The sequence below is a fragment of the Hirundo rustica genome, chromosome 1, assembly GCF_015227805.2.
Source record: "Hirundo rustica isolate bHirRus1 chromosome 1, bHirRus1.pri.v3, whole genome shotgun sequence".
NCBI classification, from domain to species: Eukaryota; Metazoa; Chordata; class Aves; order Passeriformes; family Hirundinidae; genus Hirundo; species Hirundo rustica.
The window spans coordinates 135,323,407-135,810,993 of NC_053450.1; the positions used below are offsets into that span (position 1 = coordinate 135,323,407).

The 487,587-nt window shown below is 39.8% G+C and overlaps 5 protein-coding genes and 1 long non-coding RNA gene across 14 annotated transcripts; 2 read left to right on the forward strand and 4 right to left on the reverse strand.

The window, feature by feature from the left end:
* Positions 1 to 20,055: 20,055 nt before the first annotated feature.
* LOC120758010 (uncharacterized) lies at positions 20,056 to 43,083 on the forward strand. The gene is made up of 3 exons (XR_005702732.2): positions 20,056 to 20,269; positions 36,061 to 36,207; positions 41,577 to 43,083. It is a non-coding gene; the product is annotated as an uncharacterized LOC120758010 (long non-coding RNA).
* Positions 43,084 to 142,752: 99,669 nt separating this feature from the next.
* Positions 142,753 to 163,609, forward strand: PTER (phosphotriesterase related). 5 transcript variants are annotated; one of them, XM_040070273.2, is made up of 5 exons: positions 142,753 to 142,800; positions 153,408 to 153,882; positions 155,612 to 155,877; positions 159,241 to 159,381; positions 162,629 to 163,609. In XM_040070273.2, the coding sequence occupies exons 2-5, from the start codon at positions 153,451 to 153,453 to the stop codon at positions 162,837 to 162,839; spliced, it is 1,050 nt and encodes a 349-aa protein (XP_039926207.1). In that variant the 5' UTR covers positions 142,753 to 142,800; positions 153,408 to 153,450; the 3' UTR covers positions 162,840 to 163,609. The 5 variants fall into 5 exon arrangements, with proteins under 5 accessions (XP_039926207.1, XP_039926225.1, XP_039926214.1 ...); XM_040070291.1 differs by lacking the exon at positions 142,753 to 142,800 and adding an exon at positions 147,262 to 147,473; XM_040070280.1 differs by lacking the exon at positions 142,753 to 142,800 and adding an exon at positions 147,262 to 147,448.
* A 2,049-nt stretch (positions 163,610 to 165,658) lies between these two features.
* Positions 165,659 to 171,898, reverse strand: C1QL3 (complement C1q like 3). Its single transcript, XM_040070305.2, has 2 exons — positions 170,797 to 171,898; positions 165,659 to 166,344 (listed from the first exon to the last, which is right to left on the reverse strand). Exons 1-2 carry the CDS (start codon positions 171,382 to 171,384, stop codon positions 166,165 to 166,167), a joined length of 768 nt encoding a protein of 255 aa, XP_039926239.1. The 5' UTR covers positions 171,385 to 171,898; the 3' UTR covers positions 165,659 to 166,164.
* A 23,461-nt stretch (positions 171,899 to 195,359) lies between these two features.
* Positions 195,360 to 298,395, reverse strand: RSU1 (Ras suppressor protein 1). 2 transcript variants are annotated; one of them, XM_040086278.2, is made up of 9 exons: positions 298,317 to 298,395; positions 297,937 to 298,048; positions 290,187 to 290,237; positions 275,972 to 276,092; positions 272,463 to 272,581; positions 270,902 to 270,984; positions 270,517 to 270,631; positions 257,464 to 257,596; positions 195,360 to 195,830 (listed from the first exon to the last, which is right to left on the reverse strand). In XM_040086278.2, exons 2-9 carry the CDS (start codon positions 298,043 to 298,045, stop codon positions 195,728 to 195,730), a joined length of 834 nt encoding a protein of 277 aa, XP_039942212.1. In that variant the 5' UTR covers positions 298,046 to 298,048; positions 298,317 to 298,395; the 3' UTR covers positions 195,360 to 195,727. The 2 variants fall into 2 exon arrangements, with proteins under 2 accessions (XP_039942212.1, XP_058276750.1); XM_058420767.1 differs by lacking the exon at positions 290,187 to 290,237.
* Positions 298,396 to 304,732: 6,337 nt separating this feature from the next.
* On the reverse strand, positions 304,733 to 445,617 carry CUBN (cubilin). Its single transcript, XM_040062708.1, has 67 exons — positions 445,499 to 445,617; positions 445,216 to 445,345; positions 444,807 to 444,899; positions 443,773 to 443,811; positions 442,886 to 442,987; positions 441,900 to 442,003; positions 438,195 to 438,321; positions 436,585 to 436,753; positions 435,631 to 435,762; positions 434,423 to 434,518; positions 433,754 to 433,875; positions 431,109 to 431,295; positions 429,280 to 429,398; positions 427,580 to 427,811; positions 426,021 to 426,202; positions 425,058 to 425,220; positions 424,684 to 424,874; positions 420,557 to 420,713; positions 419,594 to 419,772; positions 418,939 to 419,101; positions 418,474 to 418,690; positions 417,348 to 417,478; positions 409,208 to 409,394; positions 405,515 to 405,675; positions 404,805 to 404,986; positions 403,929 to 404,085; positions 401,241 to 401,428; positions 388,078 to 388,237; positions 379,949 to 380,130; positions 373,423 to 373,597; positions 371,638 to 371,819; positions 366,306 to 366,462; positions 364,475 to 364,591; positions 362,106 to 362,219; positions 360,377 to 360,505; positions 359,963 to 360,095; positions 356,829 to 357,034; positions 355,738 to 355,919; positions 354,357 to 354,546; positions 353,531 to 353,728; positions 353,052 to 353,198; positions 351,996 to 352,186; positions 351,530 to 351,713; positions 350,023 to 350,197; positions 348,798 to 348,976; positions 346,875 to 347,084; positions 346,371 to 346,511; positions 344,718 to 344,899; positions 342,992 to 343,163; positions 341,886 to 342,092; positions 338,625 to 338,774; positions 337,644 to 337,765; positions 335,589 to 335,814; positions 333,477 to 333,664; positions 331,083 to 331,239; positions 329,679 to 329,828; positions 324,736 to 324,936; positions 322,399 to 322,528; positions 321,286 to 321,503; positions 310,939 to 311,144; positions 309,908 to 310,070; positions 309,255 to 309,463; positions 308,460 to 308,607; positions 308,161 to 308,342; positions 306,870 to 307,035; positions 305,449 to 305,684; positions 304,733 to 305,055 (listed from the first exon to the last, which is right to left on the reverse strand). Exons 1-67 carry the CDS (start codon positions 445,615 to 445,617, stop codon positions 304,948 to 304,950), a joined length of 10,902 nt encoding a protein of 3,633 aa, XP_039918642.1. The 3' UTR covers positions 304,733 to 304,947.
* An 8,430-nt stretch (positions 445,618 to 454,047) lies between these two features.
* TRDMT1 (tRNA aspartic acid methyltransferase 1) lies at positions 454,048 to 482,479 on the reverse strand. 4 transcript variants are annotated; one of them, XM_040076224.2, is made up of 11 exons: positions 482,376 to 482,479; positions 474,256 to 474,365; positions 472,555 to 472,631; positions 471,009 to 471,080; positions 467,538 to 467,603; positions 466,532 to 466,601; positions 465,160 to 465,243; positions 464,289 to 464,659; positions 460,429 to 460,486; positions 459,226 to 459,355; positions 454,048 to 454,786 (listed from the first exon to the last, which is right to left on the reverse strand). In XM_040076224.2, exons 1-11 carry the CDS (start codon positions 482,437 to 482,439, stop codon positions 454,686 to 454,688), a joined length of 1,203 nt encoding a protein of 400 aa, XP_039932158.1. In that variant the 5' UTR covers positions 482,440 to 482,479; the 3' UTR covers positions 454,048 to 454,685. The 4 variants fall into 4 exon arrangements, with proteins under 4 accessions (XP_039932158.1, XP_039932149.1, XP_039932175.1 ...); XM_040076215.2 differs by lacking the exon at positions 482,376 to 482,479 and adding an exon at positions 482,179 to 482,242; XM_040076241.2 differs by lacking the exon at positions 482,376 to 482,479 and adding an exon at positions 475,201 to 475,288.
* Between the last annotated feature and the right edge of the window lie 5,108 nt (positions 482,480 to 487,587).

The following is a 487,587-nucleotide window of genomic DNA, read 5'->3' on the forward strand; positions in this document are numbered from 1 at the left end:
CACTGACCTTGGTGTTTGCAGAGTTGTTCTTACACGTTTAATGTTTTCACTCTTTTCTTCTGGCTGCTGTCGTTTCGCAGCAGTGTTTTCCTGCTTTTGATTCTGCTATCCCAGAGGTGCTACTGCTGTCCCTATAACCCCCCCTACCCCTACTACCAAAACCTCATCACACAAACCCAATACAAATAGTTATATCGATGTATTCCATAAATGTTTTAAAAGGTATGATTTGTTCCAGAGATCATGCTTTTTCTTTCTTTTTTTTCTCAACCTGTCTCATGTGATTTAGGGTTGATAAGGCATTCCTCATCCCAGCCTGTAAAGAATCTGTGAAGCAGGGCCATAGGGCATCTGAACAAATGCCATGGAGTCCTGGCACATCTTCTGCAGTGCCTGAAGTTTGCAGACTTGTTCCCTCTGCTGCAAACAGGCAGAAATCAAGCACCACAAATGTTGGAGGAAGCAGAAGTCTTTTCCAATGACACTGAAGGGTCTCTGACATGCAAAAAAATACTGCTGTGGAAAGCCAAAAGGTAAAGATAGTCATAAGTGTGCATTTATGTTGATTTTTTTTTTAAATTTGAATTCCTAAAAAAGCAAAGCATATGTAATTATTCTTATGGCCTCTCTCTATGTCTTTCCTTCCAGCTATCCCTCAAAACTTTTGAATCCTAGAACTAATTTCAAATAATATGGACAGGGTGAATCTAAGATTTTAAAAGTAATGAATTTTGAGAAATTTTGTGAAAATTGGTATTTGGATAGCTAATATCTATGTCATTGAGGAAAAGACAAAACAACTTATATGAGTCAGTACACGTGGAGCGAGTGCATATGCTAAAACCGTTGGTCAGTCACCATGTGTGTGATACCAGCCAGCTATTTCACCTTTTGCCCAGACAGAAATCTGGGATAACAGCAGCTGTGGCAGCAACCTCTGTGAAGGATGTAGTCTGTAACCTGTTTGGAGAAAAGGGTTCATTACTCAGTTGTTAGTGAAAAAAATATTTATTTTGTATAATTCTTGCTATATTCCATGAAAAAATATTTATGTTCACAGTTGAAAATATTTCTAGAAACCGACTAATAAATTTATTCCTTGCTTTTTAATTAACTTTAACTAATATATTGTATAGATACATATATTTTTGTTTTAGAAAAGCTTTTTAAAAATACGATGCTTACAATGGGATTGTGTCTGTTTCAGCTAAGCACTTTTAATAAATAGAAAGCTTACTTTTGTTGTGTACAAGTCATTTGGTATCTTCCTTAAGTAAGTCACATTTGCTTTTTTTAAAGAGACAGTTTTGATCTGGAAAAATTAGAGCTTTTTTTCTTCTAATCACTGCAAACAATGAAACTTCCTTCAAACCTGACTCTGATTCTCCCTGTTTTGTGTAAGGATTATTAGAACAGACACTTTTAAAATCAATGTGTACATCATTTAGTTCAGTCACTTGCAGTGATATAAACCACATTATGCTATATTCTAGATCTTTGGTAGATGTACAGTACAGATTTAGGGTGAGTTTGCAGAATGTATTTGTCTAGAATAAAGTTAAAATATGGAAAGTTAGTGCAAATTGGTGATAAATTTTCTTACTATTAAAAAAATGGAAGAAAAAATCAAGATGTTCTGATGTTGTTATTCAAGCGATTAAATAATTTACACTGCAGAGTTCCATTTCCAAACTTAAGCCCTCAAAAAAACCCATTGTTTTGCAACACTGGGAGAGTACGTACAGCTCCTGGCTTTGTTCTATTTTGATGAAATGTGTCATTGATAAAAGAGAGTTCAAGCTTCCCTAAACCAATTAAAATGTTCTTGCCTCAGGTGGTAAATAAAAGCACATGATAGAACTAAAGCAGACTGGGAGAGTGGTAATCAGTACAGTAGTTCGGTATTGAACAATATTGAACACTGTAACAATAACACATAATAAATCATTTTGAAAGGTACATTGGATATATTTTTTTCAAGGACAAATGAAGTATACTCACAAGGATCAAAAGGACACCTTAGTTATTTTTATACTTTATTTTAGAAATTATTGGCAGTTTCTTTTAAAAGTAGCTTTAGCTTACGTGACTGCAAAATGTTTATGAGAATATTTTTGGGTATTGGTCAGTTAGATGTAAATATGTTTTATTGAAAGCTTTTCTCTTGATAATATCATGTGGCTGTAATGTTTCAGTTTTAAGAGCACTATCCTGATTTTTATACATTAAATATCTTCCTCTCATATATGTGAAATGTGTTCCACTCAGTTATATGATTCAAACTAATGTGTTGTTGCTGTATCATCTTTACCTTTATAGAACTGATTCACTAAAAGAAATTATTATCTACTAGGAGAAATTTTTTTTGTCCATTCATAAGAATGTCACTGTGGAAGTAAAAGAGTGCTATACAGTGTTTTTATTCAGAAAGAAGCTAGAATGGGATAAAACCCCTCTCTCCTTTTGGAAAATTTCCCTTTGGTCTAAAGGAATTTGACTGTTTTTTACTATCAAAAATTTACTGTAAAATGCCAGGCTATCCAGATCAAAATACACCTGGGATGCCGAGTGTAAATTCTACAGGATGCCAGATTAACAAATTGACATGGAGTTACTTTGCTGTGTCAGGATACCTGGAGATCCTGAGCAAAGTGTCTTTGGTTTGGGTTAAGCTCTCAGTATGCAGCTTCCTCATCAAAAGGCAACACAGATGCTGGAAATGGAAGTACAAGTGAGTTTGATTAGCTTTCACCACTGCATATCAAAGCTAAGGCCAAATTTTCTCTCCTTCTCAAGGGACGGTCAAGGTGAAGGACAGTAAATAACCTGGAAGAGGGGAGTCTGAAGATGTTCTTGGTATAGCACTCGTGTGGGAAAGCTGCTGCTAGTACGCATTAGTTGACCTCTCAAGATACATATTTGCCTTCACAGACAGAAAAGAGCAGCAACAAATATATAATACCTATCGTCTGTGACTTTAAAATGTGCAAGATAGTACCTTTTTTTTTTTTCCCCCCCTTTTTTTTTTTTTTTTTTCCCAATGTCACTGCTTGGAAACCTAAAAAGGGACAAAAGTTTTGGTATTCTGTGCATTTTGTTAATAACTGAAGGAGGCAAGCCTTGTCCCAGAGAGTTTACCAGAAAATTGCTATGTCTTGCAAAATATGGCAAAAGACGGTAAATGTGATAGATCCAAAAAACAGTGACGTGAGAAAAATTTTGCTTAAAGATAAAAGAATTGCATTTATTAAATTGCCTGTATTTTAGCATAACCCATGGTGCCTTCTGTATTTTTTTTCCTTTTTACATTTCTGCTTTATCTATACACAATATAGAAGGTGATCAGGTGGTGAAAGAGAATGCCCAAATGACAGAAATTATTTCATCATTGTTATTCTCCAGTGCTCTGGTCTTATTCTAAAGGAACTCCATGTCATCAAAGCCATTATGGCCTTTCCGTGTCTATTTCGAACCCTTAAGATCACTAAGGGATTTCTTGTATTGGTTCCCTATTTGTTCAGGCTTTAAACAGCTTTGTTCTAGATCATCCTGGAAAACTGTTCTTTATATCTGTCAGGTATTTATGGCCATTCTTTGTAACTTCATGTGAGGTTTGATTTCTTAGACCACAACTCGTGCCACCAAGCACACGCACAGTATATTCCTGTGGGTCCTCTCCAACGAAGTATACGGAAAAGATGGTGCTGTGTTCAGAGCAGTTACACAAATATGAAGTCCTGAAAAGACATAAAGCTTACACGAGATTTATTTCACTGTGACATATTTAATGTGTGTTTCTTTCAGTAACCCTCAGCTTCTTTGTCTCCACTGTTCACTTCAAGCCATTTGCTCTGTCATGTGCCTTCCTCACTGGTATGCCAATGGGTCCAGTAGTGGGTTCCCACTGGTAAGCCAGGTCAGGAAACTAATAAAGGCTGCAGTTTTTTGTTTTTTGTTTTTTTTTTTTAAGTTATTTTTAGGATATCATCTGTCTCTATAGCAGCAGCAGGTAATTTGCTATTTCAAATGCAGTTCAGGTCTTCCATGAACCATTTTGCACAATGGTTTCTTTCAGCTCATTCCAGCTCTATGTTGTTTACTAAAATCTGGAAAGATAAACAACACAAATCTTTAAGATCCACAACTAAAGTGACAAATACAGGCACATATTAAAAATATTTAATCATTGTGATTTCTTTCTGTGCTTTGCAATATAGCTATTCTTCTTTAAGGGTGATGATCTTAATTGTGCTGTGTTTTCCATTTTTCTTTGTTCCTAGTAATGCTCTCGGAAGACTGAAGAAATATTGCTGCTCTTACCATAATATATACACTTGAGAAAACACTAAAAAGGCATGTTTTTAAGCACAAGAGGCAATAACTGAGCATTGATGCAACTACTTTGGTCATCCCACATGCTCACTGATTTTACATCAAAAGGTAGGAAACAGAAAGTCAATTGCAAAGTGGTATTAAAAACACACCCTGGTGAGTGCACTCTGAGCAGATATTAAACACCTAGCTGGAGCTCACTCTCTCCAGATCTCATTGTTTCTCAGAAAGCCATCCTATGTAGGTAGCTAAGGTTTAGATTCCTCTTCTTTGATCATGCTCTGCAATTGCTTCATTATTTTGTTGTATATAGAATCATAGATGTCACCCTGGTTTTTCTCATTTTTTTAAAGCCTTTTGATTGTTCATAAAATGAAGTCAGTCTTTTTAGCTTCTGTACAATATTAGGAGCAGTTTTTGCCTTTTCTCATACATGTAACATAAACAAATCCTTTGGTTTTCATTCCTTGTCCTTTGTTTGCATATTTCTAACCTGAAAACAATTGTAACTGACAGTTGGTTTGGCCATTCGGCTGGGAGGTGATAACTCCAGAAGCCAATCCACAGCCAGACCCACAAATGTATAAAAAGTAAGAAATAAACAGGAAGAGGGGCTCTCGGCCTTGGCTCAGCCTTGGGCTCTCTCAGAGGAACATCTCTGCCCTGCAAATCTCTCGTCTCCATGTGGTTGCAAATCTCTCATCTCACGTGCCACAATCACACATAGAATAGTTTGAGTTGGAAATGATTGTTAAGAGACATCTAGTCCACCTCCCCTTCAATGTGGACATCTCCAATTAAATTATTTTGCTCAGATCTCTGTCCAACCTGACCTTGGATGTTTCCAGGGATATGGCATCTACCACCTCTCTGGTCATCGTGTTCCAGCGTTTCTCTGCCTTTGTTATGAAACGTTTATTCTTTGTATGTAGTCTGCATCTACCACTTTCTAGTTTAAAACTATTAACTCATGTCCAAATTGCAAGGGCCTTAAAAAAATGTTTTTCTCCATCTTTTTAATAAGACCTTCTTTAGATACTGGAAGACTGTTCTAAGGTCTCCTTTGAGTCTTCTCCGGGATGAATAATCTCAATTTTCTTAGTCTGTCTTCAGAGCTGACCTACTCCAGCCCTCTGATCATTTCTGTGGCCCTACCCTGGATGTGCTTCTGCAGATCCATGTCCTTCCTGTGCTGGGCATCCCAGAGCTGGATGTAGCACTCTGAGTGGGGTCTCACCAGATTGCAATAGGGAGGCTGAGTCACCTTCCTTAACCTTCTGGCTGTGGTGCTGGTGCCGCAACCCAAGATACAAATGGCTTTCTGGACTGCAAGGGTACATTACCAGGTTATGTCCAGCCTCTCATCCACTAGCACCCCCAAATCCTTCCTGTCAAGTCTACTCTCAATTCTTTCATCTCCCAGCCTGTACTGAGATTGGAGGTTGTCCCAACTGTCTTGGTTTGAAAGACAGGTCATCTGCTAGGGAGGGGCAGGGTCTCTCTCAGAATGGAGGATTCAAATCCCCTCCCTCCAAATTTTTACAATTTAGAAAATTAAAGGGGCTTTCAAGCAGAGGTATGGGGATAGGAATAACAGTTCTTTATACTAGTATGTATAACAAGGCAAACAAACAACAACAACTACAGCATTAATAAACAGAACCAGGAACATTGAGGGGCTTTGTTTCACAAAGCCCGGGGCAGTCTGATCCCTTGGGACTATGAGAGCACCCAGCTGGAATGGTGGAAACTCCTGGGCTGGTGGCTGGAATGGTGGAAACTTCTGGGCTGGTGGCTGGAACAGCAGGATGTCCCCAGTAGGCAAGGGGGTGTCCTGGCAGACAGGGGATGTGGGGTTACAGCGTAGCAAAAAGAGCAGTGCTAAAATAGCCATGACAGCCAGACAGGGCTGGCCCAGTTCCAGCAGGGCAGGTGAAGGAGCTCAGAATTTCTGGGCACACGAGCAGATGATGGTAGATTTCCCAGGATCAGACTTTCTGTTGACAGTGAACTCCTCCCTCAGGAAGCAGCAGCCTGGCCTCTTCTCTCCAATGCCGAGAGCAAGAAGAGCCAAGCTGCCCCCAGCTCTGTCCTTTTCCTGCCCCAAAACTCCTGTGATCTATCCCCTCCTGACTTTTGGCCACCTCTTTGTTTGGGTCAAGCATCCATAAGCACCCAGTATTTAGTCTTTTAGCAACTTACTGGGAAAAATTCTATAACTAAAAAAAGGAACAAACCTAACCCCCAACACCAACCCAGGTGCAGCACCTTGTACTTCATTGTGGTGAACTTCATGAGGTTCACACAGATCCACTTCCTAAGCTTGAATAGGTCCCTGTGGATGGCATCCTGTCCTTCAGGTGTGTCAGCTGCACCACACAGCTTGAAGTCACCTGCAAATTTGTTGCGGGTGCACTTGATCCCGCTGTCTGTGTCATTGATAAAGATATTAAACACTACTTCTTCACTTGATTCATATGTTTTACAGAGCAGGATGCCGTTCTGTTTTGCAGAGCTTGGTATGCCCAAGTTCTGAGATGGGAACATAAAAATATCTTCCTGTCTCCAGTCCCTTTCAGTATTTGTCAATTCTGTAGCAGTTTTAGAGCTGCTGAGTCCCTTTGTGGATTTGACTTCTGAAGAAATATATGTCCAACATGACATATCTAAAACTTTCTTATGCTTAATGAAGAATGGAAAATGACCATGAAGTTTCACATACTTCTGAAATCCCTTTGCAATCGTCTTTACGGATATCTATATTTAAGAGCAGTCCAGATGTCTCTTTTCATGTTCTTCACTACATTATGTGATTTTTATGCTGCAGATGTCTTCACTCCTACTTTTGCTCTCCATTCTGCTACTGCTTTTGGTTTTGCTCTAACCTGACCCACTTACCCCCTTCTGCCTGGAGTGCTTATTTGGCATGTAAGTGAGGATGACATGTGAAAGTAGTGGAAACAACACTCCTATATCTTTTCTGTTGACCTGAGCAATTGGTAAATGAGATATTTCTTCTAGGAAAAGTTGCTGAGTGAGTTAGGTATCTTGGTATCATCCTCTTTATTTACAAAGAGTGCTCAAAATGACAGGAATTATATGCCTCTTTCAGGTAGCACTTGGCATAGCTCTTGCAGGGCTTTTTTGAGGGCTATAATCCCACTGCTGTTCCATGCATATTGTTGATTTATTGATTCTTTCTCTTCATGTCTTTGAATTGCACAAAATGGTGTTCTGCAAAAATCCCTCCACCTGCATAATTGATGTGCCTTTGTTTGGCTGTCATACATGCTTGCTCCTACGTAGATTCAAGTATTGCTTCCCATTATGTTGTTCCATGGAGGAGTTCAATGGCATATTACAACTCTCTTTTTCTGCCTACTAAGGAAGCCCTCAAGTGACCAAAGAGCAGCCCTTCCTAGAACAGACAATGATCTAAGTACACAGCGCACAGTGAGATTCATGGCTGATGTGATGGGTTTGAATGTTTAAGGGTATGCTAATTTTAACTGAAATATCTGATACAAAATTGATAGAGTGCTACAGATGGAGAAAAGAGGAAATAATGGACAAATTATGTAAAATAAGTAGAATAATGTAGCTTTCGTTTTTAAGTGAAAGGTAAGGAGAATAAATGAAAGGAAGAGTCCTGTGCCCTTAGGAGATCATAGTGGATATTAGTTCAGGCCTACTAAATGGAGGGACTGAGACACTTGGGGTTAAGTGACCTGAAAAACTCTCACAGATGTAAGTTTGTAGATAGAGCATCATGTTCCTTGTATCTTCCTTCATCTGGGAGGAAAATAGGTGAAAAATCAAGTTTATACAATTACTCAGCTAATAAATTAATTACTAGGTCATACTGGTTCCAGACTTTGGAATACAAACTATTTTTTGAGCATTTTGGAGCCACTTTTCTCTGCCATTATCTCTTATAATTTTTGCCATTGCTATTTAGTTATGAATTGTGTTTTCCAACAATTCACCAGGAAAGTATCCTTAAAAGCCTGAATTTGCTTCATTGCAAAATGCAAGGGACTGTATCTTCTAATGCTATGTTAGTGTCATACGAAAATAAGTATGTCATCAGGGGAAACAGAGCTCCTCAAATGTTATTTTATGGTGGAGTCTTTGTCCCTAAAGTCATACTTAGTTGAGAGAAATAACCTGACTAGCCTGCTAGGATAGAACCTGAAGTCCCTGCATTTTATTACAGAGCTTTTATTCTGAGATTTTTCTATCTCCCTTTTTTTCATAGAGCAGTGTTATTTATGAGGTGAAGGGGAATGAGAAGAAAAATATTAAATAGTATTAGGATGTTTTCTTCACCCACTTTTAATTCCATTTTCCACAAACCCAAGAAACAATAGGAGTTTCCCTCTGGCTTTAGTCAGTGATTTTGGGTCTAAAACAACAGACACTGACATAAGCACAGCTCTTTTATTCCTCCTTAGGAAACTATGATAATGAACTTAGTTCTGGACTCAAGTATTGTATACAAGCTCAAGATGTGCAATAGTTTGAATAAAAACAGTGACAGCAAAAAACAGCTAGAAGAAATGGGAAAAAAAAAGGCTATGCCTTTGCCCAAATTAACAGAAATTCTTTGGTGTTTTTTTGTTTCTTTGTTTGTTTCTTTGTTTGTTTGTTTTTTTTCCTATTTATCAGGAATGTCAGCAGTATTGAATATCATGAGATTTTAAGAACAAAGAAAATTAATGTGATCATTGGGTGTGTTTGGTACCAACAGTAACACAGAACTATGCTGTTTTCAATTAACAGTGGAGCAGTACTGAAATATATTTCATTAATACACAGGTAAAACGACTTTACTGCTAATCAGAATGAATTGCTGCATTCAACAAAGAGCTGCTACAGGTCTTTAAATTACTTTTGCCTTGCTGCATGGATACAGCTGAACATAGTTTAATACATTTTTTACATGATGTAATTTTGTCTCGCTCATACAATGTCAGGGTAATAATAATGATATTCTAATATTAATGCAAGCACAAGATATACATATTGATGAATAATGGTCATATGTTTTTGGATCTCCTTGCCAAGTCATATTAAAATGACAAATAATTGCCATTGCTTCAGAGAAATGGTACAGGCTCTGTAGTCAAAAAGCACATTAGGGACCCACAGCGTCCATTTGTTATCCTTTGTCAGGAAAACATGGTTCTTTAATGAAAGTGAATGAAAGGACACTGATTGAGGACAGTGACACTAAACCTCTTTCTCAATAGGAGCCATGACATGAGTATTAATAAGCAGATTGAAAGGTTAAGACTTAGCTTTGAAACTCTGAAAGCACAGTAGAATCTGAAATAACTCACCCCTTATAATATGGGGGAAATCACAGTGTAAAATGCATTGTATAAGCCTTCTGGCCACAGGAGGATAGAGCGAGTGGAAATTGGTTCCCAGACAATTCAGGCAAATGCCATTTAAAATCTTAACCCAAATATATTTTTGTTAAAGTTTTGCTTTTAATTCTGTCTTGATAAATGATTCTTTTCCTTTTCATTATCCCCTCCCTCTTTGCTCCCAGTACTATAAAAATGCTAACAAAATCAACCCAGGCATTTCCTGAGCATTGGTGAGTGCAGCTGAGAGAGCAAGGGCAGAGACGCAGCCCGAGTCAAGTATGAAACAGTCACCTAGAGCAATGCATTTAGTGAGAATTCAACACGTACGTTACTTAGGAGAATGAAGAAATAGCCGTATAAAAAAAAGATTTTTGAATGCATAATACATTATGGTGATCACTTATTAATTACTGAGAACCCAGAGGAGCCAGTCAGGGTCATGGAAGTCTGAAACAGACAGCCCCTGATTTTGCTGAGCTCTGTATGTGTATGTGGTCACACTGGAGTTGGCGGTGCATGCGAGGGAGCGATACAGATGTGTGTGTCTCTGCTGGGTAATGGCTGGAGCTGCTGTATCTGTATTGATAAGGTTTTTCCTCTGAAACTCTGTGTGATCTGCACAAAATCTGTACCGTCACAATCTCTGACTACCTTTGTATGCTTTTGCTCTTTTTATAGTGCCACTTTTCTATGGACAGAAAATATCTTCTGTATATAACCCAGGAATTAAATGGGGTTAGTGTTAGAGGAAAAATGCCCCATATTACTAAAATACAAGGTTTTCCTGGCCAGTAATGAAGCTGGGCAAAATGTGCCAAGGTTAGAGGCATATGAATGCAGAGAATGGTTCTGTTCATCACAGAGATAAAGTGAGCTGGGATATTTACAATGAGGTTTCAAAATAGTGAAATAAAGTTAGATGACTTTGAATGAATGTCTCACTTTCTAATGATCTGACAAAATGGCAAGCCATTGCACAAATTGAAGAAATGCATTCAATTTCAGATTTAAATGTATTTAAGAATTTGCAGTAACACTAGACAAGTATTTTTAGGTGAAGCTAATAATGTTGTCAGCCAAATCTACACCAGAAAATTAAGAAAGCCTGGGACTATTTTCTGATGAAGAAGCCAACAGCATGGCATAACCCATGTCCATATTATTAATAGTCTTTCGTCTTCAAAGAGGTTGCCTCCATGAATGCTGCTGATTGAGATTTGCTGATTTGCCAGCTTGTGGTAGGTCCTAAGTGATGCTTAGGAGTTGGCTGAGACAGACAGTTGAAACAGAGGAAAATTATACCATGGACTTTTCTAGTAATTGCATGATGGAGGAGTTTTATTGTTCACTAGTGCTGTTTTGTTTGATGGTATATCTGTAGGCCACACCTATTTCTTCAGTCTTATTTCTTCAGTAAACAGTCCTTGAATCAATACAAATTGATGTTTGATATTCAGTGTAGGGGAATAACAGATTTTAAGGATGAAATGGCTAGAGAAAATAATCAAAAGGAGATTGTAATTTTTTTTTTTATTAACTAGAAAGAAAACTTGAAAGTAATTTGCATTGGTCTGGCCAATGGAGAGCAGTAGGGACATTTTCTATCAAGAGAGGGGTCACAATCTTTTGGAAATAACAGAGGAAAAAAGGAGTACACACAAATGTGCTGGTGAAATGATGGAAATTCTCAGCTTGCTTCTTTCTCTTCTCCTGCTCTGCATGTATCTTGGACCTCACCATTAATTCCTTCCTGTGTGTAGCCATCCAAGCCTGTTGAAGCAAACCTGGTTACCTCTCATGTTATCCACACTCAAACAGTGGCCCTGGTCTGACATTTCTCTGACATACTCAGTTTCCATTTTGTTTTGGGCACCTTAACTGGAAAGCCACAAGAGAGTCAGTATGAAATCTTAGGGCCACAGGAGTATCATGCAGACACCACAGGGGACCCAGATCATGTGCTGTGCAATTTAGACACAGATGGTGCTCACTAGAAAAGGACTGCATGTCCCAAGCAGTGTGAGCAGGAGGCATTTGGCGTCATTTGTGGCTGTGACCTCTGCAGTTGCCTGTAGAAGGTGCTTTAAGCGATGTGGACACGGTCTTAGTTGGTCAAAGAATTACTGTTTGGATGCAGGACTATGAAAAGTAAACAGTCTTAGGATATATCAGGTGAAACGTTTCTAGGAGAGAAGGGAATGCGAATGCCATTTTATAAGGCCTTAGTGAGATCTCATGAGAAGTACTGATCAAATTCTGCTCACTCATATGCAGTAAAGCTGAGATCAAGTTGAAACAATCACAAAGAAAAGTTTCCAGGATGATCACGGAGCTAGACATTACAGCAGGGTTTTATTTGTCTTGCAAAAAGTAAGCTGGAAGGGGATGTGACTGCTTTAATCACATCAGGAAGGGGGACAAAAGGAATTGAGAATTGCTTAAACTCAAGGGCATTGTTACTCAAATGAGCACAGATGACTAAACATGAATAAATAAATTTAGGCTAAAATATAAAGAAATATCACAACCTTTAAGAGAGAGAGCTTGAGAAAATATTGTTGTGGTTTAACCCCAGCCAGCAGCCAAGCCCCATGCAGCCCCTGGCTCTCTTGCCCACCAGTGTGGCTTGGAGAGACAATCAGAAGAGTAAAAGCAAGAAAACTTGTGGGCTGAGGTAAAGACAGTTTAATAGGGAAAGCAAAACTGTGCATGCAAGCAAAACAAAACAAGGATTTAATTTGCTGCTTCCCATGGGCAGGCAGGTGTTCAGCCATCCCCAGGAGAGCAGGGCCCCATCACGTGTAACAGTTACTTGGGAAATCAAGCACCATCACTCCAAATGTCCCCTCCTTCCTCCTTCTTCCCTGCATTCTGTATGCTGAGCATGATGTCACATGGTCTGGAACATCCCTTTGGTCACTTTGGATCACCTGCACTCCCAGCTCCATTGCCTTTGTGGCAGTACAAAAACCAGAAAAGGCTTTGGCTCCGTGTAAGCTCTGCTCAGCAACAACAAAAACATCTGTGTATTATCAGGCCCGTGCTCAGCAAAAATCTAAAACACAGCCCTGTACCAGCCACTGTGATGAAAATTAATTCTACCTCAGCCAAAATCAGCCCAGTGGGCTGTGAAATCAAGACACCTAGATTTTCAGTTGGAGCCTGATGAGTGTAATTATATGACTGATGGTCCAGAGATCATTGCATGACTATTTATTTCATGTATCCCACATACTGTATATTGTTCATAGAAAGCATTCCAATATTATAGTTTCTTAGTTGCTCTTTAACATGTAAGAATTGGAATAATTTTCATTTTTGAAATTATTATATTTGCATTGAACAAAATACCTATGTGATTTCCATGTCTAGCTGTATCAAGTAGATGATAAACTACAGATATCTGTACCTTAACTGAGGAATTGGATGCACACACTCAGAAATGCTTCACTAACGTATGTATGCATGTACAATTTCATAGAAATACTGTGTCACACGATTTGAACTTTGCAAATTTTACAATTTTTTTTGCCCATATTTGAACTTTGGAAAATCAGCCCTTGATATGTGGGTTGTTTGAATGGAATATCTGCTGCTTGAAGTTTTCTAAGGTTATTCTTTTGTTTTGCTTTATTTCTGATCTGCAGTGAGGCTTGTTCTGGCAATGACAGGAGGGACAAATTGTTCATAGATCTTGTATGCCATTCCTGATACAGTATTTTTTCGGTACTGTAGTTCTCATGTGTAGTGTTAGAAGTAGTTGAATGAAGAGACAGAACGTCAATATCTTGGTAAATAATAGACTTATTTTTCTTACTGATAGTCTGGTCTTTCTGGAGCTCCCTCCCAGAGTCCCAGGCCCTAATCAGACTGGTCTCCACAATCCAGTAATGGACTTGTGTTGTGACTAGCTACATTTTTACACAGAGAGAGGAAATTTTCAAGCAATGTAAGAAATCAAAGTGGAGGATCTGGTGCTGGTTATATTGCATTGAAATTCATGGCAAAACACTTTTCATATTTTCTTATACTATAATAGTGTATACTTTTGCAATTTTCCTTTAAAAACAAGAATTATCTATTAGTACGTACTTTTACAATTTTCCTTTGAGAAACAGAAGTTATCTTTACAGCTGCAAGATAAACTCATTCAATGGTGAATTAAATTCACTTTTCAAATAGACAATAGCAGACACCACAGACATTCACAATACTGGTTTTATATCAGTTTTATATGTACAGAAATAATACACATGCAAAATGTCTATTTAAATCCAATGTTGGAGGAAAAAGTGTCAAAAATTACTGTCATTGAAAAGAATTAGATAGAAATGCATCCATGATTCCCATTTCGTACTGAAGGCATAAAGAACATTATTTTCCCTTGTTAGGCAGGTAGTGTTTAACAACACCAATTGTTCCCCTTTGTCCTTATGGCCCTCCATGTAGTCAGTGCCTGCTATTATATTTATTCCAAATAGCAGCCTCACTTGTCATAGTTCTGTTCAGACATTTATTATTCACAGCTTATCAGAGTGGGAGTTAAAGACAGATTGCTGTCTTTACATTTTTTCTGGAGGTTAAGCAAAAAATACTTCCTAGCATAACACAGAGTCCCACTACGGGAGATGCCATCACCTTGTGAGGCGTGGGTCCTGTAACCAGACAGCCCTTGGTGCTTCCTTGCAGCTTGGGAACTTCTCTGTCAGCTGGAGAGGTAAGTAACAGCATATGCATACCCATACACTATCACTTTGGATATCATGTCCTGTGGTGACTGTACAATTTTTTTCCCCCAGAAATGCAGAAATAAATAAAGCTATGGGCAGAGGCTGTCCTTGACTAATCACTGCTAGCTTCCATTGAATTTTGTAGATGGGCAGTGCTTTGGCCCTAGGGAACCATCTTTATGAACTTTGTAACAAATTACTAACATGTCTTCAGCAGAACTGTGTTACTCCTGCAGCAGAGAACTAATGAACCTTTCTGTGTGATTAGAGTCGGAAAGTTTCTGTTTGTAAATAAACAAATAATATTTCCAAAAGTTATTTTTCCGATGTTATTTTACTGTCTTAATTTTAGCACTAGCTGGGCAGTCTGGTTTAAAATTCATATAAAGGTATTTTTAATGAAAAAAATTACAAATAATCAAAATCAAGGTTCAATAAATTTAAATACAAAATATTAGCATTTTTCTTATCAGATTAATCACATAAATTCTTTAAAATACCATTTTGTTACAGCTTTGTTTACTGGAGAAACATGGTTTAACAGCTCCTAAGTACTGCTTAGCCTCTCAGGGATTTTGAGGTGTCCAAATGGGCTTTGAAATGTTGGGAATATGTGCCTTTGTTTAAACGTGGAAAGGACTGAACAGACATTTTTGCCTATGTTTACCTCCCTCTGCTTGAATCTGAAATGAGACTGCTTAAGCGGGTAAAGTAAAGCCTGTACCTAGTTTATATTCTTGCCTGAATCAGGATCAGAATCTAGAAGTTTTGCATGAAGTCAAATGCTTTCAGTTCCTAATCTTGTTCCTACCTATGTTTTTACCTTTTATTTGAGATAGAGGAGGATGAAATGCAAATATTTGACACTGCTTCAAAATAATTTTCAAAGCAGTGTAGAAATGTAAAAAGTGTAAAAAATTTTTACAAAGAGCTTTAATTCAATTCCATAATTGGAACGAACACAGTGGGGTTTTGTGTGGATTTTGAGTGTAGGGAGAAGTCAACAACGAACTCGATTTGGCAATGAAAAGCGAATTCCTTGAACCTGTCTGTAGAACTTGCTCCCTTGCACAGTTTTTGCTCCAAGTTGGAGGATGCTCTGAATGGGAAGATAATGAAGGTACGGCTAGGGTAGTTGGTGATGAATAATTAAAGAGGCTTGTAAATTATGTTGCCATCAATTGCTGGAGGATATGATCCTGCTGCAGAAGAACAGGCTCTCATATGTCTGAGGCATTTTTCAGAAGATATTAGGAATGAATATTGGATGCATAATTCGGTTTTCTTGAAGGTGTATTAGTACATTAGAGGTGGAACATTCAGTAATTTCTATTATTCCACATTACCTATACTTCGATTGAGCAGTTGTATCACTTCTTGTATTTCTGCATCTTTAGTAGATATTTTTCTAGAATAAATATATTTTAGAAAATGGAAGATTATAGTTCTCTACATGCAGCATGCTTCCCCCCCCCCCCCCCCCCCTTTTCCTCAATATTTTATCCCCTTTACATATTTTCTTTCCCTCTTTAATTTAATGAGAACCATACACAGAAGGCAGGCAGATAAATGTACTGAAACCTCATTAGCATTTAATCTCTTTTTAGATAAATGCAAATATTGCTGTCAATGGTACTGGAGCCCTGTCCAGCAGCCATCTGAAGAACTTACTCATACATTTTTCACAATGTGTCCAGTATTATCAGTTGCTGAAGACTGTGATCCAGAATATTCATTCCTGATGAAAACAATAGAATTAGGCCACAGGACTTTGGAAAATTGCTTTCATATTCAAGCAGTGCTACACATATACAGACACCTTGTTGATGATTTTCCTGCCCTGAGGAAAATATATTGCTGCTGCCACAAACCTGTCTTTTGGCACTTTGTCACTTACAAGTGATGATAAAATTGCAACAAAGAGACTTCTTTTTAATCTCGTAGGTCATCGTTTGTTCTCTGGACAGTCCTCCCTTTGTCCTCTCATTTAATTTAGATAAGGTGGAAAAATCCTTTTAGTTGCCTCTAAACTTATCTTAAAAATACAAAATCCAAAAAGTCAGCCTCAATATACCCTCAAATTTTTAACATGACAACTTCTTTCTTCACGTTTCTCATTTTGATAAAAAGCTCTGTGTGGATCTTAAATATGTATTTCTTGGACAGCTGAATTGCAGGCAGGCTTTTTGAGTTATAGATTGACATCAAACTATAAACCTTTAGAGAGACATTTAATCCCTTTAATTTTGTGAAACCCCCAGAATCATGTGATAGTTGTATTACTGAAATGATATTATATCCATTTGTTACTGCTAAACACTTAAACTTTTTATTTTTTTTTTTTAATTCAGTTATCTAGTCCAGAAATTGAAAGTTGCGGAAATGTGGTGATGGATAGAAAGACACAAAAACTGTGAATAAATCCATGCATACACTGAATATTTTGAAGATAGACTTTCCCACCATTAGCACAAACAATTAACCTGGCTATATTTTTTATACTTTCTGGGAAATTTCTTTCTTATCTTTGTCAGCTTCTTCTTCAGCTTCATACCACAATGAAACCCCAATATAAAAGAACTACTGCCATGGGATTTTGATGTGTTATATGCAGTATTTTGTCTCCTGTCTACAATCTTTTCCAGTTTGAATCTCCTCCCCCAGCTGGAGATATGGAAAGAGTAAAAAGAAGCTTAAAATCTCCTGAGAAAAGCAGCAGAAGAAGGTACCTCTGGAGTGTGGCAAGCAGAGGCTGTGGAGGTGTCACACCTTTTCTAGCGTGAAGGAGGAGTCAGGTCCTACACTCCCCATTGCACACAACAGCTTGAAGAATGTGTCCAAAGGAAATACAGAAATGCAAAGTTTTCCGATATGAGTACAACCTCCAGAAGCCTAGGACTTTGACAATTTCTCCCATGAGAAAGCCAAGCATTAAGAAATACAGAAATGGACACTTAGTTGCCTGAAGAAACCATTAAAGGCTAAACCCTTTGTGGGTGTCCCGGGGAAGCAAGACTCATCACTCCTGATGAAGGGATTCCTGTGTTCAAACCAATCTCTACTGCAGATAATGAACAGATTACTCATTTACATGGATTTAAGACCTACAAATAGAAATATCTTGGGCCTCTGGCCTGTGTCACTTTCCCTCATCTCTGAAAATCACCCCATAGTCACCAATATAAACTGGCAAAAGCAGAAATAGGCACAAGGAGCATTCTTGCTTCTTTGTGGAATCCTTCACAATGTGGGCTTAACTTGACGATAATGAACGAACATTTTCTAGTTAAATTATACTGCTTGATGACCTGCACAATAAATAAAGATACAAGACTAAATAGCCAAGGTAAGAAAGTTATTCTTTCCCTAGGTAGAGTACCCTTTTGGATTTACTAATTTTTCTTTTTCAGTCTTATATTTGCCTTCTTAATTTTATTTTTTAGTAGATGTTTGAACTTCAGATACTAAATGCAATTCCTCAAAAAAAACTTGTAAATGTTCAAAGTATTTTCTCAGTATGATAATGTATTGCAAATAATTATGTAAGTGATGGAACGTTACTCTTAAGCTTTCTCTCAAACTCTTCTATTACATCACCTCTTCCTGATCTTATCCTGATAACATAATATTTTGCATAGTTATTAAAATGTATGTGTTTCCATATCAAAAATTAATTATATTAAATAAGGCAAGGAAGGCAATATCCTCAATAGCAGAGGTTAATATAGAAGCAGAAAAATATGGAAAAAACCAAACAAAAATAAATTAAGAAAAATATGAGCAGTTTTAAGTCTCTGATGGAATTTTCTCAAAATTTTAGAAGTCTTTTAAAGTATTAGTGCATTTCACAGCAACCACTGGTAGTTTCTGAAGTGATATTTTAAGGCTGTGTTTATACAAGAAGCTCAATTCTGTAGTCAGATACATGCTGAGTAATTTTGTAATAATGAGGGATTTCATAATAAAAATATCCAGACCCTTGCTGTGCTTATACAGGGCTGCCCATTTGCCCCTGGCACACTCAGCAGTGTGACTTCATGCCTGTGCTCTGGTCTTCAGCCCTGCCTACCCTGTCTCACACAGACCTGCTGTGCCAAAAAGGGACGATGCACAGCAGCTATCCTAATTCAATTGCTGCCTTACAATTGAATTGAATTAACCTGTAGCTCAGTTTAAAAATTCCTGGATGAGGCTCATTGCAGCCAAAAACACGAGGAGATGTGCTGAAACAGCATAGGTGGCTGGAGCTGAGGCTTCATCTTACCCTGCACCAGGTACAAGACACATCTGTCTCCTGGTGATATAGCTGGGATAAATGTGAGCATACCATGTGAGTGATAAAGGGTGTAGCAGAGACAGGAATGTTAATGTAATTGCACAAAAAAATTTCCCCAGGTTTATCAAACACTTTTTAAAATTTACATATAGTTCAGGATTTAGCAATCATTTTGCCAGCTCTGGAATTTTGCCTGTATATAGTTAATGCTTTCTTCAGTTTTATTTATTTCTGCAGCAATCCTGTAGTATTTAATAATCTCTCTATTTTTATTTTTTTTTTTCCTTTGTTTAGTGAAGCAGAGCTTCTCTATTGCAATCCTGAATCTCCACACTCAGATCCTTGTGGTAACCCAGGCAACCCCACTGGCAGCTGCAGCTCCAGCACCTCTGACTGGGCAAAGTGGAGTCCTTTACCTCAGCCCCGCAGGCTAAGCTGAAGTGTCACCACTGCTGACATGTCACCCTCTCTTTTGGTGTTGGGGGCAATAAGGTGAATGATAATTCTTCATCAAGAAAGGTGGCAGGGCTAAGTCTAAATACACTTTTCAGATTTTGTAATTATTACTCACACTGGAAACTACAGGCAAGATCTTCTAAATTATTTTTTTATTCTTTAATTGAGTAAGCAGTTCTGTGTTTGCTATAGATGAAAGTTTTTTAAAAAGGAAGGAATTTTCTATCCAATTCTATAGAGTCCACAAGTACTCATTCTGTTAGCATAATCCATAGCCTATTAACATAATCTATATTACATCCTCTGGTATCATCTATTAAATTATACATCCATAGGACACATAAAATTAATATGCATCCAAATCATCCAATTCTTACCTGTTTTTCTTCAGATTTTTCCCAAGAATCCTTCTGCCCTTCTCCTACATGAATACTTGAAAAACTTCAGGAAGGAAATTTTGAACGGATAGGCTTAAACTATGGGCTGTTCCTCTCTTGAGAGATTTTGACAGTTGTTGTGGCTTCTCTTCAGAGGTGTCTTGGGTTTTGTAACCTAAAAATGTGTATTCTGTTTTTTCTGTTGAAAGCTGTTTTTTGGGAGATGTTTTTCTCTTGTCTTGTAACTCCGGGGGGGAGGGAGGTGGATACCTTCTGATAATGGCCCAGCCATTAAAACCAGGTGGGGCAGTGTTTCTTATCTCTTTTACCACCCCTCCATCCTCCAGGGGGACATCTTCTGATAATGGGCCATTAGGGCCCACCAATGACATGACACATTCCATCATCCCATTGTGAGATGCTCCACCTGGTGGGGGAGGAGCCAGCTGTTCCCAGCTAGATAAAAACTGCTCCTGTTTCTCACATCTTTGCCTGAAAGCCCCTAATTGCAAAAATATAATTATTATAATATAATTATAATAATTTAGAGGGAAGAGGGTTTACGTTCTCCATTCCAAGGGAGGCTCATTCCCTGGCAGATAACTGTCTTTCAAAACCAAGACAAGAGGGAGCAAGCTACATGGTTAAAACTTGTTCAAACTGAATATTACAGTTTTTTAAATCATAAATTCTCTCTGCAGTGCTCTGATTCAGACAGTCCTGGTAAGTGTTCCATATCTTCTCTCCAATAGCTTTCTGTTTTACAGGTTGCTTCAGTTTTGTTGCTTTTCAACGTCCTAACTTTAGTGTGTTCATGTTTTTGAGAGGCAGTATAATAGTCTTTTTTATTTAGATGTGGTATTTATTGGAAAAATTTCTTCTAGATGTTTCCAAAACAACTGAGCATTCAGAAGAATAAATGTAGCTTATAGACTATCTTAAACTTTTGAAACAGATCACTTTATGTATGTTAGTGGTTTACTCCTTATTAAAATCCCAAGGGATGAAAGTTTGCTTTAAGTTTTAGTCTTCAAAATTCACAATATGAAATACATTGATTTATTGATATTAGTTTAACCAAGCTGGGTATTGGGGCTTTCTGCAACAATTGAATTGAAATTGATTTATGACAAAAGATTAATGAGTAATTTCTTCTTGATCCATTGTTGTGTGTGGGGAAGGGTGAAGTCATAGACTTACTGCTCAAATTTCTTCATTTTATAGGCCTAGGACAAAACTGGAATGAGCAAGGGGCACAAAGGATTAGACTCAAGGTTATAGTTTGACTTAGGATTGAGAGTAGGTTGATAGTTTTACACCTTAATCCTCTGAGACCTTGTCCATGTTGGTTTCAGACCTTTGTGAGTGCTGCTGTTTTAGCAGTATCTGTAAGGTTGTGGATAGGGTTCTAAGTTTGTTAGAGTTGCTCAGTGTTTGAATTCTACTTATCTTCTGCAGTGAGAATGAGGGCTGGGACACACAGGGTCCTACACTTTATGTGCCTGTCGAGGATGGGGTTTTGCCATAATGCTAAAGGTAGGGTTGGTTTATGGATTACTTATGGAAAATCATTGGAGCTAGTTTGGGTATGTGGAGTACACATATCATAGTCATAGGGTCACAGAATCATAGAATGGTTTGGGACAGAGGAAACCTTAAAGATCATCTACTTCCAACACCTCTGCCATGGTCAGAGATGCCATCCACTAGATCGGGTTGCTCAGAACCCCATTCAACCTGTCCTTGAATGCTTCTAGGGATGGGTTACCCACAGATTCTCAGGGCAACCTCTTCCAGTGTTTCACCACCCTCTGAGTAAAGGATTTCTTCCTAATATCTAATCTAAATCTAGTTTAAAACTGTTCCCTTTTGTTCTATCATTACCTGCCTATGCAAGTCTGACAATCTTCCTTATTTTTGTAGGTTTTTTACAATTTATCATGAATTCATTCTGTACCAAGGGTCAGCAGGCTGCAGTTCAAGCTGCCTGCACTCCAGGCCCACTAGGAGACTATGCCACCAAGGGCTTTGAAGGGTCTCTTCCAGGAAGGTCTGCAAAGGAGCCTCAGGCATGACGCCCTTCTCAAGTTTAGGATTAGGCACAATGCTGAATAGACGGTGGATGGCTCACAGCCGTGCTGGGCCATATGAAGGCTAGTCTGACTGAGGCAAGGTATGGATTCTGTCTTTCCACAGAAGAGCGCTTCAATTTAGTGATGTGTTAGATAAGTGGCTTGATACTGTTAATGATATTGATACTGCACACACACCTAGTTGAGGACTTAGGAGAAAATTGCAAAATAGTTTTTATTCCATTCTATTCTGTGATAGGTAGCAGAGGGTGAGTGGGGCTAGATCACAGGCAGGCAGAGGACCAGCACATGTTGATTTTATTGCTCAGTACCTGAATTGTGGACCATAAACACTCTTTTCCAACTATGAAAATGACTGATGGAAAACTGCAAGCTGGGATGGCTTCACTAACTAGGCCGTGGAGTTGGCAGAGACATAAACCAAGCACTTCAGGCACAGCTCTCTCTAATATGTTTTTACCAGCCTTTGTCTTACTATTAACAATAATCCTTAATAGTAGTTTAGACACCTTTCCCCTGGCCAAAATCATACATAAGTGGTTTTTAATTTTGCATCAATTGTCAGCCTGTTTTTCAGGTGTTAAATTTCATACAGTAGTAATAAGAAAAAAAGTCAGTTCCTGGTGTCTATGGCACTAATCAGACTTCATCTTTGAGCTAATAGAAGCAAAAGAGAAAAAAGTACTTCTTGCTCTGGCCCCGTGCTGTTTCTGCATCCACTTTCTTCCAAGATCATGTAACAAAAGTAATAATTTATCTACATTTTGTAATCTAATCAGAACCCTTACTAGCACTAACCATTATCAAGACACAGAAATTGTTCCCAAACTGCAATTGATTTGAGCATCAAGCTGCATAAATTAACATATTTCTGTGACCATGACCCCAAATCAGTCCTAACCATGAGCTTAAACCAGTCTGGGATACCTCCTGTAAAAGCTGTTTGTTTTCCTCCAAGTGTCAGTGTTTTTCCTGGTTCTGAGGATCTTGAAGGAGCAATTCAGCTTCCAGCTTCTTCTCTTATAATCACACCCCCAAACCCAAGATTAATTGTAGAAATTTTACCTTTACTGTTAAAGTACAATGCAGATCAAAGTAATCTCTGCAACTTTAATAAACTCTTGGGCACTAACTGTCATGCTTTTAAAATTCAGGGGGGTCTTTTTCTGTGTTTTATTCACTTCTAGGCCCTAGTTCTCAAATACTGCATAATAAGAAACTCTAATAGGGCTTTGTTTCACATTATTAAGGAGCACACATATGTGATCTTAGGTGATGTTACATATAGTAGGGCAATAGCTTGCCTAGCAACAACAGTAAAATTACAGATACATTTAGTTAGGAATGTCTAAACTGTAAAATGTCTCACAGTTAGAAACTCCTAGAAACAAAGCACTGACAGGGTAAAGCATAAATTAATAAATACACAATATTATTAACATTCTAATATTATGAAATTCATAATGATGGTACCCAGTATTATTTGTATTGCAGTATCATGTTTATGATGAAGAGACCTGTCTTTGCAAACCATTGAGCTGACAATTAGTGGATATGTGACTGCGGTGGGATGTGCATGGCTGCAGTCAGCTCTGTACTCCTCAGTAGTCTAGCCAAAAAGACAAATACACCACAAGGCAGAACAGGCAGTCTTTCATTACATACATTAAGAAAAAAATCACATTATTGAGAATAATACAGAAAAAATTGATCTAGACCATTTCGTGCTTCATTTCTCCAGCGTGTTTGATTTCCTTGCCAGACTTTATGGCATGAACTTTGTTCCAGGATAACCATTTTAAGCCTGACTCAACATGTAGTTTTCCTACTGTTCCTTTTGCCTTGGATGTTTAGGTGTTTGGAAACCTACAACTCTCACTGTTTCAGTAGGAGCGTAGGAAAATTCGGCTGACAGTACTATATCTGTAAAATTGTAGTATTACCACAATTGTAGTATCACCTACCACATACTCAATTTCCCCGAAAAAGATGACAATCATTCCCTCTTCAATCATTGGAGTATCAGGACTCTGTAGTATTAAGAGAGAAACTCCCTGCAGTATCCTATTTACAGGTAATTTGTCTTCTTAATAGTCTCTTGAAAAATTGGTGACAAAATTTGCTAACAGATTGTCATGCAGGGCATAATATACAATCTGTAGCTTGCAAGTTTTCAAACATCAAAGTGGGTAGATCCATTATACTGGTATATCACAAGGTCTTTCAAAACAGCAGTACAAAACACACTGTACCAGATATATCTGTTCTCTGGTTGCAAAAATCTGCAGCACAGTCAGCCATGGGAAAAAATGGCAGAACTCTGAGATCTTGTGCGTATAAATGCGTAGGGAGTTCGTCATGAGGTGATACTTTTAGAACACAAACTGTGATATACAGTCATTGCTTTGAAATGTTAGAGAATAAGTTTGGAGGAAAAATATAAATATCCACTGTCTTGAGGTGCCAGAAGGCATGAAAAATCACCACCTGATAAATCTTGTTGGGTTAAAAAATGAGTTCCTGGCACCTCTAGGACTGAATACACAGGATTACCTGATTTATGGGAGTTATGAAGTTACATGGTGCCACTTGAGAAGCCCAAGGCAGAGAGCTGTTCAGGTAGAAGGATAAATAGTGATTATACTTGATTTCCAATACTGGGGTAGAAAGGAGGAAAAAGTTCCATCAACCCTCAATGACTCTTTGAGATCTTGTTCTGGAAATATCTTTCCACCAGAAACAACAGCATTTGGGCAGCTTCCAGCATCACATCAGGGTGGTCCTTCACTGAAAAAGGAGAAATAGCCAAAACCCAAATGCTTAATGGGGATATGGATTTTCATGCAGGCAACTAGGGGAAGTTTCTTCTTCTGCAAAAATGGGATGTTTAGATCCTATTTAAAAGGAGACAGATTCTCCAAATGCACAATTGGGCAGCTGAACCAGGGAAGAATTAGTTTTTAGATTTTGAGTGTGGGTACATGGGACTGTTAGAGAACTATTTCAGATTTGACCAAATCCTGCTTGTATTACACCTGAAAATAGTTCTAGTATCTAATTAATGGAATAGTATATAAATGATAGTCAGTATAAGTAACTTGATTATCAAAATGACAGTGTCCAAAAGGTGAGCACTTTTCTTATTTCCTTTTTTTGGTTTTTGGTATTGTTTGCCTACTTTCTTCACACTATTAAGGCATCAGTAGCATGAAGTAGCAAGTAGATCATCTGTTGGATGCCTTGAGGCAGGGAATGGACTGGAGGATCTCTGAAAATATTATTTTCAGTGGTTAGAAGAGTGCTGGAAGTACAGCTTGGTCCTGCTGAATCTGTCTCTTTTCAAAACAGACATGCCTGGTGTATCACTGATTGAGAGGAAAACTATGTAAAGATTCAGTTTTATTTACCAGAAAGAAACCACATGATAGCCTGCTTGAATTTAGGAACCTGGGTTGTAGGAGATGTTGAGTGCTTTGACTCCAATAGGAATGCTGGAAATTACTCAGTAAGGGAGAGCACAATCAGTTCTGTTTAGATTTCTAGCTTTAGGTAACAGGACTTGTTCTATTCCTTTTTCCATTCTCCCACCACCCAGAACTGAAATACTCTGAGACCCTTTGACTGGAAATGTGAATCATTTATGTAAAGCTATTAATAATAGCTCTATTTCAAGTTCTTTCTCATCGGTAAGAACTCACAGTTTCAATTCCTCTAAAACTTCAGGTGTTTGTTAGACATAAATTGCAGGTGCAATAATTTCCTTCAAAACATTTTCTCTTTCCTTCATTTCTTTCCTTCTATGTTTTTTTCCCTCTGACCAGCAGATTTATTTTCTTTCCTTCTTTCTTTCCTTTACAATAAAAATTATTTCACTTATTTCAGAGAACAATCATAGAAATAAAGAAATTGTTATCCCAAATATAAAAAAAAGCTAGTTATGGGTCTTTTTCACCCTAATCCCTCTGTAAAAACTTGAAATGTAAAAGTCTAGCTTGTGTTAGCATGGGCCAGTTACTTCGATCTAAGCTTCCCAGATAACAGGAATTTTAACTTTGCAAGATAGTTTTTTGGCCATCAACAGCATTTTCTACCAAATTCTGCCTATTGGAATATGCTCAGTGGGTGCACAAGTCCTGCGTGGTGGGCAAATAACACACACCCACACCACCCCCTACTCCTAGCTGGGTGACTGGCCTTCCACTGTCTGGTGCTGTTGCCACTATGGGCTTCGCCTACAATAGTCCCCTCCCAAGGTGGGGCATCAGCTTGCCAGAAAATGTAAGAATAAATAGTCCTTGAGAAACAAAAGGCTCCCACTGCTGGTACTTGGGCTAAATGTAGATTAATGAAGTGAGCTCTGGTTCGCAAAGAGCTGGACAGGTTGAGACTGATCAGAAGCCAGGGGCAGGTGCTGAAATATGTTTTATTTCACTTTCCTTTCTAAACCCTGAAACTGAGTCCACATTTAGGAGAAAACCTTGTTTCAACTCTCCATTGGCAGAATAACTAATGATTTTTTTAATCTGTTGGAAGTCCATGCAAGAGACCACAATTAATACATGAGTTCAACCAGGAAAAATCTGGGCTGTGAATACAAAATTCTACTCCTTGCTAAAGAACTATTTGGGGCCAGAATGATTCTCTGGCAGAACGCCCATTCATGCAGGCTGCATTTAAATAATGTGAAAATGAAATCACAGAAAAAAAGAAAATTCAAGTGAATATTGTAGTTGCAAAATGCTAAATGTATTTTATTAAGCATTCTTTCACTGTGTTTTCATATACAATTTTATTCTAAAAAACTCTGGGTCATCCTATGTCTAGTATACACTTAGGTATATTTACTGGTTAGCTGTTAAGTAATTTTTTTAAACCAAGCTAGAGAACTAATTTTTCCTGCTAAGTAGGATTAAATTTTCCTTTCAAAAGGAATTAATTTGCTTTACTTCTTGAAAACATACTGCAGGAACCAGGCCTCAGTCAAAACAGAGCTCCGTGAAAAATGACAGATCTTTTATTTTACGGGATTTTACGATCAAATTTAGTACTAAACTTTATTAAGCAATGTTTTGCTTTTATAATTTAATACAATAACTATTTAGAAGTGCGCTCTACTTCCAGAAGTGGTTAAGAAATCTACTTGTGCATCTAATAAGTAATTCTGGCAGGTAAGAGCCAAAGCACTGCTCCTTCTATGTGCACCCATGTATAATTGTGCAGTGGACCTTCACAGGTACAACACAGTATTATTGAAGATTTGTTTGGAAAGATTTATCCTATTTTGTTAAAACAAGTAATTAGATTTATCTCTTTCAGTATCATAGGTCTTCATTGAGTCGAATAAACCATATTTTGTTTACCACCCTGGAAAGATATAAATGCTAAATACTCTTTAACTTTACTTTATGGGAGTGAATATTATATTCCTCTTTCCAGTGACCTTTTATTGCCTTGTGAATAAAAAAATAATTTACCAGACAGAAATAACAGCCAGAGGAAGGTGGGATTTATGAGTATGCCAACTCCACTAAAACCGAAAGATAAACATAGAAGTCTCAGAATAAAAATGGTGAATTATCTAGTGCTCTGGTCTCAGAACTTTAAAATAACTTTTCTCAGAAAATTAGACGTTTAGTTACGTTGTCATGGCAGAAGCAAAGAAGTGTAGACTCTGGATTGTGTTGTTGTTGTTGTTTTTGTTTTGTTTGTTTGTTTTTGTTTTTTCCTGTTGCTTTTATTCTTTTGAATCTAAGAAAAAAAATAGAAAATAGATATTATTTTTGTAAGGAATTAGAATATGAAAGAATTTTCTTTCCTGTTTATAATATGTCATTATATATATGAGCTGCAGAACATTTCTATATTCTGGATACAGCAGATTTTTATACTATCCCAGCAGTGTTAAGTATCCTGTTATTGCAAGAAACTGTGTAAAAGTCTAGAACTTTTCAAAATGAGGAAAAATATCAAGTTTCCATGCTGGAATCTGTTTGCTCTGTAGGATCTCTGGTTTTGAAACACAGTCTGCTTTAAGAAATAAAATGAAACTTTTTTTTTCCCCAGAGATCAGCTCTGAGAACTTGGTTTCATGCTAGCCCGAAATATTATTGAGGTGGCATCATGCTAAATTCCTTGCTGCGATTCAGACAGGGTAGTTCTTCTGCACTTTAAAAATCAGTTAATCTTCTCAAAATATATGGTTAGTCTAGTTCAGAAATCTCACTTTGCATTTTAACTCACTACCCATTTATAGTTTAAATCTGATTTTTCTTTCATTTGAAATTCTCACTGAAGTCTTGCACACAGACAGGTTAGACTCACAAGTATGAAGCTCATTTTGTAATGTCAAGTTTTCCCTCTTTTCTTAAATGAATAAAGCTTGCAAATATTAGTTTCATTATTTTCAAAGTTATACAATGCTGCATCTACATTAACAAATTAGTAAAAACGCTTGTCATTAACTTCTGGGATCGGAAACAGCTTGTTTTCCCAGCTTAGTTACATTTTGCACTTTGATTCTCTTTCCTGTTGGTATTTAGTAGCTTCCAATTCTCTATCTCCTGCCATCCTTTGGATGAGGAAGAAGAGAAGGAAGAAAAGCGGGGGGCAGCAAGGCGTCCCTTTGCAAGGTGCAGCACATCCCCCTGTCACGGCTTCAGGTTACAGATGGGATGTGAGGGGAAGGAGTGAAAGGAGGGGGAGAAAGGAATCCATGCAAGTTTGAGGAAAAGAAGTGGTTTCTTTGGATTCAGGAGAATAACAGAGAGTAGAGTAGGGTCTGGCGACACTAGATCAGGGCAGGAAGCAGTGGTCCTTTGTTAAATGGGGTTCAGGATGAGCTGCTGTTTAAGGATGAGATGGCTGCTTTCTCCCAGGAAGTGAATGGTTTAAAGGGAAGCACATTGCAAAGTACTCTTTGCACCTTGCACATTCCCTGTCACATTTCACTCTCCAGGTTCCCATCTGTCCCCCGTGGAAGCTTTTGGGATGGAATAGGGGGATATTGCACACCAATATGGTGAGTCAGGTGAGGGATTTTACCCTTTTTTTCCTAAGCTTTTGAGTTTATATTAATTTCATTCTTATTTAAATTTTGTTCCTTATTTCGTGTTTCAGATAGTTTTTCATATTCCCATCAAAGTAACTCTTACTGATAAAATGTCACACTTGCATGTATTTCCTACACAACATGTTCCTCTGTAAAAAAAATTAACTCATTCTTAGTTATCTGTAGTCTGGAGAGAGTCCTCATCCATAACTGATTGAGGAAATCACCGAGCAAGGAAGGTTGCTGGAGTGGGTGATCCTCATTCACTCATGATTTCAGGGGAGCTAGGAGGGGCTCCCGCTGCTGTCTCCTTGGTGGAAGACTGAAGTGAAAGAGCAGCTTTGCATATTGCCTCTCCCCAAACCAGGCACATGCACCTCTGAGCACTATGCAGAATTTGCTAGCTTTTCAGCTGCAAGAAAATAACAAAGTCAAAACCTGAAGTGAATTATGATTTGTCTTTTTGTTCATAAAATGACTATTCTACTGCCCTAAGATTTCATAGATTTTTATGCTAAATTAATAAAAAAATTGTGAAGAAAATGTCCATTTTGCACCCGTAATAGAATTTTCTTGCATCAGCAGCAGCTCTGTCTGTTCCGTGTAGGTGACAGGGCTGACAAATGGAAAGATTATTTCTGTTCCTTCTTTCATTTGAGAGTCATAAATCTGAAAAATGCGGAATAGATTTTTTTCATGCATCTTATAAGATTTTATAGGGATATCCAAGATGGCAGAGAGGGCACAGTTCCAGAATATAAATCAAGATTTGTACTGGTACCAAAAGCAGTCACTCAACATGATTTGACAGTATCTTTGTCAAATCAATATACAATGCTTTGTTGAACTGGTGGAGTAAGTGGATGTCTGATAAAATAAACACTGTGTTGTTCATGCCATTGACATGAATGCTTATTTAATAAGATTGTTTTGATTCAAAGTCAATTTTCATCTTTATACTATTACAAATCCTGCAGAAGCAGTTTTGTCAGTCATGTGTATGACCTCATATTCCTTAGAGATGCAGATCTCTGAGCAGATCTGCTCAGCTTTGTCTTGACGTTCGTGCTACTGTATCGATAGCAAATACTGTGGTAATTTATATTCACCCTGCATAGGCATACATGAAGCTTCATTCTTTTCAGTGGTGATACAAAGATCAAGCAAAGTGGATGTTGAGTTATTGGTCAGCTCAGGAGCTCTTTGTCAAAAGGCATTTCACTCTGTACTGCTCTGGAGCCAGCTGATTTGGGGGCAGCAATTACATCATGGACCTACTCTTCCACAGGATTTTATTTTAAGAAAAGTATAGATCCTTCGGATCTTATAGATTCACATATCTGTGGGAATTCAAATGCAGTGGATTAAGTTGTATTTCTGCTTGTGAACAGCTAGAGCCAGGGAAAATGTCATCCTTGGCCACAGTCATACAGTCTTCAGGGTCATTGGTGTCAGTAGAAACTGATCTCTTACATCAATGACACAATTAGATTCCAAAATCCTTACTAAACCTGAAATGACATACCTCATATATAATTTTGTTTATCTGTTCTGTTGGAATCCTAAACCAATTTTTAATGATAAATCTTTGTATTCAATCTTTTTCTTCTCCTTTTCTTCTTTTTATTCCTATACATATATGTTTCTGTCCCATCTGGGGTGCCAGTTGTTTCTGTCCCATCTCAGAGACAGCAGTCATCTCTGCCCATCCCAGAGACGCCAGTTGTTGGGGGCTCCTTTTTAGGAGCTTAAATTCCCCAGCATTCAGGTGGTTTTAGAGTTCTGGCCCTCTGCAAAGCTCTGTGCCAAATGCAGGAAAAGACGGAGTCTTCAAGGTTACATGCTTCATTTATTAGTTCTTATCTTACAATTTTCTCAGTGTTTGCCGCGGCTCGGACATCTGGTGACTCCCCCTGTCTCTGGGCTGTCCTTATCTTTTATACTAATTGCTACGTATTCTTTATTTACTATTTATTACCAATGTCTATCACTATTACTAGAAAGGTCATCTTTACTCTGACCCAATCCTCACTAACTACTTTGTGCCAACGTCACTGCAGAAATGGAGTGAGGGAACAAGAAGGAAGAAGAAAGGGACAACGCCCTAAATTCTCCATCTTGCCCCATTCACTTCAATGCCAAAAATCCTAAACCCACTGTTTTTTCACCCTGTGGTATACTAAACTACTATTTTTCACACTCTTGTGGCCTGCAATTCTTCCTGCAGTGCAAGAAGCCTCTCCCATGGACTGAAATCAAATCCAGTGTCTCTCTGAGCTCTGGGCTCTGGGCTGGGGTCCCAGACCCCCCTGCCCAGGTCCCTGACCCTCCAGGGCAACCAAAGGAATGCCCTGGACTCCAACACATATATACAAGCACAGGTGCTCTTTTGTCAAATGATATATGCAGATTATATAATCAGAGGGCACTTTAATATAACCTTTTAGTGCATGACATATTAAGAATAAGAATTTATGGTTGTCTGATTACCCCAAGAAAGTCCTTTTGTTCATGGTGTAAAAATGAAAGCCTGGTGGTGGCAGGGTCTGTTCTTTAACTGTGTGCTGACTTCTTCACTATAAACCCTTCTCATTTATGGTAGTGTAAGAGATACTAGTTGCTGCCTGAGCATGAGTGACTCAACTATTTTCTGTATGAAAACTTTTAATAGACAATTAAATTTTTTTAGTAGATGCAACAGGACTGATATCTCTTTCTCATAGTGACTGTTTCCACAGAGCCAGGCATGTCCCTTTATGCCTCAAATATCCTGAAACTTTTACCTTTCCTTCTTTTCATCTTCACAGCCAACAAAAATTGCCTTTTATGAGGGATCTATATAAAGACTGACCCCTCACGTCCGAAGCTTTGAGCAGGATTCAGGGTTTGTGCTTAAGTTTTGCACACAGAGTGATGTGTTTGAAAATATAAAGCTATAAAATAACTGTTTTAACTTGAATGTAGAATGTCTGTTTCAATATAGCTCCCTGGTCTTCTTTAATATATGAAAGAGCAGCCTGAAGCAGAGAGGGCAAGCCTGGGTGAGTGGGCTGGTGTCTTCAAGTGTGATGAGTAGGAGGTACAAAACTCCCTGTGTGCCTCCCCTCTACCTCCTACTCCCTACGTTCAACATGCATCTGCAGACGGAGTAAAACAGGGAAGAAGCAAAGAGGTCGCTCTGTTCCTCCTCCAAAGTGTGGCCGCCTTCGTAGGATGATTCAGGAAATTATCCTTTTTCATGCATTCCACCCTCTGGCAGGCATCTTTCCTATGGAGGATGTCAGCAGCATTTCTACCTCCAGGAGGAAGAAGATAAAAATTGTAAATAACATTTTAGAGTTAACTATTTTTGGCTATGTTGCATAGGCTGAAAGTCCTATTTTTCTCCTTCAGAAATTTGTTTTGTGTGCTCTGTCTATGGCAAGTCAGGGAAAGAACACAAAAGACACAAAATCAGATGAGCGATTTTAGGCCATGGCTGTTCATGGTTCTTATCTTTGCACACTCCCAATTCTGGATACTTCATTGTTTGTGGGGTTTTTTAAGTAACTGTATCTCCACTGGCTGGTACCTCCGGTTTCAGAATAAGCTTCCCACTCACAGGTTCCAGTTGCTCCTGCATGCTCTCTCCAGTTAAGCCTAGCCTGCTGGGTAGCACTTCTGCACTGATGACTTATACCATGCCACTCTCTGTTCCTGGTAAAAACCTAGGCACATAAACCAGTAAAAACAGATTTGTATGAGCCTGATGTGAACTGTAGGCTATGCTTAATTTTGTAGTCTACTTATAGCCTCTGAATTGCTTCTTGGGCTCTCAGGGTCTTAGTTGAGAAGGAAGAATATGGTAAACAATAATGGGCAAAAATATCTTAGAAAGCTTTCACTCATTCACAACAATTTTTAACAGAGCACTTCACTATACTTCTGTTTACAAAACTGTAAACAGCACTAAGGAGTTTTCCTCCTCCACCAAAGTGAATGTGAAGAGAGCAGCTCCTGTCACTTGGTGCTTCCTCTTGAGGCTGCAGCTTTGGTAGAGAATGGTAAACAACTTAGTACAAGCCCAAATGTCAGGGACAAAGACTACTACATTAAAAAACCACCCCTCCAGAAACAGAAATTCTGAAAAATTCTTGGGGTTTGGAGCATATGTTCTGACGCTCAGTGCTGAAGCACAAAACCACTAATGAAGATGAACAGGATGATCTCAAGTAAGGATAGGAAAAGTGAATGGCAAATTCAAAACAAACCAAAACAAGGATTATTTTTTTAATGCTCTGTATGTAAACTGCTAAACTCATTGGAATGCAATATTACTTTTTACAAGGGTATGTAGTGGTAGGACAAGGGATAGTGACTGTAAAGAGGGTAGGTTAGGATGAGATATTATGAAGATATACTTTACCTGTGGGGGTGGTGAGACACTGCAATAGGTTGACCAGAGAAACCGTGAATATGTGCAAGTGTTCAAGGCCAAGTTGGTTGGGGCTCTGAGCAATCTGGTCTTGTGGAAGGTGTCCCTGCCCAGGACAGGACTGTTGGAGCTAGATGATCTTTAAGGTCCCTTCCAACCCAAACTTTTCTATGATTCCATGATTATGGAGACCAAAAGCATATGCTAATGAGACAAATTCTTTTAAGTACTTTGCATGGAGTACTCTTGAGCGCTGAGGTGTCTGCGTTTTTCATAAAGCTTGAGGCTGGTAAAGGAGAAACTGTCACTCAGAAAATATCACTCACTTCTTTTCTTTTTTAAACTTTCCTTGAATCATCCACTGCACACCTCTGTCAAAGATAGGACATTTATCTAGCTGGACCTTGGGACTGACCTAGCACAGCTAGTCAGATGTGGTTGTGCCTATTACTGATGTATTTACCATCCTGATATATGATCAGATCTCTAGTTCTGATGTTCACAGTCCAAGAATGAAACTGAAAATTTGAAGACTGCAAGAATATTTTTTAGCATTAGGAAACAAGTAAAATACTAAGGGACCCTCTTTATTCCTCTTAATGAGGGCAGGGCTAAGGGACAGTTTGCTTATTGTCCAAAAGTATCTAACAGAGAAAGGCCAAACTTTTCAACAGAAAGAAGTCATGCATGATGGTAGGATTCATCTGGCTAAATATAGATGACTGTGCCTGAGCTGGTCCATCTAGAAGCTCTGTGTGTCAATACAGTTCTAAGCAATACTCTCAGTAGATTGTAAAGCACAATTCATCTCAGTCTAAAGGAGATGTCTAAAACAGGTTAGATGAATCACTCCCTTAAAGTTTCTATTTGTTCTACTGTCTGTGAAAGGCACCTAGTGTGACTGGCACAGTTGCAGACCACTACTGAAGTTGCTCAAAGTTGGTTAAGTTTTACTCTTAGTGTCTGTGAACTGATTGGTGGAGATTGGGAAGAGTAGTAGAGTACTGCTCAGTGTGATTAGCTGTTGGAATATATTATGAAGGACTGAGATGGCTCTCTTTCAAAGACTTTTTTAAAATAAGGCTATTTATTTCCTAGAAAATATGCCCTAGAAACCTGGGGTTTGCCCTTGTGCCAGAGTACTCCTCTGACCTGTGTTGTACAGAAGATCAGACTATCAAATCATAATGATTCCTCCTAGTCCTAAAAATCAATGTTTTCAATCACTGATAATAAAGAGTGGCATATTTTCAATTCCTTTCTAAGTGTGTCTTGATCAACACAGATGTGCCATTTACCTGCAGGGTTTTCCCCACAATTGTTTGCTGCTGCTGCTGGGATGGTGTCAAAGGATGTAATGTTACAAACCAGCTGATGAATCTTAGGCATTCTGACATTTTCCTATTAACACCATGGGGCAGATTTAGCAGTGGTTCAGAGAGTGGTAGACTTCCCCCTAAGCTCCATGCTGTGCAGCCAGAAGTGAAGCTGCAGTGTACCACAGCCTTGTCCAGCAATATCATGACAGCATCCAGCCCCATGTAGACAAGTTTATTCTTGTATCATTTAGTATGCAGTGAAAATGGCTGAATTTGAAGGTGGCAGTTTAAGGAGGGTCTTTCCCTACTCAGTCTTTCGTGTCACTGACAGGTTTATCTGTAGTGCAGGATGCCTTTATATCCATCAATGTCAGACAGAAAGAAAAGATAATGATGTGAGCATGGCTATGGCATGCGTGTGTTCTATGCTGCCCTTGTTTTCATTAAATACAATAGCAAGCAAACACACTAATTAATCTTAGTCTCAAATACAGTTTTATTTTGTATTGCTGACATTCATGATGACTAACTAGGACTTGCACACAGTAGCTGTGTTCTTGGGATGGCTGGTGTGAAATCATGTTGTGAGTCAATACAACATTAAAACCATTTTTGATTGGCCTGAATACCAACTAAAAAATTCTCTACTAATTTTGTCAAATCTATGACATGCATTATAGTTCCTGATATTGTCACTTCATTATTATTGAATGTTTTAAGAAACTCTGCGTGTTTAGTGTTTAATAAAGGACTGATCAAGGATTGAAGGGATGAAGGGGATTTTGACAAATATTATAACACCAGAATGATCTGTTTTTCATGGGCTGAACAGTGATCAGTGTCACTGGTAATAATCACTGTTGTCTCATCTGATTTGTTTTCATCTCACAAATGAGCACAGCTGGAAAAGCTGTACCTGAAAGTCTTCAATTCGTGGTTCCTAAAGCTGGATCTTCAGCTGCAGGTGCTCCGACATCTCTAAGGTACTATCAGCAAGCCCAGTCATAAATCACAGAGACTTGCTGTTTACCACTATGACTGATCTCCAAAAACAGGATCAATGCAGCTCATTCCTGAAACCTGAAAACAAGTGTATATATATAGGAGAAAGTGTTGAGAAAGACAATTTTGTAAAGAAGGTCAAACTTTAATTCACCTTGGTTCCCAGAAACATTCCTTTAAGCCTCCCGATGAGAATAACTTCACAGCCTGTGTGGATTGCATTACGCCTACTCTTAAACTGAGTCCTTTAAAGATAGTTACTGACTCATTTTTATTCTAAAAATCTTTACTGTGGTGACATCCCTTCTTATCCAATAAGGTAAATGCAGATGAATTAAATGTATTTTTCAATGGTATTTTTTGCTGCTAGGAGGCTTACATCAGGTTTTGCCCCAATCTGGGGCAATGGAGGGGAATTTTTTGCACTTTTCCAGGAGAGGCTTGGAGAAAAGGGAACATTTTGAGGCAGTGATGCATGGAGCAGTCTGTATCTGCTAGCACAGGGAGCTGCCTTGTTGTGGGGAGAAGGCAAAATCAAAGCTTCTGCCAATGTAATTCCTTTCTCCTCGCACAAAGTAAAGTCATTACTCTGTAAAGAAAGATCATTCTCCCTCTCACAATCTGGTCTTTAACTCCAGCATCCAGCACTGAGGCACAGGAGGAATCTTCACAGCCTTTGGCTTCTCTTTGCTGTGTGCCAGCTGAGCCACATTTGTTCCTTCCTGAATACATCCTGAATCCTACAACTGAAGAAGCAGATTGTGCAATCATCATACTCGTATAAGGTGAGTTTAAAGATCCTTCCAGCCCACTGTCCTGTTTCTGAAAGTGGACAGCAGCAGATGTTCTGCGAACAAGTAAGATAAAGGCAAGGTGCAGCGACACTTTCAGGGTGTCTTTGCCTTGATTCCAGGGTTTTGTGCTTCACACATTTTCTCAGCTAGAGCCAAATTCTGCCCAACATTTTCTTTAGAAAACTTTTGTAAACAATACTGTATGTTTTTCTCCCTGCAGTTGATCCTCAAGACAGTGATTCCACCATAAATCCAAACAAATTCATCTGTTGCATTACATTCTCCACCAGTTGCAACAGAATAAGGCTTGCTCCTGGCAGGTTGCCTCTATTTCCCTGGCACAACTTAAGGCAGGAATCTCAATAAATGGGTAGGCAAACCCTTTTCTCTGACAGGGCTCAGAGCATATTTATATGCTCTCAGACCAACAGCATATTTATATAACTCCGCTGCCTTTCCTGAAACTGGACTACATTTTTAGTGGCCTCTGTGTTATGTTTAAAAGCTGAGGTAGAACAAAACCTTTTGCACCTGTGACAGTTTTATAGTAAAGCTGTGCAGGCATGGCTGGGTAGATGGGTAAAGGAAACATTCACTCTATATTCTGGTGCCAATTTGAGCATTCAGCAGTCTTCTGTGCCCAAGAGAAAGAGAAGGCATGTACCTCAGTGCTGCAATTATCCCAGAGAGATCAGCAGCCTTGTCTAGATGCTAAATTTGGAATACATGAAGAACCTTCCCATTACTCCAACATTTTCCAGTTACAAATTTAGTCTTAAAAATAAAACTAAGTGACTAGGTCTCTGACAATCTGTAGTGGCCCAGCATCTTGCCCTGCAGCAGTTTCAAGTCTGACAACAACAACAGAACTTTTAGGAATGAACGCTGTGACTGATTTTCTAGTTAATTTATTGTAATTAGCTTTACTTAATTATACATACAGCTGTTCCACACCCGAAACATAGCCCAGGGGACTGTTTAAAGTGCTTAAGTCTAAATGTCATGTTTTAGCACGATATAGAGCACAGTATTGTTCTCCTCAGGATTAGGTGGGAAGGAGGAGCATCCAGCAGCTCATCTCTCTTTCCTTGCACTGTCTCCATACACTCTCAGCACATTCTCCTCCCCTGTTCCTGTTTTGTTTTTGTTTTTTTTTTTTCTTTCAAGGAAGAGATGTCTGTTGCTCTGCTGTACCCAACCTGCACTCACTGAGGGGTTGTGGAGCTCACCACATTTGCCCCTCTGTGGGGAACACACTGTCCTCAGTAAGTCTCACCTGGTCTTGCCAGGGGAAGAATATGCCTCAATGATAATCTTAACCTTGAATTTTCTGCTGCCTTTATACCACTGGGATATAGAGATGTTCCTTTTTCCTTATCACAGATAAACAGTGGAAATATTTATGATATTGAATCACATGTTGCAAGTCTCGTGAGAAGATGTTCTTTAAAGTAAAGCTTCCTAAGGACTTTTTTGACCCTGTTCATAAAGCATTCCTATGTCCCTAAAAGTGTTCAATAAATTCTTTTTCTAAATTGCCTTAGCAAAAAAGGCAGCCCAATTTCAGCAAATCAAGCATTTACTCACATAAACCATCAGCTGGATTCTTCTGCTAGGTTTATATTGTTTATTGAAAGTAGTAATGACAATAGTTGAAATAAACAGGAATTTTAATCTGCTTTTCTATGAGATGAGATTATGCAAGGTCACCTTCACTGCAGTTCAGATACTTGCATGTGCACACTCGCAACACAGATAGCTAGAGCTGTCCAATTTTGTTTGTATTGTCATTCCACTTAAAATAATTTATTTTCACTCTTTTCCCCTTATTAATCCAACAGAGTTTTATATCCTTATCTTTATCAGCTCCTTCCTGTTTTGTCAAACTTTTGAAAGGAAGCTGTAGAAGGTGCTGGAGCATCTTGGGAATAATTACTCTTCAACTAATCTGAAGCAGTAATGATGATATGCTAGATTTTTATGGAGCAAATGTTTTATGTTTTATTAATTGCACTTGTTCTTTCCTTTGGTATTTTTCCTGATGTCTAATAGCCTTCCAGGTTTACTGTCTAAACTACTCCTATGCTGTACATCTTGTACCCCAAAAGATAGGCTTTATGATAGCACTCTAAAGTCCAGATGCTGCCCTTTGGAAAAGGAAAGTATTTATGAAGAAAACTTTAGTCAGAAGCATGTTCAGTTCATGTGATGGGGAATGTCTGGCAGATTGTGCCCTTTTACAGACTCAATGTATAGAATCTGTTTGTCTAACAAAATCACAGCTTGTACAACAATTCTATCCAGGTACCTCAGAAAGTCTAAGAGGTATAATAAACAAAAATCCTTATACCTTTTCTCAACACCCATATGCCTCTTCCTCCCCCCTTTCATAAACCTCTCATGCCAATAGCATGAGAGTTTTGACCAAAAATTAGGTAATATTCTTTTGTGTTGCAAACAACACATCAAAGGTTTGAGGCAGAGAGGGTGAGCTGATGGTGAGCCAAGTGGTGGCCTGGAGACTGTCTTGAGGTAGTGTAAGGGTGCAACTAGGGCAGAGCTGGTATCTCCCTGGGAAGCAAGCTGTCCAAAATTCTGCAAATCCTTATAGGATTTTGTGAATAAAGACTGGGCAGTTTATAAGGGTGGAACACCTAAACTTGATTATAAATTATTAGAGACTTCTGTAAAAGTCATTGAACATCTGAACATGTTCTGAATATGAAAGCACTTTAAGCAGCCTTTCTAAGCCTTCAAACCAATATTCAAAGGGGAACTTCATGCTGTATCATATTTTTTATATAAATCATCCCTGTTGTTCATGCATTGCTAAACTCAGATTATGTCAGCAACATCCTTCCCATAGCTTAGGGAAACACCATGGAAGAGATGGAAATAAAACTCAGAGCCTGTAGGTTCCATGTGATCTTTCAAGATGTTTCTGGAAGTGCACAAACTAGGGGTTTTTTTGTGACTATTTTGTCTTTTCAGTACTACTGGTTAGTGAGGTTGGGAACTTGAAGCTGTAGCTTCTCAAGCAAACTAAGGCATATTTAAAGTGAAGGTCAAATTGTGATCTCCTAATGAAGTGTTGGTTGTTTCTTGTATACCTTGCAGAAAAAAACCCATAGCTCTGCACAACAGATGGAGGGCCAGTTGCCCTGCTGTGGCCCCATGAGTCCCTGTTTTGCAAACAAACAAAACAGAGGCAGATACATTCCTGACCTCTAATAGTAACACTTTTCTACTATTTAGAGAGGCTAAGGATGCAGGTGATGCTATTGTCCATTAATTTGGTTGGTGTTTTGTCAAAGACAAGAGTCCTGGAGTCAAACAGGACTGCCCTTATCTTCCAGAGGGTTTCTGGCACAGAAATTTTTGATGGGACTGCATGACTATTGTGATGATGCATGAATATTTACAGGCTTCTTACTTTAGGGGTATCTTTGTGCAATTCCTTCTTTAAAAAGCTATTGAAGATTGCTTTTATTTCTGACAATTAAATGTGGGGGTTTTATGTCTCCCTTTGCTACCCAAAGAAAACTAGAGATTTGTGAAGCTTAAGGCATGGCACATGTCCCACAAGGTAGTGTTAAACACTGTGCTCCTCTTCTGTGGCTCTCAAAGCCCCCACTAAACCTCTCAGTGTTCTTGTCACCATTTTCATATGTGAAACACAGAGAAGTCTTTAATTGCAGGTATTGCCAAGAGATTAACTGGCAATCTGAAGATGGCTCCCAGAAAGGTCTTGACCACCTCCTGTAAAGGGTGAAATGAAAATTTGAAAGAAGGGCAGTTAACGTTTCAGAGAAGTTAGAATCCTTTTCCTCCAAGTGAAATAATTCAAACACTGTGAGACAAGCCTTTTGCTTTAACCAACCCTCACACATACTGTTTCCTTGGTGTCTGCACCAACTCTCAGGAGAGGATCTCCTCTTTTTCAGTGTTCTTGAACATTCAGGTGTCCAGGACTGTGGCAAGAGAAGCCCAGAGTCACAAAAAACCCCAGAAGTAGGAAAGAATTTTTTCACTGGAAGTAGGAGCAGCTTGTTACCAATGCATTAACTCATACTTGTAAATTTACATCTGACATTTGACTGTCACCTTGTTGTCCTGGACACCACTTTTGTATTTATTTACCATATGATATCTGGTACTTAAAGAGTAAGGCTCAAATTCACAAAGAGGCTGAGGGACAGGTACTGATACGAGAGATGGTTGCTATTGCCCAAGATATCAGGATCCAGCAGTGCAATTCCCAGAGCATACTGGAGGTTATGATTGAAGTCATGATGCCCCATGTATCCAGCTGGTTGGTAAGGAGTTATGCAAAAATGCTGAGGGAACTGCTTTGGGATTTAGAGTCCGGGAGCCCTCCCTGAACTAAGTTTCCCATTGGATATTTGCAGCTCTCTCAGTATTTCCTTGGGAAAGATGATGGTAGGGGAAGAAGAGGTGTGAGAGGTGGCCCAGATTTGTCACCCATAATGACTCAGTGCACCTAAGCAGGTTGTGCAACACTAGAGCGAATTCTGGCTTTTTAATTTAATTTTTGGAATCATGTGTTCCATATATTTACTAAGGATTCCCAATGATTCCAAAACTGGGGGGGTGGGGGGGTGTGATTGTAAACAACACAATCTTCAACCCCTCATAACCTCAACCCAAACAGTAAGGTATACAGCAATATCCCTTGGTATATTTTCAAAGTGGCTGTTATTCCAGACAAAAGTGTGTTACCCTGAAGTTGGAAAAAACCGAGTTATATAATTTTACTACATTCTTACAAGCTTAAATGCCTATGTTGTCTTCCTGCAATACTAAAAAATGCAAATATGTTTTTAAATTGCAAAATAGGCAGATAATGAAGGAAAAGTCTAGACCCAATGCACAAGTATCTAGTGACTGTTTTCGTTTAGTGGACTTTACAAAACCTGTTGGGCAAACACAATCCTAACTAAATAATGCTGATTCTACTTCTTCCCAAGAAGAAATAATTGAAAAGAATCAAATGATAAATGAAATGAATGGTACCCCATCAAAGCAAATGGTGATAAATAGAAACACCTTAGTGTTGCCAGCACTCACACTAATGTGAACTGGTCAGAAGAATTTATAATTATTTTTTTTACCTTTTGCAGGCTGGTTCTTTGTGCTGAACCTGATGTTAAGTGATAAATTAGAAAGAGGGAGGTTGTCTAATGAGCAAGTAAGCAGCAATATATCAAAAAAACTCAAACAAATCTAGGCTTCTACCAGTGTCTGGAGGTTTTTTGGTGCTCCTTTTAGGAGAGAAAAGCATGCTCATTCTGAAGCTGCAGCCAAAAACATTTAAATATTTTATATGATTTTCCATGCAGATGCATGAAAGGCTCCTAAATATGCATGTCATCTTCCAATATGTGTAAAAGTCTGCAACACTGGGAGGACAATCTCTACTCACGATCAGTGGAAGATGGTCAGTGGAAGAGTTTGCAGTTACTTGCCGATGAATGTTTAAGCATGCAACAATATATCTGTATTTCTGAAAGTTAAGCCCTTCATATTGTACTAGAAATATAAGTCACTTAAGTCAATGGGGAAATGCTTATTTAATTCTGTGAATATTCAAGCAAATGCATAATTTTCTTACTTTTAAGGTTGGATGTAGTTCCTCTAAGGAATATATTTAATCAAAGGCAAAGCACTCATTTAAGTATCTTCATTATTCCATTAAAAAAGAGTTAATGAATAAAGAGGAGCAATTATATTTTTGTACTAAAAAGAAATGTTGAAAATTTAAACCATACAAACACAGGAAATCAAAATGTTGAGAAATTTCATGAAGCAATAACATGGGTGAAATTGTCATTTCTGTAGTTTCAAATATTTCATTTTGCTTCCAACTTCTATGTTTTAAGTAACTTAAATGTCAGTATAGAAGTAATTTTGAACTAAAAAATCCAACATGTTCTTTTCCTAGAATAGCAACATTGGAAGAGTGCTGTTTATGTAAATATTCTTTTCTTTTAGCAGGTTAAAATATAGACCTTTTCTCATCTTTGGCTTTAAACATTTTTCAGCAAGAAAGGTCTTTATCAATAAATTAACTTCTTATTCTGTAGAAAATTCCCCACAGCAAGGAAAATGAGCAGCATATCCCCCTTTTTCTTTCTGTTCATGGATGAATTTACTCAGTCTCTAATGTGGAATGATGTATCACATACAAGCCCAGGCATAATTTACTCTGCTGGTTGTCTGCTGAAAACAGTCTGATGAAGATGATGGTTTACCTCTGTGCTTCCACCTCAGCATTTTTCTCACTATCAGAAAGAGGTAAACCAGAGGTTTGGTATTCAGTTGTTTTTCCCAAAGTCTGTGATATCTACATGAAAATTATTAAAAGCAGAAAAAAAAAAATAGTTATTAAATTCTGACTCCCCGTGCTAGTAATGCTGCTCTTAGGTAAAGCCTGTCTTTGCTCTTGCAATTTTCAATTTGGTTTTGTTGCTTTTCTTGAGGGTGTTCCAATATTTTCCTGGTTTTTCTCTCTGTTTGGCAATCGTGGGAGAACCCATCTCTTTCTTCATTTTCAGTCTCATCCTAGAAGATGTTTGCCAAACAACCTTCCTCAAGCTAACTACAACGTTTCTCTTTGCCACCCCCTCAGCCTAGTGCAAGGGCACTTGGTAGTATCCGAGAGCATTTCTGGCAGATAGTATGCAGCACACAGCTGTGGAGGTAAACTTAGGATAAAAACTTCAGAGAAATGGAAGATAGCCTCCTGTGGCTGCAATGTACCTTCTTCTCATATCTCACACTCTAAAAATAGGCTTTTGTGTTTGTCTACAATTTGTATTTTTATTTTCTGTGGGTTTTCTATTAATAATGGACAATAAACTAATTTAAAAAAAAGCATCTCTGTGTGCTTTGGCTCCCTTATAGCTGAGTTAGCAACTCTGGCTACATGCTGAGATGACTGGTAGAGCTGCAGGCCCTTACTGCCAAGGTCTGCATTATATTTTTTCCATCACTAGCAGTGAGCAGCTTTTTCTTCTTCTTTTAAAGCATCTAGGTAATAGTCTTGTTATTCCAAACTCATGGAAAGGGAAAGACATTCAAATAGACACCAGATGATAGCCTCAATGAATCCTGCATTTAAAAAAATTGACTTTTTTTTCTTTTCAATTAAAAAAGTCCCTTAAAAATTCCTTTGAAACTTTAGTTATTGCATCCAAATTTCACTTTTACCTCCAGCCTCACATTTTATGCTTCTCATCAGTTACCACAGGTACTGAGAGTCTTGCAGGAACCCTGGGAGTTTGAGAAATACTGCCATTTTATCCACAAAAGCATAAGTCTCATGCATTAAAAGTACCATGCTTTACCTGCCTTAAAACTTGGTTTTAAATGCCTCTGACTTATTTGTGGTCATACAGGAAATCTTTGGAGAAGCAGAGACATAAACTAGAGTATTTGGTGTAACATGGTCTTGTGAATGGCTGAGCACAGCTCATTGTCCGGCCAGGTGACTTCAGATCTTTAAGATCAGCATCTCCTGTGAGGCTTTTTCTGGTTTTAGGAGAGGGACCAAGAATACGGACTTATTCATGTCTGGAAGGGGAATATCCTACATTTAGGGTAGCACGAGGGAGCAGCCTACCCCAAAGCAAGGACTGGGGAGCACCCATGGATTGCAACCAGTAAGAAAGTAATGAGCTTTTTGATTTCTTGGGTGCCATAAATTGGGTTTTGCCATTGGGATACTGCAGTGTTAGATACAGAGGGTCTGAAAACTAAATACTAAATGTTTTTCAGTTTCTGAGGGAAATAACCTATAAGTGGTGCAGGATTGTGTATTAATCACTCTCCCCTGTTTCAAATAACTTCCTCATACTTGCAGTTTGCCCTATGTAAATATAGCTTTTTCACATGGTTGTCATTAGCATTTCATGTCTTCAAGAATCCGCACATTGAATTATTTCCTTTTCTCCAGCTGTACCAGAGCAAAAGCTTGCATTCAATTAGTGCTGGTGTATTTGCCACTTAAAACTAAAGTGCTCTGTTTTGCTGAGTTGAGTCATCACTAAAGGGTATGCAACATCCATCTTTTAACCAACTGTAGTCAGACCCTTTAATTAATGACTTGGGATTCTGCTTTGTCTTTTAAAAGGATAAAATCTAATTGCAGTTCAGGTTAGGCTGTCTAATGAACATGACCACAAAGCAATTGATCAAAACTAATAGGGGGAATAGTTATGCCAACATTAAGTAAACCTCTTGTTTGTTTTGCATATGTAACCTAGGGAGAATTGCAAACATTATTGATGCATTATTTGCTTCACTGGAATTTCAGCCAAATATTTTGCCATGGTTCAAAGACAGAAGCTCGTAGCCCTGTTTTTCTAGTACTAGGAATATTGCTTTTTCATCTTCCATTTAGTTTAATGTAGCAATGACACTGTTCTGAGAGCCTTTTGACATAGCAAATCTAATTTTAATTTACCACACATCGGGGGAGAAGCTGGAGCTGAGTAAGGCTGCCCAATTTGCTCCCCGTATAACAATCAGAGCAGTCAAAAGAGGTGCAGAGTGGTAGTAGGAGGTGACTCTCTTCTGAGGGCAATGGAGCACCCATTTGGTGACCTGATGCACGCTCCAGAGAGGTGTGATGCAGGTGTTTGTATCAGGGGTGCCACCAAGAGATTACCAAGGGTCTTACAGTGACTGTTATCTGCTACTGTTAGCTGTTGTTTCATGTGGGCACCAGTGACACAGCCAGGAGCAGCCTGGAGTGTGAAGGATTGCAAAGCACTGGGAGAAGTGGTAAGGGACTCTGGAGTGCAGGTAATTTTTCATTTTTTCATCAATCCTCCTGTTCAAAGGGAAGGGGTCTGAAAGAGCCAGTTGAATGTGACAAATCAACAAGTGCTTACAGGACTGGTGCCACAGCCAAGGATTTGACTACTTCAGACCATGGAACTGTCATTGAGAAATGGTCAGATGATGGGGTCCATCTGTTGGAGAAGGTGAAGAGCATCTTCAGCCATGGGCTTTAAACCAGGGAACCTCAATCCATCCCACTCGCATGAGTGTGGCTCCAGTGCCCACAAGAGATGCCCAGCGCCTGCAGAGGGATCACACATCAGCAGGAAAGCACCTGAAAAGCAGCACAGGGAATCCCAGCCGCTCCAGTCAGCTTCACTGGAGGCATGATGAGCAGAGGTAACTTAAATGCCTCTGTGCGAATGCAAATAGCATAACCAAGAGGAGTTAGAGCCATGCACATGCCTGCAGCGCCATAGTCTTACTGGCATTGTGCAGATGTGGTGTGATGGCTCTGATGAGCACAGTGTTGGAATAGACGGATACAGCCTCTTCAGGAAGGACAGGCAGGGAGACAAGGAGGGGGTGTCACCCTCTGCTTCAATGACCAGCTGGAGTGCATGGATCTCTGCTTGGGGATGGAGAGAAGTGGGCCAGGATTAAAGGGAGGGCAGGGACTGGTGACATCATAGTGGGAGTTCCTACAGGCCGTCCGACCAGGACGACTGAGCAGACGAGACAGATTGGAGCAGCCTTGCATTCAGAAGTCTTGGTCCTCATGGGGGTCTTCAGTCACCCCATTATTAGGAAGAAATTCTTTACTGTGAGGGTGGTGAGCTACTGGAACAGGTTGTCTAGAAAGTGGCTGTCCCATCCCTGGAAGTGTTGTAGGCCAGGTCAGATGGGGATTTGAGCAATGTGGTCTAGTGAAAGTTGTCTCTGCCCACAACGAGGTACTGGAACTTCATAGTCCCTCCCAACTCAAATTATTCTATGCTTCTGTGATTTTAGCTTTCATGCAGGAGTACTCTAGAGGTTTAACTTCACATATGAAAATAAAACAAACCTGTTTTCTCCTATGGAATGGTTTGTTTTTATTATTGAAAACAAGTTTTTTGTCTTAATTAGAGTTGGAGATCAAAAGATAATCTACATTTTTTTCCATTATGTTCATGGTATATTTGCAGGCAAGAATTAGGACACAGGATTAAATTCATGCTCCAAATGCACAGTAAATTTTTCAAATTTACATAATGTAGCAATATATCTTCAAAGTACTTTCCTCTTGATCTTTAGTTAGAGACAATTTCTGTTACCTGAGCAAGGGTTTCAAGATAAACCCTTGTACAAAGATCATAAATGATTAACTTGTATATTTAGATACAAGATGCTCGTATTTAGATACATTCAGATTTGCAAACAAAAGTCCAAGCTTTAGATTTTTTTTTTCATGACATGCGGGAAATTCTTTAAATATTAGTCCATTTCCTCAGGTTGATTATTTATGAGTATTTTCAAGACAAGATCAGTTTAAGAATATCACAATATCTTTGAAATTAGAAAATTTTCTTGAAAATTTTCTTGAAATATTATGCTAGAGATGTGGTACATTTCTCAAGATTAAGGAAAAGCTATAAAGAGAAACAAAATATTATATAAGAAAGTTTACTAGACTAAACATAGATGTAATGAATTGGAATAATTTCCACAAAATCACAGAATGATGGGAAGGCACCTCTTGAGACAGATTAGTCCAATTTCCTGCTCAGAGTAGGGTAAATCACAGGAGGTAGCTGAAGGCCATGTTCCAGCATCTCTTTGAGTATCTCTAATGATGGAGATGCCATATCAATCTGAGCAGCCTCTGCCAGTGTTTGACCACCTGCAGAATATTTTTTTTTTTTCTGATGTTTAAGCAGAATTTCTTGTATTTCTGTTTGTGCCTATTGCCTCTTGTCCTGTCACTGAGGGCCACTGGGAGGGCTATAGCTCAGTCTTAACTTCTTTACTCTTTCTCTTCAGCTATTTATACACTTGTATAATATCCCCCCAGACCCTTGTCTTCTCCAGGCTGCATGACCCCAGCTCTCTCAGACTCTGCCCATGTGTCAGATGCCTCAACCTGTCCAACATCTCTGTGGCCCTTCTCTGGATACTCTGTAGTGCGTCCATGTCTTTCTTGCCCTGGGGAGCCCAAGTCTAGGCACAGCCCTGCAGAGCTGTCTCACCAGGGCTGAGCAGAAGGGAGGAGCACCCTCCTTCATCTGCTTGCATTGCTTTTCCTGAACCAGCCTTGGACCCTGTGAGCAAGTTTTGCCTAACTTTCAATACATGCAAAGCAAATGCTAGCATTAACATCTTTATCCAAAGATGTCTTTGTAATCAATGGAGAGAAATAGGATAATTTATTGGAATATCCTTGAATTGTGTCTTTTTATTTATAGTAGAAGGAAATAAAATTACTCAGATTAGAAGTATAACACCAAATAAAAGACATTCAACCAGTAAATCATAACTTAGAATTTATGGCTCTTAATCCAACAGGGGGGTTTGCTCTGCCTAAGCACTTGGCAACTATTTCCATTTAATCATATCTGGGAGTTCAAATAAATTTTCTGAGGTCACAACTTACAAAGGATTACTTTTGCTTGGAAACATGATCAGAGAAAAAGAAAGCACTCAGCTTATAGGAGAACCTATCCACCAGAGCATTCACCCACAGTGTGGAAGAAAGACAAGATCAAAGCTCTAGTCCCTACTTGCCATAAAAGTATTTGAATGACTACCATATGACCTAGTAGAGCAGAGTATTTTGCAATGTGTTAAAGTCAAATGACAGTAAAGAAAAAAGAAGGAAAATTCACAAGGTCAGACAGAGATCCTGACTTTCTAGCTTTTATATAGTCATGAAGAGGAAGTTTGTTGACATACAGCATGCTTGTATAGGGAATCAGATCTCTCAAATATGACTGCCAGTGGCTGGCTGGTGGTGACAGGAATCTCTGCTGGAGGAGTGTTTGCAGCGGCGCCTTTGGCTGGGTTGAGATTCCCAGAGCTGCTGCTCTGCTCAGTTCTAACCTGGTTGGCTCATGGTCCTACATATCTCCAGCATGTAATTAACAACATATAAAACAACTCTTAAATATCTTAACAGCATATTAAAAATTGCTTATGTGAATATTTCTCTAGCTGCAGTAGCAGTTTCAACTCTTAACAAGTGTCCTATCTATGCATACATATGAGTTCTACAGCAGAAACAGCCTGGGCATCCCTAGGACATCCCAATCAGGACACTAATCAACACATTTGAGCATACAAATCATTGCCTGGGGAGAATCTCCATCACTGCCTGAAATTCCCATCTGGAGAGCTCCTGTCACAATCAGTCAAACACTTTGCTGTGGAGGGATAATGTTGAACACCTATTTCAAACCAGTCTCAAACCAGCCCATTATCTCACTGAGGGGTCCAGAATTTCCAGTTTCCTCCCCGGGGCATGCATTTCTGGAGCACAGTGATTCACCCCAGTAGGAGCAACTGGGCAGTTCCCATTGTGCCTGATTCCCCCTTGCTTTCAGGGAAGTCTTCAGCAAAGTAGTGTAGCTAGATTTGAACATTACTGGAACTACAATATCCAAATGTAAGACAAATTCATGGGAAATAACCTTTATTAGTAATTTTGCTTTTAGAGAATTTTATTTTAATTCTACAGCATTTTACAACCAGCTTTCTATCTTACTGCTTTCTTCACCCATTTATGCAGAAATGTGTTGCTCTGAAATGCAGAAATTTCCACAGAAATGCCAGAAATAGATACATGCCATGAAAACCTCCACATAGCTTACATCCATAGATCCAACAATGAGAGAAATCAATATATTTCTCAAAAATAGTCCTATGGGAGAAAAAGGAAGGATTTCCTCCTATTTTGTGTACAAACCAATGTAGAAGTACTATTTTTTTAAATTATGTAAAAGCTGCGAAGAAGTTGAAAAGAAAGTCAGAAAAAAATGTAGAAATCGATGTTTTAGTAGGAATTTCAAGAGTATTTGCTTTCATAAATAACTATATCAAAATACGAAACCAAACTGATTCATTGATGAGAGGGGAAAAATAGTGTTAAAAACATAACACTCTGCTGTATTGAGGAGGAGATGAGGGATGATGAGGTGCGATACAGTTTTTTTTTTTCATGCATATATATGAAATACATACTTCATTAAAATCACTGCAGAAAGCCAACCTATGCAAAGGGAGTCAGAAAATAACATATCTTCCTTTTATGCAAAAAAATGCTAGTCTCCAAAATATAAGATCCCAAAATACAAGCAATGAATCAGCATAATACAAACAAAATCACAGAATTGTTTAGGTTGGAAGAGACCTTTAAAATCATTGACTCCACCTGTTAACCCAACGCTGCCAGGCCCCCCACTAAATCATGTCCCTCAGTGCCACATCTACATGTCTTTTAAATACCTCCAGGAGTGGGAACGCAAATGTGCCGCTGGGCAGCCTGTTCCGGTGCTTGACAACCCGTTCTGTGAAAACATTTTTCATAATATCTAATCTGAACCTCCCCTGGTGCAACTTAAGGCCATTTCCTCTTGTCCTGTCACTTGTCACCCATGCAAAGAGACCAACCCCCACGTGGCTACAAGGTCCTTTCAGGACTGTAGTAGATTGTAGTTGTAGAGTGCCATAAGCTCCCCACTGAGACTCATTTTTCCCAGACCCCAGCTCCCTCAGCTGCTCCTCACAAGCCTTGAGGGGCCCAGAACTGGACACAGCATTTTGGTCTTGTTGAATTTCGTGCAACTGGCCTTGGCCCATCCATCAGCCTGACCAGATGCCTCTGCAGAGCCTTCCTGACCTCCAGCAGAGCAACACTCCTGCCCAGCCAATTAGATGCAGGGCTGATTAGGCTGTCTTTCCAGCAGGTACAATAATTTCACACTTTTGTGAACACCTTCAAAAACATCAGCTGGATCCATTCTGACGCAAATATACTGTGCATTGTGTTTAAAAATTCCACTAGAAGATGAAAATCAGGAATATTACCTTTAATATTACCACATTTGAAAGTGAACCTGTTCTCAGACTCCTCTGAAGGAAGAATGAGATATTCTAGAATTCACAAATGCCCCAAGAGATAGGTAACATATTAAATAAAAAATTTTGAACTGAGTAGGTAGTTTTATTTCAAAGTGTCATAAGCCTAAAATACTAAGCTTCTAACAAGTAAAAAAAAAAAAAAAAAAAAAATCCATATTCCAATTAATATTCTAAACTTTGCTTTCAGGAAAATTCTAGTTTTAAAACATTTTTGTAAAGTAGTCTGTATACATAAAAGGAATTTACAAGTAATTTCACTTTTCCGCATAATGAATGGCATGATAGATTTGCAGGAATTTTTAGGAGTGGGGGACTGGAGAAATTAAAATCTGGATAGAATGCATAATTTAGGGGCTAGAATTTCCCAAGTCAGAGGACTGTTCAAGTTGAGGTGGAGTCTGCCTGATGGATAATATATAGCTTTTCCTTCCCCAGTTCTAGCATCATAAGAGTCATAATAAAAGAACTTTTATAACTTCGTAACAGAGATGGGTCTGGCACTCTACTAGCTGGTGAGATGTCCCCAGGACACTAGAAGAACATCAGTCTCTGACGCATAATTTGCTCCTATGACATCTGTGCACCTGGGAATGCATTACTAAGTTTCTGTAATTGTGAAATACCTTCTTGTTTTGTATATGGATCAGTGTGCCCAACAATGCTCCATGATTCACTATTCGCTGCTATTTATTCCATCCCAATCTCATACTAATAATTGTTGTAAGTATTAAAAAAATACATTGTCGTAACTTTTAGCAAATGCTCAAACAAATCATTTTGCTGACAAAAAGTGATATTGCTTATATGAAGTTCTCAGATACTTGAAGGTGGAGTATGAAGAATAAGATTAGGATCTAACAGAGATTTGATCGCTGTCATCTCAACAACAAGATGTTGACAGCTAGAATAAATAACTTCTCAGGAGCAACTTGTTAAACTGGGTTAAAAGAAGATCTGTAATGGTGTGGCCTGCTTTAATACCTCCTGCCAATCAGATTATATTTTATTACTCAGCTGAACTGCACAGGATGATTCAGTTTGTGTGAAACTAGAGGGTGTCACAAGATACAGACACTCATATTTCCTCAAAGCAATTTGGCAGAAAATGTGGATAAAAACAGCAGCATACTGGTGTCAGAAGAAAAGACAAAAGGCTTCATGAGAGTTATTTAGGGCTAGCAGAGTGCTGGTCTAAGGCAAAGTAGCCACACTTTGCCAACTAAAAAATGTTCTCTGTGCTTCTGTGGCACACATCAGGAAAACCTCTGAAAGCAGTACATATACATCAGCTCATATTACCATTGAAAGTCCTTGAGAGTAATAGGGCACTATCAGCCTCTTCAAGCAAGTACAAGTCCTTCCTGAATTGCGAGTGGAAAAACTTCAACTACCAAATTCAAACCCGCCCAAATGGTAAACAAGAAATTAATAGTGTTGCCCAGAAAAGGGTTGTAGGGCAGAACAGGTGGGAAAATTTCACAGCAATACTGGTACTATTTGTGGTCCTTGGAAGCTGTGCCCCTGGCTTACAAAAAACAGAGACTGGAAGATGCAGAAGAGTGCTTGGATGAGAGCCTGGGCAGTACACAAGTTACAGCCTTACCAGGAGGTCTCGTGTTCCCATGTCTACTTCAACAGCTGGCTTTGTTTCACACACAAAGCTCTGTATATTTTCTCATTAATTAAAATATCTGTTTGTTCTGCTTCATTCCTATTTACCATTCCACCAGCATTTATGTCAATGTCAATGTCAGTGTTTTTAGCAATGGTTTTTAGCAATGGTGTAATCATGGATGAAATCACTAAGTAGTAACTAAGCAATGATCCATGAGGAAGTTCTTGTAGAAGTACAACCCAGTCACTACAGCTAATAACCCATGCCCAAGCATTTTAGATCAATCCTAAAAACTATTTAAAATGTGCTCTACTACTAGAGTGCTGGTTTAACCTTTTAAAATGAATATTTTAGGGGTTTATTGCATTTTTGGCTTTGTGACCCCGTCTGAAATATTTGCATCTAAAACAGCACAAGAAAACTTTATATCTCAGAATCTCTAAGTCAGTATGACTTGATAAGGACACTACCAGGACTCTATGGAGCTGATGGTGACTGAGCCACCAAGGCAGATTAAAGGACACAGAACTTGACTTGATTTTTGCAACTACCAGAAAGACAAATCCTTACCAGATCTGATGGTTAACAAGTAACATGCTTTTGTCAGGTAGTTCCTTTCAGCTACACTTCATGTCTCTCCCTTGTGCTAACTCAGCATTTGATTTCTTTCTTTCCTTCATCTTAACCCATTCATGCCAGAGATATCTTGTGCTCTCAGGAAAGTGTGTCATGCAAAATTACAAAATAAATGAAAAGTACTTTTCTGCGCTATCCTAGTTGTTTTGCTGTGGGTTGAAGAAAAGGGAGGTGAAATGAGAGATAAGGAAAGAGATGCTCTAGTGCCTTTTGTTTCAGATCATAAAATAAGAAGATGGGTTAGGGAATGGTTGAAGGATTTAAACAGAGAGGCAAGTATAGAAAGGATTTTCTCCTATAAACCTGCATGAAATGCCTTTGAAATATTTTGGTTTGTTTTAGCTTGGAAAAAACACTTGATTTGTAGTTAAGCTTATCCTATATTAACAGGTATGCTGACATTAGCTTGGGGAAGAAAGACTGAGAATCCTTCTCTGTCTCAGGCAAATTATTAAGATTCACAGTAAACCTTTGCGGGAAAAGAGAATAACTGTGAACAGCAGAGCTGAGTTTGCCAAAGGACTCTGGGCTGTGCCAGTGCCCTGGGGGCAGCACATTCTGGGTAGACGCGCCTGTCTGCCACCAGTGAGCATCCTGAGGGACTCCTGGGGAGCAAATTTAGGACCAGGAGATGGAAAGAAAAAAAATCTGTTTATTTAGAGAGGCTTTGCCAGTAAAGCAATCAGCCCTCACTCTCTAGCTCCAGGGTTCTCTACAGAGCTGCCTAAACCTATTTTCAGTGATGCCCCGCAGCTTTCCAATGCTCCCAGTCCACCAGGGCTCACATTGCAGCAGCTGCTCATAAACATGTGAAACCAACAGGAAAGGACAAGTAACTTCCAAGGACTTAGCACCAAATTTCTAAAGTTTTGGAACCTGCTTTGATTTTCTCCATGAAAAATTGGAGAGATATTCCTTTTGGAATTCCTTTTGGACATTTGGGTCAAATGCTCCTGGAAGAACCGAAGGATAACACAGAGTTATGATCAGCCTGGGCAGAGTGAGAGTAATTTAAACTTTAGTGGCCTTACGTAGGTAAGTTAGAGTTCATAACAGTCTGGGTTTTATAAAAGGTTTTCTTCAAATTTAGAGCTAAATTCTTTAATTTTTTCCTGTAAATAGCCAATCTCCTTCTACCTTTTCTAGGCCTAGGATTTTTATCTTTCACTGTATTCTCATTAAATTTCAATAGTGAATTAAATTAACAGGCACTTTTTGACAAAGCAAACATTTCTGCCTCTACTGAGACATTTGTGCACCTGAAACTCAATATGTCAAACTTATCCTCTTGCATTAAAAAAAGTCCCTCTTCCTATGATCACAGATGAGCACTTTCTTGAGCACTTATCCTGTAAGCTGGCAGAATTTCCACATTCATTTTACAGAGAATCAGCTGAGGAAACTTGGTCAAAGAGAAGGTATGGCATGCAGGAAATGCATAAAATCCCTCCAGAGGCAGGTTGCCACTCAGATTGTCCTTCCTTTCCATCATCAAAAAAAATTAAACTGGGACACAAAGCTACTGCTTAACCTGTGCACCTGCATGCACCTGCATGCACCCTCTGCCCATACTGGGGCAGCAGGAAGCACTGAGTAGGAAATTAATTGGGGCAGGAAAGGAGGGAGTCACACTGCACTCCACAAACCTCTCCACTCTAGATTCCAAAGGGCTGGATTTGCAGGCTGGAACACACTTGCACAGGTGTGGAGACTTAGCACTGCACAGTAGAGATGTCGGGCTGTTACTGTTAATTACTAATTTGCAAGTCACAGGTGGGCTGCATTTAAAAGAAGTATATTGAGTAAAAAAGGTGCAACTTCTGTGGCTACTGAGGAGCCTAAAGAAGGGGAAGGGTAGTCAGATTAAATTTCTTCATAGTTTTATGTGGAAAAGCCTTGGACTATTTCTGAGAACCATCAAAATTATTTGGATATTATATTGCTCTCAACATGTTTGCAATTAGAAATTAAAATATTTAGTTAATAAACAAAGTAAATCCACATAGAAACAGGAGAAAAGGGTTGGAAGTATCTCCCTTACTTATAAAGGTCTTGCTGCTGTCTCAGTCAGTCATATAATGAAATTCTTTCCATAAAATTATTGCATTTCTTCTTAGAATGACTTAGAGGTTTTTTCTGTTCCCAGTCTTCCTACAGGAAAACAATTCAAGAACATAATTTTTCTTATGGCAGGAGACTGCACTGGTGCCCAGCCTAAGTTTGTCCTCAGCTCAGCATTCTTCATGGACTAAAATTATGACATTGACTTAAGCGGCTCATTTTCCTGAATCCTTCCTTCCATATTGCCTCCATAGAAAGTGATCGTCCCAGTGCTTGTTGAGAGACTTTTCAAATCACATGTTTCAAGTCTCAGGGTTTTACTCCCTAGCTGTGGTGGTGCAGAACTGTTTTATTAGATTTTTGTAAGAAGTTTATGTTATGGTTCATTTCACTGTATCCCCAATTCTGTATCCCTTTTGTGTTGTCTGTATAATAAGGTGTTTTGTGTCAATCATCCCGTACTTCACATGACATGTAACATCCCCTCTGCCCCAACCCCCCTCTCTGGGGCAGCTGGCCTATCACTCCCGGGGTCCCTCCCGGATTGTGAAATCTCCGGGAGAGGGCTTCAGGTGATAGGTAGCCTGGGGGAAATTCCTTTGGCTCTGGATTTTAGTGGTCTGAAGCTTGGGGGTGGGCACACCTTGTTACCCCCTGAAACCCCTGATTTGTTGTCTTCTTGTATCCTCCCTGGGACCCTCCCCCGCTTATAGGGGGTGGGAGGGAGGAGCAAACTCTCTCAGCCGCTGGGTTCTCAGCCTGGAAGCTCTCAGCCGCTCGCCTCGGAGCTTGGAGATCTCTGCTAATAAACATCCTTTAACCTGCTAAGCTGAGAGCCAGCCTTTTCTCTTCTGCTGCTGTTGACTGTCACCTTTGGGTCCAGCTGCTGAGCCGAGAAGCCAAAACAAACTGGAAACTTTGTGTCTGTGTTGACCCGAGCTAGCTGGGGGTCAGCTCCCACCCGGAGTGAGGAGACAACCGGACGCACCTAGCTATCCCCCCAGTAGCCTCTCCATATCTCCCTGCCACGTGTTTGGTCACTGCTCCTGCACAGAATCATCATGATCCACCCTGCCCTGATAATTCATTTTAACTCCACATCATCGGAAAAAGTAATCAAAATACTCTTGTTTTTCATATCAGGGTCATTAAGAAAATATTAAGCAGGATCCTTGCTGCAGATGATCCTTAAGATCCATCAAGTATAATACTTCTTCCTTCAAGATTAACTTCTGTTTCATTTGGTCCTATTTGGTTCATTTCCTACATACCTCAAAGTACTGTGGAGAGTGATATACATTGCTGTATATAACTGCTTCTGTGGTGCTTTAGTGAATGTTAGGCTACCTGCATGTCTTTTGCATGGAAAAACAAATTGTCTGGGGAAGCCACAGAGTTATTGTGACAGTATCTTCTCCTAGGATATCAGAAAAAAACATTGGAATCTTATGCTGAATTTTATCCTACCTTCCTCCTACAGGACTGGAGACAGCAGTGAATGGTGCCTTCTCACAGCTGCATGAGAGCCCTTCCACCACTGCCCACCACCCTTCCAGCAACTGCACCACCTATGTAACACCAACCAGTGCTGCAGGGAGGGGAGACACAGAGCCCTTTAATTACTCTTTCCTGGCTTGATGTTCTCATCTGTTTACCTCATTACAACATCTGAGTCTTTGACAATGCCATTTTCACACCTGTTCTCAAAACCTCCAGACATCATGCTCTGGGATGGCCACGATCTATGGAGTAGTTGCTGGGATTACATTTCTTCTGTCCTCCTTTTAAAAGTAGACACCATATTTGGTGGTCTGCAGTCCTCTAATATAACCATTGATTTTATGAGCTTCCAGAAAGCCTTTTTCTGCAACGTATATTTTTGAAATGTTAGAAAGGCTTTTAATATGTCATTATAGAAAATTGAGGACTTGTATTCATCAATCCTTAGGCCATACTCAGTCTCTTTAATCATTCTCTCCACTCTCCACTGCTGAATAGCAGCTAATTCCTGATAATTTTTTGTAATATGAGTTCTTTTTTTTTTTGTTTTACCCTATTTTCTTTGAGAGGTTTGACTCACTGTGGGAGATGGTCAGAACTGTATAGTGTTGCTTTAAGTCATTGAAGAATTGATGATACTAGCTGGGGAAAGCATGAGCTGGGCTCCTGATTCCCTGGCTCAAGCAAGGCTTAGCAGCAGTAGGATGGCTGGAGTGAGGTGGAGGTCTCACAGCCAAGAAGAGGCACAGAAGAGCACACACAGATCTGTACTCCCCCTTCACCCTGAAAAATGAGCCTTGTTGTAAAACTTGTCCATTAAGGAATAAGTCTGTGTGCAAAGACTTTCTGGCCAAGGTCAGACAGTCCTCACTGCTGCCTATAGTACACCATTGTTCCATCTCTTTGGGAAGGGACAAAAATGGATAGTATAGAAGTGTGGCTTCAGAGCAGAAAGGGTCACAGGGGAAAAACACCTCTGCCTCCTCAGGATCAGTTGGTATGTGGGAAATCACTTTCTCGACTTAGAGAGAAAGAGAGAGTTCACATCTAATGAGTTTGTAATAGATAAGGACAATAAACTTCAGAGTGAGACTTCAAAAACTATGTCTCCTGAGTTTTATTCGCCCTGACCTTGGAGCAGGAAGGAGCCGGAACTCCGACATTGGTGGACTAGTATCTCTCCTCCTCTCTTGCAAGGATGCCTTTAGGTGAGTTTTGCACCTCCAACTTTGTTGGACCACATCTGGGAATATTAATTTCATAAATATGTGTGTGTGTATACACACATATACAGCACAGATAGGTGTCTGTTGCCATACTTTCTGCAGAGACATGTATTAACACTCTGCAATTGATTCATTTATCACCAGCAATCCTGAACCTTCTTTCCTGTTTCTTCAATGAGCTCTATTCATGAACCCAAGTGGTGCAAGTCCTTATAGAACACAACCAGACCTGGATGGGTAAACTGCATTTTTTGTGAACCTGTGCTTGTGAAAGCTCTAATTGAACTAACTAGACATACCATGCTGACTTAACTAGGATCAGAAGTTAAGCCCAGTCACACCCAGCCCCTCTGAGAACGAGGTGCAACCAATGGTGGCTTATTTTCTGCTGAATTTCTATACCTTTAGTGCAACACTCTTTTTTTTTTTTTTTTTTTTTTGGAGAGTCTTGTTTCAATACTTTGCAACACTTTGGTTTTCTGTATTGATCACTTCTTTCTTCGTTTGCCTATAGCCTTATTTCTTAGCCCTACTATTTCTCTTCAGGTTCACAGCTGATCTTTCCAAGGTTTTTACCTCTAGGCTGGTATATTTGTTTTGAGCATTTCTGTCTTTGAGATACAGAGAAATCTAAACCACATCTTACATGCCAGGTCTGATGCTTTCAGTTATTCTGTCATCCTTAGCTAGTTCCCTCAGTTAAAATAATCCCTTCTGAAATTGCAAATCTTAAATACGGAAGGGTTTCATTATCAAAACTTCTAAACTGGGGCGCTGAACTTGAGATATCACACTAAATTATGTTGGTTTGGGAGGTGATACTAATTAGCTGAAAATCCCATTGAAGAGAGGGAAAGCAAGGCTAGTGCAGTGCCCTGACTCAGGTCTGCCACTGTCCACCCCTGAATACCCCTTTTCTCTCAGACAAGAAGAAGTTCCAAAATGTTCCTTACACTGTAGGAACAAAGGCAAGTAATGTTCTGAGTTTTTAAGGAAATGAGACATTTAGAGGACAAGAAATTTTCTGCAGAGGAGGAATTTGGTTTACCATAGTGTAAGACATACCTCAGATTTTTGGAGACAGCAGCCCTGACTGAACCACCCTCACCACCATGCCTTGCACTTCAGATAAATGCATCCCTGAGAACAACAGGTTCAGGCTAATGTTAGACATGGATCACAAGCTGAGTGTCAAGCATGATCAAGTTCCAGTAAAAGTGATGTATGAGGCAAGAACAGATGAACAAAGATTGTCTAAACCAGACACTGAGAAAATTAATGATAGCAGCCCTTAGCAAAACTGTAGTGAGGATGGGAGAAATCTATGCAGGAATAAACAGGAAAAAAAATAATGGACTTGAATTGCTCCAAGAAAGTTTCAAGACATGTTAAAATATATCTTTCATATGTATATAATAAAAAATGGATAAGAATTGATTGGCAAGGAAATCTACAATACCTCCACTATTGGAGTTCTCTAAAAGTAGATTAAACATATTAAGACAACTTTTCTTAGGAGAGTTGTGGTTATCACTGATTTTGCCTTGAGAATGATGAACAGACTACATGAACCCCAGAGAACCTTCCAGACCTATGACACCATGGCAAAACTGGGAAATCTAGGGAGTTATTTACTCACTCATCCTTTCTCTAGATATAGACTCTTCACTATGGAAGTATATAAGTGAAATAAATTCAACTTTAGCAAATTGTTGAGGTCTTGATATTTTCTGCTTTGATGAGAAAACACAGCTTAGTGAAGGCCAGATGAAGTGGCTGGAGCAACTCCTTGCTGTACATAGAGGGATAAATTTTTCTTTTTCATTATCTGTGGTACCAGCTGGAGATAATTTTGTTTCCTATAAACTACAGGACTTATTATCTTTATCTTGACAGGTTACCATTTTGATATTGCTCCTTGCTTCCCCTCCCTCATTATTATTCAGATAAAAGACAATGCTATTTTTTTTTTTCCCCTGATAAATTCCCCATCAATGCCTCTATTCTTCCTCTGTCAATTCATTTCTCGGTAATTTTAGCTGGCCCTTCTATAATGGTCTTCATTACTATTAATCTAGGTCTTCTACAATATCTAATTACATATGGCTATCATACACAGGAGTTTGTATGAAAGCCTTTTATATTTAAACTCTATAACCCAGCTTTATAATTAGAGCCATCTGATGGTTTTTAATCTCTGTCTGCCATTAATTTTACCGTTACCAGTTCACCAACCTGCAGCAGCCACTGTTGCTGTTCCCTTTCTGGGCTCCAGGCTATGGTGGGATGAGGCTGGAGAGGTCCTGCCCATGTCATCCTGCTCATCCCACCCAAAAAGGACAAGGAAATTGCAGCTTGGCCTCCCCACAGCAAAAAAAAAGATTGACCAGAACAGATACGTTTTCTTTACAGGTCTGGCCACGCTGAAGTATATTTGTGCCCTCTTCCCATTCAGAACCTTTGCACTTTAATGTTTTACAGAAGCTCTGCCATTTCTGCATTTATGCTTAAGGATTTGATAAGGTAGATAGTGTTTTAGGGATAGTATAATGTTTTAATTTAAGGCCATTTTATATAAAAGAGTGGAAAAATACTTTCTGTGGAAAAGGTTTGTAATTTTCCATTTTTTCTTTGAAGACAAACATTTCAGTATACTTTAAATTAGTTTTGCTTTTCTGCTGTGGATAAGATGAAAAAATCAGTCATGGATGCCCTGGTGATCTGGGGAGAGCACAAACCATCACCGAGGACAGACGGAGAAATGAGAATGGAAAGAAACTTAGAAAATTTAAGCTTGTTATAAGACACCAATTTAATACACAGAAAATGACATTTAAGGTAGGGAAACATTAGAAAATTTACAGAATATGGATGCTAAAAGAGTAAGTAATCAATTGTTCAGCATGGGGAAGGATAAGATGTCATTGGCTTAATTTGCAGCAAAGGACACTTAGGTTTGACTTTAGGAAAACCTTGCTAATTCTAACAATAGAAAAGTACTGTTAGAGGCTACTCAGAGAGATGGCAGAATTCCCAATGGAAAGTTTCAAGAACATATTTCCAGAATGGCTTCGGTATGTTTGGTTCTGCCTCATTATGGAAAGATAACCTGACCCAGCCTTGTATTGCTCTGAGCTCCCTTCCCTGTATTGTTTCAAGGAGACAAAAGGGAACCTGAGAAAAACTTTCTCAAACTTTAGTATCAGGTCAAATTAAAATTTCTCTTGGCTTTCTGATTAAAAGTCTTGGAGATTTTTATGAAAAACAGGTTTGAGGTTTTTTCCCTCAAAGTGTTAGTGCTGATTATCTTTCAAAATCTCTAAATTCTTTAATATATTTCCAAGAGGAGAAAAAAACCCACCTCTATAATCCAGCTTGAGAGTCTTTTTACCTGGGCTGTAACTGGGGGTGAACTTCTCTTTCTGAGTTTGGCTGCCACATGAGCCTGGGAATGCACCACACATTTTGGCTGATCGGTAAGACAAAGTGCTTTTCTCATAATCTTAAGTCTCGTACTGCAGGAAGAAAGTCTTCAGTAAATTGGGTATAGATAGCAACACCTTTTCCAACTTGGCATCACCTCAGACAGTTCAGAAGAGACCATAAAACCCATCACCACAAGGAAAACTGCAATTAGCTGGCTACCTAAAATGAACAGAGAGCTACCTCCTTCACAGCTGGAGGCACACTCCACTGCTGTGCTGGAGATGGTGTTGGGTACCATAGAGGGAGAGGTGAGAAAAATAATAACAGATTAGATCAATTAATGATTTCTTCTGCTCCCTGCAGAATAATTCACAGGAGCTGTAAGCAGCTGCCCCTGGGTGCAGGTTTCCAGATGCTGTGTGTGCTGCATCTTGCCACTCGGCAAGTGTACTCTTCCTCCTGGTGCCTGCTGACAGGTATGGCCCTGCAACCATCTGGCTTGCAAAGTAATGAGACCAAATGAAATGGAGCTTGAAGAATTAACATTCTTTCCTTAATCTATAAATAACTGAACAGCGTTGATTTTGGTGACAGCTAGATACTTTATTGTGAAGCAGACTGGTTAATTAGAAGCATCGCATTAAAGGTTATATTGGATATGTGTATTCCTTCAGAAACACATATTTTTAATAAGGAGAGGTTCGTTTTGCTCACAGTCTTAAACAGTCACAGAAAATGCTATGTGTGAAAATGCCAACAAAATTTTTTTAAAATGACAATTTTATCCAGCTCTCCTACAGCTTTTTTTTTACTAGTCAATAGATCTCTCTATTTTTAATGTGGCTACCAGGTAAAAGCTATCAGTATATAAAAGGAGGCGTCAGACATGTACAGATCTCTGCACCAGCACCAAGCCACCTCATTTTCAGGGTCCTGAGGGCCATCTTCCTAGCCTGAATAAGCACACAGACAGGCAACTTTCTTAATAAGGAAAAGCATTCCCATTTACCTAACCTAACTCTGGTCATGAACACCTCATAGGCTGTTTTATGTGCTCCTTCCGCTGGCAGACACAAAACCTGGCCAACCCACAAGCATTTCTTAATTGCATTAAAAAAGGTTCATATGGTTTCAAAACAGTACAGATGTAATCTATAGGACCTCTGGATAAATTGGAAGAAATAGAGGTTTTGCTTGATTTAATTTATTTTAAGCTGATTTAAAGTCGCAGTTGTATAATTTTGAATTTAGCCATCACCTTCTGGTAACTTGTTATTCTGGGAGTATCTTGTTCACATGTCAAGGCTTTCAGATTGAGGAGCTGGCTGTTAAAAATACTCTATTTTTCTAGCACAGTTATTAACTGTAACAAGTCAATGCTTGTAAAATTGTTGGTTGTTATTTTAAATATCAGCCTTTAAGTAAATGTCCTTTCATTGCCACTTTCCAAGTGAGTAAGGTACTGAGAGTGAGGGCACAACTGAATATTTCCAAGGTTCCCTGTGGATCCCTGGCACTGCCACCACTCATATTTTCACACCCTCTCCAGCCTTGAAGACTGCAATTAGTGTCAGCTGCCCAGGTTAACTCATTACTTACACTTATGCTACTGTAATAACTGAAAGGCCTTGTTAATAATCACTGTTGTTCACCACGAGAGACATGCAGGCCCTCGGACCGCTCCTTTCCTTTTCTCCTCCATCTCTCCGCTGTAATGCTTCATCCCCTCCAACTGTACAGGCTTTGCTCTGCTTTCTGCTCCTGTTGATACTCCTCATCATCTGCAATCACTGCTTTCTCTCCACCTGTCACTTCTTCCCTCTCTTCCCAGCCACTATTTTTTCACCTTTCAGCTCCGGCCCAGAATGGGTCCAGCAGTACTAATCAGAGGAATGTATCTGCATCGTCCCCCACCGGCTGCTCAGATCAGGTTCAAGCATCTCTGATGGCTCTGCACCAGGTGGGCCAGGGGGTCCCAAAGAGGCAGCTGGGGCCAAGCCTGTCAGAGGCTGCTTCTTCCCAGTGGTCCCTTCACCCTCATACTGGCAATTTTGATTACTAAACTCCATCAGAGAACAACTTTGGGATTTTCGTGACATTTACTAGACGAACATCTGTTTCTTCTCTCAAATGGCTGTTTGCATCAGTAAGTTTAAGTTTAGTATTACTGAATACTGCTTGGTCTAGGAAGTTAACAAAGTGCTCTTCAGATCTGCATCTTTAAATCTGCTGACTTATGCAAAAAGGCTGTAATTTCCTCGGGCTTGTTCTTCCGCTCCCACAGGGCCAGTGGCAGCTGAGTGTATGGCCTTGTGGCCCCAGGGCTTCCTGTTGATATTAGGAGTTCCATTTGCTGGGGAACAGACATAAAATGTATTTGTGATATAGATATCAACAGGTTGGGAAAGACAATGACAGCATCACAAGACTGGCAGAAAAATGTGCATTTCTCTTTCCCGTCCTCTGAGTATCCCCATTTCAGCCTCCACATCTCTTTAACTTCAGGAGAAAAATGTGGGGCCAGAACTACCAGCTGGATGCATCTGAAGTTAGGATCCTTTTAAAGTTTTTAGACATCTGAATAAAGTACTGGCTTGATATCCAGGAAGGATCAAACCTGCTTTATTTTACCTTTGCTGTCCTAGAAATTACATCTCCTATATAGGTGTCCAAAAATGAATATACTGGTTTAATTTCTGTTTAAATACATTGTCCCAGGAATATCTCACTTTGATTAAAAAATTCTATTATTGCACTGTCTAAATAGAAGCAACAGAATTAAAGCCCAGAGTATTTTATTCCAAGTGTAGGAGGTGTTCAAGGATGTACCTGGGGAGTATGCTATCTGGACAAGAAAAGCATATTTCAAGAGAGCACATGTGGATGTGGACATCAGAGTTGTTCAGCAGAACAAAACTGGTGAGAAAAGACTTGAAGTTTTGTACATATCTTCTTAGTTCAGGAGACTTTATAGCTCCATCAGTGACTTCTGAAGAAGGATACTTCTTGTCCATAGATGAAATTTTATTTCTATATTTGAAGACCACTTTCACTTTGAACCTGAGGAAATGGAACCAGAGAATCCAGCAAATTTTGGTGAAAAGTGGGGAAAAGCAACCAGTTTATGACTCTACCCTTTTTTGTGTGTGTGTATTATGGTCTCCAGGAGACATAGAGTTGCCAGAAAAGGTCTGGGAGGAATCAACCACTTCCAACCTCTTTCTTTTCTTTCTCAGAACTATAATTAAAATACTATAAAACTATCATTTGGTTTGGGTAATTTTGCCTGACCCTGTTTCTGGCTGTGATTCACCACTGATATCTTTGTAGATGATGCCCCTTGTGATGCAGAGTAGTGTTAAAATTAAGCAAAGCCCACCACAGGATCTCAGTGTAGTTCCAGAGCACTTACTCTCAGCTTTTTCTCAACTGTACTGTTTGTGCAACTTTGTGTAAGTAATACCGAATCCTGCCAGTGATACTCAAGGTTGTAATACCACTGACAACAAGCATCTAAGTTTAGTACCGTATCTGAAGGCTGTCACACAGTCAATAATACAGTCCAAAACTGCTGCCCAGCACTTCTACAACAACAGTCACAGCTGAAGACTATTGCACACCCACCAGACGTTCCACAATTACATGCCTGGGAGGTGTTTCCACGATAGTCTTGATAGTCAGTGAAAAAGCAGAGTGGAAAAAAATACCCCAGCATCCAGATACAAAATATTTTGAGACTCCATTCAAGCTATTATAGCTGTGCTAAAACTAGCCTTGAAAATTTTAGACCTGCTTCTCATGGGCATGAAAAAACATTGTGTCACATATTAAATTGAGTATTGTTGATTCATTCACAAATGGCCATGCAAAATTAGATAATTTAATGACAAAAGGAAAAATAAAGTTAGTGAACACTGCTGAAGAATTACATACAGTACCATCTTTTTTCTTCTTCCCTTGAATCTTTGCACATCCATTGAAGGTTACTGTTACCATCTGAGTTGCATAAACTCAGCGTGAGTAAATAGAAATGATTTATTTTGTGAATTTCCAAGTTCAGAACTTGTGAACTGCAGCTTTTAGCGTTGTCACTGATTAAACTGTTTTATAAAGAATTTCATTAATCTTACTTCCTTGTGTAAGTTGTTAATTTTAGAGTATTTTTTGCTGTGTGTTTTCATAGTTTAATAAAAAATGATCGAGTTAAAGTGGAGATGGATATGGAGCAGAAGGTCTGTGCCTTTAGGGACTGACACCAGTTATTAGACACATATCTTAAAGAATCTGAAATTCCTCCTGGCAGGTGTATCATAAACAAGAAGCTGTAACTTATGGTCTGATGGTGCTGAGCTACTTGGCCATTATAATTAAACTTACATTAAAAGGACCCTCCTGCTGTTTCCCTCTCCTGGAAAGGCTAGCAGTTTCCTTCAAACAATTATGACAGTATTTCTAACACCTCTGCATTAGTTTTCAGGATATAAAAAGCCACATGCTCCTTTACATGGCCAGACTGCAAATCTAGCAGAGGAGAAAGGAAGCACAGGAACAGGGAGCACAGGAACAGGAAGCAGCATTCCCCATCAGAGATGGGGATTACTGGGAAGAGCAAGGTAACAGCAAGAGTGATCTCTTCTTCCAGTTCTGTTTTTAAGATAAAGTGAAATAGCCCCACAGCTCTCTAGCTAAAAGAAAAAAGAAAATCCAAACAAGGAAACTATGTCAGTTAGAAGCCATTGCTCTCTTTGGTCGTCCAAATACCCACATGTTGTATATTTAACTCATGGCATGGGCGATGGCAAAGACAAAGGTGAAGCTTCCCAGGTAGTGTGACCACTTTGATCTCTTCCTCCAGACAATCTCAGTCTTCAGTTTCAGACCCTCTCCCAGGCTGATTTCTGTCCTGGAGTTCAGTCTTACAGCTGCTGACTCTGGATCTATTTGGGATCTGGTTCATATCTCATCAGCTCCCTTTCCCATACAGTTCCTTTTTTGTTCCTTCACCTCTTCCCTTCATCTCAGTTTTCTGCTACCTGCAGGCTCTCAGTATACTCACGCATGGCAGAGTTTGCACATTATGAAATTGTAAGAGTATTTAAAAACTAAAATTGGATCAACCTCAGCTGATTCTACACCAAGTGAATTTTCAAACTTTAATTTGGACAAAAGTTTGACACACATGAACAAAGCTTTCTGGCTCCCTCATGCTCCTGCTTGGAGCACTAGAAGTTTTCGGGCCCTCAAATGCATTAACTTGTGTGAGAGGGCCAGCTTTTCCTGAAACAGTTTTTGGCTGAGGTCTCCAAAAACAAATTTATTCTCCAAATAGAAATTCATAGACACAGCACTTAGGGCTTTGCAAAGTTATAAGCAACCAGAAGACAGGCTAAAATGGGAATCAATACCAAATCTTATCTACAGCTAATGCTGGGATCTTGTTTGCAATACGGACACGCGCCTAAGTAGTACCTACAGAGCATCCTGTCCACCTGCTGCTTCAAGAGGTATTCAGACTATGTCATAAAATGCCAGCAATTCTAATTCTCCTCCAGCCAAGCCTTCCAACTGTAGATTTCCAAAGTGCACAGAAATATTTATAACTAGCATTCATATTGCTAATTGAAATATTAGTAGGAGATACCAGCGGCTTCATGTATCAAAATACTGATATTTGTAATTATTGGTTGGCAGAGACTTCAGGGATTTTTTAAATTTTTGTATAAATTTGAGTGTTAATGAAAGCATATTAGTGCAGTTGAATGAGACCCAAACATGAACTCTAACCCTTTGCTCTACCCCTGCCTTCATGAGAGCTTTAACTGCAGAGCCGAAGCCTGGGCTGAGATCCCTGGAAAGCAAAGGAGTAGCAGCACAATTTGACTTTTTCCAATTTCTTTTTCTCAGCTGTGCAGGAAGAGCACACTAGATATTTGAAAAGGTTTATGTTATCCGTATGGTTTGGTGTGCATTTATATTAGCTAGAAAAATGAGAGAAATGGAAAAATAAAATCTTGTGCAGCCTCGAAAGATGTTGCTTTAAGGAAGCTTAACTCAGTCCCTTCAGGGCGAAGACGTGTTTTATCCCACGCATTGCCAGTTTGTAATTGCATGCCATTTTCTTAATTGCATATTCAAATGATTAAGAAGCACTGCTGCTAGCAGTATGATCACAAGTGGAATTAATATAGGCCCTCACTGATTTCGGAATGATTTGGAAAATTATTACATATGTAACATTACATATATATTAAATAAGAAAATAATGACCATTTAGATGTTTTACACAATCTAGGAACAGCAGGTGCAATTTCATTATTCTCTTCATGCAGCTTGATAACTCTTATAATCTTCCTTCTTGGAAAGACTGACTGTATAATTGTTATCAATCTTGTGGTAGCAATCTTGCCTAACTAGATGGGCACATTACAATTTAGACATCCCTGTCCTAAGCATTGTATAAACAAAAAGAAAAAGTGGATCCATGACAAACAGAAATTACAGTCTGGAGACTAATGTCAGCAGGTGGCAAGGTAAAGAAGAAGTATTGTTTTTGTTATAGTGTGTATTAGAAGCTGAATTGCCCATTGCCATGACTTACCATGCTACAGTCTAAGGATTGATTTTACCTGAACAGTTTGTTAACTTTTTATTGTATCAATCCAGATATTTATGCTATGCACTCATCATAGTTGTGCCCAAGAGAGTTGCAGGCTCATGACAGCTTTAGTAGCCAGCCTTTGGACACTTACATGGAGGAACACAACACAATGAAAAAGCAGAGATTTCATTCCCAGCATCCTATTATTGTAACTCTTAAATGGTGATGAACTCTCTCTCAAGTGTGATATTAGAGGGACTATAACACATTCATGGCTCAGAATCCCTTAGAAAGAGGTGGAGGATTACTGCTAATCCTCCTTTACTGGTAACCTAACAAAAATACAGTAGATTATATAAAATAAGCTAGTTATTTTGCGTCTTTGAACTATCTGTTTTGCTGTATTAGGACAAGGCACACTGGACGCAGCATCTCTGATCCTGACTTTCCTCCTGTTTTGCCACATTAAATATTTTTGCTTTGTTTTTGGCATTACTTTCAATGAAATCACGCAAGTGAGAAAGCAAAGAGGTCCCAAAGTTCCAGAGGAATTGGAGTGAACTCTTCTGGTGGTGGGACACCCCTCCTGGGCTCCTTTCCAGGGATCCATGTAGATGGGCTCTGTTGCACACCAGCTGAGTGCTAGAGCTGACTGGAATGTTTCAGCCACACAATTTTGTCTGAAAACTTGCATTTTTAAAAAAAAAAAAAAAAAAAAAAAAAAAGCACTCAGAGGGAAAGTGCTCACTCATTGTTTCACTGAAAAAGATCTTTCAGGTTTTAGATAGAATTTTTAACAGGAAAGGAGTATTTTCTCCCCAGAATTGGCCATCCAAGGCATAGAAACCATGGTTCCCTTCCCTGCTCTACCTGAAGTACACGGCGTATTTCAGCCTTCATTTCCCAATCTCTTGTTTAGCACCCTCAATGCTAGTAATTACTTGTTTCAAGCTGGGTCATTTTACTGTTCATCTTACTGTTTGGCGTGTTTCTTGTTTTGTCCTGCAACAAAAGGGAGTCTTTTTTGCAGCCATAATATCTATCTACTGCCAAGCCTTACTGAGACTGTCAAAACTGTACCGTTGGATTTTATCTTCACAGCACATCGGAAAGCTGTAGGAAAAAATACTGGGTTTCTAAGGTAGAGAGGGCACAGAATCTTGCTAGTTATGTCTGTCCAAAGCCACTGAGGATGTCTGTAACGGAAGTAGTATTTCCTGTTTTCTGTAGCTGTGAGGCTGTTGTAAGCCGCAAAACTTACACAGAGATGTACAAAGATCTGCAGCAACTCTAAATCAATTTATTTCAAATGAATTTAAGAACTCAGTAGCTCTGGCCCAAGCACTTGAGCTGGACAACCCATTGCTGAGTGTAAATGACTTGAAATCAAGAGCTACTTTCTCTCCACTTGCAGACTTCTGCAAGTAGTTCCTGAAATCATGAAGGCAATACGATTGTTCTTTCTGAGAACACAGAAGCTTTGGTTGTCTTGTTACTTTATTCCCTCTCATCTTTCTAGATGCCCTTACATTAATTAAAGTTAATTAAAAATCTGATTTGAAGATCAAAGGCAAAATTCAGTAATCTTTTAATTGCTGTTGGAACATCTGCATAGGCTTTTCCACTTTCACTTAAGCCATTTTCATTTTTAATAAAATCTTGTCTGGAGAGTGAGGTTATCAGACACTTTGTTAGCAAAACAGCAGCTTAATAGCTGAGGAAGGTGGACCATCAGCTGCCTGTTGCTATAGAGTCTGTCTTTGGGTGTTTTTCTATTCAAGTATCATAGTTTCTTACTATGCCTTTTAGGAATATTTCTAAGACAAGCTTGCATCATATTGGATTAAAGTCCTGACAGTTTTTTTTCTGACTATATGTAACCCCATATTATTAATTAACCAGAAGGTGTGAGAGCTCTGACAGTTTCTGAAATGGAATAGAGCAAGTTCCTTAAGGCTATAGGCTACGAATTTCAATCTGCAAAGACATTCACATCAGTGTAGTGCTGTGCTTTTGTACTTTTTGTTTCATTTTGCAAGACCAAATACTGCAGCCCTGCTGTATAATCCAATTCATGTTACTCAACCAAGTAACAATATAGATATAGGATGCTGCTTAAGTTTAAATGCAGCACATAGATGAGATGAACACGCAAAATGGCAATAAAACACAGGGCACAGAACAAGAAAATAATGGATATGGAAAAATAAGACTAGGGACAGTCTTGACGTATGATCTGCTTGCCTCCCTCTCCATCACCACAGAATCGGCTCTGCCTTTGCTCTTTGCAGCAACCGGGCTCAGAGCTCTGCATCTCCAGAGATGCTCTGCCTGCTGCGTCCCCTCATCCCGCTGTTTAATTGGGTCATTGTCTTTATGGAATTTAACTTACTGTCTCACCTGGGATTCTTTTCCCATGAGTTAAACTCATTGCTCTTCTTCAGACAATAATTTACTGCTGTGTGATACTTCTCTTGCTGCAGGAAGAAACTGTCAGAAATCAAAGATTTAGGCTTGCAATTTATAGTCCAGTCACATGGTGCCCTCCCTATAGCTCCAAAATGGGATTACATATTCTGCCACAAGTTAGCCAAGGGTGCTGCCTTTACTAGATTTGCAATGGCTCTTGTAGCAGCATCACCGTTGGTAGAGAGTGCCAGAGCTGTGTTTTGCAATCACGGGCAGCTATTTCCAAACACATCACTCCAACATTGATAATGCATCACCAATTAGTCTGAACAGAAGCTCACACTCCCAGCTGCACTGATTCAGTACTGTACCACTGTGCATTTCAGAGCCGTGGTTTTTGCTGTTGTCTTTGTTGTGTTCTTTTTCATCCATTCTCCATAGACCAGTCATTGCAGTTAAATTTCTGCTCAGATTGTGGCTATTTGAACCACTAACAAAAAAAATATTTTAAAACCGATCCACAAGGCTTATATGTCTTCTGAGAGAAGATGTGAGTCTTGAAAGACCAAAGGAAATCTTTACCTTAGGAAAATATTTATTTCAAGAGCATTAACATTATTATAAATTTTAAACATGTTTTAATATATCACATTCACTGAACTCTTAATCACATTTGAACGTGTAATGATGCCAATATTTTGTAAGTTATTATAAAAATAAATTTCTTCAGAGATCTGGTTGCAGAGTAACCATTGACAACCAAAGTTTCATCCTGTTGAGTTCACTGCACCAGTTTGGGAAGAAAATTTTTCCAGGCAATCATGTCTCAAATGCACTCACTAATTAATCTATTAATATTAAAGGCAAACAGTTGCAAATCCTGCAGGATAATTTTAGCCCTTGTGCATTCACTCTAGAGTATATCCATTATTCTGATGCACTTAAGATCGCTGTATTTTTGCAATGATTTATTAATAGTAATTTGTAATGCAGCAATCAGTTGGTGCCCCAGTGAAATGCACATATAGTAAAGATATTGCTAGGTTTCAGAATTTTATTCCAAGATTAAGGAAAGAGAGAGGTTGTGGCAGACAGAACCAGGATACTGTAATACATGTGTTATTAGTTGCACCTTTAAAAATACAGCGTTTTTAAGGTACAAATGATATGTGGGAGGAGCAGCATTGAAGTTTGTATGTGTGACACTTCATATGCCAGAGTACGGTCAGTAGTCTTTTAAACATGCTTCTGTCAAACACAGGAACTCCCACATGTTCCTATTATATCCCAGGTTTGAAAGCAATTTATAAATGTTTAGACAATGTAGAACAGGCAAGAAATTCATAAAGTCATCCTTCAACAGATACACAGAGACAGGAGTTCCATCTGGTACAGCCCAGTGGTTCACACTGCGGTGAACTGATAGTGCACATGGTTTCTTTTGGCAAATAGTTCACCTTTTAGAACTTTTCCTTTCAAGCTTGGGAAAAAAACCAAAACAAAACAACAAACAAACAAACAATAAAAAACCAAAACAAACAAACATCAACAAAAACAACAAAAATAACAAACAAACAAACAAACAAAAAAACCAAACCAAAACAAAAAAAACCACAAAACCCAAAAACCAATAGGAAGGTCTCCCTGTGTCACCTATATATTTAATATACCACTGACTCTGTGAGAATCTTGTATCTTAATTCCACAGTAATAAGCTAGTGTTATTGTATCTTTCCTGCTAGTCTTTACTAAGTTGAATGACTGATGCATCTGCACCAGGTATATTCTTCTTGTAACCACATATTCACAGACAGAATTAGAATTATGCATTTTTTGGCTGAATTTGGAAGAAGTAAATTCCATGTAACAGCTGAGAATAGTGATAATTTCTCAATTCCATGCTGATGGTCCATGAGACAGACAATACTTTTGTTTTGCTACAGCTCTCCTCTCAGAGTGTGATGTTACTGTTTTCATCAGTGGCCTTGGCCATCCCAATACTCTGTAGAGCACATACATGTATCAGTGCTTTATAAAGTACCAGGCCCTGAACATGATTTAAAAGAATGTTGAAAACTTACTTTATTTAAAACTAAGTTAAATAATATTATTTAAAATAACTTAAAAGCCTAAAACTGGATTTACCTAGAATTAAAATGACAGAATAAGGAGATATTCTGAACAACAAGACTCACAAAAATTTCATTAATCTTTACTTCTTTCTTATACACTTTGCTCCATTGATAGTTGCTATGATTACCTATAAATACCATTAATTTCATTATATATCAAAGTACACAATTCAAATGAACATCAACATACACTGAGCTTTTTAGATGTTTTAAATTTTGTTTGAAACCTACATTCCCTCTGTAATTCTAAGCAGTTATATGCAATAGAATTAAAGATAAGATGGATGTTTCTTGTAATGATACTCTGAACCAAAGCTTTAGAGAACACTGTGTGTTACAGGAGGCATGAAAAAATGTGATAGTTGGCAACGTTGGTTTGGTTTCATTACCATTACATCCGAATGCAGGGAAGCTGCTCCCAGCACTGCTAACATTTACTCCTCTGGAAATCACCCAGACCACCATCCTTCTCCAGGCTGCAAAGAAGGGAGAAGGTATCTGGAAGCAGTGATGAAAGCTGGCTGTTAAAAAGCGTGCTCGGAGCAGAGATTTGTTTTGAGTAAGGTGGCAAAATATCTGTCTGCGAGCGAGACGTGCTTGTGAGGCGTCTGTGGGCAGAGCTCACTCAGGTGCTGGCAGGTTGCAGATTCTCCACCAGCTGGTCTGAAAGCTCTCCCTAGCCCGTGGAGGAGACAAGCTCCTCCTCTCCAACCTGCAGCTTTCAGTTTTATGGGGAATGAGTAACAAGAGTGCACCTACTGCTTTTCCCCCCAGAGTAGCAGAAACCTCTTCTTCTCCTGGTTTAGAAGAAACAAGTCTCTCCAAGACTCTCACGCTTCTCCACAGCGTATGGTTCAGATCTTCCCGCTAATCTGGTTTTACAATACTGTGGTATAACCTCACTGTGGTCTGGCAGTTTGTCTGGCCTTCTAAGCCACTCAGGATGCTGTTGTACTAAACAACCATAACGCATTTCCACTTCAGACCAGAGGTCTAGCTTGAAAATGAAAACATGTCCTTCACCACACCCCTCAATGTGCAATGTGATATACATGATATACACTAGAGGTATTCCCTAGCAACAAAATTCAAGGACAAATCCTCTAATTTGGAGTTTAGAATTGGAAAACACAGAGAATAAAAAAGCCATGCACAGCCTGTGAAATAAGGGTTCATTATAAAATTAAATATAACTGAACTTTTTTAGCTTCTGTATGTCTATAGCCATCTCACCAGAGGAAGGAAATTTTGGAGAGGTAGCTGGAGGCTGTACCACTAGGGATTTACTCCTATAGTAGTGATGACTGGAATATGTATGGGTCTATTTCAGGGTCTACACTCTGATTTAGCAGAGCTTTAGGTTCCCTAGGGAGTAATCAGTGGTGAGGGTGCATATGAATGTGATTATGGGGACCTCAACAAACCATATGTTCTACAGGCTCAAAATACAGGAAAATGATTTCCTAATTGGTTACACATAACTGAAACAGCTGCTGTTTTAGAAGGAGCAAATCCATCACCTAGGATTCCCAAGAGGAGTTAAATCATCACTTGATACATCAAAGTGTTGGATTAACTTTTCCCTGTGAGGCAGAGTTTAACTGCTGCTGTATTTGATCCTGATACTTGATGGTCTTTGTAAATTGAACAAAGTCCCTGCATGCCAAAATTAAATGGTGATTCGATCTAAAGAAAATCGGGATTTTCCAACCATCTCAAGGGAGGCTTTGTGAAAGGTAAAGATCTTTCAAGAGGAAATACACTTGAAATATCTTGAAAGATAATTGTTTGGATATGTCAGACATGCAAACTAGTTGTCCAGCTTAAAAGAAAGCTTTCTTGAAATAAAAGTACAAAACTGTCACTGTCAACAGAGGAAACCACTACTATTTCTAAAATATCAAAACACCTATAGAAGACTACGCCTGGCTTAGTTTTGCTTAAGGTATGCAAGACACATGCTAGTCAAAACCCCAGCAATCACTTAGAAGTATTACTCAGACACTATTTTTCTACAGCATTCAGCCTTCTGGACTGGTCAGTGGATATCTTCAGACTATGGTCACACCCTGTGAAACCCAGATAAGCAGATAAGGAACCAGTTCTCAGAACACGTTTTTTCCCACTCACTTTCTAGGAAACCTTGATAATTTTCCTAATTGAAGACCAGTCCAAAGTAATCAATACACCTTTATAAGAAATTAAAATACCTAATACTGGAATTAAGAGCAGTTTGTAATACATCTCAACAGCTTTATTGCTTAAGACAGCAATTAACATAAGATTTCTTTTGCACACTCAGTCAAGAGGACCTTATTTTGGACCTCTTGATTCTTTAATATTCCTGAAAAAGTCTTCTTTGCCAAAGAAGATTTCCATTCAAGTAACCTTTTCACTTCCACGCCCCATTAAAAAAAACAAAACAAACAAACAAACAAAAAACCCCAAAACCCAAACCCCAAAACAAAAACAAAACAAACAAAAAACCCACACACACACAAAAAAAACCCCACAAACCACCACACCAACCTGCAAATTAACAAAACCTAGGCAAAATTCTGGTAGCGGATGATCCTCATTTTATTGGGAGCTTTGCCATAGATTTATGTGAAATCTCTTCCTATGACGGAAAATTAATTTAAACCAGTGGAATACAACGTCAGTGGTAACTTTAAAGAAGGGGACTCTAGGCATCAAGAGATGAAAGATATTATTCTCTTAGGACAAATATCTTGTTTTCTCAGTTTTGGATGGCTAGATGCCAAGCAAGCCTGCAACTGTCACACGAAGGAGAGAACGAGATGGTGATGAACAACTCTCTCAGCTGCCACCACTCTGTATTTAAGAAAGCTTTAGAGAATCTAGGGGGTATTAGACAAACCATAAAGGAAACTGGAAGAAGAAGGCAAATCAGAGTTGAGGGACTCTGAGATTTACTGTAATGGACACAAATATGTATTATATAATATACCTATAGGAATCAAAAGCAAATTTCATGGGCCAGAAGTGATGCACTGGAAGGAAAGGAAAAGGATTTGAGATTTTGTCTTACAGTGACTAAGAGGGAAACAGGGAACAGGGAGCCCTTACAGCCCAGAGTATTGATTGATCAAGTGCTAGAGAGATTAATTGGAAGAACAGAAAGCCGCAAAAGCAAAATCATTCTGGAATTAAGGACAAAAGCTAAATTTTGGTCCAGAAAAAAAGAAAGAGGTTCAAGGGGATGCAAATAGCAGCTCTGAGACTAGTTCAGACATTGGTTTCTGGAAGCAAGAGAGGAAAAACCTACGCATGAGAATGAAGAGAGCGAAACAGAGATGAAAAGAAGATCTCAGAGCAAATTAATTTTAAGGATTTCAAGAAGCTCAGAGACAAAGTGGAAAAGGGATACAAAATGATGATTGGGAAAAGCTTGCTTTATATTTACTTGGAACAGTGGTGCCAAAAGCTGAACTGACAGCAGGAGGTGAGGAACTGAACAGAAGAAGTGATTTTATGGTTTACAGGAGCACGTAGCCAGAGGCGAAAATAAGTCTTAATTCATGCAAGGTCTTCTAGTTTATTCAGAAAATTTAAAAAAAACCCAACAAACCACAACAATATTTTTCCTCTTAATTACTAGGGACAATCCTTGAAATGCAACAGCTTGTTTTAAAGAGCATATGGTAGGGGGTGCTAGGCAAGTGCAGCAGACAATGTGTTATCGAAAGAAAAAATCTTTTTTATATAAGGAGACATATGTAATCCAAATTTATCCACACCGTACCATCAAAAAGGGTATTTTAAATCATGCCATCTATAACACTAATATTCAGACTGCAACTACTCACTAAGGTATGTGCAATCAGTACTTTCAGACATTAATTTATGAGGCAGCTTGAATCTTAGATGTATAGAAAAAATATAATGGAATGGTAGCTAGGAGTTCATATGATAAGTGACGGGCTAACCTGGCTGTGATAAGTGATGTGCTAACCCAGCCTGATCACATGCTGAGACCAGTAGAAGGTCCTGTTGTCTGGAAGCTTCTTGAAAATCTGCAACCACAGGATTTACCTCTTTTTACATGAATATAATTTTTGTCCCTTCCTCAAGTGCTCTTTGAATACGTGCTCATAACTTAAATTTATTTTTCAGCAATGTTATCTTTATGACATTAGGTTTTTATACCTCTTCACCTACATGGTTCTCTTCCTGTCTCATTGCCACCTTTTGTCAGCTGCCTTCCAGTTTTATATTCTCTGGCACAGTGTGAAGAAGTTTCTGATCTACCTTCTCTTATATCCACCCAAATACTTTTGTAGATGAGCCACAGAGGAGAAAATCGGCAGTACGCTGCACTTCATCATAAAATTACCTCTGTTTAAAATAAAATTTTGTGTTCCTATGATAAAGTCACAAACAAACCTTGTCACAGAATGGATCTTATTAAAAACAGAAACTAATTATGAAAGCCCATTTTTGGAGCATCAGTGCGCAGGATAGAAACCTGAAGGATGACATGAGGGACAGTGGCTGGCAGCAGGAATTTCATGGGAGGAGAGGGTCCCACAGTGGGATCTGCTCTGGGAGCAGACATTCGAACTGCCTGCTGTGTGAGTGAGGCAAGGTATGGTGTCCATGTGAGCCCTGGGTCAGTCAGGACAATCAAAGGGTGCCGGTGGTCTGGCTGATGGGGTGAGCAGGCTGGCACAGCCTGCAGCTCACGGGGCTCTGGGCTGGCAACTGCTGGTGGTGCCACCTCTGGGGAAAAGGGGCTTCCGTGGCAGCCTTCATCTGGATTCATGCTATGTGTGACCTCCTCAACTCTTTGTGCGGGTTTCCACGGTGGAGTAGGGATGAAGAGCACAGTCCCAACTTCACGCTTTGGTTCTGCTGGGGAACCAAAAACCTGTGAGCAGCTCTTTGCAGCCAGCTGGGAAACCAGTCTGCAGGTTGCATAACAAAGACAGTGCCATGCACTTAAACCTGAAGTGGATTTTGATGAGCATTTTAGGTTCTATAGAATGAGAATGGATGACTAGTATTTCATGGTTTAAGATAAGATCAAAACAGAACCCAAGGTAACTTCAAAGTGACAGTAAATCCTATGTAGGCTAAAGAAAATACAACCTCCCCAGTTTTGAAAGTCTCCTACAATCGTAGGAGATACTGTAATACCTCACCAAGAGAATGAGCATTGATGTTGTCAATTTGGCCATCATGTCCTCCTGATTGTACTGTTTCTGCTAAAGGAGCTAGCATTATGTACAGCTGCTTGTAAAGAAGAACAGATTTTAAAAAATGCAATGCTTTCATGAAGGTGAAACATATGTACTAAGTTAGCAGTTCCATATCTATGCACTCTTGACTTAGTCGAGTGGTTCCAACAGCTCTTATTTTATACAAAGGCAAATTTGTATAGCAATATCTACTGACAGAGTAAGACCAACTCTGGAGATGCCATAACTACAAACAAAAAAAATCATTCACTTCCTGGCACATCTTCCTGCAGGATTCTGCGGTACAAAGTGCTTTTCCTCTGTGAGTGGCAGTTTCCATACCAACCTTTTTCTCTTAAGCACACTTATACTGAGATGAGAAGACTGGAGTTGAATCTGACAAATACTGCACACTGTGCTCCCTACGATTGTAGGTTTGCAGCCTTGTGGAAGTGCTCACCAGAGAGCACTACATCAGGAGCATCACGCCTCCATTATACCCAGTGCCAGGTTAGGTATCTACATTAGTCACAGGGAGAACTAGATGTGGAGAAATGGAAATCACTACTGAATGAGGGGACACCTTATAATAGTCAATAGGAAGTGCTAAAAAGGGAAGAGTGTTTCTTCCAGACTTAGACATCTGTTCCTTCTCTGGCCCCAGACTCGAAAAACATATGTGAGATTCACAGACCAACACTCTGTCACTTAAATCATTCCTTTGGGCACAGACGACCAGCTCCCTTTGTTTCTTTAAAAAACATAGTCAGTGGCAATATAATTTTATCAGCTAGTCTGGTGTTCAGATCTGAGTCTTTTCCAGCATGAAACGGATCAAGCTCATTTCCCAGCAGACAGATCTGTGTGGCACACTGGGATGAGCCTCCTGTCTGCTACACATTCCCTACTGTGCAAAAACAGTGGGAACAATTTTAGGGTCAGAAGGAGTGACAGTAGGAGAAAGCATGATGTTGTAAATCTGAAAAGATAGTATTCAGCTAAGACAGAGGGCCGGCCTTACTTCAAGCCTTGCCCAAACACTTGAGTAAAAACTTGCATTAAATAGTATTAAACAGTTGCCATAAAATCACACACCATAAAAGAAATTATACAGTGATCAAGAGCTAAACCCCAGTTATCTTCATGAAAAGCAAATGCCATGAACATCTAGTAGCTCTACATCCCTGATTCTGAGCAGAAGACCTCTCACTGAAGCTTCTTATATTTTGTTTGCTACTCCCTCTCTTACCTCTGATCATGCTATCTTTGCAGTTTTCGCTTTGCAGCCTACTTCTAGCCCCTCTCCAGATAGAGCTCTAGGCTTTCTCTGTCTTTCAACCTTACTTTTTGTTCATTTGTGGATGATTAAGCTCTTTTCCATATCTGCACCTTGTTCTCAGTGATAGTTACTTCAAATTTTAGCTTTGGTATCATGACTCCGGAAAGATGTTTCCTCACTGTCTTGCTGTTAATTAAAGCTAGCTTGCTGAAGGTTCTGATCCACTGTCCCAGGAGATTCCTGACCCTCTCATTTGGCACAGAGTTATTTTCCAGGTGATTATTTTGGGTATTTTTAAGTGGTTTTCAAAAATGATGTTTGCTACAAACAGTGCATTAAATTCTCCCATCAAAGTCATTCTCTTTATATTTTTAAGAGGAAGTAATTATTAATCATGCTAGTTAAATTATTCACTGTAATTTTGAATTTGTCTGCCACTTTGAAAATAAACAGCTTCTTTTGCTATCATATGTTTCAGAACTGCATTACTTAACACCCCGCTGTAAGCCTGAGTAAAAATCACAGAAACAGAAATCTGTAGGCAGATGTTGCACTTCAACATCCATTCTCACACTCAGCTCCAAAGATCTTGTGTGCAGATTTCACTTTCCTCGAGGTGATCCAGCTCCTAACCATTGACTTGGCATCAGAAATCACATCAGGGCAGCAAGGCAGAGTACATGCATCCTTTGAACTGACTCCATGGATCATCAATCCCAACAGTCGCTCAAGGCAACAGGTGGTTAGACAGTATTAAAGGAATAGGTTTATTGATTCAATTCCTTAAATAAAACATTATGAAGAAAAGACTATCACAAAAGATCTGCAGATTATTCAGCAGGTTTCTGATGTGCAGGTCTCTCCTGATATAAAATATGCATGGTACAAATGCCCTGGGAGTCTGCTGCTTGCCATCAGGGTTGTGGCGCACGAGCGCAGCAAGCCAAGCAAAGGAAGGGTGTGTGTGAATAGCATGTTTACATGGAGAGGTGACTGACCATAAATGCTGAGTTCACTCACTTTATGCCTGTTAAAAATCAAACCTTTCATCTATATTTGACATTTTGTGCAGGCTAAATCTCTCTGTATATTTACACCGCTTTTGTTTTTCCAGCCATCCCAGTTCTCACTGACTATCCAGGTTCTCCCATGCCTTTTCAGGGCAAAATTACACAGGTCAGTCACGATTTAAAGCTGATTTTGCTCTGGAAAGAAAACTCATACCATTAAGGAGGGCCACAAGATGACTTTAGAGGCTGCCATCTCTGCACAGCTGAGCGGGGCTCCCAGGCTGGGCCATGTTGGGGCCCAGTTGTTTGGCCTGGGAGGCTCTGCAGGCTCACCGATGATGTGCCTGCCTGTCCAGCTCTTTGGATGCAGCACAGGTGCTGAAATTGCTTCCCAACTGCAACACCTGGCCTGTTGTCTCAGCGTTCCAAAGGCCAGGTAAGGGCTGAGGCTTAGTGCTGGTGTGCCTTCCAGCGCAGCCTGCCTACCCCAGCCACGGCGCGATGCCTCTGCGGGGCCGCACCGCTCCCCAAGGCAGCCAGGAGCTCCCCAGGCCACCAGTGCAGCTCACATCCCAGTTGTGTCAGGAATCAAAGTGACTCAGGTTGTGGGAATGATTCCCTCAGCTTGGTGGCCCCACTTGCAAAAATATTTCTGGGACTGGTACTGACTGATAAAAATATGCACTATAGTCTATGCCAAGGCAGTGGTAAATTTGCTATAGCAACATAGTATGTCTGATGGGTATGTTACTCTGAAGCCGCAGCTGTGGGCCAGGACTCCTTCACACTAGATACTGTACAAGCCCAGACTGAAAACTGTCACTGCGAATTTGCTTTTTAAAGTAAGTGATTTGATGAATGATGATAGCCTCAGTACTGGTTTCAGAGTACAAATCCAGCTATTTTTATCTTCTGTTGTTTGCTAAACATCCAAATATACTTTCAGGTTTCAGAGCAACATGCTTTCTCACAAAATATTTTGAGTATTTTCTGACTCCCTTTCTAACTCTGCCCTAGAGGTACCCTAACAAAGTCCTGCCAGAAAAGAACTTTGGGACATTGTAGAAAACCTTAGTCATTGCAGGATATTGATATTTGCAAGGATGTTTCATATGGAATAAAACACATTAACATTTACAAAATGGTTGCTATTTCCAGCTTATTCATACATTGCACTGTGCTTTCTCTCCTATAGTGGAAGAGCCAAAATATAACTGCATGTGAAATCATATAGGCTAAGGATGACAGAAAAAGTGCAATGAGAAAAAAGTGGGTGCAAAGCAACCTCATGGAGGTTGCAGCTGCCTCCTGCTGTGACAAAATGTCTCCAGAGACACCAAAGAAAACTGTTTCATAAATGGGCCCTTCTGGAGCTTCAAAATCTGAAAGCGTCATATTGGCAAAAAAAGCAAATCAAAGGGAAAAGGTGGTCTTCATATGATATCATTAAATCATGATGTGCACTCTGTTTGTTAATGCTCAAATAATTTTCTTATTTTGGTTACTTGTTTCAGATTAAATCCTGTTTCAGGTGGCAGTGTAAGAAACAGTTGTAAGCTGAGGTTGCTTACTGGTGCTGGGATATGGTAAGGACTCCAAATTTCCAGCCTGCAGCTTCTAGCTAATGCAGAGTAGATGCAGTTCCGTTTTGCATAATTTTAAAATACCAAATTTTCCTGATTATGTAACTTTAAGTTTTATGCTTACCTGATGAACCTTAATGTGATACATGCACCTTTAACAGCTATTTACACATGAGCTGAATTTTGTATTTAAAAGGCCTAGTAATGTGAAAAAGATTGGTACAACAAGTTCTTTATCCATTTCAATAAATACATCTCTCTGTGTCAATCCCGTAATTATTTTAGATAGAACATAATTGGTTATATGAACAAATGTATCTGATTCAAATGGATTTTGTTTCATTACATTCATATGTTTTGTTTAGCATTTTTATGAAACTATATGAAAAATGAATGAATGCTCAAACTATGTTACATCGCTCCTTAGTGATTAATTACAGCATAAACACCATGATTCTTCTATGCTGGAATAGAAAAAAAAAACCTCAGAGACATGTTTAATCATTTGGCTCTAATAGTGTTGTGTTTATTCATTCCTTTTTGGTCCATTAGAGAGTAAATTAGATTGGATTCACTTACTTTGATTGGCCTAATTGTACCAGATACTGAAGAAGTACAAATAAAACTGTAATAAATCCAGCAGATGTTTAACCTGCTCCACCAAGATCATTAACAGTTAATTCTGATAGCAATTTACACTCAACAGTTTAACCAGACCCTTAGGAAGTTGATCTGATTTTTTCTGAAAACCAGATACTTTATTTCTTGGGTTGCTGAAACAATACTTGTGTACCATATATTCAAGTCTGGATTATTTTACAAATATTTTTGTGATCTTGTTCTTCTCTGGGCTGGGCATTCTCCCCTGGAAAGAGGATTTTAGGAGCTGGTGTTAAAGTAAATCCTATGGCTTCTGCTCAAGGTAAACACACTAAAGGTCACTAGCAGATAAAAACAACAATTTCAGAATAAAACTAAAAAATAATTATTTTAAATATCTTTGAATTTAAAATATGAAAATACTTACATATAATGCATAATGCACTAAACCAAAAGGTTAATCAGATCACAATTTAAATTGCTGTGACCTTTAAATATGCTATTTAATATGTGCAGGAGAAATTCTAATACTAAATATCGTATCTTAGTCAAATTGGTCTTTCACGTGGCATTGCAAAGCCATCTGTATCTATAGAACTAAAAAGGACAATATACATTAGCGAAGCAGTCCATGATGGAGTTCGTTCTGCCCCAACAAACCCCACCAAGAAATAAAGTAGCTTATTAACACAGAAAAATGTCAGTTATTTTAATTACAACAGGAGGTGAAAGGAATCTTCTCTGAGTGTGAAATTACTGTGAAGCCATCCATTGATCCCTCTGTTTAATCAGTCTCTTGAGAACACCAGGAAGATGGAAGAGTATCTGATTATTGTAGAAGTGGCAGCCTGGGATTAGCTTTAGGCACCCGGCTTTTATATGAGGGCTTTCCCCTCTCCACTCACAAACTTGGACTGCTGGCTGGATTTACCATTTGCCCCACTGAAGCAGGGTTCCCCTCTCTGTACAATGCCAATGGAAAAAAGCAGAGGATGCCCAAACCATTCGGTAAGGTTTCCTGACCTAAGACTCAGCAAATGACACACCAGGTCACAGACAGTGAAGGAAACAAAACCAATGCACCCAAATCAGTCACTCCAAAGCCCTCCAAGGAGGCCAAGCTGTCCCTGGGATGAAACCCACTGAGGTGGGTCAAGGAGAGATCCTTCCCTCCCCAGCCAGCTTCAGCAAACCATGGACTGACTGAGTGCCCAGGGGCGTGGGACTTATTTTGGAACGTACGGAGGAAGAACTGTGCAAAACTTAGGGGACAGTTTAAAGGGATTTAGTGTGAAATGTCCTATGGGACACTTAGGGAAAGAACCAAAGTTGGGAAAGGTGTCCAGGTGGCTCAAGTTCTGGGTGAAATAGGGAAGAGGCCCACAGATACCAGGTGCTTCCATCAGTTCTCTGCAAGAAAATCATAGCATTACCATTCAGGCAGAGCCTGCTGCTCGTGCAGCCTATTAATGTGAGGAGGTTAGATTTCTCCTTCCTCTGTTGTAAAATCTTTTACTTCTCCAACCAGCAGCAGAGGATGATGCTCAGCAAACCATTGAATATATATCCAAACTGAAAACAAACCATTTGCAAACAAGATATAACCTGGAACAGGTTCTGAGTACTTTGAATATTGAACACATCTGTCAAAATCAAATTCTGTTCATAGATAATTTGTGAATAGCAGAAAAAGCTAAAACAGCAAAATAAATGTTTGATCTGCATAGTTTATGCTGTTCTGTCAACATCTGAATTATCAACCAGAACACCTACTCAGATTCTTCAATGTCAGATCCAAATTTACTGTCCTCAAAACAAGTCTGATCTGCTCAGAGGAGGCTGAGTGAGCTGATCAGTGCTAGACATGTATATGCCTTCTATTAGCACTACAATGGGCATCTCTAGGAGAAAACTTTTCCCTATAATTTAGGCTTCTCTTTTAAACCAAACTAAACTATGTAACGTCTGATTTTTGTTCTTTGTATGTGTGTGCACGTGTGCATTTACATTACACTTGATTATTGTGAAGTGAGGATTTTCAAAGCATTTGAATTATTCACCACCCACATTATTTTGTATTTTATTCAGTTTACCAGGAAAATTGCCTGTGAATTAAACCACAAATTACTAAACATGTTCACTTTCTATTATTGCTTTTTAAAAACTGTTTGCAAATAAAATCCCTAGTTGGAGCATAAAACTTCTCAATAGGACCCTGAATCTGCTAATATTGAACTAGACATCTTACTCTCAGACTTCATCCTTGCTGCAAATCCTATCACTTTAAAAAGAAAGAGCCCTTTATGAAAACGGTATTCCTACACCAGCAGAGCAATACAGGAAGCTGTGATCAGATCTGACAGTTGGTTTACTCTTAACATTTGATCACAAAATTTCCGTGCCATCTGTGGGAAGCCTCACAGGCAAATGTGTCATCACATCTAATAATGAAAAGAAGAAACAGACAGAACGTGCTGTAGAAACAGACTGCTTTAATTAACCCCCGAACAATGCTTTGCAGAATTTGCAGAGGAAAAGTCCTGTGTGGACAGGTTGCAAAGGAGAATGTCACAACAGCAAGAGGGTTTTACCTTGGATACATCATAGATTTATTAAGAGAACCTTCTAAGAGAGGAATGAGGGGATTGCATACCTTGCAGACCTCTGAATTTAGTGAAGGCAGGCAGTGCTGGTAGCAACTAGCAGGCAGAGCTGGCTGCTTTGCCCTGCGACAAGGGCAGCGCCAGCTGTGCTCACAGACTCTCTGCCCAGGGCCGCTGACTGCACTGACCACATGAGATGAGGGTGCAGGAGACTTGAGAAGTTTGATAACTATGCTTAGGAGATAATAAAAGCTGTGTCTGATTTTTACTCTGAATGGGGAGCTCCAGCCACAAAGAAATTAATGGGAACAGGTGCACAGCAGCATCCCCTGGTGCCAGTCAGGGTGAGGTATGGGGAAAGTACTGGGGGATGAAATCCCAGGATGATTCAAGCACTTGAAGCTGCTCTGAAGGACTGCCCTGTGCTGATGGGTAGAGTACAGGTGCACTTTAGAGAACAGGCTGCTCCTGTACACATCATGTCACTCCGATGTGGTTTATGTCTTAGCAAAGAAATGGTGCTATGCTGTGTTATCCTGACTGCATGCCCTTGCTTCCTGATTATTCTGGGCTCAGGACCAAGGTGATGGCTTTCCACACTGCTTCAAAGAGATGCAAATCTCTCATCATTGAGGCCAGCCTGAGCACCAGGACATGGTTGCACTGTGTGCTGTGCTAAATGCCACCCAACAACCGGACAGGAGGGAAATCCCGTAGTGGCAGGGTGGGTGCCCATACAGTGGGGCCCAACTGGACAGTGTTTGGGTGTGTGGAGAAAACAAGTCATACAGGATCCTTCGTATCTGCAAGTCAGCACCCTGTTTCAGTACATTCTTGAAGTCCCAGACTGTCCCTGAGCCTTGCCAGACATTTCCTCATTTACATCTAGTCTCAAGTTCTGCTGCACTAATGTTTGGAGAAAACAATGTTGTGATACTATTATTACTTTCTTTATGTTTTTCAAACACTTTATTTTTTTCTCTGCCTTTGGCGGGCTGGTCAACCTCCTCAGGTGTCATCTAAAGAGGAGACATCCAGTGGTCCCTCACAGAGATTCCAGGCAGTGGGTTGTCAGGGTTTTATCTCTGACAGGAAATAAAATTTGTTTGGGATTTTATTTGCAGTCCAGATCCATCTGCAACAGCACAGCCAGGGCTGGCTTTGGGAACTTCGTGGAAGCACCTATGAGTTGTGCTCTCAATGCCAGCTCAGCACAGCCCTGCCAGCAACATCCACATTTGGCAGCTGGAGCTTGCAGCGTGCCAGGACTTCCCCTCCCAGCAGCAGCATGGACATGGCTCAGGCTGCCCCTGACCAGGGCCAGGCAGACTTGGCTGGAGCTCAGCTCACACCACAGTCCAGGACCCGTTTCTGCCCAGCCCATTTAGCAATTCAGCACCTAAAGTAAAAAGGAGAGTCTGTAGTGTGGCACAGAACTTTGTGGAGAAAGGCAGCTGACTACTCTCAGAGCTCTGGCAGGGCAAATACATTTCCCATTCTGTCCAGCCTGTACCACTGGGAATGACACTGCAACACTCACAGCTTATGAAAAAATGAGCATGTTCCTGTGTGACCAAGTGTGGCAGCACTATACCTGTGTGCAAAATTGGAGTAATTTGCTATCCTTGAATGCCACCTATAGGTTAATGTTTTCTGAAATAATCCTGATAAAAACCATGGAAGACAGAGGTCAAAGTGCACTTTTGGATCAAAGTGCCAAATTTCTGTGTGCTTACTTTGATTTTTGTAAGTTCACTGCTTGTCCTCAGGGCAGTTGCATCCATTGCCTGATCACAGTTCCTCTCTATTTGATTTTACAGATCTACTCACTCTAGGTCTCAATAGCTCATTTATGAAATTATCATTCAAAGGCTAATCTTTTGCAGGAACACAACCCTATGGATTTATTCCTTATTGCACAAAGCTCTTTAGTTACTGCACTACAGTGACACACAGCATCCTTTGGAAAGATGTCACAGGGTACTTTGCAGCGAGCGATTTCAGATCATTAACAGGGCAGTCAGTAATTTACAGCAGCTGGGAGTCTGGCCCTGCTTTCTGGTAAGAGATTTTTGAGCAATATGCATTTGACCCTTCACTTTACTCTGTGTTCTTTCTATTTATTTATATTTTCCTCATTAAAGCAGAAACTTACTACTTCTCAACTCTGTAAAAACAGGAAGTTCCTTTGGGGACCGGTTTATTTGGAAAGTTTTTGATAATAACATAAATGAAACCATCTCGAGATGGTCAATTCATTTCAAAGAGGATTTATCCTGCAAGCTGCTGGACATGACTTGCACAGTGCTCATGGCCTTCCCCTATGTACCACCTTTTGAGGAGGCCCCCAGTACACTGCAGGACCTCCTTGCCTTACCCCAGCTTTGGCTCAGTGATTCAGCTACAACAGCTTAAGAATGTATTTTGTCCCACTCCTAATGTATGCTGACCCATATTTGGTAGCATATTTGGACAATGTTGCTATTTTAGCATTATGAGACAGCCTAATGTAACCTCTATTACAATAACCTCCCTGAAATGCTTGGGAAAAGAGAAAGATTTGGTTGGGTTTTCTAGTTTCTGGGGGTTTTTTTGAGCTTCTAAAAGATGTGGATGGATAAGGTATTAATAAAAATATTTTCTTCCTTTTCACACCTGCATATATGGAACATATGGCAGTATAACTTAATAAAGAATGTTTCTTTTATTTACCTATAACATCTTCAAGACACTTACAATGAGATCAGTGAGAAAAGTGATGTGACCCATTGCATCTCTAGCTTTATATCAACTTAAATCAGCAATACAATAATGGAAGCATAATGCAGATTAAGAAATTCTGTTGGTGCAGAAGGTGCGGGGATCTAAGTTGTCTCCTGAGAATGTTTCCAGAAGTACATGGTAATTCATTAAAACACTAAACTTCACTGATATGTGTAACAGCATTAGAAACCAGCTTTCTCGTATAAATGTCAGTTTCTTATTTCCAAAAATTTAAAGTGCCATGAATTGCTTCAGTCCTTCCTCAAATCCTTAGATTTTTTCTTAGAGAACACCCGAAATGAGTATGCAAACAGTCTGAGATCCCTTTGTTGTACACTGTAATGAGATATTAAATACATGAACAAAGATGTATAATTCTGTCTCCTCAACCTTTGTTGCTAAAGTAAATACTTAATGGAACACTGTGAACACATCCTTACCACACAGGCTGATAGGTTCCTAAAGCTCCTGTTGTCTTCAAATTTTCCTTAAGACTTGAAAAAGTCTTTAATATTTGCACTTCTTGAATATCAGTCGTGTAATAAAGTAACAAAGGCAGATGTAATCATCTGAAATGAGAACGAGTAAGTTCTCTTTAGATAGATTGACATTACTTGTATTATTAACATTGTTTTTTTTATTTCTCAACTTAAGCTATTTACTTATCAGTTCCAAATACCTTTTAATTGTGCTGTTATATATGCACCAAATGCCTTTGTTTGAATAGACATTTGGGCTATTAAAATGCTGCAGTATTTCATTTTTTATCACATGCACTAAAGATACTGTACAAGCATCTCTCTGCATTATCAGGCTCAGTTGCACATTTGCTCTCATGGAGTCAAGAGAAGGCAGTATTTTCCTGATGACATTCCTAGAGCCATCTAATTGTTTTTCCTCTGTTAAGAATCTCTCCCAGGAGGTGTAAACATCTTGCAGAGAGGAAAAAAAAAAAAGGCACTCAAGGCACCTTCTAAGATGACAAAGCACAAAAAGTTAGGAGAGACATGACTTTTCTTTATCTTTTACTTATTTCAGTATTTGCAGTGTTCCTTAGTAAGGCCTCAGAAGCAATGAGTCAGGAAGTAAAATTCTTAAAATAATCTAGAAATGTTCAGAAGAAATGTATGTTTTGCAAAATCCTAGGCTGTGCCATCTCCAGCAATTTCTCTAATGACTCTTCTACTGGATCAGAGAGCAATACTTTCCATCAGCCTCCTTCTTGAAAGTATTCCTCCCCAAAAATACCCATCCTCAGCACCACAGAATTTGGGCAGGCCTTACCTCTCCTGTTCACGATGGTGTATTTCTCACCTGATGGGCTTTTTGAGGTTGAATCCATGTATTCAGGGACAACTGCACTGAGAGGACCATTGTAAGGCTGGTGAGCATCCATGGCATCAGTGATCCCTGCTGTCTCCAGATACCATCTCCTTCACAACAGAGCCTTCCCAGGAGGGCTCAAAGAAGAGAAAGAAGCGGTGCCATAGAGGGGCTTCCCTGCCAGAGCTGCCTATTGCCTGGCCACATAGCCCAGTTTCAAATCCAGACAGACAGAGAAGCTTCTCCTGAGCCAGGAACAAGCTTGGCTTTGTCACCTCTGCGAGATCATGGATGCAATGAGGACTCTGCCAGTGTGTGACCTGGTAAACTGGATGTTGAGATAAGGTAACGCTCTCTCATCCATTTCTGTCAACGAAGGCAGGTTTTGGCATAGCTAATGACAAAATTCTTCCCTTTGAACAAAACAGTGCATTTCTATGATTCTGGTGCTGGCTGTGATTCAGCTTTTCTATATGTCAGTTGCCAGCAGCTTCCTCAGATGAATCAGTTTCTCTTCCCTAAACTGAGGCAGACAGATGTTAGCAAAATACCCCTGCAGCACTTAATTCCAAATACTATAAAGAGAACTTTCTTGGATTTACGTTCTGTCTAGAGGACTGGTTGTGGCTGTGCAAAAAGAAAGAAAAAAAAAGCCTTGGAAACAAAAGGATCAGAAGGCATCCCCTTTGTTCCAACTTGGACAGAAGCCTTTGGCACTCTCACATAAACTATATTTCACATGTTCTTCAGTATCTGTGGGATTTCAATTTTTTTTCCCCACAGGATTCTGAAAATGTTAAGATTCCAAATGCTCTTTCCACAGAAAACTCTAGCATTGCCTTTTGGCCAGAAGGTGATCATAGAGCTTTTTGACTCACTTCTAGCACAAATAGTAAACAAAGCTTATTCAGCATTGAGCATCCATCTATGTTGAGAAATTTTGCAAAAATCCCATCAAGAGTGGAATCCTACCAAAATATGACTGTGCCAAGCTGACAGAGTACGTTGCAGAGGCCAGCATCTGCAGGTCCTCTTCCTACTGCTGCCGGATACGGAAAGCCTTGCTGCAAGGTATTATATTTAAAAAAGCATCTTGGGTTTTCTACATAAACATACTGCTGTGGAACCGATAGATGGACCAAGGAAGGAAATATGCACTGATATTTTTTTGATTAACCTTTCAGGGAATCATTCATGAGAAAGCATAAATAATTCTACAGGAGAAACCTGAAAAAAATGACAGCAGTATTAACTTGCACACTACCTCAGGGGTTGTTCTTAACTATCATTAGCCTGAAATGGAAATGTTCTGGGAATGATTACCTGGTCTCCTAGACTTACTTCCAATGACAAAGCTAAAGCCCAAGAAAAGAAATGGCTCTTTTAGGAAAAGGAAAAACAGATATAGAAATATTTGCTGTATATCAAATGCATGCCCATTTATAACAATAAGCTAGAATGCACGGATTGCACTTTATCTGTCCTTACAACAAGTTCAGTGACTACTAAGGAAGCAATTATTCTTAAAGGACCAAAGGCAAACAGAGGGGTGATTCCAAGCAGGGTAGACAAGAAGCTCCTGTGGTACAGCTGGTGTTTGCAGTGCAACCACCTCCAGCTGAACTGCTCACTCCAGCTCCCTGCAGGGTCAGTGGAGAGGAAGGCGTGACGCCCAAAATGCGCTTATGGCATGAGTCACCCAACCTCTTTTACAGTCCAAATCGGAGCATCAAAATTCAAACATTGAAACAAGCTGCCGTGGGGAAGCGACGACTGAGACACCATCCCTGGAGGTATTTAAAAGATATGACACTTAAGGACATGGTTTAGTGGTGAACTTGTCAGTGTTATGTTTATGGTTGAACAAGATGATCTAGAAGCTCTTCCATTCTCAATGATTCTCTGATTCTAATCTGGATTTCTCTTGCTGCAACATGAGAAGGTTTCCTTTCACTGCTCACCTCTGTGAGGAGTCGAACTGTCCTCTCTCTAGCACCTGGCAAGTAGCTGAGGACAGCAATCACATCCCACTTCCATGTCTCTCCTCCAGCTGAGTAAACCCAGGTTTTAAACAGCTATGGGAGGCTGGGGTGCAGCTCCCACTCCACTCCTCAGCCAGCACTGCCTGCATCTCCCTGGACCAAGGTGAGAAGCTCAAACTCAGGTAGTGATGGGTAGCAGGTTTAACTTGTCAACCATCCATCTGTAATTAAAGCTAAACACATGCCTTGCCCTGTGTGATGAGCAGGGCAGCTTCTCCTCCCACACAGACTGCTCTGAGGACACGTAAGGGCAGTGAGCCCTGTGCTTAGATCCAGTCGACTTTGAATCCCTGTTCAGACATTAGGCAGGTAACACTGATCGTCTCAAAATCAACTTGCTACTGAACTGATATTTCGAAAATATTGAAAAGTTCATCTATCAGGAGAAGTTTCAAAGAGAAAAAGGCAATTGAGGAGTAATGGCAAAACACTGTTTCTAGCGGGACTTGAGTCAAAGCTCAGCTGTCATTGCCAGCAGTATGACTACGTGCACAAGGTAGGTAGTTTCAAAAATAAAACGATTCCACCAGAACAGATAAGTGTTGTTTTAAAAATGGCAGATACCATTTTAGCATTCATATGAGAAATGTTATAAATAGGTAGTTTTGAATATAAAGCATCCAAGCTACAAGAGAAGACAGACCATGCTTTATGCTGCTGCTGCTGCTGCTGCTGCTGCTGGGTTTACCGGTGCTACTGTGGCTTTCCCCAGAAGGAATCAGCCTTATCAAGGTTCTCTGACCTCACAGAAGAACAGAAATTATATTGAAGATAATACAAGAATTGTCCATGGGACCTGCCTTCTCAGGGTCTCTTTAAGTCATGATGGGTGATTCTCCTTCTTTTGTGTGTCTATTACATCATGTTTTCCATGAAGGGCTGCAGGTGGTCACTGGAGAAGACATGGAAGAGGAGAGACACACAAACGGGAACAGACTGGGATATTGTTCTGCACCTGGGCCAGCATTATTTCCTTGGATGAGACAGACAGATCCAGGCTTTCCTCCGCAACTCAAAAGAGTCTAGGTAGAGCTGTTTCTATACCTTTGTGCTTTCACTCTGTCTAAAAAGTTTTCTATTTGATGTGTTCCATTTTTAGCATTAAAGATTCCTCCCTTCCTTGTAAGGAATTTTATCTCAAAGCCTCGGTCCATTTGGGGCATGTCACAGTTGTCTCTGCTTGTTACCATGCTAAAGAATCCAATGATTGACCTGTACATGAAACCATGCTGTATATTTAGCAAAAATATATGAAAATTTATACAGTATAAAAACAATCACAAGAAAGTTGGCGTATGCTGGGCATCTCATGGGGGATTTCATTTTCCAAGCAACTTTAATTTTTTTTTTTTTTTTTTTTTTTTTTCATTTGAGTACTGCAAGAAAGTTGAGTGCCAGGGATAAAATTAAATGAAAGAAGGCAGTAGCTTGGCACCCTGGGACATGGAGGACAAGGGTGTTGCACATGGGAAAAGATATGATGAGAGATTCACGGTGTGCTGGAGCTTTGCAAAGCTTACCTGCCACAGCCAAGAAAATTCAAATGAGAGGGAATGGGCAGCAAGGAGTCAGTGGCATGAAACACAAGGGTGTAATGACTCAGGAACCAAGTTCATATTAACCAACTGGATAGACTGAATGGGAACAAAGCAAATCTCAGGGAGGCCAGATTCAATGACAGCACAATGTGAGTTCATGATTTGTAATTTTAATAATGCAAAATTCAGTAAATAAAATGTTAAAATAAGCAACTTAAATAATTCATTGAATCATTTACTATTTTAGGACTGGTATTTTATAGCATATTTGATTCAATTGTTCAGTGTCATTGTATGTCCTTTTGTTGTAACCATGTCACAATTTAGACATTACAACAGTATTTCCTAATGCTCAGCTAATTGTAAGGTGTTTCTCTGTTTTTCAATAGAGCAGATTCCCATCTGTCACACTAGAACATCAGCTTTGAGCTACACTCTTGTTCACCAAGATTTTATTTTACCTCAGGTAAATAAATATTTCTAATCCTTGTCCTAAAGCAGTACGTTTCTGTAGGTTTGAATACCATTTAGGACTTCAATAGTTTGTGTCTTCAAAGCACTGTGTAAAGATTAACCAATGTACACATACAGTAAATTCACCCAAAAATACTTGTGTTAACTGCAGGAGTTAGAGCCAGAGGCTGCATCAAAATTTAGAGGTTAAGTTGTGATTTTACAGATTTGCTATATCTGTAAAAGCACTAGCAGGTGCTTTTGGTAGACGTGACATTTTTGAATACAGAATATATATAACCTACATCAAAAGCTATATTTTTTAAAATAGTTGTTTGTGTTTGATGCTGCACAGTGGCTGATGCAGACCTAAGAACAGGGAAGGTGTTAATGGTGGGCAAACTGCAGGGATGACTGCAGGCTTGTTAGCTTAGCACTCATCACAGACAAAATTGTGAGAAAGGCTGAGCATGACATAAATATTATTATTAAAGACTGGTTTAAGTACAAAGTAAGATGCAAATATAAGGAACACTGACAACACACTTTAATGAAAACAATAGCATCCCATTTAAATGTAAATTTAAATGTTAGCATTTAACGCTGAAATATTGGTAGCATTATTGACAAGTTTAGTTAATAAAAAGTGACAGCTGATGTAATACACTTAGCTTTCCAAAGGTTCTTTCCCTTGATACAGCATGACACCCTGATTAAAAACATTTAACTGAACCACTGAAGCACAAACTAAAAAAGATTTAAACCTGTCTATTTAGTGGATCTCAGGAAGAAATCATAGGTGGAGTCTCTTTTCAGGCTCAAACACGTTCATCCTCTTTACTGAGGAGCAGAAGCCATCAGATTACACCTACAAACCAGTAAGACCAAGGCTTAGGAGAAGACTAGCTATCTCAGTTTCTCATTCACACTGAAAGGATCTCATGAAGGCCCCTACGTTTTTAGTAACATTCACATCTGCTCTCTTGCACTTTTTACTGTGGCATTTTCCCATCTGACCTATTCAGGTTTCACAGTGTTTAGAGCAAAGTCTTCCCTCCTGAGCTGGAACAAAACCTTCTTGTAACCAGTACCAGGCTTTCTGTCGAGTTGACTTTGGCTTAGGTCCTCAGTGAGATATCCAAACAAACAAAATTCCACCAATTACTTCTACCTAAACAGTGGTGAATGCCAACCTCCCTGGTGCCCCTGAGGACTTCTATAAAGAAAAACACTAGTCACAGAGATTTGGGTGAGAAGAAACCTCCATGTATGACTCCTGCCCCAGGTAGCTTCCAGCCATAAAAGACAACAGTAGAACAATACACCTTGCACAGTGCAGAAAAATAGGGTGCAAACTCTGTGTGAGAACAGAAGATTTTGGTATTGCTGTCTGTATAAAATTGCAGAAGCAGGCCTTGTGTGCATCTGAGTAAACTGATCTCCAGAGCCCTGACGATGGGTTAATAGCCTCGCACAAACTGAGGTAACAGATGTAATGGACACAGAGAATTAAAGTGTAATTAACATTACATCCATGACATATGTTTACATTAACTGCCAATCTGATTATTCCACTGTATAACCAATGAGAAAAGTTGAGGGAGCCTGAGCATAAGCAGAGATACTTATACATGGACACCAGTAGGCATGAAAGTAAATCAGAAAAGCAATGGCGATCATGCAATATTCTCTGAGCCTGTGGCACAGAAGCAAGAGGCTTGCAATTTATCATGCCGTTAAGAAGGCAGCGGGAACCCTACAGTTCCTATTGTGAAGCTGCAGCATTGTCCTGTAGTCAGCAATTTAATCTGAACCATTTTATTAAAATGTCTTTTAGTGCTTTGCAACATAACTTCTGTTTTAGACAATAAGCTTGAATTTAAAGTGAGAGGAGTCTCCAGGCTGCCATGGAGAGATCTACAAGCTCAAGAGGACAGATTGCTATTTGCACTCCAGCAGCTCCTCGCTGTGGGTAATCACATTATAATATGCTTTCTTCTCCTGTAGAAGCTGATGAATATATATATACACACACACACACACACATATATATATATATATATACAAACAGGTCCAAGATGCATGTTTCTACCATTTTTAAAGTCTGACTTTTTACCGTGGCAATAACTTGTTTTCTTTTTAACACTGGCAAGTAAAAAAAATTGTTAGAACATGGGCATCTTTCCCAGTCTCTTTAAACATACTGCCTTTATAGGAGGCATGAGGCTTTAGCTGCTCCCACCACAAACAGCATAAGGAGCTCACTCTGTCCTTTGTTGTATCAAGCTTGTTATGGCTTTCATTTGACAAGATCGCATATATGCAAACCTCGGAAACTGCAAATAGGTTTAGCTTGATCTGACATTTGTAACATGCCTCTAACTTGTTGGTTTGGAGTGCAGGAATGAAGGATCATACAAATGGATACTCCAGTTCAAAACTCATGTAAATGTCATGGTATCTTTATTTGAAACAGTCCTAGGGAAACTATGAGGTCCCTAATCAGTTGTTACCAACTATTTGAAAATATCTTAGGATTTCGATGAAGATAAATAGAATTAATACATTGTAGTCTAGATATGTAACTTATGGCATAAAACCTCCACTTCAGTGATATTTGTTTCCAAATTAACATCAAGAGATGGGTCTCAGAAGAGTTTCTCCAGCCCTTTTGTCATTCTCAGTTATAATGGGTCTTTACAGTAGTTTTGAGATCCAGTCCAATAATGCAGCACAATATAAGAACATGAGACTGGTGTTACTAAGGCAGACCATGGGTTTGTTGATTACTGCACCCTGTTCCTGTCTGTGGTCAACAGTGGAAGAATAGTAATGCAAGGGAAGCACACAGCTCTATTTCCCCCAAGTTCAGTCCCTGACTCCAAATAAACATTGTAGCTCAGAGACTTTCTGAAGAGCTGTTGCTTTTTCATTAAATAGACACTGATGGGTTCTTTCCAATTAATTTTATCTACTCATGTTTTTAAAGCCATTCAAATTCTTAGTATTCCCAGCATCCAGACTCAAGGGGCCACACAGACCACCTTTGTAGAACACAAAAACCTCCACCTACGTTTATTTTGAACTTTCTGCCTGTTGTTAAAATTAGATGCCCTTTAGATCTTTTACCTGGATGTATCAGAGCCTCCATTCATTCCCTTTAACAGAGGGAAGAGGACCCTTTCTGAGCTGCTCCTTACTTTATAGATTTCACATGCCCTAAAACTGTTGTATCTTAAAGCATTTAGGTCTTTTTTCAAATAAACTTAGCTTGCAAACAGAAAACATTGTAAACTTTAGCCTTCTAACAGGATAGGAGGAAATCATCATTATCTTCAGACATCAAAACAAAATGCACATTGGCCATAAAAGAGGTCAGCAGTTTTTCTGTCTCACTCCAAGACAAAACTTTCATTCCAAAAGATCATATCCTAAGTGACGCGGCACCGTTCTTCATCCAAATCATGTTCTGCAGCTGCATGCAAACAGACTGGTCATCAGAGGGTATCACCCCATCTTACTGTCCTGCACACAAAACCCAGAATATAAATGGTCTACACAGATCCATATGCATTACAATAATAAGGGATTGCACAACACGCTTTTCATGTTGAGGCAATGCATTAGAGGTTTCTCTGAGTCTGTGCTTGCACAAATCAGTTGTGTTTGCTGGAATGGTGGATTAGCTACCATATTTCGCACTGCAGTAAGTAGTATGGGAACTTCCAAAAGAAAACAAGTCTTAGATCACACAAATCTTCAACTCATGCTGATTCAGAAATATCTTCTATTTCCATAATTTACAGTGAAAGGACAATTAGGAAGTTTCCAATCCTGCTCATTTATTTTCAGCCTATTTCAAAATTATTGCTGTCTTGTCAAGACTGTCTCCTTTGAGTAACACAGGACAGTGATGTACAATAACCAAGTATAACTTGAGAACGAATCAGTACAGCAATGAGTGCCATAACTCAGGATTTTCTCTCCAAATTATCTGCAATGCCTTCAAACACCAATCTTTGCTTCTTCCCTGACCACAGCAACATCAGAGATGGATTTTCTGTTCAGCTCCCAATAGCCAGGAGGTGGAGTCATGAGGCTTCAGCACGGCCCAGCCTAGCTCATAGCCCACAGGCCTCTCCAGATAATCAGTCTATTAGAGATCTCTCTTCTGAAAATAAAAAATATGTAAAAACATAAAGTTTGTAATGGATCACAGAGATGACAAAGCCCCTGAGCCATCACAGGTTTCTGAATTTGCTGCACAGATATATTTTGTGTGATTAGCAGAAGCCAGTACTTCTTGGGGGAAAACATTGTTGGGTAAATGGTGCAGAGAAAGGAAAACAATTTGAGATTGTCTGCAGCCAGCCTTGCTGAGACAATATGGATCTGAATTTCAATTCTCTGTAAACAAGCAGCCCTTCTCCGAGTGTGTCAGCAGTTTTAATGTCATGTCATCCAATCAACACAGGTTGTGTTCTGGGAATCAGAAAAAAATACTTTTGTATTTGTGGGAGAGAAGACATTTTGTCCCATTTTACTAATTCCTTCTACTAGATTGTACCTCACTTAGTGTCTTGCTGATGATAAAGACCAGCATTCACTTTCTGGCACTGTCAAATTCCTCTTTCAACAACATGATGAGTTCACAGATTCTTCCAGACTGCTACACACAAAGAAGTAGCAAATCACTCTACAGAGAGTGACATTTCTTCTTCTGTGATGCAGTCTGAGTGTACCACTGCTGAACACACTTTTTAAGCTGAACTGTCTACTTGAAATCACAATTTGCTTGAAAATACGGAGTTAGTTCTTCAGACGCTGAAGTCTGTCAGAGATCCATTTAATTCAATGGAGACGTGCTAATTTGAGCTAAAGAGCGGATCCTCTGTGGTTACCCATATTAAATTATTATTCTATTAGACAGATCACAGATAATTATAATCCTGCATGCTTCTGTTTATTGACACTGCGTCTCTGGAAACACTCTCTTAAAGGAATTTAGCTAGTCATCTGCCATTCATTTCAATTACAGAAACATAAACACAGACTACCAAACGAAAACCAAAAAACCCCAACCCAGAAATAAAAGACATAAAACCATAGCAACTTTAAGAGAAGTTATAGGCTGGTCTGATATTTGTAAAAATATCATTGTAAAAATGTTGCCTACCAAGCTGGAGAGATTTGAATGACTCCTTAACATGATCTTTGTGATGCATCATCAATCTGCTCACGTAACTCCCATCTCTTTCAGCTCTGGACCAGGACTGATCCCAGCACTCTTCAGACCTTAAAGTTCACTCTTGTTTTAATTTTTCAAGAACAGATGTTTCCTGCCTGACTGTATATCACTGCCTTGGAGCAGTGGAGAGCCACAGACTTGTGCCCTGCCACCCACTGACCTTGGCACAGAATCTTGCCAGTGTGGCACAGAGGGCCCATCGTGTCACAGAGATGCTGCCCCACTGCTGCTTTGTGCCATATTCTGCTCTGGAGAATAACAGAGGTGAAGTTACTGTCTCCATGTTCTCATGAAAAGCAGAAAGGAACTTTGTAGTCCATGTGATCCCTCCTTTCTGTTTGCCTTTCCCCCGCCCCCACCCCCCCCCAAGCCATATGTTCATTTCACTGGTAAAAGACTGTGAACCTGGTTTAACAGATGAACCTAAAACCTCTCCAAGCTGTAGTTAATTATTGTCTGTCTTAGTAAAACAGGCTTTAATTTCATCCTAAATCACTAAATAGAAAGTTTTAAAATTCACTGCACATCTCATCATGGTTGGTGGGAGAGGTACTACAAACACCTTGTATGCCGTCTACACACACAAATGTAACCACACCAAATTTTACTCAAAAGGCAGATCATTCCCTCTCTGGTACCTCAGCTTGTTCACAAATCACTTGTATTGCCATACATCTGGGCTGAAATAACCCTCTGCACCAGCACAGGCCAGGGCCAGCTGCGGGTACTGGTGGAAGGGCAGCTGAACTCAACTACAGTGGGCTCTTGGGGCTGGGAAGAGCAGCCATGTACTGGGCTGCCTGTGAACAGCACATCCACCAGATTGAGGGATGTGTTTATTGCCCTCTTCCTGGAACCTGTGATGCCAAATCTTGTGTGCTGTGTCCAGATTTGGGTTCCCCAGTACAGAAAAAGCATTACATGGGAGATTCCACAGGAGGCACATCAAGAAGATTACAGGGTAGGAGCAAAAATCAGGAGTAGAAATATGTGAAGAGAGTGAAGAATTGGATTTGTTCAGTTTGAAGATGATCAGGCTAAGGGAAGATCTTACTGTCTTCTTCAGCCAGCTCATGGGAGAATATGAGCCTGATTCTTTCCAGTGATGAGCTGTGAAATGGATGCAACTTGCAGCAAGAGGAATTTGACATACAGAAAAATCTCTTAACAGAGATACTAAACAAACTCTGGAACAAGCAACCCAGCAAGCTTCTGAAATTTCTCTTCTTGAAGATGCTCAAAATGCAACTGGGCAGTCAAGCAACCTGGTTGAAGTTTGAAGTTAATTCTGCTCTGAACCAGGAACTGGAGTATGTTACCTCCAGGGTCTCGTCCAACCTTGGAACAAGCAACCCAGCAAGCTTCTGAAATTTCTCTTCTTGAAGATGCTCAAAATGCAACTGGGCAGTCAAGCAACCTGGTTGAAGTTTGAAGTTAATTCTGCTCTGAGCCAGGAACTGGAGTATGTTACCTCCAGGGTCTCGTCCAACCTAAACCATTCTGTGATGTTGTAGTGTGAGAGACAGATGTTTTGGGGGTGCGTAAGGTGATGCAAATCCTTTGGAAAGCCAATGGATTCAAGAGGTCTAGATATGTCTTCTGAATCTGCCCCACACATCCCGTGTGTCCAACCACCCTGAGGCAGCACAGGCATCGCGTCTCCCGGTGAACCTGGACACAACAGGAACACCGATATTGTCTGAGCAATTACCCTCTGCCAATAGCAAGGCATCTAGCACTGGGTAGGATCATGCCATCATCTTTCCCAGCTGGAAACTGGGCACACACAGAAACAGATTAACTGAATTAGAAGCCTACAGGTTCCATAGCCATGGAGGGCATTAGACAACAAAAGAAAATGTCTCCAAATAACACAAACTAACACCCAATACTGGGGAAGCTCATCCTTTTGTCTGCCAACTTATCTGGAATGGAAATCAGTTGTCAGGGATCACAGTTAAGTGGAGAATATGAAAACATGATTTTAAAGGTTTGGTAAGTACTTTTCAAGGCAATATTAACATTAATAATTCCTGCTGGTATTTGGACCTCCGTTGTCACCCACTCACTTTGGCATCATATCATGCATAAAAACTTTTTCCATTTGAGCTAGTTAGTAACATTCTCCAAACTTTTTCTTCCACATATTCAGAATCATATACAGGCTATGAAGGCCCAAATTTTGCTATACAGCCCTCTCCATGAATCTGAACTGTCGTACCATCTCTGGGTACTAGGATCTGGAAGCTCTTTCTCATTTAAAAGTAGGAGCCACCCCCCAGGACCCTTTGGATGTGCGGAAACCGCTGCCGAAGCCAGCAGGCCTGTGTGCGTGGGAGGGATCATGAGCGTGTACTCCTACCCTGGTCATCCTGTGGTACAAAGTCACGCCTTAGTGGATGCATACACGGCACCACAGTGACATATAAAGATATCCAAATGAGCTGATACTTCAGCTCCGTGATCCATCAGGATGGTTAATCTATTTCTCACCTGAACAATAAGCTGAAGAGTACCTTCTTGCAATCATGAGAGAGGTACTTCCAGATGCTGATTACCTGGATCTTGGCAAGAAAAACTGCTGACAGGCAGCTCAACAAGGTCAGACTGACCTCAAATGCATTTGAGGCACCTTGGCATGAGAGGTGTCTTTAGGGGATCACTGACCAATATAAGGAACATGATGAAGCAGCTATATGAAGTGTAAAAGTAATAATATTCCCAATAAGCACCTGGCATTTTATTCCTACAAGACTTTGAGTTTATTTTCTTGTAAGAAGTCTACTGTAACTCTAGGTCGGGAGTGACCATCTCCCTACATACTCAGCATTAAGAATTAAAATGAATAGCAGTCAATAGCCATAAGCTTTTAAAGAGCACTGGATTTGTTGCTGGTATTTCACCATTATCTTTATTACACGAAAATTGCAGAAAATAAGAAATATGACTGGTCTGTCTTTATCACATGTTTAACCTTGATAAGTAAATAAATGCATTTTCAAGTATATAGCACAGTTGAGGACAACATGCTCTACTGTGGGGCCTGTGCCTTTCGCGGCAGCTGGGGTTCAGGATATGCTGCCTTGCACAGAGACATGACGCCAAGCTTGTGTCTCCATGTGGTGCTTTTCCCCAGGACTGGGAGGTGCAAAGGAGCAGATGGCCACCAAGGCCACTTCGTGCCTGCCGTCCTCCAGAGATGCCTCAGGGGTGATGGCAGCAGCCCCCAGGGCTCAGTGCAGAGACCAGCTGGCCTCCTGGGCCCTGCCCTTTTAACCAGGAACAGGGGGAACCTGAAGCAGAGGAAAGGAAGGGCAGAGAGCTGTACTAGTCTGATCCTGGGCAATTAATTTTCCAAACAATTTTTCTTGCTGGCTGCATTTTTAATGTAAATATGTGGGGGTTTTATTGGAGAGGGTATTCATGTGTCATAATAGATATTCTACAAATTTATACTGGCTCTCTCAATTCCATATGAATGGCTCAAAAGTATATAAAAGGAACAAGTTAAATACTTTTTTTTTTCTTAAGGGTATACATGCAATGAGAAGCTACAATTTAAGGTCTATTATTGAGTGGCAACCAGCATAGTCTGCAAAAATTGAAGGGCTTAATCAGCTGGGTGATCTCACGGTCCAGTTTATAGCAAATAGGGGAGGGCCAAGTCTGATAGTTAGCAACGAGACAGAAAACAGTTATAGAAAATGCCAGTCACTAGAACAGAAAAAAAATCTCTTTTTGTCTCACCCCCACAAACACTATATTCAATGTAAAGCAGGAAAAGATTAAAACACCAAAATGTTATTATTTCAAACAAAATAAAATTCTCAGCTCTAGTCTAAAAAAAGACAGTACTGATGTGGGCATACAGAAGATGCTACTTTTCAGGGAAGCATTTGCCTTGCTAACACCCTGTCTATCTGTGAGACAAAAATGACACAAACATATGAAGATTATAAAATGGGGTTATCCACAGGGGTAAGCACATTCACGAGAGGGGGAGGCTGAAAGCCTGCATTTGCCAGTTACCCAGCACACTACTACTTGGTCTCTCCAAACGGACAGCCTCTGCTCCTCTTCTTAATGCTCTGTTTCTGCAGAGCTTGTTCTCTGCCGAGACGCATGATTGCACGTAACCCAGGTGTGCATGGACCTGGGGTGCTGCTGCTGCTCATGGGCACACCAGCTCTCCACTTCCTAAGTGGTTTCCTGTGTGTGCAATGGAATAACACCTCCTTCAGACAGTCCCTGAGGTAGCAGAGGGGGAGCTACAGGGGTGGCTTCTGTGAGAAGCTGCCAGAAGCTTTCCTCGTGTATGGCAGAGCCAACTCCAGCTGGCTTCAGGATGGACCCATTGCTGGACAGGGCTGAGTCTACCAGTGACAATGGTAGCACCTCTGGGATATGACATGTAAGAAAGAGTAAAAAATACCCTGAACTGAATCTGCAGGCAGAGAGAGGGGTGAGAATATGTGAGAAAAAAACTCTGAAGACACAAACATCAGTGTTGAAGGAGAGGAGGAGGTGTTCCAGGCACCGGGACAGAGTTTCCCCTGCAGCCCCTGGAGGTCCACACAGAAGCCCATGGAGGACCCCACACAAGGGCACGTGGCTACCAAAAGGCAAAGGCATATGTGACCCTATGGAAAAGCCATGATGGAGCAGGCTCCTGCTCCTAGCAGGATCTGTGCCCCCATGGAGAGAGGAGCCTACACAAGAGCAGGTTTGCTGGCAGGACTTGTGATCCCACGAGGGACCCGTGCTGGAATAGCCTGTTCCATAAGGGCTGCACCCTGTGGAAGAGTCCCCCATGGGAACAGTTCCTGAAGACTGTGAAGAGAACTCATGCTGGAGATGTACATGGAGGACTGTCTCTGATGGAGGGCACCCCAGGCTGGAGCAGGAGAGTGAAGAAATCCATCTACAGTCAACACACCAGTGCAGGAAAAAGCACACCAAGTTTTTCATCTAAATAACACAGCTGAAAAACACAAAAGGGAGTCTCATAGCAAAATCTTTAACAGAACACAAAGGAAAAGAAAAATTAAATAACTTTTTTCATGACTAGAGAGAAAATTTACAGTAATATTCAAAAGCCATGAATCTTCATCACAGATCCCTCACCTGGTGCAATCTAAGCCTGACTAGCCCTTTACCCAGCCACAAAGAGTCTTCCTGGAAAACCCCTGTGGTCCACTCTTTGTGGCAATGCAGGCAGTATTGGGCTATACCATGGAAAGTATAAGTTACATATTCTTACACAGCTTATGGAAAGTTGCAGTACCAATCAAGAATAGTGAAAGGGTGCTGCCAAACATTTCACGGTCTAGATGGAAAATAAAACACTTTGGTCTATAAGGAAATGGGCTTCTTCTTCTTCTTCTCAGGCTAGTTCTCTTATTGGTAATTCCAGATATGGAAGATTTTTAGAAACAGACATCATTAAGCTTATCTCCAGCTGGAGCAGGCCTCTCTGGTTTGTTGTTAACCACTTGTGTTCCCTAAATCTGTATGTTGAATTGTTTGTCTCTTTACAGGACTCTGTTCAGAACTGTCAAAATTAATTCCTAGGATATATGCCTGGGAAATTTTGTCCCAGTTGTCTCTGTTCTCATACAGCTTCTACTAGATTATTTCAGTCAACTGAACAAAGTTTTCCATCCCTTTCAATTATTCATTTTTTTCCCCAGAGATGTTATTTATACAGCAGTGTACACAGTGCTTTGCAGTAAGTAGGTATGTCAGGCAAAGAACAATGTCCTCTTGACAGCCTTTGCAGCACAAAGAAATTAATAAGGTACAGACCAAAACAGTAAGAGTAAGGAGGCAAGGTGACTGCAGTTCAAATATTTCATGGAACAAAAGCAATGGTATAAATGTTTGAAAAAGCAAAAATACTTGTCACATTGAGAAGGGTTTGTTCACTTAACTTCACACATCTATAATGCAAGGATCCGTGTCTGAGCTAGTCACTGGAGGTTCCTTTCTGGTGAGAAACAAATGTTTTAAGCGCTGAGATTCATCTAATTTGGACACCTTTAGGAAGAAAGGAATCATGCTTTATGCTCTACTTATCATATCAAGCATTCCTCCATTGACTGTAACTTAGTCAAGCTGATCAACTCGGATGCGGATAGCTATATTTAGTTAGATGATTCCAACCTACTCTTCTAGCTACATGACAATATCTCTTTTAAGTCCTTTGTAAATGAAATTTCGGCTTACAAAACTTCAGGCAGTGGTCCCCCATTCTTTTCCACTGTGGGGAGCTTTTTTTAAATCCCCTGTGCACAACCATTTTTTTTCCTGGAGGTAATTGCTAGACTAACTCAATTAAATCAGCTATCTCGTAGGCTGCACTCTAAACCAGATTTGGTTAGAGAAGCCTGTCTTTTAAACACTGTCTGCAGATATTTTTTTCTTCTTATTGCAAATAGATGCCATGTAAGTGTGGTTTAAAGCCCTGCCATGGAACTGGCTGAGTCAGAGCAAACTGGAGTTGACCTGAATTAGCCTTTTACATGACTGGTCACAAGCTGAGATGGAGTAACTAGGGGAGGCATTTTAATTATGTCTGTAACCTGTGGATTATTCCATGTCACCATGTCTTCAGCCTCCAGTGCTCCCACTCCAGTTCAACATGGTCACCCACGGGCAGGGACAAAGCAGGCAAACCAGTGGGGTTTTGCCTGATGCTCTGTGACTGCTGGAACTCCAGCTGGAAACTCACACCTTTGAGGAAGAAAGTGGAGTGCAGTACAGAGAGAACAAGTGCAGCCCATGCTGACCACCTTCAGGTCCCTGCACGAAGAAGGAAAGCTGAGGTTGCTCAGTGCTTGGTCTCACATTTGAGGCGATAAATATTTTCACTGGAAAAATACCAGAAAAAAATTTTTTTTTTCCTTCTGCAGGTAGAAGTGTGTTAAGCCACTTGTGCTGTGGCACTGAGTAGCAGTGAAGTTGCCAGTGATTTGGTGGCAGCTGTTACTGAAGCCCATTGATTTGGAATGGAAAGTCCTGCTTCCCTTCAGCAGGACTTCCCTTTTTGCTAAATCTCAATCAGTCTCCTATACGAGACATCTTTTGTTTTTGTATTTAATAATTTCAGTAATTCTGCAATATGAAACTTTCTCAATCCAGTCCTCGTGTGTGGGAGGGTGTGAATATTTCCAGCTCATAGTAATGAACGCTTTGGCACAGGCGGTTGCAGCAGGCAGAGGCCTGCGAGCTCCGCTTTCCAAGCCCAGCTCCAATATGCTTCTTGCTGCACTCCAGTGCTAATGCAATTAGCTTTGCTTTCCGTGTGCACCGTGGTGAGACAACACAGGCAGAGCAGCAGAAGAGTACTCAAAAGAGCCTGACATTTATCTGTGCTTTTTTTACATGCCAAAAGTAAATCACGTTTCTTACATTAGGTTCTTCAGTCTGGAAAAGGTGTCTAAAAATCTGAGTCACCCTTGGAAACAGAATGTCCCTCTGCAGTGGTTTGGTGGCACAGAAGAATGCACCCAGACCAGTTCAAAACTGGTCCCACCCTTGTAGAAGAGGGGGCAGAAGGAGGCAGGTATGGATGCTTCCTGCTCTCTTCCCCAGAAAACAAGTTCTCTCTCGGGTACATTCAGGATGAGTTTTAATTCAATGACTGTTTTCAACATGCACATTGTCTTCCTTGTCAGTCCTGAAGCCAGGCTCCAGTGAAGACCTGGAGCAGCACAGTCAGTACAAAACAATTCTGATTTGCCTTTTCTGTCACTACTCCATGAATGCATTAACATTTTAGCATTTTTGCTGCATTATGGCAACACAGAACTGTTGATGCCATTTAAAATTTGTCCCAAGCAACTAATGAAGTGATTAGATGCTGCCATGGTATTTTAATTAGATGTGCAGCACAAAACCTATCTACTTAGCCAATCATCCTATTTCTTCTAAAATGAAGCCATATATTTCAAACTTTAAATAAATAGAATGAAAAATATAAATTAAGGGGATAAAAAACCAAAATAGCAGTTAATGAAAGGAGTTTATAATAGATTATTATGCACAATTTAATCGTGAAAAGCACATTGTTTTAAACAATACAGTACATACCAAAACCTAATAGATGTAGATGCTAATTGTCTTCTCCATTACAGAGAGAGAGAAAATGCCAGGGATTTGAGACAAATGGCACTTAACCTCCTGAACCCCAGATGAAGAGGGAGATAGATGTTTGCTTTTGATCATTCTGGTCTTTTCATGATCTGAATCAATAAGTACCCCTTATAGCTTTGAGTCATGTTTCTAATTAGTCAGCCTCTTGGGCCTGGTTTACAAAATAAAATATAAATCAACGCACATTTGTAAATTCCAACAAGCATGCTGGGACTATGCCATCTCAATAAAATAATTAAAATGCCATCAGCCTGTTAACTTGCTCTCATCTGTGCCAAAATATATATACTGTCAAATGCCAATGCATATTTGGAATGCTAAGGAGAAAGGTATTTTGCAGATACAATAGATGTAATAAATATAAGAGATAAAATACTTATGTCTTAATATAACCAATTAAAGATTTATTTTTCTTTGTTAGTGTAAGGAATTGCAGAGACAACTAGCAATTAATGTTCTTGACTATGAAAATCATAGAATCAGAACAGTTTGGGTTAGAAGGGACCTATAAAAGTTGTTGGTCCAAGAGTCCCTGCAATAAGCAGGGATACCTTCAACTACATCAGCTTGCTCAGACCCCTGTTTAGTGTATTGAACATTTACAGGGCTGGGGTATCCACCACTTCTCTGGGCAGCCTGTTCCAGGGTCCCTTCACCCTCACTGTAAAAATGTCTACCTTAGATCTAATTAAAATCTACCCTCTTTTACTTTAAAATCATTATACCTCGTCCTATAACAACAGAAGCTGCTAAAAAGTTAGTCATCGTCTGTCTTATAAGCTGTCTTTAGGTACATAGTGACTGCCAGAAACTCTTCTCAGTGCTCTCCTCCCCAGGCTGAACAGCCCAAATTGTCTCAGCCTTTCCTCATAAGTGAGATGTTCCATCCCTCTGATAATTTCTGTGGCCCTCATCTGGGCCTGCTCCAACCCATCCATGTCCTTCCTGTGCTGGGACCCCAGAGCTGGGTGCTGTGTTCCAGGTGGGGTCTCTCTCACCAGAGCAGAGCAGAGGGGCAAAACCTCCCAGCCCTGCTGCCCACGCTGCTTTTGGTGCAGCCCAGGGCACTTCTGGCTCTCTGAACTGTGAGTGCACATGGTCAGGTCATGTCCAACCTCTCACCCACCAGCACCCCCAGGTCCTTCTGGGCAGGGCTGCTCCACATCCCTTCATCCCCCAGCCTGTGTGAATACAGAGAATTGTCCTGACCCAGGTAGGTCAGATAGCTCTGATCCAGAAAACACTCAACGAAGTTCACAATTAGCTTCTCTATAAGGAAATGCAGCGGGTAAAATCTGTATTAGAGAGTGAAATACATAGGGTGACACATGGGGCTTGAGTTCTACAAAGGCAACAGCCCCTAAGGGACCCCCCTCATTAGGGAGCATCCAGGAAACAAATTGTCCATTAGCAAGATAATTAATTTTCCTTTCTTCTGCTTACTGTTATGCCTCGTGTGTACTAGGACAAACGTGTAAGGACAAATTATCAAAAACAGCCTCTGAAATCCCATCTGCCCCTCACTGAATTCCCAGCTTTGTGTACATGCTGTCGCTTGCTGCTTCCAACAAAAGGCCAGATTCAATTCTCACTGGCACAAGTGAAGGAAGGGAGATAGAAAATAGCACATTTAAAGTGGAAGCCAAATCCCTACAACTCCAAATATGCAAAAGAAGGGACTGGAATTTCCCCATGAATAGTCTCCAGTGAACTAGTCAAGCAAATTACTTCATCAAACATCAATTGATTGAATATCTATAATTATGAGGTTCATCAACAGTATGCAAGAATTGAGAAAGAATTCTTAAGGAAAGAAAAATGGAAGATATGCAAACATATAATAAATAAGATAGAAATGTCTATTTTTTTTTTTTTTTTCCCAGAATAAAGCTAAAATGTCTTGATATTTTGGGGGTTTGTATGTTAATTGCCAGTGAAATGTCCTAAATTTAATTTACCTAAGTTTAAGATAATCTACATATGGTGCCATATCAGGAACAGTTAAGTTGGAAGAAATCGTCCTTAGTGTAAGAATCACAGATTTGCTCAGAAACTGACTGTGATAGCAATAAGAAAAGGAACAGGAAAGCTACTGATGGAAATCCCAAACACAAGTCTCAGGATGTGGCATGCTTAAAATTTTTGCTAATGTCACAGACTCAAACAAGGATGCACAAAATGATCTGGGTGCTTCTGACACCCAACTGGGAAGTACCAACATCATGATGAGGATTCAAAACAGCAAAAAAGGAAAAAACAAATTACTTAGAAGCATGGAGGAGAGGAAGAGAATAGTAACACAACTGGCACAAAAGCTTTATCATGATTTAGTACGAAGGGGCAAAAAATTGTTTTTGGCTACTCCAAGATAGCAGTCTAAATTCCGTAGTAAGTTTTTAGAAATCATCACCTACTGTGATCGTGACACGCAAAGCAATCACACGAGACGAGAGATTTTCACAGGACAGAGACTTCTCCGATCCAGCTCAAGCTGAGTCAGGGCGGAGAGAGAGCCTCCTTGTTTATTTCTTACTTTTTATACATTTGTGGGTCTGGCTGAAGATTGGCTCCTGGGGTTTTCCACCCCTCAGCCTCAGTGGCCCGACCAACTGTCAGTTACAATTGTTTTCAGGTTAGAAATATGCAAACAAAGGACAGGGAAAGAAAAACAAAAGATTTGTTTATGTTACATATGTGGGAAAAAGGTAGAAACTGCTCCTAATATTGTACAGTAGCTAAAAGGTCTGACTCCATTTTTATGAAAATCAAAAGGCTTTAAAAAACTCAGAAAACCAGAGTAACAACCTACAGCTTATCTCAGCATTATTAATTTTTAAATCAAAGTGATTGAAAATGCTCAGCAGAGATGTCGGTTGTTCTGTTCTGAGTTTCATCAGGATCAGAAGCTGTCAGCTTCTGACCCCCTTTCTGGGTTGGGGCAACTTCCCTTTTCTAAGGCCAGGCTGCAGGGGCTGTAGGAAACACCGGGAGGGGAGATGGTGCTGGTGCTCCCATGGCAAGCAGGTCTGCATGGGCTACTGAGCAGCTCCCAGAAGGAACTGAAGGCTGATACTTCTTAAACACACCCTAAATGTTCGGTGAGCTTTCTTTTTGGCAGACTTTCCTTTTATTTTTGGCAAACCGCTCTGCTCTCTGCAGTAATGCTTCAGCTTTGATCTGAAAGCCCTAGGGCCTGAGAGCTGTGAGGAAGGATTCGGGCAGTGCTTGCATCAAAAGCCCCTTTCCTCTCAGAGCACTTTCAGCACCAGTCCCCACTGGGGTTTACTGGGTCACCTCCCCAGAGCTCACTGCAAGGGAGAATGAAGAAGACGGAGAGGGACGTGGTCTTGCTGGATGTCATGCTTGCCTTGACAGAGCTCTGTAATTCTGAATAGGTGGTTTTGCACACAGAGGCTCACAAAGGGTTCGAGTCAGGTGCTGGTTTGCAATCAGCTTTAAAAAACGCTTGAAGTAGTGCCTACCAATGAAATGACCGAAGAATCAGAGACTGCATGGCTATATTTTGGTCACCCTGGCACAAAGGTCTATGGGACATAATATAACAATTGCTGTTTGGAAGACACATAGGTGAGGATGTGCTTGAAAAGCAGCATCCCTTATTTGGACAGCCCTAATCTGTAAGCATCTCTGTTAATATGTTACGTATATAAACTTAATTTACACACATCAATTCACATGTCCTTCCACTTTAAGAAGCTTAAGAATTTCTAACCATTTATTTATTTGCAGAAAACATTGTTTTGTAAGCACACTAAGAGCAAGAGTACAGTAATGAGTTTCTAAGTCCTTGGCCTTTCACAGACTGTTTGTAATGAACACCTCCATACTTCAGGAAGTGATGATATAACCATCTTTATAAATAATAGAAAGAACTCTGCTTTGCTGTTCTCCTGCTCTGAACTTAAGGAAAGACCCAGAGAAGCAGAGGAATGCAAATTACATGTTTCCAACTCTGTGGCCTTATAACACTTCATAAACAGACAAAGCAGATTATCCCACTCATTACAGGAAAAGGGAGGCAGTGTATTGCTTAACGGCTAATAGAGTGATCCGTGTTCTCCGTTGCCTTCAAAGACCATAACATTCAGGAGAGCTAGTGAAATTTAGAACAAGAGGAAACTTTGAAGTCAGTGCAGCTTGAGGGAACTCAGTCTTCTGTAGGATTAGGCGCAAGAAGGTAGAGAGAGCATAAAATGATTTTGCCTCTCTTATTTTACCTATCTACCAGATTGCTGCTTTGATCTTGTTTTCCTTACTTTTAAACTACTAGGATGATTTTAAAGGCTTGTAATAAACTCTGCTGTAATTTCCTACAAGTAAGAATGATTATATATGTTTGCTAATTATGATTATTTAAACAATAATTTCAAAGACTTAATGGCTCACAGTATCACAGAATAAACTAGGTTGGAAAAGACCTTTGAAATCATCGAGTCCAACCTATGCCCCAGCACCACCATGTCAAATAGACCGTGGCACCGAGTGCCACATCCAGTCTTTCCTTGAACACCTCTAGGGACAATGACTCCACCACCTCCCTGGGGAGCCCATTCCAATGCCCAGTCACCTTTTCTGTGCAGAACTTCTTCCTAATGTCCAACTTAAACCTCCCCTGGTGCAGCTTAAGGCTGTGTCCTCTTATCCTGTCACTGATTGCCTGGGAGTAGAGACTGATCTCCACCTGGCTATAACCTCCTTTCAGGGAGTTGGAGAGAGTGATAAGGTCTCCTCTGAGCCTTCTCCTCTCCAGGCTGCTTTTAACAATTAAAATAATTCTCAAAAGCTGGAGGTTGTTGACATTATAAGAACAGAATAGAAACAAAAGACCCTCGATCTATTTTTTTGACACTTCTGTGCCTGTTCAACCTCAACCAGCACCCATGAACACCCTGCTGACTCCTTGAGGATAAGAAGAAGCCTAAAGTGTCATCTGAGTCATACCTTAGATTTGTAAGAATGGTAGAGTGGCTTAGATCATCTGTTGCAGGGCTGTGATAACTACCAAATAGAAAATAAACATGGGACCCTGTAAAACTGACAGGAGAATGAACTCTTTACAGAAGAAAAATGGGTTACAAAATATTCTATGTCAATGTTGAACTGAACATATTCAGCCAGAAGAAGTGGAGAAATTAGGCAGTGAAGCTAAATTTATGTTTATTTTTACACTGGTGATAAATAAAGATTAATCTAAGCATCAAATACAAGCAACGTACAAACCAATTGGATTTCTTCTTAAAAAGAGGCTGTGTTCTGGTCTTTTGCCTAATAGAGGATGCTGGGCAGAGACTGTAGGCCACTCCTGCTTGGTGGTATATCATGAAATGCCAATTTTTAAAAATCACAGATAAGAATTTAAAAATCCTTATCCCATGGCTGAAGTTGCATATGCAGTTTTCTTTCACTGTAGGCACAATATTTGCAGTACTGCTGTGCAAGTCTGTTGTATTTTATTCCTAAAGATAGCTCAGTCTAGCCTGAAGCTAAGTTTTTTAAAATAGTAAAATCACTTTTCATTAAAACACTCTATTTTTAAGCTGTGATTAAACTTTATAGCAACAAGCAAACAAGAATCTGATGTAAATACAAATATGCTAAGTGCAAAATGCAAAAAGAAAAGCATGTATATCCATATTAGGATGTTAAGAATTTATCTGGAGTTTGGTTTTGTTTTTGTTGTGTTGGTGTTTTTTTTGTTTGGATTGGTTTGGTTTTGTGGCTTGTTTCTTAAGTACCTCAGGTGCTCAGGTCTCTGGAAAACTACCCTAGCTACTGAATTTGTTGTGATATTTAGAAGTGAAGCACAGGGAAGTGAGATGAAAGGAAGGAGTTCAGGTAGGAAGGTGGTGACAGTACTGTAACACTTGGAAAGATTTCTTATACATTAATAAAAGTTTTGTTAAAGGCTACCAAAGCACTCGTGTTGCACACCGGGCGGATCAGCAGCTCTGCGAGGGCACAGTGAGTGCACAGGGGCCGTGCATTAAGGACAGCACTTCTGTGCACCCAGACAGGGCTGTAACTGCTGGAGGGAACTGAGCTGCTGGCCAGGACGTTCAAGCACAACTGCCCATGTCGACCTTGAAGCTCAGCCTCTCCTCTTCTCCCCTTTCTCACGGGTGCAAAAAGCCTGGAGCCCCTTCTGCTCGTCACACAGGGAGACCCCAAGACATCAAGGCCAATGTTGGTTGTGACTACAGGGAACCCTACAACACTTTCCCTTGAGAACAGCTTTGTACCTTTTCTTATAAATTATTTCTAGAGGCTAAACTTGCAGCGTTTGCCTCCAACCGAAGAGCAAACCCGCAGCATATTGTAAAATACATGTTACATTCCTCAGCAGATGCAGATAATGGCACAAATTTCTCAGATTAGGCTGGAGAAATTCTTTGGTGCTTCAAAATAATTAAAATGGTCTGTCATGGAAATGTCAAAATGGAAGAAATTTAGCAGAAAATGGAGGAGAAATGGCCAGATCTTCCTATTATCACTTGCTGTACATCTCACAAGACAGCTGATTCCCAGCTCTGTATGGGTTCCAGCATTCAGTGATTTATTGGGTAATTCAGCATTTGCCAGTATGTCTTGTGCTAATTAAATGCATCGCACTCTATTCAGAAATGTCACAATTTATTTGTCTTTTGCAAGCACTGACTTTATTTCAATCTTCTAAAAAAGATTTTATGAGCCCTAGATAACTTATCCTGGCATATTCATCTCCCAGGGCAGCTTCTGCATCTGAGGTCAGTATGGGAAGAAACCAACAGTGAACATCCAATACAAATGCCTCCTTTGGACAGCTTATTTATCTCATATATGCTGCATATCCAGGAGTGTGTAGCCTATATGGTGAAATCATAAGCAGGTCCATTAATGTATAAAAACATTTAAACACGACAGAAGTTAATATACTGTATTGACAAGTTTTATTGGCTGATAGACTGAGCCAAAGAGCCATGAGACTGAAAGCACTGTAATCTGTAACAAGGTGTTTATTTACAAGTGGTTTTGTGACTGAGTTTGGCTATTAACTAAATTGTGTCAAGAGAAAATGAGCATAAAATAAGTCACCCTAAATATAAGACGCCGAAGCATGCTTAGTATAATATTCAGAACCTGAGGACAATCCTGTCATTTTAATTCAGTGCTTTTCCCCACACGCTATGCATAACTGAGTGCTGAGGGTGAATTGCAGCTTTTGCGACTCAGCCATGGAGAACATATTTACAGTGTACAGTAAAAAACTGCTTTGTTCTGAGAAAGTACAATTCCTCACACGAAATCGTGGTGGCAACTTAATCGGAATTGAAAATCTGTGATGCAAGACAAGAAAGGGCACTTTTCATGTGACACAGAAGAAAATAATTACCTGTTTTAAGGCAGGGAATGATTATTCAGGGAGCTAGCAGTGGGGTCAGTGCAAATATTTTGAGTATTTTACTATAAACCAATGATTTTCTATTACTACTGTCCCAGCCCCTTTTCTGCTTAGATTCTTCTGTGACAGAAATTGTTGCAGGGAGAAATTTTATGGAATAGGCTCGAATCAGTTAAACACAGTTTGAATTTGTCATTTGTCACATTAGCAACTGAGTGTTGCATTTGTAGCAGTTTGGTGTAAAGCAGAGGGAGGACACTGTCTATTTTTTACAGCACAGGCTTCTGCTGCTGGGCTCTAACCAAGGATGCCACCTATAAGTGGCTGTCTGAGATATTGCAGCAGTGGTGACATTTAACTGGAAGACAGTGATTCACACAATTTACTCCCTGGTGACAGACAGTGACTCTTCACACGTTGTCTGAAGAAAAGCCATGCCCATGAACGTGGCTATTTGGCTATGTCCATTCACCTTGCCAGAGCATGGATGGGTGTGGAGTGGAACTGGACTCTTGGTTCGAGGTTCCTGGTCACTTGCACGTCTTTGATGTCTTCATGGATTTGTATGCAACAGTGAGTGTATGTGAACGGGAATAGGAAGGTCTTGGGTCCTTTATTCTGCCACTTCAGGCAGCCATAATATACACTTCTTATAAACTCATCATGTTCAGACTGCTGTAATTACCTCTTATGTGAGGCTGTTTCACAACCTCACCAACAATTAGAAACACTTTTCCTCTGATTTCCATCTTAAAATATGTATTTATTTGTTCTGAGCTTATATGATTCTTCTGCTTAAATAGCTCTTCTTATTCTGACTACATATGTCCTTTATGCATTTATAGAGCACTATCATATGTTCTCCCAGTTTCCACCCAGCCAGTCTGCTAAGCTGTACCAAACGTTTTAACATCTATTCCTCTGGTCATCCTTACTCCCTGCACCAGTTCTAATTTTATTTAATGTTTTTAGCACAGCGAGAGACAGAACTATTTTAAATAATCTATATTATACAACAACTTTTTTACTTTCCTCTTTTTGTTCTGATTATGTTTCATATGCTACGTCAGTACCAAATCTGAGTCTTTCACAATTGCATTATAATTATTGCTTACAGGAACACTGTCATTGAGTAACAGACTTTGGTTTTCTTCTTCTTTTTCATTTCAAACCTATGAATTCCCAGTTTACATGAAAAGATCATATCACTCTTCCTTAAGTGCAATTACATTTTACCCAGTTTTCTATTACCTAATCTATTTTATTCCTCTGGTTACCCAGTTCTTCATAATACTCTGATTTGTTGCTCTTTTTCTGGTGCAACAATTCCATTTTTTATATTCACAATGTATTTCACATAAAAAACCCATGAATATACTGTTTACATGACAGAGAGGAAGATTACACACCAGGCATCCTTGCTGCAACCGTATTTTAGTATTGCTTTATTTTCTCATGTGACTGACAAAGAGAATGCCATGGAAGTAGCTGTCCCTTCACTAGTAAAAGGAGCATCTGCTTCTGAAGTAAAGGGTAGACATTTGTCTACAGAAGTATTTTAGGATTTCATTACTGCAAAAGGCTGAGACAGCTCACAGGAAAGTAATATTTTCAAAACTGCAGTTTTTCATAACTCAGTGTTGGAAAGTAAGAATTAGTAGTTCAGGAAAACTGGTATTTTAGAGAACTGAGGTAAATGAACAAATCTGGTTAATGAAGAGGATCATATCACATATGGAAACTTAGCTGATTAGTAGAGTCATGGAATATGTTTCTAGTTCATCAGGAAAACTTTCTGCCAATCCAGAAAGCTCAAATCTAACATAGTGTCTGGTGTTTCGATAAGTTTTGCTTTCAGCTGCAATTGCCAAGCCACTCTTGCAAGTCACCAGTGGTAGGTCACGCAGGGTAACCTCCAGAGCACTCACTGCTCATTTGCCAACAAGAAACCATGGACCACTTACACTGTTGTATCTTCCAACACAAAGTTACCATCAGGAATCATGTTTTCGGAAGGGGCCTCCAAATTGCAAATTGAGTTTAACATCCCACCCACTGTGTTTGGTAAGCCTCCATAAAAATTTTGCAAACTGGGTAGTGGCAAAGATGTGGTTGAGAGATGTCTGAGGATTGATACCCCTCCCCTGCTGTATATGTGAAGGTCGTGTTTAAATGGGGTCTCTCTGCATGTGTAGTGGAGACGCTGACAACAGCATCACTTCTTGATCTGCCCCTGGCACACACAGGTCAGCACTTGCAGGGGAGGGACTGCTGGAGTCTTAGTCTCTGAAGAAAGAACACCCTCATGCACTCTGTCTGCTGTGTGAGACTTCTCTCATTTCTGCTAAACTCAACTTCTCTCTTGAATTTACTGCATTGCATAGAGGGCGGGGGAAAAAGGGATGTGGACATTAGATTAAAAGTTCTAATTGGAAGATAGAGTAAAAATGTACAATTAATGCCTGGAAAATAGAAGCAATAAATCTCGATTTCCTGGAGCACTTTCTAATGGGGCGGTTGCTAATGCAGCTGCTTTTTCTTCTATACCTGCAAAGCTGATGCACTTCTCTGCAAATATTTCCCATTCTCTTTCCTGCCAATTCACTAAAATTGGTGTCTTTGGCAAAACTCCCATTGATCATGCAGGCAGCATGATCAATGCCTTCTGTACCTGGATGTTTCTCTTCCTTTTTCAGAGATATTTGACTCTTTTTCTTCTTACTAGTTCACTTGTTCTGCCTATGTATGCTTCCCTTCACAGCACTGTCAGAAATGAAGATGGTGATTTAACAGAGGTGAGCAAATCTTGCCTCTGAGTCTTTCTAGGTGGTAAAACCAGAAAAGGAGATAGCTAGACAGGTCATAGTGTGCATTTCTACTGGTATTTAGACTAAAAACTACGTAGAAGATCTTAGTAGAAAGGAAAGTCTAGTTGCTGACTTGCAGGGAAAATGAATCATACACAAGATTTTTCTTGGACTTCTAGGATACAAACCAAATGCACCATAGACGATTTCTCTGTTAGAGCACTCCAGAGGTCCACAAAGCCCTCACTGCCAGCTCAAGTCCTGGGAGAAGCGTGTCCTTCCTTCCTGGCTACGGCCTTGCTCTCCTCTGCCTCGGAGAGGTCATAGAATGCTACTGCAGGAAGTATGGGTATGACTCTGTTTTCTTCCTTCCCACACCATTTACCCTTCTCAGCCAGGAAACGAACTACATTTTCTCTGTTCCTGCATCTTCCTTTTGTATTCTCTCTCTCTCTCTGACACGTCCCAAAAGCTCCAGTCCCTCCCGTGCAGTTCCCCAGGGCGGGTTACGTGCCATCCTGAGCACATTTCATTCTAAGAGTGTCAGTTTTCACCGGATGAGATGCGAACCCTGAAGACGGAGGAAAAGGTTCTCTCTAGGACTATGCGGAACTGTTCTATCTTTATTTTTATTTAAACTTCCGGCAAATTAAAGCAAGCATTCGCTGTCTGAGCTGCGTCCTCCCACTAAGGCGACAAACGCAGGTCTTAGAGAGGGGAAGGGAAAACGGGTTATGGAGCAGCCGTGTGCTCAGGACAGCGGGCTGAGCCCGCCCTTCTGTCCCCGTGAGCCGCCCCAGCCCCCTCCTGGGAGGCGCTGCGGGCTCCCAGGGCGCGGCACCGCCGAGCCGCCCGCGCCCGCTGAGCCACAGCGCTCCCCGCACGGCGCGGCCCCTCGGCCCGGCGCTGCTGAGCTCCTCCGAGCTCCTCACCTTCCCCAGAGCGCCCCAGGAGAAAGCCAAAAAAGCCTTCTCCTCTCAGTCGTTCTTGGAAGACGGGCATTCTTCCCGCGGAAGCGATTCTTTCATTTGCAATTAAAATAGAGTTCTTAAGCACCACATTTTTAGGCAGAAGCAAAATAAACAATAAATCAACAAAAGCATAGTTTGTTAGTTGAGAGAAAACTGCTACATTCTGCCTTTGCTGCTCGCTTTCTGGAATATGAAAGACTCTAGTCAGCCCCTGCGTGCCAAGGATTCAAATAAAAAAATACATACATAAAAACAGACAGTTACTTCTAGCAGAAAGCCAGGATTCGTGCATGATAGGCACTAGAATAGATATTACTCACTAGTTGCATCTGCTGAAAGTCTGGATCATTCCCTGGAATCTGTCATCTTTAGCTTCAAGCCACAAACTTAACCAAGCGGCTTCTCAGGGACTGAGCTTGTATCTGCTGTGGGGGTGAGGATGGTCACAGGTGCTCAGGACAGCTGAGACAGCTGTGTGCAGCTAGAACAACGAAAAATATTAGTCCTATTGTCAGAAAACTGCCAGCAATTAAATAATTTGTCTTTCTGATGTACAGACAACCACTGAGTTTATTTAAATTAGCTGTACACCTCTAAATGAGCTGCATGTGGCCACATCTGACTTCCTGATCAGTTTTGCAGCATAAGAAATTACTTGCGGAAAACTGCAAGTGGGTGGCTTATCCTGGGCAAAGGCCAGAATTGTTGGAAGTGGCCTCAAAAGCATTGAGTAAACTTGCCATTTCCCTGAACCCTCCATGTTTCCCCATTCAATTCTTCCTCTGTCTGTCATTCCTTTGGTGGTAGAAGTGCTCCATACCAAATTTTTGCACCCGTTACTCTCCTAAAGCACCAGAAATACCCTCCCTTGGTATGAGTGTGACTATTCACAGTGACAGGAGTCTGCAGAGTCTCAACCCTGGCTAAGACACCCACTGTAATTGATAGATGAGGTGATTACCACCAGAAACTCTACCCCAAGGAAGGGAAAAAAGCAACTAAGTGCTGACGAAATCCTGCTGTCAAGTGGCAACCAAGTTGCAGAATGTGAGGTCTCACCTGTTAATTATTGTGATTTGCTTCTGAGGTAGCTGAAGGTCAGCAAGAAAGAAATTTTTTCTGTTCAGTGTAACATAAAAGCACTTCTGGGATGTAACACAGTTTTTTTATTACTCACCTGGGCAAGGTCAGACTTAGACCTTATAATTTTATTTGGAAAGGAGTCCTAATGAAGGAAGCATGTTTAGGCAAGTGGGGGGAAAAAAATCCCTCTTTAGGATTTCTGTGATTTGAACTTGAGTGAGAATTAACCCTTGAAGTCTGGACAGTAGGAAGTAGAAAAGGCACTGACAAGCATTTGTTTCTCCTTGACTTATTGTGCTGACTTTGACAGGGAACATAGTGACAAACAGGAAGAACAGAAAAGGTGGTCAGATGTTGCCTAGGAATAAAAACAAAATGCTTTTTGCAGAAAGCACAGAGAAATGAGTCAAGCAGGGAATTAAAAGAAAGGGAAAAGAAACAGATTACAAACAAACAAACAAACAAAATAAAGAACACCAAAACCACTAATGATTAAGAAGGATGAGGGGAAATACCAATAAAATGGGGAAAGGACCTACCTACAAATTTACTGTAGTCCAAGAGAAGAAAGTAACTGGACTTTTACTAGAATCTGCTCCCTCTAACCACCCATATGTAAAAGAAGTAGCAAGACAGGTCCTGCTCAGCTGCCTTCAGGGAATCAACTGTCAACTGAAATTATAGTAATGGAGTTACCTGCCCAAAGATTTCAAATGTTCGTGATTAGCTGGCTGTCAATAGAAGATGTGTAACTGAAGTAAAATCCTTCCTGAAGCGAAGCTGCACCATCAAACACAAATCACAATGAAACCCCAAACCTGGAGGACTCATCTATGCTGACTCAGTGATGTTTGAGAGATCCAACTTGGTCAATTTGTTTTTCAAATTGGACAGAACAATATTTACAGTCTGAGCTTGGGAAGCCTCAAGCAATACGTACATGAATCTGGACCAGCTGATCATCTCCACTTGAATTGGTGGGATTGTGGTGACAGGCACATCTGCAGAGCCCCTGGTTTCTGTTATTGCTATTCATGCTCAAATGTCTCTCAGCAATTAAATTGCAACTTTACATTTGAAAAGCCGTGTTAGAAGAAAATTAGGATGGCATGTAGGGGGTCACTCAACATAACCAGCAAAGGAATCCTGGTCTTATTGGAAGGCAAATGGTGAAATATGACAATAAGCAAGAAAGTTGTCGTGGGAAAGATGAGTGTTGATCAAGTATACTGATTTTGGGGACCCTTAGAAACAAATCTGGCCTGATGTAAAACTCCTGTAAAGATTCTACCAAAGCAATGTCATTAAATGTGACTAGTGCCAGTCAATGTTGCCCATTCAATATTCCTCACAGTGTTAACAATAATTACTTTTCCTCAGTACAGAAAGTCTAACAAAAGTCTGTTAATGACAATGAGGAAAGTGAAATAATTCCTTCTTATTGCTAGTCCACTCCTCTTGCAGATGCAGATGGACCTATATGTTGGTGAGAACGTGCAGGCAGTCTGCAACACACAAGAACTTAATGGAATCGGCTCTGCATAGAGGGCTGGTCTCTCAGAGGACTCTGAAAAGTCTAACAAGAATTTCACTGAACCTCAGTGCCAAGCAAATTAAAAAAAAAAAAAAAAAGTTGGAAATAGTTTTTCTTTTCTATTTTTCCATCTTTTTACTTTCCATTTTATAAAGTCTTTCTTACTCTTAAACAGTCTTTCTTTAGAGTATTTGCAATAGTTTCAGACCAGGTGGAGTCACTCACTGATAGACAGTACTGTATAACAAGTGTCCAGTAATTAATAATTACTTAGCATTTCATAATTTGTTATAAAAATCATCATACACTAATTTACTGCAAGTATGAATCCAACAGGCAATTCCAGATGACTGCTATAGCTTGGCATCAGCTCATGTTCTTCGTGTATGTATGGTACAGCATTTTCATTTTAAAAAAGAGCTCTAGCAAAACTTTACAACAAAAATACACAGAATAAAAATTGTGACTGGGATACGCAAAGCAATCACACGGAGTCAAGAGATTTTCGCAGGGCAGAGAGTTCCTCTGAGCCAGCCAAGGCTGAGCCAAGGCAGAGAACAAGGTGGAGAGCCTCTGCCTGTTTATTTCTTGCTTTTTATACATTTGTGGGTCTGGCTGAAGATTGGCTTTTGGAGTTTTCACCCCTCAGCCAACTGACCAGACCAGCCATCAGTTACAATTGTTTTCAGGTTAGAAATATGCAAACAAAGGACAGAGAATGAAAAACAAAGGATTTGTTTATGTTACATGTGTGAGAAAAGGCAGAAACTGCTCCTAATATTGTACAGTAGCTAAAAGGTCTGACTCCATTTTATGAACAATCAAAAGACTTTAAAAAACTCAGAAAAACTAGGGTAACATAAAAATCACCAGCTCTCCTCCCCACAGTGGGCTTTTCTGTGTCGGTAGAGTGTAGAGCTTCTGATGGAAACATTGCACCTTTCTGATGGCAACTTTGCTACCACATCCAGAGCAACGAAAATTCTTCCGAGCAGCAGCCCTAGGCTGAAGTTTTACTGTATTTAAAGTAAATGAGGATTTCTGGCCCGCGACCTTGCAAGAAAAATCTCCCAAGTAAGGAGTATCATGACCCAGGTACAAAGCTTTTCAGCTACATTGCATGGAAGGTCCAAATGCAGGGGGCTTTCTAACATATTGGTGAGACCTTGATACTATAGGAGAAACTGTTTTGAAAGAGCAATAAGAAATCTGTTCACCTGTGATTTGACTCACAATGTTCATACAATACAATTTCATAGGCTATTTTGTAATCAACACATGATCCCTCAGGAGCTTAGAAGTAGGAGTAGAGCATGATTACAAAGGTTGTCAGCACATTTCTGCAAATGAAGTGGCCAAAACCTCCTTCCCTTCGTTCCAGTTAATCTCAGAAACTTAACTAAGAGGGTTCCTGAGATATGGGGGAATTTCAAATGCTTCTGAACACAGTTTCCCCAGTATGGCACAATGCAATAGTATTAGGTTTAATCTTGGTGAGATCTTTTAAAAATGATTTTGCATCAGGTTAAATCGGAGCTCAGAACTAGTACTCAGAGAAGCCAAACTTCCTATTCACCCAGAAATGCAAACGGTTCCCAGCAGCCTAGGGTAACTTCCTTTTTTCTTATGATCTAACAGTATCCATCAGCATCTATATATCTATGTATATATCAGCTGATATATATATATATCAGCATCTATATATCTATCAGTATCTATCAGTATCTATATATGCAGCAAAATGGCTGAGAATCGTTCAGATGTGAAGGAAAGTACTATCTAAAACTATGCTTGCAATTTTCCATGACACATTTTTGCATGTTTCAGGTATGTTGGTGTATGCTAATTGGACACAGTTAACTATATAGTTAATGAAAAAAAATGCCTATATGGGCATGCAAATGCAGGGTCTAATTGCACAAATCTCCAGATGTGCTCTGACAGTACATAGCAGACTTGGTTTAGGGCATCAGGACTTGGGCTGTCCCCTTTCAGAGGGACTCTGCACAAGTGTCTGTGTCATTCACCACAACAGGAGCTATGAAGAATGAGTTCCCAGGCCACATCTAATATACAATTTTGCTATTAAAATACCATGAGCCCTTTGCAATATTTCATGGTGATCCTTAAAAATTCATCTCCTCAACTTCAATAGTTGAATCTAAAAATGTTTGATGTTGGTTTGAAAACCAAAACAAACCAGCATACCTCTCCCTCCCCAACACCTCTAGTCCTAAGGGGAGCTGCTGAGAAAATCCAATTATCATAATCCAAGTGCTTTCAGAGACTAAGAGTCTAAATGAGAGCTCAAAGCTGCATGATTTGGTCTCCTAAAAACACCTCTTCCCCAGATGCTGGAGAAACCCTCCCCATGACACTGGGGAGTGGGCAGCAAAGCTCCTGGGGCTGTGCAGCAAAGCTCCTGCTGCAGAGCAAATCCTTCACTTATCCTGTAACTCTGTCAGCAGGAGCACCCATCCCAGCAGTTCCCTGGCTGCTCCCACCTCAGCTCTCTGACACGAAGGGTTCAGATGTTTTTTTCATGTCCTGTTTAAAGCCTCAGAAGAGCCTTTTTGAATAAGCCTGGTTTCAGTGCATTGTGCAAGCTCAGTCTGCTCTGCAGATTTCAGATTCCAGCTTTCTCCTAGCCTACAGGCAAATTAGAAGTACATGCACATTTTAGGAGACTAGAAATCTCAGAGAAACATCTAAAGGGAACTAGAATGGTTTCACAGTTAAGCCATACCAAGGGATCTTACCTTTATTCAAATAACCTTTACATAAGTGATCATTTGTACTGCTTGTGAGATGTCAAAGCAGTCGAGACAATCAGCAAAATGTCAATTCTCCTGCTTTCAACAGACTTTGCTACAGACCCCAGCAGAATCCTCTGGCCCTCTGGGAATGAAGTTGTCATGCTGCAGGAGCCAGAAGTGAAGGTGGGGTAGTTAATATCCCGAGCAAGGCATCTACATTGATCTCCAGTCTACTGCTGTTCATATTTCTCTCGTTGGGATTAGATGCAGAGCAGGCTCCCCAAGGACCACTTAGCAGGCAGTCTGTGATTTGAACCACTTCAGGGCTTCTCGATCGGGTTGTTACCAAGCACTAACAGCCAACATTTCTCAAGCTGCTCTGCCCTTTTGCTTAAGGTTGCTTTGTGCCTGCTAACCAAACTGATATCTCAATCATGGCAGATTAATGTCACTCTGCTATACCCTGAAAAAAAAGGGAGGAAAAAAACCTTGTGTTTCTTTTTCATAAAGTTTGCCATGCAAGGAGGGACCATGATGAAGCTGCACTATACACTTGCCCATCTGCTCTGCACCCTCTCCATCAGGGGCCCTATTTAATTCCTCTTTAGCAAGGGAGAATATCCTGAGCAGTGTAAGATTCTGGGTAATACAGTTATTAAAACTACCAAGCCTGTAAATGGGGCAGTAAGTGGTAAATAATTCACCTTTATCAGAATTACTAAATCTTATTACAAGTTCAGCAATTGCATGTCCTTCTAGTCTACAACCATACCAGAAAAGGGAAATACTTTCAATAGTCTTGTGGTTTGGTACATTGAACAGCTGTAGGAGTACTGAACTTGCCACTGTTTTACCTTTTGCCCTTTGAAAGTTGCCAAGGCCACTGTTATGGTGGGGTCTACAAAATGCAAAATAAAAGCCATTTCAATTTGATTTTTGGAGAAGCTTTTGTCGTAAATAAATGACAAACTGTCCCTGGAGGACAGGTATATCCTCACCTTCTTTTCAATCCCATTGCAAGGCTTATATTTTATATGAACAGAGATATATGAAACTGCTCTGACTGTCTCCTTTTCCCTCCCCACTATTAGTGTCTGTGTATAGAAAAATATGTGTGGCCACAAAAGAAATCAGGCAAGGGAAAGCAGGGGGGCCTCCACTAGCCCTGCAGTCTGGTTCAGAAGTGACTGCTGAAACACCCACTATGACATGCTAAACAGAACAAAACTCTTTTAACACCTCAGAACTGCCAAAAGACCCAGGGAATGACTGCACACAAACTCCCATTCTTGGTTTTCATAACCAAATGTGGCAACAGCAACAAAGAAACCTTTCTCATCTCTTCTTTTCTTCAAAAAGCTGGAAAATAATTTTTTACATGTTGATTTTTATCTTGATTCCAGGAAAGAAACAGCTTGAGAAAGCACATGCCTCCTATGAAATAACCAAAATTCCAAACCACTTCTCGCTGTCTGTTCTGTTTCTGGCCTTCTGATCTATGCTAATTGCTAAACTTTGAGTATGCACTTGAAATTTTCTGTGGGCAATGTGACTCTCTTCAAATAAAAATAGATGCCAGATTTTTTTTTCTAACTGAAATACTTGCAGGAGAATGACATTTAATGTAAGTGTTTAATCATTATTAATTGCTTTGGTATTCATTGAAATCATGATGGGTTCATGTGAATGTATAGCACCATTTAAGAATAATCTGAACAAGTAAATATGCCAGATCCGTGTAAAAAAGCATAGTGAAGCCTTCTAGTAATGTTATTTAATCCACAGACGTGCATGTTGGAGATAGAAATTCCAATCAATTGCATGAGATATCTTCAAGAAATAACCCCACCTATTTTACCTAATAAAGAATATTGTTGAAAAATTGAAGTCTAAAACATTTTAAAAGTGAAATAATTAAAAATAATTCAGTTAAAATTTGAAATATTTTTTCCTAACAAGTTTTGTTATAAAATGATGCTTTGTATTTTCTTTAAAATGTTATCCAAAAAAAAGACAATGTTCAGCTATAGCCCAGGTAGGCAGAGAAAAGTCATCAGCCAAAGTACACGTGACCTGTCAGGGAACATGGCATGCCAAAGTCTTGCCAAAAAGGCCTCTACAGAGCTCTTTCTTGTGAGTCCAGAGAAAACTGTTTACAATCCTGTCACCTTAAAGACACAGAGGATCCAGATCACAATTTTCAGCAGATACCCTTTCTCCATTAAAATGTGTCTGTTGGGGGTTAAGTTTTCCTGTGGAATTTCCCCCCACCACCCCCCTAAGTTGCTAGGAGACTAAATACTGATGCTTAAAGGGTGCTTGCCCCATACAACAGAAGTGGATCACTTAGCTGAGTGAGGGAGGAAAAGGCTCCTGAGAGCTGAGGGTAGTGGTCTCTCGGCTCTCTGTTTTCCAGGGAGGACGGTCGAGCGACCGGTGGCTGCGTGGAGTCCACGGTTAATGGAGGGGTTCGGTCCTGAGAATTCTATCATCTGTTGGAGCGCCCAGGAATTCGGAGTTTCTTCGCTGCCCTGCTGGATTTTGGGTCAGCCCGGGTCCAGCCGCAGCGGCTTCTCCAGCACTGCTCACTTCGCCTGCCGGGACACCCCCTGCCTGCTGGGGACACCCCGCCGTTTCCAGCCATCAGCGCCCAGTTTGCACCGTTTCGGCTTGGTGCTCTTGGGGTCCCAAGGGATCAGACTGCCCGGGACTTGTGAGACAAAGCCCCTGGGGGTTCTTGGTTCTGTTTATTATTATTATTGCTGTTGTTGTTTGTCTGTCCTGTTATATTTACTAGTAAAGGACTGTTATTCCTTTCCCCATAGCTCTGACTGAAAAGTTTTTTTTAATCTTCCAAATTATAATAACACAGAGGGAAGGGATTGGAATTCCCCATTCCTAGAGAGGCCCCACCTCTCCTTAGCAGATACCTGTCTTTTCAAACCAAGACAGTGTCTTAACCTCCTAACACACAGATCTGGTGTAAATTTATCCACTTTTTCCTTCTCAAAAATCCCCAAAACCCTGTTAAGGCTTTCAACTCTTTACACCATCAGAAATATAGTCACAAGAACTGTCAGATGTAGCAAACCAAGCAATTATGGCCACACAGGGCAATATTCAGACATCTATTAACACGTGCATGCACACAGATACAATACCATTGAGTTTCAGAAGAAAACAAGTTTAAATTTTTATTATTTTTCCCTCTTATCTAGTAACTACACTATTTCTTCCAATTTCCTACGCATTACACAGACAATTTTCCAAGTCTCAGTCATGAATCCCTTAGCTGAACAGGGTCAATCTTTTCAATATTAGACACCAAGATTTCTTATTGAGCCAGTTGATGGCATTGCAATTTTACTCAGTTTTATGGTTGACCAATGGGCACCAAACAGAAAACAGAGACAGAGGCTAGATAAAGGGAAGGAAGACAGTTTTTCTACTGGAAAAATCTATCTTGATGATTGGGAAGAGCAATTGGTTTTCTCTTTAAAGTTATGTTTCTGAGCAGAGTAGTGTTTTATAAACTGCGTAACTACAGCTGTAGGAATTTAGAGCAATAGACACTACAAAATCATGGGTGAAAAATAAATTATTTTGAAAGACAATAATTTTGTTTACATTAAAATTTCTATTCCCACTTCAGAAGGTGAGTGCACAGCTAAAGGTACATAGTGGTGAATATTTTGGTATCTATCCTACACTGTACAAGTGCTACCCATCCTGTCAGCCCTCCTGCACTTCAAATACAATAGCACTGTAATGCATTTCTCTCTCATGTTAGTAATTTTATCTTAGCCTTCATGCTCTATGGTTACAGTTGAGAAATCTTAAATGGAAAGACTCATCTGGCCTTTAACATATAAAAGTTGCCATTTCATCTTAACACAACAAAATATTAGTTAAGATACTTAATCATATATAAAGACTATTTTGAACCAGGCAGGAAGATTCAAATTAAAAAAAAAATAATTATATTTTCTTTTACAAAATACGGAGATGTCTCACTCTGCTAGCTTAGAGCAGCTGAAGGAAGAAAAATAATGACATTTCAAAGTAAGAAGAAGAAGTCTGGCTTATTTGGAGAAGCAAGATGAAAGGCAATAGGATATATGAATTATCTTTCTCAAATTAGAGAAAATATTTGAAAATATGTGCTCTAAACTCTCTACTTTTATATTTGTTGGTGGAATTCTTGATAGAATTGGAGTCCTGTTGCTCCCCTCCAAAAGATCAACACTGGAGTTGGTGGGAATTTTTCTGGTGAAGTGGCTTTCTGTCACAAATATATCAACCGCTGAAAGCCAAAAGTTTGTGCAAAATATAGATGTGCTTCCATAAAGATGAACTCCCCTCTGTTGGGGGGGAAGATGGAGGGGAAAAATATATTCGGAGATAATATTTGCATCCCAAACTTTTTCTCTCAGATCACTGGCCAAAATACTGTACTTTCAGTCATTCCGATGTGAGCATGACCAGAAACAGGATAACAAGGACAAGACAGGCTGAACCCCCCTTATTTCGTATGGTTTGACTTTCACTTTTAAACCTGAGACAGGGAATAAGGTTCCCCTTTCATGACCTCCATGCACATAACAGACTGGTTTTCATTCAGGATAGACATAAATACCTGATTTTCTCATTCTTCCAGTTTGAAAACAAGTGAATATTCTTGGGTTAATCCCCATGTGGAAAAGGCAATCAAGAAAACTTTTCCAAGGAGGCTGAAAAACTATTTCGTATTTGGAGTTTATTAATACTACTTGTGACTGAACAGCACTTTCAGAGTCCTTAAAAATTGCTAAAAGAAGATGTCCTTTCATGGCTAAGTGAAATAAAAAGCTTGACAGCGAGATAGCTTTCTTTGCAATTAAAAACATCGGCAAAGCTGTAGCTAAATATGTTTCAAATTCAGTTCTAGCAAATGTTAATCTGCAAACTATATGACGCCAGCTCTAATAGCCAACGTCTTTCTAGTGAACTGCATAGATACACACACATAATGAAAACAAGGCATTTGAAGGTACTTCATGCAATTTTTTCAAATCACCACTAAAATTTAATTCTCTTTTACAACTGGAATTTTTCACTGTGGTAATACCAGCAGTCATATGATGTTCATAGACATTAACAATAAAAACAATTATTACTGTGGGCATCATGAAAAGTGCAATTGTAAACCAACAAACATATTAGAAGCCTTTTCTGGGAAGATGACCGAGGGTAAAAAGATAACAGTACGAAAATTATTGGGGAAAATATGATTGCTGCTCCCTGGATGGCACATGGTCAGCATACCCAAATTCCCACACACAGCGCAGCCTACGGGGGACTAAACAGAGCATGGAGAGAAACAGAGACACACTGAGTGGCCAGGCTCTGCCAAAACCCTTGCAGAGGAGGAAACTCCGTGGTACTTTCTAGCTGATAAGCTGCACAGCAGCTGAAAACCAAGGGAGATTAAGGAAGGTGTTCTGCTGTTGAATCAGCAACCATGGCAAAATCACTTTCCTTGGACTGATGCACGTCCCCATCCCAAGGCTGTCTCAGGTACAGAAAGATGAAACAACTAGCTCACCATCCACATGGACCCTGGTATTCCAGAGTCATAATGTGGTATCTAGCACTTGATACATTGCTGCCTTGCAGAGATATTAAGAGCTCTCTGTACAGAGTACTGGAGAAGTATAGGGTGCTGTCACTGAAGCAGGGCAACCAAAACCAATTAATGGACTCCAAGAGTGTGGGCCTTATGGAGCAGAGAGTTTTGTCTCAACATTGTAACATCACAATCAAAAGTTTGGATTGAATGACTATGGATTGAGTAGAAATGCATCCTTTGATTTACAGTCAAGATGTGGATACTCTGCTCTTTCCCTTAATAAAATATTTGAGGGATGAATTAGTCTCACTTGTTAAACAACAGAGTATTTTAATCTGAGTTTCTCTAGTTCAAGTTCACTATTTTTACCTTTTCAGATGAAGAGCTATGTACAACCAGTTACCACAAATTAATGTATAAGGATCATATATTTTAATCTTACCCTTAATAAACAACATTTGAAAAACTAATGGATTAAGCATGGCTCTCTATTTTCCTTCAACCTTCCTTGTAACTCTTCTCAGAGCTTTTTTTGTGGTTTTTAGTACCCTTTGTGTAGAGACAAGATGGGAAGGAATGGTCAGATAATACTTGAGTCAATGTCACTATATATTAGAGATAATTCCATCTGTCTACTTTTGTTTGATAAAGGCAGATGTAAGCATGCAGGAATTACATTGCTGTATTGCATACAACATCAGATTGGGGTCTTGGCTTCTTTTGATTGTTTTCTGGGATTCCTATATAATTTTCAGTATTACTGAATCACACACTCACCTTACTGAATCACACCCTCACTTTATCACCTTAATATTTTCTCTAAGTCTAGATACAGTTCTTCTTATGGGGATGAATTAAAAAACTATGTTCTTGAGGTAAGCATAGCATATGCAATTTATCCCACTGTGAATTTTGTACCTATGTGTAAATTTTAGCACAATGAGTCAAAAATAGTTAGCAAGACAATTGAACAGCAACAGATATTTTCTTTCTGACAAATAATTATTTTCACATTCTGTGAGACAAAATATCCAAGTCCTAGGTAATACAGGCAACATCAGTCTTGCCTTTTCAGTTTCTTTTTCAAGTTCAAAATTGAATTTCTAAGAAAACACTATGAACAGTCATCAATTGTAAATGCTGATATTTTTATTTCTGAAAAGTAAAGAATTTTTCTCTTAAAAACATATCAATATTTTATTAAGAAAAGCATTACTCTGGAAAACCCATCAATCTCTAAAACCCATCTTCTTTGATGAAATTATTAAATGCAGAGCACTTTTTTTTTTTTTTTTTTTTTTTTTTAATGTAACTATGGAATATTCATCTGTTTTGGAAATGTTCAGCCTATTCAGGGACTACTGCTATTGAACAATATCTTAATATCAGCAAACAAGTATAATTCATAATTTTGACCATAACTTCATAAATACAATAATTATAAAGTCCCTGTCTGGCCTAAACAGATTCACATTAATGCATATATAGGAAAATTTCAGCATGCATTTACCACTACTGATTTGATATGTTGTCATTAAAGGCTGCACTTAGAAGTATGATGAATAAGGCTTCAAAAAAAAAAAAAATTGTATTATTCATATTGCAAGTAAGATTATTTTCTGAAGCTTTCTTGCTTTAAACAAGGTTTTCCCCTTCCCTTCCCTTCCCTTCCCTTCCCTTCCCTTCCCTTCCCTTCCCTTCCCTTCCCTTCCCTTCCCTTCCCTTCCCTTCCCTTCCCTTCCCTTCCCTTCCCTTCCCTTCCCTTCCCTTCCCTTCCCTTCCCTTCCCTTCCCTTCCCTTCCCATAAATTCATTTTAAAAACAAGAGACTTAAAGATAAATGTTGTGTTCAGTCTACTATGGGGGCAAAACCTAAACTTTTGGTTTCAGGTACCCAGGAAATCCTCTTTGTTGGCACCCACTGATTCTCGTACATCTGAAATGCCGACATTTTATACAAAGAAATAGAAAATGAGCATATTCTGACAGAAGGAAACAGCCTTGTCTTGAAAATCCACATTAGAATGAGCTGGATTCCACCCAAAAAGCCAATTTGTTTTCAGGCGAGGAAGTTTCTTGAGATATTTAATATTTTAGCTACTATTAGTAAATTGTGTCTACATTTTTACATCACAAATGAGATTGCTTGTATTTGCTCTCCCAGTTACACAAACCATCTCTTTTTCATTAGTCTGCCATTAAAAGATGCCAGGGGTATAGGTTTAATTTAAATGAAGCACCTTTCTTACAATGAGACACCAGATTGATTTACATGCTCTTGTAACACATGCCTCATGGCAAAATACAGACAGCTCACATCTGAAACCTGAGAGCTGTTTAACAGTGCACAGTGATACTAAACTATACTCCAAGCCTTGAAGATAAGAATGTTTTATCCAAATCCATTACCAGGGTTTTTGGGCAGCATAACACATACCTGCCACATTTTCTAGCACATGCATACATACTCAAAGCTGTAGGACTTCCAGCAGCCTAGACTAAAGACCTCATCTTTCAGACAGCTACACAAAAGCAAAGTCCCCTGAACATATTGAACAAATTACTTCTTGCTGCTTTAATGCAGATCTGGTATATTCCGTAGGTTTCCACCATTCTGTTTTCCTAGTGAATGAAGGCACATTCCTGGGTGCTTCAGTGCACCAAGATTCAGTGCTAACATACTGATGGCCTGAGAAAAATGAATGTTCTCCTGATGCAACAGCTTACAGGACACTCTGAAGGACTAAATAGCTGAGCTCTGGCCTCTGATTTGCCTTACCCCTTTACCCTTGGTCTTGACCCATGGTTTCCCTGGCACACAAGCTGGCTGGCAGAGGAACTACTGCTGCTTTCACTAACAATTCTGTGCCAAAAAATTCACTGTAAGCTTCATCGAGTTCTTACTGGGTCAACTAAGTATAGGAGCAAATTGTATCACTAGATTGGGAATCTACATCTCAAGCCTTGAGAAAAACCTATTGTGAATCTACTGATAATGTTATGTCATAATTCCTGCCTGGATGTTTCACCAAAACTGTAGTTTTAAAAATCTTCTGTTGCCCCTATTCCAGCCCTATGCATATGCAAAACCCCCCAAAATCTTGAAACAACAAAACTCCTGAAGTTTTAATTAGGGAACAAAATTTGGGTGCTCTCATCTGCACTGAAACCAGTTTTTCTTCTTTATCTGCAAAATCATTTGCAGGTGCATTTGGAAGTATTTGTACAGCTGACTGTTTGACTGACATCTTCAAAGAAATTGTTCATGGTCCAAGTAGTCAGGTGTAAAGTTTACACAATTGAATTCTAAGTGGATGAGAGAAGCAAAGCTTGACACCTGGTTTATCATGGTTGCAAAAATATACCTCTTTGAACCTGAAGTCCTGCCTGCACTAGAACAACGTGTTCCTATCAGTCAAGATGCTAGATCCTAAGTCACTCAAACACAGATGGAAATACCCTGTAACCTCAGATACCTGCATGTTTTGATCCATAAAACAGAAGCCATGTCCTAGATTTACCTGGCTTTATAAAGTGTTACAGGAGGACTTGATCACTACCCAACAACTTTCAATATTAAGGAAAAAAAAAAAAATTAGCAGAGAGCATTTAGTAAAATAAATATAAAGGACATTGAGGATGTGAGTTTAATAGAGTGCTTAAGTAAACACTTAAATTAAGACAGGTAGCCAGTTGTCTTCCTCAACATCATGTTCAACTGCTTTTTTAAACTCATTCCTACATAGCTATCAACAGCACTTTTAATCAAACTTTGCAAAACACTTTTGTAGAGCAAGTGACAGAACTTGCAAACTTACGTGAGGAAAAGCCAATGACTTGTCATGAATGCCACCGAGCACTGCAGTGCTCCTTCTGAGGCAGCGTGAGCAGGACAAGCAAACACCCAGCCTGCACGAGTCTGAACTACCTTCTCCTTCCCCTGGCTGGTTGACTAAATGTCACATTACTGGGACAGCAAACACTGAATTCTCACTGCTGCTACTTAGAATGTCCACTGGAAAAAAAAAAAAAAAAAAAAAAAAAAAGGGAAATATCCAGGGCTGTTAATTTGGCATCTTTCATGAACACAAAATTCACAAAAAAATAAATTAAGAAGGGAAAAGTAACTGAGTCAGTTTCAGGAAAATGACTGCAAAGTTTTGCTGAGTTGGGATAAACCATTAAATCACAGTTGTCATAAAATGTGGAGTGACTCTGTTTTCAAAGCAATTGAAAAGGTACTGTTCAAATGCAGCACTAAACATAACTAATTTGTTCTGGTAGTGTCTTCAGGCTGCCAAATGTCTTTTAAAAAGAACCTCATCTGAAATGCATCTTTATAGCAAAATGTACCAATGTTATCTAATTGGACAGTAAAAGGAGGGGCCGGCTGCCTTTCTTTCAAGCAAGAATGGTTCAAGAAAAGAACATTTATGTCGCACCACAATAACAAAGCTGGAGGTGACAACTGCATTTTCCTATCAGTTTCAGCCTTAATAGGTCAGTACTATCACTATCACACTGAACTTCAGCTTGCTGTATCAAAAAAATCAGAATAGACAGGCACCACTTTAAGGAAATTGGTGCAATTTACCTTGACTTAATAGGGTCTTTCTGTGGGAGGATGGCTGGGGTATAACACTCCTAAAGATATATTCATACCTTTCTTTGATGCTTTATAAGATCAGCTGCTTTCATGATACCGGTCATAGAGATATTTATCTGGCTCAGAACATTTGCTTGGTCCTTGTTTGAGTATCTCAGTCTTCATTCTATTAAATATCAGCAGATTTTTTTTTTTTTTTTAATTTTCATCAAGTTCAGATGCAAGCAATGACAAAGCTTTTTTTAAGGTTTTTTTATGGGTTAATTCCTATGCAGAAAAGACAATCAAGAAAACTTTTCCAAGGAGGCTGAGAAACTTTAATAATTTTACTATTGCAGAGCTCTTTTCTCTCCACTCTGTTTTCTGTGCAGACATATTTTGTGGTTGACCTATCATGTACTGCTTTTGTTGCACTCCAGATGCCTTGAGAAGCTACCTAGAACAGAGGCTAGACAGGGTTAAAGGAATAAAGTAGGTATTTATTTAAAAGGCCTTCAAAGGACACACCTTGGGCAGTACAAGAGCCCAGCTGAGGCTACACCCAAGATGGACAAGGGGTCACGCATTTTCACACTTTTATAAGTTTTGGTCAGTTTACATATTGGGGTTAATTGTGCAATTACGGCTTCAGGTTACGAAGTCCCATCTTCCCAGATTGCTCTCCTCAATTCGCTGTTGTTTATGTATTTTTGGGCCTGAAGCTGCAATGGTGTCCTTGGTTCTTGGGCTGGACAAGGATTGTTTTATCTAACTAAGCTGCGAAGAGAACTTGCCAACACTTTAGATGAAGTTCAGAGTTATATATTAATACAGCACAGAATCTGGAAAATATGAAAGCTAAAACTCAAGGCGTCATTCCCAACGGCAAGACTGATAGAGCAGTAGACAGTTCCTGAGTTCCTCATTTAGACAAAGTAACTATTTAAGGCAATTTAGACAAATTAGCACCAAGCCACCTGCTGTTTTACACAACATCATATTTTCCATCAATAAAAGGTGTCCTTCTAAAAGGAGGTATCCACTTCTGCAGGTCCCTGACGTGAGTGATACAACTGAAGGAAGCTATGACCAGGATCCCCATCATCTGCATTATGTTTTGAGGGCTACTGGCTGGAAAATCTCATTGAGTCTGGCCAGGTCCGAAACTCTGGCCTATAATTATTTCTGAGTTGTAAATATTCGCCTAAATTTAAGAGAGGGAGACACAATTGTTCGAACACAAATAGCTGGAACTGGGTCTGCATATTTCTAGCAAATTGGCACCCATGTTACAGACAATTATATTAAATATACCAAGTTAATATTTCTGGATTGATAGATTTTCAATCAGGAAACAAATACCCCAATTTTATAAAATGTGCCTATTATCTCTTATTAGTCTGTCCCATCTGTTTTCCTCTATAAACATGGGCTTCCATGTATGACAGCTGTCACTGGTACAAATAAGAGGTGGAATTTCCCTAAGTAGAATTTTCACATTCCTTTGCACGGGTGATTATACAATCTGCATGACAATATAAGAATTTAGACTTACAGCTTGTGCAAGGCAATTAAGTAGGCAGGTACAGTGTCTCAAGTGCACTGTCTGAGATAATTAATATAATATTCAGAAACTGTAACTTATCCTCTAAAAATGCAAGCTCTTCTGATTTATCCATCACTGAGGGAGGAGAAAAAACCACTCCTGTTCATAACAGAAATATTGTGGCATGAGACTTGGTATCTTGTCCAACAAGGCAATAAATCAAAGAACACAGCAGCCAGATTTTTGAAGAAAGAATATTTTCAGCTGAAAGAGAACTGTCCTTGACTTTCTTCATGTGGATGTAAAAGTATGATTCAACAGCAAATATGAATAAAAAATTAAAATGTACATATAAAATAACTGTAGCTCTAACCTCAGAAATCAAAACATGGGAAAATGAGAAATCTCTCCCTGTAAGATGTTGCAATTGATAATGCTGTTTCAGGTTACAAGGGGATACTGTCAGCTCATAATTTAGAGAACACAAAAATTAACTAGAAAAGCTCCTTTCAATGTCTTTTGGTTTTGTGCATGTGTATTCCCATATGCATGTGGATGAGGATGCATGTATGGCTTTTGGTTCTTTGCTACCTCTCATCTTTTTTTTTTTTTTTTTTTTTTTTTTTTTTTTCTTTGCCTGCAAGAGCAACACAAACAAGGGTAGACTGACTAAGGCACCTCAAGCTGAAAGTTTCTCTCCAGGGAGAACTGCCTTTGCCCACACAACACACCTTTAAAAATGGTGGGGCTCCACATGGGAGCGCAGGGCTTCCCACATGCAGGAGCTTGCAGGATCAGTGGAATTAATGATGCAAAATGTTGTCTAAAGCAGGCACATGACTAAAGTGTAAAAAATTATGTAGATGTAAAAGCTCAAGGAGCTCCTTGTAAATGCAAAATAAAAACAAAAGAGGGGTTTTTTTGTCCTGTTCTCCCACAAATATTCAATAGGAGAAAATCCCACTTACTTGTTAGTCTGATCTCCAGTTAGTTATTCTTGAAGAGCTGTCAGTTTTCCCCTTTTCCCATAGCTACATCAAGTCCTGCATGGTGTGCACAATGCAGAAGGGAGCTACTTTCAAGCCAGATTCTTGTCCTTATTAGAAATGTGCAACTGAGGAATTATGCAAGAAAATGGTGAATCCAGGTCATCCTCACTCTGGCAATCCCCAGCAGCTGCTATAGCCCCTGGAAGTGACAGTAGTCAGCCTTGAAATTTCTACAGCTATGTAATACGACTGGAAGCAATACCATTGAGTATACAGTTAGTATCATACAAATTAATACAGTGTAAATTCCGCCACTTTGCTGCTCACCCCATTGAGCTCGCTCTTTCTCTTTCAAGGAGTAGCTGTGCTGATCAATAACTAGAAAATGTGTTAGAACCAGGGAAAATTGTTTGCCTTGTGAAAACTGTTTCTCTCCTGTAAACATTTGCTTTTAAATAGCATGGACTGCAGCTGCATCCTAGATTGAGCAAGCCAGCAGAAATTGCTCACCCTAGTTTGATTTGAAAGGGGCAGTCATTTCTACTTCAATCAGTCGGCCTCATACTCGACCCCTCTCCCACCCAACTTATGGTCAACACCAAGGGATTGCAGGATCAGGATCATTAAGCAGTGCTGAATGGACAAGTCCTAAAGCAAAGCAGAGGGACAGTCAATTGTAGGCAGAATACAGCAGATTTATATCCACTAGGTGAAAGAAAAATGACTCCTAAATGGGCTGGAGCAGCTGTGAAACTAGTCTGCCACAAGCAAAGATGAAGCATGGGAGTCTCAGAGAAGAGCCTCTCTGCTTTCCAGCTCTAAAAGCAATTACCATAGATAAAAGCAAGTTCTTGGCAGGGCAGGCAAACTGACAGGGCTCAATTCTTAAACAGCAATCTGATCCCAGGGGACCTTCCAGATCACTTACAGACCTACCATCACAGCACCGTTACTGACTGAAAATATGACAACAGAATAGTAGTGGGAGAGACTGTCCCTTCAAATAAACGGATGTTGTCCAGAAAGGGAGGCAGTAGAGAGAGGATTCCAGTGTAAATTACTGTCCTTGATGCACATGTTAGGGAAAGCAATACAAGTCAGCGTTGGTAAGAGTAAGCTTCCGTTCTGCAAGTCAGAAAGTAAAACTCTCAGGCATTTAAATTCTTAATTGAATCCCCTTTTAGTGTGATAAATCTGACTGTGATTAGTGCTCAGCAGTTAATTTCACGGATCAGAACATTGTTCCATAGTCTCCCAAACATGATTCTGTAAGGCCTAAAGCTGTATTACATTTTAGCTGTAAGCACAAACTAATATAATTTTTAATAAAATATTAAATAATAATATATTATATTGTATGGAGAGGCAATTATTTGGTCTAGTGGAAGGCATTGATTTATTTTTAAAAAAATCAGAGAAAAGCCCAAGGTTAAAGTGAGGAGTTTGAGGAAGACAGGAGAAAATACAGTATCTTTCATTCTCTAAAAGAAAGTTTTGAACTATGTGTCTCATGAGCCATGACAGAGAGCAAAAACTGAGAAGATAGAGCAGAGCAAGAAGCTGGACACTGAAGCATGGAAAGATGTATGCTTATTATTACTTAGAGAGACAGGTGAAAACAACAAGTGAGCAAGCAAGGATAAAAGATCAAGAAGAGGCAGTTAAAACTGAAGTGGTAGCAGGTGGCCATGCTGCAAGAAAGGAAAATAAAGAAACCCTACATCTGAAAAAAAATAGACAAACAACATAAGTTTACAAAAAGAAGCCCTCACAAATAAAACCTGCAGTATGTGGATGGCTGGAGTCAGAACTATAAAAGATTTACTCAACAGGAAAATGGTTAAAGGCATTGTGTGGTAACCCCTCTGCTGATGGTGCAGTTCCTTGGATCAGGATACTTTAGTGCAAAGTCCAGGAAAGCTTAGGCATGCATGGGTGCATCATGATCACCAGGGGTAACCCAGATAGCATTAAAAAGTACAAATACTTGAGCTTTCCTTGATCTAGCATTAACCAATTTCAGATCCATCTGTTCCACTTTGGATTGCAGCCTGAATGTCTCATGTTAACTTCATATGCTTCTAAACTGCCATCAGTTGTATCTTCTATTAAATAATGTTCATAATTCAATAACCATCTGGACAGAACAAGGGCAGTGTTCTTGTTCATTTCAAAAAGCCTACTAAGAGAGTGGGGCATAGAAGACTTGATCCCATGCCCCCAAAATTCACTCCTAGGTTTAAAGAACACTACTTATAGCATCTTCCTGTACCCAAATTAACAGTGAAATATTTAATCAAAATAAAAATGTGCTTTAAGCAAATAAACCAAAGGCTTGTAAGCCAAATTTTATCTTTTGTTAAACATAAGCAGTCTTGTGACCTGCAGGGCCCTTTTCCTAAGCAATGGAAATTTAGGGCAAATAAGGAACAAATTGTGTTTCCAATAAAGAAATGGGAGGTAGGGAGCTGATTTAAGGAGATAGGATTTGATCCAGTGAATTAGTAGGAAAATAAAACAGTCTAGTCTCCTTTCATGGCTAACTTTGAGCCTGTAGAACCATCTCCACTTCAATTCCCCTCATTAAGGAGTTTTCTCATTTTCAGTTTCTCTCATTAAAGACATATAGTTTAAAAGGTGTCAAATAACCAGAAGAAATTGTGTTTGTACAGTGAATTGAAATCTAGCAGCCTCAAGTTTTGCCCTCAATTACATCCACATGAACGTATTTGTAACTTTGGTACTAATTGCAAGTACAGATGGTATCAAAGTCATTTATCTGCAGCTCTTGGGACTTATAAAAAAAATGAAGGTAAAGTGGCAGGCTGAAGTGACAACTCTTGCACCAATCACCAGCAGAAATAAGTTTGAATTTTGTGATACTGAATCAAGTCATTGTAGCACTGAGTTGGAAACAAAGCAGCAGCTGTTCCAAAACTTCCTCCACACAGCACTATAAAATTATGTTCAAATCAATAACAGTGAGTGAAACAGTAAAATTTACTCTATTTTTTTTGTTGATGCATTGTAAAAATAATGTTTATTAAGAAGAGCTGGAAACGTTTATTTGGGAATTTTTTGCTGTTGACCAGCAGCCCTCATAAATTATACAAATTTCCCCATCAGCCCATCTTCCACTCTGTCAGTGAACCTTTCCTCTCCTCTGTTCCTTTTCATTCCTCTCCTTTTTCTGTTCCTCTACTATGTGTGTCATCATCAATAGTAAGACACCTGCAGTTTAAGATTATATGTGACTTTATTCTGTCATTTTCTTTAAAAAGACTGTGCAGACACTTGTCATCTAGACCCAGTAAACTTATGTACATGTCTTTGAAAAAATTTCTCCTAACACGGAAGGTGAACATACACTTTTTTCTGAAAACACCTCAGAAGCTTACAGACTCCCAGGAACACTTGTCTGAATACTCCTCTCTGGGAAAAAAAAAAAAAAAAAAAAAAAAAAGTTTTCAGATCAAAAAAAAGCTTGAAAATACTTAGCTCCTAAAATATTAATCAACAAGATAACAGGAGAGGTACCATCATACAAGCTGCTTAGAGTTTCTAGCCGAGTCAAAAGAAAAACAGATGAAGGTGCTGAGAGAATTGAATTCAATGGTATTCTGAAATAACATTAAGCTGAATTCTGCAAACTTTCTTAATGATCAGCCTAGTTTGGCTTTTTCTAGATACTCTACTAACTCAAGTAATAACTAAGAATTTAGGATTAAGTAAGTCTAGTCAAAGTCAACATTGCTCTGCCTTTTGCCTCAAGAGACATATTTACTTTAGCTGTTAATGAATAGCTTTGTGTTATTTCTATTTAAATATCATGTATTGTTCACTTCTTCCAATTTTTACTTGCTGCTTTGAGCATCTACAATGTAACACTCAGACTGGTACCTACATCTTCAATACACCAGATTTTTTTAAAAAAAAAGTCACTGTCATCATTGAATAACACTTAATCAATAAAACCCCATTTCCTAACCAAAAAAGTCATACCCAAAGCCCCTTCCCAACAGTCATGGTTGATTTTAAAGCCCTACTTACCATACTATTCATGTCCTGCATGCATAGAAGGAGTCCTGTCATTCTGTCATTTAAGAGCAATAGGCATATGCCAGAGTGACAAGCAAGTTATTCTTTCTAACCTTGTAAGTCCATGGAATCCCTTTGGAAAGAGCATGATCAATAAAGAGTTTCCCTGGAGGATTAATTTTTCTTTTATTTTTTTTTTTTTTCCCTTTTGAATGAATTATCTCTGCAGTGTTTTTTACACCCTGGAGTTTCTATTTATTCATCCTACCAACTTGTGGGTTATATGGTGCATGTGTGCAAATTATACCCTCACTTCCCGTTTCTAAACAGCATGTGCAAATGCTTATGTTTGCAACGGCCCTTGCACAAACAGTGCCTAAATTACATTCTGCCTCTTTTTCCTTTCTGTGCTTACCATCTTTCTGAAGAAGGAGCAATAGTAACCTGGGGCCTTCAGTCACTAAGTTTTATTATAGCAAACTGGAATATTCTGTCTTCAAGTCATATAAGAAGAACTCATTTATAAGTTCTTCATGATATTGAAGAAGCCTTTGTTTGTACCTGAAATTTTGTCTGGTTTTCCAGTCACATTAAAATCTTAGAACCATAAATTTTTTGGATTGGACAAGACCTGTAAGATCATTGAGTCCAACCATTAACCTAACACAGCCAAGCCCACCACTAAACCACGTCTTTAAGCAGCACATCTACATGTCTCTTCCACACCTGCATGGATGGTTACTCCACAACTTCCCTGGGTAGCCCAGCTGGCCTAATGAATGCTGTAGTGTTTTACTGTTACCACAGTCCCCCTCAAAAGGAGCTTGTTTCAAAGAAGAAAAATATTGCATTTAAGCTTGGGTAAACCTTATCAATTGTTCTCTGAGTAAAACTGAAACATGGCATGGTTTTTCTTCTATATCACCTGAGAAACTGAGCCCCGAGCAGATTTCAGTCTGGAAGAGATCACTCACTCTCAGGGGTCCTGCTCCCTGGGGTCCCAGTGTAGTGGCTCAGTTGTTTCCATAGCTACCCAGGTGGCAGTGGCTCTCACAGCCTCTCTGCTCTGGGAAAACCCACACGGTTTTGGGAACTATGCACCCTCTGGGTACAGACCCTTGAGACCACTTTCCCCTAGGTCACCCAGGCCTGATGTTGCAACTATTGGTCTGCCCTCTTCTTCATACACCTTTGGAAAGAGAAGAAATGCTACCGAAGCTCAAGCACTCCAAGTATTTGGTCCTTATTTTGTGTCTACTGTTAAACAGTGGACAGAGTTTTTAACAGTGTCCCAAATGGAAAAGGAACATTGGCTTCAGTGCTCCTTCTGGTCATGCCGTGATTGAGGCGGACAAAAGCACAGGCATGATTTAACCCTGAACAAACTGTAGCTTCTACAAAAGTTACTGACATCAAGCTTTGCTTTAGTGCAGACCTGGCTAAATAAAGAACACTTTTTTTTTTTTTTTTTAATAGTAAACTACTTCTTGTTTCTGAACTATACAATAGAGATATTTTAGCTTGTGATGTTACTGATAGTTGTCACTTCTCTTTGTATAGCTAAGAGGCTTTGGGCGGCAAGGGTGGTGGGCTGACTCCCCAGTTTAATGAAACATTTAATCTGGCAACCAATGCAATATCTCTAGAAAGACCACAGCCTGGTTTTCAGACTTGGAAAAGTGGATACAAATGCCAGATACATTACACAAGGTTGTATATCACCTAAATGGTGAACCGAGTGTCACAGGTATAGACTCTGCCAGCTGCTGACTTGTTTTCACTGTTCACCATGCATTTGGTCTGAATGAGACAGTCCCATTACTTTATGTTTACAAGCCTCTGTTTTGTAGCAGGTTGAACTCAAGGACATAAAAATCAAAAATATAGTATCTTACTTTGCTTTGGACATAGTGAAGGTTGCTTTAAAGAGAAGTTCATTCTGCATGTGTAAAAATGCAGATTAAATATGGTTTTACTTTTTACCTACCCAAGTTTTAACACTGCTTGTATATTTTAAAGCACAAAAGATGTGGAAATACAGGCCTTATGTAAAATTCATCACAAATCTTCAAAACAGGTTGGATATGGCCAGTGACAAATTATGTTCCATAAAGTATTGCATGACTATTTTTAACATAGCTCTCATACATAATTTCTCCTGCACTGACTGCCCAGCAATATGAACATGTTGAAATACAAGCCATTAGAAATGACAGGCCTTCATATCTCCACTTAATCTTTGCAGGACCCCTACTCACTTGACTTCTTATGAGAAGCAAATAAAAACAAGTGATGTGGAAAACTGTAACCATCCCAGCAGCTTAGCTCCAGCCAGCTATTTGTATAAATCACTACTGCATACTCCTGGTGAGTGGGTGCTAATTCAAAAGATCCCAAGCATTCCAATTGTGTCACTGTCTTCATCTTTACTTTCCCTTACTGGGCAGTAATTTCCCTTTAATTGAGATCCTAAAGGTTGTGTCCTCTTCACACCAATATCAGCATTCATTGTGGACTCTAACACTCAGGTCTAGCATTCTCAAAATGCCTTTTTTCTTTTTCTTTGTCTTTTTTTTTAAGCCAAAATTTCATTTCTCCATTACTTTAATAAAAGAACAACTTTCTTTTACCTCCTACCTCTCTGAAGTTGTTTACTTTGGCACCCTCCTCATTTTTCATCCACTACCTCCACTTTTGTTCTTCACTGTAAGATAGATGATAAACGGCCCATGCATCAGCATGCATTGGCTTCAATTCTCAGTTTTGCCCACTCAGTCTGCACCACAGGATTATCTGGGATCTGAATAAAAGCTAGGATCCATCTCCCCAGGCCATATTAAAGGCAGGCATCGTGCTGCTGTGCTGGCCCCAGCCTGTTACAAATGGGAACAAGATAGAGTCAAAGTAGAACAGATAGCAATGAAAAGAGTAAGTACTTCTCCCAGAAAATCTTGAGGTCTGCTTCCTGACTTCAAGTTACACGTCTCCACAAGGCACTGGGTAACTTTGCTGCAGCTTTGGCTGTGTGTGAGGGTTAGAGTTCTGCCCCCTGTGCCTTTGCTAGTCATGTTGCCAGCATGTTTACCCTTCTATAAAATGGGATAGTACCACGCTGGATGCTGTGAGCCTTAGGTAAATAAGACACATTTGAGATCCTCGGTAAGGTATTCCAAAGATGAATTCTTCATCAGAAAAATTTCTTTACTGAAAGGGTTAAAAAGCTCTGGAATGAACTGCCCAGGAAAGTGGCCTAGCACTTAGTGCCAAGATTTGGTTGACACGGTGGTGTTCAGTCAAAGGTTGGACTCTACAATCTTGATAGCCTTTTGCAACCTTAACGATTCTACGATTCTAACTTGGTGTTAGTTGTGTTTTCATTTCATACTCTGGACCTGCACTTTCTTCCAGAATCAATCATTGCCATCCTGTATGTAGATCCTTGAAAGCACCTCTTCAACCTTCCTATTTTCATTGAAGGGTATATTAGAAAATATTGCCTCTTGCAAGCCCAAGCACTCAGCGCGAACTCCCACTTCCCGCGCCTCCCCAAAATGACTCAGTGGATTCCAGCCTCCTCCCTGTGTAAACACGGGGTACACACAAGGACAGGCAGGATGCTCACAGCCACCGACTCTCATTCGTACTAGGAGCCAAGGATGACACAAAGCACGTATGCCCCTCACTCCACGGGAGATCTCCTGGGGCCGGGGAGCGGGCAGCGAGCCGGGCGGGTCCCCGCATGGAGGCAGAGGGACGGCGCTCCGCGCCCCGCCGGTCGTTCCGCTCGCCCGTCCGGCACCCCGGGCTCCCCAGGCCCCGCCGCCCCCAGCCTGCTCCACCACTCGCTCCCGTCCCCGGGAAGTCCCGCCCCGCTCGGGGCGGTCGCGGCTCTCTGCCCGCCGGGGCCCTGCGGGGTTCGGTGCAGCCGGCGGAGGGCCCGGCCCGCGCGGTGAGCGAGCGGGGTCTGGGGAGCGCCTGCGGAGCCGCTCCGCGACCTCCCGCGGCCCGGAGCCGTGCCGGGCTCGCCCTTGATGCCCCCGGCCCAACAAGGCGCCCGGGCCGGGAAACTTCGCCCGAGTTGTGAGGCGAGAGCGGCTTTCGCTCGCTCCGCTGCTGGCCCGGGAAGGCCCGAGGCGGGAGAGCGGGAGGCAGCTGGCGGTGCTCGGGGCTGGGGCGGGCGGGGAGCGCGGGGCTGGGCCAGGGCTGCCGGTGCAGCCCCGGCGGCTGCGGGGCGGGGGGCAGAGGCGGCCGGGACGGCGGCGCTGGGTCAGGCAGGGCACGTCTGGAGTGTGAGGGGACGGGCAGCTTCTCTCCGCAAAAGCGTTTTACAGCGCCAGATGATAACTACCAACAGAATAAGCCCCGAGTTCAGGCGGCTTCACTGTGTGAGTGCAGCTACGCTGCTATTATTAGTGCTGGTATTTAATATTTGTACAGCCATAACAAGTTAAATATTGGAACTGCATCGTCTCTAGTACTCCTCTCCCAACAGTTCCTGAGGGTGTCTCTGTGAAGGAACAAATGCCTCAATCCAAAACTGGGACCTTCAGAGCCTGCCTTCAGCTGCCTCTCCATCTGGAAGTACCAGCAGCCCTCTGCAAGATGCTTCCAGAGTTGCTTAAGCTTGTCAAGGCTCAGCAGCAAAGCTCCAGACTTGCTGTGTGCCCCGTTGGGATTCCTACACCATGCATGTTCTTGGTGGCCTGAGGCTTGCTGCCCGTTCCAAGGCAGTTCCAGCTTCCCTGCTCCGCTGGCAGCGGCTCGGGGTGCTGCAGAAGGGAGGCTGAACCTGAGAGAGGGAGGTTCAGCTCCCCCTGGCAAATGTGCTTCAGCACGGTGCCAGAGCCACTGCTAGGCAATGGCCTTGGGTTTTGCAAACCCCCTGCAACAGGTCTTATGTTGGTCTTAAGTTGAAGCATACAGGTCCTGTCGGTGAGGAGCTCTGAGGAGCCTAGCAAGTACTTGAATGTATACATGGTGTCTAAGATACCTGTAAACTTTTTTTTTTCTTTTTTTGGGTGTCTGTTTTTAAGGGTGGTATCTTCTCTATGCTAGAGGCTTGTGACAGTTCTTGAATGAAAAAAAATTTTAGCTGGAGATCACTTACTTTTGGGAAATTTTGTTTTATTTGTCTGTAATTTCCTTCTGCTTTACACTGGGTACATTATTCAACATCCTCTGCCATAATATGTTCTGTAGTGTTTAAAGATTGCTGCCTTCTTTCTGCTGGAGGCTGTGTTTCAATGACGGGTGAAGAAATGCTTCTAATAAGTAGTTTTGTATCATTTTGTCAGGTACTTGGGATTGTTTTATGAAAGACTAGGTAAATGTCATTTATTATGAATGCCTCACATGTTTTGGAATTTAACAGACATAATATTTGCCGTCCTATCACAATCACCATCATCACATTCATTTTCATAGTTATAATCAAAGGTGGCAACAATGGCATTCAGATGCTTAATTATATTTCATGTAGGTGACCAGTGCTAATTTATTAAATTAGTGCATGGTGCAGCAAGAGCAAGTGTCACAGCCTCCCTCTGTGGTTAGGGAGCCATCAGCTTGCTTCTCACACATAAAAATCAGTATATAGTGAAGCATATGGCTTCAGTGAGTTCTGTGTTTATTAAAGGACTGTGCCTCTGAACATTCTGTGAATTTTTTTCCTTATTTCACTTGGTGTACATCTAAATTTTTTTTCCCATCTTTCAGGACTTGAAATTCTGAACAAATTAATTTTTTAATCAGATGAAACCAAGACTTTTTAAGGTTCATGAAAACAGTGAGGCTTCTCTTTGCATCAGACTGGCCACCTGTCTGTTATGAAGGAATTAGAGATCCATCTAGACTGTGGAAAACTAAAGTTCAAGTCTCTGGTTTGATTCAGAACAGTTTTGAACTCTTTTACATTTTCGGCATTTCTGGAAAATTGAATTGCCAGCTGTATTGGAAGGGAAGGGGAGTATCCCATCCCTCTAGTTCTAAGAAGAAATTACATCTTAAACTGGTAGAATAGGTTTTTTGCTTCAATATCATTTTTCTGGTCAAAAATTGAAAAATTGAAAAGCTTCCAGAGAATTTTCTAAGCAGTGGCCCTGTCTTTGGTCTGGTAGTAATATGTATGTTGGTAATAATCCAAGAAAAGCATTTTATCCTATGAATAGCTACAATATGTTTCACAAGTACTTAACTACTCCGATAAAAAGGAAGTAAGAGGAAAGACCACCACCGTCATCTCTTAGATGGCAGCTTTACATAAATCACTATTTTTTTACTTGGCTCTCAGAAATGTAGAATCACTCTTCTCAAAGATATTCTGAAACCTTACTTTTGTGTAGCCACAGGGTTTTTCTTGAAGTAACTTCTGTGGAGGAGGTAGGATCAAAGAACAGTATGTTACTTGCTGAACTACTCCCTTTTTCTGCTCTTTTGGGATCTCACCTCTTTCCTCAAAATGTAAAGGGAGAATTGTTTTATCCCACAGTTGTTTTTGCCCTGTCCAGAGTCACTACAGTGAGGATTAGTGATCAAGTGAAAGGAATATACCTCATTTTTTGCTGTGATCTGTGTACCTTTTGGCGGATGGATCATTTTCAGATGGGTCTGGAAATCTTCAACTGGTTTTAATGCTTGAACTCTGGTGTCCTGTAAACTTTCTTGCAGGACTCTGTTCTTTGTTGTGCACTTTAGACTGAGTAGCTAGGATTTTTTGAAAAATAGGTAATAGTTTCCAGCACAAAAATACTGAGTTTGTATCTTCTCTCAGAAATTCTGTGATTCAAAAAGGCAAAACAGTGGCAGGGTTCTGTGTCCAGTTCTGGTTAACAATGAAGATTCATCAATGCCTGGAAAAGAAATAGAAGGACGTGTAGGAGACCTGACAATTTTGTCAGCTTGTGTGTGTTGGTTGTTCCTAGCATTCCACTGTCGTACCCAGATGGGGGTAAGAACTTAAAAACAACAGGAGTTGTATAAACTTGAGGTCAGTGACTCTGACCACTGACAAAGCGTGCAGACTGTAAAGGCAGTCTCTGAGGTAAAAGATGTCCTTGAGCTACATCCATCAGCTTTGAGCTTTCCCTTGACTCACATTAACTTTTTGTGTGTGGGCTTGTTTCTTTAGAGCAGAAGCAGACCTCGAGAAGTACAGTTTCCATTTCCAGACACAGTCACAGAGAACAGTCAAGGTCCAAAGGCTTTTCTCAGGATATTTTTTCCCATTAGGTCTTCAGATTGGTTGCAAGTTTTATGGTGCAGTTGTTTGCAGTAGTGGGACACTGAATTTAGATCTGTTCATCTAAGCTCATCACTCCCTAGTAAAGAAAGTGGTTTTCTGGAACCCCCTGCTTATTTCAGTTGCTGCAGTCTGTGATACTGAATGAGACACTAAAGCAAATCCCCATGCTCTTTCCACCATGCATGGCTTTGCAGGTCTCAGTGGATCAGTGATGACTGGTGTGTTCTGTGGCAAAGTTGATGTTGGGGTTCATTCATCTGAATTTCTCTAGATAGTAATGTTCAGTCTTGATCAAGAGGTTGTAATGCATATCACTCATCCATTGCTTAGATTCGTGTGGTGCATTTCTGCATGTAAAGATCATAGAGTGGTTTGGTGTGGCTCTGTAGGACTGTACAAGTGAGTGATAATGCTTCACCCAGCATGCTTACTGAAATGTTTAAGCTGATGTGAAAATACGTGTTTGTGACCTTAAGTAGAAACCAGTGAAACACCAATGAAAGTCAATGAGAATAACAGCAGAGTGGAGTTAGATGTATGCTTGTTTCATATTTGAAATTTAGAGGGAATGAAGGATAGATATGCATTCCTGAAAAGGAGTCTTTTTCCCTACATCTTGTCCTAGAAGAAAGAGAGTATGTGCTTGTACCCCAGAACCCTTGAGAAGCAAATGTGAGTCCATTAAGTCTTAAGAATATGAATGTACGTATCAACATGCAGGACTTAGCCCATATTTGCATATAGCATAATGTGACTTCAGTTCTGATTTTTGGCCTAAAAACACTGTGTGCATGTGAAATATAATTAATGTAATGTTTGACCCTGGAGGAGAATTTTTATTTGACCTTTTATCAGGAGTAATTTTGGAAGCTGCCCAAAATGAAAAATCCCCTGAAGTTCTTCTAAAGAGATGTTAATGAAAAAACACTTAGGGGTATGCTGGTCTCAGATCTCTCTGAGGAAGAGAAACTTCAATGTGACTTTGCTCAGAGAAGCCTAGATTTTGAGACTGTTATCTGCACAAAAATAAGGTGGAATAGAAGTCTGACTATTCTGGTCACAACAGCTAAACTTTAACCAAATTGGAGAAAATTTGTGCAAAGTTTTTTATGAAGTGACTTGGACTCTGCTTCTTGGGGCAAATCACACATGCTTGCTTTGATCTCCAAGGTTTGTCCACCCTGCGAGACTGGTACAAGACACTGCACTTGTCCTGGTGTGGCAGTTCAACTGTAAGGAAGCAATCTGATTTAGGTATGTCTGGCTTAAAGCCTGGCTAGAGCCAGAACATGACCCTCAAACCACGGCAAGCTGGGAGGTCTGTCTGCCACGAGCTGAGCCACAGAGGGAAGATGCTGTAAGAATTTTCTCTTTCCTTTCAGGTGAACTTTTAAAAGATTTGCTTCTTGCTTATCCAGCTCCTTATCTGAGTGTGCTTTTCGGAGGTCCTGTGGTCAGGGGGTCAATATATTGGCCTTTCCCATATGTGTACTAGTGTTTACATTGCTCTTAAAATTTAAGTGACTTTGCTTTTAGAGTGTAGAACATTGACAGTATCACTCAAGCAGTGTAGGTTCTGTGGAGTGTGTGTACCTGCATATTTTGGTGGGACTTCTCTTTATCGTAATTGGATTATATAAGCCTTGGCTAAAGCTCTCCTAATTCTTTTTCATAGCACACACTGTAACCTTTATATAAAGTCTTACTTTTAGTATTCCGTCTCACTTCTGTAGTGTAAAGGTATTTGGTTGCTCAAACTATATATAGAAAATTCAGTGAAAACAATATTTAGCATTTCTTTTAGCTTGGCGTCTTCAGGAAATATGTTTTTGAATGGTTTGGGGACCAGAGGTAGGTTACTGAAGGCCAAACATTAACCCACTATTCTGAGTATTTCCAGAACAGTGTGTTTCATGAAAAAATGTGGCAAGGTAGAGTTGATGATATGTCTTAAATAATCCCTCCAGGAGTTCTCTAGGCTTTGAGTCTGTTGGCCAATTTCTACCCAGTCAAGAGTTTACGTGTTCAAAATGGTGAGATTTGTATGCATGCTGCATGAAAATACAGCCTCCCAAAGGCGGGAAAGTGCAGGTTCCCCACAAAGGGAAGGAAGAGCTGCAGCCTATATTCCTGTGGGGTTAGGCAAGAGTTTGTGTGGGAGAGAGGAAAACCAAGTGTTTCCTTCCTCTCTCATAACAGCTTTATTCAAGGCATGAAAAATCTCCTGTGTGACATTGTTCCTTAAGACACAAAGCCTTAAGTTAGCTTGAAGTTCAGCAAATCATGGCACTCTGCTAGCTCCATTTTGAGAGAGGAAAAGGACCAATTCCACTTCTGACTAATGTCAATTCTGAAGACAGGAAAGAGCATTTATGACTTCTAATTAAAATAATTTGTTACCTTCCGCGTAGAATACCTGCCATTTCTACAGGAGAGAAGGAGTTTTCCCAGAAACCTCAATTTTTTCCGTACTTCCACTCATTTTCAAATTCTGTTTCTTTGGCAGAATAACCCAAAAGCAATATAAGATGTGCTATTATCTCATGTAACACAAACTAGTGATGGTGTGAGAGTGCCTGTGTGGAAGTACAGTGTCACAGGTCCTCGACACCTTTGTGATGACTGGTGCACAGGGGATTGCTGGACTAAATGACAGATGAGTCTGCATCTGTCCTGGAGCAAATGCAAGTTCTGTCCTCCTGCTGTACTCAGCCACCCAGCTGTGGCAAGCTCAGTTCCACAACCCCTGTAGCTTGCTTCCCTGACAACATGCATGAGCAAAAAAGCCATGCTTACTGAAATCCGTGTCTGAGGGAGTGCTAGGTTTTGGGCATGTTTGCACTGTAATTAGCACTGTGAATATATTTTTGAAGAAGGTAAAGTAGATCTGGCATCCATCCATTGGAGAGGTTAGAAAGCTTGCTTGTCTGGTGGGGAAGAGGAAGAACTGTGTGGGAAGTATTGAGTTCCTTCCTTTCTGTAAACCTCTACAGGGTTGGCAGAAACATGAGGGAAGAGAAAAATAAGTTAATTTTTAATTTTTTCCTGACATAGTCTGCACGTGTTCTCTTACCCTCCGCCTCTCCTCTTCCTTTCTCTAGTTAACTTTTTCCCTTGTCGCAAAATGCTTACATAATGGGGAACAGTGAGATGACACAGCATAGACTAAGTAATAGTAATTTCCTACAGATATGTCACATATTTATAATTAGTGGCTTTTCCATGATCTGTAGGGGTTGCTCAAACTAGAATTGAATATTGAAAACATTTTCTCCATCTGTAAATATATAGTGAGCCTGTGCTATACCACATTTTCCAAGGCTGTGTGGTTATAAAGGGAAGACCCACTTAAAATGCTCTTGATGCAGGCAGGGCAGCCCTTGTTTCTAAATGGCAGCTGTGTTTAACCTTTTCTGGATACAGTTAATACCCATTGAGCCATTCTTTTTGCTTTTTTTTGTAATTCTATGTCATAGCAATCCCTATTTAGTGTTGCTCTAATCTCACATTGTAATGTAACGACGATGAAATGCTTCTCACACCGGTCTACAGAGAATCTGTGCTAATGTCATTAAAATGTGCTTACTGAATCAAAACAAATGCAGAATTAGCATATGGAAACTGTGTTTATGTGATTATAATGTTTCAGCAATATGAGATTACTGTAGGAAGCAACTAATCCAAATCTAGGGGGACTTCCCATCACAAGGCCATTAAAATGACACAATGACTGAAGCGCATGTTTCAGATGGGAAAAGCGGAAACGTAAATCTTGTCATCAGTATTCAGGCAAAACATCTATTGAACTCAATGGAGTTTTTACCACACTCAGGAATGCAGCACCATGACCTTTTTAGTAGCAAGTCTGTTTTCTCTTAACAATACCTCTAGGAAAAATATTTACTTCACCAGGATTTGATAGGTGGCTAATAGTGAGAGTTGTATTTTATGTACCATACAGTTGGTGGTTATAAAGATTTGTCCAGAGTTTGTTACAAAAATGATAAGGTAGCGTTTCATGGCTTTTGTGAAACAATACACGTTTTGGTTATATCTTAAAGCAATTTTTTTCATTTTTTAGTCTGACTGTAATTTTCAGGAAATGTAATTTATTTCTCTCTTTATACAGCACCCAGAGCTGAGAAGTCTTGGTCTGTGCAGGAGCTGCTTGGCAATGCCACCACATAAATTAGCGATTTTCAAAACCAAAATAGATGTTATTGCCAGATATGAACCTACTTATTTATCTCCTCTTGTAGGAATCAGCACATTTTCCCATCCCCTCAGACTGGGTTAAGATTAAGGAAATATAATTCACGTATCCTATGTAGAGCCATTTGAAATATATTCATCTTGTCCTGGATTTTTTCTTGGCTCGCTCCTTAGTCCATGGAAGGAGGATAACATTCCAGAAGGGGATTTGTCCTGTCCTGTCACAGGCATTCAAAATAAGCCGCATGAATTGCCTATAGTTATGTCCTTCCATCTCCACTATGAAAATGGTCTAGATGATTGTTCTGTAGTAGACATACATCATTTAAATGGCTAAATGAGGTGATATGGACGCAGTCCTTGGTGTATGAAAGAAGAAACTTTTTTGAAAGAAAGTTCTGTGTAAAACATGGCATGCAGGTCATAAGTAAACCACACAAACTGATTCCTGTAGTAACATATACATGCTTATTCCATTTAAAAGCTATTTGCACCTAAAATCTGTTCTAAAAATGCACAGTTCCAATTCCTTCAAGTGAATCTTACTAGGAATAATGTATCATGGCATAATCAAGGCAGGCTCTTTATGTGAATGACAGTAGGGAAGATATCAGGACAGTGGCTTCAAAAATAATTCCAGTAACGGGTTCTTGACTGTCTTTATTTTTTATAGTTCTTTTATTAAGAGTGGTGGGTTTCTAAAACTGTGTTAATAAGCAGGAACAGGCATTAATATTAATATATTTTTCATGGAGATAAAAATAGGCCTATTTTACATACTGTTTGTGTCAGTTTCCATTTTTTGTGATGCTTCTTAAATTCATAAAAATCCTTGGCCTCAGTCAAAAGGTTCTGTAAATTCTGTATGTGAGCTGTAATCTGAAACCTAGAGTTTAAAAATCAACATGTGGATGTCTGCTATAAGAGAAACCTGGCATGGGAACTGGTAATTAATTTATGTCAAGTTTTATCAAAAGAAATTAAATACTTGTATATTTAATTGTATATAGGTTTGGTTTGCTAACTTAATAAATGGATTGGAAAATTGTCATGAGGAACATGAGGAAAGAGAAGTTTGAATCCACTGAAGAGGGTAGTTATCACTCTGTGCTGGCAGGGTTTTTACTCAATGCCAGAGTGTAGATATTTAATGTTTAAAAAAAAAAAAAAAAAAAGGGGGGGGGGGGTGGGGAACAAAAAAAATAAAGCAAGGGTAATGCTTAGGATTATGGCAGTTGCTTTGCTGTGCATATAAGAATGACTCAGATCACTGAACTTTCTCCAAAATAGTGGGTTGTTCTATATAGAGCACCAGCCTTCTTCAAGGCTGGAATTAATGACCGCTTAATTGAATTGCGGTTAGGAGCAGTTCCTGACTAAGACAGGTATTTTGCTTTTAATTATTTGCTCAAGAATAATATTTTCTGAAATCATGCACTTCTTAATTTGTTTGGAAGAAAAATAAATCGTCCTATTAATCAGCCAGCAGCCTGTTCTATGAGAGTAATTACTCTTCTACCTTCTCAAACAAGTTAACATGCTAGTTCAGGAGCAAAATTCCTAAAAGAACAGTTCTTCCTAAGTCTGCTTTTACACAAGGCAAGTAAACATAGTCATTTCTCTTTTTTATGGATGGCCAGCTCTTCATATTACAAGAGCACCAGCACTATAGACTTCACTGGGCAGGCAATAGCTGCCTTTTCCAGGGTCTGGGTCACTTTTGTGCATTGGTGCTCTGACAGCGACTGCTTCTCATGAGATCAAAGTATCCCCAAAGAGATCTTGATGTTCCTGTGCCCTTTGATATGTAGAGTTCAGTGTCCTTCAGATTTCAGTTTTTCTGTCATCCTGGTAGATTAACTTTAGCAGTTAAAAGGAAAATGTCCTCTGAGGGCTTTACCAGTAACAAACCCATGTTTATGACATTATTCACTAAAAGGAAGGCAGAAATGGGAAAGACCTCTTTCTTTAATCAATAATGCATGCTCTAGTTAGTCCTTTCCTCTGGACATGATTAAACATGTATTTTGTTTCATAACTGATGATTTTGGTTGACTAGGGATTTTAACTATATATCCTCAAGCCTTTGTGACTAGCATCTGGAAGATCTATCATGAGCTGGTTACTCAGGACTACCCCCACTCCCAAAAGGAAAAAAAAAAAACAAAACAACAAAATCCCAATGGGAAGAGCTGCAGTTCATTCTAACCTGCAGTGAGTTAAGCCAAACTGGCACAGGGCCTTTGACATGAACCAACTGCGGACAGTAGCCTCAGTGTTTGTCACTGCTTGCTTGAAGTTATGAGAAGTAATATTGTTTCATTGATGTTAAAGATGAATTTAAAAGTGTCCGAGATGCTGAGCCTCATATAAATTGTTAGATTAAGGTCTGTTCTTAACTAGTAACATATTTGCCCACTGAAGCACTTTGGCTTCTCCATTGTTGTTTGTGGGCCATGCTGTATCTCTGGTGGCTGTTGTCGGTCTTAGAGGAGTGGTCCTGAGCTGTTCCAGACCTCCAGAATGTCGCTGGTAGGAGAACCTGAGCCCTGCTGAAGCCAGAGGAGCAGATTATCTATGTGCATTCCACATAGAGAGGGGCAGACAAGGTGCCCAAACACGGACAGCTTCCTCGGCATGTGAGGAGAGCACTGAATCTTGGAGGCCAGAGATAAATATACTGAACATACCAGTAAGGAATATTCAGCCTTGTTGCCAAGTGTGTTCATCTGGTGGCTGAAGCTGACAAAATTTGACAGCTGCTTAAGAGCAAAGAATCCTAAATGAACATACAGTTGTTTTATTAAATAGGAAACATTTGTCTTAATGTGATACTGACTGCAGCACAATAAATGATGACAATTGCCATGTACTGGAATGTGATGTGTTTATGTTGCTGGAGTACTGATACAAGCACATTTGGGTAAAATAAATGCCTTGTTTTTCATATTGACCACCCTGCTGCAAACAGCTTTTGGAAATATCCCGGTGAACACACACAGAGTGTAGGTTCATGTTCAAGAGGGAGGAGGGATTTCAGAAATTGCCTGAGAAAATGCTGCTCTTTCTGAAATGGTTTTGTTTCCTTTCTTCTTCCTTCCCAGACTCCTTTAGGATCTGAATTTTTTTCCCTTTTGTTAAAGAAAAATGCCTTCCTTGAGCGGAAAAGTGCAGACTGTCTTGGGCCCTGTGGAGCCAGACTGTCTTGGCTACACGTTGACTCATGAACACTTAACTATGAACTACAGCAGCTGCTTTTGTCCACCTTCTCCAGGCCAAGAGCCTTTGTCTAATGGGCCCATTGAGATGAAGAACTTGTTTTGGATTAAGCAAAATCCCTACAGCCATAAAGAAAATCTTCTTTTGTATCAGGAAACAGACGCTGTGAGGGAGGAGCTGCTGCATTTTAAAGCAGCAGGTGGTGGGACGATTGTGGAAAACACAACTACAGGAATTTGTCGGGATGTGAATACATTGAAGAAACTTGCTGAAGAAACTGGAGTTCATATTATTGCTGGTGCTGGGTTTTATGTGGATTCCACTCATTCTGCTCAAACACAGGCCATGACAGTGGAACAGGTAAGTCTTAACCATTGCTTCGGTGCCTCTGTGCTGTGAATTATCCCTGGGTAAGCCAGAGTTGGAGAGAAGTTCCAGTAAAATAGATGAAATACAGAGGTGCTCTGTGTAGAAAATGGGAACAGCATTATTGCTTGTGTGTAATAACTGGAGCACTACTTTCATGTGCTTGGGTTACCTGTTAGAATTTCCAGTTCTTAAGCTCCATTTTCTCTGAGGGATTTGTTATAATGCAACAGTAAAAGGAAAATACAGTATTTCCTGTGTGGACATTTGGTACACCACCAGCTATCTTGAGTTTTTTATTATTTTTCAAGGAAGACGTTTATCCTTGCTACTACCTCTTTTTGTCACTTTTTCTGCCTAATTGCTTCCCAATGAGTTTACCCAGTATTCTTGTTAATAGCATAAATAATTGCAATATTTATAGGACAACTGTAAATCACTGCTCTGCTCGGGCTATGTGTTATAGCTCTTCTCTATCATTTGTCCAGGCTTTTCAGGGCATAGTCTACGTCAGCCTGTTTGTATGGTGACTAAGACAATGTGTTAATAATAGCTGAGGTCCCCAGATATTCCTGTAATAATAAATATTCATCTTTTATTAAGAAAATGTGGTGATGAGGAGAAGAGGGAATGGAACTCTCCAAGGTAGGAGGCTGTGAATGTGTATGAATAGAGCTGACAATTCATTTTTTTTTTTTTAATCTGTCACAATTTACAAATGAGTCACATTAATTTTAAAAATCAATGGTCAAAATTTGAGCAGTGCTGCCAACAAATCTGGACCCAAGCTGGCCCAAACTGTACGCAAGAGTACTGCTTTTCCTAAAGGTTCTTCCATTGCTTTGAATACAAATAAATACAAATAGCGTAGACACAAATAGATTTCTCAAGGCAAAGGTTTCTCTTCTGTGTTTGGGGGAACTGGTGGAGACCCACAGATTTCCTGTACTCAGCACTTAGAATGTAGACCATCATCAGTGCCATTTTATGCTCTCAATTCTGAACGTGTGCTTAAGATATATGGCCTATTCTGGGAAAGAAAAACTAAAGGTTTTGTAACAAAGTAGTTTTATTAAGAGATTCTGATGGTTTTTGTCTATGCATTCTCTAAAGCAGGCTAATTTTGATCCTGTAGATTTGTCAAATGAGCATTGTTTTTGTAGTTCTGAAGTCAGCAGAGCTCCTCTTGTTTTACATTGGCATTCCCATAAGCAGGTTTTGCCTTAAGCCTGTCTCTTCAGGATACTTGCCAGAGTTTCTCCCTTCCCTATCTGAATGACAAGGTTTCCTCATTCTCTGATCCCTTGTTTTGCAAAAATTACATTGAATTGTGTCTGGAGACTATTCAGGAATGCAAGGCAAAGGTTTTGGAATAAACTAACCCTTTTTTTTTTTTTTTTTTTTAAAAGAAAACCTAATGTCTGCCTAAAACAGTTCAAATTACATGTAGACCAGCCTTTTTGGCAAACCTGGACAAATGTGTGACTGGATTCTGTTAAATTGGTTTGCTTCTGTGTTTGTTTTGGTCTTAGTGAATGGCTAGCATAACACTAGTTGACAGAAACCAGATTTTAACTGCAGTGTTTTCACACATACAGCTGTTAATTAAATAAGTTTAGAAAGACCTTGGCAGTATAACTAGCCCAGCGTCCATAGGCCAAATTCGATGCTATTTAACACAAATAGTAATAATAACCAAAAATCTGATTTTCCTGTTCTCTAGCTAACAGAGGTTATTGTTGATGAGGTACTCAAAGGAGCAGATGGGACTAATATCAAATGTGGTGTGGTGGGAGAAATAGGATGCTCCTGGCCTTTGACTCCAAGTGAACACAGAGTGCTTCAAGCAACTGCACAGGCCCAGTCACAGCTTGGGTGCCCTGTTATCATCCATCCTGGCAGGAACAGCGACTCCCCGTTCCAGATTATCCGCATTCTGCAGGAAGCTGGGGCTGATGCTTCTAAGACAGTCATGTCTCACCTCGACAGGTAAGGAGACTATTCTGCTGTGCTTCCTGCAGTGTTGCCACAACTCACTGAGATTTTGCAGAACTACACTGGGAAAAGTTGACGTAGAATGTTATCCTCAAGTTTACCAACTTTAAAATAAGTGCTTATATAGAGCTTAGTCTGCCTCCAGCACTTCAGTCAAGGTCAGCTTTTAGACTGACATTGATAAGAGATTTTGGTATTTTAAATGCTGTCTTTGAAAGCCTGGCAGAGGAATTAGGAATAACTGTAATCACATTTAAATAATGGGAATTCCATTAATTTGTATCCCTGCACAAATCCCTGTATTTACAAAGCACTGAGCACTGGACACTGAGCAGCACTAACTAAATCAAGTTGGAAGTTGCTGGGCTTCCAGTGTTTTTGAAAACTGGGTCACTCTTAATGGCCTTGCCAAAATGTCACAGAAGCTAATGGAGATTTCCTTGATTTGGGCTGGGTCAAAGCAAAAGGCAGATTTTTAATCTTGTGCTACCAGACAGAGGAAATACTGCTTAAAAAGAAAACAGTTGGGTTTTGGATAGTTCATAGCATAGACCAGATAGTTAACTCTTAGTTTCCTTGAAAACAAAAACCAGGAGTTCCACATGAGGCATGGAGAGAAATTGGGATGCTTTTATGTCTCCAGCTTAGAAATACAGCCTCTGTTACCAAATCAGTTTTGTATGACCTTGTGTTGCTCATGGTGAGCTGGAGTATGTCCAAGTATTGATTAGTTTGGCCAGTTGCTGAATAATGGAGAGTATTTGTGGTCATATGATTCTCAGCAATTGGATTGTTTGCCCTTAGTATGAATGTAATACAGGCAACAGCACTGTGCTCCAAATTTCTCATGGTTACATGCTCTAAGAGCTTGCAAATTGAGCTACTAGTGTTTGTTATTCACACAGAGCTTCTGGTTTTAGGTGAGGATTTTAGGAGCATAAAATTCATGCCATGAAAGTATATTTGAATGTTTATAAATTACTTCTTTTTCATATTTACCAACGTTTCACTGTGTCTATAGCTGTATTTTTCACCCCTTTTTGAGGAAAAACTGATTACTTAAATCCTTTTACGAAAGAGGACTGAGCAAGCTGCAGGTATCAGTACTTACATAGCCAACATAAACATACAATTACAGTTTTTTGCCTCTTATACACTGTTGTAAATTGTTGAATTTAGTAATCAATTGATGGAAATTAAGCAATATAAGTAGGAAAACAGAGGTGCAGTTTCAGTAACAGCCACTGATGCACAATATGACATTTCCTTTTATCTCTTTCTATCATTACTTTCACACATTCAGGTTGGCACTTGCTATAACATAAACTACTGTGAAGTTTGGCTTTGCAATGTGCATTTAACATTTTAAGTCTCCTCCAGTAAGAAAAATCCACGTGGGAGCATCCCAGTCCCTTAAATGTGAGATAAATTTGTACATAGCTCCATATTTCATGTCTGCATGTCACATAGACAGAATGGTAATTTTCCAGTGGATTTACAATGAAATGATGAAACTAAAATGCTAGCTAACATGTCTTGCAATTTAGCACCTTAGAACGAAAGGTAGCAGGTATCCACAGTGTGGATATGTGTGCTACCTGTGGAACTAAAAGGCTTTAAGCAAAAGCTGTTGAGCCTCAGCTTTAGCCATTGGTTAGGGGTTGAGGTTATGAAGCAGATCAACATCTTAACTCACTTGAGTAACTTTTGTTAGAGGACTCACAGCAGCTGTTACGAATTAGGGACATCATAATGTCCCTGTGGTATTTATGGCTGAGGTCCATATTACAGGGTTCTTCCCCATGTCCCACCTCTTTTTCCATGAGCTCAGGGCTGTTCAGGGACAGTGTTGCCCAAACACCCAATTCCAGCTCAGAGATCAGTAATTTGAACTGGGAACTGCTGCTGTTGCTACATCCTAGTGGCTCACAGTGGGACCCAGTGGCTGAGGAAACTAAGTTCTCTGGCTCTTTGTTGGGACAGAACACCCAAAAGCATGACACTAACAATAGTTTTCAAAAGGAACTGTTCTGGCTGTCATTTTGAAATAGATTGTTGGGTGTTTTGAGTACTCTCAGTGACTGTGTCCCTGTGAACCTAGCAGGGCTGGATCTAAAATAATCTGTTCTTTTGCTCTGCACTTTGAAAACTCATTTGGTGATAAATGTTCAGTCTCTGTAAACTGTAACATTTATTTTAGAATAACATTTTTTATTAATTATAGTTGGCAAGTCTTACACTCCTGCTGATGGCAGGCTTGTTTGAACATGGATTTTCTCTCTCTCAACCCATCTGTTCCTCCTGCTTGATCTGTTGTTAGGTCATAATATTGAAATTGTGACATCAGTCATTTCCATAGCAACAGACTGTGATGTAATTGTATATGGTAAAACTGCTTTGTGACATCAGTATCTGCAATAATAAAAACATCTCCCAACAAACTGCTGCTCTTTTGGTTAACTGTGTTGCTTTTGTGGAAATTTGGTTTCTTCTTAAAAAAAAAGAAGTGTAGCAGCTATAAAGATAAAATTGTATAATTTGAGTGTTTTTGTTTTTCTTTGGACAGCATATACACTTGGTAAAAATGGTTCAAAGAAAACCCAATATATTCCAGAGAGCTCTTATTTCTGTTGCTGTTCTTTTCCAAATGAATGAGAGATGTTAGAAGCTTCGTTCCTTCACTTTTCAAATCTGCTGCAAAGCCCACGTCCCAGATACTCACAGTGCCACTATATATTTTGGTGAGAGCATTTCCTTAAGGTGTCCTGACCAGATCCCAGTGCAAACAATGATATATTGCTCTTCTAATGGCAATCTAGAAACATCACTGTGCAGAATAAAAACTAAAGACAAAGTTGTATATTACTGGTGTGCGATGGATAAAACAAGCCCTGGATGAAGCTGTCTCCTGTAACTCTTTTGGGAAAGTAAATCTGTCTTGTGTAAGTAATCTATTGTCTTTTTTTTTTTTTTTTTTAATATCACTATGAAGTAACCTCCTCCTTAAATGTCCTTCTTTGTTAGGTTTTCTGTTGAGAGGGTTAATGATATCAAAAGTAAGTAACTTTCCTGTTTCTGTTTAAAGATTGTCGTAGAGGCTTTCATTTTTTCATGGGGCAAGAGTTGGATTTGGTTTTGTTTTATAATGTATGAAATCCCAAATGAACGTAAGAAGGACAATGCTGTGTATCATCTTAAGTTGCATGTGTCAAGTGGGAGTCCTGTTTTACAAATGGGTGAATTAAATCTTAGATTTTTTTTTCCTTGCAAGTAGGAGATCACAAAATACCTGTCCTCATACCATAAAATGTCTTACTCCTGTTACACTGCTGACTCTGTGTTATGTATGTTCTGCAGGACCATATTTGATAAAAAGAAACTTCTCGAATTTGCTAAAGTTGGATGTTACTTAGAGTATGACCTGTTTGGTACAGAATTCCTTCATTACCAGTTCCATCCGGATATTGACATGCCGAACGACAACGAAAGAATTGCAAGGTATCTGCTCCCATGCAGTTTTAGCTATAGCCTGGCCATTGATAAAAAAATATTATTGGTACTTGTTTGAACACCATCACAGAGTGGTTCTGCTTGTTCAAAATTGTCTTCTATCATACTGAAATAATGCCATTTTCCAGTGCCGCTGGCATGCCATTAGAGCAGCATGTATCATTTCTTCTGTCTGAGAGGAAGATGCAGAATCATAGTGTTGTAGGAAGTTACTTGAGAAGAAGATCAAGAGCTTTTTTAACTTCATTCTCTGTCCTAATTCCATGCTGATCTGGTCGAATTTATACAAATGAAAAGGCTGGAAATACTGCATTTATGTTAGGGTTAAGTACTTCTGTTTGAAACGTAGTAATGGAAACTTACTGCTGCTGCTAAACATCATGTGAGCTTCTTATATCTCCTCACTGGTTTGCTAACCCAGCAAAGCTCATTGGTTGTTTTGGATAGATTTATGCTTCCATCCTGAAAAACTGCCTTTTTTCTTCCAAGCACTCTATCACCTTTCCTCCCCCTGTCCTTTTGCCCTTTCTCTGTTTTGAAGGATGTGATTCCTGTCTCCTCAGAGCTCCCATTCTCCTCACACTCGCTCACAATGTGAAAATATTGGCCCCTCTGGCAGGATACCTCTTCCCTGCTTCTCATCAGCACCTGCAGTCTCAGCTCAGCTGCACAGCAAATCTGTTGTGCTTTGCTAACACAAAGTTTTGCCAAGGAGATACATTTTGTACAGATACTGTCTGAGAGAAGGTAGGATCAGCTGGGAATGGACACCTCACTCCTTCCACTCCATCTGGAGGTGTGATAGCCGTGCTGTTCGTGAGCAGTGAAGTGGCAGGTGTCTGAGGGGTGGGTTGCCATCCTGCCTGTGTCTTTTTACCTTCCAGAGTAGCAAACAGTTCTTCCACTCTTCTTGATGAGAAAGATTTTATGATTGCTGATCACTAATGAAGTAACTTCTAGCTTTCCCTGACATCTCAGACATAGCTTCCCTCCCCCTCATTGTCAGATTAATCTTGAAGCTAATCTATTTTCAAACTGTTCTCTCCTAAGAAAGTGCTGTGGTTATTCTTCCACCCTCCCAACTGTTTGCTGCTGCTTTTCACACCAGAAGTTGTTTTTCTCTTAACAGTGCTCTTAGTCTTGCACTCAGTATTTTAAACTGTTGCAAGGAATCCACAGTTTTCACATTTAGAATGAGTGAATTTGCTTTCTCTGCTGTGCCTCCTGCCCTCTCCTATGCCATGGAAAGTCAGCATCTACAGAAGCACTGGGGAATATATAGGGAGGACTAGACTAGGCCTTGGTTAACAAGTGCATGTTGAACCATGGCAGAATATCGTTCCATCCATGATACTTGCTCAGCCACCATTGTCTCTCCTGAAACTCTCTAGTGTCTGAGTATTTCTTGCAGCAGGCTGTTCACAGGAGGAAAAGATTAAAGGTTCATCTTCTCATTGCACAGTGTGAGTATGTGTGTTTGAGTTATATTGATGTATCCACAATGGACTAAGGATGGCTGGGGCAATCTCCTTAGGGTTTTGTTTTGTCAAACAGCACCACAGAGGTAGAAATCAAATTGACCTCTAAATGAAAATACTGAATGGAAAATACTTGTTCACATCTCTTCTGTTCAAAACACAAGCTTCTGTATATATAACATACCTACTTGACACAGTTTGTCTGTGTACTTCAGCAGTTTGGGTGCAGTCTACTGCCTGTGCAAGCAAAACTTTGACTTTTGATCTGGGGCAGTTTGGAGTCAGAAGCAGGTTCTAACTAAATATAGGGCAGTGAGCAAAAAGGATCAATGAATACAGAATGGAAAGGATCCTCCCCAACCCATGAAATTAGTCCAATATTAAAGGAGGTGATTCTAATAATATGTTTGGTCAGCAAAAACTTAGTCCCTCCAGTGCCATTGCTCTTACTTTCTGGTTAGCTTGTGGTCTCTCCATATTTCAGGCTGGAGGAGATTCTTGTGATATCATAAGACTATGGTTTATGTAGTGTTGTGCACTGGATGGCACAATGTATGGTGGGTTTTTGAAAAACAATATTTTACTGAATTCTATCCTATTTGCCTTCTTTCTGCTGTCCATGCTGATTAGATCCTGCTACGTGTATCTCCTTGTAAGTGCTTGTAATAAAAGCTGTCATTGAGGGCTTTGAGATACAGTGTGGGTACTTGTAAGGCTAGTTTTTGTTGTCTTGCTGATCAAAGTATTGTCAGGAAGGTAAGGAGCAGAATTTCACAGTGCTGGCAAGTGATGGAATTGGAGGCCTTTGTGAGGAATGAGCACTTTCCAGGGCTGGTCTGTCAGTCCCTGCCACTTCAGTGCTGCAATCCTCTGCCAAACTAAATGGAAGCTTACTGAGAAACTTAACAGTCATGCAGTACAGGAGTGTAGACATCCACATAATATAAATGCTAAAAAATGAGCTGATCAAGGGAGTAAGGCTACCTGAATGAAACCTGGAACAGAAGGACTTGTAGCAGTCCTGCTATAAGAGTGTGACCAGAAAGATTATTTCTTTTTCCAAGCTGAATTGTCATTTTGCCAAGGCTGTTTAGCTGCACTGCCATATTAATGCCTCTTATTTCCTGGCATGTGCTAGTGCTGTGCCATGCCAGTCTTATTTATCTTCTTTAATGAACATCTTTGAAATGTGTTTTGATGATAACTGTCTACATGGAGTATGATACCGGCAACTTCAAATTTATATTAACCTGCTTTGCTAAATGCTAATTTATGTAATTGAGCCAGGCTCCTTTAAAGATATGTCACACACAGAGTCTGGTCATTAGCAAATGGAATGGGACCAGCTTTGTGACAGCAGCAAGAAGTAACCTGCTGAGAAGGAATTTATGTAGGAAATTATTATTTACTCATTTATATAAAACCTCTGTCCGGTGCAGGGTGATGCTGAAGTTCTTGAATTCCTCTGTGGATTTAATGGGTCTGGAAAAGCAAAGTCATATGCCAAAAGGAAAGAGTTTTACTTTTCCATTTTGATGTGTGTGGTGGTGTGTTTTCAGAGGTGGGGTATTTTTCATGAAGTAAAAAATGCATTTTATTTTCAGGCAAATGTAAGGAGTATATCCTCTGAACACCTTAAGTATTTTCTGTTATAATACAGTCCAGCAGTACAGTAATGTAAGAAATGTAAATCCTGGTGGGTTCTGTGCAGCTGCAGTGAGAACTTTCACTGACAGGGATGCTTCTAACTGTTGCAGGATTCGTATGCTGATTGATGAAGGCTATGAAGACAGAATTCTGATGGCTCATGATGTGCACACCAAGAACAGGTTGATGAAATATGGAGGTCATGGATATTCACATATCTTTAAAAATATAGTTCCTAAAATGCTAATTAGAGGCATATCCCAAGATAAAATTGATAAAATACTCCTAGCAAATCCAAAGCGGTGGTTGACTTTTAAGTAGGAATAATGAATAAATATGCCTGATTTATTAGGAAGCTTGATAAAATTCAGATTTCAGTAGAGCAGTCGTTTAAAAAAAAAATCTGAAAATCTGAAAATTATTAAGTAGATGCAAACAAACTGATTATAACTTTCCTTTTTAATTGGAACATCAAAATTGTCTAGTGTCTCTTCATTTTCTCCCTTCTGAAAGTTTGCTCATGAATGATTTACTGAATATGAGCCTACCTACAGAATCTTTTCAACTGAAATTTTAAAATAATTGTTTCAAAAGCATAATATTAATACTGTTACTGAATGTTACCTCCAAACTACTTCTGAAGATGCGTCACCTGGACTAGGAAGGAAATTACGGTTTTCAGTTAAATTTCTTGTCTCTAGGGGCTGATTTTAATCCTTATAATACTGTCAATCTTCTCATTATCCTCATATTCTTTAAGTAACACTTGATGAAAGGTCTGGAATTTTTAATTAGCTTCCATAGACAAGACAAGAGGAATCGCAAAAAAATCTAAAAAGATAATGTTTCTTTCTAGTTTAACAATTTACTTAATTGTAACTGAAAATGTAAAAAATACATGGAAAAATATATTTTTGAATAAAGCATTTTGATTGCCTCTTAAACTATATGCAGTATTGATACAGATGTCTTTTTCTAATTGCATTAGTTTTTTATCATGAACTTGGAGTCTCACAGCAATCATGTAAAGGTTGACACATACCAGTTTCTTTCTGTAAGGATGCAACACCAGCACTCAAAATATATTACATAATACAGTTTTAATGAGTTGTAATAGTTATAACAAAGGTTGTGATATAAGTCTTTACAAATCAGTATATCAAGATATGATGAAAAAGGAAGAAATGTTTGCCTTATATGTGGCTTTCACATAAAGTGTGTTCTTTGCTCTTGTCTAACTTTAACCAGGGCAGGTGATTTATCCAAAAATGGTTTTATCCAATAGCCTGATTTCAGAAGCTTCTTCAAATTTGATCATGTATGTCTTGTAGTATTGAGCTTTACCAATAAACACCGTAGTAAATGCACATTGCTGGTTGTGAATGATCTCTAGCTCTAGGTGCAGGACTGTTGGACACTACGTAGGGAATCTCTAGCTACACTGCCATGGGAGTGCACTGGCCAGCAACAGTGGAGTGAACAGACAAGTCAGGTACACATCTGTTATTAAAATAATTATCTCTAGAAATTAAACAGGAGAACCACTACAAAGTACAGATAAAGGCTGGCACTTTGTCATAAGGTAAAAGCATTAACCATCTGGTGAGATAATACACAAGCAGCTGGCAGCATGATGTCCCCTTGTAAACCCTGGATGAGTTTGCCTGGCGATCCTCTCAGTCAGCCTGGGCTCACTTGGCATTTGTTCTGAGTTGGACAGCTCAGAACAGAAGGAGTAACACGTTCTGTTTTAGAAAAGGTTCACTCATTCAAACGAGATTTTTAGAGAGATGAGTAAAATCTCTATCAGTCTTTTGCTGAGTAGCCAGCACTGGAGAGCTTTTTTGTCAGAGTGGCTGACATTTGGGAAATTTTAGTGCGGATAAATCTAAGTTTGTACCCTTATTACATTAGACAAGATTGCTTGTGACAGAGTATATGAAATAGCAACGCTAGGGGTAGCCGCTATTACTCTTTAATGATTTATAGAAATATTACCTTGATTTTGCCAAAAAAAAGGTTAAAAATAAATAACAAACTGTGCTAAAGAAATTTAATAATCTTGCTGAAATTTAGGTTTAGAATGAAATACGCAAGTTTTAACCTGAGAGAAATAACCTCCCAAAACCAAAACAAATAGTAAATCCATTTTCTGAATAATAATAAAAAAAATTCTGTGGACATTACTGCTATGACTGATTTTAAAGCATTTTTATAACTATGTATCCGTGTTTAGTTTAATTCTCCAAGCCATTAATCCTCTATATGGATTAAGCTTCTTTGAGACTTTATATATCTATATCTATATCTATATGAATGTGAAAAATAGGTTTTAATACACACTTTTCTTTGCATGTAAATATCTGCTTCTTTCTTTGCATATGTGTTATCATTTTTGGTAATATGCTTCTCTGTGTCCATCTTGTAGGCACACCTTACCACAAACTGGTACTAGCTTCCATGGAAAAGGTCTGTGTGACAGCATTTTCTCATGTGTCAGATCTCCCACTCTTCCTTTGTTGGAAAAATCCCAATAATTTCAGTGAGACAAGAGACCTAAGACAATTAAGGTTTTGACCCATTATATTCCTATGAAATTCTAGTGGAACATCTGCTGTATATTAATCCGTAACTACTTTATTAAAAATAGAACCCAGGTACAGACTAAGTGCTAAAAGACTAATGAAGACTAATTGCTGCAAAGAAAACGTTCTGCCTTAGTCTAATGGTGTGGATGCCAGACTTTCTAAATATTTACACAACTAACCATCAAGAATGGGCCTGTAATAATTGTCTAAATATATATTTACATGTATACAAATTAAAAGCCAAATCCCTTTTCCACTAATAGCAATGAGAGTTTTGCCATTTGCTTTGGTGGAATTAGGGATATGGTCCAATAGAATAGTTTGTCAACTGTTAAATTTTTCAGGGAAAAATAGTGTTTCTTCTATCTTTCTTTTTTTTTTTTTTCAGAGGATAGCTAAGGGAAAGACAAAATTTAAATAACTACACGTGGTTGATTTTATGTTAAAAGTCTAATGTAGACCTGCAAAGCAGGAACATTGAGTTAAGGCTTGAAGCTTATTAGTTTCTAGTTTTAAGTGGAAGGGTAAGAAAAGTAGAAGACAAACAATTTGTTTGCAGAGAGAAAGTATATTTTGATTACCCCTTCCTTTTATTGTAAAATCATTCCTCACCACACCATGAGTGGACTCCAAGCATCGTTAGCAGGTAAGTCACAAGAATCAAAGCTGAAGTATGGATAAAGCAGCAAGATCATAACACATCAAAGTATCATATACACTGAAGAAATAACTCAGCATCCTTAGGTGGGCTTTTCTTCCCTATAAAAATTTGATCTATGTAGAACTTTATTCACACGGACACTAACAATGAAGTATTTGCTTTGGCGGAAGTGGATCGCACATCTGTTTAACTTGGTTTGTGGTTTTTAAACATAAGGTTTCTCTGTGTTGTACAGATGTGAATCAGGTAGCATTCAACTTTTTTCCCCCGCTGCTGAGGTGTTCAGTGGTCACTCTCTGCTGGGGTGCTTGTTTCATTGGCTTTTGCCACGCAAATCCATCGCTTAGAAGAGGAGGCTTCATTTCTCGACTGGTTTGGTGGGTCTTTTTAATCATTATCAGTCAGCATAAATAATAAATCCAGAAAATGTGCTGTATTTGTTGTTGTTCCCTCCATGTGCTTTTCCTCCATCTAATTTAATGTAAACTTCATCTCCTGGCTCCAAGTGAAGAACCACGCTGTTACTGGCATAGTCGTAGTTCTGATCAGCGTCCTGAGCAATCGCACTAGCTCGAACCTACATAAAATACAGAATGACTGGTTAAGAAAACTCAGGCAATTTTTCCAGCCTGGTGAAATTAAAGCATATCCTCAAAGTTTTATTGAACATGCATCAGTTGCCACTTTAAACATCTGGCAATGTATATTGTAGTTTATTCCTATGGTTATTGCTTATTTTCTCCTGCTGTACTTCTGAAACTAAAGCAACAATAGTCTCCTTTCTCAGTCATCTGATGAATACACAACTGCCTGATCTTCTGTAGATGTCTGGAGCCTTTTTAAAAATGTGTTTAAGAAGAGCTGGAGTTGTGAGAACTGGCTCTGATGGTGTGCCAGTTTTACATTGGTGTAACTTCTGTGTCAGAGGGACAAGTGATTGACACTGGTAAGGATCCACAGGGAGGCCCATAGGGAGCTCCCAAGATGGACTTTTTCCAGAGGCAGTTTATTGTCATACTAAGTAATAGGATCATGCTGCAAAAAAGAATACAAGTACACCCCCCCCCCCCCTACACACATGCACACAAGCAGTCTGGGTTTGGAAAAACTGCTATTATCACATATCAGTAAGCAAACATTTAATTTCACTGTGTTTTAAGAGAGACACTTTTGAAAAATCACAAAAATCACTTTTCAAAAGTCACTATTTGCTGTAAGAGGTTTTTGGAATTTACAAGTCATTGAGGGCTTTTCATTTGCAACCTTCCCTTAAACATACTTTTTTCCCCCCATTTCTCCCTTGGTATTCCACTAGTGACTAAATTTGACATTTCTTGCAAACTGGAAGTAATCTGTAATTTCAAGATATATGTTGGTTTCCAGCAATGAACAGCCTGTGCCACTGTAAGTCTCAAAATCATTTAGATATAATTTGACTCTGTTTGGTAAAATATTTAAACATGGTTGTATGTGATTTATTTCAGTGTAACACGTCATCTGCTTGTTGCTTGTCTTTGTCCTAGCATAGTTACAGAGCAGTAAATGATTTAGTGGCATTGCAAATCTGAACTAAGTAATAATGCATGACTTGGCTTACTATATGTGGGATTTTTTCTGCTCTGAACTGAAAAAATAGGCTATAAGTCACAATTTTCCGTGGATTCCTTTCAAAGTTTACATGATAAATTTCCAAATTAAATTTTCATGTGATATGATTTCACATTAATATTGAAATGTTAAAAAAGGAGGGGGTTTTTCTACCGTGCAGGATCTTATGGCATTATGCAGCTTAAAAATCACAGTAGGTGGAAATTCTTTATGCATCCTGTAAGAACAGTGAGAAAGGCTGCAAAGGCTTGCAGAGCTGTGACAGGCTGCAAATTTAAACTTGATACGTGGCATGAGGAAAAACCCTGACTATTTCAGAACTTCTTGATCCTGACTTGCCTGCTATTGTTTACAGAGGTGATCTATTTTGCTAGTTTTCTAAGTAAGAATTATTCTAATACTGGATGTTTCCTTTGGAATGGTGACTGGCAGGGCAGTGTTGAAGGCTCTGGGCCATTAATCCTGGAAAGACCTTCCAGAGAAAATAACGGACTGAGATGGTTGCAGACAGTGGAAATGGAAATGGCAAATGGGGAGGAGTGAAAAGGCTACTGACAAGGTAGAAAAACTTTCACAGAGAACTAGTATCTTGCATAATGGTGAGAAAAATGTTTTAAAGGACTTCAAATTTCCATTTACTTCCTAATGAAATGCTACTTTGTGGATTTGTATAAAATCTTGTGGATGGTAAGGGAGAATTCGAATTACTTCCATGACTCTCCTAGGGGAATCAGCATGTAGACCCTGGCTAAAACAGCAATGGATATTTCATTTTTAAGATCCTACATAATACATACTGGCTAGAAAAAAAAAATATCCTGAGTATTGAAAGTCTAGAAACCAAAATACAGATCTTACTGCCCTGTGTGTAGCAGCAAAGGTCCTGTATGCTATTCTTAGTGGGTTTACCTTCTTGCTTGGTTAGCCAGAGCAATTTCTTTTTAAAGCCTAGGAGAACAGTCTCAAATGAATTCTCCGTGAGTGTACTGCTGCAAGAGGGTAAATGTATCTCAAAATTAAAGCATTATGAGACAATATATTTCACAAGTTCCATGTAAGTTCTTTCATGAAGTTACGCTCTCAGCCTACAGACACATACCTAAGCTGTGTGACCTCAGCACTTCCCTGTTCAAGCTTGATAACCATTAAAGCAGAGAGTGTGGTAACACTGGGGACCTTGAGGTTCCACATATGTGTTGCTTAGGAATGTTTTTTTAAACTGTAACTCACAGTTTTCAATGTTTCAGCTTTTTTCATTGTTAGAGAACACTGGATTTATAATGTTGCCTTTGTCACTCCATTTAACTACTTACTTCCAAAATTTCTGAGCTTCCTTACATAAATATACATAAAGCCTGTCACATCAGCATTTAGTGTTTCAAGTATAAATTGTAATCAATCATTGAGGCATTAAAACTGTGGGTCGATTTAAAACCATTTATATGCAGATATTTACCTAAGTATCTTATATATACGAATTTATACATGGAAGCCCTCTTTGGATGGGTTTTTTCTTTCTTCTTTGAAAGTCTGAGTTTAATTTTGTCTCATGTCTGGCACTGGAAGTAGCTATATTTGGAAATGGTTAGACCTCAGGTTCAACTGAATATTTGTAATTTGATACTTCTTTAAAACTACTGCTACGTGTTTATTTTTCAGGGTTTGGGAAAGTAGACACTCTACAACATTATAAATAGGGGTAAAAATAGATCAATTCTTTAATTGTAAGTAAAATCGTATTCCTGCAGTGAACAGTATTGTTTTTGTCGGAAGATATCAAAGTGAATATATTAGGAGGTTCTCTGTATTACTAATCCTGGTTTATCTGCTGAGACAGTATTTATGGTAGACGTTTTGTAATTTAATTAATTGCCGCTGATGTCCTCATTATGCTGTTTTCACAGTCCTTCTGAGGAGCCATAAACAAAAGGTTAAGTGGCATATCAGATTAATTTACCGGCCGCCGCCGCTCCCGTGTGCGCTGAGCACAAAGGGCCGCCAGCCTGCCGTGCTCGGCGGGGGAGGAGACGCGCAAACGAAGGAGTTTTTCCGCGGCCGCCAGGCACGGCGGGGACGCGGGCTCCGGTGTTCAGTCCTAGGGACACGGCGAGGAGCCGATCCGTCCCCCAGCCTACCCCGCCGGAGGGCGAGCATCCCACGGAGAGCGGCAGCGCCGGCTCCGGGCTCCCCGAGCGGCCAGCCCGCCCTGCAGCCCCTGCGCGCCGGGACGGCTCGGGCGCTCCGGGACCTGTTGAGCCGCGGGGGCGCGGCGGGTCCCTGGCCCTCCCGCCGCTCGGGGAGCCGCGGTACCGGCGGGAGCACCGCGGAGCTCCGGGGACACGGGAACGATTGGGCGCCTCGCGCTGTCCCTGGGCACCCAAAGCCTTGAGGGATGGCCGTGCCTCTAAGCGCCGTAGGAATTCGTGCCAGCCTAACCGTGTTTGTTAACTACGCACGGAAGAGGCGCAAAATTGCGAAGGACCGGCTCCCCGGGGGCAATGTAACAGGCACAGCCCCTGCGAGCGCAGTGGCTACATTTATCCTAATTAAGAGGGATGATTCCCCTCTATTTCAGACGGCAGCATCGCAAGGCCTTTAATTATTTCCCGTGTTTTCATCCTACCCAGGGGATGCTGGCAGACTCTGGTCCTGCCCGGGCTCTCCGGACGCTCTATTACCAGCTCTCCTGACAAGGAGAAGAAGCTTCGGTTCCCTCCGGGGGTTGAGCGTGTCAAACCCGGCGCTCCGCTGCGTGGGAGCCCCGTCCCGTGCCGTGGTTGAGTTCCTCCCACCCACCTCACCCTTTCGCCGCACAGCACCACCCTCTCCTGAGCTCATCCACCACCCCTGGCTCCCCTTTCTTGCCAGGGACTTTCCCCTTCCCGAGGGAGCGCCGGGCTCTGCTTGCCCCTGCGGGGGCAGCGCTGCTCGTACGGCCGCTCCCGTCCCGGCAGAGCTCGGTTCCTGTAATTTGGGTGCCGCTCCGCTGTCGGGGCGGCGGCCAGGGCGGGCCGGGAGCAGCTCTGCTCGGACAGCGGGCTAGGAGCGGCACCTGCGGCTCGGCTCTCGAAGAGAGCATTCACCCAGCGTCCAGGGCGGCCTGGGCTCTGCGCGGAGCACCCGGCGCCCTTCGGGCAGCCGAGGCGGAGCGGGGCGGCGCTCCAGCGTGTTCCCCGCCGGCTGCGGAGCGGCTGCCGCCGGTCCCCCTAGCCCGCTTCGAGCCCGCCCGACTCGGGCTCCGCTGCCCCGGCACGCACCCGCGCCGCCTCCAGCGGCCGCCCGGCTCCCCCTCCCCGCCCGCTTCCCGCCCTTCCCGCCCGCTCCGCCCGCTGCCCGCACGGCGCCCGCTCCCGCGGGGATCCCCCTCCGCCCCGGCGCCCGCTGCCCTCCTGTCCCCGGCTGCCCCCGGCGCGGCGCCCACCTGGTTGTTCTTGCAGAGGTCGGCCCACATGCTGGTGCCGTCGCCGCCCCGCATGAGCACATGGTAGGTGAAGAAGTAGATGCCGGGGATGGAGCAGGTGAACTTGCCGGTGGTGGGGTCGTAGTGGTTGCCGAGGTTGGTGACCACGTCGTCGAACTTGAGCACCTCGTAGCCCTCGTGCTGCCGCTTGAGGCCGGCGTAGAAGGCGATTTTGGGGACGGTGCTGTAGGTGGCGGCGCTGATGGCCCCCGCCGCGTTCAGCCCCGGCGCCCCGGGGGGGCCCGGCAGGCCCTGCCGCCCCGGCTCGCCCTTCTCACCCGGCGGCCCCACCGGGCCGGGCGGCCCCGGCTCCCCCGGCGGGCCGCGCGGCCCCGCTTTGCCCGGCCGGCCGGCCTCCCCCTTGGGCCCCTGGATGAAGGTGGGCAGGGACTGCATGAGCCCGCGGTCGGGCGTGGCCGCCGTGCTGGGCGCCTTGGTGCCGCCGTAGGGGTCGCAGACCATGCGGCAGGTGCCCAGCATCTCGTAGTGCGCCGAGGTGCCGGCCGAGCTGACCAGCACCGGGATGAGGATGACCAGCAGCAGCACCATCACCACCCCCAGCGCGCCGGCCGCGATCAGCCGCCGCCTGCTGCCCACCAGCCGGCTCAGCGCAGGGCGATCCTCTTGTCTGCTTTTGGACAAAATCTTGATGGTTGGCGGGGTTCCTCCTCAGAGCCGAAAAAACGCCGAGCCCGCGCGAGCTCGGCTCCCCTGGGGCTCGGCCGCCCTCCCGAGGGCCGCCGGTGTTGCGGGGGCTCCCGCGGGTCGCGGCGCTCCGCTGCGGCCGCTGCAGCCGCTGGGCGGGCGAGGGAGCGGAGCGGAGCGGGAGCGGGAGAGGGAGAGCTGCCGCCGCGCCCCGGCCGCCCGCACTTTTATGCTCCCGCTGGCGATCGACTTTTTTTTTTTTGCAGGCTGTGCCAGTCCGAGTCAACTTTCCCTGGAACTTGCCTTTCCTCTCGCGATCGCCCCGCTCGCCTCCTCGCTCTCTCTCTCTCCCTCCCTCTCTCTCTCTTTTCGCAGAGACGACAGTCCTCAGCGGGGACGCGCCTCCCGGCCGCCCCGGTGCCCGCCGCCCGGTGCCCGCGCCGCCGCGCCGGAGCCGGAGCCGGAGCCGAAGGGAGAGCGGGATCCTGCCCGGGTGCCACCTGCCAGGAGAGGAGGAGGCTGACGAGCGCGCTGGAGCAATTTATAGGCACCCAAAAGCGCAGGGGAAAGGGGAGCTGCTTTGGCATCTCATTCCAGCATCTGCTCTGCTCTTCCCACTCACAGAGAGTTTGGCATTACTCTGGCAGTGTGGGAAATATTTTTTTTTTCCTTTTCTCCCTCCCCCACCCCTCCCGCAAACGGATGAACAGCGAAATCGTGAGCCTCACTCACTAGCTGCATCTTGCGATGACAGCTCTTTCTGAAGCAGACCGAAAGGAAGAGGTGTGCTTTGCAGCCTCTGGGTACCCTTCAGGTCACCGATGGAGAATTAAAAGGTCAATCCACCTCCTGCTTAACGCTTCCCTGAGGCCACTTTGCCATGTTAGTGTTTTCTGGGAAATACCGCTTTAAATGCAGGGATGATTTACCAATTGTCCAAGTAAAAGTTATTTGAAAATATACCTCCCACAATAATTAAGAGATTAATGTATCCGGCAGTTTCGGATCTCCCTCTTCCTCGTCGTCCCAATTGCGGCCAGAAAGGCAGAGAAGGAAATAGCTTTTCCTGTGAATTAAAATTGACGTTCTCATCACCGGCTACAGTGTTTCCCAGTGTTAAAGCCAGCCCCTGCTCCGCTAGCAAACTGACACTAAGGGAAAGTGTTCCCTTTTGTTTAGAAGCCGAAGAAAAGTCCGGGATATATGCAAATAGATGGATGCCTAAGACCTGGGAAAAAGATCTCTTTGGCTTAACTCAGGAGCAGCAAAGCATTTTGTTAAATCCTGAAATTTTGTGGGGTGTTTTTTTTGTTGTGGTTGTTGTTTTGGTTTTGGTTTTTTGGTTTTTTAGGGTTTTTTTTTTGTTTTGTTTTGGTTGTGGTGTTTTGTTGTTGTTCTTTTTTGGGGTTTTGTTGGTTGTGGGTGCTTTTTTGTTGTTGTTGTTTGGTGGTTTTTTTTTGTTTGTTTGTTTGATTTTTTTTTGGTGTGGGTTTTTTTGTATATGAAAGGCTTCTTCTCCCCCAAGGTCTGGTGGGCACCTCTGTGACTGAGTGGGAAGGTGAATGTGCAATATGAGTGGCATTGTTGCAGAGAAAATATTAAAGAACTTGTCCTGCTTACAGATATACAAGGTACACAAAGAGCTGTTTAAATAAACAAACGGAATTGATTCCTAAATCATACTTCTGTATTCAGGAGCAATGGACGTCAATCAAACCTGGGTGACATTTGCCTGTCAATATAGGGATGATGGCTGGAAAGAGTGTGACTTATTACAGCAAGGCAAGAATCAGCAATGAGCAACAGCAGCAAATAGGACAACAACCAAATAATGGCATCTCCAGTGATGATCAGAGGGCTGTGATCATGTCTTGGATTTTATTAGCACAAATATGCTCTCCCCTCACCGTTCTCTTTTATTTCTTTTTTATTTCGCAACACAATAAGGTCAAACAAGCAGGCAGTGGGAAACAAAGATTCATTGATTCTTCCTTTTAAGCAGAAATGTCAGCAGCTCCTTTTGCTCTTTCCTGAGAGACTCAAAGGCATCGAGTGTGTCCATGCCGTGCAGAGATGGGCCAGTCCAGCTCCTTATCTCCCCAGAAAACTGTCGACAAAGCTTCCATTCATGCACTTGTAAATATTCCTTCCTCCCCTTTTCAAAAAGTTTTTTTCTTTTCTTTTCTCTAATGCTCTGTCTTAAAAAAATTCGTTATCTGGCACTGACACGAGCTAGCCGGTTCCCTTAGCTAAGGGCTTCCCCTCAAGACCCAGGAAGGCAGTCGAACACACTTGGAGGATTATGTTCATATCTCATTGCTCTCTTCACCCCACGGGAAAGGGCTTTCAGCACTGTTTGTTCTTCTGGGCAAGAAAAACTGAAAAGATGTGCCAGAAGTGACTGCTCTTTCTCAGCCTGTAGCTGGGCCCTTGAGGTGCTGTATTTAGTCATCCCTGAGCCAGCTGGCTTTTGTGACATCAGGGCGTGCATCAACCTTCATTGCAATGGCTGTTACATGTTAGGCAAGGAACAGATCTCATCCTCAGATAAACACAAACCTGTCATGATCTGTGAAGCCACTGTGGTACCTGTCAAGCATCAAGCACACCCTCAGTTCCTTACTCCAGCTATGCTAAGCCTGATTCTTAAAGTGAGGTCCTACCAAGCCAACCATGTTTTCTTTAATAGTTTTATCCTCACTCATACTGCCTGGGATGCTCATTCACTCTGAACTGTTGCAGACCTTCTCCCAAAAGAAGACAGCTACAAAAATCACAGCCGGAGTAACCAGAATAGAGAGATCAGGGTAAATCCTGGGTTGTCAGCAGAGCTTATATGTTAGCTTGGAACATAACCTAGGACCTTGGATTTTGTTACCAGATTAACCTTAGTTCCCAAGGAAAAATCATGTTTTCTTGGAAAACTGAGAATGGGAAACCATTCAGTGATCAGAAGTTGTGAACCAGAGATCCCAGCAGCCTGATGCAAATTAAAAGGAAGAGTAGAAAACTCTCTTTAGTATGGGACCTTTGTTGTCCTGAAATGGGGTGTTAAAACACTGATTTGCTGTAATTAAGGCTTGGGTAGCACTTAGGTTATAATCTCTCCATGCTAAAGGCTGACAGTCCAGATTGACAGTCCATTCTTAGAATAACCATTAAACCTACATGAGCTGCTGCCAGTCTTAAAGTGCTAAATTTATTTGTATTTTTGAAGCCCTCTTGCTGGCTTGCTCCAGGCTTTCAGCTTGTTTGCTTCCTCTCCCCTTCCCTGGGCCTTTGTGCATTCAGACTCGCAGCTGGTGTTCGAGCTGTATCCCCTGTAGCTTCTGCCATTAGCAACAACCTTGTCACAGCCCTTACTGACTAATTAGTTAATATTCATACAGACACACAGCACAACACGCATGTCCATCTTCCACATGCGCTGTTGCCTCAGCACTAACACGGGGGAACCCTGAAGAAAACCATTTACAAATTCACCCACTGGCACGCAGGGCGACACGTTCTGCAGGCACCAAGCACAAAATGGCTCCTCACGCCTGTGCTGCTAAATTCAAAGTTAGCCCAGGAAAAATACTCTGTGAAAAACCCTTTACCAACTACAGTAGGCAGGAGTAACATGGAAAAAGGCATACACCTAGCAGATGAGTGTGCCACTGCTGTGCCAAGCCCCATACTGCTTCTGCTCACTCTTATCTGCATCTGGTTTGCTCTGACTTATATTTTTAATCTCTTTTATTATTATTTTAGATAAGTGTTTCGAATTTCACTCTGATCAAAAATTAAAGCTTTTTAAAACTAAAGACCGGTTTAATTATGTACGTAAAGATTAGCATTTCAGCCTGGATACCAGTGGTCAAGGAAAAAAAATATGCACCCATTCCAATGCATAATTAGGTTCAATGTTGTCATATATAAAGAGGAAAAGTATTCATACCAGTATATCAGTATAGATGGCTCAAAGGTAGCAGGTGACAGACACGGCAGTGACATGTTGCTATCCCAAACCATTCTTTGTATACTATTCCATGTCTGTTTCCTCAGTTTGGTAAAATCAGCACTGGCATTTGTGTCAGTAGCAGGTCCTGGAGAGTACCATGGCCTGCACCAGTTTTGGTAGGAGCTTGTACAGGCAGCTTTAACTAAACTCTCACAAAACCTGCTTTGTTCAGGATGACTGAAGACCAAATATGCTTATAGACCTGCAAGATGCCCACTGGATTTGTTAAAAAAAATTAGGCTTTTCATGCTCATGGAAAGAAAATCAGCTTTGGTATGTAAAAGAAAAAATATTGTTTTGCTGATTTTTGGAAGTTTTTATCTGTCCTTTGGAACATAGGAAGTCCTTTCCCAGGCTATATACTCTGCTACTAAGAGATTTAAACCATCTTTATGTGTGATTTGAAATAGCTGTAGATTCAGTTTTATTGCAATTAATAGAGCCCTTTGAAGATCAGTTGCTGAATGCAAAGCCAGGAAAATGATCCAAAGAAAATGTGTCCAGCCTGGAAAGGGTTACATCCACTTTTCAAATCCGGACGAGGAGGGAATTCGAGGAGGGCTGTCGCTGAAGTGACAGGGCTCAACAAGGAGAATTTGCAAATAAATTTGACATATTTCTTCCTTTTTAGTTTTTAATCTGAAAAGATCAGTCAAATATGACTGGTTACTGGGGGGAGGGAAGGGGTGAGAGCAGAATTAAAGTGGAAAGATTGGAAGCAAAATCATGCATGTCATGTTTTGACTGGTGAATTACCGCAGATACAAAAACATAACTGTGTATGTAAAAATAAGCCTCAAACACATAGGGAGCTAAAGATTACAAATTCAGCTGACAAAGTTTAAGGATATAAAATAATCATACATTACACTAGATAATTGCCAACGTAAATAGCAGAAATTAACCAAAAAAGATGCTTCTAATTGTTAGTGCTCCTGTTTATTGAAAATAAAGCATTAGTTGCAAGCAAAAAAAAAAAAAAAAAAAAAAAAAAAAAAAAAAAGTTCTTTCAGGTTTCTTCTTTCCCATTCACTTTCAAGCCTGCTGGTCTGCATCTTCTCTCTATTCCATCCCTCTGGAGTCACGACCTGAGGTGGTGAATACAAGGCTGTAGTGCTGCTTGGGAAAGCAGGTGTACATTCAGCCTCGGGACTGGTTTTGGTTATGATGCAAGTACCTCTCCAGCCACTGCCTGAGCAGTTCACAGTTCTTGCCCTGGTGATGCTACAGAGCTGCCAGAGCTGGGTCAGGTTCATGGTCTCTGGGTAGAGCTGAACCCACTGACATCCTCTCTCTTACCTGTCCCCCTTTCCAGCTGGCAGGTCCACACTTTGCTTTGCACAAGGAGCGGGATTTAGCCAGTTTCTGGAGAGTGTCTAAGAGCCATGGTACTATGGAGGGGTAATTGAGCAATATTTGCACCAACCAGTAAATGATTCCGGCATAAATAGACTCAGTTTGCCCATACGTGCACTGCATTTCAGGAACTGGATTTCCAGCCGTGAGGGTTTTTTTATATAGCAGTTTTACCAGCTTTTCTCACAGGAGCCTGGGCATCCCTACAGACCATGATAGCCTCTGCTTGTGGCAGGGTCCAGCTTACAGCCTAGGTCAGCTGTACTTGCTGAAAACACCTTTTTTTCTCTCCATGCCCCACTCTTCTCTTTCTACAGGATGGGCATTTTAACTCATCACCATCTTTTAATGAAGAAGTGTTGTCTTCTGCCACCACCTATATAACCAGAATAGCGGCGGCAGCATTTTTCTTGTAGGCTTTCTGGTTGATCCACTCACTCTCCTCCTTTTAACTCCTTCCTGGTCAAAATCCATAGAAGATAATATGTCAGAAGGAGGCACTCAGAAGAACACAGCGTTCATTAATAAAGCCCCAAATACTGAGATAGTCATAAATGCTATTTAATCAAGGAGTATTGCTAATAATGAAGGCTACAGTGTCAGCATTCTTATGAGGATGTAAATAGTAAATAGATAGGGGTGGAAGATAAATGCCTCTAACATGGGAGTAAGATTAAACAACCACTTTGTCCCTGCTTAAAACTATACCAATAAGCAAAGGCATATATCATGTTGCACTTCTATTAAAAATTATGTCAGCAGTTAGAGTCAATCAGGAGGAGATTTCCAGATGATTTGCCCATGAGAATGATTTTGGTTACCTTTGAAATGATTATTAGACTGCCAGTGCTATTAAAGAGAGATGTTAGGGGGAAAAAAGCGAGAGCAGAGACAAGCTTTTCTAAACTGTCATCTGTGATTTGCCCTTCCTCCTCCAAACCTGAAAGACACCCTTTCCATTGTTCTACCAACCCCGAAATCTTCTGGCATTTCATACTGGAGTCCTTTATATTCATCAGGAGGTTGATGGATGGGCAATAAGAATGGATAGATGGGAGTGGAAAACTCAAAATTAAAATCCCCAGACTGGCAAGATGCCCAAGAGATTTATTTTTTCTTCTGTCATCCCCTGAACAGATTTTTTTTTTTTTTTTTTTTTTTTTTTTTTTTTTTTTTTTTTTTTGTGTGTGTGTGTGTGTGTGTGTGTGTGTGTGTGTGTGTGTGCCTGATTATTGATTTTTGGAGTAGTTAATGGTGTAATTTACTTTGCAAGTTGCAATTACTTGTGATCATTCATTTTTCTTCCTATCTGTTCATTAGCTAAAGCAGGAGACCATTTGATCCCAAACAATCTTCCCCACAACAAAATGGACTTCCTCACAACAGCGGACTTTGGTGTGATCCTGCAAGACGCTGAGCTTTTGATTTTTGCGGTAGGCAACTGTGTTTAGAATTTTGTAAAAGCTGGCCTTGCATTGTTAAAAAAGGCATGTTGCAATATTATTCTCTAGGCCCAATCCATCACAAACTAGGAATGACTCCACTGATGTAAGTTGTAAAACTGAGATGTTAACTAGCACATGTGAGATCAGATTTGGGTCTGCTATTTGCATCACATTCCTGGAATCCCATTTCAATTCTGTTCGCCCGGTTTGCTAAAGTCGGGTCACTGCAACAGAGTTGCAAATCACGGGGAGATACAATGAGCGCTCTCCTTCCCAGGAGGGGCTGATTATTTATTCCAGCACAATGAGGAAGGGACATTCCCTGCTGCATTGGGGAGATACAAGCCGTGCAGAGGAGCCATTGTGTATTTTTTCCAGAATAATGTATTGCCAATGCCATTATCAGTAAGCTATCCTGTACTGGATGTAGCTTTGGGTTTGGTATTTGCTGTTTTATTTTCTGTTACATCATTTGGGCATTTAACAATAATAACAAGTAGAGGATGCAGATTGGAGGCAAAAATAGAAGTGTTTACCCCCTCCTGAGATATGCATGTGTTCTTATGCAATTCATACATTTTCAGCTAGACTGCTTGTGTTCCTTCTATGTAGCATTAAAACCCTAGTGTGCAGAATTACTGCACAAATCCAAAGTGCCTCGAGTGAGAAAGGGAACATGACCGGCTAGAGAGCATGTCTGCCATCTGGGACAGAGGTTTTCTGATCTCCAGGAAGAGAAAATTTCAGCTAAAATGGTGCTTTCATGCACTGAGACATTACACATGTGTTTTCAATATGCAGAGAGACACATATGCCCATGCATGTGTATGCACACCAATGTAAAATAGAAATGTGCATGTTTTTGTGAAATCAGAACAGAACAACCCCCCATGACTATCACAACTCAGGAACCTGCTATTTTATGTTTTATTGTTTAAATGTAATCCAAAAGAGCATGATAATATACACAGTATTCCATGAAAATATTCTCGATCACTGGCACACATTACCCTACTGAGCAGACAGATAGAGTGCCACATGCAGTTTGCACTTAACTCACAAGTGACTCCGTTGGCCTGGAAGGAGCCTTCTCTCCTCTGCTGCTCATTGAACCTACACTGGAGTTTCACTGCTATTCCTGAGAATGGAATTTACCCTGGAATCTCCTGTTTCATTAACTTTAAGTCACTAATGCCAGTCTTTCAATACCTTAAAGAGGCAAGAGTCTTTTATGGGTTTTAATGCCTGGGAGAGGGAATGAAATGAATTTTCACTGAGTGTCCTGATAAATGCCACTTCTCCCTTCAATGCTGGAAGGGATCAGAAAGGGATATCTGAGCAGAGAGCAGCGCCTCGGAGCAGAGGAAGACTGCTGTGAACCTGGGTTACAAAGGAAATGCCATTTCTGGAGAGCAGCATTTCCTGCCATCATGTTGCAGTGATAATATGTTGAGAAAAACATGTTTAGGTATTATTTTGAGAATTAATTTTGAAACAGGCAAAATGCAGCACAGGGAGTGTGTCTGCAGGAGGAATCTTTGTATTTAGGCACAGGGAGCAATCTGCAGCAAAGGTGAATGGCAACAACTTCAAGGCAGCTTTGAGCCAATTCTTCAGACAACTTGTCTAGTGAATGCTTCTCCAACATTTGTCTCCCACCAGGTAGGGATATTAACGATTTTAAGCACAAATTTGTGCTGCCAACTTTGTGACTCGGGTTCCTGTATTCAGGAAGTGTGGCAAGTGGGAAGAAGTACGCTGTTGTGCTGCCAAGCATGGACGCTGTGGGATTCAGCCACCAGGGAGAACTGAGCTTAAAGACTTGGAGTCAGTTTCCTTTTTATGTATTTAATCATCCCCTTGGGTTTTATATCCCAGATATTTTTTTCTTTACACCCGGTAGGCATTTATTTGGCATTTAACATATACCTTTTATTAGGTTTCTGTTATTAGTTATATCCCTATCACAGCTCCCCACTCAATCTATTACAGCTTTTTCATTTTAAAATGCTAATAAATAGCTAGTCTGAAGCCAGCAAGTGGGTGGGTATCTCAGTGACAGCATCACATCTGGGCTTGCCTTCCTCTTGGTGTATTCACAGGACAGGTGAAAATACAGTTTGGTTTTCTATTTTCCAGTCAAAATAAACTACTTCTTCTCTGTGATTTCAGCATGTCATGTGAGAACAACCTCCTTAATCTGCAGAGTTTCCTTCATCTGTGCAAGTTCAGATGAGGGGCACAAAGGAATAAACTGAGTTGCCCTCGCTGTTTCCTTCGCAGGGTTCTCTTTCCCTTGTGCAGAGGTGAGATCTCAGTGCAGAGGATGCTGCTGCCAGAGGATTGTGAGGGGATGGCAAATGCAAAACCACCCCAGAACTCAAGTCACTTGGAAGATTCATGTGCCTGCACTCTGGACAATCACCCCTGCTGTGTTCCTGTTTATACAGGTGTTAGTGCCAGGTTTCCAGGGTGAGAACACTTTGAATATCAGTGGGCCCATGGACATTATCCTGGAGTCAGGCCTTTATTCCCTACAAAAGTATTCTCCTTGTGCTGTTTTGTCTTCAGCTGTATGAAAATGTAATTCATTAATTTCTAATTGCTTTAAGGCCGGCTGTAGAACAGTGAAAAATACAGATAAAAGCTGTTTTTTGAAAACCTGCAGATAAATTTGCCAGTTGACCCCACAGCCTTTCCCACTGGCCACCTGCTCAGGGCAGAGGGTGCAGCATTTCCTCACCAAGGGGCATCCACAGTGCCAGCAGAGAGCAACAGGAGAGAGAAATATAAGTATTTGTCCTGATGAGGACACGATTGCCAGGTGATGGCAACTCTCAGGTAAAGTAGATGCTGCAGTGGAGGTGCTCCACTCTGCAAAAAGGCGTGTTTGCCAAGCTCCACATGAGAACTCTGAGAAGTGGAATGGAAAGCAAAAGTCTGTGGCTGATCTTGCTGAATGGGACAGATGGAAACCCTTGCCAAAAATAGCTTTGCTAGAAGTAGAACACATGGTAAATTGCATTAATTTTAATAATTGCTTTTTATGCTTTGATAAAAACTGGCAAAGACCTAAAGGATCCTCTACCCAAGATAATTAGCATAGTTCTCCTTGACTGCCCCCCTTTAAAGAGAATGCTGTTTTGAGGCTCTCACGGCTCACAGAATTGAGAAGGATGAGGCTGCCCACTTGTGCCAGGAAAGCAGAGTGCTCAGTAGAATGTGGGGACCTACCAAAAAAACCAGTTTAGCTGCTGATACATCCAGCAGCTTGAGGCCATTAAAGCAGCCTTGAGTCTGCAGCCTGGCAGCATCCAATGTCTCTCTGGCCACACAGTCTTGCAGAATCATACTCTGAAGGTGGGCAGATCCACGGTCTTTAAAAAATATCAGCAACCACCTTTTTCTGAAAGGAAGGGCTTTTTTTTTTTTTTTAATTTTTTTTTTTTTTTTTCAGGAGACACAGGATTTCCTAACTGCTCTAGGAGAAAGGGAACAAGCACCTCCTTTCCCCCCTGGAAACAGGATTTCGTGACTACCATAGTGCTAGGTAGAACTGTCCATTTGCCACATGAAATGGGATGATGAGAAGAGCATGCCTGCACTATTGCTTCTTACCCCAATCACTGGGGAAGATTTAGGGGTGCTTGACTTGAAAAGAAATTCTCATATCAAAGTAGTCTGTTCCAGCAATGGTGCTGGATGCAGTGTCAGACAGCACCAGCACCCCATTTACTCCAGCCAGCTCACCACCTCATCTAAATTGGTTTAGTCCTGCCCAGCTACAGCTAAACCAAAACACAGAGCTCCAGATGCTGGCAGTGTCCAGGCCAGTGACACAGAACTGGCTTCTAATTGATGTTGTTAATACATGGCATCTGCTCTTCAAACAGCTCTGAAATAACGTTTAATTACCTGGGGGATTTTGGAGCCAGCAATGCCTGCATTTCTGCCCAGTTCTCAAGGAATACACAACATGCTTCTTACTCAGGAGCTATACAGTTTTGTATGAACAAAATGTATTCTCTTTTAAAGCTAAAAAGTGTGCTTGTCAATCCGGATCAGAGTCAGTCCAAGATATAGTCACAAACCTGTCAGAGTCAGGTATGCAAGAGTACAATATCTAGGAGTGGTATTTGTTTCTATTAGATTAAGGAAGCTCACTGGAACTGCAGTTTTGTCCCCAAAAGAGCACTCTGTGACTGCAGCTGAACGGGGTTGATTTTTTTCTTCCCGCCAGGGCCAAGCTCAGGCAAAGAGACAGGATTTGTGCCACATGAGAGGAGCCTGGGTAGCTCTGAGTATGTGAGTGAAATGCATAAACACAGAAATATAAACTTGTCTGCATGCAACTAATGCCCCAAAAGGACACTTGAACTAGATGTTGGTTGCTTGGGAGTGTGATTTGGATGCACTAAGTACTGATTGTTAAAATTCCTTGGGCAGATAGACTGAAAAATCCTTTTTAATTCAGGTTTTCTCCAGCCACAAGGATTATAGAAGTGAGCAAACTTGTTCCTGTGCAAGGGGCCTGCTCCCTCACGTGCAGCATGGTTTGGCTTTTTCCTCCCTGAGTCAGAAGAGAAGAACATAGGCAGGAGCTCAGCAGGGCTGGGGGATGCTGTCACCCAGGTGGGAGGCAGCTGCTGCCTGGCAGGTTTGTGCTACAGAGCTCAGAGCAGGGATGGCACCAGAAGCAGGAGCTCCTGCATGCTGCTGCACCCCAAAATGCCTCCCTGCCTTCCCATGCCCTGCCCCTGCACCCCAAGGACCTGGTCCTCGAGCATGCATGTGCAGATTGTGCTGCTGATGATATTTGTATCCAGCAGTTTTTTAAAGCTCGGTGATTTAGACTGACAAATGTATTCTGATTTCCTAATATGTTTTCTTCACATCTTTGCTGTGTTTTACCATGAGAATTATTCTGTTCAGCAGCTTGGGAAAAAACAATCAACAGCTAGAAGGTATATTCAACTTCAGAATTTTGCAGAGAATTATAATGCCTTCCCCACCCCCACCCCCCCCGAAAAATGTATTTGTCTCTGTGTTACCTCCACTGGCACTATCCTGTAGCTCTGTGTTTTACCTGATATTCTGTCACCACTGCTGTTTGTGTTGATGTGTCTCTGTGAGGCTGGTCTGCCATGCTGATATTTTCTCCTGCTTTCCTCCTGCTGCACTGTTGTCTAACAGCCTCCTCACAGAGCACCTCGAAGGCTGATGCTTGCGACGCTGCAAGTGCTCGGTGAAGCCCTCTTCACACACGGCCCTTAGCTGAGAAACAGCGTGAGGGGGCACAGAACTGGGGAGAAGTGGACACACTTGAGCAAACACCGCAAAAGGGATGAGATACTCTGGAGCTGCTGGGCTGAAACATTTGACTGCATCACAGGCAGTAGATGAGGACAAATTTTTGACTTTTCTGCAAACCTGTGGGTTTTGACTGTAACTGAAGATGAATGTCTCAGTGTGTCAGGAGATGAGAAATCTTAGAAACACCAACAGAATACCAAAAGTGTTGCAAGGAAACAGAGCTGATTCAGTTTCTTGCCTTACTTAGTAATCAAAGAAGTTGGTTTTGATAGCTTGCTCGTGAAAAAGGCTTTGTCATTTTTCTTCCAGAAATTAGCAGAATAAATTGCAGTTTATTTGAACTACTGTCAGTATGCCAAAACTATGTGGGGAGTGGGACAACTGTAAAAACTGTATTTTTAGGACTGATTAGGGGAGCCTAAGCCCCCCATTTTGTCATGGTTTAATCAGAGCCACCAACCTGTGCTCGTAGGTCCCAGAAATACAGAAATCTAGCTAGGCACGGGTGGGATTCTTGAAGACAGCCCATGAAAGTGCTATTACACTCATACTGGTTGAGTCAAACAGGTTTGAGTGATGGAAGACAAGTCATTCTACAGTGGATAATTAAAAGGATTACATACTGGTATAGAAGGAGTTTGCATGATGATTGAGCTTTGCTATCTCGGAGCTATTTCCAGCACGATGGATACAAAGTTATCTGTGTGCTAGACAGAAAATTCTCTTTTTAATGCATTATATGAATAGGCTAGATTGTTTTTAGAGATGGTGCCTAGATTTCTGCTTAGAGCCAAGTTTCTGTACTCTACAGAGGGGCAGGTTTTACATGTGAGATCAGGATGGATGTAGACTTTCTGTTTAGGAGGAAAGATCCAGAAACAGAGCACTGCTTAGTGTTTAATCCCATTCAAAGATTCTTCACAGTCATCCAGGACTTGTGGCCACTTCAAAAAGGGAAGAGAAGGAAGAAGAGAGACCAAGACTCGCCTGGTAGAAGGCTCTCTGCTGATATGGCTTGGTTGCAGAAGGAAGGCCTCTTTGTTAGCAGCATAAAGAATTAGGAATTTCTTCTGGACCTGAGTCTTGACACTCCAGTGCCCGAGAGCCATGAGAGAGTTAAGATTCTCCATATGCTAAAAATCGTAATGCATAATGTCTTCATCCATTTTTCTCCCAAAATGTTCTATAGAGGCCAAGCTGCAGAGAACTGAACAAATCCAGATCTAAACCTTCCTTGCCTCATGTTCCAATTGTGCTGCTCTGACCTCTGCTCCCTGGTTTATGTGCTAACCTCTGCTCTGAAAAGTTGCTCACATTCTTTCTGAGCTGCACCCACCCACCACAGGCCAGCTCATTTAATGTGCACTCCCCACTGGTAACCCCAGGAATGTAGTGGCAGGTCACAGCTGAGTTTGCTTACAACTTGTTTGCATTTCCTGTAGCCCATCTGCATGCACAGAAGGGGAAGTCACCTCCCAGGCTGCCTGGAAGGGGCATTGTGACTGATGGAAAGAAGAATACAAGACCCATACCAGAATACCAAATCTCAGATTAAAGCATTTTGTACTACAGAAGCAGTTTAACATACTTTGCTCAGAAGGAAAGTTCACAAGAAGTCTGCCAGGCTTTTGGAATCATGGGGGACATGCTCTGTGAAATAAGGGCAGAAGATTGCCACTGTCATGCTATTAGATCTTTCCAGACACCCACATAGGAGCCCTGGCTTCCAGAAATGTGGAAATACTGCTTTTTGCCACAGACCTTGGATACAGAGGACTCCTTTCGAGGAGCCCTCAGCACGCAGTCCTTGCAGAGGCAGCGGCAGGCAGGGTACCCACAGGGGCAGGCTGTCCCTCTGCCCCTGCTCAGGGCACCACACTCCCTGTCCTGGCCCTGAAAGTTTATTTCTCTTCATAATATCTCACAGGTCCCGTCAGGTGCATCCACCTTCATCCACTCCCTTCAGAAGTTTGAGCCTTTGCCCCGTTGTGTTCCAGCAAATTGAGGCACTGCAAAACCTTGAAGAAAGGAGTTGTGATCTCTGTGAAAATGTTTAGAATTTGGGCCTAGTTTTATTTTCTTTCCTGGTAGGAAGTGTCTGCCATGGCACCTGTAACCAGGAAATCAGGTCTGAGTAAAAAAGAACATTCCTTTTCTTCTTTTATAGGACCAATAAAGAAAAATAACATTAAACAAAGAGAAGGTAGGAAAACAGCTGATTTGAAATGTGTAATAGATATACAGTCTTCTTAAAAATCCCACAGGAACTGATTATCTCAGTTTACAACTAGTTTAAGGCAAAATGCAAAAAATGATAAGGCCGGCCATAGCCATCACTTTAGAGGGGGATTATTCATATTGTTTCATAGGAAGTGGTTAATTACTAGAACGCTGTCTCCATGTCCGTGTTGGTGCAATTAGTCCCGATTACTGTCACTCACTCTTCTAAGGGATTTCTCACTGCTGTGTTTGCAGGGGCAGTCTCCTCTTGCTGCTGTCCCCCCACTCACTGCTGCTGTCCTGCGAATGCTGGTCTTGGAGCAGGACTGGGCCACTGGACAGGCTTTGCACAGGTCGGGATGTTTGAAGGGGGGTCGGCCCCGTCTCCTCTCACTGCTATCACCCGCCGCATCCAGCCCCTCCTTTGCTTGCCCTGAGCCTGATTGCAGCCCTGTGCTTTCACTGCCCACACCAGGGGCCCAGCCGAATGTAGGGAGGGAGCCTCAGGAGAGCGGTGGGAGACACTGAATCCTCCGTTAGGTGTGCTCACGCTTAATCCTGGCCAGGACTGAACTGTCCATCCCAGGAAAGTCTCTTCCTTTGTGAGAGGGAGCAGGCTCTGTAGCAGCTCTTCTGGCTTGGGCTGGGCTCCCACGGTGCCATCTGCTAATCGCTCCTCCTGTCACAGCTTTTTCCTCCATTCCCCTGTTGCTGACTTGAGGAACTCCCATTAACCTGGCTGATTTCAATGCCACCAAAAAATTGGCTTGAGACTCATCTAATCATTCACCCTGATATATTTCTTCCAGTGTCCAAATCCCATGGGAAGGGGGGAAAGGAGACGTTTAAGACTGAGACCAGCTTTCCTCTGTGATTGCTACAATGCACCTCCCTGAAGGTTTGTGCTCACAGGGCTGTGAAGACCTTCACGTCTTGTGATACATCACAAGTGGCTCCTGACACCGAGTCCTCTCTCCCTCTGAGCCAAGCCCAGGTGCTTGCACCCTGGGGATAGCAGCAGCCCTACTCCTGCCTTTGAAGCTCACTTGCCGTGGCAGAGGCTCACCCGCTTGCAGACACAGCCCTGTGCCTGGCTCCAGGGCCCCTGCACCACCTCCTCGTCTGCTGGTGATGGGTGGCAACCTCTCACATGTGTCAGTGACGTCCCAGCGCTGGCATTACCTTAGCTAGGCAGGGCATCTCAGGGAGTAGGAGTAGTGCACCATGGAACTGCAAATACCTACTGCAGAAATGCAACTTTATTTTGTTTTCATCTGTGTCTGATGCATTCTAACTGAAAACAAGAGTCATGCTTTGGAAAGGAAACAAAACTCAGTCTTCTTTTCACTTTTCATCTTTTTCTTCAAAAGCCCAGATCCTCATTCTCTGGACACTATCCTTAGTTTTGGGAATATCTGGGCATTGATGGGACAGAAGCAGTTTGACTCATCTTTCTCTCATAGATTCAGACTTTTATCACAAGTCTCTTATTAATGACAATAAAATAGTAAACCCCGAGTGTTTGCCATTATTGGGGGATTGTTTCGCATTTACCAATGTGGCCTCCCTGGCAAGGACTGTTTCTAAGAAAAATGTGGCACTGACTCACCAGAGAGACCCACGTGCAGGCCCTGAGGACCTTGGAGCAGCGCCTTCCTGCACTGAGAGGAGATGGGTTCAATGCTGCCTACTGCCTGGTGTGAACTTATTTTTCAGTATTTGCCTCTTACCTTTAATTTTCCAGAGCACTTGTGCTTCACAAGCACCCAGCAAATCCCAGAGTTCTTGCTACCCTTGCAATCCCTACTCCAGAGAAAACCTTCTCCCTCTACTTGTCACCCTGAAAAGTCCTTTCCACCTGCTAAGCTTTTCCTTCCTCTAAAGCTCAACACGTCGAGTGTGTTTATCAACCTGCACCTCCACTCTTGCATTCCCCAGGGTCCTCTGGTCACACTTCTGCCTTGAGCTCCCGGGCTGCTGTAAAAAAAGGTGTTAGAGCCAGGCTGGGAAGTCCAGTGGTGTTTGTTTGCAGCGACACCTCATAGGTATTCAGGCTGCTCTCCTCCTTGCTGGTGAGCCTCATCTACAGAGTTTTCCTGCATAAAAAACTGCACATGTCAGAGGGGAAAGACAAATGACAATAGCAATAATGTAGAAGAACATCCTCTCAACATCTGAGAGGGCTGAATCATGAACCACTTTTATCAAGGCATACAAGAGGCACTTAAATATTAGCTGCTGCTTATAAATAATATGGGTATGTTAAATACACACATTTTTTCACAGTTTTATAAAGCGAGTGATCTCTATTTGCTTTCAACTGGAAATCATAAAGTAAAAATCAATGAGCTTATATCAAGCTTGTATTATGGTCCTTGAAGAGCCAACTGACTATAAAAATGACTGTTTTTTCTAATGAAGATATAATTAATTGGATCGAGTTGGCAAAGTTTAGGTGCCTTGTCATATTATGACTGCTATGCAGTGCTTATTGATTTTATAGAACACCCTGTAGATAAATGCAATGATTAATTTTGTTTGGTTTACAAGAACAGACAACTTCTATGCAAAACTGGATGCGCTGTTCTATTTTTTTATAATTGCCTGTACCTGGCAGGAGCATGGGTCTAGCGGTGGGGCTACACCAGGTGGCCTGGCCTTCCCCGGTTTCTTATTTACTCCAAAGAAATTCCATTTTTCTCCCAAACCCATGGGGTTTGTAATTTCAAGGACTTCAGGGAGAGTATTTTTCGATATCTATTTCTTGGGTGTTTCTGTTTTCTTTCTAAAATAAGGAATGGCAAGTTTTAGTCCGTGTTTCCTGGTTTGCAAAGCCATCAGCCACAGGTCCAAAAGTCAGGCCCAGCTCCTGAACCACCTTCTCAGTCAGCGCTTGCCTGGGGAGAGAGAAGGAGGCTCCAGGCGCCAGGTCCAGAGCCCTTCGTGCCTGGGGACCCCTGTGCACGGCCCTGCTCTGCCCCAGCCGTCCCAGCCCCAGGGCAGCTGGGGGCTCTCCCGGGGAGAGTGCAGCTCTCAAATCCCGCCGCGGCCGGGACAGCCAGGCCAGCTGGGGGGTCGGGCTGCCCCCAAATGGGACAAGCCAGGGCTGTGATCCCCTTCACACACACCACTGCGGGCCTCGGCTTGGTGTGCCGTTTTGGAGCTGTTTTTGCCCAGGCTTTGGGGTTATTTTTAGCCGTAGCTACAACACTCGGTGCCACATGGCTGCCTCTGAATTATTTGGTTGCTTAATTGGCGGAGTTGATGTAAAAGCGAAGTGAGGGGAAAGGAAATACCAGAAGCCTCCCCGGGGACACCCTGCCAAGCCTGGGGGTGACAGTCGTGCGCACTGGGAACTGTCTCGGCATGTTTCTGTACCAGCAACGCGGGGAATGAAAAGGATTTCGGGCCCGAGTTCTAGGTCCGCTCTGGTGCGCCCTTCCCTCCTCTCCGGCTGTATTCTTGCCCCCGCTGCCGGTCCAGGCGGAAAGTGCATCCCGAGCGCGGCCGGGCATCCTCCCTGCCGGCACGGGCAGCGCGCAGACGCTGGAAGCGGACCCCAGGCACACACGGCGCCTGCATGGAAATCAAAGCTTTGATTTTTGTCTTTGCCCTCAGAGAGGATTAGTATTGAATGTCTGATCCACAAGGTGTTTAATGAGTCTCTGGGTGTAAACTGGCAGAGCAGAAATCTTTTGAGTAGCCTAAGCTGACTAGAAATGAACACAGGAAATTCCCGTTGTACAGTCTGGATGGAAACTACTAAAATCATATCCCAGGAAATCCAAACCCATTCCTCCAAATCAGTGCTCTCCTCCATGCCAAACACAGATGCTCATTTCTGTGTGATGCTGGGAAATCCCATGCGCCAGGCATGTTTGAGTAGCACCCTAAAATAAAGGATCTGGATCGATATGAGAGCAAAGTGGCTGAGGATGCTCAAACCAGGCCACCAGCAGTATGGTTTCTAACCACCCCCCCCGCTGTGGGGGTTCTCCAAGCCACTGCTGCTACATCCTAAACTACACAGTTGGAGGGGAAAACAGCATCCAGTATTAAAATCCACTCTCCTACATAGAGTCTGAGCCGCCCACACCCCAGCACGACCCACCCCCTCTCCAGCGATGCTCCGTGTTGCAGGCCGAGCCTCAGGGCAGCTCTGTGGCTCTGCTCCCCTCCGGCTGCTCCCTGCCGTGCTGAGCACCACAGGTTATTCCTTCCTAGCCCCACTAGGACTTCTTCTGCGGCACTCAGCTCCTGGGGAGCGGTGCTGGCCGAGCTCGGTGTGGCTCCCGTGGGCGCTGTGTTTCACGCGAGGATGGCAGGGGCATCCCCAGGGCAGAGATGTCCCTGTTCCTCAGGCCCCGCCTGGCAGTAGCTTCCCGTCGCTGGGAACTACGCTGCCAGCAGCCCGCAATTTCTACGCTGGCAAAGTAAAGATTAGCAAAACCACGAGGAGCACAGCATTGCCCGGGCTGGGGTACAGGACAGGATTGCCTGGGGAGCTGCAGGATGGCCGCCCTGGAGAGGGCACCCCATTTAGATGATTACTGGAACAGCGGGGATATTCAGTCCAGGGCTTGCAAAGCACCATCGGCAGGCATGGATCACCCCAGGCTGGATGTGCAGCTTGTCCCCCTGCCAGCACCCAGCGGGACACAGCCATGCTCCCATGCTCCTGCTTGCCTTGGGGGCTGCCCCGGCACCAGGCCATTTGAAACATTTCCTTGAATTTGAAATATTTCCTTGGATAACTGGGATATCGGGGAAACTGAATGTACATTCAGCCTGGGGCTCATCACCGCTTGGCTGAGCACTGGCTGTATGTTCAGGGCTGCCAGTGGCACAGGAGCAGGGCAGAGCAGCAGAGAGGCTCTCTCCAGCAGCAAGGGAGCCAAGGTGAGGAGCGAGTGCCCTGGAAAAGCCACTTTCCCTGGTGCTTTGCCCCCAGTTGCACCTTGCCGCTAAAGCGGCCTCTGAACACGTCCATCAAGCTGCAGGGGTGACTCCTGTGACTGGTGCTCGCGCAATTGCCGTGCTTCTTGTTCTAAAAATATGGTTAAAATTTTGCTCTTGAGACACATTGTAAAAATGTCACTTTTCAGGGCTTTCTCACAGCAGGGATACGGTTCCTTGTGAGCTGTAGCTCAGCTCCTGCTCCACGGGGGACTGGAGCGACAGTGCCTGCCTGAGGCACTCACAGGTGAGCTGGAAGGGGAAGCAGGAGCTCAGCTGTGCCAATGGCAGCAGCTTTGGCAGCAGCACTGGATGGAAACCAACCACAGAGATTTATAAATCACTGCTCTTTACAGGCAAATTACTTCCCCTTAGGTAAGAGGAAACAAAGTACCCAGGAGGGGAAGAAAGTCTAACTTCTAGGAGGTTATCACGGTTTCATCCCAGAGCACCTGCCAGCCCTGGTGTCAGTGCAAGGTAACCAACACATGGCATGAATCTGAGAGTGTAAAAGATGTGTCATTACAAGAAGGAGTAGGAGGAAAATAAAGCAAGTTGACAGCTCACATCCTGTGCCATAATCCTAGAAATTGTTAATATTTACAAAATTAACTAATATAACTGATGACAATCTCACTCCTCCTGGTTGTCATGAAGATATTAACAGTTACCACCCGCTACAAACTGGAAATATTCCCCGTCTCTGGAGCTCCTGCTGCTCAGCAAGCGTGGGAATGGCACAGACTTGGCCTCCCGGCTTTCCTACCAGCCCCAAGCCATGAGCCAGTGTGGAACACCAAAGCACTGCTGGAGCTGGAAGTGCCTCCTGACCTCACTCTGCTTCCTCGGAGAACAGGAGGAAGATTCTTCACTTCCCAGCTCCTCCAGAAGCCTAGGATTCAGCCCCATGTAGTGATGGTGGGGAGAGCCCAGAGGAGGAGGATGAGGAGTACAGACAATGCTGGAGGGAGGAGGTGTGGGCCACACCTGCTTGGATCATACCTTGGAACAAGCTGCCAGTTCAGGAAAAACTCCCATACTGCTGCTGTGATTTGCCAGGTGGAAGGATGGAGGCTAATGGATAAGCAGATGCTACTGTCATTTCCTTAACATGAAAGACCTGACTAAAACCAAAATAAAGGTTCTTGAACACCAGTGACTCCATAGAAAACTTATTCCTAGACTAGCAATCACAAAAAGGTGAAACTTTAAAATCACAGTTGCTGTTCCTCACGTATTTTTTAAGTAAGAGAGTAAGAGCAGAGCTCATTTTCTCAATTTTTTTAATAACTGTTACCTGTTCATCAAGAGGACTGCAGGAGGCAATACAGGGTTGACACCATTAAGTACAAGAAAAATGTGGTGCCTGCACAAGCAAGTTGTCTGGTTTCATTTTGCTCTACCCTTAGCAAGGAACATCAGTTTCCCAGGCCACTCTTTGCACAGGCATAGCATGTCAGGTTTATGGTAATTTTAAAAGGTTTCCTCTGTCAGGGTGTATAGTACACAAAAAATTTGCCATACTCTTTCCAGTTCACCTTATGGAAAATCAAAACAGAGAATTACCAGCATAGCTGTTTTCGAAGAGCTCCCAGGTACAGGAAACCTGTAAAAAAGTAAAATTTCTCCTCACAGGAATAATTTTCTCCCCCTTAAGGGGCATGCTGTTGGCCGTATGAGAGGGTGGCTAAAAGAGGCAACCTGAACAAGTGACCCTAAATGAATGAATGGATGGCAAAGATGCCCTCTTCAAGGCAAATGGAGATCAGGGATCTCATTTTCAATCAAGCCAGTGAAACAATACTGATCAGTGGAGCCAAGAGTAGCTTTTCCACAGCTGGCACAGCACAAGTGTTCACCTAGGTGCAGCAACCAAGGACTCATTGGAAGGGGCCTCAGTTTGATGGATCCTCTGGAGAAACAACCATGGGGACCATCAAGAGCTGCTCTGCTCATTAAGGGGTTCACTACAATAGGATACAGCAACTCCTTTCTTTGAGTACAATGGGGAAATAAATGTGACCCAGTAAAATATAACATTGTTTTTAAATATTAAAAAAGGAATGACCTTAGAGAACAGATACATAAAATCATCACACACATTAAAACTATTGTGTAGTTTGCTCTAGGAAGCTGGCACATTTTTAGAAACACTAAAACCTTTAGTACATTACATCCCAGATAGTTTGCTTTTCTTTTCCTTGTCTTTTATTCTGCCCTGCATTTCTGAAGAGTATTCCTTTACAACCCATTTTGTTTTCTGTTTGTAAAGCTTTATGCATTTCAGGTTTTCATCATCTTCTGAGATCATTATCTTATGTTTTCATCTTTCAAGAAACTTCTTTCCCCTTCCCCTCCCCCCATCTGCCACCATCTTCTGTATAGTACTTCTCCCTTTAGGATTTCTTTTATCCATCTCATCTTTATGCCTTTCACTTACTCTTCCCCAGGCCCTTCAATCCTGCTTTTGCTTGTCAAAACTGTGTTTCTTCCTCCTTCATGAGGGAAGACGTGGGGAGGTTGAGTGGATTTTTTTGCTATGAGCACACAAGAATGCTCCAATCAATACTTTGAAATCCTGCAGAGGAGAGCTTGCATGACTCTTTCAACACTTTCAAAATATGCAACTGCAGTTAATGGAAGTCTGACTAATGCTTGAAAACCATAAGCTTATTTTAAAGCAGTGCTGTAGCTTCCCACCAATAACATCATCAGGCCTTCCCCAACAAGCTTTGAATTTTACATTAGAGACACTGCTCCATGCTTTGAAACGCTTGTAGCCCTGTAGCAACTTCTTTTTGCCTAAACCCCAGGACACAGAGTGGGTGATGGACAGTCTCAGACACCACCTGAACCTTCAGCTCTGGCTGGATTTCTGTTCAAATCAAAGGAAAGCTGTATTGCCACCCCACTCACAGAAAGCCATGTCTCTGTGTACCCAGGGAGATTTTGGAAGACTAGTGAATCCACTTCAGCTGAAATGAGTGTATGAAGTGTAGAGTGGCACCAAGTCTCAAAGCTGGCATATGTCAGGAAAGTAGTGGCGCAGCCCTGAGGAAGTGCCCTCGTACAGGGCTGGGGTAGAATTCAGTGCTGGGGAAGGATCCAGAGTCTCTTCACCCCTTCCTGATAGATGTGCCCTTGCTATTGATTTTGTTCCAAACCCAATCTGCAATAGTAGTTTGGGGATCTTCTGCCATTTCATTGACATTTCTTCAGGACTTTTTGTAGCATGATTATTATTGTCAGTAAGCCCTCTCGTGTTAATACCTACACCACATTTAATTGTGTGCATTTCAGATGAGACATAGTTTTTGCTGTGAATTCTTAACATGCATCCAACCTAGCACCTTCACGGGCCTGTGTCAGTTGGACCTGTTCCCTAGGCAGGTCACTTAAGATGTCTGGAAAATCCTCAGCAGAGCTTGCAACAGATAGAATTGACTGTTCCTGACAAGTCTACCATTTTTACTGTTCTCCATCTGCCTACTAAGACTGCCTCATTCGCCTGAAGTACTGAAGACCACTTAAAGTGTGTCTAAAGCTTGATGCCAACTTCCTAGCTCTGCTTGCCAATTCAAAAAAATCTGTTGCAAAATATATGTCAATACATTTATTCCCAGACTAAGGCAACCATGCTACCTAAATGCTGGGGCAATCCTAAATGCGCTTGAGAGTCTGGTGCTGATAACAGAAACTTCAGATGGGCTTTTGCAGAAGGCATCACTTCTAGCATGAGGTATTTAAAACCTTTTCTTTTCCCAGTGAACACAACAGGCCTGTCTCGGCAGTCTGGGCGTGCTTCCCAGCTTGCTGTCCGGACAGGATGGCAGCCGACACTCGGCAATGGGTTGCTTGGGTATGAAATCCATTAAGTTGGAAATCAAAGGCAGGAAGGTCTTGACACAAGCAATCCAGGTATGAATATCTGTTCTTGTTCCTTGAGTTCCCTTGCTGGCTTTTGCTCTCCTAAGAATAAAATTGTTTGGGAAACACTGTCTGTAGATTTTAGGTTTTTCTTCTCCATTGGTGAAACCCGCAACTATTTGAGCTGCTAAACCATTTGCAGCTTCTGAGCCTGGTTGTGGTGCCAGTTTTGCATAGATAAATATAGAACCTGTGGCATTTTCAAAAGCCATTTGGAATAGCTCTTCAATATAAGCACTTTAAGCAGAGATTAAACACATTATTTGGGTTTTCTGCCTAAAGAAAAAAAATCACTTGAAAAATTGGCAGAAGTACCAGTTTCTTCAAATTACAAAGTTCTCTTCCCCAAACTGAGTCTGGCAATTGGCAGCTCTCTACAAAGACAATTTTTTTCCTCTCTCCCCTTCCCTACTCCTTGATTTCAAAATAACCTTCAAGGCAAAAAGAGCAGTCCACAGCAATATAAAAAAAGAAAAAGAAACTGATTAAAATGTTTCACTCCTTGAACAGAATGCCTTGCATTTTAACTAAATTGGATCAGATAAAATGCTACCACATACCTACAGAAGAAATCACCATATTACAGGAAACATACTGGACACATACATTCCTCAAAGAATTTCCTATTCAGAAGTCCTACTGAAGAAACTAAACAACAATACAAATAAAGCTTTATTAAAATCATTTGGATTATCGTATGAAATTTAATATCATATAATATAAGTGCAAATTCCCCTATATGAAGAGGATGTGACACATGTGAAGAGAGGACATTAACATACATATAAATAGAAAAGCTAAAATATGTTTGACAGTGATATATTAAATGGCTACATAAATGTGACCACAGTTAGGAGCATATGTAATTTTGTTTCCCTCTATCAGTATCTTCTAAAGCATTATACATAATAAATTGCATTTAATTCTAATCTCTGCTTTCTTATATGTAATAAGAAACGTGTAGAAATATTGTAGGCACAAGCAAAAGCAATGAAACAGATGTAAAACTGAGGCAGAAACCAGGCATTTATTTGTTCTTGGCTGCCAGAGGTTTACGGCTGATCTTCTTTGACTTGTCATTGTTCTTCTTTGGAGGTTCAGGGTTCGCCTGCATGTGTCTGCCGTAAAGACTGTAAGGAAAGGAGAAAAAAAAATTGTGATAAAAACATTAAACATAGACTTTTACTCTACAATGTATTAAACAATGCATCTAGTTACTAGAAATAAAAAGAAAAGGTCTTTATTTTATGTCAACACACTGAATTCTCTATTAGCTCTCAAACTGCAGTCATTAACATTTGGTTTTTTGTGACTTTTCAGGGGATAACATCAGGGAAGAGCAGGCTTTTGGAGCGGTAAAGGAGCAATCAGTTTTGCTTTCAGAAACTAGCAACCTTTATTCTGCAGTTATGGGACTAAGGCTTGGAAGGCTGCAAGGATGTGTATTCAAGTAGACAATGACAAAAATTGGGTTGAACTGGAGAGATAGAGTGCCTGCTTAGAGCAAAGTGAGCATCATCCCTAACCAGAAAACCCAGGGGCTTGATAATGTGACAGAGAGCAATGGTGTCACAGCTGCCTTGGCTGCTCACACATGATTGATAGTACTGGGACAGATACCAACACATCAATGCCACATTAGTAAGTACCACTGATTAAATGTTGACAAAGTATCCTACAATTAAGACAGCTAGCATTCACTGTGAAGCTAAATGGACTACATGGCTGAGAGGATCTTGCTAAATATCACATAGTAATTAATAGATAATTTATGAGTAATGCTGATTAGAATAAATTAAAAACCTACCCAAAATAAACACAGCTCAAACTTAATTTCCCTTATTGACACAAACGCTTTTTGATAATGCACTTTGTGGGTTTTGGTTGGGGTAATTTTCTTCATAGTGGCTGGCATGGGGCTATGGTTTGGATTTGCACTGAAAACAGTGTTGATAATGCACAGATAGTTTAGTTATTGCTGTGCAGGGCTTGTACAGAGCCAAGGCCTTTTCTGCTCCTTACTCCACCACTGAGACGGTTGGGAGTGCACAAGTTGCTGGGAAGAGATGCAGCCAGGACAGATGACCCCAACCAGCCCGAGCATATCCCAGACCACACGACATCCTGCTCATCATATCAGACTGGGAGAAGAAGGAAGGGGGGCTGTTTGGAGTGATGATATTTGTCTTCCCAAGTAACCGTTACATGGAGGTCTTTTCCAACATTTCTGATTCTGTGACTCTATTCTATTTACCAGTCTAATTCTATGTCAGAAGACTAAAAGCTACCACCTGATCTGAGCTTTATGTTGCTTATCTGGAAGATACTTCAACCCTGACATTCTTGGACTGTGAAATGGGATTAGCGCCTCTTGTAGGGTGGGGTGGAGAGGCAGTGCTTGCTTTCACCTTCTCAGCAGCTGAAGTTTTATATCATGCTGCTAAGCAGGCTGCTGTCAAGGTGTACTGTAGCCAAACAGCCTTGCTCAAGGAAAATACAACCGTAAACTACGACATTACTTCACCTTACTGAAATTTTATGTGTGCCATCACCTACTGTCAACAAGGGATCAGGTGGCACTTCCTGATGAAAGCAGAGAGCCCTGACCCTCTGTGGTAACTACATGCTTCATATTAGCCACAATACACATATTTTTCTTTTATTTCTTAAGAGATAGAGCTCCAGCAGCACAAGGCTGTATTTTATTCAAGTACACAGTATGTGTATTAATCAAATACACATCCTAAATAACTCCTGTTTTGGAAGGTATAAAGTGAGTTGAGTAAGGGGGTCTATGGAAGGAGATGGATCAGTATTATGAAAAAGCCATCACTGTAGAAGAGCACAGAAGTGACATTCAAGGAGGTTGTCCCAACAGAAACTGACCCAGGATAGAAGTAGTCAGGGAACAAGCAGCATCTTGTTCTGTATGATATGCAGTCCAGCATTTGAACCACTGGCATCAGTATTTTGTAACTCTTAGAAGACAGCACCAGTTAAGTAAATACAAAATCAACTTTCAAGCTAGTTTTTTTCTTTTTTAAAGTCCCTATTTGGGACTTTAGGCACTGATTAACAGAGAATCCAATGACCCACAGTATCTAAGCACAAAAATCTTTCTTGGATAGGAACAGAACTCCCTTATCACTGTCCCATGTTTGCATTGTGGAGGTTGTTAAACCAGACAGTGTTAAAATAAACACACTCCCCTGGAGAGAAGACAGACAATAATATAAACACGTTCCCCTGGAGAGAGAGCAGTCAAGCCAGACAGTATATAAACACAACCCCCTAAGGGAGAAACCCTGGCAGACAGTCTCGGTTTTGGTGAGGAAATGTGTTCCCCCCATGAGGCTCTGTGGTTGATATGCTAATCAGTTATACCCCATTGGTTCTTTCCCTACTTCCTACTTTTTACCCCAGGCGATTGGCCCGTTTTCAATCCTTCCCCTAAGTGGTTCATTTCTCAATCCTCCACCTGATTGGTTCAGATGTTTTACTCCGCCCCCTGCCTTCCTTATATAACCCTCTGTTTGCTCTGGCCCTTGGGCACTTTGTCACAGGACTCCTCCTAAGAAGAAGCTGAATAAAACCTCCTGTGGAAGGCTCTGTCTCTTCCTCCAGCGTCGCCCCAAAGAGCTGATTTCACTGAAGAGCTTGAAATCACTCAGCAGGCAGCAGATGCATCTGTGCCTCTGAGATGTCCTTCTAAGGACGCTTCTCCAGGAAGGTCGTGGCACTCTGACCACCGCGACACATCTTGCTGCTGCACAGCTCCTTTGCCCTCTTAGTGCCAACCCAAAGAGGACTGAGACAGTTTAAGTGGCTGTCAAGTGTTACACACCCACCTTTTGCTCAAGTTGGTTTATGCTCCCTCTTTTTGCTTTGGAAACTTTATGGACATTTCCCTCTCAGGTGATTCTTTTGGCACCATTCATTCTGCCTCTCATTTCCTCCTTTCTCAGAGCAAATCTTCAAGCATGTGGACTGTCAGACCTCAGATCAGTGAACTTTCCCGAAGAAAAAGGTTGTGGTGGAAATTCTGCTGACTACAGAATGTAGAAATGTAGAAAACCTGAATCCTGACAATTTTGAATGAACTTCAGAATTCTGCTAAAATCTACCTGGGCAATGCCTTTTGACTATGGAAAGAGTTCCAGAAGCCACTCCATGCATTAAGCAGTAAAAATACCAATTGACCTGTAGATATTTTGGTAATTTTTTGGTATTTGCTCCTTACAATATTCAGTTCTACTGGTGCCCCAGCAACTTCCTTTGCCCCATTCAAATACTACATTAGCAGTAACAGATGTACATGAGTTGAAGTCATCCCCAGCACTTTCACATTCTTTTTACCTATTTTCATGTCCGACCACTTCTATCATCATGAGCACCAAAGTTTAATCCAGCAAAGTAATTACTGGGTTTGAAACAGGAAAATCAAATATATCTACTTACATTTCCCTGACAAAATGAGAGGGAGTTTCAATGAACACTGCTATCTCAACTGAAGATAAGTGCTTTCATCTGCTAGTCAAAGAGCAAGGATCAGACATATTCAGATTATACTAGCCCCCTTTGCACACAGGGTCCCTCTCTTTTGTCTGCATACATCAAATATGAGGAGGCATATGGTGTCGCAACAATATTTAAATACAGTAATGACTGTGATAATGCCTCTGGGACAGAATTTGCCTTCTTTTACACTAGGGAAAAGAGAATTCAAAATTCTCAATGAGCTTATGGTACAACAACAGACACCGCTATTACAGCACACAGGGGAAAAACAGCTGCAGGGGAAAAAAAAGGCAAAATAAAAACACTAATGGAGTTTATCTGCACAGAGAAGCAATTATCTGACCTCCACAACAAACTATAACCCTTCAGTTTTCATAATGTGAAGTTTGCATAAAGTCTTTAATAATTTCAGTACTTACTGGAAAGACACAGAAACAGCTGTAGCCAAGCTGTACAAACAAGGTACATGCTCTTGTTCTGCACAAACACAGAGTCAGATGTGTTAGGCAGAGACACCTGCACATCATCCTCCGCAGCAGAGGTCAGCTGAAGACGTGCACACAGACAGTTCTGCTGCTCAGCTGACGGATAGTGATGTGCTAGAGGATGACACCTTGACATAGCTGTTTGCATGACTAGACCCTTAGCCAAGGCAGATTGTCTCCATAAACACACAAAAGAATTTTGACGCAGATTGTGGCTACGGTCTCAAGGCAGATTTGTGAGATAAGTGCTGATAACACATTCATAGCAGTGCCTTCCCACTAAATATTTTGAAATGGCACTGGTACAGCTCTGAGCAGGACACTACACACAGCTTGAAGGCCAAAACCTCTGCTGAAGGACAAAATCTGGAGTGCAAACAAATACTTGAGATGCTTGCAGTTTGCAGTAACAGTCAGAAGCTGGTTACTATAACCACAGCTCACTAACTACAGAACCTCTGTAGACTTAGCAGCTACAGTATTGTAGACAGACTTCTCATGACATTAAAATTAAAGGGGAGATTAAAGGGGAGATTACATGCAAGACTGAAAGTGCAGAAAGCCCGCAGACAGAGACTCTGAGAAGCTTTCTTTCCTTGTATATATTTTAAAAGTATCTTTCATGAAAAAAAGGTTTCTTTGTATGCAGATGTAGACATAAACAAAATCTTCCGGCATTCTCCACCTGCCCCACTGGAAGTAACAAATGACAGCAGCATGGCTGCTGCAGCAGCAAAACTAACAACATCAAGTGAGAAAGATGCTCATTAAACTTCATCATTCTGTCTACTTTAATGATGCTTTTACTTAATAAAAATTCCCTAAGTAGTTGCAGGGATATTAGGCAAAGTCTCTGGTTATGTATCAGGGGTCCAAGCTGTCACTAGCAAGCATCCAGTTCAGGAGAGGCATTCCCAAGAGGAGAGAGTGAATACAGCTTTCTTGTAATAAATTCCGAGAGAATCAATAACCACAGCTTGCCACATTACTTAAGCATTTAGGAAAGTAGGTGATCTTTCTAAATTAAACCACAAATTGCTAATTGTTGCAATTTACAGCATAAGATCAGGCATGGAACCTTATAACTTGAAAGCATACAGTCTTGCTACCAAAATTTCTGAACTTAAAAACAGAACCACAGTTAAAATTCTTAAATTCCTAAAAGTCAAGAGTCATTTTGAAAAACAAATTCAGCACAACTACCTCCAATATTTCCTCTCTTGTACAAAAAAATGCTCACTAGCCAAGGGCTACATGCTCTCAGAGGTAAGACAGAATTTCTGTAAGCTAGGGAACTAGTGCAAAGTGTTTGATGCACACATTGATTTTTTTGTGTTTAAGCATTTTGAAAGAGGATTTCAAGACTGAGCCATGAGAAATACACTGGCCTCACTTTATGACTGTAACAGATCTATAGGGTGAGTATGCAGTATAAAAAGGACCACACAGTTAAGTATGGTCCTGCAGAGATGCTACCTCCTGCTGTGTACTGTAATCAGGGAAACAAAGGTGAAATGTTCCAGCTCTGATTTTTCAAAAGCTGAAGTTCAGGGTCAGGCAGATATTTAGGGCTCAGACAAAGCCCTCAAGGTGGGTATTCACAGTGACCCCAACAGGATAGTCCTAAACTCCAGCTGACGTAGCAGTAGAAAGGAAGGGCTGAATCAGTGTTGGTATCACTAGAAACCCAAAGCTGAAAGACGTGCTTGCATGACTGATATATGCTGGCTACCCTGCATTAGTTACAATTCACATGGACTTAGAGCAAGGTGCTTTTGCCACACCAGTTTTTGCCTAGCTAATTGTTGCTCTGGTGTCACCTCTGAGTGACTGGGTCTGACCTTTTCCATGTGGGAGCTGCTAACATGTCATCCCCTCAAACCACATATTCCCTCTCCCAGGAAAGGGACACATACTGTGATTTAACTGGTGAGTAACATACCAGTGAGAGAGAAGAGTGGAGGTTAAAATTACTATGCAAATATCATATTATTTTGGTCGTTCACCAGTAATGTTTTTAGTCTTTGTGACGTAACTCAGATGATCTCAATGAAGAGGAACACTGCATGGGTTAGTGAAACCACTGTTTTCCTTACGTCCAAATGGCAAACTGCAGCTTGAGGATTCTTAGTAAGGAAAACCAGACACGAGTGATTCATTTTATTCAGCTAACTTTTTGCCCTTTGTTTTCAAGTGCTCTGAGAGCAGATGGCAGCAATGTCAGTGATGTTCATCATCTGAAGCTCTCGCAAGTTCTCTCAGAACCGCTCAGTTTTGGCCTGTCGTTGCCTGTGCAGCTCTCTCCTGCTCCATGATGGAGGCAGCACTGGCTGGATGAAGGGGGCAGGTGCTGGCAGTGCCACGTGCTGCAAGAGCCTCTGGACCACTGAACTGGCAGCTCTCAATGTGCTGTCAAACTGCTCCACTATTTTTAGGTCTGTTAACAGCGTACCTTCCTCTACAGCCCACTGTCACTCTGGGATGCTTAATGCTTCAGACTGCCCCAAATCTATACATGCCAGAGCCCAGCCCAAAGACATTCCCAAGTGTAACAACCCGTGTTATTTTTTTGTTCCTTCCACCTGCCTCAGTTATCTTCATAACCTATAGTTTCTGCAGACACTGCCTGTCACTGCTCTCCCTAATTCCCCCTAAGTCCTGCATTTCACCTTTTAAAGAGACTTTCTGCATCACAAGAAATCCTTAATACCCTCAAATGCTTTTCTGGGCCTTCACCCCACAGGTGCTCATTAGGGGAACTGATTATCTCTTCGCATCTTGGATTAGCTCTTTTTTTTAGCTAGGTTCATTTTTTTGGAGCCCAAATTAGATAAGAAGATGAGGATTCAGCACAGGTGGAGAGCTAAGTATTCAAGCCCATGTCTCCCAGTCAGTGGAGATCTGGATAATGAAGCCAGTGGAGTAAAGAGCTTTTTGGGTGATCAAGTACAAGTATCTGCTGTGAGATGCTTAGCTGCACTGCTCTGGTAAAGATTTTCACCAGCTACAGAGGACAGTGGGTAGCTAGCTGACACGCAGACACTCATGTTTAGCTATTTTAAAATGCTAGATGGAGTCCACCCAACCACTCCCTCTGTGTTCCCACTCTGCACTCTCACAAGCTGTTAGCTATCTTACATTAGAGACTCTGCTGAGTCACACAGTCCAAAGTTGACTTACTCAGAATTCTGCCTAAAAACACTCCAAATCTCAGCAAACAAAAAAAAGTATTCTGCCAAAACTTTCTGGAGCTCACTGTTTCAGAATCTGTGTAGAATGTGCGCCCGCCAAAATAAATCCCATGTGTCTCCAACTGGCTACTTCACCATTCAGTTTTCCACGGGGCTCCCTTCTGCTGGACCCCTCTACCCCAGTCTATCTGCTGCTCTGTATACGTGAAGAAAAGAAAGATTCAACCTGTATGTGCCACATTCCCCACCCTCTATCCCTACAGGTTACTGTCGGAGACAGACCCTGACCAGAGGGACCTCTGGCCTCAGCTTAGAGGTCCCAGACCTGATGTGTCAATGAGGGGAGATTTGAGCTGAGGTAATGATTTACAAACACTTGCTCTACTATTGGCTGGCAATAGATGGATAATTTTAATTCTGCCAGACACATTTGCTCTTAAAATGGTTAATTTAATCCTTGCTTCTTTCAACTCACCATCGTGCATGTTATGGGGAACTGTCTTTTTTTTTCCCATAAAGGAATTTCAAGTAGATGTTAGGTATTTCTTTAATTAATACACAGTAATAAAAGAGAGCCTTCTCCTTATATTCTCTGAGGCTAGCAGCCTTTTGAAGCAAGTACTTTAAATGTGAGGCTTGTTAGGGAAGCACAGCTGGAAGCTCACAGAAGCAGGGAAAAAAAAAATTAAAAGGAAAATGGAGAGTCCAAGATTTGCAAAGCTGGCTAATAATTTTGCATACCCAACCTGAAAGACTTTACAAGAAGCATGGCTTTTGGCAGATGCAATTTTGAAAGCACAAGGAACACTAACATCCAGTTTCTGAACGACCTATCTCGATACACAGGGACCCCAGCACTGAAAATCTTCAGCTGTGCTAGAAATCCAGAGAGACACACAAAGGGGACTTCCATGGAACCGTCATAAAGATGGAAAGGACAGGGCATGCTTATTCTTATTTCTTTCAAAACAGAGACAAACAGGAATTAAGATTTCATCTAGAGAATCTATTATGCTGACAAAACAATCCCCAGCTAGGCCAGTATAATGAAATAGCAGACTGAGAGGACAAGGGAGAGAACAATTAATTTCTTCATGTGGATAGTCCTATCAGAATACTTCAATTATGAAGACTTTCTCACCTGGGACTCAGATCTTCAAGCACACTCAGGAGGCATGATCTCCTTTCTCATGCTACATTTTGAATGGAGCAATGAGTTGTTGAGCGTACACGTGCAGACCAGTCCCTGAATCCACCCCAGGCACAAAGAAACTGCACAGGCCAGAAACTAAAGCCCTTAAGGGTAAGAACTCCCACAGATTGCAGTGGAGTATTTTCCTACTTGTGTTCACAGGTGAAATAGCGCTCTCCTACTTGGGACCAGAAAAAAAAAATTAGCACCAGATACAGGCATCAGCTTAAACTCTGAGGGCTGAGGTATCTGCTAGAACAAATGGCATCCTACAGCTAATTCATCAAAAGCAATCAGGAGCCACAGAAACTGCATGGGCATGCTTAGCTTCTTTGGCAGATGCCAGCACAGGCAGCTGCAGACAAAAACACACTGCTAAGAAGTAAAAAGACAACTCAAGTGAGAAAAGAAGTGCGTTCTGTTTACTGGAGTGATCTGTATGATCACAACTCTTATTTTTATATATTTGCAATTTGTGAGCATGCAACAGATAAATCAACAGTTGCTCAATTTCCCATGTTGGGACAACATTTAAGGCCACTTGCCTCATCTCAAACTAACCCTGGACAGGCAGCACACACAGTACAGAAAACATACTGGCATGCAGCACAGACATCCTCCTGCAGACAGCTGAGCACAGTATTCCTCATTCTTATGTTATTTTAATGTTGTTGTTCGCGTGGAGTCCTTTGGGCTTCAGTAAAAGAGTGCTCACTTTCCTTTTTGAATGCTACACTGCTGCTCAGATAAATGCCCTTACATAATCTTTATTATTGATTTATTACATGCATTTTGCTGTGTACCTAATTAACATTTTAAAAAAGGAAAATAGAGGACAAAAATACCTAAGTGCAAGCTAAGGAACTTTCTTTAAGTTCTTACATATCTGGCAGGTATGTATTTCTTTTTCAGTAACTAGATGAAGTGTACCAATGAAATGTATAGAAGGGACTCTGAGGAAATACTGATACAGAGGGTCCCTTCTTTCTTTTGTTTTTAAGCAAAATTGAAGTGTCTGAGCTAATCTGAGCCTGCTCTGCTGCACACTGAGGATGACCAGTTTCTCTGGCAGTAGCATGGAGAGCATTCAGGAGACTGCAATTCCCTACACACAGGGTTTAATCAGCAGCCCTGCTCTGCTGGACTGGCTCACACACCTCTCTGAGGTTGTCTGCCTCTGCCATCCCAACTGGCTGCAGGGCCAGCTCTCCAACAGCTCCTTAAAATAAGCATAAGGATTGAATAGTGACAAGGGACACAGTGACAAGGTGGGGAACTCAACCAACTAACCTCTCTGAATCTCCACCTCTGAGACCCTCAAAAGGAAAGGAAGGAGTCCCAGTCCTGTCACACAATCCATTTGTGTGACCCAGCACAAGAAGCTCTGGAAGGCCATGTGAGCTCTGCAGACCACTGTGTAAAGGGGGCACAGGATTTACTGTGGGATGCTTAGACAGAGTTTTGGGATTGAACAAGAGCATTTAAGGATTATACTGGACTTACAAATTCTCATGAGGACAGACCAGTAGAGCCTAAGTGAGTGACCAAGAATGACAGTAGAGAACAAGCACAGGGAAAGAGAGGATGAGGCAGGGAATACATGAGGTCAACAGTGTGCAAGCAGGGGAGGTCAAAACACTTGACTGGCAGAACTCTGTGCCAAATCACCTTGACTTTGTCCTACCTAAACCCTGTTTCTAGCTGTTTTCTGTGTGAATGTGCCCTCTGTTCTGGCAGCATGCATAAATGAACAGCAAAGTTCAAGACAGATCAGCTGGTCAAAAGCATGGCCTGAGTCCCAGATACTGGAGTGACCAAAGGACTCTAGGATCAGCCCCCAGAAAGACTGAGGGGATGTAGGCTGGTGAGACTGGGTCTGGGGGCCTGATAACTGGGGAGCCTGGTATCAGAGGGATCCCTGACACAGGGTTTTCCCTAAGCATTGCAGGGAAAGGTATTGAGGAATGCAGTCTGGCTGATTGTCTTCTCTGTGTTTATGTGTCCATCCGTCCTCCCATCATGCTAATCTGCCCATGGCTGGCCATGTGTCTATATGTGTTCTGAGACAGTGGTCTGCCTTGCTACTGACAGGACAAGAGAAGAGGGATATGGAACAGTTACTCACTGCCATCAGTGAAGGAATTTACGTCATTCCTCCAGGATGCTGGATTTAGCTGCTCAAAAGCACTACCAGGAAGAAGATAAAGAACAGAGGAAACTCACTTCACTTTATGGCAACACTACAACGAAAATGTTTTTGCACAACGGACCACATCTCAAGTATTACACATCTCAGACGTTCTGATTTCCCTTGGCCATGAGTTGGGAATGCACTTTGCAGAAAAGCTGTTCTTGGACAGAGTTTTTGAACCTGCTTTAACAGGTCAATGCAAGTCTTTCCAGTTCCCAAACACGGCCCTTTCAACTACTCCCTGGCCACATGGGCACAAACATGCCAGTTATGTCAATCTTACAGACACCTGGTAAGCTGTGCTCTGACAAATCAACATACATGCAAAGGAAAAAGGTGATTCAAAGCCAATTTCAAGATCATTGTCATCATATATGTTAAAATGCTGAAATATTGAAAGGCAAAGACCAAGTAGTTCTATATGGAAACAAAACGTATCAATACAATGGTTTTCCAGTTACACAGCTTTACTGTGGAAGACCAAAGATGGTCACTCAGAAACCACATAATTAAATGATACAGACTATTCACCTAATTTTCCAGCCAGTTTTGAACAATGCACCACAACCTTAATAACTGGCAAACAATCACTGGGTTTTAAGCAAATCTTTGGTGATTTTCCATGGCTTTTACTGTGCCAACAAAGCTGTTCTAGAATCATTTCAGGAGGGACCTATGCTATGTGGCAGCCAATAATCTTTATGGCAACACTGCAATGAAAATGTCGCTTACTGTAATGAGCAGAGATCATAAGTTAAGCCCCCAGCTACCTTTCCATTATTTTTCATTAGAGTTTTCCTGGCTTTGTTATGCTTCAAAGTACTGAGGGAATTACCCCAAATTAGGCTCACTAGTCAGCTCTTCATTACTCAGACCACACTGAAACTGAGCTATCAGCAAACTGAACCAGCTCCTGAGTAACACAAGACAGTAACATTTGCTTGAATGTTTACCATTTCTCTTTTAGTTTGTCCTCTTTCTTTAAGCTCTGTTCTGTAAAACAAACTTGCCCACAGTTGGAGGTGGTTCTAAAACAACAGGGAAATCACATAGTATTTTTTCATGCCATTAACACCTTGAGCAAAGGGTTGGGCTTCCCTTCATCTACCAGAAACAAACTGTGATACAGTCATGTTTTCCTGACAGCAGTGTTTTTCCTAGATCTGTGTTCCATAGTGCTAGATGAAGTGGGTGAGATAAGAAGTCTCACTTACTATGTGAATCCTCACCCGTTGAAGAATCCCTAATCTATGGCAGATTTTTACACTGGCTTCCTTCCCTCTTGCAAAGCAAGAAGCTGACCAACCTGCTGGAAAAGAGCAGTAAGGCTGACATCAGTTAAGTTTGATGTCATCCAATCTGCACGACTTCCCAAGTTACTTTCACGGTCTTTCAGGACCCACAGTATGAAAGCCTTTTGAAAGGTTTTCTTTTCCCCCGACGTTTGTCAAGATGAAATGGCAATACAGTGTCAGCCTTATTTTGATTTTAACAAAATCAATACAAGCTTTTCTTCTGATTTCATTGGGTTCAAGTTTTGGCCTTTAAGGCCAACTATCCATGCAAGATAAAAGGCAAACTGCAGCTGCAGTATGGCTCACAAACCCCAAACTATGTACAACAACCTATAAACAACATCTAGTCTGGCTATGAACAGTGCAGGGAAAATTATGCTTTCTCATGAAGTGCTAGTAATAGCTAAGGCCAGTGAGTCACTCTGTGACTTCTTAATGCATGCACTGACCAAAATAGTTTCTCCTGCAAGGAAGGTGGGATTATGCATACTGATCTGGTTTTGCTCAACATCCCTTTGCTGTAGGTAGGCAGCACTTATCCTAAATTGTTACTGCTTACAAATACTCATGAGTTAAAGGAACAAATATGGAACTTTACTGAAAAGGACAAGAACTAGTTTACTCATCAGATATTTGCAAAAGGCACCCACGGGAACCTTCAAGCGTGATATAAAATAAACCAGTGATTCCACCTTCTCCTGGGCAAGAGGAAAAGGAACATGCAGTTGAAAACACTTGCACTGAATCAGCCTAAGTGCCACAGCAGCAACAAAGGCAGAAAGACTGCAACACCAGGGAGCCAAACACAATGCTGCAGTCTTGATGGACAAACTGCAGATCACCTACTTTGCATCTTCTTTGAAACACGCTGGAGAACACATTGCAGTGAGGGCAAACATGGTCCTTGATTCTTTCTTTCTGGTTTCTCAACCAACAGGCTATTAACATGTTTTCCAAATCCCAGCCTATGCACACAAGGTAGCAAACAGGCACCCCCTTACTTGTGAGAAATAATATATTAGATCAGATATTAGGAGAAATTTCTTCACTGGAACGGTGGTCAAAGATTGGAACAGACTGCCCAGAAAAGTGGTGGAATCACCACCTCTGGAAGTATTCAAAATATGTGTAGATGTGGTGCTTAGAGGCATGGTTTAGTGGTAGACTAGCACTGCTGTGCTCATGGTTGGCTCAATGATTTCAAAGGTCTTTTTCAACCTTTGTCATTCTGTGATTCTAATCCCAGCATTCCCCAAGCTTGTGATATGGAGCAGATTTATGAGAAATGCAGGAGTGGGAAAAGCAAAGTGACAACAGATTTGTCAACAGCTCTCTGTCACTGAGAACGCAGTTCATTAACCTGTCAATTGCAGTGTCTAGGAGACACATTTATTGACAACTTACTGCCAATTGATCCAACATCTATATAAAGCCCTTCTAATAAAACAAGTTAGCTGACTCAGATAATGATGAGCTCTACAGAGAATTAATAGCTATACTATGCCCCAAACAGCTCTAATTTCTAAACAAAATGCAACCAGAAGTGATAAAATCCCACCAACATCTCAGCACCTAGACCATATTCACTGTTTACAGCACATTTTAGAATTAGATTCACTTTGATACCCTCCATAGCTGGGGTGAAAGTATGGTATGAAGTACAAGTCCTCATGCAAACACTGCTTTTTACTTCTATGGCGTATGTACTTGTGGGATGAGTTTTTAAATACAGGGACTCTGCATTTTCTACTCCCTCAGTTTAGCAGAGGAGCACCCAGAGATGTTCAGGGCTGTGTGTGGTGGCTAAGGGCTAAGTGCTCTGTGTGGTCGCACGCCTCAGCCTCTCCCAGGACAGGGAAATGCTGCGAGTGGCCAACTGCTGGCTTTAACAACTGGCAGTCACTTCACACTGCTGGCAGCATTCCTGCAGTGCACACACTCCCATCCCTTGCCTGCTTTGCTTTGTACTACCTGTTTTATCACTTCATGATAACACGGCGTCAAAGACAGCAGGCATAACCTATTCTGGCACCTCCATCTGGCTTTATGTATCAGACTTGTGCTGCTCTGGTGGATTAGTTTCAGATCCCCATTGGCAGATCAAAGGCAGCAATAATAACCACAAATCAATTCCTCTTTAGGGCCTAAAACATCTTCTCCCTCATAGCATGCCTCATTTCTTTGCCACTCTGGAGCCGTTATAACTAGACACAACAGTTGTGTGCAGATACTCAGGCCCTGGCACTGTGTTTCCACCAGCTTTTTTCTGGTCTATTATGACAATCAAAATGAGCAGCATCAATAGAGACGTGCTCATGTAGATTAAACATTTGGGTCCCTAAAAGTCAGAAAGCTGCTTGGTGCCAAAGAGAGCATATGCAGAAGATGGCTTGCTTCCCTTAGTCTCATCTCAGGTAATGTATTTTCCAGCACACATCAGAGTTGTTATTTCCACTGAAGCAGCCAGCTACCTTCAGTTCACTGCTCAGTGCTCTAAGGTGACCAACAGATATTTTTGGATACAGAAAAGATGCATCCTCAGTTGAATAATGGCACAGTGGACACATTGGTTTCTAATGGTATTTCCAGACAGCTTTCCCCTTGATTAGCACATGCTCTAGAAAACAGGACTCAGAAAAGGGATTCATGAGGCTCAAGATCCACACTGTTGCTCCCATAGCGAGGAAACATCTGTATCCTTTCACCATGACTGTGTTTGCGTTCTTGAGATTGCTCTTAATTTCCTGATGTTCACCTCCTAGGATTTATCTAAAGACAGTGGAAGTTAAAAAATGACTTGAAGACTAGGTAGCAGCTCCGCTTGGCTACGTCTTGCTACCAAAATGTGACATCTACTACAGAAGTAGCTTTTGTTTGCTCCCTCTCCGTGACACCTTCACAGGGACAAAAGTGCATTTACCATGATGTAGCTAGGCAGTTCCCTGGATCTCAAATCACCCAGAGATACTCTGCCCCCTCCACCCTCAAAATACACCTGTACCTTGGATTTTACATGAAAACTGCACTTGTGCTGTAGAAGATACACCTGCATAAGCAGTGAAGACATAGACACTCCCTCTTACCCTTTTTTAAATCTTTCCATCTTGTAACTTATTTGAACTATGTCTCTGAAGAGACTCCAACATCAGCTAGATCAGCAATAGTTCAATATTCCTACAATCTACTTAAAATGAAGCCCACATATAAATAGCAAAAATGAGAGCTGCTTAAAGATCTCCTGAAATTCTTAAAGAAAATATTAATCAAGATAAACATACACAAATAATCTGATGCCATCACTGCATTCGTACAGCTTGCAGCAGCCAGAAAGACCTAATATTTCAGGATTGCCACATACAGGCTTGAAAAATATTTTCTCCTAAGTCTTTTAAATACTAATGTAAAGTACATTGATCCTGATTTTTTTCAGTATTCGATTAAGTTCCACTCAACTGACTGTTTACTCCTTATAGTTTTTTACTATACCCATAAAACTAGAACACTGTCTCGACATATAGAAAATGTGGATGGTATATATTGCTCATAGCTGCACATAATTTCAAGAACTGTAACTACTATTTCTAGATAATTTTTAAAGTATGATGCATGCTGTTGAAGAAAAATGGTGAGCCTATAAAAAGCTGTATGTGTTTGTGTCAATCAAGTAAAGAGAGTATAATTTTCTTCTCACATTATGATTCTTCTACATGCTAGTGGAAGCAGAAAGTCAGACAGATTAACCAAAGACCAAGAAAAAAAGACCATAATTTCATCCTCTTCTTCCCTCTCCCACTACTGAGTTTAGAAAAATGTCCAAAAAAGGAAAAAAAAATGACACTGGCAGCTTCTAGGACAGTTTAATAAACCTTGGGGAAGGCCTTAGTGCTGAATTTGCCTTCCCGGTAGAACCTAAAGCACTGCTACTAAAGCAATACAATAAAGTTTATGAACTTGTCTTTACTGCTGCATAATTTATCTTTGAGAAATGATACTATGGTGAACAACTGCTCTCTATGAATCTCTTTGGGCTTTAATGGACTGCAGGCTTTATCACAGCAAGTAAACTGGATCAAGATTGAACTCCAAAATGAAATATATACAGCATATTTTTGGACTAATGAAAAATACTTAATTCAAGAGTTAAATACTAGTACACTCAATTTGTTTTCTATGCTTCACGTCAACTTCTGAACTGAAAGTCTTTTTGACATATTTTACACTGAAACTTAAAAGAAACAAATTCCAGGACCACTCATATTTCTTTCTGTTCAAGAAAATTCCCATCTTCTGTTTTATTAGTTCTCTAACAAAAAGCAAATATATCCTTTCATTTAAAAAAAAGCAAAAAAACAAACAAACAAACCAACAAACAAAACAAATTCAAAACAACCCCCCCCCACCCCCCAAGGCAGAACAGAAGTCACAAATACAAAGCCACACTGCAAATTCAAAATATACATAACTAAACCTCAGTAACCAATGACAAAGGCATACGAACTCCACTTCTGTTCCTAGTCTGATGCTCATGGTACAGTTTGCTCAGACCACTTTCCAGCACTGTGGTTAACCTGCTCTAGAAAATGTTTTTGTTTTGGGTGCATGCTTTCTGTCAGGTCAGCAAGTCAATGTGTCTATGCAGTTCTTTGATTACCAGATTTAACACATGAAGATTTAACAGATGAAGGCATGGGAAACCCTAGGCAGTGGAAAGAAGGAAAAGGGAAGAAAACAGATCAGTCCATTTTTAACTCAAAACTTCCCTCACAAATGAGATGGTAGGGAATTGGGAAGTGTAACTGCACAGTGGGATGTGCATAAATGCTGCGGAGAAAACTTCATCATCACTCAAAGCCCACAAGCCTGTGCAATGCTGACATAAAGAGTGGTGAGGAATGAGAACAACAGGACAGAGACACACAGAATAATGGGCAGCCTGATTTCTTGCCAAAGACTTCAAAGACAAATCTGTACAACAGCTTTGTAAGGAGCTGATTTAGCCCAGAGAAAAACTTGTGTTTAAGAACTGTTGACTAATTTGTACATAGCTAGGGTAGTTTTCATCCCTGGATATTAAGATTGTTGGACAAGTGGCATTTCTCCATACTTTTGCCTCTTACAAGATAATTTCAAGACGCTAGATTATTTGATAAATTCCAACATTTCATGGAATGTTCTAGGCAATGGAAAATGTTGTATTCATTTTGATGAAAGCAAGAAAATGAGAGGGGAAAGGTATACATATGCACAGGATTTGTGACCTCTTGCAGTGGTTAGCACATGCAGCTGTTTCATCCATCCACGTCTGGGGGTAATGGCCTATAGACCAAAGAGCCACAGAATGGCTGCACCTTCTTTGCCAGTTGATGAGCCTGGCAAAGAAGAACCCCCATTTCCTCCCTTTCCTTAAAGGACTTGCAGTACAGTTTAGGAATGCTGACATCAAAAAAAAAAAAAATTGCCTCAGGGAGAGGAAGAAATACCAAGCTAGGGGAAAAGTGGAAGAAAGGAAGGAAGAGCTATGAGGTCAAAAGAGGGATAAGAGACACACCAAGCTTCATGTAAGGAAAAGCAACTGGCCCTGGCAAAAGAAGACAAAGCTGGTATATTGCAGGAAACACGCAGGTAACTCCCATTTCAATGAAGAAAGGGAGTATGGAAGGAATGAAGGAACAGATGAGCATGCAGACCATGTGAATTCATTAAGCCCTTAGGGGGTAGGGGGCTCTAGTCTGATGCAAGGAGCATATACCCCCCAGATGCTGTTCTCCTTATTCTATGATTTTTAGTACCATGACTTCAAGAACCACCACAGTCAGCATGAGCACACACTGCAGCAGACCACTCCTTGTTTAAACATACATGGTGCTTGGCACTTCTTCACATCCATCTCTCAGTCACATTAGCTCCATTAATGAAAAAATAAATGTTGCAAAAGGGAAGTATTAACACAGGCAATGCCAAGGACATTAATTTTAAAAATGCTATTTACTTTGTATCAGAGCAGTCATATATCTTGATTTTGAACAGTTCTTAGTCTTGTCCAGATTCTGATTCCATGCTGTAGAGACAAACTCTGTCCTGACTCCCTTTCCTGTACATAATTTACTTGACATCTTCAGTACCGTACTCACTTGATGGGTATCATACATTTAGTAGAAGACAGTAATTCATATTAAAGCAAGAATGAGTATTTTTTAGTGCAAATCCTGGATAGTGACTTATGTAAAGTACAGTCACAATACACCTAAAACTAGCTGCTTGAAGAGAGAAGACACTGTACCAACTGTTAGCTCAAACAGCTTTGGGAGAAATGTGCAGCTCCATGAAGAGTGGATTGGTCCCCAGTGTTGAGGGGTCAGTGCTAGGTCCAGCCAGTGCCTACAAGTACATTCAACATCTGTCTTTGAAAATCCAAGAGCTCAGATGCAGGACCCTAGTGAAGACAGCTGTGCAGGTAGCATGCCTTCCTAAATCTGTTCCACTAACACAAACCAACCACAATGCCAACTCCAAATTTTCTCTGAATCAACAGAAAAAAATACAGAGAGCACAAAATGACTGCCAAAGCACAAGGAAAAGGCCAGTCTGCATTTTTTTTTTTTTTTTTTTTTTAATTTGCCAAGGGAATTTGGCAGCTAGAGCAGGAAAGCCTATGTAGCCTCTGGGATGTGTGGGTGGTGATCTCAAGACACTAAGGATTTGGCAATTATCTCCACAGCAGTCACTGCTAGAAGTAAACCATATATTTTCAGGAATGGGAGAGGAACCAGGAGCAATTAGCCAGTTAGGAAACGTGCCTATAGATAACTTGGAAATAACCTGCATATGTGAACACAACATGAGTTTATTTCCACACGTCCTCACGTGTCCATGATGTGAGTTCAGTCGTTTGTCGCAGGTGCCCGGTGACCTCGATGCTCTCCTGCTCTGATACCACATTAGTGCCCAGCTCCCCAGTAGGGTTCTTAGGCAGACATCACATGCTAAGTTAGCATTACTAAAGCCCCAGCTGATATTCTCTTCAAAACTCCTCTTTCCCTTTCTTGGTCTCTATGGCAACACCCAGCATCCCACAAACAGCACGAGCCAGCTCAGGGCTCACTCTGCACTCATTCATCTCCGATGTTTGAAGAATCTCCTCTTTTCCCTGTACAATGTTTCTAAAACCAGAGTTTTACTCCCTCCTGATATCCCCACATCTCTGACACAGTTCCACTGCTCCAAGTCACAAACCATCACAGCTGTCCCAAATGAGGTCCCACTCCAGACTAGGTAAAGGAGCCAAAATCAAACCCAAACATGTTGTCTATCACTGGAGGCGGAGTGCGGACCTTCTCATGAAAATCCTGCTTCTTGTGAGAGCTTTGCCTTTTAAAAGCTATCCCTGCTAAGTAAAGGCATTGAAGATCTCCTCTACATAGCCAAAATAAAAACAGAGAGGGAAGAACAAAAGAGCAGGACTTTACTTTGACCTACATTTTTTCCAGGATACATCTTCCTTACCTGCTATTTTGTTTAAATGGCTGTTATAATATATGTACATACAAATATACATACACACACACACATACATACATATATATATATGTTAGATATATAATACATATAATATGTTATTATTCCTCACTTTACACTCACTCTGGGAGAATCAAGAAGATTTCATTAAACTTGATTCTGTTCTTATTCTTTTATTATACTCTTAAGACATTATTTCAGCACTGGCAACTTTCAATCAGATATTCTCAAAGCCTTTCTGAACATTTTTTTTCTAATTTGGAAATTATTTTTAGGAAGAGGGGGATGTAACTGTGGTGTACATTTTATTCCTGCCAGAACAATGAAGAACAGGCCAGGAGTTCACAGCTTTAAGATAAAATAATCAACACAGAAAATAAAAACATTTTGAAGAAAGAAAGAAACTTCCTTGAAGGATTTTTTTTTTTTTTTTTGCAAAAATTAGTTTAATAGTACTTCTGTTTATTTGTATGGGGGAAAAAAACTACACATGCTACAGTGGGAGAACTGTAACTTCTCTCAGTACATGGAAGAAAACATTTTCTTTCAGAAGGAAGAAGTAATTTTCGTTGAGACAGTATATAATTTTCCACACACAAATGTGTTCATCCAAATCCAACCTACATGTCTCCGTACCTTATGCTCAAATTTTCCCTCACTGCATTCAATACATTAAGTGCTACCTAACTCCCACCTCCTGAATTCAGCAAAAATTCCTTTTTCCTTTTTTTTTTCCTTTAAAAAACCCCTTTGAAATAGAATGTATTCTTGTTGTTATGGCCTACAACTTAGAGGCTGAAAACAGCCATTAGTCAACAACCTACCTATTACCCTGTAAAGTGTTAACAAGCGTGCACCCCTGCTGTAAAGAAATTGCCCAAAGAAAAGGGCACGGCACACTCCCTGGTCCACTCTGATCTGGAGAGAAAAAATGGACCAGGGCTTTATCACACAAAAAGCCTTGCTCTTTTATCATCCTGCTCTACCTAACCTGTGTCAGCCAGCAGATAAAAGGGTGGGGCACAGCACACCCGTGGGGTTTGCACCCCTGCGCACAGTCATGAATCCTGGTCAGTGTCTAAATGCTGGGAGCTCTTCTGGAGCCACCTCAGCACCCTAGGGATGGGGAGATGCTTGAGTCTGTGCACCACCACTGTATTTACACTGAAGGCTGCACACCCTTACACACTTGAGCTATCAAGTCAGAGCCTTAGCTAGTTACTGGATTAAACCAGGGGAGAGGACATACTGAAACTGCACTTTTCTAGAAGCAAGAGGAAGAGATGATTCCAAACGGCTCAGAAAAATTTTAAAGCCTCTTAGTTCAAGCTGTGATCCTAAAATCATATGGTTTAAGTAACTCAAAGCAGTCACCAAGTTTAGCAATTTAATGGTATTCAAGGAAGTGCAGTTGACCCAATGTAAACATGGTGAACCAAAATCACAAATAGGAAAACCAGAATCCCAGGAAGAGGACAAGCAAGAAAATGCAAGTTGGTTGTGCTTTTGACAACTCTCCCAAACAGTGATCGGTGACAGGAGGAAAAGGCAGAAAATATTGTCTTATATCCTATCCTTTGCTATTTGTCCTTGATTTCTACTTTTACTAAATGCTCAATGTTTCTGCTATTTCACTTCCTCCTATCTCTTCCCTTTGCCTAATCAGCTGATCCTTCACCTATATCTTCCCTGTTCCTTCACATACATGTTCCCTGAGGATTTTGGCTCTTCCCATTTATTTTCTGTCTGCAGCTCGTCAGCCTGTATCTTCTTACTGGTCTTCCTCCTGCAGCACTTTTATGCTTTCTTCTTTCCTTTCCTTGTTTCTCATCCTTTTATCACTTCTTTTTTTATATAGGATACTCATCTTTCCATCTGTGCTCTCTTTTTGCCTCTCTGGTGGTTGGATCTGAAGAGGAGTAACTCTGCTTTGAGACACTTAAGCAGGAAAATGAAGGTCCCTTCTAAATATTTTTCACAGCAGATGGGCACACCGTGCACAGAGGGTATCTGCTAAAATGTGTTTTAAGATATTTTCCTGGATCCCATATAATCATCCAAAAAATATTTAAAAAGGATTTAAAAAGGATTTCCTAAGAAACATTTCTTAAAAATGTTTATGGGAATTGCACTAAGTTCCATTTTTTTCCTTAAAAAGCAGGCATGAAATAAAAGTTATTACTGTCATCTGTCATATTTTAAATTCCTTTATAAAATTTAGTAGTGGCAGCATAAAACAGATGTAGCATAAAACACTGTGAAATAATCTCCCTAACAGAAGCATCCTTTAAGGAAAGCAACTTCATCATTGACAGTCATTTAGTAACACAGGAGGCAGCTTCCCAGGAGATATTTGCTGCTGTTATATTAGAGGTAATTAAACTATAAGGTGATTTATTTCTTTGCAGCCATGTAATTAAACTTTCTAAAGCCATTAATGATACCTCATGAAAGTATCAGCAGATGCAGAACACGATTATCCCCAGCAAAACTGTGTTTACAACACACAGGGCCGCAAAAATTCTACAAAATGCCATTTATTGGCAAAACATTAATATATTAACTCACAAAGGAGAGTGCACTGAGGGTAGAAATGCTGTCACTAAATGTACATCTTGCCACCCTTCCCCCAGCTCTCTCCTTCCTATGACTGACAGTGATTTTCAGAGAGTAGACATTATTTCCAGACAGGAAAACCTAAATACGTAAAAGATAGTTTTATGTTAGTTCTATTGCAGCACTACTGACTACTGAAGAAAGCTCTAGACAACAAAATATATATATTTAAAAACAATGTGTATTTAAGAGTAAAAAACCCCCAATGCATAAAAATAGGAGTATCAATGCCTCACACATTTTCCCCACCATATTAACTAATCCAGCAAAAAAATCCTTGATATGTCATTTGCTGATTGATGAGCATAGAGAACTGAGACCTGAGCACAGAATTTCATTGCAGGAGACATTTTCATCTGCAGCCAAATCACCAGGGAAACACTTTGTCAAACAACTTCACTCTGCAGGGAGACTTTGTGCCAATACTGGCAACTTAAGAATTTGTTCTGGTTTTTCCAAGAGCATCTACCTGTCCACCTTGAGAAATATTTACAGCAGAAATATTTACTGCAATTTGTGCAGATGACCAGCTTAAAATCTGGGAACAAGTGTTGCACATTTCATTGCAACAATACATAAAAATAGATGCTCATAAGCTCTAGTTTTAAAACAATATTTATCTATCTATATATAAATGATCCAATATATTTTTGGAAGATTTTCATACCAAATCCATGTACTTTCAAAATAACTGACATTATATCAAGCATCTACAGGGCTACAAATCAATATTTGTTTTTAAGTGCTCAAGTACCTCTTTTATCTCCTCCCATTCAGTCCCAGGGGGACTGATTCTAACATAAGGCTGCTTTTACATCATCAGGGCAGGTAAGATGTTAGGATGCCAGTAGAACACCATGGGTTAATTTATTCACACTCTTGATGCTCCTGAGAAAGGAATCTGAGTTCTGTTGATTGGCTTGAAGCTTCTAATTATTTTCTGTGCTGAACAAAATTCCCAGATTTCACAACTTTTTACTGAGATGGAAGGAAGAGTGACCTACTGTGAAATTTTCTAAGTTGAGAGCAGTCATTTGGTGCTCTCAATGGCTCAGCTGTGCTGTCCACAGTGGGCTAAACCTGACAAATCAAAAAAATAGCCTCAGTCAGGATTTATGATATACTAAAATTGTATGCACAATTCTTTTGTTCAAAGACAAGCATAAACCCCCAAATAAGCGGCTAAAGAAGAGGGCTAAGACTGCCTGGCATGTGATGGAATGGGGGAAATGAGGAGTGCCACTATTTCTCTGCTGTCAAGGCATACTTTCATCCCAGCAGATTGGCAGCAAGCAACTCCCAGCTTCAATTCTAGCTATTGTTAAAACTCCAGTCCCTTGCATTGCACAGGGTTAATTTCTCCTTTGGATTCTATGCTTAAACCCTCCAAGCCCAATTGATAATTCTGTATCTAAAAATGAGGAGTTAAGCTGAATAATTAATTTTTTTTCTCAGAGAAGGTTCCTTAGGTACATCAGTGTCATTTTACTTGAGCAATCTGCCAATGGCATTGTTCCACCAAATAATTTAAAAGATGTGGGACCAAGTGTTTAGTTCCAGTTGACAGTCGGCTGGAAAATAAAAAAGGTTTTTATCCAGCACTGAGCATCCATTTCCAGCTTTCCTATCACCACAGGATCCACTCAAACCTCTGCTGCTGCCCATCCTCCTTACACTGGACTTCGGAAACACAGAATTATGCTTTAAAAAAACTCACACCATGCCGCATTTACACTAAGCAAAACTAACAGGCTGAAACGTGGTCTGAGCAGGTTACCATTAACTTCATTACCTTTTTTTAAGCTATGAACATATTTTAAGAGTTATCTCTTATGAAACATTTCTCTATGTCATCTACTCTTATGTAAAATCTCAGATCAAGTCCCACCTCAGACAAATGATCCCCTCTGTTTATAGATAAATTCTGTCACGGATGAGGGTTGAATGATTTGGTATGAGTCTTTAAAATTGCAACTCTTCATACCTGCTGTTTCCCTTGTGGGTGTGTTTTTGTTTGTTTGTTTGTTTTCTCCCCATAAAAAGACCTCTGGAAACAACCAAAATTTAAAAAAGCCCCATCCCAGCACATTCCTACCTCACAAGCAGCTTAGGAAAAGCAAGTGTGTGGGTCTCCTTTACAGGCTGTGAGAAGAGCAAGGCACTTAATACTCTCCGAGACCACCTACACATCTGTCTCAGTGACAGATGTTCTCCTCTTACGAGGGACAAGCCCCCAGCACAGAGTTGCCTCTGCAGTGACTGTCAGGGGGGTGCCCAGTACCCTGTTCACTTCTCCTTGGTGTGAGAGGTAGAAATGACTCCTCTGAGCTGGGCATCCTTGATCTGATTCTACTGATCCTTTCCTAGCAGATCATTTTTACAGTCCCCAGCCCCTGTACATTGTTATCTTTGGCTTATTGATCTCTGACTACTACAGCCTGCAGTTCAAATGGCACACAAATAAATATAAACCAGACAACAATGTCAAAGTTCTTATACTTCATAAAGCAGAGAGCACAAGGACAGGCTGACTGAACACCTCACCTCACGTGTGGAAGAGGAAGCGCTTTTCCCTTTCTACCAGAGCATATGAACACAGCTTGTTACAGGCACTGCTGCGTTAACGTGACAGGTTTACAAGGCCCTGGCTTGCTCAGCAGTAATGATCTTTCAACATCCCTGTCAGATCAATGCACAGCTTTCCTCAGGACCCACTTACTGGAACACTGCTCAGGAGGGAATTTAACTTTGCAAAACCGCGTTCAAATCAGACAGCTCCACCAGGAGCTGCTGTAGTGAGAGACATGGGGATGCCTGCGAAGTCCTGGGCTTCGGGATGCTGGAATAACGCATCCCTGATCCCTTACTGCACACAGCTTTACCTGTGTTACCTACATTATTAAAGATTTTAACCTCATCATCTGGTTTTGTTTCAAGTCTTTTCCCACCACTGGGCTGCAATTTTTGGCAAATGTCTCAGTCCATCCCATCTTTAACCCTGGCAAACAGGAGACAGTGGGAGGCAGTTAAAAGTATTTTTTGTCCTGAACATAACTTGGACAAACCGCAAATGTAAAGAAAACATGGGACGCCTCATTGCCATAAAAATATGCTGTTTTCTACTCTCTCCTAAATGAAACTTAGATACACACAGCCTGGTAAAGAAGACCTGCTAAAAAACAGACACAAAACACAACACCCAAGAAACAAGACATCAGCTATTAGCACTGAGCAATGAGTAATTTCTTACAGAGCCCCTACAGCAACTTCCTCTTAGAAAGTGTTTGAGTGGAGGGGGCAGCTGAGACAGGTTTGATCTTTCCTTTTCAATACTTTTTAAAAATGCTTCACTATTACAATCTAACCTGGTAAAGCTACGTCTCACCTTTTTTTTTTTTTTTTTTCCTAGTTAAGCCATTAAATTTTAATCCTCTTGCTGTGAACAGCATTGTTATTACTCCAAACAGAGTTCAGACAGTAATTACTAGTACCTTAATAACAGACACAGGATGTATAACTAACAAATACTTTCTCATTTTGAATGTTGAACTTTTGGACAGTAGAAAAGCCTACCACACAATTTGGAAGCTGTTTCTGAAGAATCTCATTTTTCTCTACTCAGAATTACTAACATAAAAACACCTTCTTCCAAAGCATCAAACACCAGGCACAAACACTGCACGTATCTGAGTTCTGAACGCGACTTCACTGAAACGACACCGCCTAAATCAAATCTGCCTTCTCTGAGAAAGAAGACATTAATACCTGACCAAACCATGCCAACATGGCTCCAGCTCAGGAACCCCGGCATCTCAAAGTGATGTCAGAAAACTTTTACTACGGACTTAATACCTAACAACAAGCTTTAGGACACAAGCAGTAGTGTCACCGAAAATGCAACTGCTGAGTCGTAAAACAGGGCAACATTACAGTAACTCAACAGAAATGTATGTCACCATTCAGTGCATATAATCTCTTAGTAAGAACTTATCCTACTGGTCTATTTTAGAAGAAAGCAAAAAACCCAGAATACTGGATGGCAGAAGCAGCTGACATCATGAAAAACTGAACAAAGTCAGCATGGTCCCTTTGCTGGGGTCCCATCAGTGGGGGCAGTTGCACAGTTAAGGTCATAACGGAGCAACTGCAGATGCTGCATTTTCAGTCCTGCTTCAAAACTATTATTTAATTCCTAATATATTCCTGTCTCCATCCGAAGACCAGAAATAGTATGAAATTAGGATTCAGTACTTATTCATGAGATCAGATTTAAGCAATTCTTCTTTTCGGGATTGCAGGCTTGAATCTCCTTCATTTGCTCTCACACAGAAAAGGAGTAACTGCTGAGGTCAATGTCAGTGCAAGAAAGGGATGAGTCATTCCTTAACTGCAAGTCTGTACTGAAAGGGAGGAAGTGACTTCCCAGCCAAGGCAGCACAGACAACAGAAGCAGTGAAGAAGCAGAGCTATGAGTTTCAGCTGCACAGGACTGCTGAGCCGTATGTTGTTGTATCTCTGCTGTTATTCCTACTCATTAAAGGCAGCTCCAGTGCTTTCTGGCGTGCTGGGTATCAGACTTTCCTCGCAAGAACAGACAAAAGCAAGGCAGTAAGTATGCTGTTTTACATATACCACGGGGTAATATACCTAGGTGTAGGCTGGAACAGCATGATGGACCTCTTACGTCAGTGGACAATCACTCTATTTTAATTTTAGAAGTTAGGAGGTTACAGGATGTATCTTTTATCCTTTTCTAACATTCAAGGGTAAAAGACCTAGCCTTTTACACCACTGTCAATACTACACTCAGAAATTCAGTGGGTGGACCAGCTAGCGTGATAAGCAAACAAGCCCACAAATGACTCAGAAATGTTACCTCCTTACAGTCACACTGGGAACACAAACAGTACACAAAGACACCAGCAGAGTAGATTAAAACCCACTGAAATGACTGCAAGGAGGCTTACATTTAATTAACAGGAGACAAGATTCAGATGGACAGGGCAAAAATAGACAAATGAAACACAACCCTGAATGTCCTTCCTTTACACAGCAGAAAAAACAAGCTGAAAAAAAAGTCATGGATATGTATACAGGTATATGTATTAATAAAGACTTCTGTATTCCTTTTACTTACTGGTGAAGGAACACTTTCTGTTCTGACAATCACAATTTCTTTGACAGAGAAAAATACTCTTAACTCCACAAGCTACTAACTTGAACTGCCTCTCAGGAAGGCTCTAACTGTGTGAGTACCACACAGTTGGGGCTACTCCAAACTATGAAGACCCCTTTTAAAATCTCGAGAACAAGCACCACAGCCTCACACCTACTGGAAATCAACCAGACAGAGGAGAAGGAGCCACTACATTTGCAAGAAATTTTAGCCAGGAATACAAAGCCAGTACAAAGAAACCTGCCAAGCCAGCCAGCCAGCATGTTTCAGAATCAGAAGAGTGACATAGAAGACAAGTCACACCAAGCAGCACAGCAAACTGCAGCTGCTGAATGGCCAGGACCACCACAGGCATCTTGCAATGGCACACAGGTTAACAGCTCTTCCCACACCTGCTCTCACTCTTTCCTGGGAATGACTGATTTGTAACTTGACAGGAACTGAAGAAATCCCACTAGTACAGAAGAAACGAGTTTTGCGAAGTTTAAAACCAATTCCAGCTTTAAGGAAAGGACAAAATGGTATGGCTTGGACAATACAATAAAAGATGGAGAACTCAGATTTACCTCTATTCATTCTCTATTATATAATTATTCTCTATTCAGAAAGAATCAGAAACTTGGCAAGACACAGATCAAATGAGCAGTGAGGTCACTGGACACGTGTGATCTTGGCTATTAGATCCATCACTAACACACAGTGATGCCACTAGGCAAGTTTTTTTAATTAGCCACACATGCCCACATATGGGAACTCACCAACCGTAAGTCAGAAAAAAGCGGGATAGAGAAGGCCACAGTGGGCCAGAGGATTTGGCACTGGAAAGATTCCTCTGAGACTGCATTTATGAGGGATGCAAAAGCACGTTGGAGTGCAAATACATCTACCAGTTAAGTGGCCTGTGAGTGTTTAAGTTAGGAGAGATGTTCTCCTCTGCACTGCATCAGCCTATTGAACTGCTGAACTTTAAAATACCACCTCCCTCTGCCTGCTGAGCCAGATCCCTCCCCAAAACACCCCAGTAACTTCACTAAGCATGTCTCTCCTCCTCTGGGTGCCCATAACACTCTTTGGAACTGACTTCGGGAATTTCTGTCTGATGCCCTTCATCACTGAAGTTCTCACTCCCTTTAATTTGGCAAATCTAAGGCATTACGTGAAGGGACTCCAAAGGTTGAAAAATGAATAAATTAATATATTACTGGATCATGCCTTTGCTATTTGAAAATACGGATTTTTCTTCCATGAGAATTACTTTATTTCTTTGCTTGGCTGCTACCTGCATCCAGCAACCATCAGGAACATTTGTTGGGAAAACTAGCAATTGTATCTCAAAAATGCACTCAAATTGTTGCCTCCTGCAAACAGGATTTTCTAAAAGCTGGTTATTTAGGCCATGTGCAGCCTGCATGAACAACCTTCTCTAGTAGCAAATGCAAGAATTTTTCCATATCAGATTCTCATCTGTTTCTCAGAAATTCCCTAATCACTACTTAAGAACAAGGTAATTTTTTAATCAAAAGCCTATTCCGTGAGCTGTCTGCCCCCAGGTTCATCTCATTCATCTCTCTGGACATGGGTTTCAGTCTTCTTCTCCAAAGAGGTTAACAGATTGCTGTAATTGGATGGCCCCAAGTACTTTAAGCACCAGAGCAGCTAGAAACAGAACCCAGCCCATGCTCTGAGCAATGAAAGAGTACCCCCTTATTAAATATTGCTACCAATGTGTTTTAATTACTTCAGGAAAAAGCATGATCTAAGAGTTAATTTACTTGTATACTGCTATGAAAAGGTCTTCCTTGGCATGCAGGTTAAAACTGTCCATATCCCACTAATAATAAGCAATAGAAAAATATTACTCTCACTAGTGGTTGCATCTTTAAACATCTGTAAACTGTTAAAGTTCTGTAATTAACTTCCTTCCCTTACTACCTTACTGGCAACTACTACTGCCACAGAAGCACGACTCCTCATGTCTTCAGCTTTATTTGCTAATATATCTTCTCAATTATTTCCTAAAATTATTTTCTGAAAATGCACAAATAAGAAAAGATGTCTTGTCTGACCTCTAACCTTGTGAAATCTGCACCGTATTTGTCATCATTAAAAAAGCACACCTGGTTCTGCATTTTTCCTGTGTTTTCATTTGCAGTGTTTTTTATAGGAGGATTTTTAACAAGGTTAGAAGGTAATTTGCTGTAATTACAAAAAGCAGAAAACCAAAACAATTTTCAACTAATTACACACAGAGAGTTAAAACAGATGCCTGAACAACATGAAAAGGTACGTGAAGCATCACCTAAAAAAAAAAAAAAAAAAAAGCCTAAAACTTATCGAGTCACATAATCCACCACAATTAAGACTTCTTGAAGTTTCAGTCTGAATATGTGTCATACCATTTAATTCTCAAAAGAGTTGATATATCCACATAAAATCAGTGAATATTTATTGAGAGTTAGCATAACACTGAACAATCATACAACTGTAAATATATGTGTGCAGTCCTCTGTGAAAAAGAAACTATGTGAAAACCCCTAACTTCCAAGTCAGATTAGACTTTTCAGCATTACAGGATAAACTGAAGTTTTTCTTAACATTTCATTTTAACAAAACTGAATATATAAACTCTGCACTAACAAAAACTCAATTGTTATCTGCTGATACCACTCATAGATAAAAGCAGTCCCTGGGATGGCTCAGCACCACGTAACAGCAACCTCCAGTACGTGGTGTAGAGGGAGTAAGTCCCACAGTACCCAAAACACTGAATCAAAGATGATACATCTGGACAATACCCGTTATATCCATAAATATGGTGACTCACTGGAAAGATAATAAGATATAATCTCTTATTGAATCAGAATGTGCAATGATTTATACTCTGAAGAATGATGTATATGCTTCAGTCAGAGGAAGAATCTCTGCTAGACAAAGGGTTATCAGAGGCAGATCTGAAAAAAAATATTTACAGCCTTCAGATGAAACACAAATACTATATCAAAAGCATTTGCTGTATCACTTAACCCAGGCAAAGATATAAACCACTTTTAAAAGCAGGTCTTCCAGAAAAATTCAGTTATCCAAAATATTTTTCGTCTATTTCCTGATGCCAGAATTTTGAAGCAATGCATTAATCAAAATTGCTTCTACGAAGTAGGTTGTTTCTTTCCTCTTTTTGTTTTTAGGGTTGGAAGAAAGTAGTGAGGTGAAAAGGACAACAGAATCATTCATTAAATTGCACACACATACATATTCTTTTGCACACAGACTTTCAAGAAAGTAAAAAAAAGATGACCATGGCCCAAGTGTGAATAATAAAATGCAGTTATATTGAGAGTTGCCGTTTCAAAGGCACTGGGATTACCTGTCACATCAGAGCACTGTTCTGCAGGTCTGAGGGACAACTTTGAAAGGCATTTGTCACTGAACCAATTCACCAGAGCTACTGAACCAAGGAGCACAGGAAAACCATTTCAACTGGCAATGCCTAGGAAACAGCTGGACTGAAAGGAAGAAATAAGTGCTCAAAATCTGAACTGTGTAAAGATGAGGGGACAGAAGATGACAAGAAAAGCTTTCCTAAAAATATCTGAGCAATGAGCTTGGACTGTTTTATGAAACACAAAGGGAGAGTTGTCTGGGAGCAGAAGCACCAGAGAAGCATTTGTTCCACATTAGGCCCTGCTCCCAAGGACATTCCTGATATTATTTACATGCCCAGGAGTTCTTGCAATGCACCAAGAGAAGGCTGCTTACCTGCAAAGAATGACTTGATGACAAATGTTATTTCTGCAAAACATATCGTCCTTAAAAGTACTGTCCTTAAATCGTACTACAGATCTAATATATTTACCAGGAACTCTGCTTCCTGTGATTTCCCAAAGCCTTGCTTTATGATTACTTCTCAATGTTTTTCATCAGGTTCTAAAACAGCCTGCTGGCTTCCAACATAAAAACTATACAGATCTTCCAAAGCATCAAAAAATATAAGCAAGAGATGAGACCACTTTATCTGACTTTTAAAAATACCGTGGTTGGAGTTACAAATCTAGGAAACATAAATAAGAACTGGGACCACTAGATGTTATTAAAAGAAAACTATTTCATATCATTATATGGTTGCTTTGAAGCTTCTATAACTCTGTCAAAAGGCAGGCGAGATATTTCATGGGTACAAGAAAAACATTTTTTAAGTTCTACGTATTTCAAAACTTGCATTAAACCATATGCACGCTGACCATATGTGCAATGAGATGGACAAAGATGCCCTACGTTATTTAAGGTGAGGACAATAGCATCACAAACAGCATGACTTGACAAACAGTCACCATCCCTGGGCTGGGCTGTGGAGTTACAGCTGAGGAGCTGCTCCTGCAGGAGCTGTCTGCACGTGTCCTCCAGCCACCCCGTAAATGGCAGGTGACTCCACTGGAAGGACACAGCAGCCCTGCCTCAGGACATGATGCTGAGCTCTGGTAGGTCTCAGGGTCTCAGCTGGTATGCTGGAAGGTGATGTGACCCTGTGCCTGTGCATGTCACCCCTACTCGGAACCTCAGCACTGAAGAAAGGGCAGGGAACCTTGTAACAGCTGAGGTCTTAAAAATAGCTTCCAGCCCCAAAAGCTGAATTGACCCTGAACTGATTGTAGAGTCTCAGCAAGTGAAGCAGTGCCTCTGTGTAGACCACGGGTCAGCAACCTTGCCCAAGTGGCACGTCAGACTGCGTCCACCCAAAGCACAGAAACACAGAAATACAAGAGGTACCAGAAGACACTCTTTCTCACAGGAAAACAGGCCTCCTTTTATCTGTCCTCTGCAGAGGAAACTACTCCCCCAGCTCTTCCAAGATGGCAGCTGGGTGGGGAGCAGGTGCCAGAGATGCTGCTTTTCAGGGACACCTCTCGGCACAGTACAACACCTCAACTGCACTTCTGCTAAATGCACTTGAAGTACGTGACCCTCTGCAATCCACTGCTGCACTGCCCACGCAAAACAGATGCTGGCAGAACAGGAGGTACCTACCCAAACCTCGGTGCATCTCTCCTTGGCATGTGTCACTCTGCCCTCCTGTCAACCACAGGCCACTTCTGCATAACCCTCTTTGAACTCCCATGCCTGTATCACTGAATATCTGGTCACAGAATTTCGGTGGATCCATCTCCAATAACCTGACTATTACGCTTTTATGCTTGGACATGAGTACGCTGGCTGCATCCAAAGAATGTCCAGGAGAAGCAAATACAGCTCCTTCCAAAGGCAAAAGTTGCCATCTGGAGGGTAATGGCGGAGGCAGATGTAGTGCCTGAGTTAGGTGATGGAATGTGCTACAGACCACCACTGCTACTACAGAGCACATTTCTGTCTGGTCCATGCAGCCCAATTTCTCTTCTGTGGGAACAATGGTGAAGGGAATATAAAAAAAGTGATCCTGCTTCAGACAGCAGCAGAATGAGGCTGGAAATGAATGATGTGCTAAAACACAAACCACCTCCCCTCTCCCTTCTGTCCCAGATTACCCTCCTCTAAATTCTTTGATTATGACAAACATTTACTAAAGTTTCTTCTTCCACTGTATCATGTCACTATTTAACAGCACTCTAACACACCACGGTTGATCATTTCCTACCCAGGGTGGAGAGTTCAAGTCTATTTCTGCAGATTTGCATTTTTTATTGTTTGAAGTCTTCCAATAGTAATTATTTTACGTAATTTAAGTGCTTTCCCTTCCTAACTGGGTAATGCCACTGAAAACCTATTAGCTCTGAGTATGCTCAGACTAATTTTCTGTACATCTAATCTAAAATCATAAATTTTGTTTTGTCACCCAACAGACTAATTTTCACATTTTTTTTCAATATGATTCCAGGCTGAAGAGACTTTGTTACAGTTTTTTAGATGTGGACTACACAAGTCACTTTTAGATACTTTTACAGGTATACATAATCTTAAACTAATAAGTATTTCGAAAGTTACAGAATAAGAAAAATTGTTTTATGGGCTTCAATTGCTCAAGGAACTCCTAGACAAAACCATTAGTTTTAGCATGATTGTGCACCTATTTACAATTTATACTCAACAAAATCCAAAAGAAAAAAAAGACAGAATTAAGATTTTTTTTTTGCCTTTATCTAAATTACACAAGTCCTATGTGTCACATTCTCTCTGCTCAGCCCATCTAGGCTGAGTTGCCCTTTCGTTTAAGAACAGACTCAAGCCTTTGCAGTGAAATAAATAAACAAAAAGTATTTCCCAGAGGAATAATTTTATCCCTCTCTAGGTAAGTCTCTCCCCTCTATCTTTACATTCCTGTATTACTCTTGAAAGACACTGACAGCAGACTGAAGGCACTGTCAGACAAAAATTACTTCTGCAGCAGACAGGAATTCAATCTTGTAACACTTCTTTTTGATCAGATAAAATTTTTGTAGACCCTCCAATAAAATGGAAAGTATTTTTTTAATCACACTCATCTTCTGGCAAAACGAGTCTCACAATTTCAGAGGATTACGAACAAGATGGTTTGTTGGAGAGGAAAATGATAGCTATTGGCTTTTGGACTGTCACAAAAGAGGAACACAATTAAAACATTAGCCATCCACTATTGAACAGAAAGACTACAGGAGACAGGTATTTGTCAGAATATCTCCTAACTCTAAAACCGTAACTAACTGGTTTGATGTTTCACAAATAAGAGAGAAAAGTGAATCTGAATGAGAAATTGTTTTAGGTGGAAAACAGTGTTTCAGGCTAGATCTAACACACTTGTGATGGTAGAACTGGACTAGTCCCCTTGCAAGCAAAACACTTCAGTTAAGGACAAGTAAAAATCCAGCCAGAGCTGTCCCAAAATATTCCTGTTCTGTAACAAATAATCCACCGCAATATAATACATTTGAACTTCACAGTTTGTACTGTTGCTCTAAGCATGCTTCACTAATGAATAAAACCACTAAAGTTGACATATTAGCTGGGGTTTTTTCCTCAAGGAGAGAAAAATACTACTGAACAATAAAGATAACCTTAAATAAAAGAAAAACTCAGGAAAAGAGCATTTTCCTCAGCAACACTGAAAAACAAGAGCAACAACATATATATATATATATATATTATATACAGTGTATATAATATATATTATATACCATGTATATAAACTTTTAATGTCATTTTTTATATATACCTGTTTTACCAAGCATACTTCCAGATTAAATAAAACAATGGTATTGGAAGAAGTTTACATTTGAAATGTCTTTTCACTTTAAAACACTGTGATGGGGCAGTCAAGTTTTACAAGCTGATAAAACACCTCTGTTATTGAGCAGAACTACTCTTCAGAGCATTTTTACAACTTCATCTCTTCATCTTTGTGTCCAACAATGCACCCAATGTGGTATCTGAAAAACATTACCTATTTGGCTCTTACTGTTTAAAAGTTTTAATAGTATTTTGTGTAGACAACTACAGTGCGTGCAAATTCTTAGTCATTTATTTTCGTGGTGATATATGTAGAGTTTAGTTTTAGCCATAGCAAATGCAAATTTTTTTTAAGGAAAACTACAATTGCTTATTCTTGAAACCTGCATTTTACACCTTTTGAGCATAAGCAGATAAAATTTCAGTGTCGTTATTGCTGAGATTTCCTGCTATTTTTATTTTCTACTGACAGAATACGCAAAGCTGACAAATGTTGTAGAACAGACACAGATATTAAAAGCTTCAATTTATAGCAAATAGTGACAGTTTGCTTTTGCTACTCATAAACTAAAAATCTAAGAGATGTAAATAAAGGAAAGGTGGCAACAAAACACTTAGATAGATTTTCAAATAATTCTACAAGCAATAACCATACAGAGTAACATATCTGCTTTCACTGGGCATATAAAACATCATCAGATTTATGGATCTTGAAATAGCCCTTTTGAATTTGGCTTATATAAAAAAAAATCTGCTGCCATAGGTGTAAGTGAGTAAGAAGACCAAAAAGATAAAACGTGTATCTAAGCACTAAGTTTTTTGAACTGTAGGGCTTTGCTGTGAATATTGCTACTCTTCATTACTAAAGTTGTGCTTACGTTTGATGAAGTGGTGTCTGTCACCTCTCCAGCTTCAGTCCCTGAAATGGTTACTTCTCCTGCCTCACTCCCCTCTCTTCTGCCACCATAAAATGTGGGTAACAATTACCACTGAAGCTTTTCAACACCCAGAAAGTTTACATCTATCTTTCAATAAGCATATCAAATACTTTATTTCAGCACACAGGTCTCTCAATCTGATTAATTTTAAGACCTTTTGTACAACAGTGAGGTAGTTGTCTGAGATGCTGAGGATCCATACATTCCTGATAATTAACACTGAATTGCTGGCTGCATGTTTTGTAAATTAATAATATTAAAAGGGAAAGTATGAAGGAAGGAACTTGTAGCTGCTACTTCATGACGAAGACTGGGTTGCAGACAGCTGAAATACTTGGTATTTATGATATCTGGCATCACTGTACTTCCCAGTTCCCACCCTCTGCCTATCCTGTGCACCTGCAGGAAGGCTGTGGTAGCTGCACTATGTTGGACCACAGCTCACAAAGGACCTGAACAGGTCTGTGGATGGGCAGCTTCCCCTGCCTGATGGAGCTTAAGGTGTTTGACCTCCTTGCACGGGCAAGAAAACATGATTTACTGAGTGGCAGAAATGAAATATAAAATCATCTTCCCCTGAGATCACAAACGAACATGTTGAATAACTATTCTGTGACTGCAGTGTCCTGTGCTCCTGACCTGGCTACCGTGCACAGTCAAACAAGTCTGACAGTACATTTTACTCCTTAGGAGATTTACCCTTATTTTTTACTCCTGTTTCACTGAGAATCTTTTCCCCCAGATATTCTACTCTAACTAACAGAAGACCTGCCTGTGCTTGAAAACCTGCACTAGTAAGTCTGCATTCTGCACAGTTGACACTCAGCATTTTTGCATGTTATTTCCTGGCACTGCACTGTGAAAACTTCCATCACAAGCAAAGCACAGCACATGCTACTTTGCTCTTCTAAGTTAAGAATTTCTAGTAAGACTAATTGTCAATACATCACTCTTCCAGGAAAGTATTTTTTACTTTTGTTATAATTTGCACAGTAATTGCCTCAACAAGAGCAATAATCTTCAAGTTATATGCTTGATACATCACTTTTGGGTTTTTTTTCTTTCCTTTTCCTAGTGATCATCTCTGGTTAAAAAAAAAAAAAAAAAAAGCGCAATTCTGAATAACAGAACACTGAAACTCTGTTTATTTTGTCTTTTCACACTGAAATTTCCGAAGATGATTACAGAAGGCAATTTTTCAGGCTTCACTGCTGCTTCCAAAGTCTCCAAAGGAAAAATCTTTTGAAAGCCAAACCTCACAAGAGTAGAAAACAACCTCATAAGGTAGGCAAAGTATGCTGTGCTACATTTCTCTACTGCAAATTACTATTTTTGCTTACTGAGCAAAAGGTGTTTACTGTAATTAATTGGGATTAATTAATTACAAGAATTAATTACGAGATTTGCAATTAATTACAAATTGGGAGTTTTATGCTCACATTCTTTCCTGATAAAGTCATGCTTTCAGCTACATGAGGATATTTTAAAATCTCTTCTTTTATTTTTACCTTATTTTTAACTTAACTCCTAATTTACTTTTAAAGTAAACAAACTTCTTTCCTTTCTCCACTCATCTATGTTAAACAGTCTCAGGATTGGGACAGAAGATTATTAAAAAAAAAATTAGAAAACCTACTTGCAGTGTCTTATGTGTAGCTCACACCTCCCTCTAACAAAACATATGCTATGAAGTGACATGATGGGTGAAGTAAGGACTACAAATCCATGACAAAGGTTAAGACAATGGAGGTTATTGCCTTCCAATGAACTCTGCTTCGAAAGCTGAAAGGAAACTGAACCTGCATTCCAGATTTCATGTTTTCTTTAGGAACAGTTTAAGATCTCTAGTGATGAAAGCAGTCCGTTTGAGAATTTGAACATTTTTTTTCTTATTCTAACTCAATATCACGCTTTTCCCCTTCTTCAAAGACTTGCCTGAAAATATTTCAACGTACTTTTTCAGGGAAGACCCCTCAACTTCATCCATCTTTCCTCGTAAGTGAACTATTTTTAACCTCTGACTTTGCTTGTTCCTCTGCTCTGGACTTTCTCTAACTGGTTCTCATCTTTTTGCAGCTGGATACCTAAGCTAAAATAGGGCTGGCAGAACTGAGCACAGCAGATACATTACTTCTTCCATGTCACACAAGGCACCTCTGCAGGGGTGTGGTGGCATATGGTGGCCCTCTGTGATTCCAGAGCTCAATCTGCAGATCCAGTACTTAGCAGTAATTCCCTACCATGTATTCTTTCAGCCAGTATTTTACACTCAGTTCTGCTGAACTGCAGGTTATTCTTTTCAGGACATAGTACTATTTGTATTCAAAACGTTTTTTTTTTATTTTCCAAAATCATCAAAGGTGATTTTTTTACTGTAGCTCTGTCTCCTGTTCTGTTATCTTCTCTTCAACCCTGCTAATCACTTTTATCATGCTGTCATGCCTACAGAAAAAATACTTATCAAATATGTAAGTTCCTAGTTTTTCAGAGGAAAACTTTCTATACAAATTAACTGAATGACTGAACAGTCATTAGGCAAGCAAGAGAGGAAGTAGAAGAAAAATATAAACAATTGCTGATATAAATACTGATATACCTTGTCTCTGTTATTCATGGTCTCATATACCTTTTAATTTTCTCCCTTTATTCTTAGCTAGCAACTGCTTATATTGCAATGTCAGGACCAAGCAGTAGAAGGGAATGTGCTTTAACCTTTTGTGCAGTAGAGCAGAAACTTCTCCCAAACAAGCAAGAGTGCGAGAAAGAGTCAGATCTGGGCTATAAGATGGGGTTAAAAACAGCATCTGGGAAATCTCTGCCTCAGAGATCTACTGAAACATCTGATTCTTCGCACTGCACTACTGGCTATTCTAGGAAATCAGCCACTGCCTCTGGCTCAAGAAAAAGGCTGAAACTTGAAAATGTTCTTTAACATTCACAGTCATTCTGAAGAGTTATTTTCCAATGAAGATAGCTGCACCCTGATCCAGCAAAGTGCAAAACTTAACACCCAGCAGTAGGCCTGGCAGGTGTAGGAATCTATAGCTATTAAATGAATTAAATGAATAAAAACACCTCTATTCATGGGCCAACAAGCACAGCAATGACAAAGAGGGAGTCAAAGAGGGGGTAAAAAGCTGTAAATAGAACATAGGTTGGATAATGTGAGTAAGGTCTTGGGTGAATTAAGTTTTCTTGAAAAGTTTTGAAAATTCTTCCACCAGAAACTGAATAAATTTTTGTAGCAATCAGGATTTGAATCCTGATGCTGTTCCCTTCACAATACTCTGAAGATCTGGCCATTCTCCACTGTCCATATAGCAGAGCATAATTTCCCTCTGCCTGTGTCACTCCTGTCCAGAAGTTATAAAAAATATTTCACCTTTCCTCACTGCCTTGTCCTCAATTTTTAATTTTTGACTGCTCTTTAGTTGGCTCTACCCAACTTCAACCTGGTATGAAAGGACCATCTCTTTCCCCCCTTATCAATCCCATTTCCTCTGCCCTATCAAGGATGTTACTTTTATTGCCCCATTTACCTATTCCCCACATTGTCCTGGTTTCAGCTGGGACACAGTTCGCTTTCTTCTTAGTAGACGGTACTGCATTTAACACAAGATTTATGTCAACACACTGCTGTTTTTGTTGTTTTTCAGTAGTGCTTACCCAAGTCAAGGACTTTTCAGTGTCTCATGCTCTGATAGTGAGAAGCTGAATAAAAAGCCGGGAGGGAGCACATCTGGGACAGCTGACCAAACTGGCACAAGGGCTACTGCACACCACAGAACATCATGTCCAGTGTAGAAACTGGGGGAGTTGTCTATGAGAGACTGATTGCTGCTCAGGGATGGGCTGTGCATCAGTCAGTGGGTGGTGAGCAATCGTATTGTGCATCACTTGTTTCTCTTGGGGTTTTATTCCTCTCTCTAGCTCATTGTAATTATTATCGCTATAAAAATTATTATTACAATAATTTACTTTGTTTCAATTATTAAACTGTCCTTGTCTCAACCCATGATTGTTGACATTTTTCCTGATCTTCCTCGCAATCCCACCTCGGGGTGGGAAGTGGGGAATGAGTGAGTGGTGCAAGGTTGCCAGCTGGGGATAAACCATGACACAAATAGAAAACTCCTGATGTGCTTTCACCAACCCATTATGGACAAGTCTCTTCTGACATACCGTGGCAAGAATTATCTTGTTGTAACTCAACATTTTCAATAAGGCCCCTTTTATACGGTGAAACATCTAAACAGTTATCGAAAATAATAATGAAAAGATAAAGCATTTTGGAAATGTTTATTCCCTTTGACATTTTGTCTTTCAGACTCCTCAGTACTCAAGATTAAGAACTGTCTTGTATTTTGAATATAGTCCAGGAAATTTTGGTAGCATCCAAAATCTAATAATCATAACAGCGATAAAAGCTGTAACACATTTCAGATGCTGTCCTTAGAGACTTCATGTTTCAGAGGGTTCAGCCAATTAATGGAAAAATCAATGTTGCCAGTAATTGCTTTTAGAGTCAGTTGGTTCAACTTGTTTGAATATGATGGTTATATTTCCACCTACTGGGTAAACAACCATGATGGAAAGCTCATTTGCATGGTTTTTAGAACACACCAGCACAAACTGAATGATCTGCATGATTTGCAAGACTTGCAACATGATGTTTTTGTCAGTGCATGTGCCAACATTAAAAAAAGCCTTCTCTTGCAACTCAGAACGGGAGCGGGGTATTAGGAAAAAAACCCCAATAGAATGATGTCTCTTTATTTTTAACACATTTTGAGCTTCTTCCACCTCTTAGTCAACAAAATTAGCAATCAGTAGAAATCCTAAAGTGAGACGGATGGTTTAGTTACTGTCAGTAACATATTTCAGAGGTGTGTAACAAATAGCAGCATCAAATGAATAAATAATGTTCAAAGCCTAACAGCCGGCTTCCGTAACAGAGTGAAAATATGTAAATGTTACATCGCTTTACTCTTCAAACTGGTTCTCCTTTCATTCCTCAGAGACTCCTCTGTCAGAATAACAAGCTAAAAACAAAATATGAATGACAAGTGCACATACTGAGCTGATTGAGAACATAGAGTCGAACAGTAACCATATTAATCTCGTCTCTCAAAGAGGCTGTGTGAATTCCAGGCAGAAATATTGATTTTGATCTAGTCTACTGCAGTGTAGATTGCTAATTGGAGTTCAAAATCTATGCAGAGTGCTTTCCTAAAAAATAGCAATTTTCAGCACTTTTCTTAGTTCAATTAGGACACCTAGAATTTTATACATAAAACCAATTATCATTGTCAAAAGCCTCCACGATCTCCATACATCTTTGCCAAACATCTGATCTGTGAACTTTCAATATATAAATAATCATAGCCTAAATATATAGGAAAACTGTAAATGTTATCAGCGACTGTACTCTTGATCTGGATTTTTTCAGTGAAGTGAGTATGTGGTGGGCAGGTCGATGGGGTTGACTCTGCCCCTCTGCTCTGCTCTTGTGAGGCACCACCTGGAGCACTGCATCCAGCTCTGGGGCAGCACAGGAAGGACATGGACCTATTGGAGTGGGTCCAAAGGATGGCCAACAAAGTCATCAGCAGGCAGGAGCACCAAACCTGTGAGAAAATACTGCAGCCTTTCAGTTCTTGAAGGTGGCCTGTAAAGAAAGATGAGGCCAGACCTCTTAGGAGGATCTCTTGCCATAGGACAAGGAGTAATGGTTTTAAACTAATAGAGGGTAGACTCAGACTAGGTATAAGAAAGGAGTTTTTTACAATGAGGATGGTAAAGCACTGGGACAGGTTACCCTGAGAGGCGGTAGACTCCCCATCCCTGGAAATATTAAAGTCAGCTTGGGCAGAGCTCTCTCTCACTAAACCGTATCTCCTACTGCCTCTTGGGGGAGGCTGCTGGGCTCATTGTCTATGCTACCCCACAGACAAACTGAGGTTTACCACAGAAAGTCCTTTCCTATGTCCTTAGGATGCCTACTGTCAAAAGGGAGCTAAAGCAGTCAAACCACAGGTAAGATTAGCCACAAATGAATGATGTTGTAAAGGTTTTATCAGAAAAAAACCCCAATATTATTTGTCCAAAAAGGTCAAGAATCATTATTTTATATCTAGCTATGAAAAACTCTCAAGCTACTAAATTAAACTGGAACGTTTCATTTAGAAGTTTCACAGTGAAAGGTTAGGGGAACAGTTGCCTTAACTCCAATTAGTGCTGTATCCCGTGATTTTCACACACTAATTCACAAAGGCCCATTTTAATTAAAGGAAAAACGCCAGGTCACTTTTGTTGGCATCATTAGGTGGAAAAAACCTCCATGATACCAAACAAACCAACTGCAAAAAAAAACACCCAAAAACCCCCTAGCAGGTACAAGAGCTGTTTACCACTCTCTAATGCTGTAAATAACAATTACATTAAACTGAGGTTCGGGAACAAGGTCCAAAGTTTGAGCTAGAGTAGCTAGCTACTCTTTACTGACTCTAAAAGTTTCTGAGATTGTAATAGCAAGAGCATTAAGCATTTCCCCTCAACAGAGTAGGTTCACAGGAAACCAAACGATATAATAAAATTGATGACTGTATCTCCTTGGCTGCTATTACAGAAGGACTGACCAAGGGTAGTTATTGGCCCAAATTGTTCATTATGTTGGTTAAAAAACAAGACTGAAAAACTTCCAGTCTTCCCTGGTAAAATTGATGTCATGTTCTGAGAGGGAAAAGGGCTGTCTGCCCTCTGAAGTAGAAAGGAAAGGTTAAGCTTTCCAAGTGGTCCATCTTTCACCCCCAAAACAATTGTGCTGACATTAAACCATGAGCCACTACCTGGAGACCCACAGGTAGCAAGACGTGTCACTGCTTGCAGAGACTTAATGAAGAAATTAATACCACTGGCTTGCTATTAGCCTGTAAATGCAAACCCATCCTGGTCTCTCAGTAGCTTCCAGCAAGTCTCTTTTTGTGCTGGATATCCATCGAGAGACACCTTCTAATTACAAACTCCCAAAAAGTCCATCAAGTATCTTTTATCTACACCACTTGTGCTGGCAGAACAGATGGGAGAGGCTGTTTGGAGAACCATGTGCTTCTCTCAAACTGCCACCCAGATAAAGGTGCAAAATGTTGGACTGCACACAGAGAAAATCCCTTTGCCAACCGTAGACAAACACTCTCACACAGACAGCTTGAGGCAAGTCAACCCTCAAATCAGTGCGTGGTTTGAGATTCACTGCTACTGAGCTCTGAAGTTTCAGAATCCAGTCACTTGAGGTATTTTTCTTGTTCACCTTTTGCTATAGCAAAAACTTCCAGTAACCACCATCTGAAGACTGATTTCTGTCATGACATCAATTCAGAGAAGCACACCAGGCATACAAAGCATTATGACAAGTTGGGAAGAGGCACAGGGTTAATTTGTGAGAGGAGCTTTTGTTCTGCCCAAGAGAAAATGAAGTTGAACAGTGAACTTTCACTATGATCCTGCTGTTCTGAACCACTCTATCACATGGTGTGTAGAGGAAAAAGACCTTTCATAGTATCCTGCTGAAAAGTTAAAAGAGAAGGCAGCCCCCACAACCTGGTATATCACTCCTAAACATTTGAGCACAGGAGTTAAATGAATAAACATCAGTGTGGAAAAATATTTTACTTAGTTTATGTAAGATAGGAGGTAGATAAATAAGCTGGCCAAAACCGATATTTTCTGGATTTTTTCCTTATGGATACTTACTTACTTGGCCAGCAAATCGAGCTAGAAACCTCTCCAGAGAGATAAGGTAAACCAGATGCATTGTACCATCTTTCTTCTGGCTTTCCTTATTTCTCATTTTCCCCCATTTTATTTGCAGAATTACACCTATGTGAAGGACTTCACTCTTGCAACAGTATTTCCTGCTTGGATCACTTGGAATCTAAACGATTTTGATGCTTTGTAAAATCGTTTGATGAACACAAAGATGCTGCATTTCTTCGGCGACAGGGAGTGCACAGCTGGGACTGTGTCTTTTGTTTGTGTAAAGCAATTGCTGTACCACAGGCCTTCTACAGGCAAACCATGGTCACGGCAGCAGTGGTCACAAACCTTTTTGTCATGCAGATTTGGCATGGTTAATTTTTACACTGATCTGTTTGGTTTTTTTCTTCATTTGCTTTCTATTTAATTATGAACAGGAATCTTGAGTGTATTTCAGCAAGACACGAAATAATAGCACCTAAAAAGGGACTGTTTCTTTATTCAACACCAAGACATTTATCAAATACAAAGTGTTCATCACAAGGTTTACACTCAGTTTCATTAGATTCTAACTGCTTTTGACAAGTGAAAAAAATTCTGCACCATGATGCAAATGGCAGCACAGTAACCTGTTTCTAAAGTATTCACAAAGCAAAAGATTTCAGCTACAGTATCAGACTCCTTCAGCTTGATACAAGACCCAACACAAACTTACAACTATTCTACACTGCTAATGTGGAAATGTTTTAAGCCATATTTTTCTTTCTGAAAGCTTGATATATACACAGTAAGTATCACGCTAGGTTCCCTTTTGCATACCGCTACAAAAAGACTTATTCATTTGGAAATAAAGATGTCTGGCCTGTGTACACAAATCAGCCAATGTTTATAGACAAGCCACCAGGTAAGGTAGCTGTGACTATCGTACAGTCACTCTACTGCACATCGTGTTGGTAGAAAGCTTCTTTTATTTCAGCAAAAGTCTTGTTACCCTGACAAGTTTGGGGGAGGTGTAAGACACCACACACTCCATAGGTACATAATTGATTTTTGTAACTTTGCTAGGACATCTGTGGGCAAGCCATAAAAATGCACTATAAACATGTTTCACCACCATATGATTTTTTTTAAAAAAAACAATTTATAGTTGTTAGCTGGGAATGGATAAGCCCATGGAATTTAATTAAATGTGTAGGCCTAATTTTTCAATGTGTATCCCTTTTTCATCTAAATAAAACATTTTTTTTAAAGAACAGCAAACAATTATATATAGAAAATATGTACTGAAAGTATTCTTAATGTAAACTGCAAATACATGTTTTTAAGAGATACTGATAGGGGTTTTGGAAAATGCCCCATGGATCATTCTAAAATTTAGAAGAATTTCCAATATAATGTCATGATAAAATGGGTAAGAAAATGTGTTGAAGCAAGACATAAGAATAGAGCAGTTCATCTAGACTGCAACCAGTTATGAATAATTTTAATAAATATGCAAAAAACACATTCTGCCACATCAAACAGCTAGTCAGTTGTAAACCTACAATACATTTTTAGGCTATAGTATGTGTGTATCTAGAATTACATAATTAATGATGATCCTCATAAATATAGTAATTTGGATTCTGCAATATCTACATTTTGTATCAGTTCATCCCCTGATTCATTTTGATAATCTCAGCTATTTTACCTATGAATATTATTTTTACAAATTTATTTTTAACACAATTATTTTTCAATTTCATGTCAACAGACTTCTGCACTTCAATGCCCATTGTTTTCCACATCTACCCTTCCCCTGGTAAAGAATGAATTGGAACTGAGTTAATGGATGCATTTACTGAACAATAGGTAATTTCAGCACTAAACCAAATATATACAGGAAAGTGGGAGATATTTACAGACAAGTGATTGTGTAGAGACACATATACCATGAACATATAAACCTTTCAGAAGTCTCCCTCTATATTTTTATCAGAAACACAGGAGGTGCTTCACCTCATCTTAATCCAGACTCCTTACTTTTCCAATACATATACTCTTCAGTGCTCACGTATATTCCCATGCCGATGTACAAACGTTTAAGTGAAAGCAGCCTTTCTGATTCCCAGCTCCATTGTCTGTGAAACATATGGAGAGGAAGATTTGGTGTGAAATACATCCTAGTATTATCTAATATCACAAATCAATCCTTTACAGGGAAATAAGAATTACTAATGTTCACCCTTGATACGAGGGCCTCATTTTCTTACACATAAATGCTAATACCTTCTTCAGTGAGGAAATAATGAAACTGCCTCTTACTTAGTGAATACACTACTTACTTTGGGAACACAGATAAGCCTGACTCTAGCAAACCAAGTTTCAGAGTATTAAAACTAAACATTAAGCTTAATGAAGCAATGAAACTAAGTTGATTTGTACAGATTAGTGGACACTGGAGTTGCCAAGCAAAGAGAAAATGAATTTTCAATTGCCATCCTTAACACCATAAGCCACAGAATACCTAGCATTTCTATGATAATAAGCAAATATTACTGAAAAAAAAAAAAGAATCAAGTAGTGCAATACTTAAAAAGAAGCAACCATCAGTACAACCATAACTCAGTGGGAATCCCAACACAACACCAATGTGTAAAAGGCCATTGTTTATCTTTGCAAACTGAAGTGTCAAAATATTTATGATTGCTTGAGTCACTGTCACTAGTCTAATAAGACGCATCTGTGGGTTTCAGGTTGGTTGACAAGATCCTTTACCTGAAAACTGTCCTCCATAAAATTATGTGGGATGTACAGATTATTGCAATGCTTAAATATATATCTGTCCCATCCAAAGCTATGAATCTATGCAGTGATCACTTGGAATTGATACACCATACAAATCTGCAGCCAGATTTTGACCACAGGCACACCTGAACCTCTAGGGCAATCTAGCTGGTAGCATCTCACCAAACAAACAGGACTGTACCTAAGAGGAAAGCAGGAAAAAAAATCAACTTATCTGGAAGAGATGAAAATCTCATTATAGCATGCATCTACAGAATAGTTTCAAAACTGAAGCAAAAAGTAAACAAATTATTCAAAACCTAATTGTGAAATGCCAGACTGAATTCGCAAGAACTTCACCTGCAGAAAGAAACTACTTTGTTTCAATTCCCAGAGTGAACTCAACCAACCAACAAAGAAAAGGGAGTCAATATTGCTAATTAGAAAACAAAACCAAAAAAAGCAAAATGGCTCAGTGAGGAAATTTGTACGCAATATAGCATAATTTGTTGTACCAGTGTGTAAAACTGGTTTTGTATCACCTCTCCTAGTTAGAGCAAAAGTGTCACATCAGAGGCCACCTCAGATGCATCAAGTCAGGTAAAGCAAGTATCCAAATACACCAAACAGAACTCACCCTCAACAGCCTTCAATAAAAATACAAGGTACAAGAGACAACCTCATGAGAACAAAAACATAATCTGTCCATCAAGTGCTCCATATTAGTGATTAGAGCAGCTCTTGACTCTTTCTGTCAGTGGTAAGTCCCATGGAAGGAGCTGTGGGACCTTGGACCTAAACTCTGCTTGACCTCTGTGTGCTGAAGAATAGATCTTTATGCCTTTGTCCTGCCTAAGGCACTCAAGAAAATCCTGGTGAAGTAATGGGAAAAAAATGCCCTGGCTAGGTAGATTTTGCACTGGGAATAAAGTGAACTGAGTTCCCAGTGAAGGGAACAAACAGAACTGTGTGCTTCAAGGCTGCTCTGACACTGACTGGCTGATTTCTTACCAACCATCCGACCTGCCAATTCTCCACTGCAAAATTCACATACGCCTTTGTCTTACTGGTATGGTTTTTGGGAGGTTATGGCCCTAAGGTGGAGACCAACGTGTTTTGAGATCTTTGAAAAGTTACTAAAGCTACACATGAGATCTGTGACAGACATGGAACTGGGTTCTATCTCACACCTGGTCAGCTTCTGGATACCTCTCCAATTTACTTTCAAGAAGGACTTGAAACTCAAATGCCCACTTCACTAATCATCATCAAGAGGATGCTTCCAAATTTACTCTAGAAGTACTACGAACTACTTAAGCATTTCAAGCAAGCTTCCTTAGCCACTGTCCAAATCACAGCCTTTAATCCACAGAATTTAACAGTTCTTTTAACTGTAGTTTTATATATTCTACCAAAAAGCTGTCCCAAACATGGACCAGTCCAAACCCCAGTCTGCCTTAAAATCAAGACCAGAGATTAGTCCTTTCTACTCTGAATGCAAATACTACTGAGTAGCAGTCACATAAAAAGTACAGAGATGGCTAGTTATTCTGACATGTTAATGACGAATACAACAGCTTAGAAATTCCATGTCTTATTATAGACTTGTCCCAAGAATAAAAAGAAGATTAAAAATCCACAGATGAATCTAAGTAGGCCAGCAAAGAAAGCTAAAGAAAATGTGCAGCGGCAGTCAGATTTTGGCATTGACTAATAACATACTGGATGCTTTCAGTATGTTTTAAAAGCACTGCACCTTTAAAGCTGTATCTACAAGAGAAGTAAGAGAACTGTATCTAGTTTCCTTACACCTTACATCCACACCAAAGTGAACAACTCACAGCAACCACCTCCAGCCATAACTCACTTAAACTGGAATCAGACCAGAGAGGCAAACATTACAAGACAATAGCTCATCCCACAGGCATCCTTATTTTCAGTCACACTTAAGACCACAAACACAGAAAAACATAATGCTGAAGTTAAATGCTTCTCCTGGAAAAGCTTGCATTGAGTGGAATAGGGAACAGCAGGGTTTCTTTTGTATTGTCACAGTTCTGCATCACTTGGTAGCAATCCAGAAACATCCTTTCTGGTTATTAACACAGAATGAATCCAATCTCCCTTCAGTTATTTTTTTATTACACAAAACATATGAAAGCTACCTACAAGAATCCCATTAATGAGATGTGCATATTTTCAGCATTAACAGATTCATGGGAAACACAGGCTGCCAGAACTTTCTCCCTCCCCTATTTTCTGAACACACACAAAAAATCCAGACTTTCAATTAGCTAACTGATGCTGGGTGGGGTTAATTTTTTAGTTCTTAAAAGCACTTGTGTTCTCTTCATAGGAGGTTTGCTTCACTGGTACATGAAGCAGACTCAGGTTCTCCTCCTCATGCCTTTGGACACATGGCTGAGGACACACCAGCCCCCGGAGCTCACACCTGCTGCAGCTGGGCCACCTCTGCTGCAGCTGCACCGCAGCCCTCTGGGCTCCTGCTGGCTGCCAGGCACTCAGTTCAAGGAGGTAATTCAGACTAAAATTACCAAGAACCCCTTCCTGCTGCATCAGCCCCTGAACACCCTTGCTGCATGCTCACATGAGAGCCAGCACCAGCTGGGACACACAGGAGCCTGGCATCAGCAACAGTGGTGCCCAAGGGCGCAGCCCTTTCCCTCTGGGCCTCCAGAGCATGGCTTAGTTATTTGCTGAGCTCTCCCGGTTCCTGAGGTGTTCAGCTGACTATAGGGACAACCTCAAGTGACTCCTTTCTCATGACTGCTTGACTCACACATATGTATTTATGTATGTATGTATGTATGTATGTATGTATGTATGTATGTATGTATGTTTAAAAAAGAAGAAAATTCTACACTAAAGGTAGCAATTGTGTCATGGTCATGCATATTTTAATGAAAATGCAAGCAGAACCTCGGACTAGCAGTAAATGCAATACACAAGTGTCAAAAGCATGTAGTCTTGAATGATCTTTTACATGCCACTTTGCTCACCGTATTAAGATGCTAGTTGTTTCTTTGATTTATCTGATAATAAATTTTTTATGACTAGTGAGTCTCATAAAAATTGCTCTGGTGCTGACTACTTTGATTAATAAGACCAAAGAATCGAAACTGTCAGAAATTCATGGGCAAGAGTAAATTACTGCCAAACACAGATTAGACATTTCGTAAAATATAGACTAAAAAAGGTTGATTTGGTAATTTTACCTTGCATCAATTTGCTTGATGTAATTTATATTCCAGAGCATCACTGTCATTCCTTGCATACCTTTTCTTTTTTTAAAGTCAACAATAGTGTAAATCTGAATTTTGGAGAAATGAACAGGAGACACAACACCCCAGTACCCCAAAGTCACACTTGGAATTTTGCTTGGAAATTATATCGAATTGAAAGGTAACTAGAACCCATTTTCTAAGAGTTGCAGCTTTTTAAAGCAAAATCCTTTTTACATTAAGAATCAAAACTGACACACATATATTCATGCCTAAATCCTATTCTAAAACCGTGATCTTTCTTCTTTGTAGGAAGCAGGTTCTTGCAACTCATCTCCTTTAAGAGTTCTGGATCCTGCTCTCTTACCTCGGATAACTCCCAAAACATTTAATGTACAGAAAGTATCACAAAACTGGATGGTGAAGCAGGTCAGAGGTAGCAATCTGGGTACACATGTGATTAGAGATCAAGCATAAACTCCGGCTGCCAAGAGGAACCATACTTGCAGCACTGGGTATTTGATTTGCTCCATTCACTTCTGCATATATTTACCATGCTGTGACAGCAATTTGGTGCAAGATGTATCTTTGTAGGATTGAAAACCTACCTGATCAAAAATTTTTAGAGATAATCAAAAAGATTTAGGGAATCACTGTTCCACATTCAGTGAAACAAAAGCTACTGTACACATTCAGCACTGGAGACAGCCTCTTAAAACATGTGGCAAAACTGTGAAGAAGGCTAATATTCCTGCATTTATGATTATTGTTTTTGTGAAGCCAGAGCAAATGAAATGGTCAGTATACTATGTAATTCTATTTAGCATTTATGTTCCTGCACACTTCACTTTAGACTACAATTTCTTTTTCCAATCAAGTGCAATAAAGAAGAAAAATTACAGGGTATTTTTTTCCTGGCACTGATTTGACACTGATTTTCAGTATATCAGATTTTTAGGGATCAATAATTAAAATGGTTGGGTACAGAATAGAAGCAAAAAAAGGCATTGCAAAGCTGTAATCAAAAAGTGTTGCCTACACAGGACCTAAATTCAACTATCCCCAGCTTGGTCAGAGGAAAGCATTGAAATGCAGGACTGAGAAATCCGGTGTCATATACAGCGGAAGTTCTTGATTTTCAGCTTATACTTTTCAAGAAGGTGTTAATTTTAATGACAAGAATTTAAAGGGAAATCTGATCCTAACCATTTTCAACACTCTGTTTTGGGTGTTAAGGGGCCATAAAAGTGCATATAAACGGCATGACAGTGATACCTGCTAGAATAAAATAATGGCTTTGAAGAGTTTATCAGAGCTTGTATTACTAGTGGCTACAGCAAATTACATCAGAATAATTCCAGCCTCAGCCTTCCACTGGATAAATGATTGGTAAAGGCAATCATAAAATTAGGGACGCTTCTCCATCTAGCTGATTGCCCTCACCAGAAGGGTAAAAATATTGCCAAAGATCACACAAAACCCTGAAATAATGTGAAACTGAAGGAAGAAACTGGAGTTCAATAAAAACCAGCATGCAATAAAACAGATATGACTGCATAGAGAATAGAAATTGCAGACAGATCTGCTTGATTATAAAAGCACCACTTTTTAATTTATTTCTCAAATAAAATCAGCAAATGTGTGCAGTAACTCTTCTTGTTTGATTATAAAGAACCAATCTGAAGAAGAAAACAAGAAAGTGAATCAACTGAATTTTGAAGAGTACAAAGGGTTAAAAGAGCACTATTTACTGTTAGTTGCACCACTTTACCAGAAACCCCCTATTATGTGGAAAACTGATGTTTTCCACATTAGTCCTCAACTAGTATTGTTCTCTCTGCCATTTCCAATCTATTCTTTGCCCTCTTGCCATCTCAAGGATTTTCTTTAAAATGCTCTATTCTTTTTTTGCTTCCTGTGAAGTCCAAATTCTCTTCCCAGCAATATCCTCACCAACAGATGTGAAAAAACCAAACCAAACCAAACCAAACCACCCAAAACAAAACAACAACAAAAACCCTAAACAAACAAATCCCCCACAAACAAAAAGCAAACAACCCCAAACCCTAAACCCAAGCAAGATTAGGTGAGTAACTCTCACAGAGTATCAGCTGAATTTCTGAATTGCATGTATTTTGGACACAATGCCTTTGGTAAGTAACAACACCCCCCAGAAATGTTGAGAAAACCCCTTGAATCCATTGGAGATGATGGACTCACCATGCCCACAGCAGTCAGAGCAGCAGAACACGCTACTGGATACAAGGCTGTACAGCTGTGGCAGCTCTGCTAAAGTCTAAGATCAGGCAATAGATCATCACCTTTGGATACTACACAGAGTATCTTAAAATCCATCATGGATCATACAATAACCTTCACACTGAGATTTTGCTCTAAAACATTTCCCCAGAAAGTATCCTGAGGCAACTGGAGGACAATAAAAGAAAAATGAGTATGTTACTTTTTCTGGAAGCTTGCCCTGCAGAGTTTCCTTTCCTTTCCTTTCCTTTCCTTTCTTTTCTTTTCTTTTCTTTCTTTTCTTTTCTTTCTTTCCTTTCCTTTCCTTTCCTTTCCTTTCCTTTCCTTTCCTTTCCTTTCCTTTCCTTTCCTTTCCTTTCCTTTCCTTTCCTTTTCCTTTCATCTCAAATAATTGAGGCGTCTGTATTTAAACACATTTTTAACATCCCTTTAAAACTACTGACACCAGAATGAATTCAGCATCAGCCCCAGCTGATGTCAGATTAGTGAGTATGGGAATAAGAATTTACTACTTACCACATCAGCTGGGGCTGCTGCTGAATTCAGTCAAACCTTTCAGATGTAGCACTGAAGAGTGAGCTGACAGTGCACTTTGGTTATATTATGTCTCTTGAAGTGTTTTTCAGTGCTGACTGCATTCTGGAAACATGTAGTCACTTGTTTTTACCTCTTTCTGTAATGCTAACCACACCATGTGGTATATCTTGCATATCTTACTCGCAGAGATGTAATTCTTCTTTGAGCTGCTTTAAAATACGCTGTGTACAGACACAGTTCATTAAATGACCCAGGACAGCCCGTACCTTCACTGTTATTTTTCATCAACTTCCAGGTCATCAAAAACAACTGTGTATTTGTTTCCAAATACCTGAGGAGCATATTTAATGATTCCAGGTCAGATCTCTGTGGAGCTCACCAGAAACATTCTCTTTGGTAACTGTCTCCCAAGACCTATCAGGGAGTTGATAATTCTTCTTAGTGTTTTATTGAAACTATGCAGTGCTCATTTTCTAATGACAATGTTGTGTAGCTGTACAAGCTAAATGACTCAAAAAATTCTATGGTTAAAGAGTTGCCTTGACCAACCAAATTCATAATATTTAATATTTCTTTAGGAAAAAGTTGTCATAGTCATACTTTAAAGTGTATTAATGACATTTATAGTACTGTCGCTTTCTTTATATTAGCACGAGTAGAATCCCATGTCTCTTTCTCACTATTTAACCCAAAACTAATCTCAGAGTAAACTAGTTCAAAACAACCCATTTAGATCTATTCACCTTCCTTGATGCTGGAAAGACAGTAGTACTTCTGTTACCTTTGGGGTATTTCACTGACACAGTAATTTAATTAAGACAGAACTTTGGTGAGTCCAGACTCTGTCAGTCAAGTCTTCTAAACTTCTGGGTACATGCCCATAGGCTTGGATGTTTAAAACCATTTATCACAACAAAATGTTGGTCAGGCTTCTACTTGATGGACTGAGAAATAGCTTATCTTCCCTAAATTATCACTAAGCTTGCACAGAACAGAAGCATAACAGAACATGACTGTCCTTCCCTTGTCTTTATTTATTATCTATCATAGTTCAGAAAAGGGCCCATTTAGTTTCCAAGATTTATCATAATCCAATAGTTCTAAGCAGTCTCTCCAATAGCTAAGAGCCTAACAAGATGGATCCCACTTTGGACTGGCTGCCTTTCCCACTGCAGAAACTTGTTTCCATCTCCTCTATCATTTTTCCTGCCCAAGGTGCCACTTACCTGCAACTGTACATCGCAGTCTTTGCTTGTCTGCTTAGACCCCAAGGTTCTAGGGGGTCTAAAAACCTGTTCTCTAGGCTACATCCTTGATCCTGCTGCATATCAGTTTCTTTTGTACACCTCTACTTGTCATTCATTTTGGATTTATCATAATTATCACTGATTTTTAACTCATCTACTGATCTTGTCTTGCCCGACAGTTTGATGCAACTTTGTATTGTTTCCCTACTCAAACCATGTATCCTACTATGGTTTCCGTAGGTTTGGTTTCATCAAATCCTCAGCTCCCACATTTAACTCACTTCATTCCAATTTTATTTCTAACATAGCTCCAGACATCTGCCCCAGTGACATAAACGCTGGGTCATCATCCTTGACATGGTAAATGGATTACTGTATAATATTCTAAACTTTATATAAAGTTCATATAAAAGGGAACGGCAGTATCTGTAGTTACACCAATATTTATATGTGCAGTGTCTGTATCTGTCAGATACATCAGTGATAGCTTTGGTTTTATTACATATCCATCTTAGCAATATATAAACAAAAATATACAGGCATAGTGTTTTTATTGTTTATCTTTCGACATGGGTTCCAGTTAGCTCTTCTTTGGGGAAGAGTTACAGATTTGCATGTAAATGTTGTTTGAAGATGTCAGGACTCTGAGTCATCTATTTTCTCTGTTGGAAATAATGTACTAATATATTTATCAATTTTTAAAATACAGCCAATAAATACAACATGTGGTTGGAATACAAATCAGCATTTTCATATAAAATATACAGTGCCATGTCTTCAATACAACAGAACCAACGTAAATGACATTTTTATATTTCCCCACATCATGCTGATAATAGATTTTTATTGGTAAATTTAAATATTTTTACTGGTACGTGATCAAAATGTATGAACCAGGACTATTAACACTTGTTTACTTCTCAGCTATGACGGATCTTGCTTCTTGCCATCCTTTGAGAGAAGCTTAATTTGTCATGAGTTCATCTTCACTGTAGATGTGGCATCTCAGAGACTCCTAGCTAACGTAGATCACTGAGGTCATCTTTTTTTCTGCTACCTTTACCCAGTATTTGAAACCATGCTAGAATAAATGAGGTCACAGCTACCACTGGCACAAAGGTAACATCCATGTCAGGGGTCAAATAGTAAAGATGCCAGGGTAAAATGTCACTGAAAAGTTTAAGCGAGCTCCAGTAGCAGGATGCTGGACACACACCATCACCTTATTACTTGTGCAGGCCCAGGACGATCACAGAGTGCAAATGAGAAGGGAAAAGAAGTACTCACTAATGGTGCTTGCTATGAGTGTATGAACATGAGCAATCCTTTTAGGAACAGTGAAAATACTGGTTGTAGAGATGCATCTAAGAGAAAACTAATGCATGAAGTCTTCTATCCTATTGTTCTGGTTTTGTCTGGGATATAGTTAATTTTCTCCCTAGTACCTGGTACAGTGCAGTGTTTTGGATGCAGGATGAGAATAATGTTGATAACACACCAATGGTTTGGTTGTTGCTGAGCAATGCTTGCACTGAGCCAAGGACTTATCAGTGTCTCATGCTCTGAAAGTGAGGAGCTGCACGAGAATCTGGAGAAGAGGAGGGAGCACATCTGGGACAGCTGACCAAACTGGCCAAAGGGATACTGCACACCACAGAACATCATGTCCAGTGTAGAAACTGAGAGGAGTTGGCCAAGAGGGACCGATTGCTGCTCAGGGACAGGCTCAGCCTTGGTCAGTGGGTAGTGAGCAATCGTACTGCGCAACACCTGTTGGGGTTTATTCCTATTTTTTTTTTCATTACTATTATTATTGTATTTTAGTATCAGTAGTATTATTATATGTACTTTGCTTCAATTATTGAATTGCTCTTTCCTCAACTCAAGCTTTTTCATTTCCTGATACTCCTCTCCATCCCATGGGTGTAGGGGAAGGAGCAAACAGCTGTGTGCTTCTAAATTGCTGTCTGAGGTTAAACCACTACATCCACAAACTATCAAAGAATACTAGAGACAAAAGCAAAGAAAAATACAGATGGTAAACGGCATTTATTGTGGCATGTCTTTTTTAGCAAGGCAGGGTAGACTCACACTATCCAAGTTTTTTTAAATCTTTACTGACTTCTACTGATCATAAAAACAGCTAAGGTGTCTGACTGAGCTCTGCTGAATCAGATCTACAGATGTTTCAAGCAACTGGTCTGTGTTCTTCTATATGATCTTTATTCCCCAAGTACAGAATACTAAACATCTGAAATTACATCAGAAATCAACTGTGCCCAATTCTTTTTGGTACCATCACAAGATTAGACAATGACTGGGTAATTTAATTTTACTTAGATACCCAAAGAAAAGCATTCCCTCTAGGTATCTCTACAGCCTAAGTACAAAAAAAAAAAAAGTTAGTAAGATTTTCATAACCTCAAATGATTTTTTCCTAATGAATATATAACATACAATAACAATCCTTAGGTTATGAAAAAATTTTAGTCATTATAAACTACTGCACAAAACTGCCATACACATTTATTTAAACAGGTTATTAAACGGAGGAATATGCTTAATTCTTCTTCATATTAAGATAAAATAGACCCTTGCCTCCTTTCATTTAATGTCAGTGGAATTCTGCAGTTATCTTAATATATATAATATATATGGGGATGTCATCAGAATTTTTCACTCAAATATCAGGAGATGTGAATGCAACATCTGCCTACATCACACACGTTATCCTCTGCCACAAGTAATCACATCATGTACTCCTGCCCAACTGATCAGGGTTCACTGAACCAAGACTTTGGCCTTCATTTCTTCTGTTGGAAGACTATTTCTATCAGGTTATTTATTACCTTGCTCCCTTAATAGAGACCTTCCTTTAAATATACACCTGACCAGCTTATTTGTTCCTATGTCCACCATTTTTTAACGCCTTAAATGAAGTTTCTTCCTCCCCCTCTCCCTTCCAGTGACAGCCATGACCTCTGTTATTAGGTTTGCCTTTGCTAAATAAATCAAATACCTTTTATATTTCCTCTTCTTTCTTCATTCATTTCGCTATCCTGTTATATTTCCACACTTTGCCTCTTCCTGCCTGAACTAATCTTTCATGAACATAATGATCACAACTGCGAAATATTTCCTTTTCTGTACAGGAAAATTTCCACTCTTAGCCAAGCTCTGGGGATCGTGCTTATCTTTCTCTCCCTCTCACTGCAGCATATCACACCAGTGGCTCGCCTGCAGCCAATACACCCAAGCCTTCCTCTTTGTTTGCTAATTCTTATTGTATGGTATGCTGATTCTTTTCTACACTGCTAACTTTGCAGCATCAGCAAACATAATTTAAATACTCCTGCTTTTTGTGCTAGCATAAAAAAATTGGATTCTTGGAGGTCCTAGACTGTGCTGCACAAGTAACACCATTTCAGGACTATCTCCCTTCACATGAGTTCAACCTGACTCTGTATGAACTGCTGGGCAATTCCCAGCTTCACAACGTGCTTCCCAGGAACCAGCATACGGATTTTTTACTTGTTTGACCTCTTTTCCACTACTTAAAAGGTAGTTTTATTGATTATCATCTTTACATCATTGGACAGCACCAACCACACAGCTGGCTTAACTTAAACGGGCTTAACAACTGTGGAATAAGATGACCAGTTATTTCAAGATATTATTTGTATTCTAGTGCACTACTCTGAGCATCTTGCCAGTCTCCTTGAGTTGTTAAAAGTAAATCCTGAAATACTTTTCATTAATGTAACCCAGAAGAGGAATCTGTTCCTTCACAACCCGCATCTGTTGCCCTGGAAGCAGCTGCTGCATAATACTGGGGTTCAGTACAACAACTCATTCCCAAGAAGCTGGGGAGATTGTCTCTACACAGAGGGCTGAATCAAGAATGGATTTTTCCACACTGTCACTGCTGATGAAATGGGGTTTTCAATTACAATGCTTAGCACAGATCAACCTGCCCAGGGAAACCTATGTTCCAATGCTGCCAAGCAATATATGCTCAGCACTGCATCTGGCAAACCATTTCCTTCCCTAAGAGTTCTGGTGTCAGAAAAAGGCTTGCTCTTCTACTACCCTTCCTGATGGAAAAGTGCAACTTACTTCCTTTCACAAAAAATCTTGTTGAGCCTCCTGACTCCAAATTGACTGTCTCATGGGGAAAATCTGCTTTCTAGAGATCTAAAAATGGTGTGACTGTTCTATCACAATTCTGCCTCACTGGAATATGGAGATCAAACAGGGAAACCACAATCATTAGATAAAGTATTAGAAGAGGATTGCTGGGTTTAAGGGCAGTTTAAAAATGCACTTAGGACCTAGCAATTTCTTTTGTTTTTGCTGGGATTACACTATCAGGTGTTGATGTCTGTAATAGACTCTGCTGTGATAAAATCAAAATCACTGTTCACAAATCAATTCTTTCTGTTATAAATATGCAAAGAACAAGTTCCACATGACGATGGATCAAGAGCACATGAATAATTCCAGAAATGTACACCCAAAGAGCAGCTTTCTGGACTAACTTTAAATGCCAGCAACCAAACCTACCCAGTGGTTCCAATTTCACATCTCAATTTTATCTCATCTTAATCAAACCACTAATTATCTTACATAAATCCTAAGGAACATCATATAATTTTGTTCTTCATAGGAGCTTAATTTATTGTTTTCTCTCAAATATTTAAGTCGGTCTGCACTTATCTAAGTACATTGTGACCCCTAAATCACACAATACATCATCTCTTTGTCAGTATCCTAGACAGAGAAGATCCTCTGAGAATATGCTTACAACATAAAGGTCACTCTGAAAGTTGACTAAAGGCATGAATAAAAAATAAAACATTTAGTTAAGCCCTTTGAGGAGATAAGGTTGCCATTATCCTTCACTGTTTAAGCAAGTTCTTCAACTGCTCTTCAACACTACTGTGACATCAGACGGAGAGTTTAATGGCAGCTCCTGAGTATATACAGAATCAAAGCCAAAATTCAGCTTACTAAAGTTTCAGAAAGTTACACAGCAGTGAGAGATTAAGAATCATTATATACTTGGCAAACTGACCTATTTCCAAACGATGCTGTCACAAGATGATATGTGCAGTGGGCGTATTTTAGCCAACAAAAGCTAGCAAAGCGCCAAGAGCTGCTGAATTTCCTGTTAAGAATTAAGAGCCCCTCCACACACATTTCCCAGCACAATATATGGCCCATCTTTTTGTCAGCCCAAGTCTTCCTTGAAAAATTAGGGTTGAAAAAAATCACCAGGCACCATTTCTCATGAAAGGTAAGGAAATTAAAGGAAATGAAAGAAGATACAAAGTAAGAAGAGCTGATCTGAGGGTCTCACTGGTTAACATGCTTCTGAAGTAAAGTGCAATACCAGTTTTATATTTAGTGCGTGATTACCATGTAAAACAGGAGTGTGGAAATGTAAAAGTATGCAAGACAAATGACATTTTATCTTTAGACATAATCATCCCTCATGGGTGTCATCCCCACTTATCAATTAATCACTAGAACATGAATATCCCAAGACAAGGCTAAAAATGGGATGTAATTTTTTACTAAATATGCTTGAAACAGCCAGAACATTTCACAAAGGAAAGAAGAGGATTGTGATCTATTTGGTAGCTGCTTCCCAAAAGCAGGTCAACCTCAGAGAATCTGAATGGAAATCCCTGACGCTGACTGCAGTGATGGTTTGTACCAGCCATCAGCAGAAACCTCAGGTTTATTTACATAACTGCAAGTGCACGCATTGCCAGGACTTCCTGAGTTACTGCTTTCTGGCTAAGTGAACAGCTACTGAGCAAAGCAACTTCTAGCCATTGCAAACACAAAATAACACGTATTAGCATAACCCCCTTAGTGAAAATGTAACTTGGTGAGCCCCTGAACCTTGGCACTTGTGAATTCTACAAGCCTGTCCTCACTATCTCAGCTACTCTAGACAACACGAAACCTGTAAAAAAAGAAAAGTCAGTATTTCCAATCAGCAAGCAAAAACAACAGGCGTAGGGAAACAGATGTCTGTCTGGAGTTCAAAATTCATCTGCCATACAGATGCACAGTTCTGGTTTATGAGAGTCCACATCTTCCAGTACCTGAAAGCAAACTTACTGGTCTGATGATCAGCTGCTGATGTATGTTCTATCTTGTCAGTGTTGCAAGTGAGGTTAGTTAAGCAGCATCCTATCCAATTAGTCATTTAACTGCACTGCTTTGCCTCACAGGAAAAGTTAAAGATACCTGGATCTATCAAGTGTTGAAATGTTTCTTTTCATTTTGGCAGAATAAGCAATAAAGCACACAAAAACTCAGTAACTTGACTTTCCTTATTTAGATACCCACAGAGAAAAAATCTCAATTCACATATCAACCTTGTGATTTGCTTAACAGAATAAAAGACGTATTCAGAGGCTCTGAAACAAAAAGGCAGTTGGAAAAGCTGTATAGTCATTTGCAGGAGAAGATCAAAATTCCACCACAAAAAAGAGTTTTAATTTCTTCTGAGTGTACAGCTTATCTGCTTTTGTGCACAATAATGATACCAGACCTATTACCTAGACCATGGCACTGCTTTTGAGTTTTAACTCCTAAAACCAAATGGAAACAGAGGAATGATGACTTTAAGAGATGACATCCCGGTAATTCTCAATCACATATTTAGAGAAAACTAGAAATAAAATAACAATCTTTTTTAGAAGGAAAATCCATGAACTCTCTTCCTAGCAGGGGGAACACGAAAAATCAAGACTCAAAAAAAGTTACTACTGATTTTCTAACAAATTCACTGATACTTTTAATTAATGATTTAAATATAAAACGGTCATATGCTGAAAATCTAAAATTGACAGCTAATTATTAACATCTTCATGCATTTGGTTTTCGTTACTAAACTTTGAAAATTATGACACATTAATGCAATAAGCTTTTAAGGTCAAAGCAGAAACCATGAATGAGCCACAAAAAGATTACTTGATTTTGATTTTTCTCCCTGTTAATGACCAGAGTCTGATTATGCCAGCACTGTTAACTGTACAGGTTTCAGTTATTTATTGTGGACAAAACCAAAATTGGTCCACTAGCCAATAAGACACTGCTACACCTAGCAAAGAGTAAGATAACAAACATAATATGGCTAACTTAGAATAAAGAACAACAGCTGAGGTAACCGATGAATTACAAAACCTTCTCATCAATTTTGATTACACAAGGAAAGTTCCCAAGCAGTTCAATATACTCAATTACACATTTTAATTTTTTTCTTTTCAAATTATAGATACATAATAACAGCTTCTCCTCCCACCCCCTTCCCCACAAACTGAATTTGGGTCAAATTCTCAAAACTGCACTCCAGCCCTTAAAATTTTGCTGTCTTCGTGATACCTAAAGTGGCCCCTGAGAGAAGTGCGTGAGGGTCCCTAACCTACACTCTCAGCAAACAGAAATATAAAATTGACAATATAAAACAAAATCACAAAACATTATCAAGAAACCGAGATGCAGGTACACAATGAACAGTGGGGAGGGATGGTCCAAGGACAGGCAGCTGCTTCCCTACAGCATGTCTGTAGTACAGAGTACTACTGCAAGAAGGGTGTTGCAGCCTACTTAAATCTATGAATAAATCTGTCTTGAGAACACGAATTACAGCATAAATATCAGCACCCTTCTGAGACACGCAATTCTTGCAACCACTCTCCCATCTGTGATTCCTTTCATTTAAAATTCTGTAAATGAAGAACAATAGCCTACAAAAGCCATTGTGGGGTCATTTAGTTTCACATAGAAATTTGCATTTTAGTTAGTTAATTGGAATCCCACAACTGTCACTTGTGAATACTCTTCTCTGGTAATTTTGTTCAGACAGCAGCAATATAAAAGACTGTCAGAAATGCTCCTGAATTATTAAAATACAGTTTTTAAATAACGGCAAAATGCAAAACCTAAGTTTCCAATCCAGGTTGTACTGTTGTTGTACTACCCACTGCTCCTAGGGAGACAGCATCAAGATTGCTGCTAGACACTGAAAAATAACTTCGCATCTAAAGAATAACATGGAGATCTTTACTTAAAACAAATAGTATAATTAAGTAAATGATTAAAGACATTAGTTCCTAAACTAATGGACAGCATTTGAACATGGAATCCTGCAATAAAATAGAGAGGCCCAGCACGCACATTTACACTGTTGAAGGAAGCACTAGTACTTTTATTTGAATTACTACGGTTGTAGACTTTTTTGAAGTCTGGATATCTCTCAAACCTGCACCCAAAAATGTTAACAAATATCTATTTCAATCTATAAAGCTGTACCGAACATATTGAAAATTAGTACTTCTCAAAAGGATTGCAATGCTTGTTCTTTTACATCTCTCACGTTACATAACAACTCTTAGAAATAAACAAAAAATGCAGGACAGTATCAAAGAGTCTTTGTGCTTTCCTAACTTGTCTACATGACAGTTACCTTCTTCTTGGCAAAATTCCTTAATGTAAATGTACAGGCTTGCATATTTGTCCTGAATACCAAGTTACTGCATGTGTTATGAAAGATGTGTGTAGCTGGTAACACTTTGCCCAACACACTACAGGGAAAAAAAATGCAGCTACAATATATAATGTAATACTTACTATTTATATGTTTCTGAACGAATGTATTCAAAAACATGAGATACTCCCAGCTGGAACTGATCAGCAATAGGGGTAACCCAGGGATTGTTCTCTGCTTTGAAGACTTGTTTTTGACCAGTCAAATCCAAATTACCTGAAAGAGATTAAACAAAACATCACATGAAAAATATTTGAGACGTGAAAAATTTGAAAGAAATACCTTGCTGTGAATGCAAAAACCTTTTACTCATTTCAGAGAGTGCAACCACAATAAAAACAAATATTCCAGTCTTAGCAGAGAGGAATAGAAGTACACAGTAGCTCTCACCACGATGGATGCAGTTCCACTCTGTTTCCGCGCTGCTACACACTGCAGAACAGGGTTGAACTCTGGCCACTTATTTATTAAATTCAAGTGTGACTTGATAATGCACCTGCTCACTCTCTCCACTATGAACTGCAGGAATGAAAGGAGAATGGTTCTCTGGTGGAAATCTGCTCTGCTGAAGCTCGGCAATGCAAAGCATTCCTCAATCCCTGCTCCAGGGACTTCTTGTGTTCCCAGTGCCCTACATGTTGTCTGCACCAAGATCCCTCTGTGATCTGTGGTTAGAGTGATACACACTCGCAAAAGGAGACAGAGAACGCCATTCTTGTAACATGGCAGTTTTACCTATTCTGATGACAGAAAATGTAAGAGATCTATCATTGGCTTGCTTGGGGTTTTTTTTCCAATTTGTAAAAGTTTACCACCCAAGCCCAAAAACAGCGCATGCTCCACAGAAACTGTGGATACAAAGGGCTGAATTCCAGGACAGTGTAGCCATTGAAATATTTTCTCGTGCTCTATAAATTAAGAGATCTGTGGCACATTTTCAGTTTATTTTTGTGACTTTCACAACGAAGAGAGGCCTACCCTTCCCCCATAAATCAACAATAACTAAATCACAGTAAGATAAAATAATGTTTAACTATGGGGAGCAAAAGAAAAAAATATTGAAGACCGACTGAGCCAAGCTGCTGGTGAAATCTGAAATCAACGTGACACCAGATCTTTCCAAAATGGAAGGGGCTGTGCAAGTGCAGGCAAGGGGAGCTGCTGCAAGCCCCATGCTCGCTGCTCACTTTGGCTACATATTCTGCGTGACAGCTAATCCTTGGCGTATTCCTCTCTGTAAAAGGGGTTAACACAATTAAAGACAGGCCATTATATGGTGTGAAAAGATGCCAAGCATCTCCTACCGGCCTATCACGGTGGAGTCACCGTTACCTTAACAAGCTCATCTGCCAGCTGTCTGTGGCAGGCTGGTCTGAGCCCGCAGCGGCACGAGCATCCCCACAGCCGTCAGTCAGGCGGCAGCCGCCCGCCGCCGCACGCTTCAGTGCGCCTCCTCTGCTTTATTAAGGGACTCGGCAGCCCTGCTCTAACAAGGATCAGGAAAAAGGATTAAGTACTGTGACAAAGAGGACCTAATAAGCTAGAAAGCAGCGTGTCTAAATCTGTGCTGGCTGAAGGCACGGGCCGGCGCTCTCGCCGCCCAGATCTCACGCGGAAGCTGCTGGGGAAGCCGGCCAGAGCGGCGATTAGCCCTAACCCTCTGGCCAGGGCTGCTGGGAAGATCATGTATCACTCGGGGGCTTGCTTTGCAATTGCAAATTGGATTTCCCATTTTATTGCCTACAAAAAATCCTGTACGCTGCTCTCCGAAACCACCTACACTGCAAGCACTCTGTAGGTGGGGCATCAAGGTAAAATGATCAACCTGTGTACTACTAATAAAACCAGTTAAATTTGGGGAGGCAAGCTTGGCCCTATCACAGGTCAAGTTCAATGCCGCTTAAAGGAGTAGGTCACATGTGCCCAAAATCTCAGGATTTGGGGTCTCAGCTGAATCCTCTTGTCCCAAGCTGTGTCAGAAATTTACCATCCAGTGAAGGCTGCTGCATGTTTCCATTTCCACAGTACAGTGTGCCCGCTTCCATTTCAAATACCACACAGCCCATTTAAATGTAATTCATTGTAATAATTACTACTCTACTACATCCAAAGGAATCTTACAGAAAAAGCAAGACCTCTCAAGCAGAATAACCTGCAGGTCCCTATGCTAATGTAATAGCTTCATTTTCCTCTGTCTTTTTCCCCAAAACACACTGGAGGCAGGTACAAATACTTCTTTTCACCTTCAGATTGAAGCAGAGGTCCTAATTAATCTAATTACAGAGAAAACTGGGACAAACAAAAATACAGCATCTGCACCAAATTCAACCCCTCCCTGCCCAGGACGTCCTTCTGGGAGCCCTGCCAGCAGCAGCTGGCCTGGCAGCCCAACCCACTGGCCACCTAGAGCTGGAGTGAGAGCCTAGGGATTTTAAGTGAAGAATTTAATCAAGTGTGGTAGCGAGAAAAGGAACAACTTGTCTGTCCTGATGGCAAGCACCAGGTTCTCACAGGTGAGTGAAGGAGGGCTGCCCTACAGAAGACAGGAAGGACAGGGCAACCAGTGCTTTAAAAACCTCACTGTTGGATACCAAAATTTCCATCTGGAAGTGAAGGACAGAAATAGGCAGAAAAATAAGCAGAATAGAAGTTACAGGGAGAGTGCTTCACCTCACTAGAACTAAGTAAGAAATGGAGTCTAACCCTCCTGATGCAAGGCAAGCCATTTGAGCACAAAGAAGCCCCATAATTAAAAATGAGACAGAAGGGAAATGTGCCTCTCCTGCATCACCGTACAGTGCTTGGGGCCAGATCCTGGCATTCTTTCTGTGCTTACAGCTAAAAATACATGAATCAAGGGCATATCTACCTAATTCTACTCTGGCTGCATGACATCCAGGAGTGCCAAGCACAAGGCCAAGTAACATCTCAGGGACAGTATGTGCCAAACACACAGGAGCACTGCATGGACCTTTCTGCTGCAGTGCACAAGACAAATCCAGCAGCGTGGAAGAGACGATCACACTTGCCCGAGGCCACGGCTGTGGCACCAGGCTCACCACAGGAGTGCTGAGCAACTGCACACCTCGCACGTGTCCCCATCTCCCAACCCCAAAAGCCTCCTTGCCTAGGCGATTTTTTTAATGGCAGCACCACATTAGAAAATGCTGTTATTCCACCCCTGCAGCACTAGAGCCAGGGAAAAAGCCATGGCAGATACGCCTTCAAGGATACTATCTAACAGCAGCATCAGCAGAACACTGTCCCCACGACTTTTGGAAATTTATATATTGTTAGATCACATCAAATCCCCCAAATACTTTTAGTAAGCAAAATACAGAATTACCTCTAGTAACACTCCAGCGCCAAAGATTCAATCACAAAATATATTAGGATAGGAGACTGCATTGGTCATTGCTGTTTTGTTCTTTCCATACACATCTACCTACTAAAAAATATTTATCTATTCTGTAATTTGACATAATCGTTTCACTAAAATTGTATTTCTTCATTATGAACTTAAAGTTCTTGCTATTTTGTCATTCTGAAAGAGATCAGCTCCACCAAAAGGCATCACAGCCATATGCCTCTGGTAAGCGAGGAGGAACAGGCCACCCTCAAGGCTAGTCAGCACAGTCCCTCTCCAAGGGCACAGAAGTGCTATTCAAATTATTTTTGAGTGCTTCTAAAATTTTTATAATAAATCATCAAAACCATACATCTCAGAACCCAGGTGCAATATGCTTAAAGATTCTTCTAAGTCCAATGGACATTTTTTTACTCTATCTTAAGTAAATATGGATTTCCAAGTAGGAAGACTGCAAAGTGGACACTGCTGCTACCAGCAAATGGACACTGAAAAGAGAATAGAATCTGGAAAAGGGAAGAACAGAGATCTAACAGCTGACTGCTGCGGATGACCTGCACAGAATGACCAAAAGCCTTCTAAGAGGAGCCATCTGTGTGGTTTTAGAAATGCCCGATCTCGGTATTTTTCTTTCTGTCTCAGCACTCATTGTATCTGAAGATGATATTGAACCCTTACATTTGATTGGATCCCTGGATTGGATTTAACTTCGTTTACCCCACCTCCAAACCAAATTGCCCCTAACACCCAATTACTAAGCTGCGCAGACCTGGAAACTCTCTAATGCCCAAATCTCATTAGCTGCCTAACTAGCTGCCTAGGAACTACAGTAAATAGATCTACACCACAACTCTGGAAAACTCAAGCGCAAAATTGAAGTGTGCATATTTTTAATTTTAATGTGTTCTAACTTAGGTCATTCATTAACAAAAAATACCATTTATCATTTCCTAAACTCAGAGCGTCTACAGCCATGGGTGGGGAGAAGGGCCATCTCATATGACAGTGGGCATACTTTATCCTGAGAGACATTTAAAGGATAAGGTGGCAGCTACACTTTCCTGTCTCCATGAATCTATCCTGCACTTGAGCTAAAACATGATCATTAATGTTTCTTGTTATTTTCCTGCAGAGGTGTTGAAATAAAAAGTGGTTTGTGCGAACATTCATGTTTTGTTCAAATGCATCCAAAGGTCACAAAAGAACTCATAATAGAAAATCAAATGCTGCCTCCCACAGTTGTGTTTGCAGAGAGTGTCAGAGCCAATAATACTACCCATCACTTTGGCCAAGGGTGCCTTCAGACCTCCCAGGCTACGCCTGCCCATTAGACCTAGCCTGCAAGGACCCCTTACATGTACAGCTACAAGCCCCCCATCCTCTTGTGATGTATGATATACAAAGTGTGTAATATTTACCCAATGGATATATATTAGAAGTATAGTAAGGTACGACTAGTGTACATAGGCATTACTCCAATACATACAAAAGGAAACAGAATGAGTGCAAACCTGGCTTGTCCTTTTCACTTGAATGCCCCCTGGCAACACTTTAAATACTTTCAAAAATTAAAAGGTGAAATTAAGTAATTAAACAACTCTGACATTTAGAACTGAACATTGGCATTCAGCATAAGAAACATGATCCTAGCTGTAAAATGCCAGATCAACGCTTCTTTGTAATGGTTTAAATTCATTCCCATTGGAGCTTCATTAAAATCAATGGATATAATTTTTAGCCTGTATACTGTTGAGTTTCACATCTGTGTCCTGTTGATGCTCTGATTCATCTCCCAGCCTACACTCTGCTTCACTGACCTCAAGGAGAGTCCTCAGGCTGTAACACATCCCTTTTAGTGATTCCTCTTAAGACTGCAATTCAAATGTTCTTTCTCTTTACAACACAAAGGTCTTACTCTGTCATACATATAACAGGAGGAACAAAATTAGTTTTAGTAATTTATTTAGATATAAATACCTTTGAATCCTGTTTTATTAAATGCTAAGTAAGGGATCAATCCACTGCACTAAATTTAAACTTAGGTCGTACGTAAAAATACATCTGTCCTGGCTTGTTTTAGATTTGCTTTACACTACAGGGCTTATAATTTTTATTACTTTTCAGGCATTTGCTTTGTCTCAATAGAAAGAGATTGTTTTAAGTGTGGGAGGGGTGGAAGAAATACAATGACTGTTATGTCATAAAAAGGACACCAAAGAAATTAATTGTGAATGACGTCTTAATACCTATGTAAAAAATCGAAAATATATACACATTTCTATGCCACAAAGTATTATCAAAAGCCAATGATTTTTACCCCAATCTTAAGCACATGTAAGGCCATGCACCAGTAACTCACATCACTCCTATAAACAAGTAAGATCATCTCTGCTTTGAAGGATTAGTAAAAGAAGACAACAGATTTAAACAGTATTTATACAGGAGCAATAAGACAACAAAGAGCAAATTCTTCTTGTACCTAAGTGCAGCGTGACACAATCTCTTTGGAACCAGCAGAAATATTCATGGAAATATTCAGTATGATAAACAAATCTACATCTCCAAGCATATGTCAAAAATACAAATTTGCTTACTCATGAGCTTCTATGTGCTAAGAGAGAACAACTAAGTTTAGTAAATCTAAACCTAGACTGAAATGCCTCCAGAAGATTAATCCCGGCAACACTTCTGCCCTCTCACCCCTACACCCTCATACTGAAGAAGGTCTAACAGTATCACTTCAAGTCACCAGCACTGCAGAGAACCCTGAAATAGCATTTGTGGTGGTTCTACATGATATGGGAAAAGGTTCAAGTCCCAGATAACAAGAAATCAGATTCAGTACACGTAAATAGATGAGATACTCCAGAGCATCCATCATACAGAAGCAGGCTGCAAGTCTTCCCCTGGCTCGTTTCTGAACCACACAGATGGGAATGCCTGCAATCTCCCCTGTGAGTGTTAGACAGGAAGCCCCAGGGTAAGAGAAGACTGAGGGAGCAATCTGAAAGCCAAACACTGAAGCCGAAGTCCATCCTCAGTTTTACAACTACTTTCAGGGAGGTAAAACAGGTTTTGCACCATCACGTGTTATTCTTACAACTTCTTAGATGTACATGATGATTTCCAATAATGAGTTCAGAGATGAGATCCCAACATCAGCATTGACCTGAATATACAACAGTAGATCCGTGTCAGTTCAGTAACTGAAGAACATACAAACACATTTCGAACAGAAAAACATCTGTTCTGAAGAACATCAGGGGATGGAGACTGCCAGTTGTGTCTTATTCTAATGGTTCATCACTGACAAAATGCATTCTTTACCTCCGTGCTGAACTAAGCTCACTGAGTTCGAAAACACTGCTGCTCCCTCAGCCCATCTACTAGGGAGAAAGACCACCTGTGCTTTCTTCTCATGGAGTGAGTGAGGATCAGCAGCCAAGTCTTCTCTCACTCATTACTTTGATAGGTTAAATAGTCTGATTATACTATGATCCCATAGTAGTTACTCCATTGGCTTCAAATCTTAGTAAGAGGAACTGAAATAAATCAAGTAAAAGCAGACCAACTAAATCTTCAATTCTTTACCCTTGATGTAAATATGAAGTGTTACAGGGCAAACTGGACTCGCCACAGCTACAGCTATTACAATTGTATGGGAAGAGAATTTTACCCTCTAGCATGTTTCATAGGAGACAGTTTAAAACAAAGTAAATGTAGTCCTGAGATGTTTATACAAAATTCCAGCATCAAAGCAAAGGTCAGCCAGAATCTTTATACCAAAGTATAATGGAAAGTCTGACACTTCAGAATGCATCAGGACTGAAGATGAACCCCGGGAAAGAGAAGAGGATGGATTAAATGCTGAACTGTACCCTCCAGGTATTAAATAAAGACAGATTATAGCCTTAACCTGGCTGGACAAACTCACATTTCCATATTCAGGTGACAGGAGCAGAGGTTAACTCTGGGAACAAGCCCCTACCAGGACAACTAGTGGAAAGTGTAAATAATAGTAACATTCACATACAAAAGCCATAAAACAGGAACTTATTCAATGCAGCACACAAGGTACTCCTCATGTAACAACACTCTGCTAATGCTTGTACTGCCACGTGACAAATCAGGCTGTTTCAACAACTGAACTCCACCACACACAGGTTTCAGGTACCGGGGCAAACAGCCCAGCCAGTGCTATTGCCTTGGCAGCTAAGAGGAAAGGCAGAAGACAGAGCATTTTAACAAAAATCCAAGAAATTACTTCAAAATGTACTTTCAAAATGTATTTTTAAAAACTTATTCCAAAATGATTTATTTACTACTTACAACACTTACAACTTGATTAAACTAATTTCTCCCACATTCCTCACATAAGAACAAGACCATTTACTAGAAGACCTACAAGTACTGCTAAGTTTCACCGATTTCTTTCTTTGCAAGGTGACATGTTGTGCTGGAAATACCATTTCCTTCGCTGCTCTGTGTAACAAATGTCCAGCGCTGACTGGGATCCCAAGGGGCAGAACAACAGTCACCACTAAGTGTTCCCAGTGAAGAAATCCAAGAAACACACTATGCAGCAGATGGGTTAGGGAACAAAGGAAATTAACAGGATGTCAAAGTAGTTTAACATCAATGGCACAGGAAGTATTACAGGCTTAGAGGATCAGCATCCCAATTTATTTTGGAATATATTGCACATTTTTTCCAGCATCAGAAACTCCCCTGAGATTCTCAATTACATGGGAATTCAACAGAGCATTCTCTCTTTGAAGGGTCCCTTATCAGACCAAAATCTAGTTAATTTAAAAAAATTACTTCAAAAAAGACCCACAGTAGTGCTTTTGCCTTGCACCTTTGAAAGTTTCATTCAAACAGAGGTTGCCAAGTACTCGGAAGAGCAAAACCACTTTTAAGTACTATGAAATACACAAAACAATCCAAATATAACAACAAATGCAACATTTGCTCAGATTGGCTCTAATTACAGCACTCTTAACTACTACAGCTCTGACACAACAGATGAAGTATCTGCTGACAGAAACATCATTATTATGTTGATGGTACTTATAATCAGAGTACAGTCAACATGAAGAGAACCCACACACTGTAGTCATCTGAGAAGTGACTGTAAAACTTGCATATTTTAAAAACTAATGCAAGATCAAATCTGAATCTTGGAAAGATTGGCAAGAATTACAGCAGTATTCATCAAGTATTTTGCATTCAGCATGGTTTCTAACTAAGTAACAAGTGGCAGGGTGTAGTGGTCTTGGATTTTTTTTTCTTTTTTTAACTTAAACCTTAAATGAGAAAGGCAGTTAGGATATGCACAGCTCTTCAGAGAGAAGCTTTTCCATATAAATAAGCTCTCCATAACCTATCTTGTTACATACATGTTTTTTATTGTTTCTTGACTGATAACTGCTGCACATCAGCAGTCCCAGAAAACAAGTTATTTTGTTTATCCATCTTTACCTTAGTTACAAAATTAGAAACTTGTCTTTTTTTGAAATTGTAAGGTAACAATTAGTTGTTCCAGTGATCAGAACTGTTGTGCAAAGAGCCTCAGTGTTCAGGCTTCCAACAAGCACCAATGAATGACCTGTACTGCAGGTGTGAGCAGCACTGTGCCATGACACAGGCAGGGTGCAGTGACAGTTTATATAAAAATAAGAAAAGTTTGGCATTTACGTCAACTAGTGGAAAGTTTCCAACATTTGGAAAAGAAATATCTTTTGTAAAGTAATTGATTCTCATGTTTGCACATCTCTGTTATAATCACCTGAGTAAATGGCTATTTCGGTTAATATTTACTTTAACAAACAACTACAGCTATTACTTTGCGCAATATAATATTAATTCACAAATTCTAGAGTCATTTCAAAAGACTAAATTTTGAAAGGTCTTCCTGTGATGGAAATATTGAGGCTTTTGGCAGAATTCCTTGAACTTTGAAATCAAAGCAAATCCTTTATGCACGGAAGGTAATTTTAGCTGTTCAAAACTAAAAATTTATATAAGAATTACTTGTTAATTCTGATATACAAATTAAATTTACAAAATGTTTCATGCTCCTTAAAAGGAACATGGCTACTTACCTCATCACGATTTTTTTTTTTTACAAGGCTTGAATTTTCCGCTTTTCCAGTATGGACTAACTCTCTTTTGATAGTGTTTCTCTTTACCTGAAGAAATTATTTTATAAACTAGAACAGTATTGAAGAGCAACTTACTAGTCATTGATGCCAAATTCAGTTTTGAAAAGGGAGGATGGTAATTGGGAAAGCATTCTCAGAAACCATTGTTCTTCCATATGCATAAACCTGACCCAACTGCACGTGCGCACACACGTTAGCAGCCGGGTAGTGCACACAGGCAACGTTAGAATCTGGGCTTTAAAAATCAAACCAGCTGTCCTCACATCACAAATGCAAATATACAGATAAGCTAGTCACATTCTCTGGGTGGTTACTTGGCTACATCTTTCTGAGTACTCTGCACCATACAGTACTCTTACACTCCTGATTCTCCTGAGAAAATCTTTGATGAGGCACATATGGGTACACCCCGATGAACAAACAATGAACTTAAATGACCATCACTGATGTGACTAATTGCATCTACTATTTTATATGGTTCTTGTTTCTGGTCTACTTTCTTTCCAATCAGTTCTCATTGTTAAATGGTCAGAGCACACGAAGTGACAGATTTAGTGCCTCCTTGGCGATTTATATAACCGACTGCAACTCTGTTGTTGCAGTGAATCATGATTTATTTGTCTCGCAATGCAGCACATAACCTTTTAAATGCTAGGGAAAAAAATGCCAGCGCCTCTCTAAAGTTTATATATGTCTGCCCACCACCATTTCTCATGAATGGGGTTTTGAGAGACAAATAATAAAAACAAGCTGCAAATTCCACCCACCTGCTCCTGGCCATTTCCTGTGTTCATCACTCACATGTACTGTATTTACAGAAAAGCATCTCACCCAGGGTCCAGTGCACTCTTTCAGTCCTCTCATTTCCTCCTGGGCAGGAATATTTTTCTTAAATTATCAATAGATATTCTCTGCTAAACATAACGAGGGTAATAGTGATCTCCCCCAGCCCTGTACTGGTGCCACACACAATCACATCAGGTGACATTACAGGTTGACTGTAGGGGGTTATTTATAGGTATCTCCACTCCAAAGTTGTGACCCTGAGGCCTGTCTGTGGCCTTTTTCGTACCCTATTCTTCATTCCTTCTTCGGCACTTATTTACATCACCTTTAAAAAACAGTTTAATGGAACACATGCATCCTTCTCATCATGCAACTGTGCCCATCTCCATGGTAAATGAACATCCAGTGACTCACTGCTGTCCACCAGAGCCTGAACTAAGCCAGTCAAAAGCCTTCAGCACCTTTAATTACGAAAGTGATAATGAGAGAGAAAAGATTGTTTACTTTTAATGGAACAGCAGCAGCTCCAATTAATGCAAATAGGACCAGCTCACTGAAAAGCTATTTATCCGACACGCACACCAAAAAGTATTTAGATAGTTCTGAGTACATTATAATTCAATTTTAAAAATTTAGGAGGGAGAACTCAGACAGCAGACAAAGTTCATTCTCCCTCAGAGGGTGACTATGGCACTAACAGTCCATGCAGTAGGTTGCAACCCTCTCACGCCACCTTTCACTGGCAGACTTTAAAATCACCTGCAATAGGGTGCTGCTCTAAAGCGCCCTGGATTACAGAAGGGAAAAAAGGGCTGCAGAGATTCACTCTTGCCTCTGGCCTGTTCCCCTGACCACAAACAAGCCTTCCAAACCCTTGTCCGGTATTTCGTTCCCTACACGTGTGCCTCGATGTTTAATAAACAAGCAGAACATTGTTTTTCACAGTTAAGTGTGAAAGTATGCCTGCAAGTTGCACAAATTACAAATCCAGACTGAAGTATAAAGTTGTCTTGAAATATATGCCAAAATCTGCTTTAAAAATGGCACTAGCATTATCCATGGCATAGATCACAACAGGAATTATGGCAACTGATCACAAATGAGGATCTTGAGTAAGACCATAAAATGAAACACTGATCAATTAATAAATGAAAAGAAAAATAGAATTTACAAAATACCTTTTGAATAATAAAGAACAGAGTTAACAAGGACTTAGCTGTGTCAGTGAACCTCACCTTTATCAACTGGGGCAAAATTACAAGTTCTTTTTTAACCAGATTGTGATACTGTTCTAAAATACAAAGAAATGCATAGTGGAAAAGATTTCCCTTGGCCATCCTAAATTTTGCAGGTCAATACAAAATAAATATTGAGAATTTTGTTTCAAACTTTTCCATTTGGGATGGATTTTGATAGTAAAACCATTTAATGGGGACTTGTTGCTGTGCTTGCAAGGCAGCAGCATGCTTACAATATTTAATTAGCCAAAGAAGACTGTTAAACTCAGTGCACCATTCATCTTCCACTTCTGAAAAAACCCTGAAAGCTGTAATTTAGGAAGCTACAGAAAAGTACATTCACAGACACTAAATGCTTCTGAAATGTTGTTGCTGTTGAGAGAATTGTTCAATAAATATGACTTTGACCCTAACCTAAAGAAAGTATGCCTGTGTCAAGACATACACATCTGAAACCGAAGAAAAGAGAGCAACTTTCATCTACTAGAGGTGTGGAAAAAAGTCAAAAAGCCCCAGAGTGGGCAAACAAATAAGAGTCAAAGCAAATACCTTCCCCAAGTCACAGAAGAAAAGCACGTTGCTTCATAAAACAAAAAGCATTCACTACAGACTGTCACATTAAAGTACACAGGGTCAAAGAGTGAAAGCAAATTCTTTTGAAAACAAGTGATTTTACTCTATCATGCTAACTTCTGTCCCTGTCCTTCTGAGTTTTGGGAACTATTATGTGGAAGGTACCAGTAGAAACAAAGAAGCTTCCCCCATGTAACAGTCCACAACAACAAGAAACAAGGAATAGACCCTGTGTAACAGGTGTTTCAAAAACAGGTCATTGACACAACTACATTACTCCCAATGAAAATATTTTTTAAAATTTTAAGATCAGAAACCAATTACTGGCTTGGGGCAAACAGGAACTACGCCTCTTGCATGAATGGAGTACTGCAATGAAAATTCAGCAAATCAATACTTAAGTTTCAAAGAAGAATTCTTACTTCATAGGTTGAGAGAAGCCACCTATAACTGTATTCAAATGTACAGTACCACAAATTCAAATGATATCAACCAGCTCCATTGCTTTAAGTTAAAGAGCTGCCAGCTCCCTAAGAAAAGTAGGCTATCAAATTGAAAAACAAAAAAATCCTCTCATTTAGCTGTATTTCACTCTAGTTGATCAAACTTCCACTTTGTATAGTCACTAAGAAGTCACTACGCTATTGCCATTTTTTTTTAATATAATTTTGGCTAATCTAAATAGTGTTCTCAAAACACAGTGAGAGATAAGAATGGGCTTGCTGACCCAGTATTTATGATATATTATATAAAGTAAGGTGCTATATACAAATTGGCAATCTGGCGTCCTAATACACAAGAAAAAAGCAACAGTAAGTAAAATAATAAAACACATGTCATCTTCTGACTCCTCCTGTATATCCAGGAGGAGTGAAAAAGTGAGGTTTTCTCAGGGGAAAGTAAATATTAGCATATATGATAACTTAAGTATAATCATTTCAGAGGAAATACAGTTCATCATCATCATCATTATTAGTCAAATAAATAAGTTATCATCCATAATCTTACCCAGTTCTGGGGGCAGCACAGTAAGACGATTTCCCTGGATATGCAGTTCCTTAAGCTGGGTGAGCTCACCAATTTCTTTAGGCAGTGATATCAGGTCATTGTCTCTAAGACTCAGCTAAGAGCAAATATAAATTCAGTCAGAACGATTTTCAGTTACCATAAAGCAGCCCAAAAGAGACTCTACTCCCTCTGCCCCCAGCTTTCTCCCGAATGCTCAATTCTTCCAATTTATTTACAAGTGTCTTCTAGTAAACAAGAAACAGTTCCAGGTGTAGTGGTCTATTCCTGCAAACCTACCCTACTACTCCTCAAATTGACTGGATTCTATTCCTACAAGTGTTGCAAAATCGAATTGATTTTCCAAGAATTTAGATAAATTACTTACTATCTGCAACTTTGTGAGCTTCCCAATATCTGGCGGCAGGATTTCAAAATCGTTGTCACTTAGATAGAGTGCGCGAAGGGTGGCTGCAAATTAAATAGCAATATATAAACAGGGTGGCATATAACCCAACCATTTGAGGCCTAATCAATAAAAAGGAGTCAGGTTTGATTAATGACCCTGACTTGGTGAAAAGCCTTTGACATACCCAGGGCTCACAATAATAACAAGCAGGTCAAACTTAGATTTACTGGCTTATTATATTATTGGTGAGTTCAGGAAAACATCTATATTCAAGAGGACTAGCACAATTAACAATTTCTGCAACAGTAGACTCTGGCAGATTCTGGCAAACAGCCTGAATGCTCAGAAATGAGAATACAGTCATTACTCTTTACTACCCCCGATTCCTATTTATTACATCAAATTGCATCCTAAACAAACATTAAACAAAAAAAAAAAAAAAAAAAATCTGAGTTTTTTTGACAAATATACAACTATGTTAAGTTCTATAGAAACCAAACGGGGGAAGAGATCTGAAATAAAATACAAAAGACTCAAACAGTATAATTTGTAATTTCCATGCAAAGTCTCAATGAAATTCATCAAAAAAGATGACCCAGCACAACTATGCAGCTTGCCATTATTGAACAAGCATACATGACAGTTGGAAAAAGGAATTAAAATGGAGACTCACAAAGAACTGTCAGGTGCAGCAGGAGAGAAGGTGGTCAGATCAGCAAAACCTTTCCTTCTCACCGGAGGAGATCCCATTTGTCTTACGTAGTTCACTCCTCCTCTTCTCATTTCACTAAATGTGACCATTTTTAATAATGCTGACTGAAAGATTTCCCTGTGCCAGGTTAAAATCACAACATCCCTCAGAGAGCAGCAGTCCTCCTCTCCCCTCGCCTGTCACTTTGATGCTGAATGCACTGATCCTGAAGCCACTTCTGCATAGTACATGGAAAAGCAGAATCACTGAAATCCAGAAAGTGCCAGAATTCAAGTTGCTTAGGTAACCATAATGCAGCCCTTTTGCACATATGCATTACAATACCCTTCTGTCAACTCTCTGGGTATACATTTTTAACATACGCAAAGGTCGGCATAGCTCTGCCAAGCTTTGTAACCCTAGCATATGTTTTAAGGCACTGGACACCTCAACATCCACATGCTGTTAAAACTATTTTAGTAATGAACCACCAAGAATAAATTTATTTTCAGACTCAACTCACAACAGTTGTGTTGCAAAACCATTTACTTTCCCCTGAGGTTTGCAACTCCCTCCGTGACGTTTTAACTGAGTATGGGACCCAAGGAAGTATTACTCAGAAGACAACTAATATACCATTACTGAGGAAGTTTTCTCGGGTCCAAAGGCATCAGATGACAGTATATCAGTGTTAAATACTGCTGTGCCATGCAGAAATATTCAAGATATTAAAAGAAAAACATAAATATTGGGGAAAAATGTGTTGTATTTTGGTCTGCATCAAATAAATTTTAGAGAGCAAAGCACCATATCCTGAAGATTTGTAAAGTTTTTAGAAAAGTTTCTTACTCAGATAGAAGAAGTTTCCTGGCAGGGAATTTTCATTTAAGTTGTTGTAAGTCAAGTCAAGAACTTCTAGGGCTGGTAAAGAGCCAAATCCCCTTGGCAAGGCGTTTAACCTGTTCATGCTGTAAGTAAAGAGAAAAAAAGAATATGAGATCAGCATTCACCTTACCGAACAGGAATAATACAGGTCACAAGTGTTTTGTTTGGTTTTCTCCTTTTTTTCCTTAAAAATGAAATCTATGCCAAGATTTCCTCTTGTATTGAAAAGGGTTTGATGCTCCAAGATAGCAAGTCTGTTGCAATGCAAACCTTTTTATAATCTCTCATTCCCACAAATATACTCAAAACTTAGGCACTCTCAAGTGTCTGTTATGTCAATCAGCAGCCACACCCAAAACAAAGCACAAGGGAGAGAGGTGTCACAACACCCTGCTCAGCTTTAACAGCGTTCCATGGAGAAAGCTGGTCCTCAGTAGATGAATTCTAGCTAAACTACAAATTACCCTTTTGCACATCGTGTTGACCATTTCTCATTCTGCCATGTAGTTCTTCACCGTGATACCAAGCACAAAGGGGAATACCTCAAGTGCACAGTATTTATGTTCATTGATAACTGCTGCTCAAACCTCTTCTTAAGAACAGCAAATCTGTGTCACTACAGAATTATTGATGCACATGGAGCATGAAGTAAATAAAATGTCAGTCCTGTGACTGATGAGGCTTAATCTAAATATAGCTCAATCACCCAGTCTTAAGAGGGTTTGGGGCAGCAGCTCCCACTGGCAACAGCCAGAGCAACAGGAGGACATCTAACAGAAACAAGCAATCTCTCTGATAACCTGGAGAAGACAAGGTAGAAAATATGGTAACTTTCCTCTGACCTCAAAGAGCTTGAACAGGGTGATCCAAATAATCACTAGAGCTGCTGCAACAATGAAGGCAGGCCCATAGCTGGCTGGAGAGATCTTCACAGAACCTTACTGTTCATGTATGGCTGTTTATCACATGAATAGAAAAAAATACCTACCAGCTTCTTATTCATATTGTCCCTATTTGCATGTACAGTAAATATATACCTGGTGTGTATGGATCCTACTTCAGTTTTCACCCAGGTTTGAAAGCAGAACAGAGAAGAGAGGCATCTTCAGAAAGAGCCTGTACAGGTAACTACTGTCAAGAACAAGATTTTATTCTTATGTGAAGAGTGGAAACAAACATGACCTTTCAGATGCTGTCTCTAAACATACTCTGAATTTGATTCTCTTTTGATCCAGAAGTGATAAACAACAGTCACAACTGAAGTCAAGAGGAGATGTTATGTGAACGTATGAATATCTGATACTTAAAACAATAAAAAACTCTAGTCAAAGTACTGACCAAGATGTGCAACCAAAAATAAGAAGGACCATATAACCATGTGAGCAAAGACAGGAGAAGCACATATACTATTTTTTTTCACAAACTCAGAAAATAACCTCACCTTTCCTTATGCCTTTTGCATAAGCCAGTCCCAACAAAACAAGAACCTGTAGAGATGAGCTACATCTAGCTAAATCTAAACAAAATACTTCTTCCAGGAATCCTTCATCTCCACTAAGAATTCCCATCATGGGCATAGAACTAATCTTGTTGCTGTAGTATTAGCAATTAAAACACAGAAAGGCATTCTCCACTATTGCTACTGCAGAATTGTCACTGCTTTAAAAACAGATCTTTATATAAAACAGGACTAAAGAAAGCAGCTAATTTTCTGGTAGTGAAAAGGGTTTTTTTACCAAGATGCCCTAATGGCCTTCCCTTTTGCAAGCAACAAAGAGGAAGGGAAAAAATGTTCTCCTACTGACAAGAGGGAGAATGGTATCTATTCTTTGGAAGGACAGAGAACCAGCTCAAAGCTGCTGCCCAGCACTGTTCATCCCTGCAGAAGTTCAAACACTGAGCTTGTGCCTCACCTACCTTCCAAATGTGACATTTTAAGCTTTCTGTGCAGCAGTACATCTCCCCTCTTTCCACACCACTTGACCCTTCCACGCCAAAACTCTGCCAAAAATAATCTCTGCTGTTATTCAAGGTTCCTCTCTCCCTTAGGGGGCTCTTCTGAAGCCCTCCAACACATGAACTGCAGATGACAAGAGGGTTTCTGGGCTGTCTCCTGAAAAACCTACCAGAGCAAACAAAAAGGTTTCCTTGTCACTGACTCCAAGGATGTCAAAGGAGAACCCATTGTGCAAAGCTAAGACTGGGTGATAAATCCTGTGCCTGGAAGACCATGTGAAAGGAGAGGATTAAAAAGGAAGAGTATTTAATCTCTAAGATTTTATGCCACATGATACATGAATGTGGCAAATGCGGTCCCACACCTGAATGCCTGTTGTTCCAAACACCAAGTGGTCATTTGCATGACATTTTTTTCATTAATGCAGACTAGTATTTGAACTATATTAACAATGGTCCTTCATATATTGCAACACCTCTATATGCCATTCCAAAAATATGGCTCTAATCTCCAAAATACAAAAAATCCTGATTAATTTTTGCTCTGAGAAGTGATTCAGAGGTTGAAACAGATATTTAGGAAAGCTGGAGATCTAGTGTGACCGAAAAAAAAAGGCCAGGGAACTCAGATCATCATTAAAACATTTATTGGCATTCCAACAGTTCAAGACGCAATTCAATTATCAGCACTTTTACAAAAATATCTAAAGCAGAATACACAGAGCCCAGCCAAAATCATCTGGTATTTGAAAGAGTAAAAAACGCTCAGTTCAAGTTGTTCAGAAGTTGGAATTTATAAAATGCTAACATTCTTTCTATGAGAAGACTATAATGCTAAAGCTTACGCCTACCAGTGCTTTCCTAAATAGTTACACTTTAATATGCCCATTTAAATTTAAGAAGGTCTTATGCTTCACATTTGTTTTCTTAATAATTCAAGAAAACCCTCTGCAACTGTAGTTATAATAAAGTATCACCAGAATATAGAATCTGAAGACTTAACAGAAAGATCCATGGCACAAATTCAGTCAATACTAGCTCTTTGAACTAAATGCACACCACATCTAATACATACTTTTACAGGTTTAATATAAACTGAAATATCTATAAACCCAACTTTGAAAATTTGGAATTAAAGTGCTAAATTAACATGGATGTTTTTTTCAAATGAGAACAGGAAATAGAGCTTGAGTCTTGTACAGTAACCACAGAATTAACAGGCAGTGGCTAAGGAAGAAAAAGTCAGTAATTGTTCGGTTTGACTGCAGTATTCAATGAATATGAGTTGCCGCTGTCCTTAAATGGGTATAAGTATACCAGAGTTAAGTGCTTGATCATTTAAGTTTCTGTTTATCCAGGATATTAACTGAACACTGTGAAGCCGTAATTCCCAGGTTACCCTCAAAACCACTTTCCATAAGAAACTTTACTATCAAAAAATAAGAAGTTACCGGTTCAGAGGCGATGACATTTGGTAACTCCCCTATTAGAGCCAAGTTTTGCATTAAGATACGCACCCAAGGTTCAGGTGTTTGAGCTTCTGAAGGCTGCTGATCTGTGTAGGCAGCTCCTCAATCTGGTTGTTGAAAAAGTTGAGCACTTCTATGTTTCTCAGGTCTGCGATGTTTGCTGGCACAGCTGTGGGAAAGTTTTCACAGTGAGAGACTGCAATTAGAGCAAGCTACCCAGACTACAGATGCTTTAGCAACACCTGGTGTTTGCATCGTTTGTACGGTGGCTGCAGCACAGAAAGCATCTCATTATTCCAATAAGAGCAAAGTTTATATCCAAAAAGTCTCCTATCTAGAACCTGTTCTCATTGCTGAGAGCACTCATTTTGTACTCTGCAAAAATTACTACCACAACTGTAAGATATTTTGACTAACAAAGAGCAGTGCAGAGAGAGGGAGACAAGGCCAAGTGTTCTTACAGACTTAGAGAAGCAAGCTGTCCTCTCAATTCATGAAGCACACACAGGTCTCAAAAGAGCAGAGCCTGAGAGATTTGGATCATGTCATTATTTGAATGGAAAAAGCATAAATGATACAAGTAGTTACACCAAGACAGCAGTTGTACTAAAGTTCATTAACAATAAACATTAAATAACCCCTCCTTTTCAGCAATGACCCATTCCGCTTACCGCTTAAACAATTTAGCATCCCAATTCTTGGTCATTTAAGATACAACAAAATTTACAAAAAAAATTAAATTCAGCCCTAAAAGAACTGTTTAGCCAAGCCCATTTTCAGTTACCTCCCATGAGTGATAAAGTAACTGATCAATACACATACGTGGCTACAGTGGATTACCAACAGATCAACAGCTGGTTGTCATTATCTAGAAACATGAACTATAAGGCAGAAACACAATACAAACAACTGTGCTAACAGGTTAAAAAGCTATTCAGATTTGCTCCTCTTCCCCCCTTAAACTTAGTGAGATTTAAGCAGCCAGCTGAGGTGTAGAGGATGTTGGCAAGTCACCTGCACTGAAGCTTGCACCTGTGCTCAATATTCACCTTGGTTCAGTCTCAACTTTGCATCAGGAATCCACAGAGTGCTCATCTAAATAATTAGAAGGTTTTATGAGGCCATGATTTTTTTTTTTTTATTTGTTGGTATGAGGCAATCTCAGTCTTAAAATGGAGTCAATAATGTTTACAAAGCAGAACATCGCAGTATGTCACATTTACTAGATTGCAAGTCTAATTACACTGTGAACAATAATGGGATCCCTAACAAAGACTCTAATTACATTACATAAATATTACTGTTGAGGGCCACATTCATTGCAGGAGGTTTTTAGCAGGCTTTTATATAAAGTCATTAAGGCAAATCTGAACATTTAAAAGACCTCCCTTAGAGGGATTTTCCAACTGGTCCATACTTATCTGTCATTTAATGATAGCAAGAATTACGTGAGTGCACAAACTAAAGGGTATTTCACTACTGTTGTTTTAAATTATTCCCTAACAGAAGTTAACTGAGGATTTTAATTGACATCATCCAGCTCTTTCCAGCCTCAATATTTCACCATAAAAGTAATTACCAGTATTAAAATATTTTCCTTTCAGAAACTAGACTTCATAATTTGACTTTGATGAGATGCAACAGACAGGCAAACCATGTTTCTGATCTTCTCAGATATCGCATTTTTGAAGACTAGGAATCAGAAACACTAGAAAACGCAGGTTTTATTTTAGTCAAAGCTTTAACAATAGAAAGACAATACAGATATATCTCTGTCTCCTGATATATTTGTTTAATCCCCAAATACTGTATTTCATGTTGTGAATGACACTTTGGATATTTCAAATCATTACTTTCTTCAAGCCATACCAAAAGCTGCATTGGTAAGTGGGCTGAGATGAAAAAAAGACTAAATATTTAGCAAAGGATTTAAATGAAATGCTTTTGTATCTTACCCTCTTAAACAGAAATGAAAAGCCACCACTTTACTTTTTTGGTTTGGATGGAATGCCCGGAGGTATTTCGTGAGAAGGAAAAACAGAAGAGTAGATCAACACCAGGCTTGTGGCAGGGAAGAGTGGACTTTTTCCTTAATAGTTTATTTTCTGGTTCAACAATTCAGATTCATTTGTAATATAAATGAATTCTCTCTTATATTCAATGAAAATCAGAAGACTGAATTTAACTCCTTTACTGATCTTGTAGCTACACTGCAAGGGATCAGTAGCTTCAGTTGTAAGGAGCAGTGGTGGTCAAGCAAGGCTGACTAGGCATATCACGCTCTCTGTTTCCAACTGTTGGGGGTCAAGTCTTCCTACAGAATTTTACCCCAACACCAACTTTACACGACCCAACTACCATCCCACTACTATGTCGCGAAACTCTTCCCAGACACACAGCAGACTGCCAAACCCCGCGACATTCATGTTCTGGCAATAACTGAGTTCCACTCGAGTCTCCTTCTCATGATGAGCTGTGAGAGTGAACTGACAGCATCCTGGTTCTATCCACCCACGTATTTACAGTACGATCTGCAGCATCTTAACAACTCTTCTAAGACCATCTGCTGCCCAGTGTCATTAACAACTCCCCCTCAGCCAACACTAGTAAAATTTGGCAGCCCAGTGCCTCTGTGTTCCCCTGTGGAGCTTCAGTCACATCATGAAGCCCCATTCATATTAAGTTTCACTTCACAAGACCAGGAACATCTTCCCCTTGTTCAATACTGGAAACTGCATACAGTGATTCACTATGACAGCTGTAGACTTCACCTTGATTTCAAAAGTCGGCTGACAGTGAAAGACAGGGTCTATAGGCTGCCCACAAGGAATAAGAGATTTTGTTCATGTTTCTGGAAATAAGGATTGGCAACTTGTTATACTTCAAAGCATTTATGCTCTTTTTGCCCTGAAGTTAGTGGCAATTCTTTAGGCACTAAAACATCAAGTTCTCATCAGTTCACTTGAGGCAAGTTAATTACATGTTATTCTTATACAACTAGCAACTGTTTAAAAGTTAATAAAAATATTTCCAAAATATAGATAAGAAGAATTAAACGCTACTATTCAGCACCTATGTAACTCCACACCTAGAGTATCCTGGATCTGGGCCTTAGCTCTCTTTCAGCACTGAGAACCAGAAGCCAACAACAGACACAGTCTCTACTAGCAGTCTGATGTTGCCCTCAGTTGGAGAGCAGGCATTGGGTTAGAAAGACCTTTTACCCAGGACAGCTACTCACCCTGCAGAGCATCTCACTAAAAGCATCCGGATCAGCGACAGCGGCTTGGAACCACGTCTCAGATGTGACCCTTTCCCACAAAGCAGGAACTCAAGAGTTTCTCATACCACTACCTTGAACTGACATGCAAACGCAGCTCCTTTTCTATACTCAACCTCTGACAAAGGACAAAGAGCACAGGAAATGGAAAAGAAGAAACCAAAGTCCATAATTTTCCATCTAGTTCCACTTAGTAAGTCTTTTGCCATTCAAACAGGTCTCAATACAATTCCTACTGTGGTGGCAGGACCCTTCACACAGCTGAAAATGCACAGGCTTCAAAAAGTCATTATTTCTGAATATAGTCACCAAGATTATTTCTCAAACATCTGTGAAGCCCTGGGAAACAAAGCAATCCTCACAATTTCCAGAGTAAACAAGCTCAGGTGTTTGTGAAATTAAGTCTCCATTTCCTTTTATCTAAAAGATGAAATCTAGTTTTTCGTTTGTTTGTTTAGTAAAGACACTCTTGGCAAAAACGACCTGTATCAAAATTTCCTTCACAGTTTGAAACAAACATTTTAGATAAGGAACTTCAGATGAAAAAAAACAGAAGGGTCAATAAACTACCAACTGAATAAGTGAAATGACTTAGTAAAAATGTAAGTCTCCAGGAGAACAACACATGGTACGTAAACTGCATTAAACATTTCAGTTCATTTAAGCCTTAACACTGAATATTCAAAATAAACATTGTCCCACTGCTGCTTGAAAAATGCTATCTGTAATACCTGATTATGCATAAAATTGTGCACGAATAGGCTTGTGATCTCCTCAGTAAATATGATCCAAAGGCTACAGAAAACCTCCAACTGAAGTCAATGTTCTTTGAATCAGACATCAAGAGAAATAAGAATTTTAATTTTTTAAAGTAAGATTAATTCCTTTGGCAATCACATCCTTAGAAACTTTGAATAGCTGCAGAATCTCTGGTTTTTTTCAGAATGTTTCTTTACTTAACGAAATAATTTTGCAGTACATAGGAACATGATGTTTAGTAGTACTCCAAACCTTTACAGGTTCTAAGGGAGTATTTATCCAAAGGAGCTATTAAAATAGTACCTGACAGAGAAGAGATTTATACGACTACACCAGTTTCTCATTAAACTGTTCCACTGGAAAGCTGGTCAAGAGTCATACAGAGTAAAGAGAACTCATTACACACCTTTCAGAGTCCAATCAGTCCACTGTGGATCCCAAGTAGACTCTTCTTGCCAAGAACAAGAACCTAATTTTTAAGACTAAAGTAAAACCTGAGGACTATATAATATAATAAACTCAGTTCTGTGGACTTGCTAATCCAGTTAGCGTCAACAGGAAACTTTCATGAGTAAAGATCCCTTAGTGTAAAGGTCATAAAAGACATGAAATGTTACTCACATTTCATGGGGGAGGAAGAATTTCGGATACTAAATATATAATGCATTCTGTGCATCCAATATAACTGTACTCATAGAGCTAGAGTCTTGTTTAGATTAATTTGACAAGAGTTCTGTTATACAGAAAAAGAAGCAACCAGCTTCACCAAAATGAAAGAGGAATTAGCAGAGGGAGAAGACAACAGTTTTCATTTTAAATATTCATAGGCATGCTGATATCATACTTGGCAGCTAACTGGAGAGAATCCTGATCCCAACTGAAGCATACAGTACTTAATTTACACACTGTGCAGTTCAAGTTCCCTCTTTTGCCCTCTCTTCACTCTTCCAAAGACGGATATTAATCTTCCTCACACTGAAAACATTAAAAACAAACTCATCTCCTTAATCATTCACTCTTTCCAGAAACCAGCAGGGTTTTTTTAATTTCAACTATCCACAGAAGCATCTCAGATATGAAACTGTTCTTATGAACATGTTTAAATTATACCATAGCTCATTGATGTGCTACTGTGCTAACAAATCAATTTGTCAATAAACAGTTTTCATTCAGAAGCCAGAGTCTCAGGAGAAGAGCAGTGAGCACAAGAAAGACTGAGAAGACACTGGGAATCAAGTGACATCTAGTGAAGAGAAAGGATAGATCTGTTCTTCTCTAAGAAGAGAGCTTAAGATGTCACAGTTTGGAGAGAAATACCAGAAGCCAGGGCTTGAGGTTCAGAAGGGATTACTACGTTAAAAATACATCACGTAACTGCAAAGAAGTGAAACCATGCCAAAATAGCTCACAACAATATGACACTTTTAGCATTCTTAACAGCATTAAGGAATGGTGTGAATAAGGATATATATATATATATATATATATATATATAAAATGTGGATATGAACACGCCCTTCATTTCTGCAAATTAATTTTGAAGAGAACAAAATATTATCCAAGCTTTTTGAGTTACTGTAGTCAACCACAGCATCTTCATCTTCAGTAACTGCTTTTTGAGATGTGAACAGTTCAGCCAAGACACTTGCTGTCTTATATTTAAGTCAGGAGAAAAAACCCCAAAACATGAGTTACACAATGCAAAAAGTTAAAGAACACAGGCTACGTATCCTTATTACAGGTCAGATTATCTATGTGTGTTGATACTTCAACAGTAGATGGTTAAGAGAAATAACTTCTGCAGGACAAAGAACACTGGTTGATAGTGTTGAGATTTAATATTAGGCTTCCACCAAATGCAAACAGTATCACTAAATGCCAGCAAGTCTCTTTCAGGTGTTTGAACTGTTTAAGCACAATCTTTTCAGTTTCACACTACTGCACAGTTGCTGGCTTTAGATAAATCAATCCATCTGAAGTTCATTCATTAAGTTCACCTTTCCCATCCTCAATATTCTCTTTACTTCAGTCTATTTAACATGTTTTATGCAACTTACAAAAGGGACTAACCAAAGATGTCCTGCACACCAGGCCTTGAACACTTACTATAGATTACCCTCAAAGGAGAAGACCACTTCAGCCTCTTACTCAGAAGTGTCCATCTACCAGTGCGTCTAGCAGTGCTTATTTACAAAATTCTGCTTTCAGTGGGTCTAAAAAATTTTTCAGTTTGCCTTATTAGCCAGTATTTGGAGTTTAAGCCTTTTACACCATTGAAATGTTTTCAGAAATGCTCATAGCCCTATTTCTCACTGCAACTTGGATCAACTGAGTCTTTCCCCTATTGAGCACTGCAGACTGCTGTGCTGACGCTGCTTAGTGGGGACACCAGCCTGTCCTCTAAATACACTCACAGAAGAGGCTGCAGTAAAAAAGCTCACTGCTCAAAAGCAGAATCAGTACACGTGTTTATTGTTCCAGTTCTCAGAACTGGGAATGAATTAAGCTCCCTCCCATTTTGGGCTCCCCATACCCAGTACTTAAAGCCACCTCCTTAAGCCTGTATGGTACAGAGTCCTCCCTGTGCCTCTACGTTAGCTTACCCCAGGCTTCGGGTGACTGTACATTTCATTTCCAGCTACAGGAGATATTACTTCAAGATGAGCAACCAGTTACCACAATGCCCATCATCACATCAAGATCAGGGAATTATTTCACCCCATAGGACATTAAAGGAAAAAGTTAAAAGGCCAGATGATGCACAGTCTGAAGGGAAATGCTGTGTAGTTACCTACTTCAACACACCTGACTACTAAAGAACAAAAAGAGTACATAGAAAGTAGAGTGCAAAACCAAGTACACAAAACGAATTCCAGTTTCCCCTCCATCTACACCAAATCTACCTTCTTTTATCAGTCCTTCCATATTAGAAAAAAATCTACTTGGCTTGTTAGACAGCAAATTCTGTAATACAAAATTAACGTCTTTAATGAAGTGAGTTCACTTTTGCAGTGTTCGCTTCCTTTGAGAATGCCAACTGCAAAATAGTCTCTGCGTGGCAAGAGGATTTACAATAAGTTTCCATTACAACCTGTATATAAACATGGAGAATGATCATTTATATGGAGCTTCCACAAAAAAATTAGAGCTATTTTAAGCCACTGGGAAATAAGTGATGACACAAGAAATTTGTAGTAACATGTCAAAAACCACTGAGACTTAAAAAAGGAGTTAATATGCTCGCAGGTGTCTTTTAATAAATACAAAAGTTTCTGAAGAATTATGTTTAAGACAAGTGATTTGTGTCTAGTGTTGTTTTTAGTATGGTTGCTTTACTTATGGGGCAAAACTGACTTTGGTGCCATACAGCACAAACTCTGACAATTTAATTTATGCATAAATTTGGTACTTTCTGCATGTATCCTTGCACCATTACAGCACAAAACTCTTTCACACATTATTCTGTTTCATTCCCCCTAATGCTTCCTAGAAGCAAAGTTGATATTATATATGTTTAAAATTAAAATGCTCTACCATCTGTATTTTCTCAGAATCAAAGGTTTGGCCTTTTTTTTCAGGAAGAAAAGAAAAATCTAACAAGGTATTTAATCTAAACATTTGAGTGGAACCCACATCACAAATTTAGTAAGGCATATGTATATTTAGTAAGGCAAAAGGATCTCCTTTTTCCTCCTTTTCACATCCTCCTGTGTACTACATTATAAAGGTATCTCCCATTAGAGATCCCTGCATCAGATATAGGAAGTAAAACCAAATCAAAACTTACCAAAAAAAAAAAAAAAAAAAAAAAAAAAAAAAAAAAAAGGCTTACAGTTAGCTTGAAGCATCTCTCCCACACACAGCTGATAGACACTGTCAGTGCTTTGGACACAGCCCTAGTGTCACCTTGCAGACATTACCTGCCCCATTTTGGGTATATCGTGTCAGGACAACAGCATGGAATGACTTACCAGAAGGAAGCAGAGGCAGAAACACAGTAGAGGAGAATAGAAGAAGATACAAAGAGTAAAGAGTACAGAGTCATCTAGCTCCTCCCGTAAGTCAGCAGATTTGTTACATAAATAACCTGATACCAGGCAAGATGCAAAGTGTCAGACAACACCAGTGGGAGACACCATCACACATTTCAGCAGACTGGACAAGACAAAGCAGCTAGACTGGGAAGGAATTCAAGACAGGCAGATGCAGTGTTGCTGTCTCTGGACTACCTCCAATACATCCAGGTATAGACTACAGCCAGAAAGGTGACTCAGAAAGGAGACATCCTAACGTAAAAATTAAACCAAGAGATATTAGCAGCATTCTAAAAAAGATCAAGGACACAGGCAAGAGGGTTAACAGCAACAAAGGGACAATCTTCTGTGCTGGTCACACACAGAGACAAAAACAATTTAGGAGATGGCCGAGCAAAGAAGTGGTAAGTCATGTGAGCAGAAAAAAAGAAAAGTTTTGAACTGCTCTGCTGAAAGAAGGCAAAATGTAGTGACGATAAAGGGTAAGCACACGGCTGTCAAAAGAGCAATGATCAATGAGACACAGCTATTCTGACATGAGCACAAAGTGAATTCAAACAAAATTTAGGTCTGGAAATGGGAACCAGCAGCAAAAAACGAATGGATCACCCCACAAAAAGGAAGGGACTAAAGATGAATAAAGGATTACACGAGAATCAAGGGAGAAGCAGTGGAAAGATCACAGAACAGTACAGGACAGCAGATCAGAAGAATGGTAGAGGTGGACAGAGAACACAACATCAGGCACCACAGAAGAGGTTTGAGGAAAAAATAATTGTTCCTGACCTCTCATCATTTAATCATTTGATAGTACTGGATAAGGAATCAGAGCACTAGAACAAAAGAATATAGAAATCATCAGGAGTGAGCTATGAATAGCAGGAAACTTCTGAGATCGTTTACAGGCAGCACAAGAATATGTGAAGCCAGTGAGCACAGGATCACCTGAGGCTAAGGGGACTGAGGAGAACAGCAAAAACGAAGTTTCTGTCCACCATCACCCACCAGGAGGGATGAATAGTTACCAGCTACCAGGAACACAGGCGTCTTCCCGGGAAAAAAACTGCTAAATGTACTCAAACAGTGGCCTCTACTGGACAAAACACAGGAGTACTGGTACTTCCACCGGCAGCAGAAACAGTCCAGGTACGAGCAGATAACGACACAAAAGACAGAATCTCTGAATGGATTTCTTCAAATGATGGCAACCTTAATTAACCACCACTGCCAGGTAACGCAAACAATTGTCACAGTAGTTACAAGTCAAAGGCTGCACATCCCAAAGTAAGTGAAAATAAAATAGGTTGTCAGCGTAATAGTTGCACACATATTAATGACAACCAGCACTCACACCTGCTGTCAATGCTGAAGTAACCTTTAATATCTCAGCCTGCTTTCCAGTCGCATTTTTCCCCTCTGTGCTCATCTGAGTGGGATAACAGCAAACAGAGTATCTGAAAGCTCTTCAAACACGCTTCCTATTCACAACATAGCACAAGAATTTTAATTGTCAAAACTTCTTCAGCATACCCAGTAAGGACTGCCCATCCTATACTAGGATGTGAAATTCTGTATGTGTTTAAAGTGGCTGGAGAATACCTTGAGTTGGCTGACCTATCTAAAGTCCAGAAGGTTCAGTATCCCTTCATACTTTATGTAAAAATAGCACACAAAAGCTACTCTGCTAGGAAAAAGCACACAAGGCATAAGCCACATTTTTATGCTCTACAGGTACTCTTTTTGAAAGTGAGTTTTTGTTGCTGGTTCTACTCCAGTTCTTGCTCACTTACAAATCCAGTGGCACAAGGGGACCAAAAGATGAAACCTAACCTACCTGCTGACTTCAGCCTGTAAAGATACTTTTTTTCAGGTCAAAGGTAGGCATTTGTTGTTCCAGCACAATCAATTTACAAATAAAGTAAATAAATACTTAAAACCTCAAATCCTATGAGCTCTCAAGACATGTGATAGACAGACCCTACCATCAGCCTGGAAAAAATCCTCATCCTCACTCAGATGATCTATTTTACACAGTCTCCCAGGGCCCTACCTTGCCGTGCTTGAAATGATATGGGGCAAGACGCAGAATAAAACAGTCAATGCTGGTGATATCTCTTCCTCTCCCTGACCTGAGCTCCCCAGAATCTCAGTATTCTGCAACTCCCAGCCTGTTCTCCCAAAACCATTACTAAAGCTAAAATTCTAGCTGAAGGGCTCTGAACAAAGTAGCCCAAAGTTTCATTTCAAGAACTTCTACGACAAATTCCTCAACACATGACCGGCACTGCTACTCCAGAATGAACCACAGAGCAGCAATGTCAGAGGAATCATGGCAGCTGGCCCTGCAGAACAGGCAGGTCTACACCAGCACCTGAAGGTCACTTTCATCCTGCACAGTCACCAGATGAGCAAGTGGCCAAGACTGCTGCAGGCTTTCAGTTACATTCCACCTGAACTTGAGTGAAGCAGCCCTAGAAATACACAGACCAGAAGCATAAATACCAATAAAAATTACTACTGCTGCACAAATGATGCAGAAACAATATTTGTGGCTGACCAAACTGATCAAATGTGGTTTCTGTAATAGTACATCCTGTGGCTCAAACTCCCTCTCTGCCCCTCTAGCACACACTGGCCCCTATGTCTACATTATGCTAAGAAAAAGCACAAATACTCACTTTTTCCTTCTGCTTTCTACTGGATTGTCAGAGACCCCACAGAGGAATCTTCCTAGCTTTCTCACTTATGCAGCACTTGGTTCAAAAAGACTGCAGAATCACAGCTATTTAGCTTCCCTGAGAGTTTTGCTTCTGATTTGAAGCACAAGAACTTCTCACCAAGCAGCAAAGGACAAACTGAGCTGTTTCAGGAAATCACCTAGAGCAGAGAAAGCCAGTTCAAGATTCCTCCATTAGCACAGCACCAGATAGCTGAAAAAAATTCAGCTTAATATCCTCCAGAAAAATCAATGTGGACTTGAGTACTTCTGATAATGAATGATTCAGACACATAAATGAAGTACAAATGGCAAACTGGAAATACTAGTAAAATCCACACCACAGAATTATTCCAAGCAGTATGATGGATTTAACAGCACAATTCTCATACTTGTTGATGAAAATTTACTTAGTTTTAATATTTTTATGGCAAAAATACAAAGTATGTTTACATAAAAATATGCATAACCACTTTTTTACATTTATTTATTTTTTTCAGACAGACATATTTACTCTAAACACCAAGAAAAAAAAAAAAAAAGCTAGCAGAACACTCATTTAAATGGCAGAAAACTAGCAGAAGATGCTAATATGACCTTAGTGCAGCATGTCAAGTGTCACTGCCATCAGCTTCCTAGTCATTTTAAGAACAATCTGCTATGACAATTAATTACATAGCTTAAAAGATTAGGTCAACAGTGTCAAATATGAGAACATGAACTTGAAATTTAGCCTTTTAGAAATGTGTGCTGTCTATTTAAGTGTCTACATCCATTTGTGAAAGAAGAGTAAGTTTCAGGCTTGATGAGCTACTTCTCAGGACAAGCAGTGGTCTTACCTTCCCATGAAAGAAACCCAAACACAGCAATTAGAAAGGCTGACAGAATCCCTTGGCTGAGAGAAGGCATGTACTTGCAGCCTGCTGATCTGATGGCTACTTTAGGGGAAAGCAGTTAATTGAAGGCCGAGATTTAATGTAATGTAACACAAACTTACAGTCATGGCAATCTTGAAACCGCTATTTTGAAAACTGAAACTGCTTTAAGCAAACGGTACACTGTATTTTTCTGTTTTTCTCGAATGGTTAAAGTCAACCTGAATACATCTTTCTTGGATATTTCTTATTATACTGTATCTTCCCTCCCTCAGCAAGGTCTGCACCTAAGACTCAGCTAGGACACAGGTTAATTACTCAGCTTTTCAGTGCGGAGCTCATGCTGAAGCACATGCCCTCCCCGAGCTCAGAGTTTACCATGATTCAAGCCTCCATGCAGGAACTTCAGCCTATCTCCTCTTCCTCAGAGCAAGGCAGACACCTGCTACCTGCCCAGCCAGTTGTGTGTTCAGCTGAGCTCATCCTTTAGCTACGTTAAAATTTGTAAGGCACCAGGTGGAAGAGCTGATTCACTGGCAGTCTGAAAGCATCAGATTTCAAAAGTTCTAGGAATTTTACAAATCTCAGACAAAGAATAGTCAAGTTTACAAAGAGTAACATTTCCAAGTCATTTCATCCTTGTGCCAGGCAAGCAGCCATTCAGAGAGAGATACCAGAGTCAATAATCAGCACCAGAGAGAAACTCTGCCTGTCAGCACTAAGGTAACAAACCCTGGATAAGCTGTCTGATCACAAGAATCAGACAGAGGTGTGCAGAATGAACTGCTATCTCAAGGTGCTTGCAACCCTCCAAAGGCAGCTGAGAAAGCTGCAGTGGCTGGGTACAATTAACTGCACAGCTTTCAGAATCTCAAGTTCAGAGACAACCATCTCCTTGCAGTACCTGAGGGAACACACAGAAGTCATTAGCTGGGTGGCCCCACAGCCCAGCTCCACCAGTGGCTGATAACAGATGCCAGGTGGCAATATGCTTAAAGAAAATTTACCATAACATTCTCAAAACATTCTCCCAGCTTCAAGCTATTTGTAACTTCATGGCCTTCTAAACAATGGACAGAGCTACATGTTTTACAGCGATGCACTTTGGATTTTCCCTCCCTTAACTGGCCCATTAACTTACCCATCAGTCATTATTTATATGCCAGATGGCTGGAAATTGTTGGTCACACTTGTAATTAAATTGTGATTTCTTTGCAAACTACAGTGTGATAAAAACAAATAGCAAGATGGCATTCTAGAGGGCACTACACTATCAAAAGAAGGGTCCTGAATAACTAATTCATAGTTCTCACAGCCAGTCACAAAGTGCCCATAATGTTATCTATTTACTACTACAAACCCTTTAAGCTACACATTAGTACCCAATAAACTGCATCCAGAGAAGTGCTCATGCATTAAAATCTAAGGATATTTATATTTTCCTCGTGCTTAATCCTCTGCAAATCCACAGAGACTATAGTGACATTATTGCATTAATTCACACATTTTACTTAACATATACTACCTTACAGCTCATGCAGCAAGTAACCAGAGTTCAACAGGTTGAGTTTTATTACTTTGTTTGTGTTTTTTAAGACCCATCTCAATTTGTAAAGATTTCCTCAGATACACCATAAAGCACGTGCACCCTAATACGCTTGTCAACACACATTCACTTCGCTGGTTCCATTCCCCGCCCCATTTCATCTCTCCAGCAGAGTTTCAAAAAGAGAACTGGTTTAGAGAGAAATCCACTAGCACACATGAAGAGCATACAACATCAACAAGAGCAACACTTCTCTTTAGAAGATGCACAGAAACAGGGGTGAGACTAAACTCACTACTTGAATTTCAACAACCAAGAAGCAGGAATGTTGGGCACAAGACACTGGTAGATAAACCACAAAAACAAACAAAAAAACTCCCCAAACCCACAAAAACTTTTGCCTTGCAAAAGTCAGTCTAGTATTTCCCTCCACCAAGTTAAGTCTCACATTTCTGTTGCTCTTGACATGCTATTCACCAATACCTCACTTAGGGGCTTCTTTATTGTGGGAAGCAGGATCCACAACCTGAAGGTGGTGCGTGCAGTATGACCATGAGACCACCTTTTTTTGGACAGAAATGGGCTACTTGACTTCCATGCCTGACGCTTACATTCAGTTGGCCTTGCTCATATATGTTTGGTTATAGATATAATGAGGTGGAGTTGTAATTTGCTTTGCTTCAGTCAAATTCAATATCTCCTATCCCCTCGCAAAAATGCAAACTGTTTTGGTTTCGATACAGTTAAAAATTTCAGAAGTCCTCACCTTAACATAAGGACTTCAGAGCCATGGTAGGAAATGGATTTCTGGCTGAACTGGTTACAAGACTGAGAACTACAGATCTTCCAGTACATTGCAGGTCTGTACAGAAGCTGGAAAGGCATGTTGAAAATGGCTAAGTCACACCCTCAATCTCTTTACTTTTAATGAAGTACTAACCAAGAAGCACCACTCTTAATAGTGTCATTGCACTCCGTATCAAACTAGCAGTGTCAGCTTTTCAATGTTACTCAACTGCCTGCAATGAAGTCCAAAACCAGGAACACACTTACTTGTAAGCTTGTTGTGACTCAGAACCAGCTGTGTGATGTGAGACAGCGTAACTGCAAATGAAGAGAGAGAGAGTTAGTTTATGGACATGGCAACTGAGAGCCTCTATCTATTTCAGCTAGGAAAGTTATTCTTTCCACTCCAGTAACTTGATCCATGTGCATTGTCACAAATAAACAAGAGAAGTTCAAAACTAAAGGACACATCCACCTACTCGTCTGCCCTTTTACTTCACATTTCTATCGCTGCATCAGACACAACATGGAGAGTTTTACTCCCTGATATGGCAACCACTTCAGCTAATCCTTGAAAAAGCTCATGATTTAACACAGGCAAATATAACCTGTTAGCAGAATGAAAGCAGTCACTCAAAAGAACCATCAGATCAGAAAGTACAGTGTCAAAAACCAAAAAAATAGCATCACCACAGTTCTCTGTGCATTTGCAGGTTGTGAAGGAAGGAAAGGCAGGGAAGTGAAAAGAAGAAACACTGCACCCATCCTGAATTTCTCCCAAAATTTGAGCACTTCAAGTACTGCCTGCACCACCTCACTATACAGAACGAGGAAAAGAAGCCCAGAGAAAGTCTGTAAGTATGATAGGAAACTCATCACTAAAGGGCAGACAAGAGCAGCAGCCTCCACAAAGAACTCCCTTTAAAACATAAAAGGCACATCGGTATCTGAACCATAAGCAACCATTTAACACTACTGAGTGCTTACCCATATAGATAAATACATGATTGCAATTTACACAGCAAAATGAGAGAAGATTCTGGAGATAGTCACAAGCTTGTGAACAAATGCCTAAGTACACTTTATACATTTGTTTCTCTTGCTTTAGCTATTTTAATAACTGTGACAATCAGTAAAAGTCAACATTTCATGGGCCCTTGATATTCAAGCCTGACTAGTAAGAACACAACCACCACAAGTGTAGCCCTACCACTGAGATGGAAAGTCCTCTAGTCCAATGTCTTCAGTTCCATGGCAATTGAACCTACACCAAAGCCAGATCAAAACTGACATCATCAATCACAGGAAAAAAACTCTTTTTTTCTTCATTTTACTTCAAAAACAAGTCATTCTGGAGCTCTGAGGCTTTACCTAGAGTCAACAGCATCAACAAAAAATTTGCTTTAAAAAAAAAAGGAAAAAGAAATACTGTTTTTGACACTGTACAAAGTTGCTTCCATTCCACTTTGCTTTTAAAGCAGAGAAGTTAAACAGTGTCATTATGTCTGTACAAAGGAAGCATGGATGCTTACTCTAGGGCAAGGAATCTTTGGGGCTGCAGACTTCGGTCTTCTGAACACTGAACTCCTGATGAATTTAAATGCCGTAAGTTGTCTGCATATTTAAAGGTAAACCTTTTGACTACACCATCAAGCCATGTGCACCACTGGCCTTTAGCAACACAAGGTTAGAAGCATTATTCTCACTACGCCCTCTCCTTTTTTGTCCCATCACTGTGTTCTTCAACTGAGACTATTTTCAGAAAGGTTTCTTCTCTCACATCTATACAAAATAGAATAAAGCCCACATTAAAAATTTCAAGGCCAAAATCCCTAAAGCAAAGACATTCGAATCTGTGTTTTATTGTCCAAATTTGACTGAAGCCTAGACACTGTCTGAAACTCCGCTATCTCAGTCAGTCCTGATGCATGACAAAAAGTCCCGTGGCACCTTTTACCAGCAACGGTGGCAGGCTGACATCCCCTAAAGGAACAAGAAAGGCTATGTCCCAATACTATTTTGAAAAGAGCAAAGGTTTAGGTGTCTGTGCTCTGGACTACTTCCAGCAGCACTTTAGGCATATCAAGACAAAGAGATTCTTCAGTCTTGAAAGGTCCAAAGCTACTACCAGATCAGAGGCAAATTCAGAAGCATTTTAAGAAAGGGAGCCAAGCAGGCAGTACTTGCTCAGACCTTACTCAGAGGGAAATTTGCTCACTTACGTCAAACTGACCTGTGTCAAACAACCAGCCCCTAGAATAATAACGTGTGTCTTGGTTTGAAAGATAGGTATCTGCTAAGGAGGGGCGGGGCCTCTCTAGGAATGGGGAATTCAATCCCCCCTCTCCAAGTTATTATAATTTAGAAGATTAAAGAGGCTTTTCAGGCAGGGCTATGGGGAAAGGAATAACCGTCCTTTACTAGTAAGTACAACAAGGCAAATAAACAACAACTACAGCATTAATAATAAACAGAACCAGGAACCTCGAGGGGCTTTGGCAGTCTGATCCCTTGGGACTCTGAGAGCACCAAGCTGGAACAATGGAAACTCCTGGGCTGGAACTCCTGGGCTGGAACTCCTGGGTGGCTGGAACAGCAGGATGTCCCCGCAGGCAAGGGGGAATGTCCTGGCAAAGTGAGCAGTGCTGAAGAAGCCATGACAGCCAGACAGGGCTGACCCAGCTCCTGCAGGGCAGGTGAAGGAGCTCAGAATTTCTGGGCACACGAGCAGATGATGGTCGATTTCCCAGGACCAGACTTTCTGTTGGCAGTGAACTCCTCCCGCAGCAAGCGGCAGCCTGATGTCCTCTCTGATGCCCAGAGCAAGAAGGAGCCCCCAGCTCCCCCAGCCCTGTCCTTTTCCCTTTTCCCTCCCCCAAAACTCATGTGATCTTGCCCCTCCCAAATTTCGGCTATGTCTTTTGTGTTGGTCAAGCACCATCTAAGCACCAGCACCTAGTCTCTTAGCAACCTATGGGGAAAAGTTCTCTAAGACAAAAAAAAAACCCAAAAAAACCAAAACAAAACAAAAAACACCAAAACAAACAAACAAAAAAAAAAGAAAAAGGAAGGAACAAACATAACCCCCAAATGTGTTACAGAAAAACAGTGTTTTCCTTACACTGCCACACGCCTACTCCTGTGAAAAGGACTGTGTTGTGGGATGTCAAGCTGACTGAGATTTACCTCATCCTATACAAAGTCATTCTGTAGGACAACTAAATTATCGAATCTGGTGAGGAAGACATGGGTCTTAACTGATTAACTTCCCCAAGTAACATCTAGAAGGCTAAAGGGGGCCTGGTGGGGCAATTTTGATTTGGATGTACACAGTCCAGGTAAGCATAACATACTTATGTTACGGTCATGTTGTTCATGGGCAGACGACTCAGCCCATGTACCAGTCTCCCAAGAACAGAAGGGCACTGAGATTCCCATGGGAAATTGCTGTAACCTCCCTATGATGCCATTGCAGGAGCTCCTGGACACTACCTTGGTAACATTATAGTCACTAGTGTACAAGCACTAAGTTACTGTGATTTCATGAATGCTTTCAGATATTCACACAGAAGTCAGAGGGTCAGGATAATATCTACTGCCAGAACAATTTACTTGCACAGTAATCACAGGTTCTCATTATGGTCCCAGTCCCACTGCTTCAAAAAAGAGTGAGTCAAGGGAAGAATATTTAAGTTCTTCCATTTTGGCTATATTATCAAATCTCTTCATATACTGCTGCCACACACTGCAAGCTAGCTTTACATAAAATATCTGGATGACAATACTCAACCTAATTATCAAAGAAAATATAAAACAAATAAAAGTCATCCCCATCAAAAAAAACCCCTCAAAACCACAAAACCCAAACAACCAACCTGACACAACAGTCACACCAAAGTAGAATAAATTAGAAAAAAAAAAACAAAAAAAAAACCAAAAAAACAACAAACCCCACACCCACAAAACAGGAAGACCCCAGCGACTTTGCTGAGCCAAGATAAGACACTGCCTGTCCCACTGGAGGAAGTTAATGCAGGATGAGCATTACAGTATTGTTACAAGTAGCCTGCCCCTCCATCTTCTGTGCTTTCATTATTTTAGAAATGAACAATTTTATCAACGCTAACTTTCTGATAAATAATTCTAGTCATGTTAATTCCTACCACACAAGTATGTACTTTATGCAAAATATGAATAGCTTACAGATGGAATGATAATGAGAACAAATTAACACATAAATAGGATTGCATCCAATATTCCTTCCCTGACAGCAGAGCAGATGTCGCAAGTTATTTGGGCAAAATAACTCTTTTACTCATAGCTCCTCCATATCAACTGCTTAAAAGACACATAGATGAGACTGGTCCATTCTGTAAGAACAATCCCATAGCTGCTGACGGCTGTTCAAAGTCCTTGACATCCTTTGATATGCTAGGGAAAGGGAACATCACTCCCTTCTTGCTGGACCAGCTTGTTCAGCCTACAGGATGTCTGTTAATGCTCTCTACCATTACCTGTCCATAGTCGGTGCCTTATAAATAAATATAATCTATTTATTTCACAATATGAAGGTAAAAACCCCAAACCAATACAACAGAAGACTTCCATAGGACAAGATATTTTTTACACTATTTATGTATGGAGGATGCACAACTATAGTAGAGATGTGCACACAAATGGTGTAACTGCTGTTTTATCATATGCTCGAATAATAAAAAAGAAGTCTTTATCACTTAAAACTGTTTCACATGGTATTTCCATGACAAGCTAAAGCACAAAACACTTAGATCAGGGGATTTTTTTGTCTCAAATGAAATCTCTTTTCTACAGAACATATCTGAAAAATAGTTCCCATATTACAGTTATGAAAGCATCAAAAATTCATATGCTCTGAAGGTCTGTAACACAATTCTAGTTTGTACTTTAAGTCATTAGGAGAAAACATGGAAGTGCCTGGATTCAAGGAATATTCCAAAAATAGAACTCTACTTCTAATGACATTAATGAACTTCCAAGTCAGAAGTCCTTCAGGGACTACTTAACCTTTTTTTTTGTGTGAATCTGAATGTCGCGTTGTATATAAGCTGGCAACCATACTCTTTCTTTGCTAAACATCAAAGTGGGAAGAGATGTAAAGGTTGACAAGCTTACGGGTCTAAGCTAACTTGTCAATCTCCTTCCAGATGGAGGTATTTCATCCTTAATTGGAAAGAGACATGGGTATTTGACAGAGGCAAGTTTTGTCTGCTTTGTTTCTCCCACAGCTACTACAGAAGGTGGAAGACAATGCAAAAGAAAGTATGAGTGAATGCCCTATACTGCAGCAAGCTTTTCACTAGACTGAAAAGAGAAGCCAGAAGAGAATTGTATCCAAGACAGGGCATATATTCCCCTTTGCTCCTCTATGCCCCCACATAAAACCGGGTTTCTCCATCACTTACTTTTAGATTTTTTTTTCTGAACACATATGGAAAGAACAGGGCGACACTTAAGGAAAAGGACTGGTCCAGTGAACAGACGTTACATGGTACTTCCAAATCCTTGTGTCTGTACTAAGCCCAAGTGAATTATGTTAAGAAAGGTAAAATACAAGCTCATTAGCCACCCTGCAGTAAGTACTTAAACATGCAGTGAGACAAGGCTTGGTCCTTTCCTTGAAGAGCAAGGACTACAGGAAGCAGTTTACCTTTAAGGGGTACTTGAGACCTCTGGCAGGGGCATTCACAACCATGAAATAATTATGTGAGACAAAATGCTGATCAGGGGCTATTGAACACAGTAACTCAGGCATACCTTCCAACCTACAAAACTCAAATAGCAAAAAATGTTCCCTCCAATCATTATCTAAACTTAACTCTCAACATCTAGTGGATCTTCTTAAAGACAAAATGCTGTACAAAAAGAATCACTGGGCATGAATAGTGGTAATTGATTTTAACAGAGATCTTTACTTCATGAAAGAAAAAAATAAAAATAGCTGAAAAGGCAAGCTTTAACACCACCCTGGAAAGGTGTGCAACACACATAGAAGGAAAGGTAACTGGCAGTCTCCTTTAGCTTACATGCCAGTTCTGAGAGCCAGAGAAAACCAAACATCTAATATACATTAGAGAAGACCATCCATTTAGAGTCAGATGACAGGGGTTTGAAAACAAGTTTAACACTTCCTCAAGCCATTACTAAAAATTCAAAAGTAATAACTATTCATTACTTTTTATTTGGTGACAGGTATTCCTTCTCCAGAAGGCAAATACCTCCATGGTAAAAAAGAACCCAAACCAACTTATGTGTTCTGTCAGAGAATATAGTAACTGAAAAAGCAATTAATTTCACAGAAACCAGTCATCATTTCCCCCCTCCCTAACTTTAATCTCAAACTGAAGAAGGCCCCAAATCCCCATGCTAGATCAAGTCACACAATGTGCATCTAGAGCACCTGCACAGAGACCCCTCTGATGCAGTCTAACTAGGGTACCACAAGTCGATACTTCATGTAGGGAGCTCCCTGCCAAAGTATTTCAGATGCTTAATTAGCAACCTGATATCAGGGAGCATCTGGGGAGCACAGTGTTCCACCCTGGCTCTGCCTGAACAACCAACCCCAAAGAGTTTTTGTGCAAGAAAAGCTTTTTTTTTTTAGGATTATCAATGTCCTTCAACATTATGCTTTTTCCATGCCTGAAAGATCAAAGCTGGTTAATTAATTAATGATGTGTCTAGTGTTGATAGCAGGCACCAAGTCAACAAAAGCAACAGTACTCTGTGGCTGCCCCATATACCTGACAGATCTAACTATGGTTCTCAAAATTCATCTCTAATTAATGTGAGCTAAGCACTACCATGTTTCAAATAACTGCTCATCCAACAGAAGTGCAGCAACGTTTTCTATTTAATGTGAGTTCACACATATGGTTCTTACAAAACCATCTTCACAAAGTCCCACACACCACCCAGAAGCAGGAAAAAGAGTAAGTCCAGAATGAAGACTTAAGTACAGAACCTAAGTCTGCAAAACTGTACTTAAGACTTCATCCTTTACTGACGTGATTGATAATGATAACACCTTGATGTGCTCCCAACTCTGCAGATAATGGCGAGCTGGTAGTGAGCCATACCTTCCCCTGAGCACTTATCTATCCTGTGAGAAGTTAAGTACGTTTGCTCTTGGCTGCTCTCGAGTTTAACAAACATAATAAAGAGCCAAGCCACGATACAGTCAAGAGTTTTAAGAACACTGGTTGGCTGAGATTTTGCTTTTCTTTCCTCATTGTGTCACGCATTCAAAAAAATTTCAGCCTGTGGCACACTTACAGACAGTTACAACTCTAACTCCCTGAGTACTGGCTATGCCATAACATCATGTACACTCTATGCAAAGATACCTAACTTGCTCTTCATTTACGTGTTCTCCAGAACCGTAACAGCATGTTGTTATTGGCATGCTGTATTTACTGTAAATGTAACTACAGCAAATGTGCCACACCAACAGCAGCACCCTGTCAAGGTTCAGGAAGCATGTGCAATAGTAAGATATCCAAAGCACGATGTTGCTGTATCTGTGATACAGTATTACTATCCTCTTCTTCAAAGACCAGCGGCGCATAGTTGCAGGCTGATGTCGCCTTTCAAAAACCAGTGGGGATGCTACTTGGCTGGTGTTTTTGCTTCAGGAGCAGGATGGAGAAGAGGGAAAGTCTCTCCATCAGTCAAATGCCAGAATGCCAGCAACGCGACGGGGAACGCTGAGCCCCGGTGCGAGGCTCCCCCGGGACACACGCACGGCTCCTTGCGGCGCCGCCGGCAGCCCGATTCCGGGCGTTCCGCTCAGCCCAGGATCTCCCCTCAAGCCCCGCACGCCCCAAGAGCCTCGGGCGGCGGCAGCACCGCAGCGGGGCCGGGGCAGAGCCCGGGCGCGGCCGCGGTAGCCCGGATCCCCGCGCCCAGGGCCGGCCCCCGCTCGCCCGGGACAAATAAGGAAGTTTCCGCGCAGCGCCCGCCCGCTGCCGCCGGTACCTACACAGGCCGGGCACGTCCAGCATGCTGGAGATGCCGCGGTCGCACATGTCCACCTCGGGCTGGTTCTTCTCCCTGCTCTCCTCCACGATCTTCTTCAGGGACTTGGACATGGTCTAGGCGGGGCAGAAATGGACACCGTGAGCAGGGCGGCGGGGGAAACCCGCCGAGGGCTCCAACCGGGACGGCGCCGGGACGGCCCGAGGTGTCCGCGGGCAGAGAACCCCTCTGCCCGGCGCCGCCGGGGGCCCCGCCCCGCCCCGTCCCGTCCCATCCGCCGCGCCCGCCCATGCCAGCGGAGCACCGCCCGGGATGCCGGGCGCACTCCCGGCCCTGGCGGGCGGACAGGCCCGGCCCGGCCCGGCCCTGCCCGCGGGCACTCACCGCTGGCCCTGCGGCGGGACGCGGGGGGAAGCAGCGGGAAGCGGCGCGAGGGCGGGCGGTTCCCACGGCGGGCGGACCCCGCGCGCCGCCCCGCCTCGCCCCCGCGCGCAGGCGCAGCGCGGCCCCGCCCGCGGTGACTCGCGGGGCGGGAGCGGCCGCCGGGCTTCCCGGGGCGCGCCGGGCTTGGGACGGGCTGCCGGGGGCAGAGCGCGTTATCGCCAGAATAACGCGCACGCACAGAAAACCTCGGTGCGGTTAACCACCGCGTTCCGTTTCTTCAGGTGCCTTCGTGGATTTTCCAGTCGCCTCTAGCAGCAGACCAGCCACAAGGCTGGTTCTGGGCACTTGCAACTGGTCTCGACGAGCCATGGCGTTGGAGTACAGCCTTACTGCCCAGAATGTAGTTATGCATGTAACCTCTTTAGTAGGAGTTAGAAGCTCCTGCTTACTGTCATTCAACAGATATGGGAGCTCAGAGCAATTAGTGACTAAAGCTATAAAGTTACCTACGGGCGGGCTATTGAGAATCACAGCTTTGAATTTTACATATGTACTCCATGGTTTTACTTAGTAGCCTAAAAATGATAGCTATAGAAACCAAGATGATGAACATTTGCCTAAGCCATCAAATAGAAAACTTCCTGGAGGCGCAACTTCAACTTTTCCTTTTTTTAGGAATGTTAGGATTTAATACGGGACTGCAGAATTGCAGAACGTTTATTTCTAATTGCAGTTTCCTACCTTGAGCACTTCCTGAAGTTACTGTCTGCTTGCAGGTCTTTCTTACACTATACTACTGGAAGAGTATCTTCCTTTTATCTGGATTTCTCAGCAGAACCCACTGTGGCTCAGATGCATAGGATAATGATGTACAGTTCTTTTACTGTCTGCAGAAGTGTCAATCTGGATCCCTTTCCTGTCTAAAATGTCCTAACTGCCACCAGTCAATTGTCCCAAAGACCTAAGTGCTAACATGTCTGCTGTTCTTACTCCATGGCAAATGATTGCAGGTATTATTTAGTAACAAAGGCTCAGGCAGATTACTTGTCTGTAAGTAAGGTCCTGCTTCCTTAGTCCAACTAACAGCACAGGTGACTCTAACAAGACACTCAAAAACCAGGCTTCATGGCTAATGCAAAGCTCACCTGGCTTCTCTCTGCCCCATTTATGCAGTGATCAAAATATTGCATGTTGCCTAGATACCCACATTCTACCCCTACCATAGATGTATTTCATTACTCCCCACTTAATAAACATACTGTCATTACTCCCTTTCATCAGGATTGTGGGGGTTTTTTTTGACATCTACCTAATTTCACTATCCTATTCGTGTAAAGAGTTCATCTATCATTCACACCTTCTTTGTGTGTGACCTTCTTTGGGTCCTGCTTGAGCAAACCTTTTGTCTGAGCATGAATCCATACCCCATCAGGGGTATTGGCATTGGATTTGGCAAAGGGGAATTGCTGTCAAGCCTTCCTTTAAAAGTTTCTCAGTGCCTCACTGAGCACTGAGTACCAATTGCCCGAGAAGGAGTGGGAAGGAAGATACACAAGCTACTCTATCCAAAGGTCCCTGCTCATGAAAACTGTTTTTTCAGATTGTCCCTTCATCAGTCATGAAGAGTCGTTTCCTGCAGAGAGTCTAGTCACTGCAGTCACCCAGTCTCCCCTCTCTTATCCCCCTCTCCTCTTCCCAGTATGTGCAGTCATTCCTAAACCCCTTTGGCCCCAGATATCCTTAGCTCCCCCTATACCTCCAGCTAGAGGCTGCTCAGCCCGTTCCTAGGGACTGGCCAGTAAAGCCCTCCCCACATGTACAGTGCTTGAGCTCACAGTAGAGACTTCTCCAATTTAGATCTTGCCATACCTTCCAGCTACTGATTTTTTGCTTATGAAACAACTACAAAATATCTTAGCTATCTGTCAGATCTGTTCTAAATCCGTCACTTGACTTAAATGTTTGTAGAGCAGATGCCTGGATTCATTGCAGAGGCTGGCATATGCCTTCTGTCCATAGGACTGCAGGCTAAAGCGGCTGACTATGAGGTAGATGTGGCCATGACTCTGTGTGGCAGAGCTGCAGTTTCCCCTGTGGTGGTCAGAGGAGGCAGAAGTTGCCCCTGCAGGGGTGCTCCCAGCCTGCTCTGCCCAGGCAGTGATGGCTGGACCTGCTTCCTGCTGGTTCCTCTCACTGTGCTGGGAATCAGCAAGAGAATGAATAGCTCTGATACCTCCCTTGCTTTTGCTGTCCTAGGTACTTCTACTAACCAAGGAAATAGCGTTTTACATTATTATTCTATTTTTATCCCTGTTTTCCCCTCCAAGAAAAGCTATGATAATGAGCAACATTAATGCGGGGATAGCGTGTCATCAAAACGATGCAACAGCAACACACCCCTGCAAAACCAGTTGTGTAGTGCTGGGCACTGCTACTACAAATTCATCCATCAACATTACACTCACTAAGTGTGATAACTGGCATGCAATATTTATGTTTCCGATTGTTTGTTGTAAAAACAAACTCCTAGAATTTGGCCTCTATTTTTATTATAATTTAATGAATATTTTAAAGATCCGTGTGTTAGGAATCTGGTTGTTTTGTATTGGGAACAATAAAGTCAATGCCATGAATTTTTATTGCATTTTGTTTTAATTAGGACTGCAGAATAATTCTGCAGTTTTAGTTCAGCAGTTGACAAAAAATAATTACACCAAATATGTTAATTCTGGTGCCTAGGACACATATCCTGTGTTATTATGGGAAATTGAGACACCTCCTCCTTTGCTTAATGAACCAATCGAAAACTGTTTTTCAGTCAAAATTGCTTTGTAAATTTAACTAAAATTAGCTACTCTTTTAAATTGACCAGCCCCATGATTTCTAGCATTTTCTAGCTCTATATCTTCTGTCTCCTTTACTTCAAGTAACTATAATCGTAAGAATATCTCATTGTGGTATTATTTCTCATTTATAAAGAACAGTCCTGTCACATGGGAAGGGCAATTAAAAACATTGTTATGGAATTTTAGTGCTTATTCTTCAAATCCTACTCTTCGGAGGGCTTATCATAAATTTAATTTTGTATAAGAATTAACATCTATAATAACATGCAGAAGAAGCTTTACATGTAAAATAAAAACATGCAGGCTCTAGAAAATGAAAACCTGCACATTCATTATCTGCTTTGTCATTGATGGAGGTTGTAGTCATGCAGCTATTACAATACAGACATCCAGCATTCACAACAATGACATTATAAAATAGCAATGTACATAAAAGCAAAGGTTTTCATGGCAGCGTTGTGAGATGAAACTATATTTCTTATTAAGTACAGATTTTGCCTTTTGAATTGTACACTGCAAAAAGCACATAGACGTTTCATGGAGTAATTATTTCCAGATTATCTGTTTGGTTCTGCTTGTTTGTGTTAGCTGTGTGGTCATTTTAAAGCAAGTGTTTTAAATTGCTCCTTACCTTCCAAGACAGAAACATGGCTTAGCATCAGCTCTCTCCTCTAAGGACCTTCCCTTTAATACTTCTGGAGTTGATATTTTCGTTGTGGTTCCTCATATAAGATGTTAGAGGATAGCAGTGGGTTACTTTGTCCCTTTGTTCCTTTGTTTTTTTAAAGAATGGATTTGATAATTTAATTTTAGACTTTGACTATTTTTGGCAAGAGTCAGTTGGGCTGGATCAATTGAACCTTGTACCAACAGCTTCATTCAACAGTCTTCATGAGCACAAATTCTCTGCAGATTTTTTTTTTTTTTTAAATAGCCTCATGCATTTTACTAATTTGTAAATAAAATTATGCATAGGTTTCGTGTATTTCTGACATTTAAAGATGCACCAAGTGTTAGTTAGTTATCGTTAGATTAAAAAAAAAAAAATCTTCATAGTGCTCTTTATTCTTTTCTTCTGCAGAATTTCAATGACATTTTATAAAATTTGATGATGGTGTGACAGATCCTGCCAACAGCAAGTATTTATCATATAAAAAACGTCCCAAAGCATTTAATTGCTTTAAGGTGAAACATGCTTTTTCTCTTTGTGAAAGCAGTCTTTCTGAAGCATAGATTTCAGCCAACTCCCCAGTTTGGCTGGAGTTCTCCTCTCGATCTTAAGGGCACAGGTTGTGTTACCAGAATGGCCTCAGGCACATGTCGGGTCACCAGGGCATGTCCCCATACCATTCCCTTGGTCAGCAGGAGACCAGCCTCAGTGCCAGGGACCATCGTGTCCTCTGGCAACTTGGTGTCTTTAAACTGTGACATGGTGCTGACACTAGCCTTGTAAAGCCACTAATGACCTTCATTCATTAAAACCACATGCAGGTTTCTGTTCATCAGTTTATGCTCTGTTACACCTCTGAAAAGGCCAATGTTTGCCTGAGAACCCATTTCTGACAGGGCTGATCCACTTTTAGGAGGAGCAATGAACACACCACAGAACACCGCCTGCAGTGGCACAGAGCTGCTTGGAGGAACATATCCTTCCCTTTCATGTGTGACTTCCAGCTGAGCTGTACTCTGGGCTGGTGAAATGCAGAAAATGACAACATTCTTGCCAAGCTGATTCTTGCCTAAAATCTCATGCTCCTATGTCCAGTCTGGTGGCACCTAGCAGCAAATGACAGCATCCAGATCTTGAGGAGATTCTCTGCTGACTGCAGATTTGGTTCAACAATTGCACCAAATCCATGGTGATTCATAGGAAGGTCAGAGCCACAATGGACATTCAAAAAGCCTGTGATGCAGTGTTCCACAGGAGAGAAATGCAGTCCTCCTTATCTCTGCAGGCAAACCACTCAATCCACTCTTGATTGTACTGGGAGGTTCTTACACACTGCTGTCTTTAGAATTTATTTTGTGGCTTTATCTTCAGACAGTTCAGACGTTTCTTTACTGCTTGCTATCCCCTGTGGGGAATTTTAATAAACAATATGGACAAAGATTGCATCATCCTTTGACTCAAGTACAGAGTCAGTTTGAGTGGACTCTCAGAAAAGTTTTCTAGACTACTAATCTGAAAATATTTAATTTGATTATATGGTCTTTTATGTCTTCCCTTATTAGAATAACTTTCTGTTTTGCTAGCAGCTCAGTAGGACATAGATGCCTCCCAATTTCATCCAAATACAGATATTTCTGATTTTTCCATGTTATACTTAGGCATGTTAGCAGCAGTATCACCTGGCCCAGTTTTTTCTTAGTCATTGGACAGTTATAAAATTCTGGCTTACATCTCATTCTGTTGCCCAGTGGGACTTCACAGGTTTCTCTTTTTCTAACTCACCACCAGAGTATTTTGGGTCACATTTTATAGCTTGTCCCTTTTGTCTGCTTTGTTTTTTCTACATTTTATCTTAACCAGAATATCTGCTCAGCTGTTATAAAGTTTTGTATGTTTGTGGAATGATGGCTTTTTCAGCATTCATTGGGAAATCTTCAAAGAGTTCCTAGATTTTGTTAAAACTGCCACTTACACTTTAATATACTTTCAGAATTAATTACTTCAATAATCACATTAAAGAATTGCTTTCACTGTGAGTGACTCCTTGTAACAGTTGTGAAATGAGAGTTCTGATAAGGCCCCGGTTCCTTTTCTGCAGTGCAAATTTCTCTTGCTTGTCCATCACAGCTGACATTCAGGAAACAAATTGGTCATTTGTTCTGGATTGTGACAAAAAAATGCTTCATGGTGGGAATCACTGTCCTCTGTATGCCCTGTCAACAACATCTTTTATGTATGATGTGTGTTAGCCTGGGGAAGGGAAAAACTAATTGTAGTCAAAGGTCAATTGATATTTTTCCATCTGCCCTATTCCAAAGTTATGTCTGTTTCATAAATATCTAGGAAGTTGCCTACAAGTTGACTAAAGGGTTGACATAGTTACTGAAAGTCTCAGAAGTTTTTATATTCAGTTGTAAAATAGACTTTGAAGCTTGAAAATATATAAATATAAATAAGTATAGCCACAGATATCTCTATATATTGAACACAGGGCTCTGATCCTGACATTACCTCTTAATCTGGTTAAGATTTGGAACCATGTCACATCCTTGCTGTGTTAAACTTCAGTGAATGCTCGAGTACTGATTCAGCTGGGTTCTTATACCCCGTGCACACTACTACTGAAAGTTCTTCAGTTGTCTGAGTAAGTGGTTATAGGGACCATTTTTTAGCAATTTCTGATTTTAGGTAATTTGAATAAAACTTAAACTGATGTTTTCAGAGATGCTTGGAGCAAAACCACAAAACTCTAGCGAACAAATTAAAGACAGCTTCATGTCTTAGGTCCTTTCATCAACTTAATGTGTAATTTTTATCCCGGGTTATTAAATTTTTGGAGCATTAATTGTACAATTTTGAAATTACATAGAAGAATATAAAAAATATGTAGCAAAACCTCCTTTTCCCAGTTCGGTTTCTAATAGTTTATTTTCAGCACAATGGGAGATCGGTTTTTTTTGACAGGATTCCAAATTCATAACAGCTACATTTACAGTAACTTTTAAAAAACGTTACTTCAGTTGCAGTTATCATCACTGGACTTCAAACTTCCTTTACCGTCTAAAGTCTTTTCAGTATAGCAAGGAATGGTAATATGTTTCTCACAAGCAGTGTTTTAGCTTGTCCAGCTTAACTGGAATCCTGATGGTAAAGTCACATATTCAGCATGAAATTTGATATAGACTTGATGAGATGTAGCAGTAAATGGAGCGATGTTTGTGTCCTAAAATGAAAGAAAGGAAAAATTAAAAGCTTTATAGAACATCAACAGCCTTTGGAAGAGACAAGTCACAGAGTTAAAACTGAGACACAAATTGGATCATAGATTGACAGTGATCTCAGGTCTGTTTCTAGTTACTGTTGCTGCATTTCTCCCTCAGGATTTTGCAAATATTTAGAACACAAACACAATCAAGTACGGAGCAAACGTGTTTGATGCCTCCCACTAGATGTCACTGTGCGGTCTGTGTTGGAAGGCTTCGAAGGCCTCATGGCTTCCCTTCCCTTCATGTGGAATGTGGAAGTCATGCCAGAATTAGGGAAACGGTCTTGAGGGTGAAACAGCAAAAGCTCCTTTAAACCACTCCGGGGGTCCCAGAGGGAAGGCAATACGTACCGTTCCACAGTAGGGGCCGGCAGGGGGATGGCTGGCATCTGGCCCATTGTAGAGGATCAGATAGTTTCTGCTGCAATCCCCTGGGTCATCGATGCTGATGAAATCGAAGTTCACTGTGACAATTCGTCCCTGGGGCACGGAAATGGCCCACTCGCAGTCAGTGTTGTTGTGGTAAGTCGCTGGGTATCTGGGACTGGCAAATGAGCCAGTGGTGCCGTATAACGTTCCGCCGCATCCTGGAAGCAGACACCGTGAATTGGCCTAGAAGGCTTAGTTTCACAAGATAATGCATGATGTAGTACATTAGTACAGTATCAGTAGTAGCGCTGAAAACCAGAGACTGGGAGCTGGGACAACTAACGTGGCTAAGAACACTAGTAAGAGATAAAACTGAGGTTCTAGCTTCAGCAACCTAAGAATATGCAATGGGCATTAGACCATCACTGAATATTAAAAACCAACAGAAGCCTCATACCTCATACAGAAGCCACTTTTAAAGTTGAGCCCTTTGTTAATCCTGATTTTTTGTAAGAGGAAGAGACCAGAACTGTGCACATCATTCATTTTGTGTGTGAACTATGGATTTATACAGTGATTGTCTACTTCTCTCTTCCTTTCCCAACAATTTCTATCATTATGCCAGTCTACTTGACTCTTAGTGAACTTTTGTTTTCATGAAATAATTTTACCCCTTAGGTCTTGTTGTTGACTGCTAAAAGTCAACTCAGTGCCCGTATTTTTGTAAGTAAAGTTAGGATTGTCTTTTTTTATTTTTTTACCACATTCTTTATTGACACTTTCCTACACTGAGCTTTCTCTGCCTTTCCATCACTGGGTCACTCAGTACTGTATAGTTATTTTGCAGTATTTCTCATCTAGCCATGAGCTTTCCTACCTCTAGTAACCCAGTGTCATGAAGATACTATTACCCAGCTGTTCACTGCCATTTCATAAGCCATTCATGAATGTGTCCATGATATAGTCATTACACAGCATTACAGGTAGTTTATTTCTTGGGGCAGCCCTTCAGGCTGTGCTGTGCCTAGCTCCTTGGGCATACCAAACGGGACTACTGGAGCAAGCTGTGTCACCATCAGCACCACCACTCTGTGGATCCCAAGGTAGATATTCCTGATATTTTCCAGCCTCTCACTGAAAGAAGGAGATCTTCATCTTAAGTGGATTACATCATCTGAAGTTTCTAAAGTCAACATTAGGAGAAGGAATTGTTTCCATCTTGTAAAATGAATCTTGCCCCAGTGGTCTTGAGGAGCAACTAGCTCTCTCTGGTGATGGAATATAGCGGACTGTGGGTACTAGGGAAGGTCTAGAGTGGCGATGAGGAAGGATCCAAAGAGAGAGTAATTCCACATTGCTGCATTTTCCTTCTATGTAGCATTATTTTGTAGCTACAGCCTTACCACTTGATGATGAAGTCCAAGTAATTTCATATCCATCATGAGCTCTTGAAAAATCACTCTTGAAACGAAGGTAGACAACATGGTTTTGGGGGAAGATGGGACTGGGCACAGTGTTTCCACAGAACCTGCCAAGTAGTGGTGAGTGCCCATCACTCCCATTTCTGACCTTCAGGGAACACAAAAAATACTGTCAGCATTAAATTCCTATGCAGTTATAAATCAGCACAATTATTCATGGATACAAACATAGCACAAACTAGGCAGTAACTTGCATGCATACTACAGCTGCCATTGTAGTACTGCTATTTTTCCTACCACATATTCTTGTGTAGAAGGAAAAAGAGACTGTTAACTGGTCTGAGTTTCATAAGTAATTGCACAGAACAAGTATCATCAGAAACAGGCAGCTAAATGTTATAGTGTGTATTATCTCCTGACTGAAAAAAATTACTTGACTAGTAGCTAAGATGTTCCTATGAAATTCAAGCCCGTGTTTTGCTTTTCATAAGAAATGTTAATAATCCAGATGAAAGGATTAATTCTTAAGACTGCTCTTTTGCACAGTCACATTAAGACACAGATCATATTACATGACTCAGATTTAATCTGATTTTTTTTCCCGCACTCCAATAATGCTGATGCTTAGATCCATTTAAGACAGTAAAGAGGATATGAAAGTAGAGCTAAATAATGATTCTGCTGCAGACATATGATTTTTGTCATCTGACCAGTGCCCAGGGAAACCTGCAAAAGTGAGGATTGTGTAGGAATAAGATAGGCTTTTCATTGATGCAAAGTACTTTTGCAAGCGTCTTACAGTTGTCACTAGAGTTGGTTTCTGTTTTGTTAGGTTTTTTTCTTTCATTTTGTTTTAATTGCCTTTTTAGGGAAAAAAAATGTTTCTTGTGAAAAAATTTAAGCAGTTGGAATCTACCACTGTAATAAAACCACTCAGATTTATGGCTTTCTGTTCATGCATGGATGTTAGTCTCAAACACAAACTATTCCAGAAGACTCTGTTAATTGGGTAACCTCAACAAGAGCTAGGTAAGGATAAGTTAGCTGATAATGAAACTATTTATTCACTGGGTTTGGACTTACTAGGATGTACTGTTTAACCTCTTACTATAACATCTTCATATGTTTCACCATAAAACTTTGACAGTAAATTAGTCACTAATTCAGTCAGTTCAACTCAGACTTGATCCAAACTTGATCCAAACATACTAATATCCTTTGAATTCAGCATATTTTTACATAGGCTCACAAAATATGTATACTTGCATGATACCTCTAGGAAATCATGTGAACACTGAGTGCTCTCTTCCAAACTGAAAGCGTGGAAAAAGAGAGATATTTTGTGATTTGGGGGAGCTCGAAGAATGATAGAACAATCCATATTATTGGGGTGATGACCAGGCCAGCCAGGGCTCTTCAGGTAACCAAATGTCTGATTATACTCTCTGCTGCAACCTTGAGACAGAAAACAAGAAACATGTAAGGATTTCAGATCTCTGAATTGCATTTCAGTGTATGAAACAAACAAAGAGAATAGTAGATAGAGTTTTCGGGACATTTCTTCAAGCTTACCTGTAGCTTGATAGGAAAATCTGACTCCATTGTTAATCATATATTCATCTGACTTGAAAGTCACAATGGCAGTGCGATCATAAGAGTAAAATTCAGGGACTGGAAAAGTTTCAGTGCCACAGAATCTATGGACTGACCCTTGGCTCTGCTGGAATTTAATACATCACAAGTTATTTAATGATACAATTCAATTTTATATGTACTGAACTTAAGGTAAATAAATCTCTCAACACTTTTATACCAATTATAAAATTGCATTTTAAAGTTCCCCTGGAAATCACATAATAATAACTCAATATTTCATGTTGATTTATTATTAGAAACAAATAGAATATAAGAAGTATTCTCATGCCAATTGAGAAAAGATGAAGGAAGATTTAGAATATGAGGGACAAAAATACTGTTTGGCTTTTTTTTTCTGGTGTTTTTTAACACTCTTCCTGGCATAAGTATTCATTTTTATTATGGTTCTTGCATGGGAGGAAGTACAATGAAAACTTGCTGTGGGACAGTATTTTCTGTGTGTGAAGTTTGGTGGCACTGATGCTTGGTTGAGCTGTGAAAAACTGTGTGACATTTGCCCAGGTCTAACTCCATGTGTGCACAGAGTGCTTCTGTGAGGTCTGTGTACAGTTACCACACATTAATTGGGGCACAGTGAGTAACGCTTTGGATGTGCCCCTCACAGAGGACCATCAGTGAATGTATTACCATATAGTAGGTTTCTTCTCTCTTTCCAAAGAGTGAAGGGAGCCGAATGGGAATGGGAAATGGTATCCCCTGTAAATTTCTTACTGTTGGTGAATCCTGGAGCTCTAGGTAGTTCTGAGAGCAGTCCTGGCTGGAATGGAGGTGGAAGGCTTCTACCACCACCCTGACTTGCTGTTGTGGAGGGGCATCAATGACCCAAGTGCAGAGAGTAAATGGTGGATATTCATTTGGAAAATTAGGAGATGATGCAGTCAGGGATGTAGAAGTTGCATTATAGATTCCTCCACACAGGCCTGTGTAAAACAGTAACAAATGCATCATAGAGTGAAAACTGAGTAAAACTATTTTTTGAGCAAAACTCAAATGGAGTTGAGCTTTGGATGGTATACTTTTGTATTTGCCTTTGAGTCTCTAGAAGGAAAACAAAAAGCAAAATACATGCTAGTGGAGACAATATATGTCGTAAAACTCAAAGAAATGTTTGTTCCCTATTTGTTAACAATCTGTGAGCATTTCTATTTTGTAGTCCCAGACTGACAGTCTCCTCCCAAACAGCTAAAGCCAAAGAGAATTGTACTGAGGTCAAGCTGCTTTTAGCTTGCCTAAAGACTGTGTGCTACTGGCTGTCTCTGCTCCTTCCTGAGGCTTATGTCTAGAACAAATTTTGAGTAATTATTTAAATATGAATTTCCATAAAAGAGTCATAACAATATATATGCATATATATGTGTACTTACGATCTGCTGTGGTGTAGGTGGCATTGAAACCACCCCTTTCCACATAATTGTCTGTGACAAATTTCACTGTCAAGAAATTACGGGTAGAAAGAAAAGGAGCTGGCACTGTGGATCCACAGAATGTGCCAACTAAATTGGCATTTTGATTATCTCCATCATAAAGCTGAAAGAAGCAAAATATATAAACCACTAATAGTTTAGGAACAACAAACATCTAAAAAGAAATAAAATTCTTTGACCCCTCCTTCCATTACTATTTCATTTACTTGAAAGTCCAGTGTGTTCTCTTGTGCTTTAACAGGATGTTCTTAATTACCATAATTATTCACTGCCATATTAACTAAGGCTGTTGGACAGGGTAAATCTCATTATGGTACATTCTGGTCCTGTCTCAGCAAATCTATCAAAAAATTATTACATTTTAATTTGGCACTCTCATTTCTTTTTTATATGCAAACTTAAAGTGCTTTTCAGTGAGAAGACTGATTTTATTCATCAAAATGTAGAATGAATTCCTTGTTTCATTGGGTATCTCGAATGTTCACCAGGATCTATAACATTCCTTGGTGGAGTTTGTTTAGCAGCATTCTGCTATCTGATGTTTTGTATGCTCATCTCCAAGAAAATAGCTTCTACAGGTGAGCACTGTAGAAGATCAACATTTTGATTAAAAACAATATATGAAAATTCTTATTAATTCTAGTCCTTTCAAGAAATTGTGTGTGATAATGAATCTGCAAGTTTTACTTTACACGTGTTTGAGTTTTGTTTTGTTTCTATTCTATGAAATAAGTATTCATTAAAGGAGCAGCCTAAGACCAGAAGTGTGTGTAATGTTAAACCTCTCACTGGTTTCCAGAAGGGCAGAATGACATCTGGAGTAGTAATCTAACCCAATGAAAAAATTTAACTATATTAAGGAATTTAATTTCTTCTTAAGATCATTTTCTATTAATTAAATTAGTCTCGTGGAGAAGATAATGGATTGTATCTCACTGATATTTTCTTGCTAAAATACTCAGCTGTCTTACTTTGACGTAATCATATCGGCAAATCTGCACAGACTGTGCTTCAAGCTCAAATGAAGTGAAGGTGAGGTTGATCAATTTGTTCACAGGTGCAGTTATGATCCACACACAGTCCAGATTTTTCTCATATCTTCTGGTTACATTGGAGACTGGAGGGCCAAAGGTAGAAGCTGCAGCTGACAAATAACCACCACAGCCATCCTGAGGTCCTGTTGAAGAAGTAGAAGCTTTTTAACAGCAATTCCTGGAATTTATTTAATCTTCAACTCTTTAATGTTAAGCCAGGAGTTTCTTTATCTGTGCTACGGTATTTTACTGTCCTGTCTTGTAAGGACTATCTGAGTGATTAAAAGACTTTCAACACAAAGAGAGACATGATTCACAGTTAGATTTCATAGAGTGAATTAAGAAAGGCTCATGTCTTTTGTTGAAGATAAAAAACAGTATTTTCTTTGAAAATGTATCAACAGAAGTTTTTAAAAGGGACTGTAAGAAGACAGAGGGCAGCAATGAAACAGAAAAGCCTTGGTCTGAGGGCCTTTGAACGGGATCTTTGCTGGCCACTGAGAGTATTTAATCAGTAGAGGGCACTGAGCTGTTGGCTTTGAAAATGTGATATAAAATCAAGTTGCTTATTTTGGCAATACAGCTGCATCCTAGAGGGATTGAATTTGGCAGCCTGACACCGTATTCACAAATCTAGCTAAAAGGGACTTAATTCTGGAAGTGTTTTGCTTGGTGGGAACTTACAGCCCCTCTGAAATGCAGGCTGCTTTTCATTTGGTTCCCACAGAAAGGGCTAAGTCCTTGACTTATTTACTGTGAAAATTTGAACCTAATTAAGTCAGTCACATTGAAAGAAATTACCTCTGGGGAAAAGCAGTTATTTATCACATTGAATTCCAAACAAACAAAACCAACAGATTATCTGACAGGCTTTTTTTTTTTTTTTTTTTAATATAGTTTGATTTCCAGAGGTTGGACTGGGCTAGTAAATGTGATCATCAATTCATTTATTTCCTGACCCAGTCTCTATGAGGTCTGCTGGCCACTTACTTAACTCCAGAATTTAAATAAAATATTGTTTTACTCTTGCTTTGGGGTCTGAGGAAAGAGTTTTTATAAACTGCACAGAGCAGAGGAGTAACTGCAAGCCTGTTGTCTCCTGCAGCAAATCCATTTGTGAGCAGTCAATAACAAATGAAGCTACAGCTGTGGCTAAGCAACACAAGCAGGGTTTCAGAATTTTATTGTGTGTGTAAAATACGCCTGTCTGGCACATTCAGTGACTTAACCTTGATACGCTGATACATTTCAGACTGTGCCTTACTTGAGCTACAGTATTACAAAAGATAATGCTGGTGAGAAATCAGCATCCAAGCATCAGGATTGCATCAGTAACCCGGGGCTTGCAAGACTATAGTGGTTAAAGCAGAGTGACTAAGCCTGAAAGTCATCCTGCTCTACCAAGAAAGCCAGAAAAACCCCACCCTGTAAAGCAGTTTGCTTAAAACCAAAATCCAAATAACATAAGATTGCAGATTTTTCTATAGTTAAAAATGAACAGAAGAAACTTATTACACAGTGAAAAAGCCAGGAATTAATAGACTATAGTCCAGTTTTGTGGGCATTTAATGAAGTCAGAGACTTGGAAAAGTGTTAGCATTCATTCCAGTGCCACTGCAGAAGGCGAGAACAAGAGCAGGGGAAATGTGAGCAATAAATTACATTCTCACAAATAGTCTAGGAAGGAGGAAAATGTCAAAGAGGAGGGTGCCTGGGCCCTAAGAGTGCAGTTTCTCTATATTTTTCTCTGTGTTCACCCTTCTGTGTGATTTATTCTGTTCCCCTGAAACAATCTTATTGGGGCTGTCACGTGCAAGCATTTAAACATAACATTAAGCATATAAGCGTCAGTCAAAGATCATAGTCTGGACTGATCCAGCCCTGCAATATTGAGTCAGGACTGATATATGGGTCAGACACTAACAAAGCTCCCCTTCCCTTTTTCAAGGGTAAAATTGCAGAGATACCAGTCAGACCATGGCAACACGAGTCAGGGAATTGCCACAGACCCATGCAACAAGGAGGCTCTCAGTGCTGCAGGATCATCCCTTTTTTTTTTTTTGAATATTAAATGTGTGGACCTTTGCAGTGGTGAAATTCACTACTAACTGTGCAGCTATAATGAGATCTCTAATGACAAAATCATACATGTGGGTAAGCTCTGTGTATACAGCCTCTGAAAAGGACCCGACAGAGAGAGAAACAGGCCAAATTCTCCTTATCGGAAAACTAATTCCAGCTAGTATAGTATAGCCAGCAATATCATCTAAGGGGAGATAAAAATAACTGAAAATGTGATTTATAGTTAATAAAGATGACATTTCACAAAGCCTGGCCTGCTGAGCTGGGATAGAGTCAGATGCTTACAGGACAGTACATTATAAATAACAGCTAAACTGGAGGCTGACCAGATATCAAGCAGTCCTACATCAAGCCAAATGAAAAGCAGTCCTTGTTGAAAAATCCATCCATCTTGGTGCTTCTCAGTGCTGATCACTGTTACATCTTATTGCAGGCACTAGAAGTTACACAGTAGTGAAACTGCGTAGATGAGGGGAACATCCACAAATAAATGAAGAACCAACTGCTTAACGGAGGAAACGAAGAGAAACACTATCTCACAGCATTTTAGCCAGGACACAACACATTTCTTTAAAAATCGGCACCCCTTCTGAACAGAAGGCCAAAGAGCAGCCGTCCAGCCTGCAGGTTATTTTTAATGGAAAGATATTCCTCACTGGCTAATACAGCCAGAAGCAAATGTAGCTAAAATCCAGGAAAAATCTGGGACTGAGAAGTCTGTTAATTTGTAGAACAGACTCTTAGATATGAAAAGCTAAACTTGATTAAGAGAATGAGAAATGTACCTTATAGAACAATTTGTATGTCAGCAGATGGACCAACTACATGGCTGACTGTTTTTTTTTCAGTCTTTGCTTTCTTATTTGAAATAAAAATCATAAGATCATCATAAATCAGATGGCAATCTTATTCTCATAAACAGCTTGCCAGAAAACACAAATTATCAGAACTAGGGCACACACTGTTATCCCTAATTGCTTTTGGAGGGAAGCATTAGTGAAACTAAAAGGCTCAAGGACCATTCAAAAAAGAAGGAAATGAAGGTTCCCTATGGCAAGTAAAAATCATTACAGCAAAGACCAAGCACATGTTTCTCTGTTAAGAGGTATACCCTCTAGATATGGAATGAAGATGAAGATAAATCTTTGAAGCTTCCTGCCTTTGAAGTACAGCCAGGGGTGAGGTTCATTTATACAGGTATGGGTGCAATGAAAGGGTAACCTACTGAATAGTTTGAAATCTATCAGAATCAACTACACCACTGACATTTCAAAAGACAAAAAAGCAATTTTGCTGTCTTCCCCTTTTTTTATAGATGAGCACCCTAAACAGCTACTAGAAGGCTACAGAGTCAAAGAATTTGTCTAGTTCTTCTTGACATTAATGAAAATTCCCTCCAAGACTTCTGACTCCCTTTGGTTTCACCTAGAAGCATCCCTGAGAACTCTAGATTTCTCTCTGATCCGAACTAAAGATGAGTATAAGCAAAGATTAATTCAGTTAAGACTAATTCTTCTTTCTTGATGGGTCTTATTTCCAGTACTTAGGATTGGCTGGACTTACTGTGGCTATAACAAGTAGCTCATACCATGTCTAGATCATGGCTTCAAACAGTAAGGCTCAGAAGGGCAGGGCTGGAGTGAGGAATTGTACTCTTCTGCTTTGTCTCATGGCTGATACTGAAGGTTGGTGAACCTTCTCAAGCTGGGCTGTTCCTGTGTTTGACAGTCATTGCACCAACATTGTGATTTTGTGTGGCTGCAGGTCCTGTCCACAAAGCCTGCGACATTTCAGGAGACCTCTGAAAGCACAAGGCCCTTTAGAGTCCTTATCTAGCCTTCATGCAGAAAAGTTTTTTGACTGGTTTTGATTGGCAGTGGTACTAGCAGTGATATTTAGGACTGTAAAGCCCCAGTATCCTGCTTTAGCCAGATTTCACAAATGCAGTCAGATGAAATTTCTGTCCTTAAGGTTTTTTGGACTGATACCAAATATAACAGCTCAGACATGCTCTGCGCCAAGCCTGCAAAACTGTGATCTATGTACTGTCCTATCCATCTCCTTGATGCTTGTCTGGGAGACCAGAGGCTGACATGCAGTCTTGCCTAATTCCAATACTTACTAATACTGAATTAGTGTCCATATTTGGCACCACAGCTACTTAAGGCTTTGCAGATCTCTCTTGTGAATGAGAAATGTCTCCTCATCTCTTTTTTGTATGCACCAGAGGACAGATTTTCAGCTGAAGAAGTTGACTTCTGTCAAGCTAAGACAATTCATGCCAGCAGAGTTCACCCACAGTTTTGTGAAGTGCCATTAATATCCCATCAGCTTTTAACCATTTAGTCACTACAAAGATATGTAATTACTGTATCTGCAAATAAGTTTTCACCTCAATTTTTCAGATCAGATCAGACAGAAATTTCTTTTTTTAATGTCTGCTTTTCTTCTTATCTGTCCAATTTGAGCATACAAGCCCTTTCTTTTTATTTTGCTTTGGAAGTAGTTCACTGCAGATATTCAAGCACTGTTTGGATGCAATCCTATGCAATGTGCTCTAGGATGATCCTGTTTGAGCAGGGAGGTTGGAGCAGATGACCCACTGTGGTCCTTTCCAACCTCACCTATTCTGTGGCCCTGTGATTAATTAACTGACATTTCTGAGAGGCATTTGTAGACTATCCCTTAGCTCAACAGTTGTATTCTTTTCAAAGACACCGAAAAGATATATTTCAAGACTGCAAATGCTTTCTAAATTTAGTGAGATTTCAAGCTGATGGATATTTTTATATTTGAGCCCCAAAATACATTTAGAAACAGTCTGGGAATTGTGACTTGTGATCATATATTCTGATCTTGTCACGGATGTTCTTATTTTCCTAGACTATTACAAGATCAAGAAAAGATATTATTAGCCACAATTTATTCACTTTTTTTAATACATAAAACTAATCATAAGTTATCCATGACATGGATAATGAAATGAAATGTGTAAAATTAATTATTAATGGGTAATAAATTTGGCAAAAATTGTGTGAACTGAAAGCCCAAAGAAATTTCTGCCAGATTTGTGACATTCAGATAATTTACTACTCAGTTAAACCCTCTGAAGCACCAGGTTCAAAGTTCAGGTTGGATACCTTGAGATACACCCCTGGAAACCAGTCCTAATGGGATGTGAAATCTCTGCAAGCCACCATTGCTTTTCCAAAAGCATGAGAAAATACAATAACATTCACATGCCACAGTCAGGGACACATCCTTCTAAGGTGGTTGTTGTTGTTGTTGTTGTTGTTTTCCCAGAAAAATTTGCAGTACTCAGCTGTGCTGAATGTTATGTGCTTTCCACAGGCCATATCTTGCTGTTATCAGTGCAGGTGCCTCGTGCCTCCTACAGCTGGTACCAACATTAATTACATAAATCAGTGCAATTAAACATTTCTGGTGGTATGAGAATTTAAATATGACTCACAAGAGGAACCCTGGCCTATGCAACAGAATATCCAAACCAATATTTTGCACCTTATATTGCTCATTCAGAATTGTGAGGGGCTTTTTCAGCAATTCTGAACAACCCCAAAAGACTTTGCAGCAACTGTGCATGCTGAACATTGCTGAAAAAGTGCACCTAGACACCGAACATAGAGTAAGCTGTAGTTTCAGTTTACAGGACAGAACATGAACTAGAATGAAATGAGGCAATTTTTGTTGTAGATACAATAAAATAGCACAAAAATGCTGTGAAAATTCTACTGGATTAATTTTTTAAAAAAGTAGACTGAAATTTCATTAGGGTAGTGTGTAAACCTGTTAAGTGACAGGCTTCTAGTAAAAGAATAAACAGCAAATAGCATAAGAGAAAGCAGATACCTCTGGGCGATTTATCAGGCAAGTTACAGATCATCTTATCAAGAAGAATAGCATGTAGATTATAACATATTTCTATTATATGCAAACTAGATTATTTATGTAAATTACCTATTAATGCACTTTTCTGGTATATCAGGGAAGATTAATTCTTCCAGGTATTTTTCTTCTAAATTCCACTTGCTTATGATTATTTTTCTCATGAAAAATGATTAATATTCATTCAATAGAAAAGATGATTTGTATAAAAAGAATGGAGAAACCCTTGAGGGAAAAACTGAGCAAACTGAGGACAATGTAGAACACAGGGAATTAACATTCCAACAGCCTAATGGTTGCCAAAGGTTTAGGAGACATTTCTCCTTCCCTAGAGCCAGTAGCCCTAGTCTTCTCATTGTGGCTGCCCTATTCTTCTTGCTTGTCTATTTCCATTAGGTTTTCTTCATCTTGTGTTTAAATCATAATATTTTTATGACATTGAACTGTTACTTTATTCTGACTGTGCAGTGACTTGTGCAGTAGAATTGTGGCCCATGAGCTCATAAGCCCCAAAATAACGTAAACAAGAGACCACAATGGTATTAATCCAGTACACAATGCTCGTCTTCCACAATGCATAAACTTGGATTTCTTCTGCATGCTAACAAAAGCTAGTGTTAAAAAAAAAAAGGGATGGGAAAAAGCTGGTCACAGCTTGAAGTTAAGCAGAACTTAGGGTAGTAGAGAAAAAGCAGGCAATCTTCCTCCCCTCCTCTACCCCACCTTCTCCACTGTCCCAACTGTTGCAGTTCTACCTGCATTGTGTGAATAAAGTTCAGGAAGAGCCTTCTAACTAACTCACCTAATTATGTACAACACTTTGCTTCTTGTACATTCATGTGAGTTCCTTAGAAAGCCTCAGTGAGCAGAGCTGCATTTCAGAAGACCCCTCCATCCTTCTCTGATGGTTTAGAACCTGAGGTATTTTTCATTACTGAGACAATGGAGCTATATGTACATGAGCAGAGAGCTTTCAAGGAGAAATAATTTCCTGTTAGTAAGGTCACAGCTATATCTTCCAACAGAGATTTCTGACTCTTTAAAACAAAACAAAACAAAACAAAAACAAACAAACAAAACAAAACAAAACAAACAAAAAACCACCTAAAAAAAATCCCCAAATCTTTATGTCTTCTTCACTTTGGCATGATATGCCTCAGGGGATCACAAATTTAGGTGAGATGGCCACCCCACTATTGAGTGGGAATAGGCAGAAGCTCCATTCGTCACCAAAGTGCTATTTGTGCTATCACAGCAGAGATGGAAGAGGTATGTGCAGGCTCTGTCCCTGACAGCCAGGGGCAGCTAAAAAACTCAGATCTTCCCTTAGAGATGAAGAGATAATCAAGACTTTAGCCAAGTCACAAGCTCAGTACACGTAGATCTCATTCTTTGGGGAGAGATCTTAGCTTTCCTTCCTTTACAGAGATATTTCATGTAACCAGATCCCTTAAGCTGATATTGATTTCTATCTTCTCATCCTTTTATTGATTGTCTGGAGGAGCACATGCTCACTGTGGAAAATAGTTACAATTCTCATTTTACAGACTGAAAAGAAAGGCAGAAAAAAGGTCAGTGGTAACTAAGGCAAGAGGAGTCTGTCTTTCCACAAATCTAATGCTTGGAGCAGGCTAGTATCTTCCAGTGAGCCCAGTATCTCCAGCTCGGCCTGAGAGTATGTCCAAGTGATTCCAAAAATGAAGCTGATAAGTGCCCAAACTTAGCAGCAGAAGTAGTGAGAAGATAAACCCTCTGAACAACATCACAAAGGCTGCATGTTCCCCTCCCTCAAACACAGAGTTATGACAAATAATGGTGCCTATGAAATGTGCATTTTTTTATTGCACAGTGTGTGGAGAAGCACAGGGAAAGAAAAGATACTTGACAAGCAATATGATGTTACTAAATGGCCAAACTAACACTCTTTCATACTTTCTTTTAGTGTCCTTTTTCTGTCTAGTGGGGGGGTGACCTTGAATATTCTGTTGGGGGCAGGATCAGTGATGGAAATGAATAGTTTTAATAAAATCAGGGAAGGTTTTCTACAGAAATTTCAGGGTTTAACTGTTTGAGAGCCTGGATAATCCTACATTTAGGCAGTATTCCTGAAAGAGCCTGATCAGGAAAGAAAGTGGAAGAGCTTGTGGGGAAAGGAAATAGTTTCATTTACTACAAACAGAAACAACATACTGTTTCTGTTTGTTTCTTTCCAATATATAATCAGGGTCACTCACAACATGAAACAGAGAGCAGTAATTACGTTATCCAGTTGTGTTTCCCTGGGGCAACTAGAGAATAATGTGCTCATTGTCATCCAACAGAGAATGAGGCTTCTTGTTTCTCTACAGTACCATCTTCCCTATTTAAGAGATTTATCATTATGAATTGTCATCTGATTGCATTTGTACTCTTACAAAACCACATGGGTTTTATCTTTTAAAAGACATGAGGGAGTTTCTCTAAAGCACCATGTAGAATAACAGGCTTTTAGATCTTCATGGTTGTATTCTCTTTTATTTGAAGCATAATCTCAGACCTCATAATACAAAGATGTGTCACAGATTTTCCTGGCTCTGTTTTTTAGGCAAGCCAAACTGGAAACATTTATAGGATGTGACTCATGTTTTCCTTTTATAATATGCTTTTCTACTTTTTGGCTATTCTGTACTATCATGGGACTGCCAAGATCCTTGCTAATGGCTGTGTGGTTTAGTTCCTGTGGCTTGCTTCCCACAGTGAAGAGAGAAGACCGACCATTAAGCAGCTCACCACCACAGGCTCTCACACAACCCATACCTCCGCCTGGGCATCTTTTATAACTTGCAACTCATGAGCAAACCATGCAACATTTTAACCTCTTTTTCCTTGGGAGCCTCCAGAAATGTCCCTCCAAAACATCTAAGAGATGTCAAAGCCTTTTATGAATATGTTTATCTGTAAAAGGCTTCTCACTCTAGGAAATTATCAGGCATGGTACTGACTTGAAGAGCTTGGCTTGTGTTCTGTTGTGTGCTTAAGAAGACTATTTGGCAAGTTGCACAAATTAATCTAAAGTCGGTGGCTAAAACAAATTGATTAAATGCCAACAGGAAGAGGAAGAGCTTGGGGAATTCCTGATGATCTCACCCTGAAAATACGAACCCAGGCTGTAGGGGATCTATAACAACTGATACTTCAGGGTTTAAAGACAGCAACATATGAATCAACGTTAGGTTACCTGGAATACCATTCACAAGACTTAAAGACCATTCACAAGGTCTCAAGCATTCTTGTAGCAATTACTTTGAGTGAAGCAAAGGAAGAGTTAATGATAGTAATAACTATGAGGTTCTGTGGGAATATTTTCCTTGGCAAAGCCTGTAGAACCAGTTATTTTCCTTATCTGTAAATACTTTCTCAGACTATCAAATGAGAAAGTCACTGGCTTGGGAGTAGGGAGGGGATTCAATGACTCAGCAGAAGACTATGTTTGTTCTGCCACAAAGGCCTTTCATTCTGATCTGTCTGAGCGCCAGCTTTGCAAACCAGACAATTACTTCTTTCTAGACCACAAAAGACAAGGAGTTAATTATACAGGAAAGTAGTAGAGATGACATAAAATCAATTGGCACATAATAATAACTTGTTGCTTACCATCTCCAAACAATTCAGATAAGAAAATAAAAATCTCCTTTTACACCTTGATCTTATATGTGGAGTACTGAATTTAAACTGTTTTTTTAACATAATAATCAAACTCTGTCCCTTATTCTTGCATCCATCAAAACAAAAGGCATCCAGTGCCTTTCTTACTATGGTCCCATTTATGTTATGGCCAGGTAATCAGAATGATCTCACAAATCAGTAGAAATCAGGACAGTGATGCCTGGTGTGGAACCACAATCTTAACTGACCCTCAACACTTTAGTTCTTTAGGTGTGAGGGAAACTGAAGGAAATGGAAATTGAACATAGATTGAAAGGAGGCATCTTTAGTATACCACCAACCAAGAATTCTTGTGGTGTTGTATTTCCTCCAAAAGAGAGGCCTTTGGGCACTGCTGGGCCTTCAGTCACCCAAGAAACACCTATACCTCCAGAGAGGCAGGGAAAGGGCAGCAAAGAATGAAGGGGATCAGTTCAGAATCAGACTGGAATGCAGGGATCCCATAAGCCTAGTATTTAGCTTAGTTCACTCAATTTTCACAAAATCAGAAACATTCTTCTGCTTCACGCACCCCTAGAGAGGGAGGTCACAACTGCTCCTCACCAAAAGAAATTACTTACCAGCAGATTAGGAGTCTGATATTACACTTACCAAAGGTCTCTCTGAAGGATGCTTTCCATCCCCTGTCTGCTCCATAGAAGTCCGTGCTAAACACCAGGAACAAGTTATTACTGGAGCTCTTAATATCTGGAGGCAATTCTGAGCCACAGAATTTCCCAAGGAGAGGAGCATGAGTATCTGAGCCATCATACACTGCCACATAATCTTTGTAGCAGGAGGGAGATATTTCAAGCTGGAAGCTGTTGAATCTGTAAAACACAGTTGGAGCCTTAGGTATCATATTTTCAGTTCATTTTCTGTGTTACTTGTGTTTCAATGTTTGAGGAAAGGTCCAAGTACTAGCATTAGCCAAAGCCATATACAGGCAAAATGTATCCTCTTCAGGAATAAACCAAGCAACTATTAAATGTATGGCAAAACTCTTCAGCCAACAAGCCTCAAAGAAATTGGGACCCTCACCCTCTGGGCCTCTTGCAAGGCAAGCTGTCAGCACACCTCAGCTTTCTATGGCCAGTAGGTTGCTCTGTGCAAACACACCCTTCTCTCACTTCTGCAATTGCTCAAGCTCAATTCCTTGGGCATGAGTGGCCTATAAAATGCAGGTGCAGAGTACAGGCCAGTGACTCTTCCTCTTAGCTGTGAAATGTTCTTCTAATTCACAATCATATGATTGAAGAATGGATCAGTTTTTAATTTGTCAGCGGCAAGATTTTGTGGCAATAATATCCCTCTCTCAGGCAAGACAGCATGCACTCAGAAATACACTATTTTGGGTGGGTATTCTTACTTTGGCTATAAAGTGATTACTACCCTTCTAAAAGAATTATTATTCTTCTTGTGTAAACTTCTCAAAGGCTGACAGAATTTAACTAAAAAGCATGAGCTGCATTTTTACAATTTCTTAGTCTTGTTGGTAACCAAAGTGGGAATTTAAAATTGTTATTTTTCTGCATAACAAATTAAAAAGAAAGATGGAAGGGAGCTTGAGACTGATAAACATTACTTCAGTAACCATTTCTTATTTTAGTTTAGCTTTGACCTCGGAAAGGAGAGTCACAGAAAATATTGTCAATAACAGCTGCTTTAACTGGAATCAGAAACCTCCCTGTTCCCTTAATGATAAACTGAATTTGGATCACATACTTCAGGGCTACTACTTTGCCATTTCTAACTGTGATGTAGTATGAGCAGTTCATGTTGTTGTGATAATCAAGAACTGAATGGGCTGGACTGCTGATAACACCTTTAGAGTCATTGAAAATGCCACCGCAAGCTGTGGAGGAAACAGAAAAAAGAGTGATTAGTATCTGAATACCAGTTTGGTCCTAATTCTCATATTTCCTTCAGGAGTTTACCCACAAGGAAAGAAAGACCCTTGATAAATTTGGAGCAGTCTTCACTGTCATGCCTAGAACTGAAATGGGAGATGTCTGTCAGGTTGTGCTCTGAAGTGGAAGACTAATTAGCATTGCAGAAACAGGCTGTTACTAACCCATACCAAATCGCACTGGCACTGTGCAGGAAAAGACTGAGACTGATTTTAAATGTCCTGCAGTAGGTCCAGGGAGCTGCAGGGTGGGATGGGTGCCTCATGCAGCAGCATGAGTGAGAATAGATCTGCACTCTTTCTAGCTTGCCAAGAGAAACCTGGCTGATATGCAGGCAAAGATATTCCTTTACCCAGACCCTGAGCCCATGGAAGCCTCTAATTAGCCACAACTGCTCTCATAGCTCTCATCTCTGATGTTTCTGGAATGAATATATGCAGAGCCTCATAATCTGTCAATACTCTGTCAGGGCAAGGGTATTGCTGTAGCATTTGCTCTGCACAGAAATGCACAGAGGAGTCTCCAGGTATCACTAATCCTGTTCCCCACTTCACCCTGTGCTGGGACTCACCAGCAGTGTGGGAGGACTGATTATTTGCTTTCTGGCTGAGAAGCAAGTTAACTGCGCAGCTCTAAACTCAAGGCACGGCTTGGCTTCTCAGGGTTTCTCACCATGGATGCAAATGAAGCCAGGATGTGGTTAATGTTTGTTCCCAGCTTCAGCACTTCAGGGAACAAAAACTCTAATCTCCATTGTTAGCTTCAGGCTTCATTTTATAATCTTAAACGTAGGGGGAAAAAAAAAAAAAAAGTTTCTCCAAGTCTCCCTGCATCCTGTTGATAAGCTCAGAGTCACACACAGTTTTTCATGTTTTAAAGAAGATGCCATTGCCCAGGCCACCAACTTAAAAAAGACAGTTCCATACAGGGTGCTGCTGGATGCAGAGCCCCCAACAACTCAGACTGGCAGCCTGGAGAACTGGCAGAAAAAAGATAGGAGTTGGGAAGATAAAGAATCAGCATTATTCTACACTAGGAGTGGGGAGCCTTTCTAATCTTTTTGCAGCAAACAATGCAGCTAGGGGGAAGAGGAATGTTAATTGGCAGAATCTGCTTTGTATACAACAACAAGCTAATAAAGCTCCAGTTATCCTTCTCAAATGTCAGAAGTCACAAGTCAGATAGCAGCAACTGACTTGAGTGAGTTATGAAGGTCTTTTCCATGAGTAACTGCACATTGTCATTTCTCAGTGCCAGTCCCTCTGTCTTATCTCTATGAGACCATTCATTTCACATAAAGAATTTAGCCTTACGCTTTTTTGCTGTGGCTTTGAACACGAGGAATGCATTAAGGGAAATACCAAAGTTAAATTCACACTTTTCATTGCAGTTAGAAAATTATGCTTTCGAACATAAAAGTGGTCTCTACCAGTTAAACCTAGAAAATATTAAAACTGGTTTTGCACATAAAATCAGTCTTCTGGGATATTTATATTTGACTCAGCTGGAAATTTCTTTTTGGAATTCACATTTCCTCTTTAAAACTTAAGAGATCTCTTGTGCATGACAAAAGAGTTTTGGTGAAAATAGTCATTAAAAATAAAAATAAATCTATATACCAAGTTTTATTTACATTAATTCCTGGCATTGAAAGAGGGTCATCAAATGGAGACATATACCTGTGTAAATTTACCTGTTCTGTTTCCCATATTGTATCATGTAATTTTAGTACAACTGAGAACCAGACCATTCTCTTGTAAGTGATAAAATCTTTAAAATTAGCTCAATTAAATAAACTAGTGATGTTTCTCCTTAGAAAATGCAAACAACAACCAACCAACTAACCAACCAAAACCTGCCAAAAGTGGTTGCATTTTTTTCTACAGAAAAGGGAAAATATTTTGGTTTCTGACTTGGTCCCATGGAAAGTCTAGAAATGAGAGTTGTGAAGTAACACATCATTCAGTGTGTTAATACACACCAAATGGTGCCATGTCCTGGTCCTGAGAAGAACTTTTTTGAGCAAATGCAGTGGGAAAATGTACCATCTACACTCATCTAAGCTATTCCCAAAAAGAAGTACAGCTTTCCTACAAGGAACCGTTATCCAGAATATTTCTACCATGTAAAACACGGAACAGTGTATACTCACCAATTGCTCTGTATCTAGCCTGGAATCCAAAGCCTACAATGTGGGAGTCAGTGTAAAAGTTGAGCAGCATTGGTCCAAAGACGCTGACTGGGGCAGGGAGCTCACTGCCACAGAGAGTGATGAGAGGGTGTGCTGCTGTGCTCTTCCCACTGAAGATGCTCACTCCATCATAAAGACAAATTCTGCTCAGGAGTGCTGGGGCTGCATGGACATAGAGTGCAGAAGTGTTAGCAGCATATTTTACACGTGATTTGCGGAGCAACAACTATATAGACCCAGTCCAGGGGAAGAATTGAATCCTTGAAATTATTTTTTTCCCCAGTTTTAAGCTTCTCATTTGTAGTCAGGTTTCTGGAGGAATGGAAATGTTTTGCTCACAATCCTTTGTCAACCATCTTTTTTTCCCAATGCCAATATTGGGCCAATATGATTTGTGACTCATAAATCCTGGTAAGACTAATCATTGTTTCATCTTTATCCATTAACTCATTCTCTTGTTTACACTTTTCTTAATTTCTCATCAATCTAAATGCATTATTCTGTAAATATTCCCCAGATTCAGATCCTCCTCATGTCATACTTTCAGCCTCTACACATACTTAGCACATCATCTGCAGTTCTTCTTTGTGGTTTATTTCCTCTAATGATATAATCTTAGATCTTTTCTAGACCAATTTCTGTCCCTTACACTACAATGAAATAGCTTTCACGAGTCTCCAGAGATCTGTTCTTAGCCAGATGTCAGACCAACATCCTCTTTGAGCTGACAGGCACTTTCCACATAGCCAGCACTGGTTTTCTTCATAAAACCTTGCCTACTAAGAGCTTTTGCTCATCCTTCTGGTATTACTGTATCCTCTGTTCTGATTCAGCCATGAGGATTCAATGAGATATCTTCAGTCTTGCGCTCCTTATCTCCACATTAGCTCTGTATAATCTCATTTGCAGGAAGAGATGCAACTGCTCTCTCTCTGTTGATGACCCTGTAAGTTTCCAGTTACTATCTTTAAGATAAACTCTTTTCTATCCTTCCACTGTATCCTTCATTCCTCTAGCCTTGACAATATTTCTTGCAAATACTTCTGGAGAGATCATTTATTTGGGCTGACATTATGAACATATCCCTGTTTCTTTGAATTGCTGCATGCATTTTCTTTCAAGGCCTTTTATTATTTATCTGTGCTCTATTTATCATCTCTTGGCACCATTGAGTATTGCAACATTGACCCTTGTCTCCAAAGTTCACATGATAAGAGCTTCAGTTATCCTTACATTACATTTTGAAGTATGCCTTGGGCTGTCTCCTTTCCACTTCGCAGAAATTTCTGTTCAGTCTCATTGTTGTCCGTAAAATCATTTGTTTGATATGATGCCGGCACAAAAATCTTGACCAAATCTGGGGCCCTGATTATCTGATCACTAATATCAATGTGTAATATCAATGTCCTCTTCCTATCTCTCTGTCTTTAGTCATAGATTCTGTTTCATTTAGTAATGAGGCAGAACTTTTTTGTTTAAAGGCTGGAAAACTAAAAATAATGAGGCTTTGTTTTCACAACAGCAGCTTCTGATATAAATGGCAATACAGTTAGGAATTACTGAAGTAGAAGTATTACCTAGAAACATACCACTGTCCAATATATCAACCAGATCTGTAGCACAATATATTGTTTTGAAAGCAAGGAATTAAAATTCTTTCTCATATATATTCTATTTCAAAATAATCTATTGCTAAACTTGTCTGTTTTCTGAATTGCCTAGTAACAGTTGAGAAAGCAGATAGAACAGACTACAAAACAAAGCTGTGACCCTATCCCAGATTGCAAAATTGCTGACGTGGTTTTTTTTTAAAGGAGAAATAAACAAGTTATTTAAACATTTTTCAGATCAACATTGTATAAATTTGTCGTGTGTGGAAATAGTATAAATACTACAGAATTCTAAAAGCAGATACTGCAGGAAGCCTACATCCATCTTCCTATTTTTCCGTTATTTGGGACTCTGACTTTATTGTGTTTTATACTCACACCTGAAGAGTATTGCAGACACGTAATAATACATTACTGTAGCTGTCCTAGAGAATAATTTGTCAGGATGTTCATCTGAATAAATCTAATGGACAAGAAATTGAATGTGATTAATTACTGTTTAGATAGTAAGTCCAACAAGAAAGACAAATAAGGTTTTTTTACTAATTCTGTGTGATTTTTGTAGACTTTTGATCCAGGGAGGGAGGGCAGATGGAAGATATTTATCACTGCAGAAATTGGGCTGGAATAACAAACTCACCCCTGTTTGTTTAGTTCTTTATAAAATAACCAAGCATAACAATGCAAGTGGCAGTACAAGAAGCAAGTGGCAAGTTATGCAATTTCCTGAAACGAGCAAATCAAAAGAGAGGTTCTATGACCATATTCAATTTGGCACAGGAATAAACATCCTGAACACTGCGAGAAAATCACAGAAGCAAAGCCAAACTCCATTCATGGGGTTAATCTTGCTTATGCTTTCCTCCCCAGATCTCAAGTATCTTGTGTAAGCTATTGTTTATGGCTTCCTGCAATGGTCAATAGGTAAAGAGAGTGAGAGAGGCTCCCAGAAAGTAATTCACTTCACCTGCACAACACATTTGGTTCTGAGTTTAAAGCCCTCCTCCACCACTAGGAGATAAATCTAGGTGGGTATCCAAATTAGATGTATATTTTCAGGGGCTCAAAGTGAGATTAAAAATTGTTCTACCTACAAAGAAGCAGACAGTTTAGAAATTTTGATCACAAAATCACAATTGCAGTTTTTGTGAGTTCTCTCTTGCTCCGTTTGTTGCTATATATAGGGCTTAATACATATTTAATATTTAGTACATGCATTACGTGTTTGTTTGGTTCCAGATACTGACAAAATCACTGCTGTGGGTTACCAGCCTCAGTCATTCTTTAAAATCAGAAGAGGCATCCCATCATAACTGAAAACATAACTGCTACAAGGCAGAGATCTGTGAATAACCCATTAAGTCATTCTGTTCTGTAGCAATGTGTCACTGCACTATAGACTATTAACTTCTGCCTTCTAATTTTCTGGAGAAGATAACCTGTTCAAATCAATGAGATATGCATGCTTTACAGGCATTATTTTAAATATTTCATTTCTTTACCTAACAACTATGGGAAAAAAATTAGATTTCTTTTGAGAGGTCAAATAGTTAATAAATTATGTCAATTAGACATGCAGTTAACTTTAAAACCCAGTCTAGAACATCTGTAATAGCATGGTTAAAATTTTAAAGGCCACTCTGAGCAATAATCTAAGCAGGTACAATTCTTCCTTGCATATGGAATAACTAGAAATGTTTTTAACAGATGCTGCCAAACATTGTCCTACCTTTGCAAAAGAACTAATGGAGTTTACACTGGAAACCCTTAGGCACATATGCTAAATATAGTCAATGTGACTGCTGAGTAAGTTTTCATGTTGGCAATGATAGTTTTCAAGATGGTGGTTTCAATCTTCTTTACAATTTAAACCCAGGTGATCTTTCTTTACCCTCAGGGTTGTATTTTAAGATTTTGTGAAAAATATTAGTAACCAACTACTAGAGAGTGTCATACTTCCTCTTTGCTAACCAGATGTCTATTAGCTCATATCCACAGTTCTTTCATGTGACTAAGGACTTTTAGTTGGTGTAGCCTAAGGAAGCCTATAAAAATAAAGGAACAAATTGCCCTGCAAGAAACAGAATATTTTTAGTTTTTATGTAGATCTATGCTTATTATTATGTCTGTATCACTTACCTCTCTGCTTTAACTCTCTTGATAATACAAGTTTGGATCCATTTATAAATTAACTGAATGCTCAGACAGAATGCAGATCAGTAAATGTACTCAAAGAGTTGTCATAATTGGCACCATCTGATTCAGCCTGATGTTTATTATGTTTGCTGAATAACAGTGTCTTCTATATGAAGAAATTACATAATTTCTGTGGTTTGAATTTTATTTTAAAAAAATTCTTAAAGCAGTGGTTTGTATTAGGGGTTGAACAAATATTTCAGCTAAAATCATAGTCAAAACAAATTTTTATCTCAGACCGAAATTAAGTCTGAACCAGAATTCTTTTGAATTCAAAACAGTCTGGAAACTTAAAAATAAAAGAATACTGTTTTCTACCTTTGTTGTTGGGTCTGAAGAAAAATTCAAATCACGCAACCCAATTTAGCACCAAATTATTAATCTGGTGACTGCCAGATTAAGATGGCCTAAAAATAATGATGCCACAAAAGTAATTTAGACACACTGATTCCTCTGTGTTATCATGGCATGTCCACACAAAAAAGTATGATTTTATCAAGGCTGAGAAAGCTTTACCATTCACACCAATGTGATCAGGATACTATACTTGGCTAAATGCTGCCAAATTTGATAATCACAAGAGGGATTTTTTTTACTGGTATGTACAGGGTAATCACTTTAAAGCATTTCCCACTGCTGTAGTCTTTCACCTAACTTCACATTTCTGTGTTCTTACATCCTTGTAAAACATCTGAATATATTTATATCTGTTTTATCAGTTAAGGAACAGATGCACTGAAAAGCAAAACAGCTGGCCTAAGATAAAAAAAAGATTGTAAGACTCAAGGGCAAACAAAAAAACAGGCAGGCAGGAACAAAGACCCAGATTAGCCACAGTCACTTTTATATTTCAAGTAACTGGTAAATCCCAAAATTATTTCTGCAAAATATTCAATAGGCAAAATCTCTCTTCATTCTTCTGGGAGACTTCAGTGACTCAAAACCTAACCCTGAAAACTATAAATGTTTGTCTGTAAAAGATTTTCAGAAATCCAGCAAATTACATCATCAGTGATTTTCAATGATAGAAGACTTGTGTGTTTTCAAGTAAGACATTACACTTCATAATACATACTTAAATTATGAAGAAGCAGTTACCTTCCAATTGAAAAGTCTCAAATTCTAGGATGACCAGTGACTGTGGTCCCTGATCTATAATATAATTGCAGTTCAGGTTGTTATCATACTGATCAGGGTAGTTTGGAGAAACAATACGACCTTGAGGGCTGGTGAAATTTACTCCACATCCTGCAAACAAATAAATAAAGCAGTTATAATCCAGGTGACAATACTGTTCTGGGTTTACAGTAAGAAACCCAATAATGTACAAAAGGACCTCACCTCTCCTGGTGAGAAAAACAGGGAGAATATCATATACCATGATGGCAAAAGCAGGTTTTACACATACCCAGAGCAGTGTTTCTTGGGAAGTGGGGGCCTTCCCACTTAGAGTGTCACACTCTTGGATAAGACCAGGCCATAGGCCCACAGCCCCTGACCAGAGGACACAGCACTGCTGTTCTTGTGGATGTGGAGCCTGCACATTTCAAAATCTCTTACTACATACAAATGTGCCTGAATTGGAGGGGGGGGTTACTGTGGCACAGGAGCAGTTCAGCCTTATTTGAAAATGCCCACATTAGTGTAAGTGGTGCCATTCTTGTTTCGTGCCTTACACCCAGGAGAATGCAGTCTGCTGTAAGACCACCTCTGGATTGCTTTGCTATATGGAGAGGCAGGAAAGGTTTACCACCCAGAAGTTTTCAGGCACACAGAACAGTTCATTTTCATGGAGCTCCTTTGGATCCTAATGATTTGCATGGCCTTTGTTTCTCTTTTTTAAGACAAAAGCTTAAAAGATAGCAGTGCACAGTGAAATGCTGGTAGAAGATTAGGGACAGGCATACAAAGCCTGTGACTGTGTCCACCAAGAGATTGTTAGATGTTACTGACAATGTTAGTTCAAACATTATAAAAACAAAAGTGGTTTCAATTCAGTATTCTATATGCTCCAATGGTGTTTTCCTCAAAGCACTTAGTTTCTTGTTTTAATCTGAATGCCATGAAGGGCAAGTGGTTTCTTTTGATAACATCCTACAAAAAAAAACCCATGCAAACCAACAGGAGCTGAGTTTTTCTCTTCTATTTCTGGTGGGTTTGACCATCACAAAGCACATGCCATGGTTAAAGAAATGTCTTTTTAATAAAATTAAAGCTTTAGCTTCCATGCAGTTTAACTATGAATTTTTAAAATGTAAAGCCTATTCATTCTTTTCAGCACACTGAAAAGGCAAAGGTGGCTGAGAATAACTAAAAAATTAGAGCTGCGTCTTGGGCAAGTCTGACACTAGGGTTCACTGCATTCAGCATGGAAAGTCTTGGTTTACATATCTGGGCAGAGACTTCAATGCCTTGTTGGACAGGGGTCTGAATTGCTACTCACAGGTCAAACTAATCCCAAATGGACCAATTAAGCAGCCATCTGGCTTTAATATTACTTACTGCTTGTGAAAGATGCAGAGAAACCTGTTGCAGGAGCATCCTGAGACTGAAACACTGTAGTTATCACATTGTTTGGAGCAACAACAGGATCAGGAGCTGAACTTCCACATCCTGTGGCTAACAAAGCTGCTTCTTCTTCATTACTTCCTCTCCACACCTGGCAAGGCCAGATTGGAAACGGTTTAATGCTTTCAAAGTCTAAGTAGCTTGTGGGAACCCAACAGGAATTACGTACACAATTTTTCTTTCCATAAACTCAGGGTAGGATTCATCTCACAGTGAATCTAAGAGTTCTAAATTGGAGCTAGTTACTACAGTCAGTAGAGACAAAAAGATTCCTGCAAGGAGTGAGTTATAGTGAATAACTTAGGTTGCCAGGGACCTCTGAAGGGCGTCTGGAAGTCATTTGCTTGAATCCTTGCTGGTAACAGAGCAAACATAGATCAGGTCCAGAGGACAAGAGAAAAACATTTTATGCATATTATTACCTATTTACATTTTGTCTCTGCTTACTTAACTCCATACAACCTATGAATATGCATATCTGTGTATACAAGGAATTATTAAATGCAATCCTCATGTTATTCAGGAAATAAAAATCAGAGCTGTCATGCTAGGGTAATAGATAGGCATCAGATAATACCTAGTGATGCTAATTTTTTTTTTTTTTTTTTTTTTTTGCATTCACTTTTTCAATGACAAGTATCAAATCAATTAAAGAGTTACTAAAATAATAAAATTAAGTATATATATAATAAAGAAAAAAAATGTTTTAAAGTATTACTTCAATGCACAAATAGCCAATTGAAGCTCAATCAAACCATGCATCCTAAAAAGCACATGCAGGTTTAGGTTGGTATTTAAGTGAAATCTTCTTCAAGTAATTACTTAAATATGTGCTTAAGGCTCACAGTGTAAGTGCTGAATTTCAAGACAGGTGTAAAATGAAACTTAGGTATAAATGTTCAATGTTTTTAAACATTCAAATATTTTCCTGAATCAGGATGTTGATTGACAGGATTTAAAGTGTCTGTTTAAATAATAAATTATTTACTCTAATAATAAAATTATTTTTGCTGGTGTGTTTGAACAGTTTTTTTTATTATAGTTTATACCAAAAAGATATCATATCTGATTTTTAAAATGTGTTTAAAGGAAATTGAGTGGAACTAGTACAACCACATGAAACTGTGATTTCTCCAAGCAACCATCCTAGAAAGGAAAGGGTTAGCCAAGAGTTAGTCTGTAAGTGTAAGCATATGAATCACCTCATTCAGTGACCCAGTGTTTGAGGCAATGGATGCTCAAAGGACTAATTTATACAGTCTATAGCCTGGCCAAGGTTTTGCAAAGTCACTATTGATTTTGGATTGCTCTCTTTTGGCTCAGTTTGGAATAAATGGAAGAAACTTACATCGTTCTACAGCTTTTCAGACAGCTTTGTACATTTCAAATTAGACATTTGGAAAAGGAAGTGAACATCAACTATTTCAGATCTTTCTCTATGGAGAAAATCTCCAACTGACATAGTTTTGCTTATGTCATTCAGGGCAGTTTAGGAACTTAACATTAAACACTTTTACTGAGTGGCATTAAGACTTTCATATTATTGAAATGTATTGTAACATTGCATCAATTAATTGCTGGAGCAGGTTATGAAAAGACAATTCTAATAGCTGTGGGTTTTTTTCACAGCCTTAAAAAATGAGTACAACTCTGATTTGTAAGTTGGCTGATATAGATCAGATGTACAGCTGCTCAAGTCTTCCTACATGCCGTAAAATTATGTTTGCCCTTTATTTCTAGTGGGAGTTGTATTGTGGAGAAAATGAGTACAAAACCACTGAACATATGCCAAATGACTGAGAAAAAAATGACACTGAAAAATTCAAGACATGTCCACTCTATTCTATTGCTTTGAAAACAATAGCTCTTGACAACATATGAAAGATCAGATTGTTATCATTCTTTCTGGAGATTAAAAAAGAAGTGCAACCTGGACAATCTAAATACTTATAAAGAAGTTTGGTAGAATTATAGTGTAAAATTCATGGGTTTTTTCTTCACTGGAGTAATTGAAAAGAACGTTTCTTTATGCTTTATTTTCTCATTATTTTTATATGCCTTTTTCATATTTTTCATTCTAGGGAATGCATGTAGGCTGATGGGACCCTGCTGGAGGCTGAACCTCAAGAACCAATAAAAATTAAATTTTTATACAGGCCAGTTCACAAAGCACGCAGAAAACGCAACTGTATGATACAAGGACTTTAGTTTACATTTCCCAAATTTTGTGCCCTGACAGTCCAAAACATAACAAATGCAAAACATGGTTCTGAAATCATGACTTCTTAAAGCACTGCTCTGCTGATCTAACTTCAACAATAATTTTACCTTCACATAACTGGTCTGGCAGCTTCCATTGCTATCTGGAATCTGGAAGTTAGTGTGGAAGCTCATCTCCAAGTGTTGGCTTTCATGTGTAATGATGGTCCACGTGCATCTGCTGTTCATGGGAAAGTTTTGAGGCCAATGAGGGGACTTGATTGTACCATTATCTGAATGAATGATTCCACCACAGCCTGGAAAAAAATAACAACAGATGGGGGAAATGTTCCAATATTTTTAAGTGGTGTTCAGCTTTGAATTGTTGCTTGCTTCTGTGGCTGCAAAAGTGAGAGAGGAAAGCCCTGATACTCACTGAAATGTCATTCACCCCTCTTTATCTTCTTTCTCCCACCCCTGCTCCCACTCGAGAGGTGGCTCTTTATACTTCACTTTATTTTCTTCACAAGCCCGTTCTTGCCACTTCATAGCCTTTTGCATGGTTCAACTGTATACTTCTGGCAATTTGAAGTGAATATTGCTTCGAAAGAGTGCAGGGGTCAGGAATACATTTGAGACTGTGCAGGTTCCTCCCCACACCCCACAGCCTGCACATTGTGTCAGACAGCCATTCATGTCAGACAGCCATTCAGAAAAGCACTCTAGAGAAAAAAAACAGTCTACTGATATATGCTTTTTTCTTCTCCCTCTGCAACATGCAAATATTGCAGTTCCACATGTGAATCTATTTAAGCTACATTTGTTTACCCAGGGCAAAATGGTGACTTCCCTGGCCTAGGCAGCCCTGCGGATTTCAGTGGAATTATGGGATGGGCTGAAAAACATGCCTTTAAAAATTGCTAACAGATTCATTTATAAAGGGGAATAGCTGGTCATGGCTCTGTGGCAGCTCATGATTTTACACAGAATAAGTTTAGTTAATTTGAAACATATTTGCAAATACCATGCCAAGAATAATTTATTAGGGCTATGTGTACTAGCAAGCCCTTATTATTTCAGATACAGTGTAGTAAAAGGATGAATAAAGAGTAAATAGAAAAAAGGTTTGCAACATGCTACTTTTTTCCTCTTAATTAAAAAAAAAAAAAATATATATATATATATATAAAATAGCTTTAAAAGGAAGATTCTTCTCTGTTAGAAATGGCAATTGTGTTTAGAAGAACGTGAAGCCAAATTTTGGTCACACATACAGAATTCAGACCTGGAGATTCTCAGTGAACAAATGAGAAGAAAGCTGAAGAAAGTAAACTAGGTATATATAGAAAAGAGAACTTTCAGAGACAATACTGCCTATGCACATGGCACGTATAGGCTAATGTCTACTAGAACACTGCAGAGAGGGCTTCATTGCACATGAAATCTCAGGGACTATAGGGAACAGTGTCAAAACCTTGCTAAAATGTTAGTGTATATTCATGCAAGCACAGACTATTGATAAGTTTAAGAAGACACTCCATCAACAATGTGAATTCAGCTACATCGTTAGTCAACAAAAAGATGATCAGGATCAGCCAGAAGGCTTGCAGCTGGAGGTGACACTAGGAAGCATATGCCAGCTCTGTACTGAGGCAGAAAGGCGCAGTAATTTCTGTCCTGCAACCATCTGCCGCATCCACAGTTACCTTTAGTCCTTTAATGACTTCCTGAAGTACACTGCACAAATGGTGAGCTATAGATTGATGATAATTTCAAGAGAAGGAAGGCAGCTTTGAGAAATGTACCTTTTAATCTTGCACGTATATCACCTTCAAAAGTGTACCAACATCTGCATCACAGTGCTAGAGTTCTAGGCTATTGTCACATGTACTCTTTGAGATGTTTGGTCTGCCTCTCTGTTTTGTAACTCATGTCGTATTAGTTTTAAGGGTTTAAACCAAATCAAATAGTAGTGGAACAATAGTTATTCATGAAGTGAAATGTCTCATAATCCTTGACAATAGATACAACTGCTGGGAGGGTAATGCTGATGGTATCAATTTACAGCCATCAAGAAACTGCCAGTAGGAGGTTTAAAAAGTTCAAAATCAATCCAAATTTGAATTCATTGTGTAAAATCAGAAAGCACTGGATTAATACTTGATTTTTTTAGTACTGGTTTCTTTCAAGGATCCTCAAGATGATGGCATGCCTTTCTTTTGTTCTTTAATGCAAACTTACCTAAAGATTCAGCTGTCCAAGTTGCATAAAAGCCACCTCCTTGAACTGAGTGATCAGAATTAAAGATGATGACTAGCTTGTTGGAACCAGACCGAATAGTCCCAGGTGAGGTGTTTCCGCAATAGTTTCCTATGACAGGAGAGCCTGGAGAGCCACCATTCAGGATGGTAACAGAATCCCACTTACAAAGTGAATGATTTTCAACGTGGAAGGCTGTAAAAGTAAGCTGCAACACACAAAGGTGACATTCAGGTGCTAAAAACAGTCACTCCAGGGGAGGTTTAGAACAATTCCAGACAGATCCTGTAGTCATTGTGGCACAATGATTTCTGGGTACACTCAGAAATCTGACCCTCACTTCATGATGCTTTCCTGCAAGTATTGATTGGAGTCTAGCCATCAAAAGTAACAGCAGCTACTTAGCTTGAAGGCAAAAGTGGAAGACGAATTCATAGTTTCAAAACTGGCATCATTGTGTCTTAACCATATTTTGAAACAATGTGCTTCAAAACAGTGTTGAATCTGTACAGGTGTTGAACAGCTTTCTTGTGCTCAAAGTTTCTGTTCATGAAATATAACTAGCAATGCAAGCAGAAAGCCTGCAATTTTTTTCTCTTCCTATTATTTTGAATCAATACACTAACAGTTGCTAAAAATAATGTTTGTTTCCACCAAAACAGAAACAGTTCTGCGTTTTTTTTTCCCATGGGCCTGGATGCATCACATAAACAGACCAGGCTGGACAGGCAGCTCCCAGCCCGGTCTCCCTCCCACACCAATGCCGCTTGTCCTTGGATATATATGCTCACACGTGGGATTTCCAGTTCAAATATTTAGATTGCTGATCCTGTAGACTCCTGGATTTGTTGATGCTGAAATATTGATGTACACTAGTTACTGCCTGGCCCCGTTTCTACCAGCTTGGGGATTTTTAACCTAGTTTCATGAGCAGGATCTTTGTAGAAAAGTTTAGCAAACACACAGGATTTTTTCCTGTACCTTTTGTGCGTCATTTCCAAAAGAACCTGTCTAAGACTAAATATTAGCTGTAGTAGTTTAAATTCAGAACTTTTCCAGCAACTGAAACTGGCAGCTTATACTGGAAAAAATTAGTCTGCCTTCACTGAGCATGCTGCTACTCAGTCCTTTCAAAACAGAAACCTGCTTTCTTCTGATTAAAATTAGTTGCGCTTTAAACTAGTTTGTGGATTAAATATAAATCTTGTGTTCGACTAAAATCATCCTGTATTCCCTGAAATAAGTATACAGGCAGTGGTCAGAATAAAATGTAGCAGAAGAATTAGGACTCTGGGTTTTCATTTCTAACCTTTGTAGTTGTAAGCAAAGAAAACATGATAGAGAAATTAATGAAAGACATTACATATGAAAATCTGCAATGTGTTCCCACAAAACTGCTTTTCAGATATTTTTCTGACCCAAAACATAAATGTCACTGCTTGTATCTGTGCTTGAAAGAACCAGTCAAATAATTCAGTGAATTAAGTTTTGTACTGTTCGGCCATAAATGTGCTTAAATTGTTGTCAGGAGTTTGACTCCAGAAAGTATCACCTCAGGCAGACTTTTAATACTTATTGGGAAATTTGAACAACGTTTCCTTGATGTACCAGAAATAATATTACGTTCCGGACTAAACAGTAAGACATGAAAGTAACTTCTAGTGGCTTGAAACTTTCCTGCAGAGGAGAAAAATCTTCAGCCTCATGTTTATTCTCATGATAGTGAGAATATCCATGAAAATCTAATAAAATGAGTTATTTCAGTTTTGTAAACATAGAAAGTCATTGTTTAAAGGAGAAGTCAATACTATGTTTTGAGGTCAAGTTATACTAGGATCCTTCTTTTTTTCAGAAAGGACAATCTTCAAACAGTTTTGTTGTGTTATCTTCATTCCCTCTTTTAAGTAAAATCAATGGGAAGTTACGTAATTATTCAACATTTCTGATGTTCCAAATTGTCTCAAACCTGTTCCTCAAAACTCAGAAGGTACTTCTCATACTTTTCTGCTGTGCACACAATTGTGATATGCTACTCACAGTGATGGTTTCACCTTCGGGGGCTTCCAACACCCAGGAGCAGTGATTCAGATTGCTGTAAGGCTGTGGGTAGTTAGGGCTTGAGATAACTCCCCTTTCACCTGACTGTACACCACCACAGGCTGCAAAAGACAAAAAAAAAGAAAAAAAAAGTAACATTTCAATACATTTTCAGAACAGAACACTATAATCAAATGAATGGAAGATTATTCAGCTTTTAATAGCAATAAAATATATTTACGATGTACTGACAGGGTTAAAGATGAACAAATTAACTGGGAAAATCCAAGTTTTAAAATTTTTGTCATTGAATACTGAGTAAAAGGATGCAATGACCATGAAACTTTACATGTATTCTGGTACTTAATATAACTCTGCAAAACCTTTGCCAGCTGACATCTGCCTCTTCCACCTTATTGTCTGTTTATCTCACTCTTAAGCAAACCAGTGCCATCCTTGGACCAACACAATGAACTAAAAAAGTTTCTAACGTGTCTAGATAATGCCCAAGGCTAAATTCATCTGTGACAGGAAGAGTAGTTGTTCTGGCACATAAATGGCAAAGTGGTGTAATTTGCACTGATAGGGCTTCAAGTGGATTTCAAAATGAGTGCAAAGGTTCAAGCAGCAGAATAATTTCAGCTCTGCTAGCTCCCCAGAGACCTATCTGAAGTAAGTCAAACTTGGCTGGTGTTACCTGTTATGTCCCTATTCCCAAGAGCAACCAGATGCTCTGACTGTTGCAAAATCTCAGATATAGTTTGGGGAATGCCAATACTGAGGCAGAAAATAAATCTGAGAGTTCAACTGCTAGCATATGCTTGCTTTAGAAGATATAAATAGTGGCTAGCACTCTGTAACTTTTGAGGACCTCTTAGAGAGTTGATCCCATCATGAATATTCTCCCTATCACCAAATGACTGGCAATATTGCCCAGAAGTGCATCAGTCAGCCAAGGCAGGAGTCTACTGAGCCATTTACCTTCAAACGTGTAATGGGCCAAGAATCCTTTATCTTCTGTGTTTTCATCACTGACAAACTGTACCCAGACCCGGGGAGCAGCTATAACTAGTGGCACAGATGGTGCAGCCTGACCACAAAGTCTGGCTATTAGCTCTCCATCGGCATTCCCTAAGCAAAGAAAGGGAAAAAACAAGCAAAACAAAGCACTTTTTGAGTCCTAAAAAGATACAATAACATAAAGGAATAGTGCAAACATGCAATTCATTGTGTTTTGACAAGAAAATGGAGAAGAGTACACATCACACTTAGTAACTGATTATTTCTTATGCATATAAGCAGAGTGTTACGGCCTATTGTTAGAATATAACTCTTGAAAAGAAAATTCTCTCCAAAGCTATATCAGTGATCCTTTTAATACCCTGGGCTCCTTTTCTCCCCTTCCTGCCATCCTGCACACTTTCATATGTCATATCAGACATATAAGACACACAAACCCCTCACTGTTCTGCCCCAAAACTACAGACCTTTTGGGGCAGAACCGTGGAAAGAGATGGCCTAAGAACCATATCACATGGACACCGATTGAACCTTTGTTTTTGTGACATCCTCATTAAAGTCAACAGGGATTTTGAGTTTTCTATTGCATAGGGATGTGCATCATCCATGAACAAACTGTCATCCCTGTATTAATAGTGGGCATCTCCTTCCCAGGGAAGTCAACATATATTTCTCTGTATGGGAAAAAAAAAAAAAAAAAAAAAAAAAAAAAAAAAAAAAAAAAAAAAAAAAAAAAAGCCAGCATTTGCTGAAATCTTTGAAGCCTAAAAGGAAAGCATAACACAGGCCACTGTACTTGAGTGACACTCAATGTTCGCTCAAGTTGGTGGGCTCCTATCCATCACATTGTAAAAGCACAGTTTCTGATTATTACTGATAAATTCTCAAGAGAAAGAAAGTGTAATAGCATTCCTCATGACATGCAGGCAATGCCATTCCTAAGTTCACTTCTCCAATAATAGCAGGTTTCTGGTCTCAAAAATCTCCATTCAAAAGCAGCTCCTAGCACTGTGCAAAGTGGCAGGCCATTCTTGTGTAGAAGGCAATAGAGCAAGAGAGGGAAATTTGGGGTGCTCTTCAAAGCCTTTTCAGAGTTATTCCAAGTCACAGGTTGGTTGAGTAACTTTATGTTTCTGTCATATGCAAGTGAAACAGCCACCATTTGAAGTGCCTTGAAGCACAAGGATGAAAAGGGACATAAAATAAAATTCTATCATGAAAATTACACAGAGAAATGGTACAAACTGTCTTGATAACATGCACTAAAAATTATATTGAGCTGTACAAGCAGAAGACATTGATGAAAAATTGTGTTTCACAAAAAAACAGTAATATCTACTTTTAGCATTAGTATGTGAAATATATTTTCTTTTTTGTACATTTTATGAGGTGATTGACTACATGACAGATGTCACCCAGGTTACTCAGTCTCTACAGTGTGAAAAGTGATACCAGTCATGGCTTTCATGAACGGCCAGCTGGCCAGAGATCTAGACTGTTGATAAACAGAAAAGGAAACAGAAATATTGTGCTGTTACATTTCATTCAAACTGAAGGGAATGGTCTGAAAGACAAAATGAAGAGTGTTCCACAAAAGCCAGAAGTTAAGAGTATATTTCATTGTAGCAATATGCTCAGCTCTATTACCACATACAACCTACATGCACATGCATGATAATTTAATAGCTTAATACCTTATCCTAAAATTTTTGAAATATTAATTTTATCTATTTAGCTTAAATATTAGTCAGTGAATTACAGACAATTCTGCTTTTAATTTTATTTTTTTTTTTTAATTTGAATACCATGAAGTGTGTTGTATGGGCATCACAAAATAATTTTGAACATCTCAGCTCCATTTGGGGTCTCTCGGGTAAGTTAAAGTAGAATTGGACCTTTCCCTAACTATTCATCTGTTTTAAACAGCACCTGCCCGAGTTTAGTGTTATTATGCACTACTGCATCTCAGTGCTCATTAAATGTTACTTGTCAGCACACTCAGACGAAGGAGGGGCATTCTGCTTCTGACACGAGGCTAACTGTGAATTGGAGGTCCATTATTAGTGCTGAAATGGACACTGCTGTTTAGATGATAAAACTGTGTAGAACAAAGCAAGACTACACTTCCTTCCCTTTTCTTTGATTATATTGCCTGGAGGCCTGAGGTTCATAATAAAGTGAGAATAGCAGGAACAGATGAGTAACAAAAAAAAAATATTTTACTGTCTCTTTCTCTGAGTTTTTTTCCTACTATTTCCCCGCTACAGTGCACACATGGGAGAGAACTGCTAGGCTACAGAGCTATGCAGCATCTGGCTTTACACAGAACAAACCAATGCTATACAACCAAAAGCTCTTGCTCAAATGAGTACAGATAAGGATGTGACAGATTCCTGCTCTCAACTTTTTCACATGTTTCAGAAAGCATTTCCTGGAAAATTAAAACCTGCCCTCTTGGACTCACAGGTACAGCCTTTCTGTGAAGAAGATAGCTGCAGCTTTCATACTACACTTGGCATTAGTGGAATGACTTTCACATGACATTTCCAGTTGCTTGCTATTGTGGATAAAGATGCTCAAATATACAGGGATATCACTGGTGCATTAATCCTGTGGGTTTGTTTTTTGGTTTTTTCTTTTCCTTTAAAATGCTTTAGTCTCTGTTTTGCAATGTAATCTCACTGGAAATATGGATTTCTTTTTAGAGAGTCATCTTATAGAACACAAAAATGGATCTGAAGTGGGCATTCAGTCCAGACGCTATGAATAATTAAAACATTTTTCACTCCATTCCTTCTGTCCCTGGAGAAATTTCAGGACCAGGCAGAGAATGGGGGGAATAGACCAAATAAATTGTTTTGATGACTGCAAATGCCATCTCTCAAGGCAGATGAAGTGAAATTCATATTGTCCCTTGTAAAGAGAGAGTCAGATGAGTATTGCAAACAGCAAAACTATTTATCCCCCCCAAGACATCTATCCAGTTTTCTATTTTCTCCCCTGAAAGAACAGGTGACCAAATCCATGCATCCATTTCCTGGTAGTGAAATCCCAGTTCTGATCATGGATTTAACATGGATGGCATGATGTGAACACTCTCAAATGTACGGATTCTACAACAGCCACTCCCTGCAAATATATATGAATGAGACTTGGTACAAACAGAGTTGTACAACCAGAATCTTGATAGGCTTTATCCATTCTCCTGCTGAACATACAAACCTATTCGTAGCTCTAGGTAGTCATATTGGCAGTTCTGGTGATGTTCCAAGTGGAAATCCTCAAAAGATATATAAATGGATGAATTATAGTGAGAGGGATTTTCAATGATCCATTCACAGTTCAGGTTACTTGTGTAATTGTTGATGCCATCATAACCAGGAGAAGAGAAATTCCCACCTACATATGCCATCAGGGTTCCACCACAAACTGCAGAAACAAAATACGGTTCACTTAAAAGTAGTAATTCTTGTATGAGGAGATATCTTGCCCCTCTCCATTCAGGTATGCTCACATCAGAAAGCACATGTGCTGATTAGATCAAAACCTTTCCCATCTTCTTACTTTTTTATAATTTACTGCTGTGTACAAGAGAATTCTTGCCTGGTGCCCTGAAATTTATTGGCAAGTCTTTAAAAACACACATGTAAAGCTAAGAACAATTATTTACAGTATCAAAATATTTCAGCAGCACTATCAATACAACAAACATCATTTAATATTTTGATAAAATCTCACTACAGCTTCCGTTCAGTGTTTCTCAGACTTATTATCTAATTCTAGGCTCAATTTTCACGGAAGATACCCTCATACCATAGTAGGACGCTTGGAGTGGGAGTTGGAAAATAAGATCAAAAAACTCAAGGCTGTAGTAGTAAGGCTCTGCCAGCTTCCCCCTCACTGGAGGCTGAGCTTGCAAAAGTAGGTTAGCTGCACTCTTTCACAAGCTACCCCCCTGAGTAATAAGGAAGAAATTGAATTATTCCATTTGTCTATAGAACTATGCTTTTTGAAATTTTTCATGGAATAAGGCCACTTTAGGCCATCTCTTACTCAAGATGAAGTACAAAAATATAGTCAGTAGGGACAGCAGGGACTGTGATCCATACAGAGGCACACAAAGTCCACTGCTCACAGAGATCCTCCATGTTTTTTCAAGTCCTTTCACCTAATTAAAGATAAATATCTATTTCCATCCAGAGACAAATGAGGAAAAAAGCTATCAGAGATTTGTTACCTCCTTAGGTAATATTTTTTTTACATGCCAGTACTCTAGCTATGAAATGATTCACCAGAGGTCAATAACTTAAGTCAAAAACATACACTACCTGCATCTTCACTAGAGGTATATGAGACACTGAAGCCTCTGGTTGCACGGGACACATCTGTCACCAAAATGACTTTCATTGTGTTTCCAGTGGATTTCACCTCAGTGCCTGGATTTACCTCCCCACACAGCTTGGCCAGCCGGGGAGAGTTTTGCCCTAGGCCATTGTAAACCTGTGGAGTCAAAATAAACTCTTATGACACCAATATACATTCTTATCAGCATTTCCTATATCATTTAAGAGTGTTTACCATCTTTAAAACAAAATTCACTGATGTCCCTCACAAGGGGTTCGTTCTCAAATCTACCCAAACCTTGGAACAAACTTTCATTGCCTTGAGTGGATGAGACCTTGAAGTAAACATCAAAAATAACTTGCTTATTTTGGCGAAATACAAACATATTCTCTCCTTTTCTCTCTCTCTCCTTTTTCAAACAGAAATTGATTTTTTTTTTTAATTGAGAAGAACACTGATTTAGCTCAATATTTATTATTTATGTTTTAGCTCAATATTTATTATTATTATTATTCAATCACTTAATAATGCCAGCTACTGATCATATTAATTGCATTTCAAATCATCACCTCTGTATTCTTATTGAAGCCAACATCAACTTTATCAAAATCTTTTCCAACATACTGAGTGCTGGTGGGCATTTCTGATTATTTCAAATATTTCACTTTTTGATGATCCAGAGATATTTCGCTCTGTTTCCTTCATACACCCTTTAGCCTAGGAATTAATTTCCTTCTTTCTACTCTGCAGTGCAAGCAAGGCAGAAATTATGCTTCCCACTGAGACTTGAAATATATTAGAGTATTGAAGGCATAAAAGCTGGCAGGAAAAATTTTCCTTTAAGAGATCATTAACTGATAAAAAGCCACCTCCTAAAGGTTTGTCTAAAGCATCTGTGAAAAAAAACAAGGGAAAGCTCATCTACAAACCTCAAGGGATGGATATCTACTTCAGTCCTCCATGCTTGTGCATGGGTTGACTTCTGATCATCCTACAGTTAATTCCTGTGTTCTATCTGAACAAGTGGGAAGATAAACTCTATCTCACATTTCTACAATTTCAGAGAGTAATCATATTTTTGAGGCATTGGTACATCTGACGAGGTCCAGGTCTGTGGGCCAGGCTTGAATTTTTTTTTCACTGAATAACCAGAAAGCAAAACCAAACATGATAAAATAACCAATATCTACCTTTTTTCAAGATGGAGAGTGATATACAACTAAAGTCCCCCAGGGTTTCCCTATCTTTAGTTCAGAGTAGCCATTTGCTGCAACCTTTGTCTTTTTTTTTTTTTTTAATTGACAGCAAAAAATTAACAACAGCAGTTGATACTTCCAAAGTCAATAAAACCTGGAACTAAAGCATGGATTTTGCTTGCACAGGAAAGAGAAACAGAAAACTTTCAAAAACACCAGATTTTTTTTTTTTTTTTTTTTAATAGTTGATTAAAAGACAACTCCAGTGATTCCTTTAAGCCTTCTGCCCTGCCTGGGACACAGTTTCAAATTTTGCATACTCCAGAACAAGCAGATGAGTTTAGATGCTCTATAGAGGTAACTCTCTTTCATTTATCTGCTTTCTCCAGATTAAATTATATTTGTCTTAGAACCATATAAAGACCTATAAGAGATTTTTCAGCTTTATTACGTCCATTAATTCTCCATAAAGGGATTAGGAAGAGCAGTTTCTGACTCAACACCCAGTACTCACAGCCACATAATCTGATGAGCAGCTCCAGTGCTCTTCAGTTTTCATGTCATTAAAAGTTAGGGTCACACGTCGGCCCTCTTCCACTGTGATCCTCCATTCACACACTCGGTTATGTGGGTATAGGTTGGGATAGTTGGGTGAAGTAAATGTTCCAACAGGTGCAGTAAGATCCCCACCGCATTCTGAAATATCCAAATATTGTACACTTCTCAGAGCAAAGCATTGCTTATAGCATTATAGCAAAAAAAAAACCCCAAAACAACAAACAAAGTTGGGAAAAAAAGAGATCTTGAGAGGTTGATTTGATTGGCCTACCCTGTCCATATGTTTGTCTAAACAGCCAAGTTTCTGCCAGTCTTTATCACCCAGTCATAAAAGCAGTTGAGTATTGACTGACCATAGCATCTCCTTTTAGTCTAATTGTTAATGTTTCCTTCTCTGAAGGGCTCATCCCAGGCTTCAGAAGCCTGGGTGACCCACAGGTTTTATACCATATGATACAAGCCTCTCATTGGGGCAAGACCGAGACATTTCTGACTTTCAGAGGACTGAGCAGAGCTACACAGAACAAGCAGAGTCTTAGAGTGGCTAATGATGGAGGATGCATTTTTCCTATTCTGATTAACAGAGGCAGAGGAAAAGCTTTTAGGTATTTTAAGCAACACTTTTCAGTACAGTTATTTTTTGTTATTGTTTTGAATATCAAACTGTGCTGTGAGGTAGGAAGAATGAAGACCTTGGATACAGAGTGCATTTTTTCTGAAACTTATGATAGAATTTTACTAGCTTACCCTCGGTTTTGTTTTAAAATAGAGAGATATTTTTTTATGGTGTGTAGTGAAACTCCCTTTCTTTACACTCACAGATTCTGCAGAATAGACAGATCTCTGCATCCACCTGCACTAAATCTTTTGATAATAGAATTTCTCTTCTAAGGTTGCATAATAGGAGTGGAATAACGTTCTTTTGGAGTTTATTTCCCCTTTTGTTGTTTTATTGCAAAATCAAACATGAAGAAAGCTTTCAGCTGAACTTTTAAATGATCTGGAAGGACTTAAGAAGGGTTGTCAGGAGATTTTTCAACATGATTACTGCAAAGAATTTCCATAAATGTAGCCATATTTTGGTAGAATAAGCATTGTACGGACAATGAAAACTGTGAAAGAAGTGTGAAGCAGGAACAAGTCTATGTCCTCAGTCCTTGTCCTATGTCCTGCCCCAGAGCAGCTCTTTGAAGTCATTGTGCTCAGGAAAAGGGGCAATGGATGCGAATTGAAACACGTGAAATTTCACCTGAACATAGGAAAACAATTTTCCCGGTGAGAAATAAGATGACCTTGAATAAGAATAAGGCGATCTTGCTTATCAAGATGGGAAGGGTCACTGTTGAAGAAAAAAGGTGTGGAAGAGTCTGCTTCCGAGTGCCACAGATGGCAACATCCATTATAGCAGGAGATTGCTTGCTTTACCAAGTTTCAGCTCAGCTAAGTTGTTGCCAGAAGGCTCTATTCATACTTCCCCCAAGTTTAAATTTAAGAGCAAATACACACCACTCCCAGAACAAGTGATCTATAATATATGCTAGATTAGTGCAATCATGGTCTGTGGTATAAATTGCCTCCTGAGAGTATATTTCAACCTTACAAATCCAACCTTCAGAACTGGAATCAAAGCGTAGTCTGAATCCCCGGGCGTTGACTGATCCATCAGTGACAAACTTGACATAAGCAAAACTGTCAGAGGTGTCCACAGCAGCAGGGAGAGTATTACCACAGTACCTGCCCAACAAATTTCCTGCAAAAATCACATAGAGAAAGAGACATTTATATAAATACTATTTATATTTATATTTATATTTTATATTTTATATTTTATATTTTATATTTTATATCTATATCTATATTTATATTTATATCTATGGGTCACTTTCCAATTTAACTGGACAGGCAGGAGTAAACTACTGGAATTAAGTTATTGCTGGCAAGTAGAATGGTTTTGTGTGCCTTACTTTGCATCAGCAAGCAAGGCAGACACAAGCAAATACCGCACATTGAAAAGGCCCACTTTGTACCCAAGAGAGAAGCTTTCAGGAACCTCTGGTGGGGTTCCATAGTAGAACTAGGGAGGGGAAGACAAACACTGAAATAATTCTCAGACCAGAAGCGTTGTATTCTCGGATCTCCACGAAGTCGTTTGCACACTGGGTAGAGTTTTGAATATCTAGGCCTTCTAGCCTGATGGTAAGATAGTGGCCCCTGGGACCCTGCAGAAACCATTCACACAGCAGGTTGTCTTGATAATGAAGGTCAGGATACCCCGTGCTTTCAATGATACCAGTTTGTCCTATCACTGTCCCACCACAGGGAGCTGAAAAAGGAAAAATATTATTTGGTTGACTAAAGAACCTCAGAGAGATGATCCTTCTCCTAAACAAAACTTAAAGGTAAGGTACAACTGACTTGTTCTCTAACTGTGGTAATAAGACAGGAATTTCCTTCCAATTGAAAATCTTCCATGTTTTCAATCTAACTCAATCAGTCCTGGTTGCTGTTTTATTTTTTCACACCCTCCCACACCCACACACCCCCCACCATTGCAAACATCCTTTCCGCTCCTTCATATCTCTTATAATTTGGATAAATTCACAGTTTTCAATCTCGTCTCTATGTCCATATTTACCAGAAAACCTCGCAAAGATAGAACAAGTAAATTAAAAAGAAATTGAACATGCTAAGTGTGGATCTTAATTTTTTATGACAGACAGTTGACTTCTGGTTTGGGGCAACAGATATAGTTCAGACTCCTTTTTTCTTTCATCCCTTCCCATTCACTCCTTGTGATGCCTTAGTGAGTAATCACTGCACAGTGTGTAAAACAGCTATTAATTTTTAATGGTCTCTTTCTGAACACTCATTTTTCTGCAGTACCTGTGATTCTTGGGGTGGTCATGTGTAGGTCCAGGAGTTGGACCTTTATTATACTTGTGGTTCCTTTCCAAATCAGGATTTTCTATGATTCTAAGAAACAATATTCCCAGGTGGAATTTATTGGATTTTTTTTTTTTTTTTTTTTTTTTTTTTTTTTTTTTTTTTTTTTTTTTTGTAGTGGATTTGGTGTCTGTTAGTTACAGTCTTTCCATGGCAGTAACAGTTGTGTTCATACTGTCAGTTCCACAAGTCATCAGTCTTTTGTTTCAGGATGACTGGCATTCAGCTAAGATAAATATATGTATATATGCAAGTTTTTCAGTTTTCACATTCAGAAATATGATAGCACTGTATTTTGGCTTTAGTGTTTCAGATCTAATCAAATGAGCAGAATTCTGTATAAAACAATATAAATCACTACTTTGCCTTTGAGAAATTAACAGTCCTAGACTTTCCTAATCTAAGTAATAACTAACATAATGGCTGTTAGTCTTTGAAGATTATTAATATTATCAAACCCAAAAAAGTAGCATAGTTTTGAATCTGATCAAGGATTATTTTTTCTTGAATTTTATTTTTTTTAAGTGCTTTCTAACCCTGTTTTTGCAGCTTGAGAACAAGTAACTAAAGTATTTCTTTCCCAGATGACAAATAATGGCTCATTCCTTTTCTAATCCATTATTATGCTGCCCCTGTTTGTCTAGCAGCTTTATTATAGATTGACTTGCATTTACATAGAGAAACTCCTAATTTGTTCTTCTACTGCCAGTTCTCAGCTGATATTCACATTCTCCTTCAGAACCCTGCTCATGAAATTGCATGCTGAAAATCAAGCCATGTTACATGACTTTATCCACACTGACATTTTTTCTACTGCTCCTTTGACAACTGGCCTAGACAAGAGGTTATCCAGTAGTTGTTTCTGCTGCTGCTGGTCTATGAGCTCTTTCCTATCAATTATTTCCCTAATTTTCAGCTCTTGCTAGGTGCAGAACATGCTGATACTCTGATGGCTTAGCTCCAGCACTAACTGAAAAAGGCATGTTCCTGTCAGCCCACCCCATAGGTCTCATTTAAGTCCTATTACAAAAGCCTAACTCTTGAGACCCAAATCTTCTTTAAAATCATAGAAACTGATAAATGCAAGCATTACCAATGGAGTATTTCGCATTGAATCCCACGTGTGTGGCGCTGCTGCCAGACCTGAACCTCAGGTACATGATAGCTCCTGAGGATCTCTGTGAGCCCGGCATCAAAGCTCCACACAGCTTGGCAATGAGGGGGGCACTGGAGTCAGCACCACTGCGCAGCTCGAGGTAACTGGAAGTGCAGCTGGAAGAGGAGACAATTTTCTTTTTAATGTATGGCGGTAGTGGTTCAAAATAATTCCAGTATGTGCACAAAGCCATGAAGCTGTAGTGAATTAGATTGGTTTGCATGCAGTGTGACCAGGACAGAATCAGTAAGATCATAATCCATTGCAGTTATGTAATAATTGAATCAAAAGAAGTGCTAGAAACATTGAGAAATATTCATCTAAAACTCAGTCTATGACCAGATCAGATCTGACAGGAGCAAATTCTGGGTAGGGATATGAACAGCACTGGCAAAGTAGTTGTGATAATCTCAAATACTTTTTTTTTTGTCAGGATTCAGATTCAGCAGATATTCCCTATTAAGTCTCACTGAAAAGTGTTGAATTAAGGGACAACAAGAAGAGAGATTAAGGGAATAAAAATTCAGTTCTGGAGTCTAGTTAGGTGGAAATACGAAGACGCAAAATATCTTAACTATAAGCTTTGCCTTCAGAATGGTGTAGTGTCCTGGAAGCTAGAAAGGACAACTTTGGGATTCTCCACCCTTCACTATTTTTCCTGGACGTGGTTTCACAGGCTCACCTTTGCCTTACAGTGGTCCAGACCCTATCAACGAAGCTACACCAGCTGGAAAATAGCCTTGCTTTATGCTTCAGGCAGGGAGTGCATGATGTTTACACCCATTGCAAACCAGCCGCCAGGCAATGGAGGACAGAGGCAAAGTGTCATAGTGGCAATCCATTGGTTTTAAAAGCACCTGAGAGTCCAAATGACTGAAAACCTGAATATGAAAGGACAGGGCCCAGATTTTACAGAAAGCACCTTTCTATCATGGATGTTTCCACTTTTCTGTCATACTAATTGCTGTTATGCATTGCAACGTCCTAGGAACGTAAACCAGTGACCTGATAGCTTCAGTGTTCTCTCAAATATTTCTTATCCCCACTTGGTTTTAAATATAGAAGTGTTTGTTCTCTGGAAGGAATTAGCAAAAGAAACAGAGAAAGAAAAGTCAGAATGGAGTCTCTGAAGAAAACCAAGCAAAATAACGTGGATGTATACTTTGGTGAAGATTCAATGTAAAACTGATCTTCAAATTGCAGCTCTATTGCGTGTCCATTGGGAGCAGTTATGGTCCAGACACAGTCAGCATGTGGAGGGTAATTGCTTGGATAGTTTGGGGAAGATGTATATCCACTGGGGTTGAAATCATTGATATAAATGTTCCCTCCGCAGGCTGGGAAAGAAAAGATCGCCAATAAAAAACACAAAAAGGAAATGGGTGAGACATCAAAAAATATGATCACTATATTCCAACACAGTTTCCTTTTGATGTCATACAGTCACATCAAAAAATAAATGCATTCTATTGCTTGCTGTGGGAAATGCAGTAGAATCCTATATTCCTGTGCTCCTGCTTACCTAGTCCTCCTCATTTCCAAATGTTCAGAGTCCTGAATTAAACTGCTATTACTTGTTCCTTGGATTGCTCATAAAACAAGCAGAAAACATATTTCTTGCCTTGTTCCTATGCCAGTTCCCAAGAGCTAAGAACTCCACAAGTCAGACCCATCAATATTTCTGTGAATCACTCCCAACTTCTACTTTCCAAGAACTGAAATATCCGTTTGAGATAACAATGAATGTAAGGAATGTGAGGAATATCAGTCAGAGCAAACATGAGGGTTTGTTCAAATCCTTTACCTGACAAAAATATCTTTATTTTGACCAGAAACTTTCTGTCCCCAAACCTCTCTATACTATAGCAACAGTGGTTTAAACAGGGGCTTTACTCAAGTTCCATAAATAAAAAGGGTAGAAATGCTATTGCACAGCTTTACCTAATACTCTCATGAATTCTCTGAAGTAATGCTAATTCTTTGGGGCAGCAGGGAAAATAGATAGAAATGAAGCACCTGAAGATTCGAGCTTAGTTGTTTAGATATATTGTTTAACAAGTCTCCAGGTGTGCCAAGTGACTGTTATGAACGCAGTGGGATAACTACAAATGCCAAGTTTGTGATTTCTTCCTGGGACCTGGGTCTCCATTTTGTTCATTCTTTCAAAGAAATTAGCTTTGGCAATTAATGTTATTTTCTCAGTTAGGAGTAAAACTTGTGAGAAATGTTGCCACCTTTCTAGACACACTACCCCGAGAAGTTCCTAATTTCATTTAGCGTTTGCACTGGGTACAAAATGTTCAAAATAAAGTTCTTGTTTCCAAGAGTTTTTTCCTTTCTTGTATGAATTTTTAACATCTCTTCCTAACTGTAGATGATACTTACCTACTAAAGGTGGGGGGGTTTTTGTTTGTTTTTGTTTTGTTTGTTTTTGTTTTGTTTTGTTTTTTTAAATCTTTCTCTAATATCTTCAGGTTCTGTGACCTGAGCCTGACACTCTTTAAAAAGGAGAAATCTGAATGTCAGATTAGAAGTCATGCATTACAGGACATTTTTGCAGACATCCAATTTTACCAGGGTTGGGACTTAGAACAAAATTATCCTCTAAGAGGACAAACTCCATGACACATATGTAAGTTTTAGAATTTAAGTTTGTTACCTAGACTTACCTAGACTCTTAGCCTCATATTTCAGTTTGAATCCTTGCCCCTCATTCCTGCTGTCAGAAGTGAAGTGGACAAACAGCTGATTGTCTGTGGTGTACATGGTAGAGATGGGGCTGCTCCCACAAAACCGTCCATTCCCTCTTGCAGACACCAAAGGTGGGGCAGCATTATCTAACCCATTCTTCAGCTAAAACAGAAATTGCTAATGTTACTCAAGCAAACAGCCCTGGAATGTAAACTTCATGTTATCTTAATGCTTCCAGACACAGGGGAAATCAATAAACTAGTGATTAATTAAGGCACTATAATAAAAAAATAGAGAGAGAGAGAGAGAGAAATATCATCTTCAGTATTTCTCTTTGGTGTTTGTACCCTATGACATCTTGAGCTGCTTTACTGGCACTGAAATCTGTAAGATTCAATAGATTTAATAGCTTTGAGGATTTGGTGACTCAGCCAATAACCTTACCTCTATGTAATCTCCAAGGATGCAGGAAGTGTCCTCACTCTTAATCTGGAAAGGCTGTTCAAAATGAACAGCAATGATAAATCCAGTGGTTACCACCACATGCCAGGAACAATTTAGATTAGGAGAATAGTTTTGAGGGTAGTTGGGGGATGTTATCACACCCCTGCTTGTATGCAAATAGCCTCCACAACCTGCAAAAAAAGAAGATAAAAGTTGAAGCAAAAATGAAAACACAAAAGCACCAAATATTCACCTATTCATTTTAAGAAAAAACCTGTCTCCTAAAAGATGTGATGGGTTAAAATAAATGCTGAAATGAGTGTATGAAGAGCTGAGGGGCATATAGCAATGCACATGATGAATGATCTCCCAAAATGCAAGCTTAGAGATTTGAAGATGACACACACCAACATTCCTGACCATGAGACTGTTCTCAGACTTAGTAGATGAGCAAGCAGGCAGTAATGTCAAGGACTTCCCATGGCATGAGCTTATCATTACCGTGTCTGAGGACATTTCTTCTAGCCATGGATCAAAACACTGCCATCTACTCCAGCTGCCAGTCAGAAAAACTTCCCCTTAATGTCACTGCTGCCCTAACACTTTCTTGGTGCCTCAGCCCATTCAGGAATCTGTCATCATTCCTGAGTTCATGTGGGAGGACTGTTGCTGGAAATTGCTGACGTTCTTGCTAGAATTTATATAGCTTTTTGCATTTGTCTCCTCCTGCTTTGAGTCATTTATTTCCTTCTCTTAGTTGAGCACTCTTTTACCCTTCAGCTGAGCTGATATAAACTTAGGCATACCCTTTTCTTCCTTCTGAGAAGTGACTGGTCTGGTTGAATCATGCTTTGTTGCATTATGTTGCTGGGAAAATAGCAAATTTTACCTTTGCAGAGTCAGACATTTATTAACACATATTCATGAGAGGTGACTAATTAGAAGTGTGTGTGATTAATTAAATTGTAGACAGCTCCTAACAATGCCAGAGTCTCTTACCCCATTGTTAGCAGCAAGGCAGACATTTATCTGGGGGAGAAGAGAAACTAGTCTTACTTTTGTGATAAGAGGCATTAAACCCAGCTCCAGTGACACTTGCATCCGACATGAAGTGGATGAACATTGCATCTCCAGTTGATCTTATCGGCCCAGGAGGTTCTCGTCCACACAGAGTAGCCAGTACTGGGGAAAGACTATTGTCTCCTGAAATGAAGAGAACATGTTTGTGTTAAAACTGAATCTGTCCACATCTGCCTGTTTGTTGCTGTGGCTCACACTTTCAGGAAGGTGTTTTTTAAGATCTTTAACCCCTTAGAGATTTAGAAATATTTTTATAGATCACCAAATATTTTGCTAGACTTTGCTAATTTTATTTCAACTAGCAGAAGGTCTCAGAATAGAGGAAGAGTGCTGTTTTAGGCCATGTTCCCACTGTTATCTAGATTGCTTAAGCTCAGTGGAGATGAGAATTTGAGATATTTGGACCTTGGGTCTCTACTGCATCCTGTCAGGATAGGGCAAGATTGACATCTCACCATCTTTGATAATAAGTTTGTCATAGTTGCATGAGCTGTGAGATTCTATGTCTAGTGCCAGGATATTGAATTCCACAGTGAATCCAGGAGCTCTTATAAGCCACATACAGTCCTCAAGGTTCCTGTAATTCATTGGCCAGCTCGGTGAGAAGAGGAATGAAGGTGTATCTTCAGTTGTTACAGCCCCTCCACATGCGCCTGTCATGGACAAGAACACAAAAAAGGAAAGCATCCTCTTTTTAAACCGAGTATACCCCTCATGTAATATTAGATGACAGTCCTATAATAAAGCACAATGAGGTCACAGTGATGATGTGTGTAGTTACAGTAATGCAGGAATTCTTCAACCTCAGTTTGGATTGGAAGTATAAAACTTGAAAATCCTCATCTGTAAGTATGTGCCTGTGCCACCTGCTGCAGCAATGATGTGACCTATTTTATCTTGAGGAATGTCTAACAAAATACCTAAGAGCATCTACCACAGTTTAACATAAGTTATTGTGCACGTTTCATATCACAATGGCCAATGATTTAGAATGGTTTTTCAAGAGGGATAATTTTCCATGAGAGCATAACAAATGTTTATATTTAATTAAATACCTGTACAATGAAAAACGATCCTCTAGCAAGATGCTTATTTTTAGAACACTGTAAATTAGTATATCTAAGAGTGTATAGAAATTGGTTTTTTAAAGATAGTAAAATGCTTCATTAAAATGTCACTGAAAGCTTTCCCTCATTAATAAATCGGGCTTTCTCTAGTGGGGAAGTTGGTTTGGAATTCTTTAAGTACCACTTGTAACTGTACAGCTCACTGAAAACCCACCTCTAGCAATGGTCTGTGTAACAGCAGAAGCATCCACCGCGTACCACTCCAAAAGAAAGCCTTCTCCAGCCACAGATGAATCTGACTGGAACTGGATTGTCATTGAACTACCAGAGGATGCAAAAGAAGCAGGGTCTGCACCACAGTATGTTGCAATAAGACGAGAATGAACGGTGGGCCCGTCATACACCTGCAGAGAGAACAGTGCTGTTCCTCACAGAGCCAGATTTTCATCTACCCCACACTGATTTATTTATTTATAACCCAAAATCTTGGCTGTTTACAAGATGTTTCTCCTTTGCCACCCTTCAAGTTTATTTTATTCTTCTCATCTACCACCCAGTAAAAATGTCCAGTAGAGAAAGATAGAAATTATTAAATAAACATTAAAATTACATTAATGATCTGATCCTTGAGTCAGGTTAAAGGTCAGGCTGATTTACACTCACTAAATGTCTAGCTGGTTTAAGAAACTAATTTTGCTTTCAGAGGAGCAAAGAAAAGCTGAGTTAGGAGAAAAAAAGCCATTAATATATGACATGAGGTGAAAGAAAAGGTTTTATTTCCTTTTTGAGCTAATATTAAATTTGAATATTAGTACATTAATAATGAACTGAAAATATTGAACTAGTATCAGCTTTCTCAAATATTAAAAAAAAAAAAAATTATTGGTGAATTAACTGCTTAAAAAAAAAGAAAGCAAGAAGAGATTTACCTTATTTCAGTGGTTATATTAGCTAAGTTCAGAAAGGTACTCTCTGTTGTTCATTTTGTTTAGCACCCTGAGTGCTGTATTGAAGAAGCCCCTGCTTATTGCTGGGGGTTTGGACCACACCTGTAAAAGGACCCTTCCAAACTGTTCCACTCTTCTATTTTTTAACCTGGCTAGACTGTATGACAGGGGGGTACAGAAAAACAATCAAACTAAAAGAAAAAGGCACCTTTCTACTGCCAGCAGCCAAATTACTGATGCAGAGAGCAAAGAAAATACAAGTAAAGAAATGTTCCTTGTAGGATTTTAAAATAACATCATTTTTAGAAGCATTGAGGTGTTACTATTACGGTTGCCCTTAACTGAACCAGCAAGGAACAAATTTCAGTCTGGTATCTGACCTGAAATTCTTGAATAGTAATATTCAGGATAGTACCACTGCAGACTTATTTTTAGCAAATTTCACACTTACAGATTAGAAATATCTGTTAGGGAGCCAAAGAGTATGTAACTCTTCCTATAAATAATAATTATTGAAAGGACAACACAGCAAAACCAATAAGCCACAGCAGATCCTCAAAGAGGCTTCCCATTCATCATGTAGGTTTCTGTATTCATCCATTTTACTAAAGCTGATTGAAATAAAATAGCTTCTCTGAATGAAATCACCTTTAGATTGTCGTACTGGCACCTGTGATGATTTTCAATATCCATCTGCAGGATGCGGCCATGGATAACTTGTGAAGCATTAACGCTTATCCGCCACTGGTAATCAGAATTGTGAGGATACCTTCTGGGCCACTGTGGGGAAGCTATTTGTCCTCTGTCTCCCACAATGTCGTTTCCATACACTGAAAAACAAGAGAGAGACAACCAATGTCTCTAATTCACATAGAGTAAAAGAAACACTGGGGGGCCCATCTGACTTAATTCACTTAGGACTAGACAGTGCTGTAAGGCTGTAAGACATGTCTCAGGCAGTTCTAAGATGCTCATCTAATTATTTTCTTGTTTTGAGAGATGCAGTGTTCCCTTTTCTGAAGGAAATTACCCATTTGAGCCATGTGGGTCTACCTGTAGGAGAAGCAGGACGACAGCACATCTAAACTCTCTGTCACTACTTTATGTTCATTTCTACCCAAAAGCATTAAAGAATTATTTTTTTTTTTAATGCCTGTGCGTGTTCTGGTGAAAAATAGTTCTGACTTCATTGACGTCTGAACTATTGATAATTCATTTTGAAAAGGAGTTAAATCTCAAAAGGAAGAAAATTATTAGAAGTTTAGCTTGCATAATCAAAATGGCTTTGGATGTTTAGCTTCAGCAGTCTGTTCATGCAGCAAGTCAGATTGATGTTGGCAGTGGGTCCTTGAAATTTTGGATCTATAAATTGGCATAATTTCCTTTTTTCTAATTCTGCTCCCTGGTTGATGGCATCTCAATCCAAACCAGAAGATGGACACCGTCACACTCAAAAAGCAAAATGGACAGCTGGAAAAGAAATACTTTTTTCTTAATTTGCCAATTGCCTAATAAATATGACATATTTACATGCACACGAATTCTGTTCTGGCATGTTTAAGAGCATCCCTTTACATTCAGCAGATATTTTACAAAATATTTTTAAGTGAATTTACAGACTCTTTGACACCAGCAGATATTTTCTAATAGACTTCAGAGGGCCAAACAATCACTTTTTAGAATAATTTCAGAAGTACTATGAAAGAACAAGAGTTTTCAATCAAATGACATCTACTTACAGTGAGAGAAGGTGGCCCTGAAGCCAAAACCAGTGCCTGAACTGTCCGAGACAAATTTGACCCACAGGACATGTCCAACAGTTGATGTATAATTTAAAGGCAAGGAGTCCCCACAGAATCGTCCTGCCAGGGTGCCTGTACCACTCCCTTCACGAATCTCCAGGTAATCTTTGGTGCAGCCACTGCTACGCTCCACCTGGAATGCTCTGTTTCAATAGCAGAAGAACAGTATTAGCATGCGTATGACTGGCATATACTTCAGAGTGTGGCCTGCCAGGCCATTAATCCCACTGTAGATGGTATCCAACAGTAAGAGTTAAGAAAAGGGCAGTAACAAAACCCTCAGCAACTGCCAAGGCCACCAATAATTTCCAATCCCTTATTTTATAACTGAGCTTCAGTGTGCAGAGTGTTTTTTTAAAGAGTTCTCAAACCCTTTTAAAATTTCTTGGTTCTCCAAGGACAACCATGAAACTCAGAAAGCCCTGAGATATAACCCAGACTTTTTATGTAAATCCAGTGAGTGTTGGGTGCAGAGAATATTTTAGCCCCTTCGTATGTATATTATTTCAGCACACTCTGTGGTAAGAAAACAATTGCTAATTTAGTTGCAGTTAACACCTCAGAGGTCAGAAATCCCTTAGCAGTTTCTCCAGAATAATAAAATATTACTGTTTCTCTGATCTCTCCAACTTTTACACATCTGGGTGTGCAAAATAATGATTGTTATCAACTCCTCTAAACTACAGTTTACCATAGAAAAGGAATGAGATACAGTAAACAAATTATAAGTTCTTAATTATTGCACCAAGATGAATGCTAAATATATTCTAAATATCATCTGTTATTCTAAGTGAAATGCTTTTATACAAATCAACATGGTTTTCAGAAGCAGGCTATGAATATATAGCAAAGATTCCAGAGAGTGCCTCTAATACCCAATGCCTTAAATATTCATACCTTCTGATACTCTGATAACAACTTCTCCCTTTCAGATTTGTATATAGCCATATGCATTCAGCATAACATGCTGTGAAATGCCACAGCATCTGGATATATTACCACTTATCTGGATATATAGCTACTCATCTGGATATATTTCATAATAATTTAAAGCTAACCCACACATTGCAAGATAGACATTTCAGTTCAGACTGAGCTAATGAAAATTAATGCCTCATGCCAACAAAACTTTATAAACCTCACCCATTAAATTAAATAAAACAAACAGTGTTTTTAATACAATTATTCCATGCTTTCCAGTATTTTCAGCTTGCCTTTCAGCTATGCACAACTGAAGAAAAAGAATTAATATATACTCAGGGTCTTTTTATATAACTGAATGTATGTTCCACTGAAAGTTTTTGCTTCACATTAGAAATTTGTGTTGTTTCTGAAAGTTTACTGCTTATTTTGTAGCATTTTGAAAGATGTTTTCAGTCTTTTGGAAAACATTTTGGAAAAAAATTTCCAGGCTGTAGTGCTTTTTCTCTGCTTCAGTGAGTAGTGGAGGGATAGAATGTCCTTTTTATTGCATTAGTGAATCAGCACATGCCTAACAAGTTGTGCCTTGTGCAGTCAGTGTGTTACCAGAAAAATTTTCCTTTTGTTCTGATTATCTGCAAATGCAGGTTTCAGAGTTAGGTTTTTTTCCCTGCTCATTCTTGGTAAGCTTTGCTAAAGGTCAGTGCTCTCTTTCTTGGCAGCAGCCACTGTTTGGTGCCCGGAAACGGGGAGGCTCAAAAATCTACCTCATGGGTAAAGAACGACCTAACTGCCCTGCTAAAGGACTCCACATTATTCTCCACATGACTTTCCTGTCAGAAGTATTCAAAGGAAAGTTTACTGAAGGGAAAACAAAATTCCATTGCATATTCTGATTCCTGCTGTAGCTCCTCTGCTTTAACTGTTGGAGAAATTTTGAAGAGTTTAACATCAATTTTAGAATCTCAGAATAGAATCATAGAATGTTTTGAGGTGGAAGGATCAAGTAGTTCCAAATCCCCTGCTATGGAGAGAGACACCTTCCACCAGGTTGCCCAGAGCCCCATCCATGAACACTGTCAGGTTTGGGGTATCCACAGCTTCTCTGGGCAACCTGGTCCAGTGCCTCATCACTCTCATAGTAAAGAATTTATTTCTAACATCTAATCCAAACCATTCTGTTTTCAGTTTGAAAGTATTTCCCTTTGTCCTGTCACTACAGTTCCTGATGAAGAGTCCCTCTCCATCTTCCCTGTATGCCCCCTTCACATACTGGAAGATTGCTAAGTGGTCTCCACACAGCCTTCTCTCTCTAGCCTGAACAGCCCCAACTTCCTCAGCCCGTCTTCACAAGGGAGGTGCTCCAGTCCCCTTTTCAGCTTTGTGGCTTCCATGTCTTTCTTACATTGGGGGCAACACAACCATATGCAGTGTTCCAGGCGGAGATCTCACGAGAGCAGAATCCTCCCTTGACCTGCTGACACTCTGGATGCAGCCCAGGATTCCTTTGGCTTTCTGGGCTGTGAGCGCACACTGCTGGCTCATGTTGAGTTTTACATCAACCATCACCCCCAAGTCCTTCTCTATAGCGTTGTTCTCAATCACTTCTCTTCCCAGCCTGTGGGCACATCTGGGATTTCCCTGACCGATGTTTAGGATTTGGCACTTGACTTTGTTGAATTTCATGAGGTTTCCCTCAGCCCACCTCATAAATGCATCAAGATTCCTCTGGAGGCATAACCCTACAATGTGTGGAATATTTAGGCCCTTTATATTAATCATTTATATAACAAACACTAAAATGAATCCTTACATTGTAGGAATTTCCTTTGTAAAGAAAAGGCAGAGTGATGCTAAATTTCCTCTTCTTATTTATAACTGAGGAATAACTAGCTTCTTCAGCATCCCATGCTGCTCAAATAATAAACCACCTATTTATATAATGCTATACATGCCTTAATAGAAGCAATGACTAAGACAGGGAAACACTGATTGCAAGCTGCCACTAACCCCTGCTGTGTTCCCTTTCCAAGTCACTCTAAAAATAGTTTCAGCTTTATCATTTGGTAATTACATTTCCTAATAAGCACAGAGCATCCTTCCTTCAGGTCTGTTAAAGGCTGAATAATGACCCCTGGCAATGCATTTACATGAAGGACAGCTGGAGCCGGTTGCCAGGGGAGCTGAGGAGTGTCCAGACACACTCGGTGTTGAGCGGATATGGCTCGGGATAGCCAGGGCTGTTGAAAGCTCCTCTGTCCATGTGGAAAGTACCCCCGCAGGCTGCAACAAGAAAGAGACAGCAGAGGCTTGGAAAGGATGGCATAAATAAAAACAACAAAAAAGCTTGACAGAGACAGAGCACTTGCTAATCAAGAAAGCATTTCTCCTTGTCCCTTTGTTCTTTAGCTTGTTAATGTACTTGCTGAGACCTTGGCCAAAAAGATGAAGGGCTACAGAAGAGGTTCAAAAATTGAATGGCAGAGAGAAAAAGTGATAAAGGATCTCTTCTTTTTCTGAAAAGTCAGAGGCATAAGGAAGTAACACCTGTCACATGGACTTACATGATGACGATGCAGCATAGGTGGCATGGAAGCCCCTGGCAGTAACGTTGTTGTTGGAGATGAAATTCACCACCAAGGCATTACCAAAAGAAGTGATAGGATGTGGCATAGTAGTGCCACAGTAACGGCCTGAAAGAGAGCAGACCAGAGAGGGAAAAAAACCCCAAGTGTTCAGCATGCAATTACTACTGTTAATTTAACATTTGAAGTTAACTTCCTGACAACAAGAAGGAGTAACATTTGTTGCTTACAATTGCAGTTGTCAATTCAATCGACATAAAAAAGAAATACTCCATTACATTTGCACACAGCTCAACTCCCGTGGCAATATTTTTTAACAGAAAAAGGACCTCCTGCATTCCCAACACCCTTGTCCCTGGGTATTCTGACACTGAGTTCCCTCAATGAATATGAAAAAAATGAAGAATTACTGCCTAATTGGAAATAAACCCCAACAAAACCTATCAAATATATTTGACAGCACTTTCCATTTCACTCAATTGGTTTATGATGAATATAAAAACAACAACAACAAAAAAAAACCCCTGAAAAATAACAGACCATTTCTCCTGTGATGGACTGCAACATGAGTTAGGAATATGAGTCGTGATCTGTCAAAAAGGCATCTGACAGTAAAAAAAAGATAACGCTACTATCATAGAATCATGGAATACTTTGGGTCGGAAGGAACCTTTAAAGGTCATCTAGTCCAATCACCCTGCAATGAGGGACATCTTCAGCTAGATCTGGTTGCTCAGAACCTCATCCAGCCTGACCTTGAGGGCATCTACCAATTCTCTGGACTACTTGTTGTAATATTTCACCACCTTCATAGTAAATTTTTTTTTCTTCATATCTAGTTGAAATCTACCTTCTTTTAGCTTAAAAACACAACAATCTCAATACGCCTTTCTAAAATGTTTTCCCCCATCTTTTTTACATGTCCCCTTTAAGTACCAAAGAAGTCCTTTTGGCAAGTGAAAGCCAAGGATAGGAGACAAAAAATTAATTCTGCTCCTAATTACAAACCATTTAAATTGACTGCAGCCCTACTCCTGACAAAAGAGCATGTACAAAAGCAGAGTAAGGGAGAACATAATAAGACAGAGATATTCTGAATTTTCCAGAAAAGAATTTGAGGCAGCCAATTCTTTTCTAGGGATATGGGGAGAGTTGAGAACACCCTATGGCCTTGGCTCTGAATTTTGCTGCTTCAGGCTGCTCCTGGCACTTGAAGGGAATGGTATTGTCCAGAGAAGTCAGAAGAAAGCTGTAGAAAACTCAGGAAAGAGCAGAAAAATTAGACTTTCCATGGCTTGATGAAAAAACATTTTCTGCTCCCAGAAATCTGCAGCTTCCTCACCTGTATTTAGCATGGACTGCACTTTTTTTGCTGTGCTTTTGAGTTATGTTATGTTTTTGTGCAGTTAACTGGAAATCAGTTTAAATGGAATTCCTGGGTTTCCAATATTCAGCTGAGGAGGACAGAAAAGTCAGCTGGAGTCAACACCAAACTGCAGGTTAGTAGGAGCATAGTCAGAGCCTGAGAGGACTCTGCCATTCACACTGAAGACTTATTCTCCATTCTCAATTTCCTCTGGCCAGAGAGGCCAAGGAGATTCTGTTATCAAAGAAAATCCATGAAGCAGCAGACCATGAACAGAAAACCTCCTGTTTACCTTGGATGTAGTTCTATACACATGAAATACACAAGGGAAAGGTACAATACCTTGAAGAGGAGCCTCATAGTTATTCCCATCCAAAATCTCCACAAAATCTGTTGTACAGTTTTGTCTGTTGTTTTCAATATCAAAGTCAGTGAATGAAAGTGTGACGTGGTTGACTGGCAACAGGAAAGAGAAAAAAATTAGGAAGAAGTTTGTAATTTCACAGAGAAATAATTACATGTAAACAAATGTTCCTTTTTTCCCCTGAAGTCAATCAGTCCCCATAAAGCATATCATCTGAAGGAGATTTTTTTCATTATATATTCAATGAATTTGATGTAAGTGCATTAACCTTTAGTACAAAGGTCCTGGTAAATCTCTTCAGTTCCTTTCAGCACTTTCTAGTTCAATCAACATTAGAAGGACAGGATTTAGCATGTACACATGGATCTAAATTTCCTTGTTTCTGGACAACTTCATTATATACTGAAAACATCAGCAAATAAAACATGGAAAATCTACAGACATTCAGAAACAAAACGTGTTTCTACACACCCATGACCTGCTGTCCCTTTGCAATCTATATCATAGATCTGGACAAATGTGCCCTGCTCCAGGCTTAGAAAGAGCCGCTTCTTTCATCATATTGCAACATTCCATATTCATCAATTGGACTGGTCAAAGGATCATTAACTACCCTCAGCTATACTTGTACAGAATTGGATTTTCCACGCTCTTGGACTGCAGGCTATATAATGAAAAAGAGCATTTCTGATTCAGGGTATTTTTGACTCTCCTACTACTCTTGCTTGTCTGATACAAACAAAGGCGAAGTCACAGCTGGCAGAAGAGAAGCTGTCCTTGACACCAGTCTGGGACATTAGCTACTACTGGCTTTAGGGTTCCATGCAGTTGGAGTGGGTCAGAAAGTATCTCATGATTTCGATGGTAACTGTTTTCTCCCACACTGACCGAGCTGAATTTGACACAAATATTTTGCTTCTCACTGGGCCTCACTTTATTGGCTTGAATAAGCTGAAATGACAGACATGGAGCCCAGGCTGCATTCAGCAGGGTGCCGCTGACTGGCATTCAGCTGCATACGCATGTTCTGCACTCCTTTGTGTCCTGTCTGGTCAGTCAATTACAGCGATCAATGCAGGTCCTCAGGATACACAGGAAAAAGGAAAAACACAGTGGGTGGCCAGGGCAGGAGACTTGTTGGCCTTCCCAGTAAAAGCAGACAGGAGCTCAGCTGTGGCCTGCCATTGGCTAAATCTATTGGACATGGGTATGCAATGCAATGTATGTGTGCTATTTATTTATGTAATGCCCTGCAACGGCGTGATGGCACCACGTGGAACTCTAACACGAGGCATGGGGTGATCCTGCTGCTGAGTGCAGGAAGTCACTGCTTCTTATACAGGATTTTTATGGTCTCTCATACTTATGTAATTCAGGAGACAGCAGTCATGTATGAGTTTTTAATATGAATCCAGAGAAAGTTTGTCTTTAAAAATAAACATTGTATAGGTGATGAACAGCTCAGATGATGTCCTTTTCATGGATATCCTATCTGTATAAGTAACTACACTAAAAAAGAATTGCTTATCTCCTGATTTATGTTATGGTATTTTCTTGGTAAATTGATATTTGTTTTATAAACTAGCAAAATAAACTTAAAAATATGATTGAAACATTCCAGAATTTTAACACTGTCTAAATATAATATGCACAACTGAAGTAGAAAAATTGCTATTTAAAATTAGCATACCAGGACACTATTATATGATTTAACACATGCAAATTATTTTTAGGAATCTTATACAATGTAAAGGTAATAGAGGTTATTAAAGGTAGTAGCAGCATCTGATGGAAAATATTTGGTGGTTTATGATCAGTTGTAAATCTGTGTAAAATTATGAACAGCTGAGAGTGTATCTATGCACATAACAACAGTTTATTTATGTATTTTTGTTTGTATTTGAAATCAAAATTTCTGTGTACCTTTTCTCATTATTTAATCTATTTTTTTTAATGTTAGCCACATAGATTAATGTAACTCAACTCCAGATTGAAAATTCTGGACCAGAATAACATCAGCTAAATAGAAGTGCTTTAATTATATGTAAACGCTTAGATTTTCTCATTAATTCATCTTCACATAGTATTCAACACCTCATTTATAACTCTAACTCTTGGGTCAGAGTAAATTGGCTAAGATGACAAAGTTGTAAATTGTTTTCCTCATGATGCGCTAAATCTTTTACAGTGAAATCTGACTTGTGAAAAACTGGGAGAGCCACACTCACCAACTACCAGGATGCAGAACTTCCTAAAGAAATAAAGGAAGAACTTTGCATTGTTATTACAGAAAAGAAGATGAGGATGTTAGTCATCCCAACTAACTATAAAAGATGTTTTTACTTACATGGTTCCTGAGCCTGAATAATCCAGCTGCAGTTCTGATTGTTTGGGTATTTGGCAGGATACAGAGGAGAGGAAATTGCTGCCCCAACTGAATCTGACTCTATGAAACTTCCACATGCTTTAGAACAAAACACAAAGATATAGATGCATATATAAATATTAATATGTACAAATCACCTTGCTTATATTCTGTAGCAAAAATGAATGCATAAAATGTAACATGGTATATCAGCATGAAATGAGAATAAAATTCACAGTAGTATTTAATTAGAAGAAGAGACTTAAGGATTAGTTCTCAGCATTGGCTGCACTTTCTTGACATGGATCCAACATTCCGTGCTGCACCTAGCTGACCATCTGCAAGAAGCCAGAGTGACTTTAGACCTGATAGTTTTCAGGTCTTCATAGCCCAGAAGAGATATCTTGGGGCTAAAATAACTTGGTTTCAGGTTAGTGCAATACACCCATTTCTCTGGTCATTTGTCTACATTGACAGCTAGGAAGAAAAAAATCATAAGTAACTGTCCACAACCTTCCAGCAGCCAAGGGTGGCCCCACAATGCATTGGCAGGATCCTCTTGTGAGCTGTGTCAGCAAAACTGCAATTGTATGAGGTGTTGCACACACGCTAGAGTTTGACTGCCTGCAGAACACTGGCTGACAGTGCTGAGTGCTGCCATGCCTCATCTCTAAGCTCACTGGCTGCTCATAAACTGCCCAGGTCAGAGTTTAACACACAGCTGCTTTAAATTGCAGGGTCAGGAGATGAGTACCGCAGAGTGAGGTTCATTTATTATGCTGTGCTGCCTAAAATACCAAACAAAAGGTGGGATTTAGTTAACTGAATTTTTTCAGGAAGAGGGAAGCTGGGTTGCTAATATCCTAGGCAGGGAGCATTCACTCACCAGACATGGTTTGTGCAGTACTGAATCCAGTAAATGTGTTCTAAGAAAGCTGAACAGTTTAGATTCTCACAGCTGTTAGCCAAAAATGCCTAATCAGTTATCTAAATAGTACCTCAGTAAATGGGGCTTCTGAGATTTTTGTTGATACAAACTCCTCCTTTTCTTTATAATTTTTCACAATATATTCAAAGAAAGAAACACACCTGGGAAAAGCAATAATTTATAGTGAAAAGAATCCTGAGAGGAAAATGAGAGAAACTGATTGTCGCTGCGAAAATTAAATGTCTGTATCTTGGGGAAAAACTGCTTTCCAAATTATTGAGAAAAAGTAAAAGCAAATCACTGGGTATCAAATAATATGTAACTTCATGAAAAATTCTGCCCAGTTGGTGTCATTTGTCATTAGAAAGGAAACCATGTAAAATACCAATTAGTCTGCCACAAATTGGATAGTTGATGTTCGGCAGGGCGTGCAGGCCTGAGTCCATGGACTTCATCAACAGAATCACACAGAATTCTTTTCTAGCTTTTCAGATTCATGCGCATGGATGGACATATAAAATGTTATTTTGTCACTAGGTCTGTGGAAACTGCCAGTTGCATTTTTTTTCTCAGGACAGTTATGGACAGCTAACCCTCTAGGGAGGAAGAATAAGAGGTAGCTGATGTGTGCTAAATGCCTTGCGATAAAAAGTATGATTTATTTTTTCCCAATTGAAGAGTCTAAGTTGATCCTTGGACTTTAGAGTCTTTCATCTATAATTTGGAAAAACATTTTTGCTGGTAAAGATACACACTGGTGTGCTGCATGCATAGAAATGACACTTTCCATTATTTTTTCCATTATTATTTCAGCTGTGCTAAAAGACTGGTCTGATACAAAGTGGTGATTAGATAAATATACATTAATGTAAATGATGAAATTACCCTCAGTGAAGTGAGCACTGAAGCCCCTGTGCTGGATGGTTGTATCGGAATGCAGTCGGATATACATCAGATTCTTGGAGGATGTGATAGGAGGAGGATGCTGTGTTCCGCAGAGTTTTCTAAGAAGTGGTGCTTCGCTGTTAGGACCATCAAATACCTGTTATGAAAATATCAAATTAAGTATCTGGTTTCAATGGGAATATTGAGAAGACTTTTATTTCATTCCCTCTCTTATGTTACATATATTTTGATCATGATATAGTGATCCTGCTATTGGCAGTTCAAACAAACTGTACATTGCCTACCTTAACTGGCAATTTCCAAAAAATGCATATATTTCTGGTTGAAGCTACTGTAACCCTTGTAGCAGAAATGCCCCAGGTAAACATCTTCTTTCATGTGATTTTGGTATTGAAGCAACTCTCTTTTAACAATCCTGATGTCCCCACATATTTGTTGTTTTCTGTTAATGGCTTACATGAGTTCCCATGTAGCTTCCAAACTGACCCTAACATGCTACTGGTGCACCCGTGAGAGCTATGACTCTGGCCAAAAAGTCACTGGGATTATGGTTTTTAGATCTGACATCAAGGATCACAGTCCTATATCTGTGTTTCATAACAGCTTTAGAGTGCTGAATTATGCACATATAAATGAAGCGCTATTTAAGCAGACGGTAAAGAAAATAAAAAAAAAAAAAAAAAAAAAAAAAAAAAAAAAAAAAAAGAGAAGGAAGAAATTAGATAGGTTTACAAAACTTCTCTTTTAATTTTACCACAAATGGCTTCCTTCTCTTTTTTTTCCCCCCTACAGCTGATAATTTTGTTTTCTTCCTGTTTCACAATCAGGAAAAGAAGGTCAGAGAGGTTAGAACCTATGAGTTCTTTAACTTAAGAAACACCAAAATTTTGAGAAGAGAAAGTACAGAGAGAGAAAAATGGCCACAATTTCAGTCTTCCATTAATATTTCCTAGCAATCCAGCAGAGGTGATTTGTTGCTGCTGTGTTTGGAGCCATGGGACAGTCTCAGAAGTGCCTGCCTTCAGCAGTAAGGAGTGCTGGAGCTCCCAGCACAGTTGCATGACCCACAGAGGAAGAGCCTTTGGGTAGCAACAGCAGTTGAATTCAGTTCCTGTTTCAGCATTAACGTCCTGCCCTGCCATAGGCACATCATTTAATATAATGGAGAAAAATATGGATCAAAATGTGTATAGGAGTATGCGAAAAATGGAGCCAGGATGCTAAAAGCTTTTATATAGCTATACAAATGCAATCAGATTAGAAGACGTACTTTACTGAGAATGACTTCCTTTACCTCAAAATGCCTCACATTCTAGCAAGTCTGTGCAAGGCAGCACCAATGAATTAGAATTTTTTAACTAGACTGTGTAACACAATGCAATGTTTCTGCCTCCAGTATTCAAAGGCTTTTGAACACACTAGTGCAAAAAAACAAAAAACCCCCAAAACCCCCAGCAGCTGAGAGAAAGATGACCTGTCTCAAATAAACCTCAGAGCTAAGAAACAAGGGACAAAACTCCTGCTTAATCCCCTGACATACCCTACATAGTCAATGCTGTACTCATGAATTAAACATTTGCCTGTGATACTGTGAACACTAGCTAGCTGTGTGGGATCTTGTGATGGAGTATTAAGTCTGCAATGCCTGTTAAAATGAGTACCTGGTAAAGACACCCAAAAACATCCATCCATTCAACCTTTTCTTCTCTCTTGGCAGCCTGCCACCATCAGCCCTCTAAGACACAGTGTGCAGTGTTTATTCTTCCTCTGCACATATATTCTGTATATAAATCAAACTGCCGGGAGTTAAAAACCACAAACCATGGAATGCGGGGAAAAAAAAATAACCCTTAGGAATTAAGGCAGTGTCTTTCCCTAGACAGCAGTGAGAGGATTTTATCTGAATACTAGAATTGAGAAGAAGCATTGCATCAACAGGGCATAGAGAGAGGGCCTTACTACTCCTGGTAAAATGCTGGGTTTGATCTGCATGCCTCTGCCCAGCTGAGGATACGACTAGGAGGATTTCAGGCTTGCAGTAAGATTAGAAACCACGATATTCACACAATAGTTCAGGAAAGAGTTGAGTCTCTGCAGTTTCTTAAAGTTATTTTAAAAACATCTGAGAAATGCATTTTTGTGGCTGAATGACTAAGGAAAACCGATGCAACTGCCTACTTAAAAGACAAGTTTTCAGTTGCATTGTGCATAGCAGCAATTCCCTTTCCACAGTGAACATAACTGAGTGACTCACTGCCTTCTTCTTCAAATGTGTCCTGAACACATGCACAAACACATGACAAAAAAAGTCAATTTTTGACTTCTAAGCAAAAAAAACCCCTCTACATATTTCTAACTGTTCTGTCTTGAAAGATTCTCTTTGCCAGCACCTGGAATAAAAGAAGTCATACCCCCTCTCTATCTCCCAGAAGTTTACCTTTCTACATTCCTGTGTTTTACTTGTTGTACTGCAACAGGAAAGAAAAATAACATTTATTTTATCAAACTCACTGGACGGAATAAGCTATTTCTTGCTCCTCTTTTCAGGAGCTTGTGCTACCAGCACTGGCTTCTGAGCAATGTCCTTCTCCAGTCTCCAAATACTTGAAACTCTTGCTGACCTGAGCTCCGGGCATAGCATCAGATACATTATTAGTCCAAAAATACAGCAAATGTTGCATTCACAATTTCTTTCCCTCCATTTTCCTTCAAATAAACAAATTTTTTTGTGAGTCACACTCTCCCGACAGAAGTACACAGGGATTGGTACACAGAGAGGAATTAAAAGTTTACTGAAGTACGTTGACAATGACAACAGAAAACTCTTCTCGAAGATCTTATGCTTTCTACATAATATAATTAATCTTGAGATTAGAGAAAGACTATACAGCCTCATTTAACAGATTAAAAGATTGCCATCTGTTCTGAGAAGAAATAAGAAAACTGAGGTGCGGAAACAGAGAACTCAGCTAAATTTAGTAAGCTTAACAAATGAAAAATGGGCTCTTTGCACTCCATTGGGTCTAGAGGGAGCTCAGGGCAGTTATCCCAAGATTTACCATCACAAGCTCAGAATACAGAATTTTGCTGAACCTAGATCTGTGCTCGGATTCACATCTGAAATCACTAAGTAGAACAGAAAAATGCAATGGCCTTTATGGAGTTGCAGCATAGCCAAGAAGCAGCAGACACAAGTATTTTCCCTCCTCCCACTTTGCTCACATAACACACGTCCAATGGAAAACCTTAGAGGAAAAAATACATTTTCATGTGTTCCCCATAGAATGAAATTTATGGCAGAAATATTTGAAAAAAAAAAAAATCTTGAGTCATAATCCAGGGAAAAATGAATGGATGCAGAAGGGGGAGGGTGAAGAAAAAGACCATTAATTCACTCAAGGGTGGAGGGAAGCCCCAAGAGAACGCACAGAGCAAATAAAATTCATACAGATAAGTAAAAATTCAAGAAACAGAAAAGGGTGGAACCTCTGTGCTACTCATACATGGTCGTTGTTCCTGTATTAGGGAGAGAAAAACAACCCACCTGCTTCCTTAGCTGCCTGCATTTTCCATTTACACAGCTTTTGGAATGCAATTCCAAAACCATTCACAGTCAGACATCTACTTATATTTTCCAGCCACTCTCTGTCCCCTCACTCTGTTCTTCTAAGTGTGAGGCAAATAGCAACTCTTGACACGAGGTGAACACAAATCACATCTTGTAATGTTGGTAACAAGTGATTCTCCTATTATTGGCATACCAGGAGTGAAAGAAACCTTATTTACTCCTTTCTTGCCCTGCTGGTTCCCATACATGAACACTGAAAAACTCTACCTCATACACCAAGGCCTCAGACCCTTTTATTATCTCTTGGCTTCAAACCAGCATTCCCCCTTACCAATTTTCAAACCACACTCTACTTGGTGGGCAGTGGTTGATGTCTGCATCAAATTTGAATCTCCAGTTGTGTTTGCACAGCTGGGGCTAATGGGCAACTTCCTTCTTCAGCACCCCCAAAATCCCAAAAAACAGAAGCAAACAACAGGTACTCCTACAGCTTTGGAGGACAAGAGGTGTCACTGCACATGGTCTGCAGACTCCATTCACAAAAAGAGCTCTGGCACAGCCATCTCCTCTGCCCACCGAGGGAATAATTCTTTTCAATTATTCAAAACTCAGTGTCCTATCCAGCCTGTAAAGGTAATGGAATACTTGTGATTGTAGCTGCAAGGAGCTCATGGAACTGAGTACTCCACAAAGTGTTAAGATACATGAAAACATCCCTTGGCATCAGGTCTAGAAGAGAAACTGGTATATCAAGCCTTTTCAGAATTTAGCCATTAATTTGTGAATGCTTGGGGTTTTTTTCATCAATAGAAATACTAAAAAATCTCAGACTGGCTGTGTTTCTGTCAGGCACTTTGACTTTCTACTCCTGTGTCATAGCACAGAAGATTTGAAAGTTTCTTTTCAAAGGTCCCCTGATGTAGTTAGTAATTTAAATAAAAAGACATAATCATATTTCCTTATGCTTCATAACCAGAAAAAAAAAAAAAAAGGATTGGTCATTGTACAAAGACGCTTTGTGGGCAAATGAAATCTTCAGTTCTGCTCAGCAAAATGGGGACACATTTCCTTTTTTTCTAGTTCAGTACAAAAAAGCTTTACGAGGCAATGTTGTTAAAACTGACGCTGTTTTCAAAAGAGTCTCGGCTTCTGCCAAATTGAGTTCTTTGTGAATGACAGTTTATCAAGGAGAGGAAAGCTGGATTTTGGGCTACAGCCACTGTGCTTTATCTGACTAGTACTGATCACACATGCCTTTGTACTGAGTGAAGTGCAATCTGACATCAAGGGTCAGGATTTCATGTCCCTGCTCCCAAAAGGCCAAGAGGAGACTTGGAGAGTTTTCGCTGTTGTGCACTGTTTGAGCAGCAATTTGAGTTTCTGAGACACCAACAAAGGCTCACAAACCAGCAGCAATGTGAAGCTTTAAAGAGAGCAGTGGGTCTAATGAAGCAATTAAACAGACAGCTGCAGGGCACCTGAATAAACAGTGCATACATAAAGAAAATTAGCCAGCAACAATTCCCTCTGGATGCAGACTCTGTCTCTACTGAGTTTGTAGAAATCTGTGGGCAATCTGCTATATATGTCAGCAGTTCATCCTATGGCTTGCAGCAAACTATGGTAAACTGCACTATAAATAGGAAAGGGCGTCATCGTAACAGTCATCTATGTATAAGGTTATTTTGCAAGCATTTCACCAGACTAATTACGGAAACTTTTGAAATTTCTTTTGTTACTTACTTCAACATTGTCATAGTTACATGAATGGTGATCTTCAATGTCAAAATCCGTGAAGTTCAATAGGACTCTGTGGCTGTGGTCAACTTGGATAACCCAGGAACAATCTGTGTTGTTATTATAAGGTTGAGGATAGTTTGGAGAATGGATTTCCCCACTGGTAGTTTGGAAAATACCACCACAGCCTGAAAAAGACACAATCAGTTTTAATCACAAGCTCTTTACTTTTATGCTTAGTGAGAAACCACTTCTATTCTTAAACTAAGAACACCTCCTTTTTTATATTTTCTACATTAAGCTTTTGTAAGACGAGTGCTACAACTGTTGAAGTACGCAACAAAAATCAATGGAAATTCCTTTTAGGAAAATATAACGTTATCATTATAATTGAATATGTAACAACACTGCTCTGAGTAATTTAGCCCCAAGCTGGTAGTAGATGTTGTAAAGGCTGAAGCATTAGTGTAGGTATTCCACTATCCTAGATACTATAAAAGCAATCCAAAATACTGTTCATATGAATGCCAGAGACCTGGCATACTGAGAAAGCAATAACTAGGCCTAGCTGGGCATAGGGTGAGAAAATTACTTCTTTACTGAGAGAGCTGGGAACTCCTTATTGCTCATAAGCAGTGCAGCAATTGAAAGCCTCACATTTTTATTTCTCTACTCATGAAGTTGAGGGCTTCCTGAGGACTCCACCCTCAGATACTTCTGGTCAGAACAGATCTGGTGCTCATGAATATCTAAATAGCCTGGAATTATGGTTTCTGTGTGGGAAGTACCAGGGATTTCAACAGGACTAACATGAACAAACTTTTATATCTTAAGAAGAGATGGAGAGGGAGAAAGACATTGGGATTGTTATAGGTGGAGGCAGCCTGCTGGAAGGATTAAAACTATACTGTTATTGCATTCTGGTGAGTGGATATTTTAGAGGCTAGAGGGGGTTGGAGTACAGCAGGCAAGACATTGTAAAGGGATAAGAAACTTCAGGGGGCCTAAGGAGAAAAAATAAGCTGATCTCAGAAGGAGATTAATTCAAAGGACTATTGTAGACTTCTTTTATTAAGAAAAAAAATCTTGTGCCTTTCTCATAAAACTTGTGTGAGAGAAGTATAACCTTGACAAATTAATGAAGTAGTGTGCTTAATCAAGCAAAACTGCAAGAAATAAAATTTGCTTCTCATCACTTTTCATTGCAATTATTTTCTGATAATTGGTCTTTTTTATAAGAACTCCCACATAGAGAGGTGGTTGAGTATTTTAAGCATATCTCTTCTTTTACTGATTATCAGTAAGGCTATGAACAAAAAATCGCATTGGGGGATGGATGAACGTTATAGAGATTCAGTATTTACTAATTACTCCAAATATTTTTGGGGTCCAGTCCACTGAGTTCTTCAAGTTAAGCCATGTTCTCAGCTATTTTTCACTTAACCATTTAAAACTGAAAGCCTCATTCAGTGAATAAAGGACTCTGTATGGGTTAGTGGGTGGAAAGAAGTGGTAGCATGCAAAATCCTTTGCTGATTGCAGGAATGTTTTCATTAATTATGTAGAGATGAAACCTACACAAAATACATAAATAGGCCTAGATTTCAGATAATTAGACAATTTTTAACTCTGTGCATTTTTCAACACCTCTTAGTGTTACCAAATTCAGTATCATCCAAATTCTCTTTCAGCTTTCAGTCCTGTGCTGTTTGACTACTTTGAATGCTTGCATGGTTGATCCTCAGTTCTCAGGCTTCCTGAATTTCTCATGGTATTAATCAGTATACTCACCACCTGGATTCTCTTGCCAGGAGGCATTAAAACCTTTTCCTGTCACTGCTGCATCTGTCTCGAAACGGACAATGGCAGAATTGCCAGTGGTGGACACTCGCAGTGGGTTCTGTGCTGGTCTGGAAACACACAGCTGGGCTAGCCTAGGAGAGACAAAATCCGGGCCACCAAAGACCTAGAAGTGGAAGAAATATTGTCAAAGTTTTCCAAAAAGAGTATATCAGACAGAGTACGTGAGAACTGTTTAGTTTTTATGAGGAAAAACCCCAAATATCTGTAAGTATTGAAAATTATTCAACATTCTAAAATGTAAAGCAACTAATAGAGTCATTTTCTCTGCAGACATACTTGGTATCTGAACCACCTGTACAAACCAAGTTTAAAATTCTAGATGATTTGAGAACAGCCTTGCATTAAATAGAATTTTCTGTTTGGGGGCTTGGCCAGATTCTATTTCCCTTTCCCTCCAGAATTAGCACCTTATTTCTGTGGGTACATAAACCCAGACTTTTTTGCAGGTTTGTGTAAAAAAACTGCTTCTTTTTGCAGTAACCTGTGCTGGTGATTTGCACCATTGATATTTAGAGGCATAGTTAAAGATGATTTTTAAATTGGGGTCAGATTTCATAATTTCTTTCATAAAACAAAAATGCATTGCAACTTTATTTACTTCAATGACAGCATAAATATTCAAAATACTGGATTTGGGTCAAGTAAATTACATTTTAATAATGTCGTTTTGAAGCAAGGATATATAGCATACATGTTTGCCATACAAGATGGCTTTTGGCTTTTAAGAGTAATTATTTCCTACTCAGATGACTGTGCCTAAGGCAGTAATAGACCAGAGAACTATCACTCCCTTAAGCATCACAGCAGTATTATGTACTTACAATGCATTTTTAACCCAAGTGAAGTGAATTAGGTGGCAGTGTTGAAGCCTTGCTAACCCTGTTTCTTGTTTTCCAGAAGAGATGTAGGATTTTAGGTTGAACCCATTTGTAACTGGTGGAACTGGCACACCTTCCCTAGTCTTCCCTCTCAAAGCTGAAGAAAACACACATGTTCAGTTCAATTTCCAATTGACATGTGATTTTGGTGCCTAGAGCCCTCAATGATTAGATTTTCTTGGCTTCCTGCATGCTAATGAAATTGCAGCCGATACTAACAGCCTACCACCTTCCACTGTATGTCCCTGGTAGGACTGCAGCTGCAAAAGTCAGCTTCGCAGTAACCTCGGGTGTAAAAACTATAAAGGAGATACACCAAATAAAGAATGTGCTGCTGTCTTTCAGCAGCTGAACAAGTAATAGAAAGATTCTAATTTTATAGGCATAAATTATGTATAAGTCTCAAAGCTAAACTAGATAACAGCAAGCTCTAACAACAAAAAAACCACCACAACAAAATCAAACAAATAAACAAAAAACCCCTCAAAAGCAGATAATAGGAATATAAGGCAACAAATCCCATCAGAATTTTCCAACAGTAGCACCTCAGGTTTGCTCCAAAAATTAATAGTTTGGTAAACACCAAAAAAGTTAAAAGGAGCAGTCTATACATCTTCCTCAGAAAGTAACAGTACTGTTAGAAACAGCTTTATATGTTTTCCTATTTTCCTATAATCACTTCAAGATGAGAGGAAACTCAATATTTTAATAAGCTTTGTCAGACATTTTTAAACCCCAGAAGTAGTTTGAGTTCTGTCCAATCTAAATATCTGAGCAAGTCTAACAAAGAGCTGAGCTAGTCCCTCCACATCCAGGGCTAAGTGTACTGCATTGTTATATGATTTGATTAATTGTGTGGTCACTAACTACTCAGAGGGCCTGACACTGCTCTGATGTTAGAGATATAAGAGAAATAATTTGGTTTTAACTGGAAAAAAAAAATCAGTGACTCCAGGTTAATGTGAGACCTCAGGAACTGAGGCTTGCATCCCCAGAAGAAACAAGGAATTAATTTTTCTATAAACATCATAGTCTGTTAGATGTTCAAAAGACAGTATTTTGCTTTGGTGGCTGATAATACAGGCTTAATAGCTTAAACATTTTACTTTGACCGAGAGAGCACTTTTTTGTATTCTGCAGGGAGGCTGCATGACTTGAATGGATAAATGGTTCCTCTGTCCAATCCATCATCTCAAGGCATTCAAAAGAAGTCAGTATGGATGAAATCACAGCTCAGATTCAGAATCTGTAACGAAGCTGTCACGGTCTGGGGAAGAAGCCTGTTTGTCCGCTGGAAGCTCAGTGTCTTCAGAAAACTCTTACTGCTTGGCTGCTTGTGAGGCCCAGTGACTTCTGCATTTGTCAGAAGTCTGTTCAAATGTGAATTTTAATTTGTGTTTGTGGTACATTCCCTGAGTCAGAGCCACAGCGTGAGATCTAGCAGGAACACATGCTCTTAATCATCTAAACCAGCCTAAAGAAGCTATGTGGCAGAGGAAACAGCAGGAGTTTCTAATATGCGTCTAATAAGTCTCATGGAGCAGTCTCATATCATCTCTGGTGCTCCCTGGGGCTCCCTGCACACCATGGGCAAGGGAACCAAACCCAGCTCTGACATAAACCCTGCTGATTTCTGCAGCATTACCTCAGAAATTAACTTGCGCCAAGCTGAACACTTGGAATTGACCTGTTGGGAAAGAACTAAGGATGGGGAAGAAATACCGATGGAAATCTGATGGAATGAAATTTGTGGATCTCCTTTACATTGTTAACTGTTCAGCAACAGCTTCTGCACAGTTTCAAAATAAAAACAGTCAGAAGCATGCTCCTTATAGGTATGAGTTTATTTTCTTTTCTCCTTTAGGCCAGTTCAATTAGTCAGATGCTTTCATAAGGGCTGGACCAAAAACAAGTTTGAGTGTTTCCATGACAAAAAACAATAAAATATTATATTTGGCTACAAAGAGAAAAAACAATAGTTACCACATGAAAAAAGAAGGGGGAAAAGTGAATGGATGGAAAGAATGAATTCAAGGGTGTGGTTCATAAAGTGTGATAGGTTGTCTGAGCTGAAAAAAAAAAAAAAATATATAAACATCTAGTCTGGCCAGAGTACCTTATCCCAAGATAAAGTGGTACTGAATGGCATAGCAGGGCGGCAGGACACTGCCATAAAGCCCATGGTTTTAATCTGTTCTTATCATTTGCTTCTGCCCCGTTAGCTCCATTTAATGTTAACAGTCAGCATTCCAGAGTTATGAGCAACAGAAAGCTGTTTTTATGCAATTGGTCACCCTCATGACACAGATTTTCTGGGAATAACTGATCCTTGCTCAGATATAATTTCCATCAAAGAGAGAGCCTGGCTTTGACAGAGAATTAAGAACAGTGGTAATACCTGATGTTTCTTTATATTTAAATGAGAAGACCAGAGCGACTTCCACTTGACTGGGAAGTTCAATAGATTAACAGTCTTCCTTCCTTTTCAACTCAAAGCTACATCTTGCTGAGGCAGAATATATTTATAGTTTGTAAAAACCTGCTCCATGCTAAAGGAGAAGATGTCACCATTTTTGTGTCATAATTTATTCAAAGCAGATATGGTAATTTTCCCCTGTGAATGTATTTTCAATATAAGCCATTTAAAAATTATTTCAGCTCTTTCATTGTGTCCAAAATAATGTCTTCTATTTCCATGAAACATTTCTAGAAAATATCTCTAAGAACATTTTAAATTTGCTTCTGAATGACTATAAAAGGAATGGAATTTGATGGTAAAGAAACAAAGACAGACTGTAACAATGTCATAAAAGAAACAGAGAGAAAGATTAAAGAATAATGCATCAAACACTTTAACCATGGGGATAACCTGAGGATTTCATATTAAAAAAAGTAATGTAACTATTATTGCACAGTTTTGGTGAAACATATGGCAGTTCTGGGATACTGACATGGAAATGACAACTTGTTTAAGAGGCATTGTCAAAGGAAAGGGAAGGGAGATGCTGCCTTTTACAAGAACAAGTATGCTTCAGACAAATGTGCAAGGGTGAAATATTCAAAAAATTATGGTATAAAAATGAAGTGAGCAACAAAGTGTTGCAATGAGAAATATCTCTTAGAATTCTCCTAAATTCACTGCCAGGTCAGAGGGATAAGGGTGTTCCTAAGCAAAAGCTAAATGCATTCAGGAGAGCAAGTTTTGTGATTGCGGGGAAATATTTATTACAGGACATCTTATTTCAGGTAGCAGACTGAATGGGACACGGAGGGACAACAGAGTGCAGAGCTAGTTTAGTACTGATTTTGACTTCCTATTAAAACTGGAAAATTGTTTGATGTGAAAGAAAGCAGGGAGCAGTAGAACTTACTACTCAGAGATAAGGAAAACATGAAATCAGGAGAATAACCGTGAAAAAAATTAAGCTTCAAACCCCAAAGATACTTAGACAGGATACTTTTGGGAAGATAATGTGAGAGTGAAAGACCTTTGGGACCTTAGTGACCACTGAAACACACGGTATTAAAAGCACACCAGTAACCATTTTTTTTTAACACTCTGCAACCTTAAATGCATGAATGGTTTTCTACTTGGACACACATAGACAACTATAGGAACGGTGACAAAGCAGCTTCTGAAAATGGCTAGCCATGTTCTTTTTCCCCCCCCCCCTCTAAATCTGAGTCATCACTTGTTCTGCTCAGACTATGTCAATCATGGTATGAATGAATTTTACAACAAAAGCAAGAAAATATGTGTGTGGCAATCTCACTGCATGCCTGCAGTTTGGCAGGGGAAGTTCTATACTGCCAGGTGAGACCTTTGATCATGCACTAAGACATGAGCCAATTTTCCCCTGTAAGTTGATTTTTGTTAGGTTATCTGCCAGCAGATCAGAGACAGGTGTTGGGAACTGGATGAACCAAGGTCAGGAGACAAGTAACTTGAAGCATGCCAGTTCTGAGGGCAGGAAGGCAGGGAAGCTCAAGCAGCAAGGTGAGCATTTGTGCAGATGAATCAGTATGGTTAAAAAGACGCAAAACATAGCAGCTAAGCTACAAATGGCAAAGAAAGAAAACCTGAAACCTAAGATGAATACCTTGCTCAGGAACACAAAGAAGCAGACTGCAGGGTCCTGTTAAACAGTGTCTTTAAGCAGCTGGTGCCTGGCAACCCACTCAATTTGGTTTAGGCCAGCTACCTTCCCAGTCAAAAAGTTCTCAAACAAACGGTTGCCAGCCATCTGTATTCTTGCTTGATCATGGTAACTCCTGAGCAACCATCTGCAGATGTAGGTATTGTCCTTGGACTATTCAAGAAATGGTCATACATGGCAAATTTAGATTTGGAGGCTGTTTAATATATTCCTCTGAGCAACAGAGGCATAATGGAAGTTTATAGGCAGATTACCTTCAATCTAGTAATTCTAGGCACAAAGAACAATGAACATGTAATTCAACAGACTTCATCAATACCCAGACCAGTACAGGTCACCTACTCACAGTCTCTGGTGTCAGCAGTGTGACATACAGGTATACTTGCCAGTGCTGCTGATGGAGAATTCATGGAACAACTTCCTTACACCCAGATCGTACAGAAATCAGAATGTGGGAATAGGCAGCAGAGCATACGTGTAGGTGCTGGGCAGAAAGTTGTCTAACTGTATGCTTTATCACATCACCCAGAAGAGGAGAAGAAATGCTGCAGCAGAGTGGTACAAGTTCTCTTAATCAATCTCTTGCATTCGTTACAAAAACATTAAAATGTCACCCATGTATTAACATTGACAAAATGTCACAAGTGTACCTCCATTAGTGGTCTCAAATGTCTCTTGTGAGAACAGTCAAGAAAGTTCTAAACAAGTTCTTCCTGAAATTATTTCCTATCCTTTCTTCCTGTACTGGAAGTCTTTTCAACTCTGTTAGCTGAGATTGGTCACCTGGTTGCTTACCAACATGAGTGAAATGATGTTATATATAACAGGGTCATCCAGTCTTATGAATCTCTTAAAGGACAGAAAATCCTTAGAGAGTCCCCTCTTCTCCTGTTCCCACCACCCCAAGATGACTAGGATATTGCCTCTTGTTTTATTTTTTTTTTTTCTGAGTGCAAAGATTCTTCATCATTTTCATCACTCAGGGTTATAAATCTCCCCACATCCTTGGAAGGCCCTACACAAGGTCTCACCTGAGTTATCCCCCGCAGTGATCCATCATCTTCCTTTACATCAGGAAATTATCTTCATGGTACAGCACTCTACACTTAGTTCTTTGTAAAAGGTGGGGGGTTTATGACTAAGTTTTTCAAAGCAGTTTTTTCTCTTGTTAGGAAGCATGCAGTGCGTAACATCATAATTGCTTAAGGTACACAGTCACCAAAGACAAATCAAAAATAGGAATAATAGGAACATTGTGCCTTCTGTGACAATACCTGTTGAACATAACTTTAGCTACAGCAGAAACGGGAAACCGTGGTAGAATTGTTTGTTCTGCATCTGCAGTTCTTGGGATTATCTGTTCCAGACGGAAATTGATATAACTTGTGTATTTTCAAGGAGTAAAACTAATGCTCTTACCTCCAAAACATCATAGCTGCAGTTGGGGTGATACTCAATGTCAAATTCATGAATGGTGAGTTGAATGCTGCTACCAGGTGCTGTGTGGATGTACCAGATGCATTCCCTATTGCTTGGGTATCTGTTGGGGTAGCCAGGGCTGTGAAATGAACCAGAAGGGCCAGAGAGTTCTTCTCCACAACCTGACAACAAAGCAAAGCAGCCTGTCAGCGAGGAGGTCTGGAAAAACTCACTGACAGCTCTGATAAGGACAGGCAGTAGCACCCATTTCATCGATAAATGTGTACGCTGGGCTGGAAGGTCTGCTCTGGCACAGTGAACCCAGGAAGAGAATGGCAGGCTGAAGCTGTTTGAACTGCCTGTGCAGGAAGTACTTCACCTCCTGTTTTGGTACCTTTTGTACCAAACCTTAGCATCTGCTTTGACTGCTGAGACACAGAGAAAAAAATGTATAATTTTTAATTGGCTTCTAACTTTATCAGTTCAAGAAAGCTAAATCAGATCCATTCTCAGCTCTTACTAACTTTAAAAAATGCACAAGCTCAGATATCATAGGGAGGTCTTTCTATTGTTGTGAAAATGTCATTTCCTGCTGCTTTGGAAATCATAAAATTAAAGACAATGCAATTTGCCCCAGCTTACTGAGCATGATTACAAGCTGCCAGATCACAGTGGATAAACCAGCTTTCTGACACTTGGTGGGTTTAATGTTTTGGGGGTGGTGGGTTTTTTTTTTTGTTTTTTGTTTTTTTTTCAATTGTAATACTGCAATTGTAAAACAAGCTGTGTTTGAAAAGTTATGTATTTTCTTTTCTGATAAGAAAGTATTGTCCTAACACCACTCCCTAGACCCTGGGGTGACTAAGTTCTTACATCCATGATCTAGATTGAAAAAAAAAAAAACAACCAAAAACAAACAGTAACAAAAGAATGGATGAAATGCAGGCTCTGGTTTAACAGGACAAAGTGGCTGAACATCTGAGACTAGTTTTATCATTGCTTTCATGGAGATGTGCTAAGTGTAGCACTAGCCTTCCTTTAATGAATTCCTGGGAAGAAGCTATTCCTGACTCAGTCCCCAAGGTCAGGCCTAAACAGGGTAGGAAGGCACAGCAGCCCTTCCAGTATCAGGGCAGATTTGGACCAGCTACATTCATAGTGAACCTTACCTTTAGAAAAGCCTGTAGGGCGGCTATGTATTGTCACATGCAGAAAGAAAAGGGATTCTGTGTTTGATCTGATTTTGTGCGTGCCACCCTGCCTTCCAGCAGCCTTTTTTTTTTTTTTTTTTTTTTCCTCTACATTACAAAGTCCCAAGTGTTTCATTTAGGGTCTAATCTTCTGCTTGCACAGAATTTATAGGGTCACTTGAGCTTTCTAATGCCCACACTCCATCAATCTCTTTGGCTTCATCTCCAGAGGAAAATTCCCTGCCAGGTTGAAGGAACCCTTCACAGAGGAAAGGTTCTGTCACATTTCAAAGCCCCAAAATACTTAAAAAAATCATCTAACAAACTGTGAGCTCTGTATTCCCAGAGGCAAATACTGTGGTATGTCAGAAGTGATAAACAGCATCTGTATCAGAGCCTTTACTTATGGGAGATATTTTGTAACATAAGCCAAATAAATTACCCCTTTGATCTGCTCAACATAGACACACGGATGTGTAAAACTCATCTAATCTCTATTAAATCTAAGAATAATTTGCAATTTGAACAAGGTGTCTTTGGCTATTGCTCTGCTTCACACCATATTTTCAGGAAGCTGTAGATCAAGATCTTCAATTAAGCGCAAGTATTTTCCCTAATGTCTTTCATGCCAAACTTGTGGCTGCTAAGTCCCAGGAGCATTTACCATCATCTCTACCATGGGGTCTTCTAGCTTCACATAGAAAACCTGACTTTGACTTCCTCCTAGTTGGCTATAGGACTTCCAGGACTGCAAAACACAAATCTATGAGGGGAAAGAGCAGCAGGTCTGAAAGGTAGCAAAGCTATAAGAATCTATTCTAAGCTAAAAAAGGAGACATCTAAATACAGGTGTGAAGCCATGCCAGCTATGTAACACCAACCTCTCTCAGTCCATCACACAGTATCCACCACAAAAGCACCTTTTAAACAAAAGAATTCCCACTAATACAGGCAAACCTTTACATAGCTGAAGCTGTCTCCCAAGTGAATTGGCACAGGCTTCGCTCTTCTCCCTTTTCCTTGCTGCACATGGAGCAGCCAGAGGTGGCTTGTGTTGCTGTCACAAAGCTATGCTGTCAAGCTACCGGGCATCTCAATTTAGGAACTAAAGAAGTTTTAAAGTGTATTTTAAACCTATCTTGCCTTTGATCCCTAAGGTGAAAGAGGCAGTACACTTCCTTCCCTGAGGCTGTCAGCACAGGTAAATGTTAAGCCGCCTGAAATTTTGATATCCATGAACGTTTCATCAGTGAGTTGGAGAGGAAGAAAGCTTCAGTGTAAACCACCATCCATTTTTTCTCCCAGTGCCATTAGAAGATGGCCTGGTTTTCCTCTAAAGAAACCAGGCTGTTGACGTTTTACAACTGAAGGAAAAAAGGCGTTGTCGGGGAAGCCTTAGAGTGGGATTTGCAGACTTTCTTTCCCCTCAACAGTCGGAATTACACAGCCACTAAGGACAGACCTCAGGAGGAAAAAGCTGCTTGGCCAGCTTGGGAAACAGAAAGATTTCTCAACAAACACACTTAATGTCTCGGCTCCTGAGGGGGTGGGAACAGGGATCAGGGGAGTTGCGGCAGGCAAAACAAAGCCAACTGCTATTTATCTCAGCCCAAAGAAAGCTGGGAACATTTTAAAACGTAACAGGCAGTTATGACTCAGCTTCTCCTACTAAGAGTTTCCTGATAGCTACAAAAAAAGTTTTTTATTTAAACTTGAAATGCCTCAGAGGAGTGGAAAGTTGTATGCTCTTCCTTGAGGCACAGACCTTGATTCCATGCAATGCTTGCAGGTAGCATTCAGATTACTCACATTCCCTCTCCAGAGAGGTTTGTATTTCCTCTGAGCTCAATCAACATTCTCTGGAAGCACGTGCGTAAGAAGGTCAAACTCTTTTTAATGTCCCATTTCTTTTCTTCCAACTAAAAATGTTCCCAGAAAAGCGTGTTTTTTTTTGTTGTTTTTTTTTTTTTTTAATGGAGCGATTCTTTTAAAGTTTAGGTCTCTGAGATTAATTTGTATGCAAAAGGATCAGAATTACTTGAGTTTATCCCTAAGCATTCACTGACTAATAGCTGAAAAAAGAACTCACTGATCTTTGCAAGTATGTGAACTTCACACCTGATTTTTTTTTTGACTGACCAGCATATGCTGCAAGAAACCTCCACATCAGAGCAGAAGCATTATCTCTGAACTCTCTGGCCAACTGCCAGGAAGTCTGTGCATGATGTTTCTGCTCTTTATAAGGATGAGGTAAGAGTCAATTCTGTTCTGCTTTGCTGAAAATATAGATGCTAGTTGATTTAAAAAAAGTATTTACCTAAATACTTAAGAAATTAAAACATATGTTCCCAATTTAAACTCACTTGCTGTATTAGAATGCCAAAATGAGAAAATTCAAATAATGAACTTTTTGAAATGCTTATGAAACTTTGATTACAAAGTTACATGAATAATTAATTACACAAATACAAACCTTCTCCCAATGTTTGTATTTGTCTGCAAACATCAAATAAAATTTTGATTCTATTCAAATCAATGGAATTTGTGCTGGGTATAGCAACAAAGTAAAAAAAAAAGGTCTTTAGGGATAAATAAAAATGCAGAAGCAGAACCTATAAATAACTGCATTACTTCAGCTCTCACTGAAATAATGGTGAATAATTTGAAGCTATTCTGCTCCTAATGAAATATCTTTATAAGTTTTTCTCAGCACAGAAATACATGGTCTTGCTGTGTGCTGTGAAATGCAGACAGCTGCACTGTGGAAAAGTTGCTTTCAGCTGAACTGCATACAGCATTATGATCGGCTTGTGCCAACCTCCTTGCAGCAATTTTGGACATTACGGCTCTGCAGTTAAGCAGAGAAAAAAAAAAAAAAAAAAGAAAGGGGAGATACTCTTTTAGTAGTACAAAGGTCCTGGAATTCCCTTGAAAATGCTGAAAACTACTACCTACTCTGGTGTTAGTTGCTAGGAAATCAGACAACAAACAGAAAACTTAGGAAACATATATTTGGTGGTTTTGCTTTTCTCTGACTAAAACCTACGTATTCATTGAAGATTGTGCAAGGGATGATTTACAGATCTTTCCATATTACTGTCTGTCTGGTTAGCAGATGGTGTTCATTAACCAAAGAATGATCCCTATTCTCATAAATAATTATAGCCGAACAGAAATATTGTAATCTCTGGAAAACTCTATTATTTGCTAGGTTTTCAGATTTATTCACAGGTATGTTTTAGCCACATGCTAGAAAAATCCCCATAAAGGTTAAAGAGAACTGGCACTGTTCCTGTAAAATCAAAGTTAGGGAAATGAAAGGATACAGAGTTTTCTAATTGTGGTACTCATGGTGAAACATTTCAGTCAACTGACTCTAACTGCAAGGAGCATGTACTACAAACATTTGCCTGTACTACAGTAATACTTGTGTGAAGTATAATTTGGATTTGATTCTGAAAACTTTTGCTCTCTTGGGTAGGTTTTGTTATAGAATATTGTCCAGTGGGTGAAGATGAATAATTTACATGATAAGGGTTTCTGCAAGAGAGTAAAAGCTCAAGTGAGATAATGTTTCAGGTTTTTTCTGCTTTCTGATTTGTTAATATCAGACCTTGCTCATCCTAAGACTTAATGTGACAGAAAGACACTGAAAAGGAATAGTCATTTTTGGAAACTGAAAAAATGACAATTTGTCAAAGGTTACACAAGAAATAAACAACAGAACTATGATTCAGGCTTAGAAAATCTGGACCTCAGCTCCCTTGCCGACCCGCAGGGTGATATTCTGTTCAGCAATCCTAATGGATGCCTGACAAATGTTTCCAGTGAATGGCTTCTGCATCTTCATCTAACCTCTGTTTCTGTAGTGCTTCTCTGAAGAACTAACAAACTATTTAACATTTGACTTGGCACATATAGTGGCAACATGAAACAGAAAGCAGAACAGTTGGCACAAATTTGGACTATGCTGAGAAGAGACAATTAAAATTAAAAGGTCTGTTGACAATCAAGCAGCAAAATGAGTGAGCTTCCAATGAAACACAGATGTATATATAAAGCAGTGAGGCCCTACATGTGTGTTGCTTAATAAGGTAAGTGATGGGTCTAGGAAATATGTGTCTTCTCAGATATGACAGTTGTCACTGGTGTAATTTTGCACTCAGAGACCTTTGCCCTCTTGGCCTCCTGAATTCTTTTAGGGAAAGCAATTTGATTGGCATTCCATCTTTGCAATATCCAGACTGTTACCACAAGTTTGCTCTATCTCAAAGAGCCAATATCTGTCCCATATACATTTGCCTATATTAATCTTCCTAAAAGAGAGTGAAAATAGAATAAGCACCTTGCAGATTCCAGCTTTCCACTGGTAAATAATGCTTTTGAGGCCTTTACTGTAGAAGAAAACATTAGTGATTTAGCCAAATCAGTTCTAAATCCATCCTTATAAATGAAACCCCCTTAGAAGAACAGCATTATTTCAGAACCACGATAATTTTTAAATTAACTTCTCTGCACTAGAGCTATCTATCCAAGTTAAAATTACATAGGATACTTTTAAGCATAAATAACAGCATTCTCCTAAGATCAGTTACTAATTCTGTCTTTGTGAAAGCCTTTAGGTTTTCAAAGAAACCACTTTTTAAAGCAGGTTTCCTCAGCAGCTGGAAAGATCAGATGCAAATGTTTTAAATCAAAAAAGTTTTGTTTCATTTATGGCAGGAGGGGCTATTCAAATCAGCTATCAATGAGGTAAGCTTTTGTCTTTTTTTGACTGCCTCACAACTGTGAAAAAGCTGCCGAAAAGAGTATCTGAAGCAAACTGCATCAAGCAGATGACAAATATAAGTGCTGCTCTCTTTACCATCAAAACATCTGAATGTCCTTAATATATATCTCATAGAGGCTTCACCGCTGCCAGTTAAGGAGCACATGAGCTGCCTGAGAAATAGTTCACAGCAGCTTGAACTCTAGAGCACACATTTGTCACTTGAGCAGAAATAAAAGCTCTTCTCTCAGCAATATATGTAGCTCTGCTATTTTCTTGTCAGGTGAGATGTTACCAGATCTGGATGTAGACTTCCCCAGGAATTTGCCCTCAGGGACGAAGGGATCCAAATACTTCACTCTGAAATACCCAGCTCTAAGGCTGCATCCCCTGATCAGTTCCCCTACACAAGGAGACTTTTCCCAGTGAAATTTTTTCATGAACTTCAAAGATTTTCAGAAGGGAGAGGTAAATATAGTACCCCAACCACAGGGACATATCTAATTTACCCACTCTAGGGCAACCAGGCAACGTAGCCACCAAGAGTAAGAGGAATAGCTGTATTTGTGCATGACACCAACAGAGAAAAGAAAAAGAAGTTTTTGGAATGAACAAAAAGATGACAACTGTGATTAGCTCTGGAGGAACATGCACTCACATTGCAAGCTGTCAGAAGTCACAGCTGTGATGTTCTGAGCCAGCAATGACATTCCCTAAGAGCCAGGCCGATGTGACCCCACAGATCCTGGTCTGCTGCTTAGACACAGCCCCGCATTAGCAGTCCGGGCCCTGTGCAGCATCGGGGTGGAGCTTAGCGTCCAGGAATTAACAGAAGGGCAGTGCTGTCTGACAGAGAAACGAATGTCAGTTCAGCAAAGGACAGCAAAGGACGGCAGAGGGGTGGGAGAGGCGGGGAAAGCACAAGAGTGTTCACCATGCAGGCAGAGCTTTGAGAACTTTAGAAAAGCAAGTTAACCCAGCACCATGGCTACTGTATGGAACTGATGTCATCTGGCTGTGCATAAAAGCCTCTGCTTTTTCTTCTTTTGTGCAGCTCCAGAATGACATCACCCCAAAGCACAAGAAGGTACCTTTGTGCTGCGGCCCTTCCCCTGCTGGCCCCTGCTCCGCATCCCACTCGCGGCGTGTGCCCCTCCCTTTCCCAGAAACGCTCCTTCCGTCCCCCCGCTGAATGCAGGCACCTCTGGGGGCCGGCAGCGCCCTTCGGCACCTGCGAGCTCCAGCAGTCTGTGCTAGGAGCAAGGAGCTTCCATTCAAACCGCGTTCGGCACGCCTAAAAACTTCAGCAGCCCCCAGTGGGGCCTCTGCAGCCCGCTTCAGCCGCTGCACAATGCTGTCAAACCTGAAAGCTGCGACTGATGAAACAGACAGGGCAACTGGGGCGATTTAATTATTTTCAAGGTTGGAACCCCTTTGGTGGGGGGTGCAACGCCACACGCTTTAACCTTGTTACAGCTAGCAGTTGCTGTTCAATAAGCAGAGTGAAAAATACTACATTTGAAGCCTCACTTATGAAGAAACTGCAAACATAGTTTGCTGTTGTGCAATCGTTAAGGGATTTGTTTATGGCTGGCGTGCATGCTTGCCTATTTAATAAGGCCTGTGACAGTTTTCATGACATGCAAGAACAGGACAACAAACACCCAAAGCACATCCTGGCCAATGTTATTTCATGCCGAGAAATAACATTGGGGCGGGGGCAGCTGGAAGTGGACACTACCAAAGAAAACTAGTACCACTAAATTAAACTAGAGAGAAGCCAGCACAGAAAACAGAAGACTGTAACAATGGGGAAAACTGAGGGCTGGTTGTTCCCATTAAAAGCCCAAATCACTCACAGTTACCCGTGACAGCATCTGTCTCCCGTTCAGTACAGAAATTCTGGACACGCCCCTCATCCCTGTGCCTACTCCTGGAAATGACAGCATATTTCGCTAATAGCTCTCAATCTCCAATCAGCTGATATTTGATGGTGCACATGTGCAGAAACATCCACTGGGAAAGTATGTGAAGAATTATGAGGAAATGCAATGGATTTAGAGCTGCAATGGGTTATTTCTATTCAGATGCCATAGATGGCATAAGCTGGAACTCCATTACACATGCAGGGAAGGAAACCTACTTTTCCAGAGGAAACCTGGTCAACTTACCATTAACATGCCATAGCATCTGGAACCCACTTCTAGCATTCAGTCCATCAGAGTAAAACTCCACATGAAGGCTGGTCCCTGTAGTGCTCCCTGCCAGTGGAAGAAACCGTCCACAGAAAGTGCCTATCAGGTTGGCTTGTGCATCAGGCCCATCATAGAGCTGAAATGAAATTAAAAAAAATATTCCAGTGAGTAAAAAAAACCCTCCCCAATTAAGCAGTTCTCCAATGTTTTGTAGAGGATTTAAAAAAACCAAACCCACAACAGTGACACTTCTCCCACTGGCCACCCATGCACAGCAATATTAGTCTGGGCAGTGTGGAAAGATTTGGGTAAAATGATGAGTAAATAAAACACCAATATGTCTTTAAATCTGGCTGCACACTGTGTGCAGTAGGAAGGGTTTGCTGTTTCTCTTTTGGTATGTATTGGGGGTTGCTGGGGAAGAATATAAAGGGCAAGCAGCAATGAATTGAAATAGAAAGAAAAAGAGGATGTCATGGTCTGATTTGCCCATGCACCTAACTTGCTGAGTGCCTCCAAACCCCTTGGTGACACCTCTGTTTACATCTTCATCTGTTTAAGACTGCACCCAGGTGATATGAGGACTGCCTGGGCTTCTGATAGAGAAAATCAAGCAGTCAGGATCACGATAGCCTCCCAGAGTAGTGAAGACAAACTGAAAACCAGAAGTAAAGTAAATCTTCAAAAACACAAGGAGATTTCATATGGGTTTATTTATGGTTTCATAATCTCATGCTAAAGTCTTGCTTTGGAGGAAAACTGTAGTGAGCTAGGCTTCTGAAATTTGATTTCCTTGTCATACTCTATGTGCCGTTATTTTGACAATCAGTGTGTTGGCAGATGTAGCCAGCCTGAAAATCATCTGTTTTCCAAATACAGATGAGGAATCCTCCATCCCACTCTTAAAACACTGCCACTCTTAAAAAAATCCAAAATCAAACAAACAATCAAAACAACGTGATGTCTGAAGGCCTTCATATACTGACAATTGAAAACACTTAATACATATTTTGATGGGGTGATAGTATATGCTTAGAGTTTTTTAACTTCTTTGCATTTTTTGTCTCCAGACAGGTTTAAATGGTCTTTCAAATTCTAGTTTTGCAAGTTTTTTCAAATCCAGAAAATCACACTGAACATCCCTGTGTGTTCTCACCATGGCCCAGTGTCATTTTTCAGGTGTGAGGAATTTAATGTTTGCAAAGCTAGTAAAAACGAAACATTTTAGCTATATTGCCTTTGATTTTCAATATCAGATTGCTGGTTATTTTCAAGTTAGGACTTGCTTTATTATTTCTACCTTGGTTACTATGATTCTTAAAGTTTAGAAAAGCAGCAACTCTTGTCCTTTATTAATAATTTGCAACAGTTCGTCTGATCTTCTGTCTCACAAAGAGTATCTTCCTAACACAACAGAAAATTACTGGCACAGAAACCATGTCTGAACATTCTCATTGTGCATTTTTGGCATGCTTCCTTCCAGAATTTCAACAAAAACTTTTCTCTCTTCTGAAGCTATTATGGTAAAGTTGTCTCCATGCAAAGAATAAAAACTACGATATCTAGAAAAAACAGCGAAGGTTTATTTATATTTGCTCTCCATTCAAATCTCTTTTCCAAACATCTTTGATTCCACTAAGAAGTCTGCTACATTCAGTACTGTATAATTCATATAATGGAAATAGGACATTTCAGAAAATATTGATTGACCATGCTAGCTACTAATTTTCACACATATTTTCTGGCAGACTCACATATAAGAATAAGTCATTAGCCCCCAGCCTTTCTGTTGAAAATGCTGGTCTTGCAGAATCTTCAGAAATCTTGCTATTCATTTAAAACATAGTTGGGGCCAAGAAATCAACTCAAATTGTTTCAAATCCTCCAGCACAGTTCAGTTTAAATGTTTGGGGGTTTTTTAATTTAAAAAAAAAAAAAAAAAAAAAAAAAAAAAAAAAAAAAAAAAAAAAAAAAGGAGTTAGTTCTGCCAGAAGTCAGGAGCCAATTGCAGGAATGGTAATATTCCATGGCCAATTTCATGACTGGTAACCATCAGTCTAATACAATGAAAAGTTCAAAGCAAGATAACTGTATTGCAAATTGAGAACTATCGCTCTATTTGGTATGGTTTCTCTCGGTGAAATCAGAAAAGGTTGAAAGTTTCTAATAGCAGATACATTGCTGGTAGTAACCAGATCTGTTTGAAAATAAATATGAAATTGCCCTAAATATTAGATGCCAATATGTTGAATATCAATCTGTATTATTTCTACATGTAAAATCTGAAGGACCATCTGATAGACAGATGATCTGTCCATGTACCCTGCCCAGCATTACAGTTATGACCTTCTTCCAAGCCAGAGTGAGAGATTTACAAATTCTTTCAAGGCATAAGTTCAGCAAAATGAATCAAACCATATCCAATTAGATTTTTTAACAGTACTGCCTTTGACAAATTTGTGGTGTATACTACTCATATTTCTGTGGCTTCAAGCCATGGAAATCTTACACCAGAAAAATATGAATGGTGAAGAATGAATTGATGTGAAGATCACTCTGAATAGTAGCTAAAACTATGTCAAAACACATATTCATAACATACTGTTAGTACAATCACTCTAGTGATTACAAATGAAAACCCATTCTAAAGAACTATGGACTAAATCATACCTAGAAACTTTCAAATCCAAACAATAGCAACAACAAAAGCTTCACGAATCTCCTGCAATTTGATTCATCAAGCAAGTATTATTTTTATCTAAGACAGAGAATGCCACATTTCTCTGTCATTTTCTCTGAAAACAGTCCATCAGTTTTTCTAGACACAAAGCATGGTTACTATGGCAATCCCTTCATGCCGTGCTGCCCCGTGGGTTTGAGTTCAGAGCTGCATTTCGCAGAGAATTTGAGTGCCTGGCCAGCTGTAACTCATTGAGAGAGGCAGAACTACGACTGCTAGAATTACAGCTGGGGTTTTTTGAGCTGTCTTTCATTTCTAAATGAAGGGAACAGCTGTGTGTTTTCACAGGGCATTTTGAACTTCTCAAACTAACTTTTGCTCTCACACAAACACAGGCATGTGAAACTGAAGCTGAGCACAGCTCTCATGAGCCATAATTTCTCTCCTGCTCTCTGAGATAATGTTTCTTATGTCCTGCTTTGTCAGCTGTGTTATCTTAAACTGCTGCAAATCAAGGGAAGGTTCTTCTTCAGTCTGTATGAGGCAAGATGCTCCTTATGATTGTGCAAGACAATTGGATTTTGGGGCAGTGTATTAATCACTCCTGCACCATACTGACTCCAGGAACTGGTGATTTGACTCACTTCCAGCTCCCCATTGGGAAGAAAGTGCTTGTTCCCCTTCTGTGTGTACATTGGTTTTGTAATATATTTATTTGTTCAGACCTTTTAGCCTCCACCAGAAAATCCAAGAGCTTAATAATTTGATTTTGGCAGACAATTCAACTGGCAAAACATGCAAACACCTGCAACACATGTTCAGATGCTTAGCCTCTACTTTTTAGCCAAAGCAATTGCCCAGCAGCAAGCAGACCACTCCTTTTCATTGGCCTGCACCCTGGCCCTGGGTCCAAGTGGGGATGTGCTAAGTTTGAATGAATTATTAGGCACAGCTCAATAACTGATAGAAGAAACTCCTTACTGGGCTCCCTAGGAGCAAATGTATAGGCTGACTTGAAGGTAAAAAGGGGAGGTACCAGCTCTCTCAGGGATGAATCAAGCTGCTGTACGCTAGAACGGAGCTGGGAAAGCAGGACTAGCAAAAGCTGCAGGAAGGGTTCGGCTTGGGTAGCTCTCCTGGGGGGGACACCATCATCACCAGTATTGCATTTTGGCTTTTCTGACTCTTCAGCCTGGAAATATGTCACTAACACCAACAATGATGCCCTGGAGGCCACAGCTGTTCACTTCTCTTTGTAGAAGCAAAGCAAAAGGGCATGACCTGTGTTACAGAAAAGCTCATTACCAGAACTGGAGCAGGGGCTCAAAGACTGAGCTGACTGGAAAATGAGGTTTCCTCTACTTGGAAGAAATAAAGGTCTGTAAAAAAATGGGGAAAAGAAACTTGGGATGTGTTCCATTTGGACATACTCGAGGTAGGGACAATTTTCTAGCCGAGTGCCTTGTCAAGCTTATTCTGTCTTGCAAAAGCAAGCCTTTCAGACTGGTAGTAAGACTCCATCTGTTTGGTTTTCCTGGCAGAAAACTAGGGGGTGGGGAGCAGGGGGTGGGCAGGGGGAAGGGAGGGATTGTTCAGGCAAAATATCAGTTTCCTCCTGGAAAATGTTACTTCTATGAAAAGGCTTGGGATTTTTTGTTTTCCATCAGGAAAAACATTGCAGAGGAAAAGCCCATGCCTAATCAGCTGTGGAGAAAATCTCCTTATATACACTAGTTAATCATAACACATAGTGTTGATCAAGAGGTGATAGTCTTCAAAAACAAACTTCCATTTTTATATGAAGGAAAAAAATCTATCCTCTCAATACTGACATTTTTCTTTTATTGTTCTGTAAGTAATACTGTAATCAGATGTCATCAATTAATCATAATAATGAGCAATTATATTAATAATTGTCTCCTACTGAGTCTCAAAACAAATTATTTGTGGTCAGAAAACTTTTATACAGGGACCAGCAGCAACAGTTTTGGCTGTATTTGCAGAACTCAGGAAAGAACGCTTTGCCTCCGATCAGACCATGAGTGTGCCCCACCCATGGTCAGAGCCTCTAGGACAGTCTGACACATGCAAGTATCCCTTTCCTCTTAGAAGTGGGAAAACTTATATGGGACTGTTTGGATCTAAACACCAGAGGCAGTGATTACCGGTTTCTGAATAGCTCTTCCTGAAAGGAAATGAAAGGAAAAGAAATTTTGGAAAGGAAATTTTGATGGCATTGCCACAAATATATTACCACAAAACAAAAAGAAGCAAAAAGCAGACAATATAATCCTCATCCAAATAACAGAATGCACTATAAAGAGAGATCACCATTAATTGTTAAAACAGTAATTAACACAAACAAAAATAATTAACTTCCAAGCAACACATTTCTTTCCAGAAGGGATAGAGTGCAAACTTAAGAACCTGCCCGTCTGTCAGCCAGAGGAAAACCCAAACAAATTAAAGCTCCAGGATGTGGCCCAATGTGCTAGCTAAGCACCACAGTGACATTGTTTCACAGAAACAAAGGCAGCTTAAGACTTTGAGTGACTGACTGCATAGGGCCTTGACAGTTCTGCACAAACAGGAGAACAAAATAAGATTATGCTTGTGCTTGGATGATAAGAAGAGTTTGCAATCACCGCTAGAAAAAGGAGGCCCTGCTTAAGAACTCATTCTAATTAAAATTTTAATAAGATTATTTAAAAATGTTTATGCCCTAGATGACTGTGATAAGTCTGACCACCATTGTCTCCACACTTTTACTGATGAACAACTAATTCACTTTACTCCATAGTACAATGGAATCTGACATCAGGCACCACTTAGACATGTAGGCATACTAGTTAATCTTGCTGGGATTTATCTAATATATGGAAATAAAGAAATGTCCAAATTTTTAATAGTAAGAATTTTATCTGAGTCTATGTTTTGTCTTGTAACTTGAGCTTAAAATTATCAGAGCCCCTTGAAAATTTTTAGGAATGTTCAAGTCCACATTACATTGGAGTGATCTTTTTAAAAATAGTTTTTCACCTCTTGCATTAGCACTTACTTCCTTCTCAAAGAAAACAATGATTTTTAACTGCAGTCATATCTGCTCATTCGTGTCTTTCTAGGGAAGATTTATTTTTTTCAAATCATATGAAACCAACATTTTTTGTTAGTGATTACTGAATTATAAGAATGTAAAAAATGCAGGGTGTCATCTTTGGATTAAATTTTTAAATTGTTTAAGATACAGGAGAGGAAATAACCGCTGCTAAAGAAAGGAATGCCTGGGAGACATCCACCTAGTCGGTACATCCCAAGATCTGCACTCAAAATATTATTTTTTCAGCATGCCATTCTAAATCTCCAAAGCTCTATCAGGAAGGCACCTCCTACTCATCCACATGCTGTGGTGGACAGAATCCAGATGGGTTCCTAAAGTGTCTCTGCAGCTTTTGCTGACCAAGGGACAGCCTGGGGATCCATACCTTTGTGGCAGTGGGATCACATTCCTGGAGAGGAGGCTGTTGCTATTTTGGTAGAGTTCTGCTGTCCTCAAAGCAGAAATTAAGGCGGTTCCTCTGGAGGCAGAATCCACTCATGGTGGAGGGAACAGGACTGCTTTTGAGCTTGGGACAATAATATTTCCAAAGTTATTCTTCAGCAGAAATCTGTGTGAAAAGCTCCTTGAAAAGGGAGAGGCTGTGCCTAAGGGGATGGAGAAATGTGCCTGCTCTGAAAAGCCCAGGGTGGTCTGAGCAGTTTGCAGCACTGCTGACTTGTGCCCAGGGCTGTGCTTCTCCTCCTATGCTTTGCCAGCCCAGCTGAACTGAACTTTAAGTGGAAGAAACATCACACTGACACCATAAAGGGCCAGAAAGGGCAGGAAGGGCTCTGGGAATTCCTCTTTATTGGAGAAAATTTGCATCATGCATATCTATGGACACTACAGAGAGTTGCAGCTTGGTCTCAGCAAATGGAGAGAAAAGGGAAAAATTCCTTTCTCTTAGGATATCAGGCTTGCTTATGGGAACAGTGCAGGGGGTACACATGACCTTCCTCAAAGTCTAGTGTGTTTTTTTCTGAGCTGTTTGGGCTCTTCCCTTTGATGAGGAGATGCTTTGACTGATTTAAATGGAGTTTCCCCATTAAATCAATCTCCATCTCCATCTCAGCCACAATGTAATCTTTTATTGCAACGTCTGTGCTGAGTGTGATAAGTAGTTTCACAGATAATGGCCAGCCTTTCCAGCAAAATCTAGAATACAGAAGAAGTACAGAAGAATCAAGAATCCAGCTGCAAATAGATGAGTCCCAGAAATTCTTTCTCCAACAAGGGGCGTGCACACTACCATCATGTGATGGTATTTCACAGTTATTTGATTGTACCATGCTTTTTTTCTGAAGGAATGGGCTAAGTCACATTGCTATGAGCTGGCAGGGTGTGGAAAATGCCAAGTCCATGAAGGTCTGACTCATTTGTGAGTCCAAAAGAGGAGTCTGTGCTGGCTTCTCTTGTGCTTCTTGTCATCTAGGTTTCTGTAGGCAGCAGACAACCATGTCATCACTACAAATTTAGCTGTTGTGAGGGGTCGGGGATTTTGTGTGCATTTGTAATTTTGCTTCTACATAGGTTTTCAAACACCAAAGCCAAAGTGTACTTTGGCAATGCAGACAATTAGAAAAACAAAAAATCAGAGTCCTGAGCTGGTCTTGTTTAGGGTGGACAGTTTTTTGGCCTTACACTCTACTTTTAAATATCCAGATCTCTCACTGAAAATCAGTGCATGGGCTAAGATTTTGTTTTGTACACCATTTTGTATACCAATGGTGAAGCCTGGCACAGAAGCCTGAGGAGAACTGTCACTTTGCTCCTTATAGTCTTACACTGAAGGATTTCTTGTGGACACCCATAACCTCCTGAAGGAATTCAGGGATGTGCTGTTGTGATGCCAGCTTGCATGATAATATGTTAATGGATACTACTGAAGCCTGGCCAGCAGGCTGTGATTTGATGTCTGGGTGCAGGACCTGGGTGGATATATTTCATACATCATCTGCTTCTCCAGGGAGATGTACTACCAGTGACATTTCGTAAATCAATGCATGGCCGTAGGACAAGCCATTCCCTGTGCTTGAAGAATCCCTGCAGCACTTTAGAAAGACACACTCATAAATAAAATGTAATAATGGTAATCTCCTAATATAGTTTAAGCATATCTACTAATTGCACGAGGGAGTAAAACTAGAAACAGGGTAAGATATTTTTATGTTAAGCTAATAAAAAAAGAGGATGACCAGATGAGTGTGAGCGACAATTATCTAATGCAGTATTCCCAGATGGAGAAAAAGGATATTGTAGCACATCCCTGGAATGCTACTGTGGTTTTTTTTTTGTTTTTTTGTTTTTTTTAAGTTGGGGGGGGAGGGGAAGACATATCCTGCTACCACCAGAAGGAAATGAAACAGTTCTCAGGAGCAGATGCCATAATCATTACTGTATTCATTCGATAATATTCCTCATATAGTCATGCAATGATATTTTAACCACTTTGAGCCTAGCTGCTGAAAGAGTCTGGGCTGCTTAAGCACATTGACAGTAAGCAAGCAAGGCAGTGGTCCAGCAAGGCTCTGGTCCAAAGTGGAACTCTGTCCTGGCCTCTAGCAGAAGAAAGGCATTTGTTGTTGTCAGGCAGTTGTTTGCCCTCATAAGATGTTTCTTTTGCATTAATGCAATGATAATTCCAACATTGATAGTAGATGCACAGACCAAAGGGGTGAAACTTGGACAGAGAGCTCTGAAGCTTGTCTTGCTGCCTTACACAATTTTGCTATCTGCTTATCAGGCTGCTGACATCTTGCAAAAGGCTGGGCAAGGTCTGTCCTTGTCCTGGTTCTGGGCAGGGTTAATTTTTTGCAGTAAGTGGGAGGGGGCATGCCCAGGACAGGGAGGTTGTTCTGTACCACCTCATTTCATTGCCAGGGGAAGGGGACAGAGCCAGGAAGAAGGGACTCCTTCTGGTCTCAAAAACCTGGCAGAGAGAGCTGTCTGGTATTATCTATTACAGCTGGGGAGTGATTTTGCCTGTATGAATAATTTCTTTTCTTATAACCTCTGCCATTAATATTGTTGCTGATACTGTGAATTTTCTTATCTCAACCCTTGATCTTTGCCTTTTGTGCCTCCAATTGGAGGAGGAAAGGGGAGCAGGGCATGGCTTTAGTGGGAGCACTAAATTGGAAAATATCATTCCTAAACCATGACATCCCTGTATTTAAGAAAAGCAGATGCTAAACAGACTGGACATTAAGCGATGGTAGTACTTTCTGAGTAGAAGAACATACAGGGACATTGCTGCTGAAAGACAGAATGATCAGCGATTTTCAAATAGTATTTTTCTTGCATGAGAAAGGAGTACATGTCAGTTCTACAGCAGGACTCTGATCTTCAGGGCAAAAACATGACATTCTCCCTACTTTGCCTCCCCAGAGATTATGTTCTGCCATACCAAATAAGAAGGTAATTCATCATTAAGGATGGGGCATTAAATATATGCTTGTTCGGCTAATAATCTGATGAGTGTCGAGGAAAGTATGACATTTCTATGTCATTGCCTACAAGATCGCACTAATTACAGCCCCATGACTCCTCTAGAAAGACTAATGTCAGGTTATTTAGCCAAGGCACAGCAACGAATATAAGTTAAAGACCATCCAATCTAATTACAGTTAGTATAGCGTCACCAGTGAACAGTCTGCTATTTGATGTGCCTTGTATCTTATTATTGTCACTTCTGTATGTCTTTACCAGAAGCAATCAATCTCATATTCTTGCAACTTCACTGCAAAACTCCTTCCAAAATGTCACACATCCTATGAGCGCTACTAGCAATGAGCCAGCATCCTCTGACAGGACATGAGACACTGCACAGTGCTCATTTGCTGGGAAAGTGCTCGTATGAGATTCATGCTAGAGACTGGCATAATAAAAAACCTGCAGTTTTGCTTCCCTCCCATACTGCCCCTTCTCAGTTTCTGGCACCTACACACAGAGGCAGAGAAATGCCACAAAGTCAGAAGAACAGAGTTTTTACTTCCTACTTGACAGGGGTATAAATAGTTGTCTATGCTAAAGTGGTGGAGATGGAGGTTCTGCCCAGATCACACCAAGCTGGAGTCACCCAATGCTCCCTGCAGAGAGAGAATCCTGCTCACCATGAGTAACACCTGCCAGCTGGTGGAATGGTGGCCTAGCTGACAGGAAGCATCCCATGATCAAAGGAGAAAAGGAAGTAGGTAACACAATACCCAACTCACTTCTCATTGTACAGATGTGACTGAATTTCAGTCTGGAAGAACCATGCACTGTACTTGTACTTACTCATACTCACTGGATATCTGACTATACTTTTCCTGCCCTTAATGTGAAATGGTTATTTGCTTTATGGCATGATAATATCTCTGGTAACTGAAAATCACTAGGAATACCCATGTGTAGAAATTTTTGGTTTTGACATTACACATAAAACTTCTGACTCATATATGGACTAAGCCAGGGAGCAAACAGCTTATTAACTGTATATAGGTGACTGAATTAGTCATGAGGCAAAATGCTCTTTTTATGTGGGTTTGGGTCAGAGTGTCAGTCATAATTAAACACAAAGCTGAAGAACAGGCCCTTTTCCACTACAGAGACTGGGACCAAAACCCTTGTGTCCAGCAGGCAAGGTCCAGCAGTACTCAGAAAAACAGATTGCTCAGTCTAGCTGTCTCCATCCCAGCAAGCACCAATCAGAGAGATTTCAAAAAAAATGAGAGCTTTGGTTTGAGATTCTAAAAATATGTCCACATGTCCATAAACCTGTTTCTCACACTAACTTTTAAAAAAGGCTTTACTGCTTTTGAGGTTTTTTGCAACTACCATTTCTTGACTATAGTTTGCTAAGGCAGGTCATAACATTGCCATAACACCTCTGCAACATTTAGTCTTGTCCTTTTGCATCAAATACCACTTTTCCTTACTCCTTCTGCTACTACAGCTGTGATCATCACCTAATCCAACCTAACAGCTAACTTTTGTCCTTCCTGTCCCCAGCCTCCCAGCAAACAGGAGGAAATATTGTCACCAAGCCTGCTAACTGCTAGCTGCCACAGAGCTAAGAAGACAAAGAGAGTGTTGCTGTCTGCTATAAGGGCCTGGAGAGCTGCTGCCACAAACCCAAAACAAGGTGGGGAAAGGGACACTTAATAGCTTCCAGAGAAAAGAGCACTTGATCAGCACCAGTGGCCACTCCGGTTCATGAGTGTAGCTACATGGAAAGTGTCTGAGCAGCAGCTTCCCATGTCCTTCAAGAAAATGTTGAGGGATTCTGGCATATGGTCCCTGCATCACCTACTTAGACTACAGTGAACAGGTTTATGTCTCTATTATACTCAGCAAGAGCATCAGATCTTTTTCCTCTTAGACTTCGCTACAATAAAGGAATCTCAAAACTGATGTGGCAAAAAAGTAATTTATTTTAGCTGAATGGATATGAGGTTCCTTTTAATTATCTTTTTTTTTTCCCCCCAAATTGCAGCAGTGTCAGACTCCACATGGACTTCAAATAGAAAAGTCTCAAATAGCTGCAGTCTGCTTAGGAAGTGAACTGTACATTTGTTTCAGATGATTCCCCCTTTCCCCTACACCACAGCACATTCCCAGCCTTGCCAATATGTTCCCCTTTCGCAAGATGCAGGGTGGGAGCAAACACAGTTCAATTCCCTGGCTGTTTCAACCTCGTTCTCTTTTTACACTATGGCACATATTTGTGCAGCATGCAACAACCAAATGAGAACATCTTTTCCAAGTGGTATTTCTTAATGGCACTTGGAGAAAGATTTGTAAGTAACGTTACATGAATTGCAAATAAAAGCCTCCTTAACACACTTCCATGACTTTATTTTCCCCTTGTTTTTTTCTTTTTTACACCTCTTCCAGTCTGTAATTTCTTTGATTGAAAGCACTGAAAAATTGTTAAGCAAAGAGTGGTCCTGTCTCCTCTCTCTCTCCAATATGTTTTATTTCTATTCTTTTAAGTGCTTTGGATCAGGTCCTTGCCCCTGGCACTATTCCTGCACCCTTGACTTATGTCTAGAATCGTGTCTTCTGGCAAGTTCCTTGATCCTCACAGGCTGGCTACTGTGTGCAGGGCTTCTGCTTTCCCTGGGTCAAGACCTTGGGCATCTTGAGACTAGCACTGGCTTCTCCACTTGGCTCCAATGCTTCTTTTTCAGCCTCCTCACAAAAACAAACCAGGGCTTAATAGTTCTCAATACAGTGCTCCCTTGTTTATTTTCTTCACATGTCTATTCTTTCTTTCCATTCCTGGCCACAAACAGAAGAAAGCTGTAAGAACATCACTTTTGCCACTTTACTACCAATTTTCAGCTGTGAAAGCTGTCAGAGGGAGTGAGGGAGGATGTCTAGAAGGAACCGATTAGGTCATCAACTGGTCTGTTGCTGAACCTTCTGCAATACTCAGGTGTAAATATCCCCAGAAATGCAGAACTATTCCATAGTCCTCTCCCTGGCTCTACATAGTCTTCTTTAAGACTTCTCAAAATTTCAATTCCTCTTGTGAAAAAAACCAAGTAGGGCACAGGAGCTCTATGCTGGCATCCTGTACAAGGGTGAGATATGGAGGATGCATTAGTCCAGCAAAACAGCAAAATTGTAGGCAGGAGATTATGATCCACAGTATAGAGTGATCATGACTACCCTCTACATTCTACAGTACTAAACAAAGTTGAGAGAAAATAACTTTTCAGTTTTCCTAGAAAAATTTGAGAAAACACCTTTTTTTGTCTTTGAAATATTTTTTTGAGGAAATGAAAACAAAGGGCACTTGGCTTTAGATGGACTCTATGGTTTCATTTGCCTAAACATGTCACATTTTGGTTGTGGGTGCATTAATTTTCTTTTAGTCTCTTTAAAGATGCAGATGAATTATGAAAAGTATAAACAGGAGACACAGCAACTCTCCCTTTAAAAATGTAGACATTTATCAAAGTTTTTGAACATTCCTCACTCCTTCTCAGATAAGAACAAGAGGAACATAATTAGGCTCACTGCCTTTTCCAATCCACTTACTAAACTCAGGATTTCCCTTTTGCATGAAGCTGGAATCATGACATCTCACTTGGCCCATAAAATCTAATCTAAGATGGAAGTTAGACTGTACCAAACCTAGTCACCTGCAGAGTGATTCATCCTCTCAGAGGCACACACCTGTCTTAAGGTAGCAATGCTCTACTCCCTACCGATCCCTGAGGAAACAGGGTTAAATAGTTTGGACTTAACACTTGAGGTTTAATGGTTACATTTAAATAAGATAAATTTCCCCCCGCTCTTCTGAAATCTTACTATTTTTTTCTTTATTGTTAAAGACTTGATTTTTCTTGTTTCTACATTCTGGGCACTTACCTTCAAGAAGTCACGATCACAGTCAGATCCATCTTCTAAATCAAAGGCTGTGAAGCTATAGTTGAGAGTGTTTCCCTTGGTGGTTTGGATGGTCCAGTTGCAGTGCTCATGTAATGGGTAATTATTTGGATAATTTAAACTTTCCAATATGCCATGGCTACGATTAACAGTCAGCACTTCATGACAAACTGAAAAACAAGTGTACAGTGTTATTAATCTAATATCTCAAAAATTACTAACTGAAGTTTCTTTTAGCATTACAAGGTGAGAAATATTTTTATTCTGATTCGAGAAGCCATGCAGAAAGAGAATGGTGACCTAATGAAGAACATATTTTATATGTTTCAACCAAAATTCCACCTATTCAAACTTGAATCTTTCAGCATTATTATGACCTTCTTTTCTGACACCTGCAGACCCATCAGTATGTATAGTACATACATAATTTTGGGCTGTCATCTTTAAATCTAAATACATGGATATTCATGAAACACATTTTCTTTTCCTTTTTTTTTTTTTTTTAACTAACCCTAGAAATGTTAAATGTTCCATGTCATTTGAAACAATTTGGGGAGGTGCTCAACAAATATTGACTAATAGATAAAAGTAGTTTATTTCAGCTAATTAGGAAAAAACTATGATCCCTGGCTAAAACAACTAATGAAAAGAATGCTGCTAGTATTGAGCTTTCTGGAAGAGAATGTGGTAATGAAAATTTCTGAAAAGGAGCCATGATTTTCCTTGTGAGACATTCAATAGCATCCTAGCATAAGAACTGATTGCTCACCTGGAATAAGAAGAGCTTTCCTTTAAGTGCAGAGAAAATGAAAATAAACTAAACTAGATAAAGAACAAAATTACAATTATGGCACTAGGTCAGTGAGTCTCATTTTCCTGTATCCACCTTTCCCTAAAGACAAAAAGTATCAGTGCAAGCAATCCCTTGTCTGGAGAGAGCATACCATGTGTACTGGGAGCAGAGCAGTGTAATTAATGCACAGGGAACTGGGCAGGAAGGCAGGGAGCAGACCAGGCTGTTTGGTTTGTGCAGCAAATCTGCAGTGTTTGAACAGCAGAAATAGCTGAGATTTACTTGCATAACTCTTCTATTGTCTGTCACCACAGATACTACACCTACCTCCTGCACATTTTTTTTTTTTTTTTAATTTTATCCAAATAATTTAAAGGTCTGTGTTTTCAGTATTTCAAAATTCTTAGGATACAGCTGAAGGTCAGGTCAGGTGCAGTGGAATGGAGCTTGCCTGCAAAGCTACACTGAAGCAAATGACTTTTTGAAAGGGCAGGACAAAGAGCACAAAATGGGTTTTGAAGAATGCAAGATGGGTAAAATCAGCTACCCCCTGCCATCAGGATTTTATTAGAAACATATCAGGCACAAAGGTGCCTTTGAATAGTAACTTGGTACCAACTTTTTCTTTGCAACATTTTCCAATTAATCATTAAATTTCTTTCATGAACATGTAAATGTATCTGGTATCTAAACATTCTTATTTTACAACATACTGGCTACATAATTTTAACTTTCAGGCAAGCCATTAAAAGCTTTCTCTGCTGCATCTTCAGGAATTAAATATGAATGTAAATCACATTATCTGATAGCTCAGGTTCTACATCTGAGTGCTTTGAAAGTGCTCTTTCTGTTTAATTAATGAATGACAAGGGGAACCTTCCCTAATATATCCTCTTGACATTGCAGTCTGAAAAGTACATGGTAGATGAATGAGTAGCGATATCTGTAAGGCATGAGGGAGTCAAGGCTTCCTCTCTCTCCAAATTGCTGTATGTGTCACGCAAGGATGAATAGCTCTGTTTTTCATAATCCATTTACTATTGTCCAAACCCAGGACAACTTCATGTCTATAAACCTACAACAATCCTTGTCACTTGGGCATCTCATATCTAGAGGACACAAAGATGCTTGCAAATCACTTTGTATGTAATGAAATTACATACCTTCCAATGTGCATTTAACTGTAAAAAAATATAAAGTGTATAAAGAGAAAAATAAACATCAGGACTATATTCAAGATTATGACTGGGAATAAAACAACTTTGTCATGTGTCTTCTTGTATTTTTTTCCAAATGCTATTATTCTGATATTTCTGGGGTAGTACTATTTTACAAAAAAAAAAAAAGTTTGCAAGAAAAGTATTACCTTTATCACAAGTTATATTAAAAAAGAAACTTTTAAAAATGTTCCCAATAGGCTAAATTATCCCAAGCACCCACAATGATGCAGTCTGGCTGGCAGAAAGTCAATTATTCTTTGTCATCCTGCCTCAAAAGCAGCTCTAAGATCAGAGAATCTTGCTGTGTCCACCTTCTCTTTTAAAAATTCTGGAGCCTGAAGGAGCAGAAGAGCAAGAGCAGTGAAATCCACCCTGTTACTTCCAGCACTTGTTATTCTGAGTAAATCTGGAGTGGTAAGTGCCGCTGGTACAGGTAGTAGAAACAGAGCCATCTTATTAGCTTTCTTCTAAGGAGGAGATAATCTCCGTCACAGGCAGATGGGCTCTCTGTGTTCTGTAACTGTACTGGACTAGAAAATCTGGATCGTTGGTATGCTCTATACATTCTACTGTGCTGATAAATATGTAAGATCATGGGCTGCAAGGAGTTTCACAGACAACATGAGCTGTAGAAACATCTCATCTTCCTTTACTTACCCTGTTTGTATTTGGCTAAGAAACCTCCACCTTGCAGACTGTTGTCTGTTCTTAGTTTTACGTACACGCTGTCTCCACTGGAATGGATTGTTTGTGGTATCTGATTCCCACAAAATTTACCTAGCTGTCTAGCATTGCTGCTGTTGCCATCATATATCTAAAAAAAACCAAACAAACAAACAAAAAAACCCCAAACAAACAAAACAAAACAAAACAAATTAAAAAAAAAGAAGAAAAATTAAAATATAAAGCTGATGACATTACAAATCTGATTAAGTTCCCCCTGACAAATATCTGCTTAAGGAAATGTATCCATTTCTGGGTATACAAGAGGTTAAATTCCATTTCTCCTCAGAGGAAATCTGGCAGGCATTTCAGAAATAAGCAAAACCAGGAAGCCAGTAGCTGAATATTAGTGGGTTTTTAGGGGCTTAGTCACCGTGAGGGGAACACAGCATTCCATTTCAGTTTTATTAAAAATACTCAAATAATGTATGCGACAATTCAAATATGAAATTTGGGATTAACAATAGGGTTATTGACATCGTTGTGCTTAGTTCCAGGTAATTTACTAAGAATGCATACTAAGGCCTTGGTTCAAAACACAGAAAACTTGAAAGATACAGACAGATTCTTGTTTCTATCAGATTTGTTCTATCTAGGCATAAATGCATTTCTTACCAGCAGCTACACAGACACTGCTGCCTTGCCTCCCATGGGTCCATGAGATGAAGGTAGCACATCAACATGGAGCTTTCCTGTTCTGAGCCTATTCAATTAGGAATATATGAAAGCCGAGGCCCTGTGTTTTTCCTGGCCTTTGTACTCAGCATACTCATCTGCTTCCTGTGGAGCAAAGTGTCACAGGGCACCTACCGCAAGGTAATCAAAGCTGCACTTCTGGTGATATTCTAGATGGAACTGCTCAAACTGGATTTCAAATGGACTTCCTCGGTTTCCTTTGAGCAGCCAGTAGCACTCTGAATTATGGTAATATGGCATAGGGTAATTGGGAGACATGAAGATGCCAGAAGATGTTATGAAAGTCCCACCACAACCTGAAAATAGCAGAGAAAGCAAACCAATATTTAACAACTAGAGGAGTAGAGAATTAAACCTGGTGTGTGCAACGGTCACTACAGAGCTTCTTCACATGCCCTGAACATCTTCAGTAATGCCCCAAAAATCTGCATCCAGCCATCAATGTTGTCAGCAGAAGAGAGCCCATAGCAAATAGAAATATTAACTATCTAATTTGAAGGGTGCCTCTGATAGAGAAGAATTAGTAATTAGAAACCTCTTCATTAAGTTCTTAATTACTGCTTTCTTAAACATAGGAGAAAATTGAAGCTACTTTATATCTAGGGAATAGTATGCTCTTATCTGTGGTAAAAGAGAAAGCCCAAGGATCAAGAAATATCCTCGATCTTAACAACATGCATACATGTCACTATATAATTAGCAGACAGACTTCAGAAGATTGGAAGCAGAAGAATTGTGGGGGAAAAGGTGAGAAATTAAATACAAAAGAAAAGATCAAAAGTAAGATGTGTAAAATAGTTCTATACTTGATGCAGTTTTTTTACCTGCTGAGGTACCATCCCACTCTGCTGAAAATCCTTTTTTTGTGCCAAATACATCACTTACAAACTTTATCCACAGCTTGTTACCATGAGAGATTATAACAGGAGGCAGGTCTGTACCACAGTATTTTCCAAGAGAAGGAGAAGTTTCATAGCCTCCATCTCTAGAATGGTAAAGAAGAAAAACTTTTTGTCAGAGAGGTACCATGAGAAATGCTAGCAAATCAAAAATCTTATGACTCATTCAGGCCTGGGAAAGACTAATCCAAGTTCTTCACCTTCAACTGAAATATTGCTACCAAATATTGAGTTTTGCTACTTGCAGTAATAAGCCCAACCACCTGCTTGCTGGGCACGTCACTCTCTCATCTCAGCATCCTGAGAGCGTGTCAACACAATGACAAGCTTGAGAAGTGCCCAGTTAGACTATATTCTCTATATTCTGCAAGGTGGCATTCATTGGGGCAACCAAAGGTAAACTTCTAATTTGAAGTAGTAATTTTCTCACTCCTCACTGTTTAGCTTGGTGCAAACCTAGATGAGCTGACTTATTTAAAAAAAAAAAAAAAAATTGCCACCACACAAATGGGAATTAATTTCTGAATTCATTTCACTGATGTGATGCATGTTTTGAGATATTTTCTCAGTCTTCAGAATTAGTTCTACAGCCAATTATTTTCCTGTTTTTAAATAAAGTAATATTTCCAGTAACATTTTTTACTACTGTAATCAGGATTCACAGCTAATGTTCTGTTTTGCCTCCTACACGTGCCTTACGGGAATAAAAAAGAGGGTGACAACCTGCTTATCAATTGCTTCCTGACCTTGTCTTTAGGCACTTTCATACTACAAAAAACCTACAGGTCAATAGGACAATAACAGATAATTTATAATCTGTATATTGGGTGTCATCTTGCTATGATGCTTTTTAAGTGGACAGTAATACCTTGAATTGCATATTCACAGGTTTACAGCTGCTTTTGAGAAAAAATTCTACTTAGACTTTGCTACTCTGTTTTCTTGTCATCCTCTCAGTTTAAACTGCTTGCTTTTGTCTCATGTTACTGGCAGCTGAAGAAATGTGCCAGTATCTCCCCTCACTTGCATCTTGGCCTCTGTAGCTGTGGTCAGATGAACAATTTTCTTAGTTGATGGAATGCAATTTATCAGAAGACACCTCAGGACAAGAAACGAGAGTGGCACTTCACCTAAGACTTGTGGAGCTACCCAAGACTTGTGCAGCTACCCTATTTAACAGTAAAAGGTTTGAAGAGACATTCTATAAATCCAGTTGTGGCAGCAACAATGTGCTGAGTTGCACTTAGAAGGTTCTGTCCATATCTTAAAACATGTTTAATGCTGCTGAACTCTTCACAGTGAAAACAGAGATAGATTTATGCTATAAATAAATGTTTTCAGTTCCTAAGGCGAAAAAGTGAAAAAAATCACCCCGTTTATAATTTGGGTTACCTCAAATTAAAGTGTTAATTGTTAAAATACGGTTAGACTAAATTTAATCTCAGATTGTTTTTCTAAAAAGAAAAAAACGTTGAAATGCTTTACTTAGAAGATATTGAGAGAGCTTTTCAGGTTTTCACAACTTTCTCCAGCTGGTATGTACAGCTAATTCAGATGGAGCTCAGAATCTCAATAATGCAACTTCAGAAAGCAGACTTTTGTTTGGTTTTAAAAAGAAGATCCTATTTACCAAGGAATAACCCATACAGAATATCTGGTTTAACATTCAGGATGAGATTTATCATGGTGCTCAGTGAGATAATGGAAACTCTTAGCATACTCAGACTAAAAAAACACACTGCATTCTTCAGATATGGTTCAGCCAAAGAGCTGGCTCATGACTGGAATGGCTGCACCAATTGCAAAGTGCAAATCCATCTGCAGCCACATAGCAGAAAGGATATGTGCTTGGGGCTGCTGTACTCTAAGCAGGTATCCTTCCTGCAAATATCATTTTCCTCTATTTGTCTCTGTCCTGTAAAATTTCCTAGAAATCACTACGTTAGTATCCTAAGTTTAATGGTGATGCCAGTATAGAAAAATATAGCAGATTATTTAAATGTTCCTCTTGTTGCCTCCTAGAGTATCTGCTGTCTAAAGACTATAAACATAGGATATAGAGTATAGAATAGTTTGGGTTGGAAGGGCCATTTAAGAGTCATCTATGGCACCCAGCTCTGCAAGGAACAGGGACATCTTCAAAGAGATCAGGTTGCTCAGAGCCTCATCCAGATTGACCCTGAACATTTCCAGGGATGAGGCATCAGCTACTTCTGTGGGTAGCCTATTCTAATGCCTTACTACCCTCATTGTAAAAAGTTTAATCTGAACAACTCAAACTCTCTCACAGCCTGTATTCATAAGAGATCCAGCCCTCTCACTGTCTTCGTGGTCCTCCTTTGAACTCACTCCAAGAGGTCCATGTCCTTATGCTGTGGGCCCCAGAGCTGGATGCAGTATTCCAGGTGGGGTTTCTCTTACCAGAGCAGAGCACAGGGACAGAATCACTTCCCTTGGCATGCTGCCCATGCTGCTTTTGATGCAGCCCAGGATACAGTTGGCTTTCTGGGCTACAAGGGCACATTGCCAGATCCTCTCTGATTTTTCATCCACCAGCACCCTCAAGTTCTGTTCACTTCCTAGACTCTATCAATACTGAGAGTTTCTCCAAACCAGGAGCAGGACTTTGTACTTGGCCTTGTTGAAGCTCATGAGGTTCACATGGGCCAATTGGTCAAGCTTATCCAGGTCCCTCTGGATGGCATCCTGTCCTTCAGGTGTGTCAGCTGCACCACTTAGCTTGACGTCATCTGCAAACTTGTTGAAGGTGCACTTGATCACACTGTCTATGTCATTAATGAAGATATTAAATAACACTGATCCCAGTACAGCGCCCTGAGGGATCGCTTGCCAGAGATCTCCATCTGCATGTCAAGCCATTGACCACTACTTTCTGGATGTGACAATCCAATCAATTCTTCATCTTCCAAACCATCTGCCCATCCAATCTATCTCTCTCCAATTTAGTGAAAAGAATATTGTGGAGGACTGTGTCAAAAGCTTTATGGAAGTCCACTCAGATGACATCTGTAGCTGTTCACTCATCCACTGATATAGTCATTCCGTCACTGAAGGCCACTGAGTTGGTCAAGAATGCCCTTAGTGAAGTCATGCTGGCTGTCTCCATCCACCTCCCTGTCTTCCATGTGCCTTAGCAGAGCTTCTAGGAGGATCTCTTCCATTATATTCCCAGGCACAGAGGTGAGGCAGACAGGTCAATAGTTCTCAGGGACATCTTTTTTACCATTTTTAAGAATGGGTGCAATGTTTCCCCTTTTCCAGTCACCTGGAACTTCACCTGACTGCCACAGCTTTTCAAAGATCATGGAGAATATGTCCCAAAACAGACAATAAAACTCTTTGTTTCTGCACTAAGGAAAACAACTCAGATCCACACACTCCACTTGCTCTCAGAACTGAAATTTATCAAGTGGGAAAGCTGACAACAGAGCAGGGTGAGAGGGGGAAAACATAGCCTTTAAAGCTCTCTGGTAAGTCCTTTTCCCATACTGACAGCAAGGTGTAGAGTGAAAACTAAAGATTCTGAACATGCTTAAGAGGGTTTGGACAATGTACATGGTAATCAGTGCTAAGGACAAGAGAAATAATTAGCCTTGCCTGATTTCTACATAATCCTCTGTGCAGCGTTTATTCCCTTCCAAGCTGAAGTCGGTGAAGTTCAGCACAATTTGGCTGTTCATTCCCACTGTGATGGTGTATATGCACTCCATCCGGACAGGGTAGTTACTAGGGTAGTTTGGAGATGTTAGCACGCCAGTTGCAGAAGTGTAGTTTTGTGAGCAAACTTTAAAAAGAAAAGAAACAAAGATTAATTAATGTCATATGTCTGCTAAATTAACAGGAAATTTCTATTTTCAACAGGCAGAGGAGCAAACATCCTGTGTTCCTGTGCATTATAACTCTTCCTGGAGACATCTTACTGCTGAATGTCAGCAGTATAAACTAAAACCAGAATCCAGCTCTTTCATGGGATGTCTTACATTTGAATTGATTTGTTCAGCAGAACAAATTGTGTCTGTAATAAACAGGCAATATGAAAGCAGTCTCAGCTGCCTAGATGGCTTTGTCCAAAAGCCCAAGTAAGCAGAGAAAGGAGAGGGATGACTTGCTGAACACGAAAGGTAGGATTCCAGAATTTCTGAAAAACAGTGGTGATGGAGACTAAATGTAGTTTCTAACTACAAGGAGAAGCCACAATGTTTTCAAGCATTCTCCATGGTCAAGCCTGTTGGAGAGGATTTTATACCCGAATTTTTTATTTTTTTTTTTTTTTTTTTTTTTTTTTTTTTTTTTTTTTTTTTTTTTTTTTTTTTTTTTTTTTTTTTTTTGTGAGTAATGTGTGAGCTGGGAAGAAGAAAATAGTGTGGACTAATGCTGAGGTGAAACCTAAGCAATAATTAAAAATAAGCTCCTTTCAAAGCACAGACATAAGGAATAAAAATATTTGCTATAAAATAGTTTGAAACTAGAAGAATTGTTGTGTATTAGTGGATCTCAGTCAATTAGTAAAGTTTGTGATAAGGTTACGAAAAGTGGAAGAAGATATGTGAAGGTGTTTTTCAGGCAAAACAAGAAATCCTGATGCCACTGCACACGGCAATGGTGACATGTCACCTGGAAAAATGTGGATTACCACGGTCACCGATGTTCTGAAAATCAAATGAGAACAAGTAAGATAGAGGTTGTGGACATAGCAGGAAATTAGTAGATAGGTAGGCAAGAGACACTAGAAGAGCTTAACTTGTTTGGCTTAGCAAGTGCAGATAAGCATCAAGAAGCAAGAAGAAAAGAAAAATAGAACACATTCTCAATGACACAACAAGTTCTGAAGGTAAAAAATGTCCCTGAGTACAGTTACATAGAAATTAGGAGCAAGTTTCTATTAGGGAATAAGTTTCTAGAGCAATGATCCAATCAGCATAACAGATGCAGAAAGCAGAAAACAGTCCACAGTTCTTAAGATACAGTTTGACTAATTTAAGGAGGGGTCCATATTATGCAGATTTTAGCTAAAAAAAAAAAAAAAAAAAAAAAAAAAAAAGGACAGGGGGAGTGGCATAAAATTGTGGACTGGATTTGATGAACCTGGGGACTCATTCTGGTCCTCCATTTCCCCATTTCAGGTCCTACAGGTTACAAATATAAGAAATTAAATAGTTGCTACCAAATAGATAGGTTTAGACTAATTATAAATAGATCTGAGAGAGCAAGCAATATATTATGTTCAACTACACTCATTTAAGCTGGTTGCCATAGGTCTCTGAGACATGCTTTCTAACACAGCACAGCTGCAGTACAGCAATATTTATGCTTAACTCTTTAATTGCATAACAATTTAGGAGGAAGGGATGGAGCTACACTCCAGGCACTTCATGTCTAAGGTTGGTCATTTCCATGTCTGTTCTCTAGCCATTGTAACTACTAAAACAGTTTTGTTTTTAATGGTGTATTTTTAATAGTGGGTTTTTTTGCATTCTGGGTCACCTGGAAGGCCTCTGTTGCAAACATTTTCTGTGGGATAAATACTCCCAAAGCTAGCTCCCAGACTCATGTTCCTAATTCATCATAGGGAGAATAGAGAAACAGGACACAGAAAAAGGTCAATAATTTTCTGCTATTGGCTTGTGCTTTGGTATTGACAAATCAAAAAGGTTTTGTGCACTAGTTTACCTAAAATCATTATCTATAAAAGTCTTTATCTAGAATTTTCATAATTTATGTGTTCCATCACAGATATGCTTTAATGCAAGCATGTAACAACCAGGTTAGTCCTGGTCACCATTAGAACCTTCTGCTGCTTTGAAAATCCTTATAATGCCCTGGCTGTGCTGCCAGCTCCCATGGTGTTTTGTGATATGTAGGGCTTATCATCAAACCCCAGATTCTCAAGTCATAAGTTTTCTTGAGAATGCTGACTGAAGGGTTAGAAATCTGACTTAGAAATGTGACCCAAGTTTTCCTAACAGACCACTACAGAAAAAGCTGTAAAAGATTAAAAAGGAAAAGTGTGTATATTTATTAGGTTACTTATTTTTAACCAATTATTCCCTCCTGCTTTTGGAGGGATAGGTGTATGACTTGTGCATACTTAATGATTAGAGCTCTTGCAATACTGCCATTACTTACTCTCTCAGAAGCTGAGACAAAGAATACCAGCTTTCAACCTTTAGAATATTAAAACTGGTGTACTAGATAAGAACCCTTACAGTAAAATTAGCACTACAAAAGCCAAATTTTTTTATCTGCCCTTTTTAATAACAATTTCCACAGAATCGTCCAGGTTCCCTCCCTCACCAAAGTTTTTCTTCCTGGGAGGAGCCCAGACAGAAACTTATATCCCAAGTGTGCTGTTTTAAACTGGATGCCCTGTGCTGCTTTATATTTCACTTAATCTTCTTTATGAGCTAAGGGATAATGACTACAGAAGATGGAACAGTGACTGCCTTATAAATGTTAGACTTCTGGCTACAGTGAAATAAATCCAACTATAGATGGAATATGCTGGCTGCTGTGAGGACTTAGAAAAGCATAGATGAACCAATGTTTTTTGACAGCCAACTCTTTTCTGGTAACTGGATTAATTCACAGTGTTCTACTTCCAGCAGGAGAGCTGGCACTCCCCTCCAGCACTCACCTCACTAACAGCATTTTGGGGGTGTGCTTGGGCAATAACAGACCCTTAGCAAAGCTAGCAGGAAAAAAAGTACTTCGACTCCTTTGCCAAAATTCAGAATGCAGTCTAATAGTATACGTGATTATTATATGTCTGGAAAAAACATTAATTCAGTTTAGTTGGAAGACACTTACTACAGCTCATGAAAAACAGAAGGAGGCAATTGTTGAGGACAATCACACATCTTGCTTTGCCCAGCATATGAGGTTTTCAAAGCTATTCAATCTGTCTTCTGATTTTAGTACTGAATGTGTTAGCTTTTCTGAAAAAATGCCATAAATGGCAGTAACCCACTGTAATAGCCAATAGCAGAGAAAAGTGCCAGCTTTTGTACTACTCACTCATGCAATCATGCATAATTTAGAAAATTATATCCATGTTTTTCCCCTAAAGAGATACCAATCAGTTCCCACAATCCTAATTAATCAAAAATCAAGGAATAGTGCAGTATGTAACATGGAATTTTCTTTCAATCTCACTGTACCAATGGAAAACTGGGATCCCTAACTATTCACTCTTTATTAAGTACCATGCATGTTTAGGAAAAAAAAAAAAATGAAGAAACTATCACGTGAAATATATGCCTCTCCACAGGCAGTATGAAAGCACATCTGCACTTCAGGACCTTCTGTTACTGCTGCTGGCAGAGGCTAACAGGCTTGATTTTTATCAAGCAGGCACACATGCTACACACTTCTGTAGCATGTTAGACCCAAACCCCCTGAAAATGCTGGGCCCAATGGTTCAAAAAGAATCTCCCTCCACCTTCTGCTGATTTACACCTGTGGAGTTGGCTTTTATAGGCAGACTAACACCCTGATCAAACACTGCCAAGTTACAGCAGGCTGACAAGTTGTCAGGTGCCAGCCAGTTGAGGTTTTTTTTCCTGAGACTTGGGGTGAGCTGAGCAGATGCCCATGACACATATAGGACATCAGCTTTATTTTCTGTCTTAGGTCAACCTCATTCAAACATTCTCTGTACATCTCTGCACACACCTATTTGTCAGACATTACTTTCCATCCTCATTGCTTGTTCAGCTGAAGACAAAAGCCAGGCATCGTACTCCTAATAATAACTGGGTTCAGTCAGGAAGATGGGAATGAAGATCTGAACTTGTACTCGGCTACCAAGGAAGAAGACACACAAATCTATACTACACTTTCAGGTGCACTTTTAAGTTCATGGATTCACAGATGTTTTTCTCTTTCCTCATCCTTCTCAAACTCTGGCTTCTCCAAGCAGTCGTTGTAACTAACATATAATCCACAATGAAGCTATTAAAACCAAATTACTCATCCTGATAAGTAATATTCACAATTCAGGTTGATAATGAGGAAAATTATCTTTCACCAAAGCCAGAGAAAGACCAGGACTATCAGGACTATCTACTACTAAAAGGACTATCAGGAAGGCAATCTGCTAAAAACCTTGTTATGGTTAATTTTTCCCAGAAGAAAGACTAAAATGAAGCATCTCTAAAGAAATGAATTTAAACACCACCCCCCCCCCCCCCCCCAAACAGAAAACCAACAAACAAACCAACCAAACACACCACGAACACCCTGATTAAGAGTAAAACAGATGAATTTCCCACTTATTTGTTAAGAAGCTGATGGGGGGGGGAAATAGCACTGACTCCAGTACTATTCCTATAGGAAAATTGTGGCCTGTATCTATCAAGACCCTGCACGAAATTTCCAGGAAAGACTAAACTCTTTCAAACTCTTTTTACATGGATTATTTGTGATGTGATCAGCCAAAATTGACAGAAGACAACCCTAAAATGTACCAGGACACTGACATGGCTTTTGTGACATTTCATCTGTTTGGTAGTTGAGACCTGTACTCTTTTGAAACAAAATATTACCTTGCATTCCATGTGACTTTCCCTTTTAAATGAGAGAAGAATGGCAAAGAACTAAGAATCCAAAGTACCTATAGCTGAAATGGGTGACACACATTTTAAAATTAGTATTATGTGTGCATGTCTGACTGAAGGATTTCCATCTGTATTGCTGCTACATGACCTATTCACAGCTACTAGCTGGCAGAATGCTAAAACAATTGTTTGCACTTTATGGGCCATGGACATGGCTGTATCTTGTGGCAGTCAATTTTGTGTTTGTTTGTTTTTGACAGGAAATATAGCTTTGCATTTTTTTCTTTAGGCTACTTTTCAAGTATTTAATATATCACAGATAAGCAATGCTAAGAAAACCATTGTTTACCAAGATGCATGGAGAAGAATATTAGTTTCATTTTGCATTTAAAAAAATTCACTCCTACATATCCTTCTTTTTTTAACTCAAATTTATTTGGCAGGGGGTGGAGGGACAATCTTGTCCATGTTTTCAATAACTCATTCTCTCTGAAATAACTCCAGACAAAAGACTATTGAAATATGTAATATGAACCAGAACATCTTTGACAAGTTCTGATACTGGTTATGCTCTAGCTGGCTAAGAAAGCACAGCTGAAAAATACAAAGAATTCTTATTGCACAAGAAACAATATTAGAACCATATTTTCTTTAGCAGAGAAAAGAAATCTAAATTAACAGCAGATGTAAAGGAAAAAAAATCATAGTTTTAGTATATCTCTCAGACATTATTATGCTTAACAATTTGCTACCTTAGTGTAACTGGATACACATGTTCAGACCTAAACATCTCACAGTTGGAAAACTAAACTCTATATGATTGCAGGGAAGTGAGGAGTTGCTTCTTACAGCAAAATCCACATATACATATGTGTTTGCCTTCTCTCAGGCCACAGAAGTCTCAAAACACTTTATTCTTAATAAAAAAATGAATTTTAGCTCTCTGGTATTTATGAAAACTTTATGGTACTGCTATGCTTGTACTGGACCAAAAGGAACAAATCTTTGTAAAAAAACCAAATCATAATTTCACCCTCTCTGTAAGTTTATTACTCTCAGTTTCAGTAGCTATCTCCTACTTTGCCATATTTATACAAGCTGTAGTGGTTGAAATTAAAAAGTGTTTATTCTAGAGATTGTTCCAAGAGTGAGAATTGAGAGTTAGTGCATATTGGCTGAAGAGTAGTAAGGATATTTATTTTCATTATGAGAAAAGAAAATCCTAGGTGTTATATAGAGTTTGGATTAAGATATTATATAGTGCTCATTTCATATAAACATACTATATAGTTGTAAAAAGCATTGAAGAGACAGCAGATTTTTAAGGCATTTTTGAAAACATTCCAGGCACAGCATTGATGCAGTTGGAACTCTACATGACACATATTGCAGTGCTTTGGATGAAAGATGAGAAAAGTCAATCACCATGGCGGTGGTAAGGGGGGGAATGCAGAAAAGAGGAGGCAGAACTGTGAAACTGGACAGCACTAACATGACTAACAGACCCACAGAAACAGATATGGTTACAATAGAGACAGAAATACAGATTAATGTTGAGTAAAAAATACTTTGATCTCGATGGACTCTGAGAAAAGTTGCTATAAGAATATTTAGGAAGGAATCAATCCACCCATGAAATAGTAATCTGAAGTGAGTTAAAAGGAAAAAAATATCACATTAAAAAGCAACAATGATATTTACAGAAGGTTTAGTTTGCAGTTGCAAACAAAGGCTCAAAAAAGACTTTATAAGGATGAACATTTTCCTATTTCTCCCTAGTAAGAATTCAGATTTCAAACTACAGAGTTTTCCTGGAAAGATTTTTAAAAGTAGAACTTGTTGTTTTGCATATTACTTTCTAAGAAATAGAAATTTCCTCCTTGAAGTAGTTCTCATTAAATCTTAATTGTTTCTACTGGCTTTTTGGTTTCAATGCCAGATAACTCAAATATAAATAAAGGCAGCTGTGGAAATGGTTTCTTTAGATTTGTATAGGCTATCTGGTAGTGAATAAAACCACAGTAGCAAAATCTGTACTGTTCCCATCTATACACATGCTTCAGAGACCAAATAACAGCCAATTTTACCAAGATGTCACCAAGAAAGAAGTTAGGAATTGGAAAATTTGCTGCTTTTAAGCAGGTTGAATAAATTCAGGAATTAGGAAAATTAAATAAACTAAGAGCACACAATGAAGAGCCATTGGTTTATGGCTGCATAGATGAGTACTATGAATTTCTGGTATTCATCTAACAAATCCCTTGTAGTCTGCACTCACACACAGAAATTACATAGAAACTGGTTAGTGATGGATAACAAACATCCCAGCTATAAACATATTCTCATTTTTCCTTTTTTTTTTTCACTTGTGCCACTCTTCTGTGGTTTAGTTCTGCTAGGCAGACCCTGTCCCTCTACCTTCCATGGCACTAATTGCCATGCTCAGCTGTTTCTTGAACACATCCAGGGATGGTGACTCTACCACCTCTCTGGGCAGTCCATTCTAATGTTTCACCACCTTCTTCTGTGAAAAAATTCTTCCTAATGTCCAAAAGAGAAGAGAACTGAGAGAATGAGCAGTCATTCTTCCTTTACCTCACTGATGTAAGTCTTGGCCCTTTAGAAAATACTTAAAGAAGGGATTTAATGCATAACAGGAGCCTAGAACTCTGGTGGAGACAGAAATGTTGCACTCTGTTGTAATGAAAAAATTGCTTGTGCTTTCAGGTTATTTTTCTGCTTTATCAAATGTCATCCTAATTGACATTTTCTACGTACCATCAATATTGAACCTTACAGAGTCTAAATAATTTTTTTATACACCCAAGAGACTCCCATTCAAGTGAGTTGTCCACAATCACTAAGTTTCCTAGATCACACATACTCAGCTCAGAATGGACAAAGAAAATTCAGAAAATACTTTTCCTAAATAATTCATGCAGTTCTGCCATGTCAGCTCTTACTGACGTTTTAAAGAAAGCAACAATGCTGCTTACAGAAATTGCTTTCCGCTTTCCTAGGGAGTAAAAAGCTTTTGAATAAAGCAGAATGAATAAGAAGTAGAAGAGGCACCAGGAAGTCTTCTGGCAACACAGAAAATAATGTTTCTGTTTCTTGTAGTGGTTATTTATAGTGACAGCTGAAAACAGCTAATTTGCATAATGAACAGACTGACATATTACCTTTAGATGCATTCAGGGAGATATAATTAGCTGAGAAGCCTTCAGTTGCAATGCTGTGATCTGTCATGAAGGACAATGTCATCATATTTCCACCACTAGTGAGAGATGGGGGAATTGATCTTCCACAGTACCTGCAGCAAAAGATATCTCAAATTGAATGGCAGTACTTTATAAAGCATCTGTATCACTGGAAGAGAATTCAGCTTTCCTGTGAAGTTTGAATATCTAAACAATTCACTCCTTTGGATGATACAGATCCCAGGCATATACCCTGTATCATGGGACTAAAGAGCACACTATATGTACAAGGGTACAAATCTAAAGCCTGGCAAAGTCAGAGAAGAAACTCTGATTTACATCAAGTTGTCAAATTCTTATTGAATTTATACTGTCTTGTACCTACAACATACTCTGTTCTTTTGTAGGAGTCAGTGTGGCTAGCCAAACACCAGGATTGCAAAATGCTCTTCATTATGAGAGTCATTTCCTCCTTATTTTCCAAAAACCTGCCATGTCAGCCAACAATTTTACAGTGTATAGCTGCAGCTGGATACCATTCCCAAGTCAAATATTCTTGAATTCTAGGGAAGCGAGAAAACCTCATTTATACAGCAATTGGAGAAGTGGAAAAAAAGAAAATATTCTTCCCTAAGATAAAACCAGGAGAAAGTGAAAATGAAATCCCATAAAATGAAGGTTGTGGTCTAGTTTTTGCAGAGATCCAAATTTACGGCCTTTTAAGTAAACTGTCTTTCACTTCTGCAAGTTTTTTAAATCATGTCTTTTCTGGGTAGACATATATTAATGCTTTTCAATTTATCTTCTAAAACTCAATTTTTTAATGGAGCTGGACAAAGCCAGCTATTGAAACCTGTCCTTAAAAGAGCTATCCTTTTGACACATCTTAGTTCCTGCCAATATATTATTTATTAAATGTGCTTCTCATTCCATGGTCAAGGAAAGCAATCTGCCTTTGCTATCAACAGAGAAACTCCTCCTATTGTTTCTACGATGAAGAGAAAATAATCTATACACAACATTTAAAGAAGTAAGTTGAATGCCAAGACCTACAGAACAGTGCTCACTCCACAGTAATACAGGTCTGTAGGGTAATGGACATATTTACCTTCCTAATTTTTGCATCGTGCTGTTGTCATATATTTCAAGATAATCTTTTCTGCAACCATAATCAAATGCCAAGTTAAATGAAGTGAATGTCAGGCGGACAAGGTAGCCGGGCTGAACGTTGATAATCCAGGTGCAGTTAATCCCATGTGGGTACACATCTGGATAACCAGGACTTGTAATGGTTCCTGATGGTCCAGTGAGAGTCTCTCCACATACTGCAGAAATTTAAAACATCAGGTGAAATGATACATTTATAAGAAAAAGAGTTAGACACTTAAAAAATTGGTTACTTTTCTTTCTGGAGTTTCATAGTCTTTCTTCCTTGATGCATACTACACAGTAACTGATTCAGAATGTATCTCCCATTACACTATCATAAAACTGATTGCCAATTGTTTTCAGTTTGCAGGAAAAATTGGAAAGTCTCAACACTCTACACAGAAAACAGCAAAATAGTCCTTACCTGTATCCAATGGCCAGTACTGAGCTCTGAAGCCGAGGTTGGTAAGTGAGGAAGCTCTGAATTTGATATAGAGATTGTTCCGTGTGGATTGCACTCTAGAGGGTACATCTGTACCACAGTATTTCGCCAAAACAGGAGAGTCTACATTGTTGCCATCCCTGACCTGAAGAACAGTGTATTCAAAATATCCTATAGAAATCTTTATTACATTCAAGTATTAAGCATAAAGTAATTCATATGAACTATATGAAAGAGATCCTTAGTAAGTCAACCCTACCCTTTCTTCAGTGTGGTTTCTACTACAGGCACATAAAATACAGCCTTATGCCTGTCAGAGAAGCACTGTCCCACACAAAGCAAGTCAGACGGAAAAAAGATGAGATCTTACACCTTCAGCAGTAAATAGCACATAAACCTCTCAAATCAAGCTTACCTGTTTAAAGAAACCTGATACTTTTTTCTGATTCTCAAAATAGTCATAACATCTTTGGAGAACCAAGAAACATTTTGGGATCCCATTATGAGCCTGGAAAAGTTTTTGTGACTGCTGGAAGGAGTGCTCACCTGGCGAGAACTTTTGCTTTGGTGGAGATCAGTACTAGAAAGAACTTGCAGATACATATCTACTATTCATAGTATATGCATTGTTCTTTACCTCGATAAAGTCTGAATCACAAGTGGTTGTATTTCGAATGTCAAAGTCTGTAAAGTTTAGAATCACCACTTTGGTATCTGGCTGGGAGATGATCCACTCACAGGTCTTTGGGTGAGGGGACATCCTGGGGTAATAAGGTGAATGGATTGTGCCTGCTCCAGACAAGGAACCTCCACAGGCTGCCAAAAGACATCAAGAATTAGTATTTGTAATGAATGATTTCAAGGAATGTATCATAATGATGATGTATGATATGTATCAAGCAACACTATGAAATTAGAAGAAAACCAACCCTAAACCCTAAACTATCTTATTACAGCAGTTTCTACAGACCACTCAAGCAGTATTCATAACATATTTAAAAGAACAAATTACTACAGGTATAGCATAAACAGACTTGTACAGAAGATCAAACTATGCCCATGAAAACCAATGGATTTGACTCATTTTTTTCACAGGCACAGAAAGACTTGGTGGTTAAGAACTTAAACACAGGCAAAATAAAAGTAAAAAGATTTAGGCAGGATTGAACATATAACATCTTTGGTATGTCAGCATCAAGTGATAAATCATTAGTACCATATCACAGAATCATTAATATCATATCACAGAATATTCTGCATTGGAAGGAACCCACAAAAGTCGTTGAATCAAACTCTTAAACGAATGGCCCATATGAGGATCAAACCAACAACCTTGATGTCATTAGCACCATCTGAGGTAATTTCTTGGTCAGAAGAAACAAAGAGCACATTTCCAAGCATCATAGGAGTGTCTACAGCAAACCTACTGTAGACCTACTGTAGACATCTTTTTAAATAAATAAGTTGACTCTGTCCCTCTGTTCTTTCCTTTCTTTGGAAGTTTGTGTTTAACCTATCATGTCAATAATATAGCGTGGAAACGACTGAAAATGTCCAAATTACACATAGGTTCATTGTGCAAATGACTGGTTCCTCTTACCAACTTGATAAATAGCCCTGAAGCTAGTTCTTTGCACAGAAGCATCAGACTTGAATTTGATCCAGAGACCATTGCTGGTAGAAGTGATTGGAGACATGAGTGTATTATTACAGATTTTTTTAATAAGAGGAGACATCTCACTGTCACCATCTCGAACCTAATCATCAAAAAGAGGAAAGAAAAGTGTTAGATCATAAATGTGCTGGGATCTGATATCCAGATAAAACTATAATCTCACAAGAGTTGCTACATAACAAAAAGAATAACTGTTTTACATATTTATGAGAGGGGCAAAGAGCTTTCACAGTAACTGGCACAAGCACAGGACTTATGAGAGCTCCAAGAAACAATCAGATGGTCAGCATGGAAGACACTAACACATGCTGCTGTCACAGGACACAAGGATGAAATTATCTTCTCTATGAACCACAGTTTCAGCACTATTTGGGCCTATGTTTCCAAAAGTGACACCTTTAGTATGAAAGAGAGAGATAGGATGTTCATAAATTATAGCTGAGAAATTTTTCCCAGCACTAAAATCTGCTGGGCATAAAAAAGGGTATTTTTTATTTTCTTTCTCCGGCCATGAAGTTTCTAGTGATTTTTCAATGGTACTTTTCCAGAATAAGCATCTGTCCCATCACACCCATATATCAATGCAGGCAGTTGCAGGAGATGCAACTCCAAGTCCCTGAAGCAGTAAACAGGCACACTGACATCTTTTCACTCCTTTATCTGAAGGGTTCAATGCATGATAATGGCAATGAGGCTATATCATGAAATCCAGCTTCTACCTTCTGCACTGCTTTTCTACTGACCTCAATCAATTTGCTCATCAAAGGAGAAATGTATCTTCATATATTTTCCCGAGAGCTGATTATAAATGCTGATTATCAAGGGGAGTAGATGGGAGAGAGGTATTCGTACATCAAAACTTCAGACCCTGAATCCACATTCGATACGTAAGAATAGTTACATCAAGGGATCCAGGCAGAGACCTGGTATATCTCTGAGATGCCCATCTCATTTTAAGTGGGCAACAACAACCTGAGATCCAAAAGACAGGTCCTCCGCTCTCTGCCCCGAGGGAAAAAAAAAAAAAAAAAAAAAGAAAAAGGCAATTTTTGTCCTAAAGAATCTCTCAAAAACAAAACACTTTTTTCTGCTGTAAAAGTGGTCATAGTTAATGTAGATGGAACTGCTTTTAAATGCATCTATACTCTGTCAAAGCCAAAAAATCATTCCAGTGAATTCACTCCTGGCAAACCGGGAACATCCAGCTTTCAGGTCCCCTCTCATTACCAATCCTTTCTTCCTCAGCTGTTTTAATTCATGGGCTGGGAAAGAAGGTAAGGAACCCTTATAAGCCTGGTGAACAGGCAGTGGTTGGCCTGCTTGCCCAGTCTAAAGCTGGTGAGATGGCTTACTAAGAGATATTTTCAATTTCCCTGGAATCTGGTTTAAGGTGACAGAATAATTCTGGATTTACAGTAGACCAGCTGACATAAGAATTTGTACCAAAATATTTAGTAAATCTTTGGAAAGTTGTGAAAACTTCCAGAATGCTTATTCACAGGAGTTTACATGTTTTTCTTGAGCTGATTCTCCTTACATTTTTTGTTTATATAGTCCAGTGTGTAGTGTTAAAAATAACAGGTTTTTTAAGCCATGTATGCGAGTAATGCCTTCTATTGACAAAAGGATGGTGTGGAGAAGGGGCTGCCTTGGCTAGCATCTTACCTCTGCATCATCATGTCACAGCCTTTCTCAAGTAAGTTTTATTGTCTCTATTTTCTTATTGCAGATGCCTTCCTTAGCAAGAAACTCAACATCCCTCCCTGAGCAAGTGCTGTGAGCTGTGTTTGGTCCCTGTGGAAAATCTACAGATTTCCTGGTATAGTCAGGGAATTCACCTTTCCAAAGTGACAAAAGAATTGTTGGAGAGTGACTCTTAAAGTAACTTAAACACCCAAAATTTATCTCCCTAGATGAACCAGTGGGACAGTATTTTACAAAAGCACATGTGAAAAAGTCAGGCCTTAATAACAGAGCACAGTACTTTGGTTTTACTAACTGTTCCAGCCAGAAAACGTTGGTCCAATTTCTCTGCTCTGGGCTGAGCCACAGAGTAAGAGGGCAGGAAGAAGAGGAGGGCAGAAGCACATGGAGACAGAAGAGCTTGTGACTGATCAGGAAACAGTGAGGTAAATGCCTTGCTGAACTAATACAGACCGATGGTGTTCAACAGAAATCGTTTTGTTTCTCTGGCTGCTGTGAATTTAGCTGCTGTTTTGCCACCAATTAGGCAAGAGGAGTAGCAGGCCAAACAAACAAAAGCTGTCTGTTTTCATTAAACACACTTCCCCTCTCATTTCAGAAACTAATTACATTTCATTCCAACCTAGGTCTTTGAATTACAGGAGAGAAGGGAACGATGTCAACACAATAACATCCTTTAAAAATAGACCAACAGCATAAAGCTGAGAAGGGCCTGTTTCTCACTGGTCAAGAAGAGATTAAATACAAAACCAAACCTCTGCTGCCTCTGAGCTGCATGGCTGGCAGCGCTGGACCCCGCTCTGGGGCCGCAGAGATGGCTCCCGCCAGCTTCAGCTGCGGCGACACCTTCACAGATCAACAACTGACTGTGCCCAGTTTGTTTTCCTTCTGTTTAGCTCTGCACAGCACAGGCACAGTTTTATACAGGCTGCGGTACCCAGCAGCCATGCCATGTGGGATGAGGTGTTTACGACTGTACAAGCTGGGTATGACAGCAGAGGCCTTGAGACATGGCAAGCCGAGCATGATGCAGAGAACAGGGATGCTGTGGTAAGAGAAGGGGCATCAACACAGAGAGCTTGTCGGGCTCTGAGGGCACCACCACGACTCACTGGGGCCAGCCTTTCCTCCAGCAGGGCCCCGCACCCTGTCACTGTCCAGGACCCGTGTCAGCTCCGCAGGACTGTCAGTCCCTGCAAATCTGCAGCCCAGTCAGTCTCCGTCCCCCCACGGTCCTGCCCTGCCTGCCACGGGCTCTGCTGAGCCACGTTCCCCCATAAGCCCCCCATCCCGGCCTGCCCCAGTCCATGCCCAGCCCAGCAGGTGCCCGTGGCCCGGGGCTGCCCTGCTCCCTGCCCAGGGCGCTGGGACCGGCCCTGTCCCGGCCCACACAGCGCTGCACCAGACCTCACCCGCCGCCAGATGAAGGGTGCACACCGGCGGCTGGACAAAACTGGGCTTAGGGATATATAATAACAAAGAAAATGAAAACATGGTATCTGATGTACTTAAAAGGCCTCCTACAGCTGTAAATTTGTATGTAACACGACATTGCAAACCGATGAAGAGAGAGCTGAGTAAAAGCAAAAGTAAAAGTCACCTCAAGTGGATCACACTAAGAAGTGACCTTAGTTCTGCATTATTATTCCATTTTCCATATAGAAATATTCTAACTGTACTATTTTGTTTTCTTTGACAATTAGATTTAGACTAATAACTACTCTTGAATTAGACTTGTAAGATTTCAGTTATGGCAACAATAAACTCCCAGCTTTCATATGTATATGGAATCATAGAATCATTAAGGTTGGAAAGGACCTCTAAATCTTAGAGTCCAACCGTAAACTGAGCTTGGCCAAGCCCACTAAATCATGTCCCTAAGTGCCACTTCTACACATCTCATAAATACCTCCACAAATGGTAATTCAACCACTTCCCTGGGAAAGTGTATATAAATATTTATATGGTGTGTTTCCTTTTAGTGTCAGAACAAGATCTTCCATCTAACACTTTGAGTCCAGAAAATGCTGCTTAGTGGCTATGTCATTAATTCTGTTTTTCTTGCGGTTGACATGCATTTACCAAATGTCCAAACTCCCCCTTAATCACATACAGACTATTAAGAATTAGGGTTAAGCTAGACATTTTTTCTCATTCTCTTATCTTTGCTTGGCTCCAAATGTACCATCCCGCTCTTTCAGCCCCTGTGACTTTTGGACCCTAATAAATTCATATACCTAGTTGTTTGATTAACACTTATTTCTGCAGTGGCCCTTGGGACAGAAGTTATACATGTTCTTGTACATACATGCAATCAAACTTTCATATCAACTGATTAAGGGAATCACCTCTATATAATTTGCTGAACAACCACTCTGACTCTCCAGCTCTATATGGGTGAAGTTGAGGAATATTTTTTCATCCTCTGGCTGTTGGATAACGTAGACACATTGTCGGCTGCTGATATAAGGGTTAGGCCAGAAAGGAGATGTGATAACCCCTTCACTCTCTGTGAAATTTCCTCCACAACTTGGATCTGCTATATTAAGGGAAAAAAAAATATTCATAAGTACAGTAACTCCTTTTGAGGCTGCCTCTGTACAATGTCTGCAAATCAAAAAGAATTACTATATTATTAAAGAGCACGTTTTAATTGCATCCTTTCATGTGTCTATCTTGAGAATGTCACAGACCAACTTTTAATCCTGAGTATTTTACTTACCAGGAGATGTTGTATAGACAATATGGAAGCCTTTATCAGTAACTAAATCATCAGAATGGAAGTGAATAAATGCATCTGGACCAGTGGTTTGGAGTGGGGGTGGAGATCCAGTGCTACAGTATTTACCAAGGACAGGGTCTTGTGGAAGAAGACCATCTCGAATCTAGACAGAATGATAGATCAACATTTAGGATTATCATATGTGTGCCAGTTGTGAACAGTACCAACACTCCTTAAGTTATCTCAGAGGCCCCAGAGGAATTGTGGTTGATAGGTGAGGGGAAAGGTCATAAGAAATTTCCTCCAGACACAGAGGAACCAAGACACAGATCCATCAACAGAGCTGTGATGCTGCTGCCAGGCATCATCAAGGGTTTTGCGAAAGGGAAAGAAAGTATCAGATCTACTGCTGAACTGTTTTTTTTTGTTTTTTGGGGTTTTTTTTAAATCATGATCTACATTGCACACAACATGCTATTCCAAACTGGCTTCTCATTTCCAAGAAAATGTATTGGTGAATTTTGTAGACATTATGTCACACTTGCTCATACGTCACGTCATGGATGGCTGTGTGAGATGTGATATGAATTTATTAGTTTTAGATCCCTTTCCTGAATAGTTTCCCATAGGCTCATTAATTCTCTGTGGGTTGAAATTTGACAAGGAGTTTGGAGACTGAACTATGTAAAAAAGTGAAAGCTTTCCATCAAGTATTTGGCCTGAATACCATCATTTTTGTCACAGGACTTCCACCAAATCCAGTGAAGCAAGTTCTCATCCCCTTTCTGTCCTATTGTCTCTGATTGTGCATGGATAGCTGGCATATGTAAATAAAAAGGAACATTTCAACCCAGGATTAAATTTTTGAACAGTCCCCCTTCTGTACATAAAGAAGTTTTGAAATATCTTGTTTTGCAATAACATATCCACAAAATGTTGTCATAATTCACAATTACACTTTACCTCTAAATAGTCATAACTGCAGTTTTCATGGTGTTCCAGGCTCAGTGTGCCAAAAGCAAATGTGATGAGAAGGCCAGGACTGGTTGAGATGGTCCAGACACAATTTCTGTTTACAGGATAGTTACCAGGATATCCTGGAGAGCTTATCGAGCCGTAGGTACCTGTCAGCTCGCCACCACATTCTAGCAGAGAGAGACATGGAACGACAGAGTCTTTATCACCTCATGTCAGGTCAGAAGATGAATGGACCTGTAATGTCAAAACTAGCTACCACGTCAGGGTCAGAATAAATTTGAAAACAAAAACCAAGCCAAAAAAACAGCCAAGTTTCTTCTTTCTTTAAATTTTGCAGTTAATTCTGCAACTCAATTTTAAAAGGAGAACTCCAAGTATTTCCTGATTTGCACAGTAAAAGAAAGATTCTTACCCAGTTACGATGAATATGCCTTAAGAAGAAAAATCAGAAGCACTGTGTTTGGATTGGATTTACAATATTAATCTGAATTTCTGTACTTTGTAAATAGTCTCCATTTTTTATCCTATCATAAGACTACTTCCATTAAAAAGAAAAGGAAAGTTTAATTACAGGAAAGGCTGTTTTATATACCTGTAATAAAATAACATCAGTGCAACAGTTGGGAATGGGAGGGGTACATCATGTGTTATACCTCAAGAATAGCTAGTTTAATCTCATCTATATTGCTCTTTTTTTTTTTTTTTTTTTTTTTTTTTTTTTTTTTTCCTTTTTTGGGGGGGCTGGGGTGGGGGGGGGGTGTGGTGTGCTATTTTTTCCTCCAAAATATCTGCTTTCACTTTTCAGTACTCATATTTGTCAATTCGTAATTATCAATCTAATAATTACAATTAAAGAAAAAAACAAAACAAAACAACCCAAAGATCATACTAAAAGAATTTCAAAAAATATTTCTAGAAGTAAGGAAATAGCTTTTTTTTTTACTCTATGTTTCATTCAAGACACAAACCAATGCACTATTTTGTTTCTAGATAATATACAGAACACTGAAGTGAACCTAATGTTATGTGAGATGATTTGAAGTTATCTCTGGAGATGCATTGCCAGACTATCTGGAACAATCACCCAATTAGCATTACCAAGAATACAGGCAGAAATGTACAACAAATCATACAAAAAACCTCACACATTCTTTAAAATCCATTTCCCTACAATCTATCATGTTTGGAACATTTAGGCTAGTGTAAATTGTCAGTGGCAAAACAAACCATTAGCTTCCTTGCTTGAAGTACTAGATACTTCTGTGAGAAAAGAGAACTGACTAAATGAATCCCCAGAAACATGTGCTCTTTGGGGGATTCCCCACAGGAATTGTAAAGCAGCCTTAAAAAACAAGAGAAAGCTATTCATACAGTGCCCTAGAGCTAGAGTTTGAAAATATCTTCAAGTGATATATATGTCTATATTTCAGCCTCACTCCCTTGAAAAATACCGTTCTTCTGTTCCTAATGTTTCCTAATCAAAGGAAATAAGTAATTAATTTTACTCCAAAGCCGTGAAGATGCTTGGCATTTCATCAACTTACCAGGATCCTGAGATTCCCAATGAACAGTAAAACCTCCAGTAATGGTGTGGTTTGAGTATAACCAAAAATACAGAGTGTTGTGGGTACTGAAAAGCTCTGCAGGACCTGGGAAGCCACAGTATTTTCCTAGCATGAGCATTGATGCTGAAGGCCCATCATGGATTTGAAGGAATTCAGAGTTGCACTCATTACTTGTCTCCAGTTGGAAAAATGGGAAAGTAACATGCAGAATCTAACAGAAGCAAAAAACCAAGAAATCTCTTTTTTTCCATCTGTTGAGACACTATCTACGCAGAAACTTTATAGAGCAGATATATGCATTCACACACCTGTGAAAATCTATGAACTTTAGAGCCATTATGTAATTTCCTGAAATGTTCCAGGACAGAAAAGAATATTAAAGAATCTTAAGCGTCAAAAGGAAAGAGAAAAGATAGACAGACAGATAAGAATTTAGTCAGTGAAGTTTTCTGGAAAGAGCATTATTTCTCATTATTTCAATAATTGAGATAATTTTCCTGTGTGTTATATGTGCAAAATATATATATGTGTAAATTTTAAGCCATGTGAAAAGCTTGAAACACAACGTAAAATACCTTATTCCAGGTTTCCCTAGGCAGTTTTTTCATCAGATAATTAGCATTTTTCACCCTCGCTATGGTTGGAAGTGTTGTAATGAGGGTTAAAAGATTCAATGATTTTGTTCCGCACATATAAAATCAGTGTCTCTAAAGCCCATTCTGGATACTTAGTGACATGCAGAGCTTTAAGTTTGTTCAGATTCTTCACTGATGTGCTGTAATATGCTCTGCTGAAGACAACAGTGGCTCCCAGGCTTAAGGCTGAGGTCATGTCACATATATATTTTTATGTAATGCTGTATAAACCACTGTTAAGTACTGGTTTATAAAACTCCTTAATTCATTCCATCCAATTAATTTGGATGTCAAAAATACATCAAAAACTTAGATCCCAAGTAAGAAATTTCATGTTAAATTATGAAGTAGCATATTTTGTAGTTGTTATTTATAACACAATTGTTAGTTGCAGATCAGAATCAGAATATACATTTGTGTGCAACATTTAAAAATTAATCCTTAAAAAAATTAAAATGCTTTGCGTTATTACACAAAACCACTGACAATATGAATTAAGCATTTTACATTTCTGCACTCAGAGATCAGAAACATGAAATTGTTTGGAAGGTCACAGAATCACAGGATAGTCTGAGCTGGAAGGGAACCAGAAGGATCATCAAGTCACACTCTAAATGAAAGAGTTGGCCCATGTGGGGATCTAATCCATAGCCTTGGTGTTGTTAGCACCAGTCTCTGACCAGCTCACTCAGCTCAGGAACCACCTGTGGAGTCCATCAAAGCAGAGTTTTTCTCATGCAGCTATTCACAGATCACATTCTAAAGCTATGTAGAACAGTTCCCTTCTGTAGCAGGAGGCAGGTTAATGAACTCTAACCCTCAGCTGGTTAGGAAAAGCCTGGAAAATCTAACTCAAGCAAATCCTTGGGCTAAGGAGCCTGAAGGCTTATAAGGATCTAAAATTTCTTCTTTTGAAAAACTATTTATTCTGAGGGGTTGGATTACCACATAGGAACACATGTAGCATGAAGGTAGTCATGTTTGCTCTGATAAGCTGAGGGATCTCACAGACTGAGGATTTCTTCAACCTGAACTCTATTTTACCTTGTTGGGATTAGTTTGAATGACCCAAGCGCAGCTGACCCCACTGTTGTACCACTGGCTGTTTGGGTTGTTAGGATAACTGAAAGTCCCCCTCAAGCCTGAGAGATATCCTCCACAAACTGCAAAAAGAGAGAAAAAATGAAACAGATTTTGTGCTATTACTGTACAAATTAAAACAAAACCTAACTTTTTTTGCATAGCTTTTTCTTCTTGACCATTTAAAACAATGTTGAAAAACACTTCTATAAAAGGATCTTTAGGACTTCCTCTCAAGTGGAATAACATCTCAAAAAAGCACAAATTCACTGAAAGAAAAATAGTTCTTGGAAAAACAACAAAGAATTTCAGTTGGAACATGTGGATACTGCCAAAAGATATTGATTCTGTCTCATGATAGTGTCCATAAACTTCTTTGCTTCCAGAAGGATACCTCCAGATTGAATAACTAAATTTTACCCTTCAATAAAATAACATTTTGCATTTTGTTAACATGATGTAAAACTGTCTTTCTCGGTAGTGGTACATCATAGAAGTTATCCTGAAGAGGTTTTATTGTTCCGTTTATTCTTTTTGGTCAAATTTCTGGGCATGATAATCCCTCTCATGATATACCATGGTCTCTTCTCTCACTGAACCATTCAGTGCATGGGAACTGAGATCTGAGAACCCCAAACTGCTACAGAAAAATGTGTCTGTAAAACAGACAAAATATAATGCTCATATAGCTACAATATGCAGCAAGCACCTGTAGTTTAACGCTGAACTGATTCTAAAGAAATAGCCAATTCCCACCAAACTGTTTTATTTCAAGAAGTGGTAAAAAGAATATAATTTTATTTGAAATGTCTGTGTAAAACATCTCACCTTTTTTCAACCAGATTCAAAATGACCATGTAAGAAAATACTTTTATTTTTCATTGATTAGAAACTAAAAGAACAGGTGGTGCACTATGACTCCTTACTGCATAAAAACTAGTCTTCTATCCCTTCATTATGAATGCCTAAAAATAATTTTTCCCCTGTGGACTTTATAATAAGACATTATTAGTTAGATACTTCAGGAAAAGAGAAAAAAGCCTAAAATAGTTCTAAAATAGAGCAGATTTCACAGGGGATCAGAGGAAGTTTTACATTCTGTATTACATTAAAATGTAATTTGCTTTCTTCTTAGCAATCTGCAATAAAAAGGAGCCACTTTTGTTGCCACAGGGGCACTGGAATGCTATCCTGACCTTGTTTAATTAAAATTAATGGCAAAAAAAGTTGTCAAACAAGCAGAAGAAATTATATTAGGAGGAAAAGGGAGAACCTTGCAGTCAGTATAAAACAGAGTTCCCCATTTTTGTGCTAGCATTTCTTTCATTAAATTTCTATTTGAAAACCTTTTCTGGCTTTTCCTCTTGACTAAGAATATCAGGACATTTTAGCTTCATAACAGATGAAATAATATGCACAAAATAGAAACATCAGTATATTCCCTTGTTCTCCTTATACTGGATCCTCTTTCCCAACCAGCTTTCCAGACCACTTCCTCAGGAACAGAGATCTGATTTTAGGATGTCTGGCATCTAGCAGAGGCTAGTGGGCTTGCAGATCAACTTCATTGTTGCATTCTACTGCTAAACAAAACAGCTAAAAATGAAACTCATAGAAAACTGACTTGGAGGGAATTTGGGTTGGGACCTCTAATCCACCAAACACAAGGCTGTTTTTCACATCATAACTCAGTTCTTATCCACGTGTTAATCCCATGCACCAAGCATCTACACGCTGAAGCCTGCTGTCCCATTTCCCAGGAGGGGAGGAGCGGGAGGAGGTTCTGGCTGTACCTTGCTGGGCAGTCTGGCACTCGGGTCCTGTCCAGGTGCTGGTGCACTCGCAGGAGTAGCCATTGACCCCATCGGTGCAGGTCCCCCCATTCTGACACGGGTTGCTGATACATTCATCAATGTTCTCCGTGCAATTAGGGCCTGTCCAGCCCGCATTACATAGGCAGAAATAGCCAGAGATCGTTGCCTATAGATATAAACAAATCAAATAAACTCTGAACATGGATCACCTAAAGAAATCAATAGAGTCAGCAGGAGGACTGATTTTTACACTTATTTTGTGAGGAGATATTGGAGCAAAGAATTAAAACCTTTGAATTTTTTTGGTCTTGATGGTCACTGGTGAATACCAAAATAAATAGAAAGCCTAATGAGATTATCTATCTATCTATCTATCTATCTATCTATCTATCTATCTATCTATCTATCTATCTCTTTGGGTTTTTTCTATTAAGTTATTTCTTAGCAGAAATGTCTTAAAAATCAAAATCTCTACCCTTTTAACCATTCAGAAAACTGTTTTCTTGGGTTTGGAATGACAATGCTAGAATCAAGTCAATCATATTACTTAAACCTTATAAATAGCAAGGCAAGATAACTGGTTTATAAGTCATTGCTCTCAAGGCTTTTCTCCAGGAAGTCTGCACTGCAGTTGTGTGGGCTGTTAACTTTCATTTTCATCCTGAGGAATGTTAAAGGGGAACAATTTCATCACCTTTTCAGCTTTATTCCTTATTCTGTATGTCTCTTGTCCATTTCCGTTGTTGCAACCTGTACTACTTCTCCGTATAATCAAGTCTTTTCATATCTGTAACTGTTTTAATTTCATATGTTCTCTTACATTGTATCTCTTGTTTTATAGACACAATCTTTAAAGGTAAAGTGGAACATGGTCCCAGGTACAGGATACTATTCCATCTTTGATGACATACAATCAGTGTATTACATTCTCTATTTGCTTTTCCATTTTCTAGTCATATCCTCTGTGTCTTGTGGAGTCCTGTTTTGAGGAGGCTGAAATCTGATCTCCTCCCTTGACCTAAACCCTAAGACTCCTCCCCTTGAATACCCTATAAAACCCTGACCCTGCCGCTTCTCTCTCTCTTCCCTGGGCCGGGGTAGAGGGGAATAAATGGATTCTCGTACTTATAACAAAGCCTTGTCCCGTCTGTTTCCCTGCAGATGGTAGTAACCTCCCTGGGCACAATGGTCACTGTTGCCATGCCACACGATGCAACAGTGTCCCAAAGAGATTTTCAGCATGATGGAAGAGGGTTTTGATGTGTATTTAGGGCTCTGAATGTTGTTTTAAAAGGTGTTTCCTGATCTGCCGTGGCCTGAAAGTTAATTAACATTGTATTTCCTCTGTCATTATGCTGGCCAAATATAACTCTGCTGTTTCTCTGTTTTATTAGAGAAGCATTATTTATTATGCTTCTGTAGTCTCATTACTTAATATCTGCATTATTATCTTCAGGTACCAGTTTGTAGCCAAGATTGCCTCCTGTTTTATGTTAGGATATATTTAGGGGAAGATGTTGTATCTTTTAATAGATTGACTAAAATGAACTAAATAGTCAGGAAAAGTAGATAATACCTGGGCACAAAAGGCCCTATAAATATCTTTCAATATGAATGAAGACACAGTAGATACCTACAGAATAGAGAGAAAGGAATGCTGGTAAGGAGTGGAGTGTAAGTGAGAGGACCATCACATTTCACACAGAAAATGCAAAAAGCAAGAGATAATTCACCACAGAATCATAGAAATATTTAGCTTGGAAAAGACCCTTAAGATCATCAAATCCAGCTGTTAACCTAACACTGCCAAATCCATATCTTATGTCTCATTTTCCCTGTGCCTCCAGGGACGACCAAAAGGGGGATATCTGCAGTCGAATGGAGATAAATGGGAAAAGACTCTACTGGTACAAAAAATGTATCATTTGTGAATATTTCGGCAAAATCACCATTGTCAATATCCTCCACAACAAAATCACAGCACACCTCACTAAGGAAGCCAAAAAAAGGCTTTGCAGGGCCTATGAGGATAAACTAAATGTTCACTGTGCATGAGAATTAATTCATACCACCAATCAAATGATGGTAACCAGAAAGCTTGGTTACCATCAGTGCAGCGAATTCCCTTGAAACACCCTTTTCATGTCCATATAAACAACTTGAGACTCCAGGCATGCTCTCACAAGATCAGACAAGGAACTCATAACTAACTCTGCTGGATATAACTAACAGCCTGCAGGGCAGCAGAGGTACTGGCTCTGTTTTCATGGGTAATACCTCCATGATCCAGGGTGGTAAATTAATTCCCTGTGCCACCAACAACAGCTGTTGGAGAGAACTGTTCTTGAGCATGAGCATTCCATTGGCTAGCATGGGCTACCAAACACAACTTCTCAGGCCATTAATGCCAAGATTATTACCTTTACTTCACACACAAAGAAATGGCTTGTGTGCCCTGAAACTCACTTTGCTTTCCTCAGGTATATCCTTTGATCTTGCAATCCCCACTGATTTTGCCTCATTCCCAGTAGTATGTCTGCACTCAGCCTTCACCCTCACCAAGTCTCCCTGACTGGTTATAACTACACAATGTTGTCCCTACATGTAAGGAGCCCAGCACTTACCAAGCACTGCCCATTTGCACAAGGGTTCTGCAGCTGACAGATATCACTGAGAGGAGAGCACCCGTTTGGCCCATATCCACTTCCAGTGTACCCAGATTTGCAGGAACAAAATGCCATGAGCCCTTGGGAGATGAGACAAGATATAGAACGTAACTCTGTTACAATGACAATACCAATGTCTGTAAATGTCCTTGACATTTTGGAGCAGTCAATATAATTCTCACTTACTTGATCTTTTGACACCTTCCCTGGTCAGTGCCCAGTTCAATCATGGAAAGAGCCCTACGGTTTGTTTTACTATGGGCACCTGAGAGTCCAAGGTCACCTTCATGGCAAATGGTGGGATAGTCAAAGGGTATTTATGGGAAGGGGAATGGTAAAAGCACACGTATAATTGGAAAACTGCATCAAAGACTAATGGTAAACGTCTCCACAGTTTTAGGATAAAGTCTTCTTTTCGGTGGAGCCTAAATCTACTTCTGTCAGTATTTGTTAAAAAGTCTGCTGGCTTTAGCTAACCTGCCTGTAAAATCCTGTGCTTGAGGCAAAACTGACTGTGGCAGAGGGGCTGCAATCTAGACATGTAACTATAAAGTGGACTCATCTTAACCAGATCCTCCTTGAGATTCACACTGATATTACCTTACAGTCTTTAAGAAAGCACCGTACCTGAAGCTGAGGTACAAGTAGCCAAGGGATGGCACCCTCCATTATTTATTGAGCAGATATCAACCTGGGCACATGTTTGTCCATCTCCCTCATAACCTGTTCAGAGGTAAATCTCTGTTAGTCTGTAACAAATTATTTTCTTTGAGAATTCACAGTGAAACAATCAATTGGCGAGCAAAACACTAATTCATGGTGTAAAATCATAGTCGTGTTAAAAAGAAAGAATTGAGATAGCTGCTGAAGTAAAACCTGGCATATTTATTGTGGCTGCTTCTTTGCAGGGATGGATTCTGACTGTAAATAAATCCTTCCATAGTTGTGGTGGAAAAGATATATTAGTGTGTGCCAAATATTGATTAAGTCAGTGAGGCTGTAGAAGCCTATGTCTCTCAGCCACCATATGCTGCCCTCCCTACACAGTCAGCCCTAACCACACCCAGACATTTTCCTCCTGCTCGCCAGAGCAGCCCTTGGATCCCCAATACAGCACCCAGATCCTCTCAGGACATTCAGGAGGGCCAAAGCCCTGCAGCACAATTCCTTATGGCCAGAGCTGACCCCATCAAAAGTCTATTGACATTCAAATAGCAATCCAAAAGTCAATTAGAAAGACTTTTTCCTGCTATACTTCTAGTATTGATACCATACATTTCAGAAAGCATTTTAAATCATAAGCCATAAATTATAAAGACCTAAGTTACAACTTCTACTGCTTGAGCTGCACTGCAGTGGAAACACAGCCTCCTCAGACAGCATTCAGAGCGTGACAATTATCAAGGCTTTTTTTTACTGCAGACAATACCGTCTGTGATTTATGGCACACAGGATACTCCTTCAATTAATACAGACAACAAAATTACTACCATAATTATGCAATCCTTGTTTCCCATTAATGATCTTGTAAAGGAAGTACTTCACCAAAGCAAGGCTATAACACTGAAAACATCTACCTAGTACAAGAGAAACACATTTCAGAGGATCACCTTCAGAGGCATACTCTATACAATGTTCATTAATAGCTGAAGCAGTTGAATATACTTGGACTCTGCATTCTATTTTGCAGTATTGTGTATGTGATACTTCTTTATATAAAACCAATATTCAGCTCCTTAAATCTACCCCAAAACAGTGTTCAAACAGGCTCAAATGTGTTGAATCTTCATCTTTTAAATCCTTCCATAGTATTATCAACAAGAAATCCATTTTACCTGGTGGACAGAGCCCACAACGGAATGATCCAACTGTGTTGATACATTGGACCATCGGTACTGTTGAGCAGCCTCCATTATTACTTGCACATTCATCAATGTCTTGGCAAGTGTAGCCATTTCCTTGCCAGCCTAAAAAGCAGCACAGAAAAGACATCAGAAAGAAAATGCCTGGCCTTTTTGGTTTCTTCTTTGACCAAATCTTTTCATAGAGTACAACTGAATTGCACTTCATTAGCCCAAGAATAGACCTGTCTCTCTCATGATTAAAATTAATACTGGTCTGAAAATTAGGTTTCAAACACATCTGGGTGGATATGTATGTCCAAGAACGTTTTATTTTAACTGCATTCTGGACATTTCAGATTCAAATACACTTTTGCCTAAAGAGGATGCAGTTCTGGTCTAGTGCATATATGTACATTCTGCAGCAAAGATTTATTACCACTTCAGTTAAACACTTTAAAAACTTCCAAGGACACCACCTGCCCAGCTCAGGAAGAATAATCATAGGTTATATGGTCTGAGGGAACAATCAGATTTTATGTTGCCTTAGGGCAGGAAACATACAGATATGAAAGTACTGTAGACCTCTTATGTGAAGGTGATAGGACATGATGGACATGAAGATACTGTGGACATGAGACCTATTTAGATACTCAGTTTAGGATGACATAAATCATTCATTAGACTACATGATGGACATGATGGACATGAAGATACTGTGGACATGAGACCTATTTAGATACTCAGTTTAGGATGACATAAATCATTCATTAGACTACACCGCCTGCGTTACCTACATAAAACAAAACCTGCATCTATTCCCTAGAACACAGACCAAAGCATTCCATGGAGTTCCTCTCATCTGCATCCTGTGTCTGTGCTTATGATACACAGGCAGTAGTACCTCTGCCACCCCATCCAACCTGAGAGCATGGAAGGGTGAGATACCTGTGGGGCAGGGACCACACGTGTAGGAGCCTGGAGTGTTGTGGCACTGCACAAGCGGATCCTGTGAACACGGAGGATTAGGGAGGCTGCATTCATCTATATCAATACTGCAGGCAGGGCTGCCAGGAGGGGACATCCAGCCAGCCTCACAGATACAGCGGTACTTGGGCTGCCACAGAAAACATCACATTGCATATTTAAGACATTTGCAATAGTCAAGAAAAAGGCAGAAGGAGTTAATTTCATAAAATTACTTTCAAACTATAGCAAGAAAGCTTTCAGAACATTACATTGCACATTTTGTTTGGTAAGTTACTTCAGTAGTTTTCTTAGTCTATTTCTTCCTCCAAATTTACTTATTCAGATTATGGAAGCAACTCAGACTCATTCATTATGTTCATAAAAGAAATCTGTAATTTATCCCAAAGCTCCCAGAGAAAATAAGATCAATTATGAGCTGTACATAAACATAATTAAAAGTCATCAACTTGCTTTTTAACCAGGGCAAAGAAATCAGTGTAAGCAACCTGAAATCATCTTGGCTGTTTTCTTTTAATCAAATTATTCAGTAGTCTATGCAATGTGCAGCACTGTCATCAAATTGCAAATACATGTTTTTCTTTTAGGAAAACAGTTTTCTCTCTAGTAAACTTTACTAATGGCCAGATTTCAGCATTTATCTAGCTTTGGTCCAATTAAAGTTAATGGGAGCTTTATTGTTGATTGTCACAGGAGCAGACACAGTTAAGCCAACACTGAACCCTTTTGAAAAGCTTTCTCAACAAAAAGTGGGCAGAAAATAAGTGGTGAGTTGTAAAAATTCTAAAAATTAGACAAAAAAAATATTTTACAGCAAAGCACAAAAAATATGTGCACTGGAATGGTGCATGGGTGTATAGAAGTATTAAGGAGCACAAGCTTGGCTGGGTAGTTTTGAAGGGCTGCTCTGAGTGGAAAGAGCCAAAGCTGGCATGGTCCATCTGTGCCTTTGGAGTGAACACCCTGTACCCAGATTCTTGCCCAAATGGAATGAGCTGGCTTGCTCCTGAAGAGCACTCAAGTGTGTGCTAGCATCCACCCAGTGCAGATGCTTGGAGGGATTGGGCCTGGAGTTAGACACCACATCCAGCTGACACTGAGGAGCACCAAAGGTGAGCAGCAGCCACCCAGTCACCATGCAGCCCTGGCAGCTTCCAGGCCCCTGGCACTAATCTTCCATTGGTATGCCTTTTCCCAAGAAAAATAGGACTCATGATTTTTGTCCTTCTTAATCATTTAAGCAGTAAAATATTCTAGCAACTTAGTTCTCCGAAAATAATGAACAGTAAGAATATTTCAAAGAAGACTTTAACATATAAAAATATATATTTCCAAGCTCCCTATGGATGTAGTAGTAGATCTAATACTGTAACAAGTACCTCTAACAAGGCATAAGACATTTTTGATCCTTTCTGCCACCCTTGGTACAACAGAGAGGCTGTTATGTTGTATAGTGACCTTTCTTCTTGTTTTTCAGCAGCAGTTTGTGCTATGCAGTTTTGTCATGCTCAGCAGTATTTGTTACTTATTCCTGCAGTGCTGTATGATGAAATTTATACATTGTTCCTTACCCTGTTGGGCTGATCCCTTTCTTCATCCACACAGAGACCATGCTCACAGAGCGTCTCAGATCCCTCCTGGCAGTCATCAAACTTCAAGGCACAGTGGAGCCCATAGGTTTCCGGAGTACAAGAGCAGCTAATAGAGAAAGGGAAAGAAAAATCAAAATTTTGTCTTTCTACCACTGTTAAAGATTGCTTATTGCCATTCTCTATTTTATGGGGTGTTCCTTACAAAATACATCAATTTACCTATATTGACAATCCTGCTAATAATCAAGCAGAGAGGCCAATCTCCTGTCCAGCAGAGACTCAAGAGAGACTCGTGTATATTTGTAGCTATTGGGCCCTGTGGAAGAATCTACAGCCTTTTGTTACATTCATAAGCACAAATCAAGGGGGAAAAAAAAAAAAAAGTCCAACATAAGACTTAAACAGAACATGAGCATGGAAACGCTCACTTCAGTCAAAGAGCACCTAAACTTCCTTTTTAAGTTATCATATGATGTCAGGTGTCTAAAATCCTACCTCTAGGAATATGCAGAAATGTTGTGTCTGGCCTGCCCTAGAGAGTGGGGTACTTTCACCCCCACATCACAACAATGGGCACCTGCTGTCTCAGCAGCATCTCAGCTTTTAGGGATGTGTGGTAGGCAATAGGTGGCATTTGTGGTTGGTGGGGTAGGAAGACCAAAGTAGTGGATTGAAAGGAGGCATTTTACTAGGAGGATCTGGTTTGAGAGCTGCCCTATATTGTTATTTATAGGGCAGAGTTACAGCATTATACATATGTGGTGGAACTGAAATTGGGAACTTCTAAGCCATCAGATAATACTTCCCTTTTCTCCGGCTCTTAATTTCCACATAGACAAAATGTGAGGCTCTGAAATACAACTGAAAGAGATATAAATGTACAGAAAACCTCCCATCGGATCACTAGATTCTTAATAAAATGACAGTGAGGCTCTCATTTGGATTCAAGTTATATGCTGCAATGTCTGCAGCTTGCAGAGACATATGGCAAGTACACACCCTTCTTGGATTGCTTTTAAGCTGCCTAATGAAAATTGCTCTGTATAAGTGTTTCTCTGAAGAATTGGAATCAGTGCAGCTGACCTGAACCTTGGAGCAATTTATATAAAATAAGCTGCTGCTGTCCCTTCCACCGTGTCACATGCTCAGCTGAAATAGCAGTTTGATAAGCCAATTGCAGGTAACTAAAGAGTGCACCCAGGACAACCAACCCACATAAACTTAGGCTTCAAAAACCCACTACCGCTTAATGCTTAACTGCAGTCTGCAGTGCAGAACAGCATGTTCATTACTGTAAGAGACAGCAGGCAGAACAACACCTTCCTAGCAGTGCAGCAGCTCAGCCTGGGCAAGCACAGAGGCCATAGTGACCAAATGTCTAAAGTACATTCGGAGCTTCATGTTCAACTTCAAAGGACACAACAAGGCAACCTGACCATCTCCAAAGGAGGAGGACAATGGCACTCTCTCCCGTCTACTCTGGCAAAGATTAATCTGCTACTCATTTGAAGTTTCTCAGAGAAGAGCTTCAAGAAGTAGGTCACACTGCAAGGCACTTCAGCCAACTTGTGATGCACTGCTGCTTGGCACTGCCATGGTTCTCTCGCATGACTCGTGGCATGTTGTGATGAGGCCCCGGTTACTTTAGCTGTGACATAGAAGTCTGATAGACATGGGGACTTTCACAGCCTTTCCTCCAATGTCCCCTTAAGATTCTGACTGAGGAAGGTGTTTCTGGATACCTGCTCTTTTTTCCTCATATTTCAACTTTTCTGTGTTACAGGAAAAGCATGCAGATAAAGAATACAAACAAGGGGTGAAGACTGCATTATGTTCCATTTCATGGCCAGTACTTCCCATCACCTGGTATTGTCTCTACAGGCTATGGAAAGTCAAATATCACCCTTTTCTTTCCCTGCAGTCCACAGTGGTGCATATAACTATGCCAGAGCATTAGTGGGGTGACCTGGGTTGTTGAGCCCCAGAAAGCTTAGCAGCAATGTCCTCACAGCTGCTGAAAAGAGATGCTATGCTCAGCCTGGGGACAGATTTAGCATTTTGGGAGCACTCAGAAATAAGTAAGACAATATGTGAAGGGAGACTAAAGATAGTACAGTGGACTTGGGGAAGGAACTATATAATAATCCTGAATGTGTGATGCAAAAGCAGTAATATTAAGGGTCTGATGACTTATGAAGAGATCTTAGTTCATTTCATGAAGCAGTGATTCAGTGAGTACCAAGGAGGGCAAGCAGTACAACAAGGAAGGAACTGGGGAATCGTGACTGTACTAACACAATGACAATGCTTCCAAGAACAGCAGACCTTAAACTTTAATTTAGTCACACACCTGTACCTCACTGAGTACAATAAGAAACAAATAAAGGCAGATTGCTTTGTGTGTTGTTTCCTTGACAAATATCTGTTGCAGACAAGCTAGAAACATCCTTTAAAATCAAAGTGAAGCTTACGAGAAGCATCACGCAGCAGTGACACCTCTGCAGACTCTGTTAATGCTGAAGCATGAGGAGCATTACAGGAGAATTTCCTTTGTTTGAGGTTCTTCCAAGAACTGACAAAGCACTCTAAGCCAGTGTTACATCAAGCAAATATTTGTGGGGGCTAAGATTTCCATTCTGAAGCAGGAGACAAAATGCTTTGCAGAAAGCTGTGGCATGCTCTCCAGCGTGCTTGTTCCAATTGCACAGGGATAGCTTTGTATTATATGTGAAAGTTGTTTATTTACCAGAGTATTTGACATTTTGGAGAATGAGACATAAAATGTCCAGGCTGGCTTGCCCTGTAAGCAAGAGCATGTTTCCCAAGGAGCTGGGCACAGCCAGAGAATAGTCTCCAGGAGCCTTGTGTGTGGGGCCCAGCACACAGGGAGCCCAGGCACCCCCTTGGGCAGAAGGCTGCAGAAACATTTCTCCTTTTCTGCCTGGCAGCACTGTGCATTCCTTGCTCTGCTGCTGTCTCAGCAGTGCCTGTGTTTTTTGGGGGGATGAAGGCTTTTCACCGAACTGTTTCTGATTTCACAGAATATTCTGACTCAGAAGGGACCCACAAGGATCATCGAGTCCAAGCCTCAGTGAATGGCCTGCATGGGGATTGAACTCGTGATCCTGGTGTTATTAGCACCCTGCTCTGACCAAATGAGTGTGCTGGGAATGCCAGTGATAAGGGTGATCACCTCCTTCACCTCCTCACTCCCTTTGATCTCAGGGGGTAGGTGATAGCAGAGGGATGGAGGAGTGGCTGTGCTTTGTGGGCAGCGGTGAGTGAGTGCTGGTTACAGATCAGCATGAGCCTCTCGCTGCTCCAGCTACCTCCCACGGTACAGGAGATTTCCATTAAAGCAGCTGCACCTACAACAGGGGGTGGGTCACTGGAGCCAGTCTTCAACTTGCAGCCCTCTCCCCTGGCAGGGCTGTGTGATGGAGCTGGCTCCTGCTGCTCTTCTTGTGTCAAAGCAGGCAATGGCTTTGGAGGCCTTTCTGTGTCTGTGGTGGGCTCAGTGTACAGAGCAGCAAGGACTTTATATGCTCCCAGACTGCAAGGGGTTATAGTGCATAGATATTAAACAGACTTACTTCTAGAACTTGTGCTGCAGGCACGATATGGGGTACAAAAAATAGCGGAGTATTCTAGACAGGGTATTTGTGTCTAGTTTTGAGAGGTTACCTGTAGCTGCCTGGTGTGTTCACACAAGTGGCTCCATTCTGGCAGCCTAGTTCTGTTCCAGCAAAAATCTGGCATTCATTAACATCCACTGAGCACAGGGGGCCCTAAAATGAAATGGAAAACCAGTTTATTTTCCAAATAGCTGAGAAATGAAGCAAACCATGGACCCAATGTTTAATATAGTTTGCAAAGATATACAAACCTTGGGCTGTTATCAACACAGCTTCCCTTATGAAACACAATAACAAAACTTTACTTTTCAGCTGTGTTTCTGTTACCCTTGCTATCAGTCAGATGGGGATAAAATATCTCAGGTGCAGAAAGCATATGAACAGCACATTTTTGTCATCCCCTCACTTTGCAACTAGAAAAAGACTCAGAAAAAATTATTAGAAACTATTTCTATCAGTCAAGCACGTAAATTTTGATCCAAATCTTGCTGGGATAACTTGTAAGTTGAAATCCTTTGAGAAGAAGATATAACATTTCCATCTCTGGTGCATGTAATAACACCATTAAATCATTTGCCAGTAAAGGCTCTGGATTTAAAACATTCTTAATGGTACTGATTATTTACACCCCGTTCATCTTACTTGTTTAAGACTGAATAAATATCCATCCCTTCCCCCAGTCTCTCTATCCTTGTGTAAGGTCAATACCATAGCATGCAGTTTAGTTCAGTGCTCAGCAAAATCCAGAACTAATCCTCTGCTGTGGGAACTGACAAGGATCACTGACTTCATTGCCTGCGTGTAACAGTGCAGGCTCTGGTCCAATGCTTTGGGCTTCTTCTTTTTACACATATATATTGATATTGTCGAGAAGCAAACATGTGGCTCTCCAAGCAAAGAGTGATGCTGCTGTTCAGTGTATCTCACTCTATCCTGAGCAACCCGAAATGCTGTGCTTCGTGGCCATCACCCTAACTTAGATGCAGTCTCACAGCTGAAATACACACTCTGTAGCAGAGGAGGCTAAAGACTCACCTGCCAGCTGCTTGTACAGAGGCAAAAGAAACCATCCAGTGAGTTAACGCAGGTCCCTGAGTTCTTACAGGGGTTACTACTGCAGGCTCTCCTCTGGATATCCTGAAATGCCAGAAAAGAGTAGAAAATGAGGTTTCTGCTTAGCTGGTGTTCTATTAGCATTTATTTTCGAGATAAACCTTCTTTTTTCTTTTTTTCTTTTTTTCCCCCAAATTATTTCTTGAATTCCCCTCCATTTTTTTTTTTTTTCCCTTCAGCAAGGTTGATTTGTAAAAGTTTTGAGCTGTTCACTCATCCCTGTACAAAACAACAATGCTGATTGCTCATACACAGAATGGCCAAGCACTAGGATGAGAAAAGCCCTGTAAAAAGTAAATATTAATAGAGATTGTTCTTCATCAGCACACTGGGAGTCTTGATGGAGGATTATCTTGTCTTTTTGATTCCATGGGTATTTCATCTGACAATTGTTTTTACTGGCACCTGTAGGTGTGGCTCATCTTAAGCTCACAGGAGAAGCAGGTGACAGCTGAAACTTAGTTAGTTCCAACACAGTAAAAATCCAGTTTGAGTTTCTGGTCTTTATCTTGACAGACCAGTGAAGGAAAAGTTTACTTCTCCTTGGTATCTACTTGTTCTTGAATGTATGTCTGTTTTTCGATTAAGAAATGCAGGCTCCTACACAGTTTATATTTTGTAAGAAGGCATATCACCTCCTCCACAAATCTTGGTGCCTTTTTTTTACCTTCTGTTACCAAAAGAAGTTTTCCTGAGGAATGCATGGGGGGAAAGAAATCATTTAGCTGTTTAATCATTGAAACCTCACTTTATTTACTTGGGGCTGAGATTTTATTTTCTGATCTCTAGTTTGCTTCCTAGTTACTTACCTGCTGTAAGCTTTGAAGTTTGTTATCGAGACTCAGGATCTGCAAAAGAAATGTGAATTACGTTGTGCTTAGTATGAGAGTGACCACAGAGGTACTTGCTGGATACTGGTAAGCTCATAAAATATTTTCCTCTGAGAAAATAGAATAGCTGGTATGTGAAACCAGCTGAAAGTCAGATCCAAATGAGGCCCTATTCACTGAGATTTTGGTGGGTTTGGCAGTTCAAAAAATGACAGCTTAAATATGACCCAGCTTGGATCCACAAGGCAAGACTCAATCTTGTAAAGATGCATTGAGGCGCTGAAAACCGAGAATGTGAGTATTCCTGTGGGACTGTTTGGTCCTCACATGCGTGACAAGGACAGAGGTCTGGGACAGAGCACCGAAAGCCAAGAAATGGGTCTCCACATCTCAATGGGTTGTAACAACAAATAGCAAGCTGACATTGAATCAGAGAATGTGATAGACACACATTAGCACAATTTCCCTAAAGGAAGATCTCTTACACTATACAATATTTTTCTATAAGGCACTTACGGAAACACTGTAACAAAAGACACTTAAGTCAGGCAATCGTTTAAAATTTTTCTCATGGAAAAAAAAAATTCAGGAGCAGGGAAGTGACAAAAGTACTGCATTGGTCTTTTCTTTCCACTGCAAAGCTCTATAGCCCATTTCATCAATGGAATGGGATGTCTGTTTAACAACTATGAAAACATATATGGTCCATTTCCAGAATTTATCCATAAAATATTAGAGGATATAGGCAATACAGAGACTGACAATGAACAAAGAAGAATCACAGTAACTGGAAATTTGGGGGGGATTTACAGAAATATTTCCATTGTCTACAGAGTTACTGAGTAAGTATCTCAAAATTAAACACAGACTCCAAGCTGATATTAAATAGGGACTCTGCTCCAGTTCCCTAAACTGGGTCCAGAAATACTAAAATGTGTCAGGTTGCTTAATATTAGTATGAGGAATGGAAACCTGGGAATGCTGGAGGAGGATAACATGAAGGTATGACTCACCTTGGAGGTCAGCAGAGTAATCTGCTGAGATACATTCTGCAAGGCACCATTGGCTTTTTTAAGTTCTTGAATCTCTGTGCTACTCTCTCTAACCTAAAGTTAAACAACAGAGACAACGTGAAACAAACTTTGACTTTTCAAAAGCGTAGGAAAGTTTAGTCCTTGCATAACTTTACTATTGTAAAGTCCACTTAAATACAGAGAGCTCTCCTACATACACAATCTTTCATTATCTTTTGTGATGACATGATTACTTTACAAATCTGAAATGGCTTTCTTTTATATTAGACTGCTGATATAGATAACATAAAATAAAATACAAAACACATCAAACTCTTGTGAAAACAATTTAACTATTAATACGTAGAACTGAAAATGAAAATATATTAGGGGAAAATAACTGTATCACCTGACTAAAAAGTTCTGCAAGGTCCTCTTCATTAATTTTTACTTTCCCCAGCGGTCCAGTTCGAAATTCAATATTTTTGCTGGAGCCAGCATGGAACACTAAATTACCTTGCTCAGAGGATAAACGAGGCCTGTTTTGTATTGGAAAAAAATAAAGCAATAATTTAGTTTCACATATTGCCAAAGAGTATGTAAAATAGAGTTGCAGTAAAGCCATTCTACTCCCATTACCAGCATTAGAGGTCACCATATCAACAAATGCATTTGCAAGCAATGGTACTTACTGCTCATCATAAGTGGCTCTTTTCTGCCTCTTTTTTTCATGGTGGTTTTGGTCACAGCTCAATCCAGTAAGTAATAATAACACAACTACAAGCCCAGGAGCAGGAGGAGCCCAAAGCATTGCTCTCCTTCAGCTGTCCTGCGCTTGAAGTGAAAGCTACAGCGCTGGACTGGGCTGTTGTGAGCCCAGGTGCCCTTTGCTCTCACACAGCTCCTTGTTCACAAGGTGCCCATTCTGCTGCCTTGTCTTGCAAGGGTGAACTTTATCTTGGATACCTAATTAAAGATTGACAGCACACAAATCCTCTAGACATTGAATGCATTTTTCTCCCTTTGTCTTTTGGATTCATGAGCTTTGAGAGATCATTAGATGGAATCTGCCTGTATTTTATCACCATGTCTTTGCCCTTTGTACAGCTGAACACCCCTGTGTCCCTGAGAACCTTGTATTCTGCAGAAAGTGCTCTCCCACATGCTGCACCACAGGGGTGAAGGAAAGATTATTTGGCAGCACTAAAGGACCGAAATTGTTACAAAAAAATCCCCAACCACAAATGTAAAACCCACAGTGGCTGGCAAGGAATATTTGTATTGAAAGAGAAGCTTCCAGTCAGTAATTTACTGGGCAGATGACACAAACAAGTCAGCAGTACTGAACAGCATCCCATGGATTGCAACAGCAAAGTACAAATTTAACTGAATATGGTTGCTCTGATTCAAGGGTGACTCAGTCCCCAGATGCTGAGGCTCAGGCTGTTGCTGCTGAAAGCCATGAGAGATTCCATGTCCCACCTCCCCTTTGCTTTCGCCAGACTCTCCATATTCTATTTGCACAAGACTTTGCTGTGCTTTGTTCTTCCTGCTTAGAGGAGCTTTGTGTGTGTTTTCTTTCCTCGTGCTAGGAGTTCCCTGACCTTCAGGTCCACCACCATTCTTTTTGATTTTCCTTTTTGCTTAGTAGACATCGTATTCAGGTTGCTCACATTTCAAAACTCAACTGAGAAGAGTAGCAACAGTTGTAGCTGCTCTTGCTCATAGGTAACACCAGCATCCTTCATGCCCCAGACCTTCCTGGAAACCATGGAGCTCCTGCACTTCCTAACCCTGCCCAGCCTTTCTTTCTGCTCCAGTTTGTACTTGTCACCTACAGATGTCCCACCAACATGTGGAACCTGCCCTGGAGCTGGGGTATTCAATGACCTTTACAGCTTTCACAGATGGAAGAATACTAAGTTCAAAACAACCTGGGAATAAACTGAATGTGGTGACAAAAAATACTAATGTTATCTCAAAAAGAGACTGATGCACACTGAGAATATGAATGTGAAGTCAAGACAGCTAATGCTTGTGGTGCTGCCATGGATAACCTGATGTTTACTGTCAATACCATAGTGTCTTAGGCTGTATCAGCTGTATCCCAGCATTTTTCCAAAAACTAGATTTGTATTACATTTTATTTGTGTTTTCATAAACCTACCTTGGAACTCAGAACAGCACCAGCCTGCTGACCACATCCCTTGTGCTCCCACTGGCTGTGATTGCAGGTAGCCCAACAATCACTGCTGCTGCTGAGGGATCTGGAAGGGCGGTGGTGAAGTTCCTCCTGAACCCATGGGAGATAGCCCATCCCATGTACCTACTGGTGAGGTAGAAGAATGACAGCTCTGCGGATGTTCACCTGCTCTGCAGCAGGGAGACTATCAGCTCTTCCTGCCAGAACAGAGAAACAGAAGAAGAATTTTCCATGTGTTGTCCTTTACCAACATGAGGGACAATATTTCCATAAAGAATTGTGTCCTTAGTTGTTGGAAATATGACTGCTCCATTCAACCCACATGAGCTATGTTTTTTTATATATATAAACTGAGAATCAGTCCCTCTACCTTTTTTATATTTACTACTATGCTTTTTTGCTCTGAAACCTCTGTTCAGGAATAGGTCAACATAGACAAATTATCAATGTTTCTGTCTAGTCAATCAGGGACCTTCTGCCCCTGGGCATTCTGGTACTGTCCATTAAACTGGTGCTCATTAATATTCTTCCTGTTGATTTTGAAGTCTGTCTGGTGAGGATTTTTTTTCTCTTTTTGTTTTGATTTTCCTTTTGTTTTAACAGTTTGCTGAGTTTGTGTAACTGTCAGTTGGATGTCAACTTGAACAAACTCCAGGCCAACTACACTCGCACTCCATAGCAAGCTGGCTGAATGTCTGTGTATTCGAGGAACTTACTTTCACAAAGTCCATTGCATGCTGACAGTTTCCATGCTGGCCTTCGGCTGTGGCCCACAAAGTCCTTCCTTCCCTCTATTCACTTCTTTTGCATGCTGAGTATGCACTACCCCACTCTGCCGCCTGTCAGCCTTTGATTCAGGCTTCCCTTTCCAACTAATTAACTCCAATAAACCAATAATCAGTGAGCAATAAACCATAAAGGATGAGGACGAGGCTGGTACAGCAAGGAACAGGAAGAAATTCACCTTCTCTTCATGTAGGCTTTATGACTTAGAAAATGGTTGGCCTGAGGACCAGCTGATTTTGACTATGCACTGATTACTGGATGGAAAGAGAGGGCTGGACACACCCACTTGCATGACACACTATTTTCCATTTCCTTAGACCTTCCAGATTTTAGTTAATTTAGTCTTTATTCCTAGTGAATGCACCTGAGGCTGGCCAAATTGAGAAATCTATAAATCTTCTTAAGGAGAGAAATAGGTCCACACTTTATAATTTTACAGTAATATACTGGATTGAGACATCATTTTTGGAGGAACATAATGGAAAACATACAAATGTCTGGCACAAGAATAGGGGCTGTTCTTCCTAACAAGAAGAGCTGGCACAAACCTCTCCTCCTGGGACAGGTCATTCATTACCTGCCTAAGAGGAAGGCTCAGGAAACAACTCTAAAGAGCATAGGTTGTGTGCAGATTTGGCAAGAGTAATGGAGTGTTTGTCTCTAATTCTGGTTGAAGTTCATCCTGTACTAGCAGGGACTACAATTTACCACCATTTTGTGTAGCTGTGTGGAATGAAATGCTGCTGTTCCTCTATTTCTCCAGCAGAATGTCCCTGCAATGCAAAGATGAGGACGTAGAAGAAAAGAGTTGATTCAAATCATGGCCAAAACTTCAATACACATTAATTACTTCTAGGAAGTAACTCAAATACATGGATATGACATGAGTTTTTGACAACGTTATCTATTTAAATGGAGGAAGAGCAGCAATTGGTGTGAATCCAAACCTGGCTAATTTTTTAATGGAAGACTAAAAAGTAGGGTTTTTTTCCCCCCCTACAGATGCAAAAACCAAACCAAAACAAACAAACAAACAAACACATTTTAAATATTTGCAAATAATTATAAAACTAGCCCATTGCTGGTTAAATACCAAGTAGAGCACATTTACACAAGTTTTCCTTCAGCTGAGCTCATATCTCCCAGTACTTCTACCTTCACTTCCCTGGATCCTCCTTCATCTTTCCTCTTTCTAATAATTCTCTAGTGTTCAAAAGTGACACACAATATATGAAGTTTTACTGTTACCTCCATATAACTGTGCAAATTTGTGGTGTAAACCATGCTCCATATTGAACTCAACATTTCCTGTGTGCCACTACAACTCTTGAGACAATGAAGCACAAAGTTGCTAACAGGCCCTGGGCAACTGATCAGCAACCATGGGGTTTAGATCAAACATGGGTGACTCTGAAAAGTAACATTCCCCTTGCTGTTCCTTACCTATAAGCACCTATCATCAGTTCCTTCCCCCTCTTCAAGCGTTTTATGGACACAGCACCTTCCCCAGGGGCTGCAGTTGCTGCAAGCCTCTATTTCCCACAGCCCTCCTAAAGGATTTCTTTTTCTTTTCAGCATTCTGCCCTCTGACATCTGTTTAAGATTCTGCTTCCTCAACACAGTTGATGAAGTTCATAAGTTACCTGCTAATTAAGTGAAACTACCTGGTCAGGAAATTGAGGGTGGTTTTTTTAGTTTTTAATAGCAAATAACAAAGATAAGAGTCTTGATATAGTTAACTACCTAAGCTGAAATTGATCTACTGTCCAAATTCCCCCTGGACACTATCACAAGTAAGATTTAACATTAGCTTTTACTTTCCTTATGAGACTCTTATTTTAGTTCTTCTGTCGTTCTGGTTTTTCTTCCTATACATTGTTGTTTCTGTAAACCACCAACCATTTTGGTGCTTCCTATTCTCCATTTCATTCTTTTTCACAATTAGCATTTTCATTTGCAAATGAAAAGCTTCCAGTCAGTTCTATTGGCTTTGTTCTTTTCTATTGATTATTCCAGTCCTTTTAACGTGTTCCAATCGCTTTAACAATCGCTGGAGTTATTTTTAGGGACTCCCATTTGCATAGCCACCCTTGTTCACTAATAACCCTAAAGCCATGAAACATGGCTGCACAACCTCCCTCAGATTCATTCTATTCTATACTGCTGGCTTTTACCAAGAAGCTCAATCTGAGCTATGTCCGCAAAGTGTTTGCTGTGCGTTGATGCTGTGGTTACAAGTACTGGCATTCTGTCACCATACAAAATAAGCAGTAAGAGTCACCATGCTGGGCTAGAAAAGATCTGTTCAGGTCAGTGGATCATCCAGGTCACTCTCCAACAGTGGCCAAAAGCAGATGGGAAATGAAGGGTACACAAAGGGGTGAGCACATACAGTACCTCCCCTAGATACTCTCTTGGCCTCCAGTTATTTGCAGCTCCAGAACTTCTTCAGTCAGAAATCTACTTACTCAGTACTCTCAAAGGATTTTTCTTACATGAATTTGTCCAGTCTTCTCCTTCTCCACAAGCTTTATCTTATAACACATGTGCAAAGAATGAGTAACGCCACATTAATTGCGGTCAATATACAGTGAAAATGCCAATAAAAAATATTAATTCTGAGAAGAATCCCATTTTAAGTGTATTATTTATAAACAGAATGAGATTCATTTATTTTTTAAAATATATACGGGCAAACATTTGAACTAATCAAAACTATTTATTGCTATCTACATATGAGAATATACATCAGTTACATCAACATGCTTTGCTTCCAAACGCCAGGTGGCAATTTAAAATATTTGAATTAAAACAGCCCAGTGCATAGACAAAAGAACAAGATAAACACACTCTCACTGAAGCTGGGATTTCAGGATGTACTCCTGCATCTAAAATCAGAGACACTCCTTCCCAGAGGAGATTTTAGGAACTTTTTGCTGCAGTTTCCCAAATTCTAGTGAAGAGGATCCAACTAGATTGGCCACCTGACATTTGATCCAACAACCTCTCACTAAAAATGTTGTGTTCCAGTTGATTTAAACCTTTCCAACTCTGTTTCTTGTTTCACCAGAGCTCTTACCAGAAGACTCCTTGTCCAACTTCCTCCCACTGTCAGCAGGACCAGGCAGAGGAAAGTCAAAGAGTACAGTCCAGTTGTCCTGCCTTCACAGATGGCTGCCTTGCCCTCTTGGGTCACTATTTCTTTTCTTTGACAGCTGTATAAATTCTCCAAACCTTACAATCAACTAAAGACAAAAATAACACAGATCTTGTCCTGATCTTTGTAATAACATTTAAATTGACATACTATCACTACTCAGTATTTCATAAACTTCCCCTAATGAGGTTGTAACACTAAAATACTCATATTTGCACAGGAAAAGGGAAAATGGCTACTGGAATTAATTTTGGACTCTGTGTCTACCTTTTTATGGTTTCATATTATTTTTCCTTGGATATTTCTTTGATCAGTTCAATTTAATAATATATTTACATAAGGTTGCTCAGAAATGCCTAGTGCTCTTAACCAATCATTAGTTCATCTCCTCCAAATCCTTACTAATATGCCATAGACTTTAAACACCATGCTGGAAAAAATATAATGCTTAAGTGGTTGTATGCACATAGGAGACAATATATATTAAACTCCTAAGGAAAATAAATATAATGCAGTATTTATACAAGAATTCAAGTCTTAAACTTTAGTATGAACAGCAAAAAAACAGAGGAGCCAAGGAGGAGCTGAGAATTGAATAGTTCATTCCTGAGATGTAAGAAATATTTTCTAAATTTTCCATTTATTTTAGAAATGTGTGACAACTGCTAAAACAGAATTGTATAGTCATTGGAGAACTGGGCCTGTTCAGATTTCTATTGAAATGTTTCTGTCAAAATCAAAATGGACTTTCCCTTGTCTAAATTTAAGAAATAGTTATCACCAATCAATGTTTTCCCAGACTGTAATATAAAGATTCCTGAAAATCCTTATAATTCTCCTAGGAGGGACCAGTCAAAAGTGGGATAAAAAAGCCTCTGGGCAGGAGCCTTACATTCACTGCATGGAAGGATGCACCTCCACTTCAAGCATCAAAAGATACTCAAACTCGCTGTGTTAAAAAAAAAAAAAAAAACACAACAACGGTATTTCAGTAATTTGCTGTTAGACAGGTTTCTTCATGAGTATAGGGAAACTCCAGATTAACTCAGATACAAACTAGCTGGTGTAGGGGAGATTTTTGTAAGTCAATCTGCAAGCTTCAAAAATTACTAAATAAATATAACACCACCAAATAAGACCCTTTTTCTCAGTGAAAATTCTCAAATTTCCAGAGATATTTACCACCTCACTCAGATAACGAAATGTAATTAAGATCTGCAAATGAATTAGGTACAAAATCAAAAATCAAATTCTGAAAATCTCCCTCCCTTTCCAAAGCTGTTTTCCAGATTTTACTTCTTCACCTTTCAGCTGCTTTTGTTATCACATTTCATTGCTGTGAAAATGCTTAAGCTGAAGTTGCAAAGTACAGCAATGATGTAGGCTGCAAAGTACCTAGGATTAGGAGACTGCTTGGAAAAGGAAGCAACATGATCATCAAGTGAGGTCAAGCAGGTACAACCCAACGGAGCCCAGTAAACCAGTCTATTAATGACAAACCAAGGGGATAAGCAGCAGTCGCTCAATTTAGCTGCACCAGTATTACAGGGTTAGCAGGGGTGAAACACAAATACGCATTTACAACTCTGAATTCTTTCAATTTTTTTTCCTTCAGAAATAGCTCAAATTAGCAAACAGATTCAGTTTTCACAATAATATTGAATTAAAATTCACTGTCAATATGGAACAAGCTCTGTATTACTGTATCAGTTTAAGGAGCAGCTAGATGTTTCAATTTACACTTCCATACTGCTAACTTACAAGTGGCATATAAAGCATTAGGATATGTTCTACACATAAGGGAATTGAAAATTCATTGTTTATAGTAATATTTTTCCAAATATTACTACAGTGAAGCGGAATGAATAGACTATTTACACAGTTTAGCAGAAGGAATATGAACATCAAATTAATATAGCTTTCATTCCAATGTTTGGAGCATATTAGATAGCAATAGAACTTATTACTACCACATTTCTCCCAAGAACAAAATTATATAGCAACTAGTTATTGATCTGGCTGATAAATCCACACAATAACCATTGTATGTACAGGTGACCATGGCTCACTGTCAAAACCGCACCTGCTCTTTGCAGTTTAGTAGCCAGCACAGCAGTTCTTTTTTACCATTTCAGTACAAGTGACCAGGTGAGGACAGAGGCCAACCTCATCCTTCTCCAGGGCTTTGTCCAGAGCACTTTCAGGAAAAACCATTTCCATTTCTCTTTTACAACTGGAATAGCCCAAGGTCAACATGCCTCTGGACAATCAGACAGGCTGAAGTAGGTCAACCCAAACTTTTTGTGGTTTACCAGTCCACAAGCAACATGTAAATCAAGACTGAAGAAGAAATAGGCAGAAGTCAGCAAAAGGAAAAGCTGTGTGAATTTATCTACATAAATTCATTCTGAAATTGTTTTCAGGACTACAGCAGATGAAAGCAGTTGCAGTATCTCTTCAGCAGCTTGGTTCTCTATGGTCTTCACTTCCTCCTGCACTAGCAAGCCATGGGTGGGGAGGAGAGGGGGAAGAAAACACTTTCAGGATTGGCAACTTTAACTTACTTCTTAGGTGCATAGGAACTATGATCAACTACAAAATCCTTCTGTCCTCTGGCACATAATCTCCCTGATGATGCTTAGTTAGTACCATCCCACCTCTTCCTCACTCAAGCTGTTTTTAGTCTAGATACCAATGGGAAAACCCCAAGGAAAGAAATCAACTAGAACACATGCTTCTTTAGAGGGCTTTCAGTTTTCCCATCATTTTCTCTATTATTTCAGAAGTACTGAACTCACAAGACTTGATTACAAACCCACTGAATCTAGTTCTATGAGGCACTGTGCAGTTTCCACAGTTTTTTCTCCAGTTCTTATATCACAGGAACCTAAACATGGAGCTTTAAAAATTTTTTTATGTCTTTTACATGTAGGTCTTTGTTAAGGAGCAATGATCTTATCCTGAATAATATGAGAAGAGAAACAGGAAAGTTTTGTCAGGCATGTGATAATCTTGCAATATTTTCATTCAGATGCACCTAAACAAATCATTCCAGACAAATATAGTTGGGTTACAGAATCCTACAAGTATTTAAAGAAGATGAGACAACCATAAAGAACAACACTATATATTAAAAAATTGTATATAAAATACTGAATTTAATAGTTTCATGAGCTACAAAAATCACACCAAAATTTCAGATTATATATACAGTAAATCTTTTCAGAATGCATCACTTACGTTTACAGATGAAGACATTTTACACGTAGAACTTGGTCTCTGAACCTAATTAAAACAGCTTTGACACAGTACTGAGAAAATGGTTTTAAGATAAAAAAAATAAAATAATCTTATCCTTTCTAATTGAAGTATTTGCATATGCTGCTATTTTTCATTCTGCAAACAAAAACAAAAACAAAAAAACCAAACAAACAAAAAAACCACCAAAAAAACCCCCAAAAAACCAACAAAACCCAAAACAAACCCCAAAAAACCAACAACAGCAACAACAAAAGGCAAGTAAGTCCTGCAAACTGCCATTTAAATAAAATACCTATACAGTTCAAATCCATCATGAATGCAAGTTATGAAAAACATATCAAAACTGTTCAGCAAAATATCTGGACAAATATCTTGGTAAGCTCTGGTTTTTGTCCAGGTTCCATCAGCTTTCTCCTAAAAGATGGAAGTATTTTCTGTCACCAGTCCATATGCATCAGTTTCAGGCTCTAAATTATTCAAGCAGAATGGAGATCAATTTTGCCACCACGTGTACGTTGAGGCTATTTCCCAGAAGACGATAGCATTGCTTTACTGTTACCTTTTCAGGAAAACCTAAAACAAAAAACATATAGTGCAACATCATTAGTCTGAGTTTGTTCCTACTTTTTAAGTCTCATTTTTTTTCAGTGAACATTTCTTAGTGCAGTTATCACAGACTGCAGCAGGATTTACTCTCCCTCCAGCCACCTCAAAAAATTCACAAGGTTACAAAACCAATTCACTACCAATTCACTGGATTTGTATAAGTTCTTCTATTACCAGTATTGCCATTTCTAAGGTTCTACAAGAAGCTTCAAAACATTCCCCTATTGTGTAATGACTGCTGATCTACCTTCCCTTCAGAGAGCTGAAAATATCCAGCACTCTCAGGGAGGGGCAGCAGCACTAAATCCCTGCGCAACTGCTACTCTAGGTAACATCCACAGGAGAACACAGCCACTGCAGAAAGAAAATGTGACATTTTTGCAGATGGACTAAACTGCACTTCTCAATAAGTTTTATATTATACCTCCCACATGATCCCCTCTAACAGCTCACGTAAATCGCAAGTCTCTCAGCGCAATACACCACCCATACAGATTAAACGATGAGCAAGGCTTGTTCAGTGAATGATCAAGCAGTTGAACAATTTTCCATGTAATTCAATGCCAACCCCATTAAACTCAGAAATACAGACAGCACCAGAAATGTCCTTCACTTAGTAAGTGCATGGCCTGGCAGAAAGAAGGGAGCGCCAGTAAAAATGACACCAGCCCAGGTATTGTGAAAGGGCTGTGTTGTGTACTGACTATCAAACTCGTGAGAGTGAAGCAGTTTCGAGCAGCCAGCTGGTCTGCTCTGTCCTTGCTTGCACTCTTACCTTACTCCAGCTGTGAGGTAAAGTACATTTGCTTCAACCTGAGTGAAAGATGAACAGCAGTGGTGACTGAACTGTTAGGGTCATATGGTAAACTGCCGAAACTTGGCCACAATCAATTATTTCATCGCTCTCTAAGAAGAAACACCTAACTTTGACTCGGAGGTCATGACTACCACAATTATCTCAGATGCACAAGCACACTGTGAGTGCAAGTAGTGATATGCATGCTCTGAAATTTTCACAGATCTTCAGAAAATAATTTCTTCCAGAGAAAGCTCAGGAGAGAATGTAGTTGGATAGTTATTGAGCCAAAGGAGACTCTGAGGAGGGGGTGGTGTCTGGGAGGAGTTGTTCCATCCTTCTCTGCCAGTTATTAATGCCTCAAATGTAGACTGCTTTGGTAAACACATCTTCTGCCAGCTCCATCCACTCTGCCCAGCTTCCTGGCACTCACATTTGGGCAACCGTTCTTCTGTCTTTGGAACAATCATTTGCACTCCCACACACATTTCCTTAGATGGAGTTTTCACATTCCATCGATGAATAAGGTACAGAATAAAAGCATTTTAAAAGCATACATGAAAATAAATATGTATTTATACACACATGCACACACACCCACACCCACATCCACATGCACACGTGCACTTACAGCCTGAGAAGCTTATCTCAATCTTGAAAATGTCAGAAATTCTCTTTCTACATTTTGGCAACCGAAAGCCAAGAATTAATTTTCAGAACTTGTGGTTTGCTTTATCCCAAGCCTCCTACCTCTGACTGTTAACACTGTCTTGCACTTTCTATCTTCTTGGCTCCAGAGTGGCCTACATCAAAAGGTCAGATTCAACAACTCCCAGTATGCTGGCACTTGCTGCACAGCTCTCACTGTAGCATTTATGCCACACACAGTATCTGAGGACATTGAGGTCTCAACAGCACGTACCTCCCCACCATGCCGGCTTTTGTTTCCTAAAAGCATGCATACATTGCTAATAAGAAAAATGGAAAACACATCCTGACATCACTCTCATGAAAGCAGGTCACAGGTGCAAGAATGCTCTGTTCACTTTTAATGATATTGCTGTGGGACCCACCAGAGTGACCAAGACAAATGACTGCAGTATTTCATTGAACCATAGTGCAATTACTATTTATACATTTAGATGTTAAAAGCACAAATAAATCTGGTCATATTAAGAATGAACAATGACTTGAACTCTGGACCTCACATATTAGAAAAGGCCATCAACTTCTTAAAATGCAGAACCATTTAGACAATTACATTTCTTCTGATGATACTGAAGCAGCACTAGTAACAGCATCTGTCACGAAGCTCCTGACAGTCTGTTCACACAGTTTTCAGCTTATATTTTCCTCATTCTTCAGTTTCTTGGACCAATAACATATTTGCAGTGAGTGCAATTCCAAGCTTCCTAGTTTTGAAAATTTCAGCCTAAATGTTGCTGTCACTACAGAACACAGTAGCAGAGAACTTATAACACATTTGCTCTGAAAATACCATGTTTCACTACAATTACTTGAAGTTTAGCATGGGAGAAATGCTGTCAGGGCAACACCCTTTGCTGCAGCCAAAATATATCAACTTTCAAAAAAAATCCAGAGCTTGCAAATTCTCAAAGGAAACTGAGATTACAGTACCTAAATTCACTAAAGATTTCTATCAGCCTGGAGTCGAGTAAGACTTTTTAAAGCAAAAAGTGGGAGAAGCTTTAAACACAAAGAAATGTCAGACTTGTGACTCAATGCAGGGGGAAATGCATATTCTGCCTATGACTCAGGAGTATATGCGAGAGGAAACCACTGAATGAGAGAGAGGCCTGCTTTATGTGTCATCAATGTTGGAAAAGCAGTATAGAGAGGGAAGGGAACCTCAAGAACTGTAAAACCGTTATAATACTAAGTGCTGTAATTATGGCAAAATGGTACTCTCCTCTAAGAGGTGGAATCCCAACCAAAAGACAGGTCTGCTAAATGAACACAGTGATGATCTGGATGATCCTCAAATTCAGAAGCCTGTCTTGTCTTCAGAGTTCAGCTCCGGTTTGCAAAAATATTGAATCTCAGAGGTTTCTCTGCAGATGAGCTCTGAACAGAAAGCATGGCACCACCCCAAGCACTATGAAATTATAGAAGTCAGGTTTTGCAAACTGCTCACCCCGAAGTAATGGAGTCTTCCAAACATAAATTTCTCCACTGTCTCAGTTCTCCCTTTGTAAAATACAAGCAACATTAACCCTATTGCATCTCACAGTAATGTTGCAGAGACTGATTTAACAGTAGAAAAACTCCAGCTGTATTTGAAAAAAAAGAGAAAATGGGCAATTTTGTGCTCAAAAGAGACTTTGAGCAGTGTTATAAGCCTATACAAGCCCAACCCAGCTCTGTTAAGTTCAAGTATCTTGACATCAGCCTACATGAATATGGAAAAGAGCTGTGCTAAAAGGCTGTCTGCAAATAGAACAGATCCATTAAAGGAGAGGGGCTATGAAAAAAACTTTACATGTTGGTGTGTTACAACACAGCACACACTTGCAAATACTCATAAATACATAAGCTTACTTCTGCCAACACTAGTTTCACTGTACAACCTTGATAATGTTCTCCAAATGTAGCAATTTCAAATATAACACGTAATAAATGAAATAACAAACTAAAACTGTGAAGAAAGAAATACATAGAAACAAGTCGCATTTCTCAGAACTCTAAGTCACTAAGGAAGTCAAAGCAAAAGATAACAAATTATTCAAGGTCAGTGCTGTCTTATTCTTTGAGCAACCTGGTCTAATGGAAGGGGGTTGGAAATAGATGATCTTGAAAGTTTCTTCAAACACAGGCCCTTCCATGATTCCATGGATGCTTTTGTTGCTGAGTGACAATAAATTGATCTGATGTTATGTCAGCAGGACAGTCTCCTAGCAGATACTAACAACTACACTTTCCTGATTGCCCTTTTTTACAAGGAGAATTCTGATGAATTTACTTCAGGTTTAATTCTTGCTGATGTGTATCCAGTGTACTGACACTGCTGAGTCTTGTTCCTTGACTCCTTCAAAAAACAAAACCACTTAGAAAATTAAGTAACTGACCAAGGGCTGCCTTGTCTAGAAAATAAAGATTGCTTAATAGATTGGCTACTCCTCAACAAAGAACTATCTGTATCATCCGAAATTCCCTATCAGTAGCTGTTAATGTGTGGAAGGGAGACAGCAAGCAGCTCAAACACTGAGAACCACAAACAGACTTCCTAAGCTGGCAGGATATGTTGATTTACCACAGTGGCGAGTAACACTGGCTGCTGAGTAAATAGTTTCAACTCTAAACAAAGGTATTCCCTCACTGCGCTTCACTAACAGCATTTTGCATGCCAAAGCCTTCTTCTTAGCTTATGAAGATAAATCTCACCATAGAAGCTGGCTCTTACAAAACAGAAAAAAACTAGTGGAAATTTAGAGAAATACAAAGTTAGGCAAACAAGAAGAGTCACTCAATCATAAGAACTGAGTGATCTGAAAAAAAATTGCAAAATAAAAAGACTGGATTAGTCCCAGTAAAAAAACCACATTGGCATTTCTGAAGAATAATGTAGAAGTGGGTATTTTGCATCACATACCAAATTCCAAAGGGAATCCATGAAGATTTGCTATTTCTCTTGGGGTAAAGTACCTCAGTTTTAGTGTTGACAACTTCTTAAGTTTCTCTTCTTCCGGTAACTTGTCAATGTGTTTAAACACTGATTCAAGCTATAAAGAATATCAAAACCAAGAAATAAGATGGATGCAGGCCAAATATGTAAAATTTACAGTAACATCTTAATAGAATATTTCCTTAATTATCAAAGTGACAAAGACAATAGCATATTTTGCTTGAAAGTGTCACTTGCATCCTATTTTTGCAGCCAACATCTCAACACATGGCCTTGCAAGAAAGAAATCAATGTTGCCATGAGGACATTCACAATTTCTTCCTCCAATTCCAAGCTATACCAATACTTAATGAGGCAATCGAAGAATAAGCATTTGTTAATGCCAAGGACAGTGACTCAATATAAGTCAGTAACAGACCATTCATACAAATTAAGCTGTTTGGATGCAGCTGTTTTAATACACTCTCTTTGAGATTATTCTGAATTCCAGAGCTGCATTCCTCTTACGCTCAGAAATGCCCTATAATACTAGTGAACAGCACAGAAGTGCGGGAGGAAGAGCTTGTGTACAGCACAATATTTTATTGAATATTTTTGCAAAACTGTACTTTTGCAAAAGTACAGCTTGTGTACTTTTTTGTGAAAAGTATCTTTGAATGCTGATTAACCAGTACATTTATTACCTTCCCCAATGCCTAAATACCACTTGGTCATGAACTTAGTATCAACAGTAGAACTTTTCAAAATACTTTTCACAGATAATAGTAATTTTGAAATTAAACATGTTAAACATCTGACTATACTGAATTAAGGGGGAAAAAACAGCCCTTGATTCATAACTCTGTACTGTCGGTTCTCCATAGAACTACTAATTTTTAAGGTTTCTACATACCCTTGTGAAACCTCTGTATGACATGACAGATAAGAAAATAATAGCAACTCATATTCTCACAGAGGGACACAGATATAATTCTGGTCTAAGCAAACTGCTGTCTAGGAACACAAAGTAAACCAATTGGAAACTCAGTTGCCACAAAATGCACATTTTAAAGATTTTTTTTTTTCTTATAATATTCAGAATAACAAAGGAGAAGCAGAAAAAACCCAAGCTTTGAAACAAGTCTCAGGTTTTAAAGGAAGTCATTCCAATATGTTAAACTACACACTTACCTCTACATCTACTGCTGTCTGCAGAACTGAGCCAGTGCCTTCTACATAGTGTCCATACCTTAACAACAACAATAACAATCTTAAATTAGAATTTTCACTGGATTCCACAGCACTGACAACTGCAAAGATGCAGGGAAGTTACATAGGTTCCTTTGCCTTGATGAACAAACAGCCTCCTGGACAGATAAAGCAGAAAGCCTTGTTATAAACTCTGCTCACCCCTGGAGTGCAGTACCCTCTGAATGTGCTCTCTGGGGATGAGTTTACCCTCAGTGCTCAAGGGTTTATCCACACTAGTGTCTTATGCATGGCAACTGCACAAAGCCAAGGAATTCAAGAATAGGATCGCCAAAAGAAAACATCTATATTGCCTAAGCCCATTTTACATTAACGCAAAATGTGTCAAAGGTCAAATGGTTCCAGGGGTTCAAATTAGCTCTCCTTATTAAAAGGAGGACTACTAGTGTGAGCATGCAGGTCTCATGTCAAAGCATTAGGAACAAAGTGGTTCAGTCAAGATTAACTTCTGGTTGCTTGTGGATTTTCCACTGAAGGAAGAGCGATGACCAGGCCTCTATGCAGAGCAGTAGAAGAAAGAAAGAAGAAAAAAATTAAATCCAAGTAAACAGTAAGTAAACTTGAATTCTGAAATCTATGATAGCTGTTCTGCATGCTTTGTGGTTGATTGCTGAACATGTTTACTCTGTAGTCTCTTCAAGGCTATAATTTAAATATAATTATGGGCTTTCAGAAACATGCTCTGTTGGTCTAACTATGACAGTTTGAACATTCTGAACAGAAAAAGAGTGAGTCAAGACAACAGATGGCTTTGCCCTGTGGAAGAACTTCAGAAAATCCCCTGCATTAGAGGGATACGGTCTGCATCAATTGTTAACAGACAATCTTCTCTAGTTTTATCTATACAACTGTAAACACAATTACAAAGGTCTTTTGTTCCACTTGGGACCCGTTCCTAAAGCATGGCACAAGTTATGTTTCAAGCCTCTCTCATTCCACAGTGGATAAAAGAACATTCTCCCTTCAGCACAATCACAATGACCTAGCATGGCTCAATCTTGGGTATTTCATCCTCAGCTGAAAAAGCTACAATTACTTCTGCCAATAACAGCCAGAGCAGCACTCATCTTAAAACAAAGTGGTTACCAACCTTCCTCAGGTTTAGAAGACCTAAACACTGTTACAGATTAAATACATGTGGAATCCAACTGTTTTATAAATACATCATCTTTAATTGGTTAGCTGCATTCTGCAAATTCCCTAACAAAGTTTAACAATGTAACACACACAGCACTGAGGAATCCTCATCCTCTTCCTCTCATAGAGCAACTGGTAATATAAGTGAGCCAAAAGAAACAAATGGGGTACAATTCAAAGTGGTATTGAAGAGTTTTATTGGGAGAAATAACTGAAGTATAGAACTCCACCCCTCCACCCCCAAAAAATCCAGCTGGCGTCCATGTGCTTTGACAGCTGTGTATTTGCGTGCGTGTTGGGTTTTTAATACAAATGTAGGCATATGGCTAAAATACTGGATTGTTATTAATTACTGAAGCTGCTGACTACAGAAAAGTTAACATTTCTACCTTAGGCCCAGAACATAATTAAATGCTGCCACAGTAAAAAAATGATCTATTGATTTTCTGTTATTTCATTACAAGTTATAATGAAATAAGTTGACTTAAAAAAATTAGTCTTTAATTTTCATCTGATTCAAGATTCCCTCCCTCTTTAAGTTCTGTAATCTTTGAAAAAATCTTTTCATTTCATACATGTATTTTTTTGTGTCGTATACTATGACTGAGAAAAAGCAATTTCCACAAAGCGAGAAAGCTCTTCTGTAATTGATATTTGCATTATTTTGAAAGGTATCACTTCTCTTGTCAACAGTATATAAAAAATTTAAAGTATGTCCAGAACAACTATATCTAGAGAAGTTGGATATAATTTTTATTTCCTCTGTCCTTTAAAATAGTCAAATTTCCTTTCAAAACTTCAGCCACCACAAGCATACTCCAAAGAGAAACCACAGTTGTTGGTAGTCTGACAGAACTCAGCAATCATTCACTACGTGCCCAGGCATTCAGTGTCAGAAGGACACACAGAGTTACCTGCTTGACCTCTCACACATTACATTTTGCTGTATACTCCACCAAAGCCTTAGTAAAATTCACTGATCAACTATCAGCATTTGAGGTCCCCGAATTAGCAAAGACTAGAGAAGGCATACCCAGATTATTTAAATTGCATGAACCTTGCTAGAAATATCTGAAAACCAAAGAGAAAAAGGGAACTTTTTCTCCCACTCTCAAAGCTGATGGTCAGGCACAGCAGCAGAGGGATTTTCTGTACTACTTGGAGTGCTGTTCCACCCCATTCAGGGGTCTTTTTCCTGGATCTTATGCTTCAGAGAAACATAAAAACAGAACTTCTGAAACATATTCAGCAGGGCCTTATTCTTGGCCTCAGAAGAGACTTTAATGAGATGTAATTATAAACCTTCTCTTAATGCAGAGCTGTAAATGAGATGATTACATTGAGAACCATGTTGGCAACCTTCCTTCCCAAAGGCTCTTGAAAAACAGAACAAAGATGGTAAATCAGACAGAACTACCACAAGAACCTCCATATCACAAGAGGGATAATAGTCCCATTCCTCTGGTGTCAGATTTCCCACCACTATGTACAGACCTGATATTAACCACTCAGGATCCTCCTTCAGTGTGATCTTGATAAACATGACCACAAACTACCATGATGTATTCTAGTGAAACCACAAGTGGCCAATTACCTTCGATGACACTTAAGGCATACGTAAGACACATCAGACATTGTTCTGGCTAAGGAGGTTTTTTTGACTATTCTAGTTAAGAAAGAGATTCCACAAAATGCTAACTCCCTCTCAACTCAAAAGAGTGAGGGCAGGAAAAGCACATACATATATATCAATGAGGGCTGAAACTCTGAAACTTCTGAAATTCTTTTTCTTCTTCTTTATTATCTAACAGTTTAAAAAAAAATCTGCAGTAATTTTGGTAATCTGGCAATCTAATTTCTACTAATTTAAAAAAAAAATTACCATTAGCTTTAACACATCATGCATTTTATTGAAACACTCAGCAAATTTAAAAAACTAATCCAATTAGAAAAAATTATCAGTATTAAAAATTCCCACAAATCTGAAGGCTCCAACTGGAATGTTTCAATACAAACGCCTTCAGTGGAAAAGCTCATCACCAGTTGTCCATGGAGTTTCAGAACCCTCACCAACTTCTAGAAGTCAAACTTAAAATTGCAAGGTACAAATCAGAAAACTACTAGACAGAAAAGCACTGATGTTCTGCTCCATCAAATATGAATTGTAACGCAGGAGCCTAACTGGTTTCACGACAAACCGCAGCTATTCTGATCTACATAGCTGAAAAATCCAAGAAATCAATAAAATGTACAGTGGAGACAGATTTAATGAGGAATGGATCTGTCATGCATGACACTTTTTAACTTCATTGAGCAATATAAAGAAATTCATTAATGAATCAGCACTATACCAGTCTACTGGAACCATATTTCCGCAGGGGTAATTAAGCTTCTGTGAAGGTCAACAACAAATGGCAACTGTCTTTTGTGAATGCCTTTTTGGAGTGGGCACATGATGTTCTGCCAGACAGATTCTCATGCAGGCACTCCACTGGACCAGCAAGCACACCATGTAAGGAGGTTTCTTTCAAAAGGCCTAGGATTTTTTGATGAAACATCTCTCTGTGATTTTACAGGACACAAGCAAGAAAATATACTTAAAATTTCATTACATGATTTAGCAAGCCATTTTCTTGGCAACTTACCCTTTTGTAAAGCATGTGGATCTCCGGCAGGTGGGTTTAACAATGTCTAACAAGAAAGCATAGCGCAGTAAGGACTTTGGTGGTAAGAAATACTGACTCATTTCTTTGTTCTCCTCTTCCAAGAAGTCTTTTAGCATTTGAATAGAGGAATCATTATCCTGATTATGTTTTCTTTCCATTTCTTCTACTGTTTCAAGCTTAAATAGAAAGGACCCTTTTGGTAAACTCTTCTTGCTGCTGCAATCTGGACCAACGTTTGGATCCAGATTTTTCTCCTCAGAGGACAAAGCGGAACTGGTTTCACTGACTTTGTCAGCAACTTCTTCCTTGAGTAAATCTTCTGGATCCTGATCTGGGAATCTGGTCAATATCTAAGAGGAAATTGTGACAAAAATAAAAATAAAAATAAAGAACTGTATTTAATAAACAACTTGACAGCCAACCATACAGTGAGTAAGAATTCCCCCAGAGATGCTCAGAATAAAGCAAGTAACCTTTGGATCTTATTTTCATGAAGATTTCAAAAGCAGTAGCATCAAGATTAGTTGACCTATTGGCAATTATGTCAGAATATCTTCAAATAATTGCCTTTGCAAAAAGACCTTTCCAAGTGTGTAAATAGTGTAGCAGTATGACACGTTTTCTAGCCACTATCAGGCTAGAAAACACATCTCACAAGTCACTAAAGTCATCCACAGACACGCACATGAGTCCTTACAAAGCTCAATAGCCAGGCTGAAAGAAGGAGACAGAATTTAATTTTTCTGTTGGAATCACTTCTTCTCCATTCATCAGCACACACCACTAAACTGAAAATTTAACCCTCATCTTCATGAACTGATGCAAATTCAAGTAACACAAACACACTCACTTGACCAGAAGCTTGAAAGGAAAATGGTTCTTGGTGAAGCTTCGCAATTAGAAAATACCGCAGCCTAGAATTGGGAATGCCAAGCTGTAATCAAAATTCAGGAGCCTTTAGTCCATGTAATAGAGGAGAAATTGGTCTATAGCATCATGCAAGTTATCTGCCATTACATGCAGAAACAGAGCTATGACACACTAATACATTTTTTGACTTTAGAGATATCAGTATTCACAGAATCAGATTCGTAAAATGGTTTGTATTGGAAGGGATCTTGCAGGTCAGCTAGTTCCAAGCCCCCTGCCATGGGCAGGGACACCTTCCACTAGACCAGGTTGCTCAGAGCCCCATCCCAGCTGGCCTTGAACACTGCCAGGGATGGGGCATCCACAACTTCTCTGAGCAACCTGTTCCAGTGCCTCACCATCCTCATCACAAAGAACTTCCTCCTGATTCTAATCTAAAACTACTCTTTCAGTTTGAATCCATTCCCCCTTGTCCTGTCACTACAGACTCTTGTAAAAAATCCCTCTTTGTGTTTCTTGTAGACTCCCATCAGGTACTGGAAGGCTGCAATTAGGTCATCCTGAAACCTCCTTATCTCCAGGGTATTCCCTAGGTATTAGTTGATAATACCTACACATTTGTAACTTCCATACCTAGGTACTTCCCAAGAACCAAGTGAGCAATTATTCTTTGTATCTGATAGTTTTGACTGCTCTGTAAATGAATATGAATGTAAGCAAAATTTTATGTGATGCAAGAAGAAAAAGTTACATGCCTCATGATTTCTTGGGACAGGTACTATCTGTTTTCTGTTAAAAGCAAAAAAGTCTCTCTCTGCCTCTTTAAACCAGGAATTACAAGACACCTAACAAATCTACCACAGCTGGTTTTCAAGCTACACTCTATTAGCTTCTCTAAAATATTTATGGTACTTCACTGATTCCAGTTAGTCTTGCACAATCTGAAATCTCTCTCAAACTTTTTTCAGTTGCCACGGTAACATGGAAACAAAGCTCCTCCTCCCACAAGAAACAGTCACATTTTCTGTGCTGGGAAATCCAGAGGCACAGCACTTCTGAAGCAATGAGGCTCCCACAGGGAAAACCACTTTCCTGGTTACAGTGTAAATTCATGCCTTCTTAAAACTAGCAAATGGCAGCAAAGGAATACAGGGCTAGGATCTGAACACAAACAGCAATACAGTTATGCCAGTATGAGAAATCAGAAGTCATGTCAGTTGGTTTTCTCATTCAAGTGTATCTTAAGCTTTGGGCATGACTCTCTTTTCTAATACAAAAGACAATTTTCAAACCTTCTTGGACCCAGTGCACTTTGAACTACTAAAAAACATTAGAGCAATTTTAGTACTCACACAGGTTGGAGACAAGAGAAATTCCTGATATTTAAATCCACATGTTGCTAATGTTTGCAAAAGTTCATTTCTGAAAGGAATCAAAAAGCAATTGCTCTGTTCAAATAGCCTTTAGACCCTTTTAAAATTCTAAATAAAACCAGATTGAATTCAACATCGTATTTACCTAAGCATTCATTGAAATAATTGGACAGCAAATTACTGGTATGTCATCCATTACTGAATTTGAGAGACAACATACGAAGTTCAATGTTACAGACTATGACACATCCAAAGGCATCTTACTCTTACTACAGTGCAAATGACTCTTCAAAAAACATCCCAGCTCTAGGAGAGTAACTGTAGTGTGTCAACAAGGAAAGTAATCAGAGGGCAATACATTCTATTGGGAATCAAAACCCACAAGATTAAAACCATGCAAATAGCTCACTACTTCCTTCTGCTCAAATACAGAGGACCAGCAAAGCCTACCAAAAAGGTTAAATCAAGGGATGACAAATATCAATGGCTTTGATTATAAAAGTAAGGGGGGACTGTGCTTTATAAACAATGGAAAAAGACTAAGGGAAATAATCTTAAAAAGACTTTTCTTCTGTATTCCATGCAGACTGCACTAGGCTGGAACTATACAAAAGGTAGGAGCTGTGACCTGTATCCGGCACTGTATGTGACACTGCATCCCAGGTGTCATAAGAGAAAACAAGTGTCCTAACCGGAGTGTTTTCTGAAGTACAGCTTGTCCCACTGGCCAACAAGGCACAGCCTAGGGAATCCTGGGGTCTACAAGAGAGTCTCTACAAGACTGGTTATATCTCCATCACTTAGAGATGTAACCAGTTATCTAGCAAGTTTTCACAGCCTAAGGTTTTAATTCCTGTCCCATCTCAAGCTATTTTGTTAACTGCAATTCTAGGAAATAAAAATCCCTTCTAAAGAATAAATCCCTTCTCCTAAAGAATATATCCCTTTTTCAAACTAAACCCTGCATATATTAATTAGAGTTTACCTTGCAGAAGAGGATTCAAATCCTTTAACATTTTCTAAAAGTAGGTATTTTGGAAGCTTCTGAAGCCTACAAGGACAGAGAAGGCAAATCAGAGTAACAAGATGTAAAGTACATTATATTCATCCACAGATCGGCTTAGCTAGCAGAAAGATCAAAGTATTTCCACATCATGCTAGCTGTTAAACTTTAGTATCCTTAAAAAAAAAACTAAATTAAAAATGTGGACTGCTGGTAAAAACCACAAAGCCCAGCTGTGTTTGGATAAACAGCTGTACCCACTTGTACTCCATGCATGTACTTTTGAAAATGTTTATCACTGTTCATTTCCTAAAGGACAATAATATTATTCAACAGATACAGTGCATAATAGGAAATATAATCACTGGTGGAACACCAATTGGTACTTATCCATAAACTTGTTTTCAAGTGCTTGTACCTGAAATCAATGTCCAAATGTCACATAAACCTTACTGATAACACATCACAACCAGTATTCATTTAACTGATTTAAGAAACACAACATATTTAGAGTTCCAACTGCAGATAGTCTCAATTTTCTAAACTTGACTTTTTTATTTTGATGGAGAGAAGGGAAGGAGGTGTCTCAGCTTTAGCAAGATCAGTGAAAAGGTCTGGAAACAGACACATTCCAAAACCAGCATATTAAATCTCTGGAGAAATGAACATGCCCAAACTGTGCCAGGGACTGCCAGGGACTGTTCCAACAATTAAGAAGCATAGAGGATTCAGATTCAAGTCTCTGGGAACATTCTGTAGCACTGTAATAAGGCCAGTGTAGACACAGAATGTCTGTTACACACTGGGATCTCAGAAGCAGGATATTAATGCCCCCAGACATCAGCTTCTTGCTTATTGAAGTTAGTGACTTTGGACTCCCATTAGAACAAATCACAGCAGAATTTGTTTCAGCACATTTTTAATTACCACCAATTAAAGACATTATATGAATTAAAAGAACTAATGCATCTCAAAAGAAACTAGAAAAAGTACAAGAAACTACACCAAATTTAATATATACTAAAAATAATAGTGAAAAAATAATACTAAGCTGAAAAAAGCAGCAGCAGCCAAATTATTTTCAGAGGAATGGAGAATATATCTGCTAGTATGTCTATGCACACTCATCATCATTGGCTACTATGAAACTTCTTTTTCAGCAATAAATCCAGAGCACAGCCTGAAATGCAAGCACTCATAGGGGATCAACAGATCACAAGGCAAGTATTCACTGTACAAAGAGGATGTGTCAAGTATTTGGCAGGTAGTAACACTAAAAATGCTTCTGTAAGAGCAGCAGACTGTTATTTTAGCATTGGATTTCGCCAGGTTATGGCTTGGACACGATAAACAGACAGTATCTGGACCATTTGGGGTGGACTTCGCTAGCTGGGTGCTCCAAGGATTTCCCAGGTCTTTCCAGATCTTGAAATTGTCTTTTCCATTATCTCTAATATTTGTCATCCCAGGCTAACTCTGAGCCTCATTTCAGCAATATTTCATTACAAAATGCTGAACAAAAAGTAAGTACATCCAAGGTATGAGAAATTATTTTACACTTTTCATAAACTGCGTGCATACCATATCCATTTAGAATGTAAAGGGATAATTCCTGTATTAAGATTTCCCTTTTTGGGGGCTGAAGTACTCCATGCTCAATGTCTCACAAATGTATCATATTCAAAAAACCCATAAGCGCTATTTTAGTAAAATACGAATCCACCAGAATTGAGAAATTCTACAGAAGCCATCATGTTGAACCTTCTAGTGACTACTTAGAGTAGGTGCTGCTTCAGGAACCCTCCCCAAGGAGATAAGGGACATTAGCAGTGTCTCCTGGGGTGTTGAGATAAAAGTGAGACAGCCAAGCCCAGGTCCTTTGCATCGTCATGATAAAGCATAGGTCCTGGAGCTTTGGTTTTGAGAAGGAAAAGCTTCTGCCATGTATCCAGCTAAGCCCACACTGGGAAGCAGTATTTCCATATTAATGCACTATAATGTGCAAAAGCAGCCAGCCTCTTAACCGCGTCTCAGTTCAATGGAAAGGAATCCCTAGGTCAAGATGCCTTTAAGCACATGGAAGGTACTATTATTCTGACAAATTATTAACCTACTCAGTATCTGCCAGGTTTTATTTATTATTTTAACAGATCAGTTGGAAACCTGTGCTACATTTCCTGTTCCACAAAAGACATCCTTTCCAACTTCTGAACAACCCATGTTCTCTCTCTCTCATTTTGTGTCTCTGACAGAAGCAGGCGAGTAGTAGTAACTATTCTTTTTTGCCTAGGAATTGTCTAACTTAGCGGGCTACAGAATCTGTGTTTTGTTATGTGCTCTCTGCCACAGATTTCTTATGTATGGCCCTGCCAAGCCACTCAACCTTTCTGTGTCATTGTTCTCTCTCTGCTCATGACAAGGGCAAAGACACAGCTCCATTTAATGCTGTTGGCTGCATAAAGTTTCTAGAACAAAGATGAAGACTCTTTTCTCCCAGTGTTAACAGCAGTTTGAAAGAAAGGCTTTTTGGTACTGGCCTCCTTCTGTGTTGAAAGCATTCATTAAAAAAAAAAAAAAAAAAAAAAAAAAAAAAAAAAAAAAAAAAAAAAAAGAGTAAAAGAGACATCAAACATTCATCTGTTCTTCTCCAGTCCTGACAACAAGATGAACTAATGGAGGAATATATAGGGAACAGCTGTCCTAGTCTCCAGGTGAAGCAAGACTGCTAAATAATTATGGCTGTTTCATTAGGAACTGGGATCTGACCAGGCAAAAAATGACAGATGAATACAAAGACAAGGACACTGTACAGACAATGCAGTGCTATTCGAATTCTTTAGTATTACTACTCCAAACAAGATACTGTACTAAAAACCAAAAATACACAATCTGCCCCAAGATATCTAGAAGCAGCACCAAGAAGAGAGACTTTAAGAAAGAATGGAAGAGGTAGCAAGATGCATTGCATTATACAGTCACTAACATATTTAAACAAGCTTTTAAATGGTACCTCTTTGGAAGATGACTATATGTTGAATCTAAGCTTTTGTTACCCAGTATTTTAAAAACTTTTCATGTTTCTATGAGACCAATAGACAAACTATTATATTATCTACTCCTCCACCTGTAAAATCAGTGCAAATCTGATGTTGAACTGAAAAGAACTCCTTCCTTCCATTTAACATCTAGGCACAGTTTAAACAGGCATGCAATGAAAAGGAAACCAAACAATGAAAGCATATACAGCAATGAGGTAATTACAGCATTAGTAAAATACAAATATTTGTAAGTTACATATCATCATGAGAAAACAAACACCGACTACAACACAACACTAGTAGTATCCCTCTAAAACATGACAGATATCTTGTCCCACTGACATACAGAAGACCTAATTACAACAAAGCCTAGTTACAAAAGCGGCTTTACAATGGAGGTAGAGCTCATTTATACCTTGGGAGAATATCAAGGATATACAGAAAGCTCTTCGTCCGTGGATCAGACAGATCACCTTGCAGGCCAATTCTAAGAAAGAATAAAGAAACACTGGTGTATTACTCAGAGCAGACTGACATCTGAGTTACACTTTTCTACAGAATGCTGACACTTAGCTTTGAGTTTCGAAAGGGGAATGCTTCGGAAGGGGATGCTGCAAAAGCACCATGTACAGACAGGAGGACCTACTCACAGAGGCAGTGTCCTGAGAGATGCTCTAAGGAATGAAAGTCTGCCCCTGGAATCCATCAGCGCAAGCAAGGTTAAAATTGAAGCATTCAGTAATGAAATCCACTCCCCGGGCTGCAAAGCCTTTAGCATTCTGGTCTTGTCCAGCGAAGCCTTTGAACATACTTGGCTCTGAATGAACAAAAAACCCCCACTGGGTTTCTGGGAATACCCTGCTATTTTGCATTGAATATATTAAATTATTTCTATGAATTAAAGCCTCATTGTTCACCATTTAGCAGGATTGAGCCCCAAGTGAATAACTTCGGAACCAATTCTGTAACAATAAACTGGACAGATCATGTAGGTTACAAAAATGATAGTAATTCCAAGCCTGTGTTTTCTTAGCTTATACTTGTATTAGCTCATTAAAAAAAAAGAATAAAACCTTTGTAGGAGAGTTTTAGCATGTATCTAAATTAATCAGTCATACACAGATTTTTCTTTTTACCATATTATAAAGAAAAAAATCTGAAATGTTTCCTATATACATCATAGGTTTGCACTAATTCGTTTTTATCAATCAGCACCACTTTACATGGGTTTCTTTTCAATCTTAGGATATTCAATGAGATATCTTTCTTACACAATCAGTATTATCACCATCAAGAGACTTTTTTCATGAAGCTACTACATTGCATGAGTTCAGTTACTAGAATCTTTCCCCGCTGGTCACTGCTGTCAAATGATATGAATTACAAATGAATCTGACAAATAATATCTCAATAAACTCAGTCCTTAATCAGCAAGATAATCCTCTTCATCATCCACAAAATCATTTCAAAGCCATTATCCTTCCAGTCTTGTCTAAAATACAAGTATTCTTCAGAATAAACGATCTGTGTGCATGTGCAATCTTCAAAGTACAAATAAAATCAGATTACACTCTTGAGTCTCAGGTAGAACTGAGAAATTCCAACCCTCCTTCTGGAGTTGCCCCAGGAAAATACTAGATTGATATCTAAAAGGTAAAGCAGCACTCCTAAACACTAAATTTCACTATTAGAGGAATAATACAATGCACAAAATCGGTGCTGTAAGAAGCTCAACTTAAATGAATATATATACATATGCAAGAAATGTGGTCAAAAATTAAGATGCAAATTGCTGCATTTCTTTCACTTCAGTAAACACCATGGTGAACAGAGCTACAACACATCTCTTAGGAAGAGAAAGATACAGATCACACACACATAGTGTCACTCTTGATTACATTTCTCCTTTGACCGTATATTGTGCAATAACTGGACTTTTTTCCCAAGTGGGCTGTACCTACCTTGTGAACGGCTGACAGGGAGGACTCATCAAAATCATATCAAAAGATAATTTATCAAATTCTTTCAGTGTTATGCCCTGAAAACAGAAAAATATAGAAGAATGTTGAGTGCTGCGAACTGTATGAAATTCTCAAGTCATCTTTCAGATCAAACTACCCCACTTACATCCACTATATGCTTCATTTAGCAAAAAACTACCTAATCTCTCATTTGACCTAGCAATTTCAATATCTTTTCTACCTTGGTAAACCATAAAATCTAACTATGCATTCACTGCTCTGAGTATAAAAGAAAACCTAATGAGGTTAGCACTTCTACCTAATCTTGAGGTTTGTATCTGCTCATTCTTTGAGGTGTGTAGTGGTTCTTTCAGTAGATACTGACCTGTTATTTCTCCCGAAAATAAAGTATCATTATTCAGATATGAAGTCTTTGTACATCAAAACCAGTGCTCACATATTCAAAATATGTGTAAAAACATCTGAGAAGTAGCTCAAATGTAAATATGATACTTTTTACACATCCAACCTAAGGGGTTTACCTCTTAGGAGCTTACTGGCAAGGCACCCTAAAAAGTTTATTTCATATTTTTTCTCCTATAAAAATTAGTCAAAGATATTGCATGGCTGAAATTATCTTCCACAAAGATAATTCTGCTCAGACAAGAAAGAATTAGGTCTGTGGTAGGAATTAATTGCAGAGGTTTAAATTCCTCTAAACTAAGTTTTCACCAGAAGGTCAACACATCAAGGGGCCAGGAGGAAAGAAGGACAATGATCGAGTAACCATGACTTGGACAAAGAAATCACTCCTTACATATTCTGAGGGATATTTATACAGCAAATGTAACATAACTACCCTCAAAAAACTAGACAAAAGCTGCTATTTTTTTTTCCATTATATTTGAAGGTGTTACTAACTCTAATAAACTGCTCTTATCTACTATAAAATGGTAAGGATTCTTCTTTTTCCATTATACAACTATAAACTATCATTTAGCCACTCATTAAGAGCTGAATAAGCATTTAACCTTTAGTCATCTATTTAACTCTTATTTAAGGTGGTGTCTTATAACAGACACAGTATCTTTTAATATCATGTTGTAAAACTGTGAAAGATTAAGAAGTATACAGTAATTTCTGACTCAATCCAAGCAAAACTCCATGCTTATCTTGCCTCTCATTTATTGTAACAAAATCCAGCTTTACTTAGTTATTTTTCAAATAATTTGGCAAGTGACACAATTCCAGATAATTAATAGATAAAACATTTTAGCACTTGAGCCCATTAAAAAAAGATTCAAGAGTGTTCAATCCAATATATTTTGTTGTGTTTCTCTGAGCCAAACTATAACTGCAAAACAAAGGCATGCCCCCAAGTAACTTAATTAAATTTTTTCAAAGTACATGAAAATATTTTTTTTAATCTAAAAATATGATTTTTGACATTCCTTTACTGGTGGTAAGCTTTCGTCTTGACATTTATATAACCCTTCTTGATGCAGCAGGCAAGACTTTAAGAAAACGCCTGCAGTAAGAATTCAACAAGCAACCACAGCACAAGCAACCAAAGTTATTGTAAAACTGCTTTATTCATAATAACACAAATCTTTTTGTTTCTCTTGTTAGTAATAAGGACAGCAAAAACAACTTATATCTTACAAATACCAGATTACAGTAAAAAGCACATTAATTACTCACCTCAATAGTCTTTGCCCATAATGGCGTGCTGGGAAAGTTGTGTTTATAAACATCATTGGCAAGAGTGTTCACATCAACAGCAGCTACAACTTCTGCATATGTGCAGCTTTCTAAAATTAAGAAAAAAAAAAAACAAACAAAAAAACCCGTAACTACTAAAACTCTATCTTCTCTTTACTACTCCTACAAAAATGTATCTGTTCAGTTGTGTGACAGCATTGCTCAAAAACAAAAGGCAAATTAAACAATCAAATTCTGCTGCTGTTGTCCTTGAAACCTTGTATAAAAAACATATATTTTTTCTTATCATATGGGCAATATGTCCCTTCTTTATATAGCAAAAAATGGAAGCTGACTGTGCACCTGATTAGTAGATAAAAAAATTCCGAACAGGATGCACCTCTACAACATTTCCACCTCTGTGCATGTCTCTGTGGCCAGCATGTTCCCTGGCTACAGGAATCCCAAGTCAAACTGCCAAGCCCCACTGCCACTGCCTCATCCTCTGACAACTTACAAGAAATAATTGTGTTATTTTAGAGGGGCACTACTTCTCATTATGAAAAAAATAGCACCAATATGTCTGACATATGTCTACTCCTCCAACAAAACTTTTACGTTGCCTGAAAAACATTTGCGCTTACATTTCAGTAAAGCCTTAGGCCTCAAACTCATCTGCTGCCTCCTCTGAGTTAAAGATCCCAAAATACCAAACTTGGCAGCTTCTCCTCTCCTGGATAGAGGTGTTATTAAAGAGAGGACAGTGTAACAAACCCACAGCTAAAACCATGAAATAAAAATACACTAAAAAAGAATGTAAATAAACAACTGTTAATTTATAGAGTAAGAGAGTAATAGGTTCTACAGAGGCTAAACAGATAAAAAGAGCAGTGTTTACTCCATTGCTCATCATGTCACACTATTTGTTATTACTAAACACAATACCTTCACTGAGGCTTTTTATCCAAGATGGGCTGTGGTTACTGTCACAGCTGCAGGCAGAGAAGTGACCCTACCTCCTGGTACCCGAGATCAGCATCAACCACCAGGATATTTACATTATGGTCGGCCTTACAAAGCCTCAGATGAAACAGACAATTAAAAAAAAAAAAAAAAAAAAAACACTTTTGTAAACCAAAATAAACAAGGCAAATAGCCACATGCCTTTGAATAATCTCACAATATGCTCAAGTAACACATTAACAAATGACCTTACGAGACACCGAATGAATTACTGCTAGTCAGCTAATTATTTACAGTTTGAGAGCATGAAAGCACAACTGGGATGATCCCAGTGGATTGAATTTTGAATAATGCAGTTACCATCCATCTACTATCTTCCATGTTTTCAAGGCTATCTTAGTCAAAACTAAGATGAAAGAGAAATCTGGCGATTGAAAAGAATGTAGCAGACATTTTAACAATGAACAAGCTGGTTCTTCCAGGTTTACTTAGTGATATTGAGGGCCAAAGATAAGGATTTTCACAAGATAAATACAGATCATTAAGGGTCAACATAGAAATCATTATTTGCCATTACTGTCTTGACCTTTCGACCACAAGTTGTAACTGAGAACTAAATACAGGTGTATCCACAAGGACAATAGAATGACTACACCTGAGATTACAGAACAGGTATGTTAACACTGACACCTAGCGTGAAAAGAAGCTGGATGAATGTCTCAATTTACAAACGTATTCAAGAACCAACACATTCACCTTCCTAAAACAAAGCTGAAGCATCTAAGTAACAGGAACAAACTTCCAATACTGTTAGAGACCACTCTTCCCGCTTACGCCTTCAGTTCTTAAAACACATTGTCCTATCAAGCTAACCCTTACTGTGTTTTCCAGGTACTCCAGAACAAAAATAAAATTTAAAAAATCAAGACCCTCAAATTATTATCTAAATTAGCAAAAAGTTTAAAAAGGGCAATTGGGAAGGCAAGCTGTGTGCTTTCTCTCACAAGTCATGACTCAGACACTCTTTTTTTTACTGTCACTCATCCACTATCTCCCTGGGTACATACAAGAAAAAAGAGTTACTGAGGACTTCACAGACCCAAAAGCCTGTGAAGAGAGCACACAGCTAAAAGAAATTCAACCTATCGAATCTCTTTGCAATACAATGTTCACTCTAAACCAGAGATGTAAACCAGCACGGAAAAAGGGCAGGAACTTTTCCTGAAGTATTCCACCTGAGATCCTCTCTTCCTAATTCAAAGATCTGATAACTTTTTCAAAGTTTCTCCTCCTTTTCATTTAAAAGTCACAGATCACTTGGGAATTCCTGTTACAGAACAGACTCCCTCTAAAAGCTGATTAAGCATATTTGCGTGGAAATGCCCTGGAAACGCATGAAGGAGCTCGAGCAGACAAGCAGCTCACACACATCCAACCTAACAAAGAAAAGCTTGTGTAAATTTCAAACAATGTGAAAATGCAACATTTTTAAAGAACTTCTCCTGAAAGTTAAATAACTTCACGTCAAACTGTGATATTTTGCTTTTCTATAGCAATTACATTTACTACTTGAAAATTACCATAAGGAATGCATCATAAAAAAAGCCTAAAAGCAGAATCTAAGAAAAACAGAATCAAGACTGTGTTTAACTATCCCCACTGACAAACGGCACAAAACCAACTCAGGAACTGCTGACTTGGTGGGACGTTAAATCAACTCCCAAAATACATAGCAGAACTTCAATACAGAAACAGCCACAGCTCTGGAGACATTTTAGCCCCCTCAAACAAGTACATACTATTTTCAAAACACAGATATTTAAGAAAATTACAATAATGCAGAAAACAGTATCATTTTATTCAGACTAAAGAAAAAACAATGCACATTTCCTAAGTGCAGCTAAGAGGCTGCTGGAATACATGACTTGCAAGATTCCTCAACACCAGTTTTTGAACAGAGATTTTTCATCTCTGAGCAAGATGACGTAGTTCAAATAGAAGCCACATACATGAGGGGGAAGTTACTGAGGGAGACGTTATGACTTATTTTTAGACTAGATTGTAATATTCTCTCCTGGCTGAAGGTGAAATCAAAGGTGAATTTTGAAGGTGAAATCAAATTTGTACCATCCTATTAGTAATGTACTGATTTCACACTTAAAGCTTAAAACCTCTTGGATGCAGACAGCAGAAACTCTTTACTACCTGAAGAGGTAGCAATCACACTTTGGGGTCCTAGTTCTCTACTTTATTGAATACACTATGCTTATAAGCCATTTTAGCTATGGAGTTGTCATTCTTGAGGGAAAGGGACACTGCTGCAAGGATTGGAAGGTGGTGCATTCGAAATGAAGACAGGATGTGTGCCTTAGCTTCTGCTTTGAAAAAGTAAACCCAAATAGTGTCACCTTCAAATGCCAGAAATAAAATTTCTGGCGTTACAATATCTGTCCTTTTCCTCTTCAGAATTGATTGCTTTGTCATGTGCTTCTGCAGACCTTAAAATTAACATAGATCTGTTTATATTCACTACTGTACTTTAGCAATAGAGTCATCAGTGTCAAGAGAACACATGAAATACACTGGGTTATAGCAAGGGCAGTTTGGGGGATTTCAGCATATTGCAAAATAGGAGCCAGAACAATTATCTATTTTAACAGGTATATGGAAACAGATGGAAAAGGGAAGATTAGTTACAAGTTTTGTCAGTCCTGTTTCCGTTTAAAACAGAGAGCAAAGATTTAATTTCTGAGTTGTCAGCTCTTGGCTGAAATGATTAGGCTGAACTGTCCATAGCTACACTCAACACAACTATCAGTAAACTTCATACTTGCTTCCTGCAGGATACTTACCAACTTCTTTCACTGCTCTATTTGTACAGGATCTCATCATATTAAGCCATATAAACTTTATAAACTTACGCTATAGCACAACTGCCACCATCCTGTGCTTCAAAGAGCTATATTTTGGAGAAGCATTAAATTGAGTTTAGGTGTAAAAACTTGCTCAAACCAGCAATACGTTTTTTGCATTGTATTGAATTCTAAAGCTCCTTGCCAGTTTTGTCTCCCTTGCCTCTCCTGTGGGATAGCTTTGCTCAGCGTAAATACACACACCAGTTTACTGTGCTGTGCAATTCCCAGAGACAATCAGGTAAAATGAACAAACATGCATGACAGAGCACAAGAGACAGAAGTTTTGACTCTGTAAAATTGAAGTATAACAGTTCCAGAGGAAAAATACCACCACCTTCATCACTGCAAAATTATGGTATTCTTTTAAAATGTCCTTTAGTGTTTTATGCAATGAGACTTTTTTCAAGGACCTGGCAGATTACAAATGCTTGTGGCAGAGACATGGAACCCATTTTTCATAGGAAAACTGCCTGAATTAATAGGCCAGTTTAGGTTTGTTTTGGTTGGGAAGGAGGAAGAGCGGGCTGTTTGTTTGATGGAATGTTGCTAAGGAAATTAATTTGTAGCCACAGATTTTCTAAAAATAGAACACTATTTTTCACCACAGAAACTCTGCACTTTATAAAGAACAAATTCACTCACTCACACATAAAAAAATTGTCATAGTTTTAGACGTGTATGACTTATACATCCATCTTTAATCCCAAAATGCTTGGGGTAAAGGGTGGGAAGGAGAAAGAAACGCACTTTCAGCGCTTAGCTGCCTCAATCTTTCAGGAGTGTGAATATGAACAGACTCACTGATTTCTGACCTTAACTGAGCTCAACTTTCTAAATTGTATCTTTTTGCAGGTCTTACGTGTTAAAATATTATTATAAATTAGTCAAAACCTAAACCCAGAAATTTTGCATGTGCTGAATTATCTACAGCTAAAGTACCAACACAGAGCTAGACAATCTCCTAGATTTTCCTTTTTCAGCTTTAGACTGAAACCTAAACTCAGGAACAACCTTGTCTTCCATTGTCAAAAACAATGTGATTCAACTACGGAACTACGTATTCTTAACTTCTATGTACTCATTCAGAGAAACACTTGCAAGAGACGACAAACTTCCATCAGTATGTGGAAATTCAATAATTTTTTACTATAGGCAAGGACAATCTCAAAACCAATTGCATACTTTTTGGTGCCAAATGCATTCTATGTTAATGACAGCTGCAAAAACAACAAACATCCTCACCCTGCAAGCTATCCTAAAACTAAGTTTTTGAAAGATCACAGCCAAGAAGGGCATCAAGGCAGAAAAGTCAGCATCAGGTACTCCTGACAAATACCTATTTGCCAATTGAAACACTGGCAATTTCACAGAAAAAGTAGGAAGTTGGACCAGCTGAACTAACACAAACTGACGCCATTACATGGCGAGGAACTAGCCTGCCAGAACTGCAGAATCCCTTTCATAGAACAAGGCTTTCCTGGGATGCTACCACTGAAATACTAAATGCCCCCTCTGTTTTCTACCTATTATTTTTCTTGGCTTATAGATTCACTAAAAACCACACCAAGATAATATATTTTTATACATAATCTTTATCTATTGTGCATCTGGCTAATGGAAGCACTGGGACAATGGAGGCCTTTATTTCAAACTTCATACTTATATGGGAAAAAATCCACAATCCTTCTAATATTTCGATACATGATTTAAAAGGAAGACGCTGCCATTTGCTAAATGGAGGACAGAATCAGAGACCTTTTCAAACAGCATGGTTTCATGTACACCTACAGGCCAAAACCATATATGAAACACATTAAAGTACTTACAGAGGAACATTCACTTCTTTTCTGTTTTATTTGCATGTAAAAGCAAACATTTCAATGCCCCTTGACTTCACTTTGTTTCTTCATAAACTGTATAAGCAAACTGAATCCAGATGTCTAAAGGACTTTAAAAAACAGTAGAAACTATCAAATGCCCAAGTGTATCTCTGCTCCCAAATGAAATCCAATTAATCAAAAACAGTTTTATATAATAACCTGTTAATAAAAACTTATTTTGGTGCAAATTTTGTAGGACACCTTTTAATCAAACTGCCTATTACTTTTAACAAAACTCCAACAAGATTTTCATCTACAAGTCTTTCCTGAGACACAATGCTTATAGGCTGAGTTCTCATGCTTCCTGGAAATATAAGCACCCAGACTGAAAAATATTATATCAGCTGTAATGCAAATAGCTTTGTGTCTATTCACTTCGCAAATTTCAATTGGTACTTGACCGTTTTGAACTAGTTAAAGTCATTTACACAAATAATAAATTAAATGTCCTTACTTATAGTCCCTTTATCTGTTTTGGCAGACACTACTACAGAAAAATCTCAGTCTCACTGTTCATACCTACTGCAATTTCTTCGGTCAAATATAAACCCATAAGAACAGAAATTACACCAAAGACTGACACTGAATCAGGTGTGTACAGCAAGTTCAGAAACAGTGAATGTGGAAGTAAATTTACTTTTTCAGGAAATATTTCAAGGGGTTTAGTAAACCCTTCAGTCTCCAAACTACACCATTAGGTGACATGATTTCAAGACTTCATGTGCGTAGCAACTATCCACTGGGGCATCACTAATTCTGGGTATCTTTTTGGATAAAAGTTTACAATATTCTGATAATCTACTGAGGCATTCCTGACATTCCCACCCTTTTAAGTATATACTGAGTTGCAAGTGATGTTGTCACAGGTGGAAATTCACAGAACATCACATCTAGCATTGTAATTTATTAAAAATTGCAGCACACTACTGAACTGCCCCAAGATATCTATTATTATGGCAAGAATACAGCTTGATAATCCAGTAAAGAGTGAAGAAACAATGGGGTAGGCTAACTTCCAGGAACCAGTCCACTTTCTATGGACATATGGAAATTGTCTATAATACAACAAACATGGACAGCTTGCCATCACTTCAGAAATCTGATTACTAGAAAGGCAGCAAGTTACTATTAGCATGTACACTATATACAAGGTATAACACACACTTTTCATTCTACAAAAACTCCAAAATCTGCAGTTCCAGAAAAAGCTATACTTTCCTCTTAATATTCTAAGAATGTCTCTGGAAATAAGGAAAACACATCCTCAAAACAGGTGGTTAGGAACCACCTATTTTGTTGTGTATTTTTATACATAATAAATAAAGCACATATGCACATTCATCAAAAATAGGATAGTAGGAAAAATGCCACGTTGACAATTGTGTGTTTTAAGTAAGTAAATTATGCTAAATGGATATCACTCCATAAGCATACTCTTAATATTCCATAGCTCCCTGCAAAAATAGCAAGATAAGACAAGTTTCTACCTGATGTTTTTATTATAATGCTCTCTGCTAATGCTCCTGAAGACAGAAAGACCTGAAGGATTGTAGTTACAGTTAAAATTATTATGATGATTCTCATAAATTATACTAATGTGTGCTGAAACCTGGACTTCAAAGTAATAAGGTTCAGGGTATTTTACAAAGGAAATCAATAACCCTAACTCATTTTTTAATTTGGGGAAGCCAGTTCACAGAGAGTCTGCTGAAGGTCAATCTGGTCATGCTTTAACAATTCAGCAAATTGAGATCTAGCATTCCCTGCACCAGATCAAAAATTCACCTGGGATGAGTGTGACGGTGTGATGTGTAAGATGGTGTGAACTCTCTATTCCAGCTCAAATTCCATATTCAATTGTCATGTTTATAAAAAGTTACACCAACCTCAGTTGTTCAGGCTGGCTCATATTGGAACATGGCTCAGCTGCTCACCTAACTATGGCCTCTGAAAATCAAGTCCACGTTCATGCCAGTGGGAAACCCTGGCTCATGTGGTTATCCCGGGCATCTCACTGATCCCCGTCCCATCTCCAGCCGGGGGGTGTCTGTATCACACAGCGCACATAAAAACAAACGCAGAATCACGGCCTTTCCAGAAGCAGCTGTCTGGGCCAAACAAGGCGCAGGGATCCCTAATTTCTGTCCCAATGTGCTTCTGGATACCTGGTGCCGACACGCCGGGCTGGGGAAGGGGATATGGGAGAAGAAGCGCCACCTTTGCCCGCCCCATCGAGAAGAGGGGCGCCCTGCATTGCCCCCCTCCCTCAAGGGCGGGAGTCCCCTCGAGAAGAAGGAGCCGCCGAGGGCGGGGTGTCCCGGGCGGGGCAGGCAGCACGGAGCCCCGCGGGACGCGCCGGTACCTCTGAGGGCCTGGTGCATCCCCCCGATGCCGCTGTACAGCTCCAGCACCCGCAGCGCCGCCATGCTCGGCCGGCCGCACCGCCGGCCCGCCCGGCGCCTCCCCGAGCGCCGCCCGCCCGTTCCGCCGCTCTTTCGTTCCCCCCGCCCGCCCCGGCCTGCGCTGCCCGGGGTTTGGTAGTCGCTCGCGGAACCACGGGCGGGATCGGCCCCGCAGGACGAGGCCACCCCCGGCTCAGCCGACCCTGCCGCCCCCTGGGGTGTCCTTGGAGCGGCTGCTGCACCCTTCTCGGCCATCTGCGCTCTCCTGGCAGTGAGGGGCGGGAGAGGGACCCGCTGCCCGCCATCACTCCCTTGGGGGTCAGGCGAAGCTAAAGCGGGCGGCGCAGGGAGAGGATGGGTGTGCGGGGTGGCAGAGGGGCTCGTCCTCATGAGGGCTGTGCGCTGCCCCGCCCGCTGCGCAGCTGGGGCCGGCGGCCTCGGCGCTGCCACGGGCCCGGGCGCTCCGTGAGTTCGGCGTAGGGGGAGGTTTTCGGGAAGTCCTTTCAAAGCCCGCACAGGAAAGAATGAAATAACTGATGAAACTGCCCTAATTTGCCCCAACGCTACTTGCTAAATTGAGAAGTAAGAGACTTCTCAATGACACTGTTTCCCCTGTCCTTTATGTTGTTAATATTTTAAACAAATACTGTGTGTGAGTGTGTGTTTGTGTGTATCAGCCAGAGTACATACGTTGCAGACTGTTACATGGGTTACCCACCGCAGTCCGCAAACACTCACTCACCTACGCCTCCGTTTGCAGATTCAGATTCTAAAGTGAAGATGGAACATTTAAAAATAAATAAATAAACCAACCAAACCAAACCTGAACAAGTTTCTCCACTAGTTTCTTGATTTAATTATATTGTTGTGGAGCCTTTAAGAAACATGTCAGAAACAAGGTGTGTTTAAGGAATAGTTCTTTTTTCCTTAGAAGCTGCCTCATACAGCATGCCATAGTATCTCCCACCTCTTGACTTGCAGTGGGGGAAGAATTTTTAGCTGAAACTGGAGGGCAAAGAAGAGGTAAATATGCTGCCTTTCAATGCACTCCTCCAAAATACAGGATGCATCACCTGTGGAAAACAGTGGAATTAGAAACAAAATTTCAAAGTAAAAATATCGGTCCTTGCTGGTTTTTTTCAAAACAGCACTATCATTCACCTGTGGATCTTCACTATCAGAGCCTGAGACTGCCGCTTTATTTGTCAGCCCTGGAAGTAAGCAGGTGAATAAAACAAGAAGTCCAAGTCTACGTCTAAGATTTGTGAAAGGAAGTTCAGCAGCTGAGATATCAGAGGAAAGCAGCAGGCATTGCAACCAGCTGCATAACCGAGAAAAGGAAATCACATGGCGCAACAACATTAGAAATGTGCCTGCTCAAAAAAAGAGTCATGGGACAAAGATGCTGAAGGCTCTGAAGAAAATCGGTCAATATGATGAAGATATGTTGCCAAGAGCAAGGTTGTTATCAGCTAAGAAGATGCACGTTAGTAGAACCCTTTCAAAATATAGATGCGAGGTGAAAATAAAGAAAAAAGCAACTTTAAGACTATTGAAATCAGTAAAGCTGATGAATGAGTTTGAGTTTCTTGTCTTACTATTCCTACAGATCACAGCAGTGCTCCATACTGTGATGAGTGAGAGCTGTAGCCAGCCAGAAGCAGTTCATTTATGTGGACCTGCCCAGTACCTGAAGTGATTAATATCAGACAGGAAAATAGGGCAGAGACCTGTTTTTCCTTCTCCTATCCCTGACTCCACAGTATTTTGCCATTCATACATAGGAAAAGTGGAGTGATGGAAAAAGCAGCAGAGATGTGTCTGCTGTGCTGGTGGCAGTAGAACATTCCCTGCTCAGGGGAAATCCTCCACCTATTTCCTCTTCCAGTGTAGTAAACTGGAGAATATAATCAACATGCCTCCACTCTGGCAGCAAAGAAATCCATAAAGGAGAGTGGGATTTTATTGGCGTGCTCTTGCAAAGAACGGGAAGCACCAAAATTTCCTGAGTGCTCATTTTTAAGCAACTAGTAGCAGTCACTTTTATAATTCTGTATAACTGTGTCTGCCCTAACTTGGTTCTCATTATTAATTGAGAGCTGCAAAAAGAACCGAAATGAAAACAGGGAATCTGGAAGCAGTTACCTGTAGTGTTCTTCATTTTAAAAATGTAACGTCACCATAGTAATAACCATACTTTTGGGATCCAAACTTACACAATAGTATTTAAGGCATGCTGCTTATTTGAGACAGGAGCAATAGCTGAGAAGTGCTGAGATCCATGGCCACTCATCTTTCTTCTCACAGGAAAACCCAGAATGATGGCAGAGAGGGGGTGAGCCCTTTGAAAGCAATTGTTCATACTTCACTCAGAAAATTTTGCTAACGTGGGCTGCCACTGCCATGGGGCGGGCTAAACGTTACTCACACTTTGTCTTGTGACTCCAAAGCAGCCACATGTCTGCAAAATTTCCAAACTGGATCTCTGAAATTTGGGTATTGTGACAGCTCCTTTTTACTTTTCGCCATGCATATGGGATGGATAGAATTCCTGTAAAACTCCATGAACATTTAATTTTATTAACAGAGGAGATTAATAACAGAGTTAAAGTCCAAAGTCCAACTCTGGACTCTGCATTTTTTAGGACACAAGTATGGGCTGTTTCATGTATGAATTATGGCTGCACAATGTATTTGGCTTTAAATAACAAATGAAAGGCTTTTCTAAAATAACATTAATTTATTCTAAATGGGTGCATCTACAGAACTATGATAATGCATTGATGAAGCAGCTATTTGCTTGACTCTAATATATTTATAGTAAAATATATTTTAAGCAAACTGATCTTTTAACGATATTTTTAAAGTTGTTGACATAAGCATGTTATATCAGCATTTTCACTGGGACAGCTTTGAAAACTCTTGCCTCCTACCAACTAGCAGCGTTTCCTCAATGCAGAAGTTTCTGGAGGTTGCCCATATCTCTGATGAGTGGTACGATACAGGTAATCGTGCTAGGTCTGAAATTGTTGCCTTGGTAATCAACAAACACATCCAGTGAAACAGCCACATGTGGTAAGAGGAACTCAAAACCACTGCAATATTTTCACTTCTTAAAATGCTTTAGAATTGTTTAAAATGTTACAATTAGAAATGCTGCACAAGAACATCACAGAAACATATAAAACCCCCTTCCTTAAGGTTCTGCATTGTACTTGGTAACTAAAAAGCAAAATTACAAAATTTGACTGGACCATGTAATCTTGTCCTCAAAGTGAGAATAGAAGATTTTCACTGCTCTGTTTCCACAAATGCACACAAAGCTCCATAAGCAGTCCTATGTAAGTCTCCTCCCTGCCCTCCCCTTTGCAGCAGAGCAGAGCCGGCGGGGCATCTGCTCCCCCCCAGCTGTGCCAGGAGGCTGCCAGGATGCAGTGCCTGTCACTGGGCTTTGTGGACGCCATGAATGTAACCCCTCAGCATAAGGCTGGGTGGCAAAAGGTAGTAGACCCGGAGCTGGGAAGTGTTTGTGAGCATTTCCTCTGGATTCAAAAAATGGAGAGAGAGCAGGGAAAATCTCCCTCTGCTCATACACCAGATGTTTAAAAGTGCCTTCACAGTGATCAGCCAAAACTTCAGTGCAAGCAAAATACAAATATCACTGTTGATGGCCGAACAACAAAAAATGCTTCTTCTGTCCAAAGGCCCGATATAACCTACTAAATACCCAAGTGAGGATCAGGAAGAGTATACAAACATCTCAGCTGTCTGGAAGGGAAGCTCATGTTCTGGGTCAGAAATCACTGCGGCCAGGAAAGAATGTGAGGCATGTCATACCCTTGCAATGCAACCAGTGAATTGAAAAAAAACCACTGAGCGTATGGCATCAATTATTTTTTCCATACCCATTGGCCCAGTAGGTTACTAATAAAACTGAAAACCTTGTGCAGTTTATCAAAGTCGATCTTTATCGGATCAGGAGGGTATTTATCAGAGCTGGTTTCTGCTGTAGTGGTGCTCAATAAAAGTAGCTGTCAGCCACAGAGGTGGTGCTTCCAGGAAGCCTGCTGGGCTGTGCCGTATGGCTAAGGAAGCCTATGATCTTCATTTATAATGTCACGCATCTACAAGATTAGAAATGAAAACCACATCAAACCAGGTTTGTCAGCCTCTCTCAATGCATTTTCTAAGAACTCTATACCAGGGAAATTTATGTAGCTGAAATTATTTGGAAGTCATCAGACACAAACATTTTTAACCTTTTGTTTTTCAAAGATATTAATAGCTCCATTTCAGGATTTTATTTTCAGGTTTTGGTGCTAGGTATATACTCTGTAGGGAGTAAGGAATAAAAAGACATTGCTTCTCTAGTTAAATCCTTACTCTTCTGGTTAAAATAAATTTACATCTAAATAAATCTGGCTTGCTTGTTACATTTGGCTTGCAGTGGTTACCCAGTCTGGATGAGAGGCACATGTTTACATTATGTTATTGACTTTCTTGAACGTACACATTCCAGTGCTTGACAATATATATATATATATATAAAATTATATATTCACTGGACTGAACAAAACTGAGAGCTCTTTAAGGCCCCTGCAGTCAGGCAAAAGATTGCTGGTGCAATGAATGTGTTTCAACTCAGACCTTTGAAGGGTGACAGCAGGCACAGAGCCAGGCATTTGTTAAAGGGGGATCAGTTCAGGATGAGGTAATGGCGTGGGAGATCCCAGCTCGCTTGCAGGGGCAGGAGGAAATGATGTGGTGCCTTCTGGTCTCTCAAAGGGAGGGGAGGGGAGATGAGGGAAAGAAAGGAAGTGCAGACGGTGAGCCGGGAAATGCCTCTTAACTTCTTGCTTAAGGCAGGAATTTTCATCTCCGCTATCCCTGTTTGATTTGCACAGCTTATACTGTGCAAACTGGAAAAGACTTGTAGCTGTCAGTATTGGTCACACCTTCTTGTCACAAGGCCATCTAGTATCACCTACAGCTTTTGTACTCTGCAGTTTTGTCTTTTAAGGAGTTCAGCCCCTGCCCAAACTTTTTTTTTAATTCAGTCCTTGTTGTGAGTTTAATCTCTGACTATGACTAGCATTGGTTAGTGCAGGAAATGAGATCTGCCATGGTGGTAGGATTTCAGTAGAAGGGTATTTTCTCCAAAGAGAAAGAAAA

What these genes read in the sequence shown, in the direction of transcription:
- CUBN (XM_040062708.1), bottom strand. Translation starts at nt 445,617, where the DNA reads ATGCTTTGGGCTCCTCCTGCTCCTGGGCTTGTAGTTGTGTTATTATTA. An exon ending in TTGCAGAACTTTTTAGTCAG is followed by an intron (nt 444,900 to 445,215) that starts GTGATACAGTTA and finishes GTTTAACTTTAG; the next exon opens with GTTAGAGAGAGTAGCACAGA. An exon ending in TTGTGGGCTCTGTCCACCAG is followed by an intron (nt 434,519 to 435,630) that starts GTAAAATGGATT and finishes ACCTCTGAACAG; the next exon opens with GTTATGAGGGAGATGGACAA.
- RSU1 (XM_040086278.2), bottom strand. Translation starts at nt 298,045, where the DNA reads ATGTCCAAGTCCCTGAAGAAGATCGTGGAGGAGAGCAGGGAGAAGAAC. An exon ending in GCTGGACGTGCCCGGCCTGT is followed by an intron (nt 290,238 to 297,936) that starts GTAGGTACCGGC and finishes CTTCATTTGCAG; the next exon opens with TTACGCTGTCTCACATCACA. An exon ending in AGCTCACAAAGTTGCAGATA is followed by an intron (nt 270,632 to 270,901) that starts GTAAGTAATTTA and finishes ATTTGCTCTTAG; the next exon opens with CTGAGTCTTAGAGACAATGA.
- PTER (XM_040070273.2), top strand. Translation starts at nt 153,451, where the DNA reads ATGCCTTCCTTGAGCGGAAAAGTGCAGACTGTCTTGGGCCCTGTGGAG. An exon ending in AGGCCATGACAGTGGAACAG is followed by an intron (nt 153,883 to 155,611) that starts GTAAGTCTTAAC and finishes CCTGTTCTCTAG; the next exon opens with CTAACAGAGGTTATTGTTGA. An exon ending in GTCATGTCTCACCTCGACAG is followed by an intron (nt 155,878 to 159,240) that starts GTAAGGAGACTA and finishes TATGTTCTGCAG; the next exon opens with GACCATATTTGATAAAAAGA.
- TRDMT1 (XM_040076224.2), bottom strand. Translation starts at nt 482,439, where the DNA reads ATGGCGGCGCTGCGGGTGCTGGAGCTGTACAGCGGCATCGGGGGGATG. An exon ending in GATGCACCAGGCCCTCAGAG is followed by an intron (nt 474,366 to 482,375) that starts GTACCGGCGCGT and finishes TCTTAATTTTAG; the next exon opens with AAAGCTGCACATATGCAGAA. An exon ending in CCTTTCAAGCTTCTGGTCAA is followed by an intron (nt 464,660 to 465,159) that starts GTGAGTGTGTTT and finishes ATTTCCTCTTAG; the next exon opens with ATATTGACCAGATTCCCAGA.
- C1QL3 (XM_040070305.2), bottom strand. Translation starts at nt 171,384, where the DNA reads ATGGTGCTGCTGCTGGTCATCCTCATCCCGGTGCTGGTCAGCTCGGCC. An exon ending in ACCTCTGCAAGAACAACCAG is followed by an intron (nt 166,345 to 170,796) that starts GTGGGCGCCGCG and finishes TATTTTATGTAG; the next exon opens with GTTCGAGCTAGTGCGATTGC.